Source organism: Drosophila elegans, unplaced genomic scaffold (genome assembly GCF_018152505.1).
Source record: "Drosophila elegans isolate 14027-0461.03 unplaced genomic scaffold, ASM1815250v1 contig_183, whole genome shotgun sequence".
Classification (NCBI taxonomy): Eukaryota; Metazoa; Arthropoda; class Insecta; order Diptera; family Drosophilidae; genus Drosophila; species Drosophila elegans.
Genome location: NW_024545550.1, coordinates 12892356 through 13446890, shown reverse-complemented (window position 1 = coordinate 13446890; position 554535 = coordinate 12892356). Strand labels below are relative to the sequence as shown.

General features: G+C 43.9%; 58 protein-coding genes and 5 long non-coding RNA genes across 105 annotated transcripts; 26 read left to right on the top strand and 37 right to left on the bottom strand.

The window, feature by feature from the left end:
* Nucleotides 1-27119: 27119 nt before the first annotated feature.
* Nucleotides 27120-28539, bottom strand: LOC121466847. The gene is made up of 3 exons (XR_005977013.1): nucleotides 27868-28539; nucleotides 27670-27807; nucleotides 27120-27601 (listed from the first exon to the last, which is right to left on the bottom strand). It is a non-coding gene; the product is annotated as an uncharacterized LOC121466847 (long non-coding RNA).
* A 14059-nt stretch (nucleotides 28540-42598) lies between these two features.
* LOC121466857 lies at nucleotides 42599-81856 on the top strand. The gene is made up of 5 exons (XR_005977023.1): nucleotides 42599-44460; nucleotides 60542-60656; nucleotides 67625-67723; nucleotides 79956-80000; nucleotides 81751-81856. It is a non-coding gene; the product is annotated as an uncharacterized LOC121466857 (long non-coding RNA).
* A 5391-nt stretch (nucleotides 81857-87247) lies between these two features.
* LOC121466839 (classical arabinogalactan protein 9-like) lies at nucleotides 87248-89488 on the bottom strand. Its single transcript, XM_041707383.1, has 3 exons — nucleotides 89470-89488; nucleotides 88741-89009; nucleotides 87248-88323 (listed from the first exon to the last, which is right to left on the bottom strand). Exons 1-3 carry the CDS (start codon nucleotides 89486-89488, stop codon nucleotides 87892-87894), a joined length of 720 nt encoding a protein of 239 aa, XP_041563317.1. The 3' UTR covers nucleotides 87248-87891.
* A 617-nt stretch (nucleotides 89489-90105) lies between these two features.
* On the bottom strand, nucleotides 90106-108120 carry LOC108141380 (RNA-binding protein fusilli). The gene is given in 11 exon segments (XM_017264720.2): nucleotides 90106-93250; nucleotides 93603-93793; nucleotides 93796-94180; nucleotides 94577-94847; nucleotides 95031-95141; nucleotides 95962-96016; nucleotides 96084-96173; nucleotides 97039-97315; nucleotides 99060-99314; nucleotides 103816-104104; nucleotides 107529-108120. Coding segments are annotated over 10 exon segments (2943 nt in total). The 5' UTR covers nucleotides 103945-104104; nucleotides 107529-108120; the 3' UTR covers nucleotides 90106-92071.
* A 1739-nt stretch (nucleotides 108121-109859) lies between these two features.
* LOC108141503 (mannose-1-phosphate guanyltransferase alpha) lies at nucleotides 109860-112141 on the bottom strand. The gene is made up of 4 exons (XM_017264930.2): nucleotides 111761-112141; nucleotides 110726-111428; nucleotides 110130-110394; nucleotides 109860-110074 (listed from the first exon to the last, which is right to left on the bottom strand). Exons 1-4 carry the CDS (start codon nucleotides 112006-112008, stop codon nucleotides 109974-109976), a joined length of 1317 nt encoding a protein of 438 aa, XP_017120419.1. The 5' UTR covers nucleotides 112009-112141; the 3' UTR covers nucleotides 109860-109973.
* Nucleotides 112142-112698: 557 nt separating this feature from the next.
* LOC108141504 (V-type proton ATPase subunit F 1) lies at nucleotides 112699-113367 on the bottom strand. The gene has a single exon (XM_017264931.2). The coding sequence runs from the start codon at nucleotides 113268-113270 to the stop codon at nucleotides 112896-112898; it is 375 nt and encodes a 124-aa protein (XP_017120420.1). The 5' UTR covers nucleotides 113271-113367; the 3' UTR covers nucleotides 112699-112895.
* Nucleotides 113368-113853: 486 nt separating this feature from the next.
* Nucleotides 113854-116199, top strand: LOC108141547 (serine protease grass). The gene is made up of 7 exons (XM_017264988.2): nucleotides 113854-113965; nucleotides 114165-114440; nucleotides 114497-114563; nucleotides 114622-115334; nucleotides 115393-115438; nucleotides 115494-115621; nucleotides 115756-116199. The coding sequence occupies exons 2-7, from the start codon at nucleotides 114236-114238 to the stop codon at nucleotides 116142-116144; spliced, it is 1548 nt and encodes a 515-aa protein (XP_017120477.1). The 5' UTR covers nucleotides 113854-113965; nucleotides 114165-114235; the 3' UTR covers nucleotides 116145-116199.
* A 251-nt stretch (nucleotides 116200-116450) lies between these two features.
* LOC108141446 (inactive serine protease 54) lies at nucleotides 116451-118346 on the bottom strand. Of its 2 annotated transcripts, none has more exons than XM_017264846.2 (7): nucleotides 118119-118346; nucleotides 118019-118064; nucleotides 117806-117963; nucleotides 117269-117721; nucleotides 117160-117208; nucleotides 116933-117066; nucleotides 116451-116875 (listed from the first exon to the last, which is right to left on the bottom strand). In XM_017264846.2, exons 1-7 carry the CDS (start codon nucleotides 118312-118314, stop codon nucleotides 116520-116522), a joined length of 1392 nt encoding a protein of 463 aa, XP_017120335.1. In that variant the 5' UTR covers nucleotides 118315-118346; the 3' UTR covers nucleotides 116451-116519. The 2 variants fall into 2 exon arrangements, with proteins under 2 accessions (XP_017120335.1, XP_041563455.1); XM_041707521.1 differs by having other exon boundaries at nucleotides 117819-117963; nucleotides 118119-118344.
* Nucleotides 118347-119177: 831 nt separating this feature from the next.
* LOC108141444 (importin-11) lies at nucleotides 119178-124838 on the top strand. The gene is made up of 2 exons (XM_017264843.2): nucleotides 119178-121432; nucleotides 123619-124838. The coding sequence occupies exons 1-2, from the start codon at nucleotides 119285-119287 to the stop codon at nucleotides 124750-124752; spliced, it is 3282 nt and encodes a 1093-aa protein (XP_017120332.1). The 5' UTR covers nucleotides 119178-119284; the 3' UTR covers nucleotides 124753-124838.
* Nucleotides 121461-123168, bottom strand: LOC108141448 (chymotrypsin-like protease CTRL-1). Its single transcript, XM_017264847.2, has 4 exons — nucleotides 122916-123168; nucleotides 122814-122859; nucleotides 122574-122755; nucleotides 121461-122362 (listed from the first exon to the last, which is right to left on the bottom strand). The coding sequence occupies exons 1-4, from the start codon at nucleotides 123121-123123 to the stop codon at nucleotides 121965-121967; spliced, it is 834 nt and encodes a 277-aa protein (XP_017120336.1). The 5' UTR covers nucleotides 123124-123168; the 3' UTR covers nucleotides 121461-121964.
* On the bottom strand, nucleotides 124802-126687 carry LOC108141445 (protein Cep89 homolog). Its single transcript, XM_017264844.2, has 3 exons — nucleotides 126210-126687; nucleotides 125643-126155; nucleotides 124802-125584 (listed from the first exon to the last, which is right to left on the bottom strand). The coding sequence occupies exons 1-3, from the start codon at nucleotides 126537-126539 to the stop codon at nucleotides 124862-124864; spliced, it is 1566 nt and encodes a 521-aa protein (XP_017120333.1). The 5' UTR covers nucleotides 126540-126687; the 3' UTR covers nucleotides 124802-124861.
* A 776-nt stretch (nucleotides 126688-127463) lies between these two features.
* LOC108141459 (serine protease grass) lies at nucleotides 127464-129104 on the top strand. 2 transcript variants are annotated; one of them, XM_041707725.1, is made up of 5 exons: nucleotides 127464-127712; nucleotides 127774-127819; nucleotides 128147-128325; nucleotides 128384-128769; nucleotides 129066-129104. In XM_041707725.1, the coding sequence occupies exons 1-5, from the start codon at nucleotides 127499-127501 to the stop codon at nucleotides 129087-129089; spliced, it is 849 nt and encodes a 282-aa protein (XP_041563659.1). In that variant the 5' UTR covers nucleotides 127464-127498; the 3' UTR covers nucleotides 129090-129104. The 2 variants fall into 2 exon arrangements, with proteins under 2 accessions (XP_041563659.1, XP_017120353.1); XM_017264864.2 differs by lacking the exon at nucleotides 129066-129104 and having other exon boundaries at nucleotides 128384-128897.
* LOC108141461 (serine protease grass) lies at nucleotides 129086-130233 on the top strand. The gene is made up of 4 exons (XM_017264866.2): nucleotides 129086-129387; nucleotides 129454-129493; nucleotides 129551-129726; nucleotides 129781-130233. The coding sequence occupies exons 1-4, from the start codon at nucleotides 129162-129164 to the stop codon at nucleotides 130179-130181; spliced, it is 843 nt and encodes a 280-aa protein (XP_017120355.1). The 5' UTR covers nucleotides 129086-129161; the 3' UTR covers nucleotides 130182-130233.
* Nucleotides 130234-130655: 422 nt separating this feature from the next.
* LOC108141458 (serine protease grass-like) lies at nucleotides 130656-132014 on the top strand. The gene is made up of 4 exons (XM_017264863.2): nucleotides 130656-130896; nucleotides 130965-131004; nucleotides 131064-131242; nucleotides 131443-132014. Exons 1-4 carry the CDS (start codon nucleotides 130671-130673, stop codon nucleotides 131844-131846), a joined length of 849 nt encoding a protein of 282 aa, XP_017120352.2. The 5' UTR covers nucleotides 130656-130670; the 3' UTR covers nucleotides 131847-132014.
* A 191-nt stretch (nucleotides 132015-132205) lies between these two features.
* LOC108141460 (phenoloxidase-activating factor 1) lies at nucleotides 132206-133752 on the top strand. Its single transcript, XM_017264865.2, has 4 exons — nucleotides 132206-132429; nucleotides 132487-132532; nucleotides 133012-133163; nucleotides 133227-133752. Exons 1-4 carry the CDS (start codon nucleotides 132234-132236, stop codon nucleotides 133676-133678), a joined length of 846 nt encoding a protein of 281 aa, XP_017120354.1. The 5' UTR covers nucleotides 132206-132233; the 3' UTR covers nucleotides 133679-133752.
* Nucleotides 133753-133988: 236 nt separating this feature from the next.
* On the top strand, nucleotides 133989-135261 carry LOC108141457 (serine protease grass). Its single transcript, XM_017264861.2, has 4 exons — nucleotides 133989-134240; nucleotides 134302-134350; nucleotides 134470-134648; nucleotides 134708-135261. Exons 1-4 carry the CDS (start codon nucleotides 134009-134011, stop codon nucleotides 135133-135135), a joined length of 888 nt encoding a protein of 295 aa, XP_017120350.1. The 5' UTR covers nucleotides 133989-134008; the 3' UTR covers nucleotides 135136-135261.
* A 418-nt stretch (nucleotides 135262-135679) lies between these two features.
* LOC108141456 (serine protease grass-like) lies at nucleotides 135680-136909 on the top strand. Of its 2 annotated transcripts, none has more exons than XM_017264859.2 (4): nucleotides 135680-135919; nucleotides 135974-136019; nucleotides 136079-136266; nucleotides 136320-136909. In XM_017264859.2, exons 1-4 carry the CDS (start codon nucleotides 135715-135717, stop codon nucleotides 136814-136816), a joined length of 936 nt encoding a protein of 311 aa, XP_017120348.1. In that variant the 5' UTR covers nucleotides 135680-135714; the 3' UTR covers nucleotides 136817-136909. The 2 variants fall into 2 exon arrangements, with proteins under 2 accessions (XP_017120348.1, XP_017120349.1); XM_017264860.2 differs by having other exon boundaries at nucleotides 135681-135919; nucleotides 136079-136257.
* A 1910-nt stretch (nucleotides 136910-138819) lies between these two features.
* Nucleotides 138820-139322, bottom strand: LOC108141286. The gene has a single exon (XM_017264554.2). The coding sequence runs from the start codon at nucleotides 139251-139253 to the stop codon at nucleotides 139116-139118; it is 138 nt and encodes a 45-aa protein (XP_017120043.1). The 5' UTR covers nucleotides 139254-139322; the 3' UTR covers nucleotides 138820-139115.
* A 274-nt stretch (nucleotides 139323-139596) lies between these two features.
* On the bottom strand, nucleotides 139597-139987 carry LOC108141285. Its single transcript, XM_017264553.2, has 2 exons — nucleotides 139794-139987; nucleotides 139597-139734 (listed from the first exon to the last, which is right to left on the bottom strand). The coding sequence occupies exons 1-2, from the start codon at nucleotides 139967-139969 to the stop codon at nucleotides 139704-139706; spliced, it is 207 nt and encodes a 68-aa protein (XP_017120042.1). The 5' UTR covers nucleotides 139970-139987; the 3' UTR covers nucleotides 139597-139703.
* A 249-nt stretch (nucleotides 139988-140236) lies between these two features.
* On the bottom strand, nucleotides 140237-140881 carry LOC108141303. The gene is made up of 3 exons (XM_017264570.2): nucleotides 140804-140881; nucleotides 140553-140746; nucleotides 140237-140499 (listed from the first exon to the last, which is right to left on the bottom strand). Exons 1-3 carry the CDS (start codon nucleotides 140848-140850, stop codon nucleotides 140390-140392), a joined length of 351 nt encoding a protein of 116 aa, XP_017120059.1. The 5' UTR covers nucleotides 140851-140881; the 3' UTR covers nucleotides 140237-140389.
* Nucleotides 140882-152295: 11414 nt separating this feature from the next.
* Nucleotides 152296-153403, bottom strand: LOC108141301 (CLIP domain-containing serine protease B15). The gene is made up of 4 exons (XM_017264567.2): nucleotides 153164-153403; nucleotides 153051-153096; nucleotides 152835-152989; nucleotides 152296-152773 (listed from the first exon to the last, which is right to left on the bottom strand). Exons 1-4 carry the CDS (start codon nucleotides 153390-153392, stop codon nucleotides 152340-152342), a joined length of 864 nt encoding a protein of 287 aa, XP_017120056.1. The 5' UTR covers nucleotides 153393-153403; the 3' UTR covers nucleotides 152296-152339.
* A 14484-nt stretch (nucleotides 153404-167887) lies between these two features.
* On the top strand, nucleotides 167888-204396 carry LOC108141264 (protein enabled). The gene is given in 8 exon segments (XM_017264528.2): nucleotides 167888-168401; nucleotides 172872-173259; nucleotides 173261-173728; nucleotides 176411-178230; nucleotides 197110-197294; nucleotides 199180-199408; nucleotides 200272-200364; nucleotides 203094-204396. Coding segments are annotated over 7 exon segments (3594 nt in total). The 5' UTR covers nucleotides 167888-168401; nucleotides 172872-172947; the 3' UTR covers nucleotides 203581-204396.
* A 466-nt stretch (nucleotides 204397-204862) lies between these two features.
* LOC108141263 (PDZ and LIM domain protein Zasp) lies at nucleotides 204863-263084 on the bottom strand. Of its 10 annotated transcripts, XM_017264517.2 has the most exons (16): nucleotides 260660-260847; nucleotides 248698-248824; nucleotides 226554-226705; nucleotides 226323-226479; nucleotides 224889-225022; nucleotides 224143-224237; nucleotides 223178-223424; nucleotides 221126-221320; nucleotides 220045-220150; nucleotides 217335-218384; nucleotides 216503-216674; nucleotides 215779-215964; nucleotides 207855-207984; nucleotides 206170-206353; nucleotides 205867-206106; nucleotides 204863-205584 (listed from the first exon to the last, which is right to left on the bottom strand). In XM_017264517.2, exons 2-16 carry the CDS (start codon nucleotides 248806-248808, stop codon nucleotides 205507-205509), a joined length of 3237 nt encoding a protein of 1078 aa, XP_017120006.1. In that variant the 5' UTR covers nucleotides 248809-248824; nucleotides 260660-260847; the 3' UTR covers nucleotides 204863-205506. The 10 variants fall into 10 exon arrangements, with proteins under 10 accessions (XP_017120006.1, XP_017120005.1, XP_017120004.1 ...); XM_017264516.2 differs by lacking the exons at nucleotides 207855-207984; nucleotides 215779-215964; nucleotides 260660-260847 and adding exons at nucleotides 206568-207462; nucleotides 262906-263084; XM_017264515.2 differs by lacking the exons at nucleotides 207855-207984; nucleotides 215779-215964 and adding an exon at nucleotides 206568-207462 and having other exon boundaries at nucleotides 260660-260848.
* LOC108141272 lies at nucleotides 229432-232816 on the top strand. The gene is made up of 3 exons (XR_001774224.2): nucleotides 229432-230634; nucleotides 230762-231365; nucleotides 231839-232816. It is a non-coding gene; the product is annotated as an uncharacterized LOC108141272 (long non-coding RNA).
* Nucleotides 263085-265450: 2366 nt separating the features above from the next.
* LOC121466811 (polyserase-2) lies at nucleotides 265451-267398 on the bottom strand. The gene is made up of 7 exons (XM_041707287.1): nucleotides 267209-267398; nucleotides 267089-267134; nucleotides 266874-267031; nucleotides 266244-266744; nucleotides 266134-266182; nucleotides 265944-266077; nucleotides 265451-265886 (listed from the first exon to the last, which is right to left on the bottom strand). Exons 1-7 carry the CDS (start codon nucleotides 267384-267386, stop codon nucleotides 265525-265527), a joined length of 1428 nt encoding a protein of 475 aa, XP_041563221.1. The 5' UTR covers nucleotides 267387-267398; the 3' UTR covers nucleotides 265451-265524.
* A 431-nt stretch (nucleotides 267399-267829) lies between these two features.
* LOC108141257 (chymotrypsin-like protease CTRL-1) lies at nucleotides 267830-268942 on the bottom strand. Its single transcript, XM_017264508.2, has 4 exons — nucleotides 268721-268942; nucleotides 268621-268666; nucleotides 268411-268562; nucleotides 267830-268288 (listed from the first exon to the last, which is right to left on the bottom strand). Exons 1-4 carry the CDS (start codon nucleotides 268914-268916, stop codon nucleotides 267888-267890), a joined length of 795 nt encoding a protein of 264 aa, XP_017119997.1. The 5' UTR covers nucleotides 268917-268942; the 3' UTR covers nucleotides 267830-267887.
* Nucleotides 268943-268972: 30 nt separating this feature from the next.
* Nucleotides 268973-270272, bottom strand: LOC108141258 (CLIP domain-containing serine protease B15-like). Its single transcript, XM_017264509.2, has 4 exons — nucleotides 270022-270272; nucleotides 269919-269964; nucleotides 269696-269862; nucleotides 268973-269633 (listed from the first exon to the last, which is right to left on the bottom strand). The coding sequence occupies exons 1-4, from the start codon at nucleotides 270242-270244 to the stop codon at nucleotides 269197-269199; spliced, it is 873 nt and encodes a 290-aa protein (XP_017119998.2). The 5' UTR covers nucleotides 270245-270272; the 3' UTR covers nucleotides 268973-269196.
* Nucleotides 270273-270659: 387 nt separating this feature from the next.
* On the bottom strand, nucleotides 270660-271848 carry LOC121466812 (chymotrypsin-like protease CTRL-1). Its single transcript, XM_041707288.1, has 4 exons — nucleotides 271593-271848; nucleotides 271491-271536; nucleotides 271271-271434; nucleotides 270660-271164 (listed from the first exon to the last, which is right to left on the bottom strand). Exons 1-4 carry the CDS (start codon nucleotides 271813-271815, stop codon nucleotides 270731-270733), a joined length of 867 nt encoding a protein of 288 aa, XP_041563222.1. The 5' UTR covers nucleotides 271816-271848; the 3' UTR covers nucleotides 270660-270730.
* Nucleotides 271849-278357: 6509 nt separating this feature from the next.
* Nucleotides 278358-287205, bottom strand: LOC108141268 (paired box pox-neuro protein). The gene is made up of 5 exons (XM_017264537.2): nucleotides 286863-287205; nucleotides 283169-283699; nucleotides 282361-282501; nucleotides 282212-282291; nucleotides 278358-279742 (listed from the first exon to the last, which is right to left on the bottom strand). Exons 2-5 carry the CDS (start codon nucleotides 283179-283181, stop codon nucleotides 278642-278644), a joined length of 1335 nt encoding a protein of 444 aa, XP_017120026.1. The 5' UTR covers nucleotides 283182-283699; nucleotides 286863-287205; the 3' UTR covers nucleotides 278358-278641.
* A 9921-nt stretch (nucleotides 287206-297126) lies between these two features.
* Nucleotides 297127-301013, bottom strand: LOC108141267 (solute carrier family 2, facilitated glucose transporter member 6). 2 transcript variants are annotated; one of them, XM_017264536.2, is made up of 4 exons: nucleotides 300820-301013; nucleotides 299244-299743; nucleotides 298573-298881; nucleotides 297127-298232 (listed from the first exon to the last, which is right to left on the bottom strand). In XM_017264536.2, the coding sequence occupies exons 2-4, from the start codon at nucleotides 299707-299709 to the stop codon at nucleotides 297436-297438; spliced, it is 1572 nt and encodes a 523-aa protein (XP_017120025.1). In that variant the 5' UTR covers nucleotides 299710-299743; nucleotides 300820-301013; the 3' UTR covers nucleotides 297127-297435. The 2 variants fall into 2 exon arrangements, with proteins under 2 accessions (XP_017120025.1, XP_017120024.1); XM_017264535.2 differs by having other exon boundaries at nucleotides 300720-301010.
* Nucleotides 301014-302263: 1250 nt separating this feature from the next.
* On the top strand, nucleotides 302264-310355 carry LOC108141269 (protein N-terminal glutamine amidohydrolase). Its single transcript, XM_017264538.2, has 5 exons — nucleotides 302264-303307; nucleotides 306762-306915; nucleotides 307379-307527; nucleotides 307589-307713; nucleotides 307773-310355. The coding sequence occupies exons 1-5, from the start codon at nucleotides 303249-303251 to the stop codon at nucleotides 307901-307903; spliced, it is 618 nt and encodes a 205-aa protein (XP_017120027.1). The 5' UTR covers nucleotides 302264-303248; the 3' UTR covers nucleotides 307904-310355.
* A 787-nt stretch (nucleotides 310356-311142) lies between these two features.
* Nucleotides 311143-314248, top strand: LOC108141266. The gene is made up of 5 exons (XM_017264534.2): nucleotides 311143-311539; nucleotides 312449-312562; nucleotides 312619-313235; nucleotides 313318-313528; nucleotides 313593-314248. The coding sequence occupies exons 1-5, from the start codon at nucleotides 311368-311370 to the stop codon at nucleotides 314219-314221; spliced, it is 1743 nt and encodes a 580-aa protein (XP_017120023.1). The 5' UTR covers nucleotides 311143-311367; the 3' UTR covers nucleotides 314222-314248.
* On the bottom strand, nucleotides 314241-320525 carry LOC108141265 (glycerol-3-phosphate dehydrogenase, mitochondrial). Of its 3 annotated transcripts, none has more exons than XM_017264530.2 (7): nucleotides 320442-320525; nucleotides 318041-318348; nucleotides 317878-317987; nucleotides 317694-317806; nucleotides 316466-317325; nucleotides 314952-315655; nucleotides 314241-314513 (listed from the first exon to the last, which is right to left on the bottom strand). In XM_017264530.2, the coding sequence occupies exons 2-7, from the start codon at nucleotides 318297-318299 to the stop codon at nucleotides 314379-314381; spliced, it is 2181 nt and encodes a 726-aa protein (XP_017120019.1). In that variant the 5' UTR covers nucleotides 318300-318348; nucleotides 320442-320525; the 3' UTR covers nucleotides 314241-314378. The 3 variants fall into 3 exon arrangements, with proteins under 3 accessions (XP_017120019.1, XP_017120018.1, XP_017120022.1); XM_017264529.2 differs by lacking the exon at nucleotides 320442-320525 and adding an exon at nucleotides 319586-319741; XM_017264533.1 differs by lacking the exon at nucleotides 320442-320525 and adding an exon at nucleotides 319333-319435.
* Nucleotides 319773-322225, top strand: LOC108141270. 2 transcript variants are annotated; one of them, XR_001774222.2, is made up of 4 exons: nucleotides 319773-319909; nucleotides 320377-321533; nucleotides 321901-322002; nucleotides 322064-322225. It is a non-coding gene; the product is annotated as an uncharacterized LOC108141270 (long non-coding RNA). The 2 variants fall into 2 exon arrangements; XR_005976995.1 differs by lacking the exon at nucleotides 319773-319909 and having other exon boundaries at nucleotides 320637-320910; nucleotides 320961-321533.
* A 473-nt stretch (nucleotides 322226-322698) lies between these two features.
* Nucleotides 322699-327863, bottom strand: LOC108141496 (telomere-associated protein RIF1). Its single transcript, XM_017264913.2, has 4 exons — nucleotides 327648-327863; nucleotides 325124-327575; nucleotides 324753-325054; nucleotides 322699-324282 (listed from the first exon to the last, which is right to left on the bottom strand). Exons 1-4 carry the CDS (start codon nucleotides 327747-327749, stop codon nucleotides 322888-322890), a joined length of 4251 nt encoding a protein of 1416 aa, XP_017120402.1. The 5' UTR covers nucleotides 327750-327863; the 3' UTR covers nucleotides 322699-322887.
* Nucleotides 327864-328584: 721 nt separating this feature from the next.
* On the bottom strand, nucleotides 328585-384554 carry LOC108141342 (protein slit). The gene is given in 22 exon segments (XM_017264652.2): nucleotides 328585-332412; nucleotides 332476-332618; nucleotides 333370-333529; nucleotides 333592-335116; nucleotides 335184-335327; nucleotides 336402-336473; nucleotides 336530-336898; nucleotides 338436-338507; nucleotides 338987-339205; nucleotides 339299-339452; nucleotides 339522-339679; nucleotides 341031-341246; nucleotides 342531-342674; nucleotides 342771-342912; nucleotides 344227-344462; nucleotides 345532-345675; nucleotides 345772-345843; nucleotides 346260-346331; nucleotides 346393-346464; nucleotides 352263-353203; nucleotides 369537-369601; nucleotides 384063-384554. Coding segments are annotated over 20 exon segments (6546 nt in total). The 5' UTR covers nucleotides 352598-353203; nucleotides 369537-369601; nucleotides 384063-384554; the 3' UTR covers nucleotides 328585-330315.
* Nucleotides 357309-358736, bottom strand: LOC108141344. The gene is made up of 4 exons (XM_041707657.1): nucleotides 358516-358736; nucleotides 358296-358451; nucleotides 358073-358240; nucleotides 357309-358012 (listed from the first exon to the last, which is right to left on the bottom strand). Exons 1-4 carry the CDS (start codon nucleotides 358576-358578, stop codon nucleotides 357857-357859), a joined length of 543 nt encoding a protein of 180 aa, XP_041563591.1. The 5' UTR covers nucleotides 358579-358736; the 3' UTR covers nucleotides 357309-357856.
* A 798-nt stretch (nucleotides 384555-385352) lies between the features above and the next one.
* LOC108141438 lies at nucleotides 385353-394669 on the bottom strand. Of its 4 annotated transcripts, none has more exons than XM_017264828.2 (8): nucleotides 394285-394669; nucleotides 389254-390145; nucleotides 387984-389164; nucleotides 387752-387919; nucleotides 387248-387527; nucleotides 386404-387188; nucleotides 386105-386340; nucleotides 385353-386040 (listed from the first exon to the last, which is right to left on the bottom strand). In XM_017264828.2, exons 2-8 carry the CDS (start codon nucleotides 390074-390076, stop codon nucleotides 385500-385502), a joined length of 4014 nt encoding a protein of 1337 aa, XP_017120317.1. In that variant the 5' UTR covers nucleotides 390077-390145; nucleotides 394285-394669; the 3' UTR covers nucleotides 385353-385499. The 4 variants fall into 4 exon arrangements, with proteins under 4 accessions (XP_017120317.1, XP_017120316.1, XP_017120319.1 ...); XM_017264827.2 differs by having other exon boundaries at nucleotides 394444-394669; XM_017264830.2 differs by having other exon boundaries at nucleotides 387752-387916; nucleotides 394444-394669.
* Nucleotides 394670-395194: 525 nt separating this feature from the next.
* On the bottom strand, nucleotides 395195-397860 carry LOC108141424 (death-associated inhibitor of apoptosis 2). Its single transcript, XM_017264802.2, has 3 exons — nucleotides 397303-397860; nucleotides 395771-396806; nucleotides 395195-395714 (listed from the first exon to the last, which is right to left on the bottom strand). The coding sequence occupies exons 1-3, from the start codon at nucleotides 397681-397683 to the stop codon at nucleotides 395626-395628; spliced, it is 1506 nt and encodes a 501-aa protein (XP_017120291.1). The 5' UTR covers nucleotides 397684-397860; the 3' UTR covers nucleotides 395195-395625.
* A 357-nt stretch (nucleotides 397861-398217) lies between these two features.
* On the top strand, nucleotides 398218-399338 carry LOC108141426 (thioredoxin domain-containing protein 15). Its single transcript, XM_017264808.2, has 2 exons — nucleotides 398218-398319; nucleotides 398376-399338. The coding sequence occupies exons 1-2, from the start codon at nucleotides 398292-398294 to the stop codon at nucleotides 399248-399250; spliced, it is 903 nt and encodes a 300-aa protein (XP_017120297.1). The 5' UTR covers nucleotides 398218-398291; the 3' UTR covers nucleotides 399251-399338.
* On the bottom strand, nucleotides 399289-403504 carry LOC108141425 (myeloid leukemia factor). Of its 7 annotated transcripts, none has more exons than XR_001774238.2 (6): nucleotides 403325-403504; nucleotides 402462-402682; nucleotides 401871-402405; nucleotides 401051-401242; nucleotides 400443-400706; nucleotides 399850-399963 (listed from the first exon to the last, which is right to left on the bottom strand). XR_001774238.2 is itself a non-coding variant. In XM_017264805.2 (5 exons), the coding sequence occupies exons 1-5, from the start codon at nucleotides 403378-403380 to the stop codon at nucleotides 399834-399836; spliced, it is 1134 nt and encodes a 377-aa protein (XP_017120294.1). In that variant the 5' UTR covers nucleotides 403381-403503; the 3' UTR covers nucleotides 399289-399833. The 7 variants fall into 7 exon arrangements, 4 of the variants coding, with proteins under 4 accessions (XP_017120294.1, XP_017120293.1, XP_017120296.1 ...); XR_001774237.2 differs by lacking the exon at nucleotides 403325-403504 and adding an exon at nucleotides 402737-402867; XM_017264805.2 differs by lacking the exon at nucleotides 400443-400706 and having other exon boundaries at nucleotides 399289-399963; nucleotides 403325-403503.
* Nucleotides 403505-404105: 601 nt separating this feature from the next.
* LOC108141275 (trypsin alpha-3) lies at nucleotides 404106-405375 on the bottom strand. The gene has a single exon (XM_017264541.2). The coding sequence runs from the start codon at nucleotides 405373-405375 to the stop codon at nucleotides 404587-404589; it is 789 nt and encodes a 262-aa protein (XP_017120030.1). The 3' UTR covers nucleotides 404106-404586.
* Nucleotides 405376-406997: 1622 nt separating this feature from the next.
* Nucleotides 406998-411567, top strand: LOC108141321 (probable cytochrome P450 4aa1). Its single transcript, XM_017264598.2, has 4 exons — nucleotides 406998-407169; nucleotides 409518-409701; nucleotides 410089-410472; nucleotides 410539-411567. Exons 1-4 carry the CDS (start codon nucleotides 407152-407154, stop codon nucleotides 411483-411485), a joined length of 1533 nt encoding a protein of 510 aa, XP_017120087.1. The 5' UTR covers nucleotides 406998-407151; the 3' UTR covers nucleotides 411486-411567.
* LOC108141323 (cytochrome c oxidase subunit 6A1, mitochondrial) lies at nucleotides 408020-408788 on the top strand. The gene is made up of 2 exons (XM_017264601.2): nucleotides 408020-408465; nucleotides 408518-408788. The coding sequence occupies exon 1, from the start codon at nucleotides 408140-408142 to the stop codon at nucleotides 408422-408424; it is 285 nt and encodes a 94-aa protein (XP_017120090.1). The 5' UTR covers nucleotides 408020-408139; the 3' UTR covers nucleotides 408425-408465; nucleotides 408518-408788.
* LOC108141319 (myosin light chain kinase, smooth muscle) lies at nucleotides 411502-458186 on the bottom strand. 11 transcript variants are annotated; one of them, XM_041707783.1, is made up of 28 exons: nucleotides 457631-458184; nucleotides 456201-456384; nucleotides 453817-454108; nucleotides 452975-453459; nucleotides 452457-452548; nucleotides 451495-451707; nucleotides 437031-451439; nucleotides 433692-434474; nucleotides 432744-433511; nucleotides 430973-432589; nucleotides 428424-429131; nucleotides 428197-428369; nucleotides 427767-427854; nucleotides 425974-427297; nucleotides 425406-425538; nucleotides 424198-424366; nucleotides 422411-422456; nucleotides 421474-422345; nucleotides 420724-421141; nucleotides 419774-420149; nucleotides 417291-417599; nucleotides 415693-415967; nucleotides 415128-415634; nucleotides 414728-415069; nucleotides 414566-414667; nucleotides 414027-414204; nucleotides 413230-413938; nucleotides 411502-412204 (listed from the first exon to the last, which is right to left on the bottom strand). In XM_041707783.1, exons 1-28 carry the CDS (start codon nucleotides 457659-457661, stop codon nucleotides 411846-411848), a joined length of 25962 nt encoding a protein of 8653 aa, XP_041563717.1. In that variant the 5' UTR covers nucleotides 457662-458184; the 3' UTR covers nucleotides 411502-411845. The 11 variants fall into 11 exon arrangements, with proteins under 11 accessions (XP_041563717.1, XP_041563711.1, XP_041563713.1 ...); XM_041707777.1 differs by lacking the exons at nucleotides 430973-432589; nucleotides 432744-433511; nucleotides 433692-434474 and adding exons at nucleotides 429259-429993; nucleotides 430061-430771 and having other exon boundaries at nucleotides 457631-457889; nucleotides 458073-458166; XM_041707779.1 differs by lacking the exons at nucleotides 430973-432589; nucleotides 432744-433511; nucleotides 433692-434474 and adding exons at nucleotides 429259-429993; nucleotides 430061-430771 and having other exon boundaries at nucleotides 413389-413938; nucleotides 457631-458183.
* Nucleotides 422589-424207, top strand: LOC108141322. Its single transcript, XM_017264600.2, has 3 exons — nucleotides 422589-422827; nucleotides 422901-423094; nucleotides 423155-424207. Exons 1-3 carry the CDS (start codon nucleotides 422697-422699, stop codon nucleotides 424186-424188), a joined length of 1359 nt encoding a protein of 452 aa, XP_017120089.1. The 5' UTR covers nucleotides 422589-422696; the 3' UTR covers nucleotides 424189-424207.
* Nucleotides 458187-458375: 189 nt separating the features above from the next.
* Nucleotides 458376-460044, bottom strand: LOC108141523 (palmitoyltransferase ZDHHC3). Its single transcript, XM_017264957.2, has 4 exons — nucleotides 459619-460044; nucleotides 459131-459352; nucleotides 458863-459075; nucleotides 458376-458789 (listed from the first exon to the last, which is right to left on the bottom strand). Exons 1-4 carry the CDS (start codon nucleotides 459901-459903, stop codon nucleotides 458631-458633), a joined length of 879 nt encoding a protein of 292 aa, XP_017120446.1. The 5' UTR covers nucleotides 459904-460044; the 3' UTR covers nucleotides 458376-458630.
* Nucleotides 460045-460125: 81 nt separating this feature from the next.
* LOC108141524 (peroxisomal membrane protein 11B) lies at nucleotides 460126-461116 on the bottom strand. Its single transcript, XM_017264958.2, has 2 exons — nucleotides 460866-461116; nucleotides 460126-460812 (listed from the first exon to the last, which is right to left on the bottom strand). Exons 1-2 carry the CDS (start codon nucleotides 461041-461043, stop codon nucleotides 460259-460261), a joined length of 732 nt encoding a protein of 243 aa, XP_017120447.1. The 5' UTR covers nucleotides 461044-461116; the 3' UTR covers nucleotides 460126-460258.
* Nucleotides 461117-461383: 267 nt separating this feature from the next.
* Nucleotides 461384-462517, top strand: LOC108141435 (transmembrane protein 208). Its single transcript, XM_017264821.2, has 4 exons — nucleotides 461384-461507; nucleotides 461573-461728; nucleotides 461789-461925; nucleotides 461983-462517. The coding sequence occupies exons 1-4, from the start codon at nucleotides 461502-461504 to the stop codon at nucleotides 462206-462208; spliced, it is 525 nt and encodes a 174-aa protein (XP_017120310.1). The 5' UTR covers nucleotides 461384-461501; the 3' UTR covers nucleotides 462209-462517.
* An 80-nt stretch (nucleotides 462518-462597) lies between these two features.
* Nucleotides 462598-469888, bottom strand: LOC108141433 (ATP-citrate synthase). Of its 4 annotated transcripts, none has more exons than XM_017264817.1 (9): nucleotides 469782-469888; nucleotides 468522-468687; nucleotides 466896-467081; nucleotides 466107-466833; nucleotides 465722-466045; nucleotides 464979-465177; nucleotides 463665-464898; nucleotides 463266-463606; nucleotides 462598-463200 (listed from the first exon to the last, which is right to left on the bottom strand). In XM_017264817.1, exons 2-9 carry the CDS (start codon nucleotides 468678-468680, stop codon nucleotides 463032-463034), a joined length of 3339 nt encoding a protein of 1112 aa, XP_017120306.1. In that variant the 5' UTR covers nucleotides 468681-468687; nucleotides 469782-469888; the 3' UTR covers nucleotides 462598-463031. The 4 variants fall into 4 exon arrangements, with proteins under 4 accessions (XP_017120306.1, XP_041563240.1, XP_041563241.1 ...); XM_041707306.1 differs by lacking the exon at nucleotides 469782-469888 and adding an exon at nucleotides 468767-468967 and having other exon boundaries at nucleotides 464979-465129; XM_041707307.1 differs by lacking the exon at nucleotides 469782-469888 and adding an exon at nucleotides 468767-468967 and having other exon boundaries at nucleotides 464979-465126.
* A 1551-nt stretch (nucleotides 469889-471439) lies between these two features.
* On the top strand, nucleotides 471440-476656 carry LOC108141431 (transmembrane protein 131 homolog). Its single transcript, XM_017264815.2, has 3 exons — nucleotides 471440-472203; nucleotides 472258-475972; nucleotides 476037-476656. The coding sequence occupies exons 1-3, from the start codon at nucleotides 471640-471642 to the stop codon at nucleotides 476492-476494; spliced, it is 4737 nt and encodes a 1578-aa protein (XP_017120304.1). The 5' UTR covers nucleotides 471440-471639; the 3' UTR covers nucleotides 476495-476656.
* On the bottom strand, nucleotides 476652-477431 carry LOC108141432 (ubiquitin-fold modifier-conjugating enzyme 1). The gene is made up of 3 exons (XM_017264816.2): nucleotides 477207-477431; nucleotides 476846-477145; nucleotides 476652-476786 (listed from the first exon to the last, which is right to left on the bottom strand). The coding sequence occupies exons 1-3, from the start codon at nucleotides 477327-477329 to the stop codon at nucleotides 476715-476717; spliced, it is 495 nt and encodes a 164-aa protein (XP_017120305.1). The 5' UTR covers nucleotides 477330-477431; the 3' UTR covers nucleotides 476652-476714.
* Nucleotides 477432-477835: 404 nt separating this feature from the next.
* On the top strand, nucleotides 477836-483342 carry LOC108141473 (monocarboxylate transporter 13). Of its 2 annotated transcripts, none has more exons than XM_017264879.2 (4): nucleotides 477836-477972; nucleotides 481481-481596; nucleotides 481656-482129; nucleotides 482187-483342. In XM_017264879.2, the coding sequence occupies exons 2-4, from the start codon at nucleotides 481519-481521 to the stop codon at nucleotides 483057-483059; spliced, it is 1425 nt and encodes a 474-aa protein (XP_017120368.1). In that variant the 5' UTR covers nucleotides 477836-477972; nucleotides 481481-481518; the 3' UTR covers nucleotides 483060-483342. The 2 variants fall into 2 exon arrangements, with proteins under 2 accessions (XP_017120368.1, XP_017120367.1); XM_017264878.2 differs by lacking the exon at nucleotides 477836-477972 and adding an exon at nucleotides 481152-481357.
* LOC108141471 (transcription factor grauzone) lies at nucleotides 478951-480963 on the bottom strand. The gene is made up of 4 exons (XM_017264877.2): nucleotides 480735-480963; nucleotides 479750-480681; nucleotides 479310-479691; nucleotides 478951-479251 (listed from the first exon to the last, which is right to left on the bottom strand). Exons 1-4 carry the CDS (start codon nucleotides 480852-480854, stop codon nucleotides 478997-478999), a joined length of 1689 nt encoding a protein of 562 aa, XP_017120366.2. The 5' UTR covers nucleotides 480855-480963; the 3' UTR covers nucleotides 478951-478996.
* LOC121466867 lies at nucleotides 481210-481573 on the bottom strand. Its single transcript, XR_005977034.1, has 2 exons — nucleotides 481464-481573; nucleotides 481210-481404 (listed from the first exon to the last, which is right to left on the bottom strand). It is a non-coding gene; the product is annotated as an uncharacterized LOC121466867 (long non-coding RNA).
* On the bottom strand, nucleotides 483332-484607 carry LOC108141474 (proteasome subunit beta type-6). The gene is made up of 3 exons (XM_017264881.2): nucleotides 484469-484607; nucleotides 483939-484413; nucleotides 483332-483577 (listed from the first exon to the last, which is right to left on the bottom strand). Exons 1-3 carry the CDS (start codon nucleotides 484511-484513, stop codon nucleotides 483423-483425), a joined length of 675 nt encoding a protein of 224 aa, XP_017120370.1. The 5' UTR covers nucleotides 484514-484607; the 3' UTR covers nucleotides 483332-483422.
* Nucleotides 484608-484695: 88 nt separating this feature from the next.
* Nucleotides 484696-485866, top strand: LOC108141543 (exosome complex exonuclease RRP42). The gene is made up of 4 exons (XM_017264983.2): nucleotides 484696-484835; nucleotides 484884-485080; nucleotides 485137-485302; nucleotides 485358-485866. Exons 1-4 carry the CDS (start codon nucleotides 484779-484781, stop codon nucleotides 485826-485828), a joined length of 891 nt encoding a protein of 296 aa, XP_017120472.1. The 5' UTR covers nucleotides 484696-484778; the 3' UTR covers nucleotides 485829-485866.
* On the bottom strand, nucleotides 485844-486915 carry LOC108141544 (ER membrane protein complex subunit 7 homolog). Its single transcript, XM_017264985.2, has 4 exons — nucleotides 486513-486915; nucleotides 486305-486451; nucleotides 486116-486244; nucleotides 485844-486054 (listed from the first exon to the last, which is right to left on the bottom strand). The coding sequence occupies exons 1-4, from the start codon at nucleotides 486843-486845 to the stop codon at nucleotides 485932-485934; spliced, it is 732 nt and encodes a 243-aa protein (XP_017120474.1). The 5' UTR covers nucleotides 486846-486915; the 3' UTR covers nucleotides 485844-485931.
* A 1235-nt stretch (nucleotides 486916-488150) lies between these two features.
* LOC108141437 (putative ferric-chelate reductase 1 homolog) lies at nucleotides 488151-496965 on the top strand. 2 transcript variants are annotated; one of them, XM_017264826.2, is made up of 8 exons: nucleotides 488151-488267; nucleotides 492681-493151; nucleotides 493219-493550; nucleotides 493961-494112; nucleotides 494539-495160; nucleotides 495685-495797; nucleotides 496024-496152; nucleotides 496607-496965. In XM_017264826.2, exons 2-8 carry the CDS (start codon nucleotides 492691-492693, stop codon nucleotides 496724-496726), a joined length of 1929 nt encoding a protein of 642 aa, XP_017120315.1. In that variant the 5' UTR covers nucleotides 488151-488267; nucleotides 492681-492690; the 3' UTR covers nucleotides 496727-496965. The 2 variants fall into 2 exon arrangements, with proteins under 2 accessions (XP_017120315.1, XP_017120314.1); XM_017264825.2 differs by having other exon boundaries at nucleotides 495997-496152.
* Nucleotides 496895-500411, bottom strand: LOC108141436 (FAS-associated factor 1). 2 transcript variants are annotated; one of them, XM_017264823.2, is made up of 13 exons: nucleotides 500197-500411; nucleotides 499994-500062; nucleotides 499678-499909; nucleotides 499476-499604; nucleotides 499226-499415; nucleotides 498970-499171; nucleotides 498698-498908; nucleotides 498494-498639; nucleotides 498280-498434; nucleotides 498071-498216; nucleotides 497736-498010; nucleotides 497553-497672; nucleotides 496895-497496 (listed from the first exon to the last, which is right to left on the bottom strand). In XM_017264823.2, exons 1-13 carry the CDS (start codon nucleotides 500233-500235, stop codon nucleotides 497338-497340), a joined length of 2073 nt encoding a protein of 690 aa, XP_017120312.1. In that variant the 5' UTR covers nucleotides 500236-500411; the 3' UTR covers nucleotides 496895-497337. The 2 variants fall into 2 exon arrangements, with proteins under 2 accessions (XP_017120312.1, XP_017120311.1); XM_017264822.2 differs by having other exon boundaries at nucleotides 499476-499619; nucleotides 500197-500409.
* A 730-nt stretch (nucleotides 500412-501141) lies between these two features.
* LOC108141299 lies at nucleotides 501142-502696 on the top strand. Its single transcript, XM_017264564.2, has 6 exons — nucleotides 501142-501424; nucleotides 501493-501618; nucleotides 501674-501820; nucleotides 502028-502145; nucleotides 502199-502368; nucleotides 502466-502696. Exons 1-6 carry the CDS (start codon nucleotides 501223-501225, stop codon nucleotides 502642-502644), a joined length of 942 nt encoding a protein of 313 aa, XP_017120053.1. The 5' UTR covers nucleotides 501142-501222; the 3' UTR covers nucleotides 502645-502696.
* Nucleotides 502697-504827: 2131 nt separating this feature from the next.
* On the top strand, nucleotides 504828-519863 carry LOC108141491 (pikachurin). 2 transcript variants are annotated; one of them, XM_017264906.2, is made up of 15 exons: nucleotides 504828-505350; nucleotides 510581-510975; nucleotides 512389-512505; nucleotides 513411-514239; nucleotides 514414-514529; nucleotides 514593-514939; nucleotides 514998-515187; nucleotides 515321-515457; nucleotides 515519-515736; nucleotides 515803-515878; nucleotides 515942-516094; nucleotides 516167-517584; nucleotides 517649-517750; nucleotides 517941-518044; nucleotides 518106-519863. In XM_017264906.2, the coding sequence occupies exons 2-15, from the start codon at nucleotides 510831-510833 to the stop codon at nucleotides 518258-518260; spliced, it is 4107 nt and encodes a 1368-aa protein (XP_017120395.1). In that variant the 5' UTR covers nucleotides 504828-505350; nucleotides 510581-510830; the 3' UTR covers nucleotides 518261-519863. The 2 variants fall into 2 exon arrangements, with proteins under 2 accessions (XP_017120395.1, XP_041563349.1); XM_041707415.1 differs by lacking the exon at nucleotides 504828-505350 and adding an exon at nucleotides 509426-509601.
* A 415-nt stretch (nucleotides 519864-520278) lies between these two features.
* LOC108141492 (membralin) lies at nucleotides 520279-535268 on the top strand. Its single transcript, XM_017264909.2, has 13 exons — nucleotides 520279-520591; nucleotides 520657-520739; nucleotides 520810-520956; nucleotides 521015-521107; nucleotides 521167-521369; nucleotides 521426-521591; nucleotides 521646-521808; nucleotides 521869-521926; nucleotides 521991-522074; nucleotides 522145-522277; nucleotides 531143-531242; nucleotides 531551-532226; nucleotides 533267-535268. The coding sequence occupies exons 1-13, from the start codon at nucleotides 520454-520456 to the stop codon at nucleotides 534061-534063; spliced, it is 2841 nt and encodes a 946-aa protein (XP_017120398.1). The 5' UTR covers nucleotides 520279-520453; the 3' UTR covers nucleotides 534064-535268.
* Nucleotides 535269-554535: the final 19267 nt, after the last annotated feature.

The following is a 554535-nucleotide window of genomic DNA, read 5'->3' as shown; positions in this document are numbered from 1 at the left end:
TAAAGGACAGTTTGCCAGGTCAAGGTGACATTCCAGTAAAACTGCATGGAAGAGACTGCACTAAAAATTAATTTATTAGTAATAAAATTGTATAAATTAATTTTTGTTCTTTTTTAAGATTAATGCATGGCCTAATTTTAAATATTTATATCAGAAACTGTTCTAACAACATTTATTTTATTTAAATTTGAGTTTTAGGCTACCGACTTAACTGTCCGATTTAAGAAATAATAAAACACAGTAATGTTTTAGATTTGTAAGAACTGTATTTGCAATTAAAGTTTAAGAGCTTTGCAAGAAAATGAGTAAAAATGCATGGGACGTGTAAAAGCAATACAAAACAATTCTTTAAAATATATTTAAGTGCTTTGACCAGGGACCGAACTAAATCATTATTTACGATTTTTATTTTTATGCGATAGTTGTGAATTCCATAAAAAGGTTATAAAAGTCAGCGAAATTAGAAAGGTAATAAAACTCTATTCCCCTTTGCCCAAAAACAATATTTAAATCAGGACATTTAAAAACAATTATGTGTTTGTACACATTCGTTCTCTAAAGTTTTTCAACCCATCAGCCATGAGTAATACTAAAATTTGACCTATTAGGGCAACTAATCGCTGCCTTAGGTCACGGATACTTGTTAGTTTCGCTGGGTTTTCATTTGGACTTAAGCTGTTTCCTTTTTATTTTCCAGCTCAGCGCCGTAATTAAAAAGCTGCAGGCCGCTTTAGAAGAACTTGCGGAGCGAAGAGCGAGAATCCGAAGGAAAGGGCGCCCGTGGTATTTATGACTTGGCACGCAACGGACGGAGCATGATTTACGGTTTCTACGGCTTCGGTTTATTGAGAGGCGCCACAGGCAGCGGCGGATGCAATAGAAGCGAAACAAAGCCAGCGCCAAGAATTGGCCCATCAATCATTAGGAGCTGTCCATACCTTGTCGTAATCCTTTTGCGAGGAGTGTATATGGTGTATGGTGGAGTGCTCATCTCTGGCTCTAAGTCCCTGAAATCCCTGCCACCCATTCCAAATCGGGACTCAGGACACAGGACGCAGGACTCGATTGGCTCGAATGGCTTTATGGCCGCATTATGCTTAATAGAGCAGTCGCTGCCACTGGGTCTTTATTTTTATTTCTATTTCAATGCATCGGCATCGGGGCGCGTTTTATCTGCGAGTCATAATGGGAACTGGCGACGCTTTTACAGCCTCGAAGCGTTGCGTGATTTATGTGATTACTTCAATGCGGCGGCGTTGCGCCAAAAGTCGGAAAAATATAAAACCGATTTTCTAGATCCGGGAAGCGATTTTTGGGGCAAAATCAGAGTGTGGGGTGACTGCAAACATTCTGCGGTTGAGGCGTGTCAGGCGGCGAAATAAATACGCCCGAATATGCTGCAGTCTAATTTGCAATTAACACTGGCTCCGAAATGTAGGCAACACTCTGTTTTTTGGACAGCACTGACCGCTAATGAGCCAACCACTCAGTTGGTATTCAATTTATTTTTGTAAAGGCCCGACTGCCGAATGCCGTATTAACTCGTCTTTTGCCGCCTTTTTTCATGCCGCAGTGGCACAAAATTATTTTCCCAATTGGGCATAAGTCCTGCGGTTAAACTGCCTCTGCCCATGCCACGCCCACGCCCTCACCCCTCGTCTGTGCGCAAATTGAAACACTCGCAGATTCTGTTCGGCGGCGTCGGTGTCTGCTTTTATGCAGGCCGGAGTCCACGAGAGTCCACTCATTCATGAATGCATTTACAAGGCCCGGCTTCGACTTGGCAGCCAGGCAGGGTAAAAGTCCATGCACTAGAAAAAATTATTTTAATTTAGCTTTTAATCATGCTGGATAGTAATCTACATTTCTGATGAAAAAAGAGGAAGTTATCCTTTTTAAAATATTTCCAAAATACTTTTTGTTCTAATTTTATGGGGCTTTCGGGGATTCCTTGTAAACTAGATTCCATTAATTGTTACTTTCTCCTATTTTCCTTGTGAAAATCCGAAGACATCTTTCATATAACAAAATAAATAATTTCCCAATTTTCTTTGAATTTGTTTGTTTAAATTTTAAATGACTAACAAATGTTTTTTTTGTTATACTGGATTTCTTTTTAAACTTTTGTATTGAGTTCTTTGTTACTTTAAAAGGACTTACCCTCCTCAGCTCTTTATTTGTTTACTTGCAATTAAGTGTTATCCCTAAGATTTATTGTATATTTCAGTAAGTAGATTCTAATTATGACTAACTCCCTTTTTTATAAGTGTTATAGTGGGAAGGGGACTCTGAAGGGTGGCAATTTAACAGCATTTACAGTAACACGTGTAATTATTTCATGAGATTTATCTGCAGCAGCCGCTCGCCTTCGCTGCACTTTGGTAAATGCGACAAAAATTCCAATTGCAAGGCGCAAACAAAAGGGGCGTGGCTGGGAAGAGGGGGCGGGGGCAGGGGGATGCCACAAGTGACCGCAGCATAAACCAGACCATCTTACGAGGTGCCGGATAAAAGGGGGCATGGCAGAACAGGATGCCGTGATAAGCTGCCATCTGGCAGGCGCAACCTGTGCTCATCTGTCACTTCCGGCCACGCCCCCCCTGCGCCCCACTGCTCCCCACTGCGCCCACTCGTGCATCAACTTACAAGGCACACGCAGCGCCATCTGTTGTGGTTTATTTGCGTTAAAATGATTGGATGCACGTCATATCTACGGTCCCCCAGTTACCAGTATCCCCAGTATCCTCAGTATCCTCGGTATCCTCAGTATCCGCATCCAGTAACCAGCTCCGGTTTCATCTGCAGTCCATGCAACCGTTGCCAGCTCGTAATTCTTTTACGAATGCCTGCGATAGGCGCAGTTTTAATACCCTGCAAACACACGATGAAAGGGTATATCCTATATAGGAAAGGAAGAGGAATAAGTAATATTCCTATATCCACCTAAAACTTAAATTTTATTTCCGATAAACATTTTTTAAATCAAATTAGTACAAAATTCTTTGATATTAAATACATCAAGCTAAATTTTAAATCGTATACAGAACATATGTAATAATAAAGAATATAATTTTTGGCTGTACCTATACGGAAAATAAAATACGTTGTTTGAGAAAAGCTTATCATAATGTATGGGTACGGGGAAATTAATTTTCAAAGTTTATATTTTGTCTTAGTACCTTAGAAAAACTTTGATCTTAAGAATATGAAGCTAAATTTTAAGCTAAATAAAGAATGTTTTCACAAATATAAGCTATTTGATAAATATTGGATGTTCCATAACATTGTTTACTTAGAGAAAAGCATTTCAAGAAGCATGTGTGCTACAGAATTTAATCTTACGCATACAATTTTGTATACTTGCAAGGTATTTTAGCCTCCGTGGTATAAGACTGGGTATCCAAATATCGTGACACTCGATAGCAGCGATCCTGCTGCCGTTGTTGCTGCTGCCGCTGCCGCTGCGTGTGTCGCGATGTCCCGATGTCGCGGCAGGCCTTTGCCAGGTACTTTATGTCCTTGTCGTGGTTGAGCTGAGCTCCGCGCGTGCCTCCACTTCATATTTAATATGCAAAGCCACGCGGAGAGCGACTGAGCCGCAGATGGATGCACTGCCACATGGCGGAAGATGCAGCAACAGCATCAGCAGCAGCCCCAGCAACTCGAACTGAAACTGAAATTGAGCCTGGAGAGGGCTGCTAGAGGAGGAGCATTCGATGGCTGGCAATGCGATATGATGCAGTGTGGTGGCCAGCCTGTTATCAGTTTTCCGTATTTTCGTAGTCTTTCCTGTGGGAATATTGCGATGATAAAAGCTCAACTGCGGGTTTACCACTCCCTGGAGGCGTGACTCTGAAGGCGAATAACTAGAAATCAACAAAATTGCTTCCTAAATACTATGGTTTAATTTTAAACCATAATAAAAATATAAAAAAAAACAAGTTCCAATGATGGCCTTTCTATTTCAATATCTCTAAACCTTGGTTTCAGATTAAGGCTGTATAATGTTATAATGAATTGTAGATGTTTATTCTCGTTTAAGACATAACCAAATAAAATACCATCAAACCATCTTTCTTTAGGCTATAATATGACTATTTCCAAAGGCAAAAGTTGTCTCCCTTTACTTAACAGTATCATCTCCGACTTGTTCCTATCATAATAAATAAAAAAGAATTTATAGTTATATCTTACAGTGAAAGAGGTACATTACAGGGTATAAATAAAAAGTTTTATATTTAAAGACTTAACTCTTCTCATATCTGTGTTAGACGGGTGAAGTTCAAATAATCCCTTCCTTTACCTATGTTTTTCATTTCCCCGTGGCCATCAGGCTTGATTCTTGGGTCACATGCGTTCTCATGCAAAATCTCTAAGCCGGGGCCAACAAGTTCGGAGCATCTGTGACTGTCACCTGGCTGCTGCTTGGCTACCTGCCTTCTGCCTCCCCATCTCCGCATTGGAGGAACAGCATGTCACCAAAAGGCAGAAGATACTATCGCCCATACCCCCTTGCGCACCGCAGCCAGCTATGCCCGGGAGGATTTTCAATTTTACTGCATCATAAATTAAATTACCTCTTTCGATGCGATGTGCGAGCACGGAGACGGAGATGGAGAGCAGAGCTGGGCCCATATTTTGCCAGGACCAACCTGGCTCCATTTTATTACCGCAAAAGAAACGCAACAAGGCAGTGAGGTGGTTATGGTGGTGGTGCGACTGCGACCTTTGACTTTGCCAAAATGCCAAAGGTATGCGCAAAAATGCACAAAACATTCAACCAGTCGACGTCTGCTAGGGAGGGCTAAGGGGTTAAGGGGTTATGGGGTTAAGGATAGGGCCAACCAATTCCCAAACTGCAGCAAAAATGTACAACAGCAGTCGCAGCCGCAGACAACGATGAGGCCAAACGACGATTGCGACTGCAACATTACGTATACGCAGTGGTGCACCGCTGGAAAAAAGACAGCGGGCGAAAGGGAAGAGACACACCCACCCCAACCCAGGACAGCCAAGCACCAGCCATGGATTCTAATGAAATCAGTAATAGTAATGTAGCAGTGGCCAAAAAGAATCCGAGCGGTGGAACACTGGTGGCACTGCCCATCCATCCAGTCCCAAAAAAAAATCCCGTACTGCCCCCGGCCGCCTGTTTGTTTTGGAGTGCGTCCTTTTGAAATCTTGCACACAGGAGTCCATTAAATTTTCCAGCTTTGATTTGGCGAGCGGAAAACTGGCAAAACAGCAGCGAAAACGAGGCGGAAAAACGAACGTTCGCGGCTAATTTATGTAATTTGGCTAAGAGGCAAACACACCACATCGAATGTCGAATTGGCGCGCATCCATAACGACCCTGAATCGGGGCTAAAAGCAGTGCTTTGCTGGTGCAGGGCATGCTGATGAACCCGGCAAGACGACATTGGCCAGATCGACTGGCCATAATTAAAATTACCTCGTTTACCTGTCACGTATGGGGAATCCACCCAACTGCCATTCCCACTCCCAGATGGCCTCGCTTTTGGCCTCTTTGTTGACGTATTTTTGGTTTATAGCCTAGCATTGCGGATGTGTGCGGCGGCTGCCAAATTGTTATGTGCGGTGCGTCCAGGGAAGCGACTCTCGGATCATAACGTGCCTCTAATGGTCCTCAGTTCTTCTCAGTCAGGTCTGGCCTGGTCAATAGCGAATGCTTTATCTTTTCCGGCCTCGTCCTCAGACTCTTGACTCTCTCTCTCTTTTATTTTATTGCTGTCCGTTTGGTCGTTTCGGCCTTTTGTTTGATGAAATATGATTGTATTTGTTTCGGAAAAGTGGCCAAAACGGCCAAACGAATGGACTCAGGTGAGTGAAGTGTCCGTTTTGGCATTTTTAATTGCCCCAAAACTAAACTTGGTCCATTTCCTCTCGTTAGCCGTATTTCAATTGGAAAATATTTTAATTAGAAAATGTTTTAATACCCGTCCAGACTATAAATCCGAGTAGTTACCCAATAAAATCATATTTAGCCACAGCCAGGGGAGAATTTTTCTACTGCTTCTGGTTATGTGTGTGTATGGCTGTTGCAGAGGTCGTCGTGTGGGTTATCCTTGTGGGTTACCGAGTTAAAGTGTCGTGCAAGTATTTCCCTAGCCTTGGCCATGTTCCTGCTGCTCTGTGGGCCAAATCACATGCTGCTTACTTATTGCTGGGATTAGAAGAAGATACCTTTCAGCAGGAGCTCCTAGGCTCACCCTCAACCCGTTGCCTGTTATCCTACACTGAGGGAAGAGTAAAAAGTTTACGAAAACGCAAATTTTGTTTTATTTTTTTATTTTTTTCCTGTAACTAGTACTGAAAAATAATAATTGCGCTAGTAAATTCTTGAATCTTATTGATCTAGAATTAAACCTCGAACTCTTAACTCTGTCTTAAAAATGTATAAAGATTAAAGTGATGACTTTTAGATATGTTTAGTTAATTAAAGTTGAGTTGAGTTTTAATTTCAGTTAAAGTAAATTGACAGCTGCAAGCAAAAACTCCCATTGCATTAACGCCCATGGGCGTTCTCTTGTGCACCCTGGTTTGAATATATTTAAACTAAAATTGACAGACGTAGGTCCATAATACTTTCATTTGTTTATTTTTATGTTTGGTATGTTTTCTTCAAGATGGATTTCCATTTATTTTTCAGTGCAGGTGCGAGTGGTTTTTGCCAGGCTTCGGCGGACATAACTCAAACCGAAATCGCCTGCCATGGCCTGCACGTGCAGTAGTCGCCGCCTGAGCCTGCCAGCAGCTCCCCAGCTGCGGTTGCAGAGGCTGCCCCGCCCTCTGCCGCTCCACCGCCCCTTTTTGCCCACCTCCTGATCTGCCCACCGCGCCCCTCAACCATCGCTGATGGTGGTGTTGCAGCCAGCTACTCGCATTTGCAACAGAATGGAATGGAATATGGGTCAAAGTGCAGTTGAATGTCCTGAAACATCCGCAATGCTGTAGTTTGACTTTTTCCACACACACACACACACACACACACACATTTGCTTCGCTTTTGGTTCGGTGCTGGTTTGCATGGGAATTGCATTCAGGAATATTTTACGTTTTACGTTACGTTCGGCCCGTGTGTATGAGTGTGAGTGTGTATGTGTGTGGCAGGACTTTTACGTTACTTATTCGCAGTTGGTTTTTTTATAGGCGCATACACATGCCTGGGATTTTGCGATTTGGGGCTTGCAAAAGTTGTGTAGCCTGTCAGGCATCGAGTCTGAGCCGATCTGTCTGGATCGGTCGATGGTTTATGCATTCTCGCCCCATCCTTTAAAACCCTATCCCCCAAAACACCCCCTGCGCCAGCCAAGTCGGTCCCTTTCTGGCCTTCAATTAGCGTTTGAGCTTTAAGGACAAACAATTTGCGGAGCAGACACACAAAGTCCGAAATTGCCAGGACATGTGCAACACATTTTTACATTATTTCTTGTTACCTAGTACCTTAAAGGGCATATTGTATGTATCTTTATTCCCTGCGGAAATATTTGTTGCGTTGCTCGAAAATATTATTTTACTAAGTTAGAAATTCCTTTATTATAATCTAAACAGATAAACACTTATTCATCGTTCTTCATAACACATTAAGTTCATTAACTTTTTGGCAATGATATTACTAAAATTAGTATTTTCTTTTATTTATTGGTTTTTATTTTCGCATACTGTTAAATTTCATTGATGACACATTTGATGTGAGTTTTGTGCGTTAAAGTAATGGGTATTCAACTTGTTCCACTTAGTGTTACTTTATCCTGTTCACCCGAATACTTGTAACTTGTGGGCAATCAGAGGTTGGCCTTTGATCAAAGTCCAAACTACAAATTAGGCAGGACGCGACTCGGACCGCTGCCAGTCTGCTGCTTTTCTTGGCTATTTCCTTCTTCTCCGGACTAATTTCAAAGTTTCACGGGTAATTTTAAAGATTTGTGTGCCGCAATCCATTAGACCGAACGAAGGACTAAGGACTACTACTTGACATGCCGTTGGCCGCAATGAAATGCGCAATAAATAAAACGTTAAATGAATAGCAGGGAATGTTGGCCCCAGATCGGCCGAACAAACAAGCGCATAAATTTGGCAACTCCACCTCCTTCGAGCCGTGTGTCGCCTGTAATTTTGCTCTTTATGGAGCTTGTTTGTCATTGAATCTCCGGCAACGGATATCTTGGGGAAGCTGGCTTTGATCACACATGCACGGGTTGATTGACCGGAAAGGCACTGAGTGCTCCAGGATGCTCCACCTGCGATGCCCGGCAGTGAATCATGACTCCAGGCGGCCAAACACTTCAGATCGGAAGTCCTGGAACTGCCTCTTCGGCCAAAAGTCTGGCTAAGTGAAAGAGGAATACCAAAAATGCCTAGCTCAGCAGCTTGTCTTCTACACCAAAGAAAATTCGGAAACCATTGCTTTTTGACATCATCTTATATACACTCATTTATAGTAAGTGGTTTTAACTTTTCATAAGTCTGGTATGGATATAAAATCTCCGCCGACTTTATTAAACTTACTCTGAAGGCATTGATTTATTACGTTTTTGAGAAGTATGCGTAAATTATCATTATTTAGCCATCCTTCTTTTGACAACATACATTTCTAAGGTGACTTTAAATATGTATAGAATTTGTAATAACAATATTAAAAACAAAGCATCAAATGTTATTATAAGCATAACATATCATATAACAAACAAGAAACCATGAAAATTTTTAACGAAAACACGTGATTAAGTATTGCTAAGCCAATCAAATAAGTTGTCACGCCTAAGCAACTGTTTTCAAAGGACTCAGAATTGATGTCCTGTACTTTTTGCCTGTGCACCTTCTCTTCGCAACTCGCTTCTCTACTGAACGTGCGGCATTTGTCACATGAGGGGGTAGAGAATAGAGGACGAATGTGGATGCTACCGTGGGTGTCTGTGGGCATTAGTGTCGGTCAGTTGGGTCTTGACCATATGCACCAGATTAAAAGTCGATTTGACAAGCTGTTGACTGGCCGGAGGCAGAGGCCAAAGGGTAAGCGAGTAAGTGGAAGACAAGTGGCATGCGTGTCCTCTGACCATGCCCCTTATCCTCTCAGTCCCTTCTTTCTTTGCAAAGATTTATGTGGACAGGGTCCAGTGGCTGGCAGGCAATTAAAAAGCAGTTAATGAAAAGCGCCAACTCAGCCTCAAAAGTCTTCGCAAAGTTTTTGCTGCGCCAAAAATTACGCATACGCCGCATGTGACAACTGTCAACATTATAATTCTTCTAGCCAGCCATAAAAAATGATGCAGGTAGGATGGACAAAAAATGGGAGAAGAGTGGGGAGGGGACAAGGCCAAGAATAAAGCAGCTTAAGGCAGTTACTTTTTGCACCTTTTAGGCGGCTTATGCGAAAGGGAGGGAAGCCAAGTCAGTGCCAAAGCCGGGGCTCACTTGCCTGTCGCCTTCGTTGCAGCAAACGGGGGGAAAGGGTGATGGGCTAGGGAAGGGGGTTACAGGGGAACTAGAAGACAAAACCATTACCCCTGATCTTAAACTTAAAATACTCTTGCCGAACAATCGTTACAATAACAAATAAATACGATAGTCATTAAAACCCAAAGACTTTGAGAATTCAAATCAACTTAAAACAATCAATCATGATTATAACAGCTCATAGATCATCTGAAAAATAATATTCTACCTGTAAATCTGTAGTATTTTTTTTGTGTGTTAGATTCCAAGATTACTATGAATAAAGACCAAATTTTTGATTACAATATTACTAAATTACTAAAAAACCAGAAGCTGAAAAGTTTTAGTAAAAGACTAATATCTGCATTGCCATAATACATTTATTAAAAATCAAAAAACCGGAAAAAAATTAGTGATACCTCATGGAAGGGTATGACCAGAGATAGGAAGATGGGCATAAATAGAGAGAGATACAGAAAAGCGTGGCTGCACTTTAAGCCTTCGCTGAGTAATTGCGCGCAAAAAATGCGCAAATTGAGCGCAAGACCTAGAAAGACCCCAAAAGCCCCACCATCACCCCATACCCAAACCGTTCTTACCACTTCGTTGGAAGGGCAGCGAAAACTTAGTTTTCGACTGTGTTTACTTTACGAGTTGCGTTTTGCGTGCGAAAAGTTTTACTTACGACTTGCATAAATGCAGTCATTGCCAGCTCCCCAGTACCCCATCCTCCGCAAAAACTGCAGTCGGAGTCGAGTTGCAGAAGAGATTGGCATGTAAAATATGCTAAAAGCATGCCAGTTCCCAGGGGGCCAAAAGGGGGATGGGCACGGCCTTTTCAAGGCGTCGCTTAGTCGCGTTGTCAGATTTGTCAAACGCTCTCAGAAACGAAGGGATGAGTTATTTAGAGGCAAAACAGCTGGAAGGCATCGAATGCCACGATGAATATTTTCCAATTGCATAGTTACAGGCTCTGGCCAAATATTTCAGATATTTGTGACATTTAGACGGGCAAGTCCTCACACCCTTGGGAATTACAAAACCATAACGAAGGAGTCCACAAATACACATTTAAATGCTTTTATTTCACCAATGCCATGTCACATATTGCCATGTAAAGGGCTTCAAAAAATTGTCTAGAGACAAGAACATTTACATTTATTTCTACTGGCAAAATAAATAAATAAGAAATAACAGATCTTTCCAGAAAAAAACAATTGGACTACATTGAACTTATGATCATCCAAAAATAAAAACAACATTTTAGTCAAGTCATCCTCCAACTCCTGGATTTTACCTCTATCTAGCTAAAAAGTATGTCTTATGAAGAGACTTACCAAAACTTAAACAAAGTAAACTAGCAGATCTACAGGAGAAAGGGAGGCAGAGAACATAAATTACTCCACTCATTGCGCACATTTCTGCGCCAAATCTAATTTGCCAATAAATTCCTTTGTTCATCTCGGCCAGAATGGGGGCCATACTCGACTCGTATCGAGCAAAGTATCAAAACTTTAAAAGGATACTTTGCGGCAACCAGCAGATAATGCCTAAGCAAAAAGGGCTGGGGGTAACTGAAATGCAGGCGAAACTTTAAAACTAAACAAACTATTTATAAATTGCGCAGAACTTAAGACCAACTGAAAACTTGCCAAGCAAAAGAGGGTAGAAATATGCACAGGGAAAAATTAGCTCTATTAGTACGTTCTTAAGATATCATTTTTTAATTCTGTGTGAGTTTTGAAAGATAAAGATAATAACTATGTTCTGCTTAAAAATATAAAATTGTTTAGTTGGCTTGAATAACATCGTTTGTCGAAAAATAAGTAATTTGAAATTAGTTTCATAAAAAAAAGTTTTAGAGATCAGAAACAGATGTTTAGAGAATTGACATTCAAATATTCCAATTCCATCAACGGTCTATTACTACTGCCACTTAAATCTTAAATTTATTGTTGCTTATTTTGGTCATTTTGGTCATATGAAACCTTTGATTTTTTTTCAGTGCCAAGCGAAGGGAAACCGAAAAAGGAGTGGGGTGCAAATGGACAGCGCGTAGGAAGATGCAGTTGCAACTGCTGGCCAAGCCAACTTCTTGCGGGCTGCGGCAATTCGTTTAAGCCGCTTTGCAGCCCCGGCAATTTATGTGCCACGGCTGCCTTGCCAGAAGTTCCTTAAAGTATGCAGCCCCCTTCTACACTCCCTCTCCCTTCACATTCCCCTCGTCGTGGCCACCGCCCCTGCGCCTTAACCATCCGATGGGCTGGCAAATGCGTTTGGCAGACGCCGCGGCATCGATGACGCCCCGAAAAACTTGGCGCTAAATTGCGGCCGAGGCGCGTGTTCCACAAAAACTTAAGTGGCTTATATGCTAGCCAGTTGAGTAGCGAGGGGGGCACACAAACAACAAACACGCGGCAACAACACTTCCAAGGAACATAAAGAATAACCAGGGACCAATATCAGGATCAAAAACCGAACCAAAAAATGCCCTCTGTATAGAAAAAGGAAGTATATTCATATTTTAAAAGTTAACATAATATTTAAATGTTAATTAATTACCTAAATAAGGTAAAAGAGTTAACGTTTTATTTTTTCGGTAAAATTTAGGATGTATTTTAAAATTATAGGTCCGCTATCTCATTCTTATTTGGTCAACCTGAAAATACCCTTCAAGTTTTCAATTTGTAGAAACAAAAACTGCATATGATTTCACAGTTTTTGAGACTTATTGACTGAACTTATTTGAGTTGAGATTTATATTTTATCAAAGTTTGGAGCTTGAAAACATGTATGTTGAATGAAGTGACTTTTAAGCTTTTTATGTGAAAAAAATACGAAAAATAAAGTTCTTTTTATTGCAATTATTTTGACCAATTGTCAAAAATTTATGTAAGTCCATAAAATTTATTTTTTTTTTAGTACCCATATCCATTGCTAGTGTATGGAGATGTCTGCTGATGTGCGATGTGCATGAAAAATAATCATGGGCAGCACTCGCAGCGTCGCCAAGTCTGCTGCAAAGTCTTTGGCTTTCGTTGGGGCTCCTCGGGCTCCTCCGGCGCCTCTGTTTCCGCTATTTCAGGAGTGGGCATGGGTCTGGGCAGGACTAAGTCGAGGGGAAAGAGAAGAAACACTTCGGCATGAAGCTCACGCCAGGCGTCAATCAATCAAGCGAGAGGCGAGGAGAGATCGATGCCGCTTATCGATGAGTTCATAACATCAATTTCCATAAAAATCCGCTTTGGCAAATTTGCCAGAGTACCAGTAATGAATGGATGACGGTACGAGCCTAACCTGTGGATCTCCATTTAATGCCTGCTTATCCAGAGAGAAGTGGGCACACAAAATGATGTGACTCCGTCGCTCAAGTGTGATAATTAGCTGCAAGCTGTGTGTTGTCCGGTTCTTGAGGAGCCTTCATTAGCAGAGTTCAGCCTGCATCCTGGCATCCTGGGTTCCCGACATCCTGTGCATAGTTAATTGGCCGGGCATTGTAATTACTTAAGCATTAACCACGAAAGCAACACTTGAGCGGCGCCAGAGCACCAAACATGGCTGAGTCGAGCCTCTGCTGCTGGCTTAATTAGGTTTTTGGGCAGCGGGAATTTGTCGTCGTGGCGTGTGTATGCCCCCTCTTAGCTAGCCAATAATTTATGATCGAAAACGCGTTCCGGCCTCTGAGCCGGAGGGGACTCACTCGAGGAGGTCAGCTCGGCATTAAAACCAATTGATTTATGCCGCTCGTTTGCGGTTTTCTATGTCTGCCGCCGTCTCGGTCTCTGTGATTTAATCGACAGCCCATCGATTCGATTGTTAACCGGGTGACTTTATGGCTGCCTTGTTTATTCGATGGCTGGCAAATTGTCGGTTAACTCACAGATTAGTTGCAGAATCAGACACCAACTTAGAGTCCTTTGCTCGCTGTGATCCCACGGGGCGTATGCGCATGAATATTGATATGTTTCAGTACATGCAGATCCAGAAGGCCTTTGTGCAACTTTTAATAAAGTCAATTCGGGATTCAAGAAATTTGCACAGCAATTTGCAATTGGGAAAGCTGATTGATTTCGAAGGAGCAACAGTGGCTGGCAAGTCAAGTGTGCTGCAGTTAACGAACATATAAAGCGAGTCCTTGCTCAAACATTCCCACTGCTACCTACGAACACAGGCTGACTTTCCCAGATTTCCCCTACAATCGCACACTTAAAATGCCAGCAGCTATAATTGTTACTCAGGTGACAGATTGCTGAATGGCAGCCAGCGACAGCATTGGGTTAAAGGGGGTTTTCGGGGGGGATTTCAGGGGATTAAGAGGGGGCAAGGAGAATTCCAGGAGACTGCAAGGATCCAAGGACCGAGTGGAAAACCAAAACAAGCACGGACTCGGCAATCTCTACCCGGAGAACGAGGCGGCATCAACGTAACGTCAGACAAATTATCACGTTACACTCGAGTGCGTGAGGCGGGCAACTATCTGCCCTGCCTTCCCTGCCCGCCTGCCACGCCCCCTTTCCGCCCGCTGTCTTGCAAGTTGTCGCCATGTGTCGTGTTCGTGGCAATTGCAACGGCAGTTGAATCCGCATCCGCATCAGAATCTGAAACTGAATCGGAGGGGGTTGGCGTTGTCGTTGTCCCTCAGCCGGAGCTCCACTGACGCTATAAATGCATCGGAGAACGGCAAAAGTCAATTTGGGGCTCTCCAGGCCTTCACACGGTGAGAAAAATTTTCTTCATGGGTAATTCGAGAAAAATGTGTTGTAAAATCGCCAAAATAAGCCAGTCTAAAAATAATTTTTTCATTCAATTTGATTTAGATGTTGTATTTTAAAATAAACCATTAAAATTGCATTTTGTTGCAAAAAATATATTTATGCCTTCAATCATCTCACTTAATTGTGTCCTGACATGACATATTTTATAGTTTATAAATTATAATAAGAAGAAGGAGTATAATGCATCCCTTTACGAAATTATTGTATTTAAGTGAACAATTTAAATTAGATTGGAGTTTAAATCATAGTTAGGCACATAAGTACGTAAGGTATGCATTCCATTATGTAAGGTATTAAGCAGCTGTATTTTTTGCTTAGTGCAGACCCCTTCGCTCCTTGGCTTAAATGAATGTGCGAGTGTGTGTCATTGCTTACCGCAGGAATGATAACCCAGCTCGTGGTGCTCGTGGTCGTGCTTCGACTTCTGAGCCCGCCCACTTCCCACTTCGCACTTTCCGTTTCCCCGGCTTCCCCTTTTCCCGCTCTTTCCACAGCACCCAGCTCCCATTTTCCATTTTCCACTTTCCATCTCCCGTCGTCTGCCATGCCTCTGCCTGCTTTATTATCTGCTTAAGCATTGAACCTTCCGACTGCCACGGTGTCCTGGCTTTATGCGCCGCTGATTGACACACCGAAGGCCCATCGTGGCTTAATTGCATTCTGCTCAATGATAGCATAATTTAAAGGGCCAAGCAGCCGCCAGGTGTGCGGATTGTCCGGCTTGATGGACGGCCACTGTTTTTCAACCGTTTTCCATTTTCCTTAACCGGAAAGTAGGGAGCCACATGGCGTATGCGCAATATATTTGATTCATATTTAGACCAGGCACCATAAATTCAATTAAATATTCAACACAACAAATATCAATTGAATTGTCGGGCATTGTTTAATGTTATCTCTCAATTGCTATGGCATTTTTAGCATTTAAATAATTGATGCATTCGCCTGGGTTGCTTTTGTTCTGCCCTGTGCTTTAATGGCGAGAAAAAAGAACTAAAACTGCAATTGCTAAAACGATTTTCGCGCCAATTTCATTTGATAGCCTTCCCCCCATGTCAAGCCCCCATTCCCTGCCTCCCGCCCGCTGGCACCAATCACGGCTTGCCACCATCAATTAAGTGTCAACGTTGTTGTTGTCGCGGCAACACATACAAAGTTATAATAAAAGTTGACAACATTTTTTGGTGCCATGCAGCAGCAGTAGCAGCAACAGCAGCAGGCAGGAGCAACAAAAACTTTTTGCCGATTTTTATATTTGTGCACAAATTTTTAATTTGCCCAGGCCCTCGCTTGCCGATGCACCAGCCCATAAATTGTTTTATTTGATGGGGGACGGGTACTGAACCGGCCAAGAGATGGTGGGCAAACTAAAACTGAAATTAAACAAAACTGCTGTCATCATCTCTGGCAAGTAAACAATTGACGAGGGCGGCGATTCCCAACCCCATTGCCGCTCCCATTTTGACTGACTGACTGGCGGACTGTCAACGAATCCGGTGACATCCAACTGCCACAACAGAGCCACGACAAGGACTCCCAATTTCTGTCGGGCTGTATGCAAATTTAATGTTCCGAACAATTTTCGTTTAGTTTTTCCATCTCGGCGGCGGCAAAAAGAAAAGCCTTGACTCGCCTCAAAGCTGTCATTACATAATGACAATCATTAACTAGTCTCAAATAGGTGGCTCGTGGAGCGGAGAAGTTCAGTAATTTCGTGACTTTAGTAAAAGTTAAATACTCTGAAAACTATTTAATTGTCTGCGTTAAACATGATTTATTTTAACATAGTATATATTTGTTAGCTTATAAATTTAATTTAGAAATTTACTTAGATTTCCATTCATATCTTGGCATTAAATTATTTTTCAAATACTTTCTAAAATCGTTAAATATTATTGGTATCCTATATGATTCCTTAAATCTGATACTTAGTGTAAGATATGTAATATTTTAAATTAAGATCTGAGAGTCTTTCAAATTAAAAATTTTCAGGGACATAAACAAAAGTTTAAGAAGTCGCTGCACATTGAACCGAACAAGAATTTCGTTTAGATTTTTTTAACACATATAGTTCTAGTTCTTTTATAAAAATGGTCTTAAAATAACTTAATCGAACAAATTTTTAATTCCCTCCTTAGTATTCGATATATATATAACGAATTAATTAGGATATCTTGTTTGCTTATAACATCTTGAAATTCCATTGTACAAACCTGCTGACAGTTCGGATATATCCTTGGGGGCTGTACCGGCTGTAATTAGCATAATCAATTTGCTGGCTGCCTTCGTCTGCGTCTCGCTTGATAAATCGTTGCGGCAAGTCATCAGCAGGGGGCGGTGGTGGGCGGTTAAGGCCATACTAGTTTTTTGGAAGCCGACATGGCCAACAGGGCCAACAGGGCCAACGTCAGTCGGAAGTTGGTGTTAGTGTCACTATCTCACCCTTCCGCTTTCCTCTTTTGGGGACTGCGTGCATCCTTAACGGCTGAATGGGCAGGGACACGAGTCAAGTGTGAAGGACGGACTCCGAGGGGGAGGGGCTGCAAAGGGGGTGGTGGCAAGTGTTGTCCTGCGACCCACTTAACGCTGCAGATACGCCGCCAATTTCGCATGCAGCAAGGAGTTGCAGTTGTTCCATTTGCGTGGCGCATGTTGCACGTAGTCGAGTTGAGCGAGAAGGGGGGAAGGGCCTAAAAACATTGGGACACGGGGGTGCTTTCTGGTCCACCCCTTTTCTTACCATTCCGTTAGCTTCGTTTCGTTTCGTTTCGTGTTTACTTTGGCATTTTTTAGTGCATCTGCAGCACATAACTAAGGGCGCAAAAAACAAAGCAACAAGCAATGTCCCACGACCAGAACAGGAACAAGAACACGGTGAAAAATTCTCTACGGTCATTTCTTCTAATTAAAATATCAGTTATCTGTAATTTTTATTAATATCCATTTCACAATCTATTGGGAAAGTCACCAGATAGTATGATTAAGGCGAGCTTAGCTTAATTTAAGTTTTAAGGGCACATTTACTTGATTTTAAGATAATATTATATATATTTTTTCCTGAACATTTTAAGCATTAGAAAACAAAATTTGCTATCTCAAGCCTCTTTTTACAAAACTTTGCTATCAATAAACAATAAAAATACTTTTAAGTCCTCAAATAACTGTCTTAGCAACTAGAATCTAGAACACTATAATTTTTTTTTGATATTGTCATATATTTTCACTTAAAGAGAGTTCAGAAATGATAAGAAGTTTTAGCCAAAAGACAAGGTGCATTTTTGAGCAGTGCACCAGAAGCAGAAGCATGAAAAGGGAAGAAAAACTTGCAAACGGTTTGCCTTTTCTTCGGGCAGGCCCATAAACTGGCCAGTTGTTGTAGTTGTTGCTGTAACACAAGGACTGTCGCCAGCGAATGCATTTTGTCACTTGGGCAATTTATTGCCGGGCGCCTTTTGATGTTTCGGTGTTTGACACAAAGGAAGTCTTTAAGCAGTACAACCCCCTAACTTCTTTCCTCTTATTTTTTTTTGCTACTTGCAGACCAAAAACCATTTAAAGCCCATTCCACTGGCACTTGGGCAAACTTCATTTGCATAAATAACAAATATTACTCATACGCCGCATTGCACGGTGCTCAGCTGCCGCCTTTTCCGTATTTTCCCAGCCTTTCCGGATGCGTGGCAACATTAAAAGGCATAAAAAATTATGAAAAATCGTGCCGGGCTATCGATATTCACTTGAATTTTCCCCTCAACCCCTGTGGTCCTTGCAGCCCGAAAATTCCAATCAACATTTTTATAAATCACATGCGCGCCGGCAAATTTACAGCTGCGTTGCGGGAAAATGTTGGAGCGAAAATGGGTGTGGGGGTGAATTTATGAACTTGCGGCATGTTTCCATTGAATGTGGCCTACGCCCAGCCGCTGGCAGCGACAATTTCGCGTTATGCCAAGATAAATTGTCTTTGGCAGTGTAAACAGCAAATGAGTTGCAGGCCAACTGCTTACTAATTGGAAAGAGTTGAAAAGAGTCGAAAAGAGTCGGAACAGAGAACAGTTGCAATTGTCATGGCAAACACGTGAAATATTGCCACTCATTACAAAAATGTTGGCCAACAGCAAAGGAACAATGGCAAACACGCGTGACAAACTTTTTAATAAATGAAACTTTTGCCAGCCACTCCACTCCACTCTACTCCCTTTTTTTTGCCCTTTTGCACTTCTGGTTGACCACTGTGTTGTTAACCGCAACATTTTTGTGGACCAGCAGCACTAACAATAACAACAATAGGCCAAATGCCAAATGGCCAAAAAGCTTAAACAAGCTGCCAATATTTTGGTGTCTATTTCCGCGTGGTCTACGCCGCTCAAAGTCCTCAAAACCCCCCAAACTCCTTGGTTTGTTCTCGTTTTCCCATTGTCGTTACTTACACTTTATTGGGTTTTTGTCATGTGATCATTTTTTGCCCCTCCAACTTGTACAGTGCGTGGCGATGCCGTAAGTGGATTTCCCAAATCTGTTATCTTAAGAAAGGGGCTTTAATGACTGCTTTTAACCTAATCTTGTGTTATATCTACGTCATTAACATCTTCGATTAACTATAAATGGCTAAAACATATCTTATTTGTTTTACATAGCTTATTTTTAATAAAGAAAAATTGTTAACAACTCAAAATCCTTTACTCCTTGGTTTAGTTAAGGACAGACAATATAATATATATAATCGATATGTAACATTCAAAGAGGGTTGAAGGTCAGTCTTTGACTTAAAACATTGGATTTATAATTTTACTTTAAAATTCTTAGACGTTATCGGGTTTTATTTTGTCAATAACAAAAGAACACAGTTTTTAAAACTATAAAATTCGTTTTGAATGAAATCTTTGAGCTTAAAAGGTGTGCAGTAAAATAGAGACGCTTATCGTACTCGTTTCTAGAGAATAAACATCTTTTATCGACTAGACTTTGCCATACACTAATGAAAAGCAGTGTACGCATATAGATGTACAATTTGCCGATACTCTCCCCAAGGAGATGCAATAATTTTGCGTGGCAAACAAGTTTTTGCGAAGCACCCCATATATTGCAATGAATTTACAATAAAATAAAACTATCGCCGAGCTCTGGTCGCTTTTTTTCGAGTGAGGCATTATCGGGCGTACCAAAGTGTATCCCCCGGTCGACCTGCCCGGGGTCAATCTCTGATTTTGGTTGAGCTTTTCGTGTTTTTCGAGCTGCTGCTGCTGCTGGTTTTATTTGATTTGAAGCCTTTTCCGGGAATTGGCTGAAAAAGAAGCGAAAAAGCATTTATGGCTCTTTTCATGTTTATTGTTGCACATAAAGCAGGCGCAAGAAGGACACTCGACCCGTCGACTTCTCTCAGCTATTTTTACGGCCAGTTGGCAAATGTGTCGCTGCTTGCCAGCTTTAAATTCTATTAAATCAAGCAGAAGAGCGGGTTGCCCCCAAAAAAAAAAAAAGGATTACGCTTACGACAACAAGAAATAAACTCAAAAACAACTTTCTGCTCGGAGAAGTCTAAACATGCACACAGCACAATAGCAGTAGTAGCAGTATCAGGACAAACAACTACAACTACAACCAAGGCAAACAATGATCTTCTGCCCAACTGCCCCTCCCCATCCCCCTTCTTTTCCCAAAACCTTCAATCCCCTCCCCCACCAGCACCCCTCGCTCTTAACCATTTTTGTGCGCGCGTTGACAAAAAATCGTTTAAACGCAGGCCAAGGCACGTTTCCTAAACACAATTGCTGTGGGTAAACTTCATTAGAATGCGGCTGCTACAGCAACAACAAAGGCAATGAGTACAGTACAGCTAACATAACTCAACCCTCTAAAATGTTTAAAACTTTACTTGAAAAGGCCAGCCAAAGTTTAGTCAAGTAAATCGAAAAGAAATTCAATAAATACAATTATAATAAATTCTGTTTATTCTATGTTCTTGATTACATTTCGTAATCATTCTTAAAAGAAAAAAATTAAATAGAGCTGATCGTCAAAAACACAAATTAGAAAGCACCAAACCTTTGAAATTATTTAAAAAGTCTAAAAGTGTCTAAAAGTATGCTATAAAATGGTTATTCAGAACAAATTTGTGGGATATTAATTGCTAAAAATACAAGGTTGCCGATAAAAGTTATATTTTTGATAAAAAAAACTGAACTATTTAAGACGAAAGCAAGGCTATTTTAACTGCTCGATATTGAAAATAAATTAAATAGTTGTCTAGTTAAATTGAATAGAAATTGTTATATTTTGAATACAGTTTGTAATAGGCTTCCAAAATAACTAGTTCGAGCTATGTAAGTCCGACTGTATACCAGCAAGAACAATCACACAAGAGTGACATACAAGTCGCATAGTGGGATTTTGGGGAAAGGGCCAGCGGTTCCAAGTACCCAAGTCCAAACAAAAAGCTAAAAAAGTAAAATTAATAACAAGCCCAAAACAGAAGCCGGGGGCAAAAAAGAAAAAAAAACGGAGGCCAAGAAGGGAAAACACCCGACAAGCGCTGTTGGGCATTTGTAGCGGCTACTCCTCCTGTGCCACGCCCCTGCCGCACCTCCGCCCCTTTTGGCCGAAAAGAAGCGAAAAAGAAACGCCATTTGGGCTAAAGTTGTTCTTGTTGCCGTTTCGGCCTTTCGGGTTGACCAACGCGAAATGCGCGCGAATTTTAATTAGTGCGGGCTTTGCCCCGCCCCTCGACAACCCTGCCCCTAACCCCTGACCCTCGTGCTGCAGGATCCGCCATCTGTGACCCGTGTGTGTGTCCCCATCCCTGTGTGTGCTTGAGTGTCTCGCAACAAGCAAACAATTAAAAGTTTTTAACCTTAATGCGGATATGTTTGTTAAATTGCCAACAACAGTGAGAAAAAGGGGCAACAGCTTGAGTTAAATTTGTAGCATACTTTACAGAGCAACTGTAAAAAAGTTTGTCGGGATAAAAAAAGAAAAAGAAAATGGCCCATTGAATTAATAAAAACGGAGTGGGCCAGCCTGCACTTTAATTCACATTTAATCAAGCTGCAAAAGCCAGTAACGCCGCAAGAGCCACAACAGCCGGCAGTAAACCACAATTAACCATCGCAATCGCACCACCCAACCGCAGTGGTGCATCACACATCACAGTCGTCATATTTGGGTCTCGAAAGTTAATCACTTTTATTGGTCGCCGTGTGCGGGAAGTAGCTTGCAGTAAACCACAAAAATGATGTGCAAAATAGTTTGGAAATTTTGCAAATTACTGCAGTTATTTTTGCAATCAGCTGAATGGGCAGTTTAAAATCCGGGGAATGGGGGCCGGATAATTTGTTGACATTTCATATATTGCCTTAAGGATTAGCTCGAAGGGAGTGGCGGGAGTCATTAAAAGGCTTTTGCATTTGGTGCATTTGGTTGGCGGTTTCCTAATTTAATTCAATTGGATAAAAGTCTTGAAAACAACAGTGGTTTAGGTAGCAGAGATACGGGAATATAAATATCTATGCACTTTGAAACTTAAGATTTTGGATGTTAAAAAAAAATTGAGACTTTTGACTGATTAAAGAAAACAATATCATAAAGCAGCAAATCATTTAAGCGCTATTTCTCAAAGAATTAGTCTTGGTGAACCAAAATACTTAAACAAAATTTCGAATTGGTGAAATTTTCCCCACTGTTTCCAATGTTTGTCAGCTGAAAATAACCATTTCTATTTTCCAGCTGCTCTAGGATGAAGCACATTCGGAAACCTGAGGTGAACGTTATGTCAAGTTGCCCGCTTTCCCCTTCGACTCGGACCGAGCAAATTCCTCAATTTCATTTCCCATTTGAAAACTGAAGCGAGGGCAAAGCTCAAAGCTAAATGCAATTACGACAGCAAGGAGAGCAAACCTCTAATGTAATCTAACTGCAGTTGCCTGTTGGCTACTGTATCCTGTGCATCCTTTTCGCCCCTTTCCCCCCAAAAAGCAGGGACAAGCTGCAACGAATAAACATATCAAAATTGCATATTGTTTTAATTGTTTTGTTACTGGGTTTCAGGTTGCGCCCGATGCCAAAACTGCAGATTAACGCATTTACACTGCACTGGATCCTGGGTCCTGCCACCACACATCCCCACCCCTCCCTACACACCCCCACACCCCAAAACACACACACAGTCACGTAGATAGAGCTCCTGGTTTATGCATTTGCATGCACTAAACACGCATAAATTTTGTGTGCAACCGTAAAGATGTCTCTGTCCTCGGCTCGGTGCGTTTGCCTGGTTTATAACCATGGATCGAGGAGTACACAGGGAAAAATATCTATTAAATACGTCCATGTTTTCAACGGTTGATATTTTCAAAAATATTTTGCTATTTATTTGACGAATCTTTAAGTAGACTTCCATTTTTTTAAATACTGTGATGAGATAGAAAGTTTTTAGTTTTATAATCGTATACTAAACGTAAAATCATTTAGTTTCCCAGTATTATTTATTTTCAGTGCGTTTTATTTTCAAGCGATGAAGGGAGAGGTGTGTATAGATGTCTGTAAGGAGTGCTTTGGTGTGGGTGGTGCAGTGCTCTGGTTTATTTGGGATTCATATTTCGATAAACAATTATGCCAGTACCTGGGGAGGAGTTCTCGGCCATATAGCATGCGATGCCTGTAAGCCGTCTTTAAATATGGCAAGTCGTTAAGGTAAGTCCCTTCTCCGCCCTCGATTTCTCACCCGATATTCCCTCATTTCCCCGGCTCCTGTCCATTTTGGTTTTTATACCTCCTTATATGGGGAGTAATGGCAGTGAGGCCGCAATTGAAAATTTATTTTGTGTGCTCATTTTGCACCTAATTTCGAAGGCGGCCCCGAGGAAATGAGTCGGCAAAATGGAGGAAAGAGGAATGAAAATGGGGAGCAGGGGCAAAAGTCATTTTCCGTGCCTGAACCTGAACCCGATCCCTTTCTTCCTTCCTTCGTTTGTTGTATATTTATTTTAGATTTATTGTAATGTCCAGCAAAAAGATTGCCCAACTGGCCTTAGTCCTCTTTAGTTTCTTCTGGGCCCCGATCTGCTTTATCCTTGGCTCCTCTTTTTGTCGAGCCCCCTTCCACCCCTTTCCTATAACTTTTTTGCGACACACGCATTTGGTATGCAGTTTGCGTTTTGCGGCCTGACAGGACATGCCGAAAAAGGACATGGCCGGACTTTTGGACACGGAACACAGGAGCTGGGCCCCAGCTTTCATACGCTCGTTGCACAGGACCTGCTCCGCCCCTCACCGCCCCTAACCGCCCCTCGCGTCCTGCCAACTGGCACTGTCCACTTTGGGCCCCAAATATTGAAAGTAATGTTTACGTTTCCGTTTCCGGTTTAAGTCCATGTCCAAGCCATTCAGCCAGAACGTTTGTATTTCATTTTAAATTTTTGTCATATTCTCTGGCTCTTTATACTTCCCGGCTTCTCTGTCTCTGCGTTGATTGCACAAAATGCAATTTGATTATAGGGGGCAGGCAGGCGAAAACTTGAGTCCTTTGTCTAAGGCCGACTTTTCCTATCTCTTAGCTGGCTCGTTCATTAGCCTAAAGACTTGCATCATCATCATCATCATCATCATCGGCAGCGGCATCGGCATCTCGATAAAAACTTATGACAGACGGCAGTCTAGTTTGTCAGTCAGCCATTCAGTCACTCGGGGCTTTCAACTAATTAGAAAAATACTTGAAAACCATCCGAAAAGCGAGCTCGAAAAAATATTACACATACGCCGCATATGCCAAAGTGTCCAAAGGAAAAACAAAAAAAAAAAACGAAATAGGTAACGCTGGGCGTGTATATGCCGGCATGGGGGCGGTCAGGTGGGCGTGGCCCGTTAGCCAGTGGCGCATAACAAAATTGCGCATTTAGCGAAAATGCAAAAGTGCAAATACGAACATCCGCTTCCGTTGCATCACCAAAAAGCCAAAAGCCAAGCCAAAACCAAAGGGAAGATGGGGTCTACGCGCGCGGGGGATCTATTTTGTGTCCATTTGTTTTGGGTAGTTATGCCTCCTCTTTTGGCTGTCTCTAAGTGCCGTCGTTTTCCAACACTCACTAAGAATTTGGAGGAAGTTTTCCTGCTTTCCCACCTTCCCTCTTGGAAACGGCGCTCGTTGATTTTTACGAGTCTGCCGCCCAGTTTTTGTGCACTGCCCCCCTCTTCACATTCACATTCACATTCACATTTCTCATCCTTCTTCTTTTTCGGGGTTGTTGGACATGTGCCAAAAATTTGACATATGAACTGCAGCCGCCAACGCTGCCACGCCCCCCGACTACCCTCCACCGCCCCCACTGTTTGCTTACATCATGAGCGGTAGCCGCAAAAGAAATCGCACTGCATTATTATCAACTTCAATTTTGTTGTCGACGTTCGTTGTTCGCTAGGCCACAAAAAAACGTTGGCCAGTTAAAAAAAAAGAATACAAAAAGGACCTGCGCTGCATACGTGATGTGCTGCAACAACAACATCAATAAAACAAAAAAACAACTACAACAATTGGAAGAACAAGAGCCACAAAATTGAAATTACATGTTTTACTTATAAGTTGGTTGGCCCGGCCACAAGGCACAATACGAAACAAAACCAAACAGGAGTTGGTAGCAGATTTTCCAGTGGTGGGTGATTGGATGAGGAGTGGGGAGGGGGAGGGGGAGAGGAGGGGTCTATAGGCGAGGGTGCCAAAGGATTGGCCCTCCAAACAGCCAGAGAAGGTGGCTCATTAATTTGCCAAAAGCCAAAGCCAGATAAGCGCAGCTCCACTTGCAGTTGGCCATATGCAAAAGGGCCCCCTTGCACAGCCCCTCAAAAACCCAACCCACGCCACTGTCCTTGCCTCGCCACAGATAAAATCCAATATGGCGCCAATTTTCTCACGTATGACATTTAATTAACACAACAATGTGTCCCAACAACATGGGTGGGGTGTGGGGTGTGGAGTGTGCGAAAAAGGGGGTGCCCCATAGGGGGTCAATACGCACATCCTCTTGTGGGCGGCCAGCAGCGCCGTGAAGTATGCTGCGGTAAATGTTGTCATTAAAAACTGTAAATTATGGCGGCCAGTTATTGTGCGAGCGGCAGCCGTGGAAAATTTCTCGCCTCTTTTATTTTGCCCATAATTTGCTGGGGCCGAGTGGATTTCATCGGTGGGATTGAGCAGAGGCTTATAAGAGATTTTCCTCACTCTACACATTCACCGGGTGACGTCACGAGCCTCAACGGCCAATACCAAGTATGGTCAGGCGTTTATTTTAGATCGGTGAGCGAGCCAACAAGGCTGTCACTTTAACCAGATCTTAACAGCTTCTTGATTGGCAAGCGAGGGCACTGGAAAAAATATTATTGGCTCATCAAGGAATTTAATACTTGGTTTCATTACTCGCAACTCTAAGAGCGATTTTAAAAAATGTTATTAAAGTTGCTTTAAAGGCATATATGTATATTTTGAAGCAAGCTATTAGAATTGATAATGGTGCAAAAGTTCGAATCTGAAAGTACAAGTAGTAAGGAAAAAGACTAATATTTAAATTAACAATTTGCAAATTAATTGATTGGTTGGTTCAAATTTCGAGGAAGCCCAAGAAACTTTTCCAAATTTAAGAATTTTTTAAAATACTATACCATTTCTTAGCTTTTGCCTAATTAAGACTCACAATTTCTTGCAGTGAGGGATCAGATGCTTAACGGCCACGCTTAACTGTAATTCCCGACGGCAGACAAGTGCAGTTAAACGAGTTGCAGACGGCGACTAAGAGAGCGGCGAAGAGAGCTGGTGAGAACAGAAATTCAAGTGCAAACGGCAAATAAATCAAACGGCAAAACCAAGGCGTCGCTGCCGCAGTCGACGTCTACGTCGCTTAACAGTTAATGCAGAGATCTCAAGACCCCCTCCCCCATGCCCACCACCCATTTAGCTTCCTCCCCCACTCCACAAAAGATATAAAACTGCGTCAGTGTGTCAAGTTCGTTTGGGCCACTCCAAAGAGTATAGAAAAGAGAGGAAGTTGGGGAAGAAGAGAACGGAAAAGAGCAGATCGGTTTAATGGCGCGTTTAACTACGATCTCCGATTCTCTATCGCTCTCTTTCCCCTTCCCTGTACCCTTCGCCCTCACTCATGTGCAGTGTGAGGCAACTTTCGAAAGGTAAACGAACTTCCGGTTCGCTGGAGCCTCCATAAATGCGATAAAGAAAAGTTTTTGTTGGATTGCCACCGAAACCCGATATTTCATTCTCTCTCTCTTTTTCTTTCCTTTTTGCAAATTCGCAAATCTCTATATTTGTACAATTGGTCTACCTACACTCACGCAGTTAAAAAAATCGTCTTTAAGTACTTTTGACTGTCTATCTTTTTGAAACTTTGGGGGCTAAGAGGCGGGCGGGGATCCAGATACTACGCAGTAATCAGCAGCTGGCGCTGCTATATAGCTTCCCATTCAGTATCTGATGGGTTCGCTTTGGATTTTGCATAGGTCAGGAACCAACGAGAGAGTATTCGGAATTCTTTTTCACACCCAAGATTGACAAACTGCTGCGCAAATCGAATTACCCATCAGCGATAAAGATTAAGGTACACACATTCACAATCGCAGATTTTTATTAGCATATTCTGAATGGATAAGAAAACAAAAGAAATCGCGTTGAGGAACAGAGCCCCCTGAAAAAAATATACACAATATCCTACACAATCTTGTGTATATGGGGAGTTATAGATTTATATAGAAAGGTTTAAAAAACTTTTCTGCAATGTGAATAATTTATATATTTTCCTAGTCAATATTTATTTAAGAACTCTTCTTTTTCAATCATATTTTTAATTATATATTTTAATTATATTTTTTAATGAACCTACACGCAGAAAAATAGTTGGAAATATACACCTGTGAATTGGATAATACAACTATTTTAAATAGGTGCTGGGGAGCGATCCAATTTGTTGGTTGGATTATCTAGTTTTCTTGGATCCACAGGAATTGGATATATTCACCAACTGAGAGAGTTCGACAAAACAAGCGCTTGTTTGCTTGATCCAATTTTTTGTATATGGTTGGTATTTAGTTGGTTCATAAAACCATCTACCAGTGATATTATATCTATTTTAATTGCTTAAAAAAATTTTCAATAAGTTCTTTATTTTCAAATAAATTGTAATTGAATGAATTTGACGACAAATAGCCTTTTTTCTAGTAGGAGTAACTCTTAAGGAATGGAGGCGATAATCGGAAGTCCTACTCCACCGCTCAGTAGCCTCAACCTCGGGTTCGAGGCATCGTCTTAACCACTCCAGGTCTTCCTTCACTTCACCCTGTTCATCACTCTTTACTCCATCGTCATGAACAGTTGTTGGCTGTTAAGAGAAAAAAAATAAAAAAAGAAACTTTATAGAAATGGAAAGGGACATTTCTCATGACATACCTGTTCGGACTCTTTCGACCGTAATCCTGAAGCACGCAAATCTTTTATTATACAGGTATATTTATCATATAATTTACCCCTGGGCTGCTTCGCGCCTACCAAATTAGTTTTCGGCTGCCTTGGTACGTAGTACGTTGCCTAGAAAACAAAATAGAAAAATAAATTCAGGCATCAATTAATGAGCATGAGAGAACTTACCTTTAAAAAGAACAATCAAAAATTCTGCGTTCTCGGGATCCACATTTTCCAAAAACTCCAAACTTTTTTCATCCATCTCTTTTTGTAGAATTTTCTAGGAACTTAACACAAAAAAAGGGGCAATACCGGAACGAGCGAAGCGAGCGTGGCGAGCAGCCGAAAAGAACAGAAAAGAGTAGGGATGAAAAATGCAAAGCCAATGATAGTCGAGAGTTGATTGTCGATTATTGTAAAATAATCGATGTTATCGATTTTTGTAGGCTTAAAAATTGACAAAAATTGAACACTTTATTTGAATGATTAATTGCCGTTTGTTTTTATTTTCACGTATACGTGTTAAATAATCGTTTGTATGTACTTTTGTGATATTATTTTGGTATATTTAAGTATTGATGATGAATTTTCTCGAATTGAAAAAATTTATTTTCATAAAAAATTTAACTCTTAACCTATAAATTCAACAGAATTTTCGAGGATTGAATAAAGTCAGTCGAATACGATTTTCAACTACGATTAATCGAGTTCTTTTCTGCCTTTCAAAAAAGTTGACTCATTAATCGAAATTCGAATTCCAGTATAAGTCATCATTTCCAACAAAGTTGGCAGTCTTATCCAATTCAAAGCATATAAAAACCAATCGGAGGTATCATTTTTAAATTGCTAAAATAACCATCACCGTTATTTGATCTTTCATTTTAAATAGGTACAACATCCAATTTTTTCTCACCCAATAAAAATTGGATGCTCTTTCTAACCATTTTTCTGCGTGTAAAAAGTATTTTAAATATTATCAAATTAGTATTCATTTAAATGGAACGAGTTTGTTTGATTTATTGCAATTAAAAAGACCATAAAAATAAATAAAATGATATTCTTTAATTAGTCTAACGATTATTTGTATAATTATTCCAAAGTTTTTTCCCTGGAGTTATCATTTTTTGCCTTGTTGGGCAGCACTCAGCCCCTTTCCTTTCCCCATTCTGTCTGCTGGCCATTTAGGCGGCCGACTAATGGCCAAGACATTAGCTTCATGGCCGACTGGCTGCATGGCTGCTTGGCTGCTTGGCGGCAACAATGTTGCGCTAATAACTCGAACGTGCAACAACCTTGCCAGCCGGCACCCCCCGTAGAAGCCCCCACCTCCAACCCCCCTTGGGCCACTTCTCTCCCAGACAGATTGAGACCAATTAGTGTGGCTCAGAAATCCGTTTGCTGCAAACGGAACTGCAACGGGCGGCTAACTGTTAGTCCGCTGCGCAGCAGCAACAGCAACAGTAACAGCAGCAGCAGCAGTTGCAGCAGCAGCTTTAGCTTTAGATTCAGATTCAGCTGCCGCGTGGAATGCTGCATGCACGCGACTCTTGGCTCTCATGCAGTCTGAGCCAAGTTTCGCAGTTTCAGCCAAGAGTCAGCGATCTCTGCCAGCAGCGCCTAGACGATCGCGGCCTACTTTCTCCACATTCCACCGGCGACTTTGCTGGCCAACTTGTGCAGCCAGCGCGCCAGCAGAAGAAGCAGCAGCAGAAGTGCTGCCAGAAGTTACAAAAAAAAAAACTAGACAAACCACATAAAAAAACCCAGATCAAACAGCCCTGCAACCTTTTTTCGCAGTGATCGCAGCTTGAAATTCCTGAAACTTAAAAACTTAAATTATTAACTGGAATTCTAATTCGCTTTGTATAAATGATCTAGTTTTATAATCGTTGTTTTATATTTTTTTAATCTATTTAATAAAGAATTTTATTTTCACAACTTAGGTTTATTTTTATTTTCTTTATATCGAAGAGTTCTTACCTAAGTTAATTCCTTTAACATAAAATGTTTTATTTTATATTACTTACTTTAATTGTTGTAAGCCCTTTTGGGAACTTTTATTAAAACGGTTGCTTAAAAGCAATCCTGTGATATAGAAGGGTAGAGCCCCTTAGACCATATTAATTTAATTTATATTATGTTGGGATATTGGAAACCCTAACGTTTTATGATTTCCTCTTGCTTGTATAAATACTCTTATTCTCTGTATGTCTCTTTTGATGATTTATTTATATATCCCTCGGAATTAGTGATTCTGCGGTGCCGGAAGTTGGACTTTAATCGGGCTCCAGACTTCTGGACATGCTCCATGGATCCGCTGACGCCTCTGCCGCTTCTATGTCGCTGTCGCTGCCTCTGCCTCTGCTGACCAGTGGGCAGAGCGCTTTTACCGCTTTTACAGTTTTAACGATTGCATAATCTGCGTTGCCGTTGGCGTCGCTGCTCGCCAAGTCAGCTGTTTAACGCGTTTTTTCGTTGGTTTTATTTATTTTGTATTTGTTTGTTCGTCGGTCTGAATGAATCTACGAATGTACGGATGTGTGTGCGGGCAGCACACTGTTCATTCAAATGTGGTGATTACCGCTCTTACAATCACACACCGAAAGTGTGGCAATCTCATTTCGCTTGGCGATCGCTTACCGCTTTACTGTTGTTGGTCTTGTTGTACTTATTGTTGTTCTTGTTGTCGCTCTGCACGCGCCGCTTCGCACTTTTAGTTCATTTACCTGGACTAGTCTAACTGTTCATCTCCACCTCCGTTTCTCCCCGGATTTCCAGATTTCTTTCGGTTTTCGGGGGTCTTAAAATAGCCGCATGATTTATGTATTTGCGGTTGCTCCACGAGTCGAGCGTGTCTTGCATGATTTCCACAAGAAACCGCAGCAACAAGACTCCACTTCCACTTCCCCCTGCTCTTCGCCGAACCCATTTTAACCCGGTCTTCCCTCCGTCTTGGTTTCCCAAAACTAAATTTCCTCTGTGTGTCTCTCAAGCCAAGACTAGAAGCCCACTTAACACAACTACATTTTTAATTCTAATTAAAAACTCTTAAAAGCTTAGATTTGTATTACTACCTTTTCAATTTCAGGTCTGACCTTCTGAAATCCAAGCTAAAAGGCTTAGAAATATAAAATGTTTCTTTAAAAACAATAATTATTGGCATTGTCATCTAAACAAAAAAAAGTTAGAATAGTCAAAATTATACGTACAGATTTTCAGGTTGACATAAGCACGTCAAGTTAATGACGGTTCTACGAGATTGTGTTAAAGACTGAATAAAAAGCTTTCAGGAAAGTTTTATGTTTATAAAATGATCTTTATTCTTAACTCTCAAAAAAAACTAGTTAAGAGAAAATGTATTAGGTCCAAGAATAGATAATAAGAGTCCAAAACTGATTAGGTCAAAGTACAAGTTTTAATTGTAATTTATTTAACTTCCAAAGGCCATCGATATTCCCAGCTAATCGAGTGCCTTAACTTAACTTATTCTAAAAAGAAAGAAAAGTTGACTTTTTGTTTGTTACTCTCGAATATATTGTAAACCGAGCAGCAGAGAGGACCTCGTTCGATTTTTAACTGCAGCAGAGCCAAGGGTTTGTCTGCTGCCGATAAGTGACAGTCAATAAATGCAAAATTAAATACGAGGAAACAAATTGATTTATTAATGGGCCGACTTGACAACTTGTCCTGTCCAATGCACTCCGTTTTGTCGGGACATCCTTGGCTGCTTTGGATCCTCTGGGACTGATGTCTGCCTCAAGATGCTGGACCGAAATCTTTCCGGCAGCTTGGCAGCCGGCAGCCGGCTGAGTTTCAAATTAATTTCGATTTGTTGTTCCAGCTTGTTGCAACTTGATCCTTGAGGAATTTTCCGGCCTGCAAGCTTTTGCTAATTGTTATTGCGTAGTCTCCGTGTCACTGACTTTCTGCTGCCGCAGCTGCCCCTGCTGTCTCCCTGAGGCCACTTTGTTTATTGGCTTCCGAGCTTCTGAGCTTCCGAATTTGGACTACGAGTATTGGTGTTAAAATTTAAAGCGGATTTGCATTTGTAAACAAGTCTTTCGAATTGCCTCCTTTAATTGCCCTTAATAATCCCCGTTGGCCATAAATAAAGGCAGCACATGAGTTACGAGTGTACGAGTTGCACATTTTTAATGCGTTTCGTCGTTCGGGGCACTCTTGATAATTAGCGAGTGCCACTGACACTGCTGACCCCCGGATCCCTTCACAATTTATGGCACTGGCCAGGGACATTGCTCAACCGACTTGTCACAAATTGAATCCGGATGGGGAATGCAAACGGGCGCCATTTGTCGTCCAAAGTCATCCATAATGCAGAGCGTGGCAGCACCTCCAAGCTGAACCCAAGCCGAATCCAAGCTGAATCCAAGCCGAGGCGAAGGCTGGAGGCTGAAGTGGCGTCCAATTGACAGGACCGTGTCTCCTGTCAGGCGAACCACGCCCCCGCACCCTGCCGTGTCCTTTTGGCCATTCATCCTCTTACCTGGGTACGAAATTCATTGAATTTCAAATGCGATTCGCCTCGATTGCCGGACTATTCTCTGCTTTTTTCTCGGCCAGCAGTGGCAGCAGCTCAATTGGCCAGTTCCAAAGTTGGCCACTTCAATTTGCATTCGTCCGTTCATGATTCATTCAGGGAAAACTCCTGCCCGGAACGTATTAATTATTTTTGCTTCATTTTGTGTTGTTTTTCCGCTGCTTAACACCTGCTGTTGGTGGGGATTCGGACTTGGACTCGTACTCCCAGCTCCCTTGACGTGCGTTACGTATACGCAGCGTTGACGAGTGTTAAGCATACGCAGCGTGGGCCAGGTGATGATGAGTTACGAGCGACCCTTAGTGTTAACCTAATCAGAATCCAGCACATTTGTCATCATCCTGAGCAGACCCTAACCATAATATATACGCCCTGGCGAAAATGTGAAATATGATCTCATCATTTTTCATAGGTGTCCTCAATGATTTAAGCTCGCAGCAGTCACTTGTTAACAATTAAAGTCAAGAGCTGTAACCTTTTGCCGGCGACACGAGCGTGGAAAAGGAAAATGCAGGAAAAGCGAGCGATGGCAGCACAATAAATAAAAGATGCAAAGCAACGAACAACGAACAACGAAATAAGAAACTATGGTGGAGGATTGCCTTCGGTATGCTCAGCTCTGCTCCTTCGGTGGCTCCTTGTATTATTATGAGCGATGATGATGTTGCTGCGCCTGCTTCCTGCAGCTCCTGCCACCAACGACTTGCCTGCATTCTCCCGCTGACAGCGCAAAGTTGAATTGTTTATTTGACTTTTAGTTGTTTTCTTGCCGTTGAAATGCGAGCTGGCTGCTCGCAAAATCGGGGGGTAGATTGAAGAAGTCGAGGCAAGTTTCTGCCCTTTGGCTTCAAAGAGTTCTGAGGAGAACTTTCTGTCGTTCGTTCGCTTGTTGCTGCCGCTGTTTTCCTTTAGTTTTCAGCACTCCCCCCCTCCCCAGTCTATGTATAGTAACTCCCCCTCAGCCAGTCAAACAAGTTAAGTACACAATATGCAAAGCATCCTGCCCCTCAATCCTTCGCTAGCCCATCCATTTTGGCCACAGGACACGGCCGCAGTGCAGAGCAAACTGTTGCTGCTCCCGGCAATCAAATGAGACCCCATTTCTCCCCTTTCTTCATACCTATACAGAGAAAAATATAACCTTAATGGGCAATCAATTGTATTTGCTTTTATCTTTTTAGAAACTTGCTATTACTTAAAAGATATTTTTGAAGAGCACAACACAATGAGGCAAAAAAATTGATTTTTAAGATAGAGCGGCATATGTAGTGGTCATCATTTAACATAGAAATTATACAACTGATTTCTTTCTGTGCAGCAAATGTCGATGTTTGAGGATGATTCCAAATTGTTGCGCAAATCAGTCTGGAGCTTGGCTCATATCAGCCTGCTAAGGATTGCATATATGGCTTTCAATTTCGAGCCTTTGTGGTTCGGGCCACCAAATGTTGCCAGAGATGCAAATTAGGAGGAGCGATGCCAGCAACAACAGAAACAAGGCTCTATATTGCTTTCGAGGGCTTTTCCCTATATCCGCCGCCCCATCTCTTCTGGTTCACACTAATTGATTTGCATATAAGCAAAAATTTTTTTAATTACCAAAAACCCAAGCGAAGTTCTCCGTGGCAGAAAGCATTTACCCAGTGGCGCTGTTTACCCTTCGTGTGGGGGTGGCAGGGGCGTCAAAAAGGAGGCGATAGGGGATGGGGAATGGGGGAGCGGTAACAGGGCCTGAATGGCACTTGAAACTTTAGACAGTGGCATATTTCCATTGCATAAATCTGGGCAACAACGCGCAGCGATGGCAAACAGAATGGCGACCACTAAACGCGCGCTAAATGCGGTTTAGCTTTGGAAACTGTATGAAATGTGGTCACCAGGGGCGCAAAAGGGGGCGTGTGTGGATATGAAACTTGGTTGGACAGGTGCTGCCACGTGTTTAGTTTGCTGCGCAACTGGTCAAAGTGGTGGGCAGGGAGCAGGAGAGCAGGGGGCGTGGCATACCGCTGAGGTGGCAGCAGATAGAGCGGGGGAGTTGCTCCCGCTACTGGATGTTATATATCCGGTTTTGTTGGACCGACTCTTTTCGGTTTTTACCTGCTCACGTCGCAAAAATGGGTAAGGACACTTTGGCCAAAGGAATGCCACCAGAGATAAAAATATATAGAACTTGGTTGGCTGAAAAGAAGCAAAAAAATATTGGTAGCAGAACCATTCGAAGTGGTTGGTCACCTTATTTTCCAATCTTGGAGCTTAGCAATTTATATAAATTGACTCTTCATAGCAAAAATGCAATATACATCTAAGAATCAGAAAATACATATAAATTATTATTATTATTATTATAATAGATAAAAAAGTTAACAAAACTTAACTGACTGAAATGATGTCGCACTGGCTGATGGGCTTTCGGCCACATATAAATTAAAAGTATAATATAAAGGAAAAAATAAGTATAAAAATAAATATAAAGATAAAATTCTTGATTATTTTTATAGATACCTTAAAATTTTTATTTAATTCTACACACAGAATAATAAAATCTCCATCAAAAAAATATTTGGAAAAAATATTATTATTCTTGATTATTTTTATAGATACCTTAAAATTTTTATTTAATTCTACACACAGAATAATAAAATCTCCATCAAAAAAATATTTGGAAAAAAAAGCATATTTAAAAAAGCAAGCGAAGTAAAAATAAGATAAATTAACAACTGTTTAACTTTGAAATTTTACTCATATTTTAAAAGGCAATGAATGCCTACGCCTTGAAAGTATTGGTAAATCTCAGCGAAAATTTTGGGTGAAGATGAATATACAAGATATGTTCCCTGGTATTTTGTGTTAAGCTTAACACCATGAATTGACAGAGCATTTGCCATTCGTTTGCACTCGAGGGTCAAACTGTTTTCCCTTTTTGTTTTATGTTTTTTAGACTTTTGTTTTTGTTTTGCGTGCGACGCAGCATATGAAAACACGTGTAGGACCGAAAGTGAGCCTGCCTGTGGGGGCGTGGCCGAAGGCAGGGGGAGGTGGCAGCCACGTCTGCGGCAAACCGTGCAAACAACGGTTTAAGATGATTAAGTGCTTTCGCAGCCGCAGTTGTGTGGGCAGTGTTCTCAGTTCTCGGCTTTCAGGGCTCTCAGGGCTTGTTTTTCCAGGTTTGAAGGGTTTGAAGGGTTTCGGTGGGTTTCGGAGGAGGTTCTCGATGCGATGGCCGTGCAAAGTTTCATTTTCTAAAAACCCACCGCCCACACACAGATATACCTTTCCGCTCAGGCTGCGCCAAAAATGCTGCAACAAAATCTGGCATTTTCCGTTTGGTCTTGTTTCCTTTCGGGCGAAAGAAATTTAATTTCCATATGTTTTGTGTTTGCTGTGCTGTGGCAGCTGCTGCTGCAGGTTTCTGCTGATGTGCAAGTTTTAAAGTAACCCAATCGCCCGAACAGCCATCCATCGCCATCCCCTCTTCCCACCCCGGTATTTTCATCCCATTTTTGCTGACTCTCCTTGTTGTCCGCTGATTTGTTTATATTTGCTTTGCATCCTGCCCGTCTGAGGAGAGTGTGTCAAGTTCCGAGCTTGTCTGTTAACCCATTTGAGATGTCCTGACACCCCCTTTGGCCCCTGTGCAAACAGAGGACTCCAGAGTATGTTTGTGTGCCAAAAAGATTAAGTATACGTCAAGTGGGACGCGGCATTGGCTTTTCCAATTAGCTGGCTGCCTGAAAATCCGCTAGAATTAGCCAGAAAGTTGCGTGTGGCCCAGTCCTACTTCATTTAATTTGGCAGCTTAAAAGTTTTCACTCAGCTGCCACCTTCAGCTAATTGAGTGCTTCCAAGTTGGAGGCAAAGTAAATCGAATCAATTAGTTGGCTTCGGGGTGGCTTTAAGCGCCGAATTTATGGCTATGGCTTTGAAGGATAAGGCAAAGTTGTACCAAGCTGATCCGTGAATTATATCCCTATGATATCTGCGATTCAACAGCCATTGTGGGCTTGGTGTTTTTGCATAATTCAGCTGGAGCCTCGATTGACTTGACCTGTCAATCAGGCCCTATATTGTCTGGTGCATGGCTTTAGGCACTCGAAACTCGGCACTCGACTCTCGACACTCGACACTCCACTCACAGTTCGACAGATGGATTTTTGTTGGCTGTCAGTTTGACAGGACATTTCATCATCGGGCCGAAGTGAGTCGCAGGCCCGGAGAGACTGACAATGAGTGCGTCCAGTGTAGTGCACTTTATGCAAATGCGACTATTAATGTGCTCGACCCCTGACCCCTGACCCCACCTCCTATTGTGACCCCCTGGGTTGAGTGTGTTTGCATATCTGGCGCGCAATTAGCTTAATTTGTGCCCCTGTTTGGTGGCCCCTCCTACTCGCAATGCCATTCCTGATCAAAGTTAATCCTTTCAATATTACCGAAAGCCATGGTAAGGGGGTAGCACTACAATGATTTTTAGTCCTGCCTATCTGCATGTATAATATTATAAAATTTTCATATTTATTTAGATGCATTTGAATATTTTGCGCATATATATGCGATGGTTTTTTTCTCCAGTTTTGCCCAGCTGCTGGAACGCGTCTAATGGGTATTTTACAAACCAACCGTTTTCCCGCTTTAATGCAGGCTTTTAGTTTTGAATTGGAATTGCCCTGGGATGCCTGATTAGCATCGTTTTAATGTTTAATTAAAGCTCTCGTGGCTACTGCCATAATTTGCCACTTTTCCGACATTCTTTTTTTCCCCGTACTCAACATCATTTGAATAAAAATTGTTGGCCCAACAATCCGCTGCTGCTACTGCTGCATTATGGATTGTTTATGGCGAACGCAGAAATTTGTAAATAATTTATTTGTGTCCATCGCTAATTGCTGCCAACTTCTTGTTACTGGCCAATGGTTACGACTCGCAGCTATTTTTGGCAGCAAACGGCGGCAATTCTGGTTTAATTACAAGGCAATTCTCCGACGTTGTGCGGCGCAAAATTTTATGCGAATTTATTTAGCCGGGATAAAAATATTTGTAAAACAAACTGCGACGGCCATAAAATAAACACACGCGCAAAAAAAGAAATGTGAAAAACATGTAGCAGACAAACACACACTCTGCATATTCAGGAGTCGTGGTTTGGAGGCTGGACCAAAACCCACACAAAAGCCATCTAAAACCGGAACTCAATTTAGCGACAAAATGCCTAAAATGCAGTTTGAAACTTTGCGACGGGAGTGGAGCGCAATGCAAAATCCCACACAGTTTTTAAAACAGTAACTATTGCCAATAAGGGCTCTTAAAATTAACGAATAACATATAACATTTTTAGCTGTTATTGTTATAGGGTTAATAGTTTATATATTAAGAACAATCGCGATAAGCTTATGTTTTTGGGCTCCCTTGGCTTGTTTTAACAAATTATATTTTTCGTGATTAAATATCTATAATGAGATTGTCGTTAATCGATTGTATAAATATATATAATATTAATAATAATTATGAAAACGCTTTAAACATTTTGATAATCTTAAGATTTATCTTAGTTATTAAGTAACATTTTACGTGATTGCTTTTTCGCACCTCTCCTCTTGTTCATTTTATCCACATACCTCCGTATCAGATATTCGACTGCATATTTTTGGCCGTATCGAAAATTTTGCCAATTTTGCATATGAAAATTGTAAGCGGTTAATAGGCGTCATGTGTGCAGAATGTCCGGAGAGGGCAAGGGAATCCCCACACATGCAAATCTGGACATTTACATACATATATATTCATGCCAATAAGTATTTGGAGGTGTGTGGGTGGGCACAAAATTTAATAATAATTCTGCAGTTGGGAAATTGTTTGATAATTTAATTGCTGTCGTCTAGCGTGCGGCCGCTACTCGAATGTCATTAAATCGAGCGGAATTAAAGCAGCATGGAATCGGATTGCACAATTGGATAATGCAAACTGGAATGCGAAGGACCCTCGGCCTAATCAGGCGTCAGCTTGAGGATCCGTCTAATTAGATGTTTGCCTGCCACAATACCCGTGGAAATTCCATGGGAAGGCCACTAGTGCCCAGTGCACTTACAGTCGTCCTGAAGCTGAAGATGTGCTAATAATCATTTTAATGAAACGATGCAGATGCCGGCTACGAGTATAAAAATCCAGCTGGCATAATGATGAGAAAAGTGGCGGATGGGTAGATGGGCAGATGGGCGGAGGAGCTGGGAATACGGCCGTAAAGCAGGCGAGCGGAGTTTACGGTCAGTTGGGGATGGCTCCCAGCTGCAGAGGCATGGCTCAAGCTCCAAGCTGCTTAAGCGCTAAACAAGATGAATCTAATAACGAGCGGCGTCCTCGACGCATCCTTTCGTATCCTTCTGGGCGCCGCATCCGCGTTCGGCGGCCAGTGTCCGTCAGCTGGCTTCCCCGTATACGGACAACTTGACCTGCCCCAAAATTCCGACCTGGTTGCTCTTAAGTCCTGCGCTCTTTGGTCCTTTCTCTTCGTTTTTTGCTCAATCCACCCCTTCTGCCCAGTGTCGATTGCCGAGCGGATGCACTGCAAAATGCCGGCTAAATTCGAGGCTTCCGTGGCCCACTTGCCCCTTTCTGCTCCTTAGCCAAGTTTTGTATTGTAATCTATACCCGAGCGGCTTACAACTGGCATAACTTCGGGGGGTTGCATTGTCTTTTACTGCATTCTGGCTTGTAAGTCCCATTTTTCCGTACGCTTCCACGGTTACGTTACTGATCTGTCGCTAAAAAGGTCGAGGAAGTTAGTCAAGCTTATAGCTAATGACAATTACTATTCAAGGGTCATATCATAAGCTAAATAATCCCATAAGAATTATATAGATTAATCAACTTCGTTTAAGTCCCTATCAACCAACTATATTATATTTATCACTTCTGTTTACTTTAAAATTTAACTATGCTGATAAATATAATTTATTTTACTGGTTTCAATAATGTTTGAGAACGTAAAAACGTTCTATTCTCTCCTATCAATAATTAACTCCATTGGATAAGTGTTTGTATTTCCATAGCTACAATGATACAAGTACCAAGCATTAATGTATCATGATCTTTAATGGTAGTTTTAAAAATATGTTTACCAATCTAACCTTTTTACCAACACTTCCACTTGCCATTTGAGTCACAACAGTGCGACTAGACAAGATCTTAAAAATACATTTGTGGGTATTGTTTTTAGATTTTTATTTTCCAAAGATATGTTTGATAGATTGGCCTTTCGATTCTCGGCTATTTAGGACTTCTTAAAAAGCAGTCCCTTGAAATGCGAAAAAATGTATAAAAACTTCGCTGGCGCCGTTGTCGTTCGGATTAGTTCGGTTTTTATTCGGCTCGCTGACACTCGGTTATGTTCGGTTCGTTTTGGGGTTCGGGGAATCCCTTTTTTTTGCGAAACGAAGGCGAGACAGACAGTCGCTGCCTCAGTCGCTGCCTCTGCCGACTGCGCTGCCGCCGACTTGTTGCGACGCCAGACGTCAAGTGCGCATCTAACGGCATCGCAGCTCGCGACACAGAAAGAGAAGGAGGGCGCCAGAGAAAGAGAGAGAGAGAGGCTGGCGCCTCGTGCAAAAGTTTACTATGCCAATGCACTCGTTGTCTGGCTCCCCCACCGCTCCCCTTTTACTGCTGCAGCAATGCAGCGCAGCCAGCGCGCCGACTGCGCAGCGGTCCTCTCTGTCGCACCACTGCCGCCGCGGAGTTGCAGAGAGCTCACGGCAGTTCTCGTTGGGCCAGTCCCGCGAAGTTGGCATTCAGTCGCCACGCGACGTCTGCCAGTCGAGGTTGCCCGTCTCCAGTTGGCGGCGATCGAGCGGCCAACGAAGTACAGAGTGGAGAAGGAACAACTAAACCAAAGAACCCTTTTCTCAGCCATGTTCCGAAGTTGCGGCCTTTGGGCCCAAAAAGTGCAGCGGCAGTCGAGCCGAGAGCCTCCAGCGAGTCAGTCGCAGGTGCTCCCACCAATAAACCATAAGTTAAGTTAAGAACCCAGTGATCAGCCAGCGGAATTTGAAACCGTTAAGTACACTTGCTGTGTCTGTGTGTTTTGTACTCTCTCGTACTGGCCAAGTTCTGATACGCTTATATGGCAGTCGTGTGTAACTTAACTCCGGCGCGGGCATAATCAATTCGCCGTAATCCATTTGCATTTAATACGTCGCGTCACCTCCTAAAAACAAAAATAATAAAAATAAAAAAAAAGCAATAACAAAAACAAAAACAACCTCACAGAGAAGCCTGAGAACAACTATGACAGGTGATGGCCAAAGCGGTGTGAGCCGGAAAATTACAGGTGAGTGAGCAGTCATTAGGGGACATTAATTATAATCAAGTGACAAGTGGTTAAAGGTAGTATTTTTAAAAGAGGAGTGAGATTTTAGTGATATAATATAATCAATTGACTCTCTCTATTAAGGAGCAAAATAGATTCCAGAAAAAAGAACAAAATATCAAGTATACGCCTGCTACCTAAAACCCAAAAACTGTACCAGGTAAAATACTGATAAACCAGTTATAATTCTTATGTCCGGCATTCCGAAGCTGCCTGAAACGACCAAGACACAACAGCTTAAAGATCAGGAACCCTTCTGGTAAATAAATCCAAAAGACACTAAAAAAAGAGCTTAAACAACGTGGCCCAGCCCCCTTAAAATTCTTCCTTTTGGCATCCATTTCTTAGCGTACTTTCACAATGCAATAAACGAGTCATCAATCTAACCGAACCGATTCATCAGCACATTTAGCAGGCTTTTCCAGAGCACCCATTCCCATGCAAATTCCAGCGCCAAAATGGGTTGTTTCGTTGGTCAATAACACTGCCAATCACTTTCTGCCTAATCATGCGTCTCAGCCGCTTTTCAGCCGACCCTTGCTTACGGCTCACGATAAATGATGTTAAATAGTCCGTGGCCGGAATGAATTTGCAGTTTGTACGAATGCCGCAAAAGTAATTTAGCTTTACACGTGAGTGGGTATATCTTATCGCCGGAGTTCAGCGCTGCTATCAGTTGTTTGACAATGACAATTTCATTTGGCGGGGATCCCCATCAGCTGACTGCCGATAAGCAAATTAGCTCTAATTGAGCTTAGCGGGCCGAAGGGGCTGGTCAGATAACACGAGATTGGGGGCGTTAACTTCGGACTTCTAAAGGCTTAAGCCGCTCCAGCCTCGGGCGGTTCTCACATTTGTTATGGCCAAAAGTAGAGGAACAGCTCGAAAAAATCATAATAAAGAAAAGTGGCCGCAAAGAGTGCTTAAAGAAGGCCAGTGGACGCGGGGAGGACAGGTGGAACTAGCCCAAAAGAAAAGAATTTCTACTTATAACGAGTTTTTATTACAAACGCGCGAAAGCGACGAGGCAGCCGAAAATGTATTAAAAAAAAGAAGACAAAAAGGTGAAAAAGGAAAAAAAAGCAAAAAGAGTAGCAAAAAATGTAGTAAAAATGGGCAAAGCGAGCGGAGGCTAACTGAATTCCTTCTGGGTGCCTGAAAGGGGGTGGGCTGCGGAAGGGTTGCACATAAAAAGTAACAGCATTTTTGCCTACACTCGGGAAAATAACTAAAAATGTTGTATGTTTTAAGATACCAGTTATTTGTGGTTTCAAGAACCAATTTGCTACTTTAAAAAAAGTTCGTATAACTAGAATAATCTTGAGACTAAAATGACTACATGTTTCTGTCCAAGTCATTTATTTTTCATACAGAAATTCCCAAACCAATCATTTATGAACCAATTTTAATAGCAAACATTCTTCAAAAGGTCAATACTCTTTCCTTTTTTTCCCAGTGTAGACAGAGACGGCGCTAAAGGTTGGCTAGGAAAAGAGAGCGGGAGAGAGTGAGAGGGAGCGGCAGACAGATGAAGACGAAGACTGCGAAAGCATGAAGCAACATTATTCAAAAGAAAGCCAAGTTAAGGCATGCACACACACACAGGGAAATAAAGAGACAGATACATGGCAGCATAATGCAGCAGAGAGTAAGAGAGCGAGAGAGGGGGAGGGAGTGGGAGTTGGGTGGCAGATCGGCCAGGCATTAAACATCATTCAGCGACTGCGACGCCTACTGCTACGCGGACTGCTACGCCGACGGCGGCTGCGACGCCGGCAGCAATCACATGCCGACATTCTTACATTCGTACAACGACCTCGACTTTGATTTGCAGTTTTGGCCAACAAAGAGAGTCGCTTCGGGCCAACGAAGAGAGTTGGTTCGGCAACGGCCTCTAGACGACCTACACGCCTGAGCAATGGCCGCTAAAAGAGAGCGGTACCGCGGGAGAGCGGCAAAGAGAGCGGAGAAAGCCTCCGCCGCGAACGGGAACGGGAACTTCGTATTCGTATTTTGTCGGCTCTCTTCGGCTCTCCGACTAATCGGCCATAGCTTTGCTCGCTCGCTGGCTGCGGAACTTCATTCATTCGCGCTGCGCGTCTCGTCTGTACCGGTTGCCTCCTGGCTCTCTCCTGCCTCACCTCTCTCCGCCCGCCGCCCACCACCCCCTCACTCACACAATTGTTTAGCAAAGACAAAGGCAGTAACACACACACACTCAGTGCTCCAGCGAAATAAGTGCAAAAATCAGAGAAAATATTCAAAATCCAAAGCGATTAAAATATACAAAAAGTGAACAATCAGCCAAAGAAGTCTGGGGCCCAGCCAATGCGTCATTCCCGCAGTCAGTCGCTCAATCCGGCAACAAGAGCTATCGCCACAGACACTCACTCACACTCACTGGCACAGCTGCAATTACCAAGTGCGAACGGCAGGCCAGACATCGCACACATACACGCATACACCCATACAGTCGAACATCTATAAACCCAGAAAAGGCATTATAGAACCGAGATTTTACTGAAGAGATCGGAAGTGAAGCGCAGGGCAGTGCGGTTCTTCGAAACAAGTTCCTAGAATTTAAATTACTTACTAGAAAGTACGTTAAACTTGGCATTTGGCTGAAAAGTACCTTTAGAAATGGGCCAATAGCTCTGTTCTCCAGTGAAGTTATAATATGGTTGGTCAGTTGTAGTTCTTACTGAATAAATACAGTGAAATCTTAGCTATCTTGTCGTGCAAGGATAATATTATGGAAATTTCTAGAGTTAAATTTACTGTGTGTGAAAGTATACAAAACTGGGCGATAACCATATCTTTGGTTGGTTAAGTATTGACAAAGGTCCATAAATCTTTAGGTATTAGCAAAACACCATGCTGCCCTGTAATGCCTTTAAGAACTAGCAAACAATCAGAATGCTCTAATAAGGCTTTAATTTACTAAGTAGCTTGTTTGAAATTCTTATATTTCAATGCTTATACCTTGTTATGCAGGATATGATTATAAAGCCAGTTACGCATGATTCTGAAGCGGCTCAGACATGTAGGGAGTTTAGCCTGAACGCTTTAGGCCCATTCAAGGCTATTCAAAATCAGACTAGTAATACCAGCTTTGGCGGATTTTCCCGCTGTGTAGATTGGCAGACAGAAGGCAGACTGTAACCGCTGTGGGAGGCGCGTCGAACAGTTATCAGCCTGCGACTCAAAGTCAAACTCAAACTCAAGCCCAAACCCAACCTCAGAAACAGAAACAGACTCAAAATCAGACTGCGGCTGAAACTGAGACGCCGCTGCCGGCGTTGTTGTCTGGAATTTAACACACACAATACACACACCGATACACCTCCACTCCGCCACTCCGCCACACCGCCACACACGCCCATTTGCACACATGGCCAACCGGATGTTGCAGCCATCTTTGTCATCTTTTTCAATCTCAGCCTTGGCTAAGGTCGCTCCTGCCACCCGATGCCCCCCATTCCATTAGATTCCGTTCAAAGCCATCCAAGTTGCCCGAAAGAGACGGGGCAAGAAAGAGCCGAGTGGCTGCCGTGAAGTCGTGAATTTATAACAAAACGCTAGACTCGGCGACTCTGACCGACTGGTTTGGCGTGTTGGCCCGGCTAAAATGAATTTTTTATGGCTACAACAAGCAAACAGAACAGCAACAACTGAATCAAAAGCATAAAAATGCCGCAACCCGAAAACCCGCAAGCCCGCAACACGAAATTCTGAATGGGCACCATCTGAATTTTCGAAAATTGAACGAGCCAGTTGGAGAGTTGGCCAATAGAGCGAGAGAGAGAGGGACAGAGCGAGAGTGAGAGGGAGGGGAAGAGGACCGGCGATAAGGAAGAAGCGGGTAAGCCAATGCAAATAGATAAATAAACATAATCAATTGGATCCGAATTCGAAAAAATGTTGAATAATGCCCTAATGGTATCTAATTTTGAACTGTGTGTTTTTGCACATAATGCGATTATCATAAATAATTTGACCTTTAAGTGCTTATAGCTTGAAATTGTTTTATAACTATAAATTTATAATTTTATGCTGCCAATGATTTGATAAGTTTTAATTGGATTTAATATTGCTCTATAATGTACTATTGAAATAAAGCAAAATTTCGTGCTTTAATCGAAAGCTTTCATTGGCAACATAAATATTAAATATCTATTATAGAAAAGTCTTTGTTCAGTATTGCAATTCATTTTGTGTATCCAAAAGATATCTAAATCCAATAAAATCATTTCATTTATTCAATTAAAGATCTGAAGATTGAATCGCAACCTTGGTAACCAATTTCCCTTATCTAAGCATAAGTTATTATGCCAGCCACCTATTTTCAATTGCATGTTTCTTCTGCCAGTTGGCTGAAACTGTGACTGTAGGCGGGCGTCGGCCACGCCCACTCCACAGAGCGTGCTAATGAAACATTTAATTAAGGCATTAAGCATCAGAAGCGTCAACAGGGGAGCACATAATGAAACCGTATGGCATTACTATTCGGGGAGTATGCGTGTGTGGGGAGTGTGCACACCTGAACGGTTAAGTAAGGTTTGAGCCCCGGTCGATCGGCCAAAAAACAAGGGAAAAATGAACAGTAACTCCTCCCTGTTTCTCAGTCCACCCTCGCTAATGCCGTCGACAATTGCCGTAAAAGTTTATCGCCCGCATTAAAAAACCATGGATTAAAATTCTACTTCAAATAAAAGTCGAGCACACGAGAGAGCCAAGTAGACAAAAAATTCCCATCTCCATTTTACAATTTTTTTTAGTTTTTTCCTCGTTCTTTCTTATTCCAATTCTTCTCTGTTCGTGTTTTTTTATTCTTGTTTTTTGTGCCCACATTTTCCTTCTTTTTGGCAGTTTTTTCGTTTTTTGTAATAAAGATAAGAGCTCTACTTTTGCTACCTGCATTGCCTATTGCCAGTTTCGGCCGCCTCGCCTCTCGTTCCGTTGGCAAAAGTGTTTGGCTAACAAATGTTGTCCACTAATTGCAGGCGAAAAACATTTTCTCGGCTAACGAATTAAGCGATGTAAATTTTTGCGCTCCCAAAATGGTGCAACTGCCACCGGGTTGCTAGCTTAGATTACAAGTGGGCGTGGGCATGGGCGTGACACGATGGGCAAAAAGTCAGACAGACATGCAGACAATTTCATATAAAATGCATGAGCATGAAACCAATTCAATAGCCAAAAAATCCTAACACACACACACCCACACACGAGGTCGGAAAATAAGGGAAATTCGGGGTGAAGGAGGCGGCGGTGCTTCATGTTAACTGCCTGTCGAGCAAACTGCCATCGCACTGAACTCATAGTTGTCCTAGTTGTAGTTGTACTTGCCCAAAAAGTAAAAGACGACCTGGAAAAGGGGCTGGCAGGGGGAGGCGGTGAAAGCGGGTAGAAAGGGGGCTGAAAGACCAAATTACACGGAGCCAGCGACTGAACGGAACAGAAAGCGATGCTAACTTATAGATACAAGATACCGACGATGAAACGAATTTGAAACAGACGAAAATTTGCACAAAAAAAATTAAAAGAATAAAATGTGAGTGAGATAGAGTGAGAGGGAACCGGGGTAAAATGTTGGGTGGGTCCACCCAGAATCAAATAGAAGCGACAAAGTTTTCAAATTAATTTATTGATACTGCGATAAAGGAGACACAGAGGCATCCAGAGATAGACAGCGAAAGAGCAAAGTGTGGGAGATAAACGTTTTATAGCCTGGCCATCATCAGGAACGATGATGAGGGAAAGGAGGGGTCAGCAGGACAGCGGACTTGGTTTAATCAAATGTATTGAAAATGTTTCGATTCTGGCAAAGTTTTTAGAGTCGCATGAAAGGGCCAAAGGACATCAAATGATTTTTGATCGCTGGCCGGGGGAGGAACAAAAAAGAAATGACAAGAAAAGTGGTAAGAGGGTGGTAAGAAAATTCAATGGGGCTAGGACATACACAGTGTGGTCAGCTAAATTAAAAGATAAACTCCTGTGATTAAAAGAAAGTAAAGAAATTGAAATTAAAATTATTTAATGTGATGCTAACCAGGTTTTAGGATTAAAACAGTTTAGGGGTCACTATTTTTGCAGATAAAAAATATAAAATCAAAAAAGTAAAAATATTAATTAAATCATAGCATTAAGTATCGTTAGTTATAGAGTACCACTAAAAGCAACAATTAGATGTGTCTGAAGCAGTATAAAATCACACCATGTTCAGTTTAAGATTAAGCGGAGGATGGCCAGTTTCCGGTACTCATAAGATAACATTGCAAATTCGGATCGGTGTCGCCTGAATGAAAAGAAACATCCCTCACATTAGAAACCAAGTGTGGGCTATCAAAGCGACCCAAATAAATGAGAAACCGAAGGCCCGGGAAAAAAGCGAAAGAGATCAAAATACGCCGCACCTTCAGTCGACTTCAGCGGACAGAAATATGTACATAAAGATGAACCGTACACGTTTATTTATAAGGCCTAACAACAGTGAGCAGCGGAATATGCACATACAAAGCATCTTCGACGACATCCCCTCTATAGATCCCCCCCCATACGATACTTGTTCAATAACCGATAACATTTCGCTTTTGCTGACTTTGACTTTGCACATCTCATCATCTCGTTTGGATTTTTGTTGTTGTGCTGCTGTGTTTTATATTCGGTTCGTAGTTTTGCTGATACCGAAGCTTTAAGCGCAAAAAATGCAAATTTTATTTCGCTATTTCGACGTACAACCTCGACCCCCCTCCGCTCAGCATCTTTCCCTTTCAACGTCTATCGCATCCCGGCTTTAGTTGTGCATTTGGAATTGTTTTGTTTTTATTTGGATGGTGTATTTTTCTTTCTATTTGTTTTAAAACGCCGCTTACCCGATTTATTTATTGTGCCATTCATGTTTCTCTATATCTTTGTGTGTGTTTGTGCTTTCTCTGCAGTTGTGTTTTGTGTAATGGCTGCGATATTTATGGCCAGCAAGTCCTTCGTCCCTCTCGTTCTTTTTCTGGCAACAACTGCTGCAATTTATGGCAATGGCAAGGAATCGACACCGGCATCGGCATCGGCATCGAAATCCGATTCGCATTTGGATTTCGTTTCCCTGGGCTAATAAAATATTGAAATATACATATAACAATTTGCATGATTTTTGGTTCAAGTTCGGGATTCGAGTTGCATAAATATCCAATTCCATTCCGATCCGGGGCAATAGTTTTCGTAGTGCACCACTATATATTTGCTAGTCATTGGAGTGCAATTTGTGTCGGGACACTTTGATTGCAGTTTGTAGCCCAAAAATCCTTAATTGACATCAGAGGTTGGGGAGTTTGGCAAGAGGTCCTGGGTGGGGAATAAGGAATCCATTACTAGTCCGGACACAACTCCGGCTTTTGTCAAGTTTACGACCTCGCCAGCCAGACGGCATCGCAATTGGCATCGAAATTCCCTAAATCCCAAACCGAAAATGAGCATTAGCCAAGCCAAAGATGATGCCGGGCCCATAAACAAAGAGTTTGAAATGTTTAGTCCGAATAATCGGCGGCTATTTCCATTCGCATTACGTCAACATAAGCAGATGTTCCGTTTTTAGCGGCCGGCACATACCATACATATGTATGTTAGTAGAGATAGACCCACATGTTTGCCGTTTCGCAAAGCGGCCAATACATAAAACTTGCCATAAACAAACAAAGATTTCGCAACCAGCAATGCAGAGAGAGATTTGAAAGAGAATCTAACCGAATTGTAAACAGAGATCGCGGCGGAATTGCAAATAAGTAGACAAAATCAATGGACAATAGCGAAATTGGCTTCAAAATCAATAAAGTTTTACTGTGGGCAGCAGTTTGACAATTGCATTTTAATGTGTATAAAGTCGCGTACTAGCGACACCATCCCAAAGTCAACAAAAAACTTAATTTGGGAGGATCAATTATTATCTAGAATCAACATACCACCAGCATTTATCTGCAATTTCCATGGAACCGTTAAAAATTAGCATAAATGTGACAGCATATTTGATTACCAATAGCAAGCTTCAACTTAAAATCAAGCAAAATCTAGAATCTTAATCGACTACTACTATCAACTCTCAAAAAACTTTAACTCAAGAAGAACTAACAGCAGCCTGAAATCAACAGCCAGCAATTGTTGAGGACAACAGCAACAGCAGCCCAGTGGTAGCAGCAACATCAAATCAGCAACAACATCAAATCACGAGCAACAGCAGCAACATCAGCCATCAGGCAATCAACTCTGTCATCGGGGGCGTTGCTTTAATATGCAGCGGGTTGTCAAAAAGATTATGGCACATAACGACAACACCTGTCGCTGCTGGCTGATGTTGCTGGTGTTTTTGGTGTTGTTTGGCCTGATAACAGACGGAAATAATGGCGCTCAACAATCTGTTGCTCGACTGATGTTGCTGCTGCCTGCCGCTGCTGCTGCTTTCGACCGTCTCGCATTTAATGTGCTCACATAAATTTTGGGGCAAATCAAAAACGCGTTTTATGGCTTGCCATCGTCAATGCTGCCGCTGTCGCTGCCGCTGCTGCTAGTGCTGCTGTGTCCTGACTTTGGTCGAGAGCTAACAAAATTTATTGCATTTTACAAGCATATTACAAACGCTCAGCCCGCACGTACAGCGATTCCCCTTTGTTCTGGCTCTTCAATTCCCAGCAGCCACATAAAAGCGCGTCATGTCCGTTGCTTGTCCGTGGGCTGTCCGTATTGTCCGTTTGGCTCCTCGGCTCCTCAGCTCCTCAGCTCCTCTTGGAATCCTCCACCGCTCGGCTTCTCGTGGCTGCCAAATTGATGTAGACTCTGCGGCGCCAGGAGCGGCAGCATTTTGGCCATGGCTGTGGAAATGGAGTTGGCGATGGAGATGGGCGAGCAGTCAAGATTGATGGCCCGTTGAATTGCTCGCTCTGCGGCTATTCCCTCGACTTACCCGCACTCCTTTCTCGAGCTTCTGTCTCACCATATGAATTACTCATTGCTCATTTTTGCTGCAATTTATTGTCATTGTTGATGGTGGTGTGGTGGTGTGGTGCTACTGGTGTTGCAGTTCTGATGCCGCTATCGCAGTTGCAATTTTTCTTGCGCATTCTTTATGGCAAGATGTTTTTCTCGCTAGATTTTTCATGTCGTCGCGGGTCTCTTTTCCTGGCAGAGTGAGTGAGCGAACGTGGCCGGGCATATTTCGTCGATATTTACTTAAAAGCTCACAGAGGACAGGACGCTGAGTTATGGCCGCAGGTCCTTGAAGGCTGGATAAGGAGTCGCGGCGATCATTGGCGTACATGGCGCGGCAATTACAACTAATGCGGCAACTGCGTGTTCCTGCTGCCGCTGACATCATTAGGCTCATGCACACACACACATTTAAATGGAATGTACACTGATAGAAATTTTAGTTTGACGAATTGAAAGTGAAACTATTGGGTAGCTTTGTAATCCCTACTGACTTATTCCTTAAGAAAGCCCCAAAAATGTAAAAATTGTTAGGTTGATACTCCCTTTGTATTTCTTTAAACTCCTTCAAGAACCTAGTCTTATTATTAAAAGGATTTTTCTTTGTGTACCTACACATACTTGCAGACTGGCACATCGTTTGACTTTGGCCACTTCCGCCTAGTCCACAGGCTTAATTTCCTGCTCTCGCCTCTCGCACAACATGGCGTATGTGTAATCAAGTGAATGGTGCCACATGCCACATACACACACGCACTTATACAAGTGGGCTCAGTTCCTTTTCCCTACTTTCAGGCTTTGCTTAATCACTGAAACTGCCATTTTTCATCAAAGTAATTACGAGACTTCGCTTTCTTTTTTGTTTTTTTTTCTTTGGTTCCCCTTCCAGAAACTACACACGCATGCCACGCCCCACCGCCCGCTCTCCACCGCCCTAACTGACTGTTTAAACACTCTGTGTCCATTTTTATGTGGCGTCAAATTAAATCATTTGATATGCATTAAAATTTTATGCGCCATTTTATTTTGTTAGCCTAGCTGAATCCCTTTTAGGCCCACTTTTGTTTCCTTTTTGCTGGTTTTTTTTACGTCCTTTTATGTTTTGAGTATCCATTTCCATTACTCGACACTTTTATGCCATGCAAATATTTCGTTTTGCCGTTGCCTACTTTTCAGCGACGGCAAATGAATTTTTTATATGCCACCAACACATTTTGTAAACTGACAAAGGCCGCAGTGACTTGGCTGCATGGAAAATTAATATTGCAAATACCTTTCAAAAGGATTGGGAGGCCAAGTTGCTTATGCAGATTTACAAAATTTGTTGCCATCGTCGTTTGTCCCGAACTTTGTTGATTTCGGTTTTTGTTTGTTGTGCAAGTGGAATCCTTTTTGCGCCCGCTGTGCACAAAAATATTAACGAGCCAAAGTTCCGTTTGGCAAACATGAAAAGCAAGGAGAGCCAGAACAACTAGAAGATGAAGCTGATTGTGCCAACAAAGAAGGCGGTTTGGAGCAAAAGGGGCCAAGTCCTTGGCTAAAAACTGGGCCACACCCGGGCCAACAAGGTAGGGGCAAGAATTTTTGGCAATGAGTGGCGGTCCCCCTTTTGCCTGCCGGCCATGTTTTGTTTTCTGCCAATTGGCGTGGGCTGCTGCTGCTTCAGCTTCTGCTGCTGCTGCTGCTGCTCCTGCTTGTTTTTCCACCTCTGGTTTTTCCGGGCCGGCTGCCAAGAGCCCATGAATTTCCCAGCAAACAAGGGCACATGCCCACATGTCCTGCCGTTCCTTTCGGCCCCTGGTTGTGTGTGTGTTCTTGGCCAGGTTGTCATAATTTCCAAGTGACCCACACTGCATGTGGTCATGTTTGTTATCACTCACACCCACACACTCTGCCACCACTGCTTATATATGATTTATGAAAACTGCAGCGAAATTTGTTTTGCTGTGGAAAATACCAAGTCCTTTCAAATGGCTGAAAGAAATAGCTTTCTTAGAAGTTGTTTTCCCAATCGCCGCAGGTGACACCATTTGAAAGCGAGTTCAAAGTTCAACAATCTGCCTTACGGCTCGGAGTATTAACAAGAAACCACCAAAAGTCAATTAACAAACCCACTGTATTTCGCCTACAGCCTTCACAGCTGTTTAAACATAAATGGGCAAATATTTTCAAGTTGATTTCGAGTCAATAAAGTGTAAATAAAAGTGCAGCCCCAGAAGCGCTGCCAACAGCTGTCAGTCGCCGGCTGAACCACCTACATTGATGGCTACAGTGGTGCAGTGGTGCAAAAGGAGCAACAATGGCCATGTAGACAGGCAAACACCCACACAATTGTGTGTTTGTTCGCTGCCTTGTCTGTTGCTGTTGCAATCCTTTTTAAGCACAGAATGCAAGCAAAGTTTTTTCGGGAGCTGGGTAAAAAGGGGTGCCAAGGGGGCCACGGGGGCCAAGGGGGGCAAGGGATCCAGACAATGAGATGTGGTTCCTGTAGTTGCAGTTCTTAGTTTATTCTTTCTATTCCATGTCGAGCATGCGGTTTTCCAGCTCGCTCCGTTGTGCATTTGCAAGTTTTTAGTTTTCGTCTGCAGACCGACCTTCCATCTCCCCCTCCAGTTCGTTCGTTTTTATAGACTCCTGCACTTGTCGCAGCCCATTGTCTTGGACACAGACACAGACTCCTACAACTACTCCAGCCCACTCCAGGATACAAGGGATAACCAGAATGGCAGGACGACAGGACGGCAGGACTACCCGGGTGGTCTGTCAGGTGGCTCCTGGCAGGTGCTTTTCGGGGTTTAGTTTCTGACAATACTCAACTGGAAGGGAAACTTTTTGTGCGTTTTCATTTTAAGCATATTATGAAACTTAAATGCGATGTAATTTGTTCTTGGTTGTCTTGGTTATGGCTTAGCCCGCTTTAGGGATATGACAGTTTACTGTTCGCTCCAGAGTGCGGTTGACAGGTGTCTCTGTGGGTGGTTCTGGCTGGTTGTGCCTGCTTGTGTGTGTGTGTGTGTGTGTGTGTGTGTGTGTGTGTGTGTGTGAGTGTGTGTACTCTGGCCGCGTTTTTCGGGCTCGGGCTCTGACGGGCAGGAAACCGTTTTCCCGTGGCCATGTCATTGTCCCGTTTTTAGCGCCGTCACACTTTGTCACCTTTGTGTGGCTCCCGTCTCTCTCTCTCTCCCACACTCTTTCTATCCCCCTATCTCTGTCTCCCCTTGTCGCTTTTTGTTAGCACTGATTATATCGCCATTATTAGAGGCTGAAACCCCTTGAATTTCCCCCCCTCATTCGCACTCGCACTCGCATTCCGTTGACGTATATGACGTTGTATGCTTGCTGACAGCTCGCCTGCGGCTGCTTTTTCCTACCCAAATCCCCACCCACTTGCCAAGGTGTTAGACACACTGCGGAAAAATAGGACTGCAAAAACTGGACTTAAACTCATACTTCCGGTCTTAAACTTTTGCATTGTTAAAAGGTACTGAAAATAATTCAGTTTTCAGTTCAGTTCAGTTTTTTCATTTGATTTTGAAGGATTTATTAAAACGGTTTTATTTTTTTACAAAATTTCTTAAAACTCTCTAAAATGGCTTTATTACAATTCATTATATTTTTGCAACAATTATTAAGTTATCGTTAATGAAAGAAAATCCTTTATTTTCTGTGTGTACCTCTGTCGCTTTTCCCGTTTTGCCCAAAGTAGTCACTCCTCATCTCGCCATAATTGTTTGCGGTTGGCAGTTATTAATGCGGAGAGGGGGTGGCGGAGCTGGCTGCCAGGATGAACATCGACTTCCTGCCTCCGCTGGCCACGCCTCCTTAATGAGGTCATTGCTTGACAATCGCATTTTCCATGCAACATTTGCTGCAGTGTGGCCGCTGTTGCTGCTGTTGCACTTGTGATTTGTTGCATTCCCAATGCAGCAGTCGCATCGCATCGCATCGCATTGCATTGCATCTTTAGCGTTGTCCTTCGGCATCGCTGCTTTCATTTCCGCTTCCTATTCGCCGCTCGCTTTCTTTCCTTCTCGTGGCTATACTACTTTTAGCAACCCCACTCCACCCACCACCCTGCCACACCCACCATTGTGGCTGTCATTAGGCCCGCCCCCTTTCGCCGCCCCTGGTGGCCACATTTCATTTGATTTTAGTTCATTTTAACTGTCTTTTGTCTCGTGTTTTACGCTGCTTTGGCATCTTTTCGCCAGCGCTGCGTTGCTTTCATTAATTTCGCCAGGCGCGGGGAAATTGCGGAGGGGAAAACTCTCTCTTCTTCGACATAATTTATGCGACAAGGCGTGCAGGAGATAAATTTCTGTCGTTTGCCATTTTTCGCTTGCGTTGTATTTGGTCTAAATAAATTAAAGCATCCGTGATGGAGCAAAGGGAGCGGTAAGGAGCAAGGAGCAGGGATCTGGCCGAACTTGTAATAGTTCGCAGTGCTTTTGGGGGTAAGACGGGGCTTGAGCCTGTTGATTAATGCCAGCTCTTAATTGCATCGAGGGGGTGACACAACAATGCACTCCACTCACCGCAAAGGACTCGCCAAATGCATCTCACGAAGAAAAGGATTATAATTTAAATACACAGAAAATCCATTTGTAACAAGATCCAAAAACAAGATTTGAATATACATATATTTGAGGGATTAAGATTTAGTTAAGTTGAAAAATTACTAAACTAAGCTAATCAACTAAACTAAGCTATTTAATATATCCAAAATAAAAAATATTTGTTTTGCTTGAATATTTAGAACGCTTATTTTAGTTTTCTTTATTTATATATTAGGTTATTATCTTCACAATTTTAATATAAAATTATCACTCAATAAAGCTTGTTAGAGTCGTAATTTATTTGAATATTTGGCGTTCCCGATTCAGGTAAACTTAAAACACTAAACTAAACTATTAAACTATTTTAGTATGTTTTCAAAATATATCCAAAATACTTTGCATACAAATTTGACTTTGTTCACTAAATTTGCACATTTATTTTTATTCCTAATATATATCCATTAGGTTATTGTTTTCGAAATTTTATTATAAAATTATTGTTATTGTCATAATTTATTTAAATATTTTTCCCGACTTATGTAGCTGAACGTGTTTTGCTTCAATAATTTTTTCTTCATTTACGAAGTTTTTATTGTTTTCAAATGGTTTTATTTTTATTGAGACCCATAGTTTTATAACTGAAGTCATTTAAATTTTTATTACTACGTATTCTCCATTTGGTTCTATTATTTCCTCGTGTGCATATTTGCATTAATGCGCACACATGCAATATCTGTTTGACTTCTACCCCAAACAAACAAGCTTTCCTTTAGTGTTTTTGCACCCCCCTGAATTCCCCTCTCTTGCACTTACATGTCTCATGTTAAATAGAATTTTCGTGCGTTTGTTAATTAAAAGTGTGCATTCCGCAGTGTGAGGAGTGAGTGGAGTGGGGCTTTGCCAAAGGGTTGCAAGTTGCAGGTGGCAGGTTGCACGTTTCAACTGCCAGTTGCCCTTCGATGCCCCCGTTGTGATGCGTTTTTGAGGTAAACCATAAATAATGAATGAAATTAACAGCACCAGTGAAGGGCTGGGAAATTCCCATTTCCCCGGCGTCTGTCGCATGTTAATGTCGTGTGTGGTGTGGCTGCCGCATTTCCAGCTACTCAGCCAATGCATATTTGCCATCCTCTTTGGGCTAGGGCCACAGATTCTGATTCAGAATCCGAAGCAGATGGAAGATGGAAATTTTGTGATTTATTGCCGTCGAGTTGCAGGAATTATGGTTGCAGTTGGAAGACATTTTTAACCATTCGCCGTCGCAGCCTTGAGTTATGGCCAGCATAAATTATGCGCAGCAGTTACCCAGAATAGTGATAAAAGGCAGTCTTTCAAAGAATTGGGTACAAATCGATTGTTACCACCTTTTCCGGGCTGCGTTCATTAATGTTTATGCTGGCGCTTAGCTTTTTTATGAGTGGCCATTCAAGCTAGTTAGTCCTGCCACAGGTTAAGCTCGCATTTCCGTTTCCGGCCATAAAACTTCATTGGGCCACATCAAAAGGGGGTGGCTGGCTTATTTATGCTCTGGCAATTACTCAGCCAAGTCTCGCTGGCACATGATTTGCCAACAAAGATACAAGTTGCAGATACAAGTGCAGCGTAATTCAGACAGCAGAAGATGCCAAACAATTTATTTTGCACTCATGTCTAAGCTGGCGCAAAAATATTCATTTATTTTTGTTGGCAAGCGAAGCAGTCGGAAACCGCAGCAATTAACAAGGATAAGGAAAGGGAAAAATGGTAGGGAAAAGTTGGGAGGAAAGCTGGCTAGCTGTATAGCTGGCCAGTCAAGTGGCCAACTTTGTTGTGGCTCGCAACTGGCACTTGCTTATCTCGCATCGCTGCATTTTCATAATAAACAAATTTTATTTTATAAATGCTCTCCAGCCCGGGGAAAAATGAAGTCATGTGGTCCGAGACCCTAAGCCCCCTTAAACTCAGAGTGGTTATATATACGTATATATATATATATATATCTGGTGTATGGTTAAGGGGGATTGCTTGTCGACTGAGACGAGAACTAATGTGCGTTGCACTGGAAGACAATGCCAACCAACCAGCATCCTCCAACCAGTATGCCCATATCCTGGCCACATTCCCTCACAGTTGAGCAAGCAAAGCAATTATTTATATTTTTGGCTGAGCACTTCTCTCCTGCGGTTTTGTGGGTTTGAAAAGGGGGCAGGGGGGATCTTAGCTCACAGCTCAAAATTAAAGTCACACATCGCAAGGAGTCGGACAATAAAAATGTGCAGGCAACGCAAAACGTGCCAGGACATTCAAGTGGCCAGGACATTCATGCAGTTTATGGCCAAAAACGAAGACCTGCTCTGACTTTGGCCTGCTCTGAAAAGTAGTTTTCATTGTTTTCCCTCCCTACGGTTTTATGTGCCATTCTGAGATGTCCTGCCGTGGTGTCCTGCTCCTGCCGACTGTGGACGACGTCTGTTTTGTTGTGGCCACAAGCAACAAGGACTTCTAATTAGCACACTGTCAGCGGTGGTCGGTGGGAAGGGCAATGGTGGTGGTGGTCGGCAGGACAATGAGACGACAAATGTGCTTAAATGGCCGAGTTGTGGACGCCACTAAAAACTCAACTAAAACTAAAATTGCACGACGAAAGGACGCGAAACGGAAACCGCAAACTGGCAAATGGCTGCCACTGCTGAAGGACATTACCAGCTTTTCGGCTCCTCTCACTCGCACACATGTTCTACCTTTTTGTATGCATAGAAAGCGGTGGCTTTGGCCGCTTGGCAAAAAACCTGAAAAACTGAAAAGAAAGAAAGAAATAAAGAAAAGCGAAGGGGTCTAAGCGCCTGATGTCCAGCCAGAGTCGTCCTGCACTCCTTCACTAGGACCATTATTATGGGAATTTTCATTCTGCCCTTCTCTCGTTTATTTCCATTTTGATTGCAGCGGCTTTTTTTTGGACTGTGTATTTTTGGTTTTTTTCTCGACCCGCTGCCGCTGCCACTGCCACTGCCACTGCCCGCAAATGTATGCAACACATTTCGTATGCAATGGCCGCGGCAGCAAATCCGCAGGATCGCCAAGAGGAGGAGGGCACATGGCTGCCACTTCCGTGCTGGTCGGCGGAAATGGCGGCGTCAGGTCGCCAGCAACGACACCCAGGGCCAAAAGTGAAATCCGAAGCGCCGCTGGAAAACACATGCAGTTGGTGGAGCAGTTGGCCGGGCAGGATTGAAACCAGGCCAGGGAAAGGGTTTCAGAGGTTCCAGCGACGGGCCAATTGAATGTGTGGCTCTGGTTTCAAGTGCCGCCACTCAACTAGCACTTATTGCATGCGACAAACGACAACGACAGCAGCAGGCACAGCACACAGGGCACAGCACACAGGACACGAATGCGAATGATGACGGGATGGGTTGGATGGGTTGGATGGGTTGGATGGGCTGAACGTTCTAGAGCGGAAGGCAGGAAGCAGGAGGACTCTGCTCCGGATGCGGCCGCAAACTTTTGTCGTTTTTTCAATTTCAATTTTTCACTGAAGTGCCCGTCCTCTCTATCGCTCTCGTTTTGGGCTTTTCCTCTCGCCTTCTCTGTCTGCACTTAAAGCAGTTAGCACGATGACCATCATTGGCATATCCATGTATGAATTCAAGCCCATTCCCAGGCACTAAGGCCATTTGCTGCACATGGCGCTGGCTGCAGGGCTGGCAAGGCGTCATGTAATTGTTGCTGGAGCAGCTGGAAGGCTTACACATTACGTTTACGCAACGTTGCGATGAGGATTTTCGGTGCCTAAGCGGCCGTGAAGCCAGAAAACAAACAGAATGCAGAGAATGAGGCGGGGACAGCTGAGATTTAATAAAGTAAATCCAATCTTTTGCGTACTCTAGGCACATTAAGTTCTGGTTTAGGTATTTCAACTTGAGGGTGATAGCACTGGTACCAAATAAAAAAGTATTAGAGTGCTTAAAGAAGGATAAAGATATGAGATGTCAGCAAAAACAATTTTATACTGCAAGACTTAAGACATATTTTAGATAATGAATAAAGAACAAACTTGAACTAACTCAACCAATTTTTCAATTTGTAAAAAAAATTTTAAAATTGTAATTTATTAAAGAACTTAAAATATATTAAAATATTAATTTCATTAACAACTTTGTTTTCAAGTGTTAAAATATTTTTAAATATAAATAGTACCAATAGTAATAGTTTTAATTAAGTTGATTTTCTTGGTCAAATTGTTGAGTTTGCTACTTTAAATTGTAGTTATAAAGGATTAAATAGTTTTATAACAATTTACTAGCAAGGGTAAATCATTTTTATCACTTTATCTTTTTTCTTTAATTTATATACTTTATCCAGTGCCGAAGCCGGTAAACTTCTTAGTAATACCCTTAAAAGTAACTCCCCTTGAAGCCAGTAAAAGTGGAAGGGATGGGATGAGCGGGGACAAGATGGGATGGGCACTCACCTGGTGTCATAACTGCCGACTGCAGAAGTTGGAGACCGGAGTGTGGCACTCCGTACGGCAGACTGCAGTTATTACGGCCGTAAGCGTAACTGTTATCTGTTTTTGTGCCCGGGCTCGTTTTCGTGTCCGTGTTCGTGTTCGTGTTCCTGTTTCCATTTGGGAAATTTCAGAAGTTCGTTGATTCGTTTCTGGATTTTTTTTTTGTGCCTGTTCTTCTCTCATAATTTAATATTTACAAAGTGGAGCAGAGCTGGCAACAGAAAACTGCAAAATAATAAAACGAAATTACCAAAGGGCCCCAGAGAGGAGAATGGGTAGAGTGGAGAAGAAGGCAGGGGGCAGCTGCAGGAAATCAGCGCTGTGCATTAAAAAACGCTTAGGGCAGCAACTTTGTCGCCTGCCAGGCGACTGTCCAGTGTCCACCGTCCTGCTGGCTGGCTGGCATTGTTCATTGACAGTTTGGCTTCCTCTGCCGAATCTGCGCTATTTTCTCTCGAGAGAGAAAAACTCCGCCCTGCCTGCCCCGCTTTTCCCGCTGAGCCTGTCGTGCATTTTCAAATTTGTTTGTTTTTAATTAATTGCACGCGGCGCTGGCGGTGACGATGTGCCCAACAAGCTCATATGTGTGTGGAAAAGTGAAGGGAAATTCGGGGAAAAAGCAAAGGGAGACTGCGTGCTGGACAGTGATTAAGCGAGCCGAAACTCAGTCTGTAATGGCGTTGGCATGCCAGGAGATTTTAGATAAAGTCCCCGGCCTACTCGCTTTTTCTCCGCTTTTCAGCTTTTCCCATATCCCCCTTCGGGCGTGGCGTCGCTCTCAAGTATGCCATAAAAATGTTCGGACTTAATTTCGATTAATTTGCCAGAGTTTTCCCATTGTGTTTTCCCCCGTTTCTCTTTTTTTGTTGCTGGTTTTCGTTATGGCACAATTACCAACACCATCAAAAATGAAATCAAATTGAAGTTTACCCCCCAAAAAGAAACCCTTTTTTCCTTGACAGGCACCGACAGAGACAAATTTGCATAAATTTTAAATTTCAATTTGCAGTCGACGAAAAAATAAAGAAAAATTATGCAAACCAAGGAAAAACAGAAGAGTTCGAGACATCTGCAGGAGGCAAAAAAAAAAAAAACAGAAATGTCGAAACGAAATTAGCAGACAACAAAGAGACTCTCTATCGTTTCCCCCAATTTTTTTCATATTTTTGCCATGCTGACTAGTCAGGCGAACGAAGGACACCCTTTTTTACTCGGCAGCTAACGCACTTTCCCAGCCGAGATGATTGTGTCCTGCTGCCTTTTGCCTTCTGCTTTTTTGACTTTTATCGAAGAGTGAGTTCTCTGTGCGTTTTTCAAACAGGTCCAGCGTCCTTCGTCCTTCGTCCTTAGTCCTGTGTGCTGTGTCCTCTGTCGTTTTACAAATTCTTACACATCCGGTATGGAATCACATGTGTGTGTGTTTTGGTCAGGGCAACAACGGAAAAGGAAACAACTGGCATTGGCATTGGCAGCCATACGACGTTAAGGATAATCGTGATGACAGCATATTTTGTGACCCACAGCCTCAGCCCCTGCCTCTTTCAATTCGATTCGATTCGTTTCGTTTCGATTCGGATTGCTGTCAGTTGGCTGTCTTTAAAACGACATTAAAAACGGCCAAATAAGCTTAGAGGGACATCCAGCAGTCACTTGTGACCCCACCGAGGGCAAAACTAAACGCAATTTAAAATAAATCACACACAACACATAACAACACAAAATGCGGAAAAAGCTACACCCATTTGACTTTGTCTTACAAGTGGGCGTGGCAGTCGCCTCGTGTGACTGCAGATTGATATATCTGGTATGGCTGCTTTAAAACTTCTTGGGGTGACAAATGTGAATTTTATGTTGATTTCTGCCGGAGCAGAGTGAAAAGAGCTTACTCTAATATTTTTTGTGTTTGTTCTGCTCCTCTTTTGCAGAGATGTCTTTTGGGGTCTGTTGGCTTGGCAAAGATGGAAATCTTAATGCAGACGGATGGATGGTAATGGAAATGGAGATGGAGATGGAGATGGCAAAGGCAAAGGCAAAGTCGAGGTAAGTGGCTGAGTTTCTTGGCATATTAAGTTTCCGCTTAGCTGGCAAAAAGTTGGCACTAAACTTCTTTCTTTGTGGTACGTTAACCCTCTGCCCGAGCATACGTGGCGTATACGCAATGAGGACTGACCCTATTAATTGAACGCTTGTTTATTTATGGGCCTCGTTATTTGAGTGCATTCAAGTGTTTTGTACGGCGAATGGCCACGCCCCCTTCTGGGCGCTATAAATTGTTAAGTTTTATCAGCCGCAGCAACACAGGAGGAGCTGCTGCTTCAGCGGTGGCATGAATAATAAGGCAGAGGGCCATGGCCACGCCCACATTCGCATTGCGTGCTCGAGAAGGCAGAAGTAGAGTCCTGTGAGCCACACGCACAATTGAAGCGGAAGTGCGCATTGTTTCCGCTTTTAATAAGAGTCGTTGTTGTTCGCCGTGCGGCTGCATATGCTCGTGCATAATAATAAAGCATGCTGCTGCTGCTATTGGGAAACTCTGTATTGGGAGTCGGTGGCGGGCCATAAATTGCATTAAATTGCATTTAAATGTGTCGGACAGGTTAACAATGCAAGTGGTATCCGCCATAATTGATTGTAAATTAAACCTAACTCCGGCTCCAGGACTTAACGTTAACCCTTTAAGCCACTGTGGCCCTTAAATTGACCGTCGTAATTATTCGGGCATTTCAGCACTCGCCCCAGTCCCCTGTTTAATTTACACGCTTCTGAGCGTGAAAAGGCTGCAGCTGACAGCGAAAAAGAAGGCAAAGTTGGGCCAGCTAGCAATTTGCCGTGCTCTGAAAGGCACTTTTGTCCTCAGGGAGGCGAAAAACTTTAATCTTGTTTCAAGGAAATTTGCATTCCTCTTGTTTTTTTTTTTGCCACGTTCTTGTTCCTTTTGGTTTTGGCATGCCTGTCGACAATTAAACATATTCACCATTCACATTAATTGTGGCGAAAGTTTCGGCCCAAAAACCACCGACCTGCTGTGCCACCTGCGGTGTTCTGCCACAAGCACACACTCAGAAACATTCTCGTTTGTAGGGCCGCCACCGTTTGTAGTGGCGTATACTCAATTTCTTTTTTTTCGCTACTCAGCTGGAACTGACTATGATCTATGGCACTTGGCATGTGTGAAAGAGGGGTGGGCAGGCGGTGGGACACTTAGAGAAAATAAAAATACTAAAATCAAAATGAAATTTGTATAACTTATAAAACACAATAAAATAAAAATAATTGAAGATGCAAGAGAAATAACAAGGCTTTCGAAACTAGAAAAATTGGCGTGTAAAAGTATGTCACAATATATTAAAAATCTTGAAGTCTGCGGAGTAGACTATATTATTTTTTTTATGAAACCCTGGTGATTTCTGTGGCACCCCTAATATATATAATATGTCTTTGACATCACATTGACAAGAAAAAATGGTTCTAATAACTTTGATGCATTGTTTAAGTGCTCCGAACTTTATATTTAATATTCAAAAAACTTTTGAATTATTAAACTCCCAAGAATTAAACTCGCGAACCTTTTCTATCACATCCAAAAGATTTTTTTAATACATAAATAAGAGGAGCTTTTCTATTGCTGACTTTTTCCTGCAGTGTTGCTTCCTGAGGTAGATGACTTTTGTTCTCCACTTGATTAGCATTCGCCTTAGCCATTTGAGTCGCTTTGTGCTGGAGTGCAGGAGCGTGCCTATTGATGCGTGCTAATTGCGAGGCGACTCCACATTGAAGTCCGTGCCAAGAATATCCTGGTGTGGCAGGATGCCACATTGTTATTTGGGCTGGAGCTTCGGCTGGTGTGCATAACAAGGAAATCCGTTTCGAGTGCGAGTGGAGGCTGCAGTTGGTCTTTGTCTTGGCGGAAGTTCTCGAGAGCTCCGACTGGCTTCGAGGGTGCTCTCTTCGAGTGTCCTGTCTGGCCGACTAGATCCGCCTCCATTGGGTCAGCACTGCAGCCGGGCTTATCTGCCAAAGTCCTTTGGGAAGAAGGCCAGCCAAAGGGAGCAAGGACTAACCCACTGACGGCACTTATCAAAACGTTCAATCAATCAATCAATTGTTGCCAACAAAGGGGCGCTCACAGAACAGAACAGAACAGAAATATCTATCATACGCCCATTTGTAGCGACAAAAAAGCAGTACCAACCCAAATCAGCTTAGCCTCAAAAAAAGGACCAGCAGAAAATGGGAAAAAAGGCAGCAGGACTAATACAAAGGACATATGCCGGCCGACATGAAAGCAAAGCTCACTCCCAAAATCGCTGGCTGGTGGCTGGTGGCTTTTGTGTGGCGGCTTTTTATTTGTCCATGTGTTCTGACCCAAAGACCCGGGCCGGAAAAGCCGAGCCAACGGACTCTGCCGGGCCAACAAATCAGCGCAAATCGCCTGGACAAAAAGCGGGGGGGTGGGGAAATCCAGGCAGAAACATTGTCAACGGCATTCCGCATGTCACTGCAATCCAGAACACAGGACTCACCTGCAGTTCGTCTCGTTAAAGGACTCTGCTGCCGCCAACGTCTGACTAATAAGCCAATTCAAAGGAGCTCCCAAATGTTTATCCAATGTGTGGCACATGCATAAATTTGTGCTTACACACATTTTGTCAACATCTGCAGCGAATTCACAACTTGCCAGATACTTTTCTGGCTCATCCCGCACACACTTCGTGAGATTGCGGCAGATATTTGCATATTATGTCTATATGCAAATGATGACGGGTGGCACAAAAAAGAAACGAAGATGACGTGGTACACACGCGGCGTATACGTGATGTGGCTGCATTAACATATCAATCATACGTGGCGCAGCCGGTCCTTCCGTTTCCGAGCAAACATTTAGCCTCAGCTGTATGTATAGTAGATAAAGATGAACACTGTGTCGGCCATGATTTTTCAGCGAAACTTGCGCCATAAATCCGCATTCCACATTGTCAGGCAGTTTATTGAAAAGTTAATTGCCACGCAGGCAGAATACAATAAATTAATGCCAACTAACAACATTGTCAGCGATGGCCACTTCCTACTCCCGTGTCGTGTCGACAATTGTAATTGTTGTGCTGATTGTTTAATTGCGACCATTTTGTGATCAGTTTCCGCTGGCCACACACAATCACACACACACGCTGGCCAACCCAGTTGTTTACAAATAAATAAGCCAGTGGCATGGATTTTCCATACTATTTGGTTAACAAATTAGCCTCTCCGATTTCGTCATCATGCATTTAAATCACTCGCCGCCCGGCGACAATTATTGTCGTACGCTATTTATATTTATATTTATTTTTATCCCATATCCTGCGGCTGTGTTTGCGTATGAATGACATTAAATTGACTTTTTGCAATTGGTTTTTGATATTTTCAAAATATTTACGTAATTGCCGGGTCATAACTTCAAATCAACATTCGTTTCGTTTTCCTTCCCGTTTAAAGAGCAGCCTCAAACTAAAAAAAATAATCGCTGGCAAAACATCTGTGACAACATGGCGCATGATTTATTTGTGCGGGTCCCGCACTCTGCAACATATTCGCGGTTATTCGCACGCTTAAAGCCATGTTTGTTGTTTATTGGATTTTTATTATGTCGCTAAAGAACCACGAAAGACCATTAATTGCATTTAATTAGAAAATATTGGCCATTAGCGGTGGCCCGCTGAAAATTTATGCACTTCCACCATGCATTGTGCAAATGTGCAAATCTGCTAATTTTGTGAGCAGCGAATGACATCATGCTCTGCTCCTAGAGCATATTTTCGCCATGATTTCACAAAGTTCGAAGATGGGAGACCTCAGAGTCCAAATTGCGTCATTCGGTTGCTTCAGTTTTCTAGCTGGCGAAACGAGTTTTGAGCTTGTTTCAATTATTTGCCACGCAAATACAAAAGTCATTTACCATTTGCGGGCAGGGTTGAGGGGTTGCGCGGTTGTGTGGGGTATTTGTCCCATTACCAATTAGATGAAATGGCTGCGCCCTGAGCTCAGCTCTCAACACTCTCTTGCCAGTTTACTCCGGGTTTCAATTTAATGAATATGTAATGGTTGCTGGAGAAAAAAAGTTTCCGCTTATTATCATCATCCCCTATCCCCCGAAACTTGCTTTCCAACAAAGCTTTATCGGGCGGCTTCCTATCTGCTCGGGGTTTTCCTGCTGCTGGCAGCTGCTTCTCCTTTGGATTCCACATTTTTTGGCCATCCCCAATCTCAACTTGTAATTGACGCTGTACTTGGCGGGCTGCATAAAAAATAATTTGATTATTAACTTGGGCCAGGGAGTGCGGGGAATTTAAATATTAATTGAAAAGGCTGTGGGCCCCGCGGGACTTGTTGACTCGTCCGCAAGCTAATCCCCGACTAATCTGGGACAGCTTTTCTCTGCAGACCGACCTCTTAAGTGCCACTGGATTGTCCAATCAATTAGTGGCAGGCGACTTATGTTGCATTTGAATATTCTGTCCCGAGCCCAAGATTTATGCGGCTCATAAATGTCAAAGGCAGCAGGACACGCACCTCGGTTCGCACAATTAATCTTGTGGATGTGTCGGCCATATATAAGTATAGAAGGGGGTGTAAAGTCAATAATCACCCATCACCTGCTGTGAGAATTTGGACAGTTGTTGTGCGGGGGGGTCACTTCTAATAAAATAATTCATTTAAAATTTACAACTCAGAGAGTCGAAATGAAAAGAAGCCATATGTCAATTGCAGTTGCACACGGTCGCATAAACAAGATGGCAGACAGTCAGGGGCAGAGTCCTTTTTCGACTGTTCGCATGGCGAATATCCTTGCCCTATCCCTTTCGCTTTGGCACACAATGACATGTCAAGTGCAAAATGCAAAACTGGACGCCACAGAACTTTTCGCCAATTGTTCATCCTCGTCCTCGTCGGCCTCGCCCTCGTCCTGCGTCCTTAGTTCTTCGTCCTTACCCCCTTGTCCTTGCTGCACCTACAACTTCCGGCCTTTGTTGAAATAACCATAAAATCAAGATAAGTTATTGGATTTGCTGGCAGGAAGCAGGAATAAGCACTTTTTGCCTTTGCCCTTCTGGCCCAGCGACTAGGCCTCGTCCTTTTGCCATTCGCCTCCCATGTCCTTGCCTTGTGTCGTAGATTAATTGCTTTTTTTGGGGTGAGACCGAGAGCCGAGTGCTCCGGACTCCTGGGAAAAAACATTTTTGTGTAATATAAATACGAATTTTTTATTTCCTGCCCTGCGCCGCCTGTGAACTTTTGTGTCCCGACAATTGGCCCAGGCCAACTCCTGTTCCTCCACCAGATCCTGCTCCTGCTCCTGTTCCTGCTCCTGCTCCTGGTAACTGTAGCCCTTCGTTTTCCAGCTGGCTTTTCCCTTTTTGTATAAATAGTGACGCTCACAATGCCGCACTGGTAGTCGGCATGGGCATGGGCATAGTGGCAGTGGGTTGGAGAGGGGTGTCTTACCCAGCTGGAGGCGCCACACAATCAGTTTTCACAGTTCGCACTTGCCCGGGTCCTTGTGCCCTGCTGCTCCCTCATCTCCTCCTGCTGCCTTTGCCTCACTAATGCGATTAAGCCGCTTGTTGTGGCTGTCAACGCGTTGACTGCTCTACTGCTCCACCCCCTTTCCCCCACCTCCTTCTCCTCCTCCACCTCCACCACACTGCCTTTGTAATTCACTTAAGTGTGGCACTCTGGCCTGCGGTAAACGTCGTCCATTGTTGCCCCACTGTTCTCAGGCACTGATCTCTTTAGCATATAACCAGAGGCCAGAGAGGTTTACCTTTGGCCAACTCTCAGATTTTCGGCTTGGCTTTGCTTTAATCATAAATTTCCCACTGACTCTGCCATTGTCCAGTGAAATGGTATGCCCCAACCCCGCCCCGAAAAAGGGGGCGGCCAAAGCCAAGCGAACTGCTGTCAAGTGGACTTAACCTCTTAACTACATTTTATTTGATGACAGTGTGGCGTGTGGCCAATTTAATCACGATATTACCGCCATAAAGAGTGCGGGCGGCTTACCCACTTGGACTCTGTTTTGTTCACTCAAAGAAAAAGGTCGTGTTAATGCTAAAATAATTATGAGAATAAGTGTGAAATGTATTTATTTAGTCAGTCAAAAATAAAATGATTTTTTATATTTGCAAATCATTAATTTAAGGTTCAAATAATAATGGAAAAGAATTTATAGTAGCAAATATTTAAGCATGATTTAAACTTATTTGTTAAATGGGTGTATGTTATATAAAATATATAAATAGATCAGCAATGGTATTTTAGCCTTATTTTGAGTGCTCTTTTCTTTTCAATAATACCAACTCAGACTTGGCGTAGGAGATTGCAATTGTGCACTAAGAGATTTGGGAGGAGGAGGTGACAAAAAAGGAACAGCTGAAATGGCGGCAAGTGTCACAGTTCGGCACGCCTTTTAGGAGAGCCCGTCCTCGTCCTGCCATTTCCCCTTTTTGGCCCACTCACGCACTGGGGCTCTTTGGGCCTGGAGGCAGGAAGTCTTTACGGGCTCACACGCTCATCAGGAAGTCCCGGCAATCAGGACAGCCAGAGGCTGAGGGCTGAGCAGGGCGTAAAGGGGGATCCGGAATGGGCCTGGAATGGCACCAATTGGAGTTTATTAATTTGAGGCCGTGCGTGTCGAGTTGTCGACTTGACTTCAGTCGACTCGAGGTATTTACAATTGTTGTACATATTTCCTTTATTATTGTAATTATATTTATGGGAATGCGAATGAGAATGCGAATGGGAGCTGGGGCTCATGACAATGTTGCGTGCCGTCCCTGTGTTCTTAAAGGGAATTAGCAGCACATTAAACAGATTTTTATTGAGGCACTGCCACTCGAAATAACACAGGGGCTGGGGCACAATTAATTTAACATTTGCAAATGGCCCGAAAGTATGCAACAATTGTGTAAATTCTGCTCATGAATATACCCAGCCTACAACTAATTTCCTACCCACCCTCTCCTTTCCAGGAACACAACTCAGGCACTTCCGCAATGAATGGCTCAACTCCTGACTCCAGAACCGACTTGACTCCGGGATCTTGGCACAACTCGAGTCGGACGCTTCAGGTAATTATGCATATTTAAGCAGTTTTGTCTACAGTTTTACGGGAAGGCGCCTAAAAGGATGCTTTAAATTAATTATTTATGCAAGGTGGGGCTGACATATGCAAACATTGGCCCCGTCCCCCTCTCGAAAGTCAGGTGCGCCTGTCAAGTGGACTCCTCACGAGCAGGAAGCCAACCCGTACGTCTTCTTAATGGGTTTATACTCGCATGCATTTTAAAGGAAGGCCGGGCAGAGGGGCCTGCAAAATTAATAGAGGTTCCTGTTCCGGATAATTGCCAGTCGGGCCTTAAAGTTGCCGTCCTGGCCGCAGAATTAATGTCGCTCTATTAATGCTAATGTCAGAGCATCTTCATCCATCAGTGTATGTCCTTCGTCCTTTCGGTTCTCGTCCTGTCTCTCCCTGCATTTGTCAATAGTCGAGCCAGCGCTTGTGTATATACTATACACGATAATATATATAGCTTTTTTCGGCCCGCTTCCTTTCACAGCCACACTTCAATACACAGCTTTGCTTTCAGCTTAATTGTTTTGCAACTAAACATCAGTCGGACTGGCTTTCATCCTGCTTTGCATTGTTGTCCTCCTGCCAGCAGGAGCCCTCCCCCCGATTTTGTCCCTTTCTGATTCCCAGGGCCTGGCTGAAAGTCGTGTCTAAGTAGCTTTTCTATAAATGACGGCTGGAACGGCGAACGAAATGAAACGAAACGAACAAATCTGTGGCGCTCTTTGAGACTGTTTAACTGGAATCGCAGAACATGGCAACAGAGTGGCAAAAACCAGCTGGAAAAAGGAAAAACTGGCGAGAAATGTTGGGTGAAGGGAAGGAGAAGGAGAAGGGAAGGAGAAGGACCTCCACCGGGGAAAGCAGGTGGCTCTTAAGCTGTTGGCATGGCACGGACGTGATAGCTAATTAAAATGTGTTCAAGGCCAGAGTCCGCGAATTGAGTTTACAATTTATGCCACGCTTTACAAACTCAAAGGGTTGTAAGTAGTCGAGTTACCACAACAACATCAGCCGAGGGAAGATAATAAGCTGGGGAATTTCGTATTGTGTACAATAGACACAAAGGGTTTGGGGCGTTGAAACGTTACTTATAATAGAGATTTATTATGGCCTAGAGGCAATTAAATAACCAGAAGAGAAAGTTGAATTGCGGTATTAAAAAGTTATAATGTCTAGGGAATAAACTTTTTATATTTGTAATGCAAAAATTTGGTAATAGTGGGGAGGTGCTATTTATTGTTATTTAAATTTGTTAATTTTTTAAAAGATGCATACAAACATATAAACAGATAGGTGTAATACAAATGTAGCTCTATAGTTATTTTTTTTTATAATCATGGCTTGTTTTGTAAGGAAAAGTCTTAATGAAATTGATTTACTTACTTGAACGCTGAGAGCTCCATAAAGAACAAAAAACACAACTAACAAAGTTCCTAGCTGTAATTATAAGTAATGAAAGTGTCTGATCGAATCCTTGTGGATTTCACATATTTCTGGACCTGGCAAACCGGAATTCAGACCACACACCACAAGATTTGTGTGAGAAGTCGCCTGCAGTTTGTGGCAGGAATTATAATTCCCAATCGTGGACGAGACCCCGAAACCGAAAACCAACCTTAGACAATGGAACACGTCGGAAATTAGCATAGTTTTAGGGGGCCGAAAGTTTTCTGATGTTTTTGCCAATTTCCGTCAACAATTTACGGCCCAGAAAAAAGGATTCCCTCGAAATAGACAAAACAGTCGGTGGTCGGTGAAAAGTTTTCGGCGAGGGCAACTTTAAAGGCTAAAGGATATCGAGGGCGTTTAATTTATTGATTCGGAGGGCCCGCAGATAGACAAACTTCGAGGCCTCCGAGTGGGTGTGTGTTTGGGTGAGGGTGAGGGTGAGGGTGAGGGTGAGGGTGAGGGTGAGGGTGAGGGTGAGAGTGTGCAAATTTATTCGTTTGTCCCAAATGGCAGTCGAAGGGCTTAACGAGAACATCGAAATCAGCCCGCAAATGTGCGCTTAATTGAACTTTGAACCGAGCACAGATCGAAATCGAATCGAATTTGAAAGGCTCCCGAGTGGAATTTAAGCATTGACTAAATAAACCCACCGAGGAGCCTAAGTAAATTTAACTGAAAAATCTTCCCGAGTCCTGTCTCTTCGCCGCTGTTTTGTGTCCTGTTCTGTGAGTTTTCTCTCTGTTGTGTGTGCTCCTTTGTTTTGCTTGTTTTGTCCTCGCCTTTTGATAAATGTCCGGCAGCAGGCAGCCAAAAACAAGCACATAAATCACACGCATGTGTGGATAAGGCGGCGGGAAGAGGAGCAGGAGGATTTGGCCTGGGACTTGGACTTGATATGTCCCCCACCATTCACTCCACCATCCTGGACGACCAAATAGTTAAAGTTTGCCGGCCTGGCCGCACTCAAACATATGCGAGTGACAAGCCAAAGTCGGTAGACTGCCCAGTAGTCCTGCAGAGAGAAAAAGCCGTATTAAAAACGATGGCAGAGTGACAACTTGGCCACTGAGCATTACCAGCTTGATTTCCACGACACATTACTCCCCTTGGTTTCAAACAACATCAAGTTAAACAAAACTATCTTTAAGGTATGCAATAAAAAACAAAACATGGTTTTTTGAAACATAATATATTGGGGCATTCTTTCAGCTACCTTTATAAGTGATTTAAAATCGAATTATTCTTTTTTCCCTGTAAAGGTCCTACCAGCAGGTTGCACCCATGTAGATGTTATTAAATTTGTTGCCCCAGCACAGATATGACCGCAGAGTGGAGTTGGGCGAGAAGAGGGGACAGAATGTAGCAAAAAGCCAATTGATTTCTACTGAAGCGACTCCACTCAACTGAGCAGAGCTGCAGCCACAAAACACAAACACTGGCGTACAGCAAAGTCAAATCCATAACCAAAAATCCGAGAGAATCCGTCAGTCAGTCAGTCAAACAGGCAAACAATGCAGAGCCACATGTGTCTGTCTCTGTCTCTCTCTCTCTCTCTCTCTCTCTATCTCTTTCTAGACCCCACCAACCGTCTCTTTCTGCCGCTGCTGCTGTGACCGCAAATGCCCGAAATTTATGCCAATATTTGCATTCAATGCCCAAAAATAAACGGTAAAATGGTAGCTGCCAAGAGCGAGAGTTGGGCAGAGGCTGAGCGAAAGAGATGGACAGTTGGGATACAGGAAAGAGAGGGATGGAGGCCAAGAGAAAGAGACGGGGAATAAGGCTGGTGGCCAAATGGTGCTGCATGCTTTTAGGCGTTGCATTCGGCAGGATGCCATCCTCCTGCGTTGTGCTGAAAATTTCATATTTATGGCTGCAACCGAGGGTGTTGGTATTTGTGCATTGAGTGCAATAATTCAATTGCACACCTCCACCAGAAGAAGCAAGAAAGGGGAACCGAAGGTCCTTCTGGTCAGCAGTTAATGCCCTGGAAAGTCGGACGTTTAAAGCGCTCGAATGAGCAGCACCAAGGATACACTCGATACACAGGGATTAAAGAGGAGTTGGGCATAATTGGATTTGTTTAGCTGTCAATATTATGTCAGAAATCAACATGACCCGACAAATGGGGAGGAGCCAGCAACTCGAACGCTATAGATAGACAGATAGATAGATGGATGGATGGATGGGATTGATATATAGATAGACATCCGATTCGGAGTCAGGCGATATTCCACGCTATTAACTGCCAGCGACGCCAAACAATCCGCTCCCAAAATGACACGAACTCCTCAAAAGGGGGCGTGGCCCACATGCAAACAAGAATGGCAATCAAAAAATTTGACAACACCCAAGGAGGTGGGGAAGTGGGGATGAAAACAAACATAAGCGGCTGCAGTTGACAGAAGATCGAAAAGGACCAAGAACGAGGTGGATTTTCTCAAAGGACACTCCAGTCGAGAGCCCTCATTCTGTTGACTCTTTCCATCGAAATCTCCTCGAGCTCGTCTCATGTTCCCCAATACCATCATTAGCTCATTCTGTTTCAATTATAATTCCCTCATCCGCCTTGAAAGCAAAATTTCAAAGTGCTTAAGTTTCGGCTTATAACTAAAGCAAAGAACACTAGAAACGCAAATGCAGGTTGTTCATTAGATAGCGTGCACTAGAATTGTAAAGGATTGTATCTATTAAGTTGTTCAAAGTTTTGTCATACGGCTAAAAAGGAAAATGTTTGTTAAACAATAAGAGATTTCTCAATATTTATTTACTTGCTTTTGCAAATCAGGGATTAATCAATACAAATTTGAAATTGAAATCTTATTAACATAATTTCCTAAAAATAATAAAAATTCCCGTCTTTATTTTGTACGGTACTCTTTAATTCTTTTCAGTTTTTGACTGAAGTGTTTAAAAAGCCTTTTCCCTGCTGAGGGCTGAGATATTTAATTTTTAGCTTGAAGCCAACCTATATTTTACTACATATTTTTCTCTCTGCATACTCGTTGGCCAAAAAACTGTGTTAATAAAGTATTTGCTCACTCGAGTGCAGCCAGCAAACACTCGCAAAGTGCGGTTGCCAAAGGGGCGACTGGGGGAACTCACCCAGTTGACTTTTGTAATCAGCAGGCGAGGATGCATCTGCTCCTGCTGCTCGGGATGCTGATGCTCCTGATGCTGTTGATGTTGATGCGAGGTCTGAGCACAAATATTCCGGCCTGACTCACTGACATCCGTGCACACAGAAACAGCAACCGAAACACCCACATACATATCGCACAGACGGATTCGAGTTAAGTGCCTGACTTGGCACTGTCATAATTTACATATGCCAAACGGCAGCGAGAAGGGTTAACTGGGTTATCCGGAGCCAGGGCCAGATCCTGTGCGAATATCCTGGCTGTCGTTCTTGCAGCAAACGCAGCCGTTGTGGCAGTTGCAGGTGCGCCTTTGTTGGGGGCTTTATTTATATGAGTGATTAGCCAGTTGGAGGATGGGAGCTTGGAGCTTGAAGCTTGAAATTCACCTGCCTTCTGTTTATTTATTAGTGCAAGGTGTTGTTTGTATGCTCCCCTGATTGTTTGGCTGTCTGCTGTTTGTGGCAGGCAAATAACAAGCGAGATGTGGCTACTGCAGAGAGCACGTGACTTACCTTAAGGATGAAGTCTAAATTCTACGCTTGTTGCATTCACGATTAGAATGTAAATTGGCAGCAAGTGTGAAGAAAATTTAAATTATAAAAAAATAAAAATATGGTTGCGTAATTTAATGCCAGTGGTAAAGATTTAGGGATTGTAGTCTGAAGTTTTAAACTATTATTCTAATATTTTTATTTCAAAAATTATTTATATCAGAATGAAACTACATTTCATAAATTCGAGTAACTAAGAATTCGTCTTGCAGAAGTTATAACTGCAAAAGTTGAACTGTCTTTAAACTGCCGGAGTTGAAACTATTCCACTGCCGCCCCTCAATTCAATATCGCCGGCAACTTTTGCCGCTTGAGACTTGGCTTTTTTCAAATTTCAAATGCCGCACACGTCGTGGCTGCCGAGTAATTGAGTTGGAAAAATGTTGTTGACGCCGTGCCCATTGCTACTGCTACTGCATCTGCAGTTGCAACAGTCAGCAGTGGCGACATGTTGCGACAATTGCATCTGCATCTGCAACTGCAGCCCCGCAGCCGTATATCCGCATTCCCATATCCGCACATCCGCATCGTCGCCTCCGCTGGCATTTTGCATATTATTACGTCGGAGTCCTTTTGGGCCCTAGCAAAATTTCACCAGCACTTTTTCCTGCTTGCTTTTTCTTCTGCTCGGAACATGTGCGCAAACATTTAAATCAATTGTGTTCCAATCTCCAGAGGGGATTGCAAGGGGGTGTGGGGTATACCATATATATATGGCATGGCAGCAATTGTTATGTAAAATACGAGCACGCTCGGCGAATCAACAACGCGAGCTGTCAGAGGATGCAAAACATTTTTGGGGGATCCTGCTGGGATGAGCCCGGCTCCATTTGACTCGATGCGCCTGGCTGGCATTATGTAAATAATTCCATATCGAGAGTTTTCAATTTGGGCTTAAGGCGCACTGGAGAACTGCATAAACCTTGCGCCTTGTGCCCGCTTATTTTATTTTTATTTTTATTTTCGTTTTTATTTATATTTTTTTCTTTTTATTTTCGTGCCACTCGCAAGTTGGCAAGGTGCACGTTTTCTCACACCGCCGAAGGTCGCTAGTTATATACACAGTTATGGGCAAAAGGCTGACGAGGGAAAAGCGGTTGGGAAAAGCGCCCGTGGAAAAGTTTTGCAGCTTAGGCCAGGCAGGCCAGGCCATTCCATTCCATTCCGCCAGGCGAAAAGCAAACCAAAGTCATGCACTTGGAAGCCAATAAAGCGGAAAAATATTATATTATTTTCCCACCACGAAGAGGGCGCTGCGTAGAAATATATTTATGCAAATGGCGCCCCAGTTGGCCTTCCTCCCTCGCCGCGTTTAAATTATTAAAATTATTATTTCAACCTCATTTGCAGATTAGCCAGGCAGCGTAGATCAGGTGGTTAAATATTTGATTAGCATTCCCGGTATTTTTACATTGCAATTAATTTTAATTAGTTGCCTTTAAATGGCAACACAATTCGCACTAAAACTTTTATCAGGCAGTTGCCAGTTTTTAACGTTTTTTGTGCTTTATAATGAGAGTAATTACGCGGTCCGTGTGTTTCTGGCCCGGCTTTTTAATGGCTAAAATAATGGGCTAACTACACGAGTTCGGAGCATGTTTTCTTGTGCGCTCCTAATGGCTTTTGTTGCCAAGTCAACCCGAGAATTGATCTCACCTGCAAACGCATCCTTAAGTGACACATAATTTAGGGCTTAATCAGCTGCAAGTTTTCCACGCCACTCGAAATGGCTTAAGTTTTTCGCCAGCTATCCCCGTGCTTGGTTAACCCTTCTTCAGTATCTCCCAAAAGCATGCGAGCAGGAAAATTAAAAGCATACTTTCGGCGACTTGCAACCGCACGACATTGCAATAAAAGTAAACTTGCTCCACGAGTTTCTGAGTTTCCGAGTTGCTGGTTTGCAGTTGCAAGTTGCAACTTGCTACAAGGCAAACAATTGAGCAACTCATTGAGGAAGAAAATCAAAATGCAGTGATAAAAACCAATTGAAAACAAGGACAAAGACAAAGACAAGGCAAACTTGCTTGTTTCTTGTATATTGAATGTTTATTTGCATGCGACAGGGCGCCCTACATTTATATATATATATATATATATATATAGGGATACTTTAGAATGATATTATATGTACGGTATGTGTGTGCGCCGAAAGTTACTCTGAAATGAAGGCGAGGGCAAGGGGTTAAACGCGTTCTTAATATCACATAAAAAATAGAAGCGTAACAAAGTTAAACAAAACTTTTGCTGCAACAAAACTTTGGAGTTGCCCCACCAGAGGGAATCCAATGGGACAGGGGGCGTTGGAGGGTTAAGGGTTTTTCGAGAGCTGACTCAAAATTCAAAATGGCCACCACTTTCGGTGGCTTTAAGCCACTTTAATTGACTTTTAAGGCCAGTGCGAATTACGCATACCCATTATTCAATTTGTTTTCGAGGGCTCGGATGGGGGCGTGGTTCTCGTGGGAGCTGTCCTGCGAATTATGACGGAATTTGAGTCACTTACCTTATGCATGCCATCAAATATTTACCTGAGCCGGGCTCCACCAATTCCCACAGCCTCTGGGACGCCATAAAAACCATGGGGGAACATTAGGCCTGCCCTCTCTTTATTTCCCGTATTTCCCCGCATTTTCCGCATTTTCTGCGTATTTATTCTTTGGCTAATGTGTGTGTGTGTGGCGTAGCATTTGAACACTTGTTGAAGGCGCTGGCTGGCTTTTTAATTGCTTCGCCGCCTCGTTTGCCGCCCACTCATCTGAATTACGCAGTCACAAACAGCCGGAGACGAAAAAATAGAAACTGAGCCTTTTAAAAATACAGCTGTATACAGAATACAGATTAGAAGCTATTCAGTGGTGGTTAGCTTTTTAAATAGTTCTTGATAAGCAAATCAAATCAATTGAAATTTTGTCGAGCTCTGAGTTTGACTTTAACGGTTTTCATAATAAAATGATCGAATTTGTATTTCATTTATTCAATAACTTTTCCTGTATAGATTTTTCTGTAAATATTTTTCCTGTCCATCACATTTAATATTCTTTTAAATATTTTGTAATAGAAAAACACATAAATTGTAATCTTACAATTTGTAGCTAGCCCCAAAAAAAACTTTATATTTTTTATGAATGGGTTAGATATTTATTCAAATGTTGGCACCAATATTTAATATTTTGCCATCAAGTGTATTTGCAGACATAAAAGAGAGACGAGCCAAATGAGTCTGGAGAAGGGGAGAAAAAGTGCAGTGCGCGTTGCGCCAAACGTCAACAATAATTTTTAATTAAGATTTGTTTTCGTTTTTCATATTAGAGTGAACCAGGCCCCACTGCTCCCACTTCCCGGTTGCTGCATAAGGCAGCATAAAACACACTCGCACACACACTGAAACACTGGAAAAGCAGAAGCCTTGGCTCGGCGAGGAGTTAATTTGAATTTTATAGCAGTCAAGTTGTGTAATTTCAGCACCCAAACGTACATCGCCTGGCATATAACGTATACGAGCCGTAGTACAAGTAGAGGCGTTGAGCAACACATGTTGCCAATGCAGCAGTGGGCGTGCCATGTAGTCGCGTATGTGTGCGAGTGGGTTGCCTTTATTTTTTCTTTCTGTATTTTTTTTCTCCAAGCTGCTTTTCAACAATTTTCCTTGCCAACTGACGGATGAGAATGCAGAGCACTGAGAGCGAAAAGTTTTTCAATTTCTTCAACTGCATTCGGAGGAAGAAAAAGAAAGGGGGAGGCAAGGCTACAGACCATGTTTGCTCGGCTACAAGTTAATCTGGCCAGAGACTCAACTTTGCCATCCGTCTTCGCAAAGTGAAGAGGCGCAGAATGTGTGTGCAGATTCAGTTTCAGTTCCAGTTCATTCTGCAGCGCAGCATTCCTCTTCGTTATTTTTTGCCGCAGCCAACTTCTAATTTTGTTACAAATTACACATGTAATGCATATGTAGGGGCATCCACAATTTATTAGCTGCAAATGGTCGACTCAAGGAGTGTGTCCCGCTTTTATCTGTTTGCGCTCGGGTTTCGGGGCTCAATTACAAGCCAAGTTTATCCGGCTGCCAATAAGCTCAAGTTTATGGTCTGCAGCTCTCGGCAATTAAGTTAAGCCGCCCAAAAGAATGTGCTTTCTCGAAAAGAAGAGAAGTTTTCGTTAGCCAGGATGAGTGTGTGTGAAAATTGAATATTCCGCATGCCACATAAATTGAAAGGAATGGCATAGCGAAAAGTGCAGCAGACTGCTTATTAAATTATGTCGGCGCTGCTGCTTGGGAAACTTTCTGCTTCTCGGCCATATTAAAATTGTTGGCAATCTTTTGCCTCTTTCACTGCTGCAAATGGCCTGGCTGTCGCAGCAATTATTTCATTATGTGTGAGGCACGGCCAAAGCAAACTGCAGATTCCAGAGGCCCGGATTCTATATTCCGGATTCCAAGGCTCTTTTTGGAAATTATGCACTTGCAAACTTTTGCAACATTCCGGCAGACAAAAAGGCGTTTCATTGTTATTATCATAATTGCATAAAGAACGCCTCTTTCTCGGTGGCAAAAAGATTTTGGGCGCCGCTTGCCGGCGACAGTTTGGCATTTTTGGACACGACTAAGCGCCTTATTTGGCATTGCATTTGGCCAAGTCAGTTTTAATTAGTGCAAGCTCCTGTAAAATGGCAGCTCCATTAATTCCCCTTCGCCAGCACGTGTCTCCTGGCATTTTGCTCCGACTTCCTGGATTTTTCTCCCTCACGCATCATTAAACGCGCCCAAAGCGAAGCACACGCAAATTAAAGTGCCATATAATTTGGCCAGCACCACGCCCAAGCCAAAAAAGGCCGAAAAGCAAACAGGGATTGGGTTTTTCCTGCTCATTTTCCTCGGATGTGAGTGATTATAAATAAGAGATTCCGCAGAGGGCCAGCCCACGACCAATTTGGTTTATTTGCCCTGCTCCGCCAGCCAACATCATTGATTGTATCAAATGGCTTGCTAAATGTTGACTCTCTGAGCGCTTTGTCTCGTTTGGCGGAAGCGGAAATGTCCAGCGCCCGGAGGGGGCGTGGCGTATTTATGGGGCAGCTGCACTGAAGCGGTCGCATTTCAAACTTGTGCCGCTCGAGGCGTTCGCCTGTCATCTTGCCACGCCCCACTGCCTGCCGCAGGACACGAGTTGCGTGCCACACTCAAACACTTGGCCCTTGTCGCTCCTGTTTCAAATATTCGCCTTACGCCGCCGGAAGTGCGTGGAATGACGCGGCCCGAAACTTGGCCTTGTGGCTCCCAAATTATCCGCAGCTAAAGCTTGAGGGGTATCAAAAAAAAATGGGAATCAAGAGTATAAGCTTAGATTTCAACACTCGGAAAGTAAAATTAAATCCTTCCATGAAATAATTCATTTAAATACCTAGTTGAATTTGAATTTTTTTCGTTTCTAGCATGCTATACTTAAATAATTCAATAATTGAATTCAATAAGTAAAATAGAGTTCATGGAAACTCATCTGTAAAAACTCACTAAACTGTGATGTTTTTATTAAACATGGCAAATGTAATGCATTATTTTATACTGTTCTAGAGGTCTTTTTTGGGAAATCAAAGCTTTTTTTCACAACATTTTTTCACAAAGTATTTTGGTGAATTTATTCATAGTAGACACACATTGAAAACGAAACATATCCATCAAAGGTGGGCTGGCAAGGGGGCGTGGCCGTGTGATAGACACACGGTATTAAAATTACTGACAGCTACAATTTATTATCAATTGGCAAACAACGAGTTCGAATTGAAGCTCACGTAATACATTTAAATCAAGTGCGGATATATCCAATGGAAGTATAATCGAAGGGGACGAGACAACAGGAGCAGGACGAAATGGAGAGCAAAGAGCGGGTTTCATTGATGAATTCGCAAAACAATTAGAATTTCAAATGAGGAAGGTGAAAACGCTGGATGTGCAGCAGTGTCAAGGCAGCAAATGTATTCATTTCCACTTTGCAGCTTGGATATTTATTGCATATTTAATGAGTTTAAACTCAGACAGAAAATGAAATGCAATGGCAATGCAATTTGCAAGAGCTGCAGTGTGTGTGTGTGCTCGCCCGTCTCTTTCTGGCCATGAGGCTGCCGTCTCTTTCTGCCACTCCAAAGCCCAGTCCTTCTCTCTAGCTGCATTTGGTGATTTCCTGTTTGCGGCCAGCAATTGATTTGTTTGCAATTTAGATCCGAATTCGATGCTAAAGGCTCGAATGGCCTGCTGGGAAATTAGTTCAATTGTTTGTGTGGCCACTGGCCAGAGAGAAAGAGAGCGGGAAAATGGCGGGGAAAGAGATGCAAGAGATGGAAATGGGACAAATCTGGCTCAAACGTAATGCACAAGTCAATGGGCAGCTTTAAGATTTAACATTGCGTATACGCCGCGTGGCAACCGCTCATAAATAACAAAATCGCATTAATTTAAAACTCATTTCGTGAATAAACACAGACAAGTGGACAGTGGGCGTGTGGGCGCGGCTGAGTGGTGTGCAGAGCACACACACACACACACACACACGTATGCTAGGGCAAACTGCATTTTAAATTAAAATTAAAAGTTACTTGCTCCCATTATCGCCAGCGGCGAGGACAACGAGTGGCGACAAAGGACGTTCGCGTCCTGCCCGAGGCGATAAATAATAAATATTGTGCACGCATACAATTATGCTGACATTATCCTGGCGAGTCCTGCGACTGCGGCCAGGTGCAAGTATCTAAAAACAATGCAATGATTTATGCATGCAATACTTTTACTTGGAAATTGCTCAATGAAACATGAATAATCGCAACGCGTCCAGCGCTGCGTATGCGTATTATTTGCACCTACGGCGTCCCCAAAAAGAAAACACAAAACCCCTTCGGCCGCACTTAATTGAATTTTAATTTCCACTCTCGGCCCCTTGCGTTTGTGATTGATTTTTAATTAAAACATTTATTTATTTGTAATTAAGTTGATTGACTTTTCGATGGGCAACCGCAACAATAGCAGAGCTTAATGAGCTGTTTGTAATCACTGAATATTCCACTAATTTCCGTTTGTCCATCACTCTGATATTTGCAGATAAGACAAGGATGAAATCCCTTTGGATATCTGGATGCGAATCAGGTAAGGGATTGCCGGAGGATGAGGCTCTGGATGCCTGGACAAACAATCATTAATATCAATTTAGCTCGTCTGAGTTCCGTTCCGTTCCGTACCGTTTATGACTGCAGCAGCAGGGACACGTATTATTTATTTAGTTCGTTTCGGTTACTATCCTGCGGCATATGCTCCTTCTTTTCTCCTTCTTCTGCCTCCTTTTGATTCATGGCAAATAAACAATAAATTAAATTACCACATTTGATTGCCGGGCTCAGAGCAATTTTGATATTCCCCATGTGCGTCCCAGTGCCTGAAATTTCATTCCTGTCATACTTTGAGTGCGTAAATGACTAAATGAATGGATGCATTATGTATGCTTGGGTAAAATTGATTTTTAAGTTACGACCATACGCATTTATTTGGCAATTGAACGTGGATGTGGATGTGGACTCCTCGATCTTCGCCTGCCAATGTCAGGGAATTGCAATTCCATTTCGCCATGCATCCTCCTCAAGGAGTGTGTGTTATAGATGTCCTTTGGCCTGGCCATCGGCAGAGATTTATGGGCGAACGCACAAAAACGTTCATTGAAAACACATTTTCCATTTCGCCACCCCTCTTCCACTCCCATTTCGAATTGCAAATTCAATAAAGCATTATATAATATGGCCAAGACTTACACTCACACACAGACAACAGACACATAAGAGGTGCCCCGATGCGAGTGCAATAATTTACAACATTTTAATCGAATTAGACGCAGCCCCAGCAGAATATGGACGATGGAAGATGGTGGATGGTTGGATGGTTGGATGGCTGGATGGTCGCTGGCCAAGAAGCAAAATGCATTTTAAGTGCCGCCTGGCAGAACTTTGGCACTTGGCAGCCGAATTCGCCACCAGCAGCGGAAAGACAAAGAAAAAAGAATGGCACACCCTGGGCCAAGGGAATAGCACTTGAACATGTGCCAGCAAATCCCCGCCAGGGCCATCTTGAATGCCAGGCGAAATGAAAAAGCATTTAAGGTCTGCGCCTGCTGCCGTAATTATCGGCCAGGTTTAGATTTTGCTGAGTTGATCAAGTTTTAAATTGGAATACTTAGGGATTTGAAATAATAATCGTTATCCGATTGAAATTAATTATTCTATTTATTTATTCACTAAATTCTTAACTACTTGTCTATCGAAACACATAAAATCCAAATTAATCACATTGTTTTTTAAATGATTACTAAGAATAATTACCTCAATAATTTTTGAGTTATCAATTACTTTTAGTCGCTTTAACTCTTGTATTTACAGTCTTTATAAAATGTTTTTAATAATGGTATTGAAATTGTACTTGATTTTACAGTTTATTTGACTCAATAATCGTAAAAAGTTCAATCAAAAATGTTATTCCGTTGCTCTATGAGTTTATAAATACCTTTAGCGACTTTACCTTTTGTTTTTGCAGCCACCATTTTATGTATATGTTTATGTTTAACATTTATATTTCATATCATTTGCATTTCGATAGACTCTTGGTATTTAAATAAATAGTTTTAAGATGGCTTTTATATCTCTGCGAATTATTTGCAGTCAGTTTCACTGTTCCCGTCATAAAATCTCCCCGAGAGCGGCCTCCTTGCCTTTACCACTATTTTTAATTTAAAACATTTGAGTTTGGGCCACATGCAGGCAACATGAGTGCATCGGTTGAAAGCGGAACGAGAATTGTCATAAATTCCAGGCAATAAATTTCTATTTGTTTTATTTCGCCATTCTATTTTCAGTGCCCTGGCACAATGGCAGTTATGTCGGAGCCAGCTTTTCCTCCTCAACTCACTCCCATCGAAGCGTGCAGAAAAAAATAAAAGCACTGCTGCTGGCTTTCTTGGATTTGCGTTGCTTTTTCATTTCGGGCTCTCGGGCTGATGTAGCTGCAATTTCTGGGGTAGCAGCTGCAATTTGCAGCTAACGCCCAGGTTAGTATGCCAGCGGAATGATAATGAAATCTACAGTACAGGCATTTGGACATTTTCCCTGTCGCGAGGCCCTAATAACTTTGGCCTCCAAAAATCGATAGAGCTCATGGCTAAAATGATTGGTATTTGGCAGGCGTAAAAGGAACAAGGAAAAAGGAAAAGGAAAATCCGCTAAGCACCCAAGACACACACTCATCGCTGGGGTGACATGTAATGAGGCCGAAAGCTGAAGGCTGAAAGCTGTCTCAGTCTTTAACTTTGCATAGTTTATTAAATCCCCGGGATTCAGCTGATTCCATTAGCTGTCGTGCTTATTTTACTTGAATTGCATTAACCCTTGAGCGAGTGCCCTGGAAAGTATGCTACACGAATTGCAATTTGCGTGTCCTTACTGCTTGCAGTTGCAATTGCTGTTTCTGTTGCTGTTGCTGTTGCTGCTGCTGTTGCTGTTGCGAATGACATGCAAACGTTGCATTATGAATGTTATTATAAAATCTCGCTAGCTGGAGCTGTATGTGTGTGTGTGTGTGTGTGTATGCATTTAAACGACTCTATTTACCACAAAATGGCTGCCAAACAACAACATGCCAGCAAACAATGAACGATAATAATAATGACACAACAGCAGCAGTAGCAGCAGTAGCAGCAGCTAAAGCAGCAACAGCAGCTGAAAAGGCAAACGTTTTAATGGCCACAGCGAAATACACTCTAGTGGGAGTTGCGAGTATGTGTGCACTTTACAGCTATTTAAAATTTAAATAATAGCAGAATACAACAAAAAAAGCAAGAGAAGAACAACCGCACGGAATAATAATAAATCATGGCAAATATATATTTTCATACGCACATGTATGGCATACGTGTGTGTGAATACTATATATGTAATATTATTTCCAGCTACATTGTTGGCAGCGTTTTGCCATTTGGGCCAATGTTTTGGCCTGGCACCGCGTGTTGATTTAATAGTCGTGGTCACAGGCATTATGGCATGCTCATGATTGCCCCGAAAATACGTGAGACCCCCACCATTCTCCTCGTATATCGCACATTATTCCGGTTGCTCCGGCTTTTCATGCAAATTTCCATGCCGTTATTTATTATGTATTTAAACGGATTACGTGAAAGCATCGTGGGAGTGCCCGCATCCTAAATGGCCGTCCACGCAGATTGCAAATTGAAAAACAAAAAGCGAAAAGTGATGAGACGATGGCCAACCAAGCCAACCAAGCCAACCAAACCAACCAAGACGTCGACATCTGTAATCCCCGCCTGCAAATGTGTGCCATAAAAATTCAAATTTGCCTGCGCGCGCTCATATGCTCCACAAATACCACTTAATTGTTGGTGCCCTCGTCCTGCAATGAAATTTCATGCATTCTAATTTATGCAAACTTAACAAAAGGAGCGCCTTCAGTTTTGTTTCGTTCTGCACTTGTGCATAAGCACAATGGCCGAAATAAAAACCAGTCCGCAAGGAAGGAATGGAAAAAGAATCCCGAATAAATGCAATGCCAAACAAATGCAAACCGAACTCAGCGCAGCTCAGCTGAGGCGAAACAGTCAGGCAAGCAGCCAGCGGGCCACTTGGCGTATACGTAATTCGCATTTGGGCAATAGCAACAGCAAAAGCAACAACAGCAACTGCAGCACGAACAACAATTGCAATGGCTACGTGCCAAGGCAGTGGAACAGGGACGGCAAAAAAGGACGACTGAGAGGCCACGAGGTAAACGGTATTAATGGCAGGACCTTCTTTTTGGCAGCAGTTGGCAAGCGTAACAGAAATAGCTGCAATGCGACTTTTTCGCTTTTTGGCTGTTGATGTCTTTTCTGTATGTTGCTGCACGTGTTCCCGTCTGTATCTGTATATCTATATCTGTAGATTGCTGCAAAATACAAATCACTTGAAACTTTGCGCTTATTCCTTGTTCCAAACTCCCAATAAGTAATCGAATGCTAATGGAAAACTGTTGCTCATAAATATGCCAGTCAGCGATTTGTCGAAGGCAGGCCATAAAAACTACAAGGGCCATTTAACTTATGAGTGGTATTGGCCCATCCCAAAGCAAAAAGCATCTCTCCCTCCCCCAAGAACCCTTGGCCACCTCAGATTTTCCTTGGCCCGGGCCAATTGCCAGCGGCGTCAGCGTCGACGGCTCTTCAGCGTCATCAACACATCGTGTACGTGACTTTGCTAACAAAAATTAACAATTTCATTAGTGGCCCCCATTGCAGGACGACGGCTGAAAAACTGGCGACTGGAGACTGGATGCTGGATACTAGATGCTGGATGGTTCAAGGAGATGACGTAGTGTCAGCCGGGCAAAAGCAAAACGAAAAGCAACAGCAGTGCATGGTGAGAAAAAATGGTTAAAATTGGCTACCGACAAAAAATGGAACAGAAGTAATAGATATTGTATTATTTCGTTTAAGAATAATATCCAAATCTTTATTTCTTAAAACACAAAGACAATAGCAGATCTTTGAGAATATATATAGTTTTATAACAGGAATATAAAATATAGATTAAATCATTCTTGAATATTTAGATGGTCTTGGCAGAGGCTGTTCCAAAAGGGATTTATAATTTTTAGGTCATAGCTTGCAAAGTTTTTTCTCGTTTTTCTTGTGCTGAAAATTTATCTTTTTTTTTTAGATATATATTTAAAAAGAAAACAAATTCAATTACTGATCTGGTGACATTTTCTCACTGTGCAGGCGTAAAAAGAAATAAGAAAGAAAAGAGCTGACGGGGGGTTAAAAAAAATTGCTGCCACTTATCAAACAGACGCCCACACACACACTCGCTTCCTGTCTGTCTGTATGGCGCTCTCTCCTTTTTCCTTTCTCCCATATATGTGTGTGTGTGTCAAACTAACGAACCGCGCTGTCCTCACACGCCCCCTCTTTGCCACCCACTGCAGTCATTTACAATACGTCTAAAAAGGCGCTGCGTGCCGTACGTGCATCAAGTGCGCTTCAAATGCACTTCATTGCCTCCGAGACACACACACCCACACACAGATACAAAGATATCCTGGGCGACACTCACACACACTCCTGGCAATTCACACCAACACATAGAGTGCTTAGGCTTTGTGCTACACAAAGTAAATGAAATCGTGTAAGAGCAAAGAGTAGCAGCGAACGAAAAAAAGAAATAAAGTAAAGAAAGCACACAGCAGAGACATCAAAAAGCGCTGGCTCAGTTGCCGGCACCTTTTAGATACACAGATACTCACACTCACAGATACTCGAAGACTCACACACACACACACTCAGCCACACATTCGCACACAATCAATTGCCTAAAGTAGTTTGTAAAATAGGATAAAGTTGCAGTAAACTTGGATCTCGCAACCAAAAGGATTCCCCGAGACAGTCTCTAATGAAAACGTAAAATTCAGCCGCTTTCCCCGCTTTTCCCTGCTGAATTTTCCAGTTCTATTTGCCCAAGATTTGTGAGCAAACATACATGGATTTCGCTTCGTTTCGTTTATATTTTTTTTTCCTGTGCTTGTTCTTTCTTATTATTTCGATTTATCTGCTCCTTTGCGAAAGGCGCACTGCAGTCATTTTACTTGGGCCCCTTGGGCAATTTTAAAGCCCCTCGCTTTTCCGATTTACTCGTTCGGATGTGAGTGCGCTTGAATTTTTGTTGTTTTTTTGCTGTTGAGGGCAGCCAGGCGAATCTGTCAAACGGCAAATACGAGTAAATAATAAAATCAAGTTGCCAGGCTGGTAATGTGCCCGAAATTGATTTTTTGTTGAGCCAGACAACAACCGGAGACACAATTGGCCTGAGGAAGGGCGAGCGGAGGATCGGAGGGGCGTTGTTTGAGCTACTCGGCAAATATTTGGTCAAAAATTGCCATGCAGGTGTTGGGTCCTGTTTTTGTTTGATGGGCAAACACGAAAAGCGAATCAGTTTATATCGAAGACAAGAATTAAGAGATTAGTATTCACCTAGAAATTTGAACCAAGACAATCAAAATATATTTTTAACATATTTTAAATTTTAATATTTAATCCCTAACGACCAAGTTTCTCTATCGTAGAATCAATATTTAAAATACTGCAGTGCTCTCATTAAAAATTCTTACGATTTCATTTTCTAATAAATACTTTGATCCACTTTTAAGGGAAGAATGAACCAAGAACCAAGAAGATGGGCTCCAAATATTTGTCATGATTTAGGAATTCTTGGCCAGCTTACATTTTTGAGCTATGCAAAGTGATTTTCATTTCTTTTCAGCTCTTGTCTCCGGCAGGCCTCTCAACTGAAATGCTCGCTGGGATGCAGCGAAAGCCCCTAAATCAATAAAAGTTTCGATGGCTTAATACCAAAGCGGAAGCGGTCCCGCCAGTGGCGACGACAGTCGCTAAGTCGTCGTCGAAAATATGCCGCCGCCAATTGAGGTCCTTGTTATTGCATTCCCGCTGCACCGCCTTCCGCCATTGGGTTATACTCGTACTAGATTTTTTATTGACTTAGTTTCGAGTGGCAGGGCCGCAAAAGTTTGCAACTCTTCCGCGGCAAGTTCGCCATTATTTGGGCTGCCTACTTGAGGCGTTGTCTGGCGATAGTTTTTCGGCTTTGCGATTACAAATGAGATTTATACGGCCATTTCCGAGCCATTAGAGGAAGTGCAGGGCGGCGCTGGCTAGTCAAGTGTGCGGCCAGGCCATAAAAAACAAAAGATCGAAAAAAAAGCGTGACTTCTGCAATCGCTGGCCTCATATTTTTCCGTTTGGCCTTGGCGCATTAACCGAAGCTCTTTCATTTACTTTCCTTGTTCGCAGGCGGGCCAACTTGTCAGCAGAGCGGCACGCCTAATGTCCTTTTGATAGGCTCTCCAGGATGCGGGAACTGAACTGAACTGGTGACCGGAGGAGGAAATGGTGTCCACTGCAGCGGCGCCACAGCTTGATAAATTATCATGTGAGCCGAAGCACAGGAAGTACGAGGATGCAGCCATCCAGCCAGCTGCAGCAAATGATGTTGACGCTGCCTGCATAGAACTAACCCGTTCACCTGCTACGACTTTTAATCTATTTTAAATGGTAATGGTTTGGTGCGACCGGATGATGGTTCACAACGACCGTGTCCTTTAAACAGGTCGGTGGGACTTTCGTCCGTTTGTAACGCCATTTGTCAGCGATTTATCAGTGTCCGCACGGGATTATTTATGATGCCGTCTTGCACCTGCCATTAATTGATTTGTAATTGCATCCGGCTCGAAATTAATGTTGAGCTCTGCTAACCCGACGCCACTGCTGCCGATAATAATTCATAAATGCCGACTTTGTGTTTAAAATAAATTTATTTGTATATTTGATTTGAACAAACGATAATATCTTTTCATTGCGAATGGGGCTAACAAACAAGACAGATTGTCTTCTGGCGTTTTTCTGGGCGTGCACAAGGATAATGGATAGTAACGATATTTGATTTGATCTATGCCTAAGGATAAAAACATGGATAATCGCTGACTGATTTGGCGGCCTCGATAACATTAACATGCAATTACAAATAGATAATTGATAATTGTATAAATAATTTGTCTATTGACTAGGGATAAATTTGTCGCATTTGCTTCGTTTCTTTGCTAATTGGCTAATGTGTATATTTGGATAGAATGCAATGCAGAGCAGCAGAATAAATATAACATCGAATGAGTTGCACTGGGCAGCCTAACTACTTAGCACTAGCGGGTAAATTATTATAGAAATTCGTGAGGCGGCGGCGAGATTCCATTTGTTTAGCTCGTTGTCATTGCCATTTATTAAATTCGAACTTCGAACTATATTTCGCCGCCTTCGAACTCACCACGCTGGTGTGCGACTCGGCTAGAGCCGTGGTCGTTGGGGGCGTTTGGTTCTTAACTAGACTACGGTTAGGTTTCTTCGATTGGCAAGAAAATAGAACTCGACTTTCCGTGTGCAGCTCTACGAGATGAAAAGCTCCACGCAGGAGTTGCTCACGATGGGCGTGGCAGCCGCCCCCGGCACCCCCTGGCTACCCGTTTTTAGTGGGGGCGCAGCGGCGGTCGTGGGCGTCACATGGTTCGTGTCTATGCTCAGCAGCGTTTGTGATGACGTAGCAGTCGCCTCTGCAGGCGTTGTGGGCGTGGCCACCTCCATCGTCCCATTCAAAGCGATCGCTGGCAGAACCGCTGGCATCACCTGAATGGGAAGCTTGCCGGAACTAGAGCTCCCGCTCCCACCACTTCCACTTCCGGTCGTCGTTGGCGAAAATTGTTTGGGCGGCACAAAGGACACGGCCGCCTTTGTGGGCGTGAGTATCAGCCCAGTGCTGGTGTGCGGAATGGCTACGCTGGGCGGCGAAAGCGGGGAGGGCGGAAAGAAGTCCAGCGGATACTGCAATAGTAATAAACAAGGAAATAATTTGTAAGACTCTATTTAATTTCAATGTCTGTAGCCATGGAACACAAAAATGGACTATTATTTTATACTAAGAGAGAAGTCTTGTAACCACTTTTAAACATATAAACATAAATAAAAAACGTAATAAGTACTGTCAAAAAATAAAGTTATTTCAAAAATATAAATGCCACCATTTACGTAATTACGCCCTGCGAGTTTTGTAATTTTAGTCGGCATAGATAATTTGAAATTGGCTGTATATTTTATAGCTTCTTAAAAATAAATGGTAAACAAATTTCGAATAGCTCGCATACTCAAGTCTGAATACTTAGATTAAAAGTCTTTTTCACGGGCATTTCCTGTATGTTATCTTACTTTTGGGGAGTGTGGATATTTCCCCCCATTTCTTACCAAAGGCTGCGAGGGCGAGTGCGCCCCCGGCTGGCTGTAGTAGGTGGTGGGCGAGACGGGCGGACTCGGGTAGGGCCAGTAGACGAGCGGCGGTGGGTAGAAGGCGGACGCCGGGTGGTGGTGCGGATGGTGGTGCGAGCGGGGCGTGGCCAGCAGGGGCGTATGAGGCGGCGGGGCCGCTCCGTAGGCCGGGAAGGGACCGCCGAAGTGGGCGCCTAGCACAGTGGCACCTATTAGAAGACAATTAGAGAGTGTTATTGCGCTGAATTCTTAGCCTTTGAAGGGAATCTCCAACACGAAAAAGGAGGGGTTTTCCTTTGAAGAACTCTGGGGTAATAAGTGCTGTGAGTATGGCTTTTGCTTGTTGAAAAGGGGGGAAAAGGCGTCAGCTGACATATACAAAGTATTCAGGTATATATGCGTGCTTTTGAAGGTACACATCAGCCGATCTGCTCAGCTTTTGCGGTGCTTCCTGTAGTGGTTATTCAGTCACTCCGTTCTCGGTTCGTTTCTCAATCTGTCATTGTAGTTGTTACTGGGTTAGTTAGTGATCTCTTATCGCCTTAATTAATTGGCCAGTTTGTTAGTCGGTTAGCAGGGGCAAAGTTGTATTCAAATCACTCACCGTTTAGACATTGCAAATGGTAGGAGAGACATATATAGTTGGTATTTTGGAACGAGTATCTTACCACCTCACCCAGAGACCATGAAACAGTTGCGCACAAGTACGAGAACAAATTTTGAACATGTTTAGCCGATTGTTTGGTAAATTTGATTTTGATTTTGTTTATCATTATTTTTGTTGTTCGATTGTATTTTGTTTAATCCAAGCACCAGACCAGACCCTGACGGGCCGTAATTGATTATATAGAATGCGCCCGAAGGAACAGACTGCGTCGAGTTACATACAGGATGCGACTATGACTAGTACGATCATGATGGACATTCCACTTAGAGTTACGAGAGTATTTATGTGGCTAGAACAGTGACGGAAACAGAAACCAAACAAACTCCAAATGCCGATTCCGGATATCCACTCCCAGCTTTTTGGCCCTTCGGACGAGGCGCTGAAAACGCGATCGAGTGTAAAGCTAAGCCCAAGCCCAAAACCCCAGTTACATGTACATATAGGTGTTTGAATGAGGGAACGGTGGGGGGTACAGGAAGGGAATAGGGATCTCTGGAGCAGGAATTCTTTTATCGGTTGGGGATTGACTGAGTTAGTAAGGGATTAAACCCATTATGATTTCGTGTTGGTTATTAGTAGGTCTGGGTTCGATCCTCTACTCTTCCGGCAACACACAATAGAGCGATAGAGATGGTGACAGAGTGAGAGAGAGAGAGAGAGAGAGAGAGCGGGCTTAGTTTAGGCGGTATGTCGTATTTTATTGATGTAAAAAATTAATCAAAGGTTGTTTTACTAACATCTAGTGGTAAAAAAGATTGGAATATCAAAAATCGTAAAAATTCCAAAAAGACATTTAAAATTTCTGTGCGTACAAACTAGTTAAGTAGATATTATTGATTATGTGTTTCTTTAAAGTGGCTGTAGAACCCGCTCGGAAGCCACTCGATTGCCATACTACATAAATCTAGTGGTTAAATTAGGCTAATAAGGATTAGGCTAGGCGCAGACTATCTTTCCCATGCCTATCTCGTGCTAAGCTCGATTTTCCCAAGCCGAGCGAAACTGAGTGTTAGACGCAGCAGGAGAGCAGAAAGGTTTATAAGTTTTGAGCTGGCTTTTTTTGGGATTTGGGAAAATCAGGAGTTGTTCCTGGAAGACGCCGACCAAAGCTCGTATGTGGGTACATATTTTACAAAACGCTCGTTAACTGAACACTTGTTTTAACTCAAAAGAAATTTCATATCTTATATTGCAGAATTTTAAAAGTAATTTAAATCATTTTGTTTAACTCCCATTATCAATTGATTTTGAAAAAAAAAACAATTTCTCAAGAGTTAAGACAGTCTTAGGGCTAACAAGCACTTTGCAGGGATCACCAGTAACCAGTTATCATCCGATTATGCAGACTAGACACACTATATATGCATAGACACTAAAGCGCCCCAACTTACAACAAGCTTTAGACTATAGATCTAGCTGATCCCGACTAAATTAGTGATGACAGATAACACACAAACAGTGAGAGATATTGATATCGAGGGATAGATATAGTGATAGAGTAGAGAGATTTATCCCGTTTGCGACTAACACCAGTTACGCACACTTAAAAGCTACACCATAGATCTAGGCACTATGTTTATATAGGGTGTACGGTATTGCAAGTCAAACGATGAGAGTTTATATTAATTGATTGTTAGCGGCCATGGAGAGACACGGGAAAAGATTGCCGGTAGAATTAATATGCAAACCCACTTTACAAGTCGCACAGTCTTAAAGCTAGCATGTATATAAATGTAGGTATATATATAAATCGAAAGGCCATCGTTGGGTAATTCAAAAAGGTTTGTCTTACAGAACAGGGTGATACTCGCTTAACACGTAAACAATTATCGGTTTCGCTTTCAAATTCAGCTTAAATTTGCGCTTGAGCCAACACCTGACGTGGTTCATGGGGGAAGTGGAACTTATGGGGGGATCGGATTGGTGGCTTTATTAAAAGGGGGTTCCAAAGGATAAACACTAAAATTAGATTGCACAGAGTGGGCGTGGTGGCCACTGTACCCACCCTCCCACTAAATCTCGCTCCCTCCATGAACAACGTTAGCCTCTGTTGATTGCCTTCGAATCGGACAGGCAAAGCATATATATCCCTCTATATCGAGGCTATATACTCCTTCCTGCCCCACAAACGCACCCACACACACACACCAAGCATATTAATAGTAAAAAATCCATAGGTGAGAACACAAGTGATCAGGATCTTTCGTTGATCCTTTTATAAATTCCCTCTGTTAGCTGGTGTACTTATGCGTGTATGGGTGAGCAGTGCTTGTGGGTGTGTGTGTGTGTGTGTGTGTGTATGTGTGTTGTTGTTTCACATTAAATATAGTATTAATTGCTTAGACCATAGACAAGTATTATATGCTTAGGCTACTACTAGTACTCCGTACAAGAAAAGTACTTAAGTCTACATTCCAAATCGGTATCAATTAAGCTCTAGAGAATGTCTGGTATGCAAGTGAGTGTGTGTGTGTGTGTGTGTGTAAGTGTGGTGGCCATGATGATACATGATATATGGTTATGTGTGCGCCATAATGAAGATATTATATGTATGAACACCCCACCCACTCGCGGAATGTGCCCGAAGTGCTGGAGTTGGAGCTCTTATTTCAGGTTCGAATTTAGACTATACACCTTTGGGGTCTATAGCCCAGTGTTATAGTACGAATAAACATTGCCGGGCTGTCGGGTCAATGCCCTCTTGGCCGCACTGGCCGCCGCCGCCGCTCCCGCTGCCTCCTGCTGAAAGGCGTTCTCGTACGACCGCTTCATCGATTGACTCAGCGACGAGTTGCTGGCGGAGGCCGAAGTGGCTGCCGCTGCCACTGCCGCTCCTGCTCCCGCTGCCACGCCCACTCCGGATGCCGCCCCCGCAGCGGACATATAGCCCAGCGGAAAGGGCGGCAAGTAGGCGGTCGAGGGCCTTTGCATCAGCACAAACTGTGGCTGGCCCTGCTGCAACATTGCACTGGCATACAGTTGCTGTTGCTGCTGCTGCTGTTGCTGCAGTTGGAAGTACAGCGGATGCTGCTGCTGCATTGCACTGGCATAGAGTTGCTGCTGCTGCTGCTGCTGTTGCTGCTGCTGTTCGGCGGCCAAGGCAGCTGCAGCCTGCTGTCGCACTAGCAAACTCTGTTGGGCTATAAACTGGGCCTGCTGCTGGGCCAGCAGCGCAGGAGTTGAGGCTGCAGCCGCAGCCGAAGATCCGGGCGGTGGCAGGGAAAAGGGATTCAGGGCGTAACCCTGTGGGCTCAAGGCCACGGCGGCATTTTGCAACGAGGCAGCGGAATGGGATACGCCAGCCGCAGGCTGATTGGCGGCCATGAAGGAGGCCAATCCGGAGGCGGAGGCGGCAGCGGCGGCCGAAAGACCCGGCAACATTGCCGGCGAGGCGGACAATCCGTGGTGGGCGGCGGCGGCGGCGGCGACGGCAGCCGCATGGGCGTGGCCTGGTGTGGTGTGCGCATGCGCATGTGAGTGCGGGTGAGTGTGTGAATGGCTGCCGCCGAGCGGCGACTGAGCGGTACCGGCGGCGGCAACGCTCGTCGGCGACTGACCCGCCGAACTGAACATACCCGTGGTGGCGGCCAGCAGTGATTGCTGCTTGTGGGCGTGGCCATGGTGCGGGGGCGGCGCCTGGGCCACCGGCGAAGCGAGTCCCCCATTGAGGACCATGTTCATGTCGTCGCCGGAGCACTGGAACACCTCGATGTAGCGAAACTTCTTGCCAAAAACCATAAACTGGTTGTGCTTGCGTTGGGCACACAGGCGGGCCGAATCCTCTGCGTCCATCTGGATGAAGGCCTCGCCACTGGGTTGTCCCTGTCAACGAATATAGGAATTAGAGAGTGGTCAAAGAAAATATTAAAATTAAATACTATGTATGTATATTACGCTAAGGTATAAAAATTTATATGGAAAATATTATATTTAAAATGGGATCTATTTCTGTTTATCTGTTTTTTCCCTATTTATCAATACAACTTAGCACCGCATTGGATGAAAATTTAACCAAGTATTTAAGATGATAAATAACTTTTATATTACATTTTTATAATAATAATAATAGTCATGATAACTCTTTAGTTGTGATTTTTAAAATTGAAAAACTAGAATTACAACCGCTAATTCAGACATTCAATATAAATACCTAATTTAATAATAGCCAACCCACCTGCGCATTGATCACCATATGCACGCCCTGGTAGATGATGTGCTTGGCAAAGTCGTCGAGGAAGTGCAGGATGTGCTCGACCATCGCCTCGTAGGGCAGTCCGCGCAGCCGGATGCAGTTCTTGGTGGTGCCCGAGGTGATGAGGTGCTGTGTGGGGAGAGGGAGGGGGAGAGCGGTACCGGGGGGAGGCACGGGGGGCACAGGTTAGCGGGACTGGCTCCGAGGCTGTGGGCGAGGCTGTGGGCACCCACCTGCGGCAGCAGCGGCAGCTGCATCGTGGGCAACTGGGCGATCAGCGGCGGCTGGCTGTGTCCGCCGCCCGACTCGTAGTTCTTGGGGTCCATCGACCGGTTGAGCACCTGCTGCACCTCGGCGGTCGTGGAGCGGAACAGTTCGATGTACCGCTGTCCGATGGACTCTCGATGCCGGCCCAGCGCCTTGGGGGCGTCCGTCTCGTGGGCGAACAGCACGAAGGCGTCGCCGGTGGCCCGTCCGTCCGGTTTCTTAACAAACAGAACTCCCTCACTCCCATCGAGAACGTGGCATGGCGCTGTATCGCCGGTGGTGAAAAAGTCCAGCTGTTTGATACATGCACTTGATTAGTATTTTATCAACTTATCGTTATATTATAACGATATATAGTAGATCTTATATTCATCATGAACAAGAACCAATAAAAACTTCAAGATATAAATTGTAAGATAAATCCGCAGAGGGAGGATCTATGAAGACATAGTAAACAGGTTCATACTCTTAGGGCCAATTTCACAATTTTAAGTTTTGACATTGAAACTAATTGCTGTTTCAGAAACATAGGCTTTTTCTATAACAAATTAATTTTATATATCTGTAAAACTTTGATCTGGTGGCAGTGTTCAAGCTAACTTTTGTCGGTCGGTTTAACCAAAATAAAAAGATCGCCTCCGATGTGTGGTATACTTAGGTGGCTTATGTCGTTTGCCATGAGTACTCACCACTTGCTTGGCGGTGGCATCGTAGGGCAATCCTCGCATCCGTATGATCACCTGGGCGCCCTTCGAGAGGAAGGCCTGCGCCTCATTGGAGGCCCCGCCGGCGATGGCCAGGAAGTCCTCCCCCGTGGCCCGGTACACCTCGATGTAGCGGGTGCCGATGTGGTGCTTGTGCCGCTTGAGCGCCATGTCGCGATGCTCCTGGCACACAAAGCGGATCAAAGCCTCGCCGTTGCGCCGTCCCAGTGGTGAAAGACAGAGGGCCACGCCACCCCTGGAATTCGGAGAAGGGGAGCGGTTAGCGGTTAGCGGTTAGCGGTTAGCGGGTGGGTAGACGACGATAAAGTGGGTCGCTCGTAATCTCGACACGGCCGACCCCTGAACCGGCTTATCAATGGGTTGCCGTTGAGGCCAGCCGCACCACTTGAGTAAGACCCCACACACTACTCTTACTCACTTGGCTACGTTGAGGCCGCGGAAGAACTTGGCGATGTCCTGGTCGCTGCTCTGCCAGGGTAATCCTCTAGCCCGTACTATGCAATTACCGTCGACCTCGTCGTCAATGGAGCTGTGGTGGGATATTGAAATATACATTAGTTTCTGGCTTCTTGAAAACCGTTTTCAAAGGCGTGTTATGCAACTCGTAATGGGACCTCTTCGTGGATAAGGAGAAAAAGGCGTCGCAGTCACGTTCCGATGTGAAACCAAAGTTCTTGACGATTACCAAGTCGCATAAACATTTCTGCTGACTCTCCCGCAAAACACACACTCACAGCACAGAATGTCATGCATAAATGGGCCAACAAAAAAAAAAAAAAAATTAAAATGAAAATGAAAATGAAAATAAAACCAAACGAGCTGGGCGAGCAAATAAAAACATGAATAATCTGAGTTGGCAGACGGGCAACAAGGAGTTTCGGAACGAAGTTTCACTGTTTCTGTTGCTCGCTAATTGAATATTTTATAGTGATTGGCCCGAAATGTAAAAACAGACCCCGAGGTATATGAAATTTTCCTAGGCGATCCCGCGATAACAAAAGCCGTGCATTCACGTTGCCTCTGATCCGTTACGATGCCATCCGATACCATACGAGTACCGATCCCGATTCTGATTCTGATTCTGATTCCCTGGCTATTTGGCTCTACGTTCGAGCTCTTATCGGCTCCCAATCCGAACGAAGACTGACGAGAACGACGCTCCCAGCTCGGATTTGGGGCCATATTCAAAGTGTCTGGGTTTTTGAGTGGTTTCTTTGTGGGCCCGGCGATCGTCTTGAGTTTCGAGTGAGTTATTCTCACTCGAAATAGTGCTTGGATCAGCTGAGAGGGGCTTGGGTTGGGTTTCGAGGGGAACTAGTTCGGACGGTGACAAGAGCCACAGCACTCACCAAATTCCAGGTTCAAGAACCAGGTTGACCAATTCGTTTGCAGCAAATTTGTGACCTGCACAGAAATAACTTCGGGTAGTAAAATATTCGGAGAAAAGGTCCAAGCTCTGTATATAGCTTACCTGCCTGCAGCAGAGTCTGGATCACAGTGACCATGTCGCGAGATTCGCGTATGAAAAAGTCGTTGTCCTCCACCGATGAGGTGTTGAGTTCTGTTGGATTGAAAGGAAACAAATCTAGTTAAAAAACTTGTACATTAAATTGGCCTTTAACTTTTAATATACACTATAAATATCTTGATCATGAAGCTAAAATTGTGTATTCCATAATTAAACTAAATATTGTTTCAAAATTAATTTTAAATTTTATTATTAGAATATATGTGGATTTTAAAGTTGAAAATAATGTATTTTAAATGAGTCCTATTATTTTCTTTGAAATACTTTATATTTAAGTTGACTGTTATTGAAATTATTTTTCGGATATGAAAAACTATTTAGAATTGAGTCTAATAAATGATCAATAAACCAAAAATATATATTTCCATATTCCACTTATAGTCAACAAATATTTAAATAGAGCATGATTTTTTTTTGTCAGTGTAGATAAAAAAAGTGAAGCAAAAAACAAAGAAGCAAAACATATTTATTCAAGAAATTGAAGCATAGTTAATTAAATTTTAGAGTACTAAATATTTATATTTTTATAATGATTTAGGTAAATTGAGTGAAGTTGCTTTGCATGGAAATAAAATTAACAACAAAGTTATTAATTTATTTAATTCGTATCTTTAAATTTCCTTTCAAAAATAACAAATGTATATGCCAATGCTGGAACCAATTGCTTTATATTTAACAATTTTAATTATGATTTAAATGCTTTTATAGGAAAAGCAGTTCGATTAAAGACAAAAGTTCAGTTAGGGGCCAAATATTTAAACTGGAACACTAAAATGACATTGAGAAACCGGTTCTTAGTCAGCCAGAGCCCCAAGAAATTCATGTTTTAAGCCAAAAGGAAAATGTACCTTTACGCGGATGAAAGGTCTAAGCAATCAGTTACCAATCCTTTACTCACCTCCCAGCATCTCGGCGATGGACTGCGGCATGGGCAGCGCGGGAGCCTGCAGCATCTTCTTGACGTCCTTGACGGGGACGAGGGCGCGGGCAAGGTCGCCGGACTTGTAGCGCAGGAACTCCTTGCGCAGGTCGCAGAAGCGGTTGTAGTAGGCCGGCAGCTCCACGTCCTTGGCACTGGCCTCCCGGTGGAGGCACTGCCTCAGCGGCAGCTGGCCATCGGTGACCAGCTTGATCTCCGTGTCGTGCAACGACAGAGATCGCAGGTAGGCATCGAACTGGAAGGCGGAGACAGTGAGACAGTCATTAGTATCCAGTTGCAATTAGCACTTCTCGTAGCGACGGCGAACGGGGCAAAAGGTTAAGTCTAGTATAGGGAAAAATACCCCAAACATTCCAGTGGGGCCGAGAGGAAAGGCAGTGGCTTTGGGTTTGGGTCACAGATAGTGCCACACATTCCCCCACTCGCCCCAATGCCATTTGGCTCAAACCCGTTTTAGTGGCCGGCAATTATTGTCAATTAAGTGAACAGTTTTCAGCCGTGTCATGGTGAGTAAATATAACACGCGGCTTAATGTCGCATTACCCGCCGCTCGAAGTCGCACCAGAGCAAGGAGTATAATCCAGATGACATCACTAATCCCAAGCCACCTTGCCCTGTTTGAATGCAGCTGTATCTCTATCTCCGGGCGATGGCTTTATTGGCCCTATTGACTTGGCCACTTAGTATGCCAGGCTTGTGCCGGACTTCCAATGCGTCACGCGCCGATCTCGATTGGGAACAAAGGTTCCCCCAATGCAGTTCTGAGTAGAGCTAAGTAATTGCCTTGGCAAATGGGATGTGATAAAAAGAAGATTAGACGAACTCGATAGGTCTAGACCGATTAAGTTGGATGTTAGAGTTCAATGATTGGCAAGTCCTATTACCTACGCTTGCTAAAGAGATTGTAACTTATTGTTAGTACTATAACTTTAAGAACATTTAAAATTTAAACTTTTAGACCCCTGAGCGATAAAGAACGTTCAACTTAACATAGAGTTGAACCAAGTTTATAGCTAGCATCAAAGAACAATTTGAAAAAAAATAAGAATGATGACTCAACTCTTCAAACATTTCCAAAGACCCCCAATGCTCTCCTCAACATCCACATCGAGATCTTTTATCTGCATCGACAGCCAATAATGTATGTCCAATGTGTTTGCCGAGTTATTGTGTCAGAAGGGAAATGGAACTGAATGTGGAACCGGGGGCTTGCCTGGAGTGTTTTTTTCTTATCAGCGGGTCAGATAAGCAGTTAGGCAGTGAAGGAGTAGGAGGTTACACTGTGGAATCTGTGCTGGGGCAAAGGTCTTTCGAGGATGGCGTGCCGGCACAAGAAACTCGTCCACTCATCATGACTCCCTCGACCGGGAATCACATCTTAAATAGACGCTTATCAGAATTGTTTCAATATGTGAAGCAACAATTTATTAATCTTATTCGACACAAAAAAATATTATATTTTGATCAAGACTTAAAAACACAGAAAATAAATAATGCAAATAAAAAATAAATCTTTGAATAAAATGTTCGATTTGAAAAATAATAAGACTAACAAAAACGAAAATGTAATTAGGTTTTTTAGATATATAAATAATTTTTAATTTAAAAAATGAAAAATCGAACGAAAAAGTATAACATTATTTTAGTTTTCTTTTGTATTACTAATAAACAATTATTTGAAACTAGAATGACTTTGCACCACACGAGTTTTCCCAGTGTATGCTTCTATACGCCCTGGTAATTCTATGCTCATTGATAAGTGGAGGGCAAGGACCAACAAGACCGACTTATTTTTTTTATTGGTTGCGTTCCGCAAATAGAGCCATTCGCTTCCCCAAAAACGTGTGCATTTACTAGTGGCATAGTGCAGGCCTAATCTTATCGTAATCAGCTGATAACCAACTGGAGTCCAAACAACCCAAAACAATCCGAACAACGTGCTCTGATTACCGGCGTGGATCAGATTGGATTATACGCACCTCTTCGATGGCCTCGCTCAAAGGCTTGCCCGCCGCTTGGGCCTCTGCGATGGGGAGGATCAGCTCGGATCCGTTGTCCACAGTGCTCCCGTTGCCACTCCCGGACCCACTGCCATTATTGGAATCCCCAATGGCCAAGGGCGGGGAACTGGCCGTGTTGTTGGTGACACTCGAGTTGTCCGATGAGCTCGAGATGGTGCGATCCTTGATGAAGTAGCCATCAGGCCGCACGAGTATTTGTTTGGTGCCCACGATCTGGTAACGAGGATAGAAATAGAGAATAAACATTCATTACTTAACCTTGACAATGATAAGTGTCAGTAATAATGATACGGGTATTATAGGTTTTAGTTCTATGTAGGCATCAGCGGCCTAAAAAAGTTATTGTTATTTTAAACACAACTTGGCGAACCACTTCTGAAAATTTTTTAGTTTTTTATTACAAACAAAATAAGGGTAATCAATTATATCTAAATTTTTTTCTATTTAAGTTGATGCACTTTAATACGATAAGTTTGAAAATTTTAAACATTTTATTCGCCTTCTGTCTGACAAAAACGAAGGGGCATAAAATAGTTGAGATCCAGTTAAGCCCCGATTAGTACAAATATTATAGAATGTAACCTTAAGAACCACTTTGGGGGTTTGTATTCCCCCACCAAAATTAAAAACCCAGTAAGCATGACTGTTCCCAGAGTCTTATCACTTGAAACAGAAACCGCTCTTGACCGAACCAACTTTTCCTATCACCATCATCCGATAATGGGGTACTTGGTACACCTGCCATACAGAACACAATGTTATGTTTCTGGGTCTTTTGAGGAAAGTATTTTCTGGACGACGTTTGGAAAACCGAAAAACATTCCCCAGTCTAGTAACCGCAATCCCAATCCCGCGGAAAAAAAGGCTGGAGCTTGCGTCAGCGGATATGCAAAGTTTTGATCCGAATTGAAATCGAGGTTCTCTGCAGGTAGTTGGGCGCTATGCAAATCAGAACTGGGTAGGCCTTAGGAAGAAAACTAAAATTGTGATTTTCTTTGTTTTCCCATTTCCGAAAACGATTTGCATAGGCTTTGAATGTCAGAACAATACTAAAACTGGAGGCGAAGAAAGAGGGAAACGTGGATATGTGAGTACGGTTCCGAAGAAAATGAAAAATGCATGAGCTGCGGTCATGTTAAATTCAACGGACAAGAATGTGGGCTTCACTCGGGGGTTAAGAGCACCCCTAATTATGCCAGCATGGGGATCTCAAAATGCCCGATGCGACAAAGAGGAGGTTATATCCCGGAGTTACTACTAACCCAATGATTTCAGTTCGATAGAAACCCCGATGGATTAATTAAAGTTCAGCCAGCTAAGAGTTCTAATTGCTTCGAGTAGAGCCACAGAGCGATGGAGACTAAGAGCAGTCTCACCTGTCGCCAGTCTTACCCCTCGGCACTCCACTTGGGCGACTTTTTGCAGTTTGTTTTCAAATGTTAATTAACTTTAATTGTTCCCATACGAGTCATAACTAGCCTGTAATTAACATGCCAATTACTGTATCGGTATATGTAAGGCAGCGAGTGTGCGAGTTTGGCTGGATCAAGTCAATGTAATTGCTATCGAGCAAGAAATCTATATCATAGAAATTCAATTTGAGATCAAGCTGACATGAAAATGGATCACCTGAGACGGAAAACAATGTTTCCGTTTTGGAGAGTCTACCGCCGTTCGGGTAGCCATCAACGAAATCTATTATCACGCTGCCCAAGTAAATACTACAATCAAGCGATCCGATTTGACAGTTTGGTCGTATTCCCCCTTCAACTGTCCAAAAAAAAGACCAGCAGTCGCTTCATTAGGCAGACAAATGACAGTCAGAATCGGTCAGCATATTGGCCATTATTATTATAATTCAATGTTGACTTCTATGGCAGTGGGCCTTCAATAACAAAACTAATTTCGATTGCTGTCAGTGCAATATAACGATCAAGGTGAAGCGGCCAAATACCTTGGGGAAGAGATACTAAATTACCCTTCATTAACTAATTAGATTTTAGAGCTGTGAATGCTCATTCCAGGAGTTCCTCTTATTTAGGTTAAAAAAATCGTAAAAGTCTTTATAAAAAGATAAATCAAAAATCCAATGGTACTTTCCCCATTTAAAGTCTTATTTATCGCTATTTATTTCTATGATATCTCTATTTGCACTCACGCCTTTGTCTGCTGATCTGAGTAAAATATATTCACGATTTCAAAGAGTTTAAAGTTAGTCACAAAATTTGGTCATATATTTATATATATATAATATATACTTTTAAGATATAGCACCACTTTCCACTGGTTTTTGCGAATACCGTTTGAGCATAATGTGGCTTGCATATTAGCATATATTTCGCAGACTGAATTTGGTATTCAGATATGCCCCGACATATAAAGTATACTTTATTCAGAAGTCTGGTCTATACTAGTATAGCTCATTAGGGCCGTAAGAGAGGGGGTGGCGGATGTTCAGGGGAGGAGGATTTTAGAGAAATTCGAGCGTCTACCGCTGACCCCTTGACGCAGCCAAAAATAGCTGGAGAAAAGCGATATAGTAATAATACCAATAATCTACGTCGGGGACTCTCCGCTAAGATTAGCATAAAAATTGGCCCCAAAGCCGAAACGTTTTGCGAAAGCCACTTAGCTGGAAGCCAGAGTTTAAACGTGGGTAATTAATTCACAATAAACGAAAAAATCTGGATGCGCTGACATCGGGTCAGGGGCTTTGGATGGGTCAAACATCTCGCACAGAAATAGAAGCGTTCGTAATTGCGGACCCTCAATGTCGCCATTAAATTTCACTTAGGATCGGCGTTGGAGGAGGAGGAGGGCTAGAGCTGCACTTAGTAAAATGTTGCGTGCTCGTCATAAAATCGCGACAATGTCAGGCAAACATCTTGGGTACCCGTACCCCTTCGTTAATGCCAGCAAATAGCCTCAAGAGCCCCGACCCGAAGGTACACACAGAGCTATCTAATGGCCGGCAATTTCCTTCATCAGTTCTAGTCGGTGCGAAAACAACGTCCACTATATATATAAGTAATATCCGAACACGCAGCCTCCGCCGGAATCGAAGCGCCCACGTAACCCCCATGTACGATGAGATACGAAACGATACGGGTTTTTGTGTGCACTCGAGATTGTCAAGCATTGGTCAAATAAAATTGCGTATTGAAAGCGTCATTATTAAACCCCACGAAATGCATCGAAATGGGGAAATCAAATAGCCACTCAATCCGATCGATAATTGAGGAAATAAATTATTCCAAAACCTTTTAATCGAAAACAAAGCGTTTAAAGAAAGATTTAAGATTATTTGATTTACTAGATTTATTAAATGTACTTAGGTAAGTATTTGTTAAAAATACAAAATCATGATTTCTCAATAGAATAATATTAAAATTCAACATATAAAAAAGTACATATCTTGTACACATTTAAGATAATACATTTTTTCCCCGGTGAAAAGCTCTCTGAAAGGATGGCTATCCCACAGTATTACATCATTTCCAATTTGAAAATCTTCTGTGTGCTTTCTTGGAAAACTTGCTTTGGCGCTTGACAAATACATTTTAATGGCCGGCGATAGTTTCTCGGGGGAATTTCGTAATGCCATGGAGCGGGCTCCGATGAGGGCATTCGGCGAGACTGCAGGTCTCGGTTGTTGGCCTGCCCTTAGCCACCTCGGATGTTTAGATATTTTTTTCAAAACAATTAGTGTCAATCGCTTGGCAAACTAAAAATATGCAAATATCAATCTACAATGTGGACGTCCCCCTTAATTCCGCACTCTCCCATTTGGGAGGGATCTCCCAAAAAAAACATAAATACTTATAAGCAAAAAACGACACGTGGAGCCCTGGAAATTCTACCAAATGACTGGGTTCGAGAGTGTCAATCTCGACATTCTTTTCTCTCGCTTTGCAAATATATTCCAGTCAGAATTATACCCACTAATTAGACATGTATGTGAATGTGATTGCACCTGAGTGCAAGCTAATCTCAGATATTTTGCTAATATTTTCTTTAATAGCTTTTCGGTGATCGCACTTTTTCATTATACTACCGGAACAAATGCTTATAATTTAATATAGTCTTTACAAAGGTATTGTTAAAAGAAGAATACTGTTAGCAAAGTCCTAATATGCGAGAGATTGTTTATGTAGAACATTTTAATTTTGTTGTCAAATCGTAGGTTATCCTCAAAATGGCTGGGCCAATAAAAACTGTAATTTATCATCTCCTACATTTGGCGAATCAAATCCGAGAGCTGTAACATAATCAACGATCGCCATTCCACACAGTTGAAAGTGCAGCTCGAGTTTCTCTGTGTGTGCGAGCGGTCTGTTATCGCACAGCATTCATTCATTAATTAAAGATTAGACGAGAGCGCAGCGATCCAACAAAATGGTGGCCAGTGGGCGGTGCCAGCCGAGTTTCCCTCATACATATGTTTTTTTTATACACTTCCACATAGTACAAACATTTTAAAAGTAAGATTTTATTATATCTTGCAATTTAAAAATAAATATCTGAAAGGTCCAAGTTAGGTCTTAACTCTTGAAATGTTTAAACATAAGCTAGTCTTAGATACCTAGGAATTATTTTATTTGGTTTAAATTGGAATACATTGTTATACAAGGTTGTTTCAATATCTGTCAGATTGAACTTGACTTGAGAGTAAACATTTTCTTCTCATGATATAAAAAGAGCGACTTTAACTCACCTGTCCAGTGGAGACTTCCAGGAGAACAAAGACCAGCAATATGATCTCCTTCTCATCCGATCCTAGGCCGGATCCATTTTGGCCACACGTGGCGATGTACAGTGAAACAACGTGCTCGGGGACCTGCATTTTGTCAATCTCTTTTTGTGATGATCAGGCTGTTAATGGTGGATCCAAAGGCTCCTTTGATTATGTGTATTGCTAGTGATTCTGCTCCTTGAACTGAAGCTTCATGCCAGGCTAGCTTTGACTTATCTGCATCTCAGGGCTGCTCCGCCAGCGGCTTTGCCTGAAAAAAGGAGGAAATTGAGGATCCATTGATTTCACAATCCACACCGAAAACTAAAAACTATAAACTGCACACTTGGACTTTGGGCAGCATATTAAGCAAGCGCTAATTACGAGTGCGTTCAAGAAATGTCAAACAAAGCGAATCGGTTTGTGGCAGAGTCACAGCTTGCCAAAGCGAAACCACTATAAGATAGTGTATACTATATACTGTCGTAAGCTCGCACTAAAAAATCGAAAAGAAAGCCAAAGTCCGATGATTCGCGCGAAACTTGGCATAACGCTTGACACCGAGACATTTTGCATATGCAATCCATCGTCCGTCCGTCACTTAACCCATGGGACGTTGCCAGTTTTCCCGCCGCGTTGCCGCTTTTCAGCTGCATTTGTAATTGGCTCGGAATGGAGCTTCTAAGACCGCTGACGTCAAGCGGGTCAAATTGAAATTAAAGTATTAACCCCCTGGCTAGCGATTTGAAATTTAATTTCGCCCGGGCAAACGAAAAGCGAATAAGCAAACGGGGGACCGACGACGGACGAAAAATTACAGTGCAATTTTATGAGCATTTTTAATGGGAAAAGTTTTAGTCTTAATGAAAACACAAGACCCTCAGAGTTCAACCAAAATGGCGCTCATGGGTTAATCGGGCGCGCAGCCGCAAGTCGCTCATTTTAGTAGTCAAGACTGCTCTTTGTTGTAATTAAAATTTAAAATAATGCAAACGTGCAAAAAGGCCAGGCTGTCGTAATTGAGCCACTTTAAGTGCTCCTCGTGTCATATCTGATCAGATCGGAACGGAAGCTGGACTATATATATACAGTACATCTTCACTACAAAACCTCATCAAATTTTAACATTTTTTTTTTTAAATTTAACGCAGATGTGTTTTTAAGTACGAGCTTATGTTTCTCTATCTTAATTTGCTTATGTTCCTGCTTGTCGTTAAATAGATCAAAAGTTTAAAACTATATTTTTTATTGCGAAATCCTCTAACAAAATTTAAAAGTAATGACGTGATACCAACAATAAATTTAAATAAAGTATTAAGTAGCAAAACAATAACATAACCAAACTTTCTAAAAATTCCGTTAAGAGATATTCGATTTGAGGATTTTAGACTATAGAAGTTCAACTGTAGCATAACGCTCTTCTTTTATAGTCCACACTTGACTTGAAACTCATATTGTTCAAGGGGATTTATCATCCCGAAGAGTGACCGTGTGGTAATGAGCTATTGCGGTTATAACTCGCGTCTTGTGCAATTAATGATGTTAGCTTTTTATGTGCTTTTAACGTTTAACGTTTTTGCATTTTGCACTGCCCTTTTGGTCGTTTTTTCCGTTAGCAGGAAATCATCATCAATAAAGGTTCCCACGATATCTTGCTCCCCAAAAGAACTACCTCCGTCTCCATGGGTTATAGTAATAAAGCCCAAACTGGTTCGTAAGTTTATTTCTTTTGACACTATTTTTCGACCCCAAAAGTATGGTAAACAAAAACAACTGTTGCAATATAAACTAAATGCCCAAAGTGCCCTATTTCCTGTTCCGAGACTGTAAGCCCTTACAGCCCCATTAAAACCTGTTGATTTTCCTCAGCCTTTTGAGAGTGGCATATCATAAGTCGTGGGCTTATGAGATGGTTTATGTGCTTTTAATTGATTGCAATGAAAACGATTGAGAGATACTGTTATATCAAAAGGGCAGACACGCATTGATAAGTTTTCCCTTTCGTTGGACACTCAATGGCATAGGGAAATGGAAAAGGTACTGTCTTCATTAATGAATAACGGTACGCGAGTTTGGGCCCAATTAAGTAAAATAAAGAATGACCGAAAAGACAATGGGAAAGCGCTGGACCATCATTAAAATGAAGAAACCCAAAACACAAACTCTTACTGGAAATCAAAAACAGCAGTGGAACTTTCCTAGCTTGAACTGGTACGCTACTTAGTATTAAATATTAAAAAAATAATTATAAATATAGCTCTATATCAAAGGTATTTAAAAAAAATGCTATACAATATTATATAAAATATTTCGCACCTAATCTGAATTTTAGCATGTTCGTTTATTAAACTTATTTATATAAAAAAAAGTCATGTATTACAAATCTTCTATTGAAACTCGAAATAATTGAGAATGTATTCGTTTTGAAGATCATTTAATGTAATCGTAATATCTTCCAAATCGTTTGAAAAATCCGTAAAGTGCTTTTAAATTTCATGGGACTAACAGAAATTTGGACTTGAAAAATTTGATTCACATGAATTGGACCGCAAATGAAGATCAATCTTCATCAGTGGCCGTTACGATCTTGGAAAGACAATACCATAAAGCTGTGATTAAATACGAATTAGTGACAGGCGCAGCAGGAGTGCAATAAAAACAGCTAAAACACTATTGCAATTAATGAATTGCTACCTGCTGATTGGTAAACCAGAAAGTGAGCAGATTTTACTTGTTTGTTGTATGTTTTTTTTCGGACTTGCTTATTAAATTATGAATTGCGCAAGTTTCTTTTTACGGTTTTTGTTTTATGCATTGTTCCCCGCTTGCAAATATGATTTGTTGTTGCTGGCGTGTGCCGTTAGTTGTTGTTGGGGCAACAGGAAACTTATGATTGCGCAAAATTGCTGGCAAGAAATGCCAATTGCCAAAGTTATTTATACAACAAAAAAAAAGTGGTTGAAAAACGCAGACAAGAAGAAAACTGATTCAGGCTCTCGCTCTATCTGGATTTTTATCTTTTCCCCTCTTTTAACTGGATCTCACGCAAGCAACAAGTGCAACTCTATTATTGTGGTTGTTGTTGTTTTGATTCTTGCTATTAAAAATCAGATAAGCTTTATGCAATATTTGAATACCCTACACTTGTAATATGAATGATTTATTGAACCCTTCTATGTAATAAATATTAAAATCGTAGCTGATTCGCATGGGCTACGCTCACATAAGAAACGGAAAAAGTTTTTTACATTTAAATCTGAATATATAAAAACCTGTTTCAAGTTGTTTATTTTTTTAGCTCCAGATTTTCCCTAACCAGCATGAGTTTTCAAATTAGGTCATATCTTATCTTGGGTTCCAAAAGGTTCCAAAAACTAGCAAACAGTGAAAAAAAATTTTATAAGATTATTAAATATTGTTTTGTATAGCTAGCAAATACAGAGATTGCAATTTATTCAAGTTTTTTTTTAAAATCTTTTTTTTAAATGTTTTTTTTTGTTCTTTTATTTAAATAAATGCGTATGTTTTTAGGAAAGGGTATTTTAAACAAGTCTGCCTCTCTTTCACTCTGCATCTTCGTTTTGATTTCTGCTAACTGTAAATTTGTTTTCACTTTGTTTAGCGCATCGCATTACTGTTGTTTTCGTTGTTGTTGTTCACTCATTTTGGTATGTTTAATAGATTGTTCGACTTACAGCAACAACAAGTGGTTCTCAATCGGATATTCTCCCTCTCTATCGCTCGCGCTCTTTTTAAGATGCGACAGGTTGTTGGTAAATGATATCTACAGCTTCCTCTTGTTCCTCTTTCTCTTTTTCTGCTCCTTCTTTGCCTTCTTCCTCACTCTCTTTCTCTTTCTTTCGCGGCGACTTAACTGTTTTTACTGTTTTCTTGCTTTCTTGGTTTATGTATTTTTTGTTGTATACATTGCACTTGTTGGATTTTCACAATTTTTGAATTTTATTGCACTTTCTTTTCTCTTGCCCACACACACACAGGTACTTAATGCCTATGTATGCAGTACAGCTAAAAATTATTTCAACGCCCGCGTTGTTTTTGTGGCCTTTTGAATAGTTAACTAATTTAAAGCCAGCAAACAAGACTTCTTCTTCTTCTGCCTGACCTGTTGCTTCTACCACTTTGTCTTGTTGTCTTTTTTCTAGTTTTTTCGGTGTGAGTGTGCGTGCGAGCGAGCGAGTGTGTGTGTGTCGGACCTTTTTTGTTAGCTCTTTTTAACGACCGCCGCGCATCCGCTTGGTTTCGAGTTGAAAAAACAACTGATCGCCGCAGCGAAACGCAGGTAACCACGAAGGTAAATTAAGGTGAGCTGCGCTTGCGGAGAGCGCGAGAAACAGAGAGCGGGATTCCAGCACGCACATATGTAGCACCAAAAACAACAACATGGCCAGGTGATTGTCTGTTTGCCAATAGGCTAGTTGGCAACGCGGGGGAGATAGGGAGAGCCCAAGAGAGGGTTACACAAACTCCGTACTTGAAGCTTGGCTTACAAACGAGAGCTAATCCATTCGGTCTCTCAGTTTATTTCCCACGCTGCGCAAGACAGTTACGCTCAGTGAGCATGACCCCCTCTCTCGCTCTTTCTCCCACACACACAGAAGTTACCAGCGCCGCTCCACCAACACACTGACCCATCGCACACACTTACACCTGTGCACTGTTTGCTCCGCTCTTCTTCTTCTGCTTCTTCCTCTTCTTCGCTTGCTCAATTACCAACGGAGAATGGAGAATAAGTTGCCCACGTAGAATACAATGACTTACCTGTTTACCTTTCCTTTTGGCCAGAATCATCGTAGCCAGCAATTAACTATTATTTACTATTATTAACTATTATTGAGTTGGTAAATATCACTGTTTTAGGAGCGAGCGAGGCATACAGAGCAAAAGCAACAGGCGACGGCGACTAACTGGCTGACAATCGAGCAACGTAAACGCATTTTGGTCTAAACCAGCGAGAGAGGGAGAGAGCGCTTGTATTGCGAAGAGAGCGCAGGTGTCTGTGTGCGTGGGGCGCTTACCTGTGCTCACGAGTGTCACGGCCCCAAAAACATCGTTATCGAAATGTTAACTCGCTTTTTGTGAATGCACCACCAACATTTTACCCTATATATCTACACAAATAGGCAAACCACTTAAAAAAATGGAAACAATATTTTCAACGCGATTTTTATGGGTTTAAGTTAAACTACCCAATATTCTTTTAAATGCAAAAGGTATAAGACAAAAGGTCAAACAGTTCCAAGTTAGGGGTAAATTGTAGTTCAAATGCAATTACCGAAAGCAATATCATTTTGTTTCTTACAACATTTATTGTATGTACATAGACTACCTTATAAGTAATAGAGATTTCAAAAAACTAACCAAACCCCCAATTTCGTATCGTATGGACTTGTCAGTGGCCAAAAAGTATGCAATGGCTTGGAAAAAGTGAAAATTGCTTGGCAATTGGCCAATTTACAATCAGAAAGAAGAAGGAATGCTGTAGCCGATACTCAGCTAACCAATTTCAAAATAAATATACCTCCTTAAAATAATCAGGTTTTAAGTGGCGCCATCTGCCGGAAATTTTGCATTTATGCTAACAACTTTTAAAATAAGTCGATATATATTGACCGAATAAAGCAGTATGACTGGAGTCTAGCAAGCCACAGAGTGACATGACAGACTTTCCCGATTTGTGGGCGTTCGAGTGGGCGAGGCCACATTTGACTCCACGAGTAATGTGGATAAATATCCTTAATTAGATTTGTAGTTTTGGCTTTAATTTTTAAAAATTAATTGATTTTGAAGATCGTTAGATTAGGTAAACGAATTTGCAAATCCTCGCCGTCCTCTTTTAAGAAATCAAAATCTTGCAAAATATCTAATATAAACATGTGCTAAGAAATTAAAAAACAAATAACTATGTATTTCCCCATTCCCGATCTTTACTTGCTAGTAAAATACCCAAATATGCATTTCCAGTGAAATTAAATCACGATTTCATATCTCACAAGGATTCCCACAAATTCAAGGGCTAGGGCACATTTAATAGATACATTTTTGGAATATTGCACAATAGAAACATATAAAATGGCATACTGATAAGGACAAAGGCCGAAGATAATAGTGAATAATCATCCTCACAAGATAATTTCGTTCTTGAAGCTGCGGCTGAGCTCCTTGTGCGGCAGTACTATACTGTTCAGCAGGATCTTCTCGGCGGGGACTTGCACGAAACAGCCTGCAAATAGTGGTTCATTTAAATAAAGGGTCTTACACTAGTTAAATGTACTTACCCAGTATGGTAATCGAGGGATTCAACTTTCCCTCATTGTTGAACAGCGGTGGGTTTTCCATTTTGGCAAAGGGCTTATTGGGATCCGGATCACTTGGTGTGCCCTCGACACGTGCCCAAGCTCCTATGGTGGAACCCCTGCCCACAATCGAGTGCAGGACGAGCGTGTGGTCCAGAATTTGAGCCTGCTCCAGAACAATCGATTCGCGGATGCGCACACCAGGTCCAACGGTCACTCCAGGTCCTATGGCCACATTCGGCCCCAGCTAGAAGTACAAATAAAGGGACAATTAAAAAGAAAATTAATAGAATACAATCGAACTTCTAAAAGCTTCAAGCTACCTAGCTCAAATTCTGTATGTATATTACTTGAAGTTTCCATAACTCATAACTTATTCAGTTTATGATAGTTTGTTTTTATATACAAGTTACGTTAATAAAATCAATATGTACTGGAGCAATAAACAAATAAAACTATAAACAGAAGAGACAATTCGTTAAATAACCGATTCTTTTCTAAATATATATACCTATACTGTAAAAATATATATATAGTTAAGCAAAAAAGGAACACTTCCTTAATTGTTGTGTACCTACCACAGCGCTGTGATGAACGGTGGCACTGGGATGAACGTAGACATCCGGAAACACGGTGCATATTAAGCTGCCATCGCCCTCTCCGCGTTTGGTTCCCACATTGGCCAATCTCTCCGGATGCGTTTTCTTGTACAAGCCCAGGTAATGACGATTCGCGTAGATGGCGGATCCGGCGGTCTTCAGTTGGGACCACCAATTGGGCACCGGCATGGCGAAGAGCTTATCGGTGCCCGCCAGCGGAGTGAGCACTTCCTGCTCCCACTTGATGTGGCCCTGCTCCCGACCATTTCCATTTCCATTGCCATTGCTGAATCCGTGGCAGCCGTACTCCTGACCCCGCGAGTGGAAAATCTGCGCCAGCACGGTGAATATATCCATGGAGCAGACATACACTCCGCAGTTAATGAAGGTGGACACATAGGAGCTGGGCTTCTCCACATAGTGGGACACAGCACCGCTGTTCCGATCGAAAACCAGGCATCCGTAGTGCAGCGATTGCTGGCGCGTTGCTTCCGTGGACATGATGGTCACCAGTGCACTCGATGGACGCTTCTCGTGGAACCCACACAGTTCCTGCAGCGGAAAATCGGCGCAAACATCTCCATTCAGAACGAAGAAGGCTCGCGGATTGCCAGCTCTAATTTGATCTCGGAAGTGATACATTCCACCGGCAGTTCCCAAGGCAGTGAACTCCTGCAGGTATCTAGAAATAGGGACACGTCATGCTTGGGTATACGATAGTTCTTCAGGGAAGTCTTATCTTTGTACCATGAAGAACATATATTTTCTTGTTATTGTTAGGTTTGTTAGATCCTGACCAAGTGGAGCTAGTTATGGGCTTTTGGGTTTGTGGTTTTGGGTTCAAGACCTTTGGAACCTTTTTGCTATCCAGCATTTAGAATAACTTTGTTATATTTATAGATAAGTGCATGATAACTGGTTTTAAATAATGTAAAGCTTGTTAACTATGGGTTGCCACTCCTCAAACCTTCACTCCCACCTTCACAACAACAACATCCATTTGAACATGCTCACCTGATGTTGATGTTGCTGCTGCTGTACAGGGCCTGCATGTCGCCGACGAATCCCTCCATCTGGGTTTGCGGGTAATAGCCGATGATCAGGATCTCCCGGAGATCGGGGAGCTGGGCACAGGCCTCAATATGATGGGCGATCAAAGGACGACCGGCCAGTGGAAAGAGGGGCTTGGGCGTGTCCAGCGACAGGGGGCGGAAGCGGGTGCCCTTCTGGGGGCCCCCGATCAGGATAACGGCCTTTAGCATGGTGTGCGTGCAGCGGACTGATGTGACTAATGCCGATCGATGAATTCGTGGCCGATTCGCAAGATATATATTTTCTGTTTACGTTGCCAGCTAGAAAATATTCGGTTCTTAACAGCTGATTGCGCTAACAGCACTTGGAATAACTGATAACGAACTTAACAGCACACTGTGTTTTCGCTGTTAACTTTACAGCTTTTGTTATCCAGATGTATTGTTTTGAATTTGAATTTTCCCAGCAAAATAATATCCAGGAACTTATTCCTAAAACGTGTCCAATATATATTAAAATTCAAGAAATTCAAATATCACATAAAAAATTGAACCAATTTATATATTTAGAACTGAGTAAAAATTAACTATCACCTTTGCAACAACAGATTAAAAACATGCAATTTTAACAACGATCTGATAATTAATATTTCGTGAAAACAACAACTTTTGCCAATTTAATATAAATACAAGAGAATGTATTACAAAGTAATAATAACTTTTAGTAAGTTTTCATTGAGACTTAAAATAAAACCCAGCAGATTTCAAATAAATATTTATTTTTGGCAATGGTGTTGTTGGGCAATTGTTTCGAGTGTGCACTGTATCTTCGCTGAACGACTGTTACCTTACAGCCCTGGAACGACCTGGCCATGGGCAAACTCCAGTTATCTTTGCCCAGCACTGAATTGATTTTCCAGATTTTGATGTTGAACAATTCGATTTTAATCTATTTTATACAACGAAAACCATTTAATAAATGTCTTTAAATACACGATAAGAACAAAGGCGAAGAAGCACTGAATCTATGGATAATATGAATAGCAATACTCTGACGGTTGCAGCAATACGAATCAGTGTTGTAGGGTAGCTCCTCGAATCCAACTGAATCCCGGGAATTAGCGCACCAGATCCTCCGGATTGAACATGCCGCGGGCGCGACGCAGAATGGAGTCCTTACTGGCGTCGTAGGGATGGTCCTTTGAGGGAATCTCGAGGACCGCGGGAACGGGCGACGTGTGGGCATCGATCACGTGGCGAATGAGCTCCGCGCAGTTCTGGTTGATCAGGATGATGTCGATGTCGTCCCGCTTGAGGAACCGCTTAAAGCAATCCTCCAGCTCGCTGACGGCCGTGTTTTTGTCCACGACCATGAAATTGGGATGGCGGTTCTTGTTGATCTCGCCCACGCCGCCCAGCAGGAATCCCACGCAGGTGTCCTCGTCGCCGATCACGCTGATCAGTTTTCCCTTAATCGCCGAGTGCAGAGCCATTTCGTTAGATTTTTCTGTTCTTTTTCCGGGGAGCGATGTGAACAGCGAAAATAAAACCTGACTTTGGAAAATGTTCGGGTCAGCTGGTCTCTATCACATGACCCACTCGCGCCCAACAGCACTGGAAGGCCGTTAACAGCACAGTGGCATTTCGGTATGTTTAAGGTATTGGGAAAATACCAAAGTGTAACGGTTCACGATATAAATACCATTATTGAACTTTGATATGAAAACAGAAAACTTGTCTCAGTGCTTACAAAAGTAAATTGCCCTTTTTATTGACCTTAATAAATTAAATATTTTTATTGATAGTGTAATGGCCAAGCATTTAATTTTATGAGAGTGGCGAATCGTTGATTAAAAATCGTATTAAATTAGGCAAAAATAATTAAAATAATATCTGTTTAGTTGTATTTATTTATTTTGCTTGGTATTATTGTTTTTTTTTTTAAAGGCATATTTGGTTTCTTATAAGAACTAATCAAATGTGGTCACATTGTTTGTAGAAATTCAAATTAAAAAAAAATTAAGATTATTATTCTAGTATAAAAAAAACTTAATTTAGTATTATTAAGAATTCCAGCCATATTGTTCATATTTATTCAATTTAAGCGTAGAAAGCTTATCGTTTAAAGACCGCACGACATCTCTTTGCAAATCGGGGTTATCACAATATACCACTTGCGGAGTATAAGGTATGGACATATATATACTCTCGATCAGGATCAAAGGCCGACTAAAAATTTAAAATTGATTTTTCCTTAAGAAGAGCAAAATTATTCTCCTTATATCTTTATTCTTATATTCTCTAACAATTAAAATGTTTATATTAATATATATGTATATATATATTGATTTTATTGCTGGAATTTCATCGAAAAACATACTGATAAGCTTTGGACACGACTTAAGCTTGAAATCATCTTGCGCTGGACTTTCAGTTGACTTAAATACCTTCGCCCGGAATGACGAAGGCAGCAGTTTGGATTATTTTAGTCGGTTTGCTAGGCCATGGATCCTCCCTGTTTCTCGAGGAGGATTGCGGAGTTACATACGAAGTTGTAGCAAAAATAAACCACGGAAAAGCTGCGGGGATCCTTCAAAATCCCTGGATGGCACTAATTAAAACACAGGAGGATTTCATCTGTGGAGGAACGATAATTACCAAACGTTAGTACTTAACACATCACTTTGGTAGTGACTATTCTTAAGCACCTCTGTTTCAGGATTCGTCATGACGGCTGCGCATTGTCTTTGCGAGACGCAGGATTGCAATACGAAGCGTACGGGGCTGTAAGTTGATCCTTGAGGCAAAGTGAGGCAGAGAAAATAACCGGCAGTTACTTTACAGCATTGCTCGCCTGGGAGAGTATAACCGATCATCGGAAATTGATTTCGCGCATACGTATGAAGACTTCCCCGTGGAGCAGTATTACGAACACAAGGGTTTTCGAATGAAGAACCACTTGAACGACATAGCTCTGCTCAAATTACAAGGAACTATCGAGTACAAACGCCAGATTCGACCGATTTGCATTCTTGTGGACAGCCGAAAGAAGTCGGATGTGGATAGAATTCCGATCTTCACCGCAGTCGGTTGGGGATACACGGAAAAGGGAAATCTAAGCGATGTGCTTCAAACTGTCAATATAAACCGAATCCCCAAAACCGATTGCAACAACATCTTCTGGGGCAACATGGGTGACACACAGATCTGTGGTGGCACAGGAACCGGAAAAGACACTTGCAAAGGAGACTCCGGAGGACCCTTGTACTCCAATGCCTTGTATGGAGACACATGGCGCAGGACCCAATTGGGAATCATTAGTTACGGAGCCGACAAGTGTGGCGGAATAGGTGTATACACCGATGTAATGAGTTTCGTCGACTTCATAGTGCAAACTGTCATGGAACACGACATTACCGTTCTAGTTCCGAAGATTGAACTGCTGGATGCAGGCTGCTTGGACGGCGAATCACCATCCGGAGCAGCTACTCTTCCGTGGCTGGCTGAGATCTACTTGGACTCTTTTCTGATCAATTACGGAACCCTCATCACCGACCGTTTGTTTCTATTTTATGATTTACTTGCCTGAGTTGACAAAACTCATATTTCTTCCAGGTTTCCTGCTGACCACTGCCCAGCTAGTTCCCAGTGACGGGCCATTGTAAGTGGCTTTATTTTACCAATAAGTCCACAATGTAATTTCATTTACTACTCAGGCAGGTTCGTTTGGGAGGCGACAAGGTGGCCTATAAGGTCAAGGCTGTGCACAAGCATCCTGATTTCGTGAGTTTGAGTGAAAACGACATTGCCGTGATTGAATTGGAGCACAAAGTGAACTACACTGGTAAGTGTGGGAAAACATGAACAGTTCACTGATACTAAGCCCAGAAAATATGAATGAAATATTAATTAATTAATTAATTACCAAAAACTAAGTTGTTTTAACAATGTTCTTTTATTAAATATATCTTTTTACAGCTACAATCAAGCCCATTTGCCTGCCATCATTGACCAACAAAGTGGAGCAGGAGAAATTCCAGGAAAGAGCTAATCTGGCCAAAAACCTTCGTGTCGTCGGCTGGGGCAGGAAAACTTCAACGCTGGTTCAGCGGGTCGATTCCAACAAGTGCTATAAGGTAGACCACCAGGAGATCGGAAGCAAGCAGATCTGCGTGGCCCATCCCAACTCCAATACACTGAACGTGGGCAGTGGCAGCCCATTAATCATGCCCCTCGACCACGGAAAAAGCAAGGCATTCACACTCGTCGGTTTGGCCAGTTTCGGAAGACGAGAATTCGTTTCTCAGGATGTCTACACCAATGTCTTAAGCTATTTGGATTGGATAGGCACTTTGGTAAAGCAATAGAGTGATCTCAGATCTCGGTCAAAAGACTTTAAATAAATGCTCAACAAAAAAATTAGTCATTTAATTCGCAATTTGATTAGACAGACTTGGAATCACCTATAGGTCAAGAACTCGGGAATTTTGCCAAATTTATAATCTAAAAGAGACGAGATAAGCTGAGAAGATGAATAATTGGAATCTCTGTGTTTGCAATAATATTCATTGGAAATTTTGGCTGCTTTACTTTATCAGTTTTATTAAAAAACTACGTAAAGAGTGACAGGTCAAACCAGTTAAAATCTAAATTCTTGGTAAATTTCATACAGATATGTTTCCATTGAATTTTATTAGAGATAACGGTTCAAAACAAACAAAAGGGGTTATATTTTTTTGGTTTTAAATCACCGTTTCTTTTATCCAGTTGATGTAACTTTTAATATTTGTAAAAACGATTAGGCCATTCCTAACAAGGCTTATTTGGCCAACTAAAAGGTATCTATCGACACCTTTGACATTTTGAAATGAACCTAGAACTGAACCAGGCTTCTCGTAAATAAAATCGCTAGGTTTCTCGACACAAAATTGATTAGATTCAACTGGAACTCGAATGACTCTTGAGCAAATGGAACTGTCGATGCGACTTAGATTTACTTTTCGAACTCCGATTTGATTATTTCTGTTTGCAACGAAAAGTGCAGTCAATGTCCTTGGGATTTTTGGGTTCAATCCAATGCAGATCGGTTTCACAAGATCTACAAGTAAAAGACTTGATTAAACCTACGAAGTGATCCAATCTAAATTTGAATTACTTGAATTTGGAATCTTCTCAGTAAGTTTAAGCAAAGCAATGTTGTTCTTCATTGATCCTGATAAATGTGTGAATTGTGGATGCTTGTGGATGGATTCAACATTAAAGCTCTGATGATACCTTGTTTCCACTTTGCTGTAACATAATATTATCATAATATTTCATTAATTATAATGAATTTGGGTCTAAAACAAATGTTTAATTGGCATGCACACAAGTACTACTTACATTTGTGTGACTTCTGTGGGAAGGGCACTGGCAACAGTTATGACAAATCCTATAGAATTTTAAACCAATATAAAAAGGAGCTCTATAGGCTGGTCCATAAACTACTTACGATCTGTAATTAGCGAGCCAGTAAAAGTGTTCTGAAGTAGTGACACCTCCCAAAGGCGCACAACAACTCCGCCGGTCCAATTGCTAGTGCACTGCTCGAACAAAAGCCCCTCCTCCTCCTCTATGGCTCCGAAACCCCTCACAATATTACCTATCCAGTCCTTAAAGGCCATCACATCTGTATGGACTGAACCGTCATAGCTCATGATCCCAAACTGTGCGGTGATCATTCTCCCCCGGTAATTTAAACTGACCGCCAGCGGACCTCCGGAGTTGACTACTCCTTCAGCAGTGCAAATAAGACCTCTTCGTCGACATTCCTCCGACGTTCGCCGAGTTACAAAGCTAGTCTGCAGTCCGGAATCCGATTTACCCCACCCAATGGCCTCCAAAGTTGGGACTTTCTCCGTTCTTATACCATCATCCAAAGTTATGCAAATTGGCAGGATATGAGCTGCACATAAAATAATCAAAAAGGTTTATAGAATGTTAAAAAAATTAATGCGGAAAAAAAGTTAATTTTGGTTTATTTTCTTACCCCTATAACTTACTGCAGTTTCCAATCTCAGTAGACCTAAGTTACTTGTAAAATCTGTAAAATTTCGATGGACTATAGCCTCCTTCACATTATAGGATTCCACTTCTCTGCATTGCGAATGAGGGCACAATCTGTCGCTCTCTCCCAAATGCACAAACCTAGGACATCAGGACATCGGAGTTTAAATGTGGCCAATATCAGAATGGTACTTACAGTGTTTTCTGATGTTCAATGCAATGAGCTGCGGTTAGGACGAATTCTAAGGGAAGTGAAACTTAAAATGTGTCATAAGCATAAATGTTATTTGACTCACGTCTGTGGACAAGTGTTCCAGCGCAAACAAATCCCGTGGTGTTGTATATGCTTGCCAACCAAGGAGCACTGTGCCCACTGCTTACTTTTGAGCCAATCTCCGCCTGGCCGACGCACTTTTCATCCAGGAGTTGAGATAATCCCTCGTGGCAGAGCACCAATGCGAGCAGAGCCAACGAAATCATGGCGGACATCATTCCCAGCGAAAATAAGCCAAGTGACTGATTGCAAAGTACAACATTCGTTCAAAAGAACAGATAGTGAGGCTTATCAGCCACAGCTAAAGCTTAAAATAAATGAATATTACGGATTATTCGCCTGATCAGGGGCTTACTGGAAAAGTGTACAAGTTCAGCGTGCAAGGATATTTTTCTTTTAATCGTATACTATCAATAACGATATTCTTGTTACCGACCCATCGTAAATATTTGATATAAATATGCGAATTGGGAAAACTTTCATCAATAATTAAAATAATGAGGATTAGAGCTGTAGACCAGAACGCAAGTAACAAAAAATTTTAAAAATAAATTTCAGCTTTAACAGACCTCTATCGATATTCAGTATCAAATAACAGAACTGCAGATGGATTATAGCCAAGCTCACATTATAGGCGTCCGCACCACTGTACGATTGTCGTATTCTCCCAAATTAACGGACCTAAGCCAAGCTGTAAGGACGAAACATAGAAAAAGTTAAAGTTTATATATGGGTTCGCTAAAATAATTCTCATCTTAAGGTTAGTAATAAGAGTTCCACCGCAAAAAAATAACCCGGTTTCATTGTTCAAGCTCGCCGACTGGTCGGCTAAAAGTTAAGCCAACCTCCGACTGCTCTCGCATCCTTCATCCAGAAGGCGGGCTAATCCTCCGCGGCGGAGTACCAAAACTTAAACTATGAAAAATATACAAATAGCATTTGTCTGTTGCAGCTCGAAATTAAAAACAAAAACAAATATTAAATTCAAATTATGTTGACCAGCTGAATTAGTATTTTTAAGTAGGCTGTCATAAATATGCGATTTCAGTATTTTTCAAGCCGCATGGCTTTTTCAATCGCTCGCGGCTGGTCACACTGTCATTCAAGCAAGAAGCAGCACGCGGCGCAGAAATTTGCCAATAATTTTCGCACCTCCCTCGAAAGCGTCGCAAGAGGAGGCGTCGTGAGATGGCAATGGCAACGGGAGCAGGATCTGGTTCAGGAACGGGAGCAGGTGCGTCCGTGGAGCAGCTGGTGGCCCAGACACTGCAGGCGGCCACCAATCCGAGCCACGAGATCGTCCAAAAGGCGGAGGCGCAGCTGCGCGAGTGGGAGCAACAGCCGGGCTTCTTTCCCACAATTGCCCGGCTGAGCATGCGGCGGAGCGATGGCGTTGGAGGCGTCGACGGCCAGTCCTCGGCCTCCTCCTCCGCGGATGACTCCGAGGTGAAGGTGCGCTGGATGGCGGCCGTATACCTGAAGAACGGCGTGGAGCGCTACTGGCGGCCCAATTCGCGGCAGGAGCTGCCCGCCGAGCAGAAGCAGCAGATCCGGGAGGTCCTGCTGCGCCACTACGACGCGGAGGAGGTGCCCCAGGTGGCCCTGCAGATAGCCGTGCTCCTGGGCCGGCTGGCCCGCACAGACTACCCGCGCTTCTGGCCCGAGCTCCTGCCCACGCTGATGAAGCAGCTGCAGGCCTGCAACGCGGAGGCGGGGGCGGGGGACTCTGCCGCCCTGCAGCAGCGCATCCTCATCGCCCTGCACTATGTCCTGAAGGCCTTGGCCTCCCGCCGACTGATGGCCGAGCAGCGGGCCTTTGAGGAGCTGGGCTCACAGATCTTCGGCTACTTGGCCTGGGACGTCTGGGCACCGCTCACGGCCCGCTTTTTGCAGCTGGTCCGCAAGGAGGAGGCACTCGCTCTCAATGCCCTGCAACGCGCCTATGTAGTGATGAGATCCCTGCGCAAACTGGTGGTCTACGGCTGTGCCAAGCCGTACAAGTCCACCGACCACATGAACTTCGTGGAGCAGCTGTTCCAGCGGCTTCGCCAGTGCCTCGAACTGCGCTACGAACTGAGGTTGGGTTCGGCCACGCCCGGCACCGCCACGATACTCGCCGAACTAGAGCGCTTTGTGATCAAAATGATGAAGACCCTCAACGAACTGATGGAGCGGCACTCGGTCTCCTTTGCGCGGTTCGTACCTGTGGCCCTGGAGTTCAGCTTCCATTATGTGTTCCACGAGGGCACAGGCCTCATCTTCGACGCCGGCGATCGCATCAACTTCAGCAACTTTGCCATTCAGGCGCTGAACATGCTGAAGGGCATCATGCTGAGCGGCAACGATAGCATCAGTGCCCCGCCCGAGGGCGCAGCCTCCGTAGAGGATGAGCTGCTGGCCAGTGCCGCCCAGAGCCACGCCAAGTTCTTCACGGCGGAGAGAGTCACGTACATCTGCGAGAAGATCGTGACGCACTACTTCCTGCTCACCCAGCAGGAGCTGGAGGAGTGGCAACAGGACCCGGAGGGCTATGACCAGGACGACGGCGGTGGCGACGCCTGGAAGTATGCGCTGCGGCCCTCCGTGGAGACCCTCTACTTCACCTGCTTCACGCAGCACTCGCAGGTGATGATCCAGGAGGTGCTCCGCTTTGTGAGGCGCGCCCAGCAGCTGCAGCTCACCCCCGAGTCCGATCTGAAGGCCATCCTGCTGAAGGACGCCATCTACAATGCCGTGGGCCAGGCCGCCTTCCATTTCTTCAACAAGCTCGACTTTGGCGCCTGGCTCACGTCACAGCTGCTGGCGGAACTGCGCGTGGAGGCGCCCAACTTCCGCATCCTGCGTCGCCGCATCATCTGGCTGGTGGGCCACTGGGTGGGCGTGCAGCTGCCCCGGGAGCTTCGTCCCCTGGCCTACGAGGCCTGCCTGCACCTCCTCCGTCCGCAGGAGGACATGCCCACGCGGCTGGCTGCCGCCAGGACCCTGAACCTGCTGATCGACGACTTCGAGTTCATGCCGGAGGCCTTCCACCCCTACTTCCCGTCCCTCTTCGAGGCCCTCTTTCTGCTGCTCCACGAGGCCGCCGAGTGCGACACCAAGATCGTGGTGCTGGGCACGATGACGCTGCTCGTGGAGAAGATGAGTGAGTATATAGAGCCGCAGGCGCTGCAGTTCATCGCCTATTTGCCGCTCCTGTGGCGCGAGAGCGAGGAGTACGATCTGCTGCGCTGCGCCATCATCGGCACCCTCGAGCAGCTGGTCCGCACCATCCGTGATGTTCCAGAGCCCATGAAGCCCTTCCTCTACAGCGTCATCGAGTTGAGCACTGACCTTCAGGTGAGCGGTGGATTTACTTACTGACATTGAGTAAGGGTTTCTTAAACAGTTAAGAGTTTAATTTTCACTTCATTCTATTAGGATTTTATTAAATTATTTCGTTTTTTATTTTTTTTTAACAAAAATCCATTTCAATTTGGGTTCAAATCGTAATTATAATCAGTAAAAGTCCGTTCATTTTAAGAACTTTAAAGTGTTTCTGTATGCACAACTAAATTGAGTTTTGAACATTACAATTTATGTCACCAAAAAAATCATTAAAATTTAGAATGCAAAAATAGGCATTTAGATATATAAATAGATTTCTTTTCTCATTATAAGATCCTCTTAATAAAATCAAGCAACAACAGTTGAATTTGGGAATTTACGTAATTGATTTTTAAAATAAAAATATTTCAATGTCTAGGTTATCAGTATAAAGCAACGAAATAATGTTTTCGTGTCATTTTAAAGCTTAATGAATGACAGAGGTCGTTAGTTCCCAAGAATTGTGTATTTCCCAAGATAGATAAGACTTTTAGAATCACACTGCTTAGTTTCCATACCAGCGAATGACACCCAGGATCCACTTTGTTAGGGCTAGGACATCTGTGTAGACGGCTGGGCCTCGACACTCGTAGTGGCCAAAGCTCACGATTCCGAACTGAATGGTGCGGGTGATTTCACCTTTTGACATTTTGTGCACTAGTGGACCGCCAGAGTCACCATTGCACGTGTCCCCATTCGTCCGACCCGCACATATCTGACCCCATTCCACAGGAGTCTCTAAGTACCGCTCGCACTCGCCTGGGTCGAGCCTGGAAAGGATTATTGTCTGCAGGACAGTGGGGTAATTCGTGCGGTCGGTTTTGCCCCAGCCCGTGACCTCGAAGGTGGGACTTTCGGCGGCATGGGCGGGATTCAGGAGCAGGCAAACCGCTCTAATGTAAACTGCAAGGTAGATTGATATTATCATCCAGATGTGAAGATCATAAATGGTAGTAAGGTCAAATCTTGCAATTTTATATCCTATATTTGAAGTCTTTTCGATTCAGAAATTAAAAACAAAAATATATATTTTTTTTCAAAAAATGTATTAAAAAAAAACCGAAATGAAACCGAATGTATTTAAACACATCCATTCAGAGATATTTTTTCCTACCTTTATATTCGACAATTCTGTTAAGTTTAAGCAAACCTATGTCGTAGCTTTCGCCTGGTTCTTCGCCATACAATTTATGTTTCAAGATCAAGTCAACACCGTACTCCTCGCACGGAGCTATGCAAACACGCTCTCTGCTATCTTTCAATGCCATTGTATCGTATACCCCAAGGTAAACGATTCTGTATTAAAGGATATCTATGGGTTGAGGCACACCTTTAATTGGTAATCTGTACTTACTCTATATTGCGGAATTTCAGGCAGTGCGCTGCAGTCAGCACAAACCCTAGAAAAAGAGGATTTTCCGTAACTAAAGATTCGAAACATTTTCCGATTACCGACTTTTGGTGATTAACGTGCCGGCACAAGCTAGAGTCGAGTTAATTTTCAGATACGCCATCCACGGATTCGCGCCGATTTTTGCATTTTGACCTCCATGAATTCTACTTGTCGACGAGGGGATTCCGCAATTAGGTTCCAAAAACTGGGCTCCTAGTCCCTGTCTTAGACTTATAAGGCAGCAGAGAACAAAAATCCACTCTGATAGCATCTTTGCATTACGTTCATCGCCTCTGATTGTTCAGCTCCTATTAAATCGCACGCAAGAAACACTCATAACAACTAAATATATTTATTTCTTCTGGGAGGGTGCTAAGTATGTTCAAAAAATTTGATAATAATTTACCTATCAGTTTTGTATACCCTTGCAATGAGTACTACAATTTTCTCAGCGGCAATAGAAAATATCCGTTGATAGAAATGAAACTACAACGTATAGGTGTGATATTATTTAGTACACAATTATTACTTATAATTTATTTCTGTCTGTTGTTTATTTTTACTTTATGTGTAGAAACGATCTTAGCCCACAATACTTTCTTTATTGCTGCCTTTCTTGTTTATGTCTCAGTTTTAACGATTATATTTAAGAAATAATGGTGTGTCTTTGGAGTTTAATAAAAATAAATCGATTTATGGCCTTGTTAATATTTAAAATAGATTTTGTCCTTGAAAATACCGGTAAATAACTGTGATTCACCCACAGCAACACTCACATGTCTACCTCATCGAGGACGGGATTATGCTCTGGCTGGCGGTGATTGGGAACTCGACTGCGTTGACGCCGGAGCTGCTGGCGCTGTGCGACCACCTGCTGCCCATCATCGAGATGTCGTCGGAGAACTTGCGCACCGTGCTCCAGCTGATCCACGCCTACATCCTGCTGGACGCGCAGGCCTATCTGAGCCGCTACGGCGAGGGATTCGTGGCGTACTGCGTGCGCTCCTTCGAGGACATTCGAGTGGAGGGCATCATCGCCATGCTGCGCATCTTCGAGACGTGCCTGAAGACGGACGCGACGATGGGACTGCGGCTGGTGCGGCCCGCACTGCCCTTCGTCTTCCAGCAGGTGTACCTCAAGCAGGAGTACCCGATGACCATGGGATGGTACCTGACCATCGTGGCCCGCACCCTGCTGATCGACCAGTCCGTCTTCATGTCGGTGGTGCAGCAGCTGCCCCAGGCGGACGCCCTGGCCCGCATCCTGGACGTGTGGATCGAGATGTTCCCCATGGTGCCGGACACGCACGCCGAGAAGCGCAAGCTATTCTGCCTGGCCTTCGCCTCGATCTTCGGCAGCAACGAGCTGCTGCTGGCCCGCCTGCCCCACATCCTGCAGCTGGTGGACGAGACGCTGGGCGAGGTGATGGACAAGCAGTACGCTGCCGCCGAGGAGGGCGCCTCGAAGACCACGCCCCGCTTCTACGACTCGCTGGTCATCCACGACGAGCACGAGCTGGACGAACTGCAGCAGCAGCTGGGCAGTGGCGGCGGCGGCGGCGTCAGCGAGGACTTCCACGCCAAGGGCTTTCCGGCCAAGACCTACCACGACGACCGCCATCGGCAGCTGGTGCTCAAGGACCCCGTCTACAAGATCCCGCTCACCGAGTATCTCAAGTGGCAGCTGCAGTCGCTGCAGGCCCAGCTGGGCGCCCAGCGCTACGAGCAGCTTATGTGCTCCGTGGTGCCCGAGGTGCTGGAGCGGATCACCATGTACATAGAGCAGACGGTGCCCAAGGCGTGCGTGGTGTGCGCGGGATCCGGCTCTGGGTCGGGATCAGGATCGGGATCGGGAGCGACTGCGGACGACACGCTCGCCGAGCAGGTGGAGTCCGGCTGATCCCGGACAGCTGTGCTTCAAAAGCTTTCTACGCTAAGTTATTAATGTATTTTGTATTGAAATTATATATTTTTAATTGTTAAAAATCGTATGCTTTAGTTTCGGTGGCCTAGTCCACCGCTGGTCTCCGTTCCATCTTCCCCCGGAGCAGCGTTCGAATGGTTTCGTCCTTCTGCTGCAGCTTGTGGCGCAACTTGTCCAGCTCCTCGGCGTTCCGGGCGTGCAATCCCCGCAGCTGCGACTCCTTGTGCTGGACCAGCACTTCCAAACGGCGCACTGCCTCGTAGGTGTCCCGCACCTCCGCCTGCCCGGCCTCCAGCTTCTGAGCCCACTGCAAGGCCATCCTCAGACGAGCCTTTAGCCGATCCCGGCCATGTTTGGCCTTCTCCGTGCTGCGGACGAGTGAAGCCGCCCTGGCAGTGGTGGCCAGCAGCTGCTCTTTTAGCGAGGATTGCTCCCTGGCGTGCTCCTGGCGCAATTGCTCGAGCAGGGCCTTGCACTGAAGCAGTGCCTCCGATTCGGCGGGCACAGGGGCAGCAACTGGAGCAACTGGAACTGCTGCTGCTGCTGCTGCTGCTGGAGCACTTTTGAGAGCGGCCAATTCCGATTTGGTGCGGGCATAGGCCGCCTGCAAGTGGTCCATGTCGAGGAGCAGCGTCTGAGTGCGCTGCTCGTAGCAGTGCATCACCTCCACCAGTTTCTCCTTGGCCAAATCGGTCTTGCGGGTCTGGGCCTCCGCCTTGGAGCGGCACACGCCCAACTGTGCCTGCAGGCACACACGCTCCTCGCGCCAGCCGCCGAGATCGCGACGCAGTTGCTCCTGGGACTGCAGCTGGGGGCGACTGTGTTCAAATGGGTTTTTGGTAAGAAATTTGCATTAACCCGCTCACCAACTTGGTATTCTCCTCCAGAGCGCGCTTCAGTTCCCCTGTGAAGTGCTCAAACTCCGTGTTGAACTGAGCCAACAGGGCATCCTTGTCCCTCAGGGACTCGTCGTAGGCCTGCAGAAGTGGACCCAGCGTGTGCGTGGGCAATGGCAGACAGGATGCCGATGTAGAACTGGCTGCTTTGGCTGCTCCTCCTCCCGCAGGAAGATCCTCCCCGTGGCGCCTCTGATCCTGGTAGCTTTCGATCTGCACATTCAACCTGAAGACGAGCGTCTTCAGCATGTCCACATCGCTGGCCAGGGTGCGATTCTGGGCGAGAACTGTGCTCAGACGCTGGTTGAGTTGCTGGCAGCGAGAGCAACTGGCCACCTGCTGCTCCGTCTCGGCCAAACGCCGCTCCAGCTGGGCACTATCCTGGCGCAGCTGCTCGTTCTCCTTGGCAAACTGGTCATTGTACCGATGCAGAGTGGCCAACCGCTGGACGAGCTGCTCCAACTGCTGTTCCTTGGCCTGCAACTGTATCAGGTTTTAGGGGCAGGTCATCAGGGCATCATCGATTGGGTGCCTTACCAGCGTATGGAAGGAGCGCTCCTTCCGGCGATCCTTGTGCCCGTTGGTGCCCGAGTTGTCCTGCTGTCGCTGCTGCTTCAGTTCCGCCTCCACGCTGCGCGAACGACGGTTAAAGTTGCCCGACAGGGTCTGAAGGACCTTCCGGTTCCGCTTGGGCTGCTGCTTTTGCTCCTCCGGATCCGGCTGATCCAAGTCCGTGATCATCATATTCCGCGTGCTCATTGTGACAGCTGTGCTCGCTCCAGTCCTGACACTTTCTGCCCGGACTGCTTGTAAACAAAGCCGAAACCACACCCCTTCCAGAAACCCGTGTCCTGGCCGCGTTGCCATGGCTTCCGGTCGGGTGTTTGACCCTGTTTTTCAGCCACCCTCTTCCGGAACGGGAAACCCGCCCCCACACAAGAACCTGTATCGATACCTCTTTTGGAAGAAAATTACTCACCTGTCTAAGGATTGGAAACAATAATATGACTTATGGGGATACCAGCACCGAGGTACTCTATTTGAAATTTCATTACTTTTTTTTTATAAATAATATTTATTTTGAAATAATTTTCAGTACTTAGTACTTTCTACTATAAGGTACTTCACTCCCTTAAAACGTTCAACCATTTCAAATTGTAACTAATTTGTTGTACTTATTACTAGTCAGTGAAAGTAAGGATATCCCATCGCTATGTGGTTTTTCATCGTTTAAGTAAAATTACTTTCCAGTGAAATCCACTTTCTAATCTTAATATACCAAATCCAATTCCTCGTTTAGGGTATTTTCGAGAGCGTGAGATGGCTGATGTGTCTGTTTTATGGGGAATTCAAGTGTTCACTGATAACATCGTTTTTATACAACAATTTTTTATACATTATCAGAAATTGTGCATTAATAACAATTGTGTGAGTCTTAAGCTATTTAATATAAAATATATAGTATATATATATACATATATCTAGAACATCTTTTGACCTCAATTATTATTTTTATGAGTCTGTGATTTGATAAGGTTCGCTTTTAATCATTCAAAAACATTCGTGCTTGTCATATTTTTGCTGAATTCGCTGTTTTATTGAAGTAATATTGAAAATCGTGTGTTTATTAAATTACTCATTTAAAGACATTTAAAAATGTGTGTTTTTATAATTATGAATTGTCATCTGCTTTTATAAAAAAGTGTCTGTCAGGGTATTTAAGCGTTGTGTTTCTTCGACAATTGGTCCGTTTCAGAGATAATCTGTAAATATATTATGCGGATTGGCCGTCGCGCTGTTCATCAGTTGTCGATGAGTCCGTTTAGATGAGGGGCGTTATAGTAGCGATCGCAGCACTCGCCATCTGGGTTTTCGGCCTTTCGGTCACTGCTGAATATTTGGAAGATTACTGCGGCTATGCTGGCGGCGTCACCCTAAGAGTTGCAGGTGGTCAGGACGCGATAATAAATTCAAACCCATGGATGGCCTTTATTCACTCCTCCACTGAACTAATATGTGGAGGATCCCTCATCACCCGCCGTAAGTATTTGTGGCTTAAGGTTTTCTTATCGATCGATAATTACTGAGATTCTACCGACAGGTTTTGTCCTCACTGCAGCGCACTGTGTTAATGAAGGAATGGCAGTGTAAGTATGTTCTTATTTAGGAAAATTAAAAAAAACAATGACTAAAAAAATTGTAATAAAGAAGATGATAAGATTTATAATCGAAAGCTCATTAAATAAATTTAGGAATTGTAGCTTATTTATTTATTCTTGTTTTAAAGACAACTTGCAGTTTATGTTATAAAAAAATTTAAAAATGTAATAAAACTTTTCAAGATAATAAAATAAGCAAATTTTTAACGAAAACAACGAATGCTTTTAAAATGTTTTCAGTCTTAAAGACCTCTAGTTTCAGTTTAGGAGTAGTGAAACTTATAATTCTATCTACATATGATTTGATTTGAACAGAAAGGTTCGCCTTGGAGAGTACGATGAAACCACCACAGTGGACTGCGTTAATGAAGACTGCATACCGGAAACCGAGGAGTTCAATGTAGACATGGGCATCCGGCACGGAAAGTTTTCTGAGGAGGGAAACCTGCACGACATCGCTCTCCTTCGCCTTGATCGAGCGGTCACGTATAAAAGTGGGCTTGGAGAGTCAACACTTTTGTGCAACAATACTAATGAATTTCTTGCTTGCAGGACACATTAAGCCCATCTGCATCATCCTGGACACCTCGGAGAAGCCCGCTTTCGAGAGACTTGAGTGGTTTGTGGCCATGGGCTGGGGCGAGACCAAATCGAACCGAAAGAAGGGTCCACTCAAGACCGTGGTTCTGCAGCGTTTCAATAACGAGCGCTGCTGGGAATCTTTCACCAGGCTGGTGCACGAGAACCAATTCTGTGCCGGCAGCCGAGAAGGCGATACCTGCAACGGTGACTCCGGCGGACCGCTCATCCGGAACGTGACCCACATGGGCATGGTCCGAGCCGCCCAGTTCGGAGTGGTCAGCTATGGGAGCAGGGACTGCACTGGCATCGGGGTCTACACGTCCGTGATGCACTACGCCGATTGGATCGCCACCGTGGTGAGGATGAACACCGATACGGCGGCACCAAGAATGCCGAGAACTTAATAGCCAAGTATTTTTAACAATTACTGTGAAAAGGGTTTGGATCACTGGATCATTACAAAAACTTTTCTTACCAGTCAAAATCTCATTGTTTAATTCACTAAGGAACTCCCTTGAGTTACAAAGAGAAACATTTTCAATTGTGGCATTAGTGTTAGAAGAGGTCTATGGCTTGCACCTCTTTTAAGAGATTGCTGCTGTTTTTGTAGTCTCCACAACAACAACAGAATTTCTTCCTGTGTGTTCCATAGAATTCCATCGAATTGCATCGCTGATAAGGTTAGCTTGAATCTCATTTAACGAGTAACGTCAGCTGCAATGAGTTCAGTAGCCAGGAATCCGTTGAAATGATGACTTTATCGGCATGGCTAGTCATCGTCATCTGCCTGATCCTCCAGCAGCAGGAGGTGATCGGTTCCTACTTCCTGTACCCGAACTGCGGGTTGTCCTATGAGTCCCATGTGTCTTCTAGAATAGTTCGCGGAACGGAAGCGAGAATTAAGTCAGCTCCTTTTATGGCGTATTTGGTCTTAAACTCCAGCCTCCATTGTGGCGGAACGATCATTAGCCAAAGTTTGTATTTTGAATGCCCTTCATTGTCATTTTTGTGGACTAAATTTGATCTTTCTCCCTTTTCAGGATACATCCTTACGGCCGCTCACTGCATGGTTCCCCAACTGTAAGTATCCCTCTTGCGAAATAAAGAACCCTTCTTGGTATGTTTGCTTTCATTCAGAAAGGTTCGCCTGGGAGAGCACGATAGTACCACGAATCCCGACTGTCAGCGGGGGACTTGCAATCCTCCTGCTGAGGAGTTCGACATCCAGGCGGCAACCAAACACCGAGCCTTCGGTGCAGCCTTAACCCACGACATAGCTCTGCTCAAACTGACCAGAAACATCGTGTTCAATGGTGGGTATGACACTAATACGTGTATCGAATGCTTTTAACTACCCGGCTCCCCAGTTCACATCCAACCCATCTGCCTGCTCCTCAACCCGGCGGCCACTCCCATTGCGACCGAGTTGCAGGCCTTTGGGTGGGGCAGAACCGCCACCCAGCACTCCTCCACCGTGCTCCAGACCACGAGGCTAGCCTGGTACGCCAATAGCTACTGCCAAAGAAGGCTTCCGCTGCTCCCAGTCACCCAGAATCAGATGTGCGTGGGGCTCCTGGGTTCGGACACCTGCAAGGGCGACTCCGGGGGTCCATTGGTGGTCAAGGTGAACTACGACGGACATGCCCGAAACCTGCAGCTGGGCATTGTGAGTTACGGCGAGGATTATTGCCAAAGTCCGGGAGTCTATACATTTGTGCCAAACTACATTCAATGGATCCAACAAGCTATGCAGAGATTTGGATATTAGCTAAAATAATTATTGATTTATATTTTGTATGACACAATTCTTTTGAAAGCAATCGTGGTATGCTTTTTCGATCCTATTGAGATCTATATTCTTATGCAATCAGTGCTGGCTGAACACGTATGCGAAGGTATAGTTCCCATCTGTTAGTTAGTTAGTTAATTAGCGATTTCAACGATCGGCTATTTGGTGTGTGTTTTACTTCAAGTCCAAGCCTTTGTCCTTGAGTTACATAAATGTATAGTTTTTAAGTAGAAAGGTCGCCAATCTTTGATACATAATGAATGTTTTAACAGTTATAAGTCCTGACTACTATTATCTTGTAAACAAAATAATTTGTAAACACATGAGTATCAGAAAAGAAGTTAAAGTAATGCAGTTCCAAGGAATTGCAGCTTGCTATTTGTGAGCTGATAAGCACAGCTTCGTGCTGGTATTTAACCAGAACCGCCAGTTGCAATGAGTTCAGTAACTGAGAAATCGTCTCTCGAAATGCTAACTTTATCGGCGGGGATTGTTATTGGTGTCTGTCTGATCCTCCAACAGCAGAAGACGGAGGCAGCCCACTTCCTGAACCCCATCTGCGGGGTATCCTATGAGTCCTATTTGGGGACCAGGATCACGAACGGAAAAGAAGCAGTTCTTAGATCGGCACCGTTTATGGCGTACTTAACTCACAACAACAAGTTTCATGGCGGTGGATCGATCATCAGCTCAAGTTCGTAACCTAAAATTATAACAGTATTTATTATCGTGTGCTGATTGGGTATCATTATGCAATTTTAGGATACATTCTAACGGCCGCCCACTGCCTTTTGAGAAATCTGTAAGTACACATCCATTAAGAAAAGCCTTCTTTGCATTGCTTTCCCTTCTGCGATTCAGGAAGGTGCGCCTAGGAGAACACGATATCACAACGATTCGGGACTGTCAGGGATCTATTTGCAATCCAGCATCAGAGGAATACGACATTATAGCTGCATTCAGGCATCGGCACTTCAATAACATAACTTTGGCACACGACATAGGTCTACTCAAACTACACAGAAGCATCAATTTTAATGGTGGGTTGCATATTGAATTCGTTTAGATGCATGAAAAATTAGTTATAGGTGAAAGTTTATATATTCTTGGTCAAGACAAAAAGCCAGTAGGGAATATTTTTACTGAAATTAGTTAGCTGAGAAAATGGTACCTAAAAGACGGGGCACTCGACTAGAGCGTTCGTTCCTTCTTGTTTGCTAATAGGTAATCCATTCCCCAGAACACATCCAGCCTATATGCCTGCTTCTTAATCCGGCAAGTGCGAGTTATGTGCGTGAGTTCCAGGCCTTCGGCTGGGGATTAACCACATTTAACCAGCATGCCACTGTGCTCCAGACCACGGTGCTCACCCGATATGACAGCAACTACTGCCGAAGGGCCCTGCTAGCGCCAGTCACGGATAACCAGATTTGCGCAGGGTTTGACGATACGGACACCTGTGAGGGTGACTCCGGCGGACCGCTGGTGACCAAACTGGACATCGACGGAGTCAACCGCTACGTGCAGCTGGGCATCGTGAGCTTCGGCCCAACGCAGTGCAGGAGTCCAGCCATCTACACGTATGTGCCGAATTACATTCGGTGGATCCAGCAGACGATGCGGGCACATGATTCTATCCATTAAATTGAATGTGGCAAAAAAATCTTAAAATTGCTTATAAGTATAGTTGGACTTGGTCATGTTTTAATTTAAAAAACAAAAATAAACCGTTTAATGCAGACATTTTTTCAAATCTGCAGTAACTCTAAGTTCAATAAGGTGAAAAGGAAATAAACCAATAATATTACAATATGTCAATATGTCTCCCTTGTAACATTCTACTGTGTTGTTTAAAGAATTCCAGCAAATATGCCAATGTGTGTACTGTATTTTTTGTATAATGATTTAATGTTTTCAATTGAATCAGCAGACTAACCTCTGGGGGGTCAGCTTGAGACTGATAAAGATTCAAGATTTGCAAGGCATTCGGAGCTATAAGAATTTCAGTATGTACGCGTTGTTTAACTAGCAATGAACACCACATTTACTGCTTTCGCGGTGCTGGCCAGCCTGCTCCTTATCTTTACAAAATGCGAGTCCGCAGTGGATCCCATGTTGCTCGAGAATGACTGCGCACTGACTAGTTCCTCCAACGAAGTGGGTCCCTGGACAGCTCTTTTGCATGAGAATGATAAAGTCTTTTGTGCCGGAACTCTGATCACTAAAAGTATGTATGCAACGGACATATTTATGAATAGTAAAAAATACATATACAATTTTGTAGGGTTTATTTTGACCGCTGCGCAATGTGTTAGAGTTAACACGACCGTGTAAGTTTTAAAACATTTTTAATTTTCGTTGTTTTGTTCTGCTATAAGATTTCTTAAACGTAAAAAAAAAAAATTCTTAATTTTATGAAAAATGTATTAGTTTTAGAAATTTTTTCTTAATTTAAAGAGTAATTTTTGCAGGTCATTTTTTGTTTAGGTAATTTTTGCCAAATATATTTGGTAAGCACCGTTAAACAATGACATTTTTCTTAAAATAAAGGATTTTTTTTTAATGTAGTGAAACAAATTTTTAAATAAAAAAAGTATAATGGGCAAAAAAATCGAACTAGGTTTCGTTTGATTCCTACATTTGCAAATCTAAAAGCTAAGCATCTAAATAAACATATTTATTTCTGAAGTCTTATTGATAAGCTCAGCCTACTAATTTTCACTATTTCAATATTTACTTTAAAACTTTAAAAATAATTAATAAAAAAATGTGTTTTCTAAAAAATATTTATATGATTTGTTCCTTGCAGATTAGTTCGATTGGGAGAGTTTGGCAGATATTATAATGACTTCCCAGAAGACCATAAGGTGGAGCTTTCTCTTAGGTACCGCTTCTTTGACAGCAATTCGGATGGCAATGACATCGCCCTGCTGAAATTGACCAAAGATGTGGTTTTTAAAAGTGGGTTTTAATTGAAAACACATGATTTTGTGGCAATTTGCTGACTGCAAGTTCTCTTTTCAGATTACATTAAACCGGTCTGCATTAATAGGAACCCGAACCAGCGTCCTCTTGGCGAATATTTTGTTGGATATGCCTGGACGGATAACCGGGATGAGTACTACACAGCAAACCTTACTACTATTACCATTGGGATGTATCATGAGGTTAGGAGGCAATGCGATCAGTTTGACATCTATACCCAATTCTGCGCTGGCCCCGTGAATAAACAAGAATCCTGCGATGGAATGGCTGGCTCAGCCCTGATAAAACTCATGGAAGATTCAAGCCAGCCGAGCCGGGCCTTTCAGTTTGGCATCTCGACTTCGGATGCAATGGATTGCCAGGGAACGCAGGGTTACACCAATGTGACGAAGTTCTACTCGTGGATTCAGGATAATGTGATCCTTTTCGAGCGTTCAGGATATAAACCAAAAAAAAGCTTTATTGCAAGTGATTACATTAAGGTCTACTGACACAAAGCAATACTTTCGGTACGAAAACTTAAGTGAATACCTACAAAAATACACGTTTCCTTTTCAAGAATTAATATAAATGCTTTTTATTCTTGGAAATTTTAAACGTAAATATATTAAAAGAATCATACAAGTATTAAGAAACAGATAGCCATTGAGAGAGCAGTTCAGATGCGTTTGTATCAGTTATCACTAACTAACATTAACAATAAATGCGCCTGTCCGAAAACACATTAAATATGTATATATTGCGAAAGAAGCCGTAGCGATAAGAGTCTCAACAGATTCTACAATATGTTGTTCTCGACTTGGTAGTATCAGTATGTGAGAATGATTTGTCGCGAACTGAAGAGGGTAATCGTTGGGGTCGCAGTAATCTCCTGCCTGTGGCTCCAGGTTCAGGGAAATGGTCCCATTCTCCTGGAGGAGAATTGCGGAGTAGTGCATCAATTCGCACAAAGAATTGTGAATGGCGTACCTGCAGGGTTGGGAGCTTATCCATGGATGGCCTTTCTGCACACGCCCACCCACTTTAAATGCGCCGGGTCTCTTATCAACAACAGTTCGTTTGAATATATTTTACTTATTTATTTTCTCACAGACAATGATTACCTACCTTGCAGGGTTCGTTTTGACGGCCGCTCATTGTTTAAAGGAGGACGCTTTGGAATTGTAAGTTGAGGTTTCAAATGGAAATCTCTGGAAGTTACAAATCGCAGATGGAAACTCTGTAGTTTCTATTCCAATGTACAATTTTTGGACAGAGGGATAACTAGTGTGGTTTCTTTCAGAATTGTTCGTCTGGGCGAGTATAACAGAGACACAAGGATCGACTGTGCGAACCACTACTGCCAGGATGCCGCCCAGGAGTACGGAGTGGCCTGGGCCATCAAGCACAAGTTATTCAATGAGGAGGACCTGTCCCACGACATCGCTGTGCTGATGGTCGACAGGAATGTGGAGTACTTACGTGGGTAGAGTGGTTGCCCCAAGGGAAGTTTGTTTTAATCGAGATGATTTCACCCACAGCTCACATCCGGCCCATCTGCATTTTCCTGGATGAGCGAGTGAAGACGCAGGTGGATGGGTTCAAATGGTTTACGGCCAGCGGTTGGGGCCTCACCTCCGGGGAGCCCAATGCCCAGACGAGTCGCATTCTTCGTGAGCTGAGGATCAACCGGCGACCCACTGAGGATTGCATTAGAGCGCTGAGTCAACGCCTGATTCCCGAGCAGATATGCGCCGGCAACGATGCAAGTAACTTATGCCGAGGCGACTCCGGTGGTCCGCAGGGCAGGGTCTTCAAATACAATGGCACAGAGCGGTTCACTCAGCTGGGCATCGCCAGCTACACGACTCCCGGGTGCGTCAATGTCAGCGTTCTCACGGACGTCATCAGCTACGGCAAATGGATCAAACGGGTGGTGCAGCATTACACACCCACGAACGAGATGTAGGAGTCTTCAACTTTTCCCTTATTTACCAATTCTACACTATATATAAATTAAATAGAAACTGTTTTAAACCTTATATTATATTTTCCAAGTTAATTATAATAATATATGACATGGATTTTAATATTACGAATCAATAGTAATACATATATTTTTAGAATTTCATATATGTTATGTTAATCAAATGTAAATGGATAATCATGGACTTAATAATGACTCACTTGGCCATAAAAATCATCATAACTTCACAGCTGTTCAACATATTCGCATAAAAATCGAAATTGTGTTATGCAAGGGTGTATTAACTTCGGCTTGCCGAAGCGAGTTTCCTTTCTTGTTTTTATAATTATTATAGAGTCCATGATAACTTTAGCATTCCATTTACTGGGATCGTATTGTTTGTATAGACGAACAGACGATAAGGCCAGCGGAATGGCTGAATCTCGTATACCTTTGATCTCTTGGATTTCCGCCGAATGTATATACATAGGTATTTCCCTGAATGTTCCAGAGATAAGCTTAGCTTCAAAGGCAAATACACTTGCGCAAAAGACTCAGTATCGGAGTAGGACTTGTCGCGCAATGAAGAGCTACATCGCCGGGCTCTCTATAATCTGTAGCCTATGGCTCCAAGGATCTCATTCAATGCTTCTGGAGGAGGATTGCGGAGCTCATATAGGCGCGAGAATAAGTAACGGCGTGAATGCAGGACTGGCTAGACACCCATGGATGGCTTATCTGCATACGCTCGGCGAGTTCAAATGCGCCGGAACACTTGTCAACCACTGTTTGTTTTTAAACTAGACGTTTGCTAAAAAGATAGTGAATAGTTCCATTTCAGGGTTCGTCCTAACGGCGGCTCAATGCATCCCCGATGACGTGAATATGTAAGATAGCCTGCTATGATGCATTAAAAAAAATTCTGTATTTAATATGTATATTTCAGAAAGGTTCGCCTGGGCGAGTACAACAGGGAAACCAAGAAGGACTGCTTGCTCCATAGATGCACCGGACCTGCTCAGGATTATGATGTGGACATGGCCTTTAGGCATTCGTATTACAAAGCGGACCAGCACGCCAACGACATTGGGATGCTGCGACTGGGGAAAAGGGTGGAGTACCTTGGTGGGTCAGGTGAGAGCCGCAGTGGTTGTTCCTCATAATCGAGATCTCCCTTCCACCTGCAGTTTACATCCGTCCAATCTGCTTTTTCGTGAACGAGAAGGCGAAGTCAGTGGTGAATGAGGTCACCTGGTTCACGGCCACCGGATGGGGCAAAACAGCCGCGGGCGAAAATGCCAACACGAGTTCGATCCTCCAGGAACTGAAAATCAACCGCCGACCCAAGGAGCTATGCTCCGGCATCTTTGGCCGAGAATTGACCTCCGAACAGATCTGCGCTGGCAACGATGACAGCAACCTCTGCAACGGCGACAATGGCGGTCCGCAGATTCGGCTAATGAAGTACCGGAACGAGTACCGCTTCGTCCAGCTGGGAATCGCCACCTGGATGAACAATCAGTGCCAAAACGCCAGCGTCATCACGGATCTCATGAGCCACGGCGACTGGATCAAGCGGGTGGTGAGACAGTTTGGACCTCCGGGTGATGTGCTGCGGCGTTTAATAAACCAAAAAAACAGTGAAGATGAACTGCCGATATTCCAAGAGTCGATTACAACGTAAGCAAGAAGACTACAACATTATTTCAATGGTTAATCAAATAATACATTTATGTATGTGAAATGCTTAATAAATGCAAATACACTGCGCGAATAATTGGCATAGAACATGGTCAAGCTCAAAGAGAACTTGAAAATTTCCAAGTCGTACAATTTGTTTCGAGTTCAAAGATCATAAATAAATTTTAATATTCTTTTAATTCCAAAAACAAATAAAATAATATTACTGTATTTACTAAAATAAAACATTTAATGTCATTTTAATTTCGTATTTCTTTCTATGGAATTTTTCGATATTGACTAATTTTCGTTTAAAACACTGAAATGCTTGGCTGCCTTTTATTAGCTAGAAATAGCGGTATATAGTATGGGATGAAAACCAAGCTAAGCGCTTTGTAATGTAAAATGAGTTTACTTTACACGTAGAAAATAAATATTGGCGGTGCCTACAAATTACAAACTTAAATTAAAAAATGAAATTATAAAAATATTAGAGTACATTCAGAAGAACATTTTATTAAATTTTTTTATAGTTAACAGTACAAATTAAAGAATTAAATAAAACACTTTTATTTAACCTATCTAATCGTAAAACGTTAGAAACATAATATGATTAATTCAGATAAATTTTAATTCTGTTTTCTTTTGTGCAGTAAAAACATTCATAGGGAATTGTACTAGGTATTCCGCTTATAAAATTATGCCAAACCAACTTGATCGTTCTAAAAACCAGTTTGCACAAATAACAAAGAATTAGACACACACTTGTTCCAATAACAAAAACGTGAGTGCGGTGATTAGCAAAGGTCAGCTTCTAAATTGTGTCAGGGATAAAGAAAGATATTTTTGCTGGAGTCGAGTCATGTTGGCCCACACGTGCTTATAAAAGATATATTTTTATACCCTTGCAGAGGGTATTATAATTTCAGTCAGAAGTTTGCAACGCAGTGAAGGAGCCATCTCCGACCCTATAAAGTATATATATTCTTGATCAGCATCACTAGGCGAGTCGATCTAGCAATGTCCGTCTGTCCGTCCGTCTGTCCGTCTGTCCGTCTGTCCGTCCGTTTATATGCAAACTAGTCTCTCAGTTTTAAAGCTATCTGCATGAAACTTTCCCAAAAGTTGTCTTTCTATTGCAGGTAGTATATAAGTCGGAACGAGCCGGATCGGACGACTATAGCATATAGCTCCCATAGGAACAATCGGAAAAATAAAGGAAAAAAATTATAACTTTGCTGTTTTTTAATTTTTTGTTTAGTTCTTCGACATTTAGTAATGGTTAAATATTTCCGATTTACGGTTTAAATTTCATCAAAATCGGACGACTATAGCATATAGCTCCCATAGGAACAATCGGAAAAATAAATGAAAAAAAATTATAACTTTTCTGTTTTTTAATGTTTTGTTTAGTTCTTCGACATTTAGTAATGGTTAAATATTTTCGATTTACGGTTTAAATTTCATCAAAGTCGGACGACTATATCATATAGCTCCCATAGGAACAATCGGAGAAATAAATGAAAAAAAATTATAACTTTTCTGTTTTTTAATTTTTTGTTTAGTTCTTCGACATATGGCAATGTTTAATTATTTCAGAATTATGGTTTAAATTTTATCAAAATCGGACGTCTATATCATATAGCTCCCATAGAACTAATAAAAATATATAAAATAACTATCTAATAATTGAGCTGCAAATCATCATAGCTTCACTGTTTTTCAGTATATACTGAAGTAAATCATAATTTAAATGTTTTCAAAAGTATTTAATTCATGCAATAGCTGCAAGGGTATATGAACTTCGGCTTGCCGAAGTTTGCTTTCTTTCTTGTTTATAAATAATCTCGGATCGTTTGACTTGCTAATCGATTTTTGTAGGCACCTCCCGATCTCAGACCATATGGGAGTTGACTCAGTGCCGATGAGCGTGCACATCGGCAAGTACTACAATACTCGTTCGACTTATGGGGTAACCACAAGTTTTTAATTTAAAACACAAATATATTCGAGCACTAACACAACAGAAAATATATTCATAGTTTATGTGATTAAGGTTTAGAGTTATAAACTATATATACAAGGTAATACTATTTTACGAGGGGAAGAGTTTTAAAGAACTTCTATTTCTACTGCCGCTTTCGCAGTGTATACTGATAATGTTATTTTTGCAGTGCGTCGATATGACGATAAGTCGTCGAACCGGCAACAAACGCAACCGGTTATTCTGGCGCATTATCGAGCGGCTTGGTGGCAGCGGAATAGATAGCATTGTAAATCCGTATTCAGAGATTCCGGCGGAGTCACTGCATGGTGTGTCTTGGATGGATGTAGTGGGATCCGGCATTGTTGTCCTCCCGGTAAATGGCGGTCATCAGGAGCAGCAGGCTGCCGAGCATGAGAGCCCTGAGGGCTGATCCCACAAATCGAATGTTCTCCATATTCTGAGCTTGGTTCTGACTTGCCAATTAACAATCTTTGCGCGACTGGCTTTGAAACGAGACTGAGAACTCGGCCTGATAGCGGCCGGAATTTATTGCAGCCCCGCGACGGCGACGTATTTTCCCCCAGCAGGTGGTCGGATTATGGGTTCGTCGGAGTGGGGTAGTTTCCCAGTCGAAGGTAATGATTGGTAATGCCCCGATCCGCTGGCGTCACGCCTGCCCCACTCCACACAGCCCTCTTTACGATGCCACAAAAGTATGTACATATGACTGCATTCTGAAGTCTCAGAACAAAACGAAAGCCCCTCCAAACCGCGATCGTTGACTGGCTTGGCTATAATGAATTCAACTAACACATTTTGGCATCGTCTACGTGCTAAGATTGCAAATCTGAAGAAATTCGCTTTAAAGACAAGGCGGCTGCGTAATTTGTTAGATCATTGCTCTTTAGAACTGGCAGAGACTGGACTCGAGGAATCTGAGTGAAACGTTTGAAGTCGGGATCATTTGGATACACACACTGTATTCAACACTTACCGCACATATCGCTGAAACTTGGGACTATTGCAAAGTTGAGTGCAGCAGCGCCACATATTCCGCGAGATCTTTCGATACAGAGAAATTGTATTCATGGAGAGGTTTTGAGAGATGCGGATAGGATTTAGGGCCCAGTGCAGGGGCAAGTCCCGCTCGACGTTCTGCAAATGCGGCATCCTTCGAAGAGTTTTCACAGCAGACTGAGGACGAAAGAAATAATGTGCTCAGGTAGCCCAAGCAGCTGCATTCTTTTCCCGCCAAAAATGGCGAGGGATAGATCATGTCGTGGGAACGGGACAGGGTGGCGAATCAGCTCTAGTTACCTACAGTTCACAATTCTAGGCTAAAAGAATCACTGAGAAAAAATGATACTTGCATGGTAAAAACTAATTAGCAGTCCCTTTCATAAAGCAAACTAAATAAATTGATTCTAACAACTTGAGTTCATCAGTTACTTGCAATTTATTTTAATATGCTAGTTTTTATTTTTGTACATTTAAGGTTATCGCTCGGGTATTTAGGAATAAATAGCAGCACCTGAGTTATTATATGTTTCACTATAGACCCACTAGAGCCTTATAAACAATACTCTTAGGTCAGACTGTCTGGGTTTCCACGCTGAGGGCATTCACCAGTTGAGTGATCCTTTGTGCCCTCGTTAGTTTCCAAGATACGAAGGATAGCGCGGTTATGAAGAAGCCAATTGCTGGAAAACGGAATCTTAGACTGGGTATTGACCACTAAAACACTTTTACTCACCCATCAGCAATATGGCCTCGGAGGTCTCATCCTGCCAGGCTTTCGAAACCACACAGAGCAGAATAAAACCACTTAGAAGACAAAAGGATCCCACAACGACGGCCAGAGTTATGAGTATTGTCACTGGGTCATTCAGCGGTCCGTAGTCGAAGAGTGTTCGGCAAAGGGACGGCTTTCGGGGCAGGGAAGTACCACTGTTGGAGAATAAATATCTAAATTTGATTTCTTTGAACTCCTACTACTCTACTAACCAGGCTTGTGAATAGGTGGGAAGAATGGGAACCGCTCTGCACTCCATGGCGCTCCTCAACAAACTAAAGTTCTGGCTCCAGACTTCTGATTTTGGGTGGCTGTCGGGGCCCTACTTCTCCACATTCTAAATTTAGGCCTTAGACGACGGCTGGCGATCGCAGACGCGTGTCTTGAGTCGGAAAAAGGGAGCCCTGGCTATTTATAGCTGCCTAGGAAATGGTTCGATCTAGCGGAACTAGCGGACTAACATATGCACATCAGCAGCCACAATGCATCTATTTTTGTCTTTAGTTCCTGCCTTCAATGGAGCACTGAGTTCAATGATCCGCATTTGAGCTGAAGGAATCGAGGGGCCTGGGACGTCTTGTAATGCAATAAATCAACTTCATTACTGGCGTGGCAAAAGTCGGGGGCGAACAAGTGCGAATCATTAACTCGATGTCTCGAAGTTCACGTTTCGCATGTGCCAAGGTAGCGTTGACAACCGACACGCACAGTTTTCCCCAGTAATTTCCTTCGCATTTTCCCCATCTCTCCGGCGTAGTTATAGAAATATACTTGGCTGCTGCATTCAAGCGTGCTGTAAATTATGCAAAATAACGACGTCAAAGTTTCAATATAATGAAGCCAACAGGGTGGTGGTTGGAGCCGTAGGATGGGGATTATTATAGTATGAAATTTCATCCCTAATGCCTGTGTGCCATTAAGCCAAATGAAAAACAGAAAGGAAGACCTACAAAATATTATCCACCGAAATGTGTAAAATATGTAATGTATTTGTAAATATTTTTTAATTAAGTTTTTTTAAAAGTGCAATGTAATATGGATTGAATAATTTGGTTCGCATTGAAGATTATTTTAAATTTAAAATTGGTTTATTATTAATTGTTAAGTAATTCGAGTAAATGGTAAACAAAATTTTGTATCCTAAGGAAATCAACGTTTCCAGGAATTTTTCCCGCGTTTAAAGTCGTGTGAGGCTTATGTGACCTTCTGTTTTCACTGGACCAACACTCAATCACTGCCCCCAAACCCTTAAAGACATAAAAATCAAATCGAAGCCGTCGCCATAAACAATTATGAACTTTGTTGCACATTGTTGCCCACACATGGCCACACGGATCCTGCTTCTTGTCGTCGCCTTGGTTACATTGTAAAACGTTTTATTGTCGCCGCCAGCTGGCGACGATTTGTTGGCAGCAGCGCACCGCTATCAAGCGGCCACCCGCCCAACCGCTCAGCCTCCCACTGAACCCACCGAACCCACCAGAGGTGACAATTTGTCCGTTTTATGCCATTTTTTAAACGCTCTCAGCGAATAAGGGGAGCCTCTTACTAAGAAATTATGTTTTTTTATTAAAATATCTTACATTAAAACTCCAGAATGCTTGTTTTGAGGGCAATCGCATTTACTAATGTTATTCAATAAATGTTGTTTATTCATAAATTTTGTTGGTATTTGTTAACCAAATCAAATCACTTAGAAATAATAATAAATTACAACACATGATAATAACATCCTAACTTATGTTAATATGACTTTTCTTCCTTGTAGGCTAGTAACAATCAGTTCACAATTATTACTATAATTATACGTATTAGTTAAATGCTGCTTTAAAATTTTATTGACAGGACTTATAAAAAAAATTCTTCATGACAAACAAAAATGATTTTTCAAGTATTTAATACACATTTACTACTTCATTTAAGTAGCTAAAAAAATGTTGCTAAAAAAATTTGTAGTCAGAGCTTAATAATGTGAACATGTTTCATTCGAGGTAACAAAATTTTTTTTATAAAAATCTAATTGTAGCTGCAACACTCAATAAAATCAAGTTACTTGTTTTATTTTTTAAGTATTTAATAAAATGATTGCTCATCACTGGGGACCAGCAAATACACCCCAAAAATGCGATCCCAAGGTGCGAGCCGGCGGCACGACGACAACTGTTATGCTTATCGGATGCTTTCTGAATAAGAATAAGAATCCGGATGCGGATGCGGGATGGGGATGTGGCTGTGGATGTGGATGTGAATGTGGACGTGGATGCGAGTGCGGGTACGGATTCCAGGAGCTGCGGCAAATTGCTGCTGATTGTCAGGTTCAGGCGTCGTTGCGTAAATAACTGAAAGCGGACCGAGGTGCCAACTGGCTTTGAGCCGGGCCCAAAAGTTTGGCCAGGACATTAGACGGGGATGGCCAAACTTCGGACCGATTAACTTGGCAGTCAGAGTTGGGGATCTGGAAATCTTATCGCCGCACAAGAGCCCGTTCCGTTTTAGTGCCGCAATCAGCGCTGTTCACTTGCAATGGCCGTGGCAGGACAAATATTTTACTTTTACTCTTTTTTCTCCCATCTCCGCTGCTCACTTCAACAGTGCGCCCACTCGCCCAAAGTTTAGCTCTCTAATGCGCTGCGAAAGTGTGCCAAAGTCGCTGACAGAGAAATCAAACACAAGGCTATATATATGGCCAAACGGCGGAGAAGGACCGACACAGAAGGTCCGAGGAAAGGATGCACAAAGTTAAAATTAAATTAGCGTTTTTTTCAGACTCCGCAGGGTAGCTCTGGGCTAAGAGAGGTCCGGTCAATCGGGGCCACAGAGCAAGGAGTCCAAGGGCACCCGATTCCCTGGGGATTACAGGGTATCCGCAGGTCGAATCCGCATCTTTCCGGCTAACAAGGTATTCGCATCCTGGTGCCGCTGTCTGTCACTGGCTGCTACTTAGCCAAATTAAAATTGCAGAGCACTTTTTATACGCTAACTGAGGTCATAGCTACTTGAACTGCTACTTGATTAAAAATATTTATTTAATATTTTTAATGTTAAGAATATTATATTATTATTTAGAAATTAAATGTACAGTTGCTTAGAAAATCTTATAAGTATTAAATTAAGGAATTTTAAAAATTGTATCTCTAAAATACTATATGAGGCAAGTATTTTGAAAAATGTGTTATGATTCATTTCTCAAACTTCAGTATAAATTATAAATATTACGCGAAGGAGTTAAGCTGTGAGTATACAAACGAATAGAATTTTCTGTGGTTTCTGAACTGATCAATAATTAATATATCGTGTTTATATATAGAATGCATTACAAATTTGTCAGAGCATAACACATTCGACTTGCGAACGCAACAGTTTTGTTTCCGTTTCGTTTTTAGTGTCCTTTTAGCGTTTCGCATTTATGCTTGTTTAAGCAAACGCCGTGTTATCGTCCGGATCCGGATCCGGATTCGTGTCCGTTCTGTGTCCATGTCCGTGTCCGAGTCCAGTCGAAAGGATAATGCGCGTAATTGTTGTCCGTGCCCGGCAGTTGGCGCTGAAGGAGCGCTCTATTTGCATGGAACGCATTAAAAGTCGCTGGCTCAGCGCCGTGGCAATTCAATTTAAGCGAGTGGCATAAGCGCAATCTGGCAAACTTGGGATTATCGCTAATGCCGAACGTATCCTGGGCATGGGTTAAGCATAGCGCATATATGCTTTGCAATGACTCCATCGGCTGTCAATTGCTCAATTGTTCGACCAGCTTCTGTGACTTTCGCTCTCGACTGGGCACTCTCGACATATATCCGCATATTCAAGTCCGCATCCGCATATCCGCACATCGGCACCCCCACCCGCATCTGTCAGCAGTGGCAGGCGAAAGCAAACAGGAACTTCAAGTGCAGTCAGTTCGGGTCGAGTGCCCATTAACCGGGATCGATGGGTTGGCATATGGTCACGGTTGTTTGTAGTGCCTGCAGAGCAAAAAAGTCATCTAAGCCAGAGAGGGAAATAATATGTTCCCAACACTTTGGGATATCTTTTTAAGTAGGTCTTAATTCAATAAATAATCAACAAATATTTAGAATGTCAAGTAAATAAGCACCTTATTCCAAGACTATTTGTATTAGTGATAAAATATTTCTACAAAACAAAAGCATTTTATGCTTTCTAAGTAACAAACCAAGTTTCAGCACACAAATACTTATGGTTTATTTTAAATACACCAAACTTAAGCTTCATTGGACGTATTTAAGAAGGAAGAAGAATTTTATGAAAGACACGCATCCGATTTCAAAGTTGTATATCTTTAAACTCTTGTTGCTTAATCTTCTAAAAATTTGCATTTAAATTTTGTTTTGAAAGTTTGGGTTGATATTTTTACGACATAACTCCTTAATTAAATTTAAAAAAAAATCATTTTAAAAAAGGTACCAAAAACCTTCAGTTTTAATTCCATAACTTTTCTTACAAATATCCGATTTCAAAATGGCATTTCTTTATAGTATTGGGGCTTCAGTCTCTAAAACTCTGCGTTTAAAAATTGGTTTGTAATTTCGGGTCGATTTTTTGTCATTTTTATGATGTAACCCCTTTCTAAATATCCGAAAAAGTCGTCTTTGTAGAAAAGTGACCAAAAACCTGCAGTTCTAAATCCATAACTTTTATTTCACGCATCCGATTTCAATGTTGTATATCTTTAAAGTCTTGTTGCTAAATCTTCTAAAAATTTGCATTTAAATTTTGTTTCGAAAGTTTGGGTTGATATTTTTACGACATAACTCCTTAATTAAATCCGAAAAAAATCATTTTAAAAAAGAAAGGAAGCCAACTTCGGCAAGTTAAATTTAAAAAATTTTTTTTTTAATATTTTTATTGTTTCCATGGGATCTTTATGTTATAGTCGTCCGATTTAAATGAAATTTAAACCGTAATTCTGAAATATTTAACCACTACCATATGTCAAAGAACTAAAAAAAAAGTTAAAAAACAGCAAAGTTATAATATTTATTTATTTATTTTTCCGATTGTTCCTATGGGAGTCGTCCGATCCGGCTCGTTCCGACTTATATACTACCTGCAATAGGAAGACAACTTTTGGGAAAGATTCATGCAGATAGCTTAAAACTGAGAGACTTATTTGCATAGAAACGGACGGACAGACGGACAGACTGGCAGACGGACGGACAGACAGACATGGCTAGATCGACTCTCCTAGTGATGCTGATCAAGAATATATATACTTTATAGGGTCGGAAACGTATCCTTCACTGCGTTGCAAACTTCTGACTGAAATTATAATACCCTCTGCAAGGGTATAAAAATAGTTTTTCTGAGTGCTTTGCTAGTTCTGACTACGGCTTAAACTTTCATTAAGAACTATCCTTTGTTTGCCAAAACTTAAAGCCCAAAACGAAGCTATGTTGGCTTCGCTTCACTTCACTTCACCCGAGTTTGGCTGCGAAATTGGCATATAAGTGGCTGAGCGACTAACAGGGAATATCAAAAATATTGCCATAAAATATGTCAAGACAAGCGCCGCAGTCCCATCCACATCCGCATCCACATCCGCATGCAGAACCACAAGCAGTGCAGATACGAGTTCCAGCGCCTTGACAGCCAGCGATTGACATGAAAGGGGGGAAACTGGGGTCGAGATGGAGACAAGGTAATGAAAAATATTTCCATATTGCAAATAAAGTCAGCTTGCCAACGTGGCAACCCTAAAACCTATTTCTTAACCCTTGTCGACAAGCCGAAGGACGAAGGGCGAAGGACGAGGGCGAGGACTGCCTTCACCTGCTGCCTGCTGCTGCCGTTCGCTGGCTTTTGTTTTGGCAGCCTGGCATATTTCAATTTGGGACGACTCGCAACCAGGCCCGAAGTTTATGCAAATTCATTTCAAGTTTCCTGACGCAACAGCATTATCAAGCGCAGGACTTGCGACCTCTGAACTCCGACCTGCAACCTCCGGCCATGACGATGATGCTGATGATGGAGATGTTGCACTTTGTGTGTGTTGCACATACACAACGAGTATATACTGTTGACCTGCCGCCTGGCTCCTTGCCAGCACTCCGTTCTCCGAGCTCAGTTGTTGTCCGCAAGTGTCGGCATTTCGACTATTACAATTATTACGTTGATGTGCACGGCTTCACTTTGTGGCGTGTGTTTGCCTGTTTGCGGTAGGCAGTCAGCTCCTGCACTGCAGCACTCTAGCACTACATGGCGTATACACAATTAGCCATATTGGTCAATATTATGCCAAGTTACGCGCAATTTCGCGGTCGTGGCTTTCATTAGCTTTGTGTAGTGGGCTCACTTCTGCCGCCAAATATGTGCATATCCAGGGGATACGAGTATATGTATTAGCCCAGTGGTATGATGCCCCTGCGAATGTGCGACTCATTCTTTTTTTTTTAATTAAGTTTCGAGCTGGCAAAGTTTCGCCTTGGCTTAAACAATGGCCGGCCACTTGAGACTTGTTTTCTTTGTTGGCAGCACCACCACCACCATCCATCCGCCAGCAGCAGTGCATAACTTGATTAAATTTCACTCCTTCCCGGCGACTGCAGCCATAAACCATGCTCGTTTAATTTCAATCCAAAGTCTAAGCAGTAACAAGAGCCAATTCAATAAAAATTAAAAAGGAAAGCTGCTGGGTGGCTGGGTGGCTGGTTGGCTGGTTGGCTGGTTGACTCACTGGATGAAAGGGATGAAGCAATCACAGGAAAGCGGCAAATAAACTTGAAGAAAATTAAAAGTGGCAGCCAAGAGAAGCAGACGAAGCACACTGAAGTTGCCATCCGACTTTGATGGAGGCAGCCGGAGGATTCCGAGATTCCGGAGAAAGGGATCAGGAAACGTATCGACTTAATTGAACAAATCGCAGTAAACGAGCCGTAAATTTTTAATATGTTTCGGTTTGCGTAAATAAAAGCTGACGCAAACTTCCTTTCGACTCGAGTCCGAGTTTGGTAATCGATTGTGGCAAGCAGTGGGGCGGGGCCTGGCCAAATTAATAAATCAAATAAACGCCGTGCGAAACAGGCCGAGCTAAGCTCATTCAATTAGTAACTAGCTCCTGCTCCAGACTCACTTAATTACTTCGGACGTCTGCTGACTGATTAAAACACAAGGCGGGGGTAAGGATAAACACGGCATTGGCATTACCACTCCGTCCGACTTTAAGCTTTGACATTTCGGCCAGGAACAATATTTTCTTTGCCCAGTCTAGCGCAAGGCGATGTGTCTGGGCTTTTGCTGCTTTACTTGCTTTATTTGCCTTGGCTTTTTTGCTTTTTCGCCAGGAACTCAAGTGTTAATCCAGACATCCGGCTAACCGGACTCTGTTTTTGTTTACAGTCGTCGTCGTTTCTTTTTGTAGACATCTTGGCAAACTGGAACTGGCCAGCGGGTAATGCCGGAGAATCAGAACGTGATCTAGCATTGATCAGCGCTTGAAACTATCCCACATATGCGGAAAAGCGGAAAAGGAAGTGTAACCGAAGCGTGAAAAATGCTCCTGCGGGTGGAATTGTCATTGTAATAGTAATTTATTGCTCGCAGAACTTTGCCAGCAACTCGCACATGTCGACACCAGCCCAAAAGGGGATTCAGGCGGAGGAAAAGCCGGGCTGAGATGGAGAAAAATGGCTGTGGGACAGCGTTTGACATTTGACATATGCGAGTCGTTTGACATACAAGCAAATTACATGGAACTATTTGTCTTGTCGGCTAAATCGTATAAGCTGCGAGTGGAATCCGGAATGCGGCCACATAGCTGGAAACCGAGCTGAGATCTTTTTCCGAATGGCAAATATATCGACTACGGGGCGTATGAGCAATGTAGAGTTTGTATTACGGACACATGAGTGTTTTACGGGGCGTATGAGCAATGTGTTTAATGTTTATAGGAGCCACTCCGTACGGCCAATTCATAATTAACCATCAGCTGGCGCACACAGGGCGTATGAGCGATGCGTTGCACTTGGCCGCCCAAGCAAAGTCATTCAAAATGTCCAGCACATTTGCCATGGCGCAACTTTTCCCATTGTTTGGCTGTTTTCGTGTTCGTTTTTGTTGTGGAGCTGTGCTGCATTTTGCATTAAGTCAAATGTTTTAATTAAAATGGGAAAACTTTTCCAATTAAGGGTGGACCGCATAAAAATTATCAATGCAAAAGCTGTGTTTTCAATTTTTTCCGTGTATGGCTGGGTTATACCCTCTAAATGTTTATTTCGCCTACTGTCACATTCCGCGTCACTGAGAAGTTCCTTTTCGGGCAAGGCAAATTAATTAGCTGCAAAAAGGCGGCAAGAGTGTTGGCAAAACTTTCATAAACTCGGTAAGCTTCGCTAATTGCGTCTTTGAGCGAGTTTAACTTTCGAAAACTGTTACTTAAACGAGGCTAATTAGTTGAGAAATTCCAGCTTTAAGCATGCAGGAAGTTCTCAGGGCGCAAAACTGCATCGATAATAATAATAATAATAATTAAAGACGAGGCAAATATGTGCTCGGCAACGCGTTCACAGAGGTCCTTCCTGCTTCGTCCTCCATCGCTCACCTGACGCAGAGATTAAGTTTATGTGGCGCCGTGTCGTTCATGTGATTAAGTCCCGGTCCGCATGGCAAATTGCTGGAGGAAGCCCTGCGCTTTCATTGCAATTAAGCCGCAACTGCCACATAATGATAAAAAGAGGGTCCTGGCATAAAGGAGTGGCGACTTGGATGAATGGTGGGGGGATTGCGTTTTAAGCCTGCCCCAACGAATGCACTCTTTCACTAGTTATGGCCAAGATTGCTTGCAGCTTTATTTTCTTTTTATTTTGCATGTGGCACAAGGACACTTTTGGCTTTCTAACTGGGTTACCGCCGTGGTTATGGCCCGTGAAAATTAAAGCCATTACATGCTGCCTGCTTAAATGACTCAACTCAATTGTCCGCCAACTTTTGATTGCTTGGCAGAGCTGCAAGTTTGTGCCATTTGCAGCAGGGCCCTTAAAGTTTTAATAATCAGCCGCAAAATCCCCAATTTCCAAGCACCTGAGGCTCTTCAATGAGAGCTGGCCTTAATAATAATTAGCACACAGCTCTTGCTGGCCATTTGGCCATTTGGCATTCTGAAGTGGTCAAGAGCCAGCCTGCATTGCAGTTCTGGCCGTGACGCGGCATGGAATGTGTTATATATAGTCCGGGTTGAAATCTGCGCCTGTGTTTCAAGATTTCGCTGCCCATTTATCAGCCAAGAATGCGCTGAAAGTTTTCCACCCTTTTTCCAGCCCTCCCAGAGAATTCTTTTTTATGTTTTTCGCTTCTTTTTCACTTTTTGGTGGGCAAATGCTAACGGGTTTTAACGGATTTGGCCCGGCAGCCGGCAGCGCATTGCACAATTTTAGAGAGATGCCTTTTTCGGTCCGCTTTCGGTGGCAGCAAGCAACGTGCAGATTTATTGCATTCAACTTTCGTGTGACTTTCACAACAAACTTTTATGTCTTGAAACTTTTCAAGTTTACTTAAGCAACAAAAGTTTGTCCTCACCCATTCAGATTTTTCCCATTCTCGTCGAATTTATTGCCAAAAACACAAGCAGCCCAGCTAAAGCGTATCCCAAAATGAAGTGTCGGTAATATGCTATGAATTATGCGCATTAAATTTCGAGTGTATGTGTGAGCGCCATAAAAGTTTGCGGTTTTGCCGCTGATTCCCGCTAATGAGGCGATGATGCGTGAGGCGGAGGACGCACTTCATCCGAATCCGTCTGCATCCGCCGGAAACGGAACTCTCGATTGTCGCCGTAAATCATTCGATTGGCTAGAGAAGAGGTATCGATTTCCCGCTGCTATCGAGCATATTCCGCAATGCTCGCATTAGAATTATTAAAATTCCTGCTGTGGTTTCTCTTTTCCAAAGGCCACATGCCACATGCCACACTCACCAAACCCACAGACTCTACATGCATAGAAGTATCATGTATAGGTATGGCTTTCACTCGGCTGACTGTGCCATTTGGCAAATTAAAAATATTGCCACAGGGGGCGGAAGATGGGGAGCTGCTCGACTGGCGAAAAAAAGACGGAGAAATAATAAAAACGTAACCAGAGTGGAAGTGGCAGCCACAACAGTGGCAACAAAAATGAGCAAACATAGCATATTTATGCCAAACAAAATCAATATCGAAAGTGGCACACAAAAACTGAGCTGGGGAGTCGGGCATTTGAAATATTAGCCAGACCCAAATATTCTCGCGGTGCTCCACATGCTCCACGTATCACACAGCATCCGAGTGACATTTACTGTTGAAAGCTACAAAATTGAACATTTAAGCTGTATCTTTAAGTTCTAAACGCAAACTTCAAGTTTGATTTTCATATAAATTATTGGGGTGGTGTACCTTGTTTTAAGCACCTTCTGATTTCTGTATCAGAAAAGTATTAATTCTACTCTAAACTGGTCTAAAAATATATTTTTAGTCTATGGTAAGCGACTGCCATTTATCATTAAAACTTCTTCTTTAGAAATAATAAAATAATAATTCCTGATGTTGTCTATTTGAAACCATATCAATATGTCATCAATGCCCCGTTGCCTATGGCAATCGGAAATAATTTAAACAAGCTTGTGTGAAACATAAATCTAATTAAAATATACGCCGAAAAATGTTCCACAAATTATATTAAAATAAATGAAATGCGAGGACCCATCTGCGATCAATCAGCGGACTCAATAGCAAATTGCAGCGATACAGAATATTAAAGGCAGTCTCAAAAGTAACAGCCAAGCCATTTAAGTGCAGGAAATTGAATTTTGAAAGTGCCACGTCGAACGATGGATGGATGTGGATGTGGATGGTGACGTGGATGATACGAATCTGCGGCAACAACTTGTTGTGGGAGCCAGGAGCGTCTCTTCAGTGGCTTCGTCCTTTTCAATTAGGAGCTCTCGACAATTTCCCGTTCGCCGGGGAGAAGCGGAAATTATGGCACGCCCATTTTAATCATTCGCCATTTCCGGTGCACAAATACACCGTCGAATGTGTCGAGGGAATCTAGATCTGGGTCTGCTCAACTAGCAAAGTTTCGAGGACAATTTGAGCATCTTACCTGGCTGGCTGGTTGGTTGTTTGGTCGTTTGGTCAAAAGTGCAGGCCAGGGATTTCGCCTTCCACTAGGACAGCGCTAATTGCACTTCTCGGCAAGGTGAAGGTGACTGGAAAAAGGAGGCCATGCGAAATATGGAGGGGAGTACGGAGTACGACAAATTCCGTGGGCACAGAAACCACGCAAAATTTATGGTTTCAATTAAAAGTTTCACCATTTCCGTTCATTTGCGGCACAAACAAGCAGCCAGCGGCAAGTGGCAGGCTGCCTTTTTGGCCAGGAGTGGTCAGGATGGAATCGGAGAGGGGAGGGGAGGGGAACGCAATACGGTAATGAGCCTGGACAAAAGCAGGGCCCAAAAAACTTGTTACTTTTGCAGCTCAGCGCTTAGGAAATGGCCAAAGTTTTGACCATCCGGCTGGCAATAAAATTGTGAATTATGAGAAATTTCTAGCTGCAATTTACTTCTCCCACTCAGAGCAAAAAAAAAAAATATCACCAAATTTTATAATCAATCGGGTGGTATTTTTTTACTAAAAAAGTTTTGCTCTTTTTGGTACTGGTCTCCTTCTGAAAATAACCTTTCCCAAAAATTTTTAAGATTTATCCTTTTGATTTACATAACTGCTTAACTGCTTTTTTAATTTTAAATTTGGTTTTAATTTTATGTTATGTTAGGCATTCTTCGAAATTCAATTTTTGGAAACGTGTAGTTATTAACGACCTTTAGTATCCAGTCGATATAGCTGGATACCCGGGTGTAGACTCCTGGACTGCGGCATTCCGCGCTTCCGAAACTGACGATTCCGAGCTGAACGTACCGCACTTTTCCGTCCATGTAAAGCGGGTGAACCAGTGGACCTCCTGAATCCCCAACGCAGGTGTCACCGATGCTGTGACCAGCGCAAATCTGGCTCTCATTTATCCTAGTCCACAACGCGTTATTGCATTCAGATGGGTCCAGTTCGCTAAGCTCTAATATCTGCAAAACCCTTGCCGTTTTCTCATGTTCCGTTCTTCCCCAACCAACAGCTTTGAAGGTTCTCACACTGGGCACATTGGTGGGATCCGTGATGATGCAAATGGGTCTGATGTAAGCTGAGGTGAATGCCATATAGAAATACGATTAAATAAACCACTGGGATCAGCCCCAGCTCACCAGTGAATTGGACATCTGGCTCCAGCATTAATATACCGATATCGTGATACTGTTGTGTCCAGTTGTAGAGTTTGTTCCGAAACGCCTTATTCACAGCGTAGTCCATGGATGTACTAATACTGTCCTTGGAGTAGAATGCTCCCAGACGCACAGCCCTAAATCAAAAAGAAATTGACTTTGTAAAACAATTATCTTTTGGGTTTGGGAAGTACCTACAGGATTTCGTCGTTTACAATGCAGTGGGCAGCTGTCAAAACCAGTTCTGGAAATTTTCAAATAAGAAATGCAATTTTAAGTAAAATAAATATAATAATTTGGATTTTTCTTACGTTTGTGGATTAGAGTTCCGCCACAGACAAACTCAGTTGTACTTTGATTTACGGTTCTGTAAATGAATGCCATCCAAGGATTGCTGCCATGAACTGCATCCTGGCCAAATGTTATTTTATTGGTAATGCCTGTGAGGCCGCAATCTGGCTCTAAAAACTGAGATTTAGTGCCCTGCCATAGCAGAAAAAATACAAAAATTGCGCAATTCAGAGACGCAGCTCCACACATCTCTACTCTGCGCCAAGAATGTACTGATACTGATAGCTCATTTACGTGAGCTCATGGGTGATTATCTCTCAGTCAGCCGCTTATCAACATACATGCTTTTCATGGAATAGACTTTATGGTTTTTAATAAACAAGTGTTTGTTCTTCAATTTTGTTCATTGCTCAGCCTAATCGATCGTGGTATATGTGCCTGAAAATGCGCGAATGTGTAAGCAGTGTTTGTCATATCGTCACTAATTGAAGTGCAAATATTGATGAGTGCCGAGCAAGTGCAAACGCGCTCCGCTAATTTGCACAATTCTCTCGTTCCGCCGCATAATGCGCCGCAAAGTATGCCAGGCGAAGTCAATGCCACGCCCCCGCCCTCCAGCCCATCAGCCCAGTAGCCCAGCGACCACGCCCACGCCCACAGAGTCAAATGCAGCTGCACAGAGAAGCAAATTTGCAATGGGTGATGGAGAGACAGACAGACAGACTTAAATGCTGGCACAGCCAGACTCAGCAGAATTTCAAATTTATTCAAATCAACTCGTTCGAGCGAGGGGCGGCAAAAGGGAGCGCGATTCGGAAGGAGGCGTGGCAATGAGCAACGGCAGCCGAATGAATGATTCAATTAGGCATCAAATATTTACAACAGACGTTTAAATATTGCGACAGACATGAAGCTTCTGATATGGTCCGGAAAATCTCGAGTTGCATCTCCGGCTGAGCCGAGATTTCCTCGAGAACTTTTCTAATTGGCCGCTAAGTGCGTTCGGTGGCCCTCGAGCTCTGTCTTCCACTTTTCCGAAACTCTCTCTTGGGTCGAGAAAGTGGGGCAAACCAGGGGAAAGACAGCTGCATTTTGACGAGGGCAACGAGAGTTCAATATGCACACTGCATAAATAAGTAAATAACTTTGGCATTGTTAACCCATCCCTTCTGCCCAACTTTATTCTTCGACTTTTGAGCCCAAAAGCAGTTGCAGCAGTCCCAGTTTCTCTGTCTCGATTCTCCGGCCTGCAATAGTTTTCTTTTAGATTTATGAGTTTTTCCAATACAAAATAGTTGCATGAATTCCCTCTGAGTGTGTGTGTGTGTGTGTACGCTTGTTCAATTCAAATAGTTTGATTACAAAAGTTTTTCCATTGAACATGGCTGGCATTCGAGCAGGTGGAAATGCTGTTTTGCATGGCGACTGCTCTTTCAGATTTTCTATTTTTACGCTGAAAATAATAAATTAAGGCGGGTGTTCCGGAGGGGTATTTCTGCACATTTATGTAATTTAATTGGATTTGATTTGCAAACATTTTGCAGAAAGGCAGCCAGCTAGTCATCCAGTCATCGTGGCCACGCCAAGTTGTCGCTCAAGAACTTGAGCACTCCAAAATATTTTCATAATTTTTATCACAATTGTAATTCTCGCCGAAAAGTTTTTGCATTCGCAAAGTTGCTGGGCCAACTTTCGTGCCCGAGAAAACTTTTCGGTTGCTGACAATGAGCTCACAACAGATTTCTGAGTTAATTTCCAGCATCATTTTGTTGGCTCTTCATCCGCTCCCGCTCCCGCTCCCGTTGCCATTTGCCATTGAAATTGCCATCGCTGCTGCGCTTTGTATTGTGTGTGCAACTTTGTCGGCAATAACAATAACAATTGCGAGTACTCGCTGCACGCACTGTTAATAAGCCAAATTATGGGGCCGCAGAATGGGCCGAAAGAGCGTCGCGTTGGGCGCCAACTAATTGGTGCTTAATGCGGATACTTACTGAGTCAAGTTGGCTTTAAGCCGCCGCGCCTTATCAATGTCGGCCCAAATGGATCTCGCTGACAGACAGGCGAACAATGCCATTAATCAAGCGCCCTCAAGGTGCTCGCCCAGGTTCTGTCTTTCTTTTCCAAGCTGTTTTTTTTTTGTTCTTACCACTCACACTCACCGAATTCCCCAACTCACATGTCACATGCAGTGGGGATGGGCAGGATTCGATTCCGCCCACTTTGGACACCACATGGAGCGACAGTTTTTCCTGCTCCTCGCTTTCCATTTCCCCAGGAAAAAAAACAGCAGCAGGACTTTACCCGCCCCTTTTTTCTCCCGCCCCCCTCGAGTGCTGACAGCGATAAATTCTAATGCCGGGTCAGCACTGCCAGCGACCACGCCCCCAATTTCAGGGCGTATGTGAGTGTGGGCGTAGTTGACCAAAGCATGAAAAATGCTTTCGCTTCCTTTGGCTTTTCCTGTTCCTTGTTTTGCCCGAGAAATGAATGAAGAAAGGAAGTTAACTGGCATTTGGTTTTTGTTTGCCGAGGAAATATTTTTAGCACGTGTTTGGTCAATTTCGAACTCCCCTCGTTCCATTACCACCCACTTACAAGCCAGGCACATTTGTCACTTTAAATGCAATTTGACTTGTGCCCAATGCGCATAAGTCTTACCAGGCTTTTTCTCCTGCCTGCATTTTCCTAAGGCATTCTCCCGGCAATTTGTCGTGTCTTGTTTGGTCGAGGACGTGGACAAGTTGGAAGCAGAAGGAAAAATAGGTAGCAAGCACTTGGGAGCGCTTAGGGAAGAGCTCAGTAGAATCAATTTTAAAGTGCTTCCCCGGAAGCCTGCGCAGATATTTATCGTCTGCCCAGGAATTGCCACAATTGGCAGCAAGTGAGTCCGTCGGGTTTGCATTGAACACTTTTCAATCTGCATACGAAATAAGAGGCCAACCCACTTATTCCAGTAGGCGAACATAGGATATTCCCTCATTTCCATACTTCATCAATGGAGTTTCATGTTCAGCAAATCAGTTATTATTGTAGACTTCAATGGATGTTGCTTATGAGGTTTGCTAAATAATTGCTAGTATATGCTCATGGATGTAATTTGAACTTAATACTTTTTTGAAGTTGGTAAATTTCTTTCTTAAAGCTTGTTTTTTACCCGAATAAAAAAAAAACCAATGAACTAAACAAGTTAAAATAGCAATGGATGAAATTTTAAAAAAATTCACGAGTCAAAATTTACACTACATATCCTAACAAATATAAATTGAACTCTCTTCAAATCTTATCTTAATTCCCACGGCTTTTGTAAACAATTACCACCTGATGAGCAATGAACTCAACTGTTAAGCTACCGATTGCCGAAAAGAAAGCTTGAAATATTTGAATATGCCCTGATCTGGTGGCAAATTACCCCGTCCAGTGTGCAACGCTTCTGGGATCATTAGACTTGAGTTGTTGTAGCTGTTGCTTGGGTGTTCAATGAGCCGGAAATGTCTTCATTATGATTGCATATGACCCCGGTCAGGGGGAAAGGGGGAAGGGGAGGGAAAACGGAAACGGAAGCGCCAAACTTCATTTGTTGTCTGCTGTTGCCTTTGCTGTTTGCCCCAAGTGCGTACGAGCGTGGCAATTCGGTGGGCGCACAATCTCAGCCAGCCAAGGGGGCGTATGAGTGATGGCGGCAGTCATGCAAACTGACAGTTTATTTACCCAACGCCATCATTACCGGGGCCAGTCAATGTTTGCCGTGGGAGTCAGGGAGTCATGTGTGTGTGTGTACCGGGTCTGAAATTATCGCACGATATGAAAAATTGACTGTGATTTATGCAATTATGTTAACAAAATATTTACTTGCCCACAATTGATGGACCTTTCCTTCTTCAGCAGGATAACCATTAGAAAGGCATTAGCTGGCAGCCCTTTCTCTTTATAAGTTTTATTAGCTGCACGCGACCCGAAGCAACAAAAAAAAAACACAAAACGGAACTCTACTTAGTTTTTGGGGTCGGATCAGTCGCCCAGCTTTGTGGCCATAATGAACTCCCTACTGCGGATCAGCTTCGACAGGAGGGTGGCAGGAAAACTTTGTCGTGTTTATGAGTTTCAGCCCCAGTTTCGGTTTCGGTTTCACAATCCCCTGGCCCCTGGAATCGATGGCACTTCACATCGACTTGTCAGGAACAGCCGCTGGCAAGTTTTTGATGTGTCAGCTGGAGGCGAAGTGGGCTGGGACGTACAATCTAATAAACGAGCTGGCGAAAAAGAATAACAAACTTTCTCTGCCTGCCTGCCTGACCTTTGTGGGCTGGACTATGAACTCTGATGAAAAATCTACCCGTACCTTTGAGGGACCTTCGACCATTCTCACACACGCAAATTGAAATGAATAATAGAAGTCGTAGTGGTGGGCCAAGAAAAACAACCCAAATGAGACCCATTGTTGGTCGTTGGTTTGGCTGCCTTTGTTGTGCCCAGTGTCCCTGGGGTGTGCGTGGTGCAGCACAAACAAACAAAGTGAGAAAAAGTTGACACATTCACTTACCAGATTAAAATGGAGCCAAGGCCACACGGAGAAAAACAAATGGTAGCGATTAGGATTGGCAAAATATTCAAAGTGCCCATGACATGAGCATCCCTTAATCAAACTCGAATTCTGTTTGTGCCAAAGGGGTGGATATAAGCATCGATCAGAGCTGAGAATAATTAACTATTAGCTGTAAAAGTATTTTTCATTAGCATTGAAAAGGTAATGCTAATGAAAAATTGTTTATTACATTTTGTTAGATCAAAATTTTATAAAAAACATATGACAATATTTTAATGTATTCTTTTGTTCAGTAGTAACACCTAAAATTGTCCCATTTTTCGCTCTGTAAAAATAGCACTAAAATGTTTTTGGGAGAAATCGAAGAGCTCCAATGCACACCTTTTACCAAATGAATCGGCCTGAAAGATGGATAGAGAACGAGAACGATGCCTTTGATTTATGACCATAAAGTAGATTTTCACTCCAAAATCCGCTACATCAATGTCACTTAATTGCCATTTATTTGGACATCAATTGTCACTGAAATCCAAACGGCAAACGGCGAATGGCAAACGACAAACGGAATTTTCGCCCCACTGGCCCACAACTTGCCATTTAGACATTTAGACAAGGCCAAGACGGCAGACGGCCAAGTTCAGCAGAGTTGGCTGGCGAATTGCTCAGCGAACTGTATTAATCGGGGTCATATGCGCAATTATAAAGAATAACAGCAGAGTAGAGCTGAGACTCTGGCTCAAATCCCAATACAAGAACCCTCAAAGGCAGCCAAGTTTTTCATGGATTTCATAAGAAAACAAGAAAAAAAAACAGTGGAAGAGACGGACCGAATTCCCGCATTCGTCATGGCTGGCTGCTGCGTCTCTGAAAAGTCACTCGGATGGAAAGCAGAGTTTTCCGAGTGCCGGGCATATCTCACTTCCCAGTTGCCACTTCTCCCCCCATTCAGTGCTTTAAAAACTGCGGCCACTTCATTTAAATCGCGTGAGCTGATGCGTTTGATGATTTGTTTTCGAGATTTGTTAACAAATTGATGGCCCCGGGCGCCAAAGACGAGGGGTAGTCATAATTTGTACACCCCACTGGATTTATCATCCACTTCAAAGGCGATAAGTGGGGGTTTGTTGGCTGAATTAGAAAACATATCTAATTGCAAATTAGATCCCAGTCAGGGGTCACGTGTCGTGGTCGTCTGTGTTTGCACATAGAAGCAGAGCCAATCGAAGATGAGCCGGACTAATCCCGTAATTACAAATCTACGGCTCACTGCTCAACTGACTTCTTTCCACCCTGAACTTGAGCAAAAATCGATGCCTCGTCCTTGTGGAGCCCTCATAATTTTCATAACGTTGCCATTTCCCCAGATCGATTCAATTCGTTTCGTTTCGTTTCGATTCGTCTGCGAACTCTTACATGGAATTTCCGGCCGATAAGAAAAATGCGCACAAGGGGCATTGAAATTTATGCCCTGAATTTATGCCCCTTCGCATTATATTTCCTCGGTCCTCGGTCCGATTTTTCGATTTTCCGATTTTCCGCCGTTTCTCCCCGACGTTTCTTCAGAGGCTGCCTGTCGGACAGGCAGGTTTAATAATTTGCCGTTGAAATGCAGCAATTTTCTCGACTCGAACTCGGAGCTGCTGCGGATGTCGAGATAACGAGTTGCGGAGTTGCGGAGTTGCGGAGTTTCCCGGGGGAAAATGAACGGGATGAAAGGGGGGGAAAGTTAAATGCTGATACTTCCTTATCGCTGCTAATGCAAATGCAGTCCAAGTCAGACACTGAGCCACTGAGCCGAGTTAATTTATGCAAATTACTCATTTTGCGATTAAATACTTATTCCATTGACAAACAGTGACGGACAGGGCTCACCACAAGGGTAATTTGCGAAATGTAGCCAAACCGCACACATCAAGCTCGCCTGCGATGATGATGATGCTTCTTGGCCAGGCTTTGGACTAAAGGACCTTTGACCCTTGGCTCTTCGCCCCTGGCCTTTGGCATCCCAGAAATGCGACTAAGACGAATGGAAACCGCATCAAAAGCAACAACCCAAACCCAAGCCCAAATCTTAAACCCACAGCAAAGTGAGCCATGGACTGTCCACTCCTGATACGATGAGTACTACTCGTATCCACATAAATCCGGTTTAATTAATTTAACCTGTCAAGTCGTTTGATTGCATTTGAATGGCTACGGCGTCGTCGTCGGCGTCGGCATGGGCTTCAATCGAATAAAGTTGAAGTGTTACATGGCGAGCCGTTAGTGAAAATGTTCGAAAGATGCTGCATTTTCGTGATGGGGGAAAATTGATTTTACTTCGCTCGCTGGCATTTCATTTCCCTCGCGTGCAGTTCGCCGATTGTTTTGGAATTGATATTGAAAGCTGTCAATTTGCATTTGACATCGTTTTCCATTTTTGCCAAAACTGCACATTTTTTCCCCGCACACTTTTGCCTTTTACTTTTTCGCCATCGCTTCCTCCACATATATTTTTTCCCTGGCACTTTTTGTTGTGATTTTTCAGTTGATTTGCCTGCCATTTGCATAGGAGTGGGTGTTTGGGGTTGGCTGGAAAATCGCTGCTTGACTTTGATGTGTTTGACATGGTTTTCGTTTTTCGCTTTTTCCGGCGAACACGTTCCGTTCTGGTGGCGTTCGATGGGTTATTGTCATTGGGATCGGGACTCCCACTCGCTTTAGAATTCGGTATTCGGTATTCGGGGAGTAACAATGCCGCATTCGCTTGTTAATGTCAGCATGGATGACTTTGTCGTGTCGCGGCCCCTATTTTTAGGTGGAGAGTCCCCATTAAAGCGCTTTAGCTGTGAACTCTGTAGGTTGTCACATTTAATTATATCATTGCAGACTATCAAATTATTATAATCGGATTATCGGACATCAAATTATGCGTGTGTCGAACTAAAATAGATAGCGCTTTAAAGCTGGCCAACAAATTCCGCTTTAAAATATTTACCGCGCTGAAGAGCTCCAAACTGGCTCATAAATATTTAGGAAGCTGCGGGCCAAAAAAAAGATGAATGGATGGCGCCGAGGAATAAATTGTTAACACGCATGTGCCGCGAAAATAATGCGAATGATGAAAATTAACTGAAAACTTTATTAAATATGCAACAGCGGGCGTTTTTCCGGGGGGTGGAAAAGTGGGGGTGGCCGAAGGAGAAGTAATGAACGTTGAATGTTTAAACAAAGCGAAGGTCCTTGGAAAGGGGAATTCGGGGCATCCGTGCGGCGTTCAAATCTAGGCTACAACTTTACTTAATGCAATAACCGTGTTATGGGCCCGCCACAAGAAGAAGAAGGGGGGTTCATGTAAATGGGTACACGGCGGCAACAATTCCCCGGCAAGTCAAGACAACGACACGCACACAGACACCAGACACCAGAGCCATTGTGTGAGCCAACCTACAACCAACACAGTGAAACGCATCGGCCTAAGGACACTGCCACGTCCTGCCAACAATGGATACTCGCTGGGGCAAAGGCACAGCGGGCTACTTCCCTGTCATTCACTCATTCACTCCTGAATTTCCCGCCACTGAGGCAGTTCCTGTTCCCAAGAAATAGCTGGGAGTTCAGATTCCCTCAGACCATAATCTTTCAAAGAAACACATTCCATTAGATCAATGGAATATCGACTTATGAAACCGAATATCTCAGCATAGAGAACAAAATATTACAGAACTTTAGATACAAAGAAATTTTAAATGTTGAATTGTTGAGCTTTTATTTTATTTATTGTTGCTTAAATATTCCATAAATAATTGGGAGTTCGGATTTCTTCTGACCCTTTAAAAATCTTAACTTATCGGATTTTTGTGGGAATGGATAATCAATTTGTTACCCTGAAAGTTAGATACAGAATCTTTTGTTTCCGGTTTTCTTTTAGCACATCCAAAAATAATTTCAAAATAATTGTTGCCAATTTAAGAAGACTTTTTTACCCCCAGTGTGGTCCCTTTCTTCCCGAGTCTGCTGTTTTTAACTCCGTTTCTGGCTTGTTTATTTTCATTTCGCTGCATGCCCCCAGTTGGCACCCATTTCCCAGTTTCCCAGCTCCAGTTCCATTTCGATTCACGCTCAACTGGCAACATGATATATGTGCTTGGCATGCGTCGTCTGTTGTTATATTTCTGGGCTGACTCTGACTTATGATATGGCCATGGCCCACGCTTCCTATGCGTTCGAAATGAGTTATTGTCGCACTGTGCAATTTTCAATTTCATAAGCAGGCGGTGGCGTTGGATGCTGCGTAAACGGTCTGAACTCTGGGGGCATACCAATTAGGCCTTCGATTTGGCCCCGCTTTCGGGGGATAATTGCCAAAGTTGCTATGTATATATAGTATATGGTATGTGTAGCTCGCTGCTTATCGGCCGCAAGTGGATTGTTTTCGCCCTCCGGCGAAAGGTGAGTGCGGGCAAATATTTAAATTTGGAAAAATAATGTATTATATCATTATGCCCTGGCAGGCGCAATCAGCGGGGGGCGTTGATCCTAGTCGTGGTTTTTTGGGCTTGGTCCCGTTTCTGATTCAGCTCGCTGCTCCTGGCTTCCTGCCAGCCTGCCAATTTAATTCGTTTGCATAAATTTTCATTGTTTTTGTTACTGTTTTGTGTTTTGTGCTGTGGGTCACAGAACCGAGTCCTGTGGCTTTTTTATGCCCTCCTCGCGCTTGCCTTTTCCCCACTGTGTGGTCTCCATTTTTTATTATTTCGCTGTTTTGCTATGCAAAATTCGATTTTAATGTGCTGGCAAATGCTTTAAATATTTTCTTCAGCCAAGGATAGAGGGGTGAAAAAGTTGTGTGTTGTTTGGCTAAGCGGAATACTCTGGAACGCTTGAAGTTCGCTCAACTGTCTTCGAGGGTAATTGACAATTAGGCATAAAAGTTGCAGCCATCTTTAAGTTGATCAATAATTCATTAGGCCATTGTCTCTCACGGACCCCTTGACCCTTGACCAGTGACCCTCCGCTGACCCCTGGCTCAACAATCGCTGTGGTTCCGCTGGCCCTCCTTGGAGGGTCATAAATCATCGTTTATATTATTAACAAGGGATCAAAACAGACAAGCCAGGCTGCACACACAAACGTACACATGAACACTTTCATATGCATATGCATGTGTGTGTGTGTGAGTGTGTGTGTGTGTGCAAGTGCGATAGTGTGAGAGTGTGTGCGTGTTAACCGGAAACCAGAGCAACCGCAAATGACAAGGGAGTATGTCCGTCTAAACTGCTTCCCTGCGCTGCGAAAACATCAAAGTCCAAGGGTGGGGAGGTCAAAACGGGGCTTTAGGGGCATCGGAGGGTTAAGGAGTGGAAGGACCAACGCCAAACTGTAGCATATTTATGGGCGCAACATAAGAGAAATTCCAGACTATGAGCCAGTACAGTCACAGCCAAAATACTGATGCCAGGTAAAGGCTTCTTCACTGCCAATTGAGTAAGGTATTTAATTACGCTCTTCAAAGGCTATTGTGTGGGATAGTCAAGAGTAGGGTGATCTGTGAGTGTTTAAGCTACTTCAAAGTTTTCTAAAATGAAATACCGCTCATTACACAAATTTTAACAGCAACAAATAAAAGTTAGGCATTTGGTAGCTTTTCAAAGCACAATTTTAATATTTCTAAAAATTGTCTGAGAACCTGTTCACATTTTAACTGTAAATCTTATTAAATTAAATTAAAGACCATTTCCTTATATTATAACTAACTGTCTGATTGCGTTGAGTTGTGTGTTTATTATAGATTATCTTTCAGTTTTTTGATATATAACGACTGCACTGTACTGTAAAACTAAGATTCAGCGGGCAGCTCTGTTCCGGGTTAAACTCGTATGTAGTTGAAATCGTAGTCCGAGTCGGTTAACACTCGCCGGGTGTTTGTTTTTGTGATGGACTGCCTGCGTTTTCTGCCCTCTGGCCAGGATTCGAGGTGAGGCTGGCAGGCAGCTTTGCATGTTTTATACTTCTGACCTTAATACCTGCGGACTCCGCTTGTGAAGCATGAGCACATAGCACGGAGCAAGGAGTGCGGAGTGTGAAACACGAAGTGTGGAGCTCAGTTCCGGACACGGACCACGACAGGAGTTGAGCGTGTGAAGCTGTTTTTGTCTTTGGGGCTACTGGCGCTAAGCTTAAAAGCAAACACAGGTGTTCACGGGGGAGCAAAGAGTTTTCCGAAGCTGCGTTAACTCCGGACTTGGTCAGTCAAAGTTCTGTGTGTGCTAGCCGTTTGCTTCGATTCGTTGTCAGATAATAATAATTAATTTAAGCTTTATTGAATAAGCAGGGGGCTACAAACATAAATAGACAATGTGCAATGTGTGTGTTCTGTTTATTGAGAAATAAAAAAACATTAAACATTTTATTTGAAATTTGTGTTAAATATGATACATATGATACGAAAATAAAATTTAAGTTTGAATGTATTAAATGTACCTACAATTTATTGAACTTTTGCTTAAAACTTAACATCGATTAAAGCGAACCATGAGGGGAAAAGTGGCCTCGAGCTCTGGGCAAACATGGTCGGCAAAGAGCAGCTCGCATTGAATGCGGCCCGCAAACACGATGAATTATGAATATTCTAATTTGGATCTTATCGCACTCATTAACACCTTAAGGCCCCAAGGCAGCTCTTTAGAATTTCCCGCTGCGACTGATGCCTTTCACATGGTTGGCCATAAGTTGATAAAGGTTATCTCACGGGAAGTAGAACAAAGAGCTGAAATTTAGCCACAGCTCAGTGTGTCAAGGGTGTAGATTGAATGGGGAAATGGGAAATGAAGTGAGGCTGAAGCGGTAGGGATTCGATGGACCACTGGCAATATGACCAATCGACAATTGTCAATTGGCAATTACCAATTGCCGTTCATCAGTTTTCGGCTTAAATTGAAAGCCTTACAATTGCAGCTCAGGCATGTAATGAAATAATGAAACAAAGTGCAACACGGAAAACTCGACAAAGGACAGTAGGGCGGGGGTATGGGCGGGGAGGAGGGGCAGTAGGAGGACACTTGTGCAGCTTCAGCAACATTTTTAATTAAAATCTTTGTGCTTCCACTGTGCGTGCTTAATTAATTGTGCTTTAGCTGGCAGCGGCAGAAAGGATTCCCATTCTCCGCAGGGAAAGGCTACGCATATAAATCGCCTTTAGACAGATCTGGACACAAAAGGTTCATTCTGACTTACAGGTGAAATCGGTTCTTTAAAGAATTCTTCTTTCCTATTAACTTTCAACAGGACAATTTCCACTTTGTCTTTTAAGACAGAAATGCATTTTAACTTTTCTAAGTTTCTGTGTGTTAATTCAAAGTAGAAAAATTCGGCAAGCATTTTGATATATTTTGTTCTTATATATTAGTATTGTTATTTAACACTTACACTTCAAATACTTTTGTAATAAATCATGCAATTTAATATACATTGTATTTAATATTTTGTTATAATATGAAATATAACATTTTATGTTCAATAGTCAGATATTTATTTATACTATTCCATTTTTGATCAGTGCATTAATATGTTATTTATGGAAAGGGAATTTATGAAATTTTGTTCTACCCATTCAATGCCTATCATTTTTATATGGAAATCGTTAAAGCGTAGAAAATTCTAAACTCAAAACGGGAAGTTTTTCTCCATTTCCTTTCACTCTTTTTCCTTCACTTCCGCTCACACAGACACACACACACACATACTTGTTCAGGGGCGAAGTGCTTTCAGCGCAAAACAAGTGTAAATCAAATAAAACCTAATAAAATATATAAAGGGGCCAACGCAGGTTGCCACACGCCCAACCACACGCCCACACCTCCCACTTTTCCACCCACCCACCTACACACACACAAATACTCGCACAATGGCCCAGATGGGCATGGCAAAAAAAAGGGAAAACGAAACCTAAATGGCAAACGAATTGAAGTCAGCAATTTTATGTTTTATTGCAATTCTTGCCTTCGAACTCCCAACCCCACATTCTATTTTACGGTTACCTAGCTGCCCCTGACTGCTTTCTCCCTCCCCCTTTCGCCACTTTCTCCATTTGCCACGGTTTGTCATGGGCAAACGCGTGGATCTGCGGATTCCGATTCATATACAGCCATTTTCCATGCAGCATCAAAAGGAAAAACTCAGCCCGAAGCAGGCGAAATCGCTTAAACCGAAGATTTTTTGCCACTGCCGCTGGGGGAAAGGGGGGTGGATCAGGGTACGGGCGTGCCAAAACGGGGTTGGAGTTGTCCTGGCGATGCGTCTGGCGGCTGCAGGCCCTTTCCACACAATCCGTTACCCCGCTACTGCCCTTCGACCTGCGCATATGTCATAAATGGGGTCTGGGTCCTCTGCTCTGACTCCCTTGCAAGGGCAGGGTTCTAAAAGCGAAATGGAAACGGTTAAGGGAACTGCCCTATGAAGGGGTATTATCCTCTAGGTACCCTTACCAAAAGTTAATCCAACTTTGAGCCCTTTGCTCTTTAAATAATAATGAAGGGTATGCGTAAGCTAAATTTTTACTTAAAATTTAACAAATTGGACGGCATTAAAAAAAGGAAAATGTTTTCAGTGCGATGAAAAAGTGTGTAATACAAGTTATAAAAGCTGGTAACTATATGTGAGTAAAGCTTTCATTTCACGCACAAAAGGGTGTTCAAAGTTCGGCTGTAGCTAAAGCCAGAATGTTGCTCCTTGTTTATTCTTTTATCGGTCTTTCTGCGGCAAGTGCACTGCAATTGTGAGGCAGTTATAGATACGGACATATCCGTCTAAACACACGTACGTGTGTGGCTGTGTGCGTCAGCGGTTGAAAGTGCGTGTGTGGTTGTAAGCGTGTTTTTGGGGAGGTATTCGTGCGTGTTTGTTTGTTCGCCTCCTGTGCTTTCTATTTTTCTATTGAAATTATTTCCGTCGATGTGTTTTATGTGTCCTGTGAGGTGGGGAGGGGGGTAAGAGGGGGTTAAATTGTTTTGAAGCACGCATAAATTATGGAAAATTGTTGAACATACATAATTTATGACTGGCAATTTCAAAGTAATTCAATAAATGGCCCAGGCTGAATAATTTATGCTCCCGCTCGATCCCGATCGAGAAACCTCAAAAAAGCCCATCTTTGTGGTTTTCCCTAAATCCCAAAAAAAACATAAATTTCGGCCTTTATCCGGCACTCGTATTAATCTAAATCAATTTGAAAGTCAATAATTTATTTCTTGCCAAAGTGTCGAGAGTGGAATTAAATCTAAATTCCAATTACGCTATCTTTGCAAACAACTCATCGATTTGTTTATTTTCGGTTCGACTACATTGTGGTCGTACTATTCTCGGCCCCCCCCAAACCCAACTCCGCCCCCATTTTCCTTTTTCCATATCGGATGCCGGAGGCTGCTCACGAACGGGCCATAAAACTTTTATATCAACTTATGTACACTTACAACGGCCATTATAACGCATTAAACATAAACGCTGTTTCATGGACCTTCCCGCTCGCCTTCCAGCTATCTAATTGCCAATGTCGGCAACTCTCACACACTTTGGACTACGGACTTTGGACTCCGGACTACGGACTACGGAATACGGACTATGGACTCTGGCCTTTGGAAAAGCTAAGGGGCGGCAATAAATCATTGGCGATGACTGCTGCAGCAACCTCATTGAACATTAAAATAATTGCAGAGCGCAACTTGGCCAATGATTGCGCCCTCCGTGTTCATTAATGATAATTAAAAAAGTTTGTCCATCAGCAGCCGGCGAGGTAGTTCATTAGAGATAAAGCCATGATGGTCGAAAATAAAGAAGAGTGCCGAGAATCGGTTTCAGCCCGGATTACTAACACTTCCGGAGCAGCTTGTTGCAGGCACATTTGGGCCAAATGCAATTGCATCTCCGCTTCGATTGCAGAAGTCATATTTCACTGCCCGAAAGTAGGCAACATCCAATTGCCTCCTTTACCCCCTTATGTTGTCCTGCCAAATGTAAACAAACATTTTCCACGCATTTTCCGGTGGGGAGCAAGGGGTTTTCCTGGAAGCGAAATGCACGTGCAGATTATCAGAGCGGCGAAATTCGTGCGCAGACTCACCAAAAATCGAAGAGAGAGCGAGTGTTGGGTTTTCCTCCGAGCCAAGTTTGCAATGAAAAGCCTCTGTCCAGTTTCCCAGCCAGTCAGTTCGTTCGCGTTTTTCGTCGCCGCAGCCTCGGCAAAAGCAGTGTTTTTCCGGGCCTAAAGCGGGGCAATTCCCAAAAGTCGTAACAAGCGGGAAATGACCGGGTCTTCAAAAAGTGTTTCATGGCAGTCACAAAGTTAAGGACCATCCTAAAAACTGGGACTCCAAGTGATCTGTGAAATATCTTTAAAGAAAACGAAAGAACTTAAAGCCAAAACTAAGTACTAACAAGTGTTGAATGGTACATATCGCAGCTTTGTTTACCTCTGGCGCCGCACTGGATGGCTTTGACATTGGCGCCACATTTGCATCCGGGCAGGTGTAAATATTCATTTCTATAGCTGGCAAAGTTGCCGCCTGCTTTTAGCATAATTAAGCGCATCACCACGCCCTCCCTAACCGCCTCCACTATTTGCAAAGGACCCCGAGGAGAAGGACAAAAAACTTGGCCAGAGCCTTGAAACTTTGAAGAGCAGCCGACAGTCAAAGCAGCTTTAAGGTCCTGTTTCGTAGGAGACGGCGAACTGCATGGTAAGTGGCGAGCACCTGCAGCCCACCCCACTCCACTGCACTGTTTTGGCCAAGTTAGCAGCTTGTTTATAGTTGGTTAATTGAAGCCCTGGGAAAAGTCCGTAAAACTTAAATTGAATACTGCACTTGCCAGACTTAATTATGCAGAGCACGGGCCTTGAGAATTTATCTCCAAAAAAAAGACAGAAAACCCGGAAGCTCCAGCTCAATGCGGATTATTGGACCATGCTTCAGAAGTCAATCCCTTGCACTGCTCCTCCAGCTTTCCCGACAAATCTCCTAACTACAATAGTAATCTCTCTATCACAATTTCCCTGTTCCTTGTCTCGCTAAAAAATCGAAACGAAACTTGAATGGCTTAAGTGATTTAGCAACTCGATCGCTTTCGTTTGCGCATTTCGATGCTAATGCAGTGAGAAAAAAATGGATACACGAATTCAGAGAAAAAACTATTTTTATCTAATTAAACAGTTAGTCTTAGTAACTTGTATATATTTATGAAGGGCTTAAACTCGTTTCAATTAATAAATGAATTTTTAAAATTTTGTATTGCATTTAAAGTTTTCGGTAAAAAAAGCATTTAGTTTATGTTCTCTATAAGATTATAAGTTTTCAATATTTATTTTAGAATTTTCTAAATTATCAAGTTTATGGTCAAAGCATTATAGGTACAAGCGCCTTGCTTCCCTTAAAAATTCATCTAGTTTTCTACTGCCCTTTACTTTGTATTATGATTTTAGGTTTATATTTTAAATTAATTCAAAAAGTCCAACTAAGTTTGAAATGCTCCTGCTAGCTCAAACATTGCCTTAGTTATAGGACACTATTTTTTTGCGCAGTGGGACACCTTATCTGGGGTTTTCTGTTTTGGATTCGGGTCTGGATTCGTTGCCTACTTTCGGGCACTGGTAAAAACTTTTTAAGTGCCAAAGCAAAAGGCGCCGAATTAAATTAAAAATGGGAAGGCGCACACGAAGAGGAATATCGGCTCGTGTGCAAATAACAGAGAAGGCACCCGGCTTCAAATTCAATTTAAGGAGTATAGTCTCCGCTTTCCCTTTCCCTTTCCCTTTGCCTTTCCCTGGCCCCCAAAAAACCCCTGCTCCAACAATAGTTAAGCGGAAATGTAAGTCCCCGGGGGCAAAGGCAACACGGATCCTTGGAAGTGTGTCAAAGTACGTAAAGCTGGCAAGGGAATCAATCGAATCGAATCGCAACGAATTGAATCGCAAGGAAGTGGCGTTGAAGGCGAAGCGAAAAACCAAACAGCCACGAGCCATAAAAATGGGCCAAAATGAGTGGGTGAGACGTCAAAAGAAATTGAAATGGAACTCAAGCAAAAACTACTTTGTTTGCGATTAGCACTTGGCAGGATTATGGGCGAGAGGGGTGCAGAGGCTGCAGACTGGCTGGATGGTAGGATGGCAGAAGGAAATGAAATGTGTGTCAATATATTGATTGAATAATGGTCTACATATTGACAAACAACTCAAAAGGCACTCGACTAGAGACGGGGGCCCAGTCAGCCAGCCGGAAGAGAGTCGTATTGGGGAGGCGGCCTAGGGGCACAGGAAACGGAAGTTACGCACACACGCACCCATACTCACAATCACAAGCACACACCCACTCTGACACGAGACACACTCGCATGTCGAATGGGCAAATGCAAAGTGAGACATCAAAAGCATTTCGAGTGCCTCGTCATCAATGTAAAGCAGCTGCTGGCATCCCAGGAATATTCGGACGGAGATATTCTAGTAGACCTAGTCGATCCCCAAGACGCAGACGAAGGCGAAGATGCTCCCCAGACGGAAAAGGGGGCGTTGGGTAACACGTGTTCCTTTAATTAGATAAAGTTTGTTTGCATTACAAACATACTGGCAGCAATTTGCCTCTGTGCTGTGCTCAGTTGTCGATGGCAACGATGCTGCTGCTGCTGCTTCAAGTTTTTTTTTCCCCGGAAAATTCCCCAGCGGGAAAAAGTTCTGGGGCATGATTGACTGACGCACGTCTAGTCAAATAAAAATGGCACATAGAAATAAAAAATAAAATATGCCAGCATCTTGGTCGCTCTCTGAATATTTATGTAAATAATTCCATTGAATGGTGCAGTGCTCATTTGGGCGACATTTTCCGCAGAGTTTTTCGCAGAGTTTCCGCTGCGTAAATATTTGAATATTTTGCTGCTTATTTATTTTCTTTGTGGCGATTTTCTCTTTGATTCGAGTGAAGTTTAAAAATTGCTGGGAAAAGCATTCATATTTCCTATACAATTTAAATCAGGCCTCACTAGCCCTCAAAATAGGACGAAAATTACTCAATGGCAATTTAAGCCCCTGCAAATCCCACATAATTTGCAATATAATATGCACTGCATATTTAACGACCCGAAAGAAACACTTGCGAAATCCCCACAAAGGCCTTTGAGATGTCAAGGCTTTCTTTCGACGACTCTTTCTTCTTTCTACTCGATTCTTGGTTCTCAGTTCTCTTTCTCTTTCGCTTTTTGTTTGTTGTGCGAGAATTGTTGTTAATTAAAAGCTTACAAAAGTAGGTAACATGCATATTACACACACTCACTCTCAATTGTTGCACACACGTATTAATTCGGCCTGAATGCTTGAGAGTGTGTGTGGGTGTGAGTTGGGGCTTCCTTTTCCTTCGACACAACAATGAAATGGCCACCATTGAGAATGACAACAATGAAGGCCACCACTGCACATAAACTTGCCAAACAAACACAAGGAAAGTGCGCAACAACAATGAAACACACTAACACAAATCTTTATTTAAGCATAACACAAAACACGAAAAAAAAGAATGGCAAAATGAAACCAATTCAATGGTGGAAGCCCACAAACACACTGGAAGTCCTGAAAAGAAGGAAAATGGTAGAAAGTCGGGGCCAGAAGAGCGGGTCCAAGGGCCAGCGAGTGAAAAAATTAGAACAGTCAAGCGCCTCGGGATATGCAACACATAAAACTTGCCAGCCAAGCTGGAAAAGCGACTTCAAGAGCCTTCAACTTGCCCCACTCTTTCGATTCAGATGGGTGCTGCACTGGGGAAAAATAACTCCATGGCTTGCACCTCCTATATTTTGTTCTATTTTTGTTTTTGTTAGGAAACATGGAATTTAATGCAATAATTGATGGCACCCAATTAAATATATTAAACTCTTTTATTTAAAGAGCCAGTGTAGCCTTAAAATCATATTTACATTCGAAACCATGTTAGTTTTAATTTGCAACCATTTATTTTATTTTATGATTTCAATAGCAGCATGCTTTTAAGGTTTCTCTCTTAAGATATTTATTTGAAGCTACATATGAAATTGTTAATTTGAAAATGCACAATTTAAGGCTTATGAAATTAAGTCTTGGCGTATTTTCTCCCTGTGCCAATGGTGTTGTGCCATTGCAGCAGTCAACTGGATGGCCAGTCATTTCCGTTTCGATGTCTCCCGTTTAGTCGGATGGCAGTTAAGCCATTCCCAGTCCCAGTCCCATTCCCTTCCACTTGATGCCAGTTTAAACTTGGCTTGGCACGGCCTACACACGCACACACGTACTCCATTACTCTCCCCCCCGTGTGGTTCAAAGTTTTCCCTAACTCCTTTGGGGCAAAAGATGTGGAAATACGAGAGAGAACGAGGCTGCCAAAAACTTTGCATCGCAAACTTTTCTGCATATATTTTCCACAAAACGGATGCTTGTTTTTCATGTCTGGTGGCTTATTTCGTTTTGGGGTTTTCCATTTTTAGGTTTTTTCCCTCCCTTCTTCCCCAGAAACCTCCGCCGTAGGGCACATTCACTTATAAAACCTCTTTCCACCCAGTCCTACCGATTTCAAATGCTTTAATCGCAATTTATCAAATTGGAAGAGGCCGGTGCCGGGCTGAAAAAGTTTCTGGTTTCGAAATTGGGGCATTGTAAGCGTTTAATTTGTCAGCCATTTGCTTAGTTCAAAGTTTTTCATTTCCCATTTTCAATTCGAGTTGCCACATGCCGCATTTGATGCCAAAAATTTCTGGATTTTATTTCTCGATCAGCAATAAAATGGAAAGTCCGATTATTTCATACTTGCTAGGATTAATGAAAAAAAGTAAATCGATATGTTTTTGTAAGGCAGCCAGGTCAGCAAGGAAAATAGGGAAAAAGTATTGAACCAGTTTAGTTATGTGTAATCTGCTAAAACAAACAGAGGATCTAAGTATTCAATTTAAATATATTTCGCTTTGATTTGCATGTTTAGCGGTTTTTAAATTTACAAGCAGAAATAACGATTTTTTTGATTAAACTGAAAATCAGTTAGTTTAATTTAAAGCATATTAAATTTAGTAGATTTCACATTTGTTCCAATTCAAAGCACTTATAATAATTTAAATTATAAAATGTTAAGTTCAATAGCCAGATATTTAGTTTTACTAATTAATTTTTTTTGATGAGTTATTAAATTAATTTTTACTTTCAGGATGTCGCAGCATGTAACCACCTGATGTGGAGCACAGCGGAGCGATGAGGCGTCCGACTCTGGCCACCACCGCAGCATGTCCTTGTCGGAACGGAACACACCCAGCCATGGGCAGGGATCGGGATCGGGGTCGGGGGGCCGCCAGCGACCGCCGGACGTGGAGGAGGCGCTCTCCTCGATGCTGTGGACCCCCTACGAGCGGACGCCCCTGCCCAGCTCCTCGGAGGAGGAGGCCGAGGAGGAGGACGACGACGAGCGGCTCAACCGGCAGCTGCGCAAGTCGCACAGCAGCTACGAGGCCTCGGCCTTGAACCACCCACACCCCCACCACGTCCCCCTTTTCACCCACCACCAGCAGGCGCTGGACAGCGGAACCGCCCTGCTCCTGCCCCCCCGTGCCTTCGTTTCCCCCCTTTAGTTTAAGCGCCTTCGATGCGGCCATCGCTGACTTCGATCACCTGGCCAAAAGTGGTGTGGGTGTGGGTGGCCGGCGCAACCGCTACTCCTTCCCCGCCTACCAGGGTAGCCCCTCCCGCACCCTCACCCAGTGGTGCTCCTCGGCCGCCACTTCCATCAAGGAGCCACCCTCATACGAGTCACTGTACACCGCCTCCAGCTCGAAGATTGGAGCTCCTCCACCCGCCTCCTCCCTGATTCTCAAGGCCAGTAGGGAGGTAGGCTTGGGTCTCGAACCATGTGATAGATCGCAACGATCGCCAACGAAAGCAGCAGCAGCAGAGGATCAGGAGCGCGATGAGAATGAAAACGGTCATGGATCCCAGGCTGCTCCACTAACGGCTAATGTTCCCGCTGGATTGGGTCTGAGGCGCTCCTTCACGGATGATTACATTTCACAGGTGGGTTTTTGAATCTTCAAATTAGATATTAGGAGTATACAAAATAATATCAGAAATCTATATATATCAGCAATCTTCTCGATCTCTTATATGAATAACTTTAAGAAATTTATATATATGTTTCGGGTATTCCCTTAATGACTATGGTTTTAGGTTTCTTGTTAATAATATTCTGTGCAGAATAACACATAATTTTATAATTACATTACTTAAAATTAGAATACAAAATAAAATATTTGGCCCTGCTTTCCATTAGGTAGACCCTTAAAAAATTGTTTAACGGTGTCTATAAAACATTGAGTTTTCCACTTAAAAATGCAGCCACCCTTACGGAAACCTTACCTATTTCCACAAGTACCCTGCACCTCGTGTAGGTGAAAATGGAATACCTTTTCCATCGCGCAAAATCCCCCTCCCCCTTGGATACTTTCAGCTGCTTAATGGAGCACCATCAAATTTGATGTCAAGGGTTCAACACAAAATACTTGGCGCCGTCAATGGGAAACTGTGTGAGACTCGAGCGCGAAATGGGAGCGCCAAGTCGAACTGTCGCCTTATCGGGCCCATTGACAGTCCCATACCCAGTATTACCCAGTATCCCCCCTCACCGCCACCCCTGCTCTTGTAACCCCGATAAGGGCTAATGCTTCACTTAGGCCCTTAAGTGCCGCTAGCATCCCTCGCAGATAAGCGCCATATGTTGCCTATCAGTATCGAACATTGGACCAAAAAGACCTCAAAAGAGACGGCGAAGGAGGGGCGGCGGCGGGGGCGGGGCATTGTTTCCACATATTAAATTTAATATGCATATGCATAAAGAACGGCATAAAGTACTCGCATAGGGGCTCGCATGTGGCTGTGTTTTCTGTGCACACTTCATAATTTGTTTATGTGGCGTCAGCGAAACGGAAAATTGACCGCACAAAAATGACAAACAAAGCACAAAGGCGGTGGTGTGGTGTAAATAGAGGGGGGAAAGTGCATAACAATGGTTTCACAAAGGGGGTGGGTAGGGGAAATCAACAATATCAGTTTTCGTTTCTGGAAAACTTATTATACTATCAAAATAAATGGAATCATATCAATTGCATAAAGCGCCACATACAAATTCGATACGAACAAATGCTGATAGGAAATCTACCTATGAGTGCATTTAAAATTTTAAAGAATTTCGATGACGACATTTTTCTAATATATAACTGAAGGCAGTGAATTGTTTCTCACAAAGATGACAAATTTAAAGCCACATTTTTCATATTCAACTATTGGAGAATTCCAAAAAAGATCATTCATGACTTATTTTAATTGCAGAAATCCCTATATACAAGTTTCATACAAAAAATACTGATATATATAAACCATGTAAAACTTCGTCCTTACGATATGACTCATTTAAAAATTTTAATTAAGTGAAATTTAATGATGTTAGTATATCAAAATTATTCATATGACAAATAATATTTTCAAATTCTACAATTCAAATTTTTTTCTTGAATTTAATGACAAATTATAAGAAAATCTTTTATGGCACAAGTCACCATATAAAAGTACTATATTATACGTACCTGTATGATCATGAAAAAAATCTATAATTTGATTCGAAATTCTTTAAAATTCCTCTGTTGATATCTCACAAATAAATACAATTATGAAGTGAAATGTAAACCGAATCGATGACAGATTTAATGAAATTTTTTCTTTGAATGTAGACTTTATAATCTTAAAGTTCTGTTAATTCTGATCCATTTCCACTGTCAATCTCTTCATGGCTGGCCGAACTTAATAAGCAATGACAAATGGTTCAAACCGAGTTCGTCTTCATATTCTTGAACCCTCTCTTGGTTTTCCCCCCTTTTTCGTGGCACATACTACATATATGCACATATCTCTGCTTTGACGACTGAGTCATGACGAGAGGTTTATGGGCAAGAAGTAATGAAGTTGCCGGCGCTTTTCCACAGCCAAGCACCGTTAGACGAGGATGAGTTTTGGTTTTTCGGTACCTTCCCACCCCCGTCACCAAACAACCCCCCCTCCTCGTAACCCATATTGCTGCTGTGATTGCAACGCACTCGACAGCAACGACAGCAATCACAGTGCACAAGAGTGAACAGCATTAGAACAATAAGTTCGAAGTGGGGGACGTGGGCTAACAGTAAATCACATTATATTTCTGTGACGTAATTAATGCAAGTAACACAGCGTAACAAAATTAGAGCCCACATGCACAATAAACCAGAGTAGAGATATATGCGCATGGCTTTTAACCCACATCATGTCGATGGGGATTGGGATTGGTCTCTGGGTTTTGGGTTTGGGTTTGGGATAGGGATAGGGATAGGGATAGGGACAGGGACCAACAGCTTTATCAGCACATCACAGACGCCTGTGGCTGCCACAGCAACACCACCACCAGCATCAGCAACAAAAACAACAATTACTCGTGACGGTTTTATGTTTATGCGTTGGCTTAATTAATTCAATTAAGCGCACATTTATGCCCCCCAGCCAAAGGATCTCGCCACCTTTTTTGGCGGGAAAATGGGAGGGAAAATGAGACTGCTCGGCGGAGGGTAATCCCCCGAGCAATTAGCATTAATTACGACTTGAAACTTAAATCTTGTCATTCGGTGTATATGTAAACTTGACTCGCTCTTCTCTGTGTCTCTATCTCTCCCGCAGAATTGCGCTCCATTCACGCCAGCAACTGCAATACAGCACGGGAGCAACACTGAGACTTCGGCAACGGAAACACAAAGCCCAGCAACGAATGCGAGATCACAACAAAGCGAAGAAAACCCAAGCAGCAGCAGCGCAGCGAATTGCATTATCAATGAACAGAGAGACCAAGCAGCAGCAGCAACAGCAGCAATTGCAACTCCAACAGCAACATCAGCAGCAGCAGCAGAGGAAACCAGCTCCTCGGTGGCAGTGCAGGTCAGTCAACCTGTTTCCTGTACCGCCAGAGAGCAGAGAGAGCGACTGAGAGCCAGCAACACTGGCAGCAGCAGCAACACGAGCTACGCGAGCAACACGAGCAGCGACGGCAGCAACATCAGCGGCGAGCGAACGGCGATCAGTCTCTCGGCAACTTTCGGCGGGCCAACAACGAACGCGACCAGCAACAGCAACCGGAATTGCTACTACGCAGGCAGCAGCAGCAGCGGCTATCGCCCACTGTACGACAGCAGTAGCAGCAACGTGCTGCGGCCCAACAAATGTTTGGCAGAACTCGAGCGTCTGTATGCCGAATTTCGCGCGAGTGAAAGCAGATTCGAGCGTGGTCTGAGCCAGTTGGACATCGAAAACGCCAACGAAATGCGTCTAAATGTGCCAGCCACTGCGGCGGCACCAGCACCAACAAGTGTTGCTGGTAGCGCCACCAGCAGCAGCAGTGTGTTTCTCAATGTGTCTGGGAGCAGCAGTACCGACTCCGGCGACAATCAAGTTGTCGACGAGGCCAAGAGCATCAGCAACATTGCTGTGCTGCCAGCAGCAGCAACTACTAAGTCCTGCCAGCGACAGCCGAGCCTAACGATCCAAGTGAACAACAGCAACACTAACGGTACGAGTAACGGCAATCGGGTCTTGGTTGCTTCGCCCACGAGCATCGTGAACAACAACAACGGCGTGTGCGTTGTCAACTGCAGCTACACCCCCAGCAGCAGCATCAGCAACAGCAGCAGCAGCAACACCAGCAACAATAACAACAACAACAGCGTGGTGGAAATCAATAATTGTGTGCCAGCAGCCAAAGTGTTTAGTGCAAGTGTTCAAAATAAGCTAAATAATAATAGCAGTAGTCCCCCAAGCGGGGATCAGCAACATGTTGCTGCTGCCGCCACGGCCAGCAATAATAATCATGTGCAAACCGATAACGGTGTCAATATAATCAATGTGAATGCCAGCAACAACAATAATAATAGCAGCCTCCCACGCACCTTCACCTCAACTGAATGCCAAACGGATGACCTGTCAGCCAGCTCATCATCAAACCTGCAGCAGCAGCAACAACAACAGCAGCAGCAACAACAAATGCGGACACGGGAGCAACGACGCAAGGAAAGGAGAGAACGCCGGCAGCAGCAGCAACAGCAACAGCAGATTCCGGCGCACCATCCACGCCGCCACCCACCTCCTCCTCCACCGCCCCAATTGCACCCACCCCCGCACCTGCACCACCCACATCCCCATCCACTTCCCCACCCCCATCCCGCCGCCATGGGCTTGGCGCGCGCTCTGCTGCCGGACATCCTGCACGCCCACTACCCGCCGCCCTACAGCGCTCTGCCCGTTCCCGTGGCCATGGCCGCTGCACCTCCCCCACCGTCCCCCGCGGCAGCGGTGCAGCAACAGCAGCAGCATGTTGCTGCTGCTGCTCCGGCCACGCCGCCAGCGCTGACGTCCGTGATATCGACGGTGCCACTGCCGGGTCCGCTCCCAGCGCCTCTCATGAGCGATGGACGTTTCACCCTGCCGCTGCCGCTGCCCATCATGCGCAGGTGAGTTCCGTTGTCTACCCACTCCCGCTTTCAGTGTCCACTCCAATCCACAATCCCTAGAGCAACTCTCACCCCATCCCGGACAGCATCGATCACTCATCCGACCCCGTTACATTCGACCAGGCACTCCTTTGTCGTCTTTGGCCAGTCTCGGATTTCACTTCCCTTGCACGCTGAAAAATGCACTTAGCGAAATGGGGTGCTAATAGTCGATGGTCAGAACCTTTGTAAATACCAAGTGGAAATATCCCTTAAAAAGTTTTACAATCAGAACTCAATATATTTTTATAGTATATATGTATTAACAAATTTTAATGATTAGTAAGAAATAACAACATTTTGACAATTAATATTATAAAACGAAATTAACACAAAATATGATTTCATTTTAACTGAAAGGCTAATCTTGTTTCCTTGGGATGGAAGTCATCTTGTACTTCCCATAGAGGTTTAAGTCCTGGTCCCAAATTCCAGGTATTTTTCGCAGTGTCCATTTCGACATTTTCTATTACCACATACTGGCTTTTGTGCCGCTCTTCCTGCTTTGCTTTCGAGTGTTCGTTTTCGTGTTCGTGTTAGACGGGGCCAGACATTATAATGATGGTAATTTTTATGTCAGTAACAAATTTCTTGCATGATTTGATTCTCCACAAACGCTAGACCAACCAGGAAAGACCAGGTTCAGGTCCAGGCCGGGCTGGTGGTGTAAAAATTAATTCTCAAACGTTGACAGCTTCCAAGAAATTAACAAAAAGCGAGAAAAGTGGACAGAGCGAACGAGTGGCTTTAATTTAAAGTTCGGGCAAAGAAACAGAGTGCCAGAGGTTGGGGGCCATTGCTCTGCGGCTAGTTTTCGGCGAAAAGTTTTGGGTCTTCAGATATTCGGGGCTTTAATAACTCATTTTTATTATAATGAGTTCGGGCTTATCTGTAATTGCACATCTACCGGCTCGACTCGGCTCGGCTCGGCTTTTGTGCTAGGCTGACTGGCCATAATTCTGCGATACGGACTGGCCTAGTCGCTTTCCCACGCATTTATTGCCTGGAACACTGAAATACTTATCTATAGTTGGATAGCGCTGGCAGAACCAGTTTGCTTTGAAATAATCGATGCCTTGTGTACTCGAACTTGTATCTCCGTTTCGCCATTCGTATTTGTATCTGTATCTGTTTCTGTTTCGGTTTCTGTTGCTGTTTCTGTGTTTTGGAGTCCGCTAATGTAGCCGTTTGCCGTATCTGACGGATGCGCGCGCTATCTGTCTAATGGCCTGCCTAAACGTCTCTCGAAAAACGACTTCACTCCCACTGTGAACGTTTGACATTTTACTCCAGTCAAGAGCAAATCGTGTCTCACAATTTTAATTGTGTTTGCCCATTGAATAATTGCAAAACTATGTCAGTCTATATCGAGTGCCTAAATTAGCTATTCTTTGGGTAAATTGGAGGCGGGTTCTCGCCGGCTGATTAGCATATTTATGAAGAGCGAGTGCGAGTTTCCCGTGACTCAAAGTTGGCCCATTAAATTAATTGGTTCAGCGGGTGCAAGGGTGGTTAACTTGAAGGTGAGGCAATTATTGAGCTGCGATTTATCATATATGTACCAGCCTGAGCCTTGTAACCACCCTCTGAATTAGATATTCCGATCTAAGCGGCTTATCTCAACCCTCTCAAACCAGATATTCAAGGTAATTGGGTCGCTTAATAGAGATCCCTGTCATCGGAGTGTGAACAGAATGCCTCAAAGAAAAGGTTTATATATAAAGAGAAAGAGAGCTCAAACAACAAACCGCAGACATTATCTGCAATTTTAACACCTTCTGCCTTCGTCCCAAATTAACATGCTCTTACACAACGCTTTTTTTAACTTTACTTTACCTGACCAAAAAAGGTGTAAAAAAAGCGAAAGTTTTTTGCTCACAGCTTTCGGGGGGATAAAGTGAAGAACCAGGAGTAAAAGGGTCGTCGCCTGGTGGACCGTGTATAATCTTTAAATCATTAAATAACCGAACGAGAAAAACACAGCCAGCCAGCCAGCAAACTGAACCCAAAATGAAAAATGACAACAGCAAAAATAACAAATTCAGAGAGCAATAAAACGGAAACGTGATGCTGAACTCACGTTGCTCCGCACTACGTATAAATCGTTGTAATCATTTTTTGTTTTTTGTTTTTCTTAGCATTTAATTTTATTTTGAAACTCCGCCGATGCCAAAAACAAAAGCCAAAGTTAACAAAGACAAAGAGCCAACGAAAAAAAGACAAGAAAGGCGGTAATAAAATCACTTGAGACAAACGACGCGGGATGATGAGAAGGAAAGTAGGAAAGAAAGAAGGAAAGAAAGAGAGAGATCGAGGAGTGCTGTCTTTTTTTCGGCCACTTTCACTTTCGCATTCGGTTTGGTATCTGCATCTGAATCTGTATCTCTGGCTTGAGGTTAACGCAGGCCAAACGGCCAACAGCTTATCATAAATTTGGCTTAAAGTTGCCAAGGCACTCCACTCCGCTCACTCATAACCGAAATGAACTCGAACTTGAGGCATAAATCAAAAACAATTTAGTTAACATCATTTGGACGCGTGTTTCTTATATTAATTATGGCGCTGCGGCTAATTGCTAATTGACTGGATGGATTGGTGGATTTGCCGAGATGACACTGAAATGGGTCCTGTTCACGGAAAACCAGTTTCCGGTGGCGAGTGCCAAATCCAGAGTCCAAATACCCCGAAACTGGCTAAAATACACAAGCGTTTGCATGCGGAGAAGTGCAAAAGTATCTGCCAGATACGCCAGCTCGATATCGACATCGATGATTCAACTTTAGCCATGCAAATGGAAAAGCAACAGAAACAGAATCAGAAACAAAACAGAAAGAGGCAGCTGTACAGGGAAAGAAAGAAAGGGGTAGAGCCAGACAAAACCAGATTTCAGCCGAAAAACAAAAAAAAATAACAAGAAACCACCACCAAGATCGAGTTGCAACTGCGAGTCGAATCCAAAGAAAGACACTCGGCGATCTTGGCTGGGGATTCTGCAACATTTGCTGGATGACACACTTTTCCGCAGCACCTGGAAAATTTAGTGATTTTTCATAAATTTTCATTCGCAGCTTGGCTGCGAGAAAATCAAAGCCCCAGAGCCAGCATTCGACACTAAATGTTGCTGTTGTCGGTAGATGTTGCTGCTGTAGCTATTGTTGTTGCTGTTGCTGCTGCTGCTGTTGTCGGTAGAACTGACCAAACAACTTTCCAGTTTTACGGTCTTGCAACTGCCAACTTCTGTCCTGCTCTGCCCTCCACTCCTTCACTCCTGCCATCCTGCTCCCTCTCGCCCATCGGCTCTTTCACTGATTCGACGGCGTTGGGTTTATTTATTTTTATAAGCGAATAAACACAACCAGCAATCAGGGGAGTTTACTAGCCGACTGCCGGCATACCCTTAAGAGGACACATTTCCCGCCGCTCTTTTTCCCCGGAAATAGCTTGTCCGTCCAAGAAACTGGCCACAAAACGAATCGAAACGAAACGAAGTCAACCGGGAAGAGAACTTACCAAAAGTCAATAAAGCCAATAAAGCAAAAAGTTGCCATTCTCCAGTCGAAATGATATGGGTGAGAGGGGAGGGCAGTGGTGGGGTTTTGGTGCACAGGCAAAATAGTCTAACAATAACTATATTTGTGTAAGGAGGTTTCTACAAAATCGTACCACTTTCTTTGATTGTTCAAAATCTACACTTGCTTTGCAAAAAATAGCTTCAAACACTAAAATAAAAGTTAAATAGACAACTTTTTTGTATTATTTGACAATTTTTTAAATTAAATTTTCCACAACTTCAAAAGTTGAGTTACTAACCACCTTTTTCTCTCCGTGTTCCGGCGGCCATACCCATGCTCAACCGAATTGCGGTTGTCTGCCTCAGCTATATCTGCTGCTGCCTCAGCTTCTGGCTCCGTCTGTGTTTGTACAGAAAATGCATTCGGGCCAAGTTGAAATGAGCCGGTAAAATGCAGCAGCAACATCAGAAGAGGTAGCAGCAGCAGCGGCAGCGGCAGCAACATCACAAAATAGACGGGCCAAGTCGCAAACAAGCTGCCAACGAAATAGAGAGAGTTGGCCAAAGGGCCCACTACTGACTACTGACTACTGACAGCCCAATCTTCTGGCTTATTAAATTGTCACCCGAGTGCATTCGCTTCGATTCGATTCGATTTGCTTTGGCTTTGGCTTGATTTTGATTTTGGGTTACTGTGGCCCAGAAACCGCAAAATGCCAACTCTAATGGGCTCTCGGCTCTCAGCTCTTGGCTCTCGTAATTGTGCCACTGCAATTAAGTCTTGCTAACTGTGGTCAAATTGTTTTAATAAGTTTTTAACAGCCACAAATGAGCCCGGCCTTGAGCAGTGGGAAACTGTCAGCTCTTTCTCTTTTTTCTGTCTGGTCTTTTTTGGGGCTCTAGGTGGTTTCCTAAAGATTTTCAGGGGTTTTTTCGTTCTGGCCATTACAGTTCAATGCCTTGGGCAACGGCGAACAAAGCCCGTTTAGCTCATTGTAAATTCAGATTCGGAATTTCGCACAAAAGCCCAAACAAATGGCGGCGTTTGATGCAAATTCGGAATGCCAAGCACAATACAATTATTCCCATGATGGGCATCATTTTGAAATGAGCGCATAAATAACTTATAAGTAAATACACTCTGGCAAATCTAGGGTATTCAGTGGTTAATATATAGTACTAAGCGGATGGTATTCTATGTGACGAGGGTTTCAGTGACAGGAAAGTACATCAATATTCATTTCCAAGGTATCACGAGATCGAATCGTCCGACCTGCTTTCCCATCTGTTTTTATTTTTTTTTTGCGGCTGCTGTGGTTTTAAACAAAAGTCCATAATTTATGTTATGGCTAAGCTCCTCTCTCTCTTCCTCTGTCTGTTTTATAATTTTATTTTGTTGCTGCGGCCTGGCTTTTGTGCAATGAACTGAGTTCGATGGGATTGGCAACAGGGCGTGTGTGGCATTGATTTGGGGCGGGGTTGTAGAGTATACACAGGGGTTCAGCTAAGTTCAGTTTTGCAAAACACATTCGCTGGAAATCGTTGTGCTTTAAAGCTGACTCAGGGAGCAGACCACTTGACCCGCATTATGGCCGGATATGTGGGCGCATTTCCCTCGCTTTCGACCAAACTTGGTTGAATAATCGTAATATTGGCACATGCTGCAATTAAAGCTAAGGCTCAACACTGGCAGCTCGATAATTAGCCCCACTCTTTCGGGCTTTTTGGACCCCTCCGGGCCATGAGGTAATATTTGGCGAACCAGTTTGCCGTCCGTCAGATTTTCGGGTGAAAGTTAACGATATCTCAGCCTGTTTGTTGCGTAGATCTAAAGATCTGTAGATCTGGCGATTTGTGTGGATCTCTTGATCGATGGCCAGTAGGTGGGCTCATTTCAAAACTCCCACTCATTTACGATTCCCTCTGAGTCTGTTTGGCTTCAATTAACGTTCACAACAAATGCCAGCGCTTAAATATTTAAAACCAATATACCAAATGCGCAAACGTAATGAGGACGCAGGAAGTTTGGCGGGGGAAAGCGCATTTTAATGGCAGCATTTTAGCTTAAATAGTGTAGCGCTTACCCGAAAACCAATTGCCAGGGTGCCTTTTCCCGGTTTTCAGATAGGAGACCTGCCATTTCCAGTGCCACTGCCACTGCACTGTGTCAACTGTCAACCGCAAAATGCGCGCGCTAAAAAAAGGACAGCCAAAAAATCAACTTCCAGCTGAGGATACCACGAATTTCGCAAGAGTTCGTGGGGCCGAGGTTCAAAAGGGGGTGACCTCTTGTATATCGCACTGATTTCAATTTAAAGTGCAATGAGTTTTGCAGTTTCGTGGATGTTGCTGCTGCTGTTGCTGTGTTGTTGCCGTCAAAGTTGTTGCCAAAGCTTATTTGTTCGTTGTCTGCAAATCTGCTTGCCACATACAAAAAAAAAAACACGCGCCGAAACATTTGCACAGTTTACATGAAATGCTTATTGCCGTTGTTTTTGTTTCTGTAGCAACAGAAACAAAAAGCCAACAAGCGCGTTTCGCAAATTAATTAAAACATTTAACAAATGCGCGTGTGGCTGCCGGGTATCCCTGCGTATCCTGTATCCTTTGTGTTTCCTCCTCAGCACTTGAGCAAATAAAATGCATAATTTATGTTACTTCTTGTTTTCCCAAGCCCAAACCCATGCCAAAACCCCTTTGCGTGTACGTTTCTCATAATTACTTAGACATACACACAGCTTTTACGGATGGAGGACAAGGGCAAACAGAGACTTACAATTTGTCTTGGCCTCCCACGCGGCGTATGCGTGATATTTGCAGCTACAAAGGGTTGGAAATTCGTGTGTTGCCTGTGACAACTATAAATGTCTTCAAGTTCGTATTGGGAGGGCACAAAGGGGGTCATAATTAGAGAGCACTTTCATAAGCCAAACTAATGGAGAAGATGCTGAAAAATCACCGCCTCAGCCGCATGGTAAACATGAGAAATGGGAAACGTTGGCCGTGCCAACCGCACGAGACAAAGGCGGTAATTTGAGGCAGCTGGGAAATAGCAGCAACAGCAGCAGCAGCAGCAGCAGCAGCAACTGTTGCAGCCACATCTAAGAAATGACGGCCCAACTAAAAGTCAAAACAAATAATTTGCTATAATAACTAAGAGCGTAGCCAAACAGCTGAAAACAAAAGAAGAGGGCGAAAGAAATAAGAAATGGCTGAAGAAAAGATAGGCAAGTGGAAGTGAAACAAAGCACAAAAGCAACTCTCATCTGCCAGCCACAAAAGCCAAGGCGTAGAGAAAACTTTCTCCTCGGCTAAACGCTTCATCTGCATGAGTTGCTGTGCCGCTGTGTTGGTGTGTACTTTGCAAGTTAAAGAGCCCAAGATGGGTCTTACCCCTTTCGGGAGTATCTTGGGGTATTCAAAGGAGTATCTGGGAGTAACTTTGAGTATCTGGCAGTCCCCTGCCGCAAAGCTATTAAACGCACACTTGCGTCGACTTTTCACACGCAGACACGCCGCAGTTTTCACCCCCCGCTTTTCCACCTCTAAGTCCCTTGCCCAAGTGGATGCAATTTTTGCATTTTACAATGCAAGTTTTGCAAATCTCGCACAGCTGCGGTTAGCTGCCATTTAGCCCCCCTTTGGAGATCTGGGCTCTGGCGTTCTCTTCTCAGCGGCATAGAGATACTGCAGATACTGCCCGCATGGTCATAATTTCGTTTGGTTTCGTTCCGCTTATCGGCAAACTGCAATCAGCATATAATTTTGCCCAGCCGCTCATAAAAACGAATCGAAACCAAGGAAACAACATGTGGCTCTGGCTCTGGCTCCGGCTCTGGCTCCGGCTCTGGCTCTGGACATGAACACCCTCATCGTATCTCATGGCCATGGCCCCATAGTTCATTTGGCAGACCCTCGATAAGGCGGACTACCATCCAACAACCCCTAGGGCTCTGAGTCACAAACTGACCACTTCGCAGTTCTCTGTGTCATTCGGGTGGCGAAAAAGAAAAAAACAGAGACATGGAAATGGACATGAAAATGAAAATGTTGCTGAACGCAGGCTCAGGAAATTATGCGTAATGAAGTAAGCACTTTCTGCGGAAAAGGGGACTGTGTTATCGGGGCGAGTGTGTGATGGTGAGGGTCTGAGAGTCTGTGTTGATAGCTGGAAATTGCTTGTTGGACGGACAACACGGACCGCCCTTCGAAAGCCTCCCCCTTTACACGGAGCAAAAATATCCATTACCTAATTCATATGTCAAACTAATCATTTAAAGGGTAAGTTCTGGGCACCACAAATTTCAATAAAGTTTTTTGTTATTGTAATTAAATTGAAATATTTTTTTATTGGAATAAATATTATCAGAAATTTTATAAATAGGAAAACAAGAATTTGAAACAAGACTAATTTAAGGAATTGATTTTTATTAAATATGCAGTGTACATTTGGTTGTGTAAAAAAAAATTCTACAACTAATTATGCTTGAAAATAGGTTAAATGGCAATGGGGACACTTGGCCAGCTGTCATGTTTTGCTGAGTGCAGATTGCTTTCTGCGGCCAGCTCGGGTAGTTTTTATTCGCTTCGTTTCCGCGTCAATTTCCTTTAATGCGCTGTGGCGTGATGTCCCTTGGCTCGGTCCGAGATACTCAGCCCTCGTATCTGTATCTGCCTGTTCATGTGTATCTGCCAGATACTGTGTGTGTGTGTCTCCATATAACTCTCAATCAGTTTTGCGCTTTATGCGCATTTTTATGGCTTTTTCCCGACTCAACTGGGTGTTGTGTTGTTATTATTGTCTTGTTTCGCGCTTGTTGCTGCCCAGCACTGTATTTTATCTACGTAATTGAGTTCGTTTGCACATTAGCAGCAGGAACAACAGCCCGGCTAAATGCGAGTTTTGACTGGCAGGCTAGAATTATTGCCGGAGTAATTGGCAAGCCATGTGTGTTTAGGGATTGCCGAATTCGCTGTTCGCTATTCGCTATTCGCTGCCCGAATGATCCAATTTCGTTTCAATTCGACTGCCTGTCAGCGGCTATCGGTTTCATTAAATTAGCGCGAATTACTTAGCACTGGCATTTTGATTTGGTGACGATTATAAATCCGGTTCGGCTTGCATTTTCCAATCGGACAGCCCCGCATTGATGGGCCGTCGTTATGGAAATTCTATTAATTTTTACGGTCTCATGTGCTGGTACCTTCGATGCTGTTATGGAAAACGATCCCTTAATGCCAAATGGCCCATCATCGATGAGGCGTCCCCAATTTCCAGTCCTGCCCAGTCCACAAATAATCAAAAACTAATTGCCAAAAGAGCGGGTAATGGCAAGGGTAATGGGCCAGATGCGTGCCGACAATACTTAAAGGTGCTGCTGCTGCAGAATTCGGCAGGTTATCATCACAGGCCACAAAAAAAAAGAGTTAAAAGAAACTTTAGCTGAATCACGACTTTGGTACAATTTTGGCCGAAACGAAAGCAATCCGAAAGCGAGCCAGCGCAGCATTTCAATCAGCTAACTGCCAACAGCCAACAGCTAACAATCCGGCAACGTGCCGGGGGCAAGGTGTCTTAGAAGCATCGCCAATCGCGTCCCGAGCTCCGCTGCAAATTAGCCACATTTATGAGCATGACCGAGGCGGATTTCCACAGTCCACAGTCCGCCAGTACGCCGGTACGCCAGTTTCAGCGTCAGTTCCAGTTCCACCGACTTTTTCAAACCCCAACGAAGCGCACTGAACGTGTGAACGTGAATTGGTAATCGATGAGCATTGGGCATGGCGTTAACTCAGACTCAAAGTCTTCGTTTTTGGCCTGGCTTTTTGTAGGGTAAAGGGGTATATTGTATTTGTTGAAAATTATAAACTTTTTGGGCGGTATATGTTTATTCAGTCAATATCTATCAACGCAACACCATCTATCAAATCGCACCATTGCTTTATAAGTTATAAGGAAAAATGTAATTATGACGTCACATCACATATGTATATTTGTCAGAGAGGAAGAGACCGAAATAACTCGTAGCGTGGGCTCTGCCGATTGTTTATTTGGGGGGATATATACTTTAGACTTGGTTTACTGAGTAAGGGGTATCTAATAGTTGAGGCAATCGTCTATAGCGCTCCTCCTTGTTTCTTTTTGAGCCAGAGCTACCATCCAGAGCTCGGGGGAAAAAGCTGCAGCTCGGGTACGTGCACAAGGTCAAGTTGTTTATGGCCAGCACTTGATATTTGATATCATCGCCAGTGCCTGGCCACAATTCGGTTTTCAGTTTTTATTGTTTCGTGCAGAGTTATGAATATGCATGGCTGCCCCCCACCCAACTGCTCAACTTAAATTTATTTGATATTGAGCTGAACGATCGTTCTCAGGTGGAGAGTTCATGTTGCCTGGGCTGTTTTTCTTGAAATCAGGCGATACCTGTGTTTGCTCAGGTTTTCAGCTGAATCATAAATTGCTTTGGCCATGGTTGCTGATTCGAGAATATGGTAAACATTCATTTGACTTTCATTACTAACCAAGTGTTTTCTAATCAATTGCATTTCGTTAGCGCTGATGGCTGCCAAGCGAATTTGTGTGCCCTAATTTCGTTTTATTCAACTGTATTAGTTGAGATGCTATATTAAATGCAGTTCTTAAAAAGAATAATTTAAATTTGATAATCTTTTTGCTTTGTTTGTCGCATTTAGTTAAATTAAATTATCACATTTATAAATAACATTAAACAAATGCTTAGCAAATATACTTTCTCTGATAAATCATTACCTGTCTTGTTTCTCGATTGCAAAGCAAACATTTAAATCTATTTCCCAGCGATTGACTTCAAATGCTGGCCATGTTCGGTGTCTAGTAGGACATATGTAGATATTTCTATCTATGCACCGGCATATGAATGCTGATGATTCTGGAAATAAAGGGTTATGTCGTCGCCCTCTCCAACCAACCAGTATTCTCACCCGTGTCGATTGTTTGGCTGCTTTTTGTTTTCCGTTTCTGCCATCACTTTCCATTTTCGACATTTGCAAATTTGCATTTTGTCTGTTATTGAATATGTATGACATATAAAAAGCAGACATGGCAGCAACAAAAGCAAAAGTAACAGCAACAGCAACAATGTGAGCACATTTGTCCCACGTATTCGTTTAATATCTGCCGTGTATTTCATTTCAATCGGCTGTTGCTTTTCATTTGGCGCGACTTTCGCGCACTGAGCACCAATTTGCATATATCCTATATATATACGCCGCAGAAAGAGAGCGAAATATGGTTAGCGAAAGAGACGGGTAGTAGAGCGGGGAAACTATGGCGACAGCATTTGATCTAAGCGACATCTGAATGGGCATCGAATTAAAGCGGCCCGAAATTGAATATAAACTGCGTCGAAATTGAAAAGTCGAGCTGTTCCAGCGGAACGTGTCCGGATTGTCCGGAATGTCCTGGTGTCCGGATGTCTGGATGTCCGGGAGTTCGGGTGTCCGCCGCGTCCGCAAAACTCTGACAAAAGTCCGTGCTTATGGATGGCAGGCACGTGACCCGGGAGCAACATCAGCATCCCACCATTGCAAACTGTGCATTTAGAGCCAGGTGGTCCACGTCGGGATCCACCTCGAGATCCGCCTCCTTCATGTCCTTTCTGCTTGGGGTCACCACCCAGCACCACCCGCTCTAAATTGTTTAATAGAAAAATTATGCACTGATTTGTATTTGTCTTAATCTGCTCCTTTTCTTTCTGTCTTCGTGACTTCCTTTTGGCTCCCATTTGCAGTGTTGTTTTCATTTTTGGATTGAGAACGAAAAAGAAGAATACACTGAGAAATTTCTTCAGGTTAAATCAACAAAACCTTTAAGTGCTTGACTAATTTAATTGTTATTATTTCATATTCCGTATGAAGTTTACCAAAGATCCTTTGTCTCAAAATTACAACGTTTAATTATTTGAGCTCTGAGAAAGCTAAATAGCTATGAACACCAAGAATATTCTTTTAAAATAAAATAAGCTCCATTTTTTTCCGTGTAGAAATGGAGGCTGAGTCTGACTGGCGCTTATGCAAATCGCAGCCAAGGAATGGAAATAAATTGCCAAAGTGTCGTCTGCAAAGGCCAAAGGATCCGATTCGAGTGGGTGGACAGCTATAGCTATAGAAGCTATCGATGGCAGCAATTTCCGGACCGACCGAAAAAACAAAAAGGAAGCCCAAACAAAAATGCCGCCTTTACATGGCAGAGTGGCTCGACGTCGTAAAAACAAACTCCAGAAATCCGCCGCATCAAATTGGCTATGGCGAGTGAAAACAAAGGAAAAACTCAATTGGAAGCCACTGGGAGCACCTCTCAAAATGCGGGTGGGGGTATGAGGTGGAAAAATCCAGTTTCGGTTTTACAGTTTTCCTTCGCCTCCCCCGCACGCAACGGGAGTTTTCTTTCGAGCACTGAAAATCCATCCGTAAACTGCAAAACTTGCCGCCGTAATGCCCGGGCAGAATCCGCAAAGCCCGCACCCAAGTCACTTGGGTGCTTCGATTTGTCAACGATTTGGAATCGGTTGCATTTTTATTGGCCCTGGCTCTCTGGCGCTGGAATTTCATTTTATTGGCCATTTCGGTTGACCTTCGCGTAAACGTTAGGGGGGAAATGAATTCCTGGCGGGCGGATTCCGCAATAAATTGCTCACGCTTGCTGGCCAAAGTTTTTGCATAACTCCGAGACATTTGCTCTTATTGGCTTTCTCTGCATCGTTCTGTATCTGTTTTTGAAACCAAAATTCAATTTGCTCACTGCAATGCAAACGATTTTCCTCATTCCACTTCGAATGTTCTCCTCCTCCGAACTTTGTTCTTCACACTTTACAACATCAGACCATTAAACCGCAAGCCCGAGGTCATCAGGTGTCATAATCAAATAAAACTTCCACTTCAAACGGCAAAGCAATTAGGTGTATGTAGATTTCGTGGAGGCCACCGCCCCAGAAATGTTTATTAAACATTCGCCGTAATGAGTTGTTGACCTCATGCCGAGCATCGTTGCGAAATTCTTTTGTTTGTCAGGGGTAAATATGTACATATATGTATCCCCCTACCCCGGAATCGATTCTCGCTTTAAACTGAGTTCGAAACGGTTCAGCATTGATTGCGAATTATCTCCACATTATAGCGCCTAATTGAAGCGACAAATTATAATGTCAGTTTAATAGGCAATGCAGATATCGATTGCCAGAGTGCTTTATAATCCCCCAGTGTCCTTTAAGCAATTGACGCAGTGAAATGAAAACCCCTTTCTCCCAGTTAAATAAGCAAGCAATAAGTAACACAGTTAAAGACTGCCAGCGACGTAAATCAGATATTCCACAGAGGTTTCTTAAGCATCTGGCAGATACTTTTGTATCGTTGAATTTGACTCACAACGGGTTCAGTGATTCACGAGGCAAAGAACAAAGCCGACTATCTCGGCACTCGTGTTGTCATCTCCCCGCCGAGGCATTAATGTATTCTAATTAATGACAACTCCCCGATAACATCTCATGGGTGATGAAATTGTGCTAGTTGAGGAGCCCGCATCTCTCGGAGGGTAATAAAAATATAAATATAAGAGCTCCCCACTGGCGCACATAATTTTGTCCACGTCCCCTCGTTGTTCGCTTAGACAAAAGCGACCGCCAAAGAGAATCCATTGGGTGCTAAATTAAATCACTTGAAGATGCCACTGCGCGATATTAAAAGCGCATAGAATTCGAGGGAAATCGCTGGGCAGTGGAAAAGTGAAAAAGTTTGGAGAAGAAAGAAGGGGGATTGACCTACATTGTGGCCAGCACATAGTAGTTGTTGCTGTTGGCAGCGCGATTATTGTTATTGCAGCCCATCATAGGCCAGCGACAGCAGCAGCAATATCGCAGCAGCAGCAGCAACATCAACGACTGCATGAATGAATGAGCAAACCTCATGATGAGCTAACGAGCAATTTAAGAATTTAATTTATGTATGTACGTATATAGCGACACAGATACATGTCAGACTCAATCCCAGTTCGGGAAATGCTGGCATTGCAACAACAACACCAACAACAACACCAACAGCAACAGCAACAACAGATCTCGTAGCCTAATGACGCAGCCACTTAAGCGGTCTATATGTGTGTACATTCGAGAGAGCGCGCCACATTGGCTGCGGTTCTTGCAGCAATGTTGCTGCTGCAACTGCGATGTCGCGTCGGCAACATGTAAAAGTAATTGCCAACCCGGATGCGGCTGCTCCATGGCCATGGTTGCCAGGCTGCCAGCTTGCCAGTTTGTGAGTTTGTGAGTTTGCCTGGCTGGTTTGTGCCACATGAAAGCCAGAAATTAGAAACGGATCTCAAATTAGAAATGCCTCAGACGCAACTCCAGTTGTCGTTGTCGTCACGATGTTTGGCACTTGTTCCCCGCCAGCAGCCCATTTATTTCCCGCCGTATGTGTGGGTGGCCAATGTTTTTCCGTATCTCCGCCACACACTTGGCACGCTGCCCTATATATTTGTGCCACCAGATTTTCTGGCCGAGAAGGAGGTTGCGAAGTCAAGAGGAGGCGACTCGGACCAAGAGCAATGCGTGGGCGTCAATTGCTGGCAACTCTTGCGTTTTATGCATTCAAAAATTGGCAATAAACGTTGGCCAAAAACTTTGTCTGCACTGCTGCACTCAAAACAAAAGTCCTCTGAATCCAATTGAAAGTGCCGCACAAATCTTATCCCAACGATTGTTAAATTTAGGTGTCACTGGAAGTGCCTTTCAGCAAACTGCAACAGAATTTAAAACTTAAATGTCACCCAAATATCTTTTGGTCAAAGTGATTTTGTTAAGAAGACACCTATAAAAACGTTGCTTGCCAAAAACAATGTTGTCAATAAAAACTTTATTGCATTTATCTGTGTCTACCAGTTGAGAAATTAAGTTCGTTTTGATATCTTTGTAATTTTTATACCTAAAATATATGTATTTTTTGCAATCTAAAAAATTTCTCTCTTAAATATAGTTTAAAAATCTCTTCCAACTCTTTGAACATTTAAAACAACATATTTCATTTAAAATACGAGTAGATTTCCTTTAATACATTTTATTTTTAAAAGATAAAAGAAATACTTTTTAGAAAATGTATAAATTTTCGAAAATTTCTTTGAAAATTGATAAAGAATACATTTATACAAGATCTCAAATTTCTGAATGAATTTTCCCCGTGTGCAGCTATTCCCGCAGCCAATGGCCAGCGCCAACTTTGCCATATAATCTTTTACGCTCGCATTAAATGCTCACTTGGCCCGAATGTCAGCATCAGATGCGGAGGAGTGGATGGAGCGTGTCAGTCGACTGCGGATAACTCCTCCGACAACTCTACTAGCAGATACTCCATTTCGGGTCGCTATCAAAGTCGTGTGCTCGAGTTACGCCCCTAGAAGATACAGATGCAGATGCAGATACCTATATCTATACCCAGCTGGGCTCTTTTTAAAGTGCTGGCTGGCTTGGAGTTAAAGCTTTGCCAGTTTTGGGGCTCCGGCATCAGTCAAGCGTCAAAGCGTTTGCAGTTAACTGGAAAAACGTTGCCCAAGTTTAGAGACTCGCTCTCCGTCTTCTGCAGTTAGTAGGTCAGAATTTTCTGCGGCTGTGTGTGAAATCGTTACTCCGCTGTATAAACGTATATACAATTATATAGCACGAGTACTACACTATACACCCAACGTGACTTTGTCTCTTTCGCTTGGATATTTTATTGCCGTCTGCGAGTCTCGCTGTTTGCTTTCATTTTTATATACGGCGGCAAACAAACAACAGCGATTTTAATGCCGGGTGAATGTCATGTTCTGAGCCCCCCAGTCTCTATTGCTACTGGTTTTCATTTTATGTCTCTTTAACCCACACACACACTTTTTGTAAAAATAGAAGCATGTTTGGGCATTTATTCTGTCGTTTCTTCGAAGAGATTTGTATGCTTTGAAAGTGTCATGGAATTTAATAGAACACCTCGGCGATTTCATTTTGAAGAGAGGGTGAAAATATCCCGAAGAGTTTCCCACACAGATGAACTGTATTTCTACTTATTGTTTTAATTTTGTTGGCATTAAAATAACATCACGACCCATAAGTAAAATCGTGTTTTTAAGAATAAATTATATATAACATTAATATTTTTACAATATTATTATTATTTTTAAAAAGCAAAAAGAACATGAATAATCTCTTTATTTATATCCAATTATTCTAAGATTTCTCCCTGTGCAGCCCAAATCTTTTAAACTCGAATCACCCAACTTTAGTTAGAAGAACAAGCAATTCCCCCAAATGTCTGCCCAAATTAACACAGCTCGTAGTTCAGGCCCCGAAACCCTTTTGCCAAAACAACAAAAGCCCGCAAAACAATGAGGGAACTGAAAAAAGTTACTATTACAAATCAGAACTGCGGCAAAGTTGAAAAGCGCGCTGTAATTATGGCCTCATTCGGTAAGGAAAATCGAGGAGAAGGGGGAACGCTGCGCTGTGATTGAAAGTTGAAAATGGGTTTTGTGGCCTAATCCAAACGGATCCAGCAGGCAGCTGCAGCCAAAAATTCGCTTTGTCAGTGGGCCACAATCTGAAAAGCCTGTATGAGTGTGTGTGTGTGTGTATGCCAATGTGCCAATGTTAATATGCTTTTCCAGCTAATTATTTTCATTTGTAGCTCCCGTGGTGATTGCCTCATTTTCCACATTTAATTACATAAGTCGAGGTGAAAAGAAAGGAAAACTGAAACAGCAAACAGCAAACTGAAACTGAAACCAACCGAGAGCGAAAAGAAAAGCCCCAATGAATTAAATAAATTATCAAATATTCATGTAAATTAAATTCATCACGAATTTCGCTTTCATTGTCTGCCGTTCGCATTTAATTAGTTTTCCACTGTTTTCGTTTGATTTCTCACGAAGTTGCTGCTCGGGGAAATGCCTGATAAATAAAATTAAGTTTCCATTAAACTTTGATTAGGTCTTCTTCTTCTAATTGGCGTGCGGGTGCGAGCGGAATTAATGTCTTGTTTTTACGAGCTCCCATAAAAACATGATTCAACCTTGTTGTTATTGTTGTTGTTAGTTGTCCGCGGATGTAGGCCTGATAAAAAAAAAATCCCGCTGAGTCTTATCGTAATGAAGCCGCCTTTGTCTTTGACGCACTGAAAATTGCTTAATCAATTGGAAACTGTTCACTCGCATGCAAATGTCAAACTGACAGCTGCCGGAAAGGAAAGGCAAGAAGAGGAGCAGAGCGGAGCGGAGAGGAAACGGAAACGCCATTTAAATGGAAACTCTCTGCAAAAATGAAAGTTCAGCAATAAGTAAGCGACGGGCGCGAAAATAAATAAATACACTCGACTCGGCCGTTGGAACTGTGTCAATGTTGGCAATTACGAATTGCAATTAATAAATGAAAATTAAATGCAGCCGCCCGATTGAATAGTTGCCAGGCTGACAGACTGACTGCATGACTGACTGACTGAGTGAATGAGTGTCCGTCAGCTGCTTAAAGCTTTAGCTTCTAAGCCTTCGCTAGACTTATAAAGCCAGCGCTAACCCTGAACCACTTTAGACACACATCACACATATGTGTGGATAAAGGTGCACTCAGGGAAAAATGTAAAAATGTACTTTTTAAAATCCAAATTATTATTATAAAAGTATGTTAGTGTATTAATTGGTTTTTTTGGTTTTATCTATAAATATTTAAGCTTTAAGGAGCACATAACACAAACTACTTTTAGAACATTGCCATATATTTCTGGTTTATAACAGGAGCAGAATTATGTTATTTTAATACAAAAACATTACAACAATTAATTAATTACAATAACAAATTATACACTTGCATATAAGGTTTTATAAATTTCCTATATGTTAAAACCACTTCCACCTATTGTAAAAAAACATTTAATCGATATGAACTGCATAACTATTTTCTGCCGTGCCTAAACGATGCCATATACTATATCCACCATATAACAAGTGCGCAATTTCACATTGTTTGCTCACATGCAATGAGTTTTAATGGGGTCCCAGATGGGAATGCACATGCTAATGGGCATGGGCTTCGGCTCTCCGATTTGGTCCGCCTCTAATTTGTAGCTAATCAATCATCTGCTGCTTGGCAACATTCGATATCGATGGGGGGGGCAATCTGCAGGTCAATGAGTGTAGAGAAGATTCATCGATGTAGTTGAACTTTTGTCACCGCATGGGGCCTTGATTGAAATGCCGCACTGTGCGGAGATCAACGAGTGGGAATCTCGAAAAAGAACGATCTGGGAATGCGTTAGAGACTTCAACATGGTTATTGTTCCGAGTGAACTCACCTTTTGGCATTTCTGCGCGCTCATTTCCGAGGGCCTGGGCGATGATGAGCTGAAAAGATCAAATTTATCATGACACGACAACTGATGAAACATTCATGCCGCCGCATTACGGGTGTCAAAGGCCCCGGGGCCATGGACCCTGCCCCTTTACTCAGGCAAACTCCCAACCCAGGTCTTCTTTAATGGCGAGCTATAAAAGTGTAAATCCGAAATACACAAGGAAATCCTTTTTCCAGCGAGAACAGCATCAAATTATTAAACATAAATTTCCGGTCGCCCGGGAACTTGCTTTCGGATGTATGTTTGTGCACGTAATTTTCCAACAATTTATCATCTTTTTGTGGAGCGACTTCGGCTTCGGCTTCGATGACACAAGCAACAAAAGCGCCAGACGCTTTTCCAACCCCTACTCCCGCCACGGATCCCATAAATATTTCCTCCTCTAATTGTTTGGCAAGGGTTCGTCTTTGGCCGGTGGTGTAGAAAACGCTGGCCGTATCCTAATGAATTTACGCACACACGTCCTTTTTGCCTTTGTCGCCGTCGTCTGCGTCGCATAAATTGTCCCTTTCCCCGCAAAAATATTCTACGTCGTCTGCTTGTCTGCCTGTCTCGCCATCAAGGATGCCCAAGAATGCCCAAGGATCCTTTCAGCTTGTTTCGTGTCGGCGGGCAGTGCGCAAATTTTTGGTCTTTTGCCTCATAAATCATCAAATTACAACAATTGCGCACTCGCTGCGCTTTTGTGAAGGGAAACCCAAGGATAAAGAGGAAAAGGACCTGGCACGAGACGTTGCCGTTTGCCAATTTGCTGCGCAGCATCAGCATCTGTTTTCCTCATCGTCCCACCTGCGCTGCACACAATTGCCCCTACTCCCACTGCCATACCCACCCCTGCCAACTAAATTTTCCTTGCTATTTTCCAGCTGCCGGCTGCCAGCTGAATACTGAAAATCTGTTTTCTTTTTTCCGCTCAATTCCAGATCCCCCTCGGAGAGATCGGGCAAAGGCTGCTGTGGCCAGTGGTTCGCCGGACCGCCGCTGCGTGCCCTCATCGCCGTCGTCGCCCTGGGGGGCGTGGCCTGCGCCCTGGGCGGAGCGGCCTTGGGCGCCACGGGGCTCGCCGGACCGCCCAACTCCCACCTCACGGCCGCCCTGCTAATGATTGGTGAGTGAGACTTTTATGAGATTCCACAAAGTTATCTCACAAATTTATCACGGAAATTATGTGAGGCGTTCTTGGGGAAAAAATCATTTCAAAGCAGGTTTATGTGTCTTTTAGGAGAAACACATTTGCATTAAGGTAACCTTTTTATTACTATTTTATAAAAGTTTAAATTTAATAAATTTCAAATTACGGAAAATATATGAAGCTGCCTTTGGTATTTTATTTTATTTAATTTTAAAGAAGGGTTAAATTTCATTTCAAAGTAATGGGTATAAGAAATTATTTTAAGTCAGAAAAACAAATACGTTATGGTAGGAATTAAGCTTGAAGAAAAAGTAAAAGGTATAAGAAGTCGGGTAAAGTAGAACTTTTTCACATAAATTGAAACTCATAAAAATATTAACGATTAGGGCTATAATCTGGTATTAATGTTTGAAAAATATTTAGGCAAAATAATAAGTTGTTCCGAAAAAAGAAGCAATTTTTATTTAAAACTACGTATTTATTCTTAGAAGTAAACCTAGTTACATTGTTTGACATTCATTTATTGCCCTTTTTGGAAAGAGTTAATGCTAAACGCTAGGCTACTTTTTCAAGGTTGATTTTTTCACTATTTTATGTCAATGCTGGCCCCAATTGGATTCTCTGAGTGCAGGGTAAACTAGACGATTACGTAATCCGGCAAAAATCGAGCAGGGAAAATGGCATTAAAGTCGGCGACGAGCGCCTTTTGATGTTCGCTGTTCGCTGATGTTTACACAAGTGACGGGAGGGAGTTGAAATGGGAATGGAAATCCCCCTGGCCGGTGAAAAGGCCTGTGTTTGTTCACAATTGTTACAATTATAAATGCCATTTGCTGCTGGGTTTTTCTGGCAGTACGAAAACACATAAAAGAGAGGAGGTGGTGCCCCAGTGTCTATTTGAGTGCCTTTGTAGCTGTGTGTACCTGAGCAGCTACCTTTGTGCGATACTTCGTACATCTGCTGACCCAGTTCGAAGAACAAACAAATTTGCAGCAGCCAGACAAGCCAACAACTGTCAATATTGGCAGAGCATTTAGTTCCGGCTGCGATTTCTTTGGCCATCGCTCTATTTGGCCAGATTCAACAGGTGGCAGAACTCGCTCAAATTAAATGCACTTGGGGAAACTCTATCGTTTCGATTTGATTCTGGCAACTTTTTGGGGCCACTCATGAATCATTCATTACGCAACCGCAGAAAGCGGGGCCAAGTGCAGAGCTTTACTTCATTTCGAAGTCCGCAGACTGGGTTTTTGTGTGTTTACTACACGACGACGTCTAATCAATTGCCAAGCGCGTTTAGTTTAGCGCTCGCGAAGCGTGACATTGCGCCATTTTCGGCGGCAATTACCGAAAAGTTTTCAGTCCATACTCTACAGTACAAGTATATGTGCGGCAGCATTTTACATAATTTAATGGCAATCAAGGCAGCCAGTCAGCAAATCTCCAACTATATACAGGCACATAATGGAGCTGGTGGAGGGTAGAGTCCCGTCATCATCGTCACCGTCATAGTCATCATCATTGTGAGGTCTTTTTGGGGTCTTTGGCTTTTGTGGGGAGATGTCACAACGCTCATGACAATTTTCGCTAATAAAATCGTATGCCTAGGCTGGCAAATTTGCCATGATGACATGCTCCACTGAATGGCCAACAGAAGACGGAGGACAGGAGTAAAAGTGAAAGTCTGGTCGGCATGATTAGGCTTAGGCTTTCCAGCTTTAAGTGGTGGCTGTAACTGCGGGCCACGCCCACTTGGGAGTGGGCTAATTAAGGCGGCCGCTAAATGGAAAATCGAAAAGGGGGCATTACCCAAAGTCTAGCTCTGAAATTAAGTCCACCCCTCGTTTTCCTTCGATTTCAGGAGTCGGCGTTATTTTGGTGACTGTGAGTGGAGCTGCCTGGCGAATGACGGCGCCTGGTGGCCAGAGCTGTCTGGGAATCGGGCTGGGCACCAGCGTGGACCTCGGGCGTTGCGGTCGGAGGCCCTGCAGCCGCGGAGGAGGAGCACCCCACGGACTACTCTATCCGGAGTTCCAGCACCGCCCACCGCCGCCCTCGTACCAGGCCAGCATGCAGGAGTACCGGCTGAGGTGAGTGCTCAACTTGCAAAGGGGAGTACTAGTCATAGTACCAGAACTGCTGGTGCATAAATTACACGCAAGGACAGCAGTTGGTGGCGGTCCTGCGGCTTTCGTCCGCCACTCGCATGTCCTGGCGCAATTAATTGCATTATGCATAATTATGCAGCGGGCAAGAGCGATTTGTAGCTGCACTGCGAAAAAATGAGAACCCTAATGATTAATTGCAAGAAAAATGGTTAAGTTTTCTATTGTCAAATTCCTGTAAGATAATGTATTTTTAATAAGACCTAAGCCCTTTAAATAAAGATAGCTAAACTAAAGTGTTAATGCTTAGTTGAAATTTTAACGCCTTAAACGCTTTCAGACTTTGTTCTTTCTTTATATGTGTCTTTTCAATCATAATTTTGTCAAAATAATATACTCAGTTTAATTGTCAATGGCATATATAGCCAGATTGAATAACCCGATAAACTTTAAAATATTTTAGCTCTTAATCACGTAGAGAAAGTTATTTGTTTCTAAATGATCTATTAATTATTATTTACTTAAAATTCAATATAAAACCAAGAAAAAATCTAAATTACCTATGGCCTGGTTAATTATAATTTACAATGAAGTCTGCCATAATAAACTTTAAAACATTTTGGCAGCTTATCATTTGTAGAAAGTTATTTATTTCTTAATTATCTATTACTTGACCTATTCTGTAAATCGAAGCTAAAAGAACCCCCTAGTCGTTCTCAGTGTATCTATTGCCAGTGTCCACATCCGTACTTGCCCACCCCTTAACCCTTTACTGGCCGCCTTTTTCCTGTCGTGCCACAACTACAACATCAACTCACCCGAATCCTTTCCGCTTTTCTCTCCCGTAGACTTTTGCTGTTGGACCGCGATCGCCAGAATGGCGTGGTGCGTGGAAATTCGCCGCCGCCCACTTATCGATCTCATGCGGGCAGCCTGCTGAGGTAAGTACTTCCGTTTCCGCCGCAATCCTCCCCAGAAATCCTCCCCAGACCTTCTCCTTCTTTTTCCTCCTCAACCTTCGACTTTTCCGTTCCGCCATTCGTGAGTTATTTGCAAAGTTTGGCGCCTGCCAAACCGCAAAATGTTTTCCAGACTGCCGAGGAGGAAAATTCGGGGACGGGACATTCGAGATCTGGGATCTGGGGTGACTCTGCTCCGGCGGTTTGGCTTTTGTGCGGTTTCCAAGGGTGTCAACATTGACACATCGCCTTTCAGGGGGCGAGAAAAGTTTTTGGGGAATTTTCGATTTTTCCCATTCGAAGGGATGACTCGAATCAAAAGATTGCCTGATGATGGCAGCAAACACTCGGCAATTGATTCGGCAACTAATTGAAGAGATAAAGCAATCCTCCCCGAGAATATATATGAGCAATCTGATTGCAAAGCGCCCTCCATCAAAAAAAAAAAAAAAACATGAGTCACACAATGGCAATTTAAATGACAAGGACATTTCCGAAAAGTGGGTGGAAATGCTGGAATAATTATCGCCCGGAACGCATAATGTTGGGCTAATGAGAAAAGTTGATTTTTATGGCCTACAAATTACGGCCCGCCCGAGCAGCAGACAATGGCAACTTGAATTTCGTATTTAAATAATATTTGTAGCTCGTTTTAGAAAATTGCCACTCAAACCGTAACGTATTTGTGTCAAATTAATTTACTTTACTCACACACACTTGAATATTAATAATGTGTGTAATGCAAATGGAAAGGCAACATGGAAAGCTGATTTCGGGGTTTTACTTTACCAGCCACACACTTAGGTTAGCCGAAAAATGCCAGCGGAAACGGAAGGAAGAGGAAGAGCAGCCAGGAGAAGTATGTCAAAAGCAAAACTTATGCAAAGTGTGTGGCAAGAAATCACAGCATACTTTAAGGCAGTCCCTAACTCAGGGTTTTGGTGTACACTGATAAAAAATAGGAATAGTTAAAGTCAATACCTACGAAATTACTGAATTAAAAATTGTATATTTCCTAATAAAATACATTTCGAATAATAAAATCATAATTATAAATACAATTATATAAAAGTAAATGAATTAATGTGGGGAAATATTAAAGTTTGTTTAAGTTTAACATAATTTAAATTTAAATTCAATTTCTAGATATTGAAATATTTTGAAAACAGCAAAATGAATTTTAAACAAAAATGTAATATTAACATGTTTTAAAAAAACCAAAGTAAATAGATAATAATCAAACATAAAAACTTTTAAAATAATTTTGAAATACTTAAATTTACTACGGTTTTTTTAACAGCATATGAGCATATTCAAATGACTATAGTCTGGGTGGAAGGGATTCAAAACTGGCAAAGAATTCAGGGAAAATTTTGCAAAATATTTACACACACGCGCGCACTTGTGAAGAGCCTGCCAAGCCGCATAACAAGCAGGCTTTTGGAAAAGATGGGGAAATCGTCCCATAGAAAATGCTCCAAGGACGGAAAACTGTCCTTGCTGCCGGCCAAGTCAATTAAACAAACAAAAGGGCCGGCCAAAGTGCTGCGAAAATTGCCTGTTATGCACAGCACAGCACAGCACATCACATCACATCGCATCCTGGACAATGGAGGCCAACATATAGATAGGCCCGATTCCTGCAGGATGACTTATTTTCCTGTTTCCGTGCGCCCGGCGTCTTTGTCGGAACAATTAAATGCAATTTTACATACTCCAAATTGCTCCATACAATTTGTGCGACCTTCTTGAATTTTGAGAAATCAACCAGCCACGCCCACTGGAAGCCCAGTCACGCCCCCTTTTGCGAGCTCTCGGCAGGGCCATTATGTGCAGATGAGCGTTTGAGTGTTGACTTTTGTGCTCTGCCGACTGAAGTGTGAATTGTCTGTGATTTGGGTATAGTTCCCCTCCCCCGAAAAGCCCCCACCTTCAAAAATATCTTCTTTCAAATCCATCCCCTTTAGATCCCTTTCTTTTCACCTATCGCACATGCACATGGCAACAATTGCCACAGCGGCCTTTTGTTATTTAAATTGGCAAAGATGAGAATATAGAGAATACACTCTCGCTTATACGCACTCGTCTGTTTGAAAAGGCACAGAGTCGCCATATATCTCATACATACTGATGACTGCCAGTATTTGGGTGCACTGAGAAAATAAAATTAAAGTGATAGGTATTCAGCTTAAAAGACATATAAATAATACATATTTTTAATTTAATAAATAAACAATTTGATTTTGTGAGGAAATATGCTAAGATTTTTATTTATTTGACAAAAATGATTTAAAGTTATCTGGATTAAATGATTAACTACTCAATAACACGGCTTTGTTTAGTCTTATAATAAGTGCTTTTTAATTTAGTTAATATTTGTTGAAAAATAAAAAAAACTATTATTGATAAACCAAAGAAGAACTAGTTAAAATTATTATTTTCTTCAAATTTACAAAATTAAATTCTACCATTACTACTATTAATAGTTTTTAATACATGGATATAGACACAATTATATATCGAAAGCCAAGGCTAATTTATTTCTCAGTGCATCCGGATAGACACAACTTGTACTCCTTTTCTCATGGATGCAAATTTGTGCATTTGGTTAACATATTTGCCATCTTCTTATGCCCGAGAAGGGCAAACAGAGCCGGATTGACTTTGGCTCATGTGTAAATAATTCATGTCTTTGATTCACTGACTTGCAGGGCTCCACTGACCACCCTGCGATCCGGAATGGGAGGCGGGGGCGGCGGAGGAGGCGGGGCCGGAGGAACCATCAGCAGCAGCATGGGCGGATCGGAGTACAGTCTGCCGCCCAGCTACCGCTCCAGGAACGCCACGCCCTCCAGTCTAGTGTGCAGCGAGCGGAACATCGAGACGGCTCCGTCCGGAAGACTACTGGCCAACGAGGACCTGCAAATGCCGGAGCCGTCGGTGGTGGAGCAATTGCCGGACTACACGGCGCTGCAGTCGAACACATTGCTCACCTCGGCCATTGTGGAGATAGAGTCCTCGAATCGGATGCCAGAAAGGGAGTCCAGCACCTCGAAAAGCAAGGATCTGGTGACCATAGTGACCATTTCCCAGTCACCAGGAAGCAGCCACAGCCAAACCCAAACTCAAACTCAAACTCAAAATCCAGCTGGCCAGGCCAGTGCCCTCGATCAGATCGATATATTGGCGCATCTGTAGCTATCGAACTGATACTTCAGTTTGAATACTTCAGACACTCGTGTTAACCCAAAGGTATTTATTTGTACGGAACTCAAGCTGCTCCTAAATGAATATATATATAATGTAACCCCTATCTGTAAACCGTAAACTGTAAGCTGTTTGTTGTACTTGAATGTGTTGAATTTATTTTTGTAAGCATTAAGCAGATGCGCAGCGTAGTTATTACGAATTCTAGATACTTGCAATTATACATATATACGCCTACCCATTGAAGTATTAAAGTATCCAAAAAGAAAATCAAACAAATGAAAATGTTAAAACAAGAGACACTCTGAAACTCTAAAACTCTGAAACTATCGAGCTGTAAATACGAAAATTTCGAATGCATTTCTAGCAACTAAACTATAAAACCAGGCCAGAAACGAAGAGCAAAACTAAAGTATATAGTGTATTGTAGGTATGTGTATCCCTTGGGATATATGCATAACTCGCAACGGAACGCTACGGTGACAAATTTGGCGCGCACTTTCGGAAACCACGAATATCCAACTGAATACTGAACTTCGATGTCGATTTCGATTTCTGAATGCGTTTCGCACAAAAACAAAACATAGGTAGACCTACCCCTAATGATATATAAGTTACGACTAATTGTATGCGTGTCCTGCACGAGTACAACACACACAAACACACACACACATACACACGCAAACACAAAAACACACTCACACACACTCGATAACTAACTTAAAGTCCTTTACCGTAATGTGCAAGGCGACGTAAACTAAACATGAGAAATAAAACCCAACAAATCGTTGAAAAATGCCACAAAAACCCCAAATTGTTTTTCTTTCCTCGGGAAAAGTGAGGAGGAATGTGGCAGCAGGAGAAGGGCGTGGCAGCACGTCCTGATCCTGCTTAATCTAGCGTGAATTTTGCTGCCATCGTCAGGCCTGTGAAGTTTTGTTTTCAGAGGGGTTGCAAATCCGTGGTTCCCTTGGAGTCCCAGCGATTAACACCCAGCCCCAAAAACACCCACTCACACCTTACAACCGAGAGCCGAAAAAATAAAATACCAGGCTCAAATGAAACCAACAAAAATCGGTTAAGCATGAAATTGCTGTAACAGTGCGTATGTGTGTATGTGTGCGGGCGGAAAACAAAAACTGTTGCATACTTTCAGGCAGCCAGTGGAATTCATGTGTGTGGGCATCAAACCGGAAGTTGCCAACGATTATGACATTACATGCGGAGTAAATTAGGATTCCAGTGTTCGCCGACCACAACAAAAACTCATTCATTAAACGCGAAAAAGATTTCGAAATTTATTCACTTGCTGATCATTTACAATTTACAATCGAATTATGGATAATTTACAACATACAATTTATAAATAAAATAAGCAACTGCCTGCTGAAGCAACCTCGTTTGACTTTTTCGATTCCGATGCGTCGCCAATCGATTTGGGGAAATCCTCTCGCGCGATTTGTAAGCTTTTGGTTCCCGGTTGATCAACAGTTTCCAGGCTCAACTAAGTAAATTAACGCTGGCCACAGTATACATATATATATTTATATATATATAATTAGCGTGTGGGATCGGTAGTTCGGTTATGATACGATGTTTGAATAAATAATAGTTGTGTTGCGGTGTGTTGTGTTGGGCATCATATATAATTTGCTAGCTAATTCGATTTCGTGTCGTTTGCAGCTACGGTTTTGATTTAGAGTGATTCGTTTTCATCATTTAAAATTAGGATAACATTTGTGTGCACAATTCAAAAACAAATTGAAATAATAATTGTTACGCATTATTCACTCTGACAATTGCAATAATAAGCTTTAGATATCCAAGTAATCCGAGGATTGTGTAGATAGTTTTTGTTGTTGTTGTTGGTTAGTGTGCGTGATCCCTGAAGTCGAACAAAATCATATGGTCGGCGACTTAGCGCGCGTGATTCTTGCAGAAGGGACGTCCGCCTTTGTTGTAGAAGCTCTGACCCTCCAGGTTCTGTTTGCAGAACTGTAATACAGATTTTAATTAATTTATAATTTACAAATAATAAATTAAAACATATAATAACACTTTAGTCGATTTTTTGAATATAAAATACCCGCTACTCAGCTAAAGCTGACGTCATAAATAAAACTTTACTATGTACTTTTAAAAAAATGGTTCGTTTTGTATAATTTTTGGTGTGTATTGATATATCAATATAGATATTGACCTAATGAACATATATTACCTTATAACTTAAACTATACTTTACTAGTAAAGAGTATTTGAATATCAAGATTTACGTACCGTGCAGTTGAAGCATTGGCTATGGTAGTTGTGGTTCAGGGCCTCCACCCATCGGTCGCCAGCTTCCACGGGGAAGCCGCAGGCGAAGCACTTGGTGGTGAACAGCTCGTTCCAATCGGCCTCGCAGTAGGCATTTCCATCCTCCAGGAAGAAGGGCCTGTTGCCAAAGATCTTGCCGCACTGGCCGCAGGTGAAGCACTCCGGATGGAAGTGCTTGCCAATGGCATTCAAGCAATCACCCTTTTGTGGGGGAAATACAATGTTTAGTTTAATAAACCAGGAGAGACTAATTTAAGCACTCACCTTGATCTTGCCAGCGCACTTGCTGCAGGTGGGCGCCAGGTACTTCTCGAAGCAGTACTCGCAGTACAGATCGCCCTTCTCCTCAACGAATCCAATGTCCTGCAGCGGACGACGGCAGTTGCCGTTCACGCAGATGAAGTGATCCGGGCACCAAATGCGGCCAAGAGCCGTGATGAAGGGTCCTCTGGTAAAGCGAAATAAAAAAATAAAATTAGTAAGCGAATAAAACGATCACTTGGGTTTTGAAATCACTTGTAAAGGTGTCCATTTTGAGTCAGAAAGTGAATCTGAACTCTGCAAACCTTTATAAGCGATTTCAAAACTTCAGTAAATTCCACATATTTAAAACAGTTAATTAAACAACGAACAAAGGTCAAGCTGAACTGTTTTCTACTTACGAGGTGATCTCTTTATTGCACTGACAGCACACGGGACGCTTACCCTCCTTGAGCAACTGACTCACGGCCCTTTCGTTCTCCTCCGACATGGTTTTCTGATCCTCACTATGAGGACCCAGGGCCTTTACGGACACACTGTAGGTGGGTGAGCTATTCTGGGTGCCATTTCCATTCTGATCTGCATTCTGATTAGCATTCTGACTGGCAGCTACGGATGGTCCCTGCTTGGGTTCTATGTAGGACCTCCGATCAGCCGCATGGGTGGCTCCTGTGCGTCTCAGATTGTTCCTAAATGCCACCGGTTCGGGTGCATCGATGGCCTTGCCGCCATCGCAGAGATCCAGTATCTTGCCCATGGGATGTTGGGCAGGGAGTTCCATTTGCAGGGTCTGCTCCACCCGGGGAACCTGCGGTTGTGCCCTTTGGTTTCCCACCTCTGCAGGCAGATCCTTCTGGGAATGTACGGCTACAACAGGCTGCAAAGCCACCGGTTGGGTGGGATCCAAGTTCTTGAAATCATCGAGATCGAGACGTTTGCGCACTATCATCGGACTCTTTGAGAGATTGGAGCTACTGTTGCTGCGCAGACTCAAAGAGCTTCCGGCATGGGAAAGTGGAGCACTCGGTCCACCATTATTGGCCAATCGTGCCTCCAACATATTGTTGATGATTTTGCCAGCTTCCTGCATGAAGGCATGGGTTTTGTCACCCATATCAATCTTTCCAACGGATTCGGCCAGCAAGGAAGTGGCATCCGATTCCTGATGAGGCTCCTTATCCATTTCGTGGGCGGCTAAGTCAGTTGCCTGAGGATGGGGGCGTGGCAAGGTAGCATAAGTTTGAGGATTAGCATGCGGATTAGTGACCTTGGCAGCGGTGGCAACTCCTGTGGGAACTGCAACAAAACGGAGGAAACAAAACACAAAAAGCGAGCGGGTTAGATTAGTTGCAGGTAATTAGTGGGAATCAGGCTGGGATCGAGCTCTTCAGTAGGAAGCTGATCACAAAAAATAACAGAGGTAACACTTAGTCAGATATCAAAATCATCACAAAAGTCTGTAGATATACCTAATTCCTCTTTGGATTAGTAACTTTCAATGCCACAAACAAACACAAATCAAAAGACAAAGTCAGATATCCATAAGTTCTTCGTTGGATTAAACATAAATCAAAAGATATCAAAACCATCTATTGACATTCTGGATTAGTATCTATCTCAGCCACAAAATAAACACAATTCAAACTCGGAAGGCCACAACAACAAACCAACTGGGATGCTCTGTTCACCTGATCTGCACGTTGCAGCTGTTGCACAATGGGATGCGGACTCCTGGTCCGGCGGCCTTGTTCAGGATGCCCCTGCCCCTCTTGGGCGCCGAGGTGGCTCCGAAGGCTCCTGCGCTCTTGTTGCCGGCACCTGCAGAATCATCCACATTAGAGTTCAGATTCAGATCGCTCAAATCTGGCGGGAAAACAGCGGGCGCGGGCGGAGCAGCAGCATTAACAGCGTTCGCAATCACCGATTTTGGCGCAATCGGGGCTTTAGCTTTAATTGGAGCTGCTGATGGAGCTGGAGCTGGAGCTGGAGCTGATCCTGGAGCTGTGATGGAAGCGATGGATGGCCGCGAGGCCAGATTAGGCTTAATGGTGCTGGCATTGCTGCTCCTGTAGGCCATGGTGGCCTGGTTATTAGTGGTGGTAGTAATAGCAGAAGCTTGGGTTAGACTTTGCGACGATCTCGATGCTGAAGCAGATGCTGATGCTGATGCTGATGAGGATGATGCTAGCGATGAGGAGGTGGTTTTCTGGCTCTGCTGCACCGATGAAGTGCTGGTTGCCTGGTAGCCGGAGAAGGCAGATCTTTGCTGCTGCTGTTGCTGCAGGATGAAGCCAGGTGGTGGTGCCATTAGCTTCTCTGTTGCCAGTGGTGCTGTTGCATAGCCAGGCACAATGGACTCCGCGGAAGCTGGTTTCAGTGGAAACTTTGAGTCAAATGTGGGGGACCTTAGGTTCGGGAAGCAGCCCTCTCCAAGAGCAGAGGCCCGGGCACTGATGGCTTGAGACTGACTGGTCAAGCTGCTGATCTCCTGCTCCAAACAGGACAGACGCTTGGCCTGGTTGGCCACAAATCCAGTTTTGCCGTACGAAGATCGACGCTCGGTATCCGATTGGGTTTGCGATTGAGCCTGGCTTTGGCTGACCGACGAGGATTGACCCCTAGACTGGCTGAGGGACTGAAATTGACCCCTGCTCTGACTGGTCGACTGCGAGCCAGTGCGTATCTCAATGGTCTTGGCACTTTGGGTGCGCTCAAACTCCTCGGTCACCTTGCGACGTCTCTCGATCTGGGTGTTTCCCACCTGGCTGCGCGTTTGACTCTGCGACTGCGACTGGGCCTGCTGCTGCAACTGGGAGGACTGCTCCCGCTGCTGGATGCTCAGATTGCCCACTCGCTGCTCCGTGATCTTCTCGGGCTGCTGGCTGAAGCTCTGGCTGGCCGACTGCGAACTCTGCTCCGAGTGGGCCAGCAACTGACCCTGGTAGCTCTGGCCCGTTGTAATGGAGCCCGTCTGCAGACGAGGAGCTCCGGACACTGAGAGAATAGTCGACTTCGGTTCCGGTTCCTTCATCCTCGGAGCTCTGATCGCGTTGAGCGGATTGGGTGGCGGTCCCGGGGCCGGCGAACGTGTCCTGTCCGGAAAGGGCGAGGCACACAGCTCGTTGTAGTTCCTGGCGTGCGTGGCCGAGCACTCCTCGAAGACCAGCTTCTCCTCCGTCTGGTAGAAGGGCACAATGGGCGCGGGCTTGTTCGTCAGCGAGGGCGTGTACGGCCGCGTGGGGGTCAGGGCCTGGTCCGGGCGCACCAGTTCGTCTAGCGGTTGGAAAGCCATCGTTACTGGACCCGAGCGATCCTCGACTATGATGGGCACCGACAGCTGGGGTCGGCGTTCCCTCTCCCGCTCTTTCTCCCGGGAGGGTGCCACCACAGGTGTCGGCACCTGGGCTATGGGTCTATGTACAGCGGGGGCGGAGGAGTCACTGGGTGCCGGGGCCTTCGGGGCATCCACGAAGGCCAGCGGCACGTTCTCGCGCAGCTCCTGCGGCTCCGGGGTGCGGATGGGACTCTGGGTGGGCAGCACCGTCCAGTTGCGCTGGTACTTGGGTATGCTGTCCGCCTTGTGGAGGCCGGACTGTACGGCTTTGCCCTGCTTGGTCAGGTGGCTCAGCGGGGAGGGCGGCGGGAACAGGACCTCCGAGTGCTCGAGCTCCTCGGCGGTCTCCTCGATCAGTTCGTGGGCATCGAAGTGTTGGTGGCTACTTTGTACAGCGATAGCGATAGCTGGAGGAGCAGGTGCAGGTGCAGGTGCAGGAGCAGGTGCGAAGGCAGGTGGGACTGTGGAAGAGGAGTTAGAGCAAGCAGTCGCTTTGGAGCTGTAGGAGGCGGAACTCTGAGATTGGGCATTGCCATTGGCATTGGCATTGGTATTGGCATGGGCCTGAAGGGTTTGGGTCTCAGCGAGAGTGGTTTGCGAGAGCAGGGAGTGTCGATGTTGCTGTTGGGTTACTTGGGTCTGCTGTTGGGTTACTTGGGACACTTGTTGCTGTTGCTGTTGGGTTCTTTGGGTTGCTGATTGGGACTGTTGCTGCTGTGTTTTCTGGGGCTGTTGCTGTTGAGGAGGTTGCTGCTGCTGGGTCAAGACATGTTGCTCTTGCTGCTGGGACTTCTGCGAGAGGTGCTGTATCTGTTGCTGCAACTCTTGGCTATGGGCACACTGTTGCAGTTGCAGCAACTTGGACTGCTGCAGTTGCTGTTGGCTCAGCAGGCTCTGCTGCTGATTGGAGAGTTCCCTCTGCAGCTGGGTCAACTGCTGGCCCTGGAGGCCATTTAGTTCCTCCTCCTTCTTGTGGAAGAAGTCCAATCTCTTCTGGTTGCGCTGCTGGGCCTTGCAGTACTTCTGGTACTCCAGATCGGTTTCCTCGTCTCCTCGCAGGGCCGAAGCAATCGATGCCCGCGGGGTGTCGGCCACACTGCCAGCATTCGATACCGGGTTCGAGGAGAGTGGCTCTTGGGATGGCTGGAATGCTTGCATGGCCGCGAAGGCGGAGGACTTCCGCGGCTGGTCCTTCCGCGTCTCGTAGTACTCCACGGACTGCGGCGGCTCCAGTCGAATGCCCAGCTCCTCCTCGTGATCCAGCACCTGAAATTCATGCTTCTTCAGTTCCTGCTGCTTCTGCTCCTCGTCCACGCGGTGCATGGCGTTCTCGGGGTTCAGGGGGGTGTAGCCACGGTCCGGGGCGGTGCACAGGGCATCGCACATGCTCAGGTGCTCTTTGGGGGTGGGCAGGTCAATCATGTGGATGGGCACATCCTTGTCGAAGTGACCTTCGAAGGGGCGATCGGGAGCGGTGGTCAGGGCACTCACAAATGGCGACTTGGGGCGGTAGTCCTCCCTCAAATACGGTTTAATTTCGATGGGTGGTGGCATATAGGGCTCGGTTTCCTCAGGCAATGGGACGCCCTGGTCGGCGGGAGGGGCAAACTTGAGTTCGAACTCGGGAGCGGTTACCATGGCTTGGGTGAGACGGGATCCCCGGGGAGGAGACTCCCGCAGAGGCTGAACTGCAGCTGGAGCTGGAGCGGGTGGAGCAGGAGCAGGAGGTGGAGGAGGAGGAGCTGGGACCTCTTGAGCTCTGGCCGCCTCCTCCTCGAAGTCATCTCCACAGGGCCGGGGAAAAGGACACTCCACCAGGTGGAAGGGAACCTCCGGGGCTGTGGTCAACACTCGAATCATGGGATTAATCCACTCCTTGGGCATGGGATTGGGAATCTTGGTGGGAGGTATCTGGCGCACTGGGGCAATCTCTATTTTGATCTCGGGCGTGGGTTGGAACTTTCGCTCGCTCTCCAGGATTTGACATCTCTGTTCGATCACCAGACCCTCACGATCTTCCTCGGGTATGGTCTCCAGTTCCCCGGACAGTTGAGGCAACTCCTTGATCTCCGGTTCATCGTTGAACACAACGCGACGCGTCGAAGGAGCAGGAGCAGGGGTTTGAGTGGGTGTGGTCACGGGACTGGGTGTCACCTCCCTTACCATGTCGACTAGTTTATAGGTGCTCAATGGCACCGCCAGCGAGTCCACACACTCCTGGGCACTTCTCCTTCCAGAGGCATAGTCCTGTATGGAATCCTGGGTGCTGCCATAGTCCACCTGGTAGTCGAACTCTGAGCCAGATTGCTCCTGCATCTGATAGGCCTGAATCTGGGCAGCGTACATGCGCTGATACTCCTCCGAAGTGGTTGTCGTGGTGGTCGAAGTGGACGTGTAGCTATCCGAACTCGATTCCTGCTCCGCCAATTGGTGGGTGGTAAGTTGGGGAGCCGAGTGGCTCTGCCATTGGGGACCAGAGCTCTCCACTTGAGGCTGCGGATCTAGTCGAGCAGTTGCTCCTCCAGGCGGTAATGGAGGCACTTGTTGCACCGGATTCGAAACCACCACATGTTGCGTCTCCGGCGGAGGGATGTAGAGTGGTGCTGCGGTGGGCGCCAAGTGGCTGTCATCCTGCGGCGGTGGCCAGGTGAAACTGGAGCCACGCTGCGATTGCCGACTGGCGGCCAGTGCCACCTCGATGTCCATCTCAAAGCAGTCCTCCTCCTCGTATTCCGGCTGCAGCTCCTCCACAGCCTCTCCAGCTTTTTGGGGGAACAGCCAGGGGTCAAGGGGTCAAGTGTGTTGTGTGATTTTGGGGCGCAGAGGGTTAGTTTGGTTTAGTTTTGCAGGGCGGACAGGGCAAATATAAGAGCAGAAAGAAACAAAAGACAAGCGCTTGTTAGTCCTTGGCACTGAGAAAGCGGCAGAGCGTTGGTTGGTGGATCAGTGGATCGGTTTTCAGTGGTTCAAAGGATCAGTGGATCAGTGGTGGTGCAACGGCGACAGCGGCAGCGAATTCGAAGGCGTATTTACAAATTACAGAAACAACTTTATTCTAAAAACTACTAGGCAAGAGGCGGCACAAAAACTAAAGCAACTAAATCCTGATTTGGTTCAGTTTGTGGTTTTAGTGTAGGTAATGGGCTGCGAGTGGTTCGAGTACTTTGAGTGGTGTAGGGATGGTCAAGTTCAAGGCACACAGAAGCAACTCAATCGAAGCGAAGCAATGAGTGGATCGGAAAAGTTTTACGCCCAACCCAAACCAAACCCATTGCAATTTGTTGACAGACAAACAAACAACGGTGTATCGCTGGCCGTATAGAGAGGGAAAATATTAAATGCGATTCAACAAAAGACGAGCGGCGAAAGGGGGGCAACGTTTCATGCCCCTCGCCGAGGCAAATAAATTTTTTATTTCTTATTTTCAGAGCCATTTTCATGGTAACAATAAACACACGCGTATACACGACGAGGGGAAATTCTCTTCCCTCCGCTAGGCACGCATATTTACTTCCATTTTTTATGGGCCCACGTCTGACTTCGACCCCCAACACCCAACCCCCAACAAAAAACAGAAAAACCCCAACCCAACGAGCAAAAATGGCGGCGTCGACAGGTAGTCATTGGATTTTATTATGCATAATTCGGTATTGGCTGTAATTTCGCAGAAATTGAAAATGGCAGAAACACACGGAGGACAAAGGACCGACTGTTTCTGTGGCAGATACTGCAAACGGAAAACAAACAAGCCAACGCAATGAAACGAAATTATTGCCGCAAATATTTTGTCATATGAAAAATGTTGGCAGCAGCAAAAACAGAAAGTTTTCGACCATAATAAGAGGCCGCCAGGGCATTCGGCAAAAGTTCTTCTTTATGTTTATTATTATTTCGGTCCCCATTTCTCCCCCATTGTGCTTAGACAAAAGGCATGCAAAGTTGTGCAAAGAAAGAAATTCTTAGAATAGCCGGGCACACAGTTCGATTAGTACTTATGTATATAGACAGAACAGATGTATTTGAATATCCGAGAGCGGAGAGACTTTTCAGAGCGCTTGAAGCGGTATGCGGTTAGGCATGAAGCATTTATACTATGATTTCTTATAAAGATCTGTGGATGTGGTTCTTTGAAGTATATAGATTTGCAGTTTATTGCTTAAAACTCATAAGTATTCCATTCAATTTTGATAGTATGCTTAGGTTTTTTGTAGAACATATATTTGTTTTCCAGAATATCGCCCACTTTGCACGCCTTTTTATTAGCGGGTTTGGGATTTTCTAATACGTGTAGGGGTAACCGTATCCTAAAAGAAGCAGAAACCAAAACAAAAGTTATTCGTGGGATTATGCTTAATGAGCCTAGGACAATAGTTCCGCCCGATACCCAAAAATAGAAGGCAAAGTGCCCTCGATAAATCCTCGCTCTGACGAATGCCAGAGTTTCCTGTGATATATGGCCCCTTGGCACGCTTCAATATTCGGCCACTCCATGCCAAGAAAACTGCGGAAAAGTGGGGAAAAACTGAGGCGGATGCTTGTTCGTATAATAATGGCTGGTAATTTATCTGCTTTCGTTTACATTTCCCGCTCCGTGTGGGAAAAGCTGAGCTGCGTGTCGGCATTTGTGCAAGGCAAACATTTGTTTGCCAGCATTTCTCGTTTTCCCCCACCCCCTCAGCAAATTGGAACTGGATTTGCTCATATGCCGCCACTCGTTTTTTTTTCTGTTGTTGGTTTTGCCAGGGGGCAAAGTTTCGGGGTCGTAACCCGAAACCGAAACCCCAAATGATTGCTGCGGTTGTGCGTGATTTTCGCTTTGATTAGGAGATTGATTTCTGGCGGAATGAAGATTTATGCCATCGAGGAGCTTCTCCTTTCGCGTCCCTTGCTAATTGCATTTTTAATTGCTTAACGAATGTGGGCGCTGGCGAAAATTGCCCCATAAATTGGGAGTGCAATTGTTGGTGCCGCAATATTTGTTGTTAATTCATTTACGTTATGACAGCCACCATCGCAGCGCGGTAATTGATAAACAAACAAACAAACAAACAGACAAACACGGAGGCGCAGAGATATATGTGCAGATGGCGAAGAAAAAACACCAGAAATTTCTGTGAGAGACCCCAAAGTGTTCTTGTTAAAGCCGTTAAGCACAGTGAGCGAGAAACACAAACGTCAATTAAAATAAAATGAATAAATATTTCGATTTGGATACTTTGGAATATTTAACAAAATATTTCCTTTAAGCTTTCACTTTTTTAAGATGTATTATTCTAAAAGTTGTGTATATTATTATTGAATTTAAACTTTCTTTCTTTTTTTTTGGTTTTCGCTTTTCCTTTTCTTATTTTATTTATTTGGGTTTTAAATAGTTATAATTTAGTAAGGGACTTGCAATCCGAAATTGTTCCCTGAATTCACCTAACCTTTGTCTATAATTTAACTTTTCGTGTACACTTTCTTCTGCAGCCCACCGTCTGCGGCCTTCTTCATTTTCCCCGATGGGATATTTGCGCTGCATTTAAAGCCCTATTCTGGCAAAAAGGGAGTCGTCGAGGAGGAGGAGGTGACCACAATGGCAACAGAAACGCAGGCTGAGGCAGGAATTGCAGCGGCAAGCGAATACATTTTATATCATTTATTTCTGGGAAACATGAATGGGTCTTGTTTCGTTGCAATGGCAACGCGTTACGTATACGCAGCGTATCGGTTTGGTTTGCTTTCATTCTGGTTTGGTTTTTCGGATCGAATCGGTTTGGTTTGCGTTTGGTTGTATTCCACACCCCTTTGTCCTCGATTTTTCCCCACCATTTTCCCAGCGATTTCGCGTTTGCATTCGCCTTTCAGCACTTTCGACTGGCACACGGAAGTGGAAGATGGCAATCGCATTGGCATTGAAACCACCGCCCCTGCATTTCCCCCACCCGCGGTGGCATCGGCCATTGTCAGTTTTAATTTCCCGTCTGGGCCCATAATAATGATAAACACATTTTAAAATGTTTCCACCTACTGATTGAGTTTGTCAACAAAATGCTTCCATTATTATCACATTCGCGATGATGGGGGCACTGCTAATGCAATTCATTTGTGTGCTTCGACCTGAATGGGTTTATATGGCTGCGATGGGCATGGATATGTGATATATGTATAGCAGAACTCTTTAAAGCAGCAGCTTTTTCGGATGATATCGGACTCAACAAGTGAATTAAACTACTGAATTACTGCAACTTTGGCTGCGAGGCAATGGGAATCTTTGTTGCATTTTGGCTGCATTTTACCTCGATAGACATTGTTATTGTTGTAGCTGCTATAGTTGTTGTTGTTGGTGGTGGAGGAGATGATGTAGGGGGACTGACTCGGGGTGCTATAATTAGATCCCATGGGGTAAGAGTTCCTATACTGCTGCTTCTGCTGATTGTTGTACTGCTGATGCTGCTGCTGCTGTTGGTACCTTACATTACGACCTACATATGTACACAGCACAGAAAGATTGGTATATATACACACAGGCAGCAGACAATATATATATATATATAGAGTGTAGTGTAACTTAAACTATGCTAAATGTTTTATGCAACCACATTTGCCAAATAGTTTTCATTTAAGTTGCTCACGTGAACGGGGTATAACGAGCAGAAAATGGTTTTAGTAAATTTTGCCAGAAGCATTTCAATAATTTCGATTTTTTTTAGGGACTGTTGTTGTTGGTTAGTTGTTTCGGTGGTTTACGGCTTTGCGGTTAGGTCATGTGCAATTTATTTCGATATATATATAAAACTCATTGTCTTTACAAAACAGAAATCCGGTTAATACTATACAACGATCGCTCTTTCTACATCGTCTATCGCTTATTTTTTTGTTTCTGGCTAACAACAAAGGAACTAAACTGCGGGCTAAATAGGGTATATATGGGCATACAAATATGGTACAAAATCTCAATTGGCTTAAGCGACTAGACCCATTCACCCTCTGACAGACAGCCGTCGTCATCATCAGCCTTACCTTGTTGGCCGACATTGCTGCGGGGCAAAGTGGCGTACGCGTTGTTGTTGTTGAAGTTGTTGTTGCCGCCGGGAGCGGGACGCGGAGACTGCTGCTGCTGCTGCGGCGGATACGAGGCCACCGGCGACTTGGGAGCGGCGGCACCGAAGGGACGGGCATAGCCCTGGTTCACCTTTTGGATGGCAAGAGATAGAATTGTTTATTAGCATGGTTTATCTCATATATTCTATAGGTTCAATTCGAAGATAACACTTTACAACACTTCACAACAAGTCAGTTAGTTTGGGGCTGATCGCAGCGAGCTGAGCGGAGCAAAACGCAGGTACTTACAATTTTTTTGGTTTCTTGATGGCCATTGATTCAGGCAAAGGTCAGTGAGGAACAGGGCTTTACATTACATTAACTATGTATTAACTATGTAGTACTAAAAATGTAAGCAAGTATTCTTTTAATTACACCATTCAAAGGAAGAGATTTTTAAACTCAGTGAATATCAACTTAAGGCAATTTATTTACTATTGAGAAAATAATAATATTGCTTGCAAACTAATTAAGCTAATTAGCTGAGCTTCCTTTCCTACATAGCTTTTGTTTAAAGCCTAACAACTATGTATTATCAGTCTATATTTTTCGGTATTTTTTTAGAGAGGTTTCCAGAATGAAATCAATCTCGTACATGGTTTTGCCAAAGGTGGCCAATTAAGAGGTGATAAAGCGAGTCTCCAATGTCCCCTTAAGCCGACTTATTTCCCTGAATAAAGTCAACTTTGCCCTGTTGCTCACTGCCCTCGACGACCTTGGTCTAATTGGGGGGCGGAGTGGGTTGGATTACCTTGTAGCTGGTGCCCGTCCCCTTTCCGGGGGCCTGCACGCTGCGGATGACGTTGCCGGTGAGCGTGACGTACTCGAAGGGCTGATCGCCCCCACCGGCGGTGGGTTGTTGTTGTTGTTGTTGAGGGGGTGGGGCTACAGCACCCGAGTTGGTGTTAATCTGGCCATAAATCGAAGACGGCTCATCCGCCACGTAGGCCGACATATTGTCTGATGTTGCTGTTGCAGCTGGGCTATCTGTTGCAGTTGCCACTATGGGTGTAGCTGCTTGTAATGCTGTTGCTTGGGGGCTTGCAACCTGATGTGGGTTAAATTTCAATTGATTAGCAAGGGTCGCCGTTAGGGCTGCCACAAGCGGCTGTTGTTGTTGTTGGTGTTGGGGTTGTTGGTGTTGCAGGTGTGGCAGGTGTTGCTGTGGTGGTGTTGTTGTTGCCCCTGTAAATGGCTTGGCCGTGTTGTTGTTGTGTCTCTGTGTCGTGTTGCTGGTGTGTTGCTGTTGCTGCTGCAGCTTGTTGGAGTACTCTTTCAGCAGCTGGTTGTACGCATTCGGGCTGCTCTTGTTCTGCGTATTCATGTCGTTCTCGTTCTGCGCCTGCAGCCTGTAATTCGTCACGACCTGAGCCTGCGGAGGAGGCGGCGGCGGCGGAGAGGGCGGGGTCGCCATGGTGTAATTATCAGCCTGACCAGCGGGGGATGCGACAACAGCAGCCACCTCCAGCGACGTGGAGGAGGCGGATGTCTGCCGCGAGTGCTGGGGCGAACCGAAGCGGTCCAGCGACAGCGTGGAGGAGTAGCTCTGCTGGCTCTGGCCCACGCCACTGCCACTGCCACTCCCACTGCCGCTGCCGCCAACTCCGGAGGAGGAGGAGCCACTGGAAATGGATGACAGGCTGCTGTGGGTGCGCGTGTGTTGCTGTTGCTGCTGGGTGGAGGGCAGGTGTTGCTCCGGGTTGAGTTGCTGCTGTTGCTGCTGCTCCGCCTCGTACTGCAGCAGCTGGGTGGGCGAGGGGGGCGGTGGCAAAGGCAACTCCTGGCTGCTCTCAGACTCAGGCTAAATGGGTTAATGCGGGCAGGCAGGCATGCAGGCAGGCGGGGGTTAACAAAAGGCAGTTAATTAAAATGCACGCGCTATGAGAAGTGGCACACAACCTACGGCTGATTAACTAAAACCTCATTTGTGCTAGTTTGTGTGTGTATAGTGTGTAGTGTAGTCTAAAAATGGCTAATAGGTCAAGGTCAATGAGCGGGGCTAAGTAAAAAGCCCCACTCCCAAAGGGTAAGACTGAAAAAGAATCCATATTCCTTGGCTAATCCGTTCGGGTGATTATGCAACCTTTGCTAATGATTTGCGAGAAGAGTTTTCCTTGGCCTAAATCACTGAAATACAGTCGTTTCACTTGATTCGTTGAATCGTTGGTCGTTGGAGCACAGTTCTTAATCCGGACAATTCTGGACAGTTTTTGTGGGTCAGGCGATCGGTCGCTTCTCTGGTGTCCGCTCACTGCGGACACAGTAACGGACACTTCGCGGACACGGACACGGCTGTTCGATGTTGCACGAGATGCGCACTGGGCTCAGGGCGCAAAGAAACTGCGGCCACGGCGGCCAAAAAGCTGACAAACCGCTGCAGCTGTGTGTTTTTTATAGAAAGCCAAAAAAATAAAAATAAGCCAAAAAAATACGAACATACGGCGCGGAATGAGTAAAAAGCAGCGCTTGGCATATATATTTAGCTTCTAGCAGCCATTGCACATTTTCGCGATATGCGCTGGCCGCCGCAGAAACAGAATCAGAGAAATAGTAAAGTAGACTATTTATACCACCATGCAATCAATCTGGTGGTGTCGATCCGATTGATTCTACCGTTTCGTGCCAAGGGGGAAGTCTTCAGTCTTCAATCCCTCAATGAAAACCCCCTTGATCTGCTTACCCAATCAGCCGTAGGTCGAACCAACAAACATAAACAATAAGTTTAACTTTAACTCCATGCAAGGCAAACAGAGGACTCACGCAAAACACAGAATGCATAAAATGCATAAAATAGAAACACAGGCAAAAACACATAAACAAGGGGCACACAGAGAAAAATTCATAAAAACTATGTGAAATCAATTTACAGAAATAAATAGAAAAAAAATTGTATATTACACGGCTCGTTGAAAATAATGTGCTTTTAATATTTTTAAATATCCTTAAGAAGACTTTTCTACATAAACTTTTCCTCTGTGCTGGCAAATGCATAAAACTTTTCCATTTCATTTCGATCGCTTTGTGGCCAAGAAAAGTGAGGAACAGACAGCCAAAGAAAACAGTAAACAAGAAGCGTTTCTTGATAAAATTGCCCGAGATGTTTGAACTTCTTTTGCTGGCACGAAAACTTTTTGCATTATATTGCATTTTTCTCTGCCGTCCGCCTTGTTCTGCAGATGATTTTTAACATTTTAGCATATGTCGGATGCTGGCGCTTCCGGCGAAATGTGCTGAGTTTAAGCAAACATTTTTGCTGCCAATATGATAAAATTGAATGTTGCAAAAGCTGATTCAGGTGGAAAAGGGTACGGTGCGAAAGGGTCTTTCTTTGAAGCGTGTTTCTGTGTCTATATCTATACATCTGTGTTTCGTTGAGTGTCTGACATTGTTTTAGCCACGGCAGGGAACAGTTAACACTTAACAGGTGGGGTTTTCCACCTACTACACATGTCTTTACTTACCGGTGCCGGGGCGGAGTTTCCATTGGAGTAGCCGTTCGAGTTAGAGCCACCGTATCCGTGCGAGTTCAAGGCTGTCGAGATGGTGGAGGCACTCAACTTGGTGTTGCTACGAATAAAAATAACAGAAAAGATAGCTTAGACAATCTGATTTGCCAGCGGTAATTGCCTGTCACCAGCCATTTCGCCTAATTGCCCCCCAGTGCAAGACCTTTAATTTGGTTTTGGCCAACGACACATCGTTTTAAATTAAGCAAACATCACGCAGAAACCCCAAACAAATTCCAAATGCCAAATGCAAATTGCAACTGTCACTGGTCGTATACATTTTTGACACACCAGCAATATCGCACACCCTTGGGCGCTTACAACCCGATATATGTATGTATCCCCAATCGATTGCATTGGGAAAGTGCATTCCCAGTTCGATTGCCATCGTTTTAGTTGGCAGCCAAAGTATGTGGCACACACATATGTTGCCAATTCATTTATTAAAAATTTGCGGCACAGTCGATGACACGTCAGCAGAGCAATCAGTGTCGCCTCTTTCATTTCCATTTGGTTGCAGGGCGGGCAACCAAAACAAAACAAGGCAATTGGTGTGTTTGGAAGGGGTAAACCGAAGAGCTATGTACCCTAAGTTCTTGCAGACTGCACGATGAAATTAGTAAATTTTTTAAATTTATATTAAAATTGTGAATAAATTGACCATCTGTACGTGATCATTAAGGATTTTTTTGGTGCTCAAAGACATCACTATCCCAATAATATATGGAATTTAAGCAAAGTTAAGGAGCTTAATAGTAGTTTCTTTCATCACCACCTATTTTTAGATATTTTTTAAGCTAATACAACATTTTAAAGAGTATTCTCTCTCGAATGCATGTAAAAACAGAGTTGAGCTTGGGCAATTTTTCGTCTCTCGTCATGTCAGGCGTATTTTGGCATACAGCAAGGGCGCTGAATTTATTTATATTCCATCTCGTACCCCTTTTTTTCCCGCCACTGACCAATTGGCCGTGTAAAGGGAAATGCCAGTAAAAAAAAATCAGAGAAAATATTGGGGATAACTTCGATCACTTACGGCTTGATGGGGACGGGAACGTAACCCTCGGTGCCGGAGGGAGGATTATTGATGGCGGCCTGCTTGGCGTGGATGTCGCAGTAGAGCTTGTTGTTGAAGTTGTAGTAGCCCTGGTTCTTCAGCGAAGTGCCGCAGGTCGCACACTTGAAGCACTCCACGTGTAGATTCTTGTCCTTGATGCGCACGAAGACGCCACTGCAAAATGGGTGAGGTAAAAGTGGGTTTATTAGCGGGATTGTAATGAGGAAGCGAAAGTTCGAGCAGCTCTTCGAGGGTCTGGGATTGCCTTAAAATAATAATATGTAATGTTTGCATTTAATTCGGTACTCTTTAATTTAAACAAAAAAATAGTTTCTCTCTGAGATTGCAGCAGGAGATTACAAATGTATATTATTTTAAAAATATTTTTCATTACAAAAAGTTACTTTAATATATATATTCAAAAGCATATTGGTAGCATAAAAGCTATGAGTCTCCAAACTAAAAGTTTACAAAAAAAAATTACTGAAAAATCTCCTAATTATGTTTTAAAAAAATTGTTCATTACAAAGAGTTTGCTTAATAAAACTACCAAAGGTATTATGGTATTAAAAAGCAGTTGAGCCTCAGAAACTTATAAAAAATTATACTTGATTTAATGAAGAGTCAAATAAAATGTTTATCATCCGTTGATAACACCTTTTTAACTGCTAGATATAAGCTGGTGTTTTTATTAAATTTTTTCCCCAGACTAAATCCATTGAAGAGCTCCTCGAACGCTTTGCAGACAAAATTTAAGTCGATGATTGATCGAACAGCACTTGATTGCTGATTACTACTGATAGTTCGCTGTGCATTTGTGTGTGGACATTAAAAACAGTGGCCAGAGCTCAGGTGTTGTGGAGTACAGTGCGTGAGGGGCAAACAATTGACTTCGCCGCCATGGGTCCATAGCTCCGTGGAATAAAATCGAATGCGAATTAAAATGCAGACACACGGGGAGGGGCATGAATTATCATTGAACGGCGACCAGGAACAACAACAACGGGGGTCCTTACACAATGCCCACGCCGCACAGCTGGCAGGCCGGATGTCCGCTGGCGGTCAATGGACGTGGTCGTCCATCCTGGTCACTGGCCAGAGCGGCCGCCGCCGCCTCCATTTCGGCCTTGTACTCCGGTCCCTGGAGGCTGGGGCAGATGGGCAGCACAATTATGCGCGGATCGGCCTGCTCCTGATCCTGTCTGCTGGGCTGCTCCTGCTTTGGCACCGGCAAACTGGGCCTGTGCGGCGCAGCCGGCGCCAAAGTGTTCGACTGCAGTTGCACCCCAATCCGCTCATCCTGCTGATGTTGATGATGCAGTGGAGTGCGCCGCTCATTGCCGCCAATTGCGTGGCTCTGTGTCCAGTAAAAGTTGGCGGGACTGTGTGGTTCTGCATAATCATCATCAGTTATTTGGAAAATGTACATGTACACAACCTGCCTATAGTCTGCTCCTGGAAACTGAACCCCTTAAGTAACCCCACTAATTGCTGGGAATAAGTTAATAATGGGGAAGCATCGCTGTTCTAGCTGTTAGTCAATGTGCACACACAAATGCTTATTTACACACATGAGCTGGGGTGTTTACTGGACCTGATAAGGTGATACCGGTTAAAGCGTATATTTGTAACTCAAAAGAATAATAGGAAAAGAAACTCTTGCTTAGATATTCCAATGAGTGTCTTTTAAAACTTTAAAATAAACATGTCTAAATCCATATCAGGTCAGCTTACAGAAAACAAATCAAACAATAATAATTATATCATTAATAATGTTCATAATGATATTTAGATTTGCGTTTGTTTATAAAATATTTTTATAACAATCAAGTTTTGTGAGTAAAAAGACAGGACAAATAAAAAACAGATTGAAATCACTATAATTAATAGTTCCAACACTTAACAGTGACAAATTGTTGAACAATTAAGCTTCTGAGATACCAATACAAAGTAGATATCACCCTATCAGTGCCATTCAATACCCAGATTCTTTTTGTAAAGCTAAGTGAGATCCATTTGGGCGTCACTTACGTAATGAGGCGCTCGCATTCGGTGCAAATGTTCTGGCCAGTTGGGAGTCCGCCGGTGCTCGGGGGCTTGGGGGAGTTCACGGGGGCGCTGACATGGCGAGTGGTGCTCGATAGCTGTTGTTGTTGTTGTTGCTGATGGTGTTGCTGGTGATAGTGTTGCTGTTGATGTTGTTGTTGGTTGTATTGCTGTTGTTGGGGCTGTTGCTGTTGCTGTGGTGCATCATGCTCGTAGTGGCTGTTGCCGAATGCTGTTTATATGTTTTGTAGTGGGCGATGTTGTGATTGTTGTAGCAGGTTGTTGATTTTGGTGTAGTGTATGGAAAACAGTTTAAATACAAACATGAGTTAGACAGAAAGATAGACAGAAAGTGGATACTCAATGGGTGTGTTTCATTCAAGTTTTCCTTAGCAGTCAATGAGTCGACAGACATGAGCTGGCAATTCAAATTAAGCTCTAACACTCCTATGAAGTAGATGGTCTATTAAAAGTAAGACCCTAAATAAAGATAACTCAAAGGAAATGATAGCCCATTCTATCGAAAAACTATTAAGCTGTATGTCTATATAAAACTCTTTGCTTTACTCAAAAAATAATACTTTAATATCTACGACTTATTAGGTCCGTGCAGGTGACTTTGAAATTGTTGATTAATATATTTATAGACATGACTGTGTGTGGGCACTAGAAATGTGTCTTCAAATAGAGAAAACGAAAGTCCATCTCCTTCTGCTGGTCTGATGGGGTTAAACGACAAGAGAACAAAACAATTTAGTAACATTTGGATTTCACGCATTTCAAGGTCCCTGCTGGGCGTTTTAAAAAAAGAATTGGCTAGCATCTGGCAGACTGCCCGCCCACCTCTAAACCGCCCCCCTTTTAATCGCCTAGTTCCTCGCTGACGAACGGATTGGCACCGTCGTTCAGGAGGAGCAGCAGGCGGGCCAGTTCGTAGTTGGCTTCTTTACCTGGAGTGGACTGGCCGGTCTCCTCCTCGCGCAGGAACTTCAGAACCTCGGAGCGATCGCCCTGGTATTCCTTCTCGTTCTTCTTGAAGTTGACGCTAGAAATAGGAGAACGTATTAATCAATATAAGTCATTTTACAATTCATGTGGAACTCTAACATTACACAGATAAAGAACCCTTGATTTTTTAAACCCACAATCAAAAAAGGCTTACGACTTTTCCGTAGAAAACGAAGCAAGTAGAGAGCGTGCTAACGGTTGGACAGTGTAGTCTCGAAATGTCGGAGTAAATGAAACCAAGAGCTCTTGTAGCATACTTTCAAGCGTGCACGCAGCGCAGCCCAAAAGTATGCTCAACTAAGTGAGTGCGTGGCGGCAACAAGATTGTTACGCATCCGCTGCGTTGGCCAAAAAATCCCCCAAAGAAATTAAGCGCTAAAGGCGCGCTTTATGGTCCCACGCGTGCGTTTTGGCCCGCAGAAGTCGGCAACTGGCACAAGCTGAAGCACTTGGCCTGAGTTCTGCTGCCCTGGCTATCATTTGCCAAATTGCACTCACCGTTTCGACCGTTTTCTGCCTTCGCTTCCGTTTTTTTTTTGTTTGCCCAGAGCAAAGCAGAGCAGAACAAGAACATTTTTAAGTAAAACTTTTTCTGATATTTCGCACTGTCACGGCTGCGGCCCAGACAGTTGTTTGTTGCCTTTTCCCCCGGTTTTACCCCCGACTTTTTCCCCCGGAAATAACTTACCCGAGCACACCGCCAGCCAAAACCTCCGCCTGGGCCGAGAGTGTTTCCGCAATAGATTCATCGCTGTAAATGCCAACCGGGGTGTTGTATTGTTTATTGACAATGCTCTTCACGCCTCCATCGCCGCCGTTGGACTGAAAAATATTTGCGAGAAATAGGAAGTACATGAGAAGTTGTGCCAGACCGAGTAAGTGTAAAATGAGATAAGTTTCCAAATGAAAAAGGAGGAAAATCAAAATACCCCACGCACTTATTGCGATTGGGAATTATTGTTCTCCATTCCTTCGCCCTCCTCTGCGCTTCTCACAAAGTTTACCTAAGCGAAACGGACTAAAAGCCTCGACTAAAACATACTTATTATAATACAAAATTAAGTTACGATTCCTTTGGAAATTGCGTTCTAAATTATATTTCAACGCGAGAGGTGCTTACAAATTTCTAAATTCAATTTCAGCTATGCTCTCCATTTTCCTAAGCCCTTCTCGCAATTATTGCTCACCGAAACAGAGTCATGCCTTTATTATTAAATATAAATAATTATTGGTTGATTAAACTTTCCTTTATTTCAATAATCAATAGCATCTTCTCTCGAATATTAAGCCTTTCATAATATTGCCTCGTCTAAAACATACATATTCTAATTCCAAATTGAGTTTTGTATCCGGTTCCTTTGCAAATTGCATACTAAATCATATTCCAACGCCAGAGGTGTTTACCAATATCTAGGTCCAATTTCAACTATGCCATTCGCAAGCCTTAAATCACATTAAGCTGCTCTGAAACTTGGCACATAAAATGATCCCAAATCAATTTCATGTCCGTTGTCATTGGCTGGAGCTATTATTATACAAATTCATAACAATAAAAGATACGTAAATGTATGCATATCAAACACACACACTCGAGAGAGACATTACTATGCATGGCATAACACGGATGGGTGGGTGATTGTGTGTGTGACTGCGTGTGAGGGACCTTTGCACATTAATTCTTGCCAGGCAAATAATCCTAGCACTCATATTCATTACTCATTCTGACACTTTTCAAAACTACGCACAAACAAACTGAGCGTCAGACAGACAGACATCGTATAAATGCAAATGTTGTCAACTCATACAGAGGGTTTGGGTTTGGGTTTGGGTTCGGAGGTTGGTGTTTGGAGTTAGGGGTTAGGGTGTCGTAGTCCAACAACCGAAAATGAAATGAATGAATATGAAAAGCCACAGACAGACAACAAAATAAACGCAAAGTGTGGGCTGGGCATTCTAGAACTAACTATCAACATCATTGGTCATCATCAGGACGTCAGCATCAGCTGGGCCACTAAAACTTTCCGCATTCCCAACTTTGGGCTGCCAGTTTATGAATTTTATAAATGATGTGGTGGGGCAGGGATGGGAAATACTCCGGGTGATTGCAAATTAGTACACTTACGAAGGGACGGGCCGCGTTGTTGTAACCACAGCCGATGTGCTGGCTGTCCTGTTGTTTGTGAGCCAGAGAGGTCTTCGTCACCGTCTGCAGATACGGCGAGTTTGGCTGCGGCACATTGCCCGTGGGCGTCACATGGGGCCTCCAGGTGGAGCCGCCACTACGGGATTGGAGTAAAGGATATAAGTTCATATTAAACACCCTTTGGTTTCACAAATAGTCAAGTCTACTCACCGCTGCACTGTGATGACAAAGTTGTTGCCGGAGCGCACCACAATGTCCTGGGCGTCCTTGTGCCGTAGATTGAAGACATCCACGTCGTTGATCTTGACCACCGCATCGCCGGGCTGGAGGCCAGCCTGCTCGGACAAGCTGCCGGCGTTCACCTGCAAAAAATCGAGGAAAAAAAGCCCAGTAAGTATTAATTCACTGAAGTCAACTTTGATTCGTGCGGGCTTTAAATGTATTATGCGGCGACTGCAAAAATTATGAGCGGCAATGCGGAGCCAAAACCCGCGGTGGCGCTGACTTTAGCTGAATATATGTATATTCCACCATTCCGACCATCAGAACATGCAGATTCATTTACATATATATATAGTACATATATATCTGTGTTTTTGGCCAGCAACTATTGGCCAAAGTTTAGTTTTATAGGCGTTGCTTTGTGTGCGTTTTGCATGTTTGTTTTCATCATTTATTTATTTCCGAATATATGTGCGTCCGCGGGGAAATCGTGCGGGAAAATGCCATAAATTTGCACGATTAAAATCGTAAAAGTTACGCCGGAGATTTTTCTGTATGGCCAGCGGCTGTGTGGGAGGCACTGACGCATACAGCCGGCAGAGAATTTTCAAATTTCAAACTTGAAATTGAAATGGAAGGCAGTGACACTCAAGCACGTAGTTTTCGACATAACTATTAATTAGAAAGTTTTATTTGGAGAAAACAATGTTTGCAAGTGGCTGTTAATGTTTTTCAAGCTATTCGAAAAGTGTTTTATTAACTTATGCACTTAACAATTGAAATAAATCTAAAGGAAAATTCCAACCCACAATAATTATTTTGGATCAAGCTATTAAAGGATTAAATATACCATTTTTTAATTATACATGTATATATATACAAGTGCAGCCCTGTTAAGCTTTTCAGCTCCATTAAAACTCAAACTTCTTTCGGCAAATTTAAAGCCGCTTAGAATGGAAGTCACTTGGCCTGTCAATGTCGCTTCATCAGCCAAACTAACCAACTAAGCACACACTCAATGCCTGGCACACATAGATACACTCATCAGGCTAAAGTCCACAACCACAAAATACAGCCACAGAGGAACGAGGAACGAGGAGGGTAGGGGTAGCCAGGGGATGTGCTCCTGTTGCTCCACTCGGGGTCTAGGCCAAATGCTGGGAGGGATCGAAATGAGGTCCGAACGGGGGCTCAGGTGTGCCCCAAAATTATACGCGCCATGCACGTATCCACTTTGGCAAATTGTCTGTTTATCAGACAACTGGCAGGCCCAGTCAGTCAGTTGCCGTCGCCCCCGAAAACCCCCTTTCGACTGTGGTCGGTTTATATTTGCACAAAACGGGGCGACGCTCGTGCAAAAACAAACACAAACAGAGACACTCGCACACAGATACACCGCCGCTCGTTGTGTGCGAGCATAAATATTTCATTGGCGCACTCACCAAGCGAGACACCTAAATTTTGTAATATTTACAAAGTTGCCAAAAAAACGTCGAAGCCCCCCGAAAAACGAATCGAATTGAATCGAGGCGCAGCGAATCGGATCAGCCGAGCAGAGCCGACAGGTTAACCGAGCCACAAAAATGTACACTGAGGAAAATAATTGAAAATATATTTAGATATCTTTAACTACAATCTAATCTTTGTACTTTATCAACACTTTAAACTATGACTATTTAAATTCAAAAGATATATAGAGTACCAAAAGCAAAATTATTTAGAGATATATTTTTTCTCAAATCCAATCTTAATACTTAAATCCGTGGCAATTTGATTTAAGGGGTTAATTTCTTAAAAAAAAAATAAATTAAGAATTTTAATAGGTCATTTTTGGATGTAATTAATACTCGGAAAACTTTTTAATTAAAAAAATATATTTTTTTTATTTTTAAAGTTATTTATCATAGTGAGGTAAACTTTTTTTACAATGCACACCCAGTGGCAGAGCCAAAACCAAAGCCAAATCCAAGTCCATATCCGACGTGTGCCGTTGACATGTTCATTTTCTTGCTGTCGGCTGTGGGTAAAATTGAAATTGCTTGGCCAAGGTGTTTCGCAGACAGCAACAAATAAGTCCTGGCTCCTCGTCCTGACTACTCCTCCCTTCCCTTTAGCCCTCATCAGTCAGGCAGTCAGCCAGTCAGTCAGCCAGCCAGCCAGTCAGGCAGTCAGGCAACCGAAATCAAAGCGAGCGCGGCCTGAAAAGTATTTTTTTTTTGGCACAACTTCGTGGGTCTGGAATATTGACATTTGGACAGTTTTATGAGTACCTGCGATCCGTGTTTGTATCCCTCTCCCCACATCGAATATCTATCTGTTCACTCGCTCGACATTTGTCAGCTTTATAGCATTTGCGGCTGGCCGACAATTGACAGAGCATTTGTTTTTGCCCCTTCTCGAATGACTTATGAGCGGGCCAGATGTACGAGTAGATGGACAAGGCTGAAATGGCATTACCAGGAGCTTTGGCCCCGCCCTCAGTCACATTATTAGTTTTGCTGCCCGTTTTCAGATCCCACAGGTCGAGCTTGTTGGCCATAGGGTGCAGTATGTTATGTCCAACCCCTGATACCATGTTCCTTATGAAGCATATCAGTCGAAAGAGAACATTTGTCACAAATAGGGTTTATTACCGGTTTTTTAACCAAGTTTCCAGTGGTACAAAAGGGATTAATTTAAAACACGTTTTCACATTTCGGTTACGTATTTCTTTTAGTTACCCCTTCTGATACCCATTTGAAGGCTCAACTAACAAAAAAATTATGAGTTTATACATTTTTTAAAAGCCAAGTAGTGCCATTTCGGATATTTTTTTTACTTCTTCTAATCCTTCAACCGCGCTTCTCATAAATTTGTGTACCCATTAAAGCTTTTCTCTGCGCTTCTCATAAAGTCAAAAGGCTTTACCACAACCACCGTATAATACAATGTTTTTAGGTACCTCCATAGCTCATAGCCTTACACTCCGCTCCTTTTTGCCCCTGAGGGAGCTGGACATTAATGCGGAGTCCTGTAACATTACATGTTTGTGGGCGCTGACACAGGCCAGAACAACTAAATGAGGAGCGAAGCTGGAGCAAGCAAATGATGATTTATATGGCGACTGGACGGAACTTGGGTAGGAGAAGCATGCCTGGCTGAGAGTTGTAAATGTTGTAAAAATAATTTCATTTGCATTATCATCAGCATTTCCCTGGCATGTATTTAGCATTTTAGTCCGCATCTGCATATGTATGCTCTCTGCTTCTCTGCTGGTCGCCGGGGCCACTTGAGAGGAGCTCTTGAAATTATATGCGTTATGACAAATACTCCCAGATATGGCCAAGTGGCTTTCGTGGTGATGTTGGTTTGGCGCTGGCAGCTTGACAAACATTTTCACAAAAGTATGAAGAATTTCGTCTCGTTTCGTTTCGTTGCTGAGTTGTTGAAGTGTTTGATTTGCCAGAGTCAAGGGAAAAATGGTTTCGGCCATCCAGAATCGGAAAATCCATAAAGCAAATGAAATTCTGTGGAGCGAACCGAAGCCAAAGCCAAAGGCCCGTAATCAAGTCAACTAAGCGCTGCTCAAATCCATTCAAGTGCATTAAAATTGAATTTCGTTCAGAACACACACACATCGAGATCCCAGAGACAAAATAACAACAATAGAACAAAAACCGAACCCAAATGCATTCTCCACGGAGAAATGGGGAAATCAGTAAGGAAGGGGATGCGGATGCGCTCACACTTTGTATGCAAAATATTTATGTTGATAAATCAAGTTTGCTTTTGTGGATTAGGTGTATCTCAAATAAATTGAATTTGTGGCGTAAATTAAGCCACAGTACAACCTAGAGCCAGGACACACACTCGCAGGACTCTGGAGGAGCGGAGGCCTAGCAGACTGCCAACTTTTGCCAAGTTGTCGGCCAAGTTATGAGCTTGTTTAATTGAAAATAAATCTGCTTAAAGCCCCTGCTGAGGCGAGCAATATGACAGCCACACACTCTTAATTTTGCCCCCCCCGTCTATCTATCTTCGGCTCTCTGGGCCGTAAAAGGCGAAAAAAAAGAGAAATTGCGGAAAAGTCGTAAGTAGAGCGAACATGAACAAAGCAGATAAAATACAAAATACTGCGGAAATGCAGCGCAAATACAATGAATCTCAATGTGTATGAATATGCATGGCGCATCACTCATACGCCACGTCTCCCCCAGAAGCCGCCGCTCGCCATAGTAAATCACTGGAGAGCCCCAGAAAACTCCGCCACTGCTGATGCGGCTTTCTGGCACAAACAAATGGCAACCACAACACTTGACCAGCAAAAACGGGAGTACGGAGGGGATCGGGATCGGGATCCCGACGGGCAAACAGTTTGCAACTAGACTGAGCTGGCAGCGATTAAACCGAGCCAAAGAGTGAATAAAAAACAGCAAACTCCCGACCAGAGAAACAATTCACTAGGACTTCGTTGGCCTGGCAGTTTAAAGTGCTTCTCGCTGCTTGTCTTCCATTTGGGCCACACTTCAACTTAAAGCTTTTTTCCCCTGACCCGCCACATTCAATTAGATTGGAAAAGTCACCAAATCACTTGCTAATGGCTTCGACTGTCGCTCCTCTAACCATCGCCCATCGTTTTACAGGGCTGACCAGCCAGCCAGACAGACAGACAAATAATATTTATTTATTGATGGCGAAATATGGGCGGCAGCAACTGCAACATCGTGGCACCCGCCAAACTGTCGGCAACATTTATAAATTATGATTGCAATCAACGTTCAACAAAAGCGCGTTCCACCATCAGCAGGCAGACTACGTCCTGTAAGTTGGTTGATCTACTCTTTAACTTTTGGGTATTTGCAATCCCCAGTGGGGAAAGCATTTGTAAATTAAATTTGGTACCCCTCTTTATAGATATAAATAAATATATATAAATGTATATAACTCTCCAAGCCCAGTAGCAACGAGCTCATTATAGCAACGAAGTTGCGCCTATGAAATTCGCAGTTTAAAAATTCACTAATTAACAATTATACAAACTTTAATATTTAATAATATTAAATAAAAAATCGAAAACCGTTTTATTCAATGTTCAAAAGTCTAAGGTCTATTTAAATGTATCTATTAACTTAGCACTTAAGTATTTATTAAAAGCCTTTAACTTCAAACTATATATTTTCTTAACCATTTTAAACATTTTCATATGAAAATTGAGATCAAATTTAATTTCGGTAAGGGTATCACAACATATAAAGAAATTCTGTAACTAGATTTCACTTTTTTTGATTTGAAAGAATGACAGATGCAGCCACACACACACACACAAAATGGATGGAGGGAAAAGCAGAACGAGCGTGAGAGTAAAACAGTCTGACTGCAATAAACGTGACAATTTATATAAATGTTGCATATTCATAACGAGGAGCAATGGGAAAAAGTTTGCCACAATGCCGCGCATTTTGCGGCAGTCAGCTCCCGGCTAATGAATGTTGGCCAACGGAGGAGGGTTCGGATTCGGGATTGAGATTTGGATCCGTATGTGGAGCAGTTACTGCCGGCAGCCGTCCACATCCACTTTTCTAATCCGCTGCGTGGGCGCAGTCGGAGTGCCGATCATTAATCTGCCGCTAATGCCGGACTTGAAGCTCCAAAAATAAGTAAAGAAAACCATTCGCATATGGGTAGTATGTACTTGTATCTTTGTATCTGGTATCTGCGGATCTGTGGGCTGGCATGTGTGGATTTCCTGGACAGCTGAGGCAACACCTCTCTCTAGAAACGACAATCGCCTTGAGGGGCTTGGCTCTGGCTTTGACTTTGGCTTTGGATTTGCACTGGACACTTGTGAGTTGTGACAGCAGCAAAATGGGTAAAAACGAGTGAGAAATTGCCAATTGCAGTTGTGGAGCTGGGTTGACTGCAGCTGAAACCAAGTCACGAATGGTTGGTCCAGGTGAAAGTCCCACTCACGCACGAAGTTTGTGATAGATTCGCTGATTACTCCCGGGACAGGTTTTCCAGCCAGAGATACAATTTAAACGGTTCCCACTCACGCATGACATTTGTGTAATTTCAGCGATTTTTTATGGCCACTCAAGGAAAGTGTTTTACTGCATTTATGCACACGATGTTGAAAGCAGTCAAAGAAAGATAAAATTTAACCACGGAAGATGTAATTAGTTTGCGGTTTAAATTAACCATATTTACAATTTTCTATGTTTCTTGTTTTCCAATTAAGAAAAGGAGCTGTCTTGAAATTCTTGGAAAAAGTTTGTTTATTTAAAACAAATAAAAAAAAAGAAACTAAAAAAGTTGCATATATTTTCTTTGGTTTTCCTATAACTCATATCCCATTTTTTAAAATCTTCCTACATATACATATATATATAACACTCAGCCAGTGTTTTTTCTATAACTCTACCGACGAAGTATTTTTTTCAGCTAACTCTCAAAGATAGTTGCCTTTCACAAGGCTCCCCATCTCGGATCCAATTTAATCATCGCCACTCCCGGCTCACACAAGCTCATCTGCGGGCTCATCTTCTTGGAGCAATTTACGGCTCCAGTTGCCGCTTTCTGTCTCAGACTGGAAATTGAGTTTAAATTGCTCTCAGCTGATGCCGGGGAGCCCTTACACTTACACGGCTAAACTAGAATTTCAATAAATGTCACATGTCCCGCGCTGGCTGCCTGCGTACGCAAATTGTTGATTAAAGCGAGCGGAGAAGCGAGAAGTAGATCTGCGAGCTGAGACCTGAACCTGAACTTTGGGCCCAGAAGGGTTCATTAGGCAACGGGATATCCAGTCGCCAGCCAACGTCTCCCCATATATATTTGGGTTAATAAGGCAGGAACAGCAGGATGTGTTCGTTGGCCCCATCTCGACATCTTGTGCCTTGAATGTCATTAGCGTGACTTGGTGTTAGTTGCCCCCAGAGCCCACAGGCAGATCCACCGGCGAATGAAACCCCAAAAACCCAGGCACACACAGCCAAAGCAGGGTCGTAGATGGAAAGGAAAGGGGTTTATGGCTGACAGACACAACTGCCAACTGCCGCAGCGCAAACAAGATTAATTAAGGAATGTAAATTTCGCAAAATTACGCGCCATTGTTTGACTCTCTTTCTATCCAACGACTGTGTCCCTGGGTATACTCGTATTTCCCCCTTCTCCCAGCTGTGTGTGCGAAAAGGGGTGTTGAGATTTTTTCCATTAACAACATCATCAATGGGCCGCGGGTGGCAAGGTCGAAAGGTGTCCTGACCCCATCTACTTTTCTCATTTTCCTGCCCCTGACTCCCGCACACTGTTTGTTTTTGTGCGACGGGTTGGGTTGGGTTGTTGTTTGGGAATTTAGCGGATTTCTGCTGACTGCCACCGGGAGCTTAGCCAGCTTTTCAATTTCAGCCACGGCCGCAGCTCCAGATCCCGGTTGTCAGACTACTCCTCCTGCTTCTGGCTCTGACCAGAGTTCTGCGCTCGTCAGTCGCCGCATGAGCCATTTGAAGGGTTGGCCAACATTTTTAATTAGTGTCGTCAGCATCAACGCTGTCGTTGTCGCTATCGTTTGTTGCTGATTTTACCCAGTTATTTGAAATTGAAAGGGCATGTTGTTTGTGACAGCTAAAGACAAAGTGCAAAAAATCATCCTTGTCTGCACTATGTGTAATTTAGAGCTAAGTCTTTCTCTGTTTGCTAACGATTTGTATTTTGACTGTGAGACTCAAGGACAGATACTAAAATTAACTTCATTTTTGTATGGATAATACCTAGCTATACTTAACAAGCTTTATAATCTCTTTAAAATAAGTTTTGTTTATGAACTTAGTCTTTCTTTCAGAGCTTCAAACAATATCAAACATAAAGAAAGCTACAAAAACTGATTCTTTAGAATATGGATAATTTTCTCAACCATAACTTTATATATATATGTTTTCTTCTTCGATGTATTAAGCTATGTGAACATTGATTTTCAAATAAAATAATATTTTTAAATTTATTTCCAAAATTGTTCTCTTTGTAAGAGACTTTCCAAATAATAATCAATAGCTTTGCTATTTAAAATTTAATATGTCACACAAGTGCTGGGTACATCCCATTCGAAATTCCCAACACCAGCCAATCCGTTTGTTATTTCTTCAGCTGGTTGTGGCTGCGGTTGCCTTGAACCCTTTGTGTATTGTGTCAGAAGCATGCATAAATTATATTTTCTGCGGGACTGTGGAAATTTCTAATGAAGCCCGAAATTGGTTGCGGGAAATAACCAAGACGTGTGGGCAACACTCACTCGCTTTTTCCGTGTTTTGGAATTGGGAAATTTTCGGGAGCGGGGAAACTCTCCCAACCTGCTGCTACCTGCTGGTCGGCAATGTGTTTTCGCATTTCCCGCCACGCATCCCTAGCCCAATATTCTCGATGGCCAATGGTTTTGGCCATTGTTTACGCATTACCGACGGACGTGTCGAAATGCGAGGCATGTGAGTCAGCTGCCAAAGTATCTATGCATCTATGTTTCGGGTGTATCTATGGTTGCAACTGGACTGCAGTCTGGCACATTTGGGTCAGCCTTTAAATAAACTCCATGGCACAGCGCAGGAAATGCCAGTTTGTTGGATGTTTCACTTACACAACAACTGATGGAATGGCTTAATAGGGAAGATGATTTCTGGGTTCTGGGAAATGCCAGAGATGTTCTTCGCTCTGCGCTCTTTGGCATCTATCAATCCTGGGCGCAGTTCTGACAGCCGTGAAATCGTGTTAAGCGTAATCTCAGCCTAACCAAAAATCGCCCTCCACACGCCACAGTTATCCGAGGCATGAATGATGGCACTCAAATTACATTAAATGGAATTCCGATTGAGCCAAAAGACCGACAGGCAGCCCCTCATCGGTCCTCCCATCCGAGGATGACAATGACGATGACAAGACAATGGCGGGGCAACAGAAACCGAATTCGAATTCGAAATGGAAATGGAAACAGTAAATGGCATTTACATGTTCCTGTCATAAGGCCGAAAGCAGGGAGCAGGGAACCAATTTAATGAATCAGCATCATCATCAGCATCAGCATCATCATCATCAGCCGGCTCCAGCTTCAGATTCAGCTATCCAACTTTGTATAGGCCTCTCGAAATGCAGCATTGCAGATATCGGAGAAGTTGCAGCTGCAACGAGCGCAATCAGACAAATGCAATTAGGATTTGGCGACGCTTTCGTGTCGGGCATTCTAAGCATGCCACATCGTCATTCTTTTTCGGGCCTCCGGACCCCGCCTTCCCCCCGTCCATTTCCCGGGGGAAAATGCAGCGAGCCCGAGTCGGAGCATCGGACATGATGCCCTGATGCAGGGTCCACCGGGGAATTGACATGAAAGGCGCCGAAATGTCCATCCACGAGGATGAAGTGAAGAGCTCAGAGCGGCCCTAAATGGCAAGGAGAGGTATCTGTAACTTTCAATTAAGCCCTTTTTTAATTCACCCATTAAAACTATCTCTTTCACCATATGTATCTTTAAATGGAAAAGTTATTTTGATTGGTATTAAATGGCATAAACATAGGCTAAACATAATAACTTAAATTTCAATTACAAGCTTCAAAGTGCCCTTGGTAAAAGAATAAATACTTAATGGCAGCCCTCTCATTAAACATTAAAATGTCATTTGCGCAAAGCATTAAGATATAGTAAGCATAAAAATGCTACTTGAGTAAAATGTTATAATTAGGTCAGCCATATAAAGAGCTATTTTCGTAATGGATTAAACTTGTTTATAAAAATTAAACTGCTTTACAACCTTTTAAAGTATTTAGTGCAACTTAAATTATATACACGTTACAAAGGTTTTTATTTCGATAACGAGAATTGGGTCAGCTAATGCCATTAGTTTCGGTTACGCTTCCAAGTGAAGCAAACGTATTCAATAAAACTTTTAAAGGCTTTTCATATTAAATAAGTTTCCGAACGGAAAGATCCCAGAGATGTTTAAGGACCTCCAATTTCCCAGACTCTTGTTTGCACTCGAACAACTTTTGAGCCTTCGTCGGACTGCTGATGATGTCCGCTCGGCTTGGCAGCTCTCAATTAAATATTTAACTTTAAGAAATGTAATTTCAATTAGCGCCACAGCATTTGGCCATTAGTGTGGCGAGTGCCGAGATTTGTGCCAATTGCGAAACGCGAAATGGGGAATACAAAAACAAGAGCCGCGATGAATGAGCAAACAGCAAGGAGCAGAGCAGGAGGAAAATCGTAGGAAAAGCGTGGTGGTGGGAGTATGAAATGTGGGATGGGCGGAGGGGGCACAATTCGGACACCCGCCCCACTCGCTCAAAATCATTACGTGATTAAGGTTGCCATTACGGCCGGGAAAGCAAAAATAGAAAACTAGAGCATGGCACGCAGACAGCTGCAGAGGGGTTTTCCGCCGGGGGGCGGAAAACGGGAAAATGGGAGCCGGGAAAGAGGGGCAGACGCTCTGCGACCGCAATTGCGCTCGCTTGGTTTGGTGGAAAACAAAATAAAGTAAAATAAAAACCGAAGAAGCAACAGAGCACCAGTAAAATAACAGCAAATAGAAATAAATAAATCAGCGACACGGCAGCGAAACTCAAGGGATGGGAGCCGAAGGGTCGTCTTCGCCGCACAAAAACAATTAAAATGAAAAACCGTAAGCACTCTAATTCTGGGTGGGAAACGGGCGGAATCCCCATTCCCTCACCGATTTCCCCAGCATCGAATTCGTATTCGCCATCCGCACGAGCGAACAAAATGGTTCGAAAACAAATTTGCCGATCTAATTAAAAGCTAAATTGTGACCATTAAACGGGGTTCCCAGCACAACTGTCTTCTTTACTTAAAGAAAAATTGTATTTAAATTGGAATGGTTAAGCAATTTATAAGAGAATATAGCTGTACCAGTTTCTTACTATATCAGTTTAAAAAGTACAATCGACGCAACCGAATTCGATACATCAAGTTAAACCTCAATGAACTTCAAAGTTTAAAATATAGTATACTTGTATACACGAAAAAACAGTTCCAAAATGAGTTCACATTTCTTTCAGTGCACTATCTGTGACCTTAAGTGGGTACCACTGCATGGAAAAACATTGAAAAGCATTTAAGTTCGCTCCGCCTTTCAACAAGTTGGCAAGCAATGCAATTTACGGATGCAGGGGGCGGCGAAATGGGTGAAGTGGGAGTGGAAGGGGTACAAGGATGCAAGGACATGGCCATTAGTGGGCCACGAGAGGAATAGAAAAAAGTATGCCAAGCTGACCACACAGCGCAGGATAACACAGACGAGGACGAAGGGCTGACGCTGAAGCTGGAGACTGTGAATGCGGACACGGATGTCTGGCAAATTGTAAATTAATTGATGAAGGCAACGTTTAGAAGAGACAGGGACGAACTCCTAGACTCTGAAACTCAGGGGCGTACTGTGTAAATTTATTCGAGGGTTTTCAGTAATCATTTAGTCTTATTTGAACAGGTTTGAGTTTACAGAATTAAAAAAAAAATATTTTAAAAAATGTATGTACCTATGACTTTAAGGAATCTGTTTACCGCACGAGGTACAATTTTTAAGAAGTTTTAATGTTACACTCTTCCATAAAGAAATTCCCTATAGTGAGTACTAGCCCCTATGAAAGTCAAGACAATTTGAATTACGTAAGATAAAGATTTTAAGATAACAAATCATCAAAAATTAAAAAAAAAATTCCGAAATAAGTAAGTGCTAGTTTTTGATCCCATAAGCCCTCTCTAATTCAAAAGCCATATTACTAGTCTGAACAAGCTCCTCTGTCAAGTTAACTCGCAATATGGTGGGTTCTAGCCCCACAAACCCCTTTTTGTGTTGACCTCTGGAATAATCGAGAAATTCGAACTGCAACTGGCATCTCGGGCCGAAAGAGACGGCAATAGAGAGAAGAGCAGAGGAGCGCTGACAAATTGCTGGTAGCAAGATTAATGCCTGCATTATCTTTCCTCATTTGTCGATTGTCAATGCAACTGGGTCGCGTCCGCAGCAGGGTAACAACAATAACAACAACAAGGTCGCCCCCGAGGGCGTGGCAATTTACCTTTACCTTTGCGTTTTACCTGTACTGTCCTGTGCCGCATTGTTCTCTGATTTTCCTCCATTTTCCTCCTCTTCTGTCTATCGCTGACATTTTTCAATTTGATGATGCGCAACAAGAACAACGGCAGCAACAACAACAACAGCAACAGCGCTTTCGTCCTGATGTCCCGAGCGCTTTTCTTATTTTTCCCTTTTTAATGGCATCTGGCGCTGGACAAGGTAATTTCATTTTTATATTAATGACAGTATGTTTGATGCATGTCCCAGCATATGTCCGTCTCGCTCGCTTAATCACTTAAGACTCTTAAATGCGGAAAAACATTGTGCCACATGGGTCCACTTAATACTTAATGGCGAATTGCTCTGTAAAATGTGTCCCGGTTTTGTTCAATTTAATGGCAGCGAAATAAAACGAAAGAACGGCAAATTTGCCAACACGAAATCGGAATTTTCGGTAATTAGTCAAGTCATCGATAACTTTTCGGCGGGAGTGCAGGCATCATCGCATCGCGTGACAATCGATCTCGGTAAAAAAAAGTTATGGTCATGTGTAATTTCGGCAAGTCCAGTTGGCGATTGGCCGACTTGCCAATTAATTATAAACTAGTTGAATATGGACAACTTTAATGTGCTGCATTATACAAAAACAAAAAAGTAACCCAAATCAATTTGTCTGTTTGAATTATTTCAACGATTATTCATAGCGATTTTAACCAACTTAATTGCGATCCGATAGTTCATCGCTAAGCTTTGTCATCGCTAGAAGTGAAGAAGAAGAACGACGCTTATTTGCTTGTAACATTTTAATATGTGCTAATTTAAGCAAAATTAGAGTTCAAAGCTTTTAAAATTAATAACCAGATAAAGCACAAGTGTTAATTGTTCAGAAAACATGTGTTTCTTGTGTTGTTTTGTGTTTTGCTGCCCCTTTTTTCAGTGAAAAGAGAAAATGTAGTTCAATTGCAAGTGTGTGTGTGTGGTGACGCTTTGCAAAAAGTATAGCTTTTCATTAAATCTACATACATATTTATCAATAAAGGACTTGAAATTACTAAATTATTGCAATTAACATAGCAATCAATCAATTAAGTTACTTTGATTAAGCAAAGGAAACAGGTTAGTTGCTATATTCACATGTCCTAATAAGAAACTAACACATTTTATAATTTTCCATTCAGGTAGGCAATACATTCTGCATCTCATCGTCAAATCAATGTTGGTGAGTGAAAATTTCATATTTTCCATTTCCCCTCTGTACTTTACACCTGCAAACCCGTCCATTTGGAGCTCCCTTACTGCCAAAAATGCGAATGCCACCAATTAGCAGAGTCTTACTGCCAAAAAATAGAAAAAAGCTAGACAATATGTTCAGCTGAGCTCAAACAACTGCAGGCTAAAATCTAAATCCTTGCCGTAGAATGGACAAAAAAATGGAGAGAGGATGAGGATCAGGACGGACGGAGGGAGGAGGTATCCGAAGGCGGGGGGTCTAGCATATCCGGATGTGCCTGTTGGTCGTCGAAAAACTAGCCAACTTTGCAGACAAAACAATGCCCTTCAGATTCCGAGCGGAGTGGAATTTTAGGTCTAAATCCGGCAGGGTCATAAAAAGTGCTTATTACATTATCACCTCAAGCGTGGCTGAGCCGGCTGTGGGCAGTGCCACGCCCACCCGCACAAACTGCCTCGCACACACAAAACGCAATTCACTCTCCCTCTCAGGCCCTTTTGTTTGCTTTGCGGTCCTTTCAAAGGGTATTAAGACTTTTATATCCCCTTGTCGACTGGACTAGAGTTTTCCAGTTTGTATTATAATGCAGATGCTTATCTTTAACATATGATCTAAGATAATGACACTTATAAAGCTGTACAATTCATTATGTTATTATTGTTATGCTTGATCTTAGAAACTCGTTCCAGTAGATTTTGAATACTTATGAAAATGTTATCAAATTATTTATAGGGTACTATGTGATGCATAGACTTTGCTTAATCAAAACAAAATAATCATATGCTATTATATATTTTGAGCTAGTTCATACAATTGAAAATAGTTTTGATGTCGAATGTTGTAACTTTTTTTTTAAAGACTTTTTGTAATCCCATTAGGTTTTCCAACAAGCAAAGTCCCAATTCGGTTCTTTAGATTGTACAGAAAACATCACACAATATATAAGGGTATCCTGATGTTCAGCGTCCGCAGATGGCCCCAAAGCTCTTTTTTTTCCTGTTTGGGGTTTTATTATGGCCCTGGTAGCTGCGTTTTTCAATTTTCGCTTTTTTAGGCCTGCAGACTCTCACCTGAGCTCGGTGAGCCCTGAGCCTTGAGCCGATTGCTTTCGGTTCGCATCGGTTTGGTTCAGTTCGGTTCGCAGTCACTTATTGGCAAATGTTTCGTAGCTGAAAAAGGAGGAAAAATCGAGGGCAACAAAGAGGCGGGGGCGGTGGTGCAGAAATGCGAAAAATGTGTAAATTTGCGCCCGCTTTTATTTCTTACATTTAGCCCGGATGATGTGTAGCGGCTGATCCGCTTTGGCAGGCCCCCAGGTTCGAGTTCATTCAATTTGGATTAAGTCGTTCGTGTTGATTAACAAAATTGACTTTTTTGCAGACTTTCATTCCTCCTCTCCTTGCCGCCGAGAGTTCAAAGCCATCGATTTCGATTTGGGATCGATACAGGAGCAGGCGCAGCTGTAAACCATTTAGGCGGCAGTGCCGGAGACGTTTAGTAAATATTCAATCAATTTGGATGGACAATAAATCATCGGGAAATCAAGAGCGTCTCAATTTCTCCCAGGCAGATATGCGTCATAACAATAAAAAAGTTTCCCATTTCCCATCGCCATCGCATCCCCCCCGAAAGTGCGGCAAATAAACAAGACAAGGCGACAGGCCATAATATATCATGGCCCCAAGGCGCTTGACGACACTCGAAGATGGAGATGGAGAGTCAGCTTCGAAGGACACTGATGCGTAATGGCTGCCAGGGGGATGCCATCGATCCGAAGCTCCGTCTTCTTAACTGCAAATCAATGACATATCGTTACGGCAAATGCGAATGCCCGCCGGGGCCACATACTCCTATAGACTACTATAGACGGATGAAGCAGATCAGAATAAAATAATAACCCGGATAATAGCATATGCCAGCGGGTAGCCATATGCCATTACCTTCCGCTAATTGCCGGACAAACTTCGCCTGTCGCCGCCGCCTAAACTCGCCGCCAATTAAAGCCAAACAAATACGGCCGGACCGCTAAAAGCCCTCGGTCCGGAATCCGCGACTCCCGAGAGCCGGCCGCAATGTAAGTGCGGCTCATAATTTATTTCGATTACGCCGCAGCACGCAATTTGCGCCGGGCACATCCTTTTCGAGCACACGGACACGCACAGGAAGTGAGATATCCAGGAGCCAGGAGCCGAGAGCAATAGGGACATCAAGCAGGGAGCCAGGGATTGAGGAGCATGGGGCCAGAGATAAGTGTGCGCAGCGCGCAATTTCCGTTTCCGCTTGGTTTGCCCTTATCCAGCGCTGATGCGGCGAAAATCCACTAAGCAACAATTAAATCACAGACTCCGGAGAGCAGCTCGGGGAGATAAAAGCGGAGAATGCAGGAGAAACAATGCCAATGTGGCCACGTACAGTCTAAATCCGCTAAGCCGAACTTGACTAACAATATTCTAATATTTAGAATTTGTTGCTTTACCTGGTTGTTGGTCTTATGAGATTTTTTTGGTAATCACAGAACGAAACAACTAATGTATAGACTAACTATGATTATCTCTCTCTAAAATATTCAAGCTAACGACTTAACGCCTGCAAAGGCAAGACTTTTGTATTTCATCTTAAAAGCCTTAAATGAAAGTCGATTTAAAATTAGTTAGGACAGTTAGTGTGAGCATTTTAAAAGAAAATATTATTGCAACTTGGTGAATAATATTACTGATTCTCTTCCAATGCCTTCATCAAATTTCCAGTTACAAGATTTCGACTGTACTACTCGAGTGACTCAGAGATATCAATTTGAGGATTGGAGGACAGAAACAAAGACATGGGCTGCCTGAAGTGAATCATTTGGCAGGGCAAGCAGGTAACAAAAGGCTGCCATGCATTACCATTAGCTGACTAATCGGGGCCTCCAAGAGTGGCTGCCATCCAGGCCACTCCATTCTCCATTCCATTCCACTCCAGAACAGAGCAGAATCGATTCCGCTTTAAGCGTTTGCTCTTTACGCTTAGAAGTTATAAATATTTATGGCGCACATAATGCAGCGCGTTGAGCTCGGCCAATAATTTCTCCGCTTACAGCTCTGCGATATCTGGGATCCCCGGCTAAATGTACGGGGATATGTGTGTGCTCCAGATGCAGCGGAGCGAGCATTTTCCACTGAAGGATTTATGCTCGCTGACATGCAACTTAAAAGCAAGGACAACAGATAGCAGTAGCAGAAGCAGGAGCTGCAAACTTTCCTTATGCGGGATACTTTTCTTGTGCAGTCGGAACAACAATTGGCGCAGCGATGCTGAGCACAAGGATTAGGCCACAAGGAGAATGGGAATCTGCAGGCGGAAAGGAGCAGAAATTTATGTGACTTTTGCATGTGGAGGCTGCTGCCGCAGCACCAGGATGCGGCTCGCACTGGCTAGACATTAGTACAATTTCCGGACCAGGCCACAAAATATTCAATAATATATTAAAGATATAGCCAGCAACCCGAAAGAGATATCACACAAATGCGGATGAGAAGGATACAGACACAGGCGCACCAGCAGGCACGAATTCGACAACTCAACTGAAGCGTAGCAGGCAGGATAAATCTAAATAAGACGTGCCTCGACTCTGGTCTGGTTTGCTCTGGTCGGTCTGGTCTCCACTTCTTCTCTGCGGCATCGAAGTTGCTGCAGCAGCCAGAGTACTGTGTGCAATGAAGTGCAAGTGAACTTAAAGTGACTAAAGATAGTCCCAGCTACCTGACCACACGAGAGATGGGCACGTGAGGTCAGAGGATATCGGAGCACAAGCACATGGTTTCAGAGAGTTACTATATTGTAACGTAAAATGTTAGATATACAAAAGAAGGAAGATTAAAGCACAATGATAAAAGGTAATTGATAAATTTCATGCTTAAATGAAAGAGTAATGCTGATCATTACAAATTAAGAATTTAAGGACACAAAAGAACCTTTGGATACACGGATTCCAGGCACACAATTTCGAAACGAAACGAAATAGTATTCATACATATTTGCTAAATTCCCAATGTTAGAAATTTAAAAAAAAAACGGGATTGCAATTTTAATATTTCATTCTTTAATACAAAAGGACTGTATTACTAGAATAATCTACAACTTAAAAGGAATGCTGATCATCACAAATCGAGAAAATATCATGGCAAACCTTGGTTTATCCGAAGATACTTCTTGATATGAAAATACATAAATAACCAAAACATATAAACCAATTGTTTTGTTTCAGCTCACGAACCCACACTCTCTGGGAGTGGCTTGAACCAAAACGGAAGCGCCACTCGATTCCCAAGAGCGGAAGTGGATATGGATATGGAGACCGGTGAAGCAGCCAGGTTTACGGGCATGTGGGTCGGGCCGTTCAATAAATTTGAACACTCTTAAATTGGCAGTGCGATGCAGCAGTGGCATGCATCGATGTCCAGTGCAGTAGTCATGGGTCCGTTAAAGCGGGCCCGTAAAATTGATAATCAATCAAATGCGGCGCTGACGCAGCCAGGCACTTAATCACTGTCTGGTTATCCTTTTTGTTTCGCTGGCTTTACTTTTATCAATTACGCCTTTTTGCGACTGACAGAGATGAATCACGGGAAATCAGCATTGCATCGAGATGTTGTTTGCTCCGCCGACTGGCTCTTTATTAATTCAATTAACGTTGCGCTGGTAATTGGTGTGGAATTAGCTGAGGCAACTCAAGTAAAAGGCCTGGGGATCAGGTGAGACTTATGGCCAATAATCAGAGCTCTTCTGTGGTTCTCCAGTGCGATAAACCGCAACGCAAATTTCGACAGCAACTACACATGTTTGTAAGCTTGCTGCCAAGTGCACAAATGCAATTTCCATGTCTCTGTGTGTCGAATCAAGCAACAACAGTTGCTCTTGAGGCATTGTGCAATTAATAAAATGTCCGAGGGAATTGAGAGCAACCGCAGGCCTCTTTCTCCTCTTTCCCCCTCGTGTGTGTGTTGACACTCTTGGTCGAGAAAAGTGCAAGTTCAATCAGCAGCTACAAACTTCAATCGAGAGTCAACAATCGAGAGTGCAGAACGGCAGGAGGGTGTCTCCTCTGCCAGATTCAATTACACAAAAGCCCGAAATCAAAGCAAAGAAAATTTGCTTCTATAATTTGGCTCGCATAAATCAGAAACAGACGTAGACAGCAGACTCGCAGGGTGACAGCAACTAGTCGATACCCTAGACCAAAGATATGGTGGTAAATTGAACGACGCGCTAATATACCTTAAAAAAATGAGAAGCGGAGCGAGGTCCGAATTATGGAATTTCCCTAGTTTGAGGCAGAGACAAAGACATGCACGGGCACCAACACAAAGGCTGCCCCCAGACAGGAGTCAAATAATTAATGGCCAACCGGGGAAGGCAAACAAACAAGCTTAAAACGAGCAAAAACACAACCGAAACTGAACTGAGCCAAAACGAAGCGAAACCAGAAAAAATCTGAAGAGGAAGGTCAACTCGAAAGCGATGTTTTGAATGCACTCCCTTGTTAAAGCAGTTTCATTCTTTTGTGAAAGAGAAATACTTTTAAATTATGTTTGTATAGTTTGCAATGTTTTTAGGAATTCTTGAATATGATAGCATAAGATGATTACCTTATAAAAGATCTTTGATATGTATAATAACACTGTACTTTACTTGATGAAATGTGCAAGTACTAGTTTGTAAGCATACCTTTTGCAAGGGTATCCAACACAGAAACCGCCAAACGGATTTGCATGAGCAGAACGCGGGAAAAAGGACGCTGGGCTGGAGGATCATGTGTGTGGGACTGGCGACCACGTCGGTTGCCTTGGATGCCGTCAGTAGCTTGTTATGCACTGTCCTCTCCAGTGTTCCGCCGGTGCCACGCCCCCTCCCGAGGTTGTCTAGACTTTAAGTTGGCTAATAGCCGACACTGATGCTTTTTTTTATTCCTTTAGTTGCTACGATATGTGCTATGTGTGTGGACCGAGCTCTTTGGCCAGAAAGCCAAAAATTTGTAGTAAACCGAATTTGCGCTCTCTTGTATTACTTATTTGGTCCATTATTTGTGCTTCGCTTGGCTTTCGCTTTTGTTTGACTTTGGCCTTTTGTGCGACGCTTTTTGTGGCCCAAAACGAACCCTCTGCACTTGATAATGAAATATATAAACGTGGCTTCTGTGCGAGTGGGTGAAATCCGTGGGCATAAAGCTTATAACACACACAGGACATGGGACGCAGGACAACAACGGAAGCAACAGGAAAAGGACTTCATTCTGACGGGGTTCGAGAATTGAACACAGAAACTCGCTGCGAGAAATCATAAATTAATCCGATTTAAGCAGCTCAGTAGCTTATTTTTATGCCAACCAACTGCCAACCACCGGTTTTCGTCGTTTGATGGAATCGGCGGAGGGGGATTTATTCCTGGCCATGGCATGTGTTGCATCTTGATGAGTTACGGCAGCATTTAAAGGAGACCAATTTGTTTGGCAGTGGCTCAAGAGCAAGAGCCAGGAAGCTGACATGATTGGATGCTGACGATGACTGAGATGATGATTCGTTGTCAAGGTAGGAGAGCTCTCGAGTGCCAGAGCTCAGTTCAGAAAAGTGCCGGAGTTCATTCGAGTTCGTCGGGGTTTAGTTCCGCTGCGGAGCTTGTGTCCTGGCAACCAAGGAGCTCAGCTCTGGCACAGGGAGAAAAATTTATTGGGGAATAAAGCACATGTTTGTAATACCATTTATTGCTTTACATATATGCTTATTTTTGATAGTGTTCCCAACACGTTTGACATGTTAGAATTATATAAGAAAAGTCTAAATACAAAACTCTGCTGAAGGAAATAGCCGACCTCCTACAGCCTGTTGAAAATACGTCGATCGTAATATGTCTAGCTTCATTAGCGTCAGTTTCATTTATCAAACTTAGATATTATTTTAAATCTTGAGGCCAGACTTTTTAGGTACTTGACTTGTTGGACTTGTCGATTTGAAAATATCATTTTTCCCGGTGTGGCTCATTATGAGCAAAGTTTTTACGCAAAATCCTGCGGAGGAGGATGCGGCTTAAGTGCGCCATTCCGAATTCAATTGGGCTTGAAGTGTTCGAAAAGCAAAAGGCAGCCATCCAGCCAGGAGATGTCGCACCGCCGGCAGGCAGCTCAACTCATCGCCGAGATGGACTGACTGGTCGGATTTATGGGCGGAAAAACTTGAGAGTGGCTAACAAAACGATTGGGATTTGTATGGCTTTGTTTTTCTTTGTGTAATCCATAAATATTTTCATTCCAAATAGCGCAAATTGCGTTGTGCATGCTGTATGATATTCGCCTAAATTCAAAACAAATTTCACCTTCAATAAATTGTCAAGTCCTGTTGTAGTTCTGGTCAACATTGACAAGCACAACGCTGCTAATTGGTAGAAGTGCTGGAGCTTATCCCATTTAAATTTATCGAAACAGCTCAATTCCATGATAATCGCACTTGATGTGCTGTGTGTTTTATTTATTTTTTGTTTTAAATAGCTCGTTGCAGCTCAAAAGAGAGAGAGGCCCCATAGCATTGACACAAATCCACAGCTGTTTAAATAGAAATTGCGCATTTAGCGCTGGCCACGCCCCCACACACCGCCAGCGCCCACTCGAAGCCAAAACAAACAGATAAAAAGAGCGCACAGAATTCGTGTTATTTCTGAACGAACAAAAATATTTACAGATTATTTTGGGGTAAAACCGAAGAACGGAGCAGATTGCGGCAATTACTAAGCTCCCAATCAATAATTTCACATTATTAAAGCAATGTTTTGGTCCCAAAACAATAAAGCGCGATGTCTTTATGACGAGAGCAGTAAGAATTCCACTGACTTTGGCTACTGATTAGACTCGCTTGCAAACAAGGGCTCTTATCAGAGTGAGATTGAGTCATAAACGAAATCGCTATGGCTTCCGTCAGCTGCTCTTGATCGGGCTGCTATATGCATATGTGATTCATGGATTTGCTTCTTTATAAAGTCTCAGGAACTTAATTTCCACATGATTAACTAAAATATTAGCTCATGCTTTACTTTATCGCAGGTAACGGTGTATTTTGTTGGCGATATTATCAGCAACAAAAAGATTAGATAGGAAGTGTTAATATATATTCTTCCCGTAAACATTCAGCTTAACGAAAACGGCATCTATTAAATTCCCATTAGTTAAATAGAGCCTTACAGTTACGAATCGTACTGAACATCAATATAAAACTAGGCGTACCCAATTTATTCCTTCGACATTTTCGCGCCGCAAGCGCTCATAAAGTTGTCAAAATGATTTAGCAAATTTTGTAGTTGCGTGTCGCCACAAATGTAAAATGTTTCGAGATCTGTTATGAATGTTTAACAAATTTTTAGTTGGGTTTCTATCTGTGAGTCTGTTTGTGTGGGTATTATCTGTCTGAGTGTTGGTGTGTGTCTGTGCGGCATTAATATGGAATATGGCAAGAGGAAATTTGTTGAAAATTGGGAAAAATACGGCTTTTATTTGTTTTGGGTAACGTGCGCAAAAATCGCACGGAAAGCGACCACAAAAAGTGAAACTTATATCCACGGATTTATTTTTAACAAACAAAAAAGAAACGCAGCCAGCGAGCACTTAAATACATAAATAAATTAACTGGCCAACTAATATTCGTTTTTCGCGTTGCCAACGTAAATTTCATTTCATTTTTCGGAGAGTGTTTCCGAACACACAAATTCCATTTGTCAATCGCCCGATAAGCGAATTGTTTCTGATTTTCACACATGTTTACTCTGGCCCGTTGGGAAATGGAAATACACCAAAGAGGGTGGTGTTGGCGCTCTCACTTACCTTTTGCACTAGCAGGGGCTGGGCAAAGTCCGTGCCCCCCTGAAGGCGGAATCCCCAGGGCTGGGCATCGAAACGTGACAATTTGACTTGCAGCAGCTGTGGTTGGGCCATCTTCTTTTAGCGCTGACTGTAAGAGAGCAGAGAAGGGCATGCGTTAGTTAAAATGGCGATAACATGGCGTATACTTGATATCACGTAGGCGATTAATGAAATCAAAACCCCGACTCAAACGAATCCGGCAAAAACATCACGGACCGAAGACGACGACCACTGCGGATTGCTCCTTTTTGGCCACTAATAAAGACATTATTCAGGCATGTCCAGGCTAATCCTGCCAGCAGTCAGACATCTCCAACCGTCGCCCTCCTGCCCTCCGATTTATCACCCCCAAAAGGATTCCCCCCTCAGTTCTCCGCCTTCCACAACCGGTTGCCAGATGCAGCTGCATGCGGAAAAGCTGCTGCGTCGTTTTGTGTGCCAAACTGAGCCAACATATTCGGCTGACTGAATGCAGCAGGCAGCCAGCAAAGTGGTTGCTGTGTGGCATCGACCAGGTGTATATCCTGGTGACTAGAAAATCATAAAAGAGCTGCAAAACCTGGGATGAAAGCTTGGCAAAGTCCCAGAGATTTTAGTTGAGTTTTCTTAGCACGCTCTCTGAGTTGTAAGATTTAAGTTAACCTTCTAATAAATTAGCTAATTCAGATATTATACCTTAAAGTTAAGATATATCACCGATTGATTCATAAAATAATTTCAAATATACTGAATATGTTAGTATCTTTACACTTAAATTTAAAGCTGGAATGTCATTAATATCTTATCACCGTTTGACTCATCCACTCTGCGACTGTGTGTATAGAGGTACAAATACATAAATACTTGAAATAGTTTTATTCTTATAACCTTGAACTACTTAATAATGTTGGTATCTTTATTCCAAGTTTGTACTAATTTAAGTTTTCTATTTGTTAAGTTTTCTGGTCCCCTCGTCCAAAGACTTATATAACAGCCCAATTGGCTGTCCCTGTGCAGGGTGTGCGACATAAAACGAGTTAAACTTTGTTAGATATCGCCTTTTTTGCACACACAGCAGCTCACACCCCGGAAAGGGGACTTGGAATAGTAGGACTAGGACTGCGAAGGACCCACTGCCTGCCTCCTGGCCCTGGCCACAGTGAGTGCTGTAAGTAAGCGCACCCCAAACGGCACATGGAGCCGTGTTGTAAGTGTGGCTTACACGGGTTCCCGTCCGTCTTCTCTTATGTGTCCCTACGTTGCCCAACTACCATTTCTATTCGTCCTGCTCCATGTCCTGCCGCACTTTTTTCCCGTCATAGCTTTGTAATTTGTACGTGCGTTGCAGGGGATTGGGGGAGGGGGGTGAAAAAGGGGTCAGGGAAAAGTGGAAAAGTGGGCGGGACACGGGTGGGTGGGTGTCTGTTGATTTAGTTTGCTGCATAACAATTTTGCTGAGTGTTGTGTTTTTTATTAGCAAAGACACATTCGCTCCACATCTGCCCCTCTCTTTCCACGAAAGACACTCAAAGTGGAAGTAACTACATTAAGCTATTAAAACGACAGCAGCTGCCAGTGGAGTTGGGGGATGGGGCTGGGAAATTCCAGGGGCTGCGGAGCAGGGATATCCGCACACATATGGAAAAGAGACATTTTAGCACACACAGCAGTTTAATTAACGTTAAGTGCGGGTGGTAATGGCTCCATCTCGAGTCCAGGTTCCAGGTTTCCGGCTCGAATTCCTGCCAAGAACCAGGGGAGCCCAAGAGCACAGGCCGTAACACGTTGACGGCATTTGCATGTAAATACTTTGTATGCCATGAAGTTGGCCCATTAGACGCCCCGGCAAACCAACTGCACATGCACGGGAATAATTTAATTAAAATATTAAATAAATGCGGAGTGTGGATCGGTGCGGCGGTGGAGGCGGCCAACTCTTCCACGGATTCAAAGTGCCAGACTGAAAGAGGCTAAAAGCGCAACAACATGAAAGTGCAAACACACCAACGCGTCTCTCCAGTTCCGAGGAAAACGAAATGATAGGAAAGGGGGGAATATGGCAGTTTTGGGTTTTTAGGAGCCATTTGGAGTCCTGGCTAATTACTAGCTCAAATGCTCTTGCCAAGAGGACGCTCTGTGGCTAACAAAATGTCATCGACGATTTAGCACACTGCGAGATTCAAATGTCGAGTTAATTAGGAGTTTCGGTCATTGAGAAAAAGTAATCCAAAAATAAAATAATACATATTTTTAAGTTGCTCTCCCGTAATCTAAAGTAGCTTTTCTAAATTTGTTAATTTATTAAGAAATCCATTAGGGTAAATAAAGAACTTTAAAAAAAAATAATAAAAAATAATCTTAAAATCTTAAATCTTTATATCTATATTCTCTAAGCCGACTTCGTACTTTGCTCCCTAAGACTAATTATCAGAAAAATATTAACTTACAGTTAATCTTAGTCTCGTTCACAGATTACAAATTTACCCTTTTCAATTTAAAGGCTTATTAAAAAAAAGGAATTCATTTAAAACTCATTTCAATTTAGACTTTCTTATCCGTTTGCCAAACTTCCTTCTTAGTATTGCCAAACCCTTTTCTGTGGCAGTGACGACAAGAGGAGTGCCTGATAAATGGTGAAATTTGTTTGTCCCAGGATTAGGCTACTCCTGCTTATGCAAAACCCTTCCGCATTCATTCCGTCAGTGTGCCTGACCCACTTTTCCGACTTTAAGTCGGCCTTGGGCAAACTGCGGAGCAAACTTTCCATATGCAAGCAATTTGTAAACAAATTATTTGATCCTCAAACAGCCAAGTTGCTCTAGCAACTTATCAACTTGACGCCGCCGCACAAGCAACAACAACAACAAGCAAGCCAGCAGTGGCAACAAATCCAAACTTGGTCAACCATGTATCATTAACAAAGTTGTCCAGTTGGCAATCCCATTGCAGCTTTATGACTAATAACCAAATGCGAGTTGGAGGGGGGGTTCGAAAGGAGGAAAAGCCGGTGGGACACGTAGCGTCGTAGTCCGTTTCCGGGTACAGTGAAACATCGATTTTGAGGTTGCCAATACAAAGAAAAAGGAAAAAATGAACCGTTGCAGCGACCAGTGTCAAAAAACAAGTTATAGCTAATAACTTTTACACACACAATTGGCGAATTACAATTTATTTATGTGCCGCTGATGGCTGCCCCCCCGAAATGCAGTTTTGCATTTGATTCGGGGCGAGAGCAACAAATCAATTTGCCAGCGGTAATTCCAAAGATTTATTGCCAACATTTTTCGGAACGACCGATGAGGGCGTGGTGTTTTTAGTATGCAAAAACTGTAAAATATCCGAAAATTTATAAAAGTTCTTGCGTGCGGCGAAAAGGGCGGTTTGTAAGCCGATTTCCTGTCACAGAAAGAGCTCCATAATGGAAATCGCAGCAGCTCATGAGTTGCCATTACCAGCGGAGCAAGTGAGCAGAAATCAAATTGATTTTGGCATCATTAGCAGTTGGCCCCCGCCATAAAAGCCAGAATAATAACACAGAGAGAGAGTGAAAAACAGACAAAAGGCAAAAAAAAAAGTGGTAACCGAAACCAAACTGGAATCATCAGCAGTCAAAGTCGATGGTGATGATGTTGGTGATGATGATGACGATGATGTTGGTGCTGCTGCTGCCTGCCACTGATGATGTCATGGTGGGTATACATAGTCTGGGGAAATGGAGCGGGAAAGGGGGAGGCAGCGGCTTTTGGGGTCGACAATTCGATTTGGCCATTTCGCACGCTGCTTTAGAATACACTGAGCGGAAATCGAAAACCGATTTCGAGAATTAAGGTTGTAAATAAGACAAGATAAATAAATCCAAATCCTAATTATTATATTGATACATTTTTTTTAATTCAAAAACAATAAATTTGAAAAAATACTTAAAGCCTGAACATTTCCCAGACTTACAAAAAAAAAATTTAATATGCAACAAGACCTAGTAATTTACTAAAATTTTGTCTTTACAATTGGATTTTAAAAATTATTTTTAATCTTTTTTATTTGGTTTTAGTTTTTCCCTCGTGTACTCCCAATTGAAATTAGAATCGCTTTCGAAACACAAAGTCTGGACGGGTGTTTATTCTGAAATATCTGTTTATCAAACGGAACAGCTTCAATCTGTAATGAGCCAACTAATTACGTGCTGCAGACTCTAAACAAATCGGGAATTAGACAAACAGTGTGCATTTGGTTTGCTGGCTATTTCAACACATTAATAAACTGCATAAGGGAACAGCTCATTAAAAGCAACTCGTGTGAGACAGCAACAGCTTTTCCATTTCCCATTTTCCAGCCATACCCATTTGACTGCCGGCTGTCAAGTGGTCGAGGCCCAAGAAAACTACTTCAAAGATACGTTGGTGTTGTTGCTTCTGATGCTGCTGCTGCTGCTGCTGCTGCCGCTGATGTGGTGGCTCTTTGGGCCAAACAAAAGTGAAGCCGGAGCGACATATTCACCCACTAACTGGCAGAAGTTGGTTGAAATTAGGAGTGGAGTAACGCAGTCGGGGAATAACAAGCCATGCAAATGCCATGCCGCACATCCATATCCATATGTATGTCTGTACATGGGGCCATATGTGTGGCAAAGTGCTCTGCAGTTCCTCCGGGGAATCGAAACGGAGGGCAGCGTCAAGTAGTGAACGCGTTGATTTCGCATTTATGCAAATTTCACGTACACTTCAAACTGCTCAACGTTTTTTCGTCTTTATTTTTTTTCATGGCTCCCCGCTCTCTGGCTCTTCAAGTTCTTCTTTTCTTTTCTCTTTTTCTCGTTGTTGCTGCTTGGCTTTTTTCACAGACGCGCTTTTGTTGGCCTGGCCAAAACTAAACTTTGGCTGCTGCTGAGTGAAACTGAAGTTGCCGATGGGGAAATGGAGGACTGGCGGGGATTTGAATGGGCCCGAAGTTGTAGAAATTCTGCCTGAGGGCGAGTGATTTTTGAATACCGTTCAGACAGCGCTGAGCTTGGGTATGTGGGATTACGGGGTGAATGAGGTAACAGCTAGGGATCATCAAGTCCGTCAATTTAAACAAGATAGCTTGGGAACTTTCTGTAACTCATAGAAACCTTATGTTCAAAAAAAATTGATTTTATGAAATTTAAAATACAGATCACTAAATATTTACTTTTAATATTCTTTTGACCACTATTTACAATATAAAAGCAAAAACAGGAAAATCTTAAAGAAATATCTTATACCTAAGTGAAACCTGTATCTGCAAATTCTTGTCATTAAAGAATGTTTTGAATCTATGAACTCTATTTATAACCATGTTCTTTGTTAAAGAAGCTTACTACTGACTTTGTAATGGGTATAATATTTGAAACCGAAAAAAGATGAATACACGTTAGGATAAAATCAGAAGAGAAATGCCAGGACCATTATTCTGGCCATTATAAGGAATTGGAAATTTGTAGTGATTTGTAATATTTAGATTTAAATTATTATTTTTTATTTGTTTACTTTAAAGTTGTCCTATTTTGACAGCACGTGTAGGGTATCCCCCAAGGCGCCTTGCACCTCGTTCTACAGGAGCTTCCTGAACTGATGCAATGTGACGTGACGTGACGTCATGTGTGCGCTCGTGCTTGCGGCTAACAGGACATGTTTACCCCCCGCTTGGAAACTCCGCCCCCTTCCCCTCGCTTTTTCATCACCCCCCCGGGGAAAAACCCCCACGATCCCCCGCTGATGACGACGCTGTTGCTCTTCAGTCTGTCTAATGCAATGCGCGTGCTAAATGGGCGTAACTCAACGGCTCGACGACTCGACTTTTTTCATGTTTTTCCTTTACTTTTTTTTTTTGGTTTTTTTCGCGGCGCTTATCAAGCGCTGAAAGCTGAAAAAGTTTTTCACTCGCAATCACACTCACACCAGCACACGTCTGCAACTGTCAGTGCATCAAAACACTTGAGTATTTGAAATAAAAAAAAGAAGGAAAATCGTGGAAAAACAACAAGGGAAAAGTTTTTCTTTTTGTGCTGCGTGTGTGCTTGTTTGATATTTTTAATATTTTGCACTAGGCGCAATGGCAAAAAACAAAAAAAAAACGAAGAGAAAAGCTGACAAAAGTGACACTTTGCATGCATTCTTGCCGTTTCTTTTGTGATTATTTTCTTTGCTTTTCAAGTGCGAGAGAGGGAGAGAGAGATTGGAAATGGAGAGAGAGGGAAAATGGCAAGTGACATTGAATGTGGCAATTTTCCCGCCAGCCATGAAAAATTCTTTCACTCAGATACAGTTAGTAATAAAAATGTAGATAAAGATAGTCACACTGTTTGAGGTGGCCATAAGTTCATTACCACAATTGAATCTCTTTTGGCATTCCCTTAAAATCCGAAAAACTGCACAGAATGCACATTTTATTTTGTTATATACACCCTTTATGTATGCACATTGCCGTGCGATTTTTATCGACATTTTTTATCAATTGGCAATTTCAAATATTTGCCTGTAATTGCATAAATTTTCACAAATAAAATATGTAAATTCTACAGATACAAACATATAGCATTCCCCGGCGAGCAGGGCAGTTTATGCGGCAATTTGATTGCTTGTATATGGGAATTATAATTGTGCTATGACTGTGCGCAAAATTGATTAATATTTCGCGCATATTTTCTATGAGAAATGTGAAATTCAATGCGAATGCAAATTTTAATCAGAGAGATAGTTCGTCGGCCGGTTCGGGATGCCAAAAATGCAATTTCCATACGCTCAGCTCACCTATTTTCATCGGATCGGAGAAATTTCGAGTAAATCAACATCGACAAAAGCGAAATGTGGCAGGTAAATATTTATTAAACTGCGTGTCAAAAAATGGAATTTAAAGCTGAAGTAGAGTAGATGCACACATGCCACATGCAAATATTCAGATACAGATACATTGGCGGGAAGCTGAAAGATACACAGTAGCTCTTTGTTCTGGTTGTTGCCGGTTTCGATAACGATAAGTAAACGGATTTAAAATCGGGATAATATTGGTAAGGGAAAGCTGGTAAATGCCATTATAAATATGGCAAAATAGCACATTATTCGCCAGCACAAAATGTAATTAAATATAATAGAAAACAATCAAAAAACCAAATCCCATAAATTAAACTCTCTGCACAAAACACTCTCGGCTTTGGCAATTGAACAAATAGCAACAACAACAACAACAACAAAAAAACAAACGTGCTGTGAAAAAACGTATGGAAAATAATACAATTTTAAATCTGTCAGTGGAATAGTTAATGCCATATTAGTTGTTCTGAGCTAATAAAGCGTAATTATCAACGCATTTATTTAATTAGCCGCAAAAAGTGCATAGAACAAAGCTCCTCAATCAGTCGACTTTTCCCCGTCCTCCAAATTGTCTACAAATTGTGTGGCATATATAATGACAATTTAATAGGCTTGTCAATCTGCTGCTGTTTGTGCGGTAATTTAATTTAATCCCAAAAATCGTGGGTACCTAAATACAAGTTTTCAAAATACATAAAAGACATGAAGTGGCAAAGTATATTTAAAGACATGCATTCTGCTTTTCCAATCGACCGACCTCATTATGCAGTCAACAAGATTATCGGACTGAAACTGAAACAGACGGACAGCGAATGGATTTGCCATTTGATTTAACATTAATGAACAAAATGCAATTAATTGAAAACTATTTTTATTCCGACTCTCTGTTTTTATGTTGTTTGTAATTACCTTTTGTGCATAATTGGTGGGCTTTAATGGGTTAACAAAATGCGATTAACCGAAATGCAATTGCGAAATGCAAATGGGCCTCTTTCTTTCGGATGATTGGAGGGGATATCCCCTAGTCACTTGGGCTAATGACAGGCGGCAGATTGAAACTGGCAGATAAAGTCGGCACACAGGACGGGCGGCAATAATTCTCCATCAAAAATGGGGACTCCAGGAGGAGTCGTCGGTCGTCGGTCGTCCCACTTGTTGCTGTTGCTGTTGCCCCGCCCCCTTTTGCCCTGCCGCCCAGCCGCCTTCTGTGTGACAGTTTACAAAGTGCTGCAATTAGGGCTGACAAAGTACCCGACTCCTGGGCTCCGAAGGGAACATTGTGCGAACACCCGAATGAATTTGTTTAAACATCTTCCCCTTGGCTAGTGTGCAAGTATCTGTTGGATATGAATTAATCAAAGACTAAATAAAATGCTTAGCATTTGCATTTCAGCCCGTTTCAACAAACAATTTGTCAGCCTTCGTAATGGACAGCAACAGAGGCAGAGGCAGAGGCAAGTGTCACAGACGGATTCTTTTCAGAAAATACATAAAAATACATATTTTCTAATTCCCCCGCACAAATGTCGAAGAAACTATTTTGAGGACGGACGCACGGCTGTTGCTTCTGTTTTCTGGGGGTAATTGGAGCTGCATTGGTCAGCAGGGGTTAAGGCAAAGTAATTTTCATTGAGATGCCGTAACGCCCTTCCTTTCGCTTTCGCCAATCACATTTTTTGTTATTTTTGATATTTGTGACTTTGGCATTGACGTCTGCAGGGGCTGTCGATCGAAATAGACTTGGCGCAGAAATACCGCCGCTCGAATAAATATCTCATCTCGGTGGGCGGAAGGCCAGCGTTTTGAACTACTTATTTTTCCAAGGAAAACTCTCGGAATGTCTGTCTTTTATGTGAAATTCCCAATCGCCCGTTTAAGCGCTGGCAAATGTCGGGCAATTAATTCTCGATCCCAAAGAAGAGATGCACGTAAATGCTGTTGTGATTTATGAGCGCGCGCCGCACGAGATTTTATAATTTGTTCAACGTAACGTGCATGGCCAAAATAAATATTTTCCGTTCGTTAAATTCATAAACAAAGCTCCGGAATGGGATGATGCGGGCTTCGGCTTCCCCACTTAAACCTATCCTATCCCATAGTGCCGACTCAATCGCAATCTCTCGTTGGGTTTTTGTGGCGATAAAACCAAAAATGTTTGCCAGTCACGTTTGTGGTGCAGAAAGAGCAGTGGCGTTGGCTCCCAGCGTGAAAAAGGGGTAAACGGCGGGGGGGTTAAGTCGAGTTCGAGTTGAGTCTGCACTTCTTCTGTTCGTCGAAGATTTCGCGTCTGTGGGCGTTTATTTTGAACGCACTGCGGTTATGTAATTGCGAGGCGTCAGATACGTGATTACTTTTAGTCAAATTGCCGCTCGAATATTGTGTAATTCCGTTGTCTCCACTTTGCCTCCTTCACTTGCGATTTCATATCTGTGCGAAAGTGTGCCATCGAAGTTGTTTTGCCAGGGAAATGTGATTAACTCGTTGGCAGAAGTTAAGGTCAGGGTTGCAGATCGAAGTGGTTTGGAGTGGTGAGAGCTATTGGGTTTCAATTTGGATAATCAGTTAAACACAAACACCTAAAGTAAATGACAGGGGCTCATAGATTGTTTCGTAAAAATCTCCTTTAACCAAATTCTGGGTTTGGTGTCAGAAATAAACCTTTACAAAATAATGAAAGAAAGATTTAAATACAACTTAAAAAGCATTATAGGTAAGTTTTCCCAACTATAGTACTCTGTAATCCAGCAAATGGATGCGGATACAGTTCAAGATCAACCGAAATGAGGTCATATCTCATTAATGCTCTACTCATATACCGTCTACACCCCAACTTTTCTCAGGGGAGCACCTCATCAAAGTCTGTAGAAATATTCTTCAATCCATTATCTCTGGTTGTTTGCTCTTGTTTCGCGTTATTTCGCTGTGAATGACATACGAACCCTGAAGAGCCACAACAAAGATACGAGAAAAGTGCTAGCCTCAGCAAGGGGAACGAGAATGCAATCTACCATGACAGTTCACGAAGGTTAAATTCTTGAGAAATGATTTGGTGCCGAGAGAAACGTAGAGAACTGCAAACTGCAAACTGTCAACTGCAAAAAACGAACTGCCAATGCGAGAGCGAACTAATTAAAATATACGCAGAGCTGTTTGAATTTTTTAGAGCATGGTCCCCTTTTCCCGTCGTCAATCCCCCCGATTGTTGCACTGTGTGCACGAATCCGAGTCAAGTGAAGTCAACCCATGAAATATTGTCACGCACCCAGGAACGGAATAGGATGTGAGCGAGAAGTGCCATTCTAATGAGCTCGGGTTACATTTCCGCGACGGCCTTTAATTTACGATCCCCGGCTGAAGAAGAAATTGCAAGCATTGCCTCAGCACAGAGAGAAATTTCGAACAAAAGAAATACTTTCTTTGAATATATGTCAAGTCATACATTTAATGGTAAAAAAGTATAAGTAGATGGTTAATGTTTCTTGTTTCTTTCCTCTTTTTGAACTAATGATTAATTAAGTTCCTAAATTTTAAGGGGAACAAACGAAATGTTTCGCCAACAACATGAAATGCTTACTCTTTTCCAATCATCCGTTTTATTAAGATTATATACTAAATCTTTTTAAGTTTTTATTTTTTTTTCAAGAGTATAAAATATTAAAAAGACATCTCAGCTAGGCTATTTTTTTTCTTTGCTTCATACACAAAAAAAATTCTATCAACATGGAATACATATTTTAATGTATTTGCTTTCTGCCATCTCTTTTCCAACCATCCGTTAGGTAATTATTTCCACCCTGAACCGATAAACCGCAGTGTAAACAAAGACATTTCATTCATCGACAAAAAGTGGGCAGTGGGCAGTGGCAATGGCCATTAGCTCATTCAAGTTTATAGAACTGCTATCTTATCGGACCATTGATTCATGGGTGTTGTGAGGCGTTGTAAGATTGATTCGTGAAAAGTTTCGGTTGCGCCTTACAGCTATTATTGGAGAGGTGACCAACCGTAACTAAAGCGCAAGATAAGAAGGTGGGTGATTAATGGATCATTAGGTCACTGAACCCTGGCAAGAAAAAAATAGAAATCGGACTAGAACAAAGCGAATATCAACAAGTTTTGGTCATGGCTAAATTACATCACAGGCTAACTGGCTGACTGCCTGCTGGTGGTCTGGCATGAATTGGAAATGGCAAATGGAAATGGAGAGCAACCACTGCGTATACGTGATGTCAGAGATAGCCAAAGTGAGAGTGAGAGAGAGGATGTGCTGGCTGAAAATAGATCGGGCGAAAAGGAAAAGCGAAGAGCAGAGACGAGAAAATCGCAATTGCCAAGACAACGAAAGACACTTTTCTTCGGACCGAGCAGGCGACCTAGAGAACTGGCTTCATTAATATGCGATGCTTTATGCTGTCGCCGATATATAGACTACTATATATCGCTCAAAACGCTTCTAAAATGTCTCAGAAACTGTGGCGCCAAACCGCAGCAATTCGAGCATGAGAAGAAGGCGCAGGAGGTGGCTGGCAGCCACATCCGCACCACTTTCGCAATTTGTGTATCTGTATCTGGCAGATATTGTATCTGGCGGACGGCGGATGGCGGATGGCGGATGGCTGCCTAGCTGACTGACTGACTGAGCGAGAATATTCGGAAACAAATCCAATCCGCGCAGCCATTTCGAGGCGCTAAAAATAAACTCACCTTGAAAAGTTTCTAAAAATTTTCTCGCTTTTTGACTATATAATTTTATTCAATTTCAACGAGCCGAAGATCTACGACGTATCTGAAATTTTGTATCTGTGCGCTCTGGCCAACAAATTTGATAAATGCGTCAAAAGAAATTCCCTGGATCGGCGTGCCAAGAAAATTATTTAGCAATTGAATATATTCGAGAGCTGCCGAGTCTTTGGTTTCGTAAGGTATTTTACTTGTTGGTAACCTTCACTGAAATCACACCTCACACGACACAATATTTAGTGGAAAGGGGGGCGGGGTGGGAGGTTTCTGATTCATCAGCGGTCCTTGCAAATCGATTGCTGCAGGCTATTGTATAATCAGCTGATTTATACTATATTATCTGTGGCTGATTTCACATGTGAACTGGTACTGACCGATTTGTTTCCGATCAGGTGGCTTTAGCTGGGTTTCGATTCGATTCGGTTTCGATTTGGTTTTAAGTTTTTGATTTGGACTTGGATCGGTTTCGTATATTCGTGGCGATTTTTGTGGTGCACTGCCAGTTGTTCAGTTCTTGGGCGACGTTAACTAAGCGACGATTTTCTCTCAACTAAAGCAAAAACCGAAACCGAAAATTTTTATGTGCATTTTGTGCCGTTTTCGAATACAAAAATCTTTTCAACCACATCGCTGGCATCGACGTCGCAGTCGCAGTCGGCGTCGCTGCTTTTGGGCCGTGCGAGAGGCTATATGGCAGCTATATAGACATTGTCGGTGCTCAATTCCCAACCGATTCCGGCGGCAGAGCCGCAAAGCTACAAACGCCAGACGAAGGCGACGGCGACTGCGACTACGACGGCTGCCAATGTCTGTCTGGCTTTTGTGGCCACTGGTTTTTGTTTTTGTTGTTCTCGGTTCGGGATATATTTTGTTATTTGGCTAATTGTTTGTATTTTGTTTTCATTTCCAAGCTTTTAGCGGCGCAGCTAGCTAAAATGCCGATGTGCAAGCAGTCCGTTTCGGGGCTATAGCTCATAGAAATCCGAAATGCGATCCAATACTTAAATTTTTTTTTTTAAACCAAACCTTTTCCGACTAGCTAAAAACTTATGTTTAACATTTTTTATATATTCATTTAAAGATCTATTATTATTCATTTAAAGGTATATTACGAAAAGTGCTTCACATAACCCTCTATTGTTAGATATTTTTATATAAGTCGACTGGTAGGATAACTGCTTGTTAAAGTAGCTAGTTTTTAAAATATACCAAAAAGATTTTATCAAAGGCCTTAAAAGATTATAGACCCGCTACCCAAAAACCAACGTTTGTCATACATTCTTGACATATTTGTTTTTAAGATTTCTTTTCTATGCATTTAAAAAACCCCTATTGTTCGATACAGATTTATTTTCAAACGCAAATTTAGCTGCACATTTTCGTTTTCTTATTTACGAATTCCCCTATGCCTATGAAACGCACATTTGGCACGTCTCTTTGAAGTTGAGCACAACTGCAGGTGCTATTCAGTTTCTGCTGGTGAACTATTTCCCGTGATCTGCTTTCCTTTAGACCACAACAAAGTGTAAAACCGAATTGAGAGCAACAACCCCGGGAAGTGTAGGGAATTTGGGTCACAAAAGATCCTGAGTGCATGAATCAGCGGTGGTGAGTCCATCGGAGGTATGATCTGTCGGATTCATTATAGATTTCCCAATAATCGATTAATCATTCCGTCGGGGTCACCTACCCTTTTAGGCAGGCATTTTTAGAGATCGAAGGTCGCTTTAAAACCAAAATGCCCTGGCTAAAGCGAAATTTCCACAAATTCCGTTTCGAGTGCATGAAAAGTGAGCCATAAAACATAAATATGTTAAAATGTTGCCATGGCGTTACGCTTACAAAAATAAACGCAAATATGTTTTGCCAGCGCTGATGTGCTCAATCAAGCAGCGAAATGAAACGAAACGAATTGAATCGTATCGAGGCAAACAATTCAGCAAACCACAAAAAATAATACAAGAGAAAACATGGCTGACTATGTGGATAAATATGTATAATATAATATAATATTTGGATGTTTTATACAAGCGCATATTTGTGTCTACATCGCATCGCATCGCATCACGGGCGGGCATAAAAAGCTCAGGCGAGTTAAACAAGAACGGCAAACAAGTAAACAAATAATAATAATCCCACCACCCGCCGCCTATCTTTTGGGCCAAAAAAACAAAAAACAATTTCGACTTTTTAATTAAATCATGTTGAGTGGTAAAAATAATATTAAATAATCTGACTGTGGTTGAGCTGTGCGGAACGCAGCAACTCAATCAAGTCACTAAAAAACACTGTTCTGCCTGCGCCGATTAAGATACCGAACAACCGAGATATGAACGTAATTAAGTTTAAAGACCGCATCTCGACGATCTTTTTCGGTTTTAACGACGATGACAACGGTTAGTTACACAACAACTTGCGGTTAACACTTTTGCTTTTTTTTATTGAGGGGTTAATTGCTTATATCTGTTTTTGATTTTCGGGGATGCTGAGTCAACGGTCAAGCTTTTGGAGCCATGAATCACTCGATCGAGGGCCCTGTGGCCCCGAAACCGGCTCTTCTCGGCCAACTCGAAAAAACATTTTGGCAGGAGGCAAACAAGAAACTGGCCAAGACACTTACACTTCACTCGCACTTGTTGGAATCGCAAGCGGATTCGGATCGTTCTCTCTGCGAAAATGAAAAGCGATTTGTGGGGTTTGGTGGGGGGGGAGTACTTCGAGACACTTCGTACTTCGTTCCGGGATTTTCAATATCTTTCTTCTGGGCGAGACAACCGCGCGCGATCGTTGCGTTCGAGCGAATGAGGGCTTGGATCTCGAAGACGACGACGACGACGACGGGTTGTTTGGAGTCGCACTGAAAGGCGAGCAGCGACTCACACAGATACTCCCGCTCACCCACACAACGGCACTCCGCTCTCTCTGTCGCTATCCCTCTCTCTTTCGCTCAATCAACAGGTAAGCGGACAGCCGAAAGGTGCGCAAATGTATCTGTATCTGTTAGTGCAATTGTAAATGTAAATGTATCTGTATCTGCATGTTAGCCGCTCGTGTGCGGCACTTGCTGATAAGATAAGACCCGAAAAGCCGAAAAAGCAACGCAAACATAAACAAACATGAGGCGCAATTTCAGCTATGAATTTCGCAGCGCGTGGTAATGTAATGGCAATCCTGTTCTACAATTTCGGATCACTGGCCTGGATCAATATTTTGGCCGGGCTAATTTGCAGCAATTCGCGTTTTATTTAATTTTTTATTTTTGCGCTTCGATTCTATATTTAGGTTGCATGCCACATCGCACCGAAACTGGTTCCTCCAGTTTCCTGATAATCTGGGTGACGGCTACACAACCCAAAACAACAGCGGCCCCAACACACAACACCCCGATTCTGGCCGGGCAAAAACCTCCACTCGCCGCCAGTGCCTGGTTTTTCTCTTTAGCGCCAAAACAAAAATAGGAAAAGTGGTCAAAGGGACGCTTTTTGTACACCCTCTTGATGTTATTTTAGGGAATATAAATTGCTTATCTTATACTTATTTTATTTATTTTTGTGAGAGAACAATATTTTCAGTCCTATTAAAGCAATCTTACCTCTGATTTTTATTATATTACGTAAATTATATGTAATAGAGCTCAATAAACTAAACTTATTATAATATGTAGATTTTATATTTGGTAGTTTTTAGGGTGTTACCTTCTACAGGTTAGGTTAATATTTTGTCCCACCTATCTAATCAATAGCAACTAGTTACCTGATAAAAAAAAGCTAAAAGTAGCTTTTATTTCAACTTCATCGCTTAATTAATAGTATTAAACACTGGGCTGGAGGTCTTATGAACTTAATTGCCATATCGCAAAAGCCCTTTGTAAGAGTAACACTAAACCAAATGCAGTTCCTCCCAAAAAAAAGCGATCAAACTGCGCAGTTGGCCGAAAACCGGTTGCCGCCTTGCAGATCGCCTGCTTTGGGCCCTTTTGCAGTGATATTGACCAAGAGCGAGAAGCGGGCCAACAGTCCCCTCACTTCCTTCTTTCTTCTTGGAGGTGAAAAGAACAAACAGAAACCAAAAGTGCTAGCCCCATGACTTTGGCTAATGCACGCGAAAGCGGCAGTAAATCATTTGGCAGGTATTTTGTTTGAAACGTCTTACAGATCGGTCTTAAGAACAGAATCGAGGGAGAGGAAACGACATGGCGCAGTCATCTGGAAAATGTCACGCATGCGTCGTCGGCATGCGCGTAATTGCATTGAGGATGTGCGGCGGCCAAAAGGATGAACCAACTAAATAATCTAGTGCGGATCGCACTTGGCTTTACAATTTAATGAGCGTATGAATTGGGAATAAGCACCAGAAAACAAGCTAGTTGTTCGCCAATAAACTTTAGATAAATGCAGGTTAATTAAGGAACTCTTTTCGAGAAAATATATATATTTAATAACAAGATTTTAGGCTCCACACAGCAACTTATAAAGTTATTTAACTTAACTTTATTCGCGCAATTTCTTTGTTGTAATTATTTAAATGTGGTGGCGCCACACCAAACGATTAATCGACGTTCGAATTCGGAACTTAGTCTCCCGATGTTCATCTGCGACCATCTACCGTTAAGTTAATGAACCTCTCAATTTTACATGCATTTTACATTTATGCCTAAACAGCGCCATCTTGCGGTATAAGCTACAAACTCAATAGGACAATGTGGCGTTTTATTCTACCAAGGCACAAGTAAATAAAATGTTTTCAAGCAAGCATATTGTAATAAATATAATGTCCTGTATAAGTACCATGTATAATTACTGTCGAATTTTGTATGACTACCATACTTACTCTGAAAAAAACTGAGGTAGCATTAATTAAATGTTTTACCAATGTTAACTCTGGTATGTCCCAAAGATTACCACAAAATATTATTTATTCCTCGAATACCTGTAAATCTAACATTTTTGTCGAAATAGTTTTCGGACTTGCAACCTGCTTCTACTTTACCAAAGTACGGATCCAGCGCATAAAGCTGATCGGTCATACTCTCCCAAGCGTACTATGCTAAAAATTAAAATGTGTTTCTGATTTTGTGCACTGCAATTGTCGGATTTGCCAATACAAAACAAATATGTTCTCATTTGTTATGCCTTATTTTCATGAAATGAAGTGAGATAATGTCATCAGTTTTATGCTTCTCAATTTTATAACTCATATTTGTATTGAACTAACACAGTTACAGTTATAATAAAATAAACTAGTCACAATTAACTGTATCCACTAACCAATCGGCGTAACTTTGAATATTTGTATACACAATTACACCACGCTTGTCAAAGCTTTTTATGCCGAAGAGAAGGTACCTGTCGGTGCCGCTGACATTTTGAAACGAACCCAATGTTGAACCGGGGGACTCGTAAACAAAGTCGCTAGGTTGCTCGACACAAAATTGACTGGGTTCTACTGGATCTTCAATCTTTTGGGAGCAAGCAGAATGATCGATGGGGTTCAAATTTACATATCTAACGCCCATAAAATCTTCCGTGACCACATCGACAAGGGCAGTCACCGCCCTGGGAGTTTTGGAGTTCAGGACGATGCAGATCGGCTTCACAAGATCTTAAAATAAATGACTCTGTTAGGAAAATAAAGTGGTCTAAACTGAATCACAATCACCTGAGTTGGGAACTTTCTGAGCTAGTTTAAGCAATGCAATATCGTTTTTGGATGATCCTGCTGAATATTTAAACTGGGGATGCTTGTGAATTGATTCAACGTCAAGGCGCTCATGATATTTTGTTTCGACCTTTCTGCATAGAAAAAAAAATATTAAATCGATAAATAAATTATTAATAAATATACTTACACGGGAGTGTAACCTGTGACGAAGGCACTTGCAACAGTCACGACAAATCCTTTTAAATTTAAATAATAGGTAATCAACAATTTGTTAAACTCAAGTCAACAAAAACTTACGGTTTGTGATAAGCGCGCCAGTGAAAGTACTTTGAAACAGAGACACCTCCCAAAGGCGAACAAAAACATCTTCAGGCCAATTGCTGCTGCACTCTTCAAACAAAACCCGATCCCCTTGGGTTTCGAATGTGCGCACAGTATTATATATCCAGTGTCTGTAGGCCGTAACATCTGTGTGGAGGCTTGCGGAATTGCACAGTTCACTGCCATTGCTTACGATCCCAAACTGTACGGTGAGCTTTTCTCCGAAGAAATCTAAATCAGCCGCCAGCGGTCCGCCGGAGTTTTCCAAGCAGGTGTCGGCTTCAAAGTTTCCGGCGCAGATCTGATTATCGATATCGTTCCTCATCTTGCCATTTTGGTTACATTCGACTGGACTCCTATGGGACAGAACCACGGCCTGCAGTGTTTTCCTTTGACTCCAGCCAAAGGCCCTGAAACTTTTGATTGGCCAAGAACTGATGTCGTTAAGCAAAACTATGCAGATCGGGTGGATGCGCGCTGTGGGCAAAATAAATATTTTTGGCAATTATTCAGCAATTAACTAACCCTCTTTAGAGACATTAAAATTTGCCAAAGAATGTCAAGAAAGTAGGGCAGTCATTTTAAAGTAAGTTTTTATTTGCTTACCAGTATACACAACTTCACCGCGCAGTTTTAGCAGACCTATATTGTTTGCGGCGGTGTGTGGATTATAATCGCGATGTTGAACAGCCATGGCCACACCATATTGTTCAACGTTGTTGCAACGCGATCGAGAGCAATCGTACTCCCCCAAACGAACGAATCTGAGGTGCAAACCGGCAATCAGAAACTGAGATCTTTAATGTTGGAGTAATACTTACAGTTGACTTCCTTCTGCCATGCAACTTGCAGCCGTTAGGACAAAGACTAGAAGCAGATATTGTTAATATACGGATGATGCTTAGACAAATATGAGTAATGAGTTGATGTTTTATACTAACGTCTGTGCACAAGAGTTCCAGCGCAAATAAATTCATTTTGATTGTAGACGGTGGCCATCCATGGTGTTTTGAATTCTTTTAAGTCAAATCCCTTCTCGCATTTGTCATCTAGAAGCTGGGCCGATCCCTTATGACAGATCACCAAAGCGAACAGAGATAACGACAGCAGAACAGACATTATTCCCAGAGAAAATTTGCTTTACTACTGACAGAGAAGCGCCATTTCCTATAAAATAAAAGCCCCAAGAGAAATCGACGAGAGTCTTATCAGCACAGCTGCTGATTTTTATTGATCTGTTTTAAGAATTAACGTCTACTAAAAGTTAAAAGAGCTTAAATTCTAGGCTATTTTGTTGATGATAATGAATAATTGTGAAGCCTATACCTTTTTGTATGTATTCTTGTGGTATAAAGTTATTTAATGCTTTTGAATTTTTGTTATTTTATCTTAACTGAATTCATATCTCAAAACCGTTGTGTCTAATTTCAAGCCGATTGGAGAAAAACATATGAATGATGGGTTTTTTTTGTTTTATTTTTTTAATATTTTTGGATATATGTAAATCCCAAAAATGGGAGTTTACCCAAGTATCTGATGGGTTTTTTAATGAAAACAAGTGAACAGTCTTACAAGTTTGTTGCTTTATTAATTTTTAAAACCTTGCTTCAATCTTTATTTTCATTCAAATTCGCGCACTGCATCAGATATCCACCTGCTAAAATCCATCACATCCGTGTGGACGCTATACGAATCGCAAAGTTTGCTGCCGAGGCTTACGATCCCAAACTGCACGTATCGTTCGATTCCCCGATACATGAAATATGCCGCCAACGGCCCGCCGGAGTCGCCATCGCAAATGTCGCCACCACGGGTGCCAGCGCAGATCTGATTTCCGTAATAATGGCCGTAGCATTCGTCCATGTCCAACCTGGTCAAATTTATAGTCTGCAACACTGGGCTCGTCGACCCTGAACTGTTAGTCAAACCCCAGCCGTAGGCTGACAAGCTTTGCACTGCCTCTAACTCTTTCGCTAAGCTGCGCTTGTTTTCCAAGATTATGCAGATCGGACGAATGTAGGCTATAAATTAAAATTTGTAATTTAGTAAATCGAAAATTGAAAGCACAATGGGGACAACATTTCTTGATATTAATGTCAAAATTTGCTACAATAGTATGATATATTAATATTAATGGGCTCACCAGTGAATATAACTTCACGGTCCAGTTTTACCAGACCTATGTCGCTCGTGTAAGTGTCTGCATTATATTGGAAGTGCACTATACGATTGGTAACTCTGTACCGTTCCACTCCCCTGCGTTGCAATCTGTTGTACTCCCCCAAGTTCACGAACCTATGACAAGAAAGCCAATCTTCAACTGTTACAATTCATATTACTACCACCAACTTACAATGTTTTCTGTTCTATTAAGCAGTGCGCAGCTGTTAGGACGAAGCCTTGAAAAAAGTATCGTTAGTATCTGGCTTTAGCCCTTACGATTTCATACTCACGTTTGTGAACGAGCGTTCCACCACAAATAAATGCCGTGTTATTGTATATGCTTGCCATCCAAGAAGTTGTGAGTGGTCGAGAAAATGTAAAGACAAGTTCAGCCTGGCTATCACAGCTTTCATGCAGGAGCTGGGCCAATCCCTGGCGGCTCAGCACCAACGATAAGAAAGTCAGCAGCAGCTCGACAGACACCATTTCCAGCGAAAATATGCTACAGTACTGATTGTGGAATTAAATATTTAAAATAAGTATAAGGTGAGCAGAAGCCGAAGGAGAGGCCAGCTTATCAAAAAGTCTTTATTGCTTCAGTGTCTATTAAAAAACATTGAGTATCTCAACTTTCTGATACTCTTTACATTGTTAACAAATTAGAAATAAAGAAAGCGATTTGGTATCAGGAGACAGATACAACAAACCGTGTTCGACAGATAGTTTTTTTAAATGTGTATACAAGTTCATTTCATTTACATTGTTTTTAATTACGAGAGTTTACGATTTCAGCGATACGGATGTCGTATGGAGCCACGTTGTCAGCTACCCAATCCTTGTAGCTCATAGCGTTTGTGTAGACGGCAGCATTGAGATTACAAAACCGGCCACCATAACTCACGATCCCAAATAGAACGAAGCTAGTTTTTCCTCTGTAAATAAAGTCGGACGCAAGCGGACCGCCAGAGTCGCCAATGCAGGTGTCTCCAAAATCATTTCCGGCGCAAATTTGCTGATCGTTCGCGTCTGGAATGTTATAATTTTTGAGGCAATTTTTCGAGTTTTTCCGGGTCAATTTAATGGTCTGGAGCTTAGAGCTTTGCACATTTTGTAGCGTTGCCCCCCAGCCGAAGGCCCTAAATCTTTGGATCCGCTCGGCATGAACAGCTTCATCCAAAATAAAGCAAATCGGCCGTATGTGGTCTGGAGGCAGTAAAATAATGAATATATTAATGATTAGTGCTTTATAAGTGATATTAACTTACCATTGAACGTTACTTCAGTTTGCAGTTTCAGTAAGCCTATATCGTTCTCAAACCGACCTGATATATTAAATTGAGGATGGGGTATGGCCTCGATCACATCGTACTCTTTCAAGCCGCGGCACTTCCAAGCCGGACATGATCTGTCACTTTCCCCCATGCGCACCAGTCTAAGCCGGGTCATAAACTTTAATCATTATCTGGCCACTACAACTATGGTACTCACAATTTTTCCTGTCGCAGTGAACAGTGAGCCGCTGTTAAGACAAAGCCTAGAAGCAGTGAAACTTCTTAGCATGTGAATAATATCAAATCTTATTTTTACTTACGTTTGTGAATAAGCGATCCCCCGCAAATAAACTCGTTAGTATTATGACTTATATTATATAAGCTCGCCATCCAAGCAGTATCGAATGGCCGGGCGTTTGTGCCATTGACTATCTTTGGGCCAAAATCTGCATGCCCTTCACAGATCTCTTCCATGAGCTGCGCCAAACACTCATGGCAGAGCAGCAACGCGAAAAAAGCAAACGAAAGCAGTGCTGCCATCATTCTCAACTAAGAGAATCACTGATTTTTGAATTATTTAAATATAAAACCTCAAGGCAAAAAAGCACCGCCGAATTTTTATAGATTACGGCACACAAATTGCACTCTCTGATAGAGCATTACTATTTCGCGATGGTTTCTGCGTTAATCGGTAAATGATTCAAAAGCGTTTCCAACGCAGATTTGCCAATCGTTGACAGAACAACCTTCAGTGCAATTTGTTGAGTTCCGCCGGGTCAAAACGATGGTCAAAAGTTCATCGCTTGCCAATCTATTGTTGTTCGTTGTTCGCCAGCCGAGGGCCTTGAATCTTTGAATCTGCTCGCCTCTAATAGCGTCATCCAAAATAAAGCAAATCGGCCGGATGTTGTCTGCAGGCATACAAATGAAAAGAATATTGATTGAAACAAAAGTCGTGTAGTTTTTCTTCTGATATCATTTTATTTCATAAGACGAGACAGGCTTCTTTAAACTTTTATTGAGTTATATTTACATTGGTCGAGCCAAATACAGGAGACTAAAGATGCGGTAGTCGTGCATGGCCACGTTTCCAACTATCCAACCCTTGTAGCTCATGGCATTTGTATAGACACCATTGGAATTACAATGCTTGCTACCAGCGCTCACGATCCCAAAAAGAAAGAAGCTGGTTTTTCCCTTATAGGTAAAATCGGCGGCAAGCGGGCCGCCAGAGTCGCCATTGCAAGTGTCACCAAAAGTATTTCCGGCGCAGATTTGCCAATCGTTGATAACATACCCTTCAGTGCAATTTATGTAGCTCCGCCGGGTCAAAACGATGGTCTGAAGTTTATCGCTTGGAAGTCTACTGTTGTTCGTTGTTCCCCAACCGAAGGCCCTGAATCGTCGGATCCGCTCGACTCTAATAGCGTCATCCAAAATAAAGCAAATCGGCCGGATGTTGTCTGCAGGCATACAAATGAAAAGAATATTGAGTGAAACAAAAGTTTTATAAAATTGTATGTGCTTGGACAAACGCTTTTAAGTTGAATACGTCTTTATAAAACTTACCATTAAACGTAACTTGAGTGGCCAGTCGCAGAAGAGCTATGTCATGTTCAAAACTATTTCGATTATAATGGGGATGGGGTATAGTCTCGATCACATCGTACTCTTTCAAGCCGTGGCACCTTGAAGCAGGACACGATCTGTCACTTTCTCCCATGCGCACGAGTCTAAGCCGATATTAAAAATGTAGTCATTATGTAGCCATTTTCAGTATGGTACTTACATTTTTTCCTGTCCTTCTAAGCAGTGGGCTGCTGTTATGACGAAGTCTAGAAGCAGTGAATGTTTATATAAATGGTTCAAATCAAATCTTCTTGTTACTTACATTTGTGAATCAGGGACCCACCGCAAAAAAACTCGTTATTATTATTACTTATATTATATAAGCTTGCCATCCAAGCAGTATCAAATGGTCGGGCGTCAGTGCCATTGACTATCTTTGGTCCAAATTCAGCATGTCCCTCACAGATTTCCTCTAGGAGCTGGGCCAAACACACATGGCAGAACACCAAAGTGAAAACAGCAAACGAGAGCAATGCAGCCATCATTTCCAGCAAAGAGACGAAGAATGACTGAGTATGTACGCAAAAGGCACAGCAATTTTCTACTGATTACGGCATACAAATTTCACTCTGCGCCGTGCTTTCTATTAAAAACAATACCACCCAAATAACGATAAGTATATATAGCTAAGATGGTCAGCGCACTGTGATCTCATACAGACAAAAAAAATGTTTATAATATTTAAAAGCGATTTATTTAAGTTTATAATGACTGTTAATCATTGTACTTAAATATATACATATTATATAAAATGTAGATATCACAGGACTAAAACTTGTAAATTTCTAGGGAGAACATTGTAACTTCGTATTTCCCTTTAGAGTGGCGCTCCTGCCGGTAATTGTGTAAAGGTCGTATAGATGACGCTTTCTTTGGGACATGTTTTGGGACTTATGTAGAAACATTTGGAATACTATTTACTCTACATATTTTACCCCTTACAACATCTGAAGTTGATAGCCTTGCAGATGATTTTATAATTGAATAACGTTCTTGTTATGACTGAAGTAATAAGATCCTTGCAAGGGTATAAAAACGAAAGTCATAAAAAGGTCCGAAAATTTATTGCGCATACATATAACTCTAAAATTTTGTCCTTAAGAAAAACATACATAAAGGCATTTATAACTGCTTGCAGTGACGTTCTTGACTGTGTTTGACTTATATTATATTAATAACTTCTACATTTTTGCACGTTTTTGTTTAACCTCATCCACCTGATTGTTCGTTTGAATATTTGCTGTTCGCAATTGTCAACGAGAATTACCGTTGTGAGAGCCAAAGGACGAAAGGATGATGAGCCAAGTGTGCATGGCACGTGCCCATAAGGACATCGCGATAACAGGCGCAAACAATTTGACAATTTAATGTGGCGACAATTATCAAGCTGCAGGTCTTGAAATCGAAAACTCAGTCATTGCCTGAATCCGGAACTATAACCCAAGCTCCCGGCTCAGGATCGCACTGCAACTCGTGCTCGCTGACAACATTAGCAGCGCAGGTTGCGAGGCTATAATTATAATTCCATTACCGCGGAGCAACAGAAACAGGAACAGGAACAGGCACAGGCACAGGCACAACAACAACAACAGAACCCATTGGCAGGGTAAGGTGCTGCTGATCCCGTGCCGAGATCCTGTGTGCAAGTCAAAGACAATTGAGTGGCGTAATTGCCGAGCCGACAACTAATGATGGCCGGGGATAATGCGGGCCGTGCTAATGTGGCCAGAACGCGCCAAGTTGGCTGACGACGAGCAGGTGAATCGGGAAGAACTCCAAAATGCGGAAGTATGCGCATTTCGCCCGATTCGCAGCGCAGTGCATCCGATCCGATCCGCATTTGATGGAATGTCCGAAACGCGCATTTCCCTTCCCCGAAGAATTGGCAATTAGGATGCCGCTCCGCAGCTGCCCAGCTGCCCAGCTCAACTGCCTGAATCGCCTGAACCGACTGAAACCTCCTAAACTCATCCACCTAAACTCGCTTTTATGAGCCGCCAGGTGGGGTCGACGCGCATTCGGCGATAAGAATGTCATAACACAAGCTCCCAATTAACTGCGTCGCCCAGCGGAGGCGGAGAAGGAGCCGTGATTCGTAATTCGGGCCCCATCCGTCCGGGGGCTCATTTGCATCTCGCCATCAGCTCATCGGTCGGGGAGGAGTTCCATCTGCCTTCCAGCGGAGAGTGCCACTTCGACGGCCCAGCGGGTGATGGTGCGATGTCCCAGCTCGAGAGGAAGAATGGGATGGAGAACGAAAACCAACGATCCAGGACAGTGCTGCTGCAATTTTAGAGCCAATATTGGCTTTTGGGGGAAAGTTTAAAAAAGGTTGAAAAACTATGCTCAAACACAGTAAAGTAATTAAATCAGTGCACTCTATTGGAGTGGATCATCGGCAAAAAAAAATGTCAACAGATTTAGTTAAATAACCTTGTCAACTAATCAAATAAATAAATCACTTAAAATTATTAACATCCGGGAAGTATACTAATTTAAAAAAAATTCAACACTTCGAATCTGACCCAGTTATCAATTTCCCCTTGTGTGACTCAAATTGTTGTTCTTCTTAAATACAAATGTTTTTATTAAGTTTATTTTTGCTATAAAATGTATTCCTAATCTGGCATTGCTCCTCAAGATTATAAAACTGTTTAGGAATTTCCCTGATTTAACAGGCAGTTTAATGCGAATAAGTCTTCACAAATAATGTAAGCAAAATGTTAATTTAACTTGACATTGATTCACAACTTTAAAACAATTTTTATGAAATTCCTTGACCGATTATACAGACAGTTTTTTCCGTACACATCAGGGATATGTAAAGTTTTATAAAATCAAAGTCCTTATGACCTCTTACGGGTAGCTAAAAAGGCTAGATCTGGCTGCAAATTAGCTGAAGTGGCCACGCTGTTCAAGGAGAGCCGCGCAGGGAGTCGCAGAGATATCCATCAACGTGTGGCGTGTTTGGCTCCTGTAAGTTGTTAACTCGACTTTTATTGCCGCACAGTCGGTTGCTGGACCACCGAAGGGTCATTGGCTCATTGGCTCATTGGCGCATTGGCTTCGACTTGGCAACGATCGATCGCCTCGTTTGCGAAAGATCTCTTTCGAATTCGGCCGGTTCACACCCAGGGCCAGTCCATTTCCGCCCCTGCGGTCCCAATCAATGGCCACAATAAAGGTTAATTATGTAAATGTCACACAGCCACCGCTACTGTCCATCCATTTTCATTTCCATTTCCCACTCCCATTTCGATTCTCATTCCCATTCCCATTGCCATGACTATTCCGATTCCGAAACGCGCTCAAAACTCACAATTTAATGGTCTCGAAACGTTTCAATTTTTATTAGTTCACATTGGGTCCCAACCTGTTGTCGGGAGCGTTCTAAATGAGAACATAACTGCTTCTGTTGCCACCGCCAATTAACCCCTTCCTCCCCTGCCGTGTTGCCGCTTTTTACGGTTTAATTGTGCCCACGGCCAGAGACAAAACAGAGAAATCAATCTCGAAATGCGTTGACAAGTGAGGCCAAGACTCAGGTCCCTTCCCGTCCCGTCCCTTCCGAACTAAACGAAGAGCTGGCAGAGATTGCGAGGAGTAACCCCGCACCCTGAGGTGCAGTTAAGTGCACCTTTAGGAAATTAACCATAAAAAATTGCTTCATTTAACAAGGCAGTGCGGCACTAAAAACCAACCCAGACAATGTCCGAAGGCAAGGCAGAAGAAGCCAAATGCCAAAGGCGGCGAGAGAAAACCCAGAGTGGCGTTGGGTCACATCTCCAAAGTTTTCGGGGGCCAGAGGTTCTGGCCTAGAAAGCGGAAGCTCTGGACTTGACCCCCGGCTTTGAGCCATCAGGGGAAGGAAGTCTGTTTGCTGCGGAAGATGAGGCCTAATAAAAACTACACACAGTTTTGGGTAGAAGTTTCCATAGAAATTATTAGTTTACGGTAGATAAATAATAACTATAAAGCTTAAAAAATTAATAAAAGCTTCTTAATAATATTTCATAACCGAAATAAGTAAACAAGTTGAGAAGAAGTTTTAGGCTACTTTTATATTTGATCTTTCTAAAAAAAATACAGAAGTGGTATGCATTTTGTAATAGAAGAAATACATTTATTTTAAATAAATATACGAATTTAAGGTTCAAATTAATGAAAGTGTCCCACTTTCTCACTTGCGCAGGAGAATATACTCTTTAATAATACAAAATATGGACTTTTAATCATCTAATAAAACTGTAGAAGGACAAAGTAAAACTCTTTCTTTGCCTGATTTCTCCACCATCATAATCCATTGAGTTTATCCGTAATTGAATGCCATTAATTGCGGTGCATGCTGCTGTCAAGTCATCACAATTTCCATTACCATCCCCAGCGGCTGGGCAAATCCGCGATGCGACTCGACTTGATTCCATTCCCAGCTCGATGTCGCCGCAATGTCAAACATTTGGATCTGCTAATCGCGTAAAACATAACACCATTACCGCCATAAAATAAATTTTCTGCCATAATATCTGTCGCGCGGAAGGGCTTCGCATCGGCAAACGTCCACGACGACATCTTGTGTCCCATTCCGCGTCTGAATCAGCGTCCGCGTACTCGTCCGAGTCCAATTTCCAATGCCCCAACTGGATTTTGATTTATGCCGAAAACGCAGAGGCGAGCGGGCAAAAACCGAAAACACAAATCAAACGCAAACAGCGCGACGAAACATTGCAACAATCCATGCCCGAGATCGTCTCCGGCTTCTCCAGCACCTTCAGCTCGTCCAGCTTTGGCCACAGATCCCACAAATGCTGGCCAACAAGCTGGCCCGGATGGTCAGCAAAAAAGCCAGCCAAAAGCGAGCGCGAAGTCCAAACGCGAGCGGCGCGCGCGTTTTTTGCCGCGCCAAATGCGCCCAGCAAAAACGCGTCTCTCTGCCTCTGCCTCTGCTTCTGCCTCATTGATATTTCGAGCGCGAGCGTATAAAAATATTCTGTTGTGGCCGATCCCGAGATCCCGATCCCGATTCCAATTCCGATACTGATGCTGATTCTGATTCCAATCCTGGCCTGGCCTAAAAGTGTCGCCCGAGCGGGATCGTCGCTGCGATCAGCGATCAGCAGAAATCATCGTCATCGTCATCGTCATCATCATCGTCGATCCGGCGATCCAGAGCCCTTCGAATTTCGTTGACTGCACTGAGGAAAAAAGTATTCCCAGTTGATATTTTTTTTTATTTCAAAATCTCAATAATTTGAATTTATGATGTAATTTAATTAATTTAATATAGTTAAAACGATACATTTAACTTAAAAGTAAGGAGTGCCTTCACTGTAATGATTCCAAAATGTCTGAAGGAATATTACTGTTGTTAAAAATATAAAGACTTTATGTCAAGATTTCAAATTTAATTTTGTTTTAGACAGTTCAACTAGAATTCCTTAGAACTTAATAGAAATCTATTGTTATTACCGTGAATATAGCATAGATTTTGAAATGGTTTTAAATAACAGATTATTTTTATCAAAGTTAAAGCTTTACCTCCGAAAATAATAATGATAAAACTAAACAGATATAGGATAAATATTTGTTCGTTTCATTTAAAAAACCCTTAGAAGTAAATATAAATCTGTTAAGAAAAAGGTTTTGAATGCGTATAATGACATGTTCTGCCTTTAACCGATCAGATTAGTTTTGTTCATAATTAAAGCTTTATGTACAAAGAAAAGAATATTTTTTTTGTCTGTGCCCAGTTTTTGCGTGATGCTCCCGGTGGCTGTCAGTCATAGTCATGGCAGGGCATTCCAATCTGGCCATGATCAGGAGGCTTCTTGTGCCGATTCCCCGGCATATTCAGTTCAGTTCAGTTCAGCCGTCTCTGCATTCCTCGCCGTCAGTTTCCTTGCGCGCATCCTCAACGCCTTTTAGCATTGTTTATGAAGTGGAGTGGAGTGGAGTGGCAGCAAGGAGCGGTGATATTGGGCACTGCATTGGCCAGGATGCGGAATCGCGGCATTGGCATTGGCATTGGCCTGCACGTGATACAATTATGGCAGCGCTTTTTTCGCATCGCATATTTTTTGCCCGCTTTGCATAATTTAACTGCGCGCAATTGTCGCGGCAATTATTTTTAGCCCACTGATTTATTGTTGGCATATTCAGAGTAGCCCACTGGCAGTGGCAGTGGCACTGGTCTTGGGAAAGTTTCTCGCAACTTCACACCTTCGCCCAGGATGGCGATGCCCTGCTCCCCAGGCGGCATCAGCAGTAGCAGCAGCAGTAGCATCAGCTGCAGCAGTAGCCTTTCCACCTGCTTAAGAATTCCACTCACATTGCCTGCCGCCGCCACACCATGCCGATTGCCGATTCCCAATTCCAATGCCATTTTCGCACTTGCAGTGTCAGTTGGCAACCATTGTCGCCTTCAAACCGCCACTACCACTGCCTCCGCGGGCGATCGATAGTTATGGTCGTGTCAGACATCCTGTAATTTCGCCATACCCATGGCAAAAGCCCCTTCCTCCAGCGTGTTGGCAACTTGTTGACACTTCATTGGCGCGCAAGTTAATTAAGAGGGGAAGCTGAAGATACCGCCGACCACCGGCGGTGGAAAACACTTCATTTATCATCATTTAAATAGGTATCCCGATACGAATTACACGAATTTCAAAGCAGAAAATTGCACAAAATGTAACCTCTTTAAATGTCACTTTACTTTCAGATATTTGGCATATTTTTAACCCCTGTAAATTAAGGAACCATTTAAGTATTTTTCATCTTGAATAAAATTCAAACTGTTTCCCACCAACATAAAATGTATAATTTTAATGCTTATTTAAGAATTATACTAAAGGATTAATAAGTAACCTTACTTCCTTTAAAAAAAATTCAATTCTTGTTACTGTGTTTTTATTATTTTTATATCCCTTCGCTTGCTAAAAACAAAACTCTAAACTTACCCGTTTTAATAGTAGATTACCCATCCCTTGACCACAGATAATACCAAACACATCAGTTACTCAGCACAAATACTTGGGATGTTTATTTAAATATTTATATAATATTATCGCTCCTTTTCACCAAAACCAAAATCTATCATTTGAAATGTAACATATTTTAGCAAGGTATTACAACCCAGCAAATTGTTCATTTTATCAGAGATCCAGTTTTGGAGGGAAGATTGGAAGTTGGGATTGTGATATGTGAATTTCCACTAATTCCAATTCCTAATTTGATTGAAATAGTATTGGTTACAAGGGGCGTGTACGATTAAACTATGTTGCTATATATACACAGATCAGAACTGGGACAGTGGATTCAGTTAACCACCTCCACGCTGCAGTCCTCCTCCTCCTCCTGCTCCTCCTCTCCCTCGACGGGATCCTCGTCCTCCGGGACTTCCAGAGGAAGAGGGGTTGGACTGTCCTGGCTGCTTTCGCAGGAACTGCTGGACTCGAGGCACTCCAGACGATTGCTTTCAAGTCGAAGACGCTTCTCCGGCTTCTTAAGCAGTTCCTCGATGGAGTACGGGTTCCGCTTGCGACTGTGGCTTAGCCCCGATCCCGGTGAAGTCTCTGGAGCGGATGCGGCACCATTTCCGCCGCCGCCAGAAGAAGCGTTAGTTAGTGAGAGTGCCGCTGGCGAGGATTTGCCGGAATCGCAATCGCTAAGGGCATCGCCAGCGGCTCCAGGAGTCGATAGATCAATGGAGCTCTCCGACTTGGTGAAGCCACCCAGGGCCGAAGATGTGGAGGATGCTGCCGCCGCTGCCATGGCATGGGGCAAATAGCCGCCGGCATAGGGCAGGAACTGATGTCCACCCGAGGCCGCCTGAGCCTGGGCCTGAATGTGGGCTTGGGTGTAGTACAGCAGGGAGGGATTCCACAGCCAGTGCTTGTGCAGTGCGGAGTAACTTAGATCCAGGCCAGAAACATTTGGGTTTAGGCCGTGATTGTGATTGTGATTGTGGCCATGTTGCCCCATGCTGGGCGGCATTTTGGGAGCGGGTTTAATGGGCAACTCGCCGACGGAGCTCATCATCATCAACGCCGGCGGTTTCGCATAGCGTGCGGCGGAGGGCGTGGCTGCCGGAGTGGGCGGGGCCACGGTCACCGTCGTCGGAGGAGGAGGAGCCGAATGGGGGCCGCCATACCCGTTCGATGGACCGCTGCCACCCGCTTGATGAACCGCAGCCGCTGCCGCCGCCGCTGCTGCCGCATTTTGCTGACTGGAGGTCATCTCGTCCGTCCACAGACCACTGTTCCGCAGAATCCGGTTGATGGAGCTGATCGAGGGCACCGAGCTGGGATCGCAGACGCGCTGCTGCTGCAGCTGCTCGCGAATCTCCCACGCGAACATGCCGCTGTTCTCCTCCTTCAGCCGGATAATCTTCTTCACCACGGTGGGCGTGGCCACTTGCTAAAATGAACAAAAATACATTCGATTAAAATATCTAAAAGATAAAAAGAGCAGAAGAAGTTGCTTTTGTTTAATTAAATAAAAACAATTTATGAATTGCTGAAAACCATTGATCATTTCTGATTTTCAGTATGTTCGAGTTTCAGGTAAACAACGATTTTGTTTGTCATAATAATTTTAATTTCTTGTAATAACAATTCGGGTTAAAATTGAATACTCTTCTAATAAGATACTGTGAACATATTGTACTCCTAATGTGGGCAGTATAGAATTCGAAACGACTATATTATATAGCTCGCATTGGAACAATCGGAAAAACAAAGTGGAAAAAATAGCTACCTTTTTAAACTCAAGGCAAAAATATATTCTTAGTAAAGAAAAATCTTAGAGAATTTCCACCTTTCAGTATAAAAAACCATAACCATAACTATAAAATGTTAAAGCATTTTGCGTGACTACATATTCTTGACATTGTATTGCTAGATAAAATATCCGACACTTAACCCTGAGGCCTGCATGCTTTTAACCCTCTCACGCTCAGGTGTCTCTGGTTGCCCCCCTTTTTTGTGGCCTACGACTAATTGCCGTGAAATTCAATTGTGCACCAAACTAAACTAAACCAAAGCGCACTCGCCACAATTGCGAAAATGGACAGCGAACGCAGCCACGCCCCCTTTTCAGCTGTCATGTTCGCAGGGAGATTTGCATCGGAGCCACATAGGTGTTGTACCTGCTTTTGCATATGTTAATTTGTACGAGTAATACGAAGGACCTTCCTCCTTTTTTTGTTGGCTGGCGCCCGCTTTTCACGTGTGACGCGGCAGTTCATTAAAAATTCATAAATACGCTAAAGGGGGCTTTATTGATGGGGTTGGTGGGGGATTTGAGGGGCCAGCAGCAAGCTTGCATGCCAGATCTTATCGGCAATCTACACGCGCGCTCACTCTTTGTAAGCACTGTCCTTGCGCCCTCCGCCCCATATTTCCCATATATTTAAGGGGTAAAAGCGGCGGAGGGGGGTGAACTTCTTTATTGACCCAGCGTAGGTGTTAAATGCGCGTTTTGTTCGGGCGAGTGTACAGAGCGCTTATTGAATCACCATGTAAGCGGGTGGCTAACCGATGGGGTAGGCGGTTACCGCACCCCCTCTGCAACGGGCGGAGTGTCCGACTACATTGTGCACTTAAGGGGCGTTGCAACTACCGTTAATTAGGCGTTCTGTTCCGTCGGCAAACATCGCACCTGAGCATTTGTTTGCGCTGCCTAAGGGAAATCTAAATGTATAAAGGGTAGTTTCACGGATCGAAACTGGAAATACCCTTGCAGAATACGAAATAACTGTGAGAACCCTTCAAAAATAAATTCTTTCAAAATTTTCCAATTTTGTTTTAGTGAAAAGTCCTGGAAAAACGTTCATTTATCATATTTCTGCTTAAACTGCATTACCTATTCGTTTAGATTAATTCTATCGCTGCTTCTGTTGGAAATATGTAACATATGTGCGTGGATTACGAACGAAATATCTTTAAAATTATCGAAGCTTGGTCCGCTTAAACTTATCTTAATAATTGATAATAATATTGAGATTTAAATCAAACTTTGAACATATATTAAAGATTGAAGGGAAATCTTTTGAATTTTAGTCCGAGAAGTTTTGAATCTTCTTGACCTAATCCATAAACTGCAATTTGGAAATATAAAGGGAAACCTAAGCAAACTTCGAACAAACATCCAATACTCAAACGTTCTCAAACTTTTTTTGCGTCAAACTATTTCAAAGTTCAGAGGTTGGTTTTTGTTATATCTTGTGTCTGGTAAAATAATGTATTATGGGTGCAATTTGTTGTTCAATACCCTTCTGCAAAGCGTTAACTGCGGTGTGTATGGGTCGTGATTCGGTGTTATCGCGATTCCAAAGCCCACCACAATCACCACTATCATCGTGCCATTGTCGTCAGCTTTTGGGGCCGTGAAGCGAGCAGCGGCTTAAACGGTAGCAGCCACACTTGATTGGGCGTGCGAACTGCACAGGTGTCTCCGTTTACACATCCCTACATACAGCCAGCCAGGCAGGCTACCAGGCGGGTAGCCCACTTCCAGTTATCATCCTCGGCCAGGCGAGATTGATTTGCTGCGCTCTCTCCACTCGAACGACCACTCCCTTCCATCTCCCCCTCTCCATTCCGCCCACCTGCCACTCCCACGCGACCATAAAAGCTGTCATCGGAATAAAAGAACATGTAAACTAGCTGCTGGTTACAATGCTTATCTGGGCTATCTGTTTCCGTGTATCTGTGATACTTTATGGATTTACTGCTGTGCGTTTGATTTTTATATAATCGTTTGTTGATTTCATGCACCACAGTTGACCACATGTGGATTCCCGCCCCATCCCTCGTCCCCCGTCCCAGATCTTGTTTCCCAAACCCCATTCGAAATACACAGTTCCCTTTCGTAGCACACACTTACCTTGGTCTTGCTGCCGCCAATCGAACCCGGACGAATGGAGCCCGTCTCATAGAAACGAGTCAGTATCTTGGAAACACAGCCTGCCGAGAACAAAAATAAAATATATATATTAGCTAGAAGTTGAGAGTATAGTTTGGCGGTAAACTTACCGTGGGAGACCAGAAGTTGGCGGGATATATCACAGGGCCTCACTCCGCACAAAGCCAAATCCACGATCCGGCGACGAACGCAGTCCGGCAAAGGGCGGCCATTAACAAAAACGCCACCCAATTGGTTGACACCGGCTTGACCTTAAATAAGCAAAGAAAAATAAATACGATATTAAAATCTGATTTCTTAGTTTCTCGTTTTAAACTGATTGTATTTTGAATTTTGAAGAGTGATCTCTTTCACATACACTTGAAATATATGCATACTCAATCATTACGTTTAAGTCATGTTAATAAAATAAATAATTTTAGTAATGTTAAGTTGATTGATAAAAGTTTCCACCCAAAAGTATGTCTGTTTATTAAGAAAAGTATATTCAGCTTATAACTTTTTAACGACTGAAACACATTTAATAAGGAAATGAGGATTAAGTTACAATTCACCTAAGAAATCAATTGTAAGCCAAAGATTGCCAGACAAATATTTAGACTTTATGGTTGGGAGCACAAGTTCCTAAGCTTCCCAATAAAAGAAACAAAGCCGGGAAGATTTACAATATGCACACGCGTCTGGGCCAAGTGCCCCTAGTTTGGCAACCGCCCTGTTGACTTGGCTAATCTCTCTCAATTTGCCCAACTGGCGATCGTAAACGCAAGCGGCAAAAGTGCGCCAGTAATAACCGTGGGGCTCCATATGGGATGGGATCACGGGTGGGGTGGGGAAGTCGAAATAGGGGAATTAGGGGACTGGAGATCGCATCTGACGCTTTCGTTTAATTTCCTTTCGGAGTTCATTAGCGGCACTCACCTGTATGCGGCATGGCTGAAATGTGATCAACACAACAATTCAATTCAATCCAAAGCAATCCAATCCAAAGCAAACCAATCCAAACCAATCCGAAAGTGATTCGATACGATACGATCCGATTCGATCGGTAGTCGCTCGCAGTCGCTTAGCCTCCGTAAAGTATTTTGGTTTATTTGCTGATGGCTGTTTTGTTTCTTGTTTTTTGTCTTTCGTCCCGTTGCTGCTGCTTAGTTAATCGCTGAATTTTAATCAAATTTCAAGCAAGAACGTCATAAAAACGCTTTGATGGATGTCGTCGTGGTCGCCGGGCTATTAGGATGCTCAGTTTCAGACTCTTTGAGACTCTTGACTCGGCGAACAGATGGACGCTGGATTGTGGATGCTGGCGGCCCACTCCCCGAAGACTTTTTACGGCTTCCACGAAATCGGACGGCATCCAGGCCGGGCCAGAACCGATCCGATGATCCAAAACCGAACCGAGCTGAGCTCAGCCGAGTTGAGTTGTGTTGAGTTGAGGTGAACAGTGAAAATCTAGTAAGGAAAATACATAAAACTTAATTATTTTATAAAACTACGCGGCTGGGAGTTTAATGTGCAGTGGTTTATGTGCTCAATGGCCATGTCCAGTGACCGGTGACCAGTGCCAGGGAGTATCTCAAATTAGCTGCTTATCAGGCACATTCCCGGCGCAGCGTGAACTGCTGGCCCATTATCGAGAAGTTTCCCCTCCCCATCCCCCCTACCCTGCTCTACCCTACCATTCTGAGGCCAAACTATAGTGTATGCAAATGCCAGAGGTTTGGGATACACGGGGTAACAATTAAAATGAATTTTGGCCAATTGCTCATTTCGTTAAATATGCAACCGGCCAACGAGAGATATGCAAATGGGCTTTCAGCACCGCCGACTGGCGGCCGGTGGTTTCCGCTTCCTGTGTTTTCCCTTTATGCCTTGTTTTTTGGCCAGGATTTGGGCCTGTCGCCAGCCTGTCAGAGGCATGAAAACGCGCTGAAGAACCGTATAAATCAAAAGCTGTAACTGGCTGGCGGTCAGCGGTCCACACTTTGTCATGGCCATGTTATTATGGAATTCACATTAGATTTAATTGCCGAGCCCGGAGTCCTTTGCCCCCTTTTCCAGTTCCCTGCCACTTTTCAGCTCATAAATCCGGTGAAATGCGCGTGTTAAGCCACCGAACCACCGCACGCACCACATACTCCCCCCTAGAAAAAGAAAAAATAAACCGAACAGAACGAGAAATCCGAAAAGAACTCGAAATTAAGTTGTTCATTAGGTTTTTTGACTCTCCTCAGTCTCGTGTTATTTTTTTTTTCGTGTTGGTAACCTTACCTTACCGCTTACTGCGAACGGGAAACTCGTGCTGGCCGTTAAGGCCATAAAGTTCGCAGTTGGCCCGGGGCCAAACTTTGGTCGACTGCGCGATAAGGATTCCATTCCAATGGTTTTTTGTAGAAAGTGAAATAGACATTCCGGCCAAATCCAATTTGGCAGCGATGAAAGGGTTAATTTCCCCGCTGGCGTGCTGCTCACCCATTTCGCTGGAATGTTTTTGGCCCAATCGAGGCCACTGAGCAGTCAAAATTAAATAGTTCCGGACAAGTGCCAACGCCACCCCTAGAAATTGGCTACGAATGAATACGCCCAATCAAGTTTTTGGAGGTTCATCGCGGAAACAAGTAATATGGTTAAAAGAGCTGGAATCCTATGCTAAAACAGCTGGAATTTATGGGATTTCTTCATAAAACAAAACGGTAAGGAAATCTTCCCGTAGTGATCCTATGGTACTTAAACTAAAACATATAAAACCCCCTTTGTTTTACGTATACATTATAAAATGTGAATGCGTAGCAGAGAGATTTTTTTCCAGAGCTTATACTGCTAAAAGTTTAATTATAAAAATGATCTTTAGGCTTAACTACGAGCTATATATAGAAATTTGGCTGATCCCGGTTTTAAGAGGCGGATTTGCTACCGATTTCTCCTCAGACTTCCACTCGTAAGTCTCAATTAGCTTCGTGCACATGTCAAGCGGAACAGGCATAAAAAGCGATAGAAATTAGTTAAACATACAATAACTTAAATTCGTGCGATTACCGAAAGTGGAACGGACAGGTTGGTCGAGCTTCTGTTTCGGATCTGATCCCTCTCCCTTTTCGTATTTTTCGATGCCCCCCGCGGATCAATGGACCGATCGATCGATTGCCAACCGAGGCGATCGTCGGATCCCCACAGCCCCAGATCCCCAGATGGAAGCGGGGCATTAACAGCCGCTAATTAAAATAAAAAAATTATAATAAAACGTACGCTTCACCATTTGAATATGATTAGAGTCCGCTTTTTCTGGACCACGCTTAAGTAAGTTGTTCGGTCGGCTCGTTGGCTTAGAAAGCTTCCAAATCAATGAGCCATAATGGCAGCCAGAGGAGACGACGGCATGACAAAGAATTAATTAGCATACGATTTTTGACTTTTGTCGCTCGCGCCGGACTCGTGGGAAAACTGAAATTTGTCCGAGCGGCAGTCATCGATCTGCCAAATGATCGCGTTTGGTCCAAACCATATGACTTATCTCGGTCCGGCGGAAGTTCAATTGGCGGTAGTTTTGCAATGCAAATTCGTGGTGCTTGGAGTCATCCGGTGGCATCTTCCACTTCATTCACAATACTGGACTTGGTGGACAAACAAATCTTGTGCGAAACTAACGCCGCCGCTTGAATGGCGTTCCGTTCCGTTTCGATCCGTTAGATCAGATCGTCGTTCATTAAGAAATAAGCCGATCGACCAAAAAGGGACGGAGGGGTCGGACTCGAGACTTGAGACTTGAGACCGATGTGTCGAACACGATAAGCAAATATCGTTATTAAAGCCTTTCAAAAAACGCCGCAACCTGCTCGCCAGCGACTCGATTTAATGATTTAGTTGTTGAGAAAGCAAATTATGCGCAAACAAATTGATTACGATCGTTTATGGTGGTCATTATGGGCAGGTCGATCGATGCGGCCAGGTCTTAATTAAGTCGCCGATAAGTCATCGTCGTTAGCTTTTGTCAAGTGTTGGAATAACACCGAGGTTTCGGGCTTCAATGCTTGTTAAAATATGTCTGCACTCGATAAGCAAAGTGTGTTCTTTTAACCAAGTTCAAGTGCAGCGATTGCATTTTAGTTTATCTAGTATTGAACAAATTGATAACACATCTGGCGGAAAATCCCTTTACATATTGTCTAAAAGCGTTTCCAATATACTTAAACGAAAGTCACTACAGTTAAAGCAAGTACAAGCTAAAATAAATTTAGAAAAAAACCAATAGATTTATAATCAACTGAATGCTTTCTTTATAATGTGCATTTTATATTGATTTAAAATAAAAATTTTATTCAAGATAAACCAATTTTAAGGGTCTTATAATTAGATTAGAATTTTTTAGTTCGATTAAGGTTTATATGATTGCAATCCCCAATTCATCACAACTAGTTGAATTTCTTTGAGAAACAAAGTGCACATTTTGTAGGAAACTAATTTTTTTGTATAAAATGACACTTGATAATTATAATTTTATTCCTATTAAGTTAAATATAAATAATTTCTTTTGTGTTCAGAATTATTCTTGCAATTCTTTTAAATAAAATCCCGTCATTTATTTTTCACTAAGTTTGAGTTCTAAACGCCTTCTCACCTCAATCTTTCAGCACTGGATTCGCCCAGTGAACGCCGGCTATCCACAAAGTTGGCAACAACTGGATCCTTTGAGCACTTGAGCACAACACTTTCCGCTGGAGTTTTTTTTTAGTATGCACAGTGGGCTTATTCCGCGGATATTGACCGATTACTCAGTTCAGAGGCGCGACGGCTTGTGAATCTTATTTGCTTTTTAGGTTTTTTTTTTGGAGTTTGAGACGCGCGACGCACCTTGTCACTCGACCGTCAAAAATTCGACTAACTGCACGCGAATCGCGGGGCCGGCGCATCGATTCGATCAATTTGGTGGAAGTTGAAGTGGAGTTGGCTTCGTGCCTCGCCCGCGGTCCATCAGCCAACGATTTCTACTGAGGCGCCGCCAACGAGCAGAGCGGTCCAAAGCCACCGCTCACTCACACACCCGCTCTTTGGGTCCGCACACACTGGCATTCGCCTTCACGGGCTCACGGACGAACCGTTTTTCTGGTGTAACCGGTTTTTCACGGCTGCGACGTTTGCGGCAGTTCCAGCCCCATTTGGCCCATCGCCGGCCAATCAGCGAGCAGCTCCGGTGCGCATGCGTCGCCCGTTGCGCCGACTAAGCGCTGCCATTGGCCAGAAGCAGGAGAAGTGGCGGGGGCAAGGTGTCGCGTCCTCCGGGAGCGAAATCGACACCGGCACAGTGGGTCAAGTGTGCAGAGGCTAGTGGGTTAGGTATATGGCCAACCGGATTTCAACAGCTTAAAAAACATAAAACATATAAAGCATACTGTATTGACTCACTGCAAACTGTGCTTATCGTGAATAGTGTTTTAATGGGCGAGTCTCCAAAAAGCGAATAAGATATACGGGATCAACATTTCCTAAGATGTTTTATGAACTTTTCTTCTAAGCGCTTACCTTTTTTGGTAATTTATTTCCTTTTTTAAAAACTAAACCAAGGCGACGATGGGAAGGAGTTCTACAGAATCTTTATATTCTATTTCTTATTGAAATTAATTTGTGTTTACAAACAAAACTTACACTTTTAAAGACTTCACATATTTTTGTTGTTAACAAAAACATACCATAATTAATTGGTTGTTCTTCTAAAAAGACATTAAAGATCTTACAATAAATAATTTCCAACGTATCGGGCTAAGTTAGTTAGCTAGTTCAACGCTGTTGATCTAGATTGGCTACCTGGAGAAACGTTGCAGCCGTTGTGGGCTTTTTACCCCAAAGTTAGCTTTTATGGTTTGTATTTTTTTGTGAGGCTTGTCCCACCGCTTTCGTCCCACGGTGCGGATGCATGACGTCCGTGCTGTGCCGCCCGCCCTCGCTCACTGAACGCTTTAGGGGTAGTCGCCACTCATCGATGGTCGATGAGCTCTGGGCAGAGAGCGTTGCGGCAGAGCGTAGCCTTAGCCGTAGCCGTTTCCACAGCCGTTGCGTTGCCGTTGCCGTTGCCGTTGCAGCCGCGTTCCGGCCAATCGGCGGAGGCAACGCAGCACGCAAACGCTCACTCTCAGTCTAAGCCACTATATGTGTATGCAGTGGATGCCGTCCACGTCGGCATTGTGACACTGGCATAGCCGTTACCCTGGCGAAACAGCCACAGCTACGGCCACAGCTACGGCTCGTCCTTGCCTGTTCCACCCACTACTGAAACTGAAAACTCCCTGGGGAAGGTGGTGGTGGAGTGGATAAGGTGGGGACTGGTGGGTGGGTGGTGGCGTTAAGTAACGCTCGGTGGTGTCGCAGGCGTTAATTGAATTCGACAATTGTCGCTCGGCATTCACAATTGGAGAATGAACTTCCACTGCGACGGCGGCTGGCGCTGAAAGATAAAACTGTCATATTGTTTGTGATGGTTGTGTGGGAGGAGAACGGAAATATTGATCCATTCGAGGGACAGGACACACGATGAATGGGAATTAGTTTCCATGACTAGAAAATCAATGGCCCCGAGTGCTAAAGGGGCTCCTGTTCTTAGACTGGCTACAAAGCTTACCCCTTTCTGTAGCCGCGTGGCGCATGCAAATCCACTCCACTTGCCACCAAAAACCACAAAAACCTGTGCGAAAACATGCAAAATTCTTAGGCCCATTCAGCGTGGATTTGCCATGGCTGGGAGGATGGCGAAAGCTCTTCGCTGGAACTTCTGCTGGCCAGAGATAAAACTGTCACAAAGGCCTGGGGTTACCAGTTACCAGTAACCAGTAACCATTTGCCGTTTGCCATTTACCAGCTGCCTCCGACTTTTCCCAGGCAACCAAGCGCGGCGTAATAAGATCAAGCGAGTCAGCCGTGCGTGGTGGCATCAGCACACACCTCTCTGTCAGTCGTCTCTGTTTGGCCCAGGATCCTTTGGTCTTTTGGTCCTTCTGTCCTTGGTCCTCTGGCCCACCCAGCTCGCCACGCCCAACGCCCAGCGAGCTTGTTCGACGCCCAACCCAACCCCTCCCCTCCCCACCCCTCTCCGCCCCGAGAACTTCAACGTGTGTCTTGCTCTATCTGACAAGGCGATTATGCGACCAAAAGCCTTTCAAGTGGCAGCAATTACCCAAACCATGGCCCGAGCCCAAAAAGCCAACTACGCCCCAATTAAGGGCGGCACACACACAAATCTGTGTGGGAAGTGCGTTTAGCTGGGCAGAAAAAAAAGGAAAGACCATGACAGCACCGAACAGGAGACACCCTTATTTGGCAATTAAAAGTTATAAATAAAATTTAAATTAAATTAAAACTTTTGAACAGAACAGTAATTGTAAGATTTATAATAACACTCTCTTTTGAAAATGATTTTGGGTATTATATCAGCGAACAGAATCTTCCCTTTTTGGGATTTACGAAGTATAAACTTTAATATAATATAATAGGTATGTTCGATTTATGATAATTAACACCCCATTTTGGGATGCACTTGACTAGTTCTGTACCATTTTATCCAAAATGGTTTTCTAAACCAAGAAATCAACGTAAAACCAGTAAAATTATGCAAACATCTTAAAAATTAAGATGCAAACTCATTTTTACTATTCATAGAAACAGTGTCTGCATTTTCTTAACTCTTACCCAGAATTGTTATATTAAATGTTGAGTTTCCTAACATTAGTTATTTCTACATTTTCTATTAAACAGTGTACTCTTGCTTTGGATAACTACAAACCCCTTGACACTTTCATCATACCCTTCCAGCAAGGGCATTCAAATGAGCAACGGAAGTGGGTTTGCTCCGGTTTTTATTAGGCGGGTGTGCAGGGGTTGTGCACAGTGCACCTCCGGCGAGGCAAAAAACGAGCTGTAATGAAAAGGGGCGGGACAATCGGCTTAACTTCTTCCGATTGACTTGGCTTACCACGCGCCCAAATGCGATCGCAATCGCAGAACTTACACTCGCTTATATTGTAATTGAAATGGAATCCAGTTCGGATCGGGGTGTGATTTGGTCTGGTTTTTTTGGGGAAAGGGCAGAAGACGGACTGACACCCACATCAACTTTTTGCCTAATCGAATTATGCCGAAATCATCCAGCCAAGGGCGAGGAATTCCACGATGCGTGCCACCAACTCATTAGGCTGGATGGCGAAAAAACCCAGTAAAACAGAAGCTGCTCCCGATTTAGGATCTGTATTTTTGGGCGGCTCGTGCCTGGAGCACAGTCTGCGGAAATGACTCCGGGGCAGAGTCTAGATTTCATGGTCATTAATGAGCGGTGTCCGCAGGAATGCGCCTGGGAATCGAGCAAAAACTCGGTCTTCGTTTGGCGTGGGCGCCCTTCTAATCTGAAATTAGTTGCCCCAAAGACCTGCGGCAAATTAGCTGTAGTTTCTTGTTTTTTTTCGCATGCTTTCGAGGAGGAGCGAAAAAAAACAGAGCCTGGTATGGAATACATTTTCTAATTGCAGGGGCGGCCTAATTGAGGGTTCGCTTCGGGGCCCCCGTTCCTTGCAATCAGCAGATGCAAGCCGAAAGAGTCCCGAAATTGTTGTCCGAAAGCAGAGGGACAAAAAGATATTTATATATAAGGACAAAGGCGATTATTTCGGTGTGTGTGCGGGTCGCCAAATTGGCGCAGGTTACGCATGTGCCTCAAATCATGAGCATTGCCAGTGCCACGCGATGATGGATGCAGTCAGGCAGGTTGCATTACAGCCTCGCCTCCTTATTCCTCATACCCGATTCCGATCCTCGATTCTCGATCCTGTTGCACCTTGCTTTAAGAACGCGCGTGGCCCAAAGCGGACCGAACAATCGGGCAATTTCGTAAACAGTTGCCGACAAACGATAAGATAAAATGATCTAAGGATCATGTACCTTTTCTAGGAGTTGCACAACTAGCCGTAATTCTCTCCCACTCCAAAACAAAAGGAAAAAGACTTGTAGGTGGACAAAGGACACGCGATTTTCGAGTGCCATAAAAACAAAAATTGGGTGACTGGCATGTCAGAGCCAATTAATAAAAACGCAATTTCCACAAATCGAAATTTTTATAGAGTTTACAGGGTTTTATTGATCCCAACTAGAGCAGGACATTCCACACCTGCAGAACATTTGGATTGGGCGGGCCGATAAGCAAAATGAGCAATTACGGGAGGAACTCGGACAGGACATTGCTGGCGGCTCTGGAATTGTAACATTTTCTCACATTAAGGGACGGGTCCTGCGAGTCCTGCGCTCCACTGAACCCTGACACACTTGCAAAATGGCCGCTCCGAAAGGAGGAAACAGAGAGAGTTTGTCTCCTCGGGGAAAGAAAGAAAGAAAGCCACCAAGTAAGGGTGAGTCCTGGCCCAAAAAGTTTGCGTGCAAGATGAGACAGCGGAAGGACGAGAACCTTTGCTTGCGATAAATTAAATGTCTGACATAATTATGGCTAAATTGAAAAGGCAAGAAGAAGACGTCCAAGGGGCTGGCCGGCAAATAGAGGAGGGTAGGAGACATGGCACTTAAAGGACTCAGGACATTTACTGTGCCATAAAAACAGAAATTATTTGATCAAACACAATAAACACGCCAGCGACAAAGGCAAACAGCGAAGCTCGAACCGCTGACAGGCTAATGATAGGATGTGCCAAAGGACATACAGATTATAGATTGAGCCCCTATAATCGATGCGGGAACAGGGTGCACCAATTTTCGCTTAATTGAGATCCCAGGACTTCCAAAGCTTATTGAACCCGAACCCTTTGAAGCCTTTTTGTCTTTTTAAAAGAAGAAAACTTTAAAAGAGCCACGCTACTCCTTAGTTTAAACCATACAAATGGAAATTCATAATCTAATTAAATACGGTTAAAATGTTCGAACTTTTACTTTTATTTTATTTAGTATGCTTCACTCAATCTATTATATTTACCCATATATTAAATTAAAGTAAGTTAGAAGAGAAATTCGAAGTAAATATGAGTGGCTTAGTGCAATATAATAATATACAAGTACAAATACTGAAACTCTTAAAGTGCTAGCCCGTACAGCTGCTGCAACTCCTTAATCTCATCTCTTCCACTTGTGTGTGACTGTAATTATGGTTTTTATGGCTCGCAACGCCTCTGGAAATCGGCCAGCACACAAAGAATCCAAATCAATTATACGCTTGTCTAGGCCATCGAGCTTCCTTTTCCTCTGCAAGAGAGTTTGTAGGATGCCCAGTTCCCATATCCCAAGTACCAGGCCAGCAAAAGTGTTAAAGTAACCATAAAACTTTGGCACTTCGAATCCGATGCCATTGCCGATGCTGCTTCTACTGCTGGTGCTGCTGGTGCTGCATCGTAATCGTAAAACGCGGAAAGCGTTTGCGTCCGCCGCTCTGCCTGCTAAATGCAATATTTTTACGACCCAGCCCAGTCAATCCCAGTGAGATTCATTGAAGTCCGAGTTGGAGTTCGAGTCGCATTCGCATTCGCAGTGTCAGTGGCAGTGGCAGTGGCAACCGCCAGGGCAAGTGAAAACCCAGGATGATCATCCAGTTCGTTGGCCCCTTCGGCGGTGGTCGTTTTCGCTGGCTGTGGATACTGTGGATAACTCGGATGGCGAGGAGCAAAAGTCAAATACGGTAGCTCGACTAATTGAAAAATTAAAGTCTTGCCAAAGTACTTACACTGGGCAGCAGCAGTTGAGGTGGAAACGCCCACCGCCCATTGCCCATCGCCCATTCGTTCATAAATCTTTCGGCATTCCTTCGTTCATCTCATCGCTCCTTCTATTTCCACTTTTTGAGGGGGTAACGTAGAGCTAGGTGACTAGTTGGCCTTTGGACTTGGCTAGATCGCATCTCAGCCCTTCGAACTTTCTCCTCTCAAGGTGTTCAGTTCAACACAAATCCCTTTTGCTAATGTGGCAGTCTGCACACCTTGGCAGACACTTTAAAAAGCGGGGCCAAACCTTCGGGCTGCCACTGCGATTATCGGATCGAAGGTAAACACAGGTTCTGGCCAAGACCCTCTTTTTCCCTCCCTCCAAGTGCCGAATTTGTAATGCTGCCAAAAATCACTTCTGGTTTTTGCCCACCTCGCTGATCGATGTGCAATGTGCGATGATCGGTTTCTGGAGTGCGTATATTTAATACCAGGTACAGGCCGTCCAAATGGGTATATAACGTTTTTTTTGAGTTATGATACAGCCTGGAAAAATTGCCATAAATTATGGCTTTCTAAATATTTCTGTATATGTTAGTTTAAAGACATAAGTTATAAATCAATCAGTTTATTTTATTTCCGTCAGTTTAAAAAGACTTAATGCCACAATATAGTAATCGGTAATTTGTTCAGCTAATAAAACAACAATTTTCTATGTTATCTCAATAAATATTTTGCAAAACTAAATTTGCAGAGGTGCCATAAATATAGTGTGAACTTTAAAATGTTAGTGTTGTAAAAATAAAACAGTACCCCTTAGATTATTTTGTAATATAAACATACATTTCTCGAAACAATCTCAACTTATATCTTAGAGAATGTATTGCACTAAAAATTCAAAAATTTGTTATTCAGCATTGTGCATTTAAAGTGTTAAATATAAACAAATAACAAATTACTCAATTTGAAAAAAAACCATAGGAACACATAATTTATAAGAAAGATGTAGTTTTCCACCAGGTATTTTAAAGTCTGTATTTCAATTCTTAGTGTTTCTCGCAAGTTGCAGCTGCAGATCCAGCCAACCTCAGATCGAAGCCTCGATCCCCTTTTGGCGTACTTGTAATTTGCTGACGAGCTCGATCCTCAAGGTGTGCAATCAGCCCGGGCGATCAGGCGAAGGGTTAGTCCTTAATGCTCCCATTGGATCCACGATAAAAGTGCAGTGCTGTTAAAAATTATAACTACATTAAGTGCAGCAACAAATTGCAGACACTTGGGGCGTTTTAACAATGTCATTTACGAGGGGGGAGAAAAGAGGGTGGTCTGTAAGGGGTAGATCCCAAGACCCACCCAGGACCCTGAAACAGAACAGGACCATAAATTACCCGTTTAATGGACTCCGATGCATTGTCACTGCGAACAAAGCGCTACAAAGCGGTTGCAGTCATAGTTGTGGTGTTGATTTTCTAATTTATTGCCTTATAAACATAATCAAATTCGAATCAAAACAAAACAAAGGGGCCACCCCTAACCCAAAACACGCGTCGTGCTGAGTTCGGTGAGGATAATGATGACAGATCCGAGGAGCAGGCAATGGGAAGATCGTCAAGGATGCTGAGGATGATCATCCCACCCCGATGCGGTTTACGCATCGTTGAATAGCCGAATACCCCGAAAACCGCACAGATTGCTTTCTGTTCGAGTTACGCATATGTCACCTCTGCCGATTGTCCGTTTCCTTATTGGCACAGCAATTGTTACGTGCCATTAACTGTCTTCTTGTCGAGAGCCGTTGACATTTCTATCCGCCGTGCGGTAATTGATGCGTCCAAGTGCGAAATTCACGGCAGGTGTTGCTCGGATTACCAGGATGGATGGGGTTTGAGTTTGGCGAGGAGGTAGAACCGCGCGCACCGTCAGCGGAAACTTTAATGTTCGCACATTTGCAGCTCATCAATTTTCGGCATTATCCCGTCCAGCATCAGTTCATTCAACCTCATGCTCTGGTCCATGTTAGCGCCGTCTTGTTGACTTAATCGCCCCAAAACAATTTGTCCGTTTTTCGGCTGCTCCGCTTCTGGACATGGCCTAAACGCTTGTCGCCTAATGACGGGGCAGCTCCAACTGGCGGCGGATGCACTTCGAGCCCATCGTGGTCTTGGTCCTGGTTAAGGAGCTACCTGCCTGGTGCCTGGTGACTGGTGCCCGCTGCCCACCGCATTATTAAGCCATAAAATTGAAAACTTATTATAATTACATAAACGTACGCCTCGACGCCTGAAGCAAAACCACGTGATGCACCGAGAAAAAAGTTCACGAAAAAGCCAAACTGACAAGTCAATGAAAATAACCTTTTGGTCCGTATGTCAACTTAAAACCGACTTTTCGGTTTTAAAAGAGAAACTCAATGGAAATGCTCAACAACGATTAGAATAATAAACTAGATATAATAATAAAATCAGAATATTCTAAAATGTATTTTAAATGGTTTGAAGATTTTATATATCTTATAGATATTTGTTGTGGATAAATATTAATAATGTTATTTTATTAATTTTAGATATTTATTTTACTCTTTTCTTTACTAATGTGATAGTTTAATAGGTGACTAAAATAGGATTTTAAATCTATTGAGTCAGCTTTGAATCTATTTACGAAGTTATATACTATTCCTCTAAGTGTTGAGATGTGGATCGTTTAAAGGGGACGTAGGGATGCCTGGGCAGAATGCGCTTTTAACGCGCTTCTTTGCAGGGAGTTCGATTTTCGAGGCACACGCATCTTGAAGAGTCTGCCGAAACTCTTGCTCGTTAACGACCAAAGCAGAACAGATTTTTCCTCCATTTTTTCGATGCCCGTGGCAAAATGTGGGGCTGAGTTTTCGGCCCGGCTCTGAAACAGGCTGACCGGCAGCGATCGCACATTATCGACATTACCATTAACATTAACATTACCATAAAGCAAAACGGCACTGCACTTAATTGCTGGCAATTGCATCTGCTACGCTATCATTGAATACCACTCAACGCTGAAGAAAAATTTCATTTAGACCCCACACGCTGACAGAGTACTAAAATGGTTTATTAAAAGTATACATTAATTATTGAAGTTAAGTATAAAAAAAAAGACTCGGAAACTTTGTGTTCAAGCAGGAACATTGAGTTAAAAGAATAGAAATAAACGAATAAAGAATGTAAATTTAAACAAGGGGTATAGTATAATATTTATAAATTTGGATCTTAAAGAAATGATTAAAACAAACGTTTGCGTTGGTAAAAAAAAGGAATTTAAAAAATTGTATACACTTTTGGAGACTTAGAAAATAAAAACAAAAACAAAAAGCTATTATTTTTTTTTGGTTTTTTTGGGCAATTCATATTTTGAACATTATTTCCCAGAACTAGCTTAGGCCAACATTTTTATACAATTTCTCCTGATTTAACCCGTAACAAAAATGAGCTACAACATTAAGTACGGTCTGGTTTTAACTGCTTACTTACTCGTAATTACTTTCGTAAAGCTTTTCTTCAGACAATTAAATATTCCATTCGGTTTGCATCTGTATTAAACGGACGCGAATACCGAAGTTTGCATTTTAGCTTACTTTTAATAATGCAATCGGAATGAAACTTTCGGATACGCTCTACATTCTCCCAATATCCATAAGGTGATACTAATTCTCTTTCTCTTCGATCACAAAACGAATGACGTTGGCCACGAACTTGAATTTCAAAGAGAACGAATGTAGAGCAACATTCTGATTAAGTTCCGTGAATGATTGAGAGGTTAGATCGAGGTAAAATAGGTGAGCGTGCCACTAATTTAAGTGAGAATACCAGGGTTCTTAAAAGTAAGTTAGATTGTGTTCTGTGAGCAGGTAGGAATTTACTAGAGAATCTTATCAGTAAGAGGATTGGTTGACTTAATCTACTTGATTCCACGCTGCTCACATTAGGTAAACAAAGTATAGGTACTCAATATTGTTGTTAAAAAACAACAAACTTGATATGGATTACTCAACAGGTAATACAAGTTTAGTTTTAGAGAATTTAAACTATATGGTAAAATTTTATTTCAAACTTAATTTTTGATTTATATCTGTACAAACTGCTTACATTTGCTTTAAACAGAAAAGTCTTTCCAGATTATACTATTTTTATTGAATATGTTTACATACTTATAACTAAGATTGAAACAACAAACTTTATAGTTTCCTCAGAGTTTATTCGTACTTAAGGTATTTTTATCTAGTATGAATAAATGAGTTGTCATTGCTTCCATTTTTGTTAAATTGTTTTTATTGCTATTTTTAACATGCTTCTGACCAAGATTAAAAAACAAACTTATAGTTCTTAAGATTTATTTTTCTAGTCCTGTCAGGATTTTTGTTAAATTGTTTTTATTTTTGTCTTGCTGCCTTTGTTGTTATTGTCTATCACAGTACTAAGCACTCGATGGGATCTACTTAAGTAAATTATGTCTCTCCCTAAAATGCGCATCTGCCGAAGAAGATTATTCCTCAGGCTTTGGGACAAATACCTCCTTCATTTCGACCTCAGCCTCGCTCTGAGGCTTACGACTCCGTCCAGAGCGGAACTGCTCCTCGATCTCCAGGAGCGTGCGACGACGGGTTTCGGGTAGAGCCCAGTAAATGAAGATCAGGGCCAGCACAGACATGACCGCGAAGAAGTTGAAGCACGTAGACAATCCCCAATCTGCCTTGACATTGGGATAGGTTTTGAGGACCACGAACGAGATGAACATGCCCACGGCCACCGTGAGTCCCGAAGCTGGACCCCTAACCCTTTGCGGGAAGAGCTCGGAGATCATGAAGAAGGGCAGAGTGTACAGGCCCAGAGTGCTCAGCACAATGAAGCCCACAATGGCCACCACCGGTAGGTACTGAATTTGCTGAAAGCACAGAATTCGGCTGTGTCCGGCCAAAAGGAACATGCAGATGGACATGCCCAAGGTCGAGATAATACCCGCCCTACGGCGACCCCACAACTCGAGGACAAGTCCCATCGGACAGGTTGTGATCAGGCGGGCCAAGCCAATGAGCAAGGCACACATGAATGGATCTATTTCGATGCCCGCCTCCCAGGAAATTTGCGCTGCGAACACAATGACCACAAAGATGCCCGTGAGCTGCTGGAAGGCAAACAAAGTCATCAGGATGACCAGTGGCTTGTAGACCTCCGGTTGCGAAAGACTTCGCCAGAAGGACTCCTTCAACTCGGCATCCCGCTTTTGCAGCGATTTCTGCAGAGTCTGGAACTCCTCCAGCACCTGGGGATGGGTGATTTCATCTGTGGGAAAAATTCGACTTTAATTTAATTTACAACACTTAGGTACAAGCTATTTCATCAGACTAATCAATTTAAAATCGTAGCGAAAAGAATAGCACTAGCGTTGCGGGGAGCTTTTTATTTTTAAATGCAAAGCAAAAAGATAAGCGTGAATAGGTTATCACCATTTAATTGCTTGACTTGATACAAGGCGCCACTTGACTTTGATTTGTTTGCGGTCATAAAAAAATTATACTTCTGATATGGAGCGATTTACGTAGAAATATATATTCCTTATAGTTTGCTCTCGGAAGGTCAAGAAGCTCAAAGCCACTTAATCAGGAATGAGGTGACAACTTACCCGACTTATCGAAACCTCGGAAGTAGTTGAGAGATCGTTTGGCCTCCGTCACCCGCTTTTTGGCCAGCAACCAGCAGTGACTTTCGGGGAGTGGAAGGACGCAGAGCAGGGCCACCAACTGGTAGCCACAGCAGATCAGGGCAATCAGTCGGAAGTCGTCGCGGATACAGTAGCCGATGCCGTAGAGGATTGTGATGCCACCGGCCACTGAAATGGATGTTCCCAGGATCAGACTACCCCTCGTCTTGGGCACACTGATTTCGGCAGCATAAACTCCTGGCGGGGCACTGGCCAAACCCATGCCAATTCCTGAAAACATCGAAAATATTCACTAAATTGGCCAGAGTATTTGAAATTGAATACTCTGGGTTACCAAAAATATTTCTATTTATAAGGCGCATGCAACAACACCGGGCGAAAGCGCCAGCAGACTTAATTGCATTTTCAATATTTCCAATATTACAAAATACAAACAAATTAGTTAAAAATATTGACTTGATGTTTTACAAATAACAAATAAAGCAAATAACATTTGTAACTGAAATATTTTAAGTGCGCATTATATGCTTAATCATTACTCATTGATATATATTTACAAATTTTAAATACCACTTGAAGAAATGAAACCCAATATTCAAATGAAAGACATACAAAATGTTTGCAAGACTCACCTAGAATGAATCGAGATACAATGAGTTGCCAAAAGAAGGCTTCCGAGTTGCTCTGGCTGGGAGTGGCCAGTAAAATCCAGGCAAGGATAGTGAGTACATTGAGCACGATCAGGGACTTCTTCCGTCCGATCCTGTCGAGCAAGAAACCGGACAGCAAACCGCCCAGCGGAGCCGACAGCGCATTGACCGAGGCGAACCAGGAGGCCTGGGAGCTGCTCAGATGCACTGGCTCCGTGGTGTCCGTCAGCTGGTGCAGCGTGGCAGTGGGCATGGCCAGGGTCATGCCCGTCGAGAAGACGCCTATGTTGGCCAAGATGACAGCGCGAACCTGGCGCAGCACTGCCCTCGACTGTTCGCCAGGAGGAGGAGTCTTCAGCGGTCGATCCAAGCCCGAAACGATCCTGGCCTGCTTTCCATTGCTGTCCTCGCTGCCATTTTGCTGGAGGTTCCGATGCTGCTCATCCATTTCGTCGGTTGGCGGGCGAGATTTGGGCTTATCTCTGTTGGTAAAGAGGGAGAGCTTTTTAATGTTAATATTTCTGATTTGCACTTGCTGGCATTCTCACGGTGGGAAAACACTTCCTGATTTAGATAACTAACCCTAACCCTAAACGAATTGTTATGGCCCAAACTCTCTAGCAAAAGGGTAATGCAAATTTACCTCGCAAAGCCATAGTCCCAAGAAAAGTAAACAAACAATTCATCACTTTTGATTACTCATTTGTTGCTTGCCTTTTGCATATAGCTTAAGTATTATAAAGCTAGCATCAAGTATACGGTTTGCATATTTGCCTAGCTCAACTGCTTTATAACAACACAATAGATTACGGCTAGACTTGTTTCTCTCTGTAACCAAGATAATTATGAGAATCATATTTATACTAAAAACACTAACTACAGAGTTTAAATCACTAAATGACATGGGTAAACCATAACAACAAACTGCTATTAGACGTTAATTGTTTGGCCAGTATTATTATGTAAATGAGATGTCCTACGTCTTATAGTTACTCTAAATTTTGCTTTATTTTGTTAGCTTGTAGAGTAGCATATTCATGATTACAAAAACGTGGACATCATCCAATAAACTAATAAACTTGTTTCCATATTCAAGCGCAACCGGATTGTTCCTATATATGATGACTTGTTCTACAAGTGTATTTGGAGAGTCGGTGTTAACATCTAACCTTTCTTTCCTGTTTTCTTGTTTATGACTTTTATAAATGTGCCTATAAGATGGCCTTGCCATCGGCTGATCGCTAATACTCGTACTAACACATAGTATATATAGTTAGCCGATAAGAAGTGCGGCGTATGTTGACCCTGTTCTCGCGATGTCCACTGGCAACTGAAAGTGGGACTGGGCCACACAGCTGATTCTCGATTGTTTTGTTTGTGGATCGCAAGTAAGGCGCGTTGCTTTGATCAATCGATGCCAATAAAAACACTCAATTGATTCGCTTGGCAGGCACTTACTTCTGAATGGATGGGATTTGGATTTTATTTTCACCGGATTCGAGAACCTGCTGCCCAAAAATCCACGAGGCGGGTAAACAGGTTCTGTGCCGACGCTCACCAAAAAAAGGTCGTGACTTGAGACGGATCCAAGAGCTAAGTGGTAAACTACACTACTGCCAAATAAAATGCTGCAAAGCGGAGCGGATCGGATCGGATCGAAGCGAACCCGTCGACGGTAAAGCGCTGGAGCCAACTGAATGCCGCCGCTTGCCACGTTGTTGGACTCCCCAAACTATACGGATTTCATCGCCGCTCCAGCTCTCTCTCGCGTAAACTCAGACAGGCGATAAAGCGGTTTGAGTGCCAGAACCGCACTGCCATATAAGAAACGTCATCCCATCCAGTAGAGCCTATGGATTTGCGTTTTGTGTGTCATGATCGTTTTGATCGCTGATAATGGGGCTCGGACTTCTTAATTATTAAAGGGTTGATCAATGTGCATATGGATTGGGTATCTCCTCAGTTGCCAAGCTGTGAGATTTTCCCCTTATCAGTTCTTTTGTCACGCTTCATTACGCGACCTTTAAATAACAGTAATGTTAAGTTCCATTTGTCGTCGATCTGGGTGGGTGAAGTCAATCTCCCATATACTATATAGTCGCTTATCGGTTGCGCCGATTAAACCGTGGGTGTGGAGGAAGTCAACTCAAGAAGCATTTTACAATGACAGCACAGACTGCGCAGATTTATCTTATCGAATGAAAGGTATTTCGCCTTGCCTGCCGCAATATTTGTCGAGTACTGTAAAAAAGAGACAGTGTGGAGGAGTGAGACTAATTGGCTTTGCCGAAATTGCGTGCTGTCAATTGGCCATTAGCAGTTACGAGTACAAGTGATTAGATAGCGCATGATTAACGGAGGTGTTAAAGGCAAACTTTTCCTCCTACAATTAAATTAAACCGAAAAACCGTTGAATAGTTGCATACAAGTTGGCTATTGTCAGTTACCACTAAAGAATGTCATAGCCTTTAGCTTTTGTCTATTAACAATTGGCAGCATTGCCACTGAGGTGTATATTTCAGTGCTGCCCATACTGTCGATTTTAAGTTATTTTTTTTTTTATTTTAATTATTTTAGAACTAAAACATTTTACAACTTTTATTTATTTTAATTTGTTTTGTTTTGAAAAATATATCTCTACTTTAAGTAGAAAACTTGTGTTTGCTTATATATAATTAGTGTTTACGCAGTTTTCCTAATGATTATATTAAGTATGACAAATGTTTTATAAGTTTTGATTTTATTTAATATTTCTCGGATAAAACTTGGATTAAATTTTCTTCATATATAATATATATGAAATTTAATATTTTCTAACCAGCAAAGTAATAATTTTGCTTAAGCCGCCACAGTATTTAACATTAATCATTGTACTTCGAATTTAACCGCCAGTTTTTCAAATGCCGCGCGCATTTCTATTTGATTTAGTGTGAAACTTTGGAAACGCGACCTACTCAGATTTTGCGTTAGCCGCCAAACTTGTGCTGGAATTTTCGAGTGCTCCACGTGGGTCACACTGTGTGAATTCGGGAACGCGTACACAACACGGAGCGGAGTGCGCCGAGAAAAAATAAAAGCGGAAAAGCCACCACCAGAGCGTGGAAGGGAAAAGGAAAAGCTGATAGAGAGGGTCCCCAAAAAAACACACACAGCCTGCATTCCTCGCGATTCTCCAGGACACTTTTATTCGGCTGCACTTTCCTGTGGACCGAACCGCAGTACTTGAAGCCTTTGAGTAGGATAAAATTGCATGGTTTGCTGAGTGTGTTGCCCCAGGCTCTGTCACCTGGTCAGCCTGTTCGCCCCCATCCTTGTCCCGCTACCGAAAATACAAAAAAAAAAATCATCATCAGCGGGGGATGAGCGCGATTGTTTTTGGGCAGGTGAGCAGGTGTTCCCAACACAAGGAAAAAAATCGAAGCAACATGAGATAAAAGCCTCAGCGTCCTCAGCATAATTTAAATCGCACAAAAATCGAATCGAAACGAAAACGAGAAAATCGGCTCCTTCGTGAGAGAGCCCAGTGCATGTGTATGTGTGTGTGTGAGTGAGCAGCATCCTGGAAACCAGAAAACGACAGGAAAAATAACAAAAATATCAGGACATCATCGCAGCAGCATCATCCCTGGGAATGGAGACATGTCGGGATCGGGACCAGGATCAGGATTAGCCAGAACAGCATCCTCCGATGCCTCCGATACCGCATCATAGACATAGATACACACCCTGCTTTTTGTCCAGGCAGCGACGCATAATGCAGTAATTATATACCGCTCGCCTCGTGTCTCGTGCAATCCAGTCGTCCCAATCCAGTCGTCCCCAGTGACAATTAGCCCCTGGCCCCCGTCAATTCACCCGGCAATCGTCCACCCACATCAACTCCTGCCCCAAGGACACCCATAGCCATAGCCATAGCCATAACCATAGCCACAATAGGCATAGCAATAGAGGTGACGAACAGAACCACAGATCCCGAATCGCATCAAGATGACCACGGACTTTCTGTTCCCCAAGATAGCGGACTGCTCCTATGTGTCCTGTTACTGGTGAGTAACTATATTAATATATATAAATCCGTTGCGGAGTAGGGTGTACCATATCTCCTCAGAGGCAGGGACAAAAGCAACAGCTAACGTCAAACGAAAACAACAACATGGAAAACTTTTTCATTAGGCAGACGACGAAATCATTCACGCAACCTTCAGCACCTGAATATTAACACAGTGGCAGCGCAACTAATGGCTATGATATATAGGATACCTCCCAGGGGAAGTCGAAAGCTGCAGAGAATACCACTGAGCCTAATAAACCAAGCACAGTGGTCACTCGCTATGGGGAACGACTTTTAAATCAGGTTTAAATTAAGAAAGTCAAGTGGGTTAAATTTAAAATTTACCTTAGATACCAAAAGGCATTTTCGGTTGATTTAATATTTACAATATTCGACAATTATAAAAACATCAAAACTATTTCCACTGGTAAAAATCAATGACACTATTTTGTACTCGGTTTGATAATTATGGTGATTGTTTTCTCACAAATCAGACAAATCAAGCATTTTATATACTAATACAGCTACTTTCTTATTTATTTATGAAACACAAAAGATTAAACATTTAGAATAAAACAAAAATCATTTTTAAGCAAAATCCAATTTTAAAAAATAAACAATTTCTCCTCCGTATACATTGAGTTTTTAATTTATTTTCCCAGCCAAAATGCTTTAGTTTTCTATTTCTCAATTAATTTCGTTTTAGTTCATATTAGTCAGTGAACACTTTTCTGGGCCTTAAACGGCTCAACCCCTTGATGTATACGAATTCCGGCTGCCTTTCACACTTCTGTGAATGATTATCTCATGCTTGGCCAGTCCCAACTGCCGAGCGCTTCTTCTTTTAATTATGTATATTTTATTTTTGTGCGTTATCTCTTTTGGCAACAACATTCGCCACTCAGCGCAGCCATGTCCTTCGTCCTTTGCCGCCGCTTTTTGGATGATTTTCATTATGCCTCCTCCTTTCGCTCGTCGATGTGCCTCGCTTTGCATTCAAATTCGCTCATTATTCACTCACTCCTGCGAGTCCTGCGTCCCGGCATCCTTTCACCCTCCCCCCCTTTTTCCCCTCTGGCTTTCCGAGTTTGAATCCTGTTCCTGAGCATCCTGATGCGGCGCCGTTTGGCGCTGCGCAGCTCCAGAAATTAGGTCAAACGGTCATGTCTGCTAAGAAGGAAAGCGTGCCACTGTGTTGGTGTGCTCCTGCACTGGTGTGTGTGTGTGTGTCCTGTGTCTGTGTGAGTGTGGGGTAGGACGGGCCGAAGGATGGGGGTTCGTTTTTATGGCCACATGCGAGAAGCGCGTTTCGACTATAAAACAAACGACCGACAAACAACAAAAACAATCGAAAAGCAAAGCAAAAATTAAGCAAAACACATATCTAGCATACTACACTACATTTATATTCGATGTTGAAAATTACAAACTGCAGCGGTGTGTCTCTTTCCTTGGAGAACCTTTTGTTGAGATTCTTTGAATTAAGATGGCTTAGTTGGTTATCAATATTTATTTAATCAAATATTTATTATTCCAAATGTTTTTGTACATAATAGTCCGGACATCACTGATTCACCGATTGCACTGGGATGATGAAATATACTGTCATGGCGAAATAAGACTCCCACTGTGGAAGCTTTAATACAAATAAATTCCGAGAAGGCAGTATATTTTATTCAGTAACGTAAGGAATTTACAAGTATTAAAGGCATCTTTTGTACAGAGAACTTTGCTAGCAAACTGCTTAAATCGCAGAATCTTCGTTAAAAGTGGTTGAAGATCGTTTTTTCGATTTTTAATCAGAGTTTTCAATTCTATGCTGGAAGGTTAGAATGAAATTTAATAGCAAACTACCGCCTTTATTATCTTAAAAGATAATTAATTACATAAATGCTTAAATAAGTTTTATATAATAAAGGGACGCGCTTAAAAGTAATACTTTCAAAACAAAAATGACCACACCGAATCTAAAAGCACATTATGATGCCTTACTTGTATGGTATGTGCCGTAATGTCCTTGCTTTGCTGCAATATTTAAAATGCTAATTGCAAAAATGGCGGCAATGGCGGCGACGGGCTCAAAGTAATGGCAACTTGGCAGGCGGTCCCCGGAGGAATTGGCGGCGCGGACTTGTTTATCCTGGCGCGTGATATGAGTTTTATGTTCTGCCACCCACACACACGCTCACAAAAAAAAAGCGGCAAAAAATATAAAGTAAAAGGCGCAGAACATAAAAAAGTTTTTACACACGCAAAGCCCATCTACATGGCCAGATAAAATGTCGTCGCGTTCTCTGACCTCATAACGCCCAACTACCAAAACCCCCATTCAACCCGCCCAACCACCCACCACCGCCCCCTTTCTCCCGCAGGACATGTTCATTGATTAATTCGCAACTGCTCGCGCACTCACATTTGCACTCAGATTCATCTTTCCTTCCAGGAAAACTCTGGAAAACCCTCCGCTCTCGTTTTCCTCAGAATACACACCACAGCAGGCGCCATCTGTGGGTCGCGTGTTGCAGCGGTTCGCGAGTTTAAGACACTGCCTGCTGGCACTTTGGCCACTGCACTGCGAAAAACTAGCTCAGGTCTAATTTGTTGTCTTAATTTTGATTTAATGCCATGGAAATGGTAACCTACCATTTCTCCAAAAACATACATAACTCGCATTTGTCTTTCTCGAAGTATCTATAGGTCAATATGGCAATATTTTATTTCCGCTTTATGATAATCATTATAATATTGAGAATATAGAATTTTAAAACTGTTATACTTATCTAATCGAACCCAAATCAGAGAAAATCATCAGTTGCATTATCATATCGAATAAATTTTTCTTTTTGTGTGCGTTTGTGAAAGCTTCTCAAATTGGGTTTCGGATTGAACTGCCCCACCACCCAGAGAACCCACACCTTGCCGCCCATTTAAAGCAATCTCTGCCTGGCGGCATTAATAACGCCTGCTCACGATATCGCCGCGAGCCACTTTCAGTCGCGACTTTTGACCGCGCCACTTGTGTGGGCCTTGCCACCTGACTCTTGCCTCCTGCCACCCAGAAGACCACCCCGTGGAGCCCTTGTTATACCTGTTACTGTTGATGTGGCTGCTTTTGTAGTGCCACCTAGTTTAATGCCCCAGTCGCATGCACCTGAGACCGCACAAACGCCCACCCAGCCATTCTCTCAACAGCCGAGCAACAATGTGTGGCAGTAGAATTGATTGGAATTTATTCGAAAGAGCCAAAGCGTGCCGAGCAAAATCGATTATTGTAATGCCAACGAGGCGGCGGCCTGTTGCTGATAAAGGTTAGAGTGGGCTAACCCACTTGACATTTCGTGCAAGGATTAGCCTCGGACTGGAACTCAGACATTTGACTTGGGCCTAATCTTGCTCTTAAGCAGGGCATCTATTGATTGCTAAGACTCTGCTTCTGTTCTTGCATGCAGCGAGGAGAACGTGTGGAAGCTCTGCGAGCAGGTGAAGCGGACGCGGCCCGAGGAGCTGTCCAAGTGCTACGCCGTATTCGTGTCCAACGAGGGTCGCACCGTGCCCCTTTGGCGCCAGAAAGCCGGCCGCGGCGACGATCAAGTTGTGATATGGGTAAGTGTATGAACCGTAAAAGTGGGAAACATAAAACCGACTTTGAAACAACCAAACTGCTGATCGAATTTTAAAAACTTAAACCAGACTGGTTGTAAACGGTGCAGCCCTCATGTATTAAATGGGATTGAATGGTTTAAAACTAGCAATTATATTGAATTATACATATGAAGGATCTATTCGGGCTTTCATTATCCGATTCTGAGACATAAAACCGGTGCACAGTTCTGTAATTTAATCGGATTGAAAGCTTTCGAGCAGCCGCTGCACCGTTTAAAACCAGATTTAATAATAAAAGGTGCATACAAAGTATGTATTTAGAATTATATATTTGAATTATAATTTACACTTCATCTATGCCATAATTAGAAACCATACCATTTTTCGAAGCAGTTTGGTACTTTTCATAATGGGCTGCAACCCATTCCAAGTATTTGTAATATATGTTACCACATAACTTCAGGACTACCACGTCTTCTTCATGCACAATCCCTCGCTGAATCGCTGTTTGGTGTTCGATCTGGACACCACGCTGCCCTTCCCCACATACTTCCACAAGTACGTGACGGAGACATTTCGCTCCGATCTGGCCCTGCGACCGGAGCACCACAGGTGGGTATCCTGCAGGATCCTGAAAGAGAGTCAGATTGAAAGCTTCATACATTTATTATAGATTCTTCAGAGTCATACCCGCAGACACATATCTCATTGAGTTCTCGTCGGACCGGCGTCACATGCGTCGGCCGGATGGCAGTTGGATCAAGCCGCCGCCCTCATATCCACCCATTCTCTCGAATAGTAAGTGCTTGAGCTAACGATTCACAGAAACCTGACCGTTTGTTTGCCTGTTTCCGCAGCCAACATACACTGTCTGGGCGACTTCATCTGCATGAGTGCAGGAAAAGGTCCTGGAGTGGTCTACAGCCTCTCGGAATTCGTGCAGAACTTCTACAAGTCGCCCCACGTGATGGCGCAGAACAACAAGTAGAGGAGGGCTCAAGGACCCGGGGATCTGAATCCAACATCCCACTGATGCAGAACGCATCAAGCAACGCATCCACATCCAAATGCAAATACAAATCCGTATCGAAATCGAAATCGTTTTGTCGTTGTCGTTACCAGACAGTTAATTACCAATTGCATACATATACATACATACATATACACGCGAACATATAAATATATTTATGATAATGTATTTTTGTATTCAGGTTAACAAAAAATCAAGTGCAGAAGAAGGTTAAAACGCAAACGCTGGCGCCACGCAGCCTTTTGCGTTCATTTGCATTGAAATTCGATTCTAAAGAAATTATAAATCTAATTATACATTTTTTTATTGTACGTATATTGTATTGTATTCGATAAAAGCAACCACACACACATATATATATATAGAATAGCCGAGGGCAGAGATGAGATTTTTATTCGTTACTCTACTCCAAGTACTTTTTGTAACTCTAAACCTAAACCTAAACGAAATGGAAACGCACCAATTACGAGTAAAGTAAACAAAGTCGATATACATATGGATATGGATCTAACTACCACTTTGCATACTACGCTACGCTCTCGATTCTGTAATTCAATTTTTGGCTAGGCTCAAAGCTAACCCACACCTAACTCAAACTTACACTCTACTCTAAAACTAACGTTAACGTCGAATCTAAGCGAGGCGGTATAATTGCATTAAAGCTTGTTAACTTGTTTTACCGTGTTTACACTAATTACGTACTCGTACCGCAATTATAATTGTAATTCGAATATTATCTACTTTGTATACAACGGAAACCAAATCGATGATAATACTGATAATGTGTATTGTGTATGTTTGTATCTAGCTAGTTTTTGTACGGTTTGTATGCCCGAGGATCCTCAGTCGAATCCGCATTAGTAGCCGCCACTCCCTCTTTCCCAATCCGCCCATCCGACCCTCCCGATATGAAAATCCCAAAATCCGAACACCACTTAGCGTTGATTTCGATATATTTATCGTGTCGTTTCCCCGTTCGATTGATGACTTGTGACGCGCAAAGACTGATTCATTATACGCTCTACGGTAGCTGCAGCCCTAATGTCCGAAAAAAAAACCCCATCTTTCGTACCCTATCCTATCCCTTGAGTGTCCTAGACATCTTTCGATTGTTTTTTGTCCGGCTTCCAACCTTTACACTCGGATTAGTTAACGAAACTCGCATTTATTTTTGATTTACTGGTTTACATTGTTTTGGGATTTGTATAGAGAGGTTTTTACTCGACTTGTACTTGTACGGGGAATACCATATAGACATAAACGATATATAGGACATAAACGAGGATGTATAAAAATAAATGCTGTGCAAAAGTCTCAAAGTTAAACCTAAACTCTTAATTATACAACTCTAGCGAACAACCAAAACCAAAACACGAAACGTTTCTCAATGTTCTCAATGTATCTGCGATTAGATAGATACCTATACATATATTTATATTTATATTTATACGAATACCCTTGAGTTTGTATTGTGTTTTTATCGATGGCTACTATCGTTCATCGGCAATTGTTTATCGCCGGAATCGAGCACCAAGCAAGCGATTACAATTAAGTGTGTAAAAATCAATTATATATAGACACTCACATAGATAGAGCATACTTATCGTGTAACTTGGCATTTGCGCCACTCTTTTTCTCTTCCAATTTTCTACTACAAACCGAAAACATGGCATATTAACAATATTGGGCAAATAAATAGACATTTAACGGGCAGATATATATATATATATATTTAACTGTAAGCTAATCATTAAGTTTTGGCGCCAGCGCGAAATCTGCGCGTCTTTTTACTCTTTTTTACATAAGCATATATATTTAACTGAATGAATCGCAACTGAGCATAAACGCAAACACTGAGAACCCGCAGCCGACTTTGATTCAGATATTTGTACATCTGATATATCTTTACCAAAGGGAAGTTTGACCTCCGATAGCAAAAGAACAATTCAGATAAGATCAGGACAGGCTAAACCATTTCTAATCCTCCTCTTTATCCATCTGTAATCCACTTTGAACCCCGGTAGCTGCAAGTGGTTTCAAATCCAAGTCCGAATCCCTCTCCCACACATTAGTTGAGAACTAAGATTTACAACCGATTCCACGCTTTATTGGCCTACGCCTTTGTTGATCTTTTCATCTATAAATTATCCATCGTACTTTTGATTGTTATTGTAAAATATTTTTACAACTCCCTAGTATTTATACGTGCAAACATAAAACGAAACAAGCGAACAAAAAACCAAAGTCAAACGATGCAAGAAGCAAATGAAATAACATTCTATTTATGGATCATTGAATTATGATTGTTCTCTTAATTCTGCAAATGTGACGCGCTAATGGAAAATCAATATGAATACCACTTAAATTAAAAATACCGATCAATAAAATATTCTTGAAATTGCATTTTAAACATCCATGTGTCAATCCCATTGTTTTTCTCAGGATTCCCTAGACTGTGGACTTTGGGGAAGTCCCAAATTTTGTACAGCTTGTGCTGAGTACGGAGTTTCCAGAACCAAATATGTAAACATTTGGTGGAATTGTTTACCCTTTGTTTGAAAAGGAATGGTTTTCTGCTTTAAAAACATTAACTCCAGTTGCTTCGTTTTAATTTATAAAAAAATGTATTTAAATAACTAAAAAATCTAATCTAAATAAACCAAATATGATAATATTGAGAACTTTTATAACATAATAATATATATCATTTTTTTTTTTTTATTTTTCCTCTGATCTACATTATTTCAACATTTTTCACATTAGTCAACCCCCAAATTTTGATGAATTTTCTGTCACCAAAAACAAATATATAAAACATTTCTAATATTTCTATCCTATTATTAGGCACTTTTTAAATCTCTTGTCGACGACTACATACATATTTTAATAAATTATTTCTCTAACCAAAATTAAATTGTGCGTCATACAAAACTGGAACTTTAGGATCAGAACTTAAAACCAAGAGAATGTCTTAAAATAATTTTCTTTTAAATTATGAAACGTACTCTGAAATACCTTTAAAAAACTGAATCAATTTACCCTTTTTTTTTTTTTTTTTTTGCGTATATTGTTCTTGTAATGTTTGGCTGAGTTTCTATAGTACCCTTTTTAGATTGCTTTATAAAAAACTTTACGTTTAAATACAAACCATACATTTGTAAGCTTCTCATGCCATGGGTTAATTGTTTACGTTTTAGGAACGCATAAAAGTTTACAGATCTGCCAGTTTGCTCTTTTTTAACGCAAACAAAGATACTCTCTTCGGAATTCGAAATTCGAACACTGATCAGCTGGAAGTACTGAGAGTCGCAAACACGAAGAGCGAACAGTAGCTTTCCTCTCGCCAGCCGGCTCAACTGGTGGATCAGATAGCAGACGGCGGCACTCGACGACGGAAGCAATTGGGCAGCAGTAGCAGTGACATGGCAAGGAATCTGGAAGACAGCCTCATCCAGGCGAACGCAGACTACGTCAACTTCGACCGGCATCGGGAGGAGTACACCACCCACTACAATGCCCTGCGGGACAAGCTGTACACCGAATGGAAGGCAGCTGGAGTTCTGGGCAAGCTGCTCAATGGATACACACTGGGCGGTAGGTGATATGTAACCCATTCTGCATTCTCCATTTGCAATGTGCATTAGTCTGGAAGCGAGAAAGTGAGACTGCAATTGCAGCCAAGTTGCTGAGATCCGGTAAAACGGCTGCAATTTGCGCTGAGTTTATGGCGTCACTACTTAGGTGCGATAAGAAGGGAAACGCGAATCGAAATTTATACCGGAAAAGTAAAATTGGCAAAGTTTTATACTCTTTTAAGACGCAGTGGCATGTTAATATATTGCTTACATTATATAAAACCCGAGGACTAACAAAAAAATTATTATGGACAGTGATACAAGAAACTAAATTAACATTTTGTGAAAGAATGAGTATTATTATTATTGTTGAAATACATTATATAGAAAATTATAGGAAGACAAATTCAAAATATTCTTATTTTCAAAATCCAACGTTGTTACGTTTATGACGTACTGATCGTGCTTTCCTGTTACTTACGTGCTCTTGAATACAAAATATCAAAATACAAAAATCCACGAAAACAAGAAATTCTAGAAGGTTCTATTTGGAATTAAACCCCTACTAATTTTAAAAATTCCCCCCTTAGGACGCTGTACCATTAAAAGATATTGCTATTCAAAATCTACTGAACACTTACAAAAAAAATATTAATTTTGACAGTGCAAAAACAAACTAAGTTATTCTTATTTATTAAGTTATTATTATTATGATTGTCAAGTTCAAGTGATTTAAGATAGCTTAAAGCCTTGTAAAGTAAATCTTATGGCCTTGAAAGGGACTTATCAGACTTCCTTACCTAGTTCCTGGAACACACCCATAAAGTGCATCCGTAAGATAACTTATCTGAATGGCTTGCATTGGTTAGATAACATTGGGCGATTTATTGTTTGTATAGTTCCTAAACAATCATTTCTCCTGTCTTAGGTGGCTATGGCGATAACCTGAAGGTATCGATGCCAGATGAGTTTGATCTGGTGATTCACCTGGTGTTTCCCGAAAATGACAAGATCATTGTCAAGGCTGATCGCGCAAAGCCAGGTGAGGATATTGCTAGGGGATTAGTGGTATTTAAGTAACAACTCCGATTTGGACAGGCAATGTGATCCTGGACATGAGCAAGGTGATGGAAACGATCTGGAATCAGGAGCACAACAAGGCGGTCTTCGAGCTCCTAAGGAAGATAGTAAATGCCAAGAATGAGTTGCTGGAGGACAAGCTGCAGAGCTGGCTGCAGGGTGTGATGACCCAGGCCCTCAACAGGATGGGCAAACAGATCGAAGTTGGAGGCGTGGTGTCGCCCCTCTGCTACAAGAAGTGCGGCCCCGCCCACACGATCTTTGTAAAGGGGCGTTACGAGTACTCGGTGGACTTTGTCCCGGCCATCAAGCTATCGGCGGCGCAATCCGTTTTGGCCCCGGAGCAGAGAAGGCACTTTGGCAACACACCCCACTGGGATGCCATTCCCAAGCCCATGAAGCCAGCCAAAAACGACAACGTTTCCTTCAGAGCCTCGTACTACGATGCCGAGCGTAGGCTGCTCCACGGCAAGAACAACCTGAAGAATGCCATCCGACTGCTGAAGCAGCATAGGAACACCAAAAACAACATGGGGAACCTGAAGAGCTATTACATCAAGACGCTTTTCCTGTGGGAGGTGACTCGGCGGGACGACAGCTACTGGCAGAAACCCCTCAAAGAGATACTGATCGAGGTGAATGTCTGATTTTAGTTAGTTAAGTTAATTGGTTGGTTCTTCCCACAAACTTTAATATTCTCGATTATTTTCCTTCCAGATGCTGGGCAAGTTGGAAGGCACTCTCGCTTTATCTTCGGGCAAGGGCAAGTTGCTCTTCTTCTGGGACCCCAAACTGGATATGATTGCCGATCTGAGCGTTAACCAGCGAACGGACATGTTCAACTGCGTGTCCAAGAGCAAGTACACCTTCTGTCGTGGCGACGGCAACCTCACCGACGACATTAAAGACAATGTTAAGGGCTCTTTTAGTATGAAAACGAATTATATTCCCAAATCGAAACTGTAGTAACATTAGAACATTTCTTTCTTAAGGCAACGGCAAGGGCAAAGGGACAGAGAACAGGCCTTTGAATGGACAAAGCAAAACAGCGAACCAGGACTGCAAGAAAAAGGATGAAGATTGCCAAAAGGAAACCAAACCTAAAGTGAAGCCTAGTCCTGTCAAGTCAAATGAACCAAAGGGAGATAAAGTGGAATTGCCAGGCGCCAAATTGAATGCAAAACCCAATGATTCCAAGAAAACTGTGGAGGCAAAGGTGCAGCCTACTCCTGTCAAGCAAAATGCAAAGCCGAATGAACAGAAAAAGCCTGTGCAGTCCCAGACCGAAGAGAAGTCCAAGGTGCAAGCTGTGGCGGCTCCCAGTAAACCAGTTGCAAAACCCAACGAGGGCCAAACCGGAACCAAAGCCAAGGTTAAGGTCGAGCCTGTCAAACCAAATCCAAAACCGAACGAACAGAAGGCAGCCAAGGTGGTAACTCCTCCTGTTCAGCCAACCAACCAACCAAAGCAAAATCCTGCACTTAAACCGAAGCAGCCTGCAAATAACTCCAATCCAAATGGGAATGGTGCAAAGCCGAAGACCAATGTCAGCGGAGATGGTGACTCCAAGGCACAGTCACCTCCTAGTGAGAAACCAGCTGGCACTTGCCTTCTAAGCTAATTGCATCAGGGAGACGGGCTGTGAGTGAAAGAGTTTTATTAACAGCAAAATGAAAGTAAGTTTGATCTTAACCGATCGATCTTAAGCCTAATCCTTGCCTCCGCTGGCCGGGTGATGTGTGGTCGTCGTTGTTAAGTCGCTTGTGCTCCTGCAGCTCTTACAGTCCGCCTCCGGATCGGTCCACGCTGATCTTCTGCTTCAGATTGGCCGCCTCTTGCTTCTGCTCCTCCAGCTCCGCCATGCGCGCAAACCGCGAGTAGGCCACGTCGCCCGTCTTGATGGCCGACATCATCTGCAATTGGTTGGTTTTTCGATAAGTGGTGGTCATATATTATCTTTCAATTTTTAATATTTTTAATTGCTGATTTCTGTCATTAAATATTCTGATTTTATCGTAGTCATTGTGTACTTACTTAACTGTTAAGGGAATACGTTTTTCATTTATGGAGAACGAAATTAAGCTCAGCCAAAAAAAAAATTGTTGGACCTAAAGAACTTTAAGCTACGAAAGTTCTTACTAAGAAGCCATAACGAGAAAGCTATGCTTATTTCTACCAATAAATACAAAGACTTTATCGTAGCCAACGTTCACTTATCCAAATGTTAAGGCAGTTTTTGAAATTAACCAGAATATTTTGTTCAAGTTTTCAGCAAGGAGTACTAATAAAATGGAACTGCTATTGAATGGTATTTCCATGGAATGTGATTTTCTTAGATTTGCATAGCTCACCTGGAGGTACTCGTCCAGCTCCACCTGGCCGTTCATGTTGGTATCGATTTCGCGCAGGATTTCGTGAAGCTGCTCGCCGGAGACGTCGGCATCGCCGAAGCTCTTGAGGGCACGGCGGATGTCGTTGATGGAGACGTAGCCCTTCTTGTCCTTGTCGATGAGCTGGAAGCGCTTGATGTACGTCTGGATCTCCTCCTTGGACAGCTTGATGGGGATGCGCTCCTTGGAGGTGCGGTTGACCGTGTGGCCCATCTCGTTGGCCAGGAACTCGGTGGCCTTCTTGATCTGGCGCTCCTTCTCGTCCTTCGACCACTGCAGCTCCTCGCCCATGATGTCCACGATCACGGGCAGTGCCTCCTGAGCAGCCTGGACATTGAGGAAGGCCAGCCGGAGGCGACGGGCAATCATGTCCACGGCGGTGCAGGCGTACTCGCGCACTCCGTACCGGATCTCGGCGTCGATGTACGGGAACTCCGGGTGGATGCGGTTGCCGATGATGGGCCAACGCTTGCCGGTCAGCGAGGCCATCTTGGACACGGCGAAGGCGCGGTCGCCGTACGACTTGGCCAGGTGCTGGGCCACCTCGCACTCCAGCCCGAAGTCCTGCACCAGACGGATGTACATGGTCGGGGTCCAGCCCTGGCCGCCCTCGATCTTCAGGTAAGAGGTCACCGCCTCGGCGCGTTCAGGCTTTAAGTTGCAGGCTTTTAGGGGAAAAGGAGGGAATTTACAAAGATTATAGTTGGGGATCAGGTGGGGTTAAAGTAATACTCTTATGTTTAAGTTTTTAAACACGCACTCGTAACCATTTTTAACTTATATGTTTATTAATAACTGATATCTTCTATAAATCATTTGCGTTATCTTATCTCTTTTTTAATATTGGCATATTATCAGCATCATAGAAACACAGACAATTTAAAGCTGGTGTCCTAAATAAACACAAATCCTGCTTCGAATCTATTTTGATATTTACACAGGACTGTTTTCAAAGACTATTTATTTCAGGATTCGTAAATATCTCACACAATTTACAAATCAAATGTTTAAGACTCAATAATTTTAGATACACGCTACATGATTAATAAAATACACTTTGTATTTTAAAAAACAAATGTAAGTTTGTACAAAACAAACAGACGAGTGCTATATATTATTTGTATTACTTTTTTTAAGTAAATTTAATAACAGTACTCATACCTAATTATTTTTTCAAGTTCCAACCAAATAGCTGATTTGGTCGTCTTCTTATTAAATTAAAAAAAAACAGTTGTATTTTTTGATGTTAGTTAATGGTGTTCATAAGCCAAAAAAGAAAGTCGTATTAAAGGGCACTTTGATGTTTAACGTTCTATAGCTCAAGAATTTTCTTTTTTCTTTATATAGCCTTCAAAGTTTGATTTTTGATTGTCTGAAGAATTCGCGTTACGTTATAAGATAAGAAAACCCAACCTCTCAGTTGAACAAAAATGTTTACTTAATAGACTAAGATAGTAAGATCCTTCGCAACTCACCCTTGATTGCCGCATCGATGGTGTGCTCGGCCATGGCCCGGTAGGTGGTCCACTTGCCGCCGGCGATGGTGATGAGATTGGAGGGGCTGACGTGGACGATGTGGTTGCGGGCCAGCGACTGGGTGTCGTCCTTGTTGGGATCGGAGACCAGCGGGCGGATGCCGCTCCAGGCGGAGAGCACGTCGCCGCGGCGCACCTCCACGTCCGCGTTCAGATAGTTCTTGATCTCGCTGAGGATGAACTGGATCTCGTCCTCGGTGGGCGTGGGGTTGTGGGTGATCTCGCAGGGCAGGTCGGTGGTGCCGGCGATCGTCTGGCGCTGCCAGGGCAGGAAGAAGATGACGCGGCCGTCGGAGGTCGAGGGATCCAGCAGGCCCATCTGGTCGGGACTGTAGTAGCCGGGCAGCACGATGTGCACGCCGGAGCTGGGGCAGCAGATGCTCTTCACCGTAGGATTGTCCATCTTGCGGATGGAGTCCGTGAAGGGTCCGGCGGCGTTAACGATGCACTTAGCCTTCACGGTGAACTCCTTGCCGGAGATATGGTCCTTGACCTTGGCTCCGCACAGCACCTGTTTTCCGGTGCCGTCGTCCTTCTTGAGCAGCTCCTTCACCTCCACGTGGTTGCACACCGTGGCTCCGTGGCGGGCGGCCGTCAGCGCCACCGCCAGACACATCCTGGCGTCATCCTGCTGGCCATCGTAGTAGACAATGGCGCCACACAACTTGTCCTTCTTGAGCATGGGGAACAACTCAAGGGCGTCTTTTTTCGACAGGTAGTACGAGCTCTTCACATTGCGATCGCCGGCCACCAGATCGTAGGCCTTGATGCCCACCCAGTAGTAGGGCACCTGCCACCACCTGCGAAATAAGATGAATTATTTAGTTCGTTGAGTTCATTGAGCTAATAGAAGAGGTGTCACAGATTTTCTGGCAGTAAATTTACTCTACTTTTCTAAACGTGGAAAATAATTACATTTGAAAAGAGTTTTTTTACTTTCAAGTAAAAGGTTTCCTTATCGTTATTAGCAGCTATAAATATTAGCAGTCTAGTTTGTTATTTGGATTATAAAAAACAATAATTTGATTTGAATGTTTACTAGACTAAACTACTACCTACAACTTCTGGCCAATTATTTAAATGTTCAAGATTTGTAAAACCAATTGAAGGAAGTTTCTGTTGTGGATTTCTGTGAAACCTCTGGCTTAAAAACATGATTCTAATTTACGTGTAAACTGGCAGCATGATGGGCAGAGGGTGGGTCAAGTGGGGCGCCGATTCGAGCATGGTGGCGCGCTCCTGCAGCGCCTCCTTAACCATGCGGTACTGCTCAAGGTCTAGCTGAGGTGATAGATGACAATTAGCACTTTACGATAGTTACGATAGCTCTAGTTTCGAGATGGGAAACTTACGCCCAGGATGGCCTTCTGCAGATATCGCACTCCGCCGTGGATGAGCTTAGTGGAACGGGAAGAGGTGCCACTGGCAAAGTCATCCAGCTCCACCAGAGCGGTCTTCAGTCCTGTTTTTGGGAGAGTTTCTTAGAAGGGGGCTTTACTTTAAATATTTACCCACCTCTCGTAACCGAATCGAGGGCACAACCGGCCCCAGTGGCTCCTCCGCCGATGATCAGCACATCGAACTCCTCGCCGCTCATCAGGGACTTGATTTGATCCGCTCGCGGGGGCAGCGTGCGCTTCCTCTTGGGCGGTAGGGTCTGAGCATTATTAACCACATGGGGGGAGTTCCAGCGGTCCAGGGAGTAGGAGGCCAGCACGGAACCCACGCAGGCGCTGGCGGCGGTCACGCCGAACTTGAACATTCGCGAGGTCATCTCGGGGATCTCTCACGAAACTATTGAAACGATCGAGTAGTTGATTGTGCTGAAAAATGGTGCAAAACAACAACCGCAATTAGTTTTACTTATTTTTAGTGCACCCTAGCTCACAAGTATGCAATAAGAACGACAACGCTTGAGTTCTACAAATGTACATTTCAAAGTTTTTGTTTTTCTTTAATCTTAATTGTATCTTAGGATACTATTTGTATTTGTTTGCAAAGAAAAATTAATTTTTTTTTATAAATTATCCATTTGCTTTAATAGTAGATTTTTTTTGTGCCTAAATTTAATATATGTTAAATATTTTAAATAAAATGGTTTTGATTATTGTTTTATGAATTCGTTATACAAATTGTTTGTAATTAAAGCAATCTGTTATTCCTCCAACAATAATTTAATTTGTACTTTTAAATAGTTTAAACAAAACAGATATCCGCTTAAAGACAATTACCGCTGTCGATAATGCCGTGACACACTTGATTGAGAATCTTTAACTTGAAACTTGTTTTATCTACATTTGTCTCTCAGTTTTATAGGAATTTGATGATATCACAAACACCATAAAATCGGGCACTAAACAACAAATAATGCAGAGAGTGAGATGGCTCAGAGAACGCCCAAATGGCGGAGAGCTAATTATATTCCGAATTAAATTGGCACTCCCCACACATCACTGCCCCTCATCCGTGGCTACATAGTGCTCTCTATGGCTATGTAGTGCTCTCTTTATTCACAGCTGACTGAAGCTTTTGCGCAAAGCTTTTGTCCGACTTTTGGCTCTCTGGGAAGGGCGACGAGTGTTCCATTCCATTGGCACGCGAATGTGTGTTAAATCAATACTGGTACTACGGATGACCAGATGAAGATATAGAATAGTGGCGAAAGTTGGGACCCGGAACACTGGCTCTTAAACAGAACCTAATTCGCAGAGATCCAGGTTGGGCGCACTTTCTTGTAGCTCCCGCACAATTTCGATTCGAGCCAATCCAATCCAATCCAATCTTAACCGATTCAAGACCATGTTTACCTTTTGGCTTCCAGGCCGCGAGTGCCCCAGCAACAGACTGAATACGAAAGGGGAAAACACAAACCGAAATCGCCCGATTTCCGACGACCGAGAAATGAGTATGCGAATGCGAATGCGAACGGAACGTTTTTAGCGGGCGTAACACAGCGTGTGAAAATGATTACATCAGAGTTTGAGTCACTTTTCCGCTTGCCAGCCGCCTGCTGCTTCTCGCATCCGCACTCGGCCAAGGCAAATCGGTTATTGAGCTCACCTAGTGCTCTGGATTTGGACTCCGGTTCTGAATTCGATTCCGGGTGTCTTTTGGCTGCCTGGAACTGCTGGGCTGAGAACTGGGGAGCAAGATACTCCGTTCCGTCCGTTTAATTCGCCAGTCGCCGTCGCTCTGCGCAAAACTGCACTGCTCTGCACTGCCTGCAGCTTTTCTTGCCGCTCGACAAAACTTTCAGTGCAGTTCGTGGCTCGTGCTCGGCGCAGTCAGCTGTTAGGCCACGCCCCCCGCCACCACCGCCCCTCCTGGCCTAGCTAATTAGCCAACTGGCAGATCTCAAGATGCAAGCGAATGACCAGATACAAGGTATTCAACAGATTCTCGTGCTGCAGCTGGTCTTGTATTTGTACGAGATGTAGCTTTCAATTAATTTTCAAGCTAATCGAAATCTTAAGTGTCACGGTTGTATCCTTGTGTAAGATTTTTGGGTTTTAAATATTATGGGTTTATGTCTTTAGGAGATCTTAAAGAAATCCTTTCAAATTTCAGACGATTTTCTTTAAACCGAATTTCTGGTGTCATTGTTATTATAATAATTAAAATAAAAAATACTCAACATTACTTCAGCTGTCAAAAATATCTTTTGATATTTAAGGTTTTAAAGGAAAGATTGAATTATTATATTATTATTATATACATTCCATTACACTTAAAGTAATTTCATATTCATGTGGCGTTAAATAACAACAAAGCCGAAAAATTCCAAAGAACTTAATCACATAATATAAAAACCGTTGTTATTTTTATAATTTATATCACATTATATTTCGCAGAGAGTATATAACATCCACAGAGATTGCTATATGCATAAACCGCTCGCACTTTTGCCCGATTCTACCTCGTTTTTGGCACCTGCGAGATGCGCCCACGTTGTGTTCCGAGCGTGTTTATTCTGTAACTGGCGGCGCATAAGCAGCCTATCTGATATTTTTATTGTTTCGCGCTCTTCGCACATCAGATTATTCAATTATGTGGCGAGTGTGCTGATAGAATCGCGGAGCAACAACACTGGCCAACAAGGCTGTGCTTCCGTGAATTTCCACGGCGCCGCAACGACATCGAATCAGGAACTCTGCGCTGATAAGAGCCATTTCACAAGTGCCTTACGCATTTCGAGGGCACCACTGACACAGTTTATGAATGAATCATGGATACGAATGGCAGATGAGTACGAATAAATGGCGGAATATCTTGAGGAGCCTACCCACTCACGATCGGCTGGCCAGACAGAGAGCAGACGGAGCAGGAGACCCAAGTACGTCACGGCACACGAGATGGTTTGGTTTGGCTTGGCATGGGTTAGCTAGGTCAGTTTCACTTGCGCAATTGAGCAAGAACTTAACATGGCTATTTATAGGCGGCGAGACCCGCCAAACAACAGTGCGGTACTACAGACCTACAAACGACCTTGGCATTCCCAAACCTAAACGTCTGGCTAATTGTGCCGAAAGCGCAGTTATCACGCCGCCTGTAACTGATACAAAGTATCCAACGGATTGTCCGGCGGAACGAAGCGAAACGCCTACCACGCACCCACTGCGTGCCGAATGCTCCACCCACGCCGGAATATTATAATTATTTGTACAAATGGCAGCAAGACGTCGTCGTCGGAGAAATATACCCATGCTATTAACTATATACGTGCGTCGAAAAGCTCGACGGCGTCGCCAGTCGTATCTCCATCTGCCGATGTCGGCGACGACGCGTTGGCTAGCACGTGAACATTATCAGTGGACGCGGTGGAAGGCGGGGTAATTTGACTTTGCCACGACCAGAACAGCAAATCAACCAGATTGGGTTGGTTTGGCACCTGTACCGGCACCGGTGGAGGTGCCTATGGCCACCGGCGTGCCCTCCACTGAAGGTGCCACCGCCTGACCCGCAAATGTATCCAGCATAATCAGGAGAGATGCGGAGCTGGTCGACTTAAGTACTTAACTTTATCACAAATTTAAACTTTCACGATTACCTTAACAAAACGTTCCCCCATTAGTAGCTTATCACCGAAATTGTTTATCTGTCTGTTCCAAAAAGTTTGTGCATAGTCAAATTGATTACAAATTGGTATAATCAAACGTTTAGCTAATTAGATTTGCCTAATTTTAGTGGCATTCAATTATGTTATGATGTAATTGAGGTAAACTGTGGACTCTTACTTATACAAACGCGGTCTTTTCTCTCCTATTTTAATTGGGAATAGCACATTTGTTTTATTTTAATATTATTGTAGTTTACATAACTTTCTAATATTTTTTTCTATAGACTGATTTTTAAATGATCGGCTTGTTTACTTCTAGATATTACATAGAGGTTAAATTTTGGATGTACGAAAGGCACGGAAGGCCACGTGGTTAGCATAAGCCTTCTGCCAAAATAAGAACTTTATTTTTAATCAGCAGGTAAATGAACAAAAATTGTTATTAAAGAAGAACTGCGAGTCAACTGTTTTTTTTTTTTCAGAAAGGGCTATGGTCTTACATTTCACGTTGGCATATGGCATAACGCTTAAAAAATTGGACATCGACTAAGCAAATTTAGATACTCTGTTTTTAATTACCAAGTGTTTAACATATAATACGGATTTAGTCATTAAATTTAAATAAAGCGCGTATAAAATATTAATTTTTTGTAGCAATCTTTTGGGCTGCAGCTACTTTCATATGGTTTCTAAAGTGTAGCATACTTTTGGGCAGTCGATAGTTGCTATTATAGAAGTAAAATTTTATATTGCATGCTTTTGGGCGCTGCTGGATGTGCAAATTGTGCAGCCACCTACTGGAATTTCTGCGCGCCTGGTGTAAAAAATCAGAAAATTTGGTATGAAACGCCCAAGTCCCGACTTTTGTAAATTTTTGGGACCAAATTGGGCACAGTTTGGGAGCCACTGGACAAGTTGATTATTGAATAAACCTGGAAAATTACATAATACTCTGCAGTTTGAGAGCAACTGAAAATTGTTGATATAAAATCTAAAAAATAGTCGCTCGAGAATAAGGTTTGAGAGCCACTGTATTTTGTTTTTTAATTTCAAAGTAGGACAAATTTTTTGTTTTGCTCAAATGTAAGTTTGATAAACATAAAAAAACATGTTTTTATTAAAAATAAAATATAGTTTATTGTAAAATGATGCAAGTCCTTGCAGCCGAAACGTAATACACCAAAGGGCATAAAGTCTTAAACCATAATGAAAAGTAAACGTAACTAACTAAAACTAAGCAGATACAAACGATTTCCCATCCTCAAAAGAGGGCAATGGCAAACTACGCAATATTTCATCTCTGGCTTCACAGGTTGGAAGAGGAGTCGGCCGCGGTCTCGGCCACGTTGTCAGGGCTCCCGAGCGTGGACGGCAATCCCTTGGGCATGTTGTGCTGCGATTGGGATGTGCTGGCGTCCCGCTCGCGACGCGTCCGCATCAAGAGGTCAATGAGATCGAGGAGCTGCTCGTCGCCGGGGCTGCACTGCACCAGCAGCTGCTGCACGAAGGCCATTCGCTCGACGTCGGAGCGTGGGCCGCTCTTGAGGATCTCCGGCACCTGGGCCAGCAGCCCGCTGCGGCAACTGTTGCTGATCTTGGACTTGGCGCAGACGTACTCCAGCACGGAGTTGGGATTGAGGCGATCGCACACCACCGACGAGAGGTTCTCGCGCACAGCGTGGTCCAGGAAGTCCTTGGAGTGATTCTCGGACAGCGTCTCCAGCACATTCGTTTTCAGCTTCTCGTTGGCGCCCATCTGGGCGGAGAGGAACTTGGCCAGCGTGCCGGCGCTCTTCAGTTGACCCTTGTCGAAATAGCGCTGCAGAACCGACTCCAGCGGCAGCTGATCCACCACCAGCCCGAGGGCGGCCTCTGGATCCATGATGGCCAGATCCTGAGCAGCTACCTCTGGCGCCAGCGGCTCCACCTCCATGGCCTTGACGGGCTCTTCGGTGAGGCTTATGTTCTGCGCGTTTGCCGTGTCGTTCCACTTCAGGCTGGTGAAGGCATCCTCGTCGGGAGCTTCTCCGCCCGCCGACTTGTCCAGCGTCTTGTCCGTCGTCGCCGTCCTGGCCGTCTGCTCGCTGGCGAAGCGCTCGATCTCGATGATGCTGTCCAGGCGGCCACGTCGCCTCAACGCCTGGCGCATTTCGCTGGTCTGGGCCACCTTGTCCATGAGCAGGCATCGCTTGGGCTTCAGGGTGCTGCGCGTCTCCTCGGAGTCCCGCAGGTACTCCTTGGTCACGGACACCGGCGGGTCGTGGAAGCTCACCCGCTTGCGCTTCAGCGCCGGCGAGTCCAGGGTGACATCGTCCAGGCTCTCGCACCGCAGCTTCCGCTTCAGGATGCTCACCGAGGGACTGGCCGAGGGCGAGGGCAGTCGCTTGGAGAACGTCAGCAGATCCTTGGAGGGCTGTGCCTGGATCGGCGTGGAGGTGTGCTCCGTGCCCGTCAGCTCGTTGAGTTCGCTGGTGGGCGTGGACACCTGCTCGGCGCGATCGAGTATACGGGCTGGCGTCACCTGGTGGACCAGTCGCGAGGTCGACATGGCGGCATAGGGGGAACCGGCGGCAGTGTCCAGCTTCTTGTTGCGGATCATGTTGATCAGCTGGGCACCGCGTCCGGTTAAATGGCCCGTGGGCTTGGGCCGCAGCGTGGGACTCGAGGAGTTGTTTGTCTGCTTGCGATCGGGTGGGGAGTTCTGCGGAAAGGAAGAGAAGTACAACAGAAATTCTTTAAAGTTTTGGCAGAAAAACAGAATTTTAATTAAAATTTGAAGTGAACTACTATAGATCAGCAGAAACAAAACCATTAATAGATTTCGTTAAATGACAGAACTATAAAAAATCGTATTTATCTGAAGGATTTATAAAAATATGCATTTTTAACAAAATAACAACATTTTTCCCACCAAGTTTCAGAATCATCTTATTAGTAGTTTTCAAGTTTGTTGGTCAACATTAAAAATAAACGTTAAGAGATTTAAGTTATTTTTTTCCATTTTTTTCGGATTGCTTTGAAGTCAATAAGAAATAAGATAATTAAACTTCCAATATACGCAAACAATTCCCCAATTTCAAAATTTAAATGAAAGACAATTCCCACATGTATTTTCAAATATTGCATAATTAATGACAACCACTACATGCAACTGTATATAATTTGACTTACCAAGTTACATATCCGCGTGCTGGGCTTCTTGGGCGAAGTTTCCACGGCAGCCACAACAACAGCGGCGGGAGGAGGAGGAGCTTCGCCGCTGCTCCCGGGCAGTTGGGTGGAGGGCACGCCTTCCACGGGAACGGGCACATCTGGCGGCGTAAGCTGTATTTCGGTGGCTGTTTCGGGTTTCCTAACCGGTTCTGGCTCAGGTTGCGACTCAGGCTCGGCGGTGAATTCTGGGAACAGATCTTCGCTCTGTTCGACCACTACAACGGGGGTGGGTTTTGCAGTCTTTGTCTGCTTGCCGGCAGCTGCAAAAATGCAAGTGTTGGGATTAACATTCTAGGCCCTTGGCCACCTGTTGCCTGCGTTTCGCTTACCTGCTGTGGATTGAGCGACCGGAGGCGGTGGCACCTTCTTGGGCGATCTCAGTGGGCGGTCGGGCGTGGGCGTGGGCGGCGCCTGTTCCGTTTCCTTTTGAGCCGCCCGCATACGCGTCTGACGCATTGGCGGCTTGGCCTCCTCTTCCTTTTGGGCTTTGGGTTTGCGGCCGGGTGTCTTGCGGATTGGGGTGGCTGCGTCAGTTGCAACTTGGTCCTTGTCGGATGCCTCGCTTGCCGTGATGTCGATCACTTCCTCGTTGTCATCCTTGCCGGTTAGGGCCAGCTCACCCTGCTTGCTCCTGGCGATGACCACCTTCTTGGGCGTCCAGGGCTTGATGGAGGCCGAGTCCTGCGACTGCGACATGTCGTTGTACAGAGCCGGAATGTCGGACTTCTCGGCAAAGCGCTCCTTCTGGCGATCCGTCAGCTTCTCGGGGTTCAGGCTCCACACCGAGGGGATGATCACGAAGAGATCGTCGCCCTTGAAGAGGTCCCTCAGCTGATTGGCCATGCTCTTCATGGGCAGCTTTCGGAACTTCTCCTGGATGGCACGCTTCCACTCCTCCAGGAAGCCTCCCTCGCATTTCATCTTGCCCCAGCACTGGATGCCAGCGGACAACGTGGGCTTCAGGGCATCAAAAACCACCATTAGTTCGTTCTGGCGCAGCTCCAGCACCAAGTTGCGCAGGGTGTTCAGGCAGGCCTCGAGCATCTGCTGCGAGGAGGGGTGCTCAAAGATGGTCTGGAGAAGGGCAAACACGTCCTTGTACAGCGGCCCCTCCTTGCAGAGGCCAAGCTTGAGCACGGAGGCCACGTAGGCATCGAAGAGCTCCGCGAAGAGCGGTTCGTCCTTGCTCTTGAACAGGTCTGCAAGTGTGGTCTTCAAGTCGCCCAGGAACTTCTTCCTCTCCGCGGCATTCTGACCAGCATTGAGTAGCTGGCGCCACTGTTCGCAAAAGGCGCCATCAAAGGAGTTGCTGGCACGGCGTCCGGCAAAAGCGGCCAATGTCTGGAGTGGCCACAGCAACCAGGTGTCCAGAAGCGAGGCATTATGCGCCACTCGGTATTCGAGCGCATTGGTGCGCAGGTAGTTGGACAGGGCCTGCGACACCTGTCGCCACACCTGCAGCTTCACGGCGAAACCCTCGAAGTCCTCCTCGTCGTTGGCCTGCATCAGGTGCTCGGCAAAGGAGCCCAGCAGCCGGAACTCGTTCTGGTTGCCCGCCTCAATGCGATCGGCGGCGAAGATGCACGCAATGCTCCTCTGCAGGATGGCGGCTGGCACTTCTGTCCTGGCCTTCAGGATCAGCTTGAGGTAGGCCTCCAGAACATCCAGGTGATCACTTCCGGCCACACGCTCCATCACCAGGCTCTCCCCAGCAATGGTGTTGAACAGGGCCCTCACCACACGGCCACCGGAGGCGCTTTCAGCGATCAAAATTTGCTCGATCTCAGCGCAACAGGCCACGGTGAAGGGGGCCACTGCCAGCCGGAACATGGCCAGGCACAGGTTCCGCACGAGCAGCTGCAGCAGGAGTTGCTCCGCCTCGGTGGCGTCGTTCTCGGTGAGCAGCTTCATTCCGGACACGGCGGCGGCCAAAAGTGGCTTCCAGTGCTGCTGCAGCACCTCGCTGCTCATCAGAGGCGACGGATGGGCGAAGGTCTCCAGACGCAGCTCCCTGAGCAGTCGGTGCAGCGGTTCACTGGACTCCACGCCCCATAGGGCCACCAGGCAGGGCAGGGCCAACTCCCGGGCCGTCTGGTAGTTGTGGGCCAGACCGGTGGGCAGATTTCGCGGTCCTCCGCCGAACATGAAGGCCAGGAAGTGCTCCACGGCACTGTCAAAGGACTTGGGCAGCTCCTGGTCCAAGCAGGTGAGCAGGTACCACCACACCCGCAGCTTGATGCCACTCACGTGCGAGGAGCGCGACTGCGAGGTGCGCAGCGGGATCAGCAGCAGACGGAGCCTCTTCACGGAGGCCAACTCATCGTAGGCGGCAAAGATCTTGATGAGCACGCGCCAGCAGAGGAAGGCCTCGGACCGCACACCGTTGTCCGGATTGCGGAAGCCCAGTTCCACGAGGGCCAGGAACTTGTTGATGTACACACAGCCCCTCAACAGATCCTCGTCCATGATCTGCACCAGCAGTGTCCAGACCTTGTGCCAGTTGGAGTTCTTGGCGTCGCGCATCTCGCCGATCTGTGTGGTGTACTTGTTGACGAAATCACTACGGATCTGGGGCCAGCACCTGGCCGAGTGGATGGATGAGACATCGAGGGCCACCAGCGCCTCGGCCAGAGCGGCCACGGCGCAGTCCTGGATCTTGCGGTCCGCATCGAACATCAGGGGCAGAATGTCGCACAGCCAAAACTCCACCAGTTCGTCGTCCGTGAAGGAGGTGCCGATCAGTCCGGAGCTCTTGCAGCTGCTGGCCAGCAAGTCCATCATCTGAATGGAGGGGGAGATTATAAATGGGGGGCCAAGTAATGAGGGTGCTCCACAATTGGGTGCTCCACTTACGTTGCAATAATGCTGACGACGACCGGCTGAAAGCACTTCTTTGGCGGAAAGCTGCACCGTGCGGTAGGACTGCCCCGCCTCCGCGCCGAAGTCAATGTCCATGGCGTGGCGATGCTTGGATTTTGAGCTCTTTAAATATATTATTTCCCTCCTTCAGCAACGTCCACAAGTTATTTTACGCGCAGTTTAAAGAAGATGAAGAGAAAAGCGCGCGAACTGTGCGAAGTAGAGGTGGCAAAAGCAGGTCGATGCGTTATCGATAGCTGGCTATCGATTAACTGCTTAATACTAAAAATACCAAAACATAGAGTTGCCAGATATTTGCAGAGCGGGAATAGCGCAGTTATTTGAATCTGCAGTGCTTAAAACTCTGAAATTTTGTGGGGAATATTGTAATATACAGATTTTGAATCCATCCATTTTTTTAAAAAGCGAGACCTAGAGTAATTTAAACCACAAACATTTAAGGGTATGCATTTTGAAAATAGGATAAGGGGCAAACGTTATGAGCTAAGATTAACATATATATTTTTAAAATCATTACAGAAAAGAAAGTTAGTTTTACATTGCAGCAAACTTTGAATGGAATGAAGTCGCCTTTGTTGGGTCTTAACTGCCTCACAGAATTGCCTTTATTAATTTTTATATCACATTCTTTGTGTGTGTAGTGGGAGCTTCCTGCATCATCCAAATGCATACAAACACACAAAAACAAACAAACAATTTGAATTTAAACATTTTTCTTTGTCGTTTTTATTAGGAAATAAATATTACACACAGAAATGAATATTATAATTGTCATTTCCCCAATAGCACTCGAAATACTTCGGTTGCGGGACACGTTCCCTTCCTAATTAATTAATTAGCTGAACACAATTTGCGGCTGTGAAACCGTCGAAAGCTTCGCCGGATAAGGGTGAAAATAAAAAACTGATAATTAAACTTGGTTTAGCAACAGCTATTACACATAATATTTATATATTTGTCAATAGGTTATACATAAAATATGCGTGTAATTGGTGCGCATAGTTATACTTGAATAATTAATAAAAATAATACACGTATTAAATATATATAAAAGACAACTAAAATGACCAAAAGGGGCTATTACACATGTATCGTATATGCATATATAATATATATGGATATAAATAGTGAAAAATAGTCAAAAACATTTTACATATACATACATATAGGGGTCATACATACATACAGCATACAGCATACATATAGGTATATATAGATTAGTATAAATAATTATTATTATGTAGGTTTTTTGCTTTAAATGCGATTCGATCTTGTCTCGATTTGTTTTAGGTCTAACTTAGGTCGGTAATTGTTAATTGTTAGAGATTTACATGCGACTACCCAGCTTAGATGTTGTTATCCGAATTATGTTTAGTTTAGGTTAATTGTAATATTAGTTACGCTTCGATTTGCACAAATTTACTTTAATTAGGACTAATTCTAGGAAAAACACTTGCAACAATTTGCTGGAAATTCGTTACACGTTTTGGGGGCCTTTGTTTCGTTTCGTTTCGTTTTCATTTCGATTCTTTGTGGATTGTTGGTTTGTTGGTTTCTGTCCTCGTTCCCTTCTTCTGGTTCTATCAAAATACATTATTCCTTTGAGCAACTTAGACTAAAGAAGGTTTTCGTTATGCACTCATTATTGTTATTACTCGATTTCGTTTCTTTGAGAGCCCTGAACAACTGGCGCGTTTAAAACGACCGCTGCAGGTTTGTATTTTGCAATGCGTGTGCTTCTGTGCAATTTTACTGTTTTTTTTTTTTTTTTTTTTTTGTTTATAACTTTAGTTTAGTTTATCATTATTTATCGTTTGTCATGCGACTTTCGTTCTGGTTATCTCCCAACAACTGTGTTTCGTTTTCTATCTACAAAAGGAATCTGTTCTACGTCCAATTTTCAATTTCTTCGACGGACTTTGAGGGGGGAATGTACTTTCTGGGCGGGGGGAGTGGTTCGAGGGGGCGTGGCACATGCAATGACTTGCTTAAAGCTTGTTTACGCTGATGTGGTCGACTGAATGATTGAATGGTCTCTATGTCCTGCGTCCTTAAGAAAAAGGTCACACACACACAATGTGCGAAAAAAAGAAGGAACTGGGAAGAAGTGACGGGGGTCAGCTAATTTCCGGAGGATTTGGCAGGGGCTACAGTTGCGTCTTGCGACATAAATACATTGACATCCGCGTCCGGATCGATCGATTGCCGTATTATTCTGTTCTGCTATTATGTACATCGCCTGGGTAGCTTGCACTAGTAAATTGATATATGCGAATATATAGAATACATGTGTAGCATGGCGCAATGCCGAAGGATAAGATAGATATATGTAAATATATATAAATATATATATAAAGAAGCGGAAGGGGACGAAAGCAAATCGATGCCGCTGTGTTTACATAGATTATGCGATTAATATATGGCATATGGTACGACTTCGTGTACGAGTTCGTGTACGAGTACGAGTACGAGTATATATACGAGTATATGAGCTGTGCTGGAGGAGCTTTAGTAGTGGAAGAAGAAGGAGTGCGTCTCCAAAGACCGGATGATGATCATGACGATGCTGGGATTGCAGATGGGGGGTGGGGAATGAGGGTGTGGGGCATTCGACACCGGACATCGAATCCCCCGTGTTGTACTACCAGTGCATCATGCGCAACTGATCGAGGATGCGCTGCTTGAAGAAGGTGCCCAGCATGCCGAAGACCGTGGAAACGGCGGCCACGCCCATCATGACCTGCATGATGCAATGGATGCCGGACAGCTCCTCCTCCGACTGCTGGCGATGGCGATGGCGCGCCCTGTGGTGCCTGCGACCGCCGTTCTCCTGCAGCCGCTGTAGCCGCTCCATGTCCTCGTCGAACTGCGGCACAATGGCCAGATTGATGACCTCCGTCTTGGACAGCAGCTGCTCGTTGGCTATAGTGTGCGCCTCGGTTCCTCCCGCTCCCACTCCAGCTCCCTTGCTCGTGGCCTCGTTGTGCTCCTTGTCCCGCTCCCGCTGCTTCTCCAGCTCGCGTACACGAGACCGCTCGTCCAGCATCGTGTTGTCGCGGCTGAAGTCGAAGTCGTGGCTGCCGGGCATCAGCGGCGTCTGCAGCGACCGTCCGGACGTCGGGAACTCGGCCAGGTTCACCTTGGCGAGGAACTGATGTCCGGCGGCGGGACTGCGCGACGTGGCTGCCTGCTCCGGCAGCGGAGGCGGTGGCTGCTGCGTGGGCAGCTGGTCGCGCACTCGCGTCTCCTGGAACTGGTTCTTCTTGATGCCCAGTACCTCGGACAAGGGCCGATTGATCATGGGCAGCAACGAGTCGGAGGTGGGCCGTATGATGAAGGATCCGCCGGGCTGAACGTTGTCCGGCGGTTCCAGAATCTCCGGCTGCAGGGGCTTAGGAGTGCTGGCCACCGGGGAGGGCTTTGCCGCCTCGCCCTTACTGTCCTCCGCATCCTCGCTGTCCGTGTAGACAGAGTCCTCGGCGGAGGAGGAGGAGGAGGAATCCTCGGCCTTGGCCTTCGGCTCCTTGGCCGGCTGGCCCGCAAACTTGTGCGTGAGGTTGCGAATGGGCTCATACTTGGAACTCTCCGAGTCTCCGCGATAGAGCAGCGCCACCTTGCCATCGGGCGTCAGAACGGGCGTAATCTTGGGGTGGGGCGACGGAAAGCGATGACTGCTCTCGGGGTCCGGCGACAGGGCATCGAAGTCGGTGAGCGCCGGCTTCTTTTGCTGCTGCTGCTGCTGCGCCTCCTTGTCCAGGGCGCTCTGGTCCTTGTCCGTCTGCTGGTACACAATGCTCACCTTGCCCAGCGGCGTCGAGATGATCTTGATGGCATCGTTGCCGTTCTTGCGATGATACGGACCGTTCTTGCGCTGCTGCGGCTGCTGGGAGCCAAAGAAGCCGCGCCCCTGGTTCTCGCCCGTGTCGGCGAACTCGTCATCGACGCCGTCATCGCCGTCCTCGCCATCCTCGTCATCGTTGGCAAAGTGGCCGCTGCTCTCGCGCAGATCGATCGCAGTGCTCGGCACGGCCACCGCGACGGCCACTTCCGCAGCTGGCTGGGATTCCGTGAGCAGCTTCTTGCGGATGTTCTCCAGCTGGGTCTCGCGGAAGCTGCTGCTCGGCCGGAATCGCGACCGGAAGCCGCCAAAGCCGCTGCCCTCTTCGTTGACGAACTGCTCCTCATCCGGCCTGGGCCTCACTGTTCTGGGCCGCTCCATGGCAATCCGTTCGTCATCCTCGTCGTAGCCCATGTCCTCCTCCTCGTCCGGCACACTTACCAGACCCTTGGGATCGGGCAGCTCCTCGGGATCCTGATCCTCTTGATCCTCCTCCCCATCGTCATAATCATCTAGACCATCGTCTTCATCATCATCATCATCACCGATGGTGTCGTCGTAGAGATCGGACTGCATGCCCTCCGTGGGGTAGTCGTCACTCTCCCCTCCTCGCCCCTCCTCCGTTGTCTCCCCCGCGTCCTCCTCCTCCGTCTCATCATTGTTCGCCCCCCCAACATCCGTGCTATCCCTAGTGCTATGGCTAAGACTATCGTTACTATTACTACTACTATAAGTTAGATTTAAACCTGTTCCTAAACTAACATCTAAGCTGCTATTGCTCCGCTCGAGCAATTGGGTAGTCGCATCTTTCAGTCAGTAGCATTTCTTGGTGCATCCGCACTTGCGCACGATGTCCAAGTTCTTGATGTACTTGCGGTTATTGCTGCACACCATGCGGACCTGCAGTGGAAATAGTGATTAGTTTAGTCTTGGGATTGGGAGACATCATTCAGTTTAGCTTACCTTGCGCCGCCTCACTATCTTGGCCGCGCAGCACTGGTTGCCGCAGCCGCCCACGCACTTGGCGTACTTCAACGGCTGCCTCGAGCGGCAGTCGTTCTCCGTGTAGTACTCGCGCACCTGCTCCTTGCGACAGGTGGACGCCGCTGAAATGGGGCAGAAGGAAGAAGCCAACGGAGCGCAATTAGTCAGTGGGTTAAGGCAACGTGAGCCCAGCGGCTGCATAATTAGAGCTAACAAAGTGCACAGTAGTGTCACCTTCCCCCCGAAGTGCTCCTTTGATGGATGAGTAGCATGGAAAGCGGGTGTCTTGAATGTTGGTGTGCGAATATGTGCCAATAATTAAGGTTGAGGGGGTGTTAACATGTCCTTGCTGGCGAAGAGTTCACTTGTGAATATGCAACTAAGGATACGTATTTAAGCTACCTGACAAATTATTACATATGTTTATATATCTATAATTTCACTTGGGGGTAAAGCTAGATTTAAGCACATACAAAAAAATATGTAATTTAGCATACATATCCTGTGCACTAGTACTTTCTTGAGACAGACTTTATCTTTAAACTTTAGTTTTTTCATAATCTTGACAATCTTTAAATGACTTTAGTCAGCTTCTTCTGAGAAATTGAGCTGCAATCCTCATAAAAATACTGCTCATAAAAGAGCCTGCACTCTATTGATTGCCTGATGCATTACATTCCACAAGCGGACACCTGTTTTATGGATGGCTATATAGCCATAGGTTTTACACGCCCCCCCTACAAGCGACTGTAAGTTATGATTGGCCTTGCCGGAACCCGGCTTTATGGTTAGTAATAAACGGCATACACCCCCCATCATACAAGTTGTGAGTGAGTTGTGAGTAGCATAAGCATGATAGATGTATGTATGTACCGGTGAATGTTGGGGGCTCTGTGCTGCCCTCACCTTGATCGCAGTAGCGGCCTCGCTGGCCGTGCTTGCACTTGCATTGGTAGCCATCGCGGGCGTTGGAATTCGGCACACAGCGGCTGCCCCGACGGCACTTGTTCTCCAGGCAGGGATCCACCGGCTCCTAAATGGGGGAAATATATCATTAGTTTAACCAAGTCAGAAGGAAACCCAATGAAAACCCACCTCTTTGATGTGCGGCGTTTCGTCCATAAAGTCCTGCTCGTCGTCCTCCTCCTCCTGCTGTTCCCCCTCGAGCAGGGCACAGCCGGGAGTGATCTTCTGCTGGCGCTGGGCGTTGCCAAAGTCCACCAGCTTGTGGTTGATCCACACCTCCTTCATGCAGCCCTTGAAGCTGGTCAGGTTGCGGATCTGCCAGTTCTTGTAGGCCTGCTGGGCAGGATCCACGGGCAGACCGCCCAGGAACATGGGCGTCGTGAGCTTCAGATAGTCGTTGGAGCCCTCGTTGATGATGGAACGTGCCAATCCGCGATCCACGCGCAGCGTGAAGTTCTTCTTGACGGCCAAAAGCTCCACAGCGTGGTACTTTCCATCGGCCACCATCTCGAAGCTGTACATCGTGGACACCGGGTAGTTACCCACATCGTAGCTGACGCGTATGCGCCCGTTGAACAGCTCCACCGCCAGGTGCGCATCCTGTCCGTCGTACATGAGAATGCCGTTCTGCTCGGCGCTACTAAACACTATCGTGACATTCGCCTCAGGCCTGGTCCGCAATGGCTCCAGCTCCACATAGGAGTTGTTGTGCACGAAACTGATGCTGGTGAGATACTCGCACCACTTGCCAGTGTAGCCCGGATGGCATCTGCAGAGGTAGTCGCTTCCCTGGGCATTCGGCTGGAAGCAGACGCCGTGCTTGCACTCGTGGTTCTGGCAGGGCGACGTCTGTGGGTACATCATCGAGATCATGTTGTGACCCTCGCAGTATTTGCCCGTGTAATCGTCCGGACACCTGCACAAGTAGTCATTGATGCCGTCCACACAGGTTCCGCCATTCTGGCACATGTGATTCTGGCAGTCGTCGATGTTGTCCGTGCAATTGGTGCCATGGAAGCCCGCCTGGCAATCGCAGCTGTAGTGGGTGAAGTGGTCCACGCACTTGGCTCCATTCGCGCACGGATTGAACTCGGGGCTGCAGAACTGGATCTTGGTGTCGCAGAACTCGCCGCTGAATCCCGGCTGGCACTCACACCGGTACGACTCCACGCCGTCGATGCAGGTGGCATTGTTCTGGCACTTGGTCTCGCCCAGGCAATCGTCGATGTTCGTCTCGCAGCGGGCACCCGTGTAGCCGGGGGCGCACTGGCAGCTGAAGCGACCCTCCTCCAGCACCGTGCAGGTGGCGTTGTTGCGGCACGGGTTCCCGTAGCAGGCGTCGATCATGAACTCGCAGTGCTTGCCGTGGTAGCCCGGCTGGCAGAGGCACTGGTACTCCCGCTGGGGCAGGGCCACGCACTGGGCCTGATTGTGGCAGGGCTGCTCGAAGCAGGCATTGCACTTGGCCAGAATGTCGTTGCGCACGCGGCCGCGACACACAAAGTTGGACGAGGGCGTCGACAGGATCAGCTTGTCCTTCATCTGTTCCGGTTCCGCACAGCGAGCGATGCCCGGCTCCACATAGTCCAGCTTGATCCAGTCGGAGAACCATTTGAGGCCGCAGTCACAGTACAGAGGATTGCTGCCCAGAGCTCTGTGGAAACGAGAAAGAGGTTCAACGGACTGTCCAACCGGGAGCTCAGTGTCCTAGTCACACTCACATGTGGGTCAACGACTTGAGGTCCTCGAAGGAGCCCTCCGGCAGCATCGAGATGCGGTTGCCGTGCAGCGAGAGCACGCGCAGGTTATTCAGGCCAGACAACGCATGCCGCTGCAGACACTGCAGCTTGTTGTACGAGATGATGCTGCGAAAAGGGCAGGAGATGCGGAGAAACGTTTACAAATTGCATTAGGCCAGCACACACACAGTCACACACAGTCAGACACATGCGGCAATTGATGAAGAAATGAAAGTAATTGCAAAACGTTTTCCATTCGCAAAAACGGAGGAGAAACACCAGAAATAGCTGCTAAGCTTTGATTGTGGATAGCGCACAAAAAAGGTCACAGTGGGCTGATGTTCAACAGAAGGCAAACTTAGTCCCTGTATATAAAAGCATTTTACTAGTTAAAGGTAGTTTTATCATCAACAAGATTCAAGATTCAACTGTCTAAGGGGTAAAGAAAAGCCTAGATAGCGTCGATGTGAGCAGATAAAGAATAATGAAAGCGAACTATTAATAAAGTATTGTCTGAACACATATCTTTGATTACTAGTGGTTAACAAATGCCTATCCTCGTTAACAATATAACACTAGTTTGAGGTGCTTTGTCTTTTAAGGTTTCTTCTTTTGATAGGAAATACTTAATCTATACTAATGAATGCAGATTCACAATACATTAAATTCGCAAATAAAACACAATACCAAAAGATGTTATATACAGATTACTATTCCGAAACTGAGTTATTATCATTCGCTGCTTTGTCTTAATAGTCTACTAGTATTTTGAACAACCATTGCCTAACAAATATCTATCCTTAAACACAACATTTACGGCCCACTGTTCAACTAGGAGTTGCTGACGCTGACGTCGAAAACCGCGCCAACGACTAATGCTTAAGCACGAGTCACGATTTCGACTTTACGTCTCGGAATGAATTTCGTGCCTGCGCCTTCTTGGCTTGCATTGCTTTTTCCCTTTTTGCTTTTTGCTGGGGTCTGGCTCCTGGACCAAGGGGACAGACTTCATAGCCCAATCCCATGCCCATGCCCATTCCCAATCCCCCGAGCAGGTCGACAAACGATGCAATTGGCACAGAATTGTGTCAAGCCCTCTTGAGCCTTCGATTGGCGCTGCTTTTGCTGTTATTTCGTGGTTTCCGAGCTTTTGTGGCGCGTTCGAGCAATTAAAAAGTCATTAGGCCTAGGTGCACTTACAGCGTGGACAGCTTGGTCAGATTGGCGAAGGTGTAGTTGGATAGGATGGTGATCTGGTTGTTGCTGAGATCGCTGTGGATGGAATGTGGAATTAGCTACTGAAACACAATCCAGTTAAGAATACTCACAGTCGGGTGAGAGCACGCAGGTGGCGTATACGCTCGTAGTGGATCTGCTCGATCTCGTTGGACTCCAGGTAGAGTTCCGAGGTCTCCGCCGGAATGCCGCGTGGAATCTCCTTCAGCTGGTTGCGGGAACAGCGGACCACGGTGCCGGTGCAGGTGCAGGATGGCGGGCAGTAGCCATCGCCCAGGCAGCCCTCGCTGTTCTCGCTGCTGCACTTAAATTCCGAGTGGGGCAGGTCCTTGATCTGCACATCACGTACCTTCGAGGGGGCTCCGCAACGTGCCGCTCCGCCGTTCAGCGATTTTTTGCGCAGCCATTCCGCGAACCAGGCCAAATGACAATTGCAATTGAATGGATTCGAGGCGAGGTTCCTGTGTTTTGGGCGAAACAGAAAAAACAGACAAAAATGTGACAGCATGGGCCACAGAAAAACGATTACGATAACGGCGTTGATAAAGGGTTCTTATAATTCAATTTTACCCCCCTTTCCCCAAACTTTGCCAAACATGACTGTTTGATAAATAAATTCCGTATTCATTCGGTGCCGTAGTCAGCACATGTTACTACCCCTCCACAAATCCATGCCCAGGCACTTTAATTATGCGGACCAGGGGCTTTAGGAGCGGCGCAAGTGAAACAATGGCGCACAAATTACATTGGCAATTCCAAAGTTGCAGCCGAGTCCAGACTAATTTAATAAGCAATTCTGCTTTGTCATGCCACCAGCTATGCCAGCTCCCAATTACATGTGTATATGCTGGGAAGTTTACACTGAACTCATCAATTACTAGATATGGTCCAAAGGACTTGACGGCATGGACAAGGATTTCTAAACCCAGGAACTAAAAAATGTAAGTTTAAAGACCCAAAAAGTCTTTGGTAAATCAATAACTAAACAAGTTGGCAAAAACTTTTAGTATATAGAAATAAAATTTTTAAGATTTCCATGTATAATACCTAAACTATAAGATAAAGTATGAAAAGTTTAAAGTCCAAAATCATAATTTTCTTCCTGATTTCCGGGTAAACTGTTTTCGCTCAGTGTGGCTGTGTGTGTAGGCCGCAGGCTGCCAACTAACACGTTGGGCTCCTTTCACGCAACACCTTTGAAGGTGGTGAACTAAGGGGCGGTTTCTGGTGGGCGGGATGCGGTGGTGGGTGTCATGTGGTGCACAGCACTTAATGAATTTCATTGATGCTATTTATTAGCTACTTAAATGAATTTTACAATAATTTGCGAGCAGCCCAGCGGACCACACAGCACCTCTACTTCTCTCGCTTTGCCGACTCGCCTGGGCGCTCTCCATTGAACTCAATTTTAATTAATTAAATCATCGAAGAAGGCGCACAGCACAACACACATGGCCGTATGTATTCTCCCTTTTGGTTTTTGTGTGCTCGGGGGATGATTTACAGGCTGGGAAAGTGGGGGAGGGGAGCAGATTGGTGAAAGAAAGAGGAGCTAGTGGTATCTTTTATCGCAGCAGCAGTTCAGACAGAACAGACAGACCCCACACACAAGTACGTATGCGGAGGAGCAAGCCATGCTATAAATTGAAGTTCAATTGAATTATATACAATAGTTTGCTGTGCTTTTGGTTGCTGCCATGGAGAAGCAAAACTGATTTGAAGGCAGTAGACGAAGCGCACATGAAGCACACCAAACACACCAAACACACTGAGCAGCCACATCAGACATCAGACATCAGAGTTCAACTGGAGAACAATCAAAACCATTAACCTCATTTTACGAGCACAGGCGAGGAGCTGATGTTCCTGGGCAATTAATGCTTAAGCCAAATCATTTATCTATTGAAGTGCATCCCGAGCACTTGGCACAGTTTTAATTGCTACGCACAGCAGCAAAGGAATTCTGATAGCAGGAAATCTGGGAATCTGGTTACTTACAGTGACGTCAGCGAGTTGAGATGCTCAAACGAACCGGGCATAACGCACGAGATTTGATTGTCGTACAGATTGCTGAAACGGAAAGAGATTACGTAATGTCAGGTACTCGTTTACAGGTTGCGGCCACGCTAATTAAAGGGTAATCAGGCTTAAATCTGGTTTAAGTGGGTTTCATAATTGTATTACAATTAACGTTAAAGGTATATGATGTTTAATACAAAACGTTTTAATTCCCTTGCAGAGGGTATTATAGTTATAGTCAATAGTTAGCAATTATAAAGAACATAAATATTAGGAGAGTCGATATAGCTATGAATATAGCTACCAGTGGAACAATATACAAGTTCATCGAAAAATCATTGTTTTATATTTACGCATAAAAACTATTATTTAGGACTTCTCTAGAATATTTTATGTTTGTAATAGCTGCAAGGGTAAAAAAGCTTTGTCTTGCCAATGCTAGCTTGTTATATGTATTGAATATAATGAACATAATGAATGAATGAACTTTAGTACAAGAAGTGAAATTAACATGTATGGCATATACTCACAGCGTCTTCAATTGGTGCAGACCCAGAAACATCTTATTAGATATTTCCTTGATCTTGTTCTCGCCCAGCTGCAGCTCCTGGATGTGGGAGGCGCCCTCGAAGGCATTGGGCTCAATCCCAGTCAGCTGGTTGCGCTTCAGCTCCAGCTTGACCAGATGCGGCAGCCGCCCGAAGAGGCCATCGGAGCTGATGCGACCCAGTTCGTTGTCGTTGAGCAAACTGCCAAATGAAATAATATATTGAGTAACGGATGCGGGGATGCAGGAGGCAGGAGGCAGGATGCTTGGACATGGCATCCGGAAGTCGACTTACAGCTCGGTGGTGTGCAGGGGAATGTCGCGCGGAATCTCCTTCAGACCCCGGCCCGTACAGTCGACGGTGGTGCCCTCGCAGTGGCACATCGCCGGACAGTCGGAGTCCATGCGGCACTCGCCGGACAGCTTCATCCGCAATTCATCCCAGGAGCCTGAGAAGTGGTAGGGGTTTGCTTCAGTTGGCTGGTTAAGTACAAGGACACTGGGCCCTGCAGTCTTACATTTGAATTTCTCCTCGCGCAGCGATTCAATCCGACGACGATGCATCCGCTTCGGTGACTCGCAGCGGGCTCCACTCGTCTCTATGGGATTTTTGTGCAAATAGTCGGCCAGCCAGCGCAGATTGCAGTCGCAGATGAAAGGATTCTTGGCCAGATGTCTGTGTGCGTGCGCAAATGGAAAGAAAGTAAGCAAAGAAAGTAGCATTGAGCATTCGACTGAATGGCTGAAATGGTTATGCAGCAGGACGTTCTTGGGGTCCAGATACCAAGACGTTTTCAGGGAAACCAAGGCAAAGGGGAGAATGAGGAGGCTTGAGACGTCTTAAAAGTGCACCAGCCTTGTGGCTACGACATTTCCGTTGTTGTTCTCCTTCGCATCGCCGTTGTTGTTGTTGTTCTTGTTTTGCAACTATTTAAAAGCGTTTCCCAACAGGGTTGCCAAACGGTTGGGGAATGCGCACAAAATGGTAAATGTTTTCAGTATTTCAATTGAGTTACGGAGAGCCAAGTCCCTGAAGTATATTTCAGCTTGTTAGCTAGTCGCAACTCAATCGATTTTATTGGCAACTATTTAAAATGCTTTTTATGCGTTCTGGGATAGAACGGTAGAGGCCTAAAAACGTGGGATAGCATTTACCAGCCATCATACATTTGTACGAATGAATACTTTTCTTAAAGGCGCACATACCCATAACTTTGAAAACATATATGCCAGTTTAAATGTATTTAAATTTGTTTAAAAACTGAAAGAAAGTCATAATTTAATTATTAGCTAAACGGACTTTTTTGTCAATGCCATAAAACGTTTTAAAAGAATTTAATTCATGTTAATATCATTTACAACTTAAACTAAAGAAATTTGTTCTGGTCTTACTCTTTTCCATATTTTTTCAATTTGTTGTGCCAATTTAATATTGTGATCATTAGCACATTAAGACTGCTTAGGTCCTGAGGATCCGCTGAGTTTCAGCTCAAATATGCGTAACCAACTAACCGGAAAGCTGACAACCCTGGCAAATACTTAACCCACTCAAGCATGATGGCAACCCCGTCCTACAGCCTATTTTTCCAGACCCTGTCACCCATCCAAGTTTTTGGTCGCAGCCTCGTACATTTATCGATGCCAAAAGGAGAATTCTTCTCGGCGTCTTCGCCTTTTGTTCGTTGGCTGGCAGGGCCGAAAGTCTTTACGGTTCACAGAGAAGGGGCTGGTTGGATGGATGGATGGATGGATGGTTGGTTGGATGCTGGGAGCAGGAGAAGCTTCTTGTTTGCTGCTAAACAAATGTCAACGCGAACTCTGAAGCGGACTCAAGATGGGGAGGGCAGGCAGAATCGCGAGGGGCGCTCAGTCAAAGGCAACTACTAAATGCACTTCAGAGGTTTAACACCAAAGTGCCTGCTCCATTCAAGATGGGATCCCATGTTCCTCACTCGAGTGTGGATGTGGATGGTGGGATGGTGGGCTGGTGGGCGTTCAGGAGGCGGAGTGGGACTCCATGTACTTACACCGTTTTGATGCTCTTCATGGCGTCGAATGTGCCATTAGCCAGCGACTGGATGTTGTTGTCGTACAGGGAGAGCAGGCTCAGACTGTGCAGGTCGCGGAAGGCATCCTTGCGTATGCACGAGATCTCGTTGGCGTTCAGCAGCAGCAGCTGCAGCGAGCCGAGTCCTTTGAACACGCCCGAGGGTAAATCCTTTATTTTATTGCCGTACAGCACGCTGATGGGATGATGCCACACGATGCCACAATGGGTGGAGGTGGAGGTGGATGTGGATGTGAAGGTGGAGCCGACATGGAAAAGAACACAAATAGAACACACGACGAATGTTAACAAAGCTCGAAAGAAGCGAGCGAAAATATACAGAAAGCAAAACACAAGCCCCGCCAGGAGGTGGCACAAAAAATTACAAAAAATAAAAATCACTCTGCGGGGCAAAGACAAAGTGGTTAGGTTCTTGTTGTTCTTGTTGTTGCTGTCATTCTTCTTGTTGATCTTGTTGCTGTTGTTGTTTTTGTTGTTGCGGGCGGCAACTGGTTTGTTTGGCACTGAAATACTGAGAGATGAGCTTCAACTGTAAGTCGTGACACGCTGAAATTCGAAGTCTAAACTAATACTCAACATTTGAGAGGCCCTAATGACAATTCATAACATTGCTTTCTAAAATATTTTATGTGTTTCATTCAGTTACCAAAAATAATGTTTTAATTCAACCTGATAAAGCTTTAGTTTTTGATTTATAATTAAGATTTCTATTTCTTATATTATTTCAGAACATTTCTGCGTAAATAAAATTTGTTTATCTGATGAAAATAATACGATTAATCTCAAAAAAATTCGGTACAATTTTGATGCCTTACTTTCACTTTAGCCAAAAGTCTATCACTTTTTTTTTAATATAATAAACTCAAGAATTATCTGCATACATTACACCTATAATCACTGCATAAGTCTGATACAATTAGTAACTTAATCTCTTAAAGCATTCGGTACGAATTTGAAGTAAAACCCTCTTTTAAATGCACTTGTTCCTCCTGACAGGAGTTTAAATTGTACAGAAGCACTCTCCCAAAACAAGTCACCTACTGAAAAATGCAGAAATTAAATCCCTTTTAATGTGGCTAGCATTAATTAAGTCCGTGTCACGTTTCCAGCTCCGTCGCACACACATCCTCGTCGAGGAGGGGTATGAGGTGGAGGAAGAGGAGGAGGAGCTGGGTGTCAGCCAAGGGAGATTCGCACATGTAAGCCGATGCCTTGCGGTGTGAGCTGGCAGGAACGCTTAGCGTGGGCCGATTAGCTCGCTTCTGGCCCGGCCCAAAGGCACCTCTTGGCCCCGTTCCCCTCGAGCAATGCATGCAGTGCTCGGTTCAGGTGAGTTTCCCCCTCAGTGCAGGGCAGCTCAAGTGAGTGCACATTTTGTTCTGCAATGGCTACTTGTTGCACTGCCTGCCGAGCAGTAAAGTGGCAACACCACCTCCGCCAAGGGGCATTATCTACTTACAGAGTGGTTAGCTGCTTCAGTCCGCTCAGGGCATCGTGGGCAATCCGGGAGATGTTGTTGTTGGACAGGTCGATGCGTCGCAAGCGTCGAAAGCTGGAGAACGATTTCGGCGGCAGTTCCGTAATGAAGTTCTGCTCGAGGCGGCTGTTTAAATAAGAGTGTTGGAAGTGAAAGAAAGAAAGGAAGGGAGTTATCGGGGGGTGGGGGGACTACCCATCCAAAATCAGGGGCACCACTTACAGCTCGGTGGTGTCGTCGGGCAAGGTGACGGGCACGCTGGTCAGACTCTTCTCACGGCAATCGACGATCCCGTCCGCACAGCGACATGGGTGCGGACAGCTGTTCTCCGCCCCGCATTCCATCGGTGCGTGCTCCGTCAGACCTGATGGACAAACAATATGGTTGATATGGCGATCGGGATAAGTCGCTCGCTGGCATTAACCAGCTCCGGTAGCTGGCAAAACTAGCATCCGATTGGGATCTGGCTCGCTTTTTTCAACCAGCAGTAGCATAATTATCAATGCTACTGCACAACTCTTCGCCTCGGTGGCGGGGCAAAAAGGGGGTGAAGGAGGTGGGGGAGGCTGGGGAAATGGGTTTGGGGTGGTGCAACTAAAACCAGCCGCTGGTCATAAATGTTTACCCACATAATTCCATAGCATTTCATCCAAAACGAAAGTCAAACAAGCAAGGAATTATAGAGCAGCCAAGTGAAAAGGTGGAAGTGTGAATACGCTTTCGTTAAGCAAATGTGCTTGAAGAAATCTGAGATCGAAATTAAAGAGCTAAAGGGCCCTAAAAATAAAATTTATAAAATAAATTGTTAGGACAAAAGGACCAACTATACCCAAGCTATCAATCTATTTATCAAGTTTCTTAGACTAGGACATATTCTCAGAAATGTTATTTATCATAAGACTCCAGTTCCCATCATTATAGGCACCAAAGTTTTATCCAACTTGACACGGGTTATACCACATCTCATCTGCATACTCATATCGATTACAGGCTCCCCACAAAAATCAACCACAACGCAAAACAATACGATATACCCTAACCATTCAGCAGAAATGGTTGAGCCAAGAAACTCGTTTCATGGCTGCATCGTTTTAAGGCGCATTTTCCGCTTCATTGAGCGCTTCACGCTCAGTCTTCGTTTTCGTTTTGGCCACTTCCCATTCACTTGGCCCGCAGCTCCATCTTCATCTCCATTCGCGTCTCCATTCCCGTCTCCTGCTGAAGTCCCAAGCCTTCGCTGAGCATCTGCATCGGCACTGGCATCTTTCGGTAAGCGGAGAAGCCAAAAAACACAAACACCAGGCAATGATTTCGACGGCGTTAAACGTTTTGGCAAACACACGACCTGGCTGCTGGTGGAAAAAATGGGGGGATAACCGCCGAAATGGATGAAGCCACCAAAGCACCAAGTGGTTCTCGCCAGATATTGTGGTGCTGATGGTGGTTGGTTCGTGGGCGTTCGAGGCAGCAGGGGCGTGCCCATATGACTGCTTATGATTTATAACCGCAATGCTTTGTTTTCCTCTCGCTTTGGCATAAAAAACTAATTAATTTCGTCTATGGAACGGCTGGTTGGATTACTGAGGCGGAGGAGTAGCGGACAAATGTTGCCCATTTTTGGTAGCGTTTTGAGGGAGTGGAAGCTGCCACAACATGTTGCACATCGGCCATTACATACCCGAGCATTTGAACTCCTGGTCGTGCAGGTCCGCCACGTTTTGGCCCTTCAGCTGCGACGGTGACTGGCAGCGGGTGTAGGGCGCCAGGCGGGTGGCGCTGCGGAGGAACCGTGACAACCAGGACAGATGGCAGTCGCAGGCGAACGGATTGTCGGACAGTCGGAGCGCCCGCAGACGCCCCAGTCCGCCAAAGATATTGTGCGGCAGCGACGTCAGGTTGTTGTTGTTCAGCGTGCTGCAAAATAAGGATGGAGAGATGGTCAGTTCTGTACTGAGATGATCCGGCCTTATCAGCCCACTATATCTTTAGGCCAGTTATGGTTATGGCTCTGGGGGTTGGGCATGGCCAAAACAGCACAGATCGAGTGGCGATCAAAATTTAATTAAATTTCTTAGCATCCATCGCGTTTCCTGGTTCATAAATGGAACTGACTTGTTATTTGATTAGTTTCCCATACTATTCCTTTATTAACAGGGAATTTAATATATGTAGTTTATACTCTTATATTATTTTATATTTAATTTATTCTAGATCAATTTAAAATCAAGTTTCACTTTAATTGCTGCTTCTTAAATCAGTTAATATCACCAAACATGCTTTAATAACTCCCAAATATTAAATTTAAATATGAAATGTAAATGACAAAACTTAGTTAAATTTGTTAGTCTATCGCATTTCGTAGTTTATATATCAAATCAACTTAATTTTCTTAATATTCCTACAACTAATCCTCAAAGACGCGAAATTGCAAGCCAATTCTTGCAAAATTAAAGCACAAACCTTTAGAGCTATGCCTCTTTAAAATGGCATTTGTTTTGCATCAATGTGACCTAGTTTGATATCCTTGTTGAATTATATTTTTTATTGTGCCTTCTTAATTATTCATAAGAATTGATTTGTTTTTGCTTTCCATATAAATTGTTTATTAATACATAATTTAAGCTAAATCCCGATTAACTTTCACTTGCCAAACTGTTAAATTGTTACACTCACAGATGCCATTTATCAATTTGGTCGTGGTCTACTCACTCCCTTCTAATCAGTTGATATATGAGCTCCATTTCGGCTGCGATTGGTTTATCTGGCCACTAAGCTTAGCCATTTATTATGTAATTTGGGCAGAGAATTAACTGATTGATTTTTAATTCATTGACTAATTCCCGTTTGATTGATTAACAAAAGGCACTAAAATTCATTGATTAATTACTCGGCTTGACTGGTGCGCAGTTCCATTGACTGGCTTGCCAATTTGGTTATTCTGGCCCTTCACTTTGGTTCCTGGTAGTTAAATAAAAGTACTCACAGTATCTCCAGCTCGACCAATCCCTTGAAGGCGTGTTCATCCAAACAGGTGATCTGGTTGTTGTCCAGCTGAAGACTTCGCAGCGATTGGGCGCCCTTGAAGACGCGTCTTCCCACCGTGACGATGACATTGTTGGAGATGTCCCTAGGGATCGATAAAACCATAAGTTAGTGGGCCAACGAACGAAGTAGATTTGACTACAAGTGTCGACTACTATCGGCTACTTTGGAGTTTACTTACAATCGCAAAAGACTCGCTGAACTTGTCACTAAGTTTTCAGGAATTGCCTTTAACCGATTGTTGTTTAGGCGTCTGATTGGTTACAATGTTGGATTTGTTTTTTGGTGTTTTGGTTTTGATTTTGATTTCGATTTTGGTTTGGTTTGGTTTGGTTTTTGGTGTAGAGACGAGCATATTAGGTACGCAAAACGAAACGTAACGAAAGCAGAGAGAGACAAAGAACGGTAGAGATATGCAATATAAAAATAAACAAGAACGAAAACGGGAATCAGATACAAAATGTTAGCAATCGAAACTAAATCTGGCATCAAGCTAAATTCAATTTGCACGCTAGCTATATTCTAGGTCTAAGAAAATATGAATTGATTAAGATCCGAAGTGGAGATCGTCAAAAATTGGTTAGTAGTGATTTCAAATATTCAAAAATATTACATGCAACTAGCATTGGTAAAAAACGAGTGATAGCATAAAGTAGTGGCGGTACTTACAGTCGCTCTAATGAGACCAAGTCTTGGAAGGAATTCCTCTCGATGGTGTGGATTTGATTGTCCGTTAGTTGGCTGTGGAAATACGAAGAGTTAATCGTGCAATTTCGATTTAATGTACCATCATTTAACTTACAGCATTCGCAGCTTGGTCAACCGCTGGAAATCCGTCTCGTATATCACGGTCAAATTATTGCCCTGCAACTCGCTGCGAATGTAGATAAAGAAATTACGATTACAGAAATTGCATTAATTATGTTGCAAGTTGGCGAGCAGGCAAGAAGGATGCAACCCAAGACAGGCGATAATTTTTTTTAATTGCTTGTACGACAAGAAGACAACAGCCATCTGAGATATGAATGCAGCTGCCAAAGGGAAAACCAATGGGGGCTCCAGCGAGAAAGAGTAAAAGATTTCTGCTGCTTGTTGCTGATAACGAAAATATGATATTTAATCATTGAGCACGGCACCGGGACGATACTCAACGCAGCCAGAACTCGTTTCTCGGACAGACAGAAAAACAGAAAATTTGTTACCTGTAGATGTCATAACAATGAAATGCAACCGAGAAGCAGATACAAAAGACTTAACTTAACCGTGTGCGCATGCGCAACCAACTACATCTACATACAATCATACAAGCAGCCACCAACCACCAGCCACCAACCACCAGCCACCAACAACAAGTTGGTCTCAGCTGCTCACTTTTTGAGTAAGGTTCGAGCTGGAGTAGTCTGGGTAGTGGGTATTCGAGGCCCGAACAACAGGTAGGAAGACCTTCGGCGACCCAAACGTAAAATATTTTCTGTGCGGCTTAGGCCTTAATGAATCTCGCATCAAGTTGCCGACGAAGAAGAAGAAGAAGCCTGCTCCTCAGCCTCAGCATCAGCAGTTCACCCATGCTCTCCACACATACACGTCTTTTTAATGAGCTTAATATCTCTTTGAGATGTGGGCATCTCAGGCTCAGATCCCACTGATTACAGACGACCAGCCATAGTAACTACACGCGGAAAAATCCTGATCAATATCTCATTTCTATGATGGCTCAACGATTTCAAATTGAATGTTATTTTATAAGATCCAAAGATCTAAACTTGTGGGTGATAACTTTACATACAGGCTTGAAAAATCCTACAATATAGGTTATTTATGTATTTTTATTTAACACAAATTTTAAACAAATATTCCTTTTCAAAGAACAGTCTTTTAATTTCCATAAAATATCTGAGTTTTTCCCTCTGCAGCTTTAACAACATCAGATAGTCGAGCAAGATTTCCAATAAAGCTTTGTTTTGCCTTTGTTGGTGTAAAAATAAAAACAAAAGTCTCTTGCTCGTCGCCGTCTAATTGCCAAACATTTTTCAAACGCTTCTGGCGCTGCTTTTTATGTAATTTGTTTAAATCACTTTTGGTTGGAATGGTCGGTTGGTCGGTTGGTCGTATGCATAATTTTTGCCGTTTTCCCTGGCTTATAATTAAACATTTAACTTCATTAGATGCGTGTGGGGCCCAATATAAAAGCCTTTTGTTGGTTTTCGCCCTCTGCGCGCTGCCAATTAGGTGCCATCTTGGGGTTTGCTCTTTTGTGGCCGGGTTGCCTGGCTTCCCTTTTCAGTGTTCCGAACCGAAGAACTGAGGAACAACATCAAAAGCAGCTGCCTCTGCCATTGCCACTGCCACTGCCACAGCTACCTCAGCTATAAATTAGTCGTCCTCAGGTGTTGAGGACCACCTTTTGCCCCCCTTTTCCACAAATTAGATATGCAACAAGAAAGAAAGCAAACTTCGGCAAGCCGAAGTTCATATACCCTTGCAGCTATTGCATGAATTAAATACTTTTGAAAACATTTAAATTATGATTTACTTGAGTATATACTGAAAAACAGTGAAGCTATGATGATTTGCAGCTCAATTATTAGATAGTTATTTTATATATTTTTATTAGTTCTATGGGAGCTATATGATATAGACGTCCGATTTTGATAAAATTTAAACCATAATTCTGAAATAATTAAACATTGCCATATGTCGAAGAACTAAACAAAAAATTAAAAAACAGAAAAGTTATAATTTTTTTCATTTATTTCTCCGATTGTTCCTATGGGACCTATATGATATAGTCGCCCGACTTTGATGAAATTTAAACCGTAAATCGAAAATATTTAACCATTACTAAATGTCGAAGAACTAAACAAAAAATTAAAAAACAGAAAAGTAATAATTTTTTTTCATTTATTTTTCCGATTGTTCCTATGGGAGCTATATGCTATAGTCGTCCGATTTTGATGAAATTTAAAACGTAAATCGGAAATATTTAACTATTACTAAATGTCGAAGAACTAAACGAAAAATTAAAAAACAGCAAAGTTATAATTTTTTTTCATTTATTTTTCCGATTGTTCCTATGGGAGCTATATGCTATAGTCGTCCGATTTTGATGAAATTTAAACCGTAAATCGGAAATATTTAACCATTACTAAATGTCGAAGAACTAAACAAAAAATTAAGAAACAGCAAAGTTATAATTTTTTTTCATTTATTTTTCCGATTGTTCCTATGGGAGCTATATGCTATAGTCGTCCGATCCGGCTCGTTCCGACTTATATACTAACTGCAATAGAAAGACAGCTTTTGGGAAAGTTTCATGCAGATAGCTTTAAAACTGAGAGACTAGTTTGCATATAAACGGACGGACAGACGGACAGACGGACAGACGGACAGACGGACGGACAGACGGACATGGCTAGATCGACTCGCCTAGTGATGCTGATCAAGAATATATATACTTTATAGGGTCGGAGATGTCTCCTTCACTGCGTTGCAAACTTCTGACTGAAATTATAATACCCTCTGCAAGGGTATAAAAATGCTGTCGTGTCAATTGAATCAACTGTGTGGGTGACTGGCAGCCTGTCAGCTTAGAACTCTTCTATTCCGGCTGGCTCTTCTTCTCCTCGGGGTCTTTCTCCGCTCGGGGGCTTTGTAATTAAATGGCAATGACATGAGCGGGGGCGTCAGAAAAAAGGGGGTGAAGAACACAATTTGCCAGAGCCAGAGCCAGAGCCCCAGTTTGCATTTGCCATTGTTTTTTGTTCGGGCTCCTCTACACATATATTCGAACGTTCGCCAGCTCTTTCGGTGCACATTGACAGGCCCAATAGTTGTGGGCATGTTCAATATTTGATGTATGCTTGTGTGCCGGGTTAGAAGGTTCTGTTCTGTTCTGCTCAATCCAGCACTAGGGTGTGTCAAGGCTGGACTGGGTACTAAGAAACCACTTAATCCGCGAAACTATTTCATTAAAATCCAATTTGAAATGTTATTGAAGGAGATTTCTAAGAATTTGTATAGTAACCCCTATGACTTAACAACAATAATACTAACCTTACTACAATAAGTTCGAATTAGGAAATAATCTTGAATCAGGAAAATTCGAGATGTATCAGTTCGACAATATATAAAATGCTGGAGTATATTCATAAACAATTCAAATCCTATTTGAGCTTAATTCAAGAAATGAAAGTTTGACCTAATAGTTTTGTAAGGAAATCCGAAGTATTGAAGTTCGACTTTATTTTTAAGGCTTTATGTCAATTCAGAAACTTTTAGTAAAATTAAAAAATAATTACAATGCATTAAAATTAGGGAAATTCGAGATATTAAAGTTCGACTCTGTATATTGTGTTATAAGTATCATCAATTCAAACCCGTTAAGTATAATTTATGATGAAGATATTATGTTGAAAACATTTATGAAGGAGATTTCAATAGCTCTGATAATTATGCCAAAAATAGAAGTGATTTATATTATAAAGAAATTTGAGAACTTCCTCGAATATATGTTTCTGTACGTGCCACAGACAATGCGACTTAGTGAGCGTCTCGGCTGTATTCAATTTCACTGAAACAAAAGTATTTTCCACCTTTAGAGTCTCTCTTTGATGGCTTTGGGAATTAATTCCCCCGCTTCTGCCTAATCTGTTGAAATCATAATTCCCCCAAGAGCCTTTCCATCACATCCTCACCTGGCGGCCGCTTTATTTTGATTCTTTTCCAGCCCCTCCTAAGCTCTGCCTAAGACTCTTGACACATTCTCCGGCGCACTTTGACACTCGGATTGGATTCTCATCTTGGCCAATGGAATGTCACTCAAAATGGCAAATACATATACTTTTCCGGGGGCCCTGAGGCACCCTACACTTTAATATCGTGCCCAGTTCAGTTGGGTTCGGTTCTCTATTTTAAAATGCAAATATGTCGTGCATGTTGATATGTTTTCTGTTTCTGTTGGCTCACTGCGCTCTGTGTGTTTCTGTGTTTTATATTACGCTCTGTTTTCAACATTAAAAGCGAATAAACACAGAAAAAATGAAATAAAATAAAATAAAATAAAAGAGCGCAAACAACAGCAGCCAAATGTGTCCCTGAGCGCCGTTGCCACAGCCAACTTGCAACCGAGTTGGCCTGACTGCCTGCCTGCCTGACTGCCTGACTGCTTATAACTGGGCTATAATGCTATAACGTTAATGCCGCTGCCGCTGCTGCTGCTGCTGCTGGTGCCGCTGCTGATATCTGTTATTAATTTATGTAGAAAAACTGCAGCCACGACAGCAGGCTTTTGAGGCCGCCGAGGTTGGAGTTGAGAGGTGGGCGGTGGGGGGAGGTATTTTGCATACACTTGCTAATTGCCGGCGCGTTAATTTATGTGGCGACTGTGAGCGATGGACAGAGACGGAGATGGAGCTGGAGCTGAAAATGCAGTCGGAATGGTTGGCAGAATCGCAGTCACAGTCACAACCACATTGGCTTAATGCATTCCACTCGACAACGGCAATGGCAACATGCAACAATTATTGCCGCCTGGCCACTGATGCGCTTATGCGGCGGCTCCTTCGGCGACAATTAATAAACTTAATGGCGATTTAATGTAAGCAGCTCGCAGAAGGAACAGCTCTCTTTTTGTGCTGGACCCTCGGGACCCTTTTCCTTTTCCTTTATCGCTATCGACAACATGACGACATGGTCACGGCTTTATTTATTTCCCCGCACTAGCAATCCTAGCAAACCCTGAACCGCTGCTGTTGTTTGCCTATGCTGATTTTAAAATAAATACAAATCGGAACAATCCCGGCCAGCAGCGGGCTTTATTATTTTAATAGAGTGTGCCCAATGTTTGAACAAATGGCCAGCCAAGGAAGCAGTAAGGGGGCGCTTCCATAATTGGAATTTGTCATGCACTGGACCGACTGACTGCCCAGAAGGAAGTATCTGAATAGAGGTCCTAACTAAACGAATCGAAATGGCAAGTATCGATATGGACGACGACAACGGACGGGAAGTCTTTGTTGTCCCATGGGGGAAGTGTGTCTTTCTGTTGGTTTTACGTCTGCTCAGATTGTTTGCATAACGGAATTTCAATATAATTGTGAATTAAATATTGATTTATGGCTGCATTTGAAGGGGAGTGGTAGTTGAATGCTGAAAACAGTATTCACATTTCAAAGTGATTTTTAAGTTGTAATCAATGCAAGAATTTTATGGGTGCGGAATGAAAAGTAATGAGAATTTAAGAGCAAAGGAACTTGATTTGTATGATCAGGAGCTAGTTATGTAAACTTATAAGTTTGTGAGTGAAATGTATTTAATAAATTGCTTTGATTAGAAAACTTTTAAATATGAGTATGTAGTTAAGATGTCTGGGCCTCGGTAGGCATTTAACATTTTAAGGATAAGCTTGTGGCTATTCTATCTTAAGCAAATTTAGTTTCCTTTTAAAAATAACATTTAATCAACATATAAGAGCTAATAAATATGATTTGTAATATCAAACTTGAACTTGAAACTAAGTAAATAAATGTTTTTAATGAATTGCTTTGGTCAGAAAACTGTTGAACATGAAGATGTAGTTTCGATCTCTAGACTTCATTAGGCATTAGGTTGCTGCCTTATCTCAAGCAAATCCTATCCCCAATTAAATGGTATATTTATTTCCTTAATACTCACAGTCGCTCCACGTCCGCTGAGATTTTCCTGGGCACCGAGGTGAGTCCCCGGTGCGAGCAGTCAACGTTTAATCCGGTGCAGGAGCAGACCCTTGGGCAGCGGGCTTCCGTGATGACGCCCACTCCGCCGCCGGGTATGTGGATGCCCACTGAGCCAAGGCCTCCGCTGGACACCGCTGAGCTGCCGAATCCGCCCGAATACGGCTCCGCGTGGACCACCGCATCATGGCGCAGGAGCAGCTGCAGCAGGAGTAGGGGTATCAGTAGCCGGGGCCGGAGCCGAAGCTGGAGCCGGAAGGGTGGTGGCATCGACGTCGTCCTGGACGGCGCGGCCATTGTGGCACATTTATGAAGCAGCGGCAGCGGCAACGTGCCTAATTGGAAGTGGTGTCCCCCGAACGCCAATCCACTTTGTCAACAGCAATCACCACTGGGTAAATATTTGGCGGGGAGAAAGGATTCCTGGCACTTTCACTTCACTTCACTGGTTTTGGTTTCACTGTAAATCCTTTAGTGCGATTCGATTCGAAGCGTTGAAGGAGAAGGAGCTGTATTTCCTATTTCCTAAAGCGGTACGCTCTTTTGCAGCCGTCGCGAACGCGCTTCTTGACCAAACTGAGCAACGGGCAGCTGTCTTGTCGTTCAATGCTCGAAAAGTATCGAGTAGCGAGTAGCGAGCTACTCTCTTTTTTTTGTAACTCCCTACGACGAAATCGTAGGTAGAATCCGCAGCGACGTAGGTAGAACTCCACGCACAAGTTAGGTAGCAGGAAACGCACTTTTCCTTTCCTTTGTTTCGGGTATCTGGTGGTATCTTTCGGATACTGCACTTGGCTGTCAGCAGCTAAAGCGGAGCGAGAGCGGCAGCAACTGGAACTTCATCATCATCAGCATTGCCGGCAGCACCAGCTCGAAGGCATCGCAGCGACCTGCTGAGCGCATCTGCAACGAGATTGGGAAAGAATGTGTCGGGAAAATCATGAAAAATTATCTATAAATTCGGCAAGACATCGCCGGCAACAGCAGGAAATTGCCGTTGACTGCGAGCGTTTAAATATAAACCTATGCGCGCGCTTTGCGGTGTATATTTATTTCACTTAAAACTACATATATATTGTAAAAGAAGTGGCAGAAGTTGGACGTACGGAAACTCACGACAGTTGAGTTATAATGCCATGATATATGGCCTGGCCACAAATTAGCTCCTCTTTTTTCGTCAGAGGAAGAAAAACCATCCCCTGGAACACCTGTCGGAATGAGCGGTAGCTACGGCTACGGCCACTAATCACCTTCAGAAAACTACAATTATCAGTTGTTTGGATAGCATATGGTATGTTTTTCTCAGCGCAAGTTCCCAATCAACAAGTAAACATAAGGAATACAGTAGAAAAGAGTTTTCTATCGGATAAGCATTACATTTCGAATGATTATATTGGGCTATCCTATCAGTGCAAAGAAACATTGGTATTTAAATGATACAATGTGAAATAGGATTTAGTATGCATAATAATAATTACTTTAATTTGGCTATGGAGCTCATAAATCATATTTAACAGCACTCTGTTTACCATTATATGGAATCATATCTTTCCTCTGGGCAAAACTGACTTTATAAAAGAGTTTTCTTCGGCTTATACATTCCACTTGGAATGAGCCCTAACCTACCAGAACTGAGGAACTATGCTATCTGGAAGCTGATCTAGTAATTACTTGCATACGTAATCTCAGGGCTTCCGCTTTTCGATTCCTTTGGGGAACTCACAAATCATATTTAAGAGCACTCTGGCCCAATTAAATCTCTGGTTTCTAATGACCCTCTGCTCCCTTCGTTTCTTCGCTATGCCCTCTCAAGTGCCAGTCTTCATTTACATTCCCCAGGCTAACTATTCAGATTCGATCTATATTTGGCTCTGTGTGGTCTGCCATCTCTTTCGCTCGCTGTCTTGCCATCTCTTTCGCTGCTGGTCTGTCATGTTGTGTACTTAATTTGCAAATTGACATGTTTAAGCAACTCCATCATCCCGCGCGCTCGCAGCTACTGGATATTAATTGTTTAAATTAACATTTGGATAAATGACAGCCGCGATTGATTCTGACTACCAAGTGGAATCTTCGGTTATTGGATAACTGGAGTAATCAGTAATCAGCGTTGAGCTGTCAAAAATCGCTTTCCCCAATGTACATATATCTTTCTCTGTTTCACTTAACTGGCAATCAACTTAAACTCAATTGGATGTCAAACGTAATTTGAGCAAGCTCTGCACACAAACGGAATGCATATTACACGCACATGAAGATGGAAGTTGAGGGGGTAAAAGTAGACCCATCAAGACCAGTCATGGGGGCCTTTAATCAAAAATTTATCATACAGCCCCTCGTTCTCCTTACGAAGCTGTGGAAATATTTTTTGAGCGGCAGCAAAGGCATGCCTTTCACATCACGGAAATTGCGGGGGTGTGTATATGTACATATATGTATGCTCAAAAGATGTAATCACTGCATTGTCACCCGACCGGAGGATTGCTCCTCCATCGTGCAGCTCATCCTGCTCATCCTTCGGTTATGCCACGCTCCTGCTGCCTTGAGGGAATCTCAGCCTCATAGTCGGCTTATATGAAACATAAATCAGTGAAATTCTATACATGCCACTGATTGTCTACTCTTTTGCTCGACTACTCCTCCTCACTGCCCTCACGGTGCTCACGGCCCTCAATCGCCCCCTAGAGCCCAACAAATTCCGAAGCAAATTCAATGCATGCCAATAACTCGTTCTTCTTTTGCCCAAGAAGTGGAAGCCTAAGAATCCGGGGAGTAGACGCAGCAAGAAGCCCGGTTTGAAGTCGCACCAAAACTGGAAATTGCCAGTGGACGTTGGTCTAGAGTGGCAACGATTTAAGCTAAGCCAGGAAAACAACAATAATTTGATACCAAGAAGAATCCAAAGCACTCTATATCAATTTAGTAGAGAGTTATAACCAGAAAGTGATTTGTGTTTGCAAATTAAATTGGCAACGAGGAAACAAGGGAAATTTCCAATTAGAATTCTAGTTGAATAAACCATTACTTAACACATATTCCGAGCTCTCAGAAATTAAAACTAATATTTGACTAGAAATGTATTGAATATTTTCTCTTATGGGTCAACAAAAGATTATAATTTCACCCACATTTCCAGTTAAACAAATAAATTAAAATCCTTGCATATCTGTGCCAATTTCGGCATAAATATTTATTTAGAAGTAATTAAAATGTGTGTTGAATTAAATATCATTGCTCATTCAGCACATAAATAGTGTATGTTGGCCCAATTCAGTGATTTGATGATTATTCCATTTATTATTATGAGCAGAAATGGTTATTTTAATGCATAAACAATGACCGTTAACATGGTTTTAAAATGGGCACTTGGCATTTTAAATGGAATCGATGTCGTTTGCAGAAAATCCTTAGCCTAATAAACAACCCACCCGCACATTGTACTAACTCTAACGAGTTTTCCTCCCCAAACACCACACTTTCCACTCTTTTTACTGCCATTTGGTCTGACACCAGGAGATAAGATGAGCGGATCGGATCGGATTGGAAGAGTGAGACATTTGCCCGAGAACTATTCAAATAGAGACCGGCAGCAGGGCACAAACAAAGCCCGAGACACATAGATAGAATGTCATCTGCTGCTCAGAAATCTCAGACTGGACTAAGAGAGTTGTCTGCAGATTAATGACGCGACCTCGCACCAACTGAAACAATAGATTTATGGTAGATGGAGGAGGCGCCCGGCCCAGCTCAATCCGCCGAGAGTCGCCTGGAGGCTCTTGTGGATTTTCCAATAAATTACGCTTAAGTATGCACTTAATTCAAATAATGCCACTGGGGAGTGTGGGGCCAGCGCGACCAGATGGAGGGGTTGCCCTCGAGTGATTTGTTTTTTTGTGGCTTACACGAGATGTGGTGAGTGGTTAGTGTGGAGCGAATCCCTCTTGGGGAGGTGGACTACTCTGTTTGTCCATTGCCTATGACATGTGTCAAAATCGCTCTGCCCTGGTACGTACTTTCCCCACCCCTGGCCGAGCACAGAGATAAGCCATATCAAAGTTCTCCTTCCGCTCCTCCCGTTCCGCCCACCGAGGGATTAGGCTGAAGTCAGCGTGGCCAAAGTCAAACATGTCGAGCTGCAGATGGAGTAAATGTCAGGGGGTCTTAATCAATGGGAGCAGAAAAAAAACTGAAAATCACAATAAATACGGGGAAATTGTTGACAAAGCAGAAACGGGAAAAACAAAGTGCAAACAATCAATATGTCAGATGGAGTTGGGAGATGAAGATGAAGACCAGACAACTATTCGGAATTTGTGCCCACTCCCTGAAACAGGTTCACCCAAAACATATATGTATTTTTAGATGGGCAGCCAGCTTTGTGGGGCAAGCCAATTCGAATGCCCAGACATGAGACCCTCCATTAGTGCTCAAGTATCCAACGATTATGGATCTATAAAATGTTAAAAAATTATATTAAACAGAGACGGAATGTCAAAATCGAGACAGACCCATAATTATATTACACAGAGGATCTAAATGGTAATTATCAATAAAAAGAGAAACAATTACGGCCAGAGAACAGGAAAGATCTGTCAAATGTAACCGATAATTTCAAGCGTAGATAATCGAGATTGTATCTCTTGATGTGGGAACGGCGTTATAATCGAAAATTTACAGCACACATCAAAATATTTTCCCAATTTCCTTCTCAGCGATTCTCCATGCTGATCATCATCTTTCTTTTTTCGTGCTTTGGCATTTCCGCAGGTTAATTTTTAGTTTCCCACCCCCTCTCCCCAAGAATGTCATGCTAAGAAACATGTCGAAAAGAAAGAGTTCCGAGGTCCAAATGCTCAATGAATTGTAATACAATGAACAAGCCGGGGCAAAAAAAAAATAATAAAATCAGAGGAAAAGGCAGCACAAAGCACACAGCTCCAATAGGGACCATCGTCGACAGTTGTCCAAGCCGGAAGTGTCGCATACTTTTACGGATACACCGACTTAATTATGCGCATAAAATGTAAGAACAACAAAAACAGCATCCCCATCAAGAAGAAGGCGATGTCGGGCTTGAAATGACAAAACACAAACATTAATTGCTCCACATTCACATTCACGTTCACATTCACATTCTGATGCGGGGGCGGCGGAGGAAAATCGGATGGAAAGGGGATCCAAATGGAGGGGGGTGTACATATGCTCAGGGGACCGACTGCCGTTTTCCCCCAGGAGTTGAGTGGAAAAGAAAGCGAACAGGGTAGCGAAAGGTGCACTGCAAGAAACTGAAGAAGAAATAAATAATTTCGTTAGAATGCTTTAGAGTCTAATTACCAACTACTAACTGATGCTCATTCAGAATTTGTATTCTTTATATCCAAGTCCACTTTTTAAATTAGAACATTGATGTTTAAAAACAGTTTTGATGGACAATATCAAAATACTAAGTTCTTGACCAACTTGGTTTCGTTTATGAGCAATTGATTGAAACTCGCCACCTTGTTTGCAGATAAATTCTTCATGAAAAGTACTTATAGCCCCCATAGCTAATTTAGTTTACGTTAATGCTAAATATATTTTAAAGACAGCTCGGTTAATATTATAGGCAATCCAGTTCATATGCACCATGTACTCTCCCGGTGGAAAAGGTAGAATTTTAGTCACACGATGATTTACAGACTCCGCAGTAAGTTTATCCAGCACAAGATCATGCTAAAATACATTAAATAAAGATAACATTTTTGTGGGATTCTGTGATCAGCGCCTACTTACGTTGTAGGGACAGGAGTGATTTAGGTTTGAATATCCTTTAAAGGCATCGTAAAAGAAACTGGCAATGGGATTTGACTTCTGATTCTTGAAGAATTTACAGGCATCCACCGTTATGTTGTACAAAAAGGGCTTATATCCATTGAGTCGTTGGTAAAGTGCACCATTTACCTAGGTTACAATTTTAAGGATTCGCAAAATCCAATTTAAATATTTCGCGACATACCTTGGCATTGGTTACTGGTAGTTTTAACAATTTGACTCTGAGCGAAAAATACTTGTATGAACGGTTCACAGATTTCAAATAGCAATAGTCAAAAGTGCAAAATTCCTCATCCAATGATTCACACTTTATGTTCTTAAACTCGACCAGCGAAATTGACTGAAATTCAAGTTAACAACCTAGTAATGGAATGTAAAGCTTGTTAAAACTAAGATCTACTTACTTCACTGATCAAGTGCATGGTCAGCAAAAAACGGATCACAAGCTTTAGCTTTTGGCACATCATAGGAGACCAATGGTAATACCATAACTAAATTTTAATTGAGCGTTGCTTTGACGAACAAGCTTACACATTTAGCCAATGTCTAATGTGCTTATGGATTTTCCAGTCAAGATAGAGCTAAGCCATTTAAAATGTAATTAGAAACATAAATATTTTTTAATTATATCTATTTATTTATATAGATATATGATTAATGTGCTTCTTGGTTTTTCAGTCAAGATAGGGCTAAACCATTTAAAATGTAATAATAAACATATAAATTTTTTATATACGATGATTTGTATATATACATATAAATATGTTTTGTGTCATATTGACTTTCTAATGTTTTTTTGTTCCTATTTGGAATTCAATTGTGACAATCAAAATAACCATATGCCTTGATGGCTGATTGATCAAAGTGAGAGTTTCCAAGAAATGTTTTAGTCTTTGACCTTCTTTAATTTGTTTTAATTGAGGCTTATATTTCAGGTCCCTTTGATTAATCTGATCTGGAATACTAATTTTTCCTGCTTTTGGGCATATAATTCCTCCCCCACGTACTTGATTTTGTTCAAGAGAGCCTAACCCCGATTTTCACCCATTTTCTGTGAGTGTAATCAGAGCGACTCCATTCAGAGAAGCGGCTTATAATTTATTAATCTATGCATGGAGCCCAACAAATACTCGCACTCGACTCGTAATGCCCCTGCCCCAGCCCCTGCCCCTCCCCCTCGACTTTCCCCACTTTCGAGTGGTGGAAGGTGTCTCTTCGTCAGACAGTCCGTCGCTAGCCGTCGCCATATAGCCTGAATATACGGACCACTACATGTCACTTTAATCTCTTAGAAGTGTCACTTTTGCAGCTCTCCAAGTGTTGCTGCCGTTGATGTTGCTGCTGTTGCTCTGGATTGGGTTTTGTTTGGATGTTTTTAGGGCCCAAACAAGGGGTGAAGGGACGAAGGGGTTCGGGGGCGTTGTAAACAATGTGCTGTTATAGTTGAATTTGAATTTTCATTTTGATAAGCAACAAAAAGGCATAATCACACATCAAATTGCATGCCCAACGAGAGGGGACTCGGGAATTGGGAGTGCTAGCCAAGGCGAACCTTATGGTAATGAAGTGTAGCAGCTGTTTTTGAGTTGAATTTGAATAAAGCGAATGCAGGGGGATGGATGGATGCCCGCCTCTGATTTACATTTGATACAGAGACCGACCGAGACCCGACGACTCTACTTGAACAATCAGATTCAATTTGTGCCACGCATTCGTTTTCATTTCGTTTTCGTTTCTTGATCTGCCCCCAGCCCCAAAAAACAAGTGATGATGACGATCAAGTGTATGCCCCCTCAGCAGATTATGCTCTATTTGATTTAGGCTTGGGCTTTATTATTACTTTTTTGGTGGATTGGTGGCTTTATTATTACAATGGCGCCTCGAGTGCCGAAACGCAATCTTCATTTATCTCGTGTTTATCTTTATCTCGACTGTGTGGGCCCATCATCATCGAAATGGACAAATACAAAGCTGGGCATTATTTAGTTTGTCGCTATGTCTCGGGTTTCAACTTGTTTTCGAGGTTACCATAATAAACAGCCCCACCTGCGCCACTCGCGCACACACACTACATTTCCATGTAAAGTTATAAAATGTTTCACAAATCCATAAAAACCGAAAGGGAGAATCTGAGGCGTGCGCTGAGTCCGCCCAAAATCCCCTGCCCAATCCCATACAACCCTATACCATCGGAATCCCAGGTGCAATGCGTGTTGCAGTTGAGCTCTCTGCGACGTAGTTTTGCTTTTTGTCTCGGCTTTTGTTTTCCGCATTTCGGGTCAGGTAGAGCGAGCGTCTTCTTTTCGCCTCCCCTAAAAGCCTTCGCATTGTTCTGGCCCAGAGAAGTGAAATATGTTGCTGCGAGCAGCATGCTGCATCACCGGGATTAGGACAGGTAGGGCTGTAAATTTCACCAGCCACGAGACTCGCCCCTGGAGTCAAAAGGTTGACGAGAAGATGTGGAATGTGAGCCAGGATGTTCCATTATGGCCCTAAAGTACACGCAATCTCACCAGGAAGGTAAACAAATCATCAAGAAAATTTCATAAATTCTTGAATTAATCTTCTAACAACATAACCAAGGAAATATCCTAATGAAAATTCCCATTACACCAGAAACCATCATAATTCCTCTTCCTTGTGACACAACACAACATACTAAAATTATGGTTAAGTCGGCAAAAGCAAGGGAACCCCGCAGTTTATCTCGTAATAACAATAAAATACCATCAATGGTTCATATTTTGCCAAGGCTTAATAAAAACAACAGCATAAATGAAACATAACCACAAAGTACTGTCATTCCGTCATATGTCTGGCCAATAAAGTGGAAGTTTGTCCCCCAACCAACGCCTATGGCATAACATAAATCACGTTATTCTTTATTAATTCTTAGACGAAGCATAAAGTAAATATCTTTAAGGACTGGCAGACGCAGCAAAGCAAATAAAAATTTGACGCTCTATTAATCTGACCGGTCATAACCCATCGAACCACCCTCTTTTGGACTTTGGATCGATGCCTGGGGGAGTATGATATAAGAGGTTTATATTATTTCATTTAAAAGAGCAGAGAAGAACATTATCCAGGCACTTTCTTAGGATAATGAAAAACAAATTTGAAATACAGATCGGCTGTTATTAAACTTTTATATTTTATAATCTAATCCTAGATAAAGACCAATTATTTAAAATCGAAAAAAAGTTCCCGTTTTTGTGACTACGCTTAATGATTCGGTTAATGTCTTTATGAGTGAGTTTTTAATTGCTGGCTGTTGTTGGTTTAAAATCAGTTATAAATGAGCTTTGGTTGCGTTCGTGAAGTAGTAAAATTTTGTTTAACAAATTTAAATAAGTTTTTATGCAAATACCCAAGAATAGGGCGCTCCAAATTATTAAATGTAAATATCTTTGGACTCTCCTGTGTCCTTCTGCCTGTGTTCACCCCGCTCCCCTCCCTTTTCACTCCAACTGACGCACACGCATCGTATCAAATTTCATGGCTCTTGCATGGGTGTGCGTGGGTATCTGTGAGTATCTGTGAGTGCGTCGTAGCCAGGTTCGCCGCTTCATATCTTTTGCTCTTCACTGGCGGCGTGTTGATGACAGATTTCGGCCGTCTGTCCGCCCGACGGTTTGTCGTTTCATTTTCGTTTCGTTGAAGTCATTTTTACTCATTTATTGTCACCGTTAGTGCGTCAGAGAGTGTGTGTGTGTGCGTGTGTATATGTATATCCTTACAAGTACTCGGGAACCCTGCAGGCGGCCATCCACGGTATTGATTCCACTTCCATACCCACTTCCATTTCCCTCGCCACAGCGGGACACTCAGTCAGTCAATTGACATGACTCAACAACAGGCGAATGTCCCTGCGTTTCGCTCCCTCTCGATTCCTTCATTTTTGTATACTTATTAAATATTTAAAAGCTTTGGCCTTTGTTCCTCCAACTGCCGGCCCAGGCAAATACTTAATAATTTCATTCCGTTTCTTCAGTCGCACCGCAGGTTGCCTCCTCTCTCCATCATCCATGCCCATCCATTTAGCCTGCCCACCTTCTTTTTGACAAACTGCACGCACAAGCGGCGTTTTCAACTTTAAAATTATGGTTTGTTGCATTTTAAATACAAATTATACATCAAGGCTCTGACTCACCGAACTCGAAGCAACTCGTAACTCGGGAGGCAGTGGAACAAGTGGGTCAGGTAAGACAATGAATGGTCATTAACCGCCCTGCTCTGCAGAAAAAACCACAGAGTTTTGGTCCTAGTCCCCACGAGGGTTGCTTGAGAACCAGGGATGTTTTCTTATTTCGGCATGGATTGGAATGTTCTTTTCGCTTTTGGCAAGTCAAGTGAGTTGACGCCTTGCAAGTGTGCCTTTAAATGTCTAAAAAATGTCTGTGTGATGACCCCATTTGTGGGGTGACCCCGTCAAGTGGTGACACCTCTTCCAAAGACCATTCTTACAGTTGGCCAAATGGCTCAACTTTCTCTCCCCGAGGTTACTCCCATTCTAAGTGGGTAAAAATTCTATTCTTTGTGGCGACCCCCCGTAGAGGCCATAAAAAGTTCTCACACTTGCCTGTCAACTAACTCAAATGTTCTCATATGCGGGGGAACAAAGGAGAAGGAGAGCCCATTAAAAAATTGATCTCACCTGACCTCCAAAACGAAATAAAAGACCCAATTAGCTGCTTATAAAATTGATCTTGGCAGACAAATTGCTTTCTATAAAAGGTGGCCCCAATTTGATGACATACCTCCTTCCCAAAATAAAACGTTTTGGAGTTATCAAATTTCTTAAAAACAAGAAAACTAATAAATATTACTTCATTCTTAACAAAATTATTACATAAAAGGTGACCCCACTCTCCTCAAAATAAAACGTTTGTAAGTTATCAAATTACTCAAAAACCAAAAAACAAATGGTAATTTGTTGAAATCGAAAATATTATTTTTACTAAATTTAGCAAGTTAAGAGCTAGTAGTATCGATTTCAGAACTGATGTTCCATGTAAACAACTATTTACTTTATTTCGATATGCTCCATTATGTCCGCATTTATTATTAAATGTTATTGTTTAAGAAGGGACTGTCTGTCTATGTCTGTCTATGCCCCTCCTTTTCAAGCCCATTGCCACAGATTTCCCATATCTTTCGAGCACTCCTCGTCGTCGAGCCATCCAGGTTGCAGCTGCAGGTACACAGGGTGCAAGTGGCGCCCTTCGTCGACATGGTTATCAAAAGGGAAACCAAGGGAGTGGTCGCCATGTGAAGGCAGGAGGACAATGGAGCGAGCCGGATGAATAGAACCTAAAAGTATAATATGACAATTGTTGGAAATTTTTCAGAGAGGGGCGGGTGGGAGTGGCACTAACTATAATACTGTGTGGCCGTACCATATGCGATTGGCCATAAAGGAAATGAAAAAGAGATTCACCGATAGCCTCAGGTGGGTTCGCAAGGCGGGGATAATTGCAACGAACTGAACTGTTTGTGCAGTGATGGACTTTGGGACTGGATTAGTGGAGAGTGGTTTCCCGGCTGGCATTTGCCATTTGGCATTTAAAGTGCCAAACTTCTTCAGGGCGCTCAAGGGGTTTTTTAGAGGATGGAGGGCAGACATATTTGCAGAGCCCATCTAACACTCATTTAAGCTCAAGTCCCCCTCGGCTGGGCAACAATTCCAGGAATTTTTGTGCCCTGCGCTGCTGCAGTAGAATCAGCAGCTTCACATGGAGGCAGCACTTGCTCTCGTCCGATTTCAGCAAATATTTGCAAATTTACGTTGACTCGGGGAAGCGGGACACTGCGGCGGCATTAGCGACAACTGTCGTAGAGTGGCACTTAATGAGCGGCGACGGGAGCTGCAAGCTGCGAGCTCGGAGCTCCGAGCTCCTCTTTTACTGGCATTTCCACCGCTGTGTGCTACTGTTACTGCAGTGGCCCGCATGCCGGACTAAAACTAAAACCAGGGAAGAGAACCCCAGACAATCCAGCTGGAGTTATGCACGATGGCCATGCAATTGGCGTGGCAGTAGCAGTAGTAGTAGTAGCAGCAGTAGCAGTAGCAATAGCAGAAGCATCTGCACCAGCAAAATCTATCTTACGGATGCGAAACCTTGCGGCTGGTACGCCAGTTTCGTTTTGTTTTGCTTCGTTACATTTCGTTTCGTTTGCTGCTGTTTTGCCACAGATTCTTCTGCGCACTCCACTCGTTGTTTAGCATTGCAGTAATTTGACTTGATTTGTTTAAGCTGACACACGGACACAGATGCAGACGCAGATGCAGTAGCAGTTCAAGTTGCAGTTGAAGTTCACAGGGGGCCACTGCACTTGCCGCAATTATGCGCTTATTAAGGCAGTTCTTTTGCGGATTAAGTCATTATTGCAGATTACTTGGGCGCCACTTGAAACACTCATCTGTTTTTAATGTTTTAAACTTACGTAAACAGCCTATAAATCGCATCAAAAGAACTCATAACTTGTCGTTTTGAAAACATCATAAATGAACAAAACTTACATAAATCATAAAGTAGCACATACAAAAATTTCAGTGGCGTTTAAAGCACTTGGAGAAATAATTGAAAAAAAAAAAACAAATACAAAAATATATATTTTTTTCTAATTTGTAATTACAGTTTAAAACAACTTAACCTTTAAGCCTTTTATGTTTGTATTAAGACGCTTAAACAATAATTTAATATGCCACATGTAATCCCTGTTGAAAGATTAACTCGTACTATAATTTAATAACTCAGAGATACAACCCCTTGATAAAAAATTACCTTACTGCACCACAACCGAATTGAGTTTCAACCGCAACTTACTCAAAGTTTAAGCCCATTAATAATTTCTTATTGAATTATCGCAGTGATTAATCCCCGTCCATTTCGAATTTGGCCCAGTGTACGCCCGTTACTGGGCGACTCTACCGCCGATGACAAATGTGCCGCTGCCATGTAATCGCATTAAACGTTCGCTGCAATGTTCCAACCCCCCTTCTGCGCCCCTGGATTTTGTGCCCGTTGCATATGTTGCGCTCATTAAATTGGTATTTATAATGGCCATGGCTAAATCGCCGCCCATTTGCCACGCCCCGCGCTTAGTGTGGGGTATTACGAGTACGTCTCTCGTCTATGGGTATTACGTGCAGCCAGTTGGATGATGATGATGGCAATCATCATAATTTTTCGGCTGCCGCTGCGGAGAAGCACAAAAAGCGCAAATCGATGGCTTTCGAAAAGATAGAAATTGGTGGACGACGAGCCTGCAATTGACAATCTACTACAATCGACAGCGTCTAGGCAAATTGCGAAATTAATTAAATTTTAGCACAACTTTCGAACGGTACAAAAACCCAATGGTTCGTTGGATGTTGCTGTTGCTGTCATTGCTGTAGTTGTTGCTGTTGCTGTTGCTGCTGTGCGTTGATTGCCGCTCTGCGGTTGTTGCGGTCGCTGGTCGAAAAAGGGGCAACCACCGAGGAGCAGCGGGAGGACCTGAGTGGACCGAAGTGGGGAAAAGAGCTAGGAAAAAAGGCAAAAGCCGATGAAACCCAAGCCAAGCGGCTCCACGTTTTAACATTTCTCGTACATGCAAGTGACAAGGCAATATCCGTCACGCAAACAACAGCAGCAGCAACAGCAGCAGCAACACCAGCAACACCCTGACCAGCAGCAACAACAATGGTAATCTGGAGCCCGGTGTACAATGGAAAGAATCGCTTCTACCAGAACAGGTAATTGCCTCTGAAAAGCCTTATGACATGGTGATTTTTAAAACTCAACGAGTAGGAGTTCTTTTCAAAGGATTAATAAGGAGCGGAAAATAACCACAAATAATTGAGAACTTTTTATTTTTGAGAACAAAGAGGGTTTTAAGAGTAGTATCTATTCAAAGACAAGAATTAACATTTAAATTCGTTTAAATGGCATACGAATACGATAGTCCAATCTGATGGTATCTGGCATACCTTTAAAGGTTTGTGGTTTAAATTTATAAAAATTAGCGTTTAAATGAGATATTTGTAAATAAAATTGACCTTGCTCTTAAGCAATCTATAAAACTCAATTAGTAATCTTCCTTTACAATATTCCGAAAATATGCATGCATAATTAAGTACTTTTTGATCTCAATAATACGATTTTGGTTAAGCTATTCCGTTTGAATTACAATATAAATAGCACTAGCTTTAACATCTAAACAAGACGGTTATTATAGTTCGTTTAAGGCCCTAATTTCAGAGCACATGTCAAAGCAATTAATGCTAATCATTATATATGCAATCCATAAAAACCAAGCACATTAATCTGGAAATTATTATTCATTTTGCTCAAATTACCATCTCAGCTTTGTAGACATCTGTTGCCGGGCCTAATAAAACCCATTTCTCATCCAGAAATTATTCGGCAGTACATAGATCAACTCGGCACATAATCAACAACTTGCTGTGGACATAAAGATTGCCTCATAATCGAACCTAATATGTGGGACAGCGATTACCCGAAACGACAGGCGATAAGTAATTTCCACCATCTGGACAACAGTGTTTGCCTGTTGGCCAGTTACATATGTAAATGCGATGCGAATGGCCGAATGGCGATCAGGCCCCCGAAAATTATTGGCCATTAAATCGGCAATCGTTACCACTGTAACCTGGGTATCGGAAAAGGGGGTTCGGGTTCGAGTTCTCTACGTGGACTGGCAGTTTGTCCTGTGTTGTTGTCCACGGAGTGGACGACTCTACGGCTCTGTGGCTTTGGCAAAAAATTATTATTCATCGCTTGTATAACAACAACGTCGCTGCTTCGGTCAGCGCAGCAGTCGCAGTCGGCGCACGAGTTAATTACGGTCCATTAGACTGCACAAGGGGTGTTTATTACCACATCAGTGGGCGCCGCCGCCAACGCCATCAGCCATCATTCCATTTCATGCCAGGAATGGGCAACATGGAACAAGGAGCAGGACATCGAAGCGAGCGGGATGCGGCCACTTGGATGGCTAGCTGGAAATTGTTGAGCGCTTCAAATCGCTGGACATGAAATCAGTTAGAAAATCTGCTTTGACATGGAAATTCCACTCCACTCCGTCGCAGGAATCAAGCGACAGGCCATGTCCTACTGCTACGCTGATCCTTGCACAGAAAAAAACTACAAGAACCATGATAAAATATGGTTTTATTTATTTAAATAACTAGTACTGTACTCATATTTCTGAATTAGTTTCCTGTTCTTTTGTTGTTTTGACTTGGTTTATTTTACAAACCATATATAACATTTTCAGCACAGGAAAAAAATAATCAATCAAAAAGAGGTTCTATTTATTTTTATGACTTCTAGTGTACTATATAAATATCTGAATTAATATTTATGTAACTTTTATGCTTTGTTTTTTGCCATATACCATAATAACATTTTCTGTTAGCATACTCCAATGTTTATATATATCTAAAGAAGAAGTATGGCAAGATATTATCAAATTTAAAGCCTCTCTATGAACCTATAAAGTTTTCATTTCGAATGTGGAATTTTAGGACTTTCTTCTTTTTCATATTTTACTATTTCAACTAAATGCTGTAGAGACTTTCCTTCTTTATTATTTAGCTACATATTATTACCCCATTTCTTTCGGTGCTTATTTTTTGTTGCTTGAAAGGTTCGACGCACTTTTGTTGGTTTTATCCTACTTTTTGCCTGCGTTTTTAATTAGGACGCAGGCGCCGAACAACAGGAACGGCGAACGACGAACGGAAATCGGACAAAGGTTAGTGGCAGCAATCAGAGTTGGCATTGTGTACAGCCCTCTCGCTCGCTCCCTGTGTATCTGTCCCGCTCGCTCCAGTGGGAGCCCACCAGCCTGGCGACAAAATTTATTAAAATATTACGCAAGGTTGGGCAGTCAGTCATGGGTTGCTGCCCTGTTGTTGTTTTTGCTGGCTGGTCCGCACAGCAGAAAAGTTTTCCTCGCTTTTCCGGAGGTTCTGGGTCCTGGGTGGGGGGGGTGAAAATATTTTCAACAAATTTAGAAGAGCGGAAATTGCAAAGCATTCAAAGCGAGTTGAGTCGCAGAAGTCGAGTTATTTGTGCAAGGAAAAACTTTTGCCTTCAGTTAGAATGCGAATTGTGGGTGGTTTTCCCTTTCTATCCCTGTTTTCCTTCTTTTTTTTTGGGTGGCAGGGCGGTGAGTTGAGTTAAGTTGGTTTTAGTATTGCAGCGTCGACACAAAAAATATAAAGTTCGCGTTGTTTACATAACAAAGGCCAGCGAAAAGGGGTTGGAGGTGGCCTGTCAATTTGTGCATTGGAATTCGACTAAGGCAGGGGCAAAGGAGGTGGGTGCCAAAGAGAACACACACATAAATTGAAGTTTTATTGTTGCTGCCGGGGCCATAAACAAAGTAATTAAATGCAAAAGCCAGGCAGCCAGACAACAACACACGAAAAGGCAAGCTGCAATTAAACAGTAGAAGAAATGATTCTTTTCGGATCGCCTTCACTGCCTTTTCTCACATGTGCCAAGCCAAGCAAAAAATCTGCACAAAAAAACAGAAAATCAAAACAAAAGCTGCGCAAAAAAAAGGAATCTGCAAATAAACAGACTGAGCTAATTGAAGCAGCTGCGCCGCCAGCGTCAGACGTTGACCGCCTCTGGTCCTCTGGAGAAGCAGACACACTATATAGTACTCTATATAGAGACACACACATTCCGACCCCACCACTTGATGTACGATCATCAGGGTCCTCAGGCTGCTTTTCCTCTTAATTGGCAACAAGTGACAAGATTTTTTCCTGTACAACTTCTTTGCTTTTTTTCTCCGTCGCTCAACTGCTCAAATATATTTGCTCATGATGTGGGCAGGTGTGAAGACTTGTTAAACAAACCAACTAAAAAACAACCATGAGCGAGAGAAAAATGTTAAATGGTTAAACGCTAATGGAAATGGCGTCTAATTGCTGGAAGGGGAAACGTTCACGTTCGCTGTTGTATTCACAACTTTGTTCGTTAAGTATTCCATAAATCCAAGTGTGGGCGAAGGAGGAAGAGTGACGAGTGTGAGACAATGTTTAGCATGGCATAATTATCCGCTACACGGGAAAAGGGGGTGTGGGAATCCCCTAAAAAAGTGACGGGGAGTTGCACAACACACAGGCAAATTACCGGACAAAGTCATTTATCGAGTCAAAGGGAACTGTTCCCAGGAAAAATGTCTGCAATACTCTTGGAAAAATTAAATCGAGTGAAGAGAGAAAAACGTAGATAATGGCAGAGCAGGAAGTATTGAGATGTTTATGACTTAGAGTTATTACAAAGACCAAATCATCCAACAAAGTTCTTAAATTCGAGTGTAGGCAAAAATAAATCACCTTTAATTTATAATTTATCTTTAGGTAAATGACAATTTCCATATGCTTGTTTACACTCACGGTTTTTGAACCAAAACTTCTGCCACTTCAACCAGTCGTATTTATGTCCATTATCTTCAACATACCTGCAAATAAATAAGAAAGAATAAGCATTTTAGTATTCCACATAGTCTCAGTTATAAATCATGCTAAGGAAAAAAGGAAATGTATGGAGAATGCAGGCATATCTTTTGGCCAGACCAACACAATTCCTCAAATCTGCTCAGTAAGTTTAATTTATGTGGCAGCTTTAGTATGAGCCTTTAATCTCTTACTCTTCGGATTATAAAGTGGATATTCCCGCCACAAGTTAGCCGCATTCTAAGCACACTGAGCTGCAGCCAGCAGCAGAAGTCGGATAAAAATAAGAAAGGAAAGTGCTTAGCTTTTCAATTCTGCTCATTTCAGTGGCCCTGCTGATTGAGTTCCTGCCGAGACTCCTCCAGTTGCACATGGGCCACAGAGTGAGTGTGCTATAAGGTAATGGCAACAGATAAATATAACGAACCCGACTTCCCGGAATGATTTAAATGCAAAGTGTACATTTTAACACGCGGCCTGTGCCTCCTCGTTTCACCTCCTACTTTTCCGAATCTGCTACCACTCCACCTCCTTTCACTTCACTTTCCCCGCCGACACCCAATCTCATCGAAGACATTGCCGCAAATGAAGCAATTGCACACACAACCAGGCAACAAGCATGAAATACTCATGGAAAATGTCTTTGACATGTGAGCGAACTCTGGATACTCTTGACTAAGTATAACTTGTAATTTTATGTTTTATGTTGAGAAGTTGACAATCATTATGGATTTTAAATTGTAAAACTGACATTTTTCGAGTTTTATGAAATTATTTTAAAGTTTCAAATTCATTTTGTAAAATATCATTGATTTTATTTCGCAAAATCAAATTTTTATTGTTCTATAGGCTATGTGGGCAATATACTTGCATTTTAAAATTTGGTGGTAAGTATTTTAGCATTTAAAAACTTCGGTATTTTCTTCAACTTTAAGAAAACATGTTAAATAGACTTCAACTTTAAATCAAGCATCCAATTATTATACAACTTGAAATCCTCCCTGCCGGTAGCCACAATGAGGGTATGCGATGAGGAAGCAAGTGTAATCCCCTCGTGGATTTGCTGGATTGCTGGATCGCTTGAGGAGGATGGTGATAGTGGTGGTGGTGGCGTCAGTCGTCAGAGTGTTTGTTGCACAGGGCTATGCCAATGCCGATGCCGCTGCAACTGCAACTGCATCAACGACAGGCGCAACAACAAAACATAAATTCCAATGAAATAAGTTGATTTATGCTGCTGCGCGCGCCGTGAGCTGACAGCCGCAGAACTCCGGAACCCGAACGCTAGAACTCCAGAACCAAAAGCAGCTCCACCAGCACCACTAGCACCTCCATCTCCTCGTTCCTTCACCATCCCTCCTCCTCCTCAGTCCACCCAGAAAGGGGCAACAAGCGGCACGAGGTGAAGTCGGAGTCGGAGTCGGAGGAGACCATCATCTGGTTTTCGGGGGCCGGGCACCAGCAGCAGCTCATATGCCATATTTTTCATATACACGACGATATATACTATCTTGAGGAACATTTCTCTTTTGCCTTAACCCCTATGCTGCCCCTCCTGGCCCCTTAACCCTACATCTGCTGACGTGCGGCATGCAAGAGTCAAAAATAACTAAAAAATAGAAAATGAATTCCCTCACTGACGATGGTGTGGCGGCATTGGGGGGCGTGGCACTTGGCGTTGATTGAATTATATTTTGTGCACCGGATAGCATAAAAACCAAATGTGCGCCTACAATTTGTTGTTGTTGCTGTTAGTTTTTGCCTTTGCACAATCAAAAAGCTTAAGCAAGTTTATTTCATTCGTTCTTGTTTTTTTTGCTAGGGATGGAAATCGTGACACGAAATTATGCCAAGCATGTCAGGCGATAATAATTTATTTAACTGAATTTATAATTAATTTATGGCAATGCGTGGACATTAATTTTCGGAAAAGCCAAATCGCAAAGCAGTCTTTGATTACAGTGAACTTATTAAAATTTAAGTGTTTCTTTATTTAATTCAAAGCAGTTGTTTTTTATACTGTTGGTTAACATATGTTATGTCTTTATACTGATATATTGTTAAAATTCTTAAACCATTTCATCATCTTCATCTTTTCATTCGCACTATGTTGTGTTAATAAACTTTTCTCCGTTCTCATCTCTAAAATTCTGCCTTTTTAGTCCACGCCATGTTTTTAGGGCCTTTATTTTATGAGCTTTTAACCCAAAACACAAACATAAGAACCAGAACGGGGCGTTTTCGACCCATCAGCATCATCAGAAACACATTTCCCACGCGCATGTTGAAATATGTTTGATAAATTCGCTTCATCTTGGTGCTCTGATTCCCATTCTCCTGCTGCTGAAAGCAATTTCCCTCCTCCAAACCAAGAAACAGAAGTCCAGACGGATACCGCGAGCAGACAAGGCTAATTCGGTGAGGCCAGGGGTCAAATAATGCATTTTCCTCATTAGACAGTCTCGGTCTTTGATGTTCTCCTACAGCCACGCTAACATATACGCCTTTATATTACACCCCGCATACCAGGCATTTTCATTTTCATTTCAAGTGATTTGCATTTCCCATCGATGACCTAAGCTTTGATTCTCTTTCTGCACAGGAAAAAAACTGGTTTACGAGTATTGAAAAAGACATACACATTATATTTTGTTTATATATTTCTTTACCATTTAAATATCTATTTATCTAAAATCAACATGTTTATAGCTTTTCCGCCTATATCAGCTAAAGTTTGGTGACACACATAGAGAGCGAGGTTTTTAAAATTAATTATTTGAAATTTTGTTAGGAAACATAATGACGCAATAGAGACATTATGAAGGAAGAAGCCGCAAATGACTAATTGTGTGGTTCTTGTGGTTGTCAGTATGTCTCGGTCTCTTTGCGGAATCTTTGAGCTTGTTCTTAGAGGCCGCCTCATAAATTCTTGCTGGCCAACGAATTGCCATTCATGTCGTGCACTGTGCGCATGGGCGGCAGGTTTAGGGGGGAGCAAGGGGGTTCGCAAGGTGCTGGGGACAGGGCAATTGGTCTTTTTTTCTTTCGGCTCGACGGCTGTCGCTGCCTTGTCGCTTTCTGAGCCGTGTGGCGTGCACCTGCGCGATAAGATAAGATGTGCCAGGTGAGGAGGGGGATTCGAGATTGGGAGCTGAAGTTCCAGGGAGTACTGGCCATCTTGTGGTGGCATGCGGCTTGTAAGTAGCTTGCCTTTGTCTATTCCTCAATGTTGTTTAACGTTGTTATTGTCTGCCTCTGGAAAAGCGAGAAAAAGTGAGGGAAAAAGGGGAGCACCGGTGGTGGGTGGTGCATTGTTGCTTCTCGGAAATGTTCGCCAAGGGAATTGTGTGTGTGTGTGTGTCTTTGGGTATATAACAAAATTGGGGAATTGAGTCAAGTCCAAGAAAAGATGTCCAAAATGAAAAGGATGAATTTGCCCAGAGCAAACGAAGGGGAAACATAAAGCAGACAAAGCCAGGCTCCGAGAGCATGAGGAAAAGCAACGAAAATGCTACAATAGAACAACAGTTTCTCAAGGAAATTTCCCTCGGATGTCTGGCCATTGAGAGGAAATCAATCAGAAACATCGGGTGGGTAAGAACGGAAATTAATTTTTGAGTTTGCTGTTAAAGAAATATACCCAAGCCATATTCGATTCATAATTTCACCCCAACCACCCTTCAATTGATTTTTTCCTACAGTAAATGAGCTACAAAAGTGTACCTCAATCTAAACTATATTTAGTGCTCGCCCAACTGTCAAACTTCTGATCGGATAAAGGTAATTGAACTTTCACCACACAAAGTAAATGGATTCTAACGCCATTCGTTATGAACTTGGGTCTACTTCAATTAACATATTTTACCATATTTCCATTTACCATTCACAGTCGTAACCCTTTGCGTTCAAGGGGCAAGTGACCCACAAAAAACCCTTTCCAAAGAGTTACCAAAACAAAGGTGAACCAAAAAAACTCATTGAAGAAAATCTAAGTAGGCCACAACGAATTTTTCAGACCCCTTAATAGATTGGAAATCAAATCAAAAGCTATGAAGGGGAAGCAACAATTTTACTATGCAAATCTGTCATCAGCTCATTTATTTATTTATTTTTTTGGACCGTGAGAATGAAATAAATTTTTTTAATTAGAAAGCCACACATAAAAAACATTATGTAATAATAATTTTTAAACGAAAGCTGTTGACAAACTTTTCAAAAATAATATAAGGCACTTAAAAAAGATATAACTTTTTGCCCTGACATATGGTTTATGTATGTTCCAAAGTATTTTCGATTACCCTATGGGCACGCCAACCTTTTAGAGCACGTGTGTAATTATACAGTCAAATAGCGGGTTCTATCTGCCCGTTCGAATCTTTCCCATGCTAGGTGCACTTTTCCCATTACTCAGCGCTCTCCCAGGAAAATGAGTAGGGCGGTGGGGTAGGGTGGTTGCGATGGATCGGGTGGTTGGGATGAAAGCCCAAACACATTTCCAATCAAAGTCGTTGACTGGGATGACGATGATGACGAGTGCTCCGCCTTAATGTTTTAATTTTTGAGCCATTAACAGCTGCATATTTAGCAGTCTGGCATATGCCCGTGCACCGCAGGGGGGAGGTGGAGGTGGAGGTGGAGGTTGAGGGTGGTGCAGAGTGGTTCAGAGTGGTGGCAAGTACATCATTTCAACATTTGCCAACATGCATTAAACAGCAGCGACAAGAAATGCGCGGAGTTGGGGCGACAACTCTCGGAAACAAAGCCATTAGATATATCGCGTCGAGCAACGCCCATTTTTTGCACATTTTCGGTTGCCCTCACCCACTCACACACGCAATCAAAGGATGCACACCCTCTCACATGATATACACGAGGACACAGCCAGCCAGAGCATTTCCAACCCCTAACCGAACAGAACTGAACACCGAACACTGAACACTGAACACTGAACACTGAACATCTTACCCCCGAAGAGCGTATATCGTATATTCCACGGCCTCTTTTTTTTGGGCTTACTTTTAGTGCTCATTCCGTTCTTCCCCGTTCGTTGGCGCAGCAAAAATTAAAAGCATTAAAAATGCCCATGGAAGGGAGTTCGGGATAGAGATTGGATGAGATGGGCTGGCCTGGCCTGAACTGAGCTGTTGCACAGGGCTTTTGGAGGAAGGAGGAGGTTTCCCGCCGGCGGCTGAGGTGTTGCGATTGCAATAACCTTGCCCGGAAGAAAAGGCAGAGGGAGAAAAAAATTAAAACCCACAAAAAACACATCCACCACGGTGGAACAGTGGAACCCCTAGGGATACGCTATGTGGTTCCGGGTTCAAAGATGTTAACTTTATCCCATAACTCTGTGCTCGATAACGGGTTGAATGGCTTAATAAAATAAACATGAATGCATGTTCTATAAGAACTTAAACACTTAATTTCATCGATTTATTACAAAATAGATAAATCACATTATCTCTTAAAGTTTTAGTACTTCTCCATCAAGTTTTTTGTATAATCCTTTTAAATTTCAATTCTAGTCCATCAAGATTTTTAATAATCCTTAAAAATTGTAATATACAAGTAAATTCACAAAATTTCAATATTCTTTGTAAACTTGTAAAAGGTTTATGAAATAAATCGACTTCGTTTTAAAATATACAATTATCGGAACCAAACTTCCCAAATTACTGATCCCCCTTACTACTGTGTGAATCCTTTGTGTAAATAAGACACAGATCACGTGCATAGCAATTATGTTTCTTTTATGCCAACTGCCTGAAATGAGATACTGAAGTGGCAAATATACTGGTATCCGGGCACTGCAATGTACACAAATAATTAATTAAAGAAATATAATAATTCCCGGAACCCTTTGGGCCTTGGCAATTCGATCTGCGATTATGGGATTCATCCCCCGGGCTTTGGCCCACTGTGCCGTCAGGTTCACCGCACACCACATAACGGTGGGTCGTCTTTCGTCTTTCGCCTTTCGTCATCGGTCTCCTGGCCGTAACGACAACAAATCGTTGTGGATTTTTATGAGTTTCCTTCGTAGCCCTCCTGCGACTTCCCCCAACACACACACACGGCGTGTTTGCCTTGTGACAGGCAGCAAACAGATTGTTTTTATCCGTGAACCTGAGGATGGGGTGGCTCATCCGCATCCTCAATCTCCTTTCCATGGTGGTGGGTTGCAGTTGCAATTTCCCTGGGCTGTCCCATTTTATTCCTGCGCCTAGTCAACTGGCTTTAATTTAATTTAAACGACAATTCATGGCACGCACTGAAAAGTGATCTGCGTGCGGGCTGTGCTGTGCTGTGCTGGGTGCGGAGAAGCCCTTAACCCGGCCACGCCCACATTCCAGCAGCCGCCTAATGAGACACATTTAACGGATCCGGAATCCGTGTCCCCCGAGGACAGCCACAATTTTTCCAATTTCCCAACTATTATTGCAAGGCGAAGCGGAAACACATTTCATTCATTGCGTTCGTTTATACACACAGTACTATAATTCGTATATTTACCCATGGGTCGAACCTATTTGCTTTTTGTACTTTTATTGCACCGGGATCGCGGAGAACCACCACCAAACCGAAGCGGAGAAAGCCTGAGAAACGGATGGGGGTAGAGTTCAGTTGAACTGTTCAACTGTTGAGTTTTCAACGCTTGGTTGAGTTGGAGTTTTGCGAGCGTTGGGTTTTGACCGAATGCATCTCAAGGGTTAAGCAAAAGGAGGAGGAGAAGGAGGGGGAGGAGGACCTTATCGGACGCTAAAGACCGTGTTGAAGATAAGCCCAAGCTTTTTCATTCTGTTTGCTCCACTAAAGCGCACGATGCACATAAATAAATTGATTTGGGGTTTCGATAAAGTTCATATATAGCTATAGCCTGTACGCACATGTAAAGTGGAGGGAGGGAACCGATTAATATTGCCCACGTTTCCGGTGTTTGTTTTATTGGGGGGATAGAGAAGAGCTCTGACATTATTAAAGTTCTGAACACACAAAGAGGGGAATAGTGGAGAGCTTGGGAAACTTAATTTCCGATAAGCAAAGTAAATGAAAAGATATGGCTGGGGATAAAGGTTGCATATATAGAGTCATAGTTGTGGGAATTCTAGGAGCTTTGCAAACAATTTGCCTATCAAAAAGATCGGGTATTAGTTTGGTCATCAGTTTTATTGCATGTGTGAGATATATCCATGGGAATTAATATCTAATCAGTAACTAATTGAATGTGAATGGTAAATATTTGTCTTCGATGGCTAAATGGGAAAACTGACATTTAAAGCCATCAAATTGTATCCAAATAATAAATGCAATTTGTTCAATTATAAAATTTTCCTTACTGTGTATTTAACCCCGCAGCTTTTGCTGAAAGGCCTTCTTAATTTTAAATCATTTTTAAATGAAACTAAATTGAAATCAATTCAATTTCGACACAAAGGCAGCAAGGCAAATGAAAGACATAATTCGATATAAGCCACCGCCATAAGACCCGATTGAGGGCCATTAGCGGGCATCCCCAGAAACCCCAAGCCAAATACCCCAAAAGACTCGATTCAAAAGGAAGACTTTCCTCATAATGGGAGAACCTACAATTTCGAGAACTTTCACTCGTTGCCAAGAAAGACTTTCCAACACAAAGGAAATTCTGATACCCCACAAGAAAATCAGACAAATTTATGTGAGCTTTCAATTTTATAATTGTATAAATAAACAACTATTAGCGGCACCGAAATGCGACATAATTGTCCAGTAATCCTAACTAATGAACCGACACAGAAGATGAACATGAAAAATGGAAAATGCGCGATGCCCCAATGGGAATGGGAATGTAAATGCAGATCAGACCAGTCTAAAGTCCCAAGATTGGAGTTGGGAGTAGACCACCAGGTGTCACCGTCTCACGGTTTTGTATTGTTGTTTTTTTTATTGCTGCTTCTGCTGACCAACTCGAAAATAAAAAAAAAAATAAACCGAAATCAAATCAACGACAAATAAATAGAAACATTTTTGTGTGCCTCGCGCGGTGGAGGAGCTGGAAAAACTAAAACCAAAACCGAGCTGAAAATTTAAATGCAAATGCAAACAAGCCCATAAAATTGAAAATATTTAATTAAAGCGATGCGACACATTTTGGAAAATGAGGCGGAAGGAGAGGAGCTGGACTTTCCTAGCTTTCAAACGTGGGCTGACTGAGGTTCACGAGATGTTGTTTGGTATCTTTTACTGTTTGCGGCTCAAATATTTGGCTGCAACGAAAATTAGAGGAAAAGAAGCTGTTTCGGGGCACAAGACAGACGGGGACGGACAAAGCCAAACTACAACAGACAGCGCCTTTTATTGGTTTGTTTGTGAGGTTGTGTGTAGGCTTCAAATGATGAGATGGAGACAACGATGGCGACAATGTGACAACCACAACAATGACAGCCTGCTGGAAAGAGAGAAATGTTCCGGGAGCTTTCGTATCGAGATGGCAATACCCTATGGGTTGAGAAAATATCCTTTATGGCGGTGGCTCTTTTAAATGTTTTTTATAGCTTTTAGATGTCTTATTATGGTGACCTAGATATTTTATTTATTTTACTTTTGTTTGTGTATTTTTCAAATATTCATTTAAATTTAGATGTTTCTTTAAATTGCAGCATTAAAAAGCAAACACGTTTAAACTTTGACAAAGTCTAGCCATAAAAATGTAAATGTATATATTTGTTAGCCATTTAAAAATATCATTTAAATTTAAATTATTACTGGCAAGCTTTGGGCTTACAAAGCAACAACTCTAACATGTTTTTGGATACCTATTTTAAATGAAAATTTGAAAACTTGTGTTCTTTTAAATCGAGATTTTATCAGAGGAAATTCTTCCCACACAAGTGAAATAAATTCATGGGCATACTCTTTTAAGGGACAGGGTATTTATGTATAATGAGGAGTCGGCGCAGATTTTATTGCAGCATCACGTCTACGTCAACGTTGTCTACCGGATGCCTGCAATATATCAAATGGGAGTCGACTCTCAAACTGGCCATTGCATTCCCCCTTCCCCGGGCAACTGGCTGGGTTTTGTCTGGCTCACTTTTAATAATTCCGCCCCGAGGGACCATCAACGGATGGTCACCTACACACAGCACACAACACAACGGCAATCGGAATGACAAACTATAACAATAGGAATATACTCCAGGCAATCCAATTGCAATGCCCGTCGTCTGAGTGTCCCTCGCATTGCCCCTGAACCCCCGGATCCGTCCATCTCCCGGCACTCGTCGTTTGTGTGTGCAGCGAGGCATAGAAATTCCAAGTCCGACTCCCCTCCGCGGATTCAGTTGTCCAAGAGCACTGCCGTTAATTATGGGAAGATTTCCCATTGTACAAATGAGTTGGAAGAACAACTTTTGTCAGGCCTAATGATGGGTAGTGGACCGGAGGGGAATGTCGCGTCTGGTTAGCTTCCAAAATTTATACAAGACTGCCTCCTCGGACTGCCACCTCGGACTGGTTGGCCGGAAGAATGCAAATGGCGGGGAAAAGAGAAACTAAATTGGTTTATTACATTCTTTCATTAGGAACGGGACGGAGCGCTGTCGTCCGAAATCAACGACAATCAAATAAAGTTTAAATACATATTTTTATTTCATTACACACTTGAAAGTCTAAGCCCCGAAACGAACCGTGTCTCGAGAGTCGGGGATAGCGATGATGATGATGATGATGACGATGACGATGGAGACGATGATGAGGCAGCCGAGTATCTCTGGCGGATGCGATGCCAAGAGTGCCAAGTGCTAACGATTTGGCAATGGCCAGAGACATTGTCCCTCGTCTGCGGATCCATCCGTCTGTCCACGCGGTCTGAGTGTCCCTAACCCAACGTGGCTAAATGTTTTTGCAGCATTTTTGATTTTGACTCCTAGGGATGGTGGCGTGAGCGTGGGAAACGGCACTCCTACTACCAGATGGCATAAGCCACCCTCATAAATCATAACTTAGCCCAGTTTATGGGGCACCAATAAACTTGTCACATATTCCACTAAGCGCGGGGGTTTTTGTAAAACAAATTAAATATGCAAATAGTTTGACATATTTTATATTTGCTTTTAATTTCCACGCACCCAAAATAAATTCCTCAAAAAACATCTACCTCGCTCTGATTTTCTAGCCATACCCATTCCCATTCTCTTCGCTTTATCTATGTCCATGGCGATTAATTGTTGTTATAAATAAGCATTAACTGGTGTGGCACAACACAAATAAATTTCAATTTGTTGGGCAAACGTGATTCGGAGTGGGGGATGTCGAGAAGAGAAAGGGAATCTTAAGGATGACCAAGTCACGTGCGCATCTCTAGGAGCTGGCCGCGAATTGTGGCCGCTTACAGGTTTCGTTGCCTTTTCTGTTATTTGTATATCCTTGCAAAGGTTGCTACAAATTTGATTGGATGTTTGGAAGGCAGTGAAACAAAAATAAAAGTTAAATGTGCAACAAACCAGGAAAATTTGTATTTCTTTTCACTTGTTAAAAGGCTTTTTACTCATTTTTACAACTAATCTATTTCGAACTTTTTCCTTTAAAAGGCTGTGAAATGGACCGAAGTTATCAAAAGGGTATATAACCTTCGACTAAACCATAACAACTTGATCCGTTGTCTCTTTCCTTTTTTATTTTTTGGCTCGGATTTTTGTTGGCTGACTTTGGCTGACCAAAGGCATCAGACTCCGGCTAAAAATCCAGCTTCAGCTACAGACTCTTGGGGAACGTCGAACGATTGGCAAGCGAATTGAGGGGCTCAAAGAGGGTGATTCAGCGGGGAAGGTAATGGGGGATACTAGCCTCTGACATCGGCCGACACTCCACGCTGAATTGCGAATGGAGCGTTGCCTACATTGTAACTTGTTGTAGCTCCAACAAATACACAACCTCGTACACTGTTAGTATAAATTCTCGCCTTTCATTTTGGCGAGTAGTCACGATTTATGCGAAATCATTATAGGCAAGTATTTCTTTTTCATTTTACGACGTTTTATCTGCAGGAAGAAGACACCACAATATATATACCCATTTATATGTATATATAGAGTGTACACTATAATTGCAGTCGAGTCAATTAAATACATAGATTGCAGCATGTCGATAAGACATTAACCTTCCCTCGCAGATCGCTCTTTCTCCTCAGCGAACGGCACGGTCCCCTCTTTTTAACTCAATCTTATTAGTTGTGACTTGAGCTTTTTGTTTTCGGGTTTTGTTGCTTATTTTTTAGCCTTTTACAAAATGGCAGGTCATTTCACTTAGCCAAAAGTGAGGGTGAGAAAGAGACGGGCAGCAGAAGGAGATAGCTGATGGCCAGAAAGAGCTCTTCTTCCTCGCCTTTTATTTTAGCCTTTTGGTGAGTGAATTTATGAAGACATGAAATGACTTTGATGTTTTTGCTGCTGCAACTATGCGGAGATGTTTTCCTCTGTTTTTCACCCTCAACCCATGCCCATGACTTGCAAAGAACATTTTTAGCATTTTTGTAATTGACAAAATGGGTTTTGTTAGGTCTAGAGACTACCCAACATTCCCTGCTAATCAAATCTGCTGAGGCATTTGTATAATTTGAATGTCCAACTGCAATTTCAATTAAAGTCGCTTAACTGTGGGAACTTCTGTGTATCTGTGTCTGTATCTCTATTTGTATCTGGCATCTTAAACTGCCCCAATTAATTGGCTGCGTAGTTGAAATTCCCTGCGATAAAAGCGATTAATTGGAGCGCTTCCTGCTGACCAACTTTTTTGGTCGGTCCAAGCAACACCTGCTGCAGTCTCAAAGACTTTCACTACGCACGGCTAACCCTAATTCCCCCGAAAACCCCAAAAAGACACATCGAAGTCGAGGCAAACACAAACAAAACACTTGGCACCCAGCCGGGAGATGGGGGGCGTGGCAGGGGGCGCAGCCATCGGAGTGTGTAATCAACACTTTTATGTGATCCCCAATCCAATTCACAACTAATTACCAAAGCATCGATGGAATAGGAATCGAAATTGGCCTAGGCATCGAAGGGATTTGGAATGGGAATGGCATTTGGATTTCGATTGGGCATGGAAATGGAATTGGGTTTGGAATTGGGTGGCTCTCGCAATTAACACTGGCATTAAAAGCGGCCCAAAGATTCCGATTCCAATTATTTATTACACTTTTTGGTGCCTTTTGTGCTGCTACTTCTGCTGCTTTTGCTGCCCTGTGCAGTTTGTTTAAACAAAATCCATCTAAATCGATTGCACTACATTCGGAAAATAGAGACGTAAATCAATGGGCAGACGGAGGAGTGGGGGAAGACCCGGGAATGAGTAGAACCACAGATTAAAGGGCCCTTGGCCGGGGCGATAACAAAGTGGTTTGTCCGCTGGAAATTAAAGCAAGCTGCGCAAAGTGAAGGTGCCGCGGGCAATGCCACCAAAAGAGGCAAGTACGTGAACGTACAGTAAGTACATTCGAATTTAGAGGGTATGGATGGGTATATATAGTAGAGAATGTTGCTCAAATTGTCCTATTAAAAATTAGTTTTGGAAAGTTTTTATCTAAAAATTGCCTTTTGTTAAAGGTCAACATTAATTTGCTAGGTTAAGTTATACATTTATAGTTAGGAGGCGGTGATATTTTGGGTTCATATATATGTAGGCACATTTTAAAATCACTTATATGGAAAGTTACCGAGCAAGTACAGCAAATGGGAGGAATATATTTGCGTCACTTGCCAAACTTTTTATAAACGTTAAGCAAGAGGAATGAGAAGTTTTTAATGTATTCCGCCTTATTTCCATTAGCAGTAAATGAGCAGAGGTTACCAAACGTTTTGACAGAAAGTTAAGAGTATCAATGAAAAAGCTTTTTATTGGAGCAAATAACAAAGGTTATACCAGAAAGTTGGGAAGTATTCTTGTGGCATACCTTTGTACGATAATGTCACTTTGTTTTTACCTCCACCCAAATTTTACCGAGGATATCGGTTAGTCGTTGCACCCATTCCCTCGCTCCCTCCTCAAGTGTTTATTTACACTTGTCTTATGTCTTATTTCTTGTTTGGCGTCTTCGGTGCGTTTTCTTCTTTATTTTTTTTAAGTAAGCGATTAGTGGCGGGAGACAATGAAAATTTGTCACTTGACAAGGCAAAAACAAAACGATTTCCATTTGCCCGACGACAAATGAGACATAAGGCAGGCATAAGTGGATCCCAATTCTGCCCCTTAAATGCCAATGTATTGGAAGTAACAGTCGAATCAACAAAACAATCGTCTGGAGAGGACTGGCTGATGGAGATGGAGGTGGAGGTGGAGGCCCGCACACACAACACACACTCGATGATTGTTATTAGTACATTTGCCGAGGAGTATATCTAATTTGCCATTGATGTGTGCATTAAGTTTGTACTGGGCGGCATAGGAATTGTCGTAAAACATTAGTGTCCCCCGAGATTAGAGCGAATAGAGAAAAGATAGGCCGAGATGGCAGGGCGGCAGCGGCGGAAAAAGGCTGGCTCATCGCCCTTTTATTTGACATTGGGCAATATTTATTGCGAACTCATTTCAATGCAGGCAGAAACTAGCAGGAAAAGCTGACACCAAAGGATATACAGTAAAACTTGGTGACGGGGGTCCCCATTTGCTCAATTAAACTTATTTTTATTGGATTTGTAATTTGTAAACTTGTTATAAAGTATACAAAATAATATTTGAAATTTGAAAGAAAAGATAACTAACTTAAAACTGGCTGCTGTTCATTACAACCTTATACGTACATTTTAAGATCTACTCGCTTTTTTAATTCTACAACGGATTTAAATTTAACAATATAATTTTTATAAAATCAAAAGAGATTAAAAAGCATGAGATACATTTTGTGGTATTAAAAAAAAGTTTAGTTATAAATATCCTTTTTACTTAAGGATTTCTGGATGAACCATAGCTTACTAAACACCTTAAGTTTCAGTCATTTAGTCACCCTTTTTATATAGAGTCATGGAAAGTGTGACTCATGGAAGTTCGTTTTAGGCAAGTCGGACTGTCGAAAGATAGAGCAGGCGACAAGCTACGCAATTCGTACAAAGCGGAATGGCAAAATACGCCATCAAAATAAATAAAAACAGGAGAGAACGGAACTGAGCGAAGGCGAAAACAAATTCGGTAGCACAGCATTCGGGGCAACGGGAGGGAAAGGGATAGAAACAGCACAGGGAGGGTTATACCGTTATGCGTCGTCCCACCCAAAATGTAATGAAATCCTTTGTGTGCGTGGACTTACGTGTGTGTGTGTGCTTGTGTGCGTTTTGTTTGTCAACTTTGGCGAGGCGGGACATAAAAATGCTAATACAAAACACTACAGCAAATTGCGGCAAAATAAGTTGTGAGATGTGCGAGTGCCAGGACTACTTAACACCAACTAATACAAAACTAACTTGCCTCGCAGGAGACATGTATAAGGACACTTACCGTTTTAGTCAGGCGAACACACCGCTAATCCAAATTGGTAACACCCACACAGACGAAGAACAAAACACTGACACAAAGACACTAATTTCGGCACTTTGCAGACGGCGAAAAACGGAAAAACTGGTGCCGCAATTTAAATTCGACTCTTGTGCTTGCGGATTTGATTCGTTTCGATTCGCGCAGACAACCGAAATTCAGGAATTTCAAGTGGAAATCTCGTTTGAGCACTTTTAGACGCGGCAGAAAACTTTGGCCTTAACTTCGGCTTTAACTTAAAAATGGCTGTGTGTGCAGAGTGAATTTGAATGGCGCGCTTCTAATTGCAAGCGAGCAATAGTCGGTTTTTGGTTGCTTGCAATGGCAAATTCTTCATAATCCCAGCACTCCACTCTTTTTTTAACTTTTGACGCTCGACGCGACGCGATTTTAAAATGATCCGTCCGCTCGCATCCGTTGCCTTTCGAAACTTTTTTTTTTTGTTTAGATGTGTGAAGTGTGGCCAGAACCAGGCAAGTTTGGAAACGTCGTCGTTGTCATCGATGTTTTTATCGGTCCTATCGATGGTTGGCCAGAGTCATCGATGTTAGTCAATCTGTAACGAGGGTCACACTGAAAATACCACTCGTTCTTGATCACTTCACTCAATTTCTTGCATACTTAGGCCAGTTCCACTCCATTTCTTGCACAACCTCTGTTAAAATTGGTAATCTCTGCTACAATGCACTCGGTATTTAACATCACTCATGTTAAGAGGTAGACAATGTTAAAAATTAGGCATCTCTTTGAGCCAGGCTTATTTATAAATCGATATAATATCAGTGCTACAAGTTTGTTTACTAAATTTAAAAAATAGCTGTATTGTTTATACCTTACCCAAGCCCAGCCAGAACGTGCCAATTTGAAAATTCCGCGGATTAACGTTTTTTTGCAGCCAAAACCAATGCAATGTGCAAGTCACAAAAGAAAGGGCAGGGAAACTACGTGATACTGTAATCGAAATACGCAACCAACTTCCTGTGCCGCCGGCTCATTAGGCCCTCCTGGACTTCCTCTTTCACGTTTTTCGACCGGTCACGTTTATTAATCGGCTTTGGGCTCAGTTCATTTCTCCTTAAATACCCGGCCCTCGACTGAAGGGCACGTAGACCGCCCATTGTTGGGATAATTTTAAGGGCAACTGCGTCGACAGGCGCGATCCGTAAGCTTGAAATATGGAACGAATGAAGGGTGGGTTGACCGCGGCAGAAGCGGAATAACGGTTATAGGGCTCACGATCAGACAGTGGAGGGATTACCAACTAGTTGTTTTCGTTATTATTCGCATAACTACAAAGTATATTCGTATTTTAGATAACTAGCGCTAATCAAGTCTAAGAAAGCAAGCGGATATGTGGATCGCATAAGAGTTACGATATGTGTACGGTACGATATTAGTCAGTTAGATCACAGATGTATTATTTTGCGCGCACTCCTCCGACCGTCCAGCCTCCAGTTCGAGCTCCAGCTCCACCCCGGGCGTCCTGTCCGGCGGCTCGGCGTTCAGCACGAGGTTCTCTATGGATCGGAAGGAGGCGTCCTCCAAGTGGGTGGACATGGAGGACATGGCGGTGGCCTGGGGGCGGGGCAGGGTGCTGGCAGTGCCCACACTCCCGCCTGCCTGCGACTGGCGGTGTCGCACCGAGGAGCGCAGTATGGTCACCACATCCTCCGCCGTGTACTGGCGCCTCTCCAGTGTGGAGGCCCCGGAGCGATGCAGCTTCCTGCCCAGCGATTGCGAGCGTTGGGCGTAGCCAGCGGGTCGCTGGCCAATCTCAATGGACTCGGGACTGCTGCTGCTGGACGCTGGCGAGGGATCCGCATTGGAGCTACTGCCCGCCGGATTGGTCAGTATGGTCAAGTAATCAGGTGGCGCCGCTGGGGAAGCGGACTCCGCATCCAGGGAGAGCACGGGTCGCGTGCGACTGGAGTCTCCCAGAACCCTGTGCGTTGGTTATCCATTAAGTAAGTGTTTGGTTCTCATCGGAGACTGACTACGCCTCTTACCTGCGCACACTACGTCGAATGCTCTGGCGTAGAAGCTTGGCCAGGCGAGCTCCAGTGGCCGTGGTGTAGGACGGCGGGGGCGTGTACTTGGGCGGAGCGTCGTTCTGGGCATCGTGCTGGGTGCCCTCCGACGTCTGACCCAACGCATTGCGACGTCCTTGGGCCGCACTTTGTCGAGCGGATGGGCGGCGAGGCTCCTCTCCCTCCTCCGGCGGTCGATACAGCAGCTGAATGCGCTAAGGCAAATAAGGCAAAGAAATCATTACGAAAATTGAAGAGTTTAATAAATAATGTCTCACCTCCAGGATATCCGGAGGTCCGTGGGCCAGATACCGGTAGATCTGAATAATAGCAGTCACGGGAATGACCAAAAGCACTCCAATCTGGATGAGACTGCCCATCTTCCGGGACCAGTAAGTGAAGTAGGACTTGCCACGCCAATAGTAGAACTGATTGGACAACGAGGCCTTGTAGTCCACCACTGACAGCGTGATCAGGCCAATGGGCAGCAGAACGTTCCACGACAAGGCCAGGAAGGCGGACATGGAGCCACATAGCCGCAAGTCGTTCACCAGATCATCTCCGTTGTAGGGACGTCCCCGTATCAAGAACACGCCAAAGATCTGGGCAGTCCAGATGATCGGAACGAACCACGAGCCGCCCAGCAGAAAATCCACATAGTAAAGTATCGAAATGCCCATCTCGGTGGCAAAGGGGATGCTCAGCAGAAGGCCAGTGACGCAGCTCAGCAGAACGGAACTCGTGGAGTTGCCCAGGGCACTCGAGATTGGTTTCCACATCACGCACAGCTGCGCCAGTCCGAATCCCGCGAAGGTGGCAAAGGCCACGGCGGCCCACACCCACGAGATGCTATCGCTGGCCAGCGACAGAACGGCCGGAAAGATCTCCGAGATGAAACGCAGCGCCTGGAAACCACTCTCCACGTGGATCATGGTGCGGTTCCTTCTGTACGTCTCTCCAATGAACGAGGAGTAGTGCGGAATCAGCGAACGCGGATAGGAAAGCAAGTAAGGATTAGTGTTCGATTGCAGCGAGTAAATGGACGTGTAGCAATCCGGGTTTTCTGTAAACAACACGTTTTACAATTAGTTGAAGGTTTTCGAAGACGAGTTTTAAGCTCACCAAAGGATCCTGGCACATAGACGTAGCCGTGCTGCCACAAAATCTGGGCACAACACAGGGCTAGCAGGGCCATCAAACCCAATCCAATCAATGTGAACAGAACCAGGAGAATTGCATCCCTTCTCAGGGCCGCCTTGTTGGCATTGGCGTGGCTTCTGCTGGTAATGGCGATCACCGAGGCTCCTAGGAGACCCCAGGTGAGAAACGTCTCCTGAGTAGCCGCCGTCCAGCTATTCGAGTTCACCAGAAAGTCGTCAAAATCGCTGGCAGCAAAGATGTTCTATAAAAAAATTGGGCAAGTAAAGTAGAATTAGCTGTGAGGCTACTTTTCTTTTTGTTTATTTATTTATTTATTAAATTTAAATTTGTTTAAAATATAAAGCGCCCTTGCATTACATTTCAAGGATAAATCAATATAGCTTGATGGTTTGGGTTTTTAATGGGCGAAACTACAAAATGTTACGCAAAACAGAGTTGAAAAGGGATCCATCACTTCAGACTCACCTGTATCCTGCTGGGGTCCACGACATAGACAAACTTGGCGGTCACCACCGCAAGGGCCAGCAATGGCAAAGTGTAGATGATGTAGGCCAGCTTGCCCAAGGACTTTAGGCCCTTGCAGAGGATGAGGAACACGGCCGCCCAGATGAGGGCCAGATAGAAGGCCAGCTGCTGAGGGAATTGGCAGTGAGTCAGTTAGATGGGGAGTGGGACAGTGGGGGTGGGCGGAACTTACCCGATCGTTGACATGGAAGCGTATTCCGCTGGCATCCGGATGCTTGGCCAGGTGCAGCCGTTGCAGCACCACCACGTTGAAGTACTCGGCCACCGTCTGCGTGAGATTGCCGGTGGCATTCGAGGCATCATAGCGATAGGGGAACGCCAGCTCCTGCCAGCGATAACCAGTGCTCGATGCAGTGGGGAACACATCCCTTAGGTAAACAAGAATCCAGGCCAGCGATACAGTGGAGTACAAGGCCAGAAAGCATTGCTGCATCACCAGGGCAATGCCCACGCCGGCGCAAATCGGACTGATCTTCCACATTGACACTGGACCGGCGCGTATTTTGGCGCCCAGGCACATCTGCAGCCAAAGCAGTGGAATCCCGAAGACCACCGAGAGCAGCAGGAACTGCAGCAGAAAGTTGCCACCAAAGTTCATGGTGAGCACGGCAAATCGGCACATATTGAAGACTCCCAAAGTGCAGCCAATCAGGGCCAGAGTGCGACTGCCGGCATGTGGCCACTGGCTGTTGAAGCCGCACTTCTCGCGCAGCAGCAATTGCAGTTGGTGCAGTGGCTCCAGGGGCGTGGTGCTGCTGGCGCTGCACATTGTCGTGGTCTGCACCGGCCCGTCCTGCTCCTGGTCCTGTTCAGCGGAGCTGCTCCCACTGCTGCTGCTGTCCGAGGGCAGGGACACCGGGCTGGGCATGCGTGAGGAGCGCGCCGAACTCAGTTCCGAGCAGGTGGACATGATGGGGTGCGTGGGCGTCTCCTGCAGCTGCGGCTCTCGCATCTGCACACGTGTGGGAGCACTCTGTGGCCGACTCTGGGCCAGGATCAGGGATCGAACCGGTGTGGGCGGTCCTTCCAAGCGGCGACCATATTGGCGGGGACGCGGCTCCTCGCTGGAAGCCCTGGCCGTTGTCTGCAGCAGGTTGTCGAAGATGTGCGCCTCTGTGAGCATCTGAGAGCCACCAGGAGTTGCAGTCTGGCAGTCGCCTTGCGAGAAACAGCGCCGCATCTCAGCCTCGCGTCTTGGCGGCAACTCGACCAACAAAGTGGGTAGATCATCCTCCTCCCTCTCGTCCGCTGTGACTTTGGTCTCATCCTGCTCGACGGCGCGACGCAAGGACTGACGCCTCCAAACATCCATTGCTGGTTCCGTCGATGCCTCTAGAGAGGCAGTAGAGGAAGCTGGAAAGTATATGCGATTAGGATATTAAAAAGTGCCAGACAACTGCCTTGCTAACCCAAGAGTAGGATGAAATCAAGTTAACACCTACCTGTTTGGCTTGTGGGCCTCAGTGAGCAGCTGAAGGTCTTCCTTATTTGATGCTCCCTCTGAAAATCCCCCTGAGCCGCCTCCTGTTCCTCACTTATCTTCTTGTTCGACTTCTTTTTCCTACTCAAAGGCAGAGTTCTGGTTCTCGGTTCCCTTTTCAGGCTGGACTGGCCGCCCATGATGATCAACGACTCTTCGCGACTCAAAGCATTGTCCATCTCCTCCAGGTAGTTGTCCAGGTCCATGAGGTAATCCTCGACCTTGTCATCGTCGCTGCCCGAATTCATGGATGAGCTTGAGCAGGTACCATTTAGCTGCGAGACATCGTGCACATCCAGAATGGCGTCCAGTTCGCTGAGCACACATAAGGCTTCGTCGGTTTCAGGTGCTTGCTGCTTGATGGGCGTACTCAACGGGGCCTGTTGCATCTCCTGGCTGCCACAAAAGGCACTTCTCTCGTCCCCCAGGTCGCCACCGCACAATCTGAAGCTGATGGGCTGCAGCTGGAGGGGTTGTTTGGCCTGCTGGTGGAAGGACTGCGGCGTCTGCTGGATCTCGATGAGGTCCTCGTCGCTCAATTCGTCGTCGAAGAAGGCGCAAGCTTGTCGAATTGACTCGCTGGACAGGCTGTTCGAGAGTCCATACTGCTCGTGCTGTTCCAACTGTTGTTGCCTGCTGCTGCGGACCTTGCCACCTGATCCCGGTCCCGTTCCCGATCCCAAACCGGAGGATGCGGCTCCTGATCCCGAGGGCGGCAGACTGGCGTAGGCGTTCGAATTGCGCTTGAAATCCCGGCCTGCTGCTTGCTGCTCCTTACTGCTCATCTTGGTGCATTGCCGACTGCCACAGCTGTTTGGTCCTGCCGGCAGTGTTGCAAAACGTTAGGTTCGTTACTGCAAGGGGTAACGAATAGGGTTGGTAAACGTTGCACATTTCAAACTAATTATATCTGATTTAAATAAGTAACTTCTTAAACGAAAAGATTGCAGAAATACAAAAAGAAAAGAGGTAGAAATGCGAAAAAGTGGCCATTAACCAATTTCTCTTTGTTTCTAAAAGAAAGTCTCTGGAGATGATGGTTAGTAGTGATTAACTCACTTACGTCAAGAACTAAATAACGAACTTGGCGGACTTCAAAAAATTATTCCCCCAGAACAATGTTAATTGCAAAACATTTGTAAAGTTTAAAGTTCGATAAAAATAAAGTATTTAGACTAACTGATATTTTAAAGGTAAGGCTTTTCTAAACAGTTAATAAGTCACGAAAACGGACTAAGCAGCATTGTTATTAACATACAATTTTTATAAAGTTGAATAGCTTAACATTTCATAACTATTATTAATCTTTTGAGTCGTCTAATCGTGAGAGTCAAGGCTGACTCAATTAGAGAGTCACAAAGATTTAATATATAGATACATCACTTAATAGAATATAATATTCTCTATACTCTCTTTGTACTCCCTTCAAGCTTAATTTCTGCAGAATATTTCAAAAGTGAAAGTTGGGAAAGCACATACAAAGATCCTGGTTAAAACCTTTTAATAAAGCTTGACTCATTCAGATATTTCGTTGCGGTGACCAATTCTTGAGTGACTAATATTTATTTATTCAAAATAGGTGGAGGTAGATTTCTCAATTTAGTTTCATTGAAAATACTAACAAGAGCGACAAGCCATTTGTTTTGGCTATTAAAATCATTAACTTACTTGTTCTAAATTAAACGAGTTATTTCGTTGAAAGTATAAAACTTAATAACCAAAGCGAAAAACAATAATTAGCAAAGAAAAATGCCAATAAAAATGTGCTAAAAACGAGCTTGAAATAAAAAAAAATGATACAACATTAAGCTTATACGGAATACAAATTAGGCGAAATCAAATTATTTTTATGAGTTATTCCACCTTCTCCATGAGATTATAGTTTAATTGAGTGCCCGACAAAACAGTTGTTCCATTAAAAAAATGATTAAACCAAAGCAAATCGGTTGTTTGTTTTGTTTTGTTTTGGGAAATTCAAGCTTCTCGTAGAGATTGTAACTATCACCCTCTTGCGCACCCGAGATAAACGTTTTTCTAACCCACAATCAAATTAGAACCAGCAATTGAGACAGGTCAGTGGGGAGATCACAATGCATTACATGCAAAAATGCAATCAAATGCAAACAAGCGCGTGCTTTGCGTTTTTACGGATGTTTGCACGTGAGTGAATCGCGTCCGACAATAAAAAAAATATAAAAAACCAAGAGCAGCTGCTTGTCAAATAGCCGAGAAAAAAATATGAAAAAATTGTTAATAAATAAAAGTGAGCAAAGCGAGAAAAAAAAGTAGAAAAGAGCAGAGCGCATGTTCATTCAACTGATCAGGTGAATGTACTTCCGTTAATAACTTTTTTAAAACACGATATAAACAATCAAATCGGAAAGGGAGTGCTGGAGTCTAGGCTTTAAAGGGGGAAGTTGTTGGCACGTTACCTCGATTCAAGTCAAAATTGTTTTATTGCCGCTGTTTCTGTTTATTAATACGCTTGCGCAAAAGGTTTTTTTTTAATTTAGAAGGAGAAATCTCTGATACTATAAAATTTATACATTCTTGGAAAGCAGGTGAACGATATTTTATATCATTTAGTTAAAATATGTTCAAATAATTACTCGACGACGGGATATAGTACTGCAGCAATACGGGTTTAATTGTTTATTTATGTATCTCATAAATTGGATATTTTAAAAATACTTTCTTTTTTTGTTGATTTTTCATGATTTTTTAATGATACTTGGTATTCGGTTGAAATTAAAAACAATTTTTTTTTTGCGATTTCTCCTAATTTAAATAACTTATTTGTTATTAATTATAGTTCCATATATTTACACGATTGAAACATGGTCGACTATATCAATTAGATCTGACGGAATTTGAATTCTGTTAGTATTTTTGTATGGACTGCAAGGGTATATAAACTTCGACTTCTTTAACTTCCCCTTATTTATCTTTTGGGCTGCGATCTCACTGAATCACAGAGTCTGAAACTTGGGGTCTGGTTTTATTTTATTTTGCATATGTTTAGCCGTGACCTTCGGTGCCGCCATAAAATCTCCAAAACTCACACACGCGCACGCTCAACCTGTCTTGTCTTGCACTTCTTTTTGGTTTATGGAAATATATATCACAGTAGTAATAGAATGGGCAGCATCCACACATTAATTGGTGGCCCAGAGGTCAAATTATTTAGCGAAGCAGCGCCATTGATCGCAAATTTACACACACAACAACTAACAACGATGTGGAGCTACCACGTACCGTTAAATTTCGCTGGCGCTCTCGTTTTCTCGCATTTCTCGCATTTTCGCACCGCACAAAAGTAAACAAAACAATTAGAGCTGCCGCATCAAGTGCAACAGTCACAATTCGCCATTGATCGGCAACTCTGGCCACTTGACCTTCGGCAAATGGCTAACAAAAATGTGGCTGAAATGGCAACACCCAGGTGCACTAATCACCAAACATCGCTAGCCAACTTGTTTTCCTTTTCTATGTGCAATTACAATGAAATTGACATTCACCAAACAAATAAAACTAGTTAATTCAGCCACGCACACACATACACTCGCAAGAGCTGGGGAGCTGGCTCCATTGTGCGTGAGTCGTCGGTGTGCTAAAGATTGTGAGTGTATGAGTAGGTAGACTAGGGTTGCATCGCCTGCGGATCGCGAGATGCGAGGCTTTCAACGGTTAAATCTCCGATGCGGGCAGGTGGCCCAACCCTGGCACAGTGGACTCCGGCTTAAGATAAACTATCAGAGAGCAGTCCTATGAATTTTTATGTGTGAACAATCAGTTTGGCCAGGTAAAGACACCTGAACAGGCCTACCTTGAATAGAAAATCTTCATCGAATGTACTTTGGGCGACTATATAGCTTGCTGTTTATGCCAAACAATATTGTGTAATTTTAAGGCAACTGTTAGCCCATATTAGCAATCAACGCGTTCAAAGTAATCTTTAAATAAAGTTTCTTTTGAGCTTAAGGCCAAAAGTTGTTTTTGTTGTTGTTATTTTCCATTTTAGATTGTTATAAGTGCGTTAAAAACACATTAAAATAAAAAAAGGAAACTAAAAGTTGTTTGCAAGTAGAGCGGCTTAATAAAAATTGATTACAGTTTGGAAATAAATGGATTGGAAATAAATGGCCATGCTGTTTCTTAGCCCAAGTTTCACTTTGCTCATATTCACTGTACTTGAGGTATCTACGATAACAGATACTCTTGTAAAACATCAAACGCAGAGATCGGCACGTTTTTATGCAAGTTTCCCCAGATGGCAGAAGTAAGTGGTGAAGTAGGGGCTGTTCGTTCCCCCTTTTTCAACTCATGAGTAATGCAGCAAATACAGTTCCGAGACTGCAACTGCGCCTTCAATTGAGTTCAATATTTAAGGGAAGCACTGGGTCAATTGCAAAACAAACGACGCTTATGTGCGGATGTGGATATATATGTAAATTCTGAACACATTCGCAGTTGAGATAGCGGGAATTTGTTATTTGTTTATTTTTGCATTCTTCTTCTGGCAGGCGGAAGAAAGAGAAAGAGAACGGTAAAAAGCCCGCCCTGCTTTTGTTTTTCTTTTTTTTTCTGCGCTGTTGAAATTGTATGTATTTGCAAAACATTGCCAGCACTCATACATAGGCGCGCAGGTAATCCAGAGTTTTAAATGAATAACTGTTCAAAATAAAAAAACGCTGATTGGGCTTTTGCGCTTCGCTGGGGAATACCTTAATGAGCGCATTGGTCATTTCCACGGGAAGAAAGGGGCGGGGGAGAGGCGACTCACAGCTGATTCCAGCTACTGACCCCAAAAAGAAAATGGAATAAAAGCAGCGCGTATGCGCAGCACGCTCGAAAAAAACCGAAATTTCGGTGTGTATTTTGTGGGTAGAAGCCAGATTGAGATTTCCAGATACGTGTCGCGCTCTCTGTGTCTCTCTTCCCACCCCCCCTTCCAGCCATGGCGTGTATGTGCGTGCGTCGCTTTGTTTCTCACCGTACGAAAACTGTTTTTTTAAGGAAGATTCCTATTCCAAAATGGAAAGGTAACGGCCTGGAAGGGGTAAAGGCAGTGCTTGCCACACCGCACTCTGCTGCACTTTCCTTCCCGCTCGCTCTCGCCCACACTTTCTAGTCAAATGCAGTCAACACTCACACTCGTGCACGCGTTTGGTAATTTCGATATTCCGTAGCTTCGGTTCTTCTAATTTTTTTTAATTTTCGTTCACTGACTTCTGCACTGCTTGGCGAGGGAGCTTGTGCGTTTTGCGCGACCAGAGCTTCATTGGGGCTCACTTTTCGGACGCAGCGCACACGACTTTACGCGGAGCAGAAAATTTTTTAAAAACTACTAACAAAACCAACAAATCAAAACTCGATGGAGGTGGAGAAACATCGAAGTCATCGATGTAGCATCGGTAATATCGATGTTTGGGTGAATGGTTTTCCATCTCTATCGGGCAGCACTGGAAAAAATTTTTGCTAATATAAACGTCATAATATATAAATTTTAATTAAGGACATTTTGAAATACCAATAGACCACACTTTTTTTTAATAAAAGTTAAATAAACTACCAACAAAACCACCACAACAGAACTCGATGTTGCAAACGACAAAACAAGTGTTGCTCAGCAACCAAAGTAGTCGGATTTGGCAAAGGGTTGAGAATGGTCACTCTGCCAATCGATATCGTTTGACAGGTGAACGATGGGCGCAAAATTTGAAATGCTGTCTTATCATATATATTTAAATTAAAAGTAAATCTTGCTAATAGAACAATTATAAGAATGTGTTGTTTTATTAGAAAAAATGGGCCAAAACCTATACCTACAAGTAAGTAATTGGTTACATGTTGTCTATACAACAAAACATACTCTGTTTATACCACCCATTGACGAAGTCACGTTCAACATTTACATATATATTCGGTTTCGCAGTATTTTGCATTTAGTTTTGTGTAGACCATCTACTATCAGCGGCTTATAAACATGATCAACAAAAATACATACATGTGTTAATAAGAGTACGATAACAAGAAATAAGTGATCTGCGGTCGTGCCGAAGCATTGATACCCTTTCCGTGCGAAATAGAGAGCTGTTCTATCAGGGACTCGCTGGGACGCAGGGCGGTTATTAGTAACGACAGCTGACAAACCGTAGCTAAGGTAAAAACGCATAGCTGCAGTTGGCCAAGTACTTAGTAGACGATTAAAGGTATTCCATTAGCTAATCACCGGATAATTTGAACTTCGCTGTAGTAGTTTGTGTGTTTGGGTGCAATCAATCGTTTAGCTTAAGAACTAGCTGATAAACTCGGTGTGGTGTGGATATCCGCTTCACGAGAGGAAGGTCCGAACGAATCCCTTGATGTCGGCGCGGCACATGGGACAGTTGACCACGCTGGGGGCGCACTGGTTGCAGGTGGCTATGGGGAAGTAGGTTGGCTACAGCTCATACTAGATGGGTAGTTTATAGACTCACCTAAATGGCCGCAGGGCAGAAACACCACGCCCACCTCCTCGTCCAAACACACCTTGCAGAGGCGTGCATCCTTAAGCTGGCGGTTCTCCTCCTCCAGCGACAGATTGCCATTCGGCGTAGCCGATGCTACCGACACCTTCTGCAGTTGCTCCGTGAGCCTAGAGACTTCGGCCACTCCCTGCGGTTTGACCGGGATGGAATCAGCCACCAGGACTGGCACTGCTGCCGCTGCCTTGCTGGTGGTGGCCTGGCATGTTTCCATGAAGGGAGCACTCGGCTGGGGGGGCTCACGCACTTCCAGGGCAACCTCAGCGCCCGCCTCGTCGAAGATGGCGTGCAGCAGCTCGTCCAACGTGGAGAAGGCGCAGCCGGAAGTGGAGAGTTTGCGCTGAATGGCATTGCGCACCACGCCCCCGTCGATGCCGAGGGCCAGGGCTTCCTTGGCCGGAGCCTCGTCCATCAGGGCGTCTGCCTGGAGGGACGGAGCCGGAGCCGTGGCTGGCGGGGATCTGGCGTTGGCTGCCGTCGCCTCCAGCACCTCGTTCACATAGGCCGGACCCTTGGCCAGCAGCACGAACTGGCACTTGGGCGACCACTTGGCGTGCTCGTGCCACGGCTCGTCCTCCTTCTGCCAGGAGCGCAGTCCGATGTTGCAGTGGAAGCAGCGCACCTGGTCGCCTATTTTCTGGTAGTATAGACCAGCCTGGGCCAGGTCACTTGCCGGCTGGATATTGGGAATGGGCCAATCGGCGAAAGTCCTCATCCTGGCCTCCACACAGGCGTACTTTGGACGCTGCGGCAGACTGGTGGGCTGGATGCCCAGCTCATCCAAGTTCTTGCCGGCGGCGAACTCAATAAGCGGGCCCATTTGCACCCGCGGACACTGGGGAAAGAATCGCCTGTGCTCGTCGAAGGCGTTGTCGTTCTTCTCCCACTTGGCAATCACCCCGTTGCAAAACACACATTTCACGTGATCCAGCCGGTTCAGGTAGTAGAAACCCGCTTTGGCCAGAGCCTGGGGCGTTATGTTGGGATTCTGGACGGGGAAAGAAAAAAGGTTAATGGGATTCAAAACATTTCTAAAAAATGCTAGGCTTAGTTTTTCTTTTAGAATTATAGGATTAATAATATTTTGTAACCCATTGTATGGTAAAAATGTAGTTGGCACATTCCTCAAACAAATATTAAATTATGCTAATGGAAAAAAGCTAAACGCTTTTTTGGTTCAGTTTCTTCTTCTTTTAGGAATACGATATACTTTTCGACAAATTTCAAAATATTCCGTAATTATTTCTATCCCTTAAATTCCTCTGATTACGATGTACTTGAAACATTGTAGTTTAAGCTGCATTGAATTTCCGATTATTTCGTATGGGATTCCCCTGGAGCCTATTAATTTCACATATCAGCTGCGTAAACATATGTATTAATAACTCGACTTGAAACTGGGAACCAATTTTGATAAAAAAAGCATATGTTTGTGAATCACCAGCGGGCGTGGAAGCCCTGCGCAAACGGAGCAAGTTACTCACTGGCCAGTCCTTGAAGGTCTCCAGGCGGTTGGCCTCCAGCAGGAGATCGGGACAGGCGCAGGTGGTCGCCTGGTGCGGGCTGTCCACCACGCTGTTGCCCTCCTGGTCGTTCTCCTGGCTCCGGGGGATGTTGCCACAGTGGTTGGGGGCCAGGACCATGGAGCAGATGGGCGAGGAGCGACGGTGGCGCTCGGCCACCTGGTCGCCGTACTCCCAGTGGTCGATGCGCACGTGGCAGAAGTGGCACTCCGCCTCCAGCCAGTTACCCGTGGCGAAGAACCCATTGGTCACCAAGTCCTCGGCGGAAACGGGGGCATTGAGGGGCCATTCCCCGAACGTCGCCAGACGCACGCTCTCCAGCTCCATGTGCTGCTCCGTCATCGTGTGTCGCGTCTGGCCGGGATGCGGTGATCCTCACCCTCTCCAATGATGTAATGAAACCAGACCAGCAAAATCCCCAGCCAACGCGGAGGGAAATAATAACAAGGCAAAAGAAGAAAAGTAAACTTATTGATCCCAGCGACAGTGTGACCGAAGGCCACGAATGTGCCAACCGAATGTGGGGCAATGGAAACACCCAAGCAGTTCGCAAGCAGTATTTACCATAAAGAATGCATTTCGAAATATTATTTGAAAATAATATACGAAAATTGTATTGTTTAAATCTACAATAGTGTATGCTTCGAAAAAAATCATTTGCTGTATGACACAGTCATAACACTAAACTTAGCTAATATACCATTAATATATATTTGTTTCGGAATTTTGACTAACATTTTATATCTTTAATTAATTTTTATTTAACATTTACAGAAAATTAAGTATTTGCTGCCAATAATTGCTTATTAGTTTTATAAAACCGAATTTACTTATGTACAAGCAGTTCAAATTGAGCTGCAGTCTATTTAGTACCAAGTATTTTGTAGGTATTTAATGGGTACCGTAACACAGCCTACTATTTTAACAGCTGTTTAAAGAACGAAAATAAAATGCACCCAAATTTCTTGTTTATTTTGGGTGAGTGATGTTTATTTTTTAATAACTTTAACATTAACACCTTCCGATTCCTATAGTGCTCTGTGCAGGGCAGGCCCGGGCGGAACTCTCCGGCCTGCTGAGTGCCCTCCACTACTTTGGGCTCTACTTCAACGGAACGGCGGACTCCCTGGGAATTTCGCGGGGTCAGTGCCACTACAGCTTCGAGAGCTATGCCCTCCTGGAGGAGCGCCGCACCTGTGCCCCCGATGACGAGCACATCCTGCACTTGACCCAGGCGCCGCCGGTGAGGAAGCCACCCTTGCTGATCAAGTGCCTGCAGCAGCTGGATCCTCCAGAGAATGGGACCGCCGCGGAGCCGGGACTGCTGATAATGCGCAGTGCCAAGGAGATTGTGAACCTGCTGAAGCCCATTGGCAATGCCACCAAGCGCCACGAGCCCGGCAGCTGTGTGGTGGTCCATTTCTGCACGGCCTCCAGTTTGGAGTGCGCCCGGGTGGCTCCGGTGATGAACCTGCTGCCCCATCTCTTCCCCACGCTGCCCATCGCCTATGTGGATGCCTATGAGTTTGGGCGCTTCAATGCAGAGTTTGGGATCGTGTCGCTGCCCACGCTGATGATCTTTCACCAGGGCAGGCCGCTCATCAAGTACGATCCCTCGTGGTCGGACTCGGAGAAGCGCAGCTTTGGCAAGTTCATAATGCGGCACACCAATGTGAGGACTGTGGATCCGCAGGCCATCCATCCGGACATCCTCAATCGCTCGCGCAGAGAGCCGCTGTCCAACGTGCCCATCGTGCAGACCGACTACTATCTGGGCTTGGCCTGGGCCTTCATCCTGGCCTGCCTGGCCAACTACCTGCGGCAGACTGTCTTCTGGAAGCAGCTGGTCGAGATGGTGCAGCGCAACTGGCGGGAATCGGAGGAGACCCAAATGGAGATGGTCGACTAGTCTATGTCTTAGCTTAGTTTAATTCAAAACTCATTGCGTTCACTAATGTAATGTAATTACCGTTTAATTAAATTCACATCAACATTTACTTAAGCCTTACGAATTACATGTATTGGGAATTGGTAATTGGTAATTATAGTGTGTTTCTTTGGAGCCATCGGATCGCCTGTGTGTGGATCTGGTCTCCATTATTTAAAGCTTAGTGGCTAACGAAATCTATAAACTTGAGAATTAATCAAATAATTCAAACTTAGAATTACGATTTCATATATTTTCCATTACTTTCATTGAAACATCGATTAGGTATGAGAGAGAGTGTAATGCTTCCGGCGTTGAATAGTCACAATTTGGATTGTGTAAGAGAATAGTTGTTCTGTGTCCTGCGTGGTCATAAAAAGAAGATTCAAATGTTAAATTGAGGTGGACGCACGCAGGACGTGATAAAAGCAACTAAATCGAAATTTGAAATGGCTATTCTGCTGTAACGTAAAGATGCTCTGGAACAGGACCCAACGCTTGCTTCCCAGTGTGTTTTTGAGTGTGCGGTTTGGAAGATGTGGGCATGAAGCCTGCAGCTGATCTACTAATGCTTCTTGCCGCGTTTGCTCGCCTTGGAGGAGCTGGTGGTCGCCTCCTGGTCCTCCGTGTGCTGATGCTTCATGACGCGCTGCTGCTGGCGCCTCGAATGGGCGGCATAGGGATGTGGGTGTATGCTGGTCGAAGAGGAGCAGAAACAGAAACTCATTAGTTAAATGGTTTACAAATCTTTGGCGAACGGAATACAAAACAAACAAAAGATACACATAATCATTCGTACACAGGCCAATTCGAACGCAAGTGGAAATTTAATGACAGGAAGAGAAGATGGATGGGTGGTGGGTGGTGATGTGATATGGTGATATGATGTGAGCAAGCGAGTAATGAAGTCGTAGGATTCGGAGGATTCGTAGGATTCGCGCGGAGCATCGTTAGTGGAGTGGGCGCAGCAACAGCAGCAGCAACAACGTTAGAATTTTGATAAGCGTCGATGGATGGCCAATTGGGAGTCGGAGGAGTCGCAGTCGGAGTCGGAGTCGTCGAGTGCGGCTCTACGGACTACAGATTACGGATTGGCGAGGCTCTTTCGGGCAGGTCAGAATGCGAGTATGCAGACAGAGTTTTAGATGTGTTGTATGGGAAGGTGCGGCCTTACACGTAGCTGGCGGCCGTAGTGCTGCGCTGCCGGAACGGAGATGTGGCTGCTGCAGGGTCGAAGAAGTTCTGGTGGCGATGAGCGTTGGTGGCCCCTTTTGGTTAGTGGAAGTCGTGCATGTGGTTACGTCGAGGCCTGCCGAAAGCCGTGTTTCTCTCGTCGTTGTTTTTTGATTACATATGATTTTTACTGGATTAGCATAGATATTTGGTTCGGTTTCCGCTCTACTTGCGGTGGTACCGTGAATTATACAGTCGCCAATCTCTGCATGAATTGAAAAGTACAAAAATGTTGATGGAGAAGAGAAGAGAGAGCGAGATGTCGTTAATACACTTTGGTTAATGGCATATTAAAAGTTCAATTCTTGGCTACGCAGGGAAACTGTGTGTCAATTGAAGGCGTTTAATTGTTAAAAACAAATGAAGTTCGTGTTGTTACCAAAGAGGCCTTAAATTTGGGTTATTTCAGCCTTATATCGGATGACGATTCTCTCAAATTAAACTTCGGCTGGCCGAAGACTTTACAAGCAGACTGGTATGATGTTCGAAGCTTATTGTAGCCATGGTAGTAGTCTAGGTTAATCCCAAATCGCCGGCTCCCGCACAAACCTTGGAGAAGTGGACACGGTGGCCAGTGGCGAGGATGGGGGCGTCCGCAGGGGGCGGCGGGGCGTGGCCAGGCCATGACCATGCCCATTTCGCAGGTACGAACGACGGGAGCTCACGTAGTTATTGTTGTTTCCGCTGCTTAGATCGTAGATAGCTGGCGAAGATGTTGCTGCTGCTGCTGCTGTCGTGCCACTGATTATCGATGTCGTAGTAGCGTAGTAGTTGTCGCAGTATGGAATCGAGTCGAAGAAAAGTTTGGAAAAGATTACAACAATACTTTTGGGGTGCGGGGCTAGTTGCTAGTTGATAGTTGGTAGTTGGCAGTTGGCAATCCAATAGTAGTTCATTCAACGCGGGTAGTGAGTGGGTTTGATCATGGCGAACGAAGGGAGTCGAGTGGGCAAAACGAAAACTGAACAAACGAAAGATGTTGAGAGCTTAACTTGCCGCCTACCTCTGTGCATTATATGATATTTCGATTCGATTCGATATTCGTTTCGTTTCGTTTGAACGCAGTTGGGAATGTAATTAGCAGAAATTTATTGTATGCAATGCTGTTTCTGTTTCTGTTTTTTGTTCGGATAGTTAGTAAAATATACTGTATGTACTTTAGATTTAGTAATTATATCTGCAAGTAAATACAAACGATTCAATTTAGCAACAGTTGTGGGGGAGTAGTGGTTAGTTAGTTGGTGGGGGAATCTTTTTGGATTGGGCTTCAGCAAATGCTATTCGGCTAATCCTACTCAATCACGCGCACGGAACGGGGGAACTCGGAATTGGGAATTCTCTTCATGGGGGGAGAGTCCTTCAAACTCACCTGTTCAGCGGTGCCGTTGGCGCAGTGGAATAATGGCGGCCCGCGGCGGAGCGAACCGGCGGCTGCTGCTCCTGGATCACACAGTCATCGTCCTCGTCGTCATCCTCCACCGGCTCGATGGTCAGCGTGGAGGTGTGGGCCGCTGGCGGACGGGCGGGCATGATGGCCTGCATTCCACCACCGCGATGTCCTGGCTGAACCGTTCCTCGAGAGGCGCGCGAGGTGAACTCGCGGTCGAACTGCTCGGCCTCCTCCTCCTCCAGATTGATGAACTCCTGACGCTCCTCCAGCTGGCCGGAGCGCATGTCCTGCTCCTTCTCAATGATGTGGGCCCGCTCGCCAATGTGGTGCCCAATGGCCATCTTCTTCAGGCCGGTGCGAGAATCCTGCACCGTCTTGCGGGTCTCGCGAACGCCTCCTGGGCCTGTTTTGGTGCTGGTGCTGGCCTGGTAGATCTGGGGGCGGCCATCGGGACCCGAGGACATGGTCATCACAGTGCTCTGGCAAAAGGAGGCGCCCGAACTGGCACCAATATCTGAGAAGGGTAGGTTTAAACCGAGTTTCTTGAGGGAAATCACATTAAATACCCACCGGCATTCAGCAAGCGATTGAAGTTGGGCATCATGGGCATGCCAAAGAGTCCCATGGCGGGCATGGCCGGCATCTGGGGACGCTCCATCAAGGCGCCCTGCTGGAATCCGGGGTCAAACGGCGAGACCTGCATGAAGGGATCCGGCATGAAGCTGTTCATCAGGCGGTTCATCGAGCGCATTTGCAAGTTCATTGCGTTCATTGTGTGGTTCATGTGGTTGCTGTCGAAAAACAAATGAGTATTTAGTGCAATTTGCCTAAACTTTTGGTTTTACTTGGGCTCCATTTGGGTGCGTGTGTTTCTACTACTGGTTGATTTTCTTTTGCGTTTGCTGTTCATTCTAAACTGAGCCTAAAAATAGTTTCTACCGAAAGATTTGTGGCCAGATTTGGGGCAAAGTGATAAAGGCAACGTTGCCTACTGTTTTGCTAAGTTACAATGGGTGCGACTGGCTACCCATGGGTCACTCTGCGGTTAAGCTTTATCAGGGAGGCGGAAAAGCAGGGGGAAACCTTAGAAATAACATTTTCCCAATTGCATTTCCCTGCGGTCGCTCGATTCAAATTATCGATTATTACGTCTTCTCTTCACGCATGCTGCACACTCACATACACACACACACACACGCTTAGATTGGGTACCGTACATTTTTGGCACGCTATTTATTGCTAATTTTTGGGCTATTAATTGACCTGGATCTGCACTTACTCGGCCATTTACTCACTTACACCATTTATTGCAATTACTTTGCCTTTTCCACGCCCCAAAAAGGCGTCACAGGGTGCACACGTATGGCAATAAATGGGGCTTCGGCAGGAGCGCCGTATGATTTTTCCACTTTTCACCTAGTTTTCGCACTTACTTCATCAGTCCGAGATCGTCGTCAAAGTCTCCCATCAGCGCTCCGAATAAAGACATTTTCCTGGCTTGTTTTTTAACTTGCAGTCGCTTGAGTTTTTCCTCTTTCCGTACGCAGAATTTTCACGAATTTTCGAGTTTTCCTTATCAGTGTGACCACGGCTTGACGGCTAGAAAATACCGGCGACTAATAAGTACTAAAAAATACCTCGTAGTGTTATAAAATTCCACCAAAACTGTTTGAAATAGGATTTTAAATTGTATGTTGATGTTTTTATTTGTTGTGTGGTTTTTCACTAAAATATTTCATTTGCCGTTATAGTATTGTTTTTTGAATTACCATATCCAAGCCAAAGTCTATGGCGGTTTGTTTTTTAAATTAAATCTTTTTTGGCTTTTTAAAAACACAAAGAAAATGCATTATTTAAAACGGTTAGGCATTTGATTTTGTTCACACCGAGCAATCGATACAGAACAAAATCTCTCACAAATATGAATTAAAATGAAATGAATTGCACTTTTCTCCCATTATTTATTTCTATTCAACCCAATGATCGAGAGATTTATGTGTACATTGGCACATAAATATACTAAATAAAAAAACCAAAAATAAAATGTTCAATTAATTGCACAACTTTTTTGCACCTTACCCAGCAAAATTTTAATTAACCGATTTGTTTAGTGATTGACTATATACCTTAGCAGATAAATATACATTGCAAGCCCATATTTTCCATTGCAAAGGTGAAATAAAATAGAAAAGTGAGGAGAAAAACAGGTTAACATAAATAGTTTTGTACTTTACTCAAAGGTGTAAATTAGTGTATCTTATTTCTTGTAAATGTTCATTTTGTATTATTCTTAATTAAGGTATAAAAATAACCCAATTCTACTTTATAATTGCTTAAGTGATACACATTCAAGAGAAAATGGAGGAGAAAAAAGGGGTTAGGCCCAAGGGTATTGATTAATGATTATATTATGTCTTGGTTTTTTTTAAATGTTCATTTCATATTATTTATTATTAAGATATTAAATATTTTGTTCGGTTATTTTGTTCGTTTGTAGTACTTCATCGTAAGACAGATGATTATATGTGAAATCACTTTTTAGCTATGAATTTTAAGCAACCTTTAGATAAACACAAATGTTTTTATAAAATCATAATTTACAATTATGAATTTATAAAATAAATCGTGTTTAATCAACGATTGCAAAGAGTCAAATGCTAAGAAAATGTTTTTCATTGTTTTGTCTAAAGAACCTCTAGATCTCCAGATAGGGTTCCGCCTGCTCTTCGATCCAAGCGGTGTGTGAATTGACACTGGTGTAGACCCCAGGAAATCCTTCCCTGCCGCAGCCTACGCCCCAGGAGACGATTCCCACGAGAACGCCGTCCACAGCCAGGGGTCCTCCGGAGTCACCGTTGCAAGTGTCCTTGCCGCCCTCCAAATATCCGGCGCAGAGCATCTCATCGGTAATGGTGTACTCCTTGGTCAGATACTGGGCGCCACAAATATTTCGCTCCACGATCTCCAGCTCAACGGCTCGGAGCAGGGCGGGCAGAGCCTCATCCTCCTCGGTCCGCTTGCCCCATCCACTCACGACGGCATGAGCTCCCGAAGGAGGGGCATCCACGGCCACGGCAATGGGTTGCACCAATGGGGAATACTCCAAGGCTTCCCTCGTGATGATCAGTCCAATGTCATTCACATACGTCTTCTTGTTGTAGCCAGCATGGGGAATCAGTTTGCTGACCTTTACGCCCTGCTCCTCCAGATCGGCTATCGAGTTCTGACCAGCCACAATCCGGATGTAGGAGGCATAGCGTCCCTTGATGCAGTGCGCCGCAGTGATCACCACCTTGGGGGCGTAGATACTTCCGCCGCAAATGTGGAGCAGCATGTAGGTCTCCAGGCGAACCGACACCTGGTAAGGAAAGTCCGAGATATCCGCCTGATCGCCACCCACAATGTGTGGGTTAATGATTCCGGACTCCGAGAGGACAACCAGGCCAAGCAGGCCCAAGAGACACAGTCCCAAGCGCAACGACATTTTGAAACTTGAAGAGTGGTTCGATTTTCGCACCCCTTTTATAGGGCTATAGTCTCGCCTGCTTATCATTTAACACCAAAACAACGAATTTTGCGATCATCCCCGATAGGTATTTTGGATTTTCTCATAAAATGCTGCACGATATCGTAAAGTTTATAGGACTCACATAGCCCACAGCGTTTTATATCCATTATAAACTGGGTGGCGGTGGTCTTCTAAAGACCACCAATGACCACAAAGTTAAGGAGAACCCATCGGGGATTATCAGCAAATCGTTCCGTTGAGTCACTGCCCTAACTCATTTCATTATTCACTGAACTTTACCCCTCAGAACTGACGAAGACGTCTAGTCAACAGCTGTAATCTTTGTCGCTAAATCCCCGGAATCGTGCCGTCAGATAAGTGGCGTTCGAACAGGCAGAGATTTATTTACTATATTAATCGGTGGTACATGGGAACGCTTAATCACAAGTACAACAATTTAACGTCTAATCAGTTTGATAACCGTAATAATAATTGTTTTGCCAATAACGATTACTTTGGTAATGGGTTAACGGCTCCTTTAGAAGGAAAATAGGTAAAAATAAGGTGGCGGCAGGAATTCGGGGATTCTTTACAATTTCTCTGGGAAAATTATGTTTGTTTGTATAAATAATACACGAAAATAAACTTGTCTAAAGATTTAATAACTAAATTCTTTAATTCCGAATCCCAGAATTGGCCAAAGTTATTCCGCGGAAGTATATCACAAATATAATTCCTAGCATGTGTAAATGCTTTTCTGGCACAGGGTCTCTTTACCCTTCTCTCGTAAAATTAAATAGTTAAATAGTTATAAAAAGCAAGATATGGAACACTGCAACATAGTAATTGTTATTGTTATTGTGACTAGTGCACTAAAAATGAACATTTCTTGAAGCACCCCATAAATAAACAAATAAACTGATCTTATGAATGAATAATAAAAGTCTATAGATCCGAATCCCGTAAACAGCCCATTATTGACACAAGAAATTTCGCGGAAATAGGTCCCGAATATGATTTTAAATATTTATGATGACGTTAAAAGCCCGAGTAGAGAGATTGATGTAATCAATACATTGAAGAGGCCCGTCTGACGGGCTGAATATCTGAGCAAAGTTCGAGCTGATGACACGCGTCTGGGGGATCGGGATCTATACCCCAAGTCACACTCAAATCGTTGAGACTGAAGATGAAGTGCCACTGAGATCTGGAAGGGCCCATCCAGGTATGTGCATATATCATCTACGGATTCGGAGAGGGCGCAAAACGGATAATTGATTGCCATGCCACTTGGCCGGGGCATCCAGCATCCAGCATCTAGCGTCTAGCATCTAGCGTCCAGCATCACCGCCACTTCTAGCTACTTAGCACTTCGAGTGCCGACTAGTTGGCAATTACCCACTATACTCGGTACTCGATACTCTCGGGTATCTGGGTGTATTCAGGGGACTCAGGGGGTCAGAGACGTAGCTCACGTACGCTCGGAAGCATTTTAAGCCGCCGCGCATCTTTTTCGGCATGTGTATACCGAGCTTGATCGGCCCAAATCGGTTATAAATAGACGCCGCCCGGCGGAAATCCCGCATTTGCAGCTCACCAGTCGGCGGATGTGACTCTGGATAATTAGACCTAAAAACGGAATTACTCTTCAACCGATTTCACCGTGTGTGGGCGGCTCAGAAAAGTGTCTGTGACAAGGACTTTCATGTGGATATATTTAAAAAACATTTACTTAAAATAAAGTGAAACAATATGTTTGTGGAAAAAGTGGTGAGTGAGAAAAGCCTAAACAAAATCTTGGTTTTTGCAGAGGATCTAAAAAAAAACATTCGAAAAGACAACCATTTTCTATATCTGGGAAATGTTAAATCAAGTTCTTTCAAAGTAACTTAATAATGAAGTGATAGTGGTTCTTAAGTCTTGACCTTCAAAAAGATCTAGCCTAAAGATCTAACTAAGGACTTTGGACCAAACTTATGAAACTCATGAACTTTACGATAAGAAGGAAGTAAACATAATGGTTTCAAAATAAATTAAACTGAAATTTACCATTCAAAAATTGGTTAAGTTAAAAAACAGAATTAAAACGGAATTGAATTCTTTACCACACGTTAGCTTCTACAAATATATGGTTAACTTATAATTTTAAATATACCTTTATTCACTAATCCCAGTTCTAAGTTTAAGTTTTTGACTGAATTATCTCACCTGTTTTCGTTTCTTCGTTTCAATATGAAGCATTTTTAGCCGCAATCACTTTGGGGCGTTAGATCCGAGCAGGTACTCTCAGCAAATAGCATCTCGTTTCGGAAGACCATTATGATAATTTATGAAATTAGTGAGAAATAATCATGATGTATATTTATTAGTAACCAGGTGCCAATTGGCGGGCAAACACGCGGGTTCTGCACACCTCGAAGCCTGGATACGCCGTGCCCAAAAAAGTTAAAGAAAAAGAAAGAAAAATATAAGAAATAGAAGCGGAAGCCTTCTTGACGCTTCGCCGGTTTTTGGATAAATATTGAGCTGATTAAACAAAGATACGGGGGTTGTTGGACCTTGTGTTCCGATCTCCTTGAGAGTATCTAATTTGCAAACTATTTTCGAGCAGCAGGCGTGGGTGTTTTACATTAACTTGGAATCAAATTCCAAGTGGGTTTCCTGCTCCAGTATTTACATTCGATCCGTTGTTCTAAACCTTACCAAGCATTTGAGTAAAAAATTGAGATTTTCCTGATTCATGCCGAGACTCGACATTCGGCAGTTGGGCACAATGCCCGCGAATACCGCTGGTCTCTGGAAGAGGGTCACCTTCCTGCTGGCCCTTCCAACCATTGTCCTGTGCGCCGTGAACGCCTTTTCCGGCCACAAACATCACGAAAGGGAGCCATTCGCCAAGTATGAGTACCTGAGGCGCAGGACCAAGCGATTCCCCTGGGGCGATGGCAATCGCAGCCTGTTCCACAATGCCGATGTCAATGCTCTGCCCGAGGGTTACGAGGATGAGGTCCAGGAAGAGGAGTAGTCTGATTTGGTTTTGCTTTGAATATTTACACAATTTCCTTGGTAAGATCGATCTGATTAGTAATTGGATGGTTAACCGAGTTTCTTCCTCTAGAACAACATCCTTTTTTGGTAAATTATGGATTTGTGACTATAACTAAGATCTGAGACAATTGGATGAGGTCCAGGAAGAAGAGACTAGTCTGATATCATTTTCTCTAACATTTTTGAACGCTCTGCTTGCTGAGATCAACCTGATTGGGTGCAGTCTAGATATCCACGATTTTTTTCTTTAGAACACTCTTTTTGGTAAATTATAATTTGTGAATTTGGGACTTAATTTTTGCAGATTCTTTGCAAGAAATAAATTAGTCATTGAGATCTGAGTCAGTTGTGGTTTCACTTGGCCATGAAACGCCTGGCATATGGCATATGGCATCTTTCATATGGCTAATGGTTTGGGGGCCTTTACTCCCAGAACCAAACAAAAGGTTGATTGGACACAGGGGGTGACATGTGTGGGAACTGGCCAACAATGGCCAACTGTCCCTGGATGATCATCATCATTTGTCATGTTTTGTGCTCGCATCGTAACCTGTTGCACCACTGACACGAATGAGCCAGAAAACCAAAGCAAACCAACACGTACGGCGAGGTGCTTTAATCGATCTTTTGGGCACACGTACACTCGTACTCGTACTCATTTTTACAAATACTCATACCCGTATCTACGAGTATATCTATTTCGATGCCAGAGATCGCATCGCATCGTTTGGCATCGCCCATACGCCGTGTTGGCCCAAGCAATTCACACCGCAGTTAGATACATAACTTATACTTTCGTTGCGATTACGATAGCGCAGTGGTGTTTGCCGAAAAAAATATGAAAAAAAAACTTGCGACACGCGGCAAGGGCAAGTACTTCCAACATTCAAGTACGACTATCTGAGTGCTCCGAGATCTCAGTTAATTAGACTCCAAATACTCTGAATCGTGCGTAGCTGATGAAGTGCGTTTCGAGGGTTCGCATTCTCAATGGCAAACTAAATATTGACCCATGCATGCCAATATGCCACCTAATGATTCTCCTTTTCTCTACTTTTGATCATCCACAGCTGGAACGCGCCACTAGGTTGGAGCTCTGCTCGATCCTGATCCTCCTGGTGGTCAGCCTGAGTATCTATACCTTCTACGCCACCCTCAACACGTATCTGAGATCGGTGCTTCTATCCCTGAAGCTCACGGGTCCTCCATCGCTGCCATTTTTGGGCAACTGCCTGCTCGTTACGGATAAAGACTGTAAGATCCTTTAGTTAGCCTAAGATTCAGTCAAACTTCTTTAAGATTAATATTAAAATATACAAATAAATCTCAATAGGGTTTTTATAAAAAGAAATTGAAAATAGAACCTCGTCAACCTTAATTTCATATGGAAATTGCATGTCCTTTAAGAACGAATGATGGTTAAATAAAGGCATTGGTATAGATTACGAAAATGTTTAGTTCTTTGTAATACAATCATTAGTAATACACTCATTTCCATTAAATTTTTGTGTTTACAAAATTATAATCGTTACGGTCACTGGTTTTAATAATAAGTCCCCAAACAACATTTCTGAATATTCGAAGAAGTTTGACTCGACCTTTCAGTATCAAAACCCATATAAACCCCTAACCTTTCCACAGTAATGAGAAAATGCGCAGGCAAAGCCTTTCATCTTTATGGCTCTCTAGTGCGGATTTGGGTGCTCCTCTTCCCGTTTTTTGCCGTTCTCGAGCCGGAGGACTTGCAGATGGTGCTCTCATCCAAGAAGCACACCAACAAGGTCTTTTTCTACCGGCTGTTGCACAACTTTCTTGGCGATGGCTTGATAACCAGTAGTGGCTCCAAGTGGAGCAATCATCGTCGGCTCATCCAGCCAGCCTTCCATCACAATCTGCTGGAGAAGTTTATTGACACCTTCGTGGATGCCTCACAGTCGCTTTACGAGAACTTGGATGCTTCTGCTGAAGGCACAGAGATCAACATTGCCACTTATGTGAACAGTTGCGTGCTGGACATACTTAATGGTGAGTCTTTGAGGGTCTAGCAAGAAACTTGATAAGCTCTTGAATAAATCCCTAATCCGCTTACAGAGGCCGTTTTGGGTGTGCCCATCAGGAGGAGGGGTGACGACATGGTCAACATGGAGGAGTCACCTTTCCGCCAGGGCAAGCTCATGATGCCAACTCGGTTTACCCAGCCCTGGCTGCTGCTCGACGGGATCTACCACTGGACCAAGATGGCCAACGATGAGCTGAACCAGAAGAAGCGCCTCAACGACTTCACCCGCAAAATGATCCAGCGACGTCGCCAGATCCAGAACAACAACAACGGCAATGGCGAGCGAAAGTGCCTTTTGGACCACATGATCGAGATCTGCGAGAGTAATCCGGACTTCACGGAGGAGGACATTGTGAACGAGGCCTGCACCTTCATGCTGGCTGGCCAGGATTCGGTGGGGGCCGCCATGGCCTTCACCCTCTTCCTGCTGACCCAGAACCCAGAATGCCAGGAGCGATGTACCCAGGAGCTGGAGATCATCTTCAAGGGGAGTGATCGCGCCCCCTCGATGGGTGACCTCCACGAGATGCGGTACATGGAAATGTGCATCAAGGAGGCACTGCGTCTGTATCCCAGTGTCCCACTGATTGCCCGCAAACTGGGTGAGGAGGTTCGTCTGGCCAATCACACTTTGCCCGCGGGCAGCAATGTCTTTATATGCCCCTATGCCACCCATCGTCTGGCCCACATCTATCCCGATCCGGAGAAGTTCCAACCGGAGAGGTTCTCGCCGGAGAACTCGGAGAAGCGCCATCCCTACGCCTTTATCCCGTTTAGCGCCGGACCGAGGTACTGCATTGGCAATAGGTTCGCCATCATGGAAATCAAGACGGTTGTTTCGAGGCTGCTCCGGAGTTTCCAGTTGCTCCCGGTTCCGGGCAAGACCACCGTTGCACCCACCTTCCGAATCACTTTGAGAGCCTCCGGTGGACTGTGGGTGCACCTCCAGCCACGCGATCATCCGCTCAAGGATCACTGATCCCAGAGATCCCCCGTTTTCGTTACACATTAACTTTAATTAGTATGGTAAATATGTATATAAATCGATACAATAATTTAAACACTTAGCTTCCTCTAGCCTAAGTACAGTCCCTCTGACTGGAGGGAGTGCATCCGTATTCGAATCCGTGTCCGTATCCGGATGCAGACATATCCTACTGTGAGTGGGTGTGTGCGGTATGTGGGATGCTGGGTGGGTGCGTTCTGGTACGCAGTCGCTTAGCATTCGCTTCATATTCGAGTGTTCGTAGAGTTTCTCTGGGGTTTCTGCTTAAACAATGCTATATCTCTGCTAAATCTGTAATAAAGTTATGTTGATCGGTCGCATGACCGACTTAATCTAGGACGTGATATGCTGCGTTTCGTTGTTGAATCGGTTGATGAGACGTCGTGCGCGTGATTCGCGATTTGTCTCCGCCATTGCCATCGTGCTGCCATTGCCAAAGTTGTTGTTACCACTGCCATTACTGTTGGCATTGCTGCCATTTCCAAACTGCCGCTGAGCACTGGCCAAAGTGTGATGTTGGGCAAGACGCTCCGTCGCCTCCCGGACCCGGTGGCTCATCAGCCTCGTCGGCGTGGCGGATCGCTGGGGCAGCGGGGAACTGGGCATGGATCGTGCCTGAGGAGGCTTGCCTTTAGAGGATCCAATTGAGATGCCAGTGACGATGCCTCGTTCGGATTTCCTCGGCTCCTCTGCTGCAAAACGAAAAAACAACAGAGAGTTAGTGCTGCAGAAGAGCTTTTGATTTAAGACCTAAACGGATCCCAAAGTAAAGGTCATGATCATTAAAATATATCAGTAAAAAATGTTTTGTAATATGCCCAACTCAAAGTACATTTAAACTATTCAATTCAAATACTTTTCTGCTACAATATGTATAATATTCTAAAAAGTAATGTTATAATCTTTTAGTACTTCTACTTAGGGATTCACGTTGGTAAATCAAATATCAAATATCACTCCACTAACATAGGTAATGGTACAATATTTTAGCAATGACGTTATTTACCACAATAAAATTGCAAAATAATATGGTAGCGTATTTTGACCAGTAACAGAACTACTACTTATCCCAATTGTCTTTGTTATTAGGATTTATCTGATTCTTTGACTTAATCTATTAATTTCAGAAAGTAGTTCGCTACCATATTTTGTTAAGTAATTGGGGCTATTTTTTTTAGGATTAACGTAGTTTACCAAATTAATAAGTATAAACTTTAAATTTATCAGGGTGACTAAAAACAAAATAATGGTTAATTCTGCTACCATATTTTAATAAACAATATGTTGTTACTTCCAAATAGAAAATAATGAAATTACGTTATTTATGAGCAATTGTAAGCATTTCTTATATTAGATGTTTAAATAATATATATTTGTTTCTTGACAATTCGAATCGATAATGAAAGGAATATTTAATTTTAGCTTGATTTAAACAAACTATTAAATTAAAATATATGATTTTATTTAAAATTAGGGTTACTGTTTGACGTTTTTTGGAACTACCAAAACCTTTGCTCTGAGAACTTTTTAGTAGTTTTTAGAACTGTGGTTTTTAAGACATTATATGCAAGATATTATTTGTCAGTATGTTAAACCGAATAGTTATTTCACTGTGTAAAATTTAAACAATTTCTAGACTGGTCCCCTTTAGAATCATTGTCTTGAGAATTTGAGCAATACTTTAAAGATCCGTTGTTGGGTCACAGGCAAAAGTTACTTCTACTGATGCGTCCCACACTCGCCACCTTGGCTATTTTGAAGGGCTCAAATGGAAGCGGAGGTTTGTTAGCAGCGGATGCAGTAGCAGAAGCAGGAGCAGGAGCAGGGTTACCCTGGAACCTATCCTTCAGCTGGGACACCTTCAGCTTGGACTCACACAGAGGCTTGACTTGGGGCTTGGACTTGGGCTTCTCCCGCGCAGCGCTGTCCTCCAGTGACTTTTTGCGCATCTTGACGGTGTTGGTGAAGTCCGATCGCATGATGGCATTTCCCGTGGTGGGCAGTTCCAGACTGGCAGGTTGATCTGCATCCTGAACCACTGTGGGAGCAGTGCTGGCCCTGGCTATGGCCTCCAGCTTGGACTTGGCCAGCGAGAGGAGCAGCGTCTCCTGGGCTCCACTGCAATTGGAGCACTCGCTATAGCCCGAATCACTGCGTTCACTGCACTGCGATTTATCGCGGAGCTTCAGGACCGAACGCTTCTCCACCAGCGGCGGCATCTCCACACTGAAGTCATCCTCCTCCTCGTGCAGTGAGGTCATCTGGGAGGTCACCAAGCCACTGCCCATGGCGCTGGCGGTCAGCATGCCCAGACCCGAAATCGAGGGCCTGGGACTACTCAGCGCTCCCATGGCAATGGCGGAGTTCCGTCGAGACACCGACAAACTGGTCATGCGACCAAGAGCTCGAATGGCATTGCCAGTTTTCTGGTTTAGCGGCAGCAAGCAGGGTTAAAAACGTAAGCAGCATTGGGTTACGATCTTTGGGATTAGCTGGAGCAGAGCATTTACTAACCTGCCACTTGCGTCGAATGATGAACTTCTTCAGTTTGTCCGTGCAGATCTTGTTGTTGCTCAGATTGTCGTCGTGGCGCTGACACAGCCACTTGGACTCCAGACACTGCTGGGCGGTCAAACGCTCCTCCTTGCGATGAACCAGCAGCTGGGAAATGAAATCCTTGGCCTCCTGGGAACTATTAAGGGTATAAGTTACAGGTGAAGACATAAAACAGATACCCTTTACTAAGCTAACCAATTTAAAAAATAAAATAAAGAAACGGGCTAAAGTGGCGCCATCTGCCGATCAAGACAGGAGATCCCCACTTACAGTTCTTCCGCTCCATTAAAAAAATGTGCAGTGACGTCATTTTTAAAACTACTCCAATAATTTGTAAACTATTGGTTTGATTTTTTCAGGATTTTTTGATTTTTGATGTGTCGATAGATATTGACCGAATAAACATATACCGCCACTTTCATGTCATAGAGTGACATGACAGAGTTTTTAGATTTTAAGAATGTCTCTACCTAGTATATAGTAATACAAGTACTTACACGCAGTCAAAGGCCTCATCATCATAGTCGTAATCCGCCCTTGTAATATTCGAGAAGGTTTCCACATCGGTATCGCCCATGAAAGGCGAAAGACCCGAAAGCCTGGAAAACAAATAGAGTTATAGAGTATCCTTCGTGTAATATTTAAGTCTATCCACTCACAGCACATAGCAAATGACGCCCACGCTCCACATGTCCGACTTGAAACCTATGGGCTCGTAGCTGATGATCTCTGGTGGTATAAACTCAGGGGTTCCAAAGAGAACGCGAACGGGTGCCTTCGTGTCCAGTCGTTGAGCAAGGCCAAAGTCAATGATCTTGATCTGGTGGCTGGTGCGGGTATGACACATGATGTTCTCAGGCTTTAGGTCCAGATGGACCACGCTCTGACTATGCATGTAGGCCACACCATCGCACACCTGTCGCAGGAACAGGATGCAGTCCATCTCGGTCAGGGTGAAGTCGTCGGCCACCACACGCTCGAATAGTTCACCGCCAGTAATGCTGGGGAATAAGAAGATCGGATCAGAAGGATCCTTTAGGGAGAATGGGGGATACCTACTACTCCATCACCATGACAATCTCCCTGGGACTTTCGAAGGAGGCGGCCAGCTGAAGCAGCTTGGGATGCTGCAGCGAGCGCATGATCGAGATCTCCTCGAGCACCTTCTGTCGATCCTGGGACTTGATACACTTGATCACCTTGGCGGCCAGCAGTTGCTCCGGCTGGCCGCGCTCCTGCACCTTGAAGACGGTGCCAAAGCGACCTTTGCCCAGCTCCTCGATGATCTCGAATCGGGACTTGAAGTCCCCGCCGGACTGGACGCTCACCGACTGCCCGAAATGATCGGTGACATCCGATGTGCTGCTCCTCGCTGGCTTGCTGGTGATCTGCACCAGTTCGCTGGCCTGGCCGGGTGCACTGCGTCCGTGGATGTTCTCAGCTCGGACCCTGAATCGGTACTGCATCTGTGGCTCGAGATTCTTGACGGTGTAAGCTAAGGTGTCCACCACTCGGGTCACCTGTGTCCAGGCTTCGTTGTCTCCTCCAATCGTTTGCATCTCAATGCTAGGGGTTGGAAATTTTAGTTATAATATATCTTTAGCGGATTCTCATAGATACTCACATAAATCCTGTGATCATACAACCACCATCGTAGGGTGGACCACACCAGGCCACTGCCACGCGATCTGGACCCAGGGACACGCTAGGTTGGCCACTGGGTGGCTCCGGAGGACCCTCCACTGCCACCGAGGCGGCAGAGGCCTCCACGCCGTAGTCGTTCATCACCTCCACCGTGTACTTGCCACTGTCGTCCGCCGAGATGTCCGTGATGTAGAGTGTAGACTGTTGGCCCGTAGTCCGGATTGTCACATTGGAGCTCTCAACAATGGGATGACACTGTGGAACAAAAATGTATGAATACAATAAACGAAAAATACACCGTTAAAAGGGTACAGATTTTTAAAACTATCCTATGTGTAAAATATAAAATTTTAACTTTGGATTCACTTCAAAGATAAAAGCATAGCATCATTTTGGGCAGAAGTATGACGAATTACTCAATTTTGGTGGGATTTATTTAATTAACAAACAAATATAATAATTAAAGAAATACTTTAGGAAAGGATTAATGCGGATAATATTTTAAAAGTATTTGGAACGCGTTCCATCATAAGAAGAAAACAAAACATAAGTAATTACTTATCTAAACACATTGTTTACCTTCTTCTTCGAATTGTGAATAGTAGATAAATTTGGGCTCACTTCGAAGACAAAAGTATGACGAATTGCTCAAATTTTGGATGATTTATTTAGCCAATGTTCAGGTAGTGTAGCTGGTGCTCTGGCAGTCAACCTTCGCTGCGGCTCGCCCAGCATTTGCGGTTTGCAACCATTACGTAGCCAGTCTAGGCAACCCAAGCAACCCAACTAGCCCAGCAAACCCAACCGAACAGCACCGCAAACTGATCGTGACACAGTCAGATAGTCAGATAGTCAGGTATTCAGATGCCTAGGCTAAATGCCCAAAGCGAGTCAGTGAGCTATCGCACTGGGGTGCAGAGTGGGCTTATGACAGAGCAGAGCAGAGCAGATAAAGAATATGGATCCATAATCCCCAGTCTCAGTCTCAGTCCCAGTCCAAATTAGGTCAAGATTGCACAACACTTCGCTGGGGCTCAAAAACCGGACCAATTACCATAAGCCTACTGTCCCTTTGAATTACTTATATTGTTTATGGTGTATTTATATAAGAAAGCATTAAAATTGTTTTTGTTTATGAATTTAATTTATAGGATTACTGAAATCATTGCTGCGCAGATATCGGAAAAAAGGAGTTTCTTGGTCGATTTTTGATGTATTAGTAGCCTAGCTTTTGTAAAAATAACTTAATAAGCTTCTGTTGTCCAACCATTACTTCAACTGATTCTAAGTTTTATCTTCGTTTTTATGGCACAAGCAAGAGAACCCCTATCAAAATGTTTGTAGATAAGTTTAAGTTAAAAAAAAATACTTCCTATTGATAATGATAAGGATTAAAAATTTAAAACTTTTAGTAAGCATAATTCCTTCAGGGCAGGGTATCCCATAGCCCATTCTTTACCCATTCGTTCGATCGGTCACCTTTTTTGTTGTATTGTACATTTTAAAACCTTCTGCCAAAAGCCAGTGTACAGGGTATGAAACTAATTTGTATCCAATCTAAAATTGATTCCGACTTACCGCCTTGTACCAGACGACTTTGGTGCCCGGGAATGGCTCGTAGCGGACGCTCAGCCGAACATGGCCACCGATTAGGGCGGTGCAGTCCTCGGGGCGTGTCAATATGCAGCTTCTGGCCGCCAGCGAGGAACAGGAGCTGTTTCCCTTGATGGCGGGCAGGACGAGGAGGCTGGTGTAGGTGCGGGTGGCGGGAATGCGCCTCGATTCCGTCTGGGGATGCTTCACCTGCAGACAGATCTCTCCACTCCTCGAAGCGGTGACGTCACGCATGCGCAGCAGCCGAATGCCGTTCTCTGGATATGACTCCAACTGAAAAAAGGAAAAAAAATCATATGAAAGATTAACCGAAACTCTTATATACACTGGGAAAAAATTAAATTTATTTGAGCAATCAAATTGATTAAGGAATTTCACAATTATTGTTTTCTTAATGAAGGAAATAAAATTCTTGATTAAGGAATTTATTAAAGAATTCTCTTTTAAGTGAACAATATTATAGAACGAGATCAGAGCTTCATTAATTGAAGGTTTATTGGGCCGTAAATATCATGAAATTTAGTTGATCTTTTCAAGCACTGTTCTTCTTTTCTGTATTTGTGAAAGGCAACTACTTGTAGCATCTAAAAGGGGAAATTAGTTCCATTAAACATTTACATTTGTTCTGGTTGGATTTAAGGTGCGAAATCAAGACTGAAAAATGTATTTAAATGTTTTAAGGAATGAATTTCCATTATAATTCAGATTATTGTTTATCTAATAAGAAAATATACTTTAATTATTCATATGATCTCAAAGGGCATTGACAGTCGTTCTTAACTTATTTTTAAAGTGAAATCAGTTTTTCCATATATTAACATTTGTGATAATTGCATTCATGGGGTGAAAGTGGGAACAAAAACATGCCTCTGTGTATTTTAAGGAAATTTCAGTCGATGAAGCACAACGTTTATTGATTCAATAACAACACTTCGCTGTTGATTAACGTAATATTCCCCTGTCTATTTCGACAACAAAATCACGAGTTGGGAACGTTTCTCGCCGTGTATGCCGTACACATGGGTAAACAATTATATACTGTATGCACAAGTGTCTGACGCGGGAGAGGACCCAAACCTATACCTATACCTATATCTATTCCGAGTTCCGTGTTCGATTCCGGAGCAGGGTGACGCGACGCGGACTGAGGTTGCCGTACAACTGAGGCGGCCTCTCCGTGGCACGCACCAATTAAGCGAGAATCGGGAATGGAACTACGAGCGGCCAAACGGAATTCGAATTCCATGAGCGGACGTTCGGACGATCGGACGATCGTGACAATGACACTTTCACGCTCGCTCTCATTTTCATTGGAGCACGATCACCAACACGCGGCACAAACAAGTGCACCCTTATCGAATGGGAATTGTTACAGGGGCTTAAACCGAATCAGAATCAGAATCGGAATCCAAGTCCATCGAATGCCAACGATATTGATACTCAATCGGATGCAATCCATTTGCTTCGCCTACCTGTGACATCTTGTCACGCCCTTGTGCCGCCGTCAGGTTTCGATTGGGTTCGAGATTGAGATTGGGCTTGGGTTTGGGATGTCGATTGGGAATTTAGATTTCCAATCATCTGGAGAGGGGGTGGTGTCCGGAATAAAACTGAGGAACTTTCGGACCGAGATGTGCGCCGCTTGAGCGCCGACGAGCGAGTGTCTGAGTGTCTGGCCAGCAACATCGTTGGCATGCAGCTCGCATGCCGATGCCGCCGTATTTCAATCTTTTGGGCCTCCCATATGTGGCTTATGCAAATGAGCATATGCTCTCACACTTCGACCACACATTATATGAATGTGTATACACAATTATTATTATTGTTTTCTCCGCCAAAAGTGCGAACAAGCAGCCTGCGGCAAGGCAAGAGTTGAAAATGAAGAGCTCTGTTTCGGTTTTTTGTTTTGGGGCCAAATTCACTTTGAGCTTATTATACCCTTGCAAAGGCTATTGTAATTTCAGTGAAAAGATTGCAACCAGTGAAGAAGACATTTCTGAACATATTAAGTATATATATTCTTGTTCAACAGTTCTGGGAGCGTCGATCACGTCATGTCCGTTTGCCCGTTTGTTCGTTTCTACTTAAACTAGTCTCTAAATGGGTCAACATAGAAACAATCAGAAAAATAAATAAAAAAATTATAATTTCGTTGGTTTGATTTTATACAAATATAGTAAATAATAGGTAGTTTACTTTTTAAAGGAATAAAATTAATAAAAATCGGACAACGAAAACATATAGCTGCCATAGAAACAATCAGAAAAGCTACTTAGTTTCATTGATTTTATACGTATAATATAATATTTAATTTTTGTAAAATAACTGCAAGGGTATACAGACTTCGGCTTGCCAAAGTCTGCCTTCGTTCTTGTTTTGTTTTTGGGCCGAAAGCAAGCACGCGGCGATTCACTTTTGGGTTTATTACGATAAATACGCATACGCACCGTCATGTTAAGTGAGTCATTCGCCTGGGCCAATAGTTGCCCATTGAGGTACCATTCGGCTTCCGCTTCGCAGGGGAAAACACGGGCGTAGAACAGGGCTTCCTCACCGGATCCACAGACCACGGGAAGAGGAGTCTTTAGCAACTGGACACACTCTTCGTCCTGCTGCCTCAGGTCTCGCTCCAAAACGCACAGCTCCCCGCTGCTGCTGCAATCACATCCGCTGGAAATTGAGGTGGAATCGAAGATGGACTTGGATACGGATGAGATGTCACTGATGTCGCTGGTAAACACCTGGCAGCTGTAAGTGCCCGAGTCAATGTCGAAGGCGTCGTTGATTCGCAGGCCCAGTCGTCCATTGCCATGATCAATGTAACTGCAATTGCAATGTGCAATAAAAGTGCGATAAATAGTTGTCATTGCGTATGGTGAACTGAACAAAAAGGCAGCAAAAAGTACTGCTGTTATTCAATCGAAAACGTTCAGTTGCGGTCGGTGAATTAACTTGGTTCTCACGATTTTATTAAAACGCAAAACATTACTAAATTGTAAGTTAAAACGTTTCAGTGAATTCTGAAAAAATTACTTATATAAAATGGATAATAAAATAAGTTGGTAAACAAATGTTCTTTAAGAATTGTCTTTAGGGTTGAAGTATAAGAACAATTATTTGCATTAATGTCTGACATAATTTAAACATTAATAATAAATATAGTGATTTAAAAATTTTTAACTTGGAAAATGTTATGAGATAAAAATATGTAGTCCTAAATTCTTGATATAATAAACCCCATTTAGTCAATGATACTCTATTAGTAACGCGACTGTTGAATATAAAAAATATTTGGCCAAAAACATAATAGATTTATGGAATGCTTTGACTTAGGCCTAGAAAGTTTTAGATTTTAAAATCATCTACTGTACTATTATTATATCCACCAGATACTCACTTGAACTCGTCGCTGTCTGGTAGAATTTCGCCATTTCTCAGCCATAGGTAGCTGTAGGGCTCGTCGCAATGGATTTCGCAGCACAGATCAATCACCTCGCCCTCCAGCGCCCTAGTAATCTCAGGCAGTGGTTCTGCGATGATGGCTCTACCTCTCGGAACATCGGTATTGGGTTCGTGGAAGGTGACCATGGTAGAGCTGATCAGGGGATCGAAGTCGCCGCTTAAGATGCAGGTGTACAGGCCCTCGTCCTCTCGCGTCACATTGTCCACGATCAGCAGGGCCATCGAGTCCTCCTCCTGCAGCAGGATGTGCACTCGCTCCGATTCCTCTAGTTCCACGTTGTTGTGGTAGAATCTCACCGAGGGCACCGAGGAGCCACGATAGCCACTGGCCAGAGCCATGCGTCCGCCAATTGCTGTGGGATTAGGGTGAACAATATTAAATCAAATTTTAAAAAACTAGAGAATATAAATTATATAATAGCAGATAATAATAATAAATCTTAAAATGAAAGTTAAATATGTTTATATTAAAAAGTTATCAATTTTATTTTGTTTTGTGACTAAGTCAAAATTGAGATAAAGGGTATTATGATTATGTACTAAAATAATAAGAGTAAGTAATGAACAATGAATTTAATCAGCAAATTTATCATGTGGTCGAGTTAATTTCGTTTAGTATATACCATCAAATAAATTTATCTTTAGATTTTGTTTAAAGTTTTAAGGAAAATAGTTGCAAACCCACCTGTGGATGGACCCATTAAGCGCCTGTAGAGGTGGGCATTTCGGCGGGAGGAGGAGGCGCGCACACTGCGCACCGAGGGCGACTTGGAGTAGCGGGAGCTGCGGATGACGTCCAGGCGGGCGGTGGCCTCGATCCGCCCGAAATCGTTCTCCAACGTGACGCGGTAGAGACCGGCATCGTCGAAGGAGACCTCATCGATCTCGATGATGCGCAGGTCGTCGATCTCCTTGACGGCAATGCGCGGCGTGGGCGTGACCACGAAGCCATCCTTGTCCCAGGTGGCCCAGGGCGTGGGATGGCCGGAAATGGCGCACTGGAAGCGCACACTGTCGCCCTCCTCGACGACGCGATTGTAGGGAATGGCGAGGAACTTGGGCGCCGTGATGGCGTTGCGGGCGTCACTGCGCCTCCGCTCTGCCACGCCGCTCAGATCGATGCTGCTAGTGCGATATGACATGCGGAGCGGGGAGAAGCTCCTCGCAGGCGTCGATCTCGGCGTGGAACGGGGCGTGGAGTGGGCAGAGAGCAGGCCACTGGGACGCGTCAGCTGGCGACTCAGCATGTTCTCCTTCTCCTCGGGCACGTCCACAATGATGCACGCGGAGGAGAGACTCCGGCCCACCGAGTTTTTGGCCACGCATGTGTACTCGCCCTCATCCTCCGGATAAACGCGCGGAATACTAAGCGTCGCTTTCGTTCCGTCGAACGACATCACGTAGTCGCGATCGCTGGGCACCACATGCCCATCCTTCTCCCAGATGATAAATGGCTCCGGATCGGCCTCCACATGGCACTCGAGCGATATCGCATCCCCATCGCAACAGCGCAGGTTTCGTAAGTTGCGAACGAATCGGGGAAGAGTCTCGATGTTGCTGTCGATTATACAAATATGTGTTTTAGTTACTTAATTCTGCTTATCTATGGTGTATAAACTCACCCATGTCGCGTGTACACTTTATCCATGCGGCTATTGTTGAGTATATCTGGTAAATTAAAAGAACATTTTGTTAACTAATTAAATGGTTTGAATCTGGCGCCCATCTACAACTGCTTGCTTTAAACTGCTTACTTTTAGCTAAGTAAAAAGAATCGACTAAATCGAATACAAGTTTTATTATCGATAAATTGTTCAACATCGATGCTTCCCACCTCTAACTTTGCTTACCCGCTCCAATGTTTATTATTAGCAACCTATTTTTTGCCGAAAAACTTGGAATTTTAAAATGAGGGGCATGATAATTGTGCCGATGGACCTGGAGCCCGGCTTCCGCAAGGCGGACATTCACAATATACCCGCTATAAACATCGGAATGGTGTATAATTTTTGCCTATCCGGCGCCTCCGCGAAAACAATGTGAGTGCCGTCTCTTTCGCACCCTTACCTGGTATACTCGATATATGTATGTATTCCCATTCTTTCCCAATAGACCAACGGATAAAAGTGATCTCCTGACGGATTATGTCCAGATGCGAAGACATGGCGATGTCTGCGAGCTCAAGGCATTGGTATTTTCCGCCTTGGACTTTGCCAACACGGAAACACACGCCAATGTGGCGCTCAAGGTCGTTGAAAGTGCCCGGATCATCACAGATGGCCAGTGCAGCTTGTGTCCCACCGGAGGTGAGGATTACTCTTAGTAGTAGGAGATGAACTTGTAACGAAAATGCGAAACCCTTTCAGGAACCTGTGTCCATATCGTCGCCTTCGCCTTCTGGCTGCTAAGCAAGAGCACCGATAGAAATCCCTCCGCTGTGGTAGAGTTTTGGGGCCACGAACTGGAGACCCTGGTGCAACCGGAGCCCAGCACAGCCACCCGCATCTGTGATATGCTGCCCAAGGACGAGGTGCGAATGGAAAGCGAACTGAGCTCCCAGGAACTGACGCCCCCCGAGGGACAGGCTTTCCTGGAGACCGTACTCGAAGAACTGGCCACCTGTGGGCGGGATTCAGCCCTCTATCGCCAGTGTGTGGACACCAGCGATGAGTTCGAGCCCCTGTTCGTGCACCATGCGCTGCTCCGAGCAGCGGAGTACAACATCTCCGATGTGGCCAGCTATGTGCAGCACATGGAGGCGCAGGCCCAAACGGGAATCATCGAGAGCATCTACGATGTGACCCGAAACCAGTACAAATCCCGGCTGTGGGTGGAGGTGCAGTACATGCGCATTCGCTGCTCCATGATGCACCTGATCATCAACCGCAAAAGGAGCGAGGACGACGAACAGATCTTCAACATGATGTTCTGCAAGGGACGGGACAAGAACAACGAGGATCGGGTGCAGCAGAAGCAGCACAAGCGATTCATACTGAAGCAGACGGAGAAGCTGGAGAACAAACATTACGTCGAGTGCGGACTGATCATCCACGAGAGCTTTCCCTTCCTGTGCGCCGCCCCCGATGGCATTACGGACGATCACATCGTCGAAATCAAATCGCCAAAGACTGAGGAGGACTTCGAAAAGTACCTAGAGGCTCGCGAATCCATAGCACCCAAGTACATGGCCCAGATACAGATCCAGATGTTTGCGGCCAATGTCAAGAAGGCACTCTACTGTGTGCTGAGTCCCACGTTCGAGGTCAACGGAGCGCTGCACTACGTCTGGGTGCAGGCAGATCCGGAATTCGTGGCCAGTTTGCTGGCCATGGCCGAGGAGTTCTGGCGCGACGTGGCCTTTCCCCGCCTAATGAGTATCTACCCGCAGTTTGGACAATAAAGAGCTTACCTTTCGCGAAGATTTGTAGCGATATTACAGCCTTGGCCTCGCCATGGCAATTGCTGGCTATCACGGAGTAGGTGCCGGTGAAGTCCAACTTGGCGCTGGGTATCTCCAATCGGTACTCGGGTCCGTCTCCAATGCGGCGGAAGTGGGGCGCGTCCTTGTAGTACTCCGGCTGCGGGCGAAAGAGAACGATGTACGATCAGTGGGACTGGGCTCAAGCGGGCTCAAGGTCACGCCGAGATGAGCTTCGTCTATAAGGACTTGTGCGGCTGCCGCAGAGCATGAATCACGACTGCCCGTACACAAATGTCGGTGACGCTGACTCTGCTGCCTGCTGCCGTTGTTATTATTGTGTTAAGCTTATGGCCATATAAGCACAAAATTCAGTTTCGAGACTGTCGAATAGGAAAACTGGTAATGGGTATACGTTGACCACCCTGACCTCCTCCTCCTCCTCCTGCTCCTCCAACTCCTCCAGCTTCCTTGGTCGTCAGTGCACGACACAGTGGCGAATAATATTTTTTATATTTACTTTTTTTTTTGTTAGCTTTTTTCCTTTTTGGCTCTCGCGTAATTGTTTGTTGCGAACAAGCCTGTTATTTGATATGGGTTGAACTTGAATTAGCGTTTGACAGCGAATCGGTTTTTGTAAGATCTGTGGTCTTGTATAACGCGCACCGTTTCACTATGACGCACTTGTCCGTAATCCGAGCCAGCGTCAGCTGCCCCTGCACTCTATTCTTCACGTGCTTTTCCAGCCACCTTGTAGTCGTATTTGGTTACCTCAAAGAGGGATGCTCCGCCTGTTTGGACACTTTGTTCGCGCTCGCGGATCAATCAAAAAATTAAATTCTATCCGCGCGAGCAACTGTGACAACTCAAAAAAAACGGTCTACTAAAGTGTCTGGCCCACTGGGAGTTGCCTTTTTATACTAAAATTTAAGCGGAAACTATGTATGTTCCAACTTCCTGATGGCAGTAGGGCCCACGTTGCTGGTTCACCTGAACTTGAGCTTCTGATAAGGCAACGGGTTTGGAATCGCGAGGAGGTGGTGATAGAACGACCCACATTTGCTAACGGCGCGAATGCAACTGACTAACCGACCGCCAGTTCTCCGGAGAACTGCGCATGCGCAGCATGCCGATGTCGACTATTCTCTCGTGCAACGTCATACAGTCATTTTCGTATTCATGCTCATACTCATACTCACATTCAGAAAATCGCGCAGCCAAACCACTTCGGGCTTGGGATCGCCAACCACCTCGCAGAATATGATGACGTTGTCGCCCTCGTAGGCTTCGCTGGATCGCGGCTTGACCACAAACAGGGGCTCCTTGGAATAACTGCGGGAAAAGTGATTCATTAGATGAGGGTTTCTTATGGGTCTTCTACGGGTTTCACTTCAAATGTTTAGTTTAAAGTCCCTCTTCATTTTTCATTATTTTGACATGAATAATTAAATTTAATATTTAAATTAAACCCTTAAATTTATAAAATATTTTGACACATATTTTAATAAATGTTGAATGTTGGCAATCAATACAAATTAAATATAATAATAATATATTGATTTTCCCAGCCTTTCGAAGCTGTTTTCAATACATTTGTTGAAGGCAACAATTTTGATATAAAATCTTTAAGTATATTATTAGGCACAGGGCCAACAATTAAGGCACATTTTTGTGTTAGTACCATTATAATAAATAGTCAAACATGGAAATTCAACGAGAAATTTGAGATCAGTGAAAACCCTGAATTATATTATAAGCAATACTCACGGCAGGTCGTCAGTCTTGATGCTTGGTATTTCCAGGGATCGCTGTGAAGCCACCGTCTTGTTGTCCTCCTCCTCGATGGCCACCCGGCAGATGGTCTCCACTTTGCCCACGACATTAGAGGCGACACACACATAAATGCCGGCATCGCGGACCGTGGCCTCGGCAATGATGAGCTCCACGAATCCATTCGAGTCCAGGGTGGCGGTCAGACGTCGACTTGGACGCAGGCGCATCCCGTTGCGATGCCAGGTGACTCCCACGGATGGATACGCCTCCACCTTGGTGGACAGACGGATTTCGGAGCCCTCGCGGAATATGTAGAAGGGATCCAGAGGCACATAGAAGTCTGGTGAGATGTACGCCCGGATGCCCTTGTCGACTACCAGGGTGCAGTGACAGGAAACGGAGCCCAGTTCGTTCTTGGCCAGGCAGGTGTAGGTGCCACTATCCTCCAAAGTGGTGGCTGCGATTTCCAGCGTGAAGAACTGTCCTTCGGAGCTGATCAAATGCTTCCTATCAGTGTGGATGAGCTGATCGTCCTTGTACCACAGGATCTCCGGCACAGGATAGCCCACAATCTGGCAGGTGAGGCGCACTGGATAGGTGACCTGAACGCGACGGTCCCTGAGGCGCATGGTGAAGATGGGCAGCGAGTCACCCACATCGGCCACATTGCGTCCGTGGGCGATCTCCTTCAGGCGCGAGTCCGCCTCATAGATCCTCGAATCGGAGACAACCTGGAGGCGGGCGAATGTGGAGACTCTGCCCTTGGAGTTGGTGGCCTCGCACGTATAACGACCCGAGTCCAGTTCACTCACAGTGGCAATGGTGAGGGCGCAGGTGGATCCAATCTGCCTAATCTTGACGCGCTCCGAACTGCTGCTCAATTGGATGCCATCCTTGAACCATGTGACCTGCGGCCGAGGAGCTCCACGCATATTGCACTGCAGGGTGAAGGAGGAGCCCAGCAGAGCCTTGGCCTGGCCCGGCAGGATCTTGACGAACTCGGGCAGGCACTCAACGCCGCCCACTTGGAGGGGCGAACTGGTCTGGACGGTGGGACCCCAGCCGTAGCGGTTCTTGGGCGTCACCCGGAAGTGGTACTCCAAGTTGGGCTTCAGGTTGAAGGCGTCGAAGGAGTTAATGGGCGTGAGACCCAGCTCACGCCAGTATGCACCGCCCTCGTGACCCACAACCCAGGCCTCCACTTTGTAAGCCATCACCGGAGCCGAGTTTGCACTGACGGGCTTGCCCCACGACAAGGAGATGTGGGTTGGTCCGGAATCGACGACCAGGGGCTCGGTGGAAATGCAACCCGGTGGATCTGAGGGATGGCAAAACAAAACTCGTAAATGAATGACACTCAAATGGGCAAATGCAAATGGTGTATTTCAATGGGTGACCTCAATTAAAACTCTTCACGCCCCGGAGAAATATATTTTTTATTTTCTTGTTTCCACTACGTAAATGTATAAGCTGGATTGCTGTGCTTTATATAATACATTATTAATAAAAGTAATTAAGTCAATCGTTCAGAAATACTAACAAAAGATAAATACAGGAATAGTTTCTGTGGGCTGGGTTTCTACGATCTCACAGGAAATTTCTTTTGTCGTTTGTGGTTTGTTGTGGCGGTTGTTGAACCGATCTGCAAGAGATGCAAATGAGGTTTGGCATCGTCCAAGGACACAAACGGACATAAACGGACACAAACGGACAACAGAACGGAACGTAACAGACAAGAAAGGACATTCCACAGGATAGCAAGACCCACTTAACACTCCACAACTCACCTCTGAAGTACGAAGTATCGCTGTAACTGTCCAGGGGAAGGCCCCAGCGTGATTGTGTTGGCGTGGCGGAGCGAGCTCGCGGGTTTACCTATAAGTTTTGTAGTCAGAACGATATATTATATTGCTTTGAATGAACACATAGAGTCAGGAAAGTAGTAGACTGAGGGCTAAGTATATGATATAATTGTAATTGTATTTGGTGCTTTTGTTGGAGGAGGCGTTCGAATTTTTGCAAAATAAATTGTATATTAATAGGCTTTAAGCTTCTTCTTTCTTTTTGGGTATTTTAATCTGTAATAAGAGAAGAAAAGCAGAGAAGAGAATTGCAGAGGTTAGTGAAGCGAAAGCGATAGAGGGACAGCCACAAGCAACAGAGCAACAGAGGGACATACAGATCCCGAAAGACTCGGGGTTTAGACACTCAGCCTACCGTCACAGTGACGAATATCCTGTCAGTGCCAAAGTTGTTGCGGGCCACCACGAAGTAAGTGCCAGAGTCGGAGATCTGGGCCTGCTGTACTGAGAATCTTGTGTAGTCGTCGGACACCTCTTTGCTGACCCGATCCGACTGGGTGATGTCCTTCGTGCCCTTCATAAAGGTGACTGTGAAGGAGAATTTAGCGTCTACTCCAAATCAGTTGGGAAACTTTCACTTACGCTTTGGTTTCGGTTCGCCGGCAATACGGAAGGACAGTGAGAACGGATCACCAACGGCGATCTTCATTTCGGTGTCTGGGCGGGACAGGAACAACGGAGGACGTTCGTCCTTCTCAGCTCCAACGGCCACATCGATGTTGGCATGGGACTCAATGCGTCCAAAGGCGTTGGAGGCCCGGCAGGTGTAGGTGCCCTCGACCTCGGGACCGGCATTCATTATGGTCAGCGTGTAGACGCCGCGATCGGACAAGGCCTTGACATTGGGTCCGTCCACCACCCGGCGATCGCGGTACCACTTGACCTCGATGGGTGTGCTGGTTTGCATGAACTCGGCCGAGATGGCCACGGTGCCTCCATTGCAAACGGTCTGGTTACCCAGGGGCAGCAGGAAGTGCGGCTTGTTGGGGTCGCGGTGGAAGAAGCCATGCGTCTTCTGCAGCGAGTAGTGCTGGCGACCCTTGAAGTCCACCTGGTGGGAGATCTTGTTCTCGGCTCCCTCGTTGCGGGCCACACACCAGTAGACGCCCGAATCCTTCTCCGTGGGATTCAGGATGACCAGCTTGGCGTAGCCATCGGCCTGGTCGCTCAGCTTGTACTTCTCGCCGTTTTCAATGGGCTCGGTGCCCTTGATCCACTGAATCTCAGGACGCGGTTGGCCTCGTACGCGGCAATCCAGAACCAACTCATTCTCGTTAAGAGAATATGTGTCTGCAAAGGGGAGAAATTAGATTGTTTGCTTATCTCCTAAGGAGCGGTTGACAAAAGCGGTTAGAACATCAAATATGTACAAAAGCGATGGTGAAAGTAATAGATCTTTTTTTAAGGTGGGTAATACCTCGGATGGGCTGCGTAAAAGTACTTGGCAATGGGGAGTCCCTGAAGTGCTTGTACACACGCAACTGGGCATGTGTCAAACTTTCACCAAAATCGTTGGTGGCACAGCAGGTGTAGTTGCCACTATCATCGGCCACCGCGGCAAAGATCTCCAACGAAGCCTCTCCGTTGAGGAAGAGGGTCTGATAGCGATTATCGCCCCTGGGGAGGGGCTTGTGATTTTTCAGCCACTCGATGTGAGTGTTCTCGTCTCCCGACACGGCGCACAGCAGTCGGAGATTGGCTCCCTCCGAAACAGTACGATCGTGCAAAAGGGTGTGGAAAAGTGGTTTCGCTTTGCCCACGCTGCGCAGCACTCGATCTCCGGCTCGATGCAGTTCGCCATTGCCATTCACCTGACTGCCGGTGCTCAAGTGCGATTGACTGCGGGACCAATCGCGTTCGCTTACTGCTAGAACATCCTCCTGGCTAACGTTGATCAGACGCTTGAGATCTGCTGCCTTAATAGTGGTACTGGTCGAGTCAATGCGGTCCTCGTGCTCGGCATAGCAGGCAAAAATGCCACAGTCGGACGATATGGGATTGCGGATAATCAGCTTCCTAAAGCCACCGGGTTCTTCTACTGTTCTATAGCGATTGTTGCATATGGAGTGGTCATCACGCATCCAACTGACATTGGGTCGTCCGTTCACCTGACAACTGAGCACAATCTCGTTTCGCTGGGCATCGTAGGACTCTGTGGAGAGAATAATGATTAGCTGAGTACTATTTTTTCTTTTCACAGATGCCAAATTATTATTTACCTGTTATAAAACTAGAGAAGCTTTCTGGCAGCTTTCCACTGGACTGATCTAAGATGCTTAGCTGGCCAGCACTCTCCACCGTCTGCCTGCTGTTCTTTACCACACATCTGTAGTGACCACTATCCTCCACTCGAGCATCGTAAATCTCCAGGCTAATGGCTCCGTTTATGTTGTAGATCTTGTGCCGGGCATCTTTGGTAACACGCTCATCGTTTCTCAGCCAGTGTACATCGTCGATGATGCCAGTCACATAGCAAATGAGCTGAGCCTTGTTACCACTTCCAATGGTCATATTCTTAAGGCTGGTCTCCAAATTAAGACGCAATTTGGCCTCACGGGCCTTTGCTTTGGCGGCAGCATTGTCGTTGGTCGAGGCAGGGGAGGATTCATCCCGCTTGATCTCTTGTATCACCTTGTCAATCGGTTTCTTTTCAGCAGTTCGCTCCCTCACATAATCGGAGGCCTGAACAAATTTACTGATCTTCATCTGGCCATTCTCGCTCTCTGCATAGCAAGTATACAAGCCGGAATCATTGCTGCCAAAGTTGGTAATGGTGAGGAGTTTCACTCCATCACTCTGCTCTGCATACTGGTATTTCGCACCTTCAACGGGAAGGAGAGTATTGTCCCTTTGCCAATAAATATGAGGCTTGGGACTTCCTGAAACCTTGCACTCCAATGTGAGCTGGTTGCCCTGGGAATGATATGCATCTGAAACATGGACGACGATAAAAGACAAGCACCAAGACACATAAGACTAAGTACAAATAGAGGTTTAGGAAGGTAGCTTAAGGTTTGTTAGTTTTCTTATGATATTTCTATATATATAGATACACTTAACTCATAGGCACAAAAACATTCACCTGGACGCACCTAGTTAGACGACTTCAACCTTTACATGGAGCCTCCTACCTTTGATGCCCACTACAAAGGTGGGCGAGATAACCTCTGGCTTGCCCGTGCTGTACACAAACAAGTTGCAAGTGCTCACAATTTCGTTTTCACTACCCCTGACTCGCAAAGTGTACTCGCCGGCATCCTCCTCGGTAACACCAACGAGATTCAACCAGGCGATGCCATCCTGCATGGACATCTTGCTCTTTGGTCCGAAGGCGATTGGTTGATCACCGAAGAACCACTTGGCCGTTGGCTCCGGTCCATCAATGTTCACCATCCACTTGACATTGCTGCCCGACTTCACAGTTCGGTTGGAAAGGAAGTTCCTGAAGTACAGGCGCTTCCTTAGATCCGGCGGTGGTGGCACCTCGCGTCTGGAAGTGGTTTGCTCCTCCTCCTGATCCGGCTTTGGCTTTCTGCGACGCTTCTCGCCGCCTTCTCCTTCGGCGCCTTCTTCACCAGCTGGGGCCTCTTCATCCCCCGCCGGACGTGGTGGTCTACCCTCCCTGGGCGGCGAGATGCGTGGAGCTCTTACGCGTGGTTCCACAGTGATCATGTGGACGATCTCCGTCTTGCCCTCGCGATTCTCCGCCTGGCACACGTACTTGCCGCTGTCCGAGGCCTTTGGATGACTGATGAACAGCTCACAGGTGCCGTCGTCGTGGTCTACCTGCTGATACTTCTCGCTATTCTCGATCTTGACGCCATCCTTCACCCACGTCACCGACGGAGTTGGCAGTCCACGCACATGGACGTCCAGCTGAAGTTCGTTGATCTTGCCGTGCATTGTGTCTTTAATATTTCGGGTGAAGGTGGGTGGCACATCACCGGTGCCCGGATCCTCGTACACTTCCAGTTTGCATGAGGTGGAAGCCTCTCCAGTTTCGTCGCGACCCCAGCACTTGTACTCGCCGTTGTCCTCCGCGGTGGCACTCATGATCTCCAAAAGACACAAGCCCTCACTGTACCGTCCCCTGATCTTGGGCGAGTTCTGGATCTGCTCGCCGTCCTTGAACCACTTGACCTGCGGCTCCTTGGCCTCCAGGAAGCACGAAATCTTCACCTTCGACCCCTCGGCCACAACACGATCTCGCATCGAGGTGCTGAAGTGAATCGCAATGTTCTTCTCGCGACGCTTGCTGGACAAACTGCCCGAATCAGAGGCATAGTCGGATGCGTAGGCAGAGGAAGCTCCTTCATCCTCCTCCTTGCGACCACGTCTCTTTCCCTTGCCATCCTCAGCCTCCGATTCCGGTTCCGCAGCAGCGGCTGGTGCCGCCGGCTTCTTTTCCACCGGTTTCTCCACCTCCTTGGGACGCAGCAGACTCTTGTCCGCATGGAACACGCCATGGATGTTGTCCGCAATGTGATGGGCCTGACCCTCAAAGAGCACATAGTGCGAGATCTCCATTTTGCCGGCGCGACTTTCGGCCTTGAGCACATACTTGCCGGAGTCCTTGTTGTCCGGCCGATCGATGATGAGCTCACAGGTGCCGTCCTGGTGCTCGATGAGCTGGTAACGACCGCCGCTCTGGATTTCGATGCTGTCCTTGAACCACTGGACCTCGGGCGTGGGCTGTCCCCTTACGGCCGTCTCCAGGATTAGCTCGTTGGTGTTCAGGTGGTAGGTTTCTGGGAGAGAAACACCGAGAGACGGGTTACATAAAAACATTGCCAACAAGAAAGAACCCATTGCATAATGGATTGTATCAATGGCATTGCACAACCAGATACACAACGTTGATGGCTAATTATAGATGGATTGTTTAACATCCCAATATCTTACCTTTCAAAGAGCGAATAAAGACGGGCTGTACATCCGTGTTGACCTTCGGCTGGTAGACATGCAGCAAGCCCGAGGTGGTGATCTTGCAATGCTCGTTCTGTGCTATGATGGAGTAGGTGCCCGAGTCCTCCGCCTGGGCATTGGTAAACTCCAGCACTGCCAGGCTGTCCCGGTTCATGTTGCGAATGTTGTTGCCGTACGTGACCGGCTGGTCGTCCTTCAGCCACTTGATCATGGGCTGCGGCCCTCCAATGACGGCCTGCAACTTGACCTTGGATCCCTCGGCCACGTAACGATTGGACAGGTTGACCGTGAAGTAAAGCATCTGCTTGGGCGAAGGATCGGGCATCCGGCTGCGTCGCTCGTAGCCACCTTCTCCACCGGCAGCGGCTCCCTCTTCCTCAGCGTCCTTCTTCTTTTTCTTGCCCTTGGCCTTGCCACCCTCGGCGGGCTCACCTCCTCCTTCTTGCATGGCAATGGCGGACAGGATGCTCGAGCGGCGCGACGTGTGGGTGGTGTCGACAACGACCGTGTGGGTGGTCGACTGACTGCCCAGCTTGCTCTTGGCTGTGCACACGTAGATGCCGTTGTCATTGATCGTCGGCTTGTTGATGATCAGCTCGCAAATGCCGTCCAAGTGCTCGATCTGCACCACCCGATCGTCGAGCACCACGGGTATCTGGTCCTTGGTCCACGAGATTTCGGGGCGGGGGTTGCCGCGCACCTTCGTATCGAGAATCAGATCGTTCTGCGAGGCGTGATACACATCTGAGAACAAAGTCAATCAATCAATTTCGTCTATTTTCGTACGCGATCGACCTCAATTTGTGTAGCACATCGAACACACAAGTACGTGAAACTGTTTTGAGGATCGTGTAACCGAGACAAAACACTTGGCCTAACCACAGAGCACACATATACAGCACAACTGGGGACAGGTTAAAATACCTCTTAGGGGTAGGGCGAAAATGGGCTCCGACTCGTCGCCATCCGCCTGGGCAGCATACACTTTGAAGTAGCAGGAGGTCTCGATCTCGCTGAGATCGTTTTTGGCCACGCACTTGTAGACGCCCGAATCGGCGGCTGTAACGTTGCTGATCTCGAGAATGGCCTTGCCCTCCTCGGACAGGTTCTTGATGTTGCCGCCCACCACGACCCACTTGTCGTCCTTCATCCAGCGGGTATTGGGGTCGGGTCCAATCACAGTGGCCACAAACTTGATGGTCGATCCCTCCAGTGCCATGCGGTCGCGCAGTTGAGTGGCAAATGCCAGCTTCTGCTTGGCAGGCACCAGCTTCTCCGGAGTGGCCCTCACCGGATGCAAACGCGCCTGCTCCTCCTCCGCCTCAGCCCTTCTCTGATCGGAGTCAGCCTTCGACTTGAGGGCCGCTTCCATGGCCTTCTTGGCCTGTTTCAAGCTGTCTAGCTGAATCTTGTCGCGGGCATGGAAGATTCCAGGGACGTGGTAGTGCAGATTCCGGGCCACCTCGACAGTGTGGTTGATTTGGACCTCTCCACTAGAGTTAATCGCCTTCAGGGTGTAGATCCCACTGTCCTTGTTACCGGGCTTGTAGATGAGCAGCTTGCACACGCCGTGCGCCTCCTCCAGCATGGTGAACTTGTAGCTGGGCTTCACCTGGAAGGCACCACGCCACCAGGTGATCACCGGACGCGGTACTCCGTGCACATGGCACTCGATGGTCAGCTCATCGTCGCGCAGATGGTAGTACTCTGAAAAGGGGTGCAATTAGAAGCTCTTAGGCGGACCTCGGAAATCGCAATCGCCGACGACAAATACCTTTGATATACTGAATGGAAGGGGGTTTGGGTTCGTCCTTGAAAATCTCATAGACGGTCACAATACACGACGACGATGTCTCGTCGTTCTGGTTCGAGATCACGCACGAGTACTCGCCGGAATCCAGAATGGTGGTGTTTAGGACTTCCAACACCAGGATGTTGTTGTTGTTGATGATGCGGTGGCAGCCATCGCGTTCCAGCTGCCTTCGATTGTGATACCACTTGGCAGATAGTTCGGGGCCATCTACGGCGCAGGCCAAACGGACGCTCTGACCAGCTTCGACGGCTCGATCGGAGAGGAAGTTGATGAACTTGGGATTACGGGCCTGTTCCCGGCGACGCTGCCAGTCGGCATCGCGCTCTTTCTCGCTAATCCTCTTGGCCTGGCTGTATTTGCGCATTTGCTGCATGAACTCCTCGCCCTCGATGGCAGCGATGCGTTGCCATTTTTCCTCTTCGTGGGGATCGGGGCGAACGAATTCGTCGGAGGAGTCACTGCCACGACGTTTCTCCTTCTTAACGGGCTCGGCTACCTCATCTTCCTCCTCTTCGGCTTCACGCTCGTCGCCCTCTTCGGCGGCATAGTCCTGATCCTGATCCTCGTCGCCGTAACCAGCCTCAGTGGCCTCATCACCCTCCTCGCCGACGGCTGAAGGATCCTCTTCGTCCTCCTCGGCCTCGGCCTCGGCTTCTTCCAGGGCCCGCTGCTCCGCGTCCAGACGATCCTGCTCCTCCTTCTCCGCTGCGAGACGCTTCTGGCGCTCCTCGAAGGTCTCACCCTTGGGTTTGGCCCGAGCAGCTGCTTCCTCGGCGGCCTTGGCCGCTGCCTTCGCCTGCTCTTCCATCTGGAGCACCATCTTGCTCTTCTTGGGCGGCGGCTTGGCCTGCTGTTGCTCGAACATCTTCTTGCTGGCCTTTTGGCCACCGCCGATCTCCAGTTTCAAGGTCAATTTCGGACTGGGCGACTTCTCTTTCTTCTCCTTCTTCTTGGGTGGAGCCTTCTTCTTACCCTTCTTCACGGGCTCATCGTCGTCGAAATCGACACTGTCCTCCCGATCCTCGCCGCCATAATCACCCGGATCCTCGCTATCCTCACCGGCTAAAGGACTCATGTCCTTGTCAATGGACTTGCGCTGGACACGCGGCTTTCTGGCCTTCTTCTCCTTCTTCTTGGGCTTGACCTCCTCGATGATCTCCTCCTCCTCGACCTCCTCGTATTCCTCCACAACGTAGATAACCTCAACGTTGGACACATCCATTACGGCAGCTCGATCGATCACCGACAAATCGGACGTTATGTAACGCACGGGCTTTTGCACATCGACCGGTTCGGAAATATCCATGACAAGGGCGCGATCAAAGACGGCGATATTACAGGTTGTCTGGCTCTTGATGTCCCTGCCAAGTTCGAAGGGAGTCTTCTCCTTTTCCTCGCGTTTCAGGAAGGGAGTAATGCTGCGCCACGTCGAGGGCGTGGCACTTCGTCGCACCATGTACAGGGTGAACGGGGTCTGACTGCGGCCATGAATAGGCGTGGCACTGCGTCCGCGAAGGCTTCCAGGAGTGGGGGACTTAAGCTTGCGCTTCTTTTGCGTCGGCACCTGCAGGGTATCCTGGGCTGCTGACGCCTCCGGCTCAGCCGAAGCCCTCGGCTCTATATCTCCGTTCTCTGTTTCTCCCATTTCGGTTCGTTGTTTTCGTACGGCCTCTTTCGGTTTTGGAAGGATTAATGATCGTTAATGAAAACCGAAAATTTGTTATCCGTCCGAGTCGTATATGTATGATATTCTAAATCAATATATATAGCCCGCAACGGTTCGATCGATTTTTTTAGGACGTAAGACGTCCGTTCGATGCAAAAGAAGATTCACGACTGTCACCGAACGTGGTGAAAATTGCGAAAATACATTCCTTCACTCGAATTGAATCGAATTGAATCGAATCGAAACGAGTCGATCTTAGTTCGATCCCCAATTGATTGTTATGCTAAAAACAATTTTACGAATTCTGTTTTGTTCGCTGCCGACGTCGCACAAACACACGCATGCAACATTGATTGCCAAAATTCAATTCTATTTAAATACTGGCCACTTTATTGAAGATGCAGATGCAGGCAGTAAATTTAAGTAAACGCAATTATATAAGTGAGAGCACACGGCTGCCATTTAAATGAAATTGGCTATTTAAAGAGGAATCTATTTAAATGCGATGATAAAGTGAATCGTTTACCTTTAACTCACGACCACAACACTTGCCATTTTTGCTAACCGAAAGTGCGAATCGATTAGTTAGTCAATAGTCATAAAATTCTCGATTTATTCTAGCCTTACAAACTAGCTTCCTATATACTAGGTCTATACTACATACATACATACATGTACAAGCAAATGCGAAATAAAAGAAATATTTGCATTCGCAATTAAGCACTAATTAAGTTTGAAATTCGGGCATTGGATCACTAGGTAGGGAGGCAAAATCGGCACTTACCTCGAATGTTGCGTGTAAATATTGGCGGGGTGCCAAATTTGCTCGAAGGTGCTTCGTATATAGTCACAAGACAGCTAGTTTCGACTTCTCCATTTTGATTGGACGCTATGCAGCGGTAAATGCCAGAATCACTAAGATCGGCCGATTTAATTTCAAGGCACGACAGTCCGTCGTTCAATGTCCTCCTATACTTGGCCCCATTATCGATGGGGTTGTTCTCCTTGAACCACTGCACATTCATGTCGTGACCCGACAGCCCACAAGTCAACTTGAGATCGCTGCCGGACGCCGTGTTCCGATTGGTTAGCTGTATGTCAATCGTTGGCTTGCGTTTGGCACTTCGGGATTCCTTCTTATCCTTGTACTCAGAACTGAATGACTTGTACGTCTGCAGGCTAATGGAGTCAGCAGTTTCTTCAATTTCATGTGGCTTTCGTCTTGCAACAGCTAAATCTTCATGCAAGTCCCTGGTTTCCTCATCTGCAAATGCATTTTTCTTCTTAGCCTCAACGTTAACATCTTCGACGAAGGCCTTTTCTTCGGATTTCTTTTCATCAATAAGCCCGATCTCTTCCTTTTGCCCTCTTCTTCTATCAGCCTGTTTTGGTTTCGTAACATCCAGTTTCTCTTCAACTAATTTCTTCTCTAGGTCATTTGGCTTTTTAGATTTGGCCTCAGAGTCCTTAGCTTCAACCTTCTTTTCTGATAAATTTTCAGCAACAACCTCGGTGATCTCAGCCTTTTGAGCCTTTTTATCAGCAGAGGCTTCAGCCTGCTTATTATTCTTTTCATCCAGTTTCTCTTCTTCGATTGTTTTTTTCTCCAAGAGCTTTGCCCTCTTAGATTTAGCTTCAGTATCTTTGAATTCGGTCTTTTTACTGTCTTCAGCCTTTTCTTCGTATAGCCTTTCAGCAACAACCTCTGAGACCTCAGCCTTTAGAGACTCAGCTCCATCTGCGAACTCAGTCTGTTTTTGATTCTTTTTGTCCAGTTTTTCTTCTTCGATTGAATTCTTCTCCAGAAGGTTTGCCTTCTTAGATTTAGCTTCAGTGTCCTTGACTTGGGCCTTTTTACTTTCTTCAACCTTCTCCTCGGATATCTTTTCAGCAACAACCTCGGAGACCTCACCCTTTTGAGATTTCTTGCCGTCAGCGATCTCAGCCTGTTTTTGATTCTTTGCATCCAGTTTTTCTTCTTCGATTGATTTCTTCTCCAAGAGCTTTGCCTTCTGAGATTTAGCTTTAGTGTCCTTGACTTCGGTTTTTTTACTTTCTTCAGCCGCCTCTTCTGATATCTTTTCAGCAACAACCTCGGAGACCTCAGCCTCTTCAACTGTCTTGTCGTCAGCGATCTCGTCCTGTTTTTGACTCTTTTCATCGAGCTGTTGTTCTTCGACGGATTTCTTCTCCAGAAGCTTTGCCTTCTTAGATTTAGCTTCAGTGTCCTTGACGTCGGTTTTTTTACTTTCTTCAACCGTCTCTTCGGATATCTTTTCAGCAACAATCTCGGAGACCTTAGCCTTTTGAGCTTTCTTGTCGTCAGCGATTTTGTCCTGTTTTTGACTCTTTTCATCCAGTTGTTGTTCTTCCATTGATTTCTTCTCCAGGAGCTTTGCCTTCTTAGATTTAACTTCAGGGTCCTTGACTTCGGTTTTTATACTTTCTTCAGTCGTGTCTTCGGATATTTTTTCAGCAACAACCTCAGAGACCTCAGCCTTTTGAGCTTTCTTAACGTCGGCGATCTCGTCCTGTTTTTGACTCTTTTCATCCAGCTGTTGTTCTTCGACGGATTTCTTCTCCAAAAGCTTTGCCTTCTTAGATTTAGCTTCAGTGTCCTTGACTTGGGTCTTTTTACTTTCTTCAACCTTCTCTTCGGATATCTTTTCAGCAACAATCTCGGAGACCTTAGCCTTTTGAGCTTTCTTGTCGTCAGCGATCTCGTCCTGTTTTTGACTCTTTTGATCCAGTTGTTGTTCTTCCATTGATTTCTTCTCCAGGAGCTTTGCCTTCTTAGATTTAACTTCAGGGTCCTTGACTTCGGTTTTTATACTTTCTTCAGCCGTGTCTTCGGATATCTTTTCAGCAACAATCTCGGAGACCTCACCCTTTTGAGATTTCTTGCCGTTAGCGATCTCAGCCTGTTTTTGATTCTTTGCATCCAGTTTTTCTTCTTCGATTGATTTCTTCTCCAAAAGCGTTGCCTTCTTAGATTTAGCTTCAGTGTCCTTGACTTCGGTTTTTTTACTTTCTTCAGTCGTCACTTCGGATATCTTTTCAGCAACAACCTCGGAGACCTTAGCCTTTTCAGCTTTCTTGTAGTCAGCGATCTCGTCCTGTTTTTGACTCTTTTCATCCAGTTGTTGTTCTTCCATTGATTTCTTCTCCAAGAGGTTTGCCTTCTTAGATTTAGCTTCAGTGTCCTTGACGTCGGTTTTTTTACTTTCTTCAACCGTCTCTTCGGATATCTTTTCAGCAACAATCTCGGAGACCTTAGCCTTTTGAGCTTTCTTGTCGTCAGCGATCTCGTCCTGTTTTTGACTCTTTTCATCCAGTTGTTGTTCTTCCATTGATTTCTTCTCCAGAAGCTTTGCCTTCTTAGATTTAGCTTCAGTGTCCTTGACGACGGTTTTTTTACTTTCTTCAACCGTCTCTTCGGATATCTTTTCAGCAACAATCTCGGAGACCTTAGCCTTTTGAGCTTTCTTGTCGTCAGCGATCTCAACAAGTTTTTGACTCTTTTCATCCAATTGTTGTTCTTCCATTAATTTCTTTTCCAGGAGTTTTGGCTTTTTAGATTTAGTTTCAGTGTCCTTCCCTTCGGTTTTTTTACTTTCTTCAACCGTCTCTTCGGATATCTTTTCAGCAACAATCTCGGATACCTCAGCCTTTTGAGCTTTGTTGTCGCCAGCGATCTCATCCTGTTTTTGACTCTTTTCATCCAGTTGTTGTTCTTCCATTGATTTTTTCTCCAGGAGCTTTGCCTTCTTAGATTTAGCTTCAGTGTCCTTGACTTCGGTTTTTTTACTTTCTTCAGCCGTCTCTTCGGATATCTTTTCAGCAACAATCTCGGATATCTCAACCTTTTGAGGTTTCTTGTCGACAGCGATGTCATCCTGTTTTTGCCCCTTTTTATCCAGTTGTTGTTCTGCGATTGATTTCTTCTCCAGGAGTGTTGCCTTAGATTTAGCTTCAGTGTCCTTGACTTCGGTCTGTTCACTTTCTTCAGCCTTCTCTTCTGATATCTTTTCAGCCACAGCCTCGGAGACCTCAGGCTTTTGAGTCTTAGTATCATCAGCCTTCTCAGCCGGTTTTTGATTCTTTTCATCCAGTATTTCTACTTCGACTGATTTCTTCTCCAAAAGCTTTGCTTGCTTAGTTTTAGATTCAGTTTCCTCGACTTCATTATTTTTACTTGCTTCGACCTTCTCATCGGATATTTTTTCAGCAATAACCTCGGAGACATCAGCTTTTGAAGCCTTTTTATCAGTCAACTGTTTTAGGTCTTCAATAATAGTTTGGATATGTTGGGTAATAATTTGAATCTTTCCATTTATTACTGCGGTATGCAGTTGCCCCTGTATATTTTCGACGTAGTCATAGTCGCTAAGCAATAACATTTTAATTTGTTCTATTTTTGGTTTCAATATATCCGTCGTTTCGTCTAACAGATCATCAAGAATTACGAAAATATCCATTAAACTCTGTTGCAGACTAACCATTTTTTCAGATGACTTGTGAACATATTGTTCCGATTGAATTTTTACTGAAATTCTTTCTAGATTTACAAGTTTTGGAATTAATAAAGATGGCTTGGTGAACATGTTGCAGTCGTCTATAAGTTGGATTGCAGCTTTTGTTAAAATCACATTGGTCCTAATTTCTTTGAGATAATTGGGCATTACTTGTTTAGCTGCTTCAGGAGAAGCCTCGAACAGCGATACAATAAATGATTCCAAGAGTTTATGATCTTTTTGATCATCGACAGATTTACCATCGTAAGTGTGTACTATATGCTCTCTTAATTTATATATTAATTTGGAAACAGCGTCTGAATCGTGAAGGTTATTAATTATGTCCCGGTTTTCTGTTAAAATTTCACTTAAACCACAGTTAGCCGTATCAAATAACTCGGCTAATTTTATAGTTAAAATGCCTAAATAATCTTCTGATTTTTCGTTTTTAGCTTCGGATACTTCTTGCATTTCGGATTTTAGTTTAATATCTTTGTCACTTTGCTTATGTGCCTCAACTTCCAGTGGATTTTCCTCCAGGATTTGTTTCTCCAAAACTTTGGCCTTATCCGATTTAGTTTCGGAATCCTTTGTTATAGGCTTCTGCGCTTCTTCAATCTGCTTTTCGGACGTCTTCTCTGCAACGACATCAGATACTTCTGGCTTCTGGGATTTCTGATCAGTATTCTTGTCAGCTTGCTTTAGAGCCTCAGCTTCCAATTGCTTTTCCTCTAGAACTTGTTTCTCCAAAGCTTCAGCCTTCTCCAACTTAGTTTCAGAATCCTTTATTTCAGACTTCTTAGGCTCTTCAATCTTTTCTTCGGATATCTTCTCTGGAACGACTTCAGATACTTCTGGCTTCTGGGATTTCAGATCAATATCCTTGTCAGCTTGCTTTTGGGCTTCACCTTCGAATTGTTTCTCCTCCAGAACTTCTTTCTCCAAAGCTTCAGCCTTCTCCAACTTAGTTTCAGAATTCTTTATTTCAGGCTTTTTAGGCTCTTCAATCTTTTCTTCGGATATCTTCTCTACAACGACTTCAGATACTTCTGGCTTCTGGGGTTTCTGTTCAATATCTTTATCAGCTTGCTTTTGTGCCTCAGCTTCCAATTGCTTTTCCTCCAGAACTTCTTTCTCCAAAGCTTCAGCCTTCTCCAACTTAGTTTCAGAATGCCTTATTTCAGACTTCATAGGCTCTTCAATCTTTTCTTCGGATATCTTCTCTGGAACGACTTCAGATACTTCTGGCTTCTGGGGTTTCAGATCAATATCCTTGTTAGCTTGCTTTTGTGCCTCAGCTTCTAACAGCTTTTCCTCTATAACTTGTTTCTCCAAAGCTTCAGCCTTCTCCAACTTATTTTCAGAATCCTTTATTTCAGGCTTTTTAGGCTCTTCAATCTTTTCTTCGGATATCTTCTCTGCAACGACTTCAGTTACTTCTGCTTTCTGGGATTTCGGTTCAATATCCCTGTTAGCTTGCTTTTGTGCCTCAGCTTCTAATTGCTTTTCCTCTAGAACTTGTTTCTCCAAAGCTTCAGCCTTCTCCAACTTAGTTTCAGAATCCTTTATTTCAGACTTCTTTGGCTCTTCAATCTTTTCTTCGGATATCTTCTCTGCAACAACTTCAGATACTTCTGTCTTCTGGTATTTCTGAGCAATATCCTTGTTAGCTTGCTTTTGAGCCTCAGCTTCCAATTGTATTTCCTCTAAAGCTTCAGTCTTCTCCAACTTAGTTTCAGAATCCTTTATTTCAGGCTTGTTAGGCAGTTCAATCTTTTCTTCTGATATCTTCTGTGCCACGACTTCAGATACTTCTGGCTTCTGGGATTTCTGTTCAATATTTTTATCAACTTGCTTTTGAGCCTCAGCTTCCAATTTTTTTTCCTCCAGTACTTGTTTCTCTAAAGCTTCAGCCTTCTCCGATTTGGTTTCAGAATCCTTTATTTCATACTTCTTAGGCTCTTCAATCTTTTCTTCGGATATTTTCTGTGCAACGACTTCAGTTACTTCTGGTGTCTGTGATTTCTGTTCAATATCTTTATCAGCTTGCTTTTGAGCCTCAGCTTCTAATTGCTTTTCCTCCAGAACTTCTTTCTCCAAAGCTTCAGCCTTATCCAACTTAGTTTTAGAATCCTTTATTTCAAGCTTTTTAGGCTCTTCAATCTTTTCTTCGGATATCTTCTCTACAACGACTTCAGATACTTCTGGTTTCTGGGGTTGCTGTTCAATATCTTTATCAGCTTGCTTTTGTGCCTCAGCTTCTAATTGCTTTTCCTCCAGAACTTCTTTCTCCAAAGCTTCAGCCTTCTCCAACTTAGTTTCAGAACCCTTTATTTCAGGCTTTTTAGGCTCTTCAATCTTTTCTTCGGATAACTTCTCTGCAACGACTTCAGATACTTCTGGCTTCTGGGATTTCAGAGCAATATCCTTGTTAGCTTGCTTTTGTGCCTCAGCTTCTAATTGCTTTTCCTCTAGAACTTGTTTCTCCAAAGCTTCAGCCTTCTCCAACTTATTTTCAGAATCCTTTATTTCAGGCTTTTTAGGCTCTTCAATCTTTTCTTCGGATATCTTCTCTGCAACGACTTCAGATACTTCTGCTTTCTGGGATTTCGGTTCAATATCCTTGTTAGCTTGCTTTTGTGCCTCAGCTTCTAATTGCTTTTCCTCTAGAACTTGTTTCTCCAAAGCTTCAGCCTTCTCCAACTTAGTTTCAGAGTCCTTTATTTCAGGCTTTTTAGGCTCTTCAATCTTTTCTTCGGATATCTTCTCTGCAACGACTTCAGATACTTCTGTTTTCTGGGATTTCAGATCAATATCCTTGTCAGCTTGCTTTTGGGCTTCACCTTCGAATTGTTTCTCCTCCAGAACTACTTTCTCCAAAGCTTCAGCCTTCTCCAACTTAGTTTCAGAATCCTTTATTCCAGGCTTTTTAGGCTCTTCAATCTTTTCTTCGGATATCTTCTCTACAACGACTTCAGATACTTCTGGTTTCTGGGGTTTCTGTTCAATATCTTTATCAGCTTGCTTTTGTGCCTCAGCTTCTAATTGCTTTTCCTCCAGAACTTCTTTCTCCAAAGCTTCAGCCTTCTCCAACTTAGTTTCAGAATCCTTTATTTCAGGCTTTTTAGGCTCTTCAATCTTTTCTTCGGATATCTTCTCTACAACGACTTCAGATACTTCTGGTTTCCGGGGTTTCTGTTCAATATCTTTATCAGCTTGCTTTTGTGCCTCAGTTTCTAATTGCTTTTCCTCTAGAACTTGTTTCTCCAAAGCTTTAGCCTTCTCCAACCTAGTTTCAGAATCCTTTATTTCAGACTTCTTAGGCTTTTCAATCTTTTCTTCGGATATCTTTTCTGCAACAATTTCAGATACTTCTGGCTTCTGGGATTTCTGAGCAATATCCTTGTCAGCTTGCTTTTGAGCCTCAGCTTGCAATTGTATTTCCTCTACAGCTTCAGCCTTCTCTAACTTAGTTTCAGAATCCTTTATTTCAGGCTTGTTAGGCAGTTCAATTTTTTCTTCGGATATCTTCTGTGCCACGACTTCAGATACTTCTGGCTTCTGGGATTTCTGTTCAATATTTTTATCAGCTTGCTTTTGAGCCTCAGCTTTCAATTCTTTTTCCTCCAGTACTTGTTTCTCCAAAGCTTCAGCCTTCTCCGATTTGGTTTTAGAATCCTTTATTTCAGACTTCTTAGGCTCTTCAATCTTTTCTTCGGATATTTTCTGTGCAACGACTTCAGATACTTCTGGTTTCTGTGATTTCTGTTCAATATCTTTATCAGCTTGCTTTTGAGCCTCAGCTTCTAATTGCTTTTCCTCTAAAACTTGTTTCTCCAAAGCTTCAGCATTCTCCGATTCCGTTTCAGCTTCTTTTATTTCAGACTTCTTGGGTTCCTCAATCTTTTCTTCGGCTTGCTCCTGGGACTCTGACTTAGTTTCCATTTCGTTTATTTCGAACCTCAAAAGCTGTTCTGAAATATCGGATATTAACGGTATTTCATGGTCAACGGTGTCTTCTGTCTTTTCGTCTCCCACGGAAACTTCGGCTGCATCGACTTTGCTTTGTTTTTGTTTTTCAATGAAATCCTTAAAGTCTTCACAAATATTTAGGATCTTTTGTGTTATTATTTGTATTTTTCCATGAACCACTGCAGTACTTAAAGGACCCTGCTTATTTTCAATGTAGTCATATTCGCTTAGCAGTATTTTTTTGACATCTTCTATCTTGGAATTTATTTGTTCCGTCTTTTCGTCCGAAAGGTCATCAAGTATAATAAACATATCCATTAAATTCTGTCGCAGACTAACCATTTTTTCAGATGACTTATCAATATTTTGTTCCAATTGAATTTTTTCTGATATTTTTTCTAAATTGACCAATTTTGGAACTAAGAGAGAGGGCTTAGTAAACATTTTGCTATCGTCAATAAGTTGAATTGCCGCTTTTGTTAAAATAATGTTGGTTTTAATTTCTTTAATATAGTTTTGAATTACTTGCTGGATGGCTTCTGGGCAGGCTTCGAAAAGTGATTCAATGAATTCTTCAACAAGTTCTTTGTCTTTCTGTTCTTCTGGAGGCCTACCATCATAAGTGTGAACTATATGTTCTCTTAGTTTGAAAACAGATTTTGAAACTTTATCAATGTTGTTGATATTCTCAAGAATATCTTGGCACTCAGTAATAATAGATTTTATAACGTCATTATTTGTCTGGGATAACTTTTCCGTTAACGACTCGAAAATTGCTTCTGGAGATACCTTTTGAGCCCCAGCTTCCATAATTTTTTGATTCACTACCTCTTCATCTTCAGCTAATGGTTGTGGTTTATTTATTTCCAAATCAGATGTTTTTTCGGGAGCAACCTTCTGGTCAGTATCTTGATTTACCGCCTTAAGTAGTTCTTTTTCTGTTAGAGTCTTGTCTTCACGTTGAAGTTTAGGTTCAATTTCATTTAACTTTTTGGTTTCATTAATCGTTTCCTCACTCATTAATATTATTTCCTCAGTTATAACAGAAGATTTTTTAGTCTCGTGTTGTTTCTCAGAATCCAGTTGTTGATCAGTTTCCACAATTTTTGGTCTTTTAGCTTCTGGTTCAATGTCTTCCTGGCTTCCTGAACCTTCTTTGGTTTCTATTTCACTATCGAAGGCTGATTCAGGCGAGGAGACATCCGATTGGTTTTGAATTTCAGAAAGAAACACGTTCAGTTTGTTTAACTTTGCCTGAAGAATATTTATCTGTAGTTGCAGAGTATCTATTAGGCTAAATTGCTTAGCGGTAATCTGTGTAAGTTGCGGTTGAGAAAGGATTTCTTTCTCAATTTGCACAAGAGTTGCCTCTAGTTGAGCGATGTCGTCAGTGTTTTCGTCGAGCAAAAGAATGCACTGCGGATTATTTGCTTGAAGTCCCTCCTCGATTTCGGTAAGGAATGCTTTACCAGACGAGACATTTTCAATAATTATGCTAATGTCGATTGGCACGGTTGGCTCAACTTGGATTTGAGATAATGCCTTTAATTCCGCTGTAAGGGAGTCGATTTCCTGCAGAAGTTCTATGACGCGAATCGTGTTCTCACTGTTCTCAATAAAATCGAAGACTGTTACTAAGCTACTTTGGGTCTTTAGGAGTCCACCCAATACCTCGTTACCGACCTGCTCACTAACTTCGTTTAGACTGCGAAAAGCAGCCATAAGACTTGTCTGAAGTTGAACAACGACCGCTGATGATTTGTCGACATCCACGGTTGGTTGAGTAGCCACAGCTCCGATTGAACGCACAAGATTTTCAATAGGATTCTTCAGTGTCTTCAGCTTCTGATGATCAACAGCTTCTAGACGCTCACAATGGACAACAAAGTTTCTGAAGGCCTTTTCGATTTTGCCGAACATCTCCTCTGCCAATTGTGTCTCTAGAATTGGTAACGAAAGCAATATATCTTCAAAGGCACTCTCCACGTTCTCCAATGAGTCCACCAAACCAGATTCATAGGTGTGCACCAGGGACTCCTTTAATTTAAACATGGTGCGAGCTATTTCAGCCTGTGCCAAAACAGTTTCCTGCTGAACGCTATCTGTGACCAGAGCAGTCTGTATATTCTCTAAATCTGATTTAAGCTGTTCCATAATTTTGCCAACTTGCTGTAGCTCCTTGTTTGTATCCGTTTGGGTGACCTCTAAGCAAGCCTCAAGTTGTTTAATGCCACTTGCCACACCTTGTTGTATGTCGAACACCTCCACTTTTGGCTCTTCTTCGATGACAGCCACCTCCTGGATGTGATCTGAAACGGTTTGTTGATGACCACTGCTCTTCAAGTCAGAGATGTCCCCCTGCGTAGATATATCAATGACATTCTCCAGGAGTTGTACGTCAATCTGTTCGCAGTACTGCCTAACATCGCGAAGTGGAGTGGCTAAAGTCTTGAGTTTGGAAAGTTCCAGATCATTTATATTCTCCACTCCACTGTGGGCCATGCACTCCTCGACTTGAAGAACACATCTCTCCAAGCTGCAGAGGGCTTCGGCAAACGTGCCCTGTTGACTAGCCTCCGATAGAGAATGAGCTGCTTCCACAACATTAATTTCTTGCACAAGTGCCAAACTATTTTGCAGTTCTTGCATCTTGACAATGGCTGCCTGCACTTGCTGGGCGGCATTTCCGGATAAGGACACGACATCGGGATCTTCACAGTGGGAAAGAACCGATGTAATACCTTTGTTTAAGTCGGATAGGAGAACAGCCACAGATGATGGCTTCTCGGCACTCAAGTGATCCACCTCCGGCTCGGTGGGCAAAGACTCTGCGGCTGACTTAAGCACTGAAACATCATCCAAAGTGGACAAATCCTCCATTGAGGCCCTTGAAGGCTTCAGATTTTCAAGCACATGGATCAGACTCGAAAGAGGACTGGCTATTGAAAGCTTTTCATCCATTGATTGCTTCTGTTGTCCAACAATATCACCAAACTGATTCAGGGCAAGGATAAAGTCATTGTTGGACAAGGATTCTTGACTTTCCAGGGCTTTAGCCAAGTCAGCAAAACTTTTGCCACACTCGAAAAGAATTCTGGTTGTGTTGGCCTCGTTGATATCAAGCGTAGTCTCAGCTTCGCTAAATGTAGCCAATCCCTTGGCGATTTGCAGAATCCTTAAGAGGTAAACTTGAGCTTCGTTTGAGGTTGTTTTCACTTGCTCAGAAGCTTTTGGGCTCTCGCTTATTTTGTTTAGAGCTTCCTGCAGTGTTTCAATGTTGCCTACTGCTTCCTCTAAGGACACCTTTGTTTCCAAGACCTTCCGCAGGGCACTGAAAGATTTGTCCTGCTGCTGCGTTGCTTGCTCTTCATCCAGCTGAATCTCCTGCTGCAGAATCTTAAACTCGTGCTCTTCAATATCAATGACCACGTTGCGAATGATGCTGCGAATGTTGTCCAGGGTCTGCAGGGCTTGCTGATCGGGCTCACGAGCTGTCAACAAACGTCCATGACCTTTTTGGGTGTTTTCCTGCAACATGCTCAAGGGTTCAATGAGGTCGGCCAAGGAACCAGTCATGTTCTTGACCTCCGTCTGTCGGATGCAGTAGTTTAACTCATCGACGGGACGCTTCAGTCTGTCCAGCAGCTCCACGTGATGTCCGGTAATATCTCTTTCCAAAATAGAGCTTATCAAAGCAGATAGTTCATCCTTTAGATTGAGTAATCTTATTTTTACGTTCGAGGAGAGTCGTGCAGAGATCCTCTCGATGTTTGTCTCAAAATGCAAAACAGCCTGGGCGAAAGACTGCAAAAGTTTCTGTGTGTCGGCAACATCCAGTGCTGGCTCAGATCGGAGTTCCTCCTGGGGAATGGAGGCTTGGCCGCTTTCCAGATCTTGACCAAGTTGCGCTAGACCATTTTGGATCTCCTGCAAGGGTGGCACCATCGATTCCACAGTACTAACAGTTAGCATGCCTCCCTCCACACTGTCTGACTTCTCGTTTAGGATGACTTCCAGACCCTTGTTGAGCTCGAAAAGTGGTGGGGTGACAATGTCGAGAATGGCCATGTTGATTTTCTGCTCCATTGACTCGGAGCCTGCCAGCGATTCAGTTTTGTCCTCTATGGACTGCAATGTACTTTGCAGCTGCTTAATCGGCTCCACAATGCTTTCGAGGACTTTCTGGTGCACCTTCTTGTAGATCTGCTCTTCCGATTCCTCCAAGGAAAGCTCCATCTCAACGCGTTCCAGGGCTTCCTGTATCTTAGCTACAGGTTGACAAATCTCTTTTAGAGCACTTGCTTCGCTGGGCAGATTGGCCTCCGAAATGGTGGCAAAGGATATGGAATCTGGAACTTCTTGCATTTTTTCAACAGTTTCTGAGAAATGCTTGGCTGCTTCCAGTTCCTGAGCCTCCTGCAAAAGGGCCTGCGATTTAATGGTGCCCTGGGTGATCTCCAATCCCTGCTGAATGTCATCGGCAGTCAGTTCGATTTGGGAACGCAGGCACTCCGACTCGAACTTCCTGCTCACGATCTTCAGTTCCTCGAGGGCTCGTTTCATTTGGTCGGCCACGCTGTCAATAATACAGACACTGGTGCGCTGAATGAGCGTGGCTCCAGTCTCGTCGATTTCCACACACTTCTCGATTACCTGCAGACCCATGTGAAGTCGACGAATATCCTCGTCCATGGATTGGATGAGGGCATCGATTTGGGTCTCCCCAGAGTAGACCCTTAGCTTGGATTCGATTTGCTTGATGGGATCTATAATGTTGCGTATAATGGCAATACTCTGATCTGCTGCCGAAGGAGTCATCATCATGGTGGACTGTTCCATCACCTCGTTCTCGACTGCAACCAGATGATTCTCAATAACCTTGAGCAATTTTGCCAGTGGAACGAGGGACATAAGATTTTTGTTAATCTCATTCTCATCGGTAACGGCCTTTGCGTGGGAGGATGGTGTAACCAGGAGTCCATCACCTACTGCACCTGAAATGTCCTGCAAACGGGCGTCATCCTCGGTGGTCTTGGAGGATTCACTGTCCGTGGGTCTCTTGGACTTCTTTCGTTTCGGCGGAGCCATTGCGTCTTTGTCCTTTTCTGGACTGGTTTGAGCTTCAGAGGTCGCCGCCTTTTGGGATGCGGACATCTGAGCACTGGCAAAGGTTTGCAAATCAGATGTCTCCTCCTCCTCACCTTGACTGCCCGAGGCTCCCGAGGCTTTTGACAAGCTGAAGAACTCATCTGTCTCTGTGGGCTTGGACTTCTTTCGCTTTCTAATCGGTGCTGTTAGCGAAAGCTCCTCCTCCATTTTGTCAAAGGACTCCTGGACATATTGCTGCGTCTCCTTGTCGACGGCTCTGTCCTCCCTTGCTGAAGATCCATGCACCGTGATCTCGTTTATGGATATATCATCCATATCCGCCTCAGTACGCATATCGTCTTCGACAGTGAAATATTCGGGGGAAATATCAATGACCACGGCTTCCATTAGGAGCTTTCCCGACTGTGAGGTTTCCTTGACAAAACGCAGCGGAGGTAGTTCCACTATATTGTGCTCCGTCACATGCTCAGAGATTTGGTCCGCATACATTTCCACAATCTTGAGGGCCTCCTCCTCGGTGAGATCGGGAGTCTCGTAGAGGGAAACGGAGACCTCCTTGCCGTCGAAGGAGAAGGACACGTCACCCTTCTCATCGATGGTTATGTCGCCGACAGGAGTCTCGTACAGCTGGGAGGTACGCTCCTCTTGGATGGTGGACAACGAAAAGTTCCTCTGCAGCTCGTTCTCGTGCAGTTGTTCGCTCTTCTGCTGCTGCTGCTGATGACTCCTCTGGGCATCCTCGAAGCCCAAAAGAGAGGCCGAACTGGCCACCACACCCATGCAATTCCTGGCTTCGCAAGTGTAGGTGCCCAGGCAGCAGGTGCCATCCTGGCCAGAAATGATGCGGTGAATGTCACCCGGTTTCAGTTCCACCCCATCCTTGTACCACTTAAGAGCGGGTTGAGGAACACCGATGACCTTGCACTCCAGATTCACGGCTCCCTCCTCCGTGAGCACCGCTCGTAGGCATTCCAGAAATCTGGGCTTCTTGTAGTGCCGCGGTATCTGCAGTTTCAGGAAACACGAGGTGATGCTTGTTCCGAAATCGTTTACGGCCACGCACTTCCACTCCGCCTGGTCCACAAACTCCACGGACTTAATGTCCAGCAGCCAGTCCTCGTTTTCTCCCCGGTAATGGTTATATCGTTCGTTCGGATCAATGGGTAGCTCGTCACGGAACCAAGATAGAATTGGATCCGGGGTGGCCTTCACCACCACTTTAAATTGGAAGGGTTCGTTAATCTTGGCATCCGTGCTCTTCAAGCCAGTTAGAAACTTTGGCGCCTGGTTTTGGCTTTGTTGGGTAAAGACCATTCGCTCCTCATCGGTGAGTTGGTTTTGGATATCCTCCACGGTGAGGACGGCAGTGCTGCTGGTTTCTCCCATGCAATTGCGGGCAATGCAGCAGTAGGTGCCCAGTGAGTTGGTTCCCGTCAGCTGATAAACATCACCTGGCTTGAGTTCGTGGCCATCCTTAAACCACTTGAGCACGGGCGTAGGAAAGCCCACCACCTTGCATTCAAAGGACACAAGGCCTTCCTCGGTGAGCACGGCACGCAGACTTTCCATGAACCTTGGCTTGCGATAGTTCCTGGGAACTACAAAAATATTCGAGTTAATAATGGTCTGTGATAGAGATTTCAATTCACTTACTATCCATGGCAACGGAACACGATGAAATGCCCACGCTGCCGTCGAAACTGGTCACCACGCACTTCCAATCGCCAGCATCGCAGCATTCCGAGGGCTTCACCTCGATCATATAGACACCCAATCCATCCTCAATTAGCTTGTACCGCTCGCCGGTATCGACACGTCCGTTCGCATTGTACCAGCAGACGCTTTTGGGCCATGGCGGTACCACCACTAAGAGAAGGGAAATGGGTTAAGAAGAGATTTGTGAGATCATGTAAGCCTAAGGTGCTCAAAACTGCCTTAGAACAGTGCATTTACCAACACAACAAAAAAAAAGGACACATGTAACGAATGACAGTGTTAAGCAAGGGTGCTCAAAACTGCCTTGTGGCAGTGCATTTACCAACACATTTAAAAAATACCACGAACACAAGTACCTTAGAGCCAAGAAAAGACAAAAACAAATTTCATTTGACTAAGCCATCCAAAAAAAACCAATGTAATTGTTGTTGCCTTGCCTCGGTCTCATCAGTAACGAATTGGACCGCAAGGAAGAAAGAAAACATTGTTGGTGTATATCGACGTATGGCCACCAGCTTACCTATGCGATGGCTCTCACATCTCCCTATACTGTGTGCCATTACAAAAACAAATGTGAGCACCCCTGATGTAAACAATCTACTCAAACGCTGATATCTGTGTGTCTTTGTTTTTCTTCTCTCTGGCGGGCAATTAACGGTTTTGTTTTGCTCGGCACTTGCCGCAAATGTTGATGACCCACCTCAACAGCCGAGGCATTCGGCAACCGTCTGAGTCTGATCGAGTTCAAGTTTCTAGAGCACGATCTAAAAACAACAAGCGCCGGCGAGAAATGGAACAAATTTCGCAAAAGCGTCCGAGTGCCCGAGAGAAGATAAACAAAAATACATTGGCCCGGTGCCAGCAGGAGATCTCCTCTCTTTTATATTACGAGTACTCACCTTGACAGCCCAGAATGATGGTCTCCCCAATGAGCAGGCTCATGTCCCGCAGTTCGTTCGTGAATATCGGAGGCGGCGCATTGCTCGCCACGCTGCGAAAAGATAAAGAGAAGAAATCCATAAGCTATTAGATCCTGATTTGTGGCACCTTCAGGGAGATTTACGCCAACAAAGCTATTTACAATTTGAATGCGACATACATTCTTCAGTCTTGACAACTAATCTAACATATTAAAAACAAAACAAATTAAAAAAAAAAAAAACAGTCCTTCAACTTATTAGTAAAAAATCGTCTTAGTATGTTTCTCCACACAGAAAAAAAACTTGATAGGAAATGTGGATCTCTGTGACAATTTTCAAATCATTTTGGAACAAATTAGGGCCGAATTAATTTATTATCAAGTAATTTAAATATTATTTACACTATAATCAAGTAGTTAGAATAGTATAAAATTGTACATTTTCTATTGATCAAATAGGTACTCCAGTAAATATATTCCTCTTTAAGGGAGACTCACCTGTCCGCCGGCTTGAGGGATCCCTCGCGACTGCCGCGTCCCACCACATGAACCTTGGAGCTGGAGTAGGTGACGCCCATGCAGTTGCGCGCCTCGCACGTGTACGTTCCCAGCGAGGTGGGGTCATCGGCGTTGGCGGTCAGGGCGAAGATGTCGCCGGCCTTGATCTCCTTGGAGTCCTTGAACCAGCGCAGATGGGGCGTGGGCACGCCCACCACCTTACACTCCAGGGAGACAGTGCCCTGTTCCGTCAACACCGCTCTAAGTTCCTCCACAAACTCAGGGGTTTTGTAGGCCTTCGGCACCAGCACGGTCAGCGTTCCCAGGCAGGAATTGCGACCGCCAAAGTTCTCCGCCATGAGCATCCACTGACCACCGTCATCGAGGGTTACGGGACTCACCTCCAGATAGTGGAAAGTGCCCTCGTTGATTTCTGTAATGCGGTCATTCGCACACACCCTCCGGTCGTTTCTGTACCAGGTGAGCTAGTGAAAGAGAAAATATTTTATAGTTGACATTCATATACAAATAATCATAATTAATCGATTATATTAATAATTACATTTTCTCAGAACATAAAAAAAAAATTGTTGGTGTGCAATTAATGCAGCTGGGATACTTTTTTGATCAAAGGCAACAGTACGTATGAGTGATTTAATTTAAAAAATATATCAAATTTTCAAATAGCTTGAGATCTGCTAAATTAAGTTGAATTTATTTTTAAATCAAAATGTAATTAATGATAAAGAAGAAATAAACTCCTTCTAGTTTTTTGTTGTAAAACATGTTTTCTTAACTTTTGGCATTAAAAAGATTATTGCTATAAATTTCTTCATTCTCACCTTAAGATCTGTTGAACTGCGAATTTCGGTTAGGAGTCGTGTCCGGGTGCCCACTTTGACGGATAGGTCGAGCAGGCGGCGCAGGAACACCGGCGGATCGTCGCCCGTAGATCTGTCCTCCACGATGAGCTCCACGTGCCTGCGCACCACATCCTGGCTCTTCGTCCTGGCGAACAGAGTATAGTGGCCTGCGTCCTCCCGCTGTACATGCTCCACGGCAAGCTGGACGGCGTTGCTGGTGGCCGTGATGCGGAAGCGGTCGGAGTTCTCGATGGGAATCTCATTACGGCTCCTGGAAGGGCAAAAGCATTATAGGCCACCCAAAAGAGTGGACAAAGGGCAAAGAGAAGGCACTTAATTCGAGATACTAAGGCAAGGTATACAATAGATCACCTTTTCCTATAGACCGACGAGGCCGAAGAGAGTGTGCCGTTGATTTGCTTGTGCTCGTTGCACTGGCAGCATTTCGAACATCCGTTGCCCATGGCGTTTGACTATGATTTCACAACCGAAACTACAATCGGTTGCAGTTAAAAGCAGATAACAATCGAATACTGAATTAACACCGTACTGTAATTTCCAATTTAAGACCCACGGAATGTTAAACTTATTTCATTATTGATGTTTCCAGTTGTTTAAATGACATATATAGCCTGTGCAGGATATTATTTCGTAGAGAAAGATGTTAAATTTTGGCATTCAAATGTTTCTGCACCCTTGCTGTTTGAATATTGCTTAATGGAATGCTCTATTCAATCATTTCTCTGACAGCTATGACATATTTTCGCAAAATGTTGAAAAAACAAATAAATTTTTCGTTTGCTATATTGTGTGTAAAGAAAATTTGATTGATCACTATATTTCTTATTTCTAACACTGACTTTTTTAAAATGAATTCAGTTTATAAAGTCGAGCTGATGTCTTAAATAACATCCACAAGATGAAATATATGCTCCAGCTTATCAAAACATTTTTTTATTTTCAAACTTTACATAGTTTTAAGAAACAAATATATTTCCATATCAAACCGCCTGCTGATACTGATAAAAGATATATAAACATTCCATAATTGCCATATTTCAATCTCTCAACATAATTTTAATGTCAACTGCTAGGGTAAGGAAATTTATCCAGATCCACGTGCAAACATTTACCAAAACATTTTAGCCAAAAGAGTCATTTATTTATGTGGCATAATTATTGCTCAATAAACAGACGCAAACAAACACCACAAATACCACTGCACAATAACAATAATACAATTTTTCAGAAAGCGAAAATTGACCAAAAATATTTCTGAACCGAAGCAAGAATGTTTATAAATAAATGGTTGAACTTGCTACGCTATTAATTGTGTTCGCATTCGGACACTTCACTAGGCACAAACCGCGGACTGCAATAATTTAAACGCTAGCTAGACAACAACGCGTTTGCCAATTTATTTTTGGGCTGCGTGTTTTTCTTGTGCTTTTCTTTTTTTTTATGTTGAGCGCTAATAACTTGTTGTTTCGCTGTCGTATTGCCCGAGATCGAGAATTTTCAAATTGTTTCTTGTTTCCTTTGTTGTTTTGTCTTGGGGCCCAGAATCGGTTTATTTATTTATCTGTTGCTCTCGCACGGATATTGCCAAACATCTGACCGAGAAGCGATCGCACTCTCTACCTATGTTCCTCTTTGTTTCTCCGTCAGCGGGGCATTATGTAATTTTCGATTTCGTTTGAGAAAAACTATTTTGAACACTTTTAGGGCATTAAATGGAAACGTTTTTGACCCACACCGTCGAAAAACAAGCACCGAAAAATCGACGACAGACGAAAGTTCCGCGGACGCTAGCGATTTGTTAATGTGTCTAAAAATAGAATTTCGTTACAGATCTTGGCCAGCGATGTGTTCCCGGTTTTTTTGAACCACGTCCCGTAGGAATTCCACGCGTAAATTGATTGATTTCGTTATGCAGGTGATTTATTGAGTATCCGCCGCGTGGACGCCCCCCGAAATCCACGCACCAGTACGTATACGCAGTGGTGTATATATAGAACTCTCGTATGGCACTGCTATTTTGTATGTCCGCCCGCTGGGCAACGGATATGTTAATGCGCCGATCGTCAAAGTGGAACTGGCCGCCGAAGAGCAAAATATCAGAGAAAATCTCGAGGAACCTAGAGATGTACAGCACAGTACTCTTTGGTAAATGTGGACCCACCATCCCACTCTCCGTCTGCTCAATTGAGCAAATCCGTCGCCGTGAAGGAGAAGTCATATGCTAATGCGCAAATTTTGGCATAATGCACGGCAGACCGGGCGGAGCAAGGACGGGTGATTCACACGCCGAGTGCACAGGTAGGGAAAATAGATTTCTGCTCGATAGATTTATGATGACTTACCACTCGAATTTGAAGGGCAGCAGTTCCGGCTCATCCTCCTCGGCGCAGTCGATCTTCACGAAGAACGTGGCCCGTTCGTTGGGGATGCAGCGGATCAGGGAGCTGGAGTTCTCGCTGAACGTAATGCGGGGCGGCGGTCGGCGCTGGCCCACTTCGAATCCTCCTCCATCCTGGCCAGGAGGCTCTGCAAAGCGAATGGAGGAGCATTTAATTATAAGCATGACTAATCGCTTTATAAGTTTCGTTGGCGAAGGAAACAAATTATCATAAATATTTGCGAAATGTCAAGAATTGCCCCGTAGCCACGGGACAGACATAAACACACATAGTTATGCCGGCAACAAAAGCGGAGATTCGCTAATTCAAAGTGAATTCGCCGTGAGGATACCCTAAATCTATTTTATAATGTAGTAAAAATTAAGAATCAAAAAGCATGTACCTATACAAAATTAAGACATTCAAAGTACAAGAATAATACAAAAAAAAATATTTTGTTTGTAGACACCTATTGTTGAAGCATACTTTTTAAAAATATGATGTTTAAATAAAAAATACTTTTGTGATAATAAACTTTTTTAGGAAAGACCTATGTGCCCATTCAAAACGAAGTCCCTAAAGTTTTTCATTTAAAACCATTTGGATTTATATAAAGATTTACTGTCTATAAAATAGTTCTTTAATTATAAAGTAACCAAAAGCAAATACAAATATAACAAGCTTTGATAAACTAAAAGAAAGAATGGCAAAAGAGTTCTTGAAAATATTTATATAAAATTTAAATCAACACAAAAAAGTCATAATTCTATATAATAATGTTTTAATAAAAAAGAGCTACTTATGGGAGGTCTCCTTAAAAAAGTTTGTTTATCTCTATCAATCTGGAGATACAAACGTAAATTTTTTTACTCAAATAATAATGTTTGTGTTTACACTATAAAATTCGATTGTCCCGTGCACAATGCCATACCCTGCCCAAGCATCGAGTATTCGGAATTTTTACTAAAAATAGTTCCAAATATTATTCATACGCGCCGACGAGCACTATTTGTGAGCATGTCGAATCTTTCTGCATGGGGAGCCCGTAATCAAATGTGATTCGTAAATAGTATTTCGGCATGGTATTGGGAACGACTCGGTCCTCGCCGGGATGCGGACACAATAATGACACTCGACCAGCGCATATTCCAACGTACAATTATGAAAATTTCCCCATACTCAATGCGAAATTACGTAACCGCACTGTGGCCCCGTACGCAAAGCCAAAGAAAGGGGAAAACGGAGACGGAGCCCGTGGCAGGCAGTAAAAATACACACAAATAGCCATAAAGTACTCTATTCGGAACCGGGAACGGGAGCACTTGGCGAGAAAAAAAGGAGAATCTCTCACTTTCCCGGCGCCGGGGCACTTTTTCACTTTTTTAGATGCTTACCCGCGGCATTGTCTGCTGGCGATCTTTCCATGCTCAGGTCTCACTATATAATTAGCTGCAACAGGGCCACTTTGGCATGGGACTTTCTTCAGGACTTGCTGGCTGGCTAGGATTAGGGCGCAGTTGAGTAGGTTGGTGGATTGGATTTTCAAGGCGGCGGCGGTGGCATTAACCGAAAACGATTTCTTTTTATTTTTATATTTAGAATGCGCCGCACACAAACGATGGTAAAAATTTGAATTTTTCCGTTTCCGATTCACTGAAATGAAATTTTCCTCTGGTAATTACGCGTATTCGTCTCGGGCACAATGGATCGGAAAATGTGTAATTAGGATATATTCACATTTTCGGCCTTTGGTGCAGCGGATATACACGTATTCCTCAACCAATTCCAATTCCAATTTGAAACCCACCAGACACTCGCACACACACACACACTCACGTTCTATCTTTCTATATATAAACAATATGTACAACACACAGCATCGACGTTCGAATGGCGCACACCACGTCCAGCAGACACCTCCTGGATCTCCGATCGTTTTTCTCAGACTAAAACTGAACTGAACAGAACTGAGCAGACAGATCAGCAGCAGCAGCAGCAGCCTCGCCTGTCCATGTCGGATAATTTTGGCCGTCCCGAGACGAGCGAGCGAACTCTCCTGAAGATGATCAGAGGTGCCGCGCATGTCTTCTGGTTCTGGGGACTCTCACCCCATGGCGAATACAAAATAAACACAAGGCATTTCATTTAGTAGGGCTCTCAGGTAAGTACTGGCTAAGGCAATGAGTGTTTAATCCCTTTGCTTAGGCCTAAACACACACACATACATACAATTCTAGTAAATATAGTTGACAATTGATCGAAAAGTAGCAATTGCCAAATAAAAAATTGCACTCAGCGGTGCAACAAGTGGCGGCTACTTGTTGCCCTTGTACGTTAGTTGGTTTGTTGGTTAGTATTGTTCGATTAAGCTAGTCCGTGCTCCCAGTCACCTCCTCAGACCGAGTAGAAGTGCGAGTTGAATCTTGTGCGGCACGAGGGTTCCGTGAATGGCGAAAACCAGGCCAGCGAAAAGCGTCCAAACACCGACTGGATGCTCTTGAGACGTGACTTCTTGGCCCAGCGGGCTTCCTCCTTCTTCAGCTGCTCAATGCCCTGTTGGACAGAGAGAGAAATGGTAGAAAGTTAACCGGCAAATCCCAAGCAGATAGAGAGAGCAAGCACGCACCGTCTGATCGTTTAGGATGGCCGTCAGCTGAGTGGCCAGCATGATGATGGTGAAAATGCCGAACATCAAGCCCTCAAAGGTGAGAAAGAGCAGCAGGAAAATAGTGGCCGGCGGAGAGTACGGCGAGCAGGTGCGCCAGTCGTTTTTCACGCACTCCGCGAACTGGGTGAGCACTAGGAAGAGCGTGTGCACAGAGATCGAAGCTATATAGAACTAAAAAAAGAGTAATTAAAGTGGCAGATCGACATGGTAAGAGTGCTGCACCTACGGTAAAGAGCACAAAGTACTTCTGGTTGTTCTCGCCCACGCAATTGTTGACCCACGGACAGTGGTGGTCCATCTTGCGGATGCATCGCTGGCAAACGGAGCAGTGATGGGCTCGCTCTGGTTTAATGCTGCAGCACTTCGGGCACTTGTAGAACATCTGACCCTCGCGGTAGCCCATTTGCTCGATCATCTCCTTAGTGGCATTGCCCCGGGGTACAGCGCCCTATAAAGGTTTAAAAAGATTACATTTAGGATTAGCTTTTTATAATTGATCTGGTAAATATATAATTAACTAGTTCTGAAAGTTTTTGCATTCATAGTAATCATTATTTTCTATTTATTTCATTAATTAGTATATAGTAATTATTGTATTCTAATATTAATGCCCATTAGGCATTTTAACCACCAACACAGATAAGGTAAAAAAAAAGTACATCGACCTTGATATAGATACGCTACCGCTACCATTAGTGCCCGTAACCCACTCACCGGATCCGAGAGCATTGTGCGAATGTGCGAGGCAAAGGCGAGGAAGGCGAGCGCCTGGAATACGACCATGTTGATGGTGCTGAAGACCGTGTAATTGCTGGGCAGGAGGATCAGGCGCATGACCACGAACTCGGCGAAGAGGATGAGCAGCCAGGTCATCACAACGCAGACGATGCCGCAGATGTCCTTGACACACCAGGCCTTGTTCCCGCAGCATCGGTTGTGCTGGTCTACTCCTCCGAATCCTCCGCCGCCGGGCGACAGCGCTGAGTAGGAGTAGTTCATGGTGTCCGGATGCAGCCCACGCACAGGTGACGCATCAGCCTCGTCAATTCCGTGATAACGCGACCGGACTGCGGACCATTAGCCAAAAGGCGTTTGATAAAAGGCCAAGCGAAACAAAAAACACAACTGAAGAAATGCGCCATTCACAGCGCAGCACGATGGCGTCAGCTGTTTGTCATTCACCAGAAGGCGCCTTCAGTGGGGGCGGGTTAGTAAGGTGGGTTTTACAGTTTCATAAAATCGTTCGTTTATCTTTCAACTTAATCCGATCACAACTACAAGTACAATACAACAAGTAAAAAATAGATACAAGGAATGGGGGAACCCTTATCTACAAGGTTTCCAATATCAGGTGTTATGCAGGCGTTAACTTGGCCTTGGGTTCCAGTAGAGCCCAGAGTCCGGCGAGCGATGAAATTGCCCCCAGGAGTCCTATTGTCCGAGGCGTGAGACTTGTGTAGCCCAGAGCCGTCAGGGGGATGAAGAAGTCGCACACATTCTTCACCGTGTCCACCACGATGTCCTTGTGTCCCTGCATCAGGACATAGGACTGCAGCGCCAGGCGTTTAAAGTCCTGCGGCGAGTTGATGCTGGTGGGGATGCGGCAGCGCGAGATTCCGCCCTTGCAGCCGGATCGATGCAGGTCCAGTACCCTCAGGATCTCGTAGAAGTCGCGGCACAGGTTCATGATGATCGAAAAGAGCCAGTACTTGTTGGCGATGCTGGACCACCGCTTGGCGTTCACCGTCGTCAATCCTGTCCTGGCCAGCCAGAGGAAGTGGTCGGCGAAGAGGAACAGCGACTGGGACAGCTTGCTCAGGGTGAGCGTCACTCGGATGGTGACATCCGGATAGTGGATGGTCTTCAGGGTGCCGTAGAACACATCGACGCACTTGCCGAAGCGAAGCACTGGAATTGCCAGGTATAAGTTGTGTCATCAAGCGGTTCCGAAGGATACTCACGCTTTCGGAATGTGCTCAGGATGTATTCGATCGTTTTGAAGTTATCCACCAACGCAGGACTGGAGTTGGCGGCCTCCAAGGAGTCCCACATCGCCCGCGAGGCATACTGGATAAGCCGGGCAATCTTGTCCCTACCGCCAGCCTGGTTATTCAGCTGCACCAGTTGATCCATGTTCATGTTGTGACCAAAGAACTGTTTGTGCAGCCAATTCAAAATTAAGCCAGATCCAAAATCCAAAGGTCGAATGTTTGGCTGGGGGCATCAGCTGTTGCGCAATTCGCTGTGAATGGCTGCTCTTCCATTTCTAAAAAGGCGGGGTCCATGGGTGTAAGGGGAAATGTTTATGGGGGAATCAATTTGTTATTAATGAAAGATTTGTAAGAGCTAAAAATTAAAACTAAATATATAACAAATATTTAAATAACCAATATTGTAATTTTCATTTATAAAGGCAAATTAATCCCCCTAAATTCTACTCCCCAGTCAAAAAAGAGGTGCAATTCGCATTTTCCAACACTGTTCCCCTATCACAAATCCGTTTTTTAACACTTTTGTCTTGTTGAAAATTTGTCGCCACGTAAAAAGTGGTCCGATTTAGCTTTTGAAATTCCTGACACACAACTAGCAGTCCCATCATGGCAGTAAGTGAATCCAGCACAACGACCATGCTCTCGAGGATTACATCAAATCTCCTGTGCACTTGCAGCCCCAACAGAAGGGCAAACAGGCCACGAAAGGCGCCAAGCAAATCGTGGAGGAAAACAAGACGACACTGGCTTTCTACCGCAACATGGCCATTGGATGCAGTGCACCCGCTCTGCTCCTCAGTTTCCTGGTCTTTGAAGTGACCAAGACCTCAGTGGTAAGGTGGTGGAAGAGAACTCTTTCCGTATTCTTGCTCATGCACTTCTCCACCCAATAGTTCATGCACATCCTGGCAGTGCTGATCCTTGGCAGCTCCTATCAGTTTATGGCTTTTATGTCACGGGCGAAATACTCGGAAAGCGGGGCTCTTGTGGACTCCGGCAACGATCTGAACATGGAGGGCGGCATTGCGGAGTAAGTGCACTTAGGGCAACCTATAAACACTTTGCTTACACACCACTTCCGTTTCAGAAACGTCAAGGACCTCATAATCCTCACCTCCGGCACCCTGCTGCTGGCCCTCATCTCAAACTACTTCTGGCTGGTGCTGCTACTGGCGCCAGTCCGTGCCGGTTGGATGCTCTGGGGCACCGTCATCCAGCCCTGGCTCTCACAGCGAAACGCCCAGGAGGAGAATCCCGAGGTGGACGAGAAAAAGCAGAAGAAGATGGAGCGCAAGATGCGACGCATGAGATAGGAGGAGCGCCTTTCCAAGATGCTCTAGTGGTTAAGGGGTTCCTGGTTCTAATGAGATTCTACGCTTAGTTGTGTGTGCGTTTCCCAATTGTTAAATGTTCAGCAAATTAAACTGCTCGAGACAAAAGACAATTCACGGGTTTAGTTTAGTCAAAGCATTTGTGCGGTTTAATTGCGGTGAATTTTCCAAGACGACAGGCTCTGCGAGGGAAATTGCATTTCCCAATAGGGCGCCCACGCCTAATTTTTGTGCATTGTAAATATGTTCGTGTAATTGTTTATAAATAAATGTGCTTCAGTGCAGCAGGAACTAGTGCAGTGTCCGTTTCTCTTCGAGATGCTGGCAAAGGGAGTAAAATCATGAGCAGTGAACGGGGGATCAAAATAAAATAAGCTTTTGCAACAATTTATTCTCTTGTTGGCTAGACAATTGTGAGCATCCAAACTAAAGTATAAAAGTATCAAATAGTGTTATGCTGGGTACTGTGCTGTGTTGTGCGGCCCGGAGCTCTAGATTTCACTAGGTCTATAGATTCCAAAACCCCAAAGGGGCTCCGAAACACGCGACACCACTTACAAAAACAACGAGGGTAATGATGGTAACTTAAGAACTTTAAATGCAGGTTAGGTGAGAGAGGGAAAGGGAAGAACTGGGGTGAGGCACATGCGCGGATTGACCGGGATGGATCCTTCCAGCCAGCGGAGCGGGAACCTCTTTGCCTAACATCATACATCTGTATCTGTGCTTAACTACAACAACTTCCGAATAATATATGCTTGTATATACGTAAATATATAACATCGTGGCGGCTCCATCTGCCCGCCTAGTTGTACTGCTCGGGAATGACGTAGGAGATGTCGTCCCACGGGTGGCGGTACAGGCCCTGTTTGAGTCGTTTCTGGTCCATGTAGTGGCCAATGAATCCTATGCTGCGTCCCAGCACGAACAGCGAGTTGATGGCGCCCACATTAATGTACTCCTGTGCCTCCTCACTGAAAGTAGAATGTATTTGGATTATTTCCCGCTCTTTAAACTCCTGCCACCTTTATCCACTCACCTGGTAAATGAGCCACTGTTGCGCAGCATGTCCACAAAGGCGGTGGCTATCACGCCGTCCACATTGAGGATAAGATTCGGTTTCTTGTTGGTGGTGATCTTCTCAACCTCCAGGGCGTACTTAAGCAGCGGACAAGCAGGGAAGTTCTCCAGCACGAACTCCTTAATGATCTTTACGCGCACATCCGGGTTGTTGATCGACTTTACTCGGTGACCTATGCCCAGGATGAGCTTGCCCTCCTTGCGCATCTTGTTCACGAACTCCATGGGGTGCAGGTTGGTGTCGTACGCCTCCGAGAACTGCCGGGCCGAACCGTCAAGAGCACCTCCAAAGCGATCGCCCTAAAATTGTGTTATGTCTGAGTACTGATGTTAAATCTAATTGATGTTGTTAACTAACGATGGTCAGCAGACCGCTGACGACTGAGGACACTAGGTCCTTGCCAGCACGTGCGCACACAATGGTGTTGTGGGCGCCAGAAACAGCGGGTCCGTGATCCGCAGTGACCATCAGGCACATCTCGAAGAACTTGCACACGTAGGAGGGCAGGCAGCGCTGGAACCAGAGCAACGAAATGACGCCACCGATGCCGACGTCCTTGCTCAGCACCTCGCTGATGGGCATTCCTGCGTAGATGAGCTCCTGGCCACGTTCGTCACATATGGAGGTCATGAAGGAGGCGGGCTTGCGGATGAGGCCAAGCTCACGGGCCCACGAGTAATCCATGGGCACGGTTGGTGGCGGCACCTCCTCCTTGGGCACCACGCGACCAGTTTTGACCAGCTCACCGTAAACGTGATGGATGAGATCGCCCAGCGTGTCGAACGAATCCGGAACGTAAGCGCCAGCCTCCCGCAGGCCCTTGTTCTTAGCCGTGGCCGTCTCGCGATCGGAATTCGCACAGGATCCGGCGTGGCCAAACTGGACTTCGGAAGTAAACATGCTGGCGCAGGTTCCAATGCACCAAGCCACAAGAGGCTTCGTGATGCGTCCGTCCTTCAGAGCGGCGCACACGTCGTACTCCTCAGTGCCACCGACTTCACCCAGCAGCACGATCAACTTGGTCTCCGGATCGGCTTGGTAGCGCAGAATGTGATCCATGAAGGTGGAGCCTGGGTAGCGATCACCGCCAATGGCGATGCCCTCGATCACGCCGTCGGTGGCCTTCGAGATGATGTTGTTCAGCTCGTTGGACATGCCTCCGGAGCGGGAAACATACGCCACACTGCCTGGACGGTACAGCTTCGAGTGCAGAATGTTGTCCAGCATACCGCCCGTGTTGCCAATCTTGAAGCACCCGGGCTTAACACCTCCCACGGTGGCCGGTCCAATGATGGCCACGCCCTTCTTGTCCGCCTCGATGATCAGCTTGCGGGTCATGTTCTCCGGAATGCCCTCGGCGATAATGGCCACGGTGCGGATCTGGGGGAACTCGAGCACCTCAAGTGTGGACTCGTAAGCGCTGCGCATGGAAGCAAAGTTGACCATAACGTCGACCTCCTTGTGCTTGTGGATGGCATCGGACATCTTCTTGTACACGGGAATGAGGATCTCCTTGTGGCCCCAGTAGTACTTCTGCTTGTGGTCACCGGTGAAGGGATACACCATGGCCACCACAGAGGGCTCATCGCGTCTGAAAGTGCGAAATGTGAGTATTAAATCGAACCGATTTGTTTGTTATCCCTTTCAATGCGAAATTTGTTTGGCACTCACCTGCAGATGAAGTCAAAGTCAAGCATCGACTGCACCGCCCGCTGCTGCATGCCCCACACAATCGCCTTGGTGGTGTTGGAGAAGAACTTGCGGTTCAGACTCGACCCATTGCGCTGAGCACCGGTGGCGCTAACGCTGTCGCCCTCATCTGCTGAGATAGGTGGTAGTTTAATCGGTTTAGCTGCGGTCGGGCTCAGGGCTATCCCAAATGGAACGAGTCGAGAGACGAGATTCGAGATCGATGTCGGGGATCGATTGGATGATGATGGAGGAGCAGAGAGCGAGATCAGGACGTGTAGAAGATTGACAAACCAGTACGAAACACAAACAAACAGATTACACGAACACGGGATTATGAGGTATATCAGGTGGTCATTTGGAATCGGATCGGGTGCAAATCGGTCGGCCAAACGAGCATTTCAAATTGGTTTTGGTTTGGTTTAGGTATTAATTTGGTGGTGGTTTATGTGGATTTTTGTGTTTTTTTTTAATTTATTGGTGAGTGTGGCGACAAGATTTGTTGTCGTTGCAGTCGAGGGCGATCAATGCAAACATACAAAATACAGAGAGAGAAAAGAGAGAGAGATCAGATAAGTGAGGACGATCGATGCTTTACAGTCCGTAGCAGGGATACAAACAGTTCATGGGGTTACAGCTAAAATGGATCAGTGATATCCCGGGTTAGCCGCACATAAACTCATCAAACACCCAACTACTTGCACACTCCATGCCGTTCCACTTACCGGAACCGGAGCCCAGGGCCTCGGGAGCATCGCTGGCCGCCTTGAGATCCGCCTGGGCCTGCTGCCCACCGGGCAACAGGAAGTTGGCCGTGGAGAACTCCACGCTGGCCGCTTGGGGAATGGGCCGCTTGCCCAGCGCCATTCCACAGATGGCGGTCATGTGTGTCTCGGGCCCAAAGACGTGCAGTGGGATGCCCAGGGTGCTGCCAAAGTCCCGCATCCTCCTGAGCCCCTCCTGGTAGTTGGGTCCCGCGCGTCGCACGAATATCGAAACGTTGTGCTCGGCCAGCTTGGGCTGGAACTCGCGCAGGGCGGTGATGATGCCTGCAATGGGAAACGCATTTAGATTGATTGCTGATAAGATAGGGGATCAACAGTGTCTCACCTTGGAAGGTCGCCGCTACGTTGGTGAAATTGGCAATGCCACCTCCCGTTATCAGCACTTTGCCATCAGGATGCTTGGGCGAGGAGGTCATCAGGTTGAGGATCGTCTTGGCGTACTCGTACGTCTGCTGCTCCGAAGGAGCTCCACTGTACTCTCCATAGTTGGCCAGCTCGGAGGCTCCACCCAGATCGCAAATGGTGTCCGAGTAGATGACACTGGCGCCACCGCCCGCCACCATCGTCCAGATGCGCCCATTACGATTCAGAATCGTCAGCTTGAGCGAAGCACCGCTCTTGGCGTCCAGATCTGCGATGTAGGCCTCCTCGGGATAGGCATCCCGCCCGAAGGGTGGTGGATAGTCAATCTCGCCCCACTTCGGACGGCAGATGAAGTCTGCGGTCGAGTCCAGCTTTGCCGCCAAATCCAGAATGTACAGATTGTCGGCTGTCACCACCAGAGGGTTAATCTCCAGGTAGGTGAAGTACAGGTCCACAAAGGTGGTGTACAGAGCGCTGATGAACTTGGCAATGCGCTCCTTGGTGCCAGCATCCTTGACTTCCTTCAACAGCTTGCTCTTGACGTCGGCCAGCGACAGTGTAGAGTTCACAGGCACATCCAGTTTCACGGCCTTGGCATCCACATCGCCAATATCAACGCCTCCTTGGTGATAGAACAGGATGGTGTCCGCAGCGCGATGTGAGTAAATGCACACGTACATCTCCTCAGCCTAGGGGATTTCGTATAAACATTAAGAAATATATTTCAAGCCGGAAACTCTTAAGAACTCACATCCGTATGCGGCACAAAAGGCTCGATGATGAAGTTACGCAGCTTACCCACGGCATTGCCGATCTTCTGGTCCTTGTTGAGGCGCTCGCCAATCCACTGCTTAACCTGCTCGAAGTTTTTCTTGACGCCAATCAGACCCAGCTTTCCTCGACGCTTGATCAGTTGATCGGGCTTGACCACAAGCGGCTGCAACAAAGAAAAGGACGGTGCTAATTAAATATGATGTTTAAAAATAATAAATAAATAAAATAAGCGACAAATCGTTGAACTGTTGAGCCTTTTGAGCTCGACGTCAGCAGAAAGCCGGTTCCAACAATAAGCATCTGTCGGCAAGATCAGCCGATAGCGCCAGGGGTCGTTCCCGCGTCATTGGCAATGACAATGCTCGTACTCGTACCCTTACCCGAACTTGTACTTGTGTACTTGTGTACTTGTGCTTGTGCCCACACAAAAACACATCTCGGATGCTTATTAGAAGATCGTACGAGTCAAAATTGAGCAAACAGTGCGGCTACAAAAAGTCATTCGAGTCGTCAGGCGATCAACTTTGTTCTGTAATTACATATAGCCCAAAAAACACTATCCATTTGCTCTTTTCTTTGGGGTAAATATTAAAATTATAGAAATGTCTTTAAGGAACGCATTTATGTTTTAGTTTGGCTATACAAACTAAATTATACTATAGCAAACAAAGTTTGGACCACTTTCAACGACTGGTTGACGACTGGATTCGCCCTCAAATAAATACCCGAAGTTTAAGATAAGATTCAGCAGTTTTTGGATTTTCAGAATTGGAAAATATTCTTGAAAAAATAATCATATATTCATCAAATGGGATTTTCACAATAAATTGGATTTCTTCCGCGTACAACTTTTAGATAAGACTAAGATTGGGGACGCTCCCTCTAAAATCAACAAATAAGATAAGATTTCAAGTACTTGACTTTCAATAGTAAACGTGCTTGTGCAAAAACAAAAAACGTATAGATAACAAATCGCCTTCTAAAATTTTCCTTAATATGATAATAAAGCGTCACCATGAATAGGTTAGTTACCTCAACCCCATTTTCATCAAATATATTTCATTAGTAGATATGACTTTTTCCTCTTAAATTTAAACAATATAAACAAAACTCTTATAGATAAGACTTCCTCTACATGGAATTCCCACCCCATCCTAAAAAAAACACAACATGTTAGTGTTCCCCGAATTGCCCAATCAACCTCGTCACCCGCAAATAAGTACTTGGCTACAGAGCTATCCCAATCTGCTCCCACGCACGCTTATCGTGCTCGCAAATGAGGTGAGCCTGATGCGCCGGCGGATAACCGATCGGGCCAAGACCACGCCATGCCACGCGACCTGGACAATCTGATAAAGGCAGGGGTGAGCTGTCCCTCAGTCTACTCTGCAGACTCAGGCGAATCACTCGCCCGACTAGCGCCCAAATCGTGCTTATCGGTAGCGTAATTAGTCACCCATTGGCGTCGTGTTGGTGGACGCTCTGCGGGGTCAAGTTCAATGTCAATAGCGATCCCGCCAAGCGTTTATTTTTCGCTGGCCCCATTTCTTGTTCCTGCATATGCTATCAGCGAGTTGCGCGGCTATTTTTAACTGGCACTCACCGTGGTCAGCAGCCAGGGCTGGTCGACGGCCAGCTTGGACCAGTCTGTCGTGGAGTTCACTGTGGCAAAGCGGCAGGTGGCCGCGCCGGCGCCGTGGGCATTGAGATGGCGGTTCAGGATGTCCTTGCCGGAGGCCTCCGTGATTGCTTTCGCCGACATGATGGAGCTGCAAGCAAGATCAGAGGACAGTCTGGTAAAGATCTAGTAAAGACAGTCTCAAAGACGAATAGAGGAGGAACGCGTACCGTTTGACTTTGCCTGTACTTTCAAACTTTGATTTATTTACTTAGAATTGATTAGAGCGCGGCGGCGAATATGTCGAATATGTGCAGGTGCAATAGGTTTCGAGTTCGCTTGGAAGTGTGCGTGCCGGGCTAGGTTTAACTTTGGAGGTCTGGCAGTTAGTCAAGTCAACCCGCACGTCGTGGGTCTGGGAGTAAACTGAAATCGAATACGCGCCAGCACCAGCCATGAAAATGAAGTGAGCCAGCAACAGGCGTGAATTCTGATTTCGATTTCGGAGCGCTGCTTCGGCTGAGACTTCGGGTCCCAAGAATTTCGGGTGATATACTAGTAGCTCTCGCTCTCTTTCAGCTAACCAGAGAATTAACCAGAGATTAGGGCCGCAACGGCAACGGGATCTGGCCCTGGACCATTGAGTGGGGGGACCAACCTATGTATATGCGAGTCTTTTGGAACCGGTTATCATCATGCCACTGCATTGAAACCCAGTTAGTCAGTGGGTCACTCAGGCAAAGGGCTGAAACTTTCTCCGAAGTACCTCGAAAGCTATTGCTCGCCAATCTAATTCCAAAAAGAGCACATTTCAAGGGGGTGATGACTTTGCAAGTACACATGGGGGTCTAATTTACATCTGGAAACGAAGTTCACGCCTTGCTGATGCGTATGGAAATTGGATTTCAGCAGTGTGCGCTGGTGAAACTAAAACCGAAACTAAAACCGAAATGTTGTAAGCGGTGAAAGTGGGCAAAATCAATAAGGCTGTTGCATCACCGTTTGTGGGTAAAATAGCCGTTGGTCTTCGCCACTATTTATTGCAAAACGTTTTGCAGATTTTCTCATTAATATTTTTGCAATATTGAGCGGATATGTGTGCGTGTGTGTATGTGCGTGCGTGTTTGAGTAGCAAGCCGAACGATCTCATGTTTTCTGCTGTTGTTCACTATTTTAGCTCAGATTAGTGGGTGGATATAAGTATGAAGAACTACCGAGCTAATCTCAGATATGATTTAAACTCACTTTAATTATATCAGCTCACGACCTGCGATTTATTTTAACACGTAAACTAAACTGCAACTTTCTTTTGGTTGTCGTTTTTTTTATAAACTAGTGATGGCAGTTTGAAGCGATGGGCGAAATTCGATAGCTCTTTCAAATACAGTTCGATCATTCCTTTCAGCGCATATACAAAAAGCCCAAGAGTATGCAACAGAAATCTCAAAAAAATATTGAAACACAGTGAGCTCTTTAGAGAGTGTACTAAATATATAAAGAATTTTGCTCGAATAAATAAATATATCAAAAACATGTTTAATTGACAAAAATAGACGACAACAAATAAAAATTTAAATATAGTGAGATCTGTTAAACGTGTACAATAACAACTTAGGGCATCAATTTATTATAAACCCATACAACGCATATTTAAAAATATTTACTTTATAAAAATAAATTGAAAGAAGAGTTTTATACCAAGCTCAAGCCAGATTTGATCTATAGAAGTCGACCACCAAATTTATTTAATTTATTTTTATGTTATAAAAATTTTCTAAATACACCATCTTTAAATTTCAATAGAACAAGGTTACAAAACAGAGTTATTCATTCCAAGCAATCACCGAAAAATACAAAATTAATTTATCAGACAAAAATTTTTTTTAATTTTTGATATTATTTTATAGTTATGCTTAAAAACCAACGTTTTAAAAAGAAAACCAAAGTAAATACTTAAAATTTTTAAAAACAGTTTTTAATGATTTCAAATTTTTTTAGGCCAAAACCTTATACATTTTTGGTTGTACTTCCGAAAAGTCCCAACGCCCGATCACTTTTAAATTTTCACGATCCATGTATTTTAGAGTCTTTATTACGAATAAAGAGGTAAAAGCTTGCGACAAGACCGGTATCTTGGAATATATAGTTAAAAACCATTATTTCTGGTTTTTTGACAATTTCTTCCAAAATATGACCTTTATCAAAAAACTTATCCAAACAAAAGTTCAAGGTTTATTTGAAATACACATTTTTTGTTAAGTAACTTTTTCCGGTAAAGTTGATATTTAAGGAGATATCAACCAAAGTATGTTTCTTGTAAACAATCATTTTAAAATAACGGGCCGATCTGGCAACACCACCTAGATAGGGATAAGCAAACTATTTTAACGCTTATCGATACACTATCGCGTTCGTGAATGTTATCGTAATATTATCAGAAAAAAACATCGATGTGCAAAATATATATATTTTAAGCAAAAGTCGCGCGATTATTATTTTTTGAAGTTTATCCATATTCTTAAACCACAATATTTTTCACCTTATATTTTTTGTTCATTTCCCCCGAAAAAAATGGTTGCATTATGTATTATGCTTTTTAACGGTATACAACATTTTTAAAGCAAGTGACAAAATGTTCCACAAAATAAAAATTACTTAAGCAAAGTGAAAAGTGACTCGACCTACAGACCAACTCGTCTTCATTTGTTTATTTTTTTTTAAATTTTTATCAATTTAAAAATAGTTATATGAGTGATAAAATTAACTACGATATTATATAACAAAAAAGGATCATTAAAAACTGCACCTACTGATCGAATAAATAAAAACCACTTAATTTAGCGGTATATTTGAGGTACCTCAAAATAAATTCCTTAATAAAAATACTTCCAACCGGATGGTATATTTTATCTGTTGCGCCACGGTCACTCTGAAAAGCGATAATAATTTTTGGCCGATATTGGATAATATAAATAAAGAGCAGCGCCAAGGAAACCGCGATCGAGATTAGCAGCTGGACAGGAACAGGAAGTGGGCCAGCCGGAGCAGCGCAACCGCCGCCCAAGCACACAAACACACACACACACACGGAGAACACTTCACCATGTCAACACACACGCAGATGAGGCCGCTCCTGCGGCTACTCATCCTGATCTTCCTGCTCACCCTGGGCGCCCACGGCGAGAAGGTGCTGCAGGAGGGCTACCTGGGGCGCCAGGAGCCGCATCATGTCCAGGACCTGGGTCAACTGCTGCGCGACCTTCGGCTCGTGCCATCCCGCCTAGACTTTGGAACGTGGTCCGTGGGTCAGGCGCGCTCCCAGACGGTGACGCTGTTCAATCAGCACGCCAACCGAACGCTCCAGCTGAACGCGGTGGCCGGGCCAAGTCCGGCCTTCTACAGCAGCTTCCTGGGCACCCGGGAGGTGCCCCCTCAGGGCAACACCACCTTCAGTGTGGTATTCCTGCCGCGGAAACTGGGCGCCATGGCCGGCGACGTGCTCATCCACACCTCCTTCGGCCAGGCCGAGTTGGCGGTGCGGGGCGAGGGCAGTGAGTGTCCGTACCGGCTGAAGCCGCTGGTGGGGATCAAGGCGCCCATGAATGCCACGCTAACGCCAGAGATCCACATGTACAATCCGCACGAACGGCCGCTGCAGATACTCGAGGTAGGGATACCTTAACATCATGTGGAGTCAGTGCTTATCACCATCTATCCCCAGATATACAGCAGCGGCGGCGAGTTCCAGTTGGAGCTGCCCAGCGGTGGCTCGGAGGGCCCACAAAATCTGTGGGAGATTCCGCCACACACGTTGAAGCCGGTCATTAGGATCTCCTTCCATGGCCGCACTGCTGGCAATCACAGCGCCTACATACGCATCAAGATCGCCGAGCAGGAGCTGGATCTTGGCCAGGAGAACGTCCTAGTCATTCCCGTCGAGTTCGAGATTCTGCCGCGGCACTCGCCCTACGCCCGCAATCCGCTGGCGGACTTTGGCCGAGTGGCCACGTTAAACGCTCCGGATGCCCTGCAGTTCAAGCTGGATGTGCGGAACGATGAGAGCCGCCTGCTCTTCGGCAGCTACCTGCGCCAGATTCCCGGCCTCTCGTTCGACGCCAACAACACGAGCATCGTGTTGGACGCCCGACTGTTCGAGGGTAGCGAGACCATCAATGATCTGCTGGTGATCAGCAGTAACCAGTCCAGCTCAGGTTCCAGTTCCAGTGCGGAGGCGAATCAGCCATTCACGGTGCTGGTGCGGGCGGAAATCTTTCACGGAGGGCTCTCCTTCGACGGGAATGTCACAAAGTTTGTGACCACTTCGCCGGAGGGCGGTGAGGGTGCACCGCTGGAGAGGAAGCGATCGTTGGTGGTGCGCAACAACTTCGCCATGCCCCTCACCCTGTTCAACGTGAGTCTCAGCAAACCGGTGGACGAATCCATTTTAGAGGTAACCCTAGTGGGCGATCCCAGGATACTGCTGCAGCCAGGTGAATCCGTGGAGCTGCTGCGCCTAAATCTTCTAAACGACCAGGTGCCGTTCCAATCCTACCTGAGGATTGAGACGAACGTCACGGTCTTTAAACTTCCCCTGGTCTCATGCAGTGGACGCCTACACGTGTCCACGCAGCCATTTGTGCTTAACATTTCCCACGAGTCTTCCAAGGAGGAAGAGGCGTACAACCTGGAGCTCGATCTGGGCACTGTGCCATTCGCCGAGATGTCGCGCGACGGATTCGTGATCCTGCGCAACGATAACCCTGTGTCCGTGAAGATAACCAACTGGTTCTTCAAGCACCCAAAGACCGTCTACTCGCAGAGCACCTTCCTGGGCTGTCGGTCCACGGAACACGAGGAGCTGGAGAACGAGAGCAGGCCCTGGCATCTATGCTCCGAGGTGGGCGCCGGCGAGAGTGCCGTATTCAAGGTGGCCATCCAGACGTACGAGGCGGAAGCCACGTTCGGAACCCTCAAGGTCTGGACGCCGCACGAGGTGATCCGCGTGCGCGTCAAGTTCGAGGCCTCGGTGGGCCAGTTGGAGATTGAGCAGGAGCAGCTCAACTTCAAGAACTGCTTTCCGGGCAAGATGTGCACCGCCGTGCTGAGCATCCGCTCCAGTTTCACGCACCCGGTGCACGTGAAGAGCATATCCTTCGCCCTGCCGGTGGGCCTGCGATTCAAGGACTTCAACGCGAAGGGCACTACGATTGCGCCGCAGACGCTGACCAAGGTGGGACGCATCTACTTTGAGCCGGCGGCTGTGTGTCGCAATCAGTGCTACATCAAGGAATCCACGAATGATCTAGCCATTTTCCCCAGCGTCCCAGGCGGCGGCGGCGATGGAAGCGGTGGCGTCATCAACAATAATCTCCTCTATGACGGAGTGGAGTTGCGGCAGCGCACGGAACTCTTCAGGCAGTTGCGCCGCCAAATGTCATCCATGTCCCTCACACTACACAGCGAGGAGCTGCCGCCCCTGGAGCTGGACTTCGCCATCACCATCGAGTGGCCGAAGCTGGTGCAATTCCAGCCGATCCCGCCCACGCCGGCCATAGAGGTTGGCCAGGTGCAGCGCCAATGGATCACGCTGACGAATCCCTCCCAGCATCCGCTGCTGCTCGACTACTTCCTGTCGGATCCGGCTTTTGCGCGCCGTACCCAGCTGTCACTGCCGCACGAGGTGATCGACGTGAGCTCCACGAGCTGCTATCTCACGGACAGGGAGGTTTTCTCCCTGCCAGAGGCCGGGGATCCCATCCTGCTGCCCGGAGGCGCCAGTCTCAACATCCCCATCACGTTTAGTGCCCAGGCGCCGGAAAAGTACTGCACCCTGCTGCACGTGAGGAGCAACCTTACACTGTACGAGGCCGTGTGGCTGCAGGCCCGTGCCGTGCAATCGCAGTTCCGTTTTGGGAACCGTCGGCCGGGATCCGCCTCGCCGCTGCTCTTTGAGCTAGCCACCGATCAGTTCCAGGGCTGCCAGGCCGGAAACGGAGCAGTGGTAGCCACTCGGAGCTTCACAGCCCGAAACTCTGGTGTTATCCCCATGAGGATCGAAGGCTTCCTCATTGGCTCGCTGCCGTGTGAGGACTTTGGCTTCAAAGTCATGGACTGCGAGGGCTTTGATCTGGCCGAGAATGAGACCCGTAAGGTGGAGATCGCCTTCAGCACGGACTTCACTGCCTCGCGGGTCAAGCGCTCGCTGACGCTGCTCACGAACCTCACCTACGACATCAGCTACCAACTCCTGGCACAAATGCCAGCGGAAAGTGTGGAACTGTGCGCCTCCCGTCTGGTGAGACCTGGCTGGGAGTCCTCCCTGAAGAACGCCGCTCTGGCAGTGCTCCTGGCCAGCTTTGGCCTGGTTCTGGTGGCGGCTGTCTTCGACGCGAAAGCCATAATGGCACAGCAGAGTGCCTACGATGCGGCCAGGAACAAGGGACCACTGCAGCCCACGTTTAATCTGCGGAATATTGTCAAGCTGCAGGCCGAGGAGGCGGCGGCCAAGGCGGAGGCAGTGCAGCAGCAGCAGCAGAAGGCCCGCAATGGCCAGCTTAAGGAACTACGCAAGCGGAGTGTCCAAAACGCCACAACTAAGTCAAAGTCAAAGGCCTCCTCCTGGTCGCCATGGAGCATGGACATTAATGCGCTGAGCAAGCATCTGCATAAACCCAAACCAAAGACGCTGGTGAGCACTCCAGTCAGCACTCCTCCTGCAGCTGTTCCTCCACTGCCGGAACCAGCAAAGCCCGCAAAGAAGTCCTCAACGCCATCGCCACCACAGCCAGTTCCCGTCCCAGTTCAAGTTCGGCCCCAGAAGAAGGTGAAACCAACATCTGCCGTGGTCCTCGGGACAGCCAAACCCAAGCCGGAACCCTCGACACCTACTGTGGAGGTACACGACACGAAGCCTCAAGCCAAATCGAGTCCACCGCAGCAGGAGAACATATCGCCCAAGCCCAACAAAGCACCTGAGCCGCGCGTTCTCAAGGAGCAGAATGGATCGGCCAAGAAAATGGGCAAGACACCGGGAAGGGAGCGGGAGAGGGAGCGCCGAAAGGATCCGAAGATGACAAATGGCTCGGGACCCGCGGGGGGATTCAAGAAGCCGGAGCGGAAGCAGCGCCAGAAACTTAACTTTGGGCAGTCGGCAAACAGTGCCTCGCCACCAGCTTCGCCAGAGGCCCTCAAATGCATCAGCTCACCGTGGGAGACGAACAGCCGCGTCTCGTTCCGGGATGCGCTGCAGACCAAGCCAGCTGAGAACGGCTTTGGCTGGAGCCAGGGATCGTCTTCGAGTGACCTGGGACCCATTGGTGACAGCCGCAAGACAGCCACCCCGCCGGCAGTGACTTCGCTGTGGGAGCCTCTTTCGGCCACGGCCAGTAATTCGTTGTTTGCCAATGCAGCAGAGGTGGATTATCCAACGGCAGATGGTGAGTAGTGGCAGGTCTAAAGAGGATAACAATTTCTGATGGTTTATTTTCTGTCCTCCATTAGCCATCTTTGAGCAACGGGAGCGGGAAAGGCAGCAGTGGGAGCGCAGCGAGTTGATCATGCAGCAGCAGCTACTCCTACAGCAGGCTCAGAGACTGGAGATCCAGCAGAGGCAGCAGGAGAAGCTCTTGCTCTTGGCCAACATGACGGAGCCGAGCAACTGGGCCACCAACTGGTCGCCTTTGGGATACTCCACCTGGCCGGACGCAGCACCATCCAGCAGCTTGGGTGTGATGCGTCCTCCACCAGGACTGGAGCAGAATGCACGCCAGACGCACACGCACAACCTTGCACAAGAACCGGAAGCAGCAACTGGAAATGGAACTGGAACTGCAGCTAATCCCGGCGAGATTAGCGTACTGCCCACGCAGTACGATCCCTTCACCTCGCCCAGCTCAATTTGGTCCGACACTTGGCGCCAGTCCTCGCAGCGCAACAACCACAACAATCACATGAACTAGGGGAACGACGAGGAGGACGAGGAGCAAGCTCACTGATCAAACCGAATCAACCAAATGAAATTCTTACCACATAGACACCTAGGATACGCGACGACGATGGAGGAACGCCGAGAATGATCTTTTCCAATTTGACTTTTGACTAATAAACGCAAATGACTTTCATATCAAACTTTGTTCATTGTTTTGTGGCCAGTAATTAGTGTATAATAGTTTAGTTTAGCTACTTCTCCTTGTAGGTGATGATGCCCTTTTCGATGAGGTCCGGAATCTCAACGGCCAGCCAAGGAGCAAGCTGTGGGGAAGAGTTAACCATGAGAGATCTACAGTAAGGAGCATGGCAAGAGTACTTACACCCAGTGCCATGGCGTGGGCGATTCCGAACTTGGGCACATTCCGGGCCCACAGGGGCTTGAAGTGATCCGTCAGGCAGATCTTACCACCCCGGTACATCTTGGCCGTCTTGCCATCCAGCTCCGGAAGGGCAATCTCTGGAGCTGTGGTGGGATATGTCACTGGAATGTCGAACTCCACGTCGAATTCGTACTTGAGCAGATTGTGCATGTACCAGCACTTGCCGAACCACTTGGTGCCCTCCTTGTTGGACTCCAATCGGAACCAATCGCTTCCAGACTGCTTGTTGTTCTCCACGTACTGGAAACGGGAAGAGCCAATGGAATCTCCAAGGGAACACTGCTTATCTGGAAATGCATACCTTGATCAGGGCCTGGTACTCCTCCTTCAGCCGCTGCACCCACACATCTTTTTCCCTGGGTCCAGCACGAATCTGCAGCAGCGGAATGTTGCTCAGCGTTTTCCGGGTGCTGTCGTCCACCATCTCGTCCGTATTATGGCCAAAATTAAGGAAAAATCGGGGGAAAACAAAAGCGTTGAGTTGACACGTTCACGGTTGGCCGTGCGAAAGAGACAACTGCAACAGCTGAGCAGTTGGGAGCAGGCAGGGGCGTAGTTGAAAGCTTTTCCAGGGGAATGGATATAAACGTCAATTCATTGCGACAACTTAAATAAGCTTAATTAAAACAATTTGGTTCCAAACTTCTTTGCTCTGACCAATCTTCTGTTTTGTGTTATTAATTAAAAGAATATGATTGGACTAAATAGATACAATTAAATATATTTATGACCAAAGCGTTTTTAATCCATAACTGTGATTTCCTCATTACTAGCTATCGATAGTCATCGATTGTTTGGCGCCAAGCCGGATTGCCAAATTGAAGTCCCGCCATATAAACAGGAAATAGCCCGTTTGGTATTGTTTTTTTTTTATTCCATTCACTAATATAAGGCGGTCGGGACTGGCTTTCTGTTTAAACAATATTTGCTCGTCGCGCGATAAGCATCAAATCTAGAAGAGCCCGAGTGGCACAGTGATAGTGTGAAATTAAACAAATAAAGTCTTGAAAGTAAACAGATTTGACGCCAGTCACTCTGAGAATATTTAGATTGCCTAATTACAGCAAGTAAGTGTCAATCTAGATCGAATTATCTTTCTTAGTGTAGATTTAAATGAAGTTGTGCAATGGAAAAATGTGTAAAAACAAAACCAAGTGAAAGGAATATCTTATATTACAACCTATTCACAAACATAAAACATAATCGAAATCTCTTTCTGTACTTAAAAAAAAACGGTTCCTTAAGGTTTAAAACCATACCCTTTTTCGTTTTTAATTAGTTGTGCAACCAAAAGTTATGAATAACTTATTTAAATCGAAAAAATATATAAAGAATTGCATGTAAAAATAGGCAGGGAATCACAAACTGTTTTTTCGTTGAGTCTCCAGATTTAATGACTCCTAGATTACAATTAATAGCTTCCCATAAAAATAAATAATCAAAGATTATTGGCCTGGGAATCACTGGAACCCATGGGAAGCACCATTAAAGTAGGGGAGGTACAAAAAAAAGGTCAGAGATCGTGGCAGATGTACCTCGATAACATAAATGGCTTGCAAAATATTCCATTGGTAAATAGATGTTACCACAGAATGAAAAACAAACCATTAGAATTTGTCTCGTCATTTCTATGGCACAGATACAGAGTGAGGATTCCGCAGAAGACTAGAAATGTGTATAAACACACACGCCGATTGGTGGTACCTTTGAACTGATGATGATAATGCCAATCCGCTGATAAGGAGTAAATCCACTTTTCCAACCGACTCAAACCGGTTTGTCCGTCTGCCTGGCATCGCGGCTTGATCGTCGTCAAAATAAGAATATTAAAACTGAACCATGTGCTATATGCGTCTATATAAATTACCAGCTTCGACCTTAATCGCTGATAACGACGGCTCCGATGTCCGTTACCAGTTCGAGATGATCAGGGTGCAGATGGACAAACCGGTTACAGCCGGTTGATCCTATCGAAGCAGGGTTTTCAATTAAAGATCTTACAAATTGTTTACCCCGCTCGTCGCTCCGATCACAACAACAGCTCGTACAGTGTCTCATTTGGATTTTATTGGGTCAAAGGGTCATCTAGGGCTAGCACTCTGCTCCAGGGCTATCTGTAGCTCCTGTCCCTCCCCCATCCTGCCTGGCCTCCGTGGTCTTGCGTACGCTCACGGCTATGATTGTGTCGGATTTGCGAGGTCGATGTATTCGCTTGTGGCGGTTCTCCTCCCACTCCTTGCGGTGCACCTTCTTGCGGTGGGCATGCATGTTGGCGTTCGAATTAAAGGTCTGCGGGCAGTGGGGGCAGGTGTACAGCACCTCTCCTGTGTGGGTGGTCATGTGTTCCTGCAAAAGGCAGCTTGTTAATTACTGATCAAAGAGGATATAATTCTGCAAGGAATACCTTCAGCTCGTTGGGCCGCTTGAAGGCCTTTTCGCACATCGGACACTGATGGCTTCGAGCCGTGTTGTGGGTGTACTTGATGTGGTGCTGATGCGCCTGCAGGCTGGGCGAGATTTTAAGGCAGAGCTCGCACTGCATGGGCTGTAGGTTCTCGGCTGTGTGCATCATTTTTATGTGGCGGGCTAGTCCGTACTTTGTGGTCAACATGGAGTCACAGAGGTGGCACTTAATGGCTGCCTGCGGCATGCCTGTGTGCTCCTCCATGTGGCGGGCCAAGGCTTCGCGTCCTCGAATGGACTTTCCACAGACATCACAGATCTTGGCATATAAATTTAAATGGACCAGTTTTACATGCTGCTGCATTGAGTACTGGGTGGTGAAGCTGCAGAATAGGACTTTAGGAATACTTTGAAGAATACAAATATCTCTTGACCACTCACGTCTTCTCGCAGTTGGTGCACTTCACCTGCCACTGCTCCCGCGGAATGTGCGTCAGCTTGTGGCGCTCGCAGACCACGGAGCTGTAGAAGCTCTTGGGACAGTGGTCGCATTGATAGAGCCGTCCGCGCGTCTTGATCTCGTGCATGCGCATGTGCAGCTCCAGACTGCGGCGGTGGCCCATGACGCGTGCGCAGATGGAACACTTGAACAACTCGGGGTCCTGGTGGCGGCGCAGGTGGTCCACAAGGACGCCCCGCTTCCAGAACTTGCGGTTGCAGCACATCGCGTAGCCGCGCTGCTTGTGTTCCCGCCGCACATGCACCAGCATCTGGGAAAAGCCCTCCATGGGCAGGTTGCAGATGTGGCAAAGGACCTTGTAGTGCTCCTGGATATAGTTGTTGAACTCCTGTGATTTCTGAATATTAGGTAGGCCGGATGCCCGGGGTCTTTCCGCCATTCGCACCCTACCACGTCCCCTTGGGCGCCCGCGACCCTTTCGCTTAATCTTTGGCTGGGGCTCCTCCAAAGCCTCTGGATCATCTTCCTCTTCGCCCCCGCTTACGAACGCCTCTGGATTCTCTTGATCCTCCAGCACATCGGCAATGGTAAGATCGGCCTCCGGGAACTCGATTTTGATCTCGTTCAGGTTTATCTGCTCCAGCACAGACTTTAATTCCTCGCTGGCATCCTTAGAAGCGGCCTCGGTTTTTCTGGGACGTCCACGTCGACGCTTCACGGCAGCGGCCACACTCTCCCCTCCTTCGCTCTTTACGATTTGTCCAGGGGGATTCAATTCTGGCGGAGATGTCTCCTCCACAGCAGTTTGCTCCAGCGCCTTATGGGCCTGCTTGACGCTTAAGTAGAAGTTGTGGAAGAGCAGTAGATGCTCCCAGCAGGCGCCGCACACATACCCACTGCCCGGCTCAGGAATCTAAAGTTTTAATAATAAATTCAATCCACAAAAGAGAGCATTCTTTTGTTTACCTTTAGCCAGAAGTGCAACTCTATGATGCATTGCAGACCTAGAGACTTAGCTTCCTCCGAGGCGAACTCTATGTTGCCAACTGCGTTTTCCGAACGCTGCGTGCACAGAAAACAAGGCATTTGTATCAAAAGAGACGCAGAAAATGCAGTATATTGTTTAAAATGCGTTTTATTTTACGAATTAAAATTGGCCGATGCACAGCTGATCGGTGCCATCACTAACGGTTATCGATATACCGACCGCGAACAGTGCTACCATTGTTTGGGTGTTCAAATAGCTCACAGCACTGTTGGTAGTTTTGTTCTCATTGTTTTTATTAGCATTTTATTCGCTATTAAACAAGTGGGCTTACCTAATATTCAACTCAGTACTTAGTTCAATTAAATCCCTTTCGATAATAAAGTCTTTAATCACGTGCAGTATTAATGCGCAGTTTTTTTTTGAGTGCTGCATCTTATGGCATTCACGTTAAGGTCATACTGACTCAAAGTGTTGCGACTTTGGGATTAATTTATTTTAATTTAGGCTTTAATTCGGCTTAATTTGTTAATACGTGGTTGGCGAAATGGCCACGCAGTTTGGAGGAATCGTCCAGACGAGCCGTTTACCTCGTCACAGATGTGTAAGTGCGACACAACTGGCTTATCTGCTAGACGCACATTTCCACACCTGAGGGAGACACCATAAACTAAAGACGACGTTTTAACAGCTCACTTATCTCTGCTCACCTGTTTTTGTTTTGCAGCCAGCTTAATCTCGTCGAGCAGTCCGGAGAGCACTGACATGGATGTGCAGATGAGTCGAGTTGTACCCGATGGCGGCTACGGATGGATTGTGGTGGCCGCCGTTGCCTTGATCAATGTGAGTAGCCTTTTATACCCTTTATGGAAGCAGCATAATAAAACATTATCCTCCACCAGATGACCAACCAGTCCATTTTATCTGTCTTTGGCCAGCTATTTGTGGGCGAACTGCAGCAAATGCAGGGGGACACCTTCACGGCAGCCCTGATCACCAATCTGAACAGCCTGGCCCTCAACTTCTCCGGCCTGTTCATTGGACCGGCTATTAAGAGCTTCAAACCCCGCAATGTGGCCACCACAGGCTGCGTGCTGGTCTCCTTGGGCCTTGCTCTTTGCGCCTTTGCCACCGAGAGCTGGCACTTCATCGTGGGCTATAGCTTATTTGTGGGCTTTGGCTTGGGCCTCATATCGCCCTCCACTTTCATGGCCATAAACTCCTACTTTACCAGCAAGCGTGGACGCGCTGTGGGTGTTTCCCTCGCAGGAGCTGGACTTGGACAAGTCCTAATTCCACACCTGGTGCGTTATCTCCTAGAGAATCACGGATTTCGCTATGCAGTCCTGGCCATGTCCACCTTATCACTAACTGGAGTGAGTATTTAGTTTGCTATTACATTTTAAACCCATGCTAATCTTATTTACTTGCAGCTATTTGGTGCCGCGTTCCTGAAACCTCTAAATCCGCCTGCCAAACACAACAATCGCAGACACATTCGTCTACTGGCCGAGGCGGATGGCGAAAAGACTCAGTCCACTGCCCTCCAAGTGGTCATTGTTCCTTCTAACCAAAGCAAGAGCGAGACTAGCCCGCCCAAGACTGATACCCTGTGCAGCCGGATGGGCCAGCGTTTGGTGCAGGCCATGGATCTGGAGCTGCTCAAGGATCTGGTCTTCTGGAGCATCATTGTGGGCATGGCTCTTGTATACACGGCAACCATTAACTTCACCATGATCTTTCCTGGCTTCCTGGGACAAACGGCGGGTCTGAACAGCCAGATGGTGGCCTTCTGCATGTCTGTGGTGGCAGGAGCCGATATTGTGTGCCGCCTACTGTTGCCCATTATCACGGATCAGCTGAGAATCCCATACCGAGTGGTCTTCCTGATCGGCATCGCTGGACTCTTCGTCGCCCGCTGTGTGCTGGCCGAGAATCAAGCGCTGCCCGTGATCATCTCCATGTCAGTGCTGACGGGCATGATGAAATCGGCCACTGTGATCAACAACAATCTCACCATATCGGCGCACTGTCGCTCGGAGAAGCTGGCCGGCGGATTGGGACTGAGCATGATGTCCAAGGGAGTGATCGTAATCACAGTGGGTCAGCTGTTGGGCTGGGTGCGCGACTACGCCGACTCCTACGTCATATGCCTGTACGTCCAGGGGGCGATTCTGCTGCTAGTGGTTCTGGTTTGGACCCCGGAGATTTTCTATCGCCACCGCAGGCAGCGACGTGCCACCACCAAGTCCATGGAGACGCAGTCTGTGGACGCACCCGAAGAGGTGACCAAGCTCAATTCGTGAAAAGGTTCTTGGGATTAGCGTTTAAGCGGGGGCGGGTGTTCGGTATTGAATGTAATGTGATAGGCGGCGGAATTGTTTCCCTTCTGGAACGGAACATTCCGGACTCGCCGCAGTAGTTATCCGGGTTGTGAGCAAAGACCAGTGTCAGGAACAGCACTATTTGTATGACTATGCATTTTAGGTTAAGGTTTTCGATTATTTATTACCATTTAGCCCCTAGAGACTTAACTTTTGTACTGCCACAACAAGAGCCAAAATACAAATTAATCAAGTATCCATATTACAAAAACCAAGTTTATTACCATGATGAGGAGAGTTTGCAACTCAACCTCCGAATCGATCTTATTTGGAAAAGTAAACTAACTATTCCGAGGACACAAAGCTGGGTGTGCTGGAGACCTCGGAGGCGCCCGATTCTGTGTTGTAGAAAATGCGGCGCTCGATGCCATCCTTGTTGATGATGCCAATGCGCACCACTCCGCCGGAGCTGCCGTCGTGGTAAATGGCGTGCTGGACAGCTGTTGGAGAGGATTGGACTTGTATTATTTTGATTTCTTAACTGGGAATTTTCTTAAGATCTGCTAAGCAGAAACAATGTTCAAGCTCAAAAAGCATAGAATATTAGAGCTCAAAAATTGAAAAGATTTTTTAAAAATATAAAAACAATGAAGCTAAGGCAGCTTTGTATATGACATTGTTGTTTAGTTAACCATAACTATTTGTCGAAGTATATTCGTATACATTAAAAGTCGTCCAAGAAAGGAGACTTTTGGGAAAGTTTTAGTTACTTCAAAGTCTGAGAGATCAGTTTACGTAAAACGAACAACTAGATAAACTAGACACAATGCCTTCGGCAAGGCTATAAAATGGAGTACCCACCCTTCTTGACGAAAGTCACGCAGTCCTCCTTCTGCATGTTGGGTTGGTAGTGCTCCCTCACGAAGCCGTAGATGAAGCTGGAGCCGGAGCCGCCGATGGTGCAGGACTCGCGAGTCAGCATGCCGCCCAACGGGATGCTGTACACCTGGCCGCCGCGCTGCGAGTCCCAGCCAGCCACGATGATGCCGGCAAGCAGGGAGTCGCGATAGCTGTAGCAGTAGTTGCGGAACTCGGAGGCGGCTTCGAAGACGAGGGCCTCCTTGCTGGTTTGGTTCTCGTGGTAGTTCAGCGAGTAGGCCACAATGTCGGCGATGGCCTGGGTGTCGGCGGCGGAGCCGCTGCGGCAGCAGTAGACCTTGTCCGTGATGCGGGTCAGCTTGTCGGTGACTCGGTTAGCCACATAGGCGCCGGAGCTGGTGCGGGAATCGGCTCCAATGACCACTCCACCGTCGAACTCCACGGCCATGATGGTGGTCTGGAGGATTAGGCTCTTAATGGGTTGTTTTATGGCTAATTTCGGGCATACTCACGCCAGTGCTGACGGGCGTATCGGTAAAGTCGAAGTCGGGACCCATTTGAATGCTTAAATTTGTTACAATTCAATTTACAATTCCTTTTTGTGGAAAAGCCGCTCGAAATGACTGGCTTGTTTTTGACAAGTGTTGCAAGTTAACTTGATGCAAGTGTTGGCTAGTGCGCGAACTATCGATTACCAGAAGCCGATAATTTCCTATCGATTATAGAACAAAATAAACCAACTGGTCACACTGGCTCATTGCACATGTTGAATTTGTTTTGATTTTTTGTAAACGAATTGTTCTTTATTAAAATAAGCTATAAATGGCTTATGTTGCACTGAGTGAGGCTGAAAAAACCTACATACTGCACGGCGTAGAGGTAAGTTTTCGGTGCATTATGAATTTCCCTTGAGTAACTCCTTTTTAGGATGACTTTCGCTGCGACGGACGTTCTCGCCGGGATTACCGCCCCATGGAACTGGAAACCGGACTGGTCAGCAATGCCAGTGGCTCTGCTCGCCTGCGCCTGGCCAACACAGACATCCTGGTGGGTGTAAAAACAGAGATCGATGTGCCCAATCCACTGACGCCGGAATTTGGCAAACTAGAGTTCTTTGTGGATTGGTAATGGAGCACTTACATTTGCCTATGTTCACCATTCACATCTAAACCTCTTCCAGTTCCGCCAATGCCACGCCAGAGTTTGAGGGACGAGGAGGATCGGATCTTGCCCAGGAGCTGGTCCTGTCCCTACAGAATGCCTACGAATCCCCACTGGCCTTTGACTATCGCACCTTGTGCCTTATCCCTGGTCAGCAGTGCTGGAAGCTCTACATAGATATCTTGGTGAGACTAAAATAATTGTCTTAGTTTTCCATTCTTATAATATTTAAACTTGCAGATCCTGGAATGCGGTGGCAATCTGCATGATGCCGTCTCGCTGGCCGCCAAGGCGGCTCTATTCAACACCAAGTTGCCCCGGGTGACGGCCACCCTGTTGGATGCCGGCATCACAGACCTTATCATATCGGACAACCCGTATGACTGCACCCGCATCGGCATCGAGACTGTTCCGCTTCTGGTCACTGTCTGCAAGATCGGTGACTATTGCCTCGTTGATCCTTCGGCGGAGGAGGAAGTCTGCAGCACTGTCAGTGTGGTGGTGTCCGTATCCATGCGCAATGGAGAGCCATTCCTTTCGGGTACCCACTTGACAGGCGGTGGAGCCATGCACAGGGACACCATGCGCAACTGCCTCCAGCTGGGCCTGTCCATTGGCGAACACCTGGACCAGCTGCTCACCAAGATGTTAAAGCTGGAGCAAGAGCGCGTCGGGCCCAAGCGACCAAAGACGGTTGGGTTTCTCAAATAAAGTGGCTGTGGCTGCTTATAATGAAAATTTACTATTTACTCGAAATGACTTTGACTTTCTGAGCCCTGTGGCTCTATACAAGATTAGGGCTAATGGCGAGCTACTACTCCTTGCGCTTCTTGGTCTGCCTGGCGACCGGAGCGGGTTTCTTTTCCTTGGGCTCGGGCTGCTTGCCCGTCAGCAGGGAGGTCAGCATTTCGCTTATCTCGGGCATGTCGTTGCCCATCTGTGGACCAGGGTACAAACTTTAATATACAGCAGTTGTGTACAAGAGTCATGAGTTTTACCTTTGGGAACTGCAGATTATCGATCTCCTTCTTGGTCTCGGGATCGTTGATCATCTTGGGCAGGACCAGCATGAGCAGCAGGGGAAGCACCATCATCAGAACCATGGGGCTGAACAGGAAGTCGGTAATCTGTGGGTTACAATCAAGGGTTAGCTATAAAAACTTTAGGTCTTCGAGTACAAGACTCACCTTCCACTGCTCCCTGGTTTGGAAGTATTTGAACGGCATCAGTGGCTTAACTCGCAGTGGATAGGGCACCTGCATGATTTGCGCCGGCTGGACAAAGTTCACTTTGCGTGCGCGGAACTTTCCCTTGGGATTGATCTCGACGCGCACCTGAAAGAGGGGTATTATTGGATTTAGCCATATGATGTATAGATACGATTACTCGACTCACAGGCTCATAGAACACATCCGGATGGTGGACATCCAGGATATAGCTGCCGGAGGGCACTCCGCTGATCATGAACTGGCCATCCTCGCGCACGAATCCCTTGAACTCGCCGTCGTTGATGGAGAGGGTGATCTCTGTTTGCCACTTGGGCGCATCCTTGTTCATGGGAGCACCTCGACCACCTTGAACCGGGGGCAGAATGGAATCGGGCGGGGAAACACGGCCTTCAATGGTGTACAGGCCGGAGACCTCGTCCACCAGTTCATCCTGGCCAATGACCACCTCACTGGTGACCAGGGCCAATAGGGAGGCGAAAATAACGAATTTTGAGCACATTTTCCGGCCCAATTAAAGTTTTTTCTCCCAATTTTTCAATTGTCAGCCGATAATGTGACCGTACACGAAGGTGCAAAAAATTCCTTGGGCCAGGGATGGAAAGTTCTTCACAAACGAAAAAGGTAACATTTGTGCGGTAAATTCAAACTGCATTTGAACAAATAGTTAAATAGTTTAATAAAACAATAAAATACCACCAAAGTGAAACCATTATTTTAGCCATAGACATTATATATGCTTTTGGTAAGCAATAACAATTGCTGTATTTAAAATTTTTTTAGAATAGTTCCCTAGGAGATCTAAGGCATTACACTTGAAACATTTACACTGAAGAAGAAACAACAAACAATTTGGAGATTAAAATAACTCGTAAAAATTAGACAACCAGAATCCAAAACTCACACACGTCAGTAAATTCGAAATTTTAGTATGGAAGCTCTTAAGCGCAAAGAATTAGGTGCGGATGTGCCCCATCCGGAATGGTCCTGGCATCATGTGCTCTCTGACGTGGCTAGATCGCAGCCTTCGGACATCTACGACATGGGAAATCTTAGCCAGCAGATTGAGGCTATGCAGCTAAGCCTAGAGTTTCCGGAGTCCCAAACTTCAGCCCCCAAAAAACGTCGCCGAAAGAGACGATCAAGCGTTTAAAAAAGTCCAAAGAGCTGTCTCGATACGATTTAAATTGTCCAGCCGAAAATTTTTGGCTTATTTATTCCAAATTATGGTCCGTATTATACGTTATTGTATTTCTTACAATACCATGATGGTACCAGATATACATTTAAAATTCAATGTATAAATAAATGTGCAATATATTCTTATGTTATAACATATTATTTTAAGTTTTAGTTGCGCAATGGTCTCAACGCTTCCGTAAAAAATACTAAGACGACACGTAATGTCAGAATAAATTTGTTGAATAAAGGCAACAGTACGTATGAGTAATACATTTTGAATCCAATCCACCATTTTTTTTTAAACCCCTTTGCTTATTATAAACAAACATGCCAATAACTTTTAATGACACTAATTTTAAACTGTTTATAACATATATATGTATTTTTTGATAAAGCCTGGTTTTGAATACTTCGCTAAACATTTTGAAAACATTTCGCTTTAAAAGGTCTTTTAAAAAGTATTTTTTAAAACTATATTATATTAAAATAACAAAATAGTTTAAACCAGTTTTTCTGTTGGACGTAGAAAGCTCAGTGTTTCGAGCTTCAGTCTATCGCTGGACTGGCTCTACCTCTACTATCGATACATGACCAAAACACTTGTATTTTTGCAGCTCTTTTTCAGTCGTTGGCGGCATTTCGTTGTGTTCGGTTTGCTAAATCCAAGCAGCGGTTGATTTAGACGAGAAAAAGAGCTAACGAGGCTCGAGTGATTTTCGAATATTGTTGACAGCGATTTTAGGTTAGTGCGTGCTTTGACAAACGGGTTTTGAGTTATTCGCAATGAATGGCGACGGAGTTCTACTGGGCGCAGGTGTGCCCACATGAGCGATGAGTGCCACATGCAATGTGCAACATGTAACATGCAACATGCCCATCGAAAGTGAAGTTCAACTTGAAGCACAGCCTTAAGTTTAGCCTTAAGTTGCAGTGGTTAATAGGCAATGTCAATGGGATATATAACTTGTACCGATTCCCTTATCTGTTTCTTCAAAATTCCAATGTTGCTGCTGTGTTTTTGTTTTTCTTTTCATCAACTTGAACTGTGTCGCATGTACAGTAAAACCGGTTTCAGTAATTTTAATGATGCTGAGATCACAGGCCCCCTCCCCCCCGTAACCCCCTCTCATCCGAATCTTGCATAGATTTATTTTTTTTCGCACACACATTTCAATGGCAAGACGCAATGCAAGTGTCTTCTAGCACAATGGCAATGGTTAATTAATTAAGCAGCGAACGAATAGTAAAACAGTGAGTGATGTCAAGCGTCGCGCCTGCGCGAAAAAGTTGGTGATGTAAACAATGCGAGGCGGAAAAATAGAAAAACCGAAAAGTAGTGAAAACAAAACGAAGTATAAAAGTATTCGGTCGGGGGTTATCTCGAGACGTGCCCAAGAAATTGGCACACTCGCGGCCACGAGTGCAGTGCCTTACGCAATTCGACTGCTGATAAATCAACGGTGACAGTCACTTTCTACGAACGAAGCTGCTCACTTTACTCCGGAATACTTATAATTAACGACGACAAGTGGTACAGTTTTTGTTTTGGCCTCACTGCGCCACAATTTCCCCGATCTGCGATGTCCTATGATGTCATCTAATGGAGGTTTTATGTGCATACCGCGAATCAATATTCTGTTCGTTAAGGCCAGTTTACACATTCTACAAGGTTTTTACTGCGAACACCTGTTCAGATCTCAGTCAATTATTTTGCACTTAGTTTAAAGTTAGCCTGTTTCGAAGAACTTTTGGGGATGGGTTCAATCGCCGAAATATTGTATGCAAATTGTGTAGTGGTTTTGTAAAAAACTTTTTATTGATTCTAAACCACTTATTGTATTAAACTATTTTTTCGAATATTAATATTAAACCTAACTTTTTGATTTCACCCACAATTTAAGTACAAATCTTTATTTAAAGGAGACAAGGAAATAAATAAATAACATTTTCAAGGAGCTTAATCTGCTTTTTTGATAATTTATTTATTATACCAAATATTTAAGATACTGTGACTAATTTGATAGGTAAGCACTAAAGCTGGTATATAAAACTAGCTTTGAGCGAAGAGTAAACACCTTTGTCATTGTGTTTCCTTATGATTACCAAGCAGTGGGCTAAAATTAGTTAATAGCACACTACCCATAAAATACTTTATGACCTGTTGTCCATCACCAGATTAAACATTAATTTAGGACCCCTTTCGACAGGTGCCAATCAGGTTCTTTGGGCAAATGTTGATCAATCTTTTTCCCTATGCATGGACTCGACCTGGAAATTCAGTACCAACCCTTAATTTAATGGTTCCTTCGACAAGTTTACTTTCTGGGTGGCAAAGGGTCTAATACAGGGGCTAAGTGGAACTGCGCACAATGGGCAAGTTGGTAACCCAGTTTACTCAGGTTCTGGCACGCGATGTCCGGTCAAGACTGGTGCAGTGCATGAAAATTGGTTGACCACCTTGACCAGAACCCTTCACCTCCTTTGAACTCCTTTTGCCGGGGTCAAAAGCCAATAGTTGGCGTGTGCTACAAAACAACCTGGAAATAATAAACCTAGCACGCTTAATGGCTGATAATGGGAGACAAACAAGCAGATATCGGCCTGCTTCTTGGTCTGATTACGCTTTAAACTTGGGAAAATCCAAAGTCAAGTCGAATCTTATCAATTTACAGGCATTGGCTAGTTATGAGAATTCTACGCAACTTTTGAAGTGGGTGATTCAGCAATCTGGCGAAGTGGTCCGCAGAAATTAAACGACTGCAATCTACATACCTTTCGCATTGATCGAATCAATTAGAGTTTGTCTGTCAAATATGTAAGTGCGAGTGTGTGTTTCGTGTAGACACACACCGACAGCATTCAAATTGCGATTATTTTTTGTACGAGTTTCAAAACTGGCTTTTTAACAAGGGCATGACAAGCTCTATGTGTGCAGTGCATGTACACCTGTACTATATATGGTATATATACATAGTATATACGATATACACCCCTCACAATGAGCATGTTTGGAGTCAAGTGCTCGGGCCCACATAATGCCTCATTGTGTTGTGGAAAAGTCGCTAATCAGTTTTGTCTCACGTTCAAAAACAAAAGCCGAGTCCAAGTCGCATTTGCAGTCGTGGCTTTAAATAATAAACGGGGGCCAATGGCTATATGGCGCGAAACACTTATTAATGTGCCAAGAATTTAATGGAAAGCATTTATAGTTGTTATTGCTGTGCCACGGCGACCGGTGAAATTTTCGGTTTTCACTTTACCTTCTACAGTGTGCGAACGAACTACCAGATACATGTGTAGTAGATATAGGTCTACCCAAAAGATACGAAGGTCTGTTGGGGTGAATGCTTTTCAGATAAATCACTCACAATCAATAACTTTGACTTTCAAGGTCTAGGCAAATGTAAGCCGCACCCATTGTGCGGTTCTTAAAAGACCAACAATCCAAAGCTGCCAAAAAATAAGGTCTAAACAATGAATGTATCGAGCTAAAGCTAAAGCTCAAGCCGCGCTTTAATTAACATTTTGCTGGCATTTCAAAGAAAGGCAAATGAATAAAAAAAAACATATAAGGCCACCGAGATACATACACTGGTAAAGAAAAATATAAATATTTAACGCTTACATTGCGATTTTTAGTTGTTTTAAAAATAGAAATATTGCATATCTTAAATGTTTTATTTAACTGTTTTCTCTATAGATTTGAATATCTGAACTTGTTTTATAAGTTAAGAAATATACAACTTTTGGATTCAATAACCATATATTGTACTCCATTTTTTGGGTGAGTGTAGGCTATAAAGTCACTCAAGGTTAATCGTAAACGCTTTCAAATTCAAGTTCAATTCGCATTCTTGACACGGAGCGGGAGTCTTTGAGTAAAACTCAGCCAGACTGGAGATACAGATGAATCACTATCGTTTGTATTCCCACCGCACATGGGAAAATCCCGGTCACATAATGTATTCTGCCCACTCACTTCCTCATTGATCTTGATCTTGTGTTGGATTGGGCGATCGCGACGAAAGCAAAAGTCATCTACTGACTCACGAGGGAACTGACCTCGTTAACTGTTTTGTTAACCCGCAAATAAAATACACAAAATATAAACAATTCGGGGGCTAGGGATAAGATTTAAGACCTCTTGACATCACAAGTGCTCCGGAAAGTAATAGAGCAATTTGCTCAAGTAACCATTTAATTTATGATCCCGCTTATGGGTAATTAGTTTAACTAGCCATTTGCTCGATTCACAGGCGTATGCGTAATATATTTGCGTCTATTAGAAGCAATACGCATACGCAGCGATGCCTGACGACGAGCCGTGATAAGCGCTGAGTGGCCAGCAAACTGAAAGCTAAACGGTGTTTAGGTGGCACATCTGCCGCTAAATATAGTCATATCGGGGAAACACAATCTGAACCAGTATCGATCCCGACATCGCATCATTCGTAATTAAATGAGTGCAGCCTGATTCGGGGAGAAAGTTTCCAGTTTATCAGGAGTTGATAGGGTTTTCGGTGTTGAATTTGCCTAACTTAAAGTTATTTCAAGGTAATAATGATCTTAAGTTGATTGTGGTTATTTTTCTAGTTAAAATAACCTTGATAAATCCTTACAAACAATTATTAAAGTACTTTAACCAGACATCTGATTATAGGATTGTCAAAATTTTTAGCTAAATTTCATTAACTTTAGACATATATTTACTTTAAAAATGTATATTTAAAAACAGAATGCTTAATACCAATCGAATACCGTATTTCATGGAATACCGCAGGGTATTTGAAGTGCCCACCACTCCAGTAGTTCTAGAATCCAGATACTTTGATTGCCATCAATATGTAGATGCACAGATACAATTCGCCACTCATTGTTTGCGGGTTCGCTGGAAACGTGCCCCCGATAAGCGGGGGAGTAATTATTTATGCCATGGTAATTAAACAGACGACAGAAGATGGAAATGACGAATGTCTGACGAGGGGTTCAGAGATTGTTTGACTTTGACTGAGTGGGTGGGTGGGTGGCAACAGGGGAATCCAAGGGGGAACGGAAGCCGGGACACGGTTCGCTACTGATCACTCAATTCCCATTCGATGCCAGTGTATCATACTCGTACCCAACTCATACTCAAGCGGCATTGTCTGTTCAACAGGTGCTCCACGATGATGCGGAGTTGGAGTTGGCTGGCGCTGGCCCTGGCGCTGCTGGCTGTGTCCACCTGGCCGGATTTGGGCCAGAGTCTGCCTCAAGGTGCCCCGGAGACCGTGTGCGACACCATGCTGCCGTTCCACTCCGGCGGCAGTGTGCTGCCCCAGAACAGCGTTTCCCCGTTCAGTGTGGATACATCCTCCTCCACCCTGGGCCAGGGTCAAACGCTCCGCGTGGACCTCACCGGAGTGCCGGCGGGACTGAGCTTTGGCGGCTACATGATCCAGGCGCGCAATCGCAATCCTCCGCACCAGATCGTCGGACAGTTCGGACCAGCCCGCGACGGCACCATCAAGCTGATGAACTGCGAGAACTCCGTGAACAACTCGGCCACGCACAGCAATGCCGGGCCCAAGCAGCAGGTGCTCCTGGAATGGCAGTCACCGGTCGACTTCCTCGGCGAGGTGGTCTTCAAGTGAGTCTTCTTTGGATTTCGGAGAAGATAAAGGTTTACTTATCTATGCAATATTATTACAACACAGTGCCACAATTGCCCAGAGCTACAATGAATTCTGGGTGGGCGTGCCCTCTAAGCCCGTTCAGATAGTCCGTCGAGATGCTTCGGGGCCTCCACTGCCCACTCTGGGTCCCAATCCCGCTCTGGGCACCACCCGTGCTCCCTATGTCCCGCCCGGCTATGTGGCACCCAACAACGTGGCTGCCGTCACCGCCGATCCCATCTACAATGGCTGCGGGCAGAGCAAGAACTGCTTTGGATTTCCCGATGGTTGCGTGGCCTCCAAGACCTGCACCTCCATCACTGTGGTCACTGTACGAGGGGATGTCTTCGAGTTCGAGATTCAGTCCGGCAAAGGTGAGTCATTGGTATTTATACCCATTGATCGTCAAGTAAAAGTGTATGTTCTTTGAGAAGTATACAACAGGGAGAAGACTCATTAGGCGAGTCGATGTATAACTATCTTATCACTTTGAGACATTTTAGAGGGTAACTATTATATATATGCGTTTTATAGTTTAAATTATAAAAAATCAAACCTTTGTTTTAAAGTTATTAGGAAAGTTTTAATTATGACGTCACTTTATGACGTTTTCATATATTTAAGAAAGCTTTTAACGTTGAATTTCCAGTTAAACAGATGGCGCCAACTAAAGATTATTTTCGGGTAGCATATATATTTGTAAGCTGACTAGCCGAGTAATGGATACAAAATAGTCGAGTCTTTCCCGAAATCACTCCTTAATCTACTGGACCTTCTTTCGCAGGAACCAATGCCGCCTACGTGGCCGTAGGTCTTTCCGATGACGCCAAGATGGGTGACGATCTGACCACCGAGTGCGTGCCTGAGAACGGAAGGGTCAACCTGTACTCCTCCTTGACTTCAGCCTCTCCCTATGCGGCTGTTAGAAGCAAAGTGGTAAGTTTGGAGTTCCTGAGTATTCACAGTGATTAGAAATTGGAACAGTTAATTATAAATATCTGCCTATTCAATATACAATTTCAGATTGCATACATATTTTAAAAATTACCTCATAATAATACAATGCATTTTAAATTTTGTGATTAAATTAATGTTAAACATATTGGATTTAAAATGGGTAAATTTGTGTTTTATGTATTGTATTTCAGTTTAAACCATATTTATTAATTCAATTCAAATATTTTAGATATTAAAATCTATTTCGAAAATATTCGAGTTACATTATTGAAAGTAAATTAATTTTTTCATATTTAAAATAAATAAAAACCGAAATTAATGTAAATCAAAAATTATTTAAATTGAGTATAAAGTACTACAACCAAAGCGGCGTATACGTAACATATGCCTTTTTTCTTTACACAGAATCAGAACTCCGCCCGCCTGCTGGACGCCTCCATTGTGGACGGCGTGATCTACTGCCGGGTGCAACGGGATGCGGTGACCAGTGTCCAGGGGCGAAACTTCGACCTGCGCAATGGCAAGTACCACCTTTTGGTGGCCTCCGGCAGCAGCCTGAAGGAGAACAGCGTGGGCTACCACGACATTGGCCGTCTGCCCTCGGCACAGGCCATCAATCTGGCGGAGGTGCAGGACTTGGGCGGATCCAGCAGGCTGCTGGTGCAGCTCCACGGAGCCTTCATGATCGCCGCCTGGATTGGTACCACCTCGCTGGGCATCATCTTCGCGCGGTACTTCAAGCAGACGTGGGTGGGCAGCCAGAGCTGTGGCAAGGACCAGTGGTTCGCCTGGCATCGCCTCCTCATGGTCACCACCTGGTCGCTCACGGTGGCCGCCTATGTGCTCATCTGGGTGGAGTTGAAGCGGGCGGTGTGGCATGCCCACTCGATCATCGGTCTGATCACGGTGATCCTGTGCTTCCTGCAACCCATCGGTGCTCTGTTCCGACCGGGACCGAATGACAAGAAGCGGCCGTACTTCAACTGGGGTCACTGGCTGGGCGGAAACCTGGCCCACATCCTGGGAAGTAAGTTGCGCGATCCTATATACAGTTGCGGGCAAAGTATTGGTAGTTTTAAAGCTTATGAATATGCTATTTTCAATATAAACATATTTTTTTTTTTGGGAAGCTATAAACTAAATGGGCCAAATATAAGAATCCAAAATAATCATATTTATATAGGTAATATATTTTCAAAGTAGAATAATACAACAAATTTTTTTTAATTTGTATTTAAAACCAAAAAGGGACAGATGTAAAAAAAGTTTTCAATACAAAGGGCAGGTGAACTAGAATTTTATGAGATTTTCTAAAATTTTTATAAAACTATTTAATAATGCATATTACAATGGAAGTTTTAAAGAATTTTTAACAGTTTTTTTTTTAAACTAAAAAACATCATATTTTTGTTATTGTGTTTATTGGTAAATGCACATTATAATAAATTAAAAGAAAATTTGTATTATGATTGAAAGGTATTAGTTTTGTCCTTTTAATATTATTGTGACCGTATCTATAGCTTATGTGCTAATTAATTTTCACCCTTGCAGTTGTGACCATTTTCTTCTCCGTAAAACTGCCCAAGGCCGAGCTGCCCGAGTGGATGGACTGGATCCTGGTCAGCTTCGTGGTGGTGCACGTGCTGGTCCACCTGATATTCTCCGTAAGTGATCCAAAGTCCTTGGTGCCTGGTTGTGCCCCTTCTCATGTGACCCCGAAATGTACAAAGAGTAGACCCTGCATCGCCAGCCTGTACAGTGGTTCTAGTTGTGTGTCCCTAAAAGTTCATTCATTCTCGGTACTAATTCATTTGTCACCCATCATCCCCCCGAGAACCGGTGGCTACGTCCCTTAACGCCCAGATCGGCTTGTGTTTGAATCATTGGCAGGTCACGGGCATGGCCTCTGAGCGGCATCTCAGCCAGCGGGCCAACACCTTCCAGATGGGCGACATCTCGCATCACCAGCAGCACGGCATGCGGAATGGCATGAGCATGGAGCGGAAAATGGATGCTCCGGTGAGTACTGCATATTTGTATATCCTTATAGCTTCAGTCAAAAGTCCAGACTCCATAAAGTATTTTCTTCATCAGCTTCACTAGAAGAGTCGATCTAGCCATTTCTGTCTGTCGGTCCGTTTGTCTGTCCGTCCGTTTTAAAGCCAACTTGTATTTCGTTTTTAAAGCTACATATCTGGATATAACTTTTCCAAAAGTTTTACGGTTTTAAATTTACAAAAATCAAATCAACATTAATAATTCAAAAAAACATTTTTAGGGGTTTTCTTAATTTTTAGGCTGATCATTATTAGGAATTACTTTCTATATTATAGAAAATATTCCTGAACTTTTAGAAAAAATTAATTAATTAAATTATTTTAATTTTGTAACAACTGAAAGGGTATATAGACTTCGACCAGAAGAAGTTGGCTTTCATTCTTTTTATTAAAGATGTGATTTATCCCTTTTTCAGTATGGTGCCATGCGCAAGGGATTACTGGGAGTGTACAGCGTGGTGCTGGTTCTCTTCGTCGTGGTGCTGATCCTGCTGGTCGTGCTGGCGCCCATCGAACAATTCCTGGGCAAGTCCTAGGCGTCGAGGACGTCGGGATGTCCTGTAACCTGTCCCCCTTCCAATACTCGTATCAGTTTTGTGTGCTCATTGTTTAACCCCTTCCGCCCACGGCTCTGCCCGCCAAACACACCCACCCACCCAAATCCCATCCAGCGTTGTGTTGTTAAGTGTAATTAGGCGCAAGTGTAACCTGGGGCGGAGCGTTCAGTACATGTTATATAATTTATTATTAATAAAATAAAACAAGCCAACATAAATGCAGTTATTTTGTTTCTTTCTGCTCTTTTCCCTCTGCTGCGCTACATGGATATATTTATGTGTGTGGTGCTGGGAGGCGTGCTGCTCGATCGGATTGCGCTGGATCCTATGTTTAGTTTAGTATGTTGTTGTTGTTGTTGTATAAAACCTTTACTTATAACTGGAGCTAGACATTATCATTATCTTTAGATATAGGTAGGTATATATGTATGTTTGTATGTGGTGTGTATGCTTTTGTAAACTTTTTGCTTGCTCCGCTAAATTAAAGTACGTAAATGATATATAACTCTACAATTTTCAAATATTAATGCGATAACTAAACCCAATCGAACGAAACTGCCTTAACGCTAACGAGCGGAATCATCGCGAAATCATCGCTCCTCCAGGATGACCGTTTCCTGTGGATACAGCTTGAGCGTCTCCAGCGTTTGGCTACTCTCGATGGCCGTGAGATCGCGACGTGGCCAGCTGCGGATGAGTTTATACTCCTCGATGAGGAATCCGTTGGCGGTCACAAAGTTGAGCAGATCCTGATGAAGTGGTAACTGATTAACTGGTCATTTAATGGCTATGGCGAAGAACCTACCTGCAGGTTGTTGCTGGTAAAGAAGCGGCGCTCCAGAAAATCGCCCGTGGGTTTGCGCACGCGGATCTTAGACGTGCCCGCCTCCTGCTCGGACGGCTCCTGAGGTAGGGATTGTTGAGCCTGTGGGGGAAGAGTATACACTATCACAAGCTGTTTCTGCCTGGAGAAACCTCCTTAACTTACAACTAATCTAATGGACTCGCGTCTAGCATCTTCCTCGGCTCTTTCGGTCTCCAAGCGTTTGCGCTCGGCCAACTGGGAGGCCTCCTTCTGCCTCTTGGCCGCATCCTTGGCCATGTCGGCCTGCAAGGTCTCCTGGTAGGCCATGTCCTGCTCTGCCTTCACTTGATCACGAGCTGCCCGCTCGTCCTCCTGTCGGATCTCCACCTGCAGTTGCTCCTCGAACATCTCGCAGGTTTCAATGAGCCTCGTAAGCAAGTCATCCAGACCAATGTTGCCTGTTAAGCATTACATTACTTCAAAGAATCTTATATTAGGTGCTGCTAAGGTGGCCATACCATGAATCACAGATAGAACCTCGCAATTGCTGCCCAGCTGGCGGCTCTTCCCCACCAGCATGATGGCTGGCAGCTTGTCCAGCTTGATGTTTCTGGCCGTGAGCGAGGCATTGCTGCTGATGCAGGCCGTCAGCGAGGAGAGAAACCTGTAGATTGCATAACGAGATTGTTAATAAAACACAACCGAAATCATCCCAGTTCCAGCTCACATGTCCTTGTTGCTCTCGTAGGTCATATCCCAGCCATAGAGGACGAATTTCTCTTTGAAAGTTTGGATAATGCTCTCGTGTTTCATTAGTTGATCACAGAAAACGTTGACCACAATACTCTTGCCATGGTGCAAGTAAATGGCCAGCAGCTTGCGCTAAAAGTTAAACACAACTTTTAATAAATTAAGTTAAAATGGGATTGACAAAGGTCTACCTCTTTGGCGGGTCTGAGGCAGGCCAGCTGCCTGGCTGCTTCCAGGCTGCCCACGAAGAACTCCGGGTGCGGATCGCCATACCGCGACTTGTAGTTCTCGACAAACTGCGTGGAGCCACTCGTCTCGTCATCCGTGTTGTTTGGTACTGAAAAGTAGACAACATTTACCTAATTCTTGGCTAATAACTTAGTGAAAGAGCTTACTTAAGTGCCTGTTGAGTGGCTGGGCGGGCGGCGAGTCGGTGAATATGTACTCGGCATTGTTGAAGTCCGTGGCATCCTCGAACTCATCCGCCGAGCTCTCGCTGTCCACGGTGACCACATCGAAAGCGTTGTTGTGCTGATTGGTATTGTTCTGCGCGGCATGTGCTGTACTGCGAACTGCAAACCTGTGCGACAGCTCGATGCCAGATTGCTGCAAAGACCAGAGGGATTAGTCTCTACTTATTAAGAGGAATACCCTTGATTTGACCTACCGCCAGAGTGGTTTCATTGTCACAACCATTGGGCCAGCCGGTCCACTCCTGGTGGCGCACTGGTATGCTCTTGATGTCGTACACGTTCATCTTCAGCTCCTGCATTTTGGTTCGTCCTGGAAAGCTAAGAGTGAGTGGGCTGTCCGACTCGAACTGTATGTGAATGGTGAATGTCTTGTCCACCCGTTGCGTCACTTCATCCCTGCAAGAATGGTTTGAGTATGGGGATGTCTGGGAAACTTTTTGGCACTCTTACTGCTCGGTGTCCATGAAACCATCGTCGGTGAGGTCCACCAGTATAAGTTCGTTCTCCGGGGCGAGATCCAGATTGCAAATGCGAGTGCCCAGCTGCTGGGCATCGCTGGCCTTGGATGGTGGCCACCCGCGAATGGCCTGTCGGCACACTGGCACACTAGTTTCATCGAAGATCTTGCGTTTGAGTTGTTCTGTAAGAGAAGTCTTCAATTTAGGAAATTGCCTTGTCCACAGGACAGAGAAACGCCCACCAATTGTGGCCTCCGAAGGCAAGCGGATCTGGTAGAGCTGCTGGTTGAAGTGGATGTTGAAGGCGATCACGTTCTGGTTGTTGTTCTGGCTGGATGCGGGATCCAGGTTGATGCTGGACGTCAGCTGGGCTAGCAATTGTGACGCTATAGTAGATACGTTTCAAGTCAAGGCACAAAAGCGGCGCAATCACGTTCAACTCACTGGGGAATCTTTGCTGAGGGTTCTGCTGGAGGTTATGGTTCTGGTTTTGCAGGGCGGCGGCAAAGAATCCAGCAGCAGCAGCAGCATTGGAGGTTCCGGGCAGCTCCTCATAGCCAGGCGGACGGAAGCCATTGGTGCTCTCCACGGGGTTCCTGGCCGGCGGCTCTGGCAGCTGCTGGATGGGATTGGCCAAGGGGGCATCCTCGTGCGGCATCACTCGCCTCAGAGCCTCCTGCGAAGGGGAACACAACGCAATTAGAGGACCACGCATGTGCGGAGATCGGGGACTCCGAACTCGGGCAAACAAAGGACTCACCACTAGGTTCCAGTCGGCGGCCTCCAGGTGGGAGAAGGCCTCGCCCACATCGTCAATGCCCGTGATGTTCTGCAGAGGATATATAGTTCGATATTGGAATTATCTGCCAAAGTCTCACCCACACACATCAAAAACGCACACGCATCGCAATGTGCGCAGCGAAATGCGAGAGTTCCCCCTTTTTTGGCCCAAAATGGTGTTACCTGAAAACTAGCCAGGGTCTCTTCCTTGTTCTCCGACATTGTGGAATTCTTTATTCAAACGTTAATCTGCAACTAATCACTTTCTGTTTGGGTTCTCTGTCCTAGCCTGGCTTTTCAGGCCAGTACAAAAAAAATTACACAAAGAAAAAGTGTCAAGTCAGTGTGGCCAGTTGTCATTGGGTGATTTTTGTTACGAAACGCGTCCTCACTTAACGGCACTTTAAATTAATTTGTTTCCTTTTTTTTATTTTTAGTTTTTTATTCTAGACTCTAGAGTGTCTGATAGGAAAATAAAAAAAATTAGACGACACATAGGCCAATGGTAGTCGGATGCAAATATTCAACAGTCTCATGGAACTCTAACAGCTGTTACTTTTAACTCTGTTAACCGTTTGCAGACATGTTAATTCAAACTAAAGGCGGGAAAACGCAAGCGTTTACATTAAATCCTCTTGTTTGAAAACGAAATAGGCCGAGGAGAAGCAATAAAAAAGCATAAATAATATAAATACGCATTAATAAATTAAGTTCTAAGAAATAATTCGTTAGAAGTTGTTGGTAGAAATATTTTCTTACAATTACTGGCTGAAAGGAAATGGATTCAGGCCCATGCATTGTTCTTGTTATCAACTCTTTTAGTCATAGAAAATACTCATTAAAAACAGCTGTAAACCGTTAGAGGCCATGTTAAACTCAAACTGTATGGCGGGAAATCGAGATACTTCTGACTTTTGCAAAGGATACAATTTCACAAGAGGCCCACACAATTCCCACCAAAACTGAAAGCCAATCCTTCAATCTGCAAAATGTATTCAGCTGCAAATTGTGATTAATATGAGAAACTTTATACTTCGCACCCCAGGGACAAAAAAAGAGAGCCGGACTCGCCCCCGCACAGCGGCCAGAATAAATGCGGCTCAATTAATCTTCATGAAGTGGCGAAATCAAAGACGCGCTCCGAAGTGACTTCGAGGTGGCCAAGACGAGAGCTTGGTATAGAAGGCTCCAGGCTGGTAAGCCGACAACATGTTGCTCGTGGGCCTGAAATATGCTTTGCTACTGGCTATTAGTGGCTGTATCCTGCTGAATCCAATCCTTGGTGCTGGGACAGAAAGTGACCAGGAGGTGCCCCACCGCATCTACCGACTCCTCGACGGACTCTCCGGCGAACGGAGGCTGAGTGCCAGCTCCACATTCGCCCTGCTCCTCTCCCAGTTCCTGATTAAACGTGAGCCCAATGAACCGTGCACTCGCGATACGGATGACGGATGTGCGTATTTATTTATGCCCTTGCAGAGAAACTGCGCTACGAAGCTCCCACGCGTTATGAACGGCAGCTCTACTACCATCTGCTGCACAGACTGGAGAACATCCGGACGGGATCCGGGGGATTGGTCCAGGAACCGGGTATCCAGGGGGAAAGTATGTTAACAACACTCGGAACTGTGTATTATTATTTATGCTAATTTTTGTGTAGTCCTTAGCATTGCCTTTCAAAGGAATGTGTTGCTGTTGCCTCCCTCGCTAAAATTGGGGGAACTGAATGCCAATGGGGACTACGAACAGCTGGCCGAAATCTATTCGAAAGTCGTTAACGAGGGGCAGCTCAATAGGACGCAATCGGGTGAGAAGGGGTGAATTATTCTCTTGGATTTGTTGCATTTAATAAGTGCAAAATTAGTAAGTAATATTTGGCAAATCAGATTGAAATATGATTAATATCATGCATAAAAACAATTTAACTGTTTGATTCGTATATAAATATTAAGTGCTTTTAAATAGTAAGTTTCAGAAATGAAGCCTTAAACTTAAAAATGCATATACCATTTAGATATCTGCCTGCGGGACGTTGTGGAGTTGAAGCCCCCGAACTGCAAGCTACTCTCCGGACAGTGTTTGGAGTTACTGACCAGTGATGCCCCGGCATATGGATACCAGAGGACCCACCAGTGAGTCTCTATGTTTTCTAGCAACGCGCCTTCCTAGTTCTATCTCCTCCAAGGGTACTGCTGCTCTATGTGCTGCAGCACCAGGTGTGTGCCCCCCATCTCAGTCCTCCACAGGTGTACGAACTGCTGGCCCGGAGTCAGTGCGACGAGGTGGAACGCGAGCAGAACGCCATCCGGAGCCTGGGGCTGCCAGTCGCCTATCGCGATCTGTATCTGGAGCAAGGTGAGCCGGGGTCAGTGGGTTGCAGAAGGGTATTCTAAGGACCATCCTTGCTGGTATCGCTGACACATATCTCTGCCACATATCTTTGCCACCACAGCCACCATCTGCGGGTTGTTTGGCTACAATGAGTTTGTCAACTGGCGCAACGTAATGGAAATTGGCAGCTGGCTGGCGGGGGATTCGCCGAAGGATAAATTGGCTGATGAAAACGATAGTCAGCACATAAGCGATTTGGCCTTGGTGTTCTTCGTAAATGCACTACTGCTGCTGCATTAGGTCCCCAAACAAACCCCATTATTTTTGCTTCGCTTGATAAGTCAATAAAGTGCCGCTTAATGCTTTTATGGTTGTGTCGATTTCAGCAAGTAGATTAGTTAATACTTTTGTTATTGAAGTGCATCGAGGAGCGAAGGGAAATGGGAGATACTTGGGGTTTAGTGGCGAAACGGAAACAACATTTGTAATGTGACACATTACTTGCGCTTGGCTGCCCGACTGATGGATATGCAGCAGGACGACAACTACGACGACAACACTTTCCATTACAAAATGCTCACACTGAAGTGGAATACTAATATTTGCCCTGACATACTCGAAAACATGGAAGCCGGAGCAGCGAAGCCCGAGGGCCTCCGGAAGGAAAGGGGTCGCCGCCTTGGTTTTGGGCCCTGGCTTATGCGTTCTGGGTTCGGGAGGTCCCCGTCTGGATATTAATGCCTCATTTGCTGAATGTCAAAGGGGATGGCAGTGTAACTAGGGGCGGGAAAATGCACCCACTAAGCCTGCAACAAAGGAATTGCACAAGCAGAAACTTATAGTACTTGACATACAAATTATACTTTGAAAACATATTTGATTTAAAATTGCTTTCAGTTTCTTCCCTTAAACTTAATAAAATCAAATTATGTTTACTCAGGAAAAAAAGTTAGCTTGAAAAATAAATTTAATAAATATTTTTCTCTTTGAAATGTGTGATTTATGACAAAGTACAATTATGTTACAATGAGGACCATGCTTAAGTATCAATAGCTAAATTTGTAGACTAGAAGTAGACTTTTAGCATTTTAGGAAGTATTTTAAACTTTTTTCAAAGCGACAAAAATCAAAATTCTGTAGGAACCACATCTTATATATGTTTTTATTACAATGCTTTCGTTTTATGATTACAATGCTTTCGACTGGTTTCAAAACGTTCTAGAGAGTTATTATATATTTCTGTGAGTGCAGACAGACACAAACACCCATACCCATATGTAGTTCCCTTTGTCGGGGGTCATGAAAAGCGTTGGGTCATTAGTAACGTTGACTTGTCGATGCAGCAACAACGCCGACAACAAACAGCAACAACGACAGCAATGCCGCAGACTTTCCAAGTCTCGGTTACCATCGTGGGGTGAGGATAGGGATAAGGGGATGTAGATTGGGTCCTGGACATGCCTGCATCCCCTCCAATACGTTCCTTTTTTATCATTTCTTTCGGTAGGCAAACATCAACCCCGTCAATAACCCTTGCAACCTGATCAGCTGACTTACTGGCCACTGGACAAACACCCCCTTCCCACAAATACACCCCCCACCCACCACAAGGCGTCTCGTGTTGTTTTTGTCCACGCGTGTCCTCGAGTTCATTATGGGCTTATGTCCCTTAAAGTGTTGCTGGCTCTCCGGAGGTGTTTATTGTCCTGTTAACTGTTAGCTGGCAGCGGCAACAACTAGCTGTTGTTTAACATTAAGTCTCTCTCGCCACACATCCATCACCGTTAACGTATCGCCTGTCTGTTGTTGTAATGCGAGCCCGAAATGTTTGGCCGCTGCTCTCTCTTCTGCGACGCATGCGTGTGTGCGAGAGCGCCTGAGAGAGCCCCCACCAGGCTAGACTTTTGGACGTGATAGAAAGGAAGAGAGGGAGCTCTTTAGAGTTGCCATGTAGGCCGCTTTAAAGTAGGGGGTTTTTAATCTTATTTAATTTGTTGAAAAACGATCCCTTAATTATTTAGGTACACTACAGGTCCCCATAAACACTTAATTTAATTTACTGAAAAGTTTATTTATTTATAAAATTTATATAATGGTCAATAAAGACTGGCACAACAACATTTCACAGACACTTTAACTTTGTCAGGATATTAACATCGTAGTTGTTGACCAACTGTTACGATTGTTTAAGACTGCTATACAGCTCAATCGAAAAATATTTACCAATATGGTCTTTTGAATCAATAAGACTTGGCAACCCTATTTTCCGAGCTAACGGTGCGAATTGAATTGGCGCCTCTTTACATGGCCGGATAATCGGCCAACGGATATTACAACAACGCCACGGACTAAGGACTCTCCGAGTCCGAACTGTCAGCCGAGGGTTTGTTTTTTTCCTGCGACTGCCTGGCGCTCTCTATCTTTTTCGGTCTCTCTCACATTCCCTGCCAAGTGGCATTTCCATTCCGTTTCGAAACTCATTCGCTCAGAAGTCTCCCGTCAATTAGAGTGTAAAAACGTTACGCTCCCCGAAAAACAAACGGAATCGGTCGAACGCCAGAAATCATCCGGATCCGCCGTCATCAGACATCCGCTCGCAGGATACAACCAAAATAATACATATACACACAGCCGTACAACAAATGCGATAAAGTAATACTACCAGGCGACTGGCCAAAACGTGCAAATCCCCCGTATTTGTAGATTTTCGAGTGCTCCGGATTGAAAATTCGCAAGTGCAATGTGAAAGTCAGCTTATACGACAGCTGAATGTGTCAGTGTGTGTGAGCTACCCCTCCCCTCCCCCCAGAGGAAGTGAGAGTGTGTGTGGGTGTGCAGGAGTGTGTAAATGTAAATACCACGAAAATCGCTGAACGCCGAAAAATAAAGCACAAGGAGGAGAAATCAGAAATCAGCGAGGACGAAGCAGAGCAACGGTACTTGGCCAGAGGCAGACCAAGAAGAAGAGGAAGAAGGACAAGAGCAGGAGCAACAGCAACAGCAAGCGTAAGGATTCGTCAGGATGTGTGTGTGTGTAGTTTAAGGAGACGGAAAAATGCGAAATGAAATAATGGAAATTTATGTGGCCTGCACATTTCAATTGGCCACTCCACTGCCTTTCCACACATACAAACACCCATATCCAAAACTCACACACGCGAGTCCCTCATCCATACACCATACGCCACTTTTATTTATTGCGATTTTTGGGTCAAACTAAAGTTGCAATGATGATGTTGATAATTACCAGTTCGTTCACATCGCCAGCAGTTCAAAAGTCTTTGGGGGAGTTCCCCTTTTCCGCCCACACGCACACAGAAGCACTCACGTAAAATCACCCACTCACAAACATACACACACACACACAGGGGCCCCCTCGAGCTGTATATGTATATGTGTATGAGTGTGTGCTTTTGTTTTAGTCCTTGGGTCCTTGCTGGGAAATTACTTTGTTGTTGTTGCCTTTGTTGGCATTATCGTTGTTGTTGTTGTTGTTGTTATTGTTGTTGCTGTCGTTGTGGCAAGGAACGCGGTCTTTGACAGCTTTCAAGTAAAACGCGCACCTGCGAATTCGCCATAAATTAGGCCCGCGTCCCGCATGTAGGAGGATATATATATTTAGTGCGACGTTAGGGCCGATTTCTAAGCACTCAAAGCGTAGGCAGGATAAGCCGCTAGAAAAACGCGCCAAACCTAAAGGCTATTACAGTGGAGACCAGGAATAAAATTCCTCCTACGACCCTATAACAATGAACAATGAAGTTTTCGATTAAATTAAAAAGCACCTTAAAGTATTTATTTATGTCAAATGCATTGCAAACTGAGAATGACAATTCATTTTAACGTCAATGCTTTTCTGAATTCAAGAGCATTTCATTTGTAAATTATGCTCTTTTCGACATACAACTATATTAATTTTATATTCCTATGTTTTTTTTTAGAATCTTACAAAAAGAGCCAATCTACTTACCACAATTGTAGTTCGCTTCATATTTTTAACTCATCTTTTTTATTCCTTTAATACGGAAAGCTAGAAAGCACAGTTTAGTATTTCAATGAAAGCTGAACAAAATATAAACTCTCGAATCCTTGGTAATTGAATACTTGAATTTAATTAAAACGGATGCAGGTAGAAGTTCAAAGGATGTCAATTGGGTTTTATCTGTTGCTGACCACTGAAATTTTTATTTAATTGGATCAATATTAACAGAATTGAAAACAAATATATCTCATCCTATTAATGTGGGCATTTATTTATGTTGTTACCTTGGACCATTGTAAAAGGTTTTAGATTTTAATCTGTGAACTATGAACAAGCTACGTTGTTGTTATAAGAGTTCGTGTTTTTAATTATGTATTCTTTTATGAAAAAGCCTTGTGTGAAAGGTTGTGTTTATCAGATTTCGTGCTTAAATGAAATTACAAAGTAATTTACTTTTTCTTTCTTAAAACGTGTCGTAAGCCTAAGGCTTCCCCCAAAACCACTTTAATGGGCTGGAATAGCGGCCAAGATTAGCCCAATTAACGTATCTCCACTGTGGTCTGTCGGTTGTCTCCTGCCTGTCATTTTGGCCGGTTTGGGGGAGCAGAAGTCTGGCATGCGTGAATCGAGTTTGTTCGAGTTCCTCCCCTCAAGAACCAACTTGATGTAACCCCCCATTGTTTTTGTGTGTATTTTGTGGTTGCTGGCCATCCAATTGGCTCTCCACGGATTTTGTGCTCTATTTACCTGCCTTATAAAAACACAATTTATTGCTGGACTAACGTTTTCCCTTTGTGCTTGGCTGCTGCCTCAGCTTCAGCTTCTGTTTTCTGTTTTCCGCTTTTGTGTCTGTTTCCATTTCTTTTCTTCTGCGTTTATTGTATTCCGCTGTTGCTGTTTTAGTTTTCACTCTGTTTTGTTTCGTTTCCAACTTAACTTTTCCGTTCTGTGGGTCTGATTCAGTTCGCCCGGGGACTTCCCCTTTATTGGCTCTCTGTATAAAGTTTTTGCGTGACATCAGCCATGGATATTATTCCGCTGGCTGCCATTTTGTTTGGCCTTGCTTGCCTTTTGAATCAATAAACTAGCCATGGAATCGAGAGCAGCTTCTAAATAATAGAAAAGCAGCCGAGGTTTAGGTTTTCCCTTCTCCCGAATTTTTCCGACCACAAAGGCCACTTAGTCAGTGGAAAAATCGCTCAGAAACGGGAAACACTTTATGTGCAGAAAATAATTTGGTTACCAGTTATCCGGCTCACTTTCACTGTAGCCCCATAGTTTTTGGGCATATCTCTGGACAAAAGTTTCCGCCTCTCCAGAGCAATTTGATCATTTGTTTTGGTCGGAACTCTGGTATTCGAGCAAAAAATTCAGCCTCGCCTCACTTTGTGGTCACGTAGTATCCAGTGGGAGAAAGTTTTGAGTTTACGATTTACGATGCATAAACTTTATCCCAGAGCTTTCACTCAACTCAAATAAAAGTCGGTAATCTGTGATAAATGACCCCGGCGACGAATATGGATTCCGTGAAGCCAACTATCAGATATCATAATCAAAATCAGACATCGACGATGAGTGGCCGATGCCCAATGAGCTCTTAATTGTGTAATTAAATCACTGCCGCTTGAAGTATTCATTTTTGTCCATTAGGCTAATTGGGTGGATCAACTTTTTCGCAAAAGAAGCATTAAGAATTGATAGTCGTGGAGTCGGTTTTGTGTGGATTGGAGCGACGGCCTATTATTCTCGATACCAATGCGTTCTAATTAGTTTCTGAGGTCGCATTTTCCAGGCAAATGGACGCACGTTTTTGTGTCGCTGCTTACCTGAATAATGAGTTTTCCATCCACACATGGACGTATATGCATTTGGGCTCTTTAAAATGGAAGGGGGGAAGGGGAAGTGGAGGTATATGGGGGAATCCCCAACTGGCACCCACACAAAAGCGACGGGCTTCAACATTCTACATTGCTGGCCATTCGGAGGCGTCGTACCGGAAAGAAATGCCATTAAAAACGCAATAAAAATGCAAAAAACACAAAAATAAAAGGGGTAGGTGGTGGATGTGGGGAAATCCCGAATGAAAGAAATGCGAAAATATAACGTACAGAGTGCGCAAATACAAACGTACAAAAAGAAGTATGTGGGTAGTATGTCAACTTCTCTGCACCGTCTGTGAGTAGTGGGTGTGCGGCTGTGTGTGTGTAAATAGCCAAGGTGGAAAAATCGATATAAATGAATACGGCAACATTTGGTCGCCCCCAAAAAAACGAAAAACGAAACCTCGACTGACTCAACTTGAGACACTGCGGAATGGCGATGGGTTTTTTAGCCCTTACGTCAAACTTATAAAAAAAACGAAAAGTTTTTTTGCACGCACAACCATCACGAGTGCTTACCCACTCATACCCCACCCATCCACACACACACACACACATTTATGCAGCAAAGGAAAACCCCAAGGGGGGAAAGAGGTGGTGGAAGCCCCCGAGGTCGTAGGCAGTCAGCGCGAGTTTAAGCGCAGGCATATGAGAATTGCCATAAAAATATATAGTACGCGTGCAGCGGGGCTTCAACAACGATTGCAAGCTTACCCTAACTGATTTTTAAGATGTGTTAAGGGAGGGTCCTATAAGCTATATTTCGAAGGGGTATAGTTACGTGCTTAAGATTTTTCTTGCATCAAGCTGATATAAATTAAACAAATAGTTACTCTAATGTAGAAATGATTTCGATAGCAAATTTCTAAAGTTTCTATGATGTTTCCATTATCGATTTGGCTACAATTTTAAATACCATTTTGAAATGTCATCTTAGTTCCTTGTTCTTTCATTACAAACATTAACTTGTGACCATTTTCTTCTAATTTCAACAATAGAACAATAGGGTATGTATTCTTCAAATTTAAAAAAAGATGGTCACAAGTAGCTGTTTCGTAATAAAAGCATAAAGAGCTAAGATTATGCCTTCATCTATTTTTATCCACTTAGGATGGTACACGAATGAAACACCAAAATATCGCAGCATCAGCACAAACAGTTAATAGAAGCAACTTCCAGTTGGTTTAGCTTAATTAATCAAATCAAACATCCGTTCGTCTGGGGGACTTCCTGAATCTGTTTGCCTTGTTGTTCCCGGTGGGGCACCAAAGAGTATAAATAAATAAGGCAGGAAAACAAAGAGTGGGAAAGAAAGAAGAGCAATCGCAGCGGCGACAGCAACAGCGAAGCCAAAACCGAAACAGCGGAGATGCTGCGGCTGCAATGTTTACCCCAGTAAGTATGCTACACATTTCTCGAGCACGGGTTAAGTGCTATGCCCGAGCGATAGAGATAGCACTACGTCCGATAGAGAGAGAGAGAAAAAGAAAGGAAAAAGAGAAGGCAGATGTGTGTGCCACCAAGGCTTAACAGCATTTGCACGCGTCTCCCTGCCAACTTTGAGACATTTGACATTTCAATTTCAAATTGGCCAGCAGAAAAAAGTCCCGAAAACGGACATCGAATATTTGAAATTTTCCGATTTCGATTTTTCCATCGCCTACCTACTGTTGCTATCTGCGAGTATATCTATGCCCATGTCCGCTTGTTTGCCTTCCAATGCTGGGTACACACATTGCCGAATTGTGTTCGTATTGATTTCTAATTACTCGGCCACACAGTATTTGGCTTAAGGTAGGACAGGTGGGCAGGTTGCGGGCTAGGGTTTGGGCAGTAGGAGTGGCCGCACTCGATGGTGGCTTTGTCTATTTGTTGTGGCGGCGTTGCCATGGTGGCTCCTATTGATTTTACCAACGCCATGAATCATGCCAAAGCTCAAGCCTATGCCCCTGTCTACAGAGAGAGAAAATAATGTGCTAAATTCTAAACTTTCCAGGGGAAAATTCGTGTTGTAGTCTTTGCACCGCTTAAAAAATTTATTCATTATAATACAAATTTTATAAAACTAGGATCTATTTCACAATCTATTTCACAGAAATTTACTGGTTTTAAAAAAATAATATATCCTACGAGGGTTAACCAATGCGTACGTCCTACTTTATTTTTCAAGTGCCTCATGCCTCATGCTTACCACAGTGTTCTCCCCACTCCCTTTCCACCTGCGATGTTTCATTTGGCCACTGCGTGTTTAGCAATTTGTGGTTATATTATAATGACCACTTGATTTGCGTTTGCGTTGGCTTGAGCTCTTGCCTTTGCTTTTACCGCCTACTAATTGCGCGCTTGTGTTGCGTTTGTGTGTGTGTACTTTCAGGTGCTAGTAGCAGGAACAGGAGCAACAGTCGCGGAGGCAACGTTGAGACGCATGCACGCTCCATGCTCGCCGCTGGCTGATGGCCAAAGGACTTGGAATAGGAACCGCAATCGGAACTGGGACTCCAGCGAAAGAAGCAGCAGCAGCAGCAGCAGCAGTAGCAGCAGTCCAACTCAACTGAATTGAAGAGGAACCGAATCGCCGCATCAAGCATACGCCCCATTGCGCACACCTGTCGACAGAGTGCAGCATGTCAACTTCAAAGCATCATCATTACCATGGAGTCCTCCTCTCCATGTGGCTCCTCCTCCTGCTATCGTCATCCTCGACATCATCATCATTGGTCAGCGCCGCAGTGAGTGCGATTGCGGAGCCGGAGGAGGCGGCATTCCAAGGTGCGTTTGACATCAAAGCCCCCTATCGTGTCCCGCCCATCGCCCATCGCCAAGTGCCTAATTGTGGAAATTTGGGTATTTGGAATTCGGTATTTGGCACTGGCATTCAGTTTTGAAGGGCCACCCACCTTCGGCCCCATCGACATATCAATAAACGAGGCCCTATTGTGTGGCCTTTGACATTAATGAGCGACTTAATTATGCGTGAGAGTGGGCCAAAAACCAGAAAACCAAAGTGTGGGACCGAACGTTATGCAATAGCTCTTGTCAAATTTCCAGAACCCAGAACCCAGCAGCCAGGAGCATAGGGGCGAATCAGGCGAATGTCAGTGGCGACGATGCTGATGTGTGCTGCTGACACTTCGATTTCAATTGCATACAAAATGCGATTTTTCAATTTCAATTTGAATACGCAATGCACAGCCAGCGGGCAAAGGAGTTTCAAAGGGGTCGAGCACAGCTCATGTGTGCATATGCAAATGGGTTCGGGTTCGGAAGTTCGGGTGTTCTGTGTTCTGTGTCCAGTGCACTTTAATCGTCCCCACAGTTGCTTAATCAACTAGCAAGCCTGCATGCATGCACGAGCTTTGTCCAGCCCCCTTCTACGCCCCTGTGCGCTTCCTTTTGCCCCTCTTGCCCCTTTTGATGGCACTTTAACAGAGTAGCTGACGTGTTCGTGTCTCCATCTTCAGAAAGTGCCTCTGTGTTCGTTCCATTTAATACAATGTGTGACGTAAGTGCCGGGCCACTCGGGCGTATGCGTAATGCTTGTAATGTTTTACTTTTTACGAGTTCTTCTCTCCAGCATTTCCTCCATTTGCAGTGGCACACAATTTCGGTGTCAAGTGAGTGCCGAGAAAGCAAACTGAATGGCTGTGATTTTGATTCACCTCCTCTGCCTATGGAATTTGCATTTAAATTGCCAACGAAATCGAACAGAGAACGAAAGAAAAACTTTTCCATTGCTGCTAACCAAACTACCTAGAAGTATCGGCCATCTGAGTTGTTTAAGTAGTCATTATGAATATGTGCACGGGGGAATGGGCTGCCATGGCCAACAGTAAATTACGAAAAGCGTATGCTATAGTCAGGACCAGACCAAAACCAGGCCCAAAGTCCTTAAAGCTTATTAGAATTTATTGCGGACACGTCGGTCACACCCAGGAACACACACACTCGGCTGCAGGAACAAAACGGAGACATAGACGTAGTTGTAGACACGGACACGCAGGCAGACAGGACACACTCAACTAAACGCAACTGAAGTGAACTGAAATTATGAACCGAATCGACTCTCCGAGGCGACTCGACCAAAAACCGGGCCAAACCCAAAGTTGCCACCAGCAAACGGACTGAAAACCCATCCATATATGCCACAATGCCAACTGAACAATCCCCTTTAACCCTCCACAGGCCACTGTGGACACACCAGCCCCTGCGAACAGCTATGCTACGAGATCCACGATGGAATGTACGAGTGCGACTGCATCGAGGGCTATGAGCTGAACAAGAACGGTTACAGCTGTCAAGGTGCGTTCTGGGATGCCTGTTTCCTGGGTTGGAAATATGAATGGGACGGGTTTTGACCCCACCTGACCACAAAATTGATTTGCCATTTTGTGTTATTATTTGGAAATCACCCTGTAATGAATGGTACTGGCCATCCAAGTGGGCTGGATTAGCCCACAAATAACTTTTGCATGCCCCCCTTCTGTTATTATTCATTTTTGTTCAACTTGTATGGGGAATTATTATTTTGTGATTGTTCGCCCTTTACAATCCTGCTGCCCCCCGGCAGGCCGACAAATTGATATTTTTGTGTTGTTATTTGGTATTACTGTATTTTCCATTTAATTTGTGCATTTTCGAAAATGTGTCCAAAAAATTACATGGCATACAAGCAGTTAGCTTTTAACAAGGAATACTCTTTCATAAAAGCAGACAAGTATGGTTTAAAGGATCTGTTCAAGCTTTAAAGTGAATCGGTCACGAACTTCAGAAATATCGGATTATTGCATTTCAATTATTAATTGCACTCTTAAAGTAAACCAGTTAAAGCCAACTTTGAAAATTAAAGTATTTTCTGAATTAAATATGTTGTAATAGTAATAGTTTTTCACATTTATTGGTCATTTTCAAAAAAGGGTAATACTAGCAAATAACAAATGCTTCAAGTATTACAAGAGTTACTAGAGGGAAAATTCAGTTTTAAAAGAATTCATTTTCAGGACAACATAAGTTATTTATAGGGAATACAAACTATGGAAACTTGACTGCATGTATTTCGAATTAATTAAAGTATTTCCTACTCAGAGCATTCATATATTTATTATCTCCAATTTACCCTGTTTATTTACTGAATTTAATTAAAATGGGTGACTTGATGCGTTCATTCTGATGTGCACTCCGTAACTTGATCCATTTCGATTTTCCAGTAATTAACGCCACTGCCAACGGTTTGGATGGGCGTGGCAAGTCGGACGAGGATGTGCTCTACCAGAAGGGCGCCTCGTTCAGCGCCAAGTTGGCCAACGACGACGGTGTTGGCAAGTCGATGGCCCAGTCGCCGTTCGCCGGGCCCACATCGCAATCCGCCTCGCCGGCGGGCAACGGCAATGGAGAAGATGAGTCCGGGTCGGAGAGCGACAGCTACGATTACGGCGAGCTGGAGGACAACAATTCGGAGACACAGGAGCAACAGCAGCAATCGCTGAATCTTCAGCAACAGCAACAGCAGCGGCAGCAGCAGCAGCAACAGAAAGTCAATTCAAACGATTACTACATATCAGCGGAGAGCATCAACTTCAATTCGGAGTCGGAGGGCCAGGAGGTGGATGTGGCCGACTTCAAGGCGGCCAGCACCACTCCCTCCGTTTCAGCCCCGCCCCCGACTCCCAGCAGAAGCACCACAAGCACCACAAGGGCCACAACCACCACCACGACCACCAGGAGATCCCCCACGGCCACCGAAGCCTCGAGGGGAGCCCAGAACCAAGTGGATGTGGATTATGGCAGCGACGACTATAGCTACAGCTACAAGTCGGACATGTCCGTCTACGACGATGTCAACAATAATCAATTAAACTTAAGACGCAACAGCAACAGCAAATCGCAAACATATCAGCAGACAAGCAATACGAACACGGCCAAGAGCAGGAGGAAGAACCCCAGCATAACCAGCAATAAGGTCCAAATGCATATCACCAGAGAGTCCACCAATCTGGGCAACATATCAGGAGTGGGAGCAGCCATGGCAACAGACAGGTGGGTCACACAAGCACGGCGTGGGGTAAATTCCTTAACAAATTTAGGGACAACACAGTCCTTTGGCTCTTACGAAATCCCATTCTTTGTTGGTCATGTGCATTATAAGTATGCATTTTGTGGTTGTCAAAGCAGTTGTTCAAAACTAAATTAATGTATTGTTATGTACTCCAGCTCGCCCACTTGCAATCTCGACTGTGGCTCCGATGGAATCTGTGCCTTGGAGGCCACTGCCGCCAGCTCTCGCTGTCTTTGTCCATTTGGTAAATCGGGTGCAGGTTGCCAGGAAGGTAAGTGGATCTTTTATATACAGAATCGTATAAGCATTGCCATGATGATTATTTGACCCACAGATATCCGAGCCCATGTACCGCGTTTTGCCAAGCGATCTTGGCTAGCATTTCCAGCCCTGCATGGCGCCTACAAACACGTTCAGCTGCGCATCGAATTCCGTCCAGAGTCTTTTGACGGCATTATCCTATTAAGCGGAGAACGCGACGATCTTACGGGCGACTTTATGGCTCTTTTATTGAACAAGGGTTTCGTGGAGTTCTGGTTCGACTGCGGCTCCGGCGTGGGCAGCGTTCGATCCAGGGAGACCATCCTGCTAAACGAATGGAACTCGGTAATCATCTACCGTCATCGATGGGATGCCTGGCTAGTGCTTAACCACGGAACCAAGGTCCAGGGCAGATCGAATGTGAGTTATATTGTTTTTATTTCCAAAACCATTTCTTTATAAATTAAATCCCCTCCAGGGCTTGTTCTCACGCATCACCTTTCGGGAACCCGTATTTTTGGGTGGAATAGGCAACATTACTGGATTGGCCAAACGACTGCCTCTAGCCGAGGGTTTTGCCGGCTGCATTCGTCGTTTTGTGGCCAACGAACATGACTACAAGTTTACAGAGCACCCGTTGGGCGATGTCATAAATGGCTTTGATATACGTAAGTTATGACGTTACAGCTTCGATTTAAGGATTGGATCTCTTTTTGAGATCACGTCGGGGTCACCAAATGATGTTTTGGTGAAGCGCAAAGGCTTCCATAAAGATTTCTAACTCCTTCTTACAACCCACAGAGGACTGTTCCACCGACAAGTGCGTGAGATATCCTTGCCAGCATGGTGGCAAGTGCCTACCCTCGGATCAGGGTGCCATCTGCCTGTGTCCCATTGGTTTTGTTGGAGATCTGTGCGAGATTCGAATGGACCTACAGGTGGGTGTTCCTAGAGGATTTCTTCTCCCTTTGTGGTTTTAATAAAGCTTAATTTTAATAGGTTCCCGCCTTCAATGGCTCTTCGTTCTTGCGCTATGCTCCCCTGGGCGATAGTGCCCTTATTTGGTTGGAGCTTAAGGTGACTTTGAAACCCGAACAGGCAGATGGTTTAGTCCTCTACTCAGGTCCGGAACACCGGGGAGATTTTATAGCCCTTTACCTGAACGATGGCTTTGTGGAGTTTGCCTTCGATCTCGGCAGTGGCCCAGCTCTAGTACGGTGAGTAGACAATTGTGTAATATTTTAAGGACCTTTCTAATTGCATGTCTTTCTTTCTTTTACCAGGAGTGAACATTCCGTGAGTCTGGGTCAATGGCACACCATCAAGATCTCTCGAACAGCTCGACTGGCGGTGCTCAAGGTGGGAAAGTCTCGAGAGTCCTTTAACTTCCCTTACTTACCTATTGCATTTCCAATCCCAAAGGTGGATCAGCACCAGGAGGTCATGACCATCTCGTCCAATGGCTTCTGGCACTTGTCGCTGGACCAGAATCTCTTTGTGGGCGGCGTTAACCACATGGATCGCCTGCCTCTGGACCTCAAGTACAAACCCTTCTTTGTGGGCTGCATCCAGAGGGTGAGTTGTAGTAGACGGCAACCCCCTCTTTCTTCAATACCATTGTTTACTTTTGTTCTCCTCTCACTCCAGATTGACATCAATGGGCACTCGCTGGGCATTGTGGCGGAAGCTTTGGGGGGCAGCAACATCGGCAACTGCCCCCACGCCTGTGTGGCACGACCCTGCGGCCCTCTGGCGGAGTGTGTGCCGCAGATGGAGAGCTACGAGTGCCGCTGCAGCATACACAACGAGCGATGCAACAAGGCCGCCGAGGTCCCGCTGGAGCAGCTTCCCGAGCTGAACATCCACAAGTCGAAGGTCCTCGAGACGAAGGACAATGGCGAGGAGGCAGTGAAGAAGGTGTCTGCCTGGGCGCACAAGAAGCATGCGAAGAAGCACAGGAATTTGCATAAGCCAACCCCTGCTACGAGCACAAGTACTTCGACCACCACAACCACCGAAGCCCCTGAGCGATTGGAGGCAGCCACTGCGGGGGCTCTAAGCAACGAGGAAATCGAAGATGATATCATATTCCGCTTTGTGCAGCAGCAACAGCAGCAGCAGGAGGAGATCAAGAAGCAGCAGATGTCTTCTACTGCCCCACCTGCCACCACCACTAGCAAACCCAAGCCCAAGCCCAGGTTGGCCGGGAAACACCATGCCAGCAAACATGAGCACCACCAGAAACCAAACGCAGCCTTCACGCGCAAGCTTAGTCGCCTGCCCACCCACTACGAGAGTTTCCAGACGAACCCCGACAGCGACATCCTCACCTTCGAGGACAACAACGACTGGGTGGCCAGTCTGCAGCAGCAGGAGTACGGCGATGCCATGGCGGCCAGTCAGGCGCCATTTGCAGGGGAGGAATTAAACGGAAACCCTCCTCCAATCACCAAGTCGAATGACAAGAACGAAGGTGATGATGAGGACGACGCCTTTGTGTTTGACGAGTCGCTGTTTGACGCCTCCGACGGCACGGAGGAGTACCAGCGCAAGCAGCTGGCCCAGGACATGAAGCGCATTCTGTCCAACTCGAATACGCACTCCAGTCACAAGAAGGCGGAGGTCCAGTTCCCATCAGATGGGAAGCTCAGTCCAGATGGAGTCTCCCCCAACGAAGATACCTCTCAGTACAGCGACGACTACAACGAAGATGAGCTCCTCACGCCCGTAATGCAGGCCGGGGAGGAGGAGGTGAAGCCGGATCAGCACGCATCCAGTACTCCACAGACCCACACCGACTGGAGTCTTCTGAAGAAGTTCGACCTGTCCGCTGAGCACCAGTCGCAAGTTCAAGGGGTGCGCAAGAATTTCGGAGCTTGCTTCGCCGGCAGCGATAGCTATTTCCACTACAACGACGCGGACACCATGAGCCAGGTGATCAGCTACAGCATCGACCTCAATCTGCGCATCAAGACGCACTCGGAGAATGGCGTGATCCTGTGGACAGGACGCCAGGCAACGACGGATGAGCATGCCGACTACCTTTCGCTTGGCATCGAACAGGGGTGAGTGGAAGATGGGGTTTCCATTTAACACGAAAGTAACCTATGTCTAATTTTTTTCTCCCAGATACTTACACTTCCGCTATGACTTAGGATCTGGTGAGGTGGACATCCGCTTCAATGGCACCAAGGTCAGCGATGGCTTGTGGCATCGTGTGAGAGCAATAAGGTAGGCTTATTTTACTTCCTCCTTACAATACTTACAGTCTAAAAAAACAAGGTTGTAAAGTACTTCCAACAGGTTTTAGGGGGTTATAACAATGATTGAAGGGGGGCTAAGATATAAAGTCCTAAAATGTAGTATACCAAAATTTAGTTCTGGAAACCAATGGATAAATTATTTACATCATTATTTGCAGGAACTCCCAAGAGGGATATCTTGAGGTGGATGGCAGAAAGACAGCCACTCTGAGGGCGCCGGGCAAACTTCGCCAGCTCAACACGGACACGGGTCTGTATGTGGGTAGGTGTCTCAAAGATAAAGGATCTCTATACAGAATACTATAGTTTAGTCCGTTTTGCAGGTGGCATGCCCGACGTGGGGTACTTCACGCACCAACGCTACTCCAGCGGCATCGTCGGCTGCATCTCGGAGATCGTGCTGGCCGGCGAAATGAAACTGAACTTCGACCCCAATACGCTGGGAACGGAGCACAACGTGGAGACGGGCCTCCTATGAAACGCTGCACGCACGCCTCAAGACTTTTGATATCGACTAGTTTAAATGTTATGTTAACCACACAAATGTCCTTTCGTCGGTTTGTGTTTGTACAAATACGCTTTTAAAACCAAAAAACAGAGAGAGAGAGAAACGCAAAGTTAGGGTGAGGAACATTTTTTTACACCAGGAGACGCAGCAGAGTCGAACTAAATCTAGAAGGGAAACATACTACATATTATATACAAGCATATTGAGTATATACAAAGGCATACATAGATATATATATATATATATTTAAAGCAGAGGAAACCAAATCGAAAAACCAAGGCACGCTTCGTATAGAGCCTGTGACTGTCAATACTTCAGATCGGAATAGTTTATATATAACTTTAGCAAAGGATTTATATCGATGAAGTGTAAGTCATATAGAATATGAAACAAGAGCGGAAAATCTGAGTAACCAAGCTGTCCATTTGGCGCGATTTGCGATTGGCGATAAACGAAATTGACGATTTACGATTAACGATCTACAAATCTCGATAGCGATACTTTAGTGTGTGGTCGCTTTTTTTGAACGAACCGTTACGCTTTAATATGCAGAGCTGCCATCTTTTTGTACCACACACACACAAAATTATACACACCACACTAACACGGTTACAAATGCAAATTGGCAATTCTTTCGTTTTTCGCATTGCTGTACCTTAAACTATGAACTGTAAACTGTATAACTGTACATTCTGTACTATTTGGCGCTTCTTGGAAGATCCAGTCCAAAATCGAACGAATCAAAGACCCGGAAGATGGTTAGATGGTAGATGATTTGAGATCAGATAAGGTATGAGATGAGGAAACAAACATATTAAGTGGTAAGTTAATAAATGTGTAGCCTGTACTAGCTCGTAAGTCGGCACACTCACACACACACACACACACACGTTCACACGACAACAAACACACGCCTGCCTATATTAACTTTTATATCAAAATCGTAAGATACTAAAGACACCAAAGAAACTTAAGACATACGTAAGGACACCAAAATATTACACTTAAACACTCGAACACACGCTGAACCAGAATTGAAACTTGTGAGCGATTTTTAACAATTTATACTACGATACAACAATACACACAACAGAAACAACAACAACAAACAACTAGCTAATGGAAAAAACAAAAAAAAAAAAACAAAAGCAAAGCAATTTAACAATCCCATAGCGAAATTTTTAAATGCGAGACAAACAACTAATCCGAATAGCCTGTTGAAAGAATTGTAAAAGAGCGAACAAAGTAAGGTAAAATGGTAAATAGAATTAACTAAGGAGGGAAACACGTTTGTATTCGTCTTATGAGTATAATTTTGTAGCTTAATGAGATAACAACCACGTATGTAGTTATATATACATCATAAACACATATGCGTAACTATATATGACTATGAGAAAAACTATAGAAAAAATGGCGTAAAATGAATAAAGAAATCACAACCACCAATCAATGTAAAACTAAATTAAACGACATTCAATGTAGCTTATTTATATGACAAATGGAAGTCGAGGCATTGAGATATTTAATTTCGTACATTGGTTTGCAGAAAATAAAGATAAAATAATTCTAATGTTGGTTTTTCTGTTTTGTTTTGCTTGCGCTCTTGGCTGTCTATTTTCAAATTTGAACTACGATCATATTTGCGGTTAACCGTTAGAACTGGTTCCACTTAAGCGGTTAACAGATTGAACTGGTTTGACAATGCATGGTAATCATTGGATCTGGTTCCGATGGTACTGGCTTAAATCAATTTAAAAAAATTTATTTTTGGTTTTGTGTTGTTTTTAAAGACAAGTTTTAAATGTTTTTTCCATATAATTCTTAAGTTCGGGGAGGGAGTTGCAGATAAAAGAACGTTTTTGCTGACTTTAACTAGACAGTTATTACTGTGAAACCGTCTGAACTGTTACTTCTTCCCCATGTCGTGACTTCAATATTTTTGCGATATATCGATAGTGCTATCGCCTGTGTGCCACCACTACTGCGGACCACAACAACAACTGTGAGCAGAAAAGCTGTGACCACAACAACAACACCGCCAAGTGAATTTGGCCAACTCTCAGCAGTCTCAGAGATCTCTAAGATTGGATCGGATTTTCGGACTGCGACTGCGGAAGAGCGGTTGACCAGACGCGGAAGTAACAACCTTCAACTCCAGCCATGGCCGCTGTGCTGCCGGAGAATGCGGCCGAGATCGCGGTGGCCAACGCAATCAATAACATCAACGGGGGTAATGGAAACGGGCGCAATCGGGTGCTCCCGGGCGGATTAGGTGGCGGTGGCGGTGGCGGTGGCCAGGTAATTACCCATGCTCAGTACCCATTATCCACATAACACCCTTATCTCTTTGCCCTGACTTGCAGAACAACATGATGAACATGCGGGATCGACTGTTCCATGCCATATACTTTCGGGCGGCAGCCGCCTATGCGGAGTTGGTTCCACGGTAAGAGTCATTGGCCCCTTATCTATCCGCTCTTATCTCCGTACTCTGTGTGTACCCTCTCCACTTGCAGAAAGGTGCAGCTGACCATCGAGTTCCTGCTGCTGGCCAAGGCCCTGCTGTTCTTCTTCACGCTCATCTATGTGCACAACGCCTTCATCAAGAATCCCTGCACCTGTCTAAAGCAGGTTCAGAACTGGCCACGCGAAGGAGTCATCAGGTTAGGGATTATCCTTCGAACTTCCCCCTAAATGCTAATGGAGTGTAATCATTTGCAGAGTGGAGATCATTCCCCACCTGGAGGAGAAGCGGGCCATTTGGCAGGGCATCAAGCGGGACCAGCAAATCGTGCGCTCTCTAAAGGATTCCTAGTAAGCATCTGGATAACGCTACTATCGAAGGATTTAGATTTATACAAAATCCTTTGCAGCTACTATGGCATTGGCCCGCAAACTGTGGAAAATCACGACAGACTCAAGCGGTATGAGTCCATCCTGGGCAGGCTGGGTCTGCCCGTTAGACCCACCTTTGCCTACAGCAACGAGTCCCTGTACTATTACTTTGATGCCGTCAACATCCTGGACACCTACGACCATCCCAATGCCATACAACTCAAGAACGAGGAAGATGATGGTGGGCTATCACCCTTTTAATCAGTGTAGACTAGTATTTAAATGATTACATTATAGAGGAGCAATACATTGTGGAGTATTCGCTGGAGTACGGCCACCTGCGATTGTCTTCAGCCACTCGAAAGCGTTTACATATACCCGTGCTCACTGTCCAACTGGATCCCAATACCGACAAGTGTTTTGGGGATGGACTCACACGATACCTGCTCAAACGTCTGCTGGGGTAATACAACCCATTTAGTATATGTTACAGCTGTTAATTCCTTTTATTTTGCAGCTATGATGACTTGCTGATGGCCTCGGTTAGAACGATTGCCGAGCAGGAGGAGAACAAGGGCTTCCTGCGCAATGTGATCACCGGGGAGCATTACCGCTTTGTGTCCATGTGGTGGACTGCCTGGAGCAGCTATCCGGCTGCCTTCTTTGTGATGCTGCTGTTTGTGAGTATACTGGGTGCTCAGAGATCTATGAGTTACTGCAACACCTTTTTATCTTTTTAGACGTTTTCGGTGTCCATGCTGCTCCGCTACTCGCATCACCAGATCTTTGTCTTCATAGGTAGAACCTTCAGATAACCCTTCAAATATGTGAAAGATGTTTAAGAGCAATCTTACCTTTCCAGTTGACTTGCTCCAGATGCTTGAGTACAATGTCTCCGCCCGGTTTCCCATCGCTCCATTGCTTACCGTCATTTTGGCGCTCGTAGGTGTGACACAACCCCGTCGACTGAGTAATTTGCATGGCCATTAACCCTTGTATCCCTCGTCCTCACACAGGAATGGAAGCCATCATGTCGGAGTTCTTCAATGACACCACCACGGCCTTCTACATCATACTGATTGTCTGGATTGCGGACCAATACGATGCCATCTGCTGTCACACGAGCATCACCAAGCGTCATTGGCTCAGGTGCGTATGCCACTCTCTCTTAAAACATATCCCAAACCCAGTTTATTTTGGTTGTTTTTTTTTTGCTGTGCAATTGTCCGTGTCCCGAGCAAATGACAAATTCAATTACATTAAGTCTGCAATCCTTTCCAGCATCTATGCTGCCGCTGTCCGGCCATAGATAATAGCATCTTGGCCCTCCCATTTCCCGTTTCCCACCTCCGTGGCCAGCACTTAACAGTTCATTTCGTTCGGTTCGCTCGCATATTTTCCTTCTCTTTGGTCTGCGGGTCCGGGTTCGGGTGCGGATATTTTGCACTCCTAGTCGCCCAGTCCAACCGCTGGCGTTCCGGTTGTTATTTGAAAATTAACTTGGCTTGCGCAAGCCTCCCCCGGGGCCAGAACAAATCGACCAGTGGCCACCCCTTTGGTCGTCGAAAGGGGGTGCTCCTTCCTTCCTTTCAAACACCCAAACACCCACTCATCCACTCACACACAGACACCGGCAAACAGAGAATTTCATCACTTAAGTCAACAAGCGTAACCCAAGCGGCAGTTCTCCATACTAAAGCCATCATCAGCGTATAGCTCCCAACCAACAACTGGGCCGCACCATTAGCAAACATTTAAATAAACTCCTCCTCGCTGGCTCACAACAAAAAACAAAAAAAAAGGGGAAATGCGAAGAAAAAGGCGGCGGAAATTTAGAGCCGCTCATTCCCGTTCGATCGACATTAATGACCACGCACGTCAGGAGCAGCGGACAACCCCATCCTCCCCAGAAATGGAGCTACTTTGCGGTTTATTACGCGCACTTTGCATAATTGAGAGCGGCCGCCGCAAGAAATTATTTTCTTCTTTTTTTTTCGTTATTTCTTTTTTTTTTGGCAACTTTTCCGGACATCAATTTGCACGATGCGCTGAACGGCGGACCATCAATAATTCAAAAAGACACTCGAAAATTCCCTTTTTAGCGAGGGCCAAGGTCCGCACGCCTTGATTATGAATTCATGTGCATGCATCCATCCCCAATCACTTTCCGCGCCGCCTTGCGGTGTTGATTTTGCGTAATTTGCGCCGAATTAAAAGGCTATCAGTGCTCCGAAAATGGGACAAGTGGGCAAGTCTCGCCTCGTCGAGGACCACTTGTCGTATTTATATTCATTAAAGATTCATGGCCGCGAATGATTTTAAATGTGGCCGGCTTGTTTGCGCAGAGCTTGTTAGGGAATCCTTACAAAATGGCAGCTGTTAAGGCAACAGGAATGCTGCCTGATTTCGCTCAGTGTGCGGCCACAAATTAGAAATTTGCGAGAGGTACGCATAAGGCATCTTTGACTCTCAAATATGCCCAGTGCTGATATAAAGGTTGTCCAGATTCCTTTGATAGTTTCCCTAGCTCTCGAGCTAGTAATCTGTGAGGTTGTGAGGTTGTGAGGTTGCGAGGCTGTGATGATGTGCACCTGGCCAAAAGAAATATCTTTTGTGTCTGCTGCCCCTTGGAGTTTCGCATAACTCATCATTTGCCCGCCCAGATTGTCAAACTTTTCTGCAAAACTTTTGAATGAAAAAATATCCAATTGCAATGTTCCTGTGCGAATCCTTTTCTGTGCAATTGAATGGCAAACAGTACAGTAGCCAGAGAGTATATTGATTGGGCATGGGCATGAGCATGGGCATGGGCATGGGTATGCGTCTAAGTCCAAGTCCAAGTCCAAGTGCTTCCGTCTTTGGGCAGCTGCTTGGTCCTGGCTTTAAGTGAAATTAATTCAGCGCAGGAGCCCCACGCATCCATATCCATATGCCATATGGCCAGGACGCTCCACCGGAACCATAAATGCATGTTTGTGAGTGTTTTGTGTGTCTGGAGGGTGTTTTTGGATGGTGTGCGGAGTGTGGAGTGTGTGTGTGTGCTTTCCTACGGTTTAATTTTGCTGTTATTGACTGCCCCAAGCGGTGAAAGGGGTTTCCGGAGCTCTATTTTTATACCCTAGCAGAGGGTTGTTTAATTCTAAACAAGAGGATTTGTCCTGTGAAATAATATGTTTATTTATTATCGCATTTCATTATATTTAAATTATAATCAGCTTCATTAGCTCAACAAATTTAATTCAGTTTGCTTAAAGTTAAACTCAATTGTTTCTAAAAGTAAAAAAACTTAGTCCGTTTTTTGTTTCCAAGATAAACTCAAACTGAAATTTTAAAATGGGAAAACAAATGGAATTTTATAGCTAGAAGCCCATAAAATATTTTGGCATTTAATAAATACAATGTATAACCTAAGAATTTACCTTTAAAAAAGGTTTTTTGTTAATAATCGAATCGTCCAATCAAAATAAATATATATTTATCTTATTTATTGCACTAATAAAACGTTAAATTAATTAGTTTAAGTTAACTGCTGGTAAAACTCGATTGATTACTAATATAACTATAAAGGATTTTAATTTCTTCATGATAACCTAAAAGTAAGACTTTAATTGAGAAAACGAAAGCTAAAAGCCCTTTGGGAAATAATAAAAAACAGATTTATTTAACTTGAAGTAAAATTAATAATAATAAAATAAAATAAATAATATTTAATATTTTACACCATTATATCAGTTTATAATCAAATTGAAATCAAGTTTGCCAAAAGCTAACACACCTTGACGTATTGTCCTTGAGGACATACTATTTGCCAGGGTATTCAAAACTTCGGCATTGCCAATTAGACGATTTTTCTTGTTCTTGCTGGCGCCGCTGTTGTTGGTCCTGCGGTTATGGGTTACAGGGCCGGGATTGCTTGTTCTTCTGCTTCCTTCCTGACTTCCTTCCTGCCTTCCTGCCTGCCTTCCTGGGGCCCACTCTCCCTCTGATCCCTCTGCTCCTGCTTCCGTATTTGCTCGCCGGTTTTTGCGGTTAACTTGGTCTGTCGAAGGCAGGCAAGTCAGAGGCAGCTAAGGCCGAACCGGCTGGCATTGAAGTTAGCATACAAGACAAACAAGCTGGCGGCGCTTTTCGTTTTTAGCTTGCAACCCAACAAACTCCAGTCACCATCCGCCGTCCGTCGTCCGCCGTCCGCCAAATGGTATTAATTTCATTGCATAGACTAATTTGTGTACTTAAACTTTGCTAAAAGTTGCAATCAACGTGAATTGCAAATGGCAAATGGCAAAAGGCAAAAGGCAATTGCAGACGGCAGCTGGAAGTTGGAAGCTGGAAGCTAAAAACTGAAAGCTTAAAACTGTCAAGTGGCAACAAAGCTTCATCCAGCCAACTAACCTTCTGAACTTCCTGTCAATTGCCTTCAATTCATTCTAATTGACTTTTAAGGGACTTTAAAGTCATCAAAGGAGCGGCTGCCTCGGCTGGTCTTAATCGCCGTTTAACGAGGCCGCCCGACTTTCCTTTCCCCCCAACTACACGCGTATATAAATTCGCGGAGCAGGAGTATAATAAGCCCCACACACCCGACTTCTTAGCCCCATCCTCAGCCCTTTCACTCCGGACCAGCTTCTTATTTTGCCCTGTGGCTTCTTGCGGCGCGTAATGCTTCTTTTGTGCTTAAATCTGGTTGCCAGGCACGGGCAGACGACACGTATTAAATGAGCTGCAAACGCACAGGAAAAGCTAAAAGAAACACCTGCCTGCCGGCCCTCCCCCCTCAACTTCCCCCCTGCTCCTCCCTTTGCTCCTCAAATCCCGACACTCAGGGAAAAAACCAAGAATTCCGCGCTTGGTTTAAGCAAAAGCTTGAAGAGGAGACAAGTTTCATCAGAATTTCTTATTTCAAGAACTTGATATTCCCAATAATAGGCTGGAAGGGGATTCGAGTTCGAAATGTGCTCATTTTAGTCCGAATTTTATTTTGCAAGACATTTTAGCAATTGCTTTAAGAAAGTTTATAACAAAATCATTAAATTAAATAAAGAATGCTACTTAAACAAAGCTAAAAATATTTTTATTAGATATAAAGTATTCCTAAATCAAAAACAAACTTGTTTTAAATGCAAAAAATATGCTTTAATAACTACTTATAGTTTAGTATACATAGTTATTTTCTGTCGGTTTTTATTAATGAACAAAAAAGTACTTTATTTAGGAATTTTTTTGTATCTCTAGGAACTGTTTTTACTATCCTACCTCAAACTTATTTAAAGTTTATTTATGATATAGAGAAGTTCTCCTGATTTAAGTACGAAAAGAACAAACATTTTTAAAAACAAGAATCAATTATGATCGTACTTAATTTGAAGACGGTGTTTTTTTTTCTGAGTGGAGTCTTGCGCAGATTGTTTGTCGCGCCGAGAAGCTGGCGAGGAAGCTGAGGACCCAGGGCTTCAAAGAGCAAATGCCAAAGTGGTTGGCAAGGAAGGGGTTCAGTTCGGTTCTGTTACAAGTAGCCGCCTTCGACTCCGCTTTCGTCCTGTTGTTTACACGCTTGTTACGCTAACAAACATAGCGACTATATATATAAATATATATAGCTAAAGCTATAGGTATAGGATAGGTAGGGACCATATAACATATATATTCAGCCAGCCATTGTTGCCGCTGCTCGGTCTCAAAAGGTGGCCACGGTGTCGGCGGGTTAGCCTCAACGTCAACGGCATTGGCAACCATGGTGAGGAGTACCCGGAAAAGTGGGTGTGGATGTGGGTGTTGGTGTGGGTGTGGGTGGTCGGTGTTGGGTGGTGGGAAAACTGGGTTAGGGAACAGAATGGGCAGGCATTTTCCATTCGCTTTGCACTCCTTTGGCTGTTTTCGTGTTGATTGAGATCATGTTACGCAAAGTATAATTGCGTCAAGTTTGTTTTTCTGCCATAACTTTTGTCCGACCGCGCGGCCGGCGACCCCCCATCAACAGAAGTGGCTCAAAGGGGGTGATTTGAGGGGTGAATGGGTGGTAAATGGGTGGCCGGGGTGACGGGGCGTATACTTGCTGTGTGGGTGCTGTTCAAAGGTGCAGTTGATGAGTGTTCATAACGAGGCAAAATCGCTTCATTGTTGTTAGCATGTATGTGTGCGAGTGTGTGTCTGCTTGTGTGCTCTGTTTGTTTCAGTTTCAGCTTGTTTTGTTTGTTAACATGGCGTATGCGCAACGTGCCTTTGTCTACTGTTTGCATATGCGACAACTCTGTTCCAATTTATGCATGAAAATGGGTCGTTTTCACGCATTTAACTGAGAGCGGGGCACCACCGAGTGTTTGCCGGGCAAATACTTCAGTTTTTGTGAAATTTCAATTAAGTTTCGAGTTGCATTCACCAGCAGGAGCAGCAGTATCTCTTACTCTATCTCCAAATCGTACCCATATTGAACCCACCTTTTGCATCAGCTGGAATACTGGATACTGGTGCTTAGGTGCCCCGGTGGAAAGATATTCCGAGCCATGTATGCAAATGCTATTAAAAGCAGCCATACCAGCAGGAGAGCTTACAAGCTCATTGAGCACTTTAACTATTACGAACACCCCCACTTCTTCCGCCCTGTTTGCATGCAACAAATAAACACTTATGACGCAGATCGGATCATCGTTGCTGGAGGAACCGCCGACAACAGACAACCGACGGAACTGACACGTTTCACACTTGCCACCAGGTTGAGCCGAGGTGCTTACTTAACCACGCTCCGACTCAAAACAAGACTCCCACTCGCACTCGCACTCACACTCGCACTCCAAGCCCTTTTCCTAACCAGGCACATGCAACAGTTGTCCTATTTGCCATCCCTTTGCCGCCCCTTCCCACGCCCACTTCCGTTCCGGGTTGGAAGGATATGAAGGCGAACAGTATTTGCCTGGCGCACATCCGTCCTGCCACGTCGCACATTGGTCGATGATGGCCGCAAACTGATTGACTCCCATTGCAATGCGAGAGTTGTGTAGAAATGGAGATGTGCAACTTGAAGCAGGATTGAATATATTGAGTTTGAAAAAAAAAAACAAATTCAAATAGAATAGACTCTAGAAACAAGTTCGAAAGAGATTTTCTCAGCAAACAGTTAAATAAACTTAATTCCATAAATCGGCAATTCACTACATTTCGAGTTATTTTATTATGTATTTAATTAAGCTTCAATCTCAAATTCAATTCATTCTATTATCAACACTCATTTTGCATACAAGGCAAAAAAATATTTACAAACGACAAAAGCGGAATGATTAATGTATTAATTAAATAAGTATACACCCGTTGGCTTTATTTACCTTGAAACATCCAGCAAATAATTAGTGCAATGTCCCTTCTTTATTTTAAGTTTGCTTTATTGTTCGTTAACTTCCAACTAAATTTGCATTAAACTTTGTTTATGTTCTTTGCACCAAAAACCTCTTAGCTTTTGAAAGCAGATTGATTGGACCGCACAGACAAAACTTTTGGCTTATTAACTTGTTCTCAAGAAATACAATATTTTGAAAACCCTGTTTAATTTCCAAGAAAACATCATTTTGTCCGTTTTGGGAAGTTGTCCGCTTACAGAAGCTGTCCGCCAAAAGATTTTGAATATTTGTGTAACAAAACATGACTGATTTAAGAGCACTGTGGCCCTTCCCCATTGAGATGCAAGTGGGATGTGGAGGAGCTGCCTCAGGGAAAGGGTAAGAGTGCCGGGGCAAAGTAAAGGGAAAGGGGAAGGGGAAAGGGTAAGGAACGGAAGCGGGGACAAGGCGTTGCTGCTTGTCAACGCTACGCTACATTAGGAAAGCGAATGAAACGGAAACGAACGGGCGATAAGTGTTGTCTACGTGTCTGCAGTCCGCACTTCCTTTTCCCGAGGATTCGACGATTGGAGGACTTGAGTCCTGTGTGCCAATGTGTAGGGGAGCGGGGGAAATTGAGGAAATTGCTGGCAAGCGTTTGGCTTGTGTATGTGTCTGTGTCTGTGCATGTGTCCATAATGCTCAACGCTCCTCTGCTTGCGCAATGCCCTGGAAAGGCTTGCTAAATAAGAGTCGTGTGTCTTCATTTGTCGCTGTTGATATTGATGGTCGATACTTGGGGGTCTGTTTGTTTGTGTGGGCACACAATCAACTCGAATTAAATTCAATAACATAACTCAATCATGGCCATGCCCCAAAACCCGATTCATATCCCATATCCCATATCCCATATCCCGTAACCCATAGCACAGAGCATATAGCACATGGCACACCCCCCCATTGGCTGTAAAAATAAATTAAAGTTGAATTCCGCCGGCCACGCCAAAGGTCTTCAGCGTTCAGTGTTCAGCGTTCAGTCTTCAGTCCGGTTGTCAAGCTGTTTGCCCGCTCGTCCATTGCTTATCAATGAGTCGCCTTCGTTGTCATTATTGTTGCCTCTGTTATTGTTGTTAGGACGGCCATCCATTGTGTTTTTTATTTGTTGTCTTTGGCCAGCAACAATTCAGCTAACAGCGCCAGCAATTATTTATATTATTAAATCCTCTTGAGTGTTTTTACTGCTCCCTGTTTTTCCCTCCCTTGGCCATTGTTGTTTCCGTTTCTAGAGCCGCCACGGCTGTTGTCTTGGCAGTTTTGATATTTGTCCGCCTCGGCTACTGTTACTTGTTACTTGGAGCTTGGTGCTTGGTGCTCTTATGTCATGGCCCGTGCTCCCAGGGTCGTTCCTCATCCTCCCTCTTCGGCCAGCACCACACGTCTGACCCATTTCTCCGCAGCTTAGTCTCAGCCCACCAAAAAACATGAAAAGAAGCTAGCTTCGGCAAGTCAAATATTATATACCCTTGCAGCTATTACAAAAACAATATATGCTATAAAAAAACATAACTAGGGGTCTAAACGTATGCAACAGTGAATTTTCCGATCTTATGGCAGCGATAACATATTGTTGTCTTATTTTTAAATAATTACAACCAAAATGGTTTATTATATTATCAGTTTATCTTAGAGTATTTTCGGATGAATTTAAAAATAACAAATGTATAATTTGTATTTCATTTATTCTAAAATAGTAAACTATAACTTTAACTCCGATTTCTTATTACAAATATATATTATAATTTTAATTTTAATTTAATTTATTGTTTCTATGGTAGCTATATGATATAGTCGTCCGATCCGCCCCACTTCGAATTATATAAAACCTGCAATAGAAAGAAGACTTTCAAGACAAACTTTTGATTGAAATCGTTATACTCTCTGCAAGGGTATACAAATACGAAGTGAAAGCTTCAAGAAGGTGGCGGGAAAAATAGAAAAACAGAAACCAATATGTTTTCGCTTTTTATTTCTGGCAGCTAAATACAACGTTGTCGAATGGTAATCAAGCTTCCCCCGCCCACAAAACATCAACCCATCAGCCCCGTCGATCGCCAGTTTTTGATGAGGGTTCTCGAGGCCTTAGACACGATTTTTGGCAGCTTTAAAACAGCAGTCCAGGATTGGTTCTCGATTTCCTTAAGTGCTTGACACATTTCACACAACTTAAATGGGCTAAATGTTTTACTTACTGAGACTCTATTTTAACCGTGATTTGATAAGCTGCAAATTGTAATTGTAAACTGTTTTTAAAAGTTGTAGAAGTGCCTTTGTCTTATTGCAAAACAGTTTCAACTTGTTGTTTTAAAATACTTTAAATAACTTATTTGCTCCAAAACACCTTTTTAATTTAACACATTTTTACAGCTTAGATTATTGTGTAAGTTCACTTTTAGAGGGAGTTTTTTTAACTTTAAAAGGTGTTCCCAAACATACACCCCTTTACAAATAGTTTCAAGACTCCTAAATGCCTTCGTTGACCATTTATTGAATGAATGGTTTATCCTTTAGAAGTCATTATATTTAAGGTGAATTAAAAGGAAGCTTTATTCTGCCGACCAACTATTGACGCTGCATAGAATGTGGCATCCCGCAGGTTTTCAATTGTTTTGTAGCCTGGCACTAACCCTTTTTGTCCATTTGCTTGCAGATTCTTCTACCTGTACCATTTTGCGTTCTATGCGTATCACTACCGCTTCAGTGGACAATACAGGACTCTGGCGCTGCTCTCCTCGTACCTCTTCACCCAGGTGAGTATGGGTGGCAGCCACATGGCGTAACCATGGCGAGTAATGAATGCGTTATGCAACTCGGCCCTGCGACAATGATGGAAACGAACTCCGGCCATGTTTACGCCTGTCAAGTGCATGACAAATTGCCAGTCTCCGTTCGCCGTTCGCCAGTCTCCATTGTGGCATTGTTTCCATCCAGAGGCAGGGCCTCACGTGCAGCAGCGAACCCCGGCTCACGTGCACGGCGACCGTGGCATAACCTCCCATCCCATGTGCTCCACATATCTGTCTGAGGCTCGTTCCCTTTGCCTTCTACCCTTTCACAGCACTCGATGGTGTTCTTCTTCCACCGCTACGAGCTGCCCGCCATCATGGCCCAGCACCAGGTCTTCATCGTCACACGCAACCAAGGAGCAGCAGCAGCAGCAGCTGCCGCGGGAGGAGCAGACGCAGCAGCGGCTGGTGGAGAACCAGGAGGAGGAGTAGGAGGGGGAGCTGGGCCAGCCGTTGGCCAGCAGGCGGCCATGCAACGTGCCCGCCTCATAGTGACTCGTCTCTTTGGGCAACTGGCAGCCCAGCGACAGGAGCAGCAGCAGCAGCAGCAGCAGCAGCAGCAGCAACAGGACCCACATCCGGAGCAGCAGCGAGCAGCGCCGGGAGCCACTGCCGCCGTGGGCGTGGCCTTGGCCAACCTGAGGAGACTGCCCGTGGTGGGCCAGTGGCTGCAGGGGCGCGAGCAGTTCGCCACCGTGCGTCGCGTCTTCCTGGGACACGGCGGCAATGCACGACTGATGCAAGTGCGTCTGCAGCGGATAAACGTGGCTGATATACCTGGCTTGCGCAATCAGGTGGCAGCGGCCATGGCGGCAGCCGGGGCGGTCCAAAGGGGCGGCAATCCGGCCACTGATGAACCCACCAGCGGCGATGTTGCAACTACAGCAACAGGAGCAACATCAGCAGCAGCAGCAGCAGCATCAGCAGCAGCAACAACGCCAACAGCAGGTAAGCTTTGGCGACATTCCCTCGCCTTAATTGAGTGGGGCCGGCACACTTCATTGCCTTTCGCATTGAGGGCTTAAACTCTTAACTTTTGCGGCAGCCATTTGCATACCCTTTCAGTGGACGTAATACTTGTGCCAAAGGCTGGCCGTCAAAGGACTATATTTATATAAGCCGGAAGAGTTCTTTTTTTACCCGCCTTTATTCACGTGAAAAACGAGTTTAGATATGATGAAATGGTGATGTGCTTTTAATTGCAATTATCTTTCGACAGCCAAAAGCAATTAGTTAAATATAAAGTAGTATAAAGCACATGAGTTCGTAATTTTAAGAAGAGAAAGTGTAGAAGAATAGCAAAGGTTCAAATAGTTTTGCCGGTTAAACAAAAGTAAAGGTTTCTTTTATTGTTTACTTCCTTAAAAATGTATAACAATAAAAATTAACTTTTGCCACATTATTAATTATTTGGTAATTTAAGTAATGCTTGCAGCCCCAAAAATATAGTTCATTTTAGCAAAGTGTGTTTGTAGAACACCTAAAATTCGACTAGTACTGATAGCTCACATACTTTTTTTCGTTGCCACGAAGTCCTTTTTGGCTGTGGGTGAAATCGTTTGGAAGATAAATTCAAATTTGAATTCCACTCGACAAACGGGAAATCCCTTTCGCCTGCGGACCCGCGTGTGTGAGTCGGTAACAACCAACAACCGAACAACCAACAACCGAACAAGCAATACAAATAAGCAAATAACAGATTCAGTGGCAATAAATGCCAATGCCAATGCCAATGGAGGATTGTCGGGGGAAGGAGTTAGTGGAGCAGGGTACCCAAGGAACCCTCAATTTCGTAGCCCACTCAATGGCCAGAGTGAACCAGAGCAAAGCTCTTCTTAACGTCTGTCTGCGTCTGCCTGTCTGTATACAATAATCGTAATATGCATGAAATTATTTCTCAATTCGCTGGCAAATATTCACTGTAAATGTTTCGCTTGTCATTTCCTGTTTTATTTTCACTCTGCCTTCAAATTCTCTGCATATTTCAGATGTCGAAACAAATCAGGGACGCAAGCAGCCGACAACATCGGGCATAAATGATGCAGCAGCCGCCGGAGGAGCGGAAACAGCTCAAGACAAGCCCAGCCAGGAGGAGGTGGTTCAGCAGGAAAAGCTGCCGGATGGGGGGCGGCCAGCTGTGGGCGTGACCAAGACGCTGGAAAATCCAAATTCCGTTGCGGCGGATATTATAAATATGTCGGATGAAACAACTACTGTTGCAGCGTCCTTCCAGCATCCACATCCTCATCCTCATCCGCATCAGACCCTGATTCACACCCACGTCCATGATGTCCATGATGTCCATCAGACTCAGCCAAAGGCGAGGCAATTAGAAAATAATTTGCCAGAGTTGCTGAAAGCGGAGGGGGGGGCTTTGCCATCCGCACCAGGTGAAAAGCAAAGCTGCCCACTACAAGCTCACAGCATTATGAATGACCAGCAGCATCAGGGGCAGAAAAACAAACCGGACGAGCCCGCGACAGCAGCAACAGCAGCAGCATCAGCAGCTGCCACGTCAAAACAAACCTCTGAGCGAGGAGGAGCGGGAGCAGCAGGAGGAGCTGGAGCAGCCAGGCCAATGATGGATGACAGGCAAACAGTTGATTTTATAGAAGGCGACAGCCCAACGTCAGCAGCAAATTGCCAACTCAATGTTGGCGCAAACCACAAGGCACAGGAGGAGCAGCGGCTAATGAAAACTTCACAACATACATCAAACCAAGTGACAACAGCAGCAGCAGCAGCAGCAGCAGAATCAGCAGCAGCAGCAACATCCGCAGAATAGGCCATAGGCATTAGTGGCGAGCCCCCAAAACCCTAAAGCAACCCAACCATGCCGAAAAAAGCTACCCACAAAACAAGATGTTATACATAAAAGAGCTAGTAAATTTTAGATAATTTGTCTGGTGTACTTATGTCCGCAGATCAACCAACGACTCACTCACTACGCCCCCACTTCGGCTCAAATGTGTGTGCAAGGGGTGGGATGAATGGATGGATGGATGGGTGGGTGAATGAATGAGTGTGGATACAGAGGTCCCGAGTGGGGGACACGGGAGTGTGTGAGAACGTGCTTGAGCTCGGACTGAAAACGAGAAACGATATGATACGGAGAAACGAAACGGAAACGGAAACGCGTAGTTGACCTGCTTGCACCTGCAGGCAAAAGTCAGGATATATATTAATAATGTTGCACGCCTTTTTAATTAGCCAAATACGTGAGAAGCCGCAACACATGAACATGGATACATGCACACACACACACACTCAACACAAGCTAGTCGCTTTTTAAAACTTCACTTTTTTTGCCCATCTTTGTTTGCCCCTTTATTGAGAAAAATGCGCTGAACATTTTTAATTAACTTTCGTGCTGCCGCTAGCAGAGAAAGCCCCAGATAGAACCCTGGAAACCTAGAACCCCGCCCTAAAAACCGCTCGGACAAACAGCCGTAAGCCTTTCCGGCCTTTACTGCTGTTTGCCGCTGCTGCTGCTGCTGCTGTTTGCCCAAACTCTTTGCGTTGACTTTATGGAATGCCACAGCATTGTCAATTGTAATATATTTTGTTTGTCTGAGATCATTATTTAAAAAACCGAAAAAAGGCATCACAAAGAAACACACTGTGAATATTCATGAATAAATAACGTTGAATGCTTGAACAAAAATATCACAATAATCATAATCGGCCGACTATTGAGTCGATTCAATTAACTGAGACATTAATTTTTGTATTTTTGTTGTTTTCGCTTCTGTGTTAAGTAAACTCCTACTTTGTACATGGTATTTGTATTTGATCCTGATCCTGATTCTGATCTGAGATTGAGTGATTGTGTCGAACTATTCAATAAGCAATGGAGGTCGAAATCAAAGTTCGAGAACGGTTTATAACTCTTAACTTTACACACTAAACTAATACTAGAAGCTATGACTATTTGCTATTGCTTAAAAATGTTATTTCTAAATGTGTATAAATATATACGACATAAATCAAGTAGAAACTTGTGATTTTTGGGGGTGAACCACTCCAGCTGGACGTTCTTATGAATCGGAAAATGGAATTTGTGATTTACATAAATGTTAATGGCCCTCTCCGGCAATTTAATTTGACTGGAACACAAACAAATTATGGTCCATCAAAAGTTGAGGCTTAATTTGCATATTTCTGTTTCATAGATAAACTGAGCGGAACCAATTCGGGGTAGTCATGTGATAGATATTTCACGGATATAGATTTGAATGCGTGCAAGTCAGGGATGAATTTCTATAGATTTGGTGCTTTGGAGTGCTTTGGAGTGCTTCCAAAAAAATCTTTAAAAGAAGGGCAATGCTGCGAAGGCAAATTTGTCTCACAAACTTAAGGAACTAATCCAGAAGACATTTTTTTATTGCATGCTTGCAAGCTTAGTTATGGATTTAGAATTGTAGGTTTTTGGTCACTTTTCTGCAATGTTTGTTTTCGGATATTAATTCAGGAGTTATATCGTAAAAAGAACGACTCAAAATTTCAAAACTAAATTTAAATGCAGATTGTTAGAGGCTTACGCCACAACCCTTTAAAGATATGCCACTTTGAAATCGGAAGCCTGAAAAAAAAGTTATGGATTTAGAACTGTAGGTTTTTGGTCACTTTTCTGCAAGGATGATTTTTTCAGAGATTTAGAAAGGGGTTACATCATAAAAATGTCAAAAACTCGACCCGAAATTACTACCCAAGTTTTAAATGCAGATTTTTAGAGAACTAAGCCAGAAGACTTTTAAGATATACCACTTTCCAATCGGAAGCCTGAAAGAGAAGTTATGGATTTAGAACTGTAGGTTTTTGGTGACTTTTCTTCAATGCTTATTTTCGGAAATTAATTAAGGAGTTATATCGTAAAAAGAACAACTCAAAATTTCAAAACTAAATTTAAATGCAAATTTTTAGAAAACTAGGCCACACGTCTTTGAAGATATGCCACTTTGAAATCGGGAGCCAGAAAGAAAAGTTATGGATTTAGAACTGTAGGTTTTTGGTCACTTTTCTGCAAGGACGATTTTTTCAGAGATTTAGAAAGGGGTTACATCATAAAAATGTCAAAAAATCGACCCGGAATTACTACCCAAGTTTTAAATGCAGATTTTTAGAGAACTAAGCCACAAGACTTTTAAGATATACCACTGCGAAATTGCATGCTTGAAAGAAAAGTTATGGATTTAGAACTGTAGGTTTTTGATTACTTTTCTGCAATGGTTTTTTTTCTGAAAATAAGTCTTCTGGCTCAGTTTTCTAAATATCTGCATTTAAAACTTAGTTTGTAATTTCGCGGAACTATGTCGGCGGAATTAAGTCGATACCCCGCCGAGATCTTTTATTTGTTTAATTTCGAAAATTGGAAAGTTCAAGTTGAAAGGGATTATCCTAAATTAACCAATGATTGATAATCTTAAAGTGTAATTCTGAACTCGAATTTTTGACAAATAGCTTAGAGCCGTGTGCATCGATGGCTTTAGCTAAGTTACTCTGCGCTCCTCCGAAAGTTGTTTGAAAGAATATGTAAATAAAACAATGCAAATCGTCTGAGAGGCTCCCTTCTGCTCCTGCCCCAGAATGTTGCTCCTGTTGCTTCTGCTACTTCTCCTCCGTAGCAACTTGTGCTGTCAGCGCGCATTTCTTCCGGTTCGCTGATGTGAGCAAGCCAAGTATCTTACAATAATAAACAGCGGGTCGTGTTGTGTCGTATATGTGCCGACTTGAGCGCATTGAGCGACTGGAGACAGGAGCAGGAGCAGGGACATCACATCGCGGCTGCGACGACGATGACGGAGTGGCGGCGTTCCGGGCCAGACAGCCGTGACAGCCGGAGCATTCCGTTCGAGGAGATGGGAATGGGGATGGGGATGGGGAACCCATCAAGGGATGCCGATGGTCGGTCGTCACGGGACGGAAAACCATACATATTTATTATGTCGCAAGTACTCGACTGCCTATATGAGCAACGTGAGCTCCCTTTGATTAACATCTTTATCAATATTTTCTTATTATTTGCTCATTTCATCCGGAGCAGGAGCCGAGAACTTTTCAATAAAGACACGGGCCCACAAAGAAGCTGGCAACTGACAGCAAAAAAAAATAAACAAATCATTTGCATCTCATTAATGCAAATCACACACACATACATACTATACATCCTCCGCGTGTGGGTGTGTCTTAAAAGGCTTGTCAAACCCCATCCCCATCCTTATCCTTATCCAATCCTTAAGGAATGGTAGCAACCCTCGTGGCGGTATCTCTTTTTGCCCCCAACCATCCTCTTTTATCCTTCCGAAAAACCCCGAGGAAGCTGTTAATCAGAAGTCAAACAAAGTGTTGCCTACTTTCCAGCTGTGATTACGAGCACAACATTTTAATTGGCTATTTATATTTCCCCAGCAAACATTTCCTTAAGGCGTTGGCCCAATAAAGGCTCTCAAGTCGAGAACTAACCATATGTACACTGATTTACAGTGTCAGTTCTTTTTATTCCAGGCCCCACGGGCAGTGAAATATTCGGGAATTGTAATTAATATTGTAATAACTACTGCTGACAGTTCAAAGCAATATACCTTTGATATGCCTTTGTACTTTCACTCCGAAATTTGGCTCCTTTCGGGGGAAAATTGCTTGCAAAGGAAATGCCATTCTATTGAACATTCACACGTGGGCGGAATTTTTTCACGAATTTCATGAATCTTATTCAATAGACTGAGTGCGAAATCAAATGACCTGGCAAATAAATTCTTTACATACGCAAGTTGAAAAGGATTATAGATTTTGACGGAATTCAAAGAAGCCAATTACTGTTGCGTAATGTAAACGGAGACTTTAAACTACTGATTACTGGGAATTTATGGCTTAGGGTAATTATATTTTCTTGGAGATGATTATACTATGATAATGCTATATTAGTTTCGTAAATGCCTTAATCAGAAAAAGATATTGAAAAATCAAACAATGTTTTTAAATTGGTTTAATTATAAGCATAACAAAGGACGGTATAGAAATAGGCAAAGAGATAATTAAATTATTTTTTTAAAAATATATCCTAGAAAACTTCAACTTCTTCCAGTGAGAGATAAAAGTGTTTTTTTTTTATTATTAATTTTCTAACCTTCCCATTTTAAATAAAACGGTTTCTTATTTATAGAAACCAAAACGAAACCGAATTTCTTATTATTTAAGTTCGACTGTATAAAACAAATTGTATTAGCACACATTTTTCTTTCAATAAAACAAAACTATACATAATAACAGCGACATTTTAAAATGTAATTCAACCTCCAACAAGTCCTCAGTTAACCAATTAAAAAAAAAACCTGATACTTTTCATTCAGGACTCTTTTTTTGGGCAACAATAAATAACAATTTTGGCCAAAAAATAATTTAATTAATCGAACAAGTATTAAATTTTATGCCTCGTTAAATTCGTAACCAAATTTAAACTTTGAAATTTGGGTTACATTATCTTTAGGTGGAAAGTGCCAAAAATTGGCTCCACAACTGTTGTTTGCCAAACTGTTTGCTCTAACTTTATGGCTATATCATTTTCAACTTTAGTATATTTTGTACGTATGAATATTACATAATAAACAGAAGAGACATCACAATATCGATTGTTGAATGTTTATCAAATATTACTGTAAACTTAATGAAATGCCTATTAAGTTAATTAATAAGTGTTTGTATTTTAGTTGTCTTTCTGTAAGCAATACTCCTATATGTATTTGATATTTGATTGTCATTCTGATATGATATGATTTGATTTGGGTGTGTATCCAATAGGAAATGGAGGCCAAATTCAAAGTCTTTAAAATTTAGTTTATTTCGAAATCAGCTTAGGTCGCAGCTTTTTAACTATTTAATAAATTTTTTCATTCATTCACTTATTAAGTTGTGTATAAGATTACCTTTTTCCAGATAATTTGATTATGTAGTTACTGCGCTCTTGTTTTTAATAGCTTTCTTGTCGTCCGTTTGATTGCTGAACAAATCTCGCTGAACTACGTGTATTCTCAAGCAATAACATTGGATATCAGGTTATAGCTACGAGCATACACGTGGCCATTGGAGATTGCCGTCGCCACTTTAATCCACTTGTGCGGCATGAGTAAGGACTTCGGGACTTCACACTTGGGTCGCGGTAATCGGATCCGGTCACTTTGCGGTGGATTCCATTTAATTTTCATCTACTTACCAAGGGTGTCTCGGGGATTCCTCCTCGGGTTTTGTGTTACGCGGCCTGATGCGCCTAATAATGCCGAGCCGCAGAATTAATTGCACTATAATTTGTAATTAAGTAACCGGGCAAACACGAAACTATGCGTGGCGGAATGTGGAAGGTGGAAGGTGGAATGCTGGGCAGGGGTTGCGGGCTAATAAAACCGAAGGAATATCGCTGTCCTGCAGCCAACCACTTTCCATCCCGCCATAACTGAGCATGTAACTACGTTGTTTCACCGTAATTAATTAATTACATTACACAAACTTGCCGTCATCGGTTTGTTGGTTGGTTGGCTTGCTTGGTTGTTTTTCTCCTTTGTTGCAAGCTGCAGGGGGAAACTGCAGGGAAGGGTTTGTAATATGGCACAGCCCACAAACGAGCATCACTTTCAATGAAATTAGCTTGTTTCGCAATCGTTCTTGCCACCAAAACACCCCCCTCTGGCCTGGCAATTATTTTGCAATTTGGTGGCAGGCAAAGCCAATCAACTACTTTGGCAACTTTAGAGCGCAAAATGCAAAATGTAAAATGTAAATAAAATTAAGTCCCCGTCCAGGCAGTCGGGCACTAAAACTTCATAAAAATGCATTAAAAGTTGTGCGTTTGGGAGGTGGAAAATGTAAAGGTAAAGGTAAAGGCACAGGTAAAGTTGAGTTAATAAGCTGGCAGATTTCACTCCCGAAGCTTATAACATTATTCACCATTTAAGTCTAATATTACACATTTTTCCGGCTTTAATTGGGCTAGGGGGAAACGGAGGAGGGGGGATGCGTAGGAAAACGGAAAAATCAACAAATATCAAATTTGCTGCGGGGCAATGGTTCTCAGAAGTTGCTGCTGCTGCTGTCTTCGTGTTGCTCCTTGTTGTGTTGCTGTTGCTCCTGTTCTTGCTGCTGCTGTTCCTGTTGTTGTTGCTGTTGCTCAAGTTGTTGCTGTTTTTGCTACTGCCACACAGACAGAGAAATAAATCGCGCATAATACCGCATACCAGAGCAACAGCACGAAGTATTTGCACTGCGTGACAAACAATTTGTGCCAACATTGACAGCGACGCATCCGTTTCCGTTCTGTCCACAAGGATTCCGCCGACCTTTCCAACCTCCCCCCCTCCTGCCACGCCCACTTTCTTATGCCGCCTTATTCTTGCTGCCAGCTGCCAGTTGTTGTCCCCCCTGTTGTGTAAATATAAATATTTTCATTCCGCTTTCATTTCTTTTGCCTCGCCGCCAGTGTTAATTGAAAAATCATTTGCTGAACTTAATTAAGCCATGTCCAGCGAACCACTACTGTAGTAACTGGCAAATAACATTGGAAATGCATTTTCCGCATTATTATTTTTGATTTGTAATCAAATTCGGCTGAGAGACATGTCATTAGATGGCCATACCATCAAACCATCACACCATCACACCATACAACCCATACTAATCGTATTCGTATTCGTATTCGTATTCGAAGGCCATGCGTCAATATCATCAATGAAAGGGGCGTGGATACTGATGGAATACTGCGGCGCATAGATGCCGCTGCTAATGTGACACATGATTTCATTCCAAATTTATTTATGCAAACAAAAATGCTGCCCCAACAATAACAGCGCCAATGGCAATGGAAAAATGTTGCAAAAGTAAACAAAGTATGGAATAAAAAAGGCAAGGCAAGGAAAGAAAGGAACTTTGATTTTGTTTGGTTGGGAATCCGCATGCGGGTTGGGGTTGCTTCGTAAAAATGCGTATGTACACGCATGTCAAGGGTGAATTTTTGATCATTTCTTAAAATATTTACCCGTGTCGATAGTGGCCCGCTTTGATTGCCCCATAGAATGGAATTTCACTCAAGTTTTGTAGCGAGTGGGTGGGTGAGTGAGTGAGTGGATGGATGGCCACCCATATAGAAAGCCATGACATTTGTGTGTAATGTGCATTTTTTAATGGCAAATTGAAATCACAGCACACAGACAGTAAAGGGGATTAAGTTTAAAGCTTTGTCTGGCCCTTTCATGGGGGTGTTGTTAATTAAAACTCTATTCAGTTTTGTCGCCAGACTCGCCCACTTTTGCAGCAACAACCTTTCACTGTTATCTTTCACTCGCTTTTTGTTCCAACTTGTTTTACTTTCTTTTCATTATTTTTTTTTTTGGGTGGAGCAAATGCAACTGCCAGGGTAAATGAATAATTTGTTGACACTTTGCACCCACTTAATCAAGAGTTTGTTCTTCTTTTTTAATTACGCTGGATGGATGTCAGTGAAACTGAAACCGAGCTCGGACCGAAACAAGTGTAAGCAAATTGAGCTTCTGCTTCTGCTCGTTCTGCTCCTTGCCACTAACGAAGTGCCCAAAAGAGGAGCAAAGTCCGCACGGCTTTGTTTAATTAGTTCCAGTCATAAATGGATACTGGCCCCGGGATGAGGAGGCTTATCAGGTGTGGCCATGCAAGCCGGAATTTCCCAGAAATATCAAGAAATATATGGGGGCAGCAGGGGAACCGCATTAATACGCTCCGATACGTAAATATAATTGATGTTTTAAAAGTCTTTCTGCGCCCTGCCAAAGTTACGATAAGTATGTGCTAACAATATAGAGCCGCAGGCGATATAGTACATACTTTTGTCATAAGTCCGGCAGCTGGGACATTACCCAGGACTCCAAAGGACGAAGGACGAAGGACCTACCCCGAATGGCAAATGCTGCGGCCATGTTCCGGTCATCCGAGCATCGCCAGTCCCCATGTAAGTCAAACATTAATTGGCACTTAAAGCCATTTAATGTTGCGCTGGCTAAGAGCTTTACTTTTGCCTTTTTCGAAAAACAATTTTGATGTTTTCACATGTCATTGAAAGTTGAAAAAAAATATTAAAAAAAAGTAACTATCGATGGCTTTATAGATATTGATATTTATATATATATATATAGTATGTAGTATATGTGTGTATTTATAAGCCATAATCTTGGCCGGATACTTACGCACAGAGCAGCTTACTTACTTCGCCTGCCTGGGGGATTAAAGCAGATTAAGCATACGCAGCGTTGTCAGCTCGCAGGACCAAAACTCGTCGCCTTTGCTTTGACTGTATGGAAATAAATGTCTAGCTGTCAGAGGGAAACAAAGTTGGATAAAGATTGCAGACGAAAGCGCGGTTAATTGGTGTGGCAATTTGGGGGAATTATTACACGGCGTTGAGGCTGGCATTTAATGGAATTTTATTATATTTTTCCCTTCGTTTCGCTACAGAGGTGCAAGCCAACTTATACCCAATACTAAGCACGTAGCCACGATTCCTATCACTTACCATCAGTTCAATTACGAATTATGCCAGCTCCTTACGTCTTTTATCGCCGCTGCCAACTCAAATATTTAAATTTGAGACCATTAAAGCTAAGCTGTATTTTGGGATTAGGTTCGACTTTCCTGGCCTCGCCCACACATGCTATCGTACACATTCGTGGTATATGCCTGAACCTGAATGTGTTTGCTGTCTGTAGCATAAGCCGAGAGGTAAATAATTTCCCTCTTTTTATTGCCCTGCAGTCAGCATAAAAAGTCAATATCAGCTGCAGTTGCGGAGGGTCCTTGCAGCACCAGAAGCAGAACCAGAACCAGAACCAGAACCAGACAGGCCATGCCAGGCTGCATATGAGCTGGTCATAAATTTCCGAGCCAGCCGAGGGCAAACACACGGTCACTGCTGCACCCAGTAACTCGATTTTCCTGGCTTTTCCTCTGCTCTTCTGCTCCTCTGCACTCTGCACTCTGCCACCTCCATCCACATTCATTTGCCTTCGTTTTCCTGTTTGTTTAGCGCAATTAATGAGACCGACGAGGCTCGTCGTCGTCGGCGGCGGCGGCGGCAGCGGCGTTGGCGGTCGTATGGGTTATCAACAGGTGTTGGGTTTCAATTCCTTGTTTATGGCTTATCTGTCACTAAACCAACATTCCCCCACTGCGGTTGCTTTAATTTAAACGAAATTAAATTCGACTAGGACCCATGTCAGGGACAAAGTCCATCCCGGCCGAAGGACATTAATTAAAGTTGACGTCTAGGTGTTAGCACTGCCAGTCGGCGATATATCACCATGATCAATCACACACAGACAAGGCGAAACGAAACGAAGGACATGGAAAATTGCTTGTGGCCAGGTTTCAATGCAATTCAATTTGCAGCTTGATTTGTTTGGCTTTTCGGGGTCTTACTATGGCTCAGACTCACACACTCACATGTGTGTCATAAATTCTGCTGCCATATGTTGCTCTTTTTTAGGGTTTACCTTTTAGCCAGTAACTTATAGAGGTGCGATAAGCGGACTCACACATTTAATATTTAATACGATAAAAGCGGTGGCAATAACGTGAGTACTATCTATCTACTTACCCAACCATATGGTGGCCCCCATCTCGCGCAACCGGCTTCTATATTTCGTATTTCACACTTCGTTTTCACAGCTCCATATGGTGGTTTGCCAGCCGGCATTGCGTATACGCCACGATGTGCGAAGAAATTGATGCAAATGGCACTCTCGAACTCGCTGCTGATTTTGCTATAGCAATAGGCCACCGCTGAGGCATACTTTTGACTTTCTAGTTGAACTAAGGACCAAGGACTAAGGACTAAGGACTAAGGACTGGAGGAGCGGAACCAGAACCGTTGGCAGTCAGACTGTGACTGTTATGAAGTTTGATAATTTATCGGGCAGCAAGTCTAGGTAGTCGCTGGTCCGCCGCTGCCTCAGCCGCCGTCGACGTCACCTTTTTGGGGGCGTTTAGGTGGTTGGGTGGCTGGGTGGTTGAAGGGGTCGCCTTTACCCCCCTCTCGGTATCTATGGCAACTTGGGCGCGGTGACGGTTTGCCAAAAGGGATGAAAAGCGTTTCAGCCTGTTGAGGCACTGCTGCCGCAGTCGCTGCCGACGTCGCTGCCGCTGCCACTCTGTCGGAAAATGGAATCCACAACGGCAACCAGTTGATGGTGCAAAATCGAGGGCGGGCAGCACACTTGACCTCCTGCATGCCACACATAAAAAAAGCGGAACCAGCCGCTTGCATTTGTTGCACAGGCACAGTCACACAACCACCACCCACCTGTAACGCACACTCTCTTTTCGAGTAGTGTGTGTGTGTGTGTGTGTGGTGTGGATCCTATTATAAGCGCCGTCCACAGGGCGCATGCGTGATGCCAGCCAACAAGTGAAGCAACAAGCAGCAGGAAAAAGCAACAGTCGGTGGCCTGGGTGCGAGCGAGAGGGCACTCTCCGGCGGCAGAGAGAGAGAGGCAAGTTGCCAGAGTAATAATAATACGGAATACGGACTAAGGACTACGGAATACGAAATACAGGGCAGCTGGCGGCGCTTTTTTTCCAGCTTTTCCTTCGACTTCTGGAGTCGCGGCAGAAACTGCTGTCGAACGAAGGTGGAAACTGAAGCTGGAGACGCAGCTGCAGATGGAGATGGAGATGGAGATGGCGTGGGAGACGAAGAGCCGGAGATGGAGAGCCGTAGCCGGAGAACCGAAGCCGGAGTCTTTGGCTTTGGCTTTGCCCGTGGCGGCGGGCGTGTGTGTTTGGAGCTGTTAGGAGCTTTGGTCGCCGCTCGTCTACTTATTATTATGCTTAATTATACCCTAGACAAAAGTATTGCCATTTCTAAGAGTAGTTTGTACTTAAATTATAAACAATATTCGCTTTAGGCAATGTGCTCTGTCCGCCTTTTATAAAAGTGCACAATAATGGGTTTCTTTCTTTTAATAAAAATCTGACAAGATCACTTAAATTTAATAAAAATGTTTAACTAAAATAAGTATATTTGCTTTTTAATTTCCAAATTTAAAAGCTTAAACATTGTATAGAATGGAGAGATTGACAATTATGGATTGCTTAGTGTTCTCTCTGTTTTTCTATAAATTAAATGGAATCTCTAAGAATTTAGTTTTTTTTCGGCTTTTCCTATCTTTTGTTTATAAATGTTATATTTTACCAGGAACTTTAAAAATGATTTAAAGACCTGATTGGTTGCTTAGGCAAGCCTTTCTTAAATAATTTTGTTAAATAAATATTATTTAAAATGAATGCTTAACATTAGTAGTTTTGTCAACAGAAACCGCAATAGAATTACGAACATACCAAAATAAAATGTATAATTTTGGATGAATTTACAGAAGACATCGTTTAGATATCTTTTAAGTGTATGTAAGTGTATTTCAAGCTTCACATTCCGAAAGGCCTTAAATCACTCTTGTTTTTCCCTGCTTTGCTTTATATTAAAGAAGCTGTAAAAAACAAACACAAAAAAAAAAGAAGGCAGGATGAGGGAGGCGGAGCTGGCATTTAAAGTGCGGCAGAGCCAAGTTGCTATTTGCCCCTTGCCACCGGGATGGGATCCTGCCCCACCTTAAACCCAACCATATGTGGTGGCAGGTGAGAGGCGGCGGGGCCAAGACTTTGAGGTATAGTAACAAGTATGTCTCATATGTTGGCTCGCTGCCTTTTACTTAGCCGGGACAAAGGCAACAGCGCTACAAGGACCTCAAGGATGCAGGAAAAAATAAGCAGAAACGGCAGGATGAGAGGCTGACTGAGTCGATGCTCAAAAGTCAATTGTTTGTGCCTGCTTCGGAGGCGAGTCTGCATAACTTTGCGAACGAACATGCTATATAGCAGCAGCCATCAGGTCGCACATCCACCCAAAGGATGTATCCGGGAATGGGTTTAGTTTGCCGGAGTGGAGTCCTTGCGGAACTTGTTGCTGCTGCCAAAGTTATCGAAGTTTGCTAAGCGACTTTAATTTGCCGCAACTTGTGGCTGCAAGTGGATGGATGCTGCGGAGTTTGGGGGCACGGAAAGTGGGTAGAGTGTTTGCCGAGCTGCAGATCTTTGAAATGGAGTGGCAAAAGAAATTGCGGGAAAAGCAATTAGCCGAATGCAGCAGTGGCAAGTAGCTGGAGAAGTTCTGAAAGGATAATTACCTCCGATCGATTAACCTTTCGCGATCTTTTCTGCGCTAAATGGATTGCTTTTGAAAACACATAATTAGACATTCTCTAAGTTTTACATTACATGACCTTAATGCCTCCATTCTCACATTAAGTCGTTATATCTCGTTATCCAATTTTCTTCTCACACTTGTGCATATCGAACTGCAAGCTTACGTTATCCTATTACCTTTCACTCCTGCTTTCTTCCATCTCACTTTCCTTTTTTTTCGGCTTTTCTTTGATGATACTCAAGCGTCACGCGACACTAAACGAAAGATAGACTTTTATGAGCCATAAATATGAATTTATCATGGGATGTGGAACTTAAAAAATATGAAATATGATATATTCTCTAGCCCCAAGTTAAGGTTGAAATACATTCTATAACCATTTACATTACTTTTTTTTGGAAATATTGTGAAAGGCAATTAATTAACTCTGAGTTAAGTTTAGAATAGTTAAGTTAGCTAACAATATATTGTCTAGCCCTAAGTTGTTTTATTAAATGACGCAAGGGCAAAATTATTTGTGTATTATACAACTTGTATGAAAACAATAGTATTTAAGTTACAGTTTTAAACTTTCAACATATTGACTCCCAAAGCTAATTTTAACAGTGCATTTGAATCATCCAGAACATATTTCTTACTGAAAGAAGAGCTTCCTCAACAGAGAAAGTCTTCGAGCTTATTTCTTTCTTTTCTCCAAGGACTCACAACGATACAGGCAGCAGTGGCAGGACTTTTCGGTAATCTTCAACACAATCATAAATCAAATCCTGGGCCGGAGCCGCAGGAAAAATTAAATAAACTTGTTGAGGCGGCGGACAAAGCAGACAGCAACAAATAGACTAGAGCAAGCCAAACAATCCACGATTGTCCCTGGGTGTGTATGTGTGTGTGTGTGTGTAGGAGTATGGGTGGACTGCTGTTGTATACGTGTGTTTGTGTTGTTGTGTTGTGTCTGTGAGTGTTTGGCCTACTTTTGTGCGATGCCGCCGCCGTTTGCCAGCCATTCACCACCCATCTATAAACCACTCAGCACCCACCACCCACCACCCACCACCCACCACCCACTGGCACACGCCCACCCATCCTTTGGCGTCACTTTGTTTATGACGCGATTCGCTGGGCAAAAGGCAAAGGGGACTCCCCTGGCAGCCTCTGTCTGGCATTAAACACATTTACACGCCTAGCTGGCAACAGCTGCTCCTCTTTGGCGTTCTGGTCTCGACTACTCTATTATGCATGCACTGGGAGAAATTAAGTTATTTCGAGAATCGTCATTTATTACTTGGTTATATAGCCGTAGCTAAACTCCCTTTATGTCAAGCCATCATTAAAACCTGGGGATACCAGTGAGGTTGTTTTAAAATTTAATTAGTACGATATATGCACTATTAGAAATACACAAAATATAAAAATAACAAGTTAGTGGAAATAATAAATCTTAGAAATACAATTTGCAGTCTGTAGCTAAAAGGTCACATTTGAATGATGAAAATCTCTATTATTATCTCTATAACTTTGGGCTATTTTGGTACTACAGAAAAAATCTAAAAAAAACTTTGTGCAAATAATATATTTTACATATAATATTTGAAATATTTAGCTTAAGAGTCAGATTGGAATACATTATACAATTGGGGTCTAAAATTATATTAAGATATATATCTATTTCTTTAACTTAAGGGTACTTAAGCACTATAGTGTACAATAAAATTTAGATAAGCACCCTTAAAAAAATTAACAAATAAAATAAACCAAATGCACAATTTAGGGAATGTTTTCTCGCAGTGTGAGTAGCCTTCAAGGTTTTCTGCCAGTGCAGGTACTGGCGTGTCCTGGCGGATTCGATATGCAGATGGGGTATGGGCGTGCCGCTGTGACTCCTGTCTAGGTGGATGCATTTGGTTTCGTTGGCTGCCATTTGCATCTTTTTACGGCCGCCGTGATTCGATTGCGATTGCAGCCAAACGGTTTTAACGGCACCGGGAATCCTGAGTAGAAAAAATGGCAACAAAAAGGGCAAAAGGGCTCCAAAGGGGGCGAGGACTGGCATCAATGGGCACAATGAGCATATAACAATGACATGAAAGCCAAAGTGAACAGGACTACCGCTTCCTGGATCTGCACTTTGTGTGCCATTGTGTGCTGCATGAAACGAGGAAGGAAATTGTAAATGAAACGCACTTGAAATGCTGCTGCTGGTCGGAATAGAAGGACATCCTGCCTGAACCTGAGGCTGAGGCTGAGGCTGAAGCTGAAGCTAAGGCAACCCACCGGGCGTATACGCAACGCTGGCAAGCCAGCAGTTTCCTTCTGGCCCCCAGGATTGAGTTACAGCTGGTGTCCGGGCCAAAGGCGCTTGTGTGCCACCACATATGGCGGCAGTACAGGAACAGGCTTTAAGTGCAATTGTATATCCTTGCTCTCGGTTTCTGCGGTATGCGTGTGCGCGACATAAATAATACAGAAAGCCAGACTCGAGCTCAGACTGCCACTTGCCACTTGGTTCCATTGCCACGATGCCACGATGCCGCATTGCCACATTGCCACCCACCTGTAAGTATATACTACATGAATGTCCTTGTGTGGGCGGAACATCTAAGCAGACACTCTACTACTCGCGTCTACCCTTTCATGTAATTATTCATGTAATTGTCATCCGAACTTCATAAGATTTCATTTAATGGGCCATATACCAAATATAAATTGGCTTTCTTGATTTATTCGTGGCTGACACACACTGTTCGTGTTCCACCCTTGGTCCTTCCTTCTTTGCCAGAGACATCTGTCTATGTCCTGTGACCATCCCCAACCGCCTCCGACTCCGTCTACGCCTCCCACCGCCCCATTTGATGCTGTCATTTTGCATGCCACAGGATCCTGGGCAACCGACTGAGAGTGGCGATGAGAGCTCACACCGCAAATCGAGTTACGAATGCAAATCTCTTGGTGTGTCCATTCCATTTTCCATTTCCACGCCATTTTCCACATTTTCTTTTTGGCCAAACCGAAGCTAGGGAGCAAGGAAGCAAGGAAGCAAGGATGAGCTGGCCAACTGGACACTGGACACTGGACACTGCGACAATTTGAGGCAATTACATGTGTTATCCCGCCCAGATATTCGCTGTTCGATTGGACAACCCAACCGACTGGGCGTAATTACTTTTGGGGGTTTTTTTCACTCATGGCCAACACGTAATGCAGTTAGCCAACAAAGTTGGGAAAAACTAGTAAATTAGAGCCGTGCATGTGTTATGACAGAAGAAAATTTTAAATGGTGCTTGAAAAAAGGATTCTGTAGAATGTTTGACTCACTGCATCCATTTAGAGTTTTCGTTTCTAAGGTTTCAAACTCGATATTACATTTTACTGCTGTTTTGAGGTTAATTTAATATATGTAAGAGAGCCTTTTTTGTTTTTATTAAGTTATTGCGATATCTCAGAGGTAGTATTTTTCCTTTAAGATCGTATTTCAAAGAGTTTAAGAAGTGACTAGTATTATCAAAATATATTTTAATTTATTCTGGTTGTTTAAAAAAGAAATATATCCCATTTCTAAACCATGGAAATAGTTTCATTTTCTAAGAAATCAATTTATAGAGATTCAAAATTCAACTGACACCTTTCAACTATAATATATTTTAATTATTCTGGTTGTTTGGGGCATACTTGTACTTATTTGTCTCTTATTGTCTTCTTATAAGCTAGTAAACAAATATGGGTTTCAAAGCAGTATTAAGTTAACCATCTCTAGTTTAAATTAGATTGTCCAATTATGAGTACTTATCAGAAGAAAAGGCTCCTAATCCCAGTAAACAAGATTTGAATGCCATAATGGAATTCTTTATCCCTCTGGTCGCTTCAATTGCGACACGCAAGGGATTTCCCGCTGTCAAAGAGCAATAATCGCAATTGTCCACAATATTGTATAATGATCTACACAGCGACGTCCCTTCCATATATATCTGTATATCTCTACATCTGTGTATGTGTATATAGCATAGCTAACCATTCATTCAACCCCCTTTTATAAAGAGTAGAGAAAGCGAGATAGATAAGGAGAGAAGACAGTAGTGGCACATGTCTTTGTCGCACGTTTCACAGTTAATTTATATTCATAAGTCAAATTGGTGTACAATTACCGCCCGATTATGAAAACGAGCAGAGTTCACCAGCGGGGGTGTCCTGTCCCGTCCCGACCCCACCCATTCCCTGTGATGTTTCCCCACCATGACGAGGGTCCTGCTGGCACGGCGCTGTGTCGCGACAAAGCTTCCATATGGAGCAAGTTGCTGTTGGCTTTTCTCCGTTTTTTAATGCGGGCGACAAGTGAAAACAAAACAGCCAAGAGCAACCCCCGAACGACACTTGCCACCCCCACTCCCCCACTCCTCCACCCCCACCATTCCCCAGCGATCAGCCCGTTGCCAGGATAACCGAAGGAGGGCCAGGGACTGCTTGATGAGCTGGCGCCGACGACGACACCGACTACAGAGCTACAGCTTGTCAGCGGAGGACAGGCACATGTCACCCACACATGCACAGTGGGTCACATCCACATCCACATCCACATCCCAACTCCAACTCCAACTCCAATTTCAACTCCTCCATGGAGGTGAGCAGGAACTGCCCAGGCTCTGGGCTTTGGATCTGGGATGTAACTATAACTAGAGCTCCCACTACGAATGCCACTGGCCTGCGGCGTTCTGCCATTCTGGCGTTCTGGTGGCATTAACGAGCCCGAACGTCCAGCCAGCCGGGTTCCAATGCCTCGTCACTGGCCCTAGATTATGTATCCGCCAGCCTGCTACAGCACTTGGAAAAATATGTCTACCATACAACGCCCTAATAAACATATTGATATTATATAATTCAATTATATATATTCAAACCATTAATTTAATTTTTGTTGTATTTGTTTTCAAAAATATTATTTTACTCTTATGTATAAAGTTAACACATACATAGGCTTTAAATTTAACACTCTTTTATAACATCTCCAATAACAATGTCCTAATATACAAATGCTCAAATAATTATACAATATATATTTTATTAGTATTAGAATAAAGGTTATAGATACACAGATTTTTAAATGTAACACTCAAAATTTAACAATTGGTATATTAATTAGTTTGAAAAAAATTATTATATGTAACTCTTCTGAATAAAGATTAGCATAAACCAAAATTTAAAATGCAAAATTTAAAATGTTTTACAAATCTAGTCGGGATTGAAGAAATGTTTCTAAGTGGTACACTGAACTACCTTTTTTTGAAAAAAATGTGATAATGTGTTTTTTTCTGTAAATTTTAGAAACATTATCCGCCAAAGGCTTCTAAAGTTTTTGAAATGCGAACTTTTTTCTATAAACTCTTTTGTTCAAAATTCCGTGACACGTTTTTTCCTACTCGTGGTATGCTTAATTACGGTTTCCAGATGGAAAAATTAAAATGCTTTTTCAGTTTGCAACCATTAAAGACAATTTTAAGCAATTTAAGCATTCAAATTGTGGCTTATAGCTAAAATTTAAATTTATAGAAATTATTACAAACATTTTAAATTGAATAAAATTAAAATGTGCATTAAAGCGATCTAAACTTTTTTTATTTACATTCCGTGGTAGCTTTGAAAAACGGATGTCATAATAACTGTGTCATGCAGGTCTTAAAACTCATTTTTATATACTTTTTTTAGCAGCTTCTTCTATTTCTTGCAGTGCACAACTGAAGTCACAGCATCAGCTTGGTCGTCATCGTCGCGAGCAAATCTGTGAAGTCAGCCACAGTTTTGGCGCCAGTCTGCTGCCCTGCCAGCTGTGCGTGCGGATGCGTGAACGACAAGTGGATGTGGATGTGGATGTGGATGTGGCTGTGGCGGTGACCCCAGATCCGCCACCCCCGTTCCATTACTTGAAGGGGTGTAAAAATCATTCCGCCATGCTTCATTTTAATTTACTCGCCTTAAACGTATTCAAAGCGCGTGCGGCATGCAGCTTCAGCTCCAGCTCCAGCTCCAGCTCCAGCTCTAGCTCTAGTTTTAATTTACTTATTGTTGCCGCTTCAATGGCAACCTGAAGCCGGGGACTCACTCAACTCCTGACCGGGGATTTCTTGGCCAGAGCCAGAGCCATCGCCAGACTACTGACTCCCAGAACCCCGACTCCATATGCTCGATACAAGTCCCCTCGGTTTGTAACTTTATTAAATCCAAGTTGATCGAGCTTCCTTTGGGGCTTTGCGCTGGCTGAGTTTTCGATTTGAAAATGAGGTCACAGTCGCCAGCCATATGGGAATTGATGTTTGCCTGCTGCTGCTGCTGCTGCTGGCTCGCTAGCAGCCTTTGAAGCTCTGAAAGTCCTGAAACAGTCGACACTCTTTTCGTCGCGTTTTGGATTTCAGGCGAACGTAATCTGAATACGGGGCGGATGCGCGTTATTGATGCGTTGCCAGGCCACGAGCCTTCAAGTGTGCAACTATGATGGGGCTGGAAAATGAGTGGCAGGAGCTAAGAACTCCCACAACAAGAAACTTCCATTAGCCGCAGAAGATTGACTTTCGACGCGGCCGAGGGGAGGGGAGGGGAGGGGATTAGTGGGAGTGTTCCGAGGCTAATGATATATACACTCGCGCCAAGTGAAATTATAAAGCGCGCAGCAGCATCCACTACAATTAATTTCGGAGCATTGCAGGATGGCACGCAAGCCCTGCTTTGCCTTCAGTTGCTTTCGTTTGCCTCCTCCCTCGACCTTTGACCTGCGCCCCCAAGTTGATTTTTAAGCCAGCTTAAGTCGCGCTGAGCAGGCTGCAAGGAGCGAGCCTGATGAGCAGATGAAGTCCCTGGCTTCGAGGACGCTGTTACCTAGCAGCTTGCACAGCATTTGCAAATTAGCCCGGGCTTCCACACTCTCGACTCAAGATGCCCGATTTCCATTTTCAGATCCCAAATTCCAGATTGGCATGACCCTCGAAAAACACACGAAACACGAAGAGGGCCAGAAAAGCCAAACAATTAGCCCAAGTGGCTTAGCAGCGGGCGCCTGATTGAAATTAAGTGCAATTCGAACGCCGACACGAACTGTGTGCAATAAAAGCAATTTACCTAAAGCCCCCAATAGAGTGTCCAGAGTATCCGGCATATCCGTCCCTCGGAGCCCCTTCAATTGGTATTGGCTGACAGTGCCCGGCTCCTTTGAGTTCGCCTCCTGCGTGTCGCCATACGTGTGCCCCAGAGGGTGCACTGACAGAAATTAACTTTCTTTGTACTCTACAAAAGGAAATTTAAGCACTACAAAATAATATTCTTCTCCTTTTTGATTGATTGACAGAAAGGTTTGAAAAAGAATCAATATTTTTAATTATTGTTACTTTTTCTTCAGCAATAATTATTTTTTTTTATGTTTATTTATTAAAAAATATTAATATTTTGTAAGCAAACACAAATAGTGCACTTTTGTTTTTACAATCTAAAATTTAGCTTACAAAAATTACTGAGTGTTCGATGACTGCGGTTTAAACACACAAAAATGAATATATTTTATTAAGGTTCATTAGTTTAACACAAACTTATAGAATTAAATGCTAAGATTAATAATCGTTTTCTTTTTGGTACAAAATCAGTAACTTCCCAAATCAAATTAAAATCTGCTGATTTAGGTATTTAATATTAAATATACATTTTAAGGGAAGGGTTATTCCAACATGTTATTTAAACTTTAATTATATCCAAAAACTCTTTAACTGCGTCTGGTGCAAACACTTCCAAAAAAGCAATAAATCCTTCAAACTGTTTTCTTTTTTTTATTTATGCGAATTTAATCTCAGTGTGAATGTTTTCGAGGCCATAGAGGAATAGGGGATTCAGCGGGGGGTTTGTTTGTCTGAGACCGGCATTAGCGCAGCAGGTTGCCAATGTTGGCCATTGTTCCTTTATGCGCTCGTCTCTGCTCTTACAATTTTTTCTTATTTTTTTTGTATTGCCATTATTTTTTTCGACGCTTTTGCCTTTGTCCCGTGGCAACATAATTGATTTGTGTCCTGCCCGGACCTC

Coding starts and splice junctions, on each gene's coding strand:
- LOC121466839 (XM_041707383.1), bottom strand. Junction 88,324..88,740: donor ACTCGCCCTCGCAGCCTTTG/GTAAGAAATGGG, acceptor TTACTATTGCAG/TATCCGCTGGACTTCTTTCC.
- LOC108141503 (XM_017264930.2), bottom strand. CDS start 112,008: ATGCTAAAGGCCGTTATCCTGATCGGGGGCCCCCAGAAGGGCACCCGC. Junction 110,395..110,725: donor CCGTTCATCACAGCGCTGTG/GTAGGTACACAA, acceptor TTGTACTTCTAG/CTGGGGCCGAATGTGGCCAT. Junction 110,075..110,129: donor TCCCTCGATTACCATACTGG/GTAAGTACATTT, acceptor CACTATTTGCAG/GCTGTTTCGTGCAAGTCCCC.
- LOC108141504 (XM_017264931.2), bottom strand. CDS start 113,270: ATGGCTCTGCACTCGGCGATTAAGGGAAAACTGATCAGCGTGATCGGC.
- LOC108141547 (XM_017264988.2), top strand. CDS start 114,236: ATGACGAAGGCAGCAGTTTGGATTATTTTAGTCGGTTTGCTAGGCCAT. Junction 114,441..114,496: donor AGGAACGATAATTACCAAAC/GTTAGTACTTAA, acceptor CCTCTGTTTCAG/GATTCGTCATGACGGCTGCG. Junction 114,564..114,621: donor AATACGAAGCGTACGGGGCT/GTAAGTTGATCC, acceptor GTTACTTTACAG/CATTGCTCGCCTGGGAGAGT.
- LOC108141446 (XM_017264846.2), bottom strand. CDS start 118,314: ATGATGTCCGCCATGATTTCGTTGGCTCTGCTCGCATTGGTGCTCTGC. Junction 117,067..117,159: donor CCCACAGAAGTCACACAAAT/GTAAGTAGTACT, acceptor ATTATGTTACAG/CAAAGTGGAAACAAGGTATC. Junction 116,876..116,932: donor TGAGAAGATTCCAAATTCAA/GTAATTCAAATT, acceptor TTTTACTTGTAG/ATCTTGTGAAACCGATCTGC.
- LOC108141444 (XM_017264843.2), top strand. CDS start 119,285: ATGGCAATGGCAACGGGAGCAGGATCTGGTTCAGGAACGGGAGCAGGT. Junction 121,433..123,618: donor AGTTGAGCACTGACCTTCAG/GTGAGCGGTGGA, acceptor ATTCACCCACAG/CAACACTCACATGTCTACCT.
- LOC108141448 (XM_017264847.2), bottom strand. CDS start 123,123: ATGCTATCAGAGTGGATTTTTGTTCTCTGCTGCCTTATAAGTCTAAGA. Junction 122,756..122,813: donor CTGAAATTCCGCAATATAGA/GTAAGTACAGAT, acceptor CCTTTAATACAG/AATCGTTTACCTTGGGGTAT. Junction 122,363..122,573: donor CAGAATTGTCGAATATAAAG/GTAGGAAAAAAT, acceptor TCTACCTTGCAG/TTTACATTAGAGCGGTTTGC.
- LOC108141445 (XM_017264844.2), bottom strand. CDS start 126,539: ATGGCAACGCGGCCAGGACACGGGTTTCTGGAAGGGGTGTGGTTTCGG. Junction 126,156..126,209: donor AGCGCTCCTTCCATACGCTG/GTAAGGCACCCA, acceptor AACCTGATACAG/TTGCAGGCCAAGGAACAGCA. Junction 125,585..125,642: donor TGGAGGAGAATACCAAGTTG/GTGAGCGGGTTA, acceptor AGTCGCCCCCAG/CTGCAGTCCCAGGAGCAACT.
- LOC108141459 (XM_017264864.2), top strand. CDS start 127,499: ATGAGGGGCGTTATAGTAGCGATCGCAGCACTCGCCATCTGGGTTTTC. Junction 127,820..128,146: donor GTTAATGAAGGAATGGCAGT/GTAAGTATGTTC, acceptor TGATTTGAACAG/AAAGGTTCGCCTTGGAGAGT. Junction 128,326..128,383: donor TCGAGCGGTCACGTATAAAA/GTGGGCTTGGAG, acceptor TCTTGCTTGCAG/GACACATTAAGCCCATCTGC.
- LOC108141461 (XM_017264866.2), top strand. CDS start 129,162: ATGATGACTTTATCGGCATGGCTAGTCATCGTCATCTGCCTGATCCTC. Junction 129,388..129,453: donor CGGAACGATCATTAGCCAAA/GTTTGTATTTTG, acceptor CTCCCTTTTCAG/GATACATCCTTACGGCCGCT. Junction 129,727..129,780: donor CAGAAACATCGTGTTCAATG/GTGGGTATGACA, acceptor CCGGCTCCCCAG/TTCACATCCAACCCATCTGC.
- LOC108141458 (XM_017264863.2), top strand. CDS start 130,671: ATGCTAACTTTATCGGCGGGGATTGTTATTGGTGTCTGTCTGATCCTC. Junction 130,897..130,964: donor TGGATCGATCATCAGCTCAA/GTTCGTAACCTA, acceptor ATGCAATTTTAG/GATACATTCTAACGGCCGCC. Junction 131,243..131,442: donor CAGAAGCATCAATTTTAATG/GTGGGTTGCATA, acceptor TCCATTCCCCAG/AACACATCCAGCCTATATGC.
- LOC108141460 (XM_017264865.2), top strand. CDS start 132,234: ATGAACACCACATTTACTGCTTTCGCGGTGCTGGCCAGCCTGCTCCTT. Junction 132,533..133,011: donor GTTAGAGTTAACACGACCGT/GTAAGTTTTAAA, acceptor TGTTCCTTGCAG/ATTAGTTCGATTGGGAGAGT. Junction 133,164..133,226: donor CAAAGATGTGGTTTTTAAAA/GTGGGTTTTAAT, acceptor TTCTCTTTTCAG/ATTACATTAAACCGGTCTGC.
- LOC108141457 (XM_017264861.2), top strand. CDS start 134,009: ATGATTTGTCGCGAACTGAAGAGGGTAATCGTTGGGGTCGCAGTAATC. Junction 134,351..134,469: donor AAGGAGGACGCTTTGGAATT/GTAAGTTGAGGT, acceptor GGTTTCTTTCAG/AATTGTTCGTCTGGGCGAGT. Junction 134,649..134,707: donor CAGGAATGTGGAGTACTTAC/GTGGGTAGAGTG, acceptor TTTCACCCACAG/CTCACATCCGGCCCATCTGC.
- LOC108141456 (XM_017264859.2), top strand. CDS start 135,715: ATGAAGAGCTACATCGCCGGGCTCTCTATAATCTGTAGCCTATGGCTC. Junction 136,020..136,078: donor ATCCCCGATGACGTGAATAT/GTAAGATAGCCT, acceptor TGTATATTTCAG/AAAGGTTCGCCTGGGCGAGT. Junction 136,267..136,319: donor GGAGTACCTTGGTGGGTCAG/GTGAGAGCCGCA, acceptor TTCCACCTGCAG/TTTACATCCGTCCAATCTGC.
- LOC108141286 (XM_017264554.2), bottom strand. CDS start 139,253: ATGGAGAACATTCGATTTGTGGGATCAGCCCTCAGGGCTCTCATGCTC.
- LOC108141285 (XM_017264553.2), bottom strand. CDS start 139,969: ATGCCGCATTTGCAGAACGTCGAGCGGGACTTGCCCCTGCACTGGGCC. Junction 139,735..139,793: donor AAGTTTCAGCGATATGTGCG/GTAAGTGTTGAA, acceptor CGTTTCACTCAG/ATTCCTCGAGTCCAGTCTCT.
- LOC108141303 (XM_017264570.2), bottom strand. CDS start 140,850: ATGGAGTGCAGAGCGGTTCCCATTCTTCCCACCTATTCACAAGCCTG. Junction 140,747..140,803: donor CCCACCTATTCACAAGCCTG/GTTAGTAGAGTA, acceptor ATTCTCCAACAG/TGGTACTTCCCTGCCCCGAA. Junction 140,500..140,552: donor CGAGGCCATATTGCTGATGG/GTGAGTAAAAGT, acceptor TCCGTTTTCCAG/CAATTGGCTTCTTCATAACC.
- LOC108141301 (XM_017264567.2), bottom strand. CDS start 153,392: ATGTGTGGAGCTGCGTCTCTGAATTGCGCAATTTTTGTATTTTTTCTG. Junction 153,097..153,163: donor CGGAACTCTAATCCACAAAC/GTAAGAAAAATC, acceptor GAAAATTTCCAG/AACTGGTTTTGACAGCTGCC. Junction 152,774..152,834: donor GCCAGATGTCCAATTCACTG/GTGAGCTGGGGC, acceptor CATTCACCTCAG/CTTACATCAGACCCATTTGC.
- LOC108141263 (XM_017264516.2), bottom strand. CDS start 248,808: ATGGCCCAACCACAGCTGCTGCAAGTCAAATTGTCACGTTTCGATGCC. Junction 223,425..224,142: donor GACCGGCCAGTCCACTCCAG/GTAAAGAAGCCA, acceptor ACATATAAACAG/CATTCGGCAACAGCCACTAC. Junction 216,675..217,334: donor GGACGGGCACCAGCTACAAG/GTAATCCAACCC, acceptor GCCATCCAAAAG/GTGAACCAGGGCTATGCCCG.
- LOC121466811 (XM_041707287.1), bottom strand. CDS start 267,386: ATGTCTGTTCTGCTGTCGTTATCTCTGTTCGCTTTGGTGATCTGTCAT. Junction 267,032..267,088: donor ATGGCAGAAGGAAGTCAACT/GTAAGTATTACT, acceptor TTTGCACCTCAG/ATTCGTTCGTTTGGGGGAGT. Junction 266,183..266,243: donor TGGCGCGCTTATCACAAACC/GTAAGTTTTTGT, acceptor TAAATTTAAAAG/GATTTGTCGTGACTGTTGCA.
- LOC108141257 (XM_017264508.2), bottom strand. CDS start 268,916: ATGGTGTCTGTCGAGCTGCTGCTGACTTTCTTATCGTTGGTGCTGAGC. Junction 268,563..268,620: donor TTAATAGAACAGAAAACATT/GTAAGTTGGTGG, acceptor TTCTTGTCATAG/GTTCGTGAACTTGGGGGAGT. Junction 268,289..268,410: donor CCGTGAAGTTATATTCACTG/GTGAGCCCATTA, acceptor TTTAATTTATAG/CCTACATTCGTCCGATCTGC.
- LOC108141258 (XM_017264509.2), bottom strand. CDS start 270,244: ATGATGGCAGCACTGCTTTCGTTTGCTTTTTTCGCGTTGCTGCTCTGC. Junction 269,965..270,021: donor GGGATCGCTTATTCACAAAC/GTAAGTAAAAAT, acceptor CACTGCTTCTAG/GCTTTGTCTTAACAGCGGCT. Junction 269,634..269,695: donor AACTGAAGTAACGTTCAATG/GTAAGTTAATAT, acceptor TACTGCCTCCAG/ACCACATACGGCCGATTTGC.
- LOC121466812 (XM_041707288.1), bottom strand. CDS start 271,815: ATGATGGCTGCATTGCTCTCGTTTGCTGTTTTCACTTTGGTGTTCTGC. Junction 271,537..271,592: donor TGGGTCCCTGATTCACAAAT/GTAAGTAACAAG, acceptor CACTGCTTCTAG/ACTTCGTCATAACAGCAGCC. Junction 271,435..271,490: donor TTAGAAGGACAGGAAAAAAT/GTAAGTACCATA, acceptor ATATCGGCTTAG/ACTCGTGCGCATGGGAGAAA.
- LOC108141268 (XM_017264537.2), bottom strand. Junction 282,292..282,360: donor CCAACTTCTGGTCTCCCACG/GTAAGTTTACCG, acceptor TGTTCTCGGCAG/GCTGTGTTTCCAAGATACTG. Junction 279,743..282,211: donor TTGGCGGCAGCAAGACCAAG/GTAAGTGTGTGC, acceptor TGTTCATTTTAG/CAAGTGGCCACGCCCACCGT.
- LOC108141267 (XM_017264536.2), bottom strand. CDS start 299,709: ATGGATGAGCAGCATCGGAACCTCCAGCAAAATGGCAGCGAGGACAGC. Junction 298,882..299,243: donor TGTATCTCGATTCATTCTAG/GTGAGTCTTGCA, acceptor CGATGTTTTCAG/GAATTGGCATGGGTTTGGCC. Junction 298,233..298,572: donor CCGAGGTTTCGATAAGTCGG/GTAAGTTGTCAC, acceptor TTTTTCCCACAG/ATGAAATCACCCATCCCCAG.
- LOC108141269 (XM_017264538.2), top strand. CDS start 303,249: ATGACCACGGACTTTCTGTTCCCCAAGATAGCGGACTGCTCCTATGTG. Junction 307,528..307,588: donor CTGCGACCGGAGCACCACAG/GTGGGTATCCTG, acceptor CATTTATTATAG/ATTCTTCAGAGTCATACCCG. Junction 307,714..307,772: donor TCCACCCATTCTCTCGAATA/GTAAGTGCTTGA, acceptor CTGTTTCCGCAG/CCAACATACACTGTCTGGGC.
- LOC108141266 (XM_017264534.2), top strand. CDS start 311,368: ATGGCAAGGAATCTGGAAGACAGCCTCATCCAGGCGAACGCAGACTAC. Junction 313,236..313,317: donor TCAAAGAGATACTGATCGAG/GTGAATGTCTGA, acceptor TTTTCCTTCCAG/ATGCTGGGCAAGTTGGAAGG. Junction 313,529..313,592: donor CAATGTTAAGGGCTCTTTTA/GTATGAAAACGA, acceptor TTCTTTCTTAAG/GCAACGGCAAGGGCAAAGGG.
- LOC108141265 (XM_017264530.2), bottom strand. CDS start 318,299: ATGACCTCGCGAATGTTCAAGTTCGGCGTGACCGCCGCCAGCGCCTGC. Junction 317,988..318,040: donor CCTCGATTCGGTTACGAGAG/GTGGGTAAATAT, acceptor TCCCAAAAACAG/GACTGAAGACCGCTCTGGTG. Junction 315,656..316,465: donor CATCGATGCGGCAATCAAGG/GTGAGTTGCGAA, acceptor TTCCCCTAAAAG/CCTGCAACTTAAAGCCTGAA.
- LOC108141496 (XM_017264913.2), bottom strand. CDS start 327,749: ATGGACATTGACTTCGGCGCGGAGGCGGGGCAGTCCTACCGCACGGTG. Junction 327,576..327,647: donor GTCGTCAGCATTATTGCAAC/GTAAGTGGAGCA, acceptor CCCTCCATTCAG/ATGATGGACTTGCTGGCCAG. Junction 325,055..325,123: donor GGTCGCTCAATCCACAGCAG/GTAAGCGAAACG, acceptor GCATTTTTGCAG/CTGCCGGCAAGCAGACAAAG.
- LOC108141344 (XM_041707657.1), bottom strand. CDS start 358,578: ATGATGTGCCAAAAGCTAAAGCTTGTGATCCGTTTTTTGCTGACCATG. Junction 358,452..358,515: donor CCATGCACTTGATCAGTGAA/GTAAGTAGATCT, acceptor CTTGAATTTCAG/TCAATTTCGCTGGTCGAGTT. Junction 358,013..358,072: donor ATCACTCCTGTCCCTACAAC/GTAAGTAGGCGC, acceptor AATGTATTTTAG/CATGATCTTGTGCTGGATAA.
- LOC108141438 (XM_017264828.2), bottom strand. CDS start 390,076: ATGAGCAGTAAGGAGCAGCAAGCAGCAGGCCGGGATTTCAAGCGCAAT. Junction 389,165..389,253: donor GAGGCCCACAAGCCAAACAG/GTAGGTGTTAAC, acceptor TATACTTTCCAG/CTTCCTCTACTGCCTCTCTA. Junction 387,528..387,751: donor TGGACCCCAGCAGGATACAG/GTGAGTCTGAAG, acceptor ATTTTTTTATAG/AACATCTTTGCTGCCAGCGA.
- LOC108141424 (XM_017264802.2), bottom strand. CDS start 397,683: ATGACGGAGCAGCACATGGAGCTGGAGAGCGTGCGTCTGGCGACGTTC. Junction 396,807..397,302: donor AGACCTTCAAGGACTGGCCA/GTGAGTAACTTG, acceptor TTCCCCGTCCAG/AATCCCAACATAACGCCCCA. Junction 395,715..395,770: donor TCTGCCCTGCGGCCATTTAG/GTGAGTCTATAA, acceptor ACTTCCCCATAG/CCACCTGCAACCAGTGCGCC.
- LOC108141426 (XM_017264808.2), top strand. CDS start 398,292: ATGCACCCAAATTTCTTGTTTATTTTGG. Junction 398,320..398,375: donor AAATTTCTTGTTTATTTTGG/GTGAGTGATGTT, acceptor CGATTCCTATAG/TGCTCTGTGCAGGGCAGGCC.
- LOC108141425 (XM_017264804.2), bottom strand. CDS start 402,801: ATGAACAGCAAACGCAAAAGAAAATCAACCAGTAGTAGAAACACACGC. Junction 402,406..402,461: donor CAATCGCTTGCTGAATGCCG/GTGGGTATTTAA, acceptor TACCCTTCTCAG/ATATTGGTGCCAGTTCGGGC. Junction 399,964..401,050: donor ACCGTGTCCACTTCTCCAAG/GTTTGTGCGGGA, acceptor CTCTTCGACCAG/CATACACCCACATCCCTATG.
- LOC108141275 (XM_017264541.2), bottom strand. CDS start 405,375: ATGTCGTTGCGCTTGGGACTGTGTCTCTTGGGCCTGCTTGGCCTGGTT.
- LOC108141321 (XM_017264598.2), top strand. Junction 409,702..410,088: donor GCTCGTTACGGATAAAGACT/GTAAGATCCTTT, acceptor ACCTTTCCACAG/TAATGAGAAAATGCGCAGGC. Junction 410,473..410,538: donor CGTGCTGGACATACTTAATG/GTGAGTCTTTGA, acceptor ATCCGCTTACAG/AGGCCGTTTTGGGTGTGCCC.
- LOC108141323 (XM_017264601.2), top strand. CDS start 408,140: ATGCCGAGACTCGACATTCGGCAGTTGGGCACAATGCCCGCGAATACC.
- LOC108141322 (XM_017264600.2), top strand. CDS start 422,697: ATGAGGGGCATGATAATTGTGCCGATGGACCTGGAGCCCGGCTTCCGC. Junction 422,828..422,900: donor GGCGCCTCCGCGAAAACAAT/GTGAGTGCCGTC, acceptor CTTTCCCAATAG/ACCAACGGATAAAAGTGATC. Junction 423,095..423,154: donor CAGCTTGTGTCCCACCGGAG/GTGAGGATTACT, acceptor AAACCCTTTCAG/GAACCTGTGTCCATATCGTC.
- LOC108141319 (XM_041707783.1), bottom strand. CDS start 457,661: ATGGAAAGATCGCCAGCAGACAATGCCGCGG. Junction 432,590..432,743: donor CTTTATTCGCTCTTTGAAAG/GTAAGATATTGG, acceptor TTTCTCTCCCAG/AAACCTACCACCTGAACACC. Junction 413,939..414,026: donor TCATTCGACGCAAGTGGCAG/GTTAGTAAATGC, acceptor CCGCTAAACCAG/AAAACTGGCAATGCCATTCG.
- LOC108141523 (XM_017264957.2), bottom strand. CDS start 459,903: ATGAACTACTCCTACTCAGCGCTGTCGCCCGGCGGCGGAGGATTCGGA. Junction 459,353..459,618: donor GCACAATGCTCTCGGATCCG/GTGAGTGGGTTA, acceptor AAACCTTTATAG/GGCGCTGTACCCCGGGGCAA. Junction 459,076..459,130: donor AGTACTTTGTGCTCTTTACC/GTAGGTGCAGCA, acceptor CTCTTTTTTTAG/TTCTATATAGCTTCGATCTC.
- LOC108141524 (XM_017264958.2), bottom strand. CDS start 461,043: ATGAACATGGATCAACTGGTGCAGCTGAATAACCAGGCTGGCGGTAGG. Junction 460,813..460,865: donor CCTGAGCACATTCCGAAAGC/GTGAGTATCCTT, acceptor TGGCAATTCCAG/TGCTTCGCTTCGGCAAGTGC.
- LOC108141435 (XM_017264821.2), top strand. Junction 461,729..461,788: donor AAGTGACCAAGACCTCAGTG/GTAAGGTGGTGG, acceptor TCCACCCAATAG/TTCATGCACATCCTGGCAGT. Junction 461,926..461,982: donor ATGGAGGGCGGCATTGCGGA/GTAAGTGCACTT, acceptor CTTCCGTTTCAG/AAACGTCAAGGACCTCATAA.
- LOC108141433 (XM_017264817.1), bottom strand. CDS start 468,680: ATGTCGGCGAAAGCAATCACGGAGGCCTCCGGCAAGGACATCCTGAAC. Junction 467,082..468,521: donor AGCCCTGGCTGCTGACCACG/GTGAGTGCCAGT, acceptor TCTTTGTTGCAG/CCGCTTGTGGTCAAGCCCGA. Junction 466,046..466,106: donor CGTAGCGGCGACCTTCCAAG/GTGAGACACTGT, acceptor TTCCCATTGCAG/GCATCATCACCGCCCTGCGC.
- LOC108141431 (XM_017264815.2), top strand. CDS start 471,640: ATGTCAACACACACGCAGATGAGGCCGCTCCTGCGGCTACTCATCCTG. Junction 472,204..472,257: donor GGCCGCTGCAGATACTCGAG/GTAGGGATACCT, acceptor ATCTATCCCCAG/ATATACAGCAGCGGCGGCGA. Junction 475,973..476,036: donor GGATTATCCAACGGCAGATG/GTGAGTAGTGGC, acceptor GTCCTCCATTAG/CCATCTTTGAGCAACGGGAG.
- LOC108141432 (XM_017264816.2), bottom strand. CDS start 477,329: ATGGTGGACGACAGCACCCGGAAAACGCTGAGCAACATTCCGCTGCTG. Junction 477,146..477,206: donor AGTACCAGGCCCTGATCAAG/GTATGCATTTCC, acceptor TCCCGTTTCCAG/TACGTGGAGAACAACAAGCA. Junction 476,787..476,845: donor CCCACGCCATGGCACTGGGT/GTAAGTACTCTT, acceptor TCTTCCCCACAG/CTTGCTCCTTGGCTGGCCGT.
- LOC108141471 (XM_017264877.2), bottom strand. CDS start 480,854: ATGCCTTGTTTTCTGTGCACGCAGCGTTCGGAAAACGCAGTTGGCAAC. Junction 479,692..479,749: donor TGCACCAACTGCGAGAAGAC/GTGAGTGGTCAA, acceptor CCTATTCTGCAG/CTTCACCACCCAGTACTCAA. Junction 479,252..479,309: donor AGCGGCCCAACGAGCTGAAG/GTATTCCTTGCA, acceptor TGCCTTTTGCAG/GAACACATGACCACCCACAC.
- LOC108141473 (XM_017264878.2), top strand. Junction 481,597..481,655: donor CCGCCGTTGCCTTGATCAAT/GTGAGTAGCCTT, acceptor ATCCTCCACCAG/ATGACCAACCAGTCCATTTT. Junction 482,130..482,186: donor CCACCTTATCACTAACTGGA/GTGAGTATTTAG, acceptor ATTTACTTGCAG/CTATTTGGTGCCGCGTTCCT.
- LOC108141474 (XM_017264881.2), bottom strand. CDS start 484,513: ATGGGTCCCGACTTCGACTTTACCGATACGCCCGTCAGCACTGGC. Junction 484,414..484,468: donor ATACGCCCGTCAGCACTGGC/GTGAGTATGCCC, acceptor CTAATCCTCCAG/ACCACCATCATGGCCGTGGA. Junction 483,578..483,938: donor CGTGACTTTCGTCAAGAAGG/GTGGGTACTCCA, acceptor CCTCTCCAACAG/CTGTCCAGCACGCCATTTAC.
- LOC108141543 (XM_017264983.2), top strand. CDS start 484,779: ATGGCTTATGTTGCACTGAGTGAGGCTGAAAAAACCTACATACTGCAC. Junction 484,836..484,883: donor ACATACTGCACGGCGTAGAG/GTAAGTTTTCGG, acceptor ACTCCTTTTTAG/GATGACTTTCGCTGCGACGG. Junction 485,303..485,357: donor AGCTCTACATAGATATCTTG/GTGAGACTAAAA, acceptor TTAAACTTGCAG/ATCCTGGAATGCGGTGGCAA.
- LOC108141544 (XM_017264985.2), bottom strand. CDS start 486,845: ATGTGCTCAAAATTCGTTATTTTCGCCTCCCTATTGGCCCTGGTCACC. Junction 486,245..486,304: donor AAACCAGGGAGCAGTGGAAG/GTGAGTCTTGTA, acceptor TGTAACCCACAG/ATTACCGACTTCCTGTTCAG. Junction 486,055..486,115: donor ATAATCTGCAGTTCCCAAAG/GTAAAACTCATG, acceptor CCTGGTCCACAG/ATGGGCAACGACATGCCCGA.
- LOC108141437 (XM_017264825.2), top strand. CDS start 492,691: ATGATGCGGAGTTGGAGTTGGCTGGCGCTGGCCCTGGCGCTGCTGGCT. Junction 494,113..494,538: donor CGGCTGTTAGAAGCAAAGTG/GTAAGTTTGGAG, acceptor TTCTTTACACAG/AATCAGAACTCCGCCCGCCT. Junction 495,161..495,684: donor CCTGGCCCACATCCTGGGAA/GTAAGTTGCGCG, acceptor TCACCCTTGCAG/TTGTGACCATTTTCTTCTCC.
- LOC108141436 (XM_017264822.2), bottom strand. CDS start 500,235: ATGTCGGAGAACAAGGAAGAGACCCTGGCTAGTTTTCAG. Junction 499,416..499,475: donor GCCTTCGGAGGCCACAATTG/GTGGGCGTTTCT, acceptor CTTCTCTTACAG/AACAACTCAAACGCAAGATC. Junction 498,011..498,070: donor GGTTCTATCTGTGATTCATG/GTATGGCCACCT, acceptor AATGCTTAACAG/GCAACATTGGTCTGGATGAC.
- LOC108141299 (XM_017264564.2), top strand. CDS start 501,223: ATGTTGCTCGTGGGCCTGAAATATGCTTTGCTACTGGCTATTAGTGGC. Junction 501,425..501,492: donor CTCCCAGTTCCTGATTAAAC/GTGAGCCCAATG, acceptor ATGCCCTTGCAG/AGAAACTGCGCTACGAAGCT. Junction 501,619..501,673: donor ACCGGGTATCCAGGGGGAAA/GTATGTTAACAA, acceptor ATTTTTGTGTAG/TCCTTAGCATTGCCTTTCAA.
- LOC108141491 (XM_017264906.2), top strand. CDS start 510,831: ATGTCAACTTCAAAGCATCATCATTACCATGGAGTCCTCCTCTCCATG. Junction 515,458..515,518: donor AGATTCGAATGGACCTACAG/GTGGGTGTTCCT, acceptor TAATTTTAATAG/GTTCCCGCCTTCAATGGCTC. Junction 515,737..515,802: donor AGTGGCCCAGCTCTAGTACG/GTGAGTAGACAA, acceptor TTCTTTTACCAG/GAGTGAACATTCCGTGAGTC.
- LOC108141492 (XM_017264909.2), top strand. CDS start 520,454: ATGGCCGCTGTGCTGCCGGAGAATGCGGCCGAGATCGCGGTGGCCAAC. Junction 521,108..521,166: donor CGCTCTCTAAAGGATTCCTA/GTAAGCATCTGG, acceptor AATCCTTTGCAG/CTACTATGGCATTGGCCCGC. Junction 532,227..533,266: donor AGCAACAACGCCAACAGCAG/GTAAGCTTTGGC, acceptor TGCATATTTCAG/ATGTCGAAACAAATCAGGGA.